The following is a 572,955-nucleotide window of genomic DNA, read 5'->3' on the forward strand; positions in this document are numbered from 1 at the left end:
CAACTCTGGGAGCAGTAAGGGTATAATTAGTTTTTCATGGGATTGAACTGTTCGTAGTCTGTTCATAAATTCTAGTTTTGCATATAGGATTAGAATTTATGTTTCCTATTTAAAACAAAGCCTCATGAAAGCATGCTTGTGAGCTCTGAAAAAGCCTGTTAATAAAAAAAGAGGAAGAATCTGCAAAATAGGTGTTAAAAAAGATGTTGAGAGCCTTAATGTGAAAATACTTGACTATGAATACAACAACTGAGATGTGGAGCAAGACAGATGCTGAGCTCAAGTTTCAATGTGGTACTTTTCTTTTTAGGAATTTTTCTTATTATATAACATTTCTACAGAACATATTATATAACCATATAATAAATTATTTTAACAACAGCAGTTCTCAGAGAAATTATCATAAAGATGATCAGTTACATGTACAGTTGCATTTACTCCTTATATTCTATGTATTCTCTATGTTGGTACCACACCTGTTTCTTTGAAATGTGTTATGTCCTCATGTTTACCCACCACCTCAAGTCATTAATAGCTAAACTCTGACATGCTAACAAAGAGCCTCTCTTGGGTCAGTTGGTGCATCCGAAAACTTGCCCAACAAAGTGATGCTTCAAAACCTACATGAGTCAGTGAGTCATGACCCTGGGGGATGCTGGGTAAACCATAAGTGCTGACAAACACAAACTGAGCGTGAATGTCAAAAGCGAGAAAGTTTATTCATTACAGAAATATCTGGGAAATGGGAGGGAATAGGGGGGGATCTGACCACTGAGTACATTCAGCGGTTAGGCAGAGACACTGGATATTTGTTCTGATGAGAGAGCAGAGGCAAAGCCAGAAAAGACACCAAGGCCTGCTGCATTAAATTTATAATTAACAGCAGAGGGAAAGATGTATACACATAAATAACACAAAAATTTTGCATGTTGCACTTAAAATCCCTTCAAAGTTTGACATGAAAAGTGGACAAAGATGGAAATGAAATACCAAAAATTTGACTAAAGAGCAATGCTGCATCGTGACTCTAGCATAAAGAAATACCATTTTAATGAAACTAAAATCAATGCCCCAAACAATCATTAACTGACTTGTACTACAAATAGTTGAACTATTAACCAGTGTGCACCTACTCAAAGTTTAACTTTTCACCCCTTAATGCCTTCTTGGGATTTTCTAAACTGAGTGGTTTCTGCCATATTTCAGATCTGCTTGCAGAACAAATTGTGCATCTGAAGTCATAGAGGTGATTGCTGCCTTTAGAGCTTGCTAGGTATATCTTCAGACAAATCTGAAACCTGTTCAAATTGTTGTCATACTGCATCTTTATTAATATATACTGTCAAACTCATCATTAAGGGCATGGGGGAGGGACGAGGGACAAAGACGTCAAATGTCATCTTTATGGAGGAGAGAGCCAGGATTGACAGATTGTGCCACATTTGGGAACTTCATAGCATGATATGCATGTAACCATGGTAACCAGAGAGCATGTGAGAGGTTTGATGCAATTGGAGAGAATTTTGCTGTTTAATGTGTGCATTTAATGCACAATTTGAATTTCTACTAAACCTAACTTCGTAGTTTCAGTGCCTAAACCTGCAGATTTTTTTTATCTACAGCTTCCGACCCTCACCTCTGGCCACGAGCTCCGGGTGAGTGATTTAAAGAATGTGATCAAAATACAAATGAGATTCCTCTAAAGGGTGTCTTGGCTCTCCCTGATAGTAGAGCCTCTTCTCGTTCACACTGTTGGAAATTTTGGTGGTTTGGGTATCTGACTAGGATCCCTCCTGGGTAACTCGTAGCTGAGGTTGTAGCGGGAATCTAAGTGCTGATTAAAATTTTATAAGATACAGTTCCTAACCAAATGTCAGTATTTCACAGTTGTTGAATACCACATGAGTTTCATTTGCTAATCATAGTCCCACCTAATACAGAATATGGTACTGTTAGTGTAAAGTACAAGAGGCAAGTGACTACCATATGAACTTGCAGCATCCTTGGGTTTCACAGCCAGATTCACCTCTCTCTTCACCTTCAGTTTCAAGACATCAAGAAGGCGAGCGGCAGCTCAAGGTTGCAAGACGGGAGTCACCAACCAATGAGTGACTTCACGCATTTTATACACACTCTGTGGGTCTCAGAGAAAGCCCCGATAGCCAGAGTAAATGTCACCACCCACAGTGCCAAGCGGAACACTAACACAGAACTCTGAGTTCATAGGTGTAATATTTTTTATTTTGACTGCTGCATGTGCTGTGATACACAGAATCTTATGATAATCCACAAGGGTTTATAGTCACCGAGTCCAGAAGTCCCCTGGAAATCCCTGGAGCTGTTGAGGCAAACTTTTCTAAAGGGCCCACGTGAGAAAAGGAATCCCTTACAGTGTTTTTTAGGAACTTCTCTGCAGAAACGTCATCCCTCACTGAATTTAGTGACATCATTATCCAGGACTAATCTGTAGCTTCCTGCTCACTGTTTTCACTCTGCAGTCAGTGTAAAGAAATGGCACAGAAAACACCTGCACGGGGATGAGGTCATGTGAATTTCTTATTAGCTGCCCATGGACGTGGTGGTCATAGCTTTGAATGGTATCCATGACAACAAGCGTCACAAGGGCCCCCCGTGAAGTAGGTGGCTGTGAACATGGAGAGTGGAGGGGTTGCACTTGTGGCTTTATTTTACTATTATTTTTGAACATATATAGAAAGATATGTTTTTATTAATCAAAATATAATAAAAACATTGTTAAACCAAAATCTCAACTGCAAAAAAGCCACTTTAAATGTGAAGAGTGCAGAAAAGTGTAAGGCTGTATCTTGTGGGTGTGTGTGTGGATCCCACCACCTCACCCTCAGTAATGTCTTTTGACGCGCAGTTTTGCCATAATTTGCCGATTAATGTGAGGCAGATGCACGTAATGCTTCTGTGTGCAGAGCTGGCCGGCCTCAGAGGAGCGGGAGTGCTCAGGCTATGAGATAATGCCAGACAGAGGCCAGCTTGGGACTAACACTATTGCCACTGCTGTTCTGTGTGTGCGTGTGTGTGGCTGTGTGTGTCTGTGTATGTGTACACAGTCTCACTAAACCCCACCAGCGGATGTTTTACATCCCCCTTTCCGCTCAATTACCGTGCTCAAGGTCACAGATATCTGTCCAAGATAACTTTGCGTGTTTTCTCGGCCAACTGCGGCCACAACTTTTTTTACACTTTGTTTTGCATCTTTGCATTTCAACTAAAATGTGAGTCACAGGAGACTATTTGTTTCCTCCCATAAAGGGCCATAATGAGTACCTCTTCTTTATAATGACTGGGTCTGAACCCTAATGCAGGTCGTAAACATTACTGCGGTGCTCTTGGCTGCAAACTCAGGTCCTTATTGTTTCTTGGCTCTCTCTTTGTCCTCCTCACCCCGTGATTTTTATTAGATTCACAGTCCTTCAGAGTTTTCCTCGAGCTGTTTGTCCTATTTGTTTGTTCATGAACACTTAATGGATTTAATGAGGGTGGGCGGTAGATTGAGAGAGATTGCATTTGATAGCAATTGTTTAGACTGTTAATCAAGTGATTAAAAGTCTCTCTTTTTCCGTGTGTGCGTGTGTGAATGAAAGAGAGAGTGAGCACATTCCACTCAGGGACTCGTCCGGCCTCTCCGGATCTCAGCGCAGCGCGTCGCTCTAATCCTGCCTTCCTGTTTTCCTGCAGGAGTAGTGAGGTGGAGAGGAAGATCAGATCTGATAATTAGCCTGATAACATTCACAGTCGCTTTACCTGAGAGAGAGCGATTAAGGAGAAAGCACAGAGCAGGGTTCAAATCACACTATGTAACATTTTCACTTTTATTAACACTACTGAGAAAGCACGTGTACTCCGTTTCACTAGAAATTACAACATATGGATTCATTTAATTGAGCCAAGTCAATAGGAAAAATGGTGTCTCCTGCTCAAGTTGGAGTGGTCGGTGCCTTGTTATAGATCTTGGCTTTTTGTAAACCACAAACACAATCCGTAAGGAGCAAAGAGCTCTACAGATGGGATGTTTGTTTTGAGTGTTGATGGAGAAGTATAGCGAAGGTCAGAACAAGATGCACCGTTTTCCTGAATCTAGAGGAAGCATATGAGAGAGGAAGGAGTGCACAGAGAGGGGATAGTGGATATATTGGACAAAAGATGTTGAATATGGAGCTGTCAGGGAAAAGAGAAAAACCGGAGAGAAGATTCACAGATGTAGTGAAGGAGGGCATGCAAGTTGGTGTGTGTCATGGTCCTCGTCGTGCGACCCAGTGTTTTGAGTTTCATTGTATTTTGTTATTCATTTATGTTCTAGTTTCATTTTAGCTTATCTAGTTAATTTCTATTATGCCTAGGTTGCTGTTATAGTTCATTGTTCATTAGATTCCCTTGTGTCTTCGCCCCTGTGTTTAAGTCTCCCTTCATGTGCTTCATGTCTACATGTCTTATGTTATCTAGCTTGTGTTGTCATGTCTGCATCTTGTAATTGTTTCCTGTTTTATTTTGAAAGTCTTATTTCTATGTTCATTGTGTTAATTGTCACCTTTCCCTGTGGCGTCATGATGTTCATTTTTGTCAGCTGTTTCTCCATGTGTTTGCACTTCCCCTGATCACCTCCTGTGTGTTTTCGTTCTGTCTTTGTCAGGTCTAGTTTTGCCTTCTTGTAATCAGCCATAATAAAGGCCCGTTTTCCGTTTGAAACTTAAGTCGAGCTCCGCTTCCCTTTGTGTCTGTGTTTGGGTCCACAATTCACAGCTCACACAGTCTGCTCATGCAGATTGTAACTGTGTGACAGAGGAGGATTCAAGGGATAGGATGAGATGGAGGCAGATGACCTCCTGAAGACATCAAATATATAAAGCAAGATATATGGAATTATGTAGCAAAGAAAAAAATTATAAATATAAATAAATATGTCTTTACATTATTTTAGATTGTCTTCTCTCAGTGAGCTTCATGATGTAGTTACCTGAAATGGCAAGAACCAATCAGCTAAGTAAAGAGAAACAACAGTCCATCATTACTTTAAGAACTGAAGATCAATCAGTCCGGAAAATTGCTAAAAATTTTAATATGTCCCCAAGTGTAGTTGCAAAAACCCGTCAAGTGCTAAGATGAAACTGGTTCACATGAAGACCGCCCCAGGAAAGAAAGATCAAGAGTCACCTCTGCTGCTGAGGATAAATTCATCTGAGTCACCAGCCTCAGAAACCACAAGTTAACAGCACCTCAGATTAGAGCCCAGATAAATGCCACAAAGAGTTCGAGTGGCAGACATGTGTCTACATAAACTGTTCAGAGGAGACTACATGAATCAGGCCTTTATGGTCAAATAGCTACTAAGAAATCACTACTAAGGAAAAGCAGTGCTTGGGTCCAATGAGTCCAAATTGAAAGATCGCAGAATGCAGAAAAGGTGAATGGATGGTCTCTACATGCATGTTTTCCACTGTGAAGCATGGAGGTGGTGTGATGGTGTGGGGATGCTTTGCTAGTGACATTGATGGGAATTTATTCAAAATTGAATTCACACTGAACCAGCATGGCTACCACAGCATCCTGCAGCATCATGCCAGCCCATCCGATTTGCATTTAGTTGGACCATCATTTATTTTTCAACAGGGCAATGACCCAAAACACACCTCCAGGGCTATTTGACCAAGAAGGAGAGTGATGGAGTGCTGGGCCAGCTGGCCTGGCCTCCACAGTCACTTAACCAAAAGCCAATCGAGATTGTTCGGGATGAGATAGACCGTGGAATGAAAGCAAAAGGGTCAACAAGTGCTCAGCATCTCTGGGAATTCCTGCAAGACTGTTGGAAAACAATTTCAGGTGACAACCTCATGAAGCTCACGGAGAGAAGTGTGTAAAGCAGTAATCAAAGCAAAGGGTGGCTATTTTGAAGAATCTAAAATATAACATGTTTTGATTTGATTTCACTCTTTCACATCATTACACCACCACTAGCCTGAACCACTGACACAAGGCAGGATGGATTCAAGCTTTTATGTTGTTTACTCCAAAGTCTTTGTTAGCTCACAGGAACGGTACCCCATGTGGCCCTCTGATGTGCTTATTACCTTACTTGTATTTGCTATGCACAGGATTTAAATGAAGGGGTTTTTGAGAGTCACACTTTTCTTTGAGCACAATGCTATTGCTTTAAAACATAAGCATGTGAAAATCTTCATCTGTTGAGGAAGACAATCCATAATAATTGAGGGGAAAACTCTGACATGGGAATTTCAGTCAGCAGAAAAAATGACACCAAGGCTTGCTTGAACAAATGTGTAAGTCTGCGGAGACGTAACCCAAGAGCACTGTGTAATTTTTAGACTGAAAGCCACTTAATGTTGAAATACTGATGCTGTGTTTCCTGCCTTGAATTACAGAAAATATTTTTGGCACATTGTAATCTACCTCTAAACTTTATTGACTGAATTATAGTGAATTGGGAAAGGGTGAAAGGGATCCCAGACGTCAATATTCAGTTTCCTCAATCCCTCAAACATGCCTGTGAGTAACAGAGGTATGTATCCGGAGGTCAAAGTAATGTGTTTATCGAATAAATTATTTTGACTTTGCGTGATCTGACTGACAAGCGATTCAGTTGAATCGCAAAATAACCCTACAGCGGTTCTGGATTTCCTGCAAGCTGAAATATCTATCCACCACAAACTGCTCACCCGCTGTGCTTCCCATGTACACAGAGCGCTGCGGCTGAATCACTTCTTAGAGATGGATTAAAATGTTGCCAAGTTCATTCCTTTGTTTCCACTTTTGGCTGAAAGTGTGAAGTGTGGTCAACACTACTTGACACTGAAAACAACTGGGCCAAAATGATCAGTTCATGAAAGATCCACAACACGAGGAGAGTGGTTAAACCCGCTGAGAGGCTCGATATAGATATGAAGGAGAGGATTTACTGAACAGAGTGCTAAAGAAAGTAAGCTATGTTTATTTATTTTTTATTTTTTAGCAAGTTGCTGAAATAATATTACAAATATCTAGTGGATGTAAATGAAAGCTGGAAAGGATATTTGATACTGGTCACATTTTCAATGACTACAAAGTAGATTGCTAGCACAGCGTGCAGCAGGAATCGTGTTACTTTTTCTTCTGGCACCACCAAAAAGTGACGCTTCTGAGTTCAACAGCTATCAGATTGATTTTAATGAAATTTGTTGTGCAAATTCCTATCCGTCAAAATGTATTATGAAGTTCATTACCCTTCCTTCCAATTCCTGCAAATAGTGAGTAAATCTTATCTAAGAGAGTTAAGTAAGATCCTAAACCCCGGCTGCCAGCTGCTGGTGAATTAAGGCTGTGACTGACTGGATGTTAGCATGTTAAAGTTCCCACAACTTAACTTTAAAGCTGCACTTTTCAGCACATTTTAACTAACAAGAAAATAGTGAGTAAAACGGGCAAGTCATAAAAAGACAAAAGTAGATTAAAGCTGCAAAAAAAAAAAAAACAAACCCAAAACTTTTATAATCCATAAAAGTTTTTTTCAAACTCAATGGATCTGCAGGGGTTGGTTAGCTGATTTGCACAGCCACAAAACTAGTGCGCAAATAAGAGATGAAAAATACTACAAGTTTTGTAAAATAACCTCCCTATCATATGCCTCCCGGTCCCTACTATGTCCTTAATACCTTTACTTTGCAAAGGTTATATTACTCTTTTACTACTACTTTTCTAACAAATTTTCCAGTGCAACAAGACTGCATTTTTAAACCTCCACTGAAACTTTTGCTTCAGAGTGGCTGTGAGTAGCCAGTCCATGTTGATTTGGCAAAAGGTCTAGGTCTGTCCACAATTAAAACTGTTATGATCAGATAAAGGTCAGCCAGCAAGGCGCTTAGCACTGTTGCCTCAAACCAAGAATAACCAATTAATCTAACCCCACTAACGTGCATGCAGAGCATGTTAGCATTCATTTATTGGGGTTAGATTAATTGATTACTCTAAATTGCCCATAGGTGTGAATGAGAGTGTCTTTCCTTCTGTGTTAACTAATAATATTAAATTATATTTGTATAGCAAATATAGCAGACGCTTTACAGAAGAGTAGAAAAAAAAGAGGCTACAGTTGAAGGTTTTTGTTGGAACTTTAACTGTAACTGCGACCTATCTAAGGTGTGCGCTGCCTCTCATCCTATGGCAGCTGGGATAGACTCCAGCCCCCGAGTGCTCCTGACACACCTGACTTGCTGCGGTCTCCTGAATGATAGGTACTGCAACTCAGAAAATATCTCCCTATCAGTGCTGCTATAGGAGAAGAACAAGTGAGAAGAGGGCGAAAAGAAATTGCAGAGATTTTTCAATTTTTTCTCCAGAAGGAGTCATCTTTTGCTGCTGCAGGATCTCATTGAAATGGCGGTAAAGACGATGATACGCTAGTGTCGTCTACCTGACCGCGTCACGTGTACCAGGTGACAAAAATCAAAAACAGTGGGTTTTTTTTGCCTTTCTTGAATTATGACACAGTGGAGAGACAGAGAGGACATGCAGGAAAGGGCTACAGGACAGACTCAAACCCAAGGCGCTGCGTTTCAGCCATGTGATTTCCTGCTCACCACTGAGCCAAACCGCCCTGTACCAGTGGTTCAGATGCCACTTTTGGTTTGCATTCATTGGTCGACAACAGCACAGATAAACCCAGTGTTATACCTTGCTGAATTTTTAATAAGTTTTTACACAGATTTTGTGTACACACTGATTTTTGGTGACCTTGTGCTACTTATTTAAGAACAATCTTAAAACTCTCACTACTGACCTCATAAAAAGGGGGAGACATGCCAGAGGTCTTGATTTTCCCAACCACACATTCATAATGTCACTACAGTATTTTGAAAATTATAAATTATAAAATAATAACATGATTTTTGCTCATCCTACCGTTAATGTTCCACATATACTACAATCATGATCACACTTAGTAACCATGTCCTTTGCCTTTTCCCTGCTGATGTTGTAATAAATTTATAGATGTTCACTTATGAGAGAGAGAGCACGTGCAGGATGAATTGTTTTTCCTCCTCTGACAGTTATGAAGTGTCAAATGGAGACCTGTCAGCAGCCTGGGGAGGCTGAAGACCTTGAGACGCTGTGGAGACACAGCACAGACTCACACACACAAATGTCTTTTATACACACACGCACGCCCGTTCGGTGACGCCTGGGCAATTACCACCCACCGCCAATTATTGCAGCTCACACATGGTCGTGGCTCTGAAACCTTTCAAGCATGTGTGGATCAACCTGTGATGTGGTCACTGGAGCACTAACAGACACGAAGCAAAGTTCCTAAAAACCGCTCGTTGGGGCGTTGCAATAAGTCACCAAAGAGCCATGTGCAAACATATCCTGAAGCTGTAATTTTTTAATCACTTTTAATCATCTTTATATTAATAATACAGTGCTCTTTAAATTTTTCAGGAGGTTTTTAAAAGTTTTATTCATTACAGAATTCATCATTCAGATTTTAATTCCTCTTGAGGATGATGTTGGTCCACCAGCACTGATTTGGTTTTGGGTCTTGGATTGGTTTATTATTTTAAGAAGGCTTAAAAAAAGCTCTTGCTTCATGGCCTCTCGGTTAAAAACATCAAAAGCTTCTGTTCCTCTGTCATGCGAGCTCTTCTTCCACGTTTTCCAAGCCTTTAGGAGCTAGCATGAGAAAAGAGAATCAGCGGAGTCATCTGGAGGGGGAGGGATGAGACGGACCCCCTGTCTGGATGACATCTGCTGTCTGTTTATCCTTCACACCTTCTCTGCTTCTGCTGCTGCATTATACATGGCTGTTAGCTTGAACATTTTTTTGGTTTATCCAGTTATGGAAAGCTTTTGTAAGCCAGAGGGGAGATGGAAGTTTTTCAAACCACAGAAGTCAATTTGATTGTGGAATTTATCTTGGGGCGCCACTGAGGTTAAAGTGTTTTCACATCAAAAATGACACAATGATTTATTTTGCATTTATTTGATGCTGATTGCAAATTTAAAAAGAGAGAAAAGGGGAGATGGGCTGACATGCAAAAAAGGTCACTGGTCAGAAATTACGTGAGGAAGTTGCAGTTCTGTGGGGTGCATACTAACCACCTACCAGACTACCAGATGGCTATAAAAACACTGCACATTTCAGGATGATCTGGAAAAGTAAAGTTAAAGGAATATACTTTCAGTTGTACACAAGTGGCCAAGAGGCAAAACATTTGTCTGCTTACTAAAGCACGGTCCAGCCAGTGTTAGCATTTCAAAAGGGATGCACTGTAAGGTGTAATGAAAAGAGTCATGTCAGTAAGGAAAAGAGATGGAAATAAACCGAGACCTTGGTGCAGCTCCAGCTAGAGGTTATTAAACATGCTGCATTCAGTTTTATGCCTCATTATTGATTTCAAATAAGTGAACTCTCTCAACCTAGTGAGAGTTTACTTGTATGAGAAGCGCAGAATTTGCAAATTGATGAGGATTTGTCTCATAAATCATGAGACATCACTAAATAAAATAAATCTACAAATCATTATTTTACAATAAATTTCTCATTTTTCTGATTTATATTGTTTCTTCATAGTTATGTGATGATGACTGTAAGAATAGAGTGCTGTGTTGACATGATAAATGAGACTACAGGTAGTAATACATATTAAACTCAAAAAATGTGTCACACTTTTTACCGACCAAACAAATATACTGAAATGAAAAATCTGTAAAAAAAAAAAAAGAAAAAAAAAAAAAGAAAAAAAGAAAATTAAAAAAAATTGTATTTTAAGAAAAAGTAATTAGTAATGAGTAATAGTAATGAAATACTTGACAGTTGTTGTTTATCAACCCAACATCAAAGCAAAGTCCCGCATAGAGTAGCCCATACAGCTGTAACGTGTAGTTGCACAATCGATATCCCCGTGTTCAGCTTGTTCGTACAACATCATAACAATTTTGGTCCAGGAGCCACATCGCAACTCACCAATCACGTCACCTGACCATTCAGCTAGCATTAGCCAAGAAGTTAGCTAATGCTATTAACAATTTAACAAGCAAACCAACATGAGTAGCCAAAATTGGCAAGCAGGAAAACCAGCTTGATAATATATTCATTATAATGCATAAATTGATAAAGAAAAAACTTGAAACGCTTACAATATGTTCCATTTTTTCCTTTCTCAGCCACATTCCTAAACTGTGATGATGGATGAGAAGCCATCATGATATTTATGATGTTCACTACTACAGGCTGCAGTACAAGGTCTCAAAGTGTCTCTTGTCCCAGAGTAGGCGTGGCTTCCTCAGGCAGGTGCACCCCTGTCACATTAGAACTCACCTGCAGTTTTAAACTCCGGTTCACCTCTTCACTCACTGCCAGATTATTGTCCTACTCCATGCAGTAGACTCGCTTCTCTAGTTACTTTGATACTTACCTTGGCTTGTCTCAATCTTGGGAAACAAATCTGCCCGCCTGATAAAATCATTGCCTATGTGTCTCCAGCCCCCTGCAGAGGTAAACAGAGAGAATCTGGGAAATAAAGCTGCGTTAGTGACTGTGGAAATCCAGAAAACATCCCTGCCTTTGGGCCTTTGAAAACCTGGACTGAAAGGAGAAACTGAGGAGACCACCATTGAATTAGTCATTCTTTGATCTTGACCTCTTGTACTTACCTCATTTGTTTTTATTAAGACCTTTAATGAACCTTTCTCAGTGCAAATGCTTCTTTTGAGCTTCATCTTTGGAATTTTATTTATCTTCTCTAATGCTTCAAATCAAGCACCGATAGTTTTTACAAGGCTCCAGAATCCAAACTTTCATTCACAAAATCACACACTTCATCAACCACTTTTTACATTTTACTAAAGCTTTCATTTTACCGTCTTAAGAGGTTGGCTTGATAGCTGGTAAGCCTCCAGCCTTGCACCAGTGGGTTCAGCGCCAGAAATATTTCTTCATTAAACGGTGGCGGCCGTTTAGTTTTGGATTGGATTAGATTATTCACACATTCTTCTGCCACTTTCAGGCTTTCTCCCTCTGGAGGAAACAAATCATTTTTCTCTCTCTCCTGTAACACTATATCACAGCACTCACGGAACAGACACTGACGCTCTTTTTAACAAATGGTTGTGTGTTTTTATAATTAAACTCGATAAAGTTCTGCAAAACAAACCAAACAACCTCACAGGAAAAGAAATGTTGAAAGAAAGTAAAATAATTTAAATAAAAAGTTCTGCTTTCTCGTTAAGTGCTCAGTTGCTGGAGTTAGCTTAACCATAAAGACAGGAATAAGGGAAAGCAGCTCATTATGCCCAAAGGTTAAAATAATTAAATCCGTCTTTCAGCTCCTTTCAGAATCACTATTGTTTAATCCGTGCAAAAGACAAATTGGATTAGTGTTGGATTATATCCTCAGCTGCTGCGGTTATTTCCTGGATTCATTGCTGTGAAGAGATTTTTACTGTCCGAGATAAAGGGTCACATTACTCTTGTGTCTATTGTTTTTGGCAGCTAAACATCAGTAAAGATATGTTTTAGTGAAGCTCCTTCAACTCACTCACTAAAGAAATCACTGCACATGTTAGAATTAATCATAAATGCCTCTTTAAATTGTAATTTTTGACTTTGTGTTGCTTAAACAAGGCTGAAGTCTTGTATTTAGATTTTAAAATACAGTTTTATTGCAACGGATTGATCAAATAAGAACTGAGGATCAATATAAATGTGTCTTTAGTGTCTTGATCAAACACAAGCTAGACTAATGCTAATGGGTTTTTTTTTTTTTTAAGGACATAGGGTTGCGGTAGAGGTGGAGCCTTTCCATCCATCTGCTGTCTGTAGAGTCTCAGGCTAAAATGAGGCCATAGGGTGCAGTTTAACCTGCAGGGTGTGGCAGTGCCCTCTGAAAGCCTTCTGTTGATTTAATTTCACTGGCTGAGTGGAGTAGCTGTTGGCTGATTCTCGGCTGGACAGCAGTTCATTGATGCCTTACTTATTGAGCAGACTGATCTCAGAGAGCTCCTGACCTTTGCTAAGTGCAGTCTGCGGGACAATTTAATTGAATCTCTGACGTGAAGCCACTTAACACGGGGCTATAAATTGCAGCAATCTAATGTTGACCTAATGCACAAACCAAAAGGTTGCTCAGTTTTACTTGTGTATTGTAAGCTTTATCCCATTTAATACTAATTACATATAATTAATGTTTACATGTAAATTCCACCTGACAAAGTTCCAAAGCAAACTGCTGAGTTTTTGGCTTGTGCTGAATTTGTTTTATTACAATCAAGATAGCTGTTGTTTTCATTTCATGTAATTACATGATAAAAATCAATTTGGAGACAGTTACATGTTCAAGCACGGAAAATCTTCCAACTCAATTACAGAATGGATTATGAAGGATACTTACAACTCTTACTACAAGTCTTTGCATTCTGGACTGCACGGATTGCACTTTTCCTCCAGTGTGCCAATTTTCCAGAAGACGGTGAAAACAGCCAGCAAAAAACCACATGATGAAGGCGCGGTGGTAGTTGTGAAATAATTAGCACCCATTGCAAAAACACAGTTTTGAAAGGATTTAATTTTATTTGTGTTTTTAGTTTCTACTTTTCTGTTGCCGTTGGGTAGCTAAACCAAGTAAATCTAATCAAAACTTGGTGTAGGTAAAAACATAAAATGTGCCTTTTCACAACATCAAATAGTTTTTGAAACACTTTTTTTGAAGCTTTAACCTTCAAGCCTAACTGATATTTGCAGCTCCCCACATGAACAGGCCAAATGCCTTCTAGATAAAAGTTTTATGGTGAGAGAAGATAAGGATGGAGCTGTTTGGCCACAATGACAAGGTTATGTTTGGTGTAGCAAAGGTGAGACTTTCAAAACATGATGGCACCACCACCATGCTGGACAAACTGTCAAGCATGGTGGTGGTGCCATCATGCTGTGGGGCTGTTTTGCTGCCAGTGGTACTGGTACATTGTACATAGTGGATGGACTAGCTCCAAATTCTTCAACTTCACCTCAAATCAATAGCTAGATGGTTGAAACTTGAACTCAGTTGGGTGTTCTGGCAGGATGATGACGATGATCAGAATTGGTTTGGAATGGATAAAGCAGGCTATCATTAAGTTTCTGGAATGGCCTTTTCAACCCCTGATCTCAACTCTATTGAAAATTCAACTATGCTTAAAAGCTGGGTGCATGCAGGAAGCCAACCACTTTAAATGAACATTACCAATTCTGCTATGGTCAGACAAGACAGAGATTGAGCTATCTGACCACACTGACAAGTGGTATGTTTGGAGGAATTAAGGTGAGGCTTTTAAACCTAAGAACACAGTACCAGCTGTCAAGCACGGTGGTCGTAGCATCATGCTCTGGAGCTGTTTTACTGTCAGGGGTACGTTGCACACAGTAGATGAAGTAATGAAAGAGGATAACTACCTCTAAATTCTTCAACTTCACCTCCTCAAATCAACAGCAAGACAGTTGGAACTTGAACATAGTTTGGTGCTTGCCAAACCCCTGACGTCAACCCTATTAAAAATTTGTGAACTGTGCTTAAAAGCACCCAATTCTGTTACCACAATACCAATTCTGACAAGAACAGTGGTCAAATATCCAGCCAGCTTGTTGATGGTTGCCAAAAACATCTGGTCGAGGTGTAACTTGCAAAGGGACATTTAACCAAATACTAGTGGAGTTGGACGTATATATATCAGTGTATACTTTTGACCCTGTGTGAATTACACAAAATGCAAAACAAATCATTAAAAACCAGAAAATACCCATGATATTCACGATGAGTGGATCCTAACCTCTGATAACAACTGTGTGTTTTCACTGGTATTTCCCATTTACAGAAAATAAAATGAAGCCCTTATAACCTTGTTGTTGTGAATCAATTTTTGTGATAAAAATAAACATGCTAGTGAGCTCTGGTGCTGTGGAGGAGTATTAATAATCACCACAGTGATACAGTGTTGGTATGCATGGTACATATGCAGCAATTTGAGGGCTGAGATCAGACACAATAAATATTTCTGCGAACATTTATTTCCTTTATTTATAGATCAAACACACGTTGTGTGTCTCTCATCCATCTATTTCATAGCCTGTAAACTCATCTTCACTTCTTCTACTGTGTTCTCACATGCACGCCTTTCGTTTTCTTTCCTCTGACCAACTCTTTCAATCTATCCCTCTCTCTACACATGCACACACAAACTCTTTTCTCTTTTTTAACCTCTTGGATGCCTGGTTTCCTGTCTCCCTGCAGCCTGAAAGCCGCGCCAAATCAATTAGTCTGTAGAAATTACAGAGCAATAAATAACGAGGGCCAGTCGGCAGCAACGGAGACGGGCGGAGGGAAATCCAGAGTTATGGGACCCCTCCTGTCTGCATGTTCAGCTCAGGATGCTGCCTCTCACCACCACCACCCCCACATCTCTAACAATGTCACTATGTAAGCTTTTTATGTGCATAACCACATTAAGTCTACATGGTGACCCAATCTGTTGGGAGTATTTTATTTAATGACAGAAAGAAGAGACAAAGGAGCAGCATTTTATGTGTTTTATGCTTGTATTTAGCGCTGCTGCAAATTTTAAACACACCAAGACTCTGTGTAACTGTAGACGTGGAACTGTATCACGGGGGGGCTTCTACAGTTTAGGGCTGTCTGTGACCTTGGGCTCTTCTGATGTTACCTGATCTGCTCTGTTGCAAACTGTTCCAGTCCAATCATTGCTCTGTCTCCAACGTACTCTATGTTTTGAACATAGATGGCGAAAAGTATTGTTTTTACGCCTTACATAATCCAGGTCAGATCTGATCCATCTTGACATTAAAAAGCAGTAAAAACACCTTAAATGACATTCCTTCAGCTGGAAAGTTGTTTTTTTTTTACCTTAAATGAACAAAAACTGAGAAACTGAGGTATTTCCAGCTACAGCGCTTTTCATATGTAGACACTGTCACGTGTTTATGAATTTTTCAGGTCATCAGATGGGTCAAGTTAAGGTTCATGCTGTACTTTAGCACTTGTGTGTAATTTTATTATTTACTGAAGTAGTGGGAATTGGGTTTAAGGGGTTTAATGAGTTGCTGTGTCCGGCCATAATGTTACTTTTGTATTGCCTTACATTGGGGAACTATTACTGTAAGAAAACAGAAAACCTCCGGACTGCAAAACAAACATAACTTCTCCCATTTGTCAAAAAGCCAGAGACTATTTTGTATTTTGTACTTTGGTTTTTGTTGCAAACTATAAAGTTAACGTTTTATGTTGTACAAATATTTTTGTAGAAAAAGAAAAAAAGCTATTTTTGTACAATGCAATTAGAGCTAAAGGATAGAAAGTGTGGTACACTGAGCAGTGTACCACAGGCCTGGAGCACTTGTTTTAATCACTCATACATGAAAACATAGATGTGTATGTTATCTTATCATGTTATTATTTTTATCCTTATTATGTCATTGGCGCCCTGTTAAATCCAGAATTGAATTCAAAATCCTGCTCCTCACACAGGGAGGGAGAGCCTTCAGTTTTCAGGACCCTCTTCTGTGGAACCAGCTTCCAGTTTGGATTTTGGAGACAGACACTATCTCTACTTTTAAGATTAGGCTTAAAACTTTCTTTTTTGTTAAAGCATATAGTTAAGGCTGGATCAGGTGACCCTGAATCCTCCCTTAGTTATGCTACAATAGGTGTAGGCTTCTGGGGGATTCCCATGATGCATTGTGTCTGTGAAGGTTCTCAGTCATCCAGGTCATTGTAGTCAAAGGAGCTTGTAAAGATAAGCGTCTGGACTTCTTTAAGTTGCTTGAAGACGTTTCACCTCTCATTCGAGAAGCTTCCTCAGTTCTGAACTGAACTGAACTGAACTGAAATGAAGGAGCTTCTCGGATGAGAGGTGAAACGTCTTCAAGCAACTTAAAGAAGTCCAGACGCTTTTCTTTACAAGCTCCTTTGACCCCCATGATGCATTGAGTATTTCTTCTTCAGTCACCTTTCTTATGTGTTAATAGACCTCTCTGCATTGAATCAAACTTGTTATTATCTCTGTCTCTCTTAAACATCTTTTTTTAATCCTGTCTTCCTCCTCTGTCCCAAACCAGCGGCAGATGGCCACTCCTCCCTGAGCCTGGCTTTGCTGGAAGATTCTTCCTGTTAAAAGGGAGTTTTTCCTTCCCACTGTCACCAAAGTGCTTGCTCACAGGGGGTCATATGATTGTTGGCTTTTTCTCTGTATGTATTATTGTAGGGTCTACGCCACAATGTAAAGCATCTTGAGGTGACTGTTGTTGTGATTTGGCGCTGTATGAATAAAACTGAATCAAACTGAATATGCATATTGATAGGTAGGTAGTATTAGCAGCACTGTTTAATAAATACTTATTTACAGATATGCAGATTCCAGTAATGCCAAAGTGCCACTCCACTAAAATGCATTTAGCAAAATGTATTTACAAATGACAACACACATGTAACGTACACGTAAACTCGACACCTTATAAGTAACGTAAGCGTAATGTCACTGTTTGTTTTGAGATCAGCTGTTACACATGATATATATAATTTGTGAGGATGTGAGTGTTATAAAATAATTCCCGAAAGCTGTATAGATGTTGATAACCCCTGGTGCTCTTGGCAGTATATATAGTAAGTTTTATCCAGATTGAAAATATGTGTAGGAGGAATTAGGGAACAGACATACAACATATGCCACAATCATTATAGTACAATAACGATCTCTTTCTTTTTATATACTCGTTTCTTTCATCATGTGACCGTATAAATCTGAATGCACGTCAATGTCATGTTTAAATGGATCCAGTTTAAAGTTTAACAGTTTATGCAGCTGCCATGCTGTTAACCATCTGAGGAGTAAATCATCATGGGAGATAAACTTTACTCTAAACCAACCCTAACTGCGTATATACTGGAAAAAGGGAAAGCAAAATTATTGGAAAGAATTTGAATATTTTTTGATGTATGTCAATTAGAAAGATTATTTTTGTTGTTTCCGGGTTGCCAAGACTTGGGAGAACAATGTAATAAAAACAAAAATGACATATTCTGATTTCTCAATGCAGTTGCTGACAGAAACCGACAAAATTTGATGGCAACATAATGACAGGTTTGCAAAATATGTGGTTTTGTTCAACTCAACTTGCACAACTGGGGAAAACAGATTTTGACCATCTGAAATAAATGTCACCACAACCTCCCACAAAGGACACGTTTCCACTGCGTGTACTTACAAATATCTACTGTGGCTACTGGCCTTAACCTCCTAGGACCTGGCATTCACATATGTGGACATCACATTTTGGGTTATTTAGACCAAAATATTCAATTTTGCTCTACAAGGGCCTGATATCCACTTACGAGGACATTGTACTGCTATTTCTATTGAAATGTAAAACGAATATCCTCATATGTGGCTCTCAATTTTCTTACAAACAAAAATAGGTTAAAAAAAATCTGGTGATTCTTTGTTTTTACATTCATCAGGTCCCAGTCAGCCCAAATATCAAAGAGAAATTAAAAATGCATGCTGTGGAAGAGTTCGGGTCTTAGGAGGTTAAGTGCAGTATATTTCAAAATATAGATATTTCATCATATTACCACAAACCATTCAGCTTTACTGTTATGTTTGACCGTAACTATGAAGGTCCTCTTTCTTAACCAAGCTTCTTTTGTGTAAGTGAATGGTTTTATTCCTGTGAGTAATATTCAAAAGTCCAACACCATAAACAGGCTTGCTCAGAAGACTCACTCATCATTGGCATGGACGTCATGGTCATTTTGAGATTTTAATGGTTTCTTTGAACTTTTCTTCAAAACGGACCTGGAAATTATTGAACCTGGAAATTTTTTCTTCAAAAAAATTTCCAGGTTCAATGATTTTACAGCTTACATTTTTAATGATGAACTGGGTGCACACGTTTGAAATTATTTTGGATCTTCTCTTTGATCAAAAGCATACATATCGGCTCAGATATATACATACCCATCCAGTAATTTTTGGTTTAATGTCCCTTAGCAAGTTGCACCTTGGCCAGATGCTTTTGGTATCTATCACCAAGATTCTAGCATAATTCTCAATCAATATTTGATCACTGTTCTTGGCAGAATTGGTAGTGTTTTAGCAGACGGTTGATGTCAGGGGTTTGGAAAGCACCAAACTATGTTCAAGTTCCAACCGTCTAGCTCACAGGTGTCGAACTCCAGGCCTCGAGGGCCGGTGTCCTGCGGGTTTTAGATGTGTCTTGATCCAACACAGCGGATTTAAATGGATAAATTACCTCCTCAACATGTCTTGAAGTTCTCCAGAGGCCTGGTAATGAACTAATCATTTGATTCAGGTGTGTTGACCCAGGGTGAGATCTAAAACCTGCAGGACACCGGCCCTCAAGGCCTGGAGTTCGACACCCCTGGTCTAGCTGTTGATTTGAGTAGGTGAAGTTGAAGAATTTAGATGTTATTATTAATTATTTCATCTACTGTATGCAATGCACCGTTGGCAGCAAAACAGCTCCAGAGCATGATTCTACTACCAATGTGCTTGACAGCTGGTACTGTGTTCTTAGGTTTAAAAGCCCCACCTTAATTCCTCCAAACATACCTCTTGTGTGGTCAAATAGCTCAATCTCTGTCTTGTCTGACCATAAAACTTAAAACAAATGTTAACATAAAACATAAAGCAAATGTTAGTTGAGCTTGAAGGTGTTGATTTTGGAGCAGGGGCTTCTTTCTTGGTGGTATAAAACTGGCTTTACTGTGGACGGTTTACAGTAATGGCAGGCTTGAGCTTCAGTAATTCCTGTGTTGTTCCTAAACATCCTAACAAATTTCCTCTAATGTGACAATTTGGCTTTTTTCAAGACCTCTGCAAAGTGGTGACACATCTGAATGACTTGTACTTGCACACAGTTTGAATCTGAAGTTGTTTAGAAATGGCTCCAAGAGACCTTCTCAGTTTGTGTAAATTTGCAGTTCTCCTTCTTAGAGCTTCACTGAGTTCCTTGGATTTTCCCATTGTTCCGAGTATTTGTCAGTCCAATAGGTGCCGTCAAACAAATCCTTTTTATACTGCAAAGAGAAACTGCCAGCTGCAGTCCATTATGATCACTAACGAGAGGTTAATAGACTTCAGCCTTGTCAAGTTAAAAGACATTGTTTTGAGCAGCACGTGCATGTATATATTTGAGCCTGTAAGTATAATTTTAACCCTGTTTGAATGAGAGAAAATACAAAATAAATTCAAACTCAATTCTTGTTGTTTGAAGCCATTAAAGATGTATGCTGTGCAATTATTTCACCCTGGAAAAATAACAGTCCAAAGAAGTAATTTAAAAGCCCCAAATGACCATGACTTTCATGCCCATGATGAGTGTATGCAAACCTCTGACAGCTGTTCAACAAACTTCAGACACCACTGTGGATCCACGTGGCTGGCTGTTGTATTGCGGCTGCTTCTCTGTGCGATAAGCAGCTCTGCTGTTGTTCCAGTGTTAACTCAACATCCTGTGTCCACACTCTCTTCCTGGCCTTATCGTACACTGTGTATCTAGACGGAATTACAAATACTTCCGGAGGTCAGTAGATAAAGTAGATAAAGTCAACCAACAAACACTGAACTAAACATAAAATGACAACAGCCAGCTACATCTGTGTATGTGTGTGTGTGTAGTCCAGGGTTCAGTGTGCTGCTGCAAACAGTTAAACTTTAACCCGTGATAAACGGACGATTTGCTCCATGACTCTTGTGTGTTTATTGATCGGAGTGTTACTGCAGAAGTCCCATAAAGAAGTCCAAGTTTTGTCCCATTTAAGGTTTAAGACACTAAAGGTTCAAGCAGGAAGACGTAGATCATAAACGGCCTACCTGCAGAGCGCTTAAAACTAATGACCACAAAGTGCTGCAGACTATTAAAAACTACTACAATCAAAAACAGAGACAGGATTATTCAAACTAAAAGCAGCAGCACTCAAATTGCAAATGGTTTACAGCCCTGACACTGGAGCTTTGAGCTGAGCTCCTCTGTCAGTGCATCATATTGTACTGTTTTAGTGTGTCAGATGCATTAAACACAGGTCTGCCTGGAGTTCCACGTTGTTCAGATATACTCAACCTATTGTCTTTCAGAGAGCATCAAACACTGCTCTGCTCTCCAAGGTGTTGTTTGGTCACTCTGTGAAGTAGCAAGATGTGGCAATAGCTAAACAAGCCTCTCACGATCTGTTGCCGTCACATTTAAATGCTAATTCCAAGTACTACTGGCAAAGGGCACCTTCTGCGAGTAAACATCTGTTAGCCATAAAGATTAATCCAGTCAATTAAATGAAATATTTATGTTTATATTTCCAGTTTTAATTTTACAACAGATTTGGGGCATTAGGGTTTAAACAATTTGGGACTGCTGTCGCCGAAGCTTTCCCAAACCAAATAGAAAGCAGGCGATAACAGAGACACGACTCCTCAAACTAAACCAAACGTTGAAAAACTTAGTCAAACATTTCTCTCTTCTTCTTTGAATTTCTGCCCCTCAAACAAATTCTTTATCCCATTGAGAATTTGTTAGTTTATATCTCTCAGGTAACCAGGAGACTTTGAAAACTGGGAGGCTGTTTGGAGTTGATATGATACCATTTTTGGGACTGACAACCTTAAATATTTAGGCTGCTCGAGATGAGAGAAGGTTATACAGATGACGAGTAAAGAAGGTCGAGACAGATGTTGACAACAGTGTAGTTTATTTTGCCGATTAGACTTTTTTTGTCTCCTTGTGGAGTCTTAGTCCCTTCATAACAAATATGATCCTTTGATTATTGAACTTTGCCAAGCGATGATAACTGCTGTTTATTTAACAAATACAGACCGGAATTTGCTGAAAATGTATCCGGAAGATGTGCTTTCTGTTTAAAGCGCAGTAACAGATGAGGATGTGGGTCACAGTTGGCACGGTGGAGCACAATCACAGCTGGTTTCTTCAAACGTTGGATTTTCCTTACTTGAACAGAAGATCTCTCACATTTTCAGGAAAACTGTGGTTTGTGAGGCGTGTGAAACTGGAGAAAACAATAAGAAATAAAGGAGAAGAAAAGAAATTGCTCTGTTTATAAACCACAGCTGATGCAAGCTCGACATCCTGTTGAGATAAAATTACAGAAAATTACTGACTGGAATCAGATAATGCGTTAGATACTCAAGTACAGTGGGAAAAACAGTTTGCAGGAACAATAAACTTCTGTTTGGTTTCCTCTGTCCTTATTTTTTATTTTGCTTATTCATCAACCGACTTCAGGAAACTTCATCTTTCATCTGAGCTGAACTGGTTTCACATACTGAGTAGAATAACAACCTGACTGCTTTTAAAAGTTCGCATGTTAAGTTTTATTGACTGAACTTTCTCGAGTTCAGTTAATTGACTTGGTTTTATATTTCCACATCATGCAGGGCGACTTTAAATATTTTTTTATAGTTCATTTACCCTAAGAAAAATAAGACAATAGAAAAGTTTTGCAAGAAAGAAAAATGAACTTTGTAATACATTTCAATAGCAGGAAGGTCATTCTTTATGAAAAGTTCTCGGCTCTGCAAGCTGATGCTGTGAGCACTCTGTTAGCACAGCGACACTCTCAAAGTTGACTGATGCTGGTTGCTCAAGCAGCTAAAATCTCTTGAAAAAAGTGACATTTTTGCAAACAATCCTTTCTCTGTTACTAACAAGCAGCGCTAAAGCTGATGGCACATTCTTACCCTTCTGAAACTCCCTAAAGGAAGTCTTTCTACAGCTGCAGCCATTACTTAGGGTAAAAAATTCCTTCATTGGGAGACAGTTATAAAAAATGTTGATTTTATGTAAATAGCTTCAGAACGAGCTTACTGGAATGGAGAATGTGTGCTTCAGGGAAAGATGGATGATTTAGAGAAATTTAAACAGCTCTTTTAAAGAGGCCCATAATTGCTGGTCTAACACATTCACCTCATGGGAAACAACATGTCCATTGCCCAAAAAATAAAGGGAACACTTGATCATCACAGTATAACACAAAGCCCGTTAAAACTAATGGATATCAGTATGTCCTTTTAGGAAGCAGAAACTATTGTGAATACATTTTAGCTGCTTTGATGCAAATTTAAGTGATAACAGTGTCCTGGAGAGACAACAACGAGACAATCCGATGGGTTGGCACATCCCTATGTCCCATCAAATTGTTTGCTGTGTCTTCCAGTACACTATAAAGAGTGTGGTAAGCTGGACAGGGACATAGAAGGACATAAACCTCACAGCAGGACTGACCTCTGCTCCTTTTTGCAAGGACGAACATGAGGAGTATCGTCCTACGAAATGACCTCCAGTGGGCTACTCATTTGCACGTTCTTGTCCAAAGTGTCAGAAACAGTCTCCATGAGGGTGGCATGAGGTCCAAATGTCCTTTAGCTGCTTGTTGAGCTGCATGGTATTGGCCTGCGTTCACACATCCTGATGAAGTCTCTCCACAGGTTGAGAAAGAACACGCTGCAAAGGGTAACATGTGCTGTAGGGAAAACATGGAATTATAGAAATCTGAACAACTCTTGATAGCACATACACAACAGCTGATCTTTTAAGTTGTTATAAGCTGTTACACGTCTCTTTAAAAACAGGTGAAATGGATTCATAATGGTTTACATAACATGATTTGTGTAATATCCCTGAAATATAACTGACCTGGCGTATAGTGCACCGATCAAGTGTTTCCCTAATTTCTTTTCGAGCAGAGTAGACCTCCAAGCATCCTGCATCTTGCCTTCTTATGTGTTGAAAAAGTTAAGCATTTGCTTATTGTAATGAGAAGCCAAGTAACACTGGCCTTGCTTAGCAGCACCTAAAAACATGATTGTCAGTAAAGCTGGAGCCCGGAGCTTTCCTATTAGCAGCATCAACAGTTTATGTGGCTGAATGGAAGCTGGATTTGCTGTCAGAGTAACACAACGCAAGCTGGACCCTTGCTGACTAATCAGACAAATGGAGAAGGAAGTCAGTCAGCAGATATGCTCCCCGCTGAGTCTAACGCTGCACTCACACCCAGTGAAAAAACCACCAGCACCTCTATTTCAAATCCATAGTGTTCATCATGTGGAAAGTTAGACAAGGTGATGAGACCACAGACGCCAAAATTATCCATCTGCTCTTTCTGCACTCTTCTAACACACGCTCACCCGGGAACCCCTGAGCAGCAGTGCCGCATATTTTAACTCTAATGTAAATACAGTTGTTTTTTTTTAGTTTTTTAGGTTCAAACGTGATAAACAAACATTCAGTGACCCCAACAGTTTTCCATTGATGCCAGGTCAATGAAGGTTACACTGAAACACGTGTACACGCGCACACACACACACACACACTCAGATATCTGGAGTTAAGCAACCACAAACCACAAATTGAACAGATTGTACTGCAGTGATAAGGGGTTTCTGTTTATTTGTCGCAGACATGTAGACGTGTTTGCCTGAGTGTGTTTATAGTTTCTGTGAACCCAAACGTGTCACATTGAAGATATTAATGTAGGAACATGATTCAAGAAGTCCTTAACACACCCAGAAAGCCTGAAATGCTGACTGACTGAGAAATTTGATTGCATGTAAAAAAAATTGTCATTTTGTTGCACAAAATGTTAAATTTAATGCAGTCTGGTCAAATCAAATGTACTTGCTTGGTACACATTTACATCATGTTTGGAGTTCATCTTTGTCCCTAATATTGTGACAAAGAAATAGAGCTAATTGTGCCTTTGTGCCTTTGTGCATTTGTGCGGTCATATCAAGCAAGCTGCTAAACTGTAACTGTAACATTTAACATGCACTTTCTGCAGGTCTCAGGCCTGTGTGATGATAAATCTGATGAGATGCTCTAAAAGGCCTCAGCTGTATTAATTTCTTTTTAGAAGATAAAAATGTGTCATTAGCTACAAAGAGGATGAGCTTCCCCGCATTTTCTACTATAATGCAATTCTGACTCATCCACTGTTTCCTCCAGCAAAGCAACACATTGATGCAATAGTGCTACTTACAGTGGATGAATTTTATATGTTAATACTATGATGTAGATAAACCTTACACCACAGTGTATTTGGCCCCCTTGAACTTTTCCACATTTTGTCACATTACAGCCACAAACATGAATCAATTTTATTGGAATTCCACATGAAAGACCAATACAAAGTGGTGTATACGTGAGAAGTGGAATGAAAAGTTCAAGGGGGCCGAATACTTTTGCAAGCCACTGTATGGTAACTTGACCTGCACCTTCATGGAAATGTCACTACAGCTGAAAAGAAGCATAATTCATTGTTATTGGTTCACATGTCTGAGGTGCTACTGCTGCTTTAGTTTCAGGAACTTTTTTGCAGCCTAAATTTTCTTGTTCATTTGTCTCAGAGATTCATACACAAGCGCTCGCCGGCACTGGCGCCAGGCTCACAGAGCGCAGCAATGGTGAAATGGGTGTAAATTCCAAGTCATTACATAAAGACACTCTTTTATGATCCCTTAGTGTTGCATTTAAATGGACTGGGTATTCTTACGTGGTAAAGGGGTGTATGTGAATCTAAACCACAATGTTTTCTGAACCCGAACCAAGCACTTTAGATGCCTGAACCTAACCAGCAAGTGAAAAAGCACAAAGCAAGCTCCCAAAATATGTCTCCTGGTTGGAAAAAAAATATTTTTTTCTTTTTTTTTTTTGCCTGTCCCATTTGGTTCTTTAGCCGTCAGAATTGTTGTCTGAAGACCAACAAGGATACCCAATGGATTTATTTTGCCAAATGGATCATCATGGCATTGCCGTCGTGGTCCATTTGATCGACCTTTGTTTTAATTATTTATTTTATTTTATTTTCAGTTGTTACAGACGGGACAGACATGAGTGAGGGATAGGAAAGGGAGAAAGAAAGAGGAAGGAAAAGAAAAACAGAAGGGGAGAGGGACAGTGAGAAAAGGGGGAAAAAAATATCTCCGGGATCACCTGTTGAGAGAAAAAGAATAGAAAACAAGCAAAAAAAAAACCAAAGCAACATACTAAACACAACACCATCGCATTAATCTAGCTAAGTGTAAACAGCAGTAAATACTAAATATTGAATGTTGTTGTGCAGCACGCAGGACAGACAGCGCACAATGTGCTTTGAAGTAGCAGCCAAGAAAGGTGTGATTTAAGTCTACGAACAGTGAACACCCGTGTGCACACCTGTGTGGATCGGCGCGCTTGTATTCAAATGGTTTCCCCATGTAATGGTCTGCAAGAGGATGTAGAGAGCCATAGCCCTGTCCCCCAGGGCATGAAGCAGGCATGGAGGAGATCCATTGAATTGAAAAAAAATTCTAATTCATCTCCTTTTAACAGCTAGAGGACCTGAAGATGACATCTTCCAAAAATAATTTCCACTAACAAATTCCCAATGACTGTTGTCTTCGGAAATATACTAAACAAAGCTTGACTTTGTTCTTGTGAACCAGCCACAAACAAGCAAAATAATGCATCTGTAGTTGGATATATGTTTAAATGCTAGCAATAAGCCTTCAAATCAGATGTGTTCAGTGGAGGAAATGAAACCCCTAAAGACTCTGAACCTTCACAAAGTACTACCAGCTTTGGAGGACATTTGTGGAACAAGGATCTAAACATTATTTAGGTTTGTCCTGTGAAGGTCCTTCAAACCAAGGAGATCCACTAGAAGTGAAAAGAATTGTGAAATAATGCCTCCTTGCTCATAACAGAGCAAACAAATTAATAGTTGCTGTCTAAAGACACTTTATGCTTTATTTTTTAATATTTTATATGCTAGTATTATATTTATATATATAAATATATAGGTGGTACATAGCACACCAGACCCTCAACACAGAAAATTTGCTATTTTCTTGTTTTTTGCTTCAAAAACACACATGAAAACCAAATTCTCTTCACAACTAATATCACACATGGATAACAGCCCTTCAGCCAGAGACGTTTATCCTGCAGACTGAGACCTTTATCAGCCGGAGCAGGAATGGAGCTCAGAGATTACGAGAGACTCAACGGGCGATCACGATTTATTGTACACAGGAGATAAGACGCACAAACACGACTGCATACATGTACGGACCACACACAGTGTACACAGCAGATATCGCACACACTGACACATAATCATGTTCACACTCACAGACACAGGAATCACACACACACACACATGCACACTTCAAAAGCCGTGGCTGGATGGGATCACCGCTGCCCTCGCCTCCCTCCTCTTAACCTTTAACCTCCATCTCTTCATTCTTCTGTCTCGCCGTCTATGTTCCCGTCTCTGTCTTTCATCTTTCTCACATTTGTTTCAATTTGCTGTCATTTTTGCTTTTCTCAGTGTCTATAGCATATTCCACACCCAATTTTTTTGTCAAAGTTATTACTTTATTTTTTAGTTTAATGAGAATCGCCAACTCCTACAATGATGAGATCAAGACACTCTTACCCCTTTCAAGTTTGCAACAAATTGCACAAATTCATATGGGGATTTAGTGGAAAGTTCTACTTTCATATCAAGGATCTTGATTTAGTCTGAACTAATAAACGTAACGAGTTTATTTCTTTCACCCAGGAATGCAGTGACATCAGTAAAACCAAGCACTTTGGGTTTTCATATAACAAGTACAGCCTTCATCAGAACCAAAAGGATATGAGGATAAAGAGACAAATTTGTATCAAACTGTAGGAAAAAATGTAACTTTAAAGCAAATGCAGAAAGTCTTAAAAAGAAAATAATTTTTACAAATGAATGAATTTTATGATTCTGAATGTTCAACATTATTAACGCACTGCACAAGACGAGTGAAAAACGTGTTTTTTAAAGAATTTATGTAATGCAATGGTTAATACTGACATATTTTGGGTCTCTATGATGTTGTGAGTCAAAGTGATGACCCAGACCCAGTTTTACAGTGACTGTTTGAAGTTTTCTTGATTCATTCCACCTTGACGATATTCATGGTTTCAGATGCCCTGAGGCATTCCCACAGCATAATAGTCCCATCACTGTGTTTCACTCTGGGGACAATGTTCTTTATACGCCTCTGGCTTCTTTCTCCAAACATAAGCAGCGTCTCTGACACCAAAGATCCCTAATTTTGTCTCATCTTTCCAAAGGACACACTTCCAGTATTCATAATCTTTTTCCAGGTTGTTCCTCACATACTTCAGTCTGGTATGAAGGTGTCTCTTCTGCAGAGGTTTTTCTTGAACCTCACAATCCCTTCATGTGCAGGATTCTGTCTTTATTAACCAGTGTCTCTGCATTTTGTTGTGGAGTATTTAGACACATCTAAAGGCCTGGTATGAGACAACAAAATACATCTGCAACTTAAAGCGGGGACAAATGTTCCCTCTTCCCTGAAATCATCTCCAACTCTAAATCAAAGAACTAAACCATTTCTTAATACTCAAACATCTTAAGCACAGTGCTAAATACCAAACATACCAGTGATTAAGCTGTGGGGTAATAGGATTAAAATGGTCAGACTAAATCACTAAATCCCATATAAGATCCAGTTTGTCACACCAAAGGGGCCTTTACTTAAATGTAATTTATTACAATTAAAGTTCTTCCTAAAATGAGATGTGGGAATCAGCAACGTTAGGAATGAGTGAGTGTAATGCATGGATTTTAAGGGTGTGTCTTGGTGCTATGGCGCATGCTACAGAGAAAGCGCTGCACAGCTATCACAAGAATGGAAACAAACTCATCAGAGCATGGGTCAGCCTTCCTTTGCTCGACCAATTATCCTCCGAAACACTCTGGTTTTCAGCATTTCTGGTTTTGTTTTTAACATTAATCAGTCTAAACCGATAAAATGAGGTTTAGGTATAGTTTGAATTTCCTTTCTGTATATAGTTCCTGTTATTGCATGGATTTCCTCCACTGTCCAAAGACATGTCTTTTAGATCCAAACTGGTAGCAGGTGTGAATGTGAGGCTGTTCGGTTGTCTTTCTCTTTAGCCCTGTGATACACCGGTATACTGTCTGGGATAATACCTGCCTTCACCCTGATGTCAGCTGGGATAACCTCCTTTTTCACCAAAGGAAAGTGATGGGAGTGTCAAACCTAAAATCCTTAATGGAGTTCTTTAAAGTTAAATAAAGAAACGAGCACACAGAGCTGCTTTATTTTAAATTATACTTTATTTCATATAAAAACAAAACAATAAACAAATAAATTAGATATTTCTAAAATAATTCTCTTGAGGAAATGTTTAAGAATGCCATGATTGTTTACAATTGGTATTTGAGAGAAGAGCAGGTAACAGGAATGTAAAAATAGCAATGCTTTTTGAACACTTTGTGGATAAAACGTCTTTTCAAAATGACGCAGAAGCTGAGCGATAGCTTAACATGAGAAGAGGCCATACGTGAATCCTTTGTTGACAAGATGGTTGTTTTTCTTCAAAGACAATAAAATGATTGATGAATTTACAGCATCTTTAAGTAAAACCCTCCTTTTTCTATTTGAACATATTAAAGATATGAAGGTTTTGGGCTGGCGATGCAAATATTGTTTAGTTTTGTCTGCAGTCAGCTCCAGGAGGCGGGTTGAGAATCAGTTGGCATTTTAGCCCACAGGGGAATTGTCTACAGCTGGTCCTGGTGGCAGTGGTGGGGCTGCAAATCTGAATTAAGATTTGTAATTTAAAAGATGGAGGCTTTGTGGATAAAGATAGGGAGAGAAGAGGTGATATTACCATAATAAGAGCCTCTTCATTTGCACACAAGCCCAAGCTATGCCCACAACACCACCCCCCAAACTCCCTCTGGTCTGTAGTCACACCCATTAAGCTTGCAAAGCTTTCATTGTCCAGCCAGGCTGCGGACCTGAGGACCTATTGCCAACAGATCTGGCTGGGTGAAGGGTTACGCGGAGACAATAGGTGTCCCTCCCCCTCCTCCCCTATTTGAAATCAATCACACAGGCTTTCACATTCAGTGTCCCCCACCCTCCCCGTGCTTCTCAGCAGTGACACTGGGCTTGGGCCAGCTCCCAACAGAGTCCTCATGCTAAAATCATCAGTGCTCCTTTCAGAACGAGTCCCACCCTGGACACACTGTCCCTCACGGAGCATCCATGTAAGAGTAGAGCTGTTGTTAAAGGAGCACCACGTAATGTCGCCTCAAAGGTCATGTGGTAGCTTGTATGAGTAAACAAGCCACACTCGCAACCGCTGCTTCTTTGAGACACGTTCAAAACTTATCTCAACTGTCTTCTTGTGGTTTTGAACCTTGTCTTCGACTTGAGATTAAAAACAAAAAGAAAAATTGTGGGAGGGGGGGCGGACTTTGTTCCCAAATTTCCCAAGCTGAGGTCATGCTTAAAGGCCCAAGCTATCTTGCCACAAAAGCACTTAAGGCTTTAATTGTTAATGGATTTTTCATGTCTCAGTCAATCAGTCATAATTCAAAATAAGATCTGCTTTTTTAGATTTAGGGATGCTGTTGGAGATAAATATGAATAAGCTGGTATTTTGGAAAGAAATCCGAACACAATACCCCACGACATGACAGGTTTGGCACTTGATTAAATTCCTCTCTTCTTTTGCCCCCAATAGCCTTCACTTGTTGTGTCATTCAGAATAATTTATAAAAGGCAATTGTCTTTCTGTTGTTGATATGTACATAACAATAGTTTAATATTCTAATATATTCACAGGAAATCATCGATTCAGGCACTTTGCTGCCACTACAGCAACTTCTTAGCATGAGAGATCCTGAGATTTAAGACTGTTTTCTCCTTAAATAAGCAACACAAAAGTAATATAATCTTATATAAACAGATTTATATTTAACAATCAGTTTCTTATCTTCTATCATAGCAAAATAAATCTTTTGTTTGTTTGTTTTTGTCAAAATGTCTTTATGACCGAGGTTTTCCAGCCCTGGTTGTGGGTCGAGTTTGTGGAGGAGATCTTTGTCTGCTGTCTTAAAAGAGAGAAAGCACTTAAAGGCATTTCAAGTACCAGGGTCACTTCTGTTGAGTTTTATGCCTCCAAAGCTAAAACTGTTCTTGGGCACTGTTCCACAACTGATAGTCCAAAGTACCGTGATTGGTTTGTCCTCCTTTCTTCTGTCCATGATGTAACACTTCAAAACTCCACCTTGGTGTCAAGCGTAGTGCCCTTGGTGCTCCATGTGCAGATGTGTGTGGCTGTGCGTGTATTTGTGTGTGTACGTGTGTTTACAAATGCTATCTATATTCCAGGGCTTTGTCGGATGCCATAGTGGAGGTCCAATGAACAACATCGCATGAATAAATCTTTAATTTACCTTTAGAAAGGAGCAGAAGTCCTTCAGTTTGGAAGCCAGAGAATGTTACTTCATTCAAAAGCCCAAAGTATTGTTTCCCAACTGTAGTGTTGTGTTTGTACGCATGTGGTGTTCGTGCGCCTATCGAAGAGCCGTCTTCGTGTTCATCCGAGAGTGCACGTCCTGGTAGCCCAAGAGGCAGGGGTCGGTGGATAAGGCATCATGGGTAAAAACTGAGTCGTTGTCAGAGGAGCAGGAGCTGGATGTGTCCTCGCATGAAGGAGAGTATTGTTCAAAAGGCGTTGACAGATCCAAGTACTGAGGGGATGAGGAAGTTGAATTAATAAGAAGAAATTCTAGAGAAATGCACAATTAAATGTTTTTGAAATTTTTCAGTAAAAATCAATACAGATTGAACTTGACTGGCTATCACTCTGCTATTGAACACATTTTGGAGAGTTGTTGCCATCATAGTTTTGGACCACCAGGTCAGCACAGACTGGTTTTGGATTGGTTGCTTTAAAGATTGTTATGAATGTATCTAAGCTCATGAACACCTAAAAGCAAACAAATCAAACATGTTAACTTCTGGCACATCTGCAAAGGAATAACAAAAAGTGCTGCAATTTCAGCAGCCAAACACTGTTTGATTTTGTGTTTATTGCTTTGAGTTTATAGGATCAGAAATCTGCTCAGCTCAAGCAGTCTGCATGCTGAACATCTGGGCTGCAGATTGTTGGTGTCAATGAAAATGTGTGCGCACATCTTTATGGTTGCAGACGTTACTGTGTGTTTGTGAATGAGTCTGAAACCTATAGGACTACCGTGAGTTTTATAAAGTGAACAGAAGGAAAAATTGAACAACAGTAGACTTACACATAACACAGGAACATTTACAGGTGGATAGATGGTGGTATATATGTTTGAAACCTACCTCGTCAGAAATGGACAGGAGCACCCTGTCCAGTTCCTCAACCAACTGTTTGAAGGTTGGTCTCTGGGTGGGAACAGCATGCCAGCATTCACGCATCATCATATAGCTGCAGGAAAAAAAATATACGGATTGTTTAAAAATCCACATAATTTACCATAGGGCACATGTTACCACTGCATTCTTTAGAAAAGATGTGGACAAAAATGTGCTATGCTAAAGATATGTTGTTTTTTGTCCCAAAAAGCCATTTAAAATCTTTTCAATCCACACAAGTAAACACAGTAGTTACTGGTGGTAGCTTTAGTGGATCCAGTTTATTTACTGCTCTTTACTTGTCTGCTACAATGTGTCTTAGCATAGATAGGCATATCTGCTAACAGTCGAGAGTAAAGCTTAAAAAGAAAAGAGGGCTTGCTTACAGTTCGTGTGTGCAGTTTGATGGTTTGTCCATGCGATGTCCTTCCTTCAGCAGCTTAAAGAGTTCCTCAACAGGGATACCAGGGTACGGTGAACCGCCCAGTGTGAATATTTCCCACATCAATACACCAAATGACCACCTGAACACAGAAAGGTAGCATCGGTGATTTCTTTAGTATGAAGCAATTATTCTCAACTGGATTTGTTCAGCAGCAACCAAGGGATAAGTAGAAAGATTAACTCCACTATTAAACAACTGGGCTCATCTGAAGAGTTAAATATATATTTAGTTTTGGCTTCTCCCTTATTTCCCAAGGGGTCACCACAGATGGATCTTCGCATTTTGTTTGGTACAGATTTGATGCCAGATTCCTTTTTGAAACAACCCTCCAATTTATCCAGGCTTGGTATAGGCAATAGGGGTATTGAGGTTCTGCAGACACGTGAGCAGTAACCACATGTGTGAAGTGTGACAGCTATGGTGACAATATAGGATCAAGTGAATAAAGCCCCAGCCATACATACTTAGAGGTTGGAGGTTGATGGCAGTTGCTGGGAAAATAATTGCTAAAGGCCCAGTTTGTGCCTACTCCCAGAGTCAAGGTAGAGATCTTTCATAGGTAAAGTGAACAGGTTAGCCACTATACCGTGGGCTCACTATAATGCTGAGGAGTTAAAAGTAGAAAAAAGCAGTTGAAACAGCTCACTAAAGCTAGAGATAATGATAAACTGTGAAGACACAGTAGCTAACTACATTTTTAAATAAAAAAAATTCTTTAGTTAACATTTTTGCTAGCAGTGACATTACTAGCTAAAAATACATATTTAAAGATGAACAGTTGAAATGTCTGACTAAAGGTACAAACAACATTTTTAAACTAACAGTGAATACAGTGAAATTGGTTGCTTATAGATCATAAATAAAGTAGCAGCTAAAAGTGGCATATAAATAATAAGCTAAAACTTTAATAATTAAAAAGAAAATTATCTAACTACAACTAAGAAACATGTAGTCGTGGGCGATCGTGGCTCAAGAGTTGGCAGTTTGTGTCCTTGGGCAAGACACTTCACCCGTTGCCTACTGGTGGTGGTCAGACGGCCCGGTGGCGCCAGTGTCCCGCAGCCTCGCCTCTGTCAGTGCGCCCCAGGGCGGCTGTGGCTACAATGTAGCTTGCCATCACCAATGTGTGAAAGGGTGGATGACTGAATGCAGTGTAAAGTACTTTGGGATCCATAGAGACTAAGTAAAGCGCTATACAAATACAAGCCATTTACCATTTACCATTTAGTTGTCCAGATCTAAAATGATTTTAACTGAACACATTTGAAAATGAAAGGTTTTCTTGATGTTGCTGTAAAAACATTGGATATCACTCGTTAGCCTTACGGAGAAAAGTTTTCAAGGAGTTTGAGTACAAGTTTAGACAAGATGTGAGAAGGAAGGTATAACACTGATATTTTTGAGATTTTACTGTGATGAGTTGAACTTACACATCACTCTGGTGAGTGTAGACTCTGTCAAACAAAGCTTCTGGTGCCATCCACTTCACTGGTAGTCGTCCCTGAAGAGCAGACACGAACACATTAGAGCCTCTCAGTACCCAAATTTAACCAGAATCTCATCCTAGTTAGTTGCGCCATGCTCTTGCATGTCTCCCATATAATCTTTCCCCTACTCGCTCTTCATCGACTCTTTTCTAATTAAGTCCCATTAAGCCTGCTGCCAGTCAGAGGAAAACATCAACCATCTGGTTTCAGGAGTATTAAAACTGTAAAGAAAACCAGTCAGTAATAAAATGACTAAGGGGCAGATAGGTTTATAAGCAGCCGCAGATATATATGTACCTATATTTTAACCTTTACACATTTATTATGCATTGACAGAACGGGAAAGGGTTGTACAAACTGATTACTAACAATACTGCTATAGTATTTCTGAGCAAAAAGACATTAGATCAAAGCACTTAAAAAATAGTATTTTTCCTTTGAAACTTGATTTGGGATGTCAATATTTTAGCTAGCTATGCTGGAAAAATTAAAAGAATAACGACAGCTTAGCTGCACCCCAGTCCAGGTGTTAGAGGCGCAAATTCCTAAAACAAATGCTCCTTAGAAATGTTACTCACATTGGTGGTTTTCTTGTAGTAGTCAATCTGGTGGACTCCTCTGGCCAGGCCAAAGTCAGCAATCTTCATCACATTGTCCTCGGTCACCAGAACGTTCCTGGCTGCCAAATCTCTGTGGATGCACTGCAAAGAGAGAAGAAGGGGATGAAAAATTCCCAACACAAGCTGTTGAGTCTCCAGATTAAATAAACAGATTTTTAAAAAAATTGAAAAAAAAAAGACACACACAATATATATAGTTTCCAAATATATTGCATGTTTCTTTTGATTTTTAGATAACTGTACGACTTATTTCACCCATTGCATGACAAGCTCTCAGATTTGTGGCGTGACATTTCCCTGTCTGAAAATGCTGAGGTAGGGGAGGTAAAAATGACTGACTGCAGATTTCCCAAAAAGTTAAAAGACGCGGGAGCCTAAAATCAACACACGGTGCCTCAGTTTGGTGAGGTCCGCAAAAATATAATGTCTTTATATAGAAATCCTGGAGTTTTAAGAAAAACAACCCTTTGCGAGGAAAAAAGAAAGCAGTGTTTGCCCACATTGAATGGATGTCATTAAGTTTATTTTGGTTTTCATTTGAAATAGACGTGGGATTTGTGGGGACGTGCGAAATGAGCCAGTCTTGGTTTGTGGGTCTCCCCATAATGGAGGGTTAGATTCAGGCTCCTGCATTCTTCGGAGGCCTTATAGCCAGAAACCTGATGCCTACACCCAGACGAAGGCTCTGCCGGCCTGTTTGCTAACAGATTTATGGCAGCGCTAAAAAGGACAAAGCCATGCAATGAAGGGACGGACAGATGGATGGAGAAGAGTAAACAGGACTGAAGCTGCAGCAGCTCTCTGCTGAGGAATGCCTGTCTGGGAAAGAGACTGGCAGACAAGGAGACGTGTTGATATGAAGCACGCAAATATGGTGCATGCTGGGAAATTAAAAGGACCAGAAACATGTGGATGGGGGTAGAAAAAGTAGAACCGACAGGAAGGACAAAGAGAGGAAGAACAGCTGGTGCTGCCATCCAGAGTCTCAACCAGACTAATCAATTTGAAGGCCAAGTCCCAAAATACGATGAATTACATGAAGGAACCTGATCCTTTCAATCAAAACCACATTTCTTATATTACAGCCTCTTTGGGGCATATATAACTCTGAAGACCTAAAGAAGTTTAGTCCTGCCCTCATTTTATGTCTGCATTACTCTGTGGGGATTCAGACACACTCCAATAGACAGGCAACCTGTCCAGGTTATCAGGGGTTAGGAAAATAGATGGATTGATGGATCAATATGGATACACATCAGTTGGCCCTGTCTCATAAAAAAAGATGTTCCAGTACAGCTAAACTGGATTCTCAATCACATTTTGAGGGAAGTCTGTTTTGTCCCAGATTATGACTGCTTGTATTGTTTAACTAATATGTCTATATTAGCATATCTTTGCATATCGTCACTTTGCGTTCCTACTGTTGCTGTACTTGTAATACTAATCTGGTTAGCATCATGAAAGTTTCTGCTTTAAGGTGAACCAATTTATTTTAGAAACCTAAACAAACAGCCAGTAGAAATATTACTGAGTTGGGGAAAAAATCCAGAACTACAAAAGAAATGAGCTACTTCTAGTACATTTCAACTCTTTATAGAGAGCTTACTCTTTTAGAGGCCAGGTACTCCATCCCTCTAGCCACCTGGTAGGCACAGGACAGCAGGTCTTTAAAGGTGAGCTGCTCTTCAGGCACCTTAGTCACATCAAAGGTGTAATCCATGCCTGGAGGTCTTCGGGCTCGCAGGTACTCCCTCAGACTTCCTTTGGAAGCATACTCCACCAGCACATACAGAGGGCCTGGGTGGGGGCAAGCAAAAACAGGATGAAGGGCTGCAACCACCACAGCTGAAACAATCCCTAAATCAGGCAGACTTTCATTAGATTAATGATAACAAAATGACTTGGGAGGAAAATAAGGAAATGTGTTGGTTCTTATCCAAAATAAAGGTTAGACACTCACCATCCTGTGTACAGACTCCCAGCAGGTTGATAATGTTCTTGTGCTTGTCCATCACCTTCATCAACTCCATCTCTGAGATGAGGTCTGCCAGATCTTTGTCTGTGGCGTCATCTGAGAGAGACATGTAGTTTTATTTAGTTGACATGCTGTTTTAAGGAAGATCTGCCAAGTTAATCTCAGGAATTATTTCGTTGGTAGTATTCCTTTCTTACCTTTGAGCATCTTGACTGCTACAGTAGTGGCTTGTTCTGGACAGTCCTTGTTGATGCCGTAGGCTTCAGCTCTGACCACCTGACCAAAGCAGCCTTCTCCTAGAGGTTTACCCAATGTTAGACTAGAAAGAGAAAGGGAGTCTTAGTGAAAATAAGTATGTCCAAAAGAAAACTGTACAAATCCATAATTTGAAGCTCCGGTTTCTAAAACTATAGGTTTGATGGAGCCAAAAATGGCTTGCGGGCTTGTTTCTTTTTTGGTTCACACATGATGCGAGCGCTACAATGTTTAAATGAGTACAGATCCCGGCAGCCAAACTAAACTCAGTGAAGAAATACTTTTAGCAAGGAGCAGATGCTTTAAATGTTGTTGAGACTTAACAGTTCAGATTATTTAAAAAAAAATATATATATATATATATATATATATATATGAATGATACAAAGCATTTGTGATTGATTATCATCTACATCTCTATAAATAATGACAGATGACTTACTTCTCCCTGGGGAACTCCCAGTCTGGGTCATAGGGCAACTCGAACTCCATGACTCCAGCCAACATTGGTGAACAGCTGGAAGACAGGCGAGCCACCCTCATCAGAGATGCGCTGGACTTCCCTGACGAGTTGGACTCCACTGAGTACTGAAGAAAGAGATAAAGATGTCAGGTTTTAAGAGGTTTGCCTTCAGATGCGGTTGGATCATCCATTGTGTCATAGCAGGTTATGAGACGTACCTGTCTGCGAAGAGGGAACTTGGAAAGCTTCTGCACTGGGAGTGCATCAAATGGCTCCCTTCTGGGGTTGACCTGCATTCGGCACAACACCACGATGACAATGGCCATGATCAGAGCCAGGAATCCACAGGCATAGATAATTATGTCGCTATATTTGGTCTCCATTGTTTCCATAGCATCTGCTGCTTCCTCCTCTGCAAATACAAGAAGGCAAGTTAGAGAAAAAAAATGTAATCCAATAGGAGAGGGAACTCAAAACAAGAAATGATTAGTTGAAGGTTTGTGGAGTATTTGATGGCAAGTGCTATATATCAATGATTAGCTGACCAAAGCAATGCTAAAATATTTTGAAAAGACCATGCAAAGTAGTGTAGAGTGACTTTTTTTTATATAGTTATGTTGCTTCGTTCTTACCTGAAATGACAGAGAGCCAGGCAGACTGGTAGGCATAGCCAATTGAATTTCCAGCCAGACAGGTGTACTCTCCAGCATCCTCCATGGTAACTTTGGACAGGTAGAGGACCTCCACCTCGGACATGTTCAGACTGCCAGTCTGCATGACACAAAATGCAACGATGGGACATATGAAGAGAGCTAGGAAGCAGGCAGGTTTGTAAGCTACCAAAGGAGTTGCTGTTAACAAAACGTGAAAGGATAGCATCTCGTTGTATTACCAACCTTGAGGACCTGAACGTAGGGGGTCCCGTCAGGACCATAGCGTCTGCCGTTCCTTTCGATGTGCTTGAGCCACTGAATGTGAGGTTGGGCGTCACTGTAGACCTTGCAGTGGAACTGGACGTCACTGCCTACCACTGCTGTGGTGTTGGCTGGCAAACCTGCCTGCAGGATCGGCCTGTGGGGTGAACGCTCTGTTTTTGGAGGAAATCACACGGAAGAGGTAAGCAAAGGGAGCAAAGATTCAGACTGAAAAATTGTTCAAAGATCAAGAGAAACCACTCAATGCCTTTGCTCATCTCAAAGAAACAGCAGAGCATATGGAGACAAAGGTTTAATTTATCTGTTAAGCATGTATGAAGTTTTAGGCAGGTGAAGGGTAATCACCTGACTGCCTCTTAAAGACATTCATTTGTTTAGTCATTTAAAGCCCACAAAAATGCATGCTTTGCAAATAAGCTCCTTAAAATAGCCAGCAATTGTCATTGTCACCCTCAATATGTTTCTATGCTGGCAAAAGACCAGGAAATGTCATTTTGGAATGAAAATTGGTTCCATTAGCATGCCTATTTGCCGCTAGTCTCTTTGATCTGTGGTCACTCTCTCTCTCTGATCTCGTTAGCTGCCTCGTTAGTCTTTTCCCCCCGTCAGCAGGGACGGAAACTGACCCTGCGGTGGAGAGACAGCGAACAAACGAACAAACGAACAAACAAACCGCAGCACTGCTCGATCTCTTGTCACAAGTCAGGTAGAAAACTGGAGTGGAAGTCTGACCATCCACATCCTGCCCGCCGCAGCCCAACACTGGGCACCCCTGTCACCATTTGCTCACCCGCTCAGTTATCTCCTCTCTCAGACTGGAGCCTTAAATTTGAAGGAATTCTGCTTTTTTGTGCTGACCAATGCTTTTCAGCCAGATTGTATAATCCAACCAATAAAGATTTTCTGTTATTTATGGCTTTAGTTTAGTGCTTACTCGTGTAAGGGTTGTGTTCTTCACTCTAGATGTCACAAGATATGCTTTTTTGTTTATTTTACTTTTTAAATATGAACATTAAATATGAGAAGCATGATCTTTCATGTCTTACCCAGAACATCAAGAACATAGCTGTGACTGATGGAGCCATATTTGTTCTCTACCACACAGGTATAGTTTCCTCTGTCTGAGGGCACAACACTTTCCATCACCAGGCTCCAGTGCTGGTGTCGTAGCTGGCAGAGGAAGTACAAAATTATATGAATAAGAGAGCAAATAAAAACACAATCTGTTTATGTCGCACAAGATGACAAACTGTAACTTTCGTCACCTTGATTCCTCCAATGCGATGCTCTCCTCTAAATTCTCGTCCATTTTTGAGCCAGCGGATGCTCGGCATGGGGCTACCCATAGCTGGACAACGAAACTTCACTGTGTTTCCTGCAGGAACAGCATAGAGTTTCTTCTCCATACGCTGGGGATGTGTCCAATACGGTCCTGCGCAGACAAAGAACTGCTAATAAGCCGTTATAGCACAAAATTCAAGAAATGCAGCTGCTAAATAAACAGCAATTTTACCTCTGTAGAAGTAAACTTGGTCATTTTCAATCTCAGCTGAAGAATCCTCCAAGTCGTTGTCCTCATCGTCGTCCCCAGATCCCAGCGAGTCTGAGACGAAGACATGTCAAAAACCATTTATGGCAGCCTCTAATCCTCATTACTTAAAAGCTTTTTTAAAAAACCAGTGACTTTATATATAAAAAATCCAGTAAAGCATCAAAACTGCACTGTGGGTGCTCTTACCTGCCACAGTGATAGTGAAGTTCCTCACAGGCTCTTTGGATCCCCGGAGAACACAAACATAAACACCTGAATCTTCATATGTTACGTCTGTGATTTCCATGATGGCGCCTCGCATCTGGATCCGGGGTGTGGGCAGAACGCGTGCACCCTCCTTGTACCAGTTTACAGCCATGCCAGGCCGGGTGCTCATGTCACAGCGCAGTTTTAGGACGTTGCCTGGCTCTAACAGGAGATGCTCTGTGGTGTCCTCACTCAAGTCCTCGAGAACATCTGCTAAAAGCAGGCATGGTATTAGCTCGCAGTGCTGAAGGCTCTTCTCAAGTTTTTATGATCAGTCTGAACACCCTTTTCGAGCTCTCCTTCTCCTTCTCTTTATTTCTTTTGTAGCTCTGATTATCTCACCACAGAGCCCAGTCTAATCGCTATTCCTTCAGTTATGACCTTCAGCTCCTCAAACTCCATTATCTCCAGTCCCCACATACACACAAGCACAATGACATTGCCATGGAGACAGGGCCTTACTGACCCGAGCCACCTCCACTCCCCCTTCCCCTCTTCATCTTTTTGTTCCCCTGTGAATTGTTATGAGACTGAGAGCGATCTGGCTAGCTCTGCAAACTCCCTCAAAAAGAAGCAAAGAAAAGAAACAAGAAGGAAGGGAGATTGAAGCTGATGAACATGTCGCAATGTGACAGCGGTCGCAGAGTGAATATAAGGGGTGGTAAAGGCTCACTAATGATCTAAGAGACCAAAGAGAAGCAAAATCTGTGGAGGTGGATGCCAAGTTTTGAGCTCTCACAGTTGGCAAACATACCACTGTATGGTAAATGTATACTTTCACTTCACACACCCAAATAGATTTTATTTATTTTTAAAAAGCTCTAATAAAGTGTAAAAGCTCCAGAGTGAGGTTACCTGAGGGGATTTTAGTAGCGGGCATGTCCTCAGTTTGGGAAATGATAATCCCTGTGAAAGGGAAAAGTTGTCATTTAAAAAAAGTAAAGATGCGGGATGTTAAAACTTGACACTAAGCATTTCTATCTAAACAACATAAAAAAAATCGTATGCCTATAAATCCTATATATTCATATAATGATAAGTCTGCCTTACCAGGCAGGACCTCCAGCCATGCTGACTGCATGGCCTGCACCGTCTGTCCCGCATGGGTGTTCTCAGCCATGCAGATGTACTCGCCAGCATCCTCCAAAGTGATGTTGGACAGATGGAGAGTATTCACCTTGGATGATATGTTCTGCAGGGGCTGCGTGACAGATTATTTTAGAGTGATGAGAAGAGAACACAGTGCAGAGGACAATACAACTGCTGATGTTAGCAGATCTGTTCTCACCGTCAGAGCCCTGAGGCCAGGGGGTCCTCCCTGGTTCTGGCCTGGTTCGCTGACATTCACCTTCAGCCACTGCACCTTTGTGCTTCCTGGTCTGTGGACTTTACACATCAACTTTGCCTGACCACCAACCACTGCTGTGGTGTTTTCTGGGTAACCTGGAACTATCAGAGGCCTAGTGACCCGAAGATCTGGAAACCAAATGTGGAGATGGAGGAGAGAAAGTCAGAAAAGACAGATGATCAGTCATATCTTTTTACTGTTATTGAGATTTGTTTCATTGTTATATTTCAGATCAGTGACAGCCTCCTTATTTACTCTTTCTCTCAATTTTGAACCTATTTCAGGCTTCACAGTACAGCTATTTTGCAGAATAAAGGAATCAGTAAACTGCTACAAGTTGTCGTAGTCTCAATAACCAAGTGAACAAGGCAAAAATTGTCAAAACACATCCTGGCGGTTTCATTTTACCTCTGAAAGGTCCGGCAACAGAAGCACACCATGTTCCTAAACAACTACAGACATTTAATGCTACCAGGAACTGGTGATAGAGTGCCCTGATAACCCAGCCACTATGGTGTCACCCTCAGCTACAGTGCCATCCATTCAGTGGGTCACTCACCCACTCACTTGCTGGAGCATATGTGCGCCCTGGCTAGAGACCTCGCTTTCTGCTCAGTCACTCAGAACGAGCAATTTTCCAGGGCAATTTTCTGTCTGATTGCTTCCTGCGAGCGCTTAGTGAAAGGCAATCTGTTTCCCTGTCGGAGTGAAGTGCTATCTCTTTTTCCAAACACCAGAGTACACGCAGGTAATCCTTTCAGGAACAAATATACAGTCACTACCTTCTGAGTGGAAAATGAGAAATGGCAGTTGGTGAAAGAAACACCTTGGAGGCAAACAAACTCAACACTTCATTTGTTTACAGGGAGTCAGAAACGTGAAATCCCAACAAGCCACAATTTTATCTAGTTAAAAAAGAGTTAGAAAAAGAAACTGTAAATCAGAGAGCTGAAGCACACACACTATACCCACGCTAATGAACTTGCAGAGACAGCGACGGTGCCCCAGAGATGAACTCGCAGCAGAGTGTGAATTGCCACCCAGAGGCGAGGGGGCAAACAAAACACAACACAACACAAACAAACCCGCTCAGCTGGTGCGAGCCAGCCGGCCGGGCTGGCAGCAGAGCCTCCTATGGTACAATGAAGAGGCATTTGTGGCCCAATGCAGGAACAGACAGCAGCAGAGCCCTCAAATATGTACTTTTATCCAATTAGGTTTACTTCCAGCAGGCTAAAGAACTTCCCAGAATAATCCAGTTTCTAATTAACTTTCCAGGAAAATTGCTGGAATTATTTACATTGTCAGTTTGCAGCTCCCACTTATAATTACAAAGCTATAATGGTTTGGGGGCACACATGCATGTTACACAGGAAGTATGCATTCAGCATTATTCTATACAAAAGCTGCATTATTGCTACTTCTTATAATGTATAAAATTAATGTTGCTAACGACTGCTGCATTTCCATTTCATAGACATTTGATATATATATATATATATACACATTTTATTTTTAAACAAAATTGATCATCCAGTCATCCTCTAATCTGTGACATGTGTGGTTAAATTATGTCTTGTGTTTTATTTTTGGTGATTTACAGTCAAGTGCAGAGTTTATAGACAAAAATCTTAACTTAGACTTTTATATAATCTAATGATGTAGCAGAAAAAAACTCTGGACTGAAAATGAGTTTTCCTTTTGCTGCAGCATAGAATTAGCAACATTAGATATATAATTATATTTGACATGCGCTCGGAGCGGGTTTCAAATTAGTAACTGAACATAAAATACCCACAGAATTGTTTCAGGTGATTATTAAAAGCTTAGTTAAAGTTTGTTTATAGCCTACTACAAGATTTAGTTTGGATAAATAAATAAAGTTGGTAGCTTGGAAGGTGTAGATTCTATTATATACCAGAAGTTAGGAAAATGCCGGTCACTGTTTCAAGGCCAGTCGCTGCTTTTACAGCTCTGTTTTTCTTGACTTTGGACATTATGGTGACCATCAAACATCCCCAATACCAGGAATCAAAGCACCAGTACATGAACTGGTGCAGACAATTTATGCATGTAAAATACAAACCCTGATATCCGGTGCATGCTATTAAAATCGAACTGCTTTTTTAACTGTTTGACTATTTACTCACATCTCTTGAGGGGCTTTTTTTGAAGCCCCCTCCTGCACACTGTCGTCGGAACAACAAGTCCCGGCTGGCCTCGACAGCCCTGCAGTCCAAACTGGAGCCACAGAGACGGCTTCTGTTCTCTGTGCCTCAGGGACAACCATCCACCTCGACCTTCATCAATCTACACACATCCTCAAAAAGAATGTCACCCCAAAGTCCTCTAATCTTAAGTATTAAGCCAGTTTATTTTGCAGCAGAAGATAAAATTATTATCACACATAATAGTTTCATTTTTGAAAGCTGGCTGTATTAAAGACTGATTGTGGCTTACCTCAGTAGAAACTTTTTAATGGCACCTTAAACTAACAGTGCCTGGTGCACTGCATTGGCTTCTGTTTATAAAGCATCAGTGAGAAGGCCCTGCCACCCCCCTCCCCATCCTCTACAGCTGGCACGCAGCCAGGCAGATTTACACTTCCATGCCTCAGGGCCCCGGACGGATCGGGTAGCGCCGTTTACAAACGCTGAGAGCTTCCGACTTCTTCGCTCTTTCTGACTCTCGCCTCGTAATCATTTTGCTGTCACCCTGCCTCCCTCTGGGCTAAACTTTCTAAGGAGGGAAAGTGGACTGGTCCACACAATTCCAGATACATAACATATTTTTAAGAATTTAAAGCAGCTTCACTCCTAGTCAACAGATGAATAAAAATGAGACCTGCTATCTGGCTGTGATCAAACCCCCCACCCCCACCCCACCAGCCATATGCTTATCTAAGGTTTATGCAAAGACAAACCCCAAGTGATCAAGTTAATAATAACTGTGTGATATCAGAGCAGAATTTCCTGACTTACCTTTTATTCTTAAGCCATCGGTGGTTCTGGCCGTGACTCTGACCACTAAACAGAGCAGCAGAATACAGAACAAGCAGACCCGCGTCATCTTCTGTGGGTGACGTGTGTGTTTTGTGGGCTAAAAGGGAAAACTAAACGCTGGAAGCCTATTCCGGGCCTCACACTCCACTCGCTGGCATTGGCAACTTCAGAGACCCCCAAAGTCTGTAAACGTGGAGCCTGCTGGGAAAAACAAACACATGGCAGACAGTTATCTGCTGATCAGAAACCTGATTCTCTGAGGAGATCTAGCAGGGGAGCAGCTAAAGACACAAACTTTTCTGTTCACTTTTAAGCCAGATGGCAAAAACACAAACAATTGTCAGGCCAAATAGTTAAAGAGAGAGCCTGTATTGACTGTGAGCAGCTGTATTCTTAACCAGATGTCCTGCTATCTGTCCCACTCGTATGCCTCACATTGTCCAGGCTCTCCTGCATGATGAATAAGGAGCAGGGCTGTTACTGCCTGTTGTTTGTCAGTGGATGGTGCTTGGTGTGTCCCGGGATAATGGGCCCTTACTAGGAAAACACTTGAAACTTGCCAGGAAGCTACAGAATCTGAAGGAGCAGCAGAAAGATTGGACTAAAAGTTGATGAGACTTCAGGTTCAGGAGGTGGAAACCCAAAGACAGGAGGAAAACAGTGAAATGGGTGGTGGTGGGTTTTCAAAATCTAAAATGCACTGGTGTTCTTACCTAGACCCAGATCTGGTAACAAGGCCAGCTACAAAGGCAGTTTTATGATTGGTCATTGTATTTTCCCTACTTAATCTGTGAATCTATAAAATGTTATGGTGCCTTGAGATGTTTTTTTTAATCTAACAAACAGTCCAGAACCACAGTGACATCCAGCTTACTATTAAAGAAGACAATGAAAAGCAGCGACTCCTCAAAAATAATGGGGGGAAAACAGAAAAGGCAGAAAGCTGATTACTAATGAATTAATAATATTGACTTTCATTCTATGACCTGAAGTTTCAACTCAAATAAACAATTGCAACTATTTTCAGGTCAAAATAATCTTCACAGTATTGTTAGCTGTGAGTTTTACCTCCAGATGTTGTTATACGTTTATTCGATAAACCTGTTTCAAACATTTTGACTCGTATAGAAAGTGATATTGAGGTACAGAGGTTATTAAAGCGGTCTAAGCATCTGAATGCGGACAAACCGTAAACTGACAGTCTGTAGGAACGCTAAAGGAATAATACACTGGTTTTCTTTTTTCTGCTGCAAGCACAGCCAACTGAGCACAGGCGCCAGATCCTGGTGCGTGCGCTCCATGTAGGCAGGCAGCGCCCACACACACACGCACAGACACGCACGCACGAACACATACACACTGTTTAAAGAACCAGCTTGCTGAATGAAACGTATTCTTTCTCAATTAAGGACTCGAAAACATTTTTCTCCTGCTGCTGCTAATTCCGCTGGCACGCAGCCTTCCCGTATTCAGCTGGAGCCAAAACACTTCTGCTGTATTGTACTTTTATATTTCAGTACCATAATCCACGCTCAATAAAGCACCCAAGAGCTGTATTAGTGTCACACCGTGCGTGTAGTTTACAATCAACTCAAGAACCGACGAATGAGAATCGTTGTTTGTTTCACAGTTAAACCTAGAAGTTTGTAATTTTGGAGCCCGCACGTGAGCCCCCGCCCCCCCCCCCCCCAGTCAAAAACTTTGATCTGCAGAATAAAGGAGCTGATAGTGTTTAGATAATATTCCTGAAGAATACTTTAATTAAATGTTAAAAAAGGATGATCAATCTTTCTTTCACGCGTTAATGTCACTTGTGGTCTGATGAAGTTCAAACTCCGCTTTGCGCGATATAAACAATCTTTTCTCCTGACAAGTGGAAAGTTCAGAGTCTACTAATTGATCTGTTTTGCTTTCATTGGGAAACACGTATAAAATTATAAATCTTTCGTCCCTAAACCCCCCGATTAACTTAAAATTAACTCGTTGGTGGGTGAAATTACACTGTGTTTTATCAATCCTATTCGGTTTTTTTCATGATGGATGGTGGCATTATATGATCTATAACTCTCTGGTAATCTAGCCCCCGGTCGTGCCTGCTGATAGGACAAAAATGAATGAAACTCAAAGAAGCTCCAGCTGTCTCTGTCTGTTTTCACCCACCTTTGCTTTGGGTCTGTCCTCGCAGTGATGATTGGCACCGGTGTGGAAATCACTCCTTGTCCCGGTTGATCCGAGCGAATATTGAAATCCTCATTTGGAGAGCCACTTTTCCCGGTGTATCCTTCCCAAAAATCAGTCTGTGAGCGTGTTTCAGCTTATGTGTATCCGACTAAAATCGAAGCTGAGCCTTAAATCCATCAAAAAACAGTGGTCTGTTACACGAACGACAGCTGTCGGGCTCTTCCAGTGACCCGGGGGAAAGCGTTGCGATCCCCGGGGCAAAGTCCACTGCAGGCTGCCGCTCAGAAGGCTAAATCCACGGAGATAAAGGAAAACAGTCAGGGAGCGAGGAACTTACGAGTAAGAGTTGTATGAAAATGCTGAAAATGATCCGATTTATAGAGACGGGTACAAAAAAAAAAAAACACAAACAAAAAAAAAACCTTGCCCCGTAGTTCAGAGTCCCTTCTTGGTTACACTGCAACACCGTTTTGGATACGCGCGTCTTTACGCAGCGCTTCTTCAAGTTCCACTGCTCAGTGTGTTTATCCCAATAAGCTCTGCTGATCAAATGTGGGGCTCAGCCTCCCTCCACAGTCCTGTTTCGTTCAACTGCTGAGAGAGAGAGGAGCGAGCGACTGCGTCCTTCGCACACCAGCCCTCCTACAGCACCCTGCTGCTCTCTGGACGGCAGTCACAACAACAATGGTCTGAGAGCGGCCAGGGGAGCAGGAGGAGGAGAGAGGAGGGGAGAGGATAAGAGAGAGAGAGAGTGAGAGAGGGGAGGGGTACATCCCTGCCACCCCCTCACAAAACAGCTCCATGCTTCCAAAGAGCTGGCAAATAAAACCCAAGACTCTCTCCCCCTCTCTCTCCTCTCTGCAGAGTTGAAATCTAAGTCTAACGGTATTCGGTATTAAAATTGCTAGAAGCATTTTTCTCTCATACAGTAATTAGCCACATAAATCACGCCACTGACAAGTTTTTTTTAAGGTGTCATAATTTATTGGGGGTTAATTGCCCTTTAGAAGACACAACCAATTAAGTCGTTTTTGTGAGTGAATGTGTGAGAACTGCCTCCCTGTTTAATTGCCTCAATGAAAAAAAGCTAAACAACACAAAACAAGACAATGGCATTTAAATAAATGCAGGCCCTGCTTTAAAAAAAATCTGGTTGTCACACTTTGTCTTAATGTTTCCCCTCATTTGGAAGTTTTGATGCATTTTAGTAAAACACATGTGGTAAATTCTCAGAGTTATTAGACTACAGGTCCCACAACTCTTTAATCTTGTGAAGTACAGTCAAAGGAGATTGCAAAGAAAAGCATCTGGACTTCTTCAAGTTGCTTGAAGACGTTTCGCCTCTCATCCGAGAGGCTTCTTCAGTTCAGACGCTTTTCTTTGCAATCTCCTTTGACTACGATGACCTGGATTACTGAGAACCTTCACAGACTTGTTAAGTAAAGTGAAGTATTAGCATGCAGCAAAGAAATAGGGTTTCTCCAGGATCAGCATGACATCAGAATTCATGCAGAGATAAAGATAACAACTGATATGACAACAAAGTCAGAAGATGGGAACATAAATCACACAAGTACGCTAATTAAATCGTTAATTCTTCCAGATGCAGTTCAGTCTTCAGCCTCCATGTCCTATAAAATGTCTTGTGTGCCCTTGGCAGGAGTTCATCGGCAAACTTTAAAGTAAAGGACAGTGCGTCACTTGAAGCTTTTTATCTCACTAGCAGCTACATATTCTGGTAAAGTCTAATAAATGTCCAAGTTCTTGGGTGTTAGATCCCCATCACCCTCAGAAAGTTAATGTCAGAGATTTATAAAGAGGTTTATCCATCTATTCTCACTTAGAAATGTTAGGATAAGATTTGGAATCCTCTCATCAGATTTCTTTTTTCTGTTGCTGTTGAGTCTGTTCTTTCACCTTTGTGTTTCTCTTTTTCCCTGCCGTGCCTTTACTACTTATAGCAATCTGTGAGAGGCTCTGATCAACAGGACAAGAAACATGTAACCTGCAGCCCATTCCGATTTGTTTTAGTTTCTTTTGGTCAGTTTATTAAATATATTAGATGCTGACCAACATGCTTTACAGAAAGCAGTTAAAACAATCCTTTAACCTAGTCGAGAAAAATAAGGTGTATGCAAATAACATCAATTTCTAGGAGTAATTTTGTGTGTAATCACAGTGCATTTTTTGCTTTTCACACACCATTGTACACAATATGTTCTGGAGTAAGAAAAGCCTAGCCCTGTCACTAACCCTTACCATTTTGGATGTCATGCAACAGCCATACCCTATCCTACCCTTATGTGTTAAATCTGGAATTTCAACTATGAGCCAGTAAGTAAAACTTGATGGAAGGACTGGATCAGCAGCAGCAGATTAGACCCCATGGCTTTGGATAATACATATGGGAGCAAAGTTCAGCTGTCTGCATATTTTTAACCTCGCGGAACATGAAAAACACAAGGAAGAGCCTTCAAAACTCAGTTATGTCTTATCACAATATGCTGTACATTTATCATAACTGGTTTTGCATGATCAGACTTGCAAGCTAGCTAACCTGTTATCCTATAAATCCCCAAAGCACTTAAACTCCACCAATAAATTCATTTCAGTCTCAGAGAAATCCTTTAGAATTACTGTTTTTTTCCCTCTGCTGCACAGTTTTTATTGTGAAGAAAGACAGGAAGGGCAAAAGAATGAAGGGGCAATCGCAAGCTGCAAAGGTCCTGGCCCGGATTCAAACATGGTTACATGATACCTGCTTCAGCCAGCAGGATGATTAAAGAAATCTAAAACTTTAGCTGTGCCTCCAAGAAAGCTCTGCCACCTTCAAAATATGAGATCCAAATAAATCACAAACACAAGGAAAGGATAAAGCAGCACACGCCGTTTACTTTTATTCGCAGGTCAAACTCTTCCAGTGGCCCAAATATGAGCGTGTTTAGCTGAAATTTATGTGTCGAAATAAATTCCAGATTTGACCTTTGACACTGCATGCTGCTACGTCAGGTCAGACTCAGCTTTACAGCGAAAGGCAAAGTACACAAATAAACGAGCTAGTGTGGAAGTCATAAAGCAGATAAGAGCTGTGCTAATGCCAACTATGTGGTCAACTGGTGGGACAGCCTCAAAATGTGTGTGTGCGTGTGTGGGGATATAAATCAGTTTACACGGGTACACTGGGTGGGAAGTTTGGGGCACCTTGTTTGGTTTTTGTGAACCAGTAGCAAGTCGGCATGACATAAATCTTTAAATTTAAGTGTAAAGATGTGATAGGGTAAGAAGGGATCATGCAAGATCATGAAGGTAGACCTTGAGATAACAAATAAAAGCCAATATAATGTTCTCTGAGGTAGAGGAAACACAACTTTGTTTGTGTAACTGTTAGCTTGCAAAGTACAGCAGCACAGCCCAGATCCCACAAATGATTAATTCGAGGTCGACCTCCAAGTTTGGCTTGATCTGGGGTCAGAAAGTGAGGTGTGTGTGTGTGTGTGTGTGTATGTGTGTGTTTAGGCCTGTGATACCTGTGTTTTGGGAGGGAATAGCAGCGTTAATGATAATGCTCCTTGTTGTTGTGCTAATGAGATACAGTTGGTATTGCTGCCACTTCAATTGCTTCACACACTCACCACACAGTTCTTACAATGAAACCCATTGACACGCCCCTAACTTAGGCGCTTTAAGCAAATGCACCGAGTTTGGAGGAGCTAACGTCCGTTTGCTTGGCCGAGCTGCTTCACTTTGAACACAGCACAGTTATTAGTGTCTCCAACAGAAGAAAGAGAATTTGTGGCAAAAGAATTGAGGACTGTTAAATTATAAATAAGACTGCCAGCAGTACACAGACCAAACATTTCAGCCACATGTATTCTATTTACACTAAAAGTCATTTAAAAGGAATTTAAGTTCTCTCTCAGTTGGCTGTTCTACAGTCAAAATTACAGTGGTTCAGGTCAAAATAAGAGGCACCATTTAGATTTTAATTGGAATATTTATTATGCTTATATGATTATTCCAACCATTTAAAATGTGCTATATAATTAGGTCAGTGATTGTGGATGTTATTTACAATACATGTGACCTTTGAGTTTGTGGGTCTTTTCTACTTCCACTACAAGAATTAAAATATCTGTGACCTGCAGTTTCCAAAGAAAGATATAATCTTTTGTAATTGTTATATTTTACGTATTGTATCTTAAGCCAACTTGTATTTCTTCATACTTTAAAACTGAAGCTTTAAAGTCAGTATTTGGTAGGACCACCATATTCTTCATCACAGATTGAACTGTCTTAGGCAAACTTTCTAGCAATTTCTTTAAGCAGTTTTAGGGAATGGTCCTCTGGGGTTCACCAAGGGCATACACAACTTTACTCTGGATGTTGGCTGCTTTTGTTCTGATCTCTGTCAAAATGATCCCACATTGCATCTCTGTGCTCGTCCTGCTCTCACTTCAGTGCTCAGTACTGTTGACCATAATTTTGTACTACAGAGATTAGAGTATGCTGTAGTTATTAAAGGTACTGTGCTGCAGGGATTTGAATAATATCTAATAGACACAGCCTTGCTCATGTAAATGCAGAGTTCTCTTCACACACTTTGATTAATTATGGAGTTCCACGGGGTTATGTGCTAGGAACAACTCTGTTTAAAGGCAAAGCATACATTTTCTATGCAGATGATATGCAAGGCAAGTAAAATGACACACACCAATTAGTTAAACTGTAGGGATGTCTTAAGGACAAAGAACTGGATGACCTTTGATTTCCTATTTCTAAATTTAAGTAAACTGAACACTTTGCATTTAATTTTTAATTAGTGTATCTTTAGTTCTGTCTTCCTCACCTCCTCAACCAGTCACAGCAGATGGCTGCCCTTCCCCGAGCCTGGTTCTGCTGAAGGTTTCTTCCTGTTAAACAGGAGTTTTTCTTTCCCAAAGTCACCAAATGCTTGCTCATGGGGGGTCATCTGATTGTGGGGTTTTCTTTGTATTATTTTAGGGTCATTGTGGCCAAATAGCTCAATATTTGTCGCGTGTAGACTCTGAAGCAGGGCTGCTTCATCGTAGTCCCTCACAGTCCATGCGATGTAAAACTGGCTTCACTGTGGACACGGGCAATGGTGTTCCAGCAGTTTCCAGTTCAAGGCTTGAGCCTTTGCTGTTCCTGGGTTGTTCTTGAACATCTTAACTAATTTCTCATCTGAGGATGACAGTTTGGGTCTCCTTCCAGACTTTGACAAAATGGCTTGTACTTACGTACAATTGTTTGAACAGATGAACTTGGGATCTGCAGTTGTTTAGAAATGGCTCCAAGAGACCTTCCCCACATATCTTAATCTACAGTTCTCCTTCTTAGATCTTTACTGAGTTCGTTGGACTTTCCCAGTGTTCTGAGTATTGGTCAATACATTGAGTGCTATCAAACAAACCCCCTTTATAATGACAAAGAAAAACTGCTAGTTGTAGTCAATTATGATCACTAATGAGAATTTAATAGCCCTTGGCATGGTCAAGTTGACATTGTAAAACCTTCATCACCATTTATTATACGATTTAAGTGAGTTTATGGATGTATTGAGCCTGTATGAATACATTTGAAAGGTCGTGTGCAGAGAAAACCCTAAATAAATTCAAACTTGTACACCCAATTCTTATTTTTTAAAGTCATTAAAGAAGTATGCTGTGCAATCATTCTACCCTGGGAAAATAACAGCTCAAAGAAATCTTTAAAAGCCAAAATTACCAGGACATTCATGACCATATTGAGTATATGTAAACATCTGACTACAATGCACGCATATCCTCTCAAGATAACTTTGCACTTAGCATCATATTCAATTGTTTATGTCTACTTTAATTTCTAGACATAAACAAATGTAATGTAACACATTTCTCTGAGTTTTTAGTATGCGAATACTCATCAGCTGATAGAATCGGATACCTCAGATAAGGACTCCATCCCCCTACACAAGGAACCTGACCTTCCATACCACCTCTTTATCTGATGACATCAGTGATACAGCAGATCCCTCCCGACTCTCATGGAGCCTCCAGGTTCAGATAACTTTGATAGCCTGTTGCCTGAAGATGTTAATACCAGAGCTGGTTGGTGCCTGACAACTGATAACAGATTGGAAAGGAGGAGGGGCCATGTTGGGGTGAATGCTAATCACTTGGGTGAGGTTAAGTTAGGAGGGTACATGCGTGTATGGAGGGAAAGTGAGGTGGAATAGAGGTCAGGAGGAATGTGCGAGGTGTGGCTGGTGGCTCATTAGGCTGTTTCACCAAAAAAGGACTCATCATAGGAACATCAGGTCCCATTTAGATTTAAATTTTGGACTATTTCACTGATGCTTCTCTTAAAAACGACACTCTTAAAGAGATAGTTAACCTTAAAATCAAATTTACATATTTTTCCTTGCAGTGGCATTTATGGTCAGCTTTAGGGATGAAAAATGTTTGCCTTCTTTTGAATATAACTGGGATTAGATGCCACTTACCAAAAATACATTTTAAAAGGTCAGAAGAAATCATAGCATAGCCATCCAAGGAAAAGAAGAATCCACAAATTTTGTTGTGAGCATTTCTACAAAACGATACCCACCAAACGCATCACAGTGATGACACTTTACAGCGCCAAGATGTAAACATTAATGAGGTGTAATAATTGGTAGCTGCATGTTTCCTTCTACTACATGCCCATTGAAAAACCATGTATTTGACTCTGGAGTGAACTGCCTCTTTAAGTTGAAAAGCATATCTTTTACTTCTAGGCCCTGCATTCAAATTAAAGGCTGGATCATAATTTCAGGTTAAAAGTTGCTGTTTTGAGGAAAAGTGGAGCAAGAAGCCAGAGGCAGAAGAAGTGTTGACTCAAAGGATAAAAAGATTCGCCCACATATCTGGTCACTGAAGGCTCAAACTATAAAGTGTGTGTTTACAGTGGAGAAAAACACATTGATGCTTTCTTTTCTTTTAGAACATTTCATAAGAACTTTTTCATATTTTGAAGTCTTTAAACTGTTGAAATGGCAAATATGTTGACTTGTTTCATGATGGTAGTAGAGTGCTGTCATTCTGAAATCTCCCTTAGGTGTTGTCATAGGTGACTGCCATGTAGGTTTTCTATTTGCTTAGTGTCTTCAAAAAGAGCCTTGAATATAAAGCTAGAAACACAATAGATGTGAACCACATAGAGACGATTTCGTTTTTCATTTCACATAGTCTTCAACTAAACAAAGGACTAAATCATACAGAACTGTCGGCTTGCGGCTTCAGTACAGGTCAGCTCCTCTCACTAACTCCCACACTCGTAGACTGCTGAAGCTTTCATTGTTGTGTATTTTTGTTAATCATTACCTGCGATGTTTGCAACACAATGGAACGAGCTGAGAATATGGGCTTTGTGATGCAGGGTGAACGTTGCTTCCAAAACACAGAGCTGAAAGGGAGAGAGAGCAGAGAAGCAGAGAGGAAGGGAGGGAGAAGAGGGGAAGAAGAAGAAGAGAGTGGGCAAAGACGAGAGTCTCTACAGCTTAATACATGCCATCTGACATATTGGTATTCTTTGCAGTTTAAACACATGCTTTGCATCAAAACTTTACGTTGAAAGTGAAGATTAAAAAGTTTATAAAGACACAAAGCTGTGTTGGTTTTGGTGAATCACATGTAGAGTGTCGTGTTCAAAGGTTTCTTTATATTTTGTGTCCAAGGCGCCTGACGTTCTTGCAATGTTTTTAAGGCGTTATTGTGCAGTACAGGACAGATATAAATAAATACGGAGATAATAAATTGGTCCATTAGAAAATATTTTACATAGTGACAAGGGAAAAGCTAAGCTTAAAAAAAGATTGTGGCTGTAGTTCTTAAAACAATAAGATGGACATTTATGCAGCTAAAAACAAACGAATGTTCATGCTAATCTGTGCAATATATATGGTGGTCCGAGTGGAAGGTGGCTAGAAATTCACACGTCGCTAAGTCTGTGGTTTCAAGCAAAAGTCATAGTCTGACTTACAATGTGAGAAACACAGTAATCTCATTACTTAAACACAACTGAATGTCTGAATCATCATATTTCAGGCATTTGATTAGCTGATTGTAAAAAAGGGGGGTCATCTCTGAACAGATTTGAGCTTATTCAAACCAGTTTTCAGACTTTAGCTAAATATAAGTCTTTCTTTAATTTAAAAAAAAAAAAAAAAGAGTGACCAAAACAGCTGCAGTGGCATTAACCTCTTCACCTTATTCTTATTTGAAGCTCAATAGAAGGCTACTCAATGAAGAGCTTTCCTCTTACTCCCAGCCCCACACTACATACACCCAGCTGTTTACATGAAGATGGATATCAATGACAGCCACTGTTTTCCCTTGCTTCTTCTTCCTTTCTTCTTTGGTTCCCTAATCGCATCCAGCAGGGAACTTCTGTCCTCCCCTCACACACACAGAAGGCTGAACCCTGCCTGAACCCCGCTGCTTTAATTAATCTCACTGACTTTGTTAATTATTTGTTTGGCTGGCTGACTGCCTCTCTCTTTCTCTCTGTGTGCGCGCGTCCCTCTTTGAAGTATTTGGGACGTATGCCACAGCTGAGAATAGCCTAACCCCGCCGGCCCAGCACTGATAACCTCCAGCAGAGGAGGATAGTTTCCACTTTTTTTTCCCCTCTGCTCAGGGCCAGAATGAAACAATTCAATTCAAGCTGGGAATTTGACGTCATCTCAGGCTGCTCTGTCCTAGAGTATTTTAATATGAGAGGAAAGTTATTATAAAATATATTAATCTGGACCAAGAAGCTTATCTGATTCCAGAGTTTTCATGGATTGTTATTACTATGAGTGCACCAGCAAAAAGTCATAATCTGTGGTGCATCGATCATTGCACATAGAAGCGGCTCAGGGAGCAAGCCATATACTAATGTCACAAAAACACTGAGCATCAAATTAACATGAATGCTTCCTGTAGTCACACAGCACTTTATCCTGCACTTGGCCATGTGCACATGTGGGACTAGAACAATTTTAGAATCACCACTTAATCCAAACTGCATGTCTTTGGGCTGTGGGAGGAAGCCAGAGCATCCGGAAAGAAACCACCAGGAGAACATAGAAACTCCCCACAGAAAGGCACCATTAAAAGTCTCTTAAGTTTAACACAAAAAAAATCCTTCCAACGAGAAAATTAACTGCATTTAATCCAGCCTCACCCTCTGTTCCACCTTTTTTCACAAAGCGACGTGTTCAGCGTTACCTTAAGAGATGCATAAGTGGCAGCCTGTCACCTTATTCCCACTCGTCACATCGCTGCTGGTTTCCCACCTTGGAGCCGTCATGATGGATGTCAAGTGTCTTGGGGTGTTGTGATCTCACAGCATGTGTTATTCTATTAGGTGTAAATTTTGGCACACTGCTAGTCAATCAGGTGACTGAAGAAGCTCATTAAAGACACTCTGTATTGTTCCTGTGTTTGAGCTCTCGTTCTCACATCAGGCTGCGACATCGTGAACTTTATAAACACATCGAAGCCTTGCTAACAAGAATACATGAGAAGGGAGGGTTTTCTTTTTTAAAAATCATTCTTTGTGGAGGTTGTCTTGATTTTTCTCCTCAAGTATTAGAAATATTAACTTCATCTAGTTAATATTATTATAATATAATATAATTACTCCAGCATTTTAAGACCTCCAAAAGAAGGTTTCTGAAATCAAAGCTGTTTTCCTGTTGAAACCTCTAGGTGACTTACTTGCTGCCTAACAAACGTTAACATTAAATGATTGCTTTAACAGTGTGAATGTTGCCTCACTATCAGGCTTCTCAGCAGCAATCAATCTAGTTATAGTGACATGGAGAAGCAACTGCAGAAATTAATTGTTGGTGCAGTTTCTCTTTGTGTTAGGGACTATAGTGTAGCGGTTTACACATTCACCTAACAGGCAAAACATTGCTAGTCTGGTTCTGGGAGGAGGAGACACAAATCCGTTGTGCGTGAAGCAGGGAGAGCATAAAAAATTGCAAAATCAAACATGTGGATCGAGACCTTGTGAAGAAGGGAGCAACTGAATGTAGCATCTTTTCTTTGTATTCAGTTGAACTGATTTTTCTTTCAACATAAAGCATTGTAAGAAATATTTCCAAAGACTCGCCAGAGTTTTGTACAGTTCATACTGTGCACTAAGGACAATATCTGCTTAACGAATGAAAAGTATGATTAACTTCTTGAGTGCTAAATGTTGCCAAGTCAAACTGCTTGGTTGGTATTGTATAATACACAAACCCCTTTGGCACCTACTGTATCATATTTGTGCAAATTAATATATATATTTTATAAAGTATTACTAAGTTAATACTGCAGTGCAGTACAATATTAACTATAAGCATGTCAAATCTGTAAAAACAAACAAATAAAAAACACTTAGGACTGATTAAATTAATTATTCAATATAAGCAATAAATCACACAGAGGAAGTGCATTATTGAAAATTATATTTTAAGAACAACTCTCAAGTTATCACGAGTGATCACGTGTACGTGATTTAATGTTTGAAGAACTTCAAATTTTCTGGCAATTTTTTTCTCGGTGCAGGCTTTAAAGGATTAATGCATTAGCTTACGTGATAAGTGCAAAACTGAAGATCTCTGCCGATATTCCCTCCACATGAAGTGACATCTGGATCTGGAAAAGTTCAATATGACATGAAATGTCCAATTACGTCCTGTATTCAGGGCCTGCTCGACACCAAAGCATGATTGCTTCTAAGTTTTGTGCACTGAAAATATTTTTTATATAAATCTTTTAACTTTTTGAATGAACTTAATAAACTGTTAACTTTTTTACTACTTTCAGCAGCTTCCTTATTTACTTGGGGTCAGGTAGTACCACGTGTTTGATTTGGCCGATTTTTTTTACGCATGATGCAACGCCAAAGGGATCTTTCACTTGTTAGGCAACTATGTAAGCCACTACACTATGAAACCACTGAACTGCTAACCTAGAGGATGTAATTCTTACCATAATAACCATTAAAGTTATTAATGCCTTCATCCTCCTCCAGCCCCAGCACAACGATATCAAATTATAGGTTAACATCTCCACACAGTACTGACGCAGAGCCAGTTCTGGCTGGGTTACTAGAGATCCAACATTTCCAACATTTCCCACATTTCCGTAGGAAGAAAATCGCGGTGAGCAAAAATGTCCGAGCTACATCTGCAAATCATCTGTGAAGTTCTTCCCTTCTCATTTCCACAACTTCGAGCGCATCAGTTTTATGGTGCTATGCTGGTGCTACTGGTAATTTCTGTACTTTTCATTCCCATCATCCAAAACAACCATCTTCCAAAAACCTTTATGTAGAACAAATGTGACACGCAGCACTTTAACATTTCCCTTCTGTAAATACATGTATTACAGCATTGCTAAAGGCTTGCACACACTATATATGGCTTACTTTATAAAGAGAAATATGCATGTGTGTGTATGTGTGTATATAAAGACATATTTTTATGTAATTAATAGACTTGTGTGTTGTTACTATTTGGCTGGCAACAGATGGATTACTGTCACCCCAAACACACACAGTGTGATATACCCAGGATGTACGTGCAAAGACATGTTTGGTTAACCTCAACACTCGGGCTTGAGTGAACGCAGACCCCTGGCTGCTGTATTCTAGAGGAAATCCGGTAACGTGTTACATATGGGAGGTATTATTCATGATTACAGTTCAATAAACAGAAAGAGAGGATGGAAACGGATCTGTGGTCTGGCTCTTCCTCCTGACCTCACTTAACTGGAAATCATTTACTGTCTCTTCTTCTTCTCCTCTCTTTTTCTGACATCCGAATCTTTTTTCTTTAGCAGCCATTTTTCAAAAATATCAAATTATTTTTGTGTCTGTAAGGCACGAAGACATGTTTGAATTATAAGGTGCCCACATCTCAGCTTTATTCAAACTTTAAAGTTAATAAAGCTTATACATTAGGTCCCATTAAACTAAAAACAAGCCTTGCTTTTTGAACCTTTTGTCATGCATGAAGACAGAATCTCCTGTTTTCTGACAGATAATGCTGTGAATTGAAGACACACCAGGTTTCCTCTTTGAAACCTTGCAGGTCTTTTCTCCTGCACCACTGCAGTCTGCTGCTATGAAGACATCAAAGGTGTTGAACACTCGGTGTCACAGTAGCTTTTGCTAATGGGTCCGCCCTCTCCATTGGACCAAGAAGCGAGACGCCCCCTGTTTCACATTAAGAGGCACGCTCTCCAGCCCTCCAGTGAATGACCCTCACACACCATGCAGTCCACGTTGGCCTCCATTGACCTAAAAACTCAATTTAATACCCAGGGTTCATTATTCAAGGAATTTATCAGTGTTTTTCTAGGCTATTAAAAACATGTGAACAAGTTAGCTTAAAAATGACTGAAAACAGCAGTCTATGTCAATCAATAAACAGGAAACAATAAGATTCACTTTAACTGGTCAGAAAAAAAACCTAAAAAAAATACTTGTAACCAAAGATGCACAGATTAAATTATATTGTTTTAGTATTTGGAGTAACCTTTTGATGAATTCTGTTAAGTCAAACGTTATCTTTATAGTTTTATACTGATTTAAGATCTGTGGGTTGCTGCACACCTCCAAAGTATCCAATAGGATGACAAGAAAGGGGGGGGGGGGGGCAAATGGCATTTTTGTGTAAAGATGGATGGTGTTAGTTGTTGGGAAGAAAAAGTTTGAAACTGAGAGGCTCTGAGAAGAAAAAGGAGAAAAAAAGAGTTGTAGCAGTGGGACATCTGTAACTATTAGGACTTCTTTGTTTTGCCTTCGTGCTTGATACTTCATGCTTGGCTGGCATGATTCACCCTTTGCTCAGTACTCAGTGGCCAAAGCATGCAAAGCACAGGGCTTTTGCAACTTTTTGCAGTTGCTTTTTTTATGCTTTTGTGCAGAGAAAACTCATCCACAGACATTTAAACACCTGTTAAAGTACTTTAAGTGCCTTTGCACTGTAACACTAGGTTTCTTAAAAACACATTTTGCCATTGTGACACATACACATATAAACACACTGACTAACAAGGTGAAAACAATACTAGCCACACAGTTGCAGCTTATAAAAAGCATTAATTCTTATTTTTAATGGTTACACATCCAACCCCAGTAGCAACAAAAGCTCTGTATGTCTCCTCACCTTTCTCCTACCTTCATGCACAAGTTAATGACCTCCTGTTAGTTCTAGACAGGTGTTTTCATCCCTGTGCATTTTTTTTACACTGCTCACGCACACATTGTTCTCCGAGATTAACCTTACACTGCAGCAGGAGACTTAAAACAGCTCTGTTCAACATCAGGTTTGGCAGGTGGTCGTTTCTGCTGCATGCATTTGATAAGTCAAGAGAACAGTAGCCGTATTAATATTTGTTGCACTCCAACAGGAACATTACAGATTTACAGAGCAATAGAAATGAACTCTACAAGTTACCAGGAGCTGTTCTCTGTCTACATGAGTAAGTGTGCGCAGCTAAGTGTCACAGTAAGATAAACTGATTCTAAACATTTTACATGTTTGTCTAATGGGTGCCCCAAAAGTCCCATGTCATGTTTGGAGTGTGTTAAAGTGTGGACACAGAAGCAGCAACAGATGGAGGCAGATTGCAAACTACAGCACAAACTAAAACCATAAGGCAGAGACAGGAAACTCCAGACAAACTGAAACAGTACAGGCATTAACACACTAAGCAGACTTTAAATAGACACTCGAGGAACTCAGAGTAGATGCAAAATGCCTGGGTAACAAATCCACGATGACAACACAGAGGAAGTGAAACTAAAAACTTGACACAAAAGACACAGGCTACCAAGATAAACCAGGCAATTATCAAAACACTGAGACAATGACACTAACATATTAAACTTCACATGGGGGGATACCTAAGTAAAGTAATAAAATATATATCTAAAACTAATCCCTAAGCAAAATATTAAGTGAAACCCATTCACTGAAACTAAGAACTCAAACTAAAGACAGTGATCAAGAATAGACAAACAAACCAAGAAGCCCAATGGAGCATTAAATAATAAAGAATTCAAAAGTCCAAAACCTACAGGGATGGCAGGGCAAAGGAAATCTTCTGAAGGCAGACCAGCAGGTGTTCCTACAACACATCCAGGTGTGGTTCTGCACCGAATCTCTTATTAGATAAGAAGAAATACTGCAGCAGCACAAAGTCGAATACAGACATGCATAAAATGTGCATTTAATTTCATGATTGTAAGAAACTCTTGCTCTGTATACGTGAAAGATTTTAAGCTTAATTTTTTTTCTTAGCTGGAACTGCTATATATAGTATATTAAGTAACTTCAGTAAATAGTTATGTTAAAAAGTATGTATTTTATTTTACAGCACAGCATAGACAAAGTAAACATTGCTAAAAAAAAAAAAGAAGAAGAAGCATAAAACAGTGCTGAGCAGAATAACATATACAGTGAAAAAAATTCTAAAGTAACAGGCTTATGTCATGTATAAATATCGTGGATGTCCATAAAGTACTGCAACTAAAGGATTAATGTGTCTATTCAGGCATAAGATATTTATATGTCTGAATAAAGTTGATGTAATATACCCAATAAGCACACGAAAATTGTAAAAATAAAAATAAAGAAATAAATTTAAAAATAATAATAATAATAATAATAAAAAACACTTAGAACTGACTTAGCAACCTAAAAGAGGAGTAGAATTATTTATTCAAAATAAGCAATAAATCACACTCATTAAGTGCTTTACTTAAAAGTACATTTTAATAACAACTCTCAAGCTCTCAAAAGCGAGCACACGTATGCTCTGAGTTAGTGATCAGATGTATAGCTTGCTATATTGTGCCATCTTTTAAAACATTATTGATCTCCTCCCTGTTCATTTGCAAATGTACATATATAACAATAACTTAATGATAATAATTTAATTATTATTATTAATATCATTTAAAAATTTACATAACAGATTTACCATACCTGAAATGCAAACTGTTATTAGGCTACGACAGATCGGTGAAGCCAACAATACCAAGTGTCCCATGTAAGAAAAGAGCTATTTGTTAACACTTATATCGCTGATACTCTGCTCATTGGCTTCATAACGTAGCTGTTTTGGTGAATCTGTAGAGCATGGTTTTGCTAAATCAAAAAGTAATAAGCACTGAGCATGAGGCCCAAAGCAGCTCAGATTCTTGATTTTCTGCAAAACAAACTGCACGATCAAAGAAATTCATCAAACATGGCCTTTTCTTGCATCCTGTGTAATGTACTTCTTTTATTACAACACACATATCCACCATCACTTCACCTTCTCCATCTTTCCCTCCCTCTCTGTCCAGTCCTTCTCACACCCCCTAACACCCCCAACCACCTTCTACACTATTCAGAAGCCCCTCTACAGCATAGATCCTTCTCAGTAATCCCTTGGATCAGTCCATCCACCCCCCTCATCTCAGCCATCCTTTGCTTATTAGATCAGGCCCTCTGTCAAAAAGCAGGGATCTGGGGCCTCATTGTTTGGCCCCTGATTAAGAGCTTCTCACACTGGAGGATCAGGCCTTTACACTGAGTGAAGGAGAAGGAGTTGGGGGTAAGAAAGAGAGAGGATCTTTCTTTCTTAACATCTTGGGGCGGTTTTACGGGTCACATTGTTGCAGGGCTCAGAAGGCTTCTTTTAAAGGTAGGCTGGATTTAAAGCACAATGGGATGTTAGACGATGAGGGATTTAAAACTTAAGCTTATATTTTTTCGGCCCGAGGCCTTACACTTGTCCAGAGATTGGAGATGTCCCTGTTCATAAATGTGAAGTGAGCTGCTTTGGCAGAAACTGAAGGCAACATCTTAATACAAAGTGATTAATTATGTAAAATCCCGCAAACCGCATTGTTACATATAAAGAAGGGAGCTGAAGGCTGGCTTGTGCGTACCATGTGATCTGCTTTTTCTAATCAAGGCCATGACTTGAAGCATGTCCAAAAAAACTATAACTTCATAAAAGAGTCAAACAACTAAGTATCAGATTTCTCGTGGTTTTGTATCAGCTCCTTAAACTTTTCCTTAAAATGAAGAGATGACGATCAGGAAGTCACAATGGCGGGAACGTTGTTATCACCAGAGTTTTTCTAAGAATGGGGACTGTAACACGATTTTTGCTCCTCTTTTTAATACGTCTAAGAATAAAAAGACCTTAAAAAATTCTGCACTTCATATGGACTCATTATTCTGCACGACAATAAATGTGATACAGTTTTAAACCATCAAAGTATAAAGACCAGAGCAGAAAAATGAACATTCAACTAGAAGCCCTGTAGATACCACATATACCATATTGACTTTGTGTTTGCTGTTCAGTAAAGTAAAACTTTATCAATCAATAGCTTCTCTAATGAGGATAGAGGCAAACCCATGATCTTATTGGGGATTAGACCCATATACTAATTATCCTTGAGTGTAAAGAAAGACATTAGTTTGGAGGGACAGTGATGCAGCATTCCAGAGGGATTGGGAGGCCATGTGGGAAAAGCAAACCAAGGTGTTGCACTCAACAGTCTGTCTTCCCTTTATGTTCCTTCAGGGGGATATTCTTAATCTCACAGTCTCTCCCACATATTCTTAAATGACCGAGCCTTCTTTGCTATCACCAGATTTATAAAAGGGTTCATTAAAGCTGGTTATTGTGGAATGATGGTGGATGTTAGTGTTATTCTTAAAGGCTTATGAAGCTGGACTCAAGTCATGAGAAGTGTCTGGTGACATCCCTCCACAGTGTCCAGACCCAAGGTGGCACATCGAGTAGAAAGCACTGCTGGTGAGCACGCATGTCGGGACACCATAAATTCATCATCTGGGGTGACATCATGGTGGAACTCTTCTGGAATATCTAGAAGGATCTGAGGACCTTTATCTGCCACCCTGCCGTTGATCCCTTCTTACATCACACTGAAAAGGCTGAAGGTTTTGTCAGGTTTATAATTGTAATGTAAAATAATGATATTCTATTAAAACAGTCAATTTAAATGTTTAATTTATTAATTAATTTATTTTTACTTCAGTTTTTTTTCAGTTCAGATCACCAACTGATCCTTTGGATGACACGAGTTAGTTGGCCTTGCATTGTTTCTCCTCCATGTCCTAAGGAGGAGCTCAGGGCTTACCTCGGGACAATTTTAGGCTAAATTTGCATTACAAAGGCCTTTGTTTGTCTGACTTCTACATTTGTTTTGCAGTTAAACTAATCAGCAAAAAGGAGTGGATTAAAGAGCAATACAATCAGTAGCCTTTGTCTTTTGCCTTGTTGCTGTCATGGTACTGGGTCGTTGACCCAGTGTTCATGTTTTGGACCTTTTTAATCTTGTTAATTCATTTTTGATTTTGAGAAGTGAACCTGTTTTTTCTGTCTCTGTTCTTCTCCCTGTGTTTAATCTTAGTCTTAGTGCCAAGCCTGCATGTCCTTGTCTGAGTCTTGGTGTGCATGCTACTTCCTGTTTTATTTTGACAGTCCCTCATCTCATGTGCATTGCGTTCAGTTTTGCTTCCCCTGTCTCTTTATGCCTTATTTGACCCTCCTGTGTTCCCATGTGTCTCCACTTTCCCTAATCACCCTTCATATGTATATATTGTGTCCGTTCCCCTTTGTGTTTTGCCGGAACGTCAGTTTCAGTTCACCTCACGCCATGGTCCATGGTTCATTCTTTATTCTTTATGAGCCATGTTCTGTTCTTAGTTGCATGTTAGGAAAGTCTTCTTTTTGCCTTTTGTTTGTGTTTTGTGCAGCCATAAATAAACGGCTCGCCTTTTGTTAAGATCAATTCTGACTTCAAGCATCTACTTTTGGGTCCAAACACATGATCTGCACACACAGATCATGACAGTTGCCTTTGTTATACTGCATACTAAATGTGTGGCATGATTGCAGGGCAATTGTCTGTATCTTTCTCTGTTTGTGAGGACGTTCCAAACCATCATAGGGAGGACATTTGTGCATTGTAAGGTCACTTTAGATCTTTGTCACAAGTTCAAACGGGTTAAAACTACCTGTAAGACTGAGGTTAGACCCAAGATCAGCTAAGAATGAGAGCATGGTACAGGTCTGAATAAGGCATTGTGTTCTCAAAGTAAAGGTTAAAAGAAGGGAGGTTGTGAACGCATAATGTCAATGAATGTCCTTACAAGAATAGGAGGTCTGTATTAGTGATGGGTCGTTCGCGAACGAAATGGCTCTTAGAGCCGACTCTTTGAAGTGAACGACGCGAGCCGGCTCCTTATTGGGAGCCGTGAGGTTTTTTTTTTCTTCTTTCTCTCACCCTCTCTCTCGCCCTTTTTTCCGCTAAACTCCGCATGCTCGGCCTGTACTTTGCGCTGGGCAGAGGGGGGAGGGGCGTTAGTTACACTCGCAGTAGCACAGGAACAGAGCCAGAGAGAAAGAGAGCAAGGGACAACAACGTCACATTAGAAAGGTATAGTAATCATCCACTATTTTCAGTTGCAGATGATAAAGGATTCAGAAATCATGCAGGCCCATATGACAGAGAATGTGCATCTTCTTTTTGTTTTAATATTTTAATTTATATTTAATTGTGTTGTGGTTTGCAGTGTTTTGTGTTGTTTCACATTAAAGGAAAAAGCTGAAAATTTAAATAGTTAAAATTTGAAATGTGAATAGTTGTTCTTTGTATTATATGATTTAATTATTACATTTTATGTGGAGTGAATAAATAAAGTATATTTATGGTGGCCCTTAGAGAAAAAGCACGTACAAACTCCAAAACACGTACAAACTCAGAAGCACGTACAAACTCCAAAACACGTACAAACTCAGAAGCACGTACAAACTCCAAAACACGTACAAACTCCAAAACACGTACAAACTCCTAAGCATGTACAAACTCCAAAACACAGACAAACTCAGAAGCACGTACAAACTCCAAAACACGTACAAACTCCTAAGCACGTACAAACTCCAAAACACGTACAAACTCCTAAGCACGTACAAATTCCAAAACACGTAAAAACTCAGAAGCACGTACAAACTCCAAAACACGTACAAACTCCTAAGCACGTACAAATTCCAAAACACGTAAAAACTCAGAAGCACGTACAAACTCCAAAACACGTAAAAACTCAGAAGCACGTACAAACTACAAAACACGTAAAAACTCAGAAGCACGTACAAACTCCAAAACACATAAAAACTCAGAAGCATGTACAAACTACAAAACACGTAAAAATTCAGAAGCACGTACAAACTCAGAATCATGTACAAAAGACAACAGAAGTGCTCCAGGATGCTAGGGCGCAGTGTTGAGCTTTTGTTACCTAGTGGCTACACAAGCCAGGAAGTATCAACAACCGGATTTGGTGTGTGGTAGTAACAGGTAAATTAATTCTTTTTTAAATTATTTGAATAAATATGAGTGCTTGTCTATAAATACACAAACAATACACACATGCTTTCAATTGTGTAATTTAAGTGATCTGGGTAGCTCTGTTTTGGAAGTTCAGTTAACGCTAGAAATGTGTTTTGGAGTTTGTATGTGCTTTTTGGAGTTTGTATATGCTTTAGAGTTTGTACATGCTTTGTCTCTAGGGGCCATATATAAACATATATAAATAAAACCACTTTTTTTACATTAGTAATTCCTTTTGTGCATAATTTTATATTATTGTTAATAATAAATTAATTAAAGCAACAAAACAACCTGAAGAGCCGGTTCGGAGCCGAAAGAGCCGGCTCTTTTTAGTGAGCCGAGCCGAAAGAGCCGGATCTCTAAAAAGAGCCGGAAATCCCATCACTAGTCTGTATATCTGTGTAATTGCATTTCTTTAAAACACACACACACACACACACACACACACACACAGGTGGATTCCCGCTCACTGACAGACAAAGAGTGGGTGACAGAGACAGTAACTCATACAAAGAGTGGTGGTGATAAACATGAAGCAGGATTTCTGTGGATGTTTAGATTCTGCTGCTCAACCAACCATAGATAAATACAGTCCAGAGACACCTGGGAGGGTATCAGAGCCTCCATCAGGTCTCCAGGAGCTACGCTCAGATTCACCTCATTCTCTCCTCATATAACCATAAAGCATGGTTGTAAATACGGTGGTCAGATGGTCAGATTATTGTGGTAAATATTGCACAGTCTACTGGAATCGCAGCTTACCTGTCTATCTTAGGCCTCAGTTACACAGGCCTAGAGACCAGTTGGTGACCACCTGGCAACAACCAGTCACTAGGGAAAAATGAGTATTCACCAATTGGTTGTGAGTGGGCGCTGGCAATAACTTGAAATTGATTCATAAGTCCCAGCTACACAGGCCTAAAGACTTATCAGTAACCGCATGGTAACCACTGGTCGTTAAGGAAAATGTGTATTTCCCATCTATTTGGCAAGTAGTTGTTGTTGCTAGGTGAAATTGGTTGTAGGCTCCCTTAGAAACTCCTGTAGTTTGTATGGAAAACATTGGCGTGTCTGAAAACTACTTACTAAGTGATTCTTGAATGTTTACAGGTAACTGCAGGTGACTGTGGCCTGATAGTGATTAAAACAACGTCAAGAAAGTTTTTTTCATCTTCCCTGAAGGTTGCTAGTGGGTCATTGACTATTCTCTAGCTCTGTGCGTGAGTTTTAATAGTGTTTTAGCACTGAGATGATTTGTAACAACACTGCCTTGCATCCTAGTTCATCTATTTCTAAATTTATGCTTATTGTTAATTAATAAATGTTAGCATGCTAGTGTAGGAGGTGTTCAATTTACTAAAACGTCTCTTTTCTTTTTGGATTTTAATCTCCTGCGTGTGTGTTTTGAGTCTGTGTGTGTGTGTCTGTGTGTGGATACGCTCCATGTGATTACATAAATATGTCCACAAGTACTCCAGTGAGGTATTTCAAAAAAGGCCGCAGATAGGTTATGAACGTTTGTTAAAGGGGACATGAAATGCTACAAATATAGAGGCTAATTTACATCATGTATGCCTGCTCTTAAAAACTGACATCCATGTAACGCTGTCTGTGAAGTTGGATTTGAGAAATAGTTGCTTAAAGTTAGTTTTTAAAAAACGGTTAGCGCCGTCTTCTGTCTGTACAGAGCGTATCGTCATGTGGTTGGTTGCAGCTAAAAGACTTAGCATAACCTAGCTGTCACTAGCTAGCTTATGTTAGCTAGCTAGTGACAGAATCGATAACTCAGAGCAGAATAAGGACATTAAATCTAAAAGTCAGTTCAATGGATTCACCTCTTGTCTGCCTTGTGTGTGCTTTTGCAGCGTTTTTCTTATTGCTGGTGTTTTCTTAAGTTGCAGTCCGTTTGGCGTCTAAGGGCCACCGTACCGATAGCTTGTTTATGCTCACTGTTCTTGCCCTAGCGAATTGCTACATCACAGCTACTGGTGCAGACCGTGTTTTGCGTCATTTCACTTCTCTTGAATTTTATACCTTTGCCCTTTTTCTGTTGCTGCTCCAACAGCTATTTTTAAACTGGACAAGCTTGAGCAATGACTGTGAGCAAGTCTGCCTATAGAGGCATTTATATGACAAACATGTGCAGGAGCAGATGACACAGAACTCATGGAGCGAGACTGCAAATGGACAAAAGTGCCGTAACAGTTCAAGTGGAAAGTGGACGCGGCTTTGTGACGATGTCATGTCGGTGTGTGAGGTGACCTATGCGGTGAGCAGACCATAAAGAAGAAGATATCTACTCTCTCGCTTCATCATTCCACGCCGGTACACAACGCATAGCACACACACAAGGGTTACACTATCATGATAAATTAAATTTGTTTAACCCTTTAAGACCTACCATAGAACCAAGTCCGCCAGAGCTTATATTATATTTTTTCATGCTGTGGAGCCAATTTTGGGAGCATTTCAAGTTGATATACATCAATACAACCAATAAAGCCCAAATTTTAATAATATGTATGCATTAAGTGCATAGTAATTACATAAATTGCAAAAAAGTGCAATAAACTTCAAAAAAATTTAAAATCATTTTTGTTTTTTTAACATATATTTCTAGTTAGAGAAATTTAAGAGGCTTATCCCTCAAAACTGTCAATACAAAAAAGTTGCACAAAATAGTTTCCCACCAGAGGAAATTTATTTTAAGTGTCTTCATAGTTTTATTTTTGAAATACACCAATTTTTATATACTGCAGGAAAAACGAAAATAAATATTATAATGCAAATTTGCAAAAAAGCAGCATATGCATCAAAATAAACTATTTCCAGCAGTGCAGTATGAGTCCTAAGCATCCCAGAAACGACACAGAAAGTCATAAAGTCAAACATAACTTTTAAAAACACCAGTATAGGCTCATAAGGTCCTGATGGTAAAAAAAAAAAAAAAAAAAAACCCTAAATGACGTCACTTCCGGTTTCGGGCAGGTCATGGCGGACATGCGATAGTTCGCGCTGATGGAGTAGGAAGTGTTATGAACAGCTGATCGGATCGGCAAAGCGTGTTTCTGGAATATTATGTTTTTGTTGCTGCAAGTGCTTTTTATGCAGTTTTTGCAAAGCTATATGTGGAAGGAAACTGTGACCGAGGACAAGCTGATGGCATAAGATGTAAGTACAACTCCTCCGGTTTCGTATGCAAAAAAAATTATTGCGCTAGCTCACGTGGTTGCAGAGCTACCGGGATTTAAAAATAGTTACGCAAAACAGAGCATGCCCGCTCCGACCGGCTTTAAAGGGTTAACATATTATACATATACTATATTCTCATAGAGGAGCTAGAATGAATGTCTTTAGGTCTAGTTCACTAACAAATGTGACCTATAGTAGTCCTGTGAGTCCATTTTAACAAATATTTGCAAACCTTTCACTTCCAGATTCTTAATGTTCAACTGGACAGCATGGATACAGTATTTCTGTAATTGTAGCCACAGTGAAGCTCCACATGAGCAGTAGGGAGTAAAATACTTTACTCAAGGGGAAATCACTGGTAGCTCTTTCCCTCAATCTATTCTTCTCATGGCTCACCAGGGTATCCAAGCTTGAGAATCATCATTTCTTTCCCATCCCTGACAAAAGAAACCCGTCGCTTCCCTCCACACCACCATCATAAATATCTCAGTTCAGAGGTTGACAGCTCAAGCTTGATTCATTTTCACGCATGTACATATTTGGACTGGATCCCTGTCAAAAACAATTATAATGGTCCCACCAGGATTTCAAACCAACCCCCTCCCTCCTGAGAGGCGTCTGCTGTCAAGACTCCTTGGATGATTTTCCGGAGTCGGGGTGTCCACATCTGTGCCTGATTAGCACAACAATAAGGCCCAGCACCCCCGACTTAATGAGAAGGCATCTTCAGCTTGGACTCGAGAACCCCTCTGACAAAGATGCCATGCAACCACTACACACAAGTGTTTTCCTCCAGATCCATTAGGCAGAAACCTGCCATCGCGGGAAAACAGACATGTAACCGAAGCAAAACACCCTCGAAGTATGAGGCTGTAGTAAATCTCCAGAAAAAAAGGTTCTTTGTGCTCTCACCGGACAATAATGTAAACTGGAAAATAAAATTAGGCTAGACGTGGGACCAAGTGAAAAATGAAAACATCACCCATCGCCAAAATTAGAGGGGAAACCTGGCTCTGCATTGTGCTACCCTCGGCCTTTTCATTTAAACAGCAGCTTGTGATGCTCTGTTTTTCTAAAACTAAATTACCAAAAAACTTTCCCATCTGTGCAGCGTGTAGTTAAGGTTGCCTGAAATGCCTTTTGTGTAAAAGAGAAATAAAATTACACAGGAGATGCTCGCAGACTCACAAATATACAGACACGTACTGTATGTTTAAATTCATGGTGTTCCACTGAAGCTGTGAGAGCAGCTCACTCAGTGGTAGACACAGACAACAAAGGCCTCTTGTGTGTGTGTGTGTGTGTGTGAGTGAGTGTAGTTGTATTACTCGTGTTTGGGAGACATGACTCTTTTTATGGCGTAACAATGCTTTCCTTTTGGGAAAAAAGAAAATAACATTAAGGATGAAGATCTGTTTAAGGTTGCAGTTAGAGTCGGAGTAGCGGAGGCATGCGTGTGCTGTGGTGTGGATGTGTGTGGTGGTGAGGGGGTCTCTTTATTTTGGGAGTAAGGCTGCTTTATTTCCTAAAAATTAAATTCCCATTCAGTAAAGCTGAAAAAGAAGCAAATGAGAGGAAAATGAAGTGCCTAATAAAACCTTCATTCTTTCTAATGACCAGCTGGGGGCAGCTCCTCTGGCTTTCAAAATAAATCAGATTGCATAAAAGTCTATGGGAAAATAATCCTTGACCTGTGACCTCTGCAGAGTATCTTGGTTTGACAAGCAACTCCCACATAACTGTGCTGTGTCCCTCACTTTCTCCTTGGAACCCATCTCATGCTCATGACAAAAGTTTCAAAAATGTGACTTAACAGTTTAACTTGTGACGTCACTTTAATATGTCATCTTTAATATACAGTTCATGGTTTGAAGGAAAACCTGAAATACGGGGGTGATCTGGAAAAGGCTCCAACCCTGTCCACAATCCTAAATGGATGGATGGATAGATTCAATGAAAACATTTTCATTCCCACCAAAAAACCTTACAAGAAGAGCACTTAGAGCAAGGGTTACACAAAGCTACACTAAAACCTTGAGGTTTATGTTGTTTTTATTACAGTATGATGATGTAAAAATATCCATTGGACAGCTTTCTCCATGCTGTTTCATATGATTTGTTACTCTGTATGTTTTTTGTTTTTAAATTCCAACTTTGTCATTGGGTGCTAACAATGAAGGTCAAGGTCAAATGCTTAGCCAACCATAGGTACTCATGTACCCCAAGACTTCATATATTCTGAAGTTTGAAGATGATCCATATCGTCAGGTGCAGGCTGTGTAAAGATGCCCCTGAGACAATCCAGTACATAACAACAGAGTGCGAGATGCTACCAGCGGAGCATACATGTAATGCCATAATCAAGTGGCCGGCATAGCATACAGGAACATCTGTGCTGAGTACGGCCTGGAAGTCCTGAGGTCAAAACGGGAGACGCCCCCTAAGGCGGTCGAGAATGCCTGTGCTAAGATCCTGTGGGACTTCCAGATACAGACTGGTGATGGCTAACTAACCGGACATAGTAGTGGTGGACTAGCAGTTGTAGTGATAGACGTAGCGATACCGAATAACAGCAACATGAGGAAGAAGGAACCCGAGAAGCCGGAGAAGTACCAAGGGCTCAAAGAAAAGATATACATTATATTCAGACTGTTTTTACAGATTTATTCTTATTTGGTGTGGCCTTGACTTGATGAGACTTTCACCAAAATGAAATCAGCTCAATATATGTAGACAAACAGACTAACAAATGGAACCGATTACATACTCTTTCCCTTTGGGGGAACAATTAAAACTATATGTTTTATTTAGTGACATCAAGTTAAGTTTACGACTTAAGCTTAATCTATACTTCTTTGTTTAATCTGTGCAGAGTGTGCAATGTAGCCTATACAAGAGGCCAATGCCATTGCCAGTATTTATACATATATGGACAATAATAGCAACAGTCTCTTAATGTCTGAATTCAGGTGGTTTGAGTCCCATGAGAGTCCCTTGAGAACGGATCTTTGTAAAGAGCTCGGTGAATATAAGCTTGGTACTGTAATAACATGCCACTGTGGCAACAAGTCAGTTTGTGAAATATCTTCCCTCCTAGATATTCCACGATCAACTGTGCTGGGTGTTATTGCAAAGTGGAAGCCCTGATGAAACACAGCAACTCAGCCACAAAGTGAAGAGGCAGGGTCACAGAGTGCTGAGGCGCACAGAGCGTAAACATCGCCAGTGCTCTACTAACTCAGTAACTACAGAACGCCAAACCTCCTCTGGGATTCACATCAGCACAAAAATTGTGCCCCGGGAGCTTCATGGCATCATTTTCCATAGCAAAACAGCTCCTTCAGGTGTAATGCTTAGGTGACCCAGTACTTTTGTCCATATAGTATGATTTCAAGAAGTAGACACAAATGGACTGAAGAAAACGACAGTACCAGTTATCATAGACGGAGTCAGTGCAGTATATAGTCACTTTTCAAAGGAGATCTGTCTCAGGTTATGGCACAAGTTATGCCATAGATTTTCAGATGGGTTTGTGACCTATGCTCTAGAACAGGGGTCTCCAACTCCAGGCCTCGAGGGTCGGTGTCCTGCAGATTTTAGACGTGTCCTTGATCCAACACAGCTGATTTAAATGGCTTAATTACCTCCTCAACATGTCTTGTACACAGCAAATCCAGCATGTCCAAATTAACACTGTCAGATTTGATTTCAACACTTTTAAAGTGTCTATATGGGTCCACACCAGAGAGTGTTAATTTAACTCTTTTTGGAGAGTATGTTAACTCTGATTTAGTGTTAAACACCAAATCTCTCTGGAGTTGATAATTTAACACTTGGTGTTAAGAGTTTATATATTAACTCTCAAAGAGTATTTTAGTTTAACTACGTAAGAGTTATCTTCTAATTAATTCTAAAAAGCGGGAATTTTACTGTTCTGAACTTCTAGAAATTTCTTTTGGAAATAAACATTTACTAAAAAGACGCAATGGTTTTTGAAAAACATTTATTCTGAACTGTGCACCACAATTTCAAAACATTTTCTGAAAGATGTAACAGTGTACATGTTCTCACTTTCATTAGAATTTCGTTTATCAAAAGGTCTGACATAGGTGAGCTGGTAAATGCAAATAACAGCATTCTCATCACTTATTTCAATAAATACAAAATACAATACGCATGTCCTTCATTCATCACTTTGTGGAACTTCAGCGCACTTCTGCTCTCCCCCATATTCCATCTTCACAAGCATATCCTATGTGGAGATTGAATAAAAATTAGTTGACACTAATTAATGGCACAAATCAATTGCAGCACAGTAAAAAAAAAAAGGAATCCTTTTTGAGCCATTACTTGTGTAAAGTATTTTCCCAAAAGACAAGGACACAGACAACAGGTAATACTGAACTAAATGTAAAACCTCAGCCTTTTTCATTTTTACCTAAACCGTGTGCACAAAACTCTGGAGGAATCTAAGTGCTAACGTAGAACTCAGTCGGGACTCGGGACATCTGCTACTGCTGTTTGCTCGTTTTTTATGGGAGATCGTTTTCAGGCTTCAAGTAGCACCATTATATCAACATTTCACATTCTAGACATTGTTTTAAGTGTATTTGACCAAGAAATTTGACTGAAAATTCACATGCAAGCTTTTTTTCAAGGCTGTGGTATTTGCCCGCAAACAATACCTTTCAGCTAGCTAAAACAGAATATTATGCTATCACCGAGCAACATGGCTAATGCCTTTCACACAGCTTTGTCTCAACTCCAAAGAGCCACAGAAGTAAAAGCTAATAACAATAATTGAAACAATCTTTGAAAACATGACTTACCAAGCATGGCAAACAACTCAAATATGTAGAGCAAAATGTTCTGAAACGGCTTCACTTCAGCTTCGATTGGAGCCGTGCTGGGGGCGGAGTCTGTGAATTTACTCTATTGGTGTCATAGCCCCTGTAGGAGTTCAGAGTTAAGAGGTCAAGAGTTAATGTTTCCATTGTAACACCTCCAGATTTGAAATAGAAACACTCATTTTTAACACTCGATTTTAACTACTATCATTTTACACCTCAGAGTTACATTAAAAGAATGTGACTCTACTTAGAGTAAAATTAACTCTAAGACTACTAACACCAAAACATTTAACACTTTTGAATTTGCTGTGTAGTTCTCCAGAGGCTGGTAATGAACTAATCATTTGATTCAGGTGTGTTGACTCAGGGTGAGATCTAAAACCTGCAGGACACTGGCCCTCGAGGCCTGGAGTTGGAGAACCCTGCTCTAGAATCTCACATAAAGATTAAGAAATACCTCAAAAAGGTTTAGTTATAGTTTGGGTTTAAAATGAGGGTTTGGTCGTTTAGGAAGAGGAGCGTTTGCTTCTTGATTAGTGAATATTTTACAAGGAGATAGCTTTAGAAATCCTCTTTTATAATTTTCCCAGTCTCCTCTGTCTCTGTGTTTCCTAAAAAAGAAAAGAAAAGAAAAGAAAAGAAGAAGAAGAAAGTTGGTACTCCTGCTCAATTGAGTACGAGCACAAATATCAAAGGAATAAGGTTGATAAAAATTGACAACAGTAACAGTGTATAAGGCTTAATCAGGAAAAGGTAAGTGTGTAGCTCTCTTTTTAAATGACAAATGTAAGAAATGTGTGAATTTCTCCATCAGGACTGTTTTAAATTATTGGATTCCAGTCATGTTGCATATCAGGTAGACCAAATGTCTCTTTCAAAGCTGTAGAGTGTCTGCCTTTACGTCTTCAACTGTACTGACATTCACTGACATGGCAGAAAGGGTTCAGAAAGTGATAAATCATGTAATTCTGTATAATAGTACAAACTTCAAATTAGGCTTAAACAATGATACCCTAAATGAAAAGGTACTGGGCAGGTTTGTATGGTGGCGTGTTTGTTTCTGAGGGAACGCACCAAAACAAACCAAAACATCTTTATACAATGAATGTGAACAACCTGCTTTGAATGTTTGTGAAGAGGAAAAATAAGCTCTGACATCTGTGGTGAATGTGTGAAGGCAAATTGTAAAGAATGGAGACGAGACAAAACGTAAACATGAGTATTATCCCTTAAACTTCCACAAGACGATAAGACACGGAGCAGATTTAATATCTCTGCACTCTCACTTCTGTAACAGGACACTGAATGAATGAATGAATAAGCCATCAAGTGATCAATGCTTAAGAAGTGAGTTTAATATCTATTATAAAAAATAAAGGTATGAAATTCTTTTTATTGGATCCTTTCACTTTTGTCCCTCTTGACTTGTAGTATTTTGACATGGTATTTTAGAGGTGAGGAGCAGGGAGCTCAAGTCATCTCAGCTGATTTAGTGAGCAGTGTTTACCCAGCCTGCCTCCTCCCTTGGTTATAAATGGTTAATTAATCTTACTCTCTCTGTGTTTATTGGTCTCTGTTGGCTAAATGAGACTAGACTTCTCCTCCCTATTTGGGGCTGTAAAATGAAAAAAATGGTGTTAAAAACTAGACTTGCTGATTGGCACTGGCGCCCTGTGTGGCCATGGAGGAATGAAGGGAGGTGTGTGTGTATGAGAGGTGGTGATGGGGGGAGGGGGCTTCCCTGTCATAAGGGATTTTTATAAGCCCCTGTAATCACCAGGCGTTAAACTCAACAATTAGGAGCTGCTATTTTGTCGCAGGTTTATGGCAAGAGGCTAGCTAATGGCTCCGCCAGTTCAGCAGGAAGGTGGGAGGACTGTCTGAGCTGGAGTATGTGCAAGAGGTGAAAACACTCCACTTAATTAATCAAATCTTAGAATCCATTTTAGGCTGTGGTCTTATAAATACACCGATGCACTGATGCAGCACATGCACACCTATTGTTTACTTTAAGATAAACAATAGGTAAATTATTTACTAAAAAATTCCCCCATCACCAACACTCAACATTAAGACCAGTACTATGTCTAGTCTTACTTATTAGGAAAAATCCTGCAGACAGAGAGGGTTTTATACTTGTTGAAGCTAAACTAATCTAGATTTTTATTCATATAGATCCATGTGTATTATAAAAAGTGTTGTTTATCTCCTAGCTACACATAAATACCACCCACAGAAAAGCCTCCGTGAATTTCTAGTGCATTGATTTTGGCTGCCAGCTTCCTCTTCCACTTTCATCAGTGTCATCTGCACACTACCAATGAGGGAGAAAGGTAGCAGTTAGCCTCATCTTACGGTAAAATCATGATTAGTCCTTCTTAGGACACCAGTCATGCATACACCTTGCCTAGTACCCAGTTGCCTTCAGACCTGCCTTAATTCTTTGTTGTGTCAACCCAACAAGGCGCTGAAAACATATCTCAGACACTTTGCTGACTGGTCGTGGACAAATTTTGATTGAGCCGGTGACCGTGGAGACCATTTTGAGAAAAATGAACTCACTGTCATGTTAAAGAAACCAGTTTGAGATGATCTGAGCTTGGTGACATGGTGTGTTATCCTGCTGCAGCCATCGGAAGATGGGTACACTTTGATCCAAGTCCACAAAGGGATGGACACGATCAGCAACAATACTCAGTTAGGCTGTGGCATTTAAAGAATGCTGAGTTGGTACTAAGCAGCCCAATGAGTTCCAAGAAAACATCCTCACACAATTCCACCACAGTCAGCAGTCTGAACGGTTGATACAAGGCAGGATGGATCCACGCTTTCATGTTGGTCACACAAAGTTCCGACACTGTTGCCCAAATATTACAAGAAATCAAGACTCGTGCAACATTTACATAATCTTCTATTGTCTCAGTTCCCAGTTCTTAGCTGAGTAGCACCATGTGGATCTTCTGCTGCTGTAGCTGCTTTAAGGCTCAATATGATGCATGTTGAGAGATCATTGATTATAAAGACTGGTTAAAAGGGTTATTGCTGCCTTCCTATCATCTCCATCCAGTATGGCCATTCTCCTTTGACATCAACAAGGTTTTTTTCACAGAGAGAACGGCTGCCCACTCGATATTTTATTCTTTTTTTTATCTTCTGTAAATCCTACAGCTTCAGTCACTTTTCCTTCCTATTCTGCTGCTCAACTTGAACATCAACAGGTTGTCTTATATACCTAAATGCATTGAGTTGCTGCCGTGTGATTGGCTGATTATATAATTTTGGTTGATTAGCAATTCAACAGGTATTAAAAAGGACCGAAGCGGGCAGTGAAAGTGTGTTAGATGAGATTTATCAACCTAGTATTGAAGGAAAACTGAAATTCTTCTAATGTGTAGTTGTTAGTAACGTTCTTTTGTTTTCCCTAAATTACATTACATGGATTTTGTACCAAACAAAGGCAAATTTAGAACTTTACAACATTTTTAGCTTTTTTATTTATTTGTTTTTGGAGCTTTTTTTAAAAAAGGCCAACTTTCTTCTGATTGGCTGTGCCTCAAAACAGAAGATTTGAAAAGCAGATGGGTTGGACATGAACATATTAAGGATATCCCCCTTCTCTGACATCACACATGTGAAAAGAAGCAGTAGAAGCCTGAAGCCTGAGCTTCTGGCTAATATGGATCGCTCGACAGTTGCTTGATTATTTGTTAATTTTTTTAGTGTTCGCATTCACCAAGAAACTAAAGAAAACCATAACAGGCCCCCATTAAAGATAATGCCAGTGTCAGTCTGAGCCACACAGAGGGTGGTGTTATTTAAAGGAATAGTCCCCTTTTAAACAGTTAATTACAGGTGTAGTTACCTGGGTTCACTGAGGCCTCGGAGGCAGGAATGTTGGATAATTACATCTGTCATCGTGAAGGGAGACAATTACATGCAGCAGCTCATCAGGATCAGCTGACTGCCTTTTTAACTTGCACAACTTTCAGATCACCTGACTTCACTCTCAACTTCTAAAGGAAGTCGGTCCGTTTTTACAGATATAAAAGTACAAAGGTCACTGCAACGTTTAAAACAACAAACCATAACTATTTAGACCACAGTGAGAATTTTCCATTGTCTTCAGACTGAGTAGCTGTAGATGCCTCAAAAAGCATGAACAATGCCATGTTTTCCTGCACATACAACCCCCGAACAGAAGCTTCTGTCATCATATTGTTTCCTATTAGCTCTTTTCAAAGCTGAAAAGTGCTTGAATGAAACTCCCATGATGTGCCAGTATTGCGTGGTTGTTTCTGTTGACATCCATCACTGGCTGCCACGCCTTATGTCACCATTCTTCAAATAAAAGTCTTAGTACTGTCTGAACATGCAAAGTGCTGCCAAACAAAAGTAGCATCCAGTATGCAAATTATACCCAACTTTAGTGGAGCACCAGCAAATAGGCAAACATGAGTAAGGTGCTTGTGACTTATTTTGTTAGCCTGTAGCTAAACAGGTGCAATATTTCTATACAGAGCAGACTGCAAACGTCTATTAAATATTGTTGTCGGTGTCACTGTCAAATTAATCCGGACACACTGATATCTGTTTTTCATACCTGTCAAATATGTGAAAGGCAAGCTTTCATTATTTGACTAAAAACACAGTACGAGTTAGCTTTCACATCTTAAATTATTGTTGTTTTGTCTTTTGGTATGGCAGTAATGCAATTCCACAGAAAAATTTTCCTACCTGACCTTTGCTTATCTAACTTGGCCTCACCCTGCCCTGCCTTAGCCCTGCTCACCTGCCTCCCTCAGGTGAAACAGCTCATACATCTGTCACCAAAGGGTGCTCTGAGTTAAAGCTACCTCAGAACTACACCTTTCTTCCTCCCAATAGTCTTGATGCAAGATGAACAGCAGTTGGATTTGTATTTCTGAGGTTTTTCAATACAGAGTCATATGCTCGATGCTGTGTGTTAGCTGCACTGCTGAACTGCGTTCCTGTCGTATTCTCTGGTACGTTTTTAGCAGCTTAAAAGCATGTTGAGCGCATGTTTGCTTCTCATTTGAATGTGTCAATCGCTGTTCTGCCCCACAGTCTTGTTTCTGCATGTGCTTAGTAATCCATATAAACGGGGACAACACATATGGGTAACACTTTTAACTGAGGAATCAAATTACTTCATTATTGTGAACTGTGAAAAAGTACATCTCCATTAAAGTCAGTGATATATGATGGAACAGTTAAGAATGATAGTCTGCTAGAAAAAAGGACTAGAAGATACTATTTTGATGACAATGATCAGGTCATGGATTCCAATAAATTGATCATCGTGATCATTTCTTTTCATATGTGCTTCCTGATCGTTCATCATAAGCAGTGGCTACTGAATTTAAACTATTGTGTTTCTATTTCAGTAATTCTAATTCTGTTTATACCCACCTGCTGTTTAGTGTTATCCTAAATATCTCTAAAAGCTATAAGTATGTATTAATTATCCAGTACAAAACCTCTTTTCACCAAGAAATCAGGAACACGTGAAAAAGAACAATTAGGCTGTGAATCACCATCAGTCTGCTATTGGTCAGTGTGTGTGTGTGTGTAGTTGATTGGCTAGAAATGGGAGGCAGGTGCTCCAGGCTGACCAGCTGAACTCTCCTAGGAGGCCCTCTGGTCAAAGAGGTCAGGGGTCAGTGTGCTCTTGTTTGCACATGTGCACTATTCCACGTATTTTGGGCCATAGTTAGGTGTGTGTGGATAAGTGACATGTTGTCATCAATGTGCGGAGACAGCACAGCTGCAGTGCGGCTGATTGGTCCTCTGGGAGAACAACAGGGGAACCTTTTGTTCTGTTAAACAGAGCACACACACACACTCCTCTTGTACAAAACAAAGTCACACACTCTGAGATTTTGCTAGACCAGCTTTAGCTATGACGACAGTCCACATCCCTCGATAAGCTTAAGCAATGTCGTAACATTAGTTTCCATCCAGATATGCATTAACTTTTTGTATTGATGATAGGAGAGGTGGATAGTCTCCTCCAACACATCCCAGACATTCTCAACAAGGTTGAGCCCTCGCTGGTGGCCAGTCCATCAGTGAAAATGACGTCTTTCACAGTTTGAGCTCAATGAATCCTGGTATTGTCATCTTAGAATATGCCTGCACCATCAGGGAATAAGAAATCCATTGATGGAAAAACTTCAGTAAATTCAGGTAGCCAGATGACCTCATCCTTTGGACCTCTGGCTCCAGTCCAGTGAAAGACTCTTACATATTTTGCTTAGTTAAATCCAGGTGGAGACTCTGGATTGGGAGTGTATTTTTGTCTTTGAAATAACATATTGACTGCAGTTGGACGGTGAGTAGCAGCGTCCCATTCAGAGACAGGAAGTGAAAGGATTTTTAGGAAATGTGGTTTTGGTTTGGAAAAATCTGAGTGTAAGTTAAGAAGCTATTTTTATATCAGTATCTAAAAATAGACAATCATGAAACTGAACAGGAAAGGCAAACCTGCACTGTTATATTAATATTAATATTACAGAAACCTGTTGAGGAAGAGTTGACGCTCGAAAAATCTTAAATATATGTGGTATAATTCTGTAACTCCCACTGTCTGAGCTTTGAGTGTCAGTATGGCACATCTGTAGCCCCAAAACATTTTGGATAACACACATACTTGATTTTTTTTTTATTTATTTAATTTGTCACAGAACCAGAAGCTCCTTTACACCATTTAGATTTCTAAATTTCTGTCCTGTTAGAAATCCTTTCTTAACCATTAGCTTTTTTGGAGGAGTTATTGGCTTTATAATGCTACAGACACACTTAGGAAAACAGTGGAGACTGCAGCATGACCAAAACGATGACAGAATTATGGGACTGCGTGCAAAGAACAAAGGCAATGAGCCACGTCATTGCCTTTGAAATGCTCGCTTCGAAGATGAGAAGCGTGTCTGCGACCACTTACAGTCAGCTGCCATCTTCAAAGTGAATTTGATGCATCGACAGTGATAAAATGGCAATAACAGAAAGTCAGAGTGCTGTCAGTTTGCGATATAAAGGGTCAGGGCATCAGATACATGCGATCCATTTGTGATAATATGGCGATTAACTAATAAATAGGCTAAAATGCAAATCTGTTGCTGTCCAGCCATAAACCTCATAGATTTGAAGCAGAAATTCCCCCCATAAATAGTGATGTAGTTGTTGCAGGATGGTTATACAGGAGTATAACCAGAACACAACCAGTTGGTAACTAGTTTAGTCGCTGTTCTAAAGAGTCACATCACAGATCAGTTGTGCTCATCTGTGCATTCTGACTCAGACTGAATGCCGCATGTTTTCATTCTGTGCATTTATAAATTGGCGCCATATGATCAAAAGTTGCACATTCAACCCTTTAAAAAAAATCTGATTTTTCCTACTCTCTAAATCATCCTATTATTACACTAATGTGACTGGTGAACCATGGGAAAAGTTAAACGATATACATAAGTGTGTTTTTATTTCAGGTAGGATAAACTATCAGTACCGCATTGGCAAAAACATGTAGCATGTGTGAATAATTCATTTCAACCATTTACATCCATTCACTGCTCAATTTCACTGGAATGTATTAAGTTACTACACAGTGGAATTAATAGTAACTAGAGTTTCTCTGGTAACATTCAAGTTGGTGGTTGTCCTGCCCTTTCCTCTCAGAGATAATTATAATGGGCACGTTGGTACGTTTTTGTTGCACTGATGCATGTGCACAGTAGAGTTTCAGTTGTGTTTTTAATGACATCATAATGATGTGAAACTTTGTGCAAATGAAGTAGAAGTTCAACTTAAGAATAAAGCTTTTCAAACATTTATCTGGTGCAAAATCACCCAGAAATGTAAGATGTTTTTATCAGATTTGTCTGATCTACCTACAGCTTTGATGGCTTAATGATCACTAAAATGATAATTACAGGGTCATCATTATGTTTTTAATATCTTTGAATGTATATAAACGACTGGTAATAAAAGACTTTCAATACTAAAAATGTTAAGATACAAACAAGAAGTCTGTGTTTGGGGACTTTACCATCAGAAATAACATGAAGTCTCAAAGGCAGCAAGCAACATAATCCGCCTTTTTAAAAACACACTGACAGAGCTGATTTGCAGCTTTCAGTATGGAAGCAGTTTGAGCTCTTGGCCTGAGTGTTGAACCGTGTAGTTTCGTGGTGCCACGCGTCTTTCCTGTGTTGGTTTATGGATGTGTGGCGACATAAGTGATTCCAGGTCTGTGTGGTAGTGCCGTGACGCAGATGCAGCCAAGGAAAACCCTTCAGACAGAAGGTGTGTGTGTGTGTGTGTCTGTGCGCACAGCAGAAAGGAAAACACTGTAGGTAGTGTTCCAGATTGTGAAAGTAAGAACATTTTCTTTGTGTGTTAGTGTTTAAATAAGGAGAATTTTGTGAGAGGGTCTATTTTTAAAAGTCTTAACATTAATATTATATTTTCAGTTGTTTTCTTATTTTTTTTTCAATGTTTTAAGGGCTGCAAATGTCACATTTTGGTCAGATGTGCAGAGTGATACAACTGTATAGTGGAGGGATAATTGAAAATCATATTCTGGCTTTATCCTTGCCTTTGTGTGTGGATCACTGTGTTTGTGCATTTACAAGAGCAGCCCACGCTCTCCTTTTTTTCCCCTGGAATTGCAGTCATTATGTCCATTAATTACCTGTGAAATGGCTCTCAGGCAGAGGCAGGCCTTCTGCATTCAGGCTGCCAGCAGGCGATTTGGGTTGGCATTGAGCCACTAGGCCAGATATCCAGGGCAACACATGCATTCACATTAACATTTTAAATTTCAGCCAGTTACCACATAACCCACATTGATATATTTTGACAACGAGAAAGGGCAAGTTGCTTTTGACCAGGGTGGCACAGAATACGTGTCGAGTAACAAAATGCTCAAATGTTTAATTTTATTGCATTTGTCACTCATTGTTCTACATTTTGTCCATCTGTGAGTGCAGTTCCTATAATATTGATGCTGAACTTTTCCACACTAAATGCTTGAAACCGAGAACAACAAAATTATTTTTAACAGAAAATATGTCTAAAAGTTTGTATTGTTAACACTTCACATGATTTTTTTTTTTTGGGGGGGGGGGGGGGGGGGCACAATAACTGCTGCTGTGAAATGCACTTTTGGGGCATCACGACACTGTGATGTGTTGGAGCAAAAATGAAATCTCTTTTAAAGAAGGAAGGAGAAGAAGCCCATAGTCTACCTGCTGAGATCCAGACATCACGAGAAGAGTTCAACAAAAATATTTATTATCATTACTATTAGTAGGAGAAGTAGTAGTATTAGGCCTGTGGCACTTTTTAAAATTCTTTATTCTGTATTTAGTAGTAACTCAAATAAAAAATATATTGCTACCCCAGCCCCGATCAAAAGTTTAAGACCACTTGGAAGCATGGAAAAAAATCATATTTTGCATGGTTGGATCTTAACAAGGTTCCAAGTAGAGCTTCAACATGCAACAAGAGGAAATGTGAGTGAGGCAAAACATTTTTTTGAGCACAAAGCTTAAAATGAAACAGGCTGTTTTACAGCTGATCAAAAGTTTAGGACCACACCTCCAAAAAAAACCCCTGCAAAACGCCCAAAACAGAAATCAAAGTTCCAAACATTAACTCAGTGATGAGTAGGGATGGGTATCGTTTAGGTTTTATCCGATACCGGTGCCAAACCGGTACTTTTGAAACGGTGCCGGTGCTTAAACGGTGCTCAAACCGGTGCTTAAAGAATGGAGAACACAAAAGTGGTCCAAAAACCTCTCATGTTCAGCTGTTTTTTTGTAAAAAGATAACAATGTTAGCCTTTTCTGCAGCTATGGGGCATATATGGTATCATTCTTGGCTGGAAGCAGTGCTTAAACAATGGAAAAAAACACAAACTTTGTCCAAAAACCTCTCATGTTTAACTGTTTTCCACTTTTTCTTTGGTCATTTTAGCCTTTTTGGCCAGGGTGAAGGGAGTATCTGCCATCAAACAAGAAGACAGCCGCATGTAGCTATGATGGTGTTTGCTGTTCACCTTACATGCATTAATGTAATAACGTGGTTAGCCTACTCAATGTAAATTACACACGAACAACATTAAGCTACTCACGCAGAGAAGAACGGCTGCTGCTGCATCATCATCCGTCATCATTTCTGCTACACTGGCAGGGCTAGGGGCCAGGACTCTCCTCTTCGGGTTTTTGGGGGATGTTGCTAATTCCGGGTCCGATAACAGGCAACCCACAAGCAGTAGATGTGCTCGGTGTGAGGTCTCGCAGCAAGCTATCAAATACGGCGCATTTCTCGGCTTTAAAAAAAAACACTATGCGTCGCCAGGTGTTTCATCAGATTTGAGGTGTTACCTTCTTTGACAGTATCACAGTATCACCTTAAAGCACTTGTTGCAGCTGCTGAGTTTGCATCTTTTGCTGTGAAGTACAGCCAGACTTTTGACCGCTTCGCCTTGGACATTTTTAATTTGTAGCTCTGCTCTAAAAGAACGTACGTACCTGGACCCGCCTACTATTCTCGGAAACTTAAAATGATTGGCTAGAATCTAAAGTGTATCATTCCATACCAGTTGGTGGCGGTAATGCACCTTTCAGTTGTTTGCCAACCGCCAATACAAATGTAAGGAAGAAGAAAGTGTATCACAGCTCAGGAAAAAAAGCACCGAAATAAAGCACCGAAATGTGCGCTGCTTTTCGGTCTGGTTACTACCGTTTATGTCAGAACCGGTGCCATCATGGCACCGGATACCGGTACCCATCCCTAGTGATGAGTAGCTCCACGCTTATCGTTGATCACTTCAAAAATGCCTTGCAGCATGCTTGATATAAGCGTTTCCATGAGGTGAGTGGGAAGATTTCTCCAAGTGGTGAAGACAGCCGCACGAAGGACATCTACTGTGTCAAACTGTTGTCCAGTTTTGCAAACGTCCCTTGCCATCCACCCCCAAAGGTTCTCAATTGGATTTAGATCAGGTGAACACGTAGGATGGTCCAAAAGAGTGATGTTATTCACTTCAAAGACGTCCCTTGTGTACTGTAGAATTGTCCTGTTTAAAAACCCAGTCGTTACCACACAGGCGAGGGCCCTCAGTCATGAGGGATGCTCTCTGCAACATCTGGACACAGCCAGTGGTCGTTTGACACCCCTGCACCTCCTGAGGCTCCGTTGTTCTACTGAAGGAAAAAGCACCCCAGACCATTATGGTGCCCTCTCCACTGTGGCGTGTAGAAAACATCTCAGGTGTTATCTGCTTGTCATGCCAGTAACGTTGGAAACCATCATCAAGGTTATTTTTTTCCTCATCAGAGAATACAACTTTTTTCCACCTTTCAGTATCATATGTTTGGTGCTCTCTTGCAAAATCCAAATGGTTAGTTCTGTGGCATTCAAGGAGACGAGGTCTTTGAAGGTGTTTTTTGTTTTTGAAGCCCTTCAGTCTCAGACGCCGTCTGACAGTTATGGAGCTGCAGTCAGCACCAGTAACAGCCTTAATTTGGGTCAAGGATCGTCCAGTGTCTTGACAGACAGCCAACTGAATCCTCCCGCTCAGTGCTGGTAAAATCTTTTGGGTCTTCCACTTGATTTTTTTGTTCCATGACCCTCAGGGTCATTTAAGAAATTCCAAATGACTGTCTTACTGCATCCCACCTCATCAGCGATGGCGCGCTGTGAGAGACCCTACTTACTTTCGACTACGTTCAAAAAGGAAAGGGTTTTTTTTGCCTTGCCATCAGAAAATCATGATAGTGTGACTACCTGACAGAAAATGACAATGAATCCACATTTTTGCACAGATTTGACCTTTCAAAGGCATGCAATCCTAAACTTTTGATGAGCTTTGATGATCCAATCATGAAAAATGGGGGGGGGGGGGGGGGGGGGGTTTGCCATGTTTCATGGGGTCTTAAACTTTAGATTGGGACTGTACTACAGCTACAACTACTACCACTACTACTACTACTAATAATAATAATAACAGACTGAACAAGGCATTTTCATCCAAAGAACTGCCACTCACTCACTGGATAGTTTCTCTTTTTCCAACCTCTCTGTAAACCTTAGAGATGGTTGTGTGGGATAATTCCAGCAGATCATCAGTGTCTGAATTACTCAGACCAGCAATCATGCAACATTAAAGTGCCATATGGCACCAAACAACTATGCCGTGTTCAAAGTCACACCTTTATTACCAAGTTTGATGCTCAGTTTGATGCTCACTTGACCATGTCTACATGCTTAAAAGCATTAAGCTGCTGCCATGTGACGCACAGGAGTTATTTTTTTGACTTGTTAAATCATGTAAAGCTTCTCTAGAAGAGTCAAAACATTCAAAACTGAGCTAAAAATGAACTAAACGCACATAACTACAACACACACATCTGTAGCTCATATTCATGGGTTGGTTAAAAATCACTTTATGTGACTCATTCATGAACAAACACACACACACACATACACAAACAGATACACTAGAAAATGACCACAAGTGTTGATTCATCTCTACACAGTAGCCAGCAGCAAATATGTCTTTGATAGTGTGACCACACATGGAGAAACACTGTGGCCCGGGCTACTTGTGTTTGAAGTATCACACACAAACAAAGAGCCACACAGAGACTTGGAGTTTCTCCATAAAACAATTCAGTCCTCCCAAATATAACTGCAGTTCAAACGCACTGAACCCACAACAAAAGTCAGTGCTTATTTTCTATTTTTAACAGAGTACATGATCTCTCTGTGACAGCTAACAAAATTTAAGTCTTAAATCTGCTCCAGCCGGCTTTAAAAGGCAAATGAGACTGTAACAGTTGAATCAATGAGTCGGACTGTGTTTGGAGGCAAATGAATAAGTCGTGAGGAAGAGCATCTAAAGGACTGCGACTATTTCTTTTTTGACTTTGTGCATTAAAGAGTGGACTGATTTGAGCTGCAGGCTCTGTGCTCCTCATTTGGACCTAAAGTTGTTCACATTTTGAGTGATATGAAGCTAACTCGCTGCTAACTCGTGTGGCCATTCTTAGTAGGTGTTCTTGTCTCTGCTGGTGTTCCCAAATTTGTCTGAAAATGTTTTCTGCCCAGTTTGTAATTTGTCTCATGCATGCACTTTGAACAAATGCTGCATTTGCGCATTTTGCATCAACCAAAAACAAAGTGGGAAACATGTGATTGCTGAAGGTTTAAGAAAATGCAGGCTGTATGAGCATTTTCTATAATGTTGCAGTCTTTTTGATAGGCTTATCATTCTGAAGGTAGACAAAAAACCAAAACATATAAAATATATACATACCATAATATTTATTAATAGATATTTTACTTCTCTATTTGGTATGTTGTTAGTGTTCAAATCCAGTTAAAGTCCAGCGTTTCAGCGTTTGTTATTGAAAAGCAGATTATTCCTATGATTGGCAATCCTTTTGTAGAAGTGATGTTTCTGTAGACATATGAATACATGTTAGTTCTTTTTGCTCAAAATCATGCAACATAGATTTTACCACTGTCTGTGTATTTCTAGCTTTGTATATACACTACATCACCCAGCATCATAGAGGACATAAGTACATACAGCCTCTTTCCAAAGCTATGATATTCACATATAACTATTTGTCTGTTTCTGTAAATGATCGATTTCTTCAGTTTAATTAATTTTATTTATATAGCACCAAATCACAAATAAAATCACCCGAAGTTGCTTTATATTACAAGTACATAGCCTTACCATATTTGAGGGAAAACTCCAAAAATCAGTTGATCCCTTGCAAGAGCCACTTGGCAACAGCAGGAATGAAAAACTCTGTTTTATCAGGAGGAAGTCTCCGGGGGCACCAGGCTAAGGGAAGGGCAGCTATCCACCACCACTTGTTCAGGGTGAAGGGAACAAGAAAAGAAAAAGAAGAAGAGAACAAAGCGCACTCTATTGGGCAGAGAAGGTGAAAGGTAATGACATCCAGTAGTGATGTGCAAACACCTGGAGGGTGAAAAGGGAGAATGAGAAGAAAAACTCCACTAGCAGCCCGAGGCTGTTGCACCATTACTAAGTGATGGTTTAGGATCTCCCGATCCAGCCTTAACTATGACAGCTGAAGGCTCTGCCTCCCATTCTACTTTAAGAAGCTCCATGAACCACAACTATACCTGCAGTGTGAGAGGAAAGTGCTCTGTTAGGATAGTATGAGGTGGATTCAACAGGTATTTCTAGCCCCTGTTAGTTCTTTTTCTGCAGCATCTTGAAACATCTTCCACAGCTCTTCCTTCTGGGAGGAGGCCAAAGCATTCTCAAGGCCAGATTGCACTGTGTCTGCACCACCCAGTATGGCCGTCCTCTTAAACATACCTGAAACACCTTTCAGAGGACACTTGAGGCAAATGAATATCTATGGGAGCCTCCTGAATGACTGAGTTCACACACTGTTTAGAATAACCTAATTCCAGTCACTTGTATCCACAATCCTATCGTTTCGGTCCCTATCCAATATTCGTGGATGAAGTTGAGGATAAAGTATATGGACCAGGAAATCAACCTTTCCTTCCTACTCAAAAATAATATCTAAAAACAACTACACCATACGGTTTTAAAGACATGTAGTGAATATGTCATGAAGCTATAAAGAAAGAAAGACTGAAGTAAAACTGAGGGTAGATTTAAATGCAGTGACAAATCAGACTGATTTTCTGCCCCCTACAGAGTTGCTATTATAGGTTACATATTAGTTTTCCTAATTTCTCATTAAATGTAAACTGATGTAGACTTTTGTCTCAGTTGCTGTCTTGAGAGTGGCCAAGTTCCTCCCAGCATGCAGTTCAATGAGGCCCCCAGCAGCATGCATCCTCTCACTGAAAGAGCAGCCAGGTGGAGGGGCCTATTCACAGCAAACTGACCTTGACAGGGTCTGATTGAATCCCACTTCCTCTGGCTGCTTCCCTCACTGCTGCACAGACGGCAGGAGTTTCTCGGTCCCCTTCACCCCTCCTCCAACTTTCATTCACCTCCACTGACATGTCCGATCAATGTGCTTTTTGTTCCGGGCGGAGAAATCTCTGTCTCGCTATTTCATTTCCTTCTCTGTCTGTCCTGTTTATCTCTTTTCACAGCCTCCCCCTTCTTTCCCTCTCCCTCTCACCACTTTCTCTTCCACAACAGGACGAAGATATTTGTTGCGCTTCACTGATTCCTGTCTGTTTCCTCTTTTTCTCCCACCTAAACCTATCTCTGCTTCCTGTTTCGACGTATCCCTGCCTCTCCCTCCTCTGAAGAATGAAGACATCTGTGATTCTCAAAGTTCTACTTTTTTAGTTTTCCGTAGAACAGGAAGAAAAAAGCAAATTCAAATTCAAATTTTATGTTTGTTTGCATGTTTGTTTGATGTCTACCTTTCTACTCGCTAAGCGTTCAGATAATGGAAGAACTGTTGTAATGCAAGTAACAACATAATTGCAACTAATGTGATTACTAAATTCATCCATATCTTGATTTTGATTTTGGGCCAAGTCTGTAATTGTATGTGTGGAGAAAATTAAGCTGAAAAAAAAAGGGTTTTAGAGATTGCAAAACCAGCAGATTTGATGTTTTAAGCTTTAAAAAAGAGGGCCGTTCACCATTTTACACATGAATTAGATTAAAAATTAAGACTGCAATTTGTGGTCTTTTTCCTTTACCAGTGCACTTTCCTGGTGACTCATAACCAATTTTCACACATGCCCTCCAGTCCTGAACGTTTCTACACATTAGAGCTGCTTGTTAGAGTGTAAATCTCTCATGCAGTCAGATGGGACATTAGTTGGTCTTTACCCTGCCAGCTCTCTATTATACAGTCTGTGAGAAGTCTGATTGCACCACTGTGCGAATAGTTTGGCAAACTGTCTGGTGCGTTTAATTGTAGCATGTAGGCATCATGTGTGCTGCCCCCTAGTGGCTTCATCCAGGCAGCTCATTTACTCGCACAATCACGATCGAGTAGTTTCTGCTACAAGTGAGAAAGAAAATCTGTGGAAACTCTCCCTGCTCAGGGTACTTTAAGTCTAGGACTCGTCCAGGTTTAGAAAACTGGAACATGCCCAGGTTTTTCAGGGAGTGTGTGAACTCTGTCAGTTGGGTCAGTGTTTGCAAAATCACATGATCTACGACCAAAAGCAGAGTCTCCAAAAAAGACGGAGTATTTGACATGGACAGTGGGAAAGTTTGGGTTTTTTATGCCTCCCTACAGGCCTCTCTGCTGGCTCTGTGTTATCATTCTAAGGAAGCCTTAAAGTTAGACTTTCATTACATTTATCTGTGTTTCTCAGGATCTGCAGTCATGATACAGAGAATGATAAATAGCACTGTATCTCACGACTGCTTATGCTGGTAACGAGTGATGTCATCGCTTTGTTTTCTTTCTTTTTTTTGGCCAAGATAAATCTGCTACGTAATGAAGCAAATAGGTATGGATGTCTATTTCTAGTATCGCAAAAGAAAGTTTGTATATGCACATAGTTACATAGTTCCAAAATAAACATATATAGTGATTTTTTTGGATAGTCCATGCTACATGTCAGCATTTTCACGGCCAATTTATATGCAATAATAATTGCACTCCCTCTTTTTATCCTAATATGGATGCAAATAAAAAAACTTTTAACATCTGGATCTACAGGTCAAAGTGAAAGGACTTACAATAATTGAGAACTTCATATAAGGAACTAAATCTGTTTTTCCATGTTTGCATGGAAGGAATATCCTGGAAAAACAAGTGACAACACATATTTTTCATCACGAATTGCTTTTTTTTTGTTTACCTAACCTAACCTGCCCTGGCAACTTGCTGCGTATTTAAGTTTGACCAGGACCTATTAGAGTCATAATTGAAGCTCCATTAGTGCCTTTAATGTTATTCTTGTAGTATATTTGAAGCATATTTAATCCAAATCCCAATCTTTTCATAAACCTGACCAAATAGTTGTTGGTATTTAACCTCCTAGGACCTGGCGTCCACATATATGGACATCGCATTTTGGGTTGGCTAAAAATATAGACACTCTACATTTTGCTCTACAAGGGTCTAATATCCACTTTCGAGGTTGTACTGCCACTGTCCTCTCATTTTTCTCAGAAACAAAAATCCGGTAAAAAAATAAATAAATCTGGCAATTCTTTGTTTTTACATTCATCGGGTCCCAATATGCACAAATATCGAAGAGAAATTAAAAATGAATACCATGGAAGAGTTCGGGTCTTAGGAGGTTAAGTCATCAGTCACACAAGCCAAGAGACCGGTTGGCAACCAGTTGCTAATGGTTGATGGGAGTCATCGCTAAATTGCCAAGGCCTGTGTGACTGCGGCATAAATCTAAGCAAAGAGTGAGTAAGACTAAAGGAAACACTGATTGAAATCAAATCAAAAATTTAGTACAAATACAAAACCAAGAAGACAAACCATTGTCCTGGTTTGCTTGTGTGCCTTTTATTGTCACTGTACACATGTAGAATGAGGTACAGAAATAGTAGATGTCTCAATGCACTGACAACAAAAGTGCATTTTGTGTGTTTCTTTTACTGAGGAAATATGAGAAATCAAGGTCTGACTGGTAATCAGTGTTGGGAAGGTTACTTTTAAAATGTATTCCACTACAGATTACAGAATACATGCCCCAAAATGTATTTTGTAACGTATTCGTTACGTTACTCAATGAGAGCAACGTATTCTGAATACTTTGGATTACTTAATATATTATCATGCTTTTTACAACTACATGAATGTACTGTAATCAGACATTTCTAACACATGTATTCAACATTACATGTCATTTTCAGATATTTATTTGAATGTGTTTACAAGCAGTATCATTGCTCTAGACTCAGTTATGTTAGTGAGGGTCGCTGATGACAAATGTATGTACGTGTTGTGTTTGAGTTCTCTATCTGCACTCCTGTTATTTTAAGAGTGTGTGTTTGTGGCCCAGCAGTTGTTATCAGCCCTGCCTGTGGTCAGTGATGGTCTGCAGCTGCTTCAACAAGCCTGCTTATCAAAGAGGGCTCGTGTTCCTGTGATGTAGCCCTTCAGGCAGCTATCAGAAGAGCAGATGCCCCCCGCCTCACACGTGTGCACACACACACACACACCTCCTAAGCCCCCAGCCAAGATGTCCTCAAGGTGGGCAGCTTTATCAAGCAGCATAGAGGTGTGGATGGAGGGCAGCCACTGTGGTGCTAAAATTTGTTCCCTCAAATAATTTCATGTATCTACTTCACATTCCTTTTTGCAGAAACAGAGGTCTCTGGCATTTGGAGAATTTTAAAGATGCTCTAACAAGTCACCCATCACTATCACTGAACTGCAGGACAATAAGCAACTGATATGTTTGGTTTTGTCAGATGTCTTTATTCCAGAAAGAGGCACCTGGAGTTCTGTTTCCTCATATCTCAAACATTATTCAGTGTAAAGTTTGTTTTTGATTCAATATTCTGCAAAATCACAGTCACGTGCAACCAGTGAATAAACTCTATATGTCACTAAAACCAACCAAATCTTCTTCCTATTGCAAGAGAAACTTTAATATGTCATTATGCAGTTTTGTTCCATTTATGCTACAAACTGTGCAAACAATGCCTAATAGGCCTTTGTAATTCCTTCAAAATTAACTGTAATTCCTGGGCAGATTACATAAAACCAAACAACATAATGAGATGGGTTCGGGCAATTGAAAGATTCTGCAGGGCAATATCTGCTAATAACCTTAATACAGAAAAAGATCAAAAGTAAAGGCAAAGCTATGATATTATCAGCATCTACCATCTTCACCAGTATTACATAAAGTGTTTTTGCTGGTTAAAGGTAACACAGATGGGTCTCAAAGTGACAATGCCAGTCTGAGTCTGAAGAAACTGTTTTTTTTGGAAACTGGGAAAAAAGGCCGTTAACCCTTACAGCCAATCCACATACAATAGGATCGTGGGACATAGATACAAGCAAGAATAAAACAATAATCTAAAGCAAGAATTCAATATGAATGCATCTAATATTTTAGCAACACTTTTTAAAACTATAGTCATGACAAAAACAAAGTTTTCTCAGGAGCCTATGCAGCCATGTGAAAACTAATTATACCTCGTGATTCAGTAGCTTGTAGAACTGCCTTTATCAGCAATAATTTAAGGTAATGGTTTTCCCTCTGACTTTATCAGTCTCCAACATGTTATGAAAAAATTTTGGCCCACTCTTCTTTTCAGTATTGCTTCAGTTCTTTGAGATTTGCATGCTTTTGTTAATGCACAGCCCTCCCTAATGTCCCACCACAGCATTTCAATCAAACTAAATCCTGATTTGTTTGTTTGTTTGTTTTTAATCTGACCTGCACAGCAAAATCATGGTCTCAGTGCTTTGGTGTGCTAAACTAATTTGCTTTGCCTTGAGGAGCATTGTTTTATATTTTATTTTATTATTCATACTATTATCTGTGTGGATGTGGTGAAAGCCAGATTGGCGAAAGACAGGAGAAGAAAGCGAGGAGGAGATCATGCTTGACTCAATGAGTCAGATTTATCAAGTAGCATTAGTGCCCAGGTCCTGTGCTTGTATTCTGCCTGTCGTCTGTCCAAAGGACATTGTTCCCGAAGTCATGTGATTTGTTCAGATGCAACTTTGCAAACGTAAGACGTGACTTTGGGATGAATTTGTCAAGACATTTATTCTTGTGAAGATGGAGGTAAAATTCTACTTTTATAGCTCTTTCCAGCCCTGCGACAGACTGGGAACCTGTCCAGGGTGTACACCGCCTCTCGCCCTATGGCAGCTGGGATAGGCTCCTGCACCTCCCGCGACCTTGAACAGGATAAGCGGATGGATGGATGGTTCTTTCCATGATTTCTAAACAACAACAACAATGTTGCATGTTGCTTTATAAATGTAAAGGTTTATTCTGTGGTATTTGTACAAGTGATAATTCACAAGTATCCCTCTCCTTATTGCCACCTTCATGTGTCCCTGTGAGCCTACAGGGACACTAAGAAAGCAATGAAAATGGGAAAAAAGTAATGAATGCAAACTCTCACTCAGCTGTGATATGTAGTGATGGTCAGCCTGAAGAACATACAGCTGGTTTTTTGAGCTTCACCTCGATAAGAAGAACAAAGAGCGATCGTGTCTCTCACTCTTCTTTTTGCCAAACAGTTAAGATGCTCAACAATCGGCCGTTTCCTCTCTGGCACATCTGTAAACAACAAGTGAATAGCTTATCCTTTAATATCAGATCCATGCTAATCAAAAACACACTGTAGCTGCACCATTTCCTGCTCCTGAGTGTGTAAGTATCAGCCTGGACATGAGCTACTAGAGGTAAAAAGAAATACTCCACAGGAGGAAAATCCTGATATTTAGCACCAGCGTTGCTTTCGATTTGCTCTTTGTTGAGCTAGATGAGTTTTGTTCTTACATTATTTTCCTTTTTTTTTTTTAAAAAATGGCGACAGATAAACCGGGAAGAGGTCTGCTTCACACAGAGATAAGCTGTGGTATGTCCAGCACACACACACAGAGCTCACAGCGCTGATAGCCCTCTGCTCTTTGATGTGACTCTTGGAGGGAATACAGAGTTATTGAGAGGGGAACAAGAGAAAAGGATGATTGAGTGGGAGGGAAATTGAGAGAGATTACAGGAATGGCTTCAGGGTTGTTGTTTTGTCCTATGTTAGAGACACACACACACACAATTTTAATCCTTATCAGCCTCCATTCCTTTCAGGTGGAAATAGACAAAGGAGCTGCTTTAGACAAATTTCAACACTGATGGTGTTTTGTGGCCAAAGGACAGAAATGAGGCTGGAGTCGTGCCCTGTCTTAATTTATCCACTAATTTTCCTTCCTCCTCTCTGTCTCTCTCTTTGTCTACTGAAGTGCTACGTTTCAAAACAGATGCAGGAGTTATTGCATTTGTATAAATTAAAATAAGGAGAAAACACAAACCGTTTTCTTAGTTTAGGTCACATTTACCATTTCAGAAGCTTTAAAGGTAAAAAGTATGTATTGCTACTTTTTTGTGTTTTTACATCTGGCAAAGGTAAAGATATGAGGCACCATTTGAAGGAAGACAGATGGGATGTTACTTGCTTCTAATTCTTAGCTTGGTTATTCTGGAGAGGCTCTATCTCTAAAGGAGAGATCTGACACCCTTCAGAAGAGGCAGCTTTGCACGGTTTCTGTGTGCAGTCTTATTATTTCATTCACTATGTACAGCGTGTAGCCATAGATGAGGGCAGATCGACCAATAAATCAACAACCTAAGTTCTCTGTCACCACAGAGGACCTGCTGCGCCATTCAGTTTGTCTTTAATGCTCAGTGTTTCTAAATATCTGCTAAACGTTGGTAAGTAAAGGAGTGATGAAACACACGGTGTCCTGAGCTGTCTGGAAACAGAGCTGTAGTTTAACACTGTGATGTGCTACATTCCCATGAGTCTTCCTTCAGGATGTTATGCTGTGAAATTTGAGCGTAGACATGAGAAGGAAGGGGAAAAGGTGTGTGTGTGTGTGTGTGTGTGTGTGTGTGTGTACTTCCTGTAGGATGTTATACTGTGACCTCTGAGGATAACCCTGGGGTTAGGATGGAGGCTATTCACCGCATCCTGACACTAATAAGATGCCTCAGTTTGTATTGTGTGTGGCTGAAAAAGCTAAAGCAAGTCTGTGTGTCTGTGTATGAGTGGAGTGTGTATCAGAAGTATCCTGATAAACCTCTGAAACTCAAGGGCCTTTGTGCCTGAGTGGAAGGAAGTCCTTCAGCAGACAGATAGCATCCGTGTGTTTGAGCCCCCCACACACACACACCTCCGCCTGTATATTGATGTTAAGCACTGCACACTATAGGGTAAACGTGTGCAGCACTTTGCTTTTGCACTGTTGTGCACTCATCTGAGCCCAACCCAGACTACTGACGATCAAAGATTTGGAAATGATGAGCTGGAAAATGGTAGCTAACTGAAACACTATCTAACACAGTGAACACATAAAAGGACTGCATACAGATGCTTCAAAATTTAGAGACAGTCAAATTTCAGGAGTCATTAAGAGCAGCACTTGAGTTGCTATCAATCACAACTGCTTCTAAGTTGGCTTTAGAACTCATTAACTGAGCAATAAATCAGACAATTTCAGGACAATGAGATTGTTTTCCCTAACATGTAGGACACAGCGGGAGCTACAACCACCTTAGATGCATGTCCAAATACTCTGGCGTTTAGAATATCAAATGTTATAGCACCAAATCACAACAACAGTCATCTCAAGGCACTTTATATTATAAGGTAAAGACCCTACAATAATGCAGTGAAAAACCATAACAATCAGACAACACCCTCTGAGCAAGCACTTGGCGACAGTGGGAAGGAAAAACTCCATTTTAACAGGAAGAAACATCTGGCAGAACCGGGCTCAATTTGCCACAGTCAGTTGGGGATGAGGGAGACAGAACAAAAGACACTGTGAAAGAGTAAAAAGAGAAAAAGTCTGAATTCTGAGATTAAAGTCGGAATTCTGAGAAAAAAGTCGGAATTCTGAGATTAATGTCAGAATTCTGACTTTTTTCTCAGATTTTTTTCCAGTGGCCCTAATCCTCTTCCTTAGGGTTCAAATCTCTTCTGTGATGAAAATAATTATTTTGATGTGAATGGCCCTTACTTCATAAATAAGATGGCATATCAACAAATGCAAATGTAATTTAATGAAATATTGGATTTTTACATGTTAATATTTTAAATTCTAAACGGTCATTGGAATATTTCAATTTTCATCTTGTTTGTTTGATTTTAAATCCACTGTGGTGGTGTGCGGAGGCAAAACCACAAAAGCTGTGTCCAAAGACTTATGAACCTAACTCTAAATACGTTTTAGGAGCCTGAGCCACAGTCAAAACAAATATAATACTCTTACATCTAATTTAAATAAGATAACTGAACAATGAGATATACATAACTCCTTAATATGTTAAAGAGATTGGTATGATCCATATTATTAAGGAGATTTTTTTTTTTCTTTTGCTTGACCCTCTTCCTTCCCTTTCCTTTGCAGGAAAAATAAACTTGACCCCTGCATCCTGGCGAGATGTGACCTCTGGACCTCAGCAACCCCTAAAAACACACACACACTCACCGATACATAAACACCAGCTTTCCTTTCACCCCCCCCTTCATTGGCTGCTTCATTTTAGCCTGGATGTTCTCTCCTCTCCTCTGTCAGCAATCTCTGCCACCATAATATTCCTATCTCTAAATTCCAAGTGATTTTTTTAAACTGATCTCTCAAAGGGAATAGAAAAGCAGGAGTCAGAAATTTCTAAGCCACTCAAATCGAGGCATTTGAGCCTTAAGCCTTAAGACTTGAGCCTTAAGACACTTTATATTATAAGGCAAAGACACTACAATATTACAATACAACACAATAAGGGGTACAATAATACCCTTGTGAATAAACACTTGGTGACAATGGGAAGGAAAAACTCTTTTTTACAGGAAGAACCAGGGAGGGACAGCCATCCTCTGTGATCAGATGGGGGTGAAGGGACAGCAACAGCACAGGTGTGGGGAGGTTGAAAAACTACATTTTAACCCCTGTGTTTTGTACAGAGTGAGTATAAAGTGAGGAAACACCTGAAGAACAAGGTGAGCATGAGACTGAGAAGCAGTGCTTCTTAATCTGAGGGATGCTGATAAAACCCAATTTAGGAAGATGGCAAAAAAAAAGGAGTCCAGAAAGGAGAAGGAGGACTGCAGCAACAACACATGGTCCCAATTTCACAGTTGTGGACGGAGGAGTGCCGGCGGATGCGGGGGCAGGAACAAGGCTTGCAATCTGGAGACATTAAAAGCCCAGTAATAGTCACATTCACTTCCACAACCAGGAAACTACTGCTCTGCTCCTAGTATGCACGCATGTGTCTGTGTAAAAATAATCTTCTGCCTTTGTGAGGACCAATTAAGGCTTTCATGCTTGCAACGAAGTGCATTTTGACTGGTGGGCATGTCAAGGGTTAGAATTGGGAGTAGGTTTGTTTCAGGGTTAGGGGTTTAGGTGGTATTGTTGAGTTTAGAGTGTGTATGTGTTTTCTCTCACACACTCAATCTCCTTCAGCATCTACACACACACAGGCTGAGACAGAGCAGACCATGGCATGAAGTAGGGCAGAGCAGGACACTACAACAGAACCAACTTCCTGTTGCCTCATATTCTTCCAGAGCTCTTAATGAGACCTGTACAGTAAACCACCACCACCACTTTCAGTCTGATCTGTCAAGCCCTCCTCTCTAACCTATGAATATGATGAGGCTTCCACACTTTTAATGATTCATTTAAAAAGTAAGATTAGTTTGCCGCTGTTACAACTTTTCATTCAATCCATAATATTCAGCATAAATGGGGAAAAAGAAATACATCCTGCTCCTCTAAAAGTCGGACAATCGGACTGTTATTCCAAATATATATAGCATCAAAAAGCATTTGGCAGCTATCTGGAAAAATGTTTTCTCCAAGTGCAAGTGTGGATTCAAAGTTTCATGCATCAAATAGGCCTCTGTTTGCCAAACGACTCTTGAAAAACTACTTAGTCATAAACACAGAGACACACACATAGATTCATGGTCTCAGTCAGCACTCTCGCTGCGGTGTGTTTAACTACAGCTCCTGGACTCTACCGGAGGTGTTTTATCAATGTCAGAGCTGGTTTGAAAACGTCCTCTGTCAGGCCACACTCGCTGGAGACGCAGGCTGCTAAAAAAGAGCCACAGACATGAAGGCACGCTGAAAGAGGCCCTTGGTATGTCAATGGGCCACTCACTGGGAAAGCAGGGGGGGGCTTTTGCTGAGGGAAGGAAGCAGAGAGTGGACTGTCTGTAAACGGGGAGACGTCAGTGGATCGCTTTGATAACACTAAAAAACAGGCTCTGTTTTATTTTCTACTGCGCTTCTCTAAATTTCTGGTGTTTTCATTTACAAAATCTTGAAGAAAATCACCCGATACAAACATCTAATGATAAATTATTCTAACAATCTTATACGTTTTTAAGTTAATTCACCATTAGCTTTATGAAAGAGTTGGTGTGGTGTTTGTTTTTTTGTTTCTTTTTAATGTTTTAATTTTTTTCTGAATTCTTATAAATCAAATGATCACTTAGAAATATAAAAATCAAAAAAGCACAATTCATTTAAATGGTAAATGGCCTGTATTTGTATAGAGCTTTACTAGTCCCTAAGGACCCCAAAGCGCTTTACACATCCAGTCATTCACCCATTCACGCACACATTCACACACTGGTGATGGCAGCTACATTGTAGCCACAGCCACCCTGGGGCGCACTGACAGAGGCGAGGCTGCCGGACACTGGCGCCACCATTTAATCATATATCAACCTTAGCCTCAGACTTACAGGACATATAGATATTGCCAGGAGATGAATCTTGAATTTTATTTATGCTGGACGGCAACTGGAACAACAGAGAAGCACAGACCTTTACTTGAACCTTTTTTTAACCTCACACTTTGACTGCCTTATCTATCTTTAATAGTAATATTTTAAATCCCCAGGGTTAATAAAGCACACCGATGGATAAATAGATCGATAGATAAATTAACACAAAATACATCCGATTACCTTATACTGTCTACTTAAGTAATATGTTTGATGCAGAAATGTTGCTTATTGTATTTTTGGGCATGGTTTTAACTATCATACTTCTTTCCTTACTGCACAGATTCAGTTATTAATTTTTAATGTAGTTAAAAGATTCATGAATAAATGTAAATGCATTTTTTGATTATGTTTTAAAGTCAATTTTAAAGTGTCTAAAGCAGGCAGTGTTTTTGTTTTTGTGGTTATAAAATATACATAGTTTTTTGCTATTGAAAGCATATGACTATCTCAGGTTGTGTCTCTTCTAATTTTTAATTTTCAGCTTAATATATTTGCATTTATGTAGTGCTTTGCTAGTCCTGTACTGACCACCCAAGTCATATCTTTCAACCATATCTTGACAGAGCATCTTATTCTATGCACTTAAAGCACTTTATTTTCCTCATACCTACATCAGCTTTAGAAATGTTGGTATCAACCTGTTTCCAAGTAAATACAGTTAACCAATAGAAGCAGCTTAACGCAGGGGAGAGCAGTGTGTCATGATTTATCAGATGAATTAAATCACTGTGATTTTACTTTCCACAATAGTTACTTAACACAATTCACCTTTCACCTTTTTATATATTTAAAACAGGTTCTTTGAAGACTTGTAATGTAAACGTCCCAGGTTCCAAAGCACTTTGGGTCAATTCAGGTTGACTAAATGTTCTACAGTCCCTAGACAAAAGTGACAGCCAACAAAAAAATGGGTCCAGACATTTTTCATAGTGGATGTTTGAGGTCTACATTTTCATTTCCAGGAGAAAAATCTATAGGATAGAAACAAAGTATCGATCCTATGGCACTGGTATTGATCTGACAGCATTACCAGCAATATTTGGATTGATCTACACACCCCTGAGGATCACTGATTAACTAAAGCGCCTGTCTTTGGACTGTGCAGGGAAGCCAGAATACCTGAAAAAACCATGAAACACCTGAAGGAACCAGACAAACTCCATCCAGAAAGGCTCCAATCTGTGTTCAAACCTTTAATAACCACTTTATAATGTGACAAAACACACTTTCCTTCCTTCCTGTGATTGTTGACATGAGGTCCAAGCATAAAATTCTGTGACTGAGCCCATAAAAAAAGAAAAAAAATAATAAAAATTGGCCACTCTCTGAGGTCGTCTCCCTGGGCAGCGCCACACTGCTTCTAGCATGGGTCCTGGTTTTTTGGATGGTTTTAGCTTGCTCTGTGAAAGTCCCGTTCTGACCACTTGCACTCATCTTGCACAATCTGTAGTGAATTTCCTCCAATGTGACACAATGGTAAATGGACTGGCATTTACATAGCACTTTTCCACTCTTATTGAAAGCACTTTTACAAGCCACAGAGTGTTTAATAATATTTTTTATAACACTTTTACCTACCACACAAACACTACCACACCGGTGGCTGCATCACAAGGAATTTGGGGTTCTGTATCTTACTCATAGACACTTTCACATAAGGACTGGATGAGCTGCACATCAAACTTCCAGTTAGAGGACTTGCTCCACCTCCCGAGCCACAGCTGAACCACAACTGCCCAATAACAGTGACCCTTTAACCCTAAAACATAATAATGTACCCAGTATACCCCGTAAACTATACCTCCTATCAACATATATTAAAGTACAACAATTATACCCCCTTTATAACAAGAATAATGGGGATCTGGTCCATTCATTCCTACGATATGTGAGCCTTTTCCAGTGAAGGCACAGGCTCCCTGCATCACTGACATTTTCTGAGAAGGGAAAAATGACCACGTGACTAAATTTTATTTGACCATTCCCTTGAAAATTGCCAGTTAGGAATATTTAATAATCATTTGAGACTTTGGTGAAAATCTTTTTTCACCCAAACGATGAAGTAGACAAAGTCTTAGGAAGAAATCACATTAGACCACTATTAGACCATGGAGCAGGCATAAAAGAAACACAGGCCAAATTTAAATCGAGTATCATTTATGGCTTCTAGGTTTAGAGTCAAAGAACTTTACGCTCGCACCTATTTGCAATAACCAAGTTTGTCAAGACATTGCAGTGTCTCCAGTTCAGCATGGGTTAAATCAGAGTGTCTGAAAGTTCTATGGTATTTTTCTGTAAGAAAAAATAAGATGACAAATTAGATCCAAAGGAAAATGACGGTGCCTCTTTGTTTTTCCTTTGCGTTGCCTACAGCACAGACCATACTGGGAAGTTCTCAATCCCAGTGAGAACTGTTAAATTAAGAATTTGAATTAGGGTTAATCTAAGTACAATAATGTGATGCTTTAACATCCCCTTACCCACATGCTGGATAACATCTCTCTCCCAGCATCTCCATCTCCACAACCCCCACTCCCCACACCCACCCATTAACCACATGCGCTATGATCTTGGTGTGGTGCAGCTGTGTCAGCCCAGGCCTGTATGGCGTCCTGCATACTGTAAGTCCAGACCACGAAACCATACTCTTCAATGGCTGCCCTTCAATCAGAGCACCAACACACACACCCACAGCACTCCTGAGCCTTTAATGATTAAAATAGCCTCTGAACACTGAGAGGACAGAAGAGGCCGGTGATGGAAGAGGAGCTCTGAAGATTTGTTTTTCACTGTCTAGTTTGGTCTGTCAAAACATTTGCCTTTTTTTTTTTTAACACTTTTATGGGTTTGATTTTGGCATTTACAAACAAGCCAATCAGCACAGATGAAATGAAACACAGGATAGAATAAGCCAGTACATTAAAATCACATCAATACTAATCAACTTGTTTAAATCAAGAGCAATAGAAGAATAAGATAACAGTCATCAGACAGCAGCTCCAGACTCGGTGGCAACCTCCGGGACTGAAAAATGACGCCGGCGTAAAACTGCAGATCTTCTAACGGCCTTTTTTTGTAGTCTGTCGCCAAAAATCATCATAAAATACTCAGCTTTAGAGAAGAAATAAACACATTTACAGTCTGGTTGAAAAACAAAAACAGTTCTGGGCCCATAGCCAATTAACCTCTTCATGGCAGTTGTAGAGGAGTTGCATTTTTATATGGTAAAACTAATCTACATTTATGTTTATTAAGGCTCAAAATCATCTGTATAGGGAAATCTTTGAAATGCAGGCATTCAGTGAGGTAAACAAACCAGGTCAGCGGCAGGCAATGAGCAAAGCCAAAAGAAAAACGGTATAAAAGTTAATAACTATGTAACAAAATCTATAAAGAAAACTAGAATGAAAAGAAAACCAGGAGAATGCAATCTACATAGGACAACACAGGAAACACCGACTGGAACAGTGTCTCAGTTGAGAAGTACATAGGTGAGAATGTACAGTGTTGTCATAATGTATCTGCCCCCTTCCTGAATTTTTACTTTTTTTGCACATTTTTCAGACTTAAGTGTTTCAGATCAGCAAACAAATTTTATTGTTAGACCAAGATAACCTGAGTAAATACAAAGAGCAGTTTTTTTTAAATGGTGATTTCATTTATTAAGAGAAAAAAGGTATACTAACCTACATGGTCCCGACTCAAAGTCATGTCAGTCTGATAAAAATCCTTCATCCTGATCTCTAAACCGCCTTCCCAAAACAAGATGTCTTCAAAAGACAGCTGTGCACAGATATTATTTGTATAAGTACTGGTTATTTAACACATGGGCTACTAATCTGTTTGTTCTTCACTGGTTTCCAGTGGCTTTACATGTGAAGTAAAGAGGTTTGTTGGTTGGAAACCTTTCAGAAAAACATCCACTTTACCGATATTATATTAAGGATGCAAATTCATGCAAAAATATTAGTTAGGCTCCATGCAATGCTGTTTGATGAGCAGCAATAATTGGAAACAGAAACTCTAAGATTTGCTTTCACTAGATGGAAATGTTGGCAGCGCCGGACAAATTTGCTTCAAAGCATCTCAACCTATAAATCATTTTGTTAATTCTGTGATTTGTTTTAAACCACAAGTGCTGCAGTTAGATCTCATCAGTCCTGGATATTTACGCAAAATCTTTACTGGCATTAAACAGAATTATGGCATAAAAACACTCATCCTCACCCACAATGATGAAGAAACTAAGAAGTAAGCTTAAGTCTACATCAAGTTCAAGTTGGGTATCTTTTCCCTGCATCCTGCAACTGAAGGAGGACCTCTGTACTGACTGACTGACCGTCCCTGTTTCCTATTAAACCAAAGAGGTGTTGGGGTCCTTAAGGACAGTTTGGAGTACAGTTGAACCTCTGTGGAGCTGACACGTTGACAAACATCAGAGGAAGATTTGTACGTCAGAACTGAAAGCCTCAGTGTATGTGAGGTAACAGTTTTTTAAACATCTATCCATCCATTTATCTATCTATGCATGAGAGACCTTTTTTTTTTTTAAAGAGGGGGCGTTACGGAGGGAGGGATGTCGGGAAAGAGGTCTGTGTTTGATTTATGGCCCTAATAAATCCCAACTCTTTACCCTCTAACCCCTGAACCAGCCAGGCAGCTCCCTAAAACCTTAATTACTCCCCTGCCGACCCCCTCTATATCCTCATGGGGCGCGAGAGAAAGGAAAGAGAGCGAACAGTGGCCATATTATTCTGCTGTAAAACCGAATGGCGTCCTTGTAATCACCTGACTGCCTCATCAGCCAGAAAGCCAGTGCGGCAGTTGGCCAGTGAGACAGTTCGTTATTCAGTGACTTCTATGGCCGGTGGCCTGGCTGGATGAATTATAGAGGCCCTTCTAGCTTCACCACCAAAACACACACTGATTCATTCTCAGTCCAGACTTAATGGGACATATCTAAAAAGTCTTTTTACGTTTACAACCCAAGAACCAGGGCTTTTTATTGTGGGTAAATTGGGCTTCCATTGTGAAGACAGACACAGAAAGTCTCTGCCTTTCTTCAGATTTGCATCCAGTATTTCCAGACCAGGTTATTTTCTGCCTTTTTTGCACATCTGATTTGAAAGTGGTGTTAAAAAGTTAGCTTATAGTCAAATAAACCATCTTCTCTCATATATGTGGACATGTAACTCCGAAATAATGATAGAAGAGCTGAACAAATGTCTGCTTTATGGCTCACACATCAAGATTTTAACCATTTATTTTAGTGACTTTTATTTTTACACATGGGTGGATAATTTGTTCTTCTTCATCTTGACATTGATTTCAGGTCACTCAAAAACAATCATTTTCAAGTAATCCTGTTGAGAAATTTGACAGATTAACTGATTTGCAGCAAAAAAGTCATGTTGTGGTTTTTTTCACCACCAAAGAAGGAGCAAACCAACCAAAACCACAACGTTAGCGCAGCAATGGAGAAATATTTTTATCGTTCCCAGAAATTGTACAAATACATCGCATACCGAGCCGGATCAATTCAAGATGTCATGAGGAAAAAACTTTCATTAATTGTCCTTTTCCTATCAGTCAACATACCTTTAAATCTGATGTAGTTCAGTTATAGTATATTTTGTGCATCACATATTGTTGAGAATCTATAAAAAAGGAGATTTAGAAACGAATGTAGCTTTCTTAAAAAGAAACACCACATCAACAGCCTTTGAGGATTAACAGGCCAGTTATAAGAAAAATGATTAAAATGATTTAAAATGCAAGTTTCTTGGTGCCTAAATCTAAAAATAAAAGTGACTTAAAATTATGATAAAATAGCACCAGAGAAATACAAAAACACTTGGCACTATGGGGGATTTAACCTACACTCTCCTCTGTAAATGATGAGTGACTCCTAACACCACCACCTTCTTTTTCCTAAAGCACTCTTTGTTGCTGCATGTAAGCGGAGGGAAATTTGAGTCTGTAAGCATAAAACTCTGTGACCGTCATTGCAAACTTCCTACATAAAAACGTCACGAACTGCCATTTAGAAATGAGGCAGCCATTTTTTTTGTCTATGTGCATGAAAAGAGAGAAAATTTGGATTTTTTTAATGAGTTTATCACACTGCTGGGAGATGTGATTAACTTTTTCCACTGTGCAAAGCAGCACTGTCCAGAAATGCACTGTGCTGGTCTGTCAGATATTAAACAGGTAAAATACCCTGTAGCATGTGTAATACTGTGTTACTTTAGATTTATTCATTAACTTACTTAATTGTTTAAATACTTAGTCCAGATTTAATTTGAGAAAAACAAAATAGTATTCATACAAATAAAAATTGACTAAGATGTTTTTTAGTCTTTTAGGTCAGAATCTGTACTTTTTATGTTTAAGTAGAGCTCAGTCACTCACCTTTTCTTTTAAGTATAATGTGGTAAAACTATACAGTCAGCACAGAAGACAGTCCAGCAATTCCCAGGTTGGTCTTGCTCCACCTCAAAACTTGGAGTGCTGTGGAAAAGTATGTGAGCCCTTCCTGATTTCTTAGTTTTTAGAAATCAGTCATGAATCAACCACATTTTTTGGGAAAACTGGGTTCAATTTCACACCCAGACCTATCCAATCAAGAAATCATTTAAATAACATGTCTGACAAAGTGAAGTAGGCCAAAAGAACTAAAGATACAGATGAGCAATAAAGTCATTGACATCTATCAGTCTGGACAGGGTTACAAAGGCAATAACTGAATAATGTCACTCCTTCATTAGCACTTGCTGGTTTTCATCTCAGCTCTAACTTAACCGGCGTCCCAAATCCTGCTCGTCTGGCTGCCCAGTTGTCCAATCAGTCCATTCAGCTGTCAGCTTTGCTGACACACTGGACTCACTCACTGACTGACTCGTTTCCTGGCCAGCAGAGTTGTTGTGTCAGACTAGATTTATGTCTGTGGTGATAACTCATTTCAGACATACTGAGTTCCCCATGGGGGAGCAATAAAACCACTCACTGTGCTAACCTGTTTTACCCTGAATTCAGTGGAAACACTCCGAGCCTTTGTTGCTGTTTACATTTTTTTGGGGGGACCCTGGCTGCTGTTTACTGAATACAACATTCCCATAAGCCCAAATTAATCAATGCTGACGCTACAGCAGATATCGGATTCTTATAAGAAGATGGGAATTAATCAATTCTAGCATTACTGGAATTTATATGACTGACTTCCAAGATACAAAATCAGTGACCGCTGAAGCAGAAACACATCTTAAAATATTATATAACATGTTATAACTTTTAATGTCTCCTGGAAACCTTGTTATCCAACTCTCTGGCCTGTTTTAATAAAATGACAACAAGCAGTATTTCCTCTTCTATTCTCTAATAAATTTCACACATAGTTGGATCCAGGAACAGTTGGAATTTGTTTTACTAAATTTAATGCAATTTAAAGATCATGACTGAAGACAAGCAGTATTAGAAGCAGGTGAGAGGATAATCAGTGGGTCTGCAGTTGCTTTTTCCAGGAGGCCCGAGTTCTCGACTTTCAAGGACAGAAAGACAAAGGATGCAGCCTTTTAAGTGTTTAAGAGACACTCAGTCGAGACGAAACCACAGCTGTAAAGACAAAAGAAGAACCCAGAGGTCTGATAAATCACTTTTTTTTTTTTAAATGCAGCAATCACACCCGCTTTCAACAACAACGACAACCACTTCCTTCAAGACGACCACATGAACCAATAACAAGCTGGAAGGAGGCTTCTTTAAAAGAAAGAGACAGATGTTTGTGTCAGTTGTCCACAGAGGGTAAACCGAGGCAGGAACACTGGAGAAGTTGGAAGTTTCATAACTTTAAGTGTCAAGAATCCAAAATCAGAATAACTGCATGCACAGACACAGATAGAGTCCATGTGACGTCTCTTCTTGTTGGCTTTAATTGTTTAACTGATTAAAATACATACCAGTGGTGTGGTTTGCACAGAACTTGAGCTTTTTGGTAGTAGACCATTTCTTATATAGGTCTTAATCACAGATGAGGGGGGGTTCTCCCAAAAAGAAGAGAACATCAGTTCTCAAAGAACATCAGTAAATATTTACATCAAGCATCAGAATCAGAAAAAAATGTGACTGCAGTTGCAGATGTTGGTGCTAGAACATACAGAAAGTCAATTCATAATCCCCGCTGTCGTTGTTACACATGCAACAGCATCACTGTCTGCACGTGTTGTGCTTTGGTGCCATCAAAAGCATAACACGTTGGCTCATCGGGCACAAACCAATGACAGTTTCTCAGATACATCAATGTGGGAGGCGCTCCTAGATGCCACATTTCTTCTGACCACCAACACCTATCATTAAGTCAAGAATTTCTCAAATGTAAGCATTAACTGTTGTGTTGACGTAACGTTTTGGATAAGCACTGACCAAATCATCAACCATAACCACAGTTTTAACCTCTGAGGGTAACAACAGCTTCCACTGTTGGTAGAAAATATGCTCACTAAGACTTCCACTAGTCACTAGTTACAAAAACAGACTAATTAAAGAATAAAAACCTAAATCTGCCGATGGTTTCGAGCTGGTGTTTATGCAAATGCAGTCCACCTTTTGCAACACACATGAATGGTTTGTTGTCATCCACCAAAGCCTGCTCAAACATTATTAACCAGCTAAACTCTGACAAGAAGTAAAATACCCAAAATCCTTTTACAGCTTTCACATGTTTATATTCAGATATTTATTTATTTATTGAGATAAGTGTGAGATTTGTTTATTTGCTCCCAGCTGATTCACCACATCTTCTCCCAGACCTTTTCTTGCATAAGGTCAAGCACTTATCTGCAGTATCTCTCTCTCACACACACACACACATGCACCTTCAGACACCAAGTTACTTTTTGCACAACACTCAGTATTTTTGCACATTTCGATTGCACTGTCTTGTGTTTGTATCGTCCTGTTCTGGCAAGTGTTGCACTGTCTTGTCTTGTTTTTTTGCAATTTTTGTACATTGCACTTGTTTATGTCATATGTCATATGTCATATGTAGCACCAGAGTCTGAGAGGAACGTTATCTTGTTTCACTGTGTACTGTACGACTGCACATGGCTGAAATGACAATAAAAGCCACTTGACTTAACATGAAGTGTCAACTTTTCAAACTCTTGAAAACTGTAGATTACATTTTACCTTGAAACCTAGCCAGGTGCCTGCTTTGTAATCTTTTGTTGAAATATCTTTTAGGGGAACGTTTGCAGTTAGAAAGAGTTATTCTGGGACAGTAACATTAACACATCCTTAAAGAATTATATAATTGTACCAGGCTACTTTCCACCTCAGTTACTTACGTATAGCGTAACCACTTTTGAGTGATGTGCTGTTGGACTTTTGCACAGCCTCAGGGCTACTCGAATGGACACTAGTAGGTCATAAATTCCACTTAAATTGTACATATTCACTCTTATGCCCAGCCTCGAGCGCTGGAGGCGCTGCAGCTTTGACAGAAACACCAAAATCCATCTACAATATTTAGAATGTTTCACATTTTAAAAGGCTGTTGGTTTTTTGTCCCTCTTTAGTCTTATTAGCTGCTCTGCACTTCAGCATTACTCTGAAACCTTCTTGGATTTATTTTATTTCTTTTTCCAACACAGGGCTCGTGTTTACTCTGTATATACTGTATGCTCTCTATAGTCTCACCTCAGGACAGTCAAACATTGAAATCTGTGTTTATGAAGGACAACGTTATTGTTCATGTGGGTTTTAAAGTTTAATTACATTAAGAATTAATATACTCATGACATAAGCTTCCGAGGGGGTTTATCATTGTGAGTTGATGACTAATATATCCTTATAAGGAAGGATATGGGTAAAATTGACCTAATATTACAGCTCATAAAGACTTGGAGCGCTTTGGTAATTTGTTTCACTTGGCTTGTTTGGGTGCATATTTTACAACATGAATAAAATATGGCTAAATTCTGGTTCAAGGTTAGAGTAAGACATGAGAAACTGTGCTTTTATAACAGACTTTGACCCACTTCAAACCATACAAAAACAGCACAGTAAGACAAACAAAACTAACTCGCTGATTGAGGAAAAAGGTTTTCAGGCCTCCGAATGCAAGTTGATTTTTACATCAGCAAGTTAATGTATGCACACTAATTTTACAGTAAATTGTCCAGAAAAAAACTATAAAAGCTGTGTCCACTAGAGCCATGCACCTAGTTTTAAAGCAACCACTTCTTTTAATAATATGAAAAACTGTCATTTGATAACAGGTTGTTGGGGCTTTTTACAGAGTCATTACCCAGCTGATGTGAACGATTACCATCGAGCGCAACCAAGCAGGCCTCTAATTGTTCATGTATGGAGCCCCGAGGATGTGACTGATGGACGTCATTAAGTCGAATTTGCGTCAACGGGCGTGTAGCGAGCATATTACAGTCCATCTCCCTCAACCCTACACTTTCTCCTCAGAAGGCAGCTAATGGCCCAGAAGGTCCAGGTAGCAATTTAGGCCTCTTAAGTTTTAAATGCTTCCTACTGTAAAGCTGAACTACACACACACACACACACACACACGCAACGGGACGCTTTTTATCTGGAACTTTTTTTTCTTCCAGTTTCTGATTCACATTTGTCGATTTAACAACACTTTTTAAAGCAGTTTTTAATCAAATAAGCAGATGTGTAGTTTAAACGAACAAACACAAAAATGTATTTTTTCTGCTCACAGTCTGGTGTGACGCTACTTTCAGCTTCCCTTTTGCCACCAGGGGTTGGCACAGCGTGTACGCCATGTTTCATTTTACACCAAATGGCCTTCCTGATGCGAGCCCAACTGGGATTTTTGCCACAGATGAAATTCTTAAAGGAAGCCTATGGTGCTATTCTTTTTTCCTGTCATATCTATACTGGTGTAATGGTGGAAAGATTGAAAATAACGAAGTTGACATATACTCAGGGAACCCTTGTGAGCACGTCTGAATCAAGTTACAGACACCTTGCCACAAATTTGTCGTGGGCCTAAAGCAAATTGCATTGATGATCAGTTTTTTTGTCCTTTTTTAATAAATAGATACAATTAGGCAGAAAACGTCACCTCTGATCTTGATCTTGAGATGAAGGTCACCAGTCTTCAAACTCATCTGAGATTTTGCCTTGTTCTCAAGTTATTGCACTCAAGATTTTTAGGAAACAAAGTCAGAGATTCAAACTCATCTTCAATTTTTAGTAGATACACCTATGTTACCAATTTAAAAATCCTGCATTCCCTCAGTCGTCGTGTTATTGCCTTCACAAATCTGGGTGTCCTCAACATCACTTCACTTTTACCCCTCAGAATATTCATCACAATGCACCTTTACTAAAATGTCAAGTCTCTGGTATTAATGGAAACAATGATACTGTGTTTCATGTGTGTCTCCTTGTCTGTTCTCCTTCTCTTCTTCTATCTGATGCACTTGTTCACAGTCCCACTCCCAGATGAGTGATGAGTGAGAGAGCTTTCCCTGGGACAAGCGCACTTTTGGGATGTGTCCACGTAGAACAGGAATAAACACATTTTTGTTTCCATCCATCCATTTTCTTCCGCTTATCCAATTCAGGGTCGCCAGGGGGCTAGAGTCTATCCCAGCTACCATCAGGCAAAAGGCAGGGTACACCCTGGACAGGTCACCAGTCTGTTGCAGGGCTAACAAAGAGACACAGAACCACTTGCACATATGAGCAAATTAGAAGTTGTGCATCCTTGTTGCCAGTTTTATTAATTTTGCAGAGCTAGCTAAGCCTAGGTGACATATGGACCGCTGTATTCTACCAATGATAATTTTTCATGAAAGCAAATACACAACCATGTTTTGATAATGTAGAGTTTCAAGAGTTCTCTCTTGGATGGGCTGCAACTGTGAGCGGACCCCCGACACATGTAAGGAACACCTTTTGGATAATCCAGCCAAGCCTATGAGCCAAACGCTCAGACTCCAGGTTGTTCCTAATGCTTGGATTAATACAGTTTTTTGCAGTGTTTTTTAACTGACTGTCCAAACCTGCTGTTTTTGAGGAGAAGCCAGTGCTGACTTAAAGGGAGAGAGGCTATGAGGGCTTCTTTCAGACAATCAGAAGTAATGAGGGGCCCAGTATGAGAAAAATAAGGATTATTCTTTGAATTGTGAATTTGTGTGCAAAGCTACTCTATTAGAGTCAAAGAAAAAAAACAGCATCCAATTGAACTAACAGAAAAGTATGAATACAGAGGTGGCAGGATTTTTAAAAACTTAAAGTGGAAATGGACTTTTCTGTGAAAACTGTTTATCCTAAATCATTACTTTAGAAATTCTTCAAGAAAAAGCTGCAGAATTGCGATGTCAGGCTCACTTATTTCACAGTACAGAGTCCCAAGTAAGAAATACAGAGGTCAAAAAACACATGAGAAGGATGATATTGCGGCCGATGTTAAACTATTAAATGAACGAATATTGGATGAGGTGCCACAATTTATCTTAAAAATGAATCTGTTCATTTGAGTGTTTCCTATGCACACAGATAAGAAAAGAGGAGGACTTTGAAACCTGCGCACTGGAGCGAAGAAGGTAACCGAAGCATAAATCATGAACAGGTCATTTGGTTCACAAACAAATCTAGTTTTACAACCGAGAACGTTCTGGAAAATATATAATAACATTTTATCTTGATAGCTGCTGGAAATTGGTCTGTAATTTTCCTTAACAACCTGCACTGAGCTACATCTGTGCGCCTTCGGCTGTTCAGAAATGTGTAAGATAAAATCTCAGCTATTTGCCTCATTGAGTATCTGCAGATTGCAGCTGCAGGCATCATGCAGTGCTGCGTTCAGGTGCTGTGGTGCGTGGCGAGTTCTCACAGTCTGACCTGAAAGTCTTCATTCCCAATAAAAATATCATGTAGACCAGAAAAATGACTTCGAGGCTCCAAACACAAATGAGCCATATAAACCTTAAAACACTCAAAAACAATCAAGATATTCAGCAGAGTTTGAATTACTTTTAGCGCAGTAATATTCTTTGCTTCTTTCCTCCTTCACACCCTTTTGGTCCCACATTATAAAAATGGGCTCCACTTCTTAGATGTGGAATTTATTTGAAAACCATTTGGAAAACCCCGTTAAACTCGAGCTCCGAGACATCTTGTCTGTGTGTCTGCGTGTGTGATTCGCGAGTGCGGTCATGTTTGCGGGTTATCGCTCATGTATTTGAATTAAATATATGTTCAAAGACAACTGACTTTTGCAGGGGTTTTACAGCACCGTGATTGCATGAGACGCGTTTTATGGGTGAACTTTACAACATGAACGGAACACAACAAAGAGCTGCTGCCGGTGAGCACTTTGTTCCTTATGAATGACAAGATTACTCAGCTTTTATTGTCATAACAAGACAAAGCATGTGTAACAACACTGTGAAGATTTACTGCTCAGCGGCCGTGCTTTGATCAAAATGCTGACTGCTGCATGTTCAGTACGTAATGTTCAAACTCTGGTGTGAATGAAGGCACAGATAGTTGAAATCACACAGTGACATGGAGGGGATTTCTCATCCAGCAGGCTCCTGAAGTAAAAGTAATTATGGGGAAAAGTGCTTAAGCTTCTTTTAAAAATTCATCTTTCTTTCATGTTAGCTTCAAACATAAAAGACAAAAGGCAAGGGAGGTAAATCTGTCAGAGTTGGGAAAAACAAAGTTTTGGTTTATTGTTATATTTCATATACATTTCATATATCTTGAGTCTTTAGAATTTTTTCTGCATTTTAATTGTGGTTGGAGTGTGTTTGGTATGGTTGCTCATGTTATTTCCATGTCAAAGTTGAGCATTAAGGTCTTCTCTTCAAGTAATTACACACACTGAACACCTGCAAAAAGATAAACCAAAATTTACTTTTTTTTTTGGAGGTTTCTTCTTGTTCAAAGGGAGTTTTTCTGTCACACTTTCACCAAAGCGCCTACTCATAGTTTTCAATTCAATTCAATTTTATTTATATAGCGCCAAATCACAACAAATGTCGCCTCAAGGCGCTTCATAGATACAGAGAAAAGCCCAACAATCATATGACCCCCTATGAGCAAGCACTTTGGCGACAGTGGGAAGGAAAAACTCCCTTTTAACAGGAAGAAACCTCCGGCAGAACCAGGCTCAGGTTCTGCCAGAGGACCCCAACCGGCCATCTGCTGCGACCGGTTGGGGTGAGAGAAGGAAGACAGGATAAAAGACATGCTGTGGAAGAGAGACAGAGATTAATAACAGATATGATTCAATGCAGAGGTCTATTAACACATAGTGAGTGAGAAAGGTGACTGGAAAGGAAAAACTCAATGCATCATGGGAATCCCCCGGCAGCCTACGTCTATTGCAGCATAACTAAGGAAGGATTCAGGTCAGCAAAAAGGAAAGTTTTAAGCCTAATCTTAAAAGTAGAGATAGTGTCTGTCTCCCGAATCCAAACTGGAAGCTGTTTCCACAGAAGAGGGGCCTGAAAACTGAAGGCTCTCCCTCCCATTCTACTTTTAAATACTCTAGGAACAACAAGTAGGCCTGCAGAGCGGGAGCGAAGTGCTCTAATAGGGTAATATGGTACTACATAGGGAGTCATATGATTGTTGTGGTTTTCTGTGTTTATTTTTGTATTATTGTAGGGTCTTTACCTACAGTGTAAAGTGCTTTGAGGTGTTGTTGTGATTTGATGCTATATAAATTGAATTGAAAATTAAGTTAAAGTCTATGCACACCAGCAGCATTGCACCTTTGTGGAAAATCCATCCTCAAAAAACTCGCTCTGTCATAGTTTGAGTGGAAGACACCAACTTGTCTGCAAGCAATCACCATTTGCCCTTAACAAGTGCAACAAACTAGAATTGGAGAACATTTCCCTTAAATGTAAAAGTTATGCCTTAATGCTACCAGCTAACATGTTTGAAAAGGTGCAACTTTTACACATAAGACCAGTATTCTCCATCTTTGGTTGGTCACAGTTTACCACAGAAAACAGGTGTCAGATAATCCGCCCTCAATCCAAGTCATAATCAGCAGGTATGAGATCCAAACAGAAAACTACCTTTATTAAAGGCAAGATCCCCCCCCCCCCAAAAAAAACCCCGACAAACATACTACAGGTAGAAAGACGAAGCAGACACAACACAGGACAAAGGGACTATTTATACTGACTGACACACTAAGGGCTAATCATTGGAATAGGGAACAGGTGGGGTGCGAGGGACAGCTGAAGACAATTAAGATAATGAAATAAAGGGATGTAAAACTAAACACACAACACAAAGAGCAAAAGGCTTCAAAATAAAACAGGAAATGAATAACTGACAGGCTGAATACAAGGAAACAGGATGAACAACAGAAAATAAACACATGGAGGCGGGAAATCATGAAACTCATAAATCAAAAGAAATCCAAGATGTTCAAGTTAAAGGCATAAATACAAACAAAAAATGTGGAAAAAATAACAATAACCATGCAGTACTGCAACAATATCAGGCAACAGTTAGTATGAAAGCAAAGAATTCCCAGCAGCATGCCCAAAATTTACCCTTAAATTATATTTTCCAGTTATTTGTATGAGTAAACACGGATTCCCATCACCTCAGACACAGAAACAGCTCAGTCTGAATCTTACAAGCGGAAAGAAAATAAACATTTACTTACCATAAATTTAAAGAAAAAAGTGATATCAAAATCCCCTGAGGGATAATTAGCATGAGAACAAGCCATAATTATGTTGAACTAAAAATAGCGTAAAACAAACTTCATTTGCTTCCTCCACTGGCAAATGACGACTCTATAACTCAATCAAATCATCATCCATGCAAGTCAGTTCAGAGGTGAATGAGGGGTATTACCCAACTAAACAGCTTGTCAAACACTCCAGTCATCGCCCCAAACATAATAAACAATATTTCTTTAATTGTCAACACGACCCCCCACGTAGCAGAAGTGAATTTTGGCTAATTTGTTATTACAGCAAATTGCAATGGGGGGAAAAACCTACTGACTTACATTTCTTGGGAGACTTTGGAGTCACATTATTGCACATTTCTCCGTTCTCAAACTCCGTACTCGGAACTGTGCTCCCCACGTGTTTACGTTTATACTGATGTGGGCTTTGGTAACGATTTTAAAATCCTTCAACCAGACTGTTACATTGGATGTTCCAGTTGACATGATTTACAGCTATTAATTAAACACAATATGTCAGCATTGTTTATACAGTAATTCTGAGGGCAACACTGGCGATATATTACAAAACGCAGTGTATGATTATAGTTTCAAGTTAATTAAACACCCCCGGCAGACAAAAGTGCTCATCAAGACTTGAATTTAAACCAAAACATAACAATCAGGCCTCCAACTGCACATGGAAAATGGTTTTTTGTTGTTGTTTTTTTTATTTGTAATGCAAGTTGGGACAGTTAAGAAGAGTTACTGCATGACTGAAATGCCCCTTAAATCCCCAAGAATGTCTGTGGGCATGTGGACTACATGGAAAAATAAAAAAGAATGTAAAGGGAAAACAAAGAAGAAGAATAAGGCTGTCATCACGCGCTTTTCATCCATCATCGGTAAAATATGTAATTATCAGTCCGGAAGAGCGGCACTCCTCCTTGTCTCCTCTTTTCCTCTGTGAATGTGTGTGTGTTTGTTTTCTCAGCCGCCTTAAAACCTCTCTTTCACACATACACAAGGACACAAGTTCATAAACAGACAACTGTGATCCTCGGATCCTCTGCTGAGCTCCGCGCTTTGTCAGAGGCATTTTATTTGTAGGGCAAAAAAAAAAAAGAGTTGCTTCTTCTTTTCCACCTCCCACAATATCCTAAATCCAGTTTTCCTTTTTTCTACCTCCCACATTTAACATTTTTTTATGCAGTTATTGACTTTCACATCTGCCAGTAGCTGGAAATACATAGTACAGAAGTATTTAAACCCTCATTTAAGCACATGGGTGTTTTCATGGACTAAAAACATCCTGGCATCATGAAATTGTGTCTGAACATCTTACCACTAAGAGGTTTTTGCTTTTTATGCAACATTTCAGATCATCTCACCATTTGGATTTCCAGGAATAATTTTAATTTGGACTGTATTAAATTACATAACAACCTAAAAACATGCTTAAATGAAACCAATTTAAATTTTCAGGTCTCAGCGTCAAGCTAATCTACGGTTTCTTAATGGGAAAAGTTCATTTATGGTTCAGTATTTAAGCTAATTCAGCCTACACAATAATGGTGTGCATTTGAAAGCTGTCAGCATCTATCCAATAGATGCTCTATTGCAGGGGAAGGGAACTCAAGGCCTCGAGAGCCGGTGTCCTGCAGATTTTAGATGTGTTCCTGATCCAACACGGCTGATTTAAATGGCTAAATTACCTCCTCAACATGTCTTGAAGTTCTACAGAGGCCTGGTAATGAACTAATCATTTGATTCAGGTGTGTTGACCCAGAGTAACCCAGGTTTCTTGTCATCTTCAAGAAACCAGTCTGCAATAATTTGAGCTTTTTGACTTGGTGCTGGAAACAGCCATCAGAAGATGGGCACACTAGGCTGTGGCGTTGAACCATGCTCAGGTGGTAATAACCACCACTGCTAGCTGCCTGAATTGTCAATACGAGGCAGGATGGATGCATGTTTTCATGTTTATACCAGTTTCTGATCTCCTGTTGTCCAGTTTTGGTGAGCTAGTGCAAACTGTAGCCTCAGTTTTTTGTTCTTAGCTGTGACAGCAGTTGCATCTGGTGTGGCCCATCTGCTTCAATGTTCGATGTGTGGTTATGTAAGATCAGCAGATTCAGAAATACTCGGACCAAAAACCATGATACATGTCACTTAAATCACCTTTCTTCCCCAGTCTGAACTTCAGCATGTCTACATGCCTAAATGCACTGAGTTGCTACCACGTGATTGGCTGATTAGATATTTATGTTAAAGAGCAGTGGAACAGATATACCTAATAACAGTTGCTAATTTGCATACAGTCAAGATTGTAAGTTACACCTGCTGTTTTACGCTGCTGTCTGCACTGCTAGCACGCTTGGGTGCTCCTGTGTCTAATTTACAGGTATCAACACGTGAGCTTTATCTGGATAGACAGTCTACGTCATGAGATTTCCATACGCCAATTTGTCACAACATCTAACCCAGGTCATGGGAAGTAATGGCAACCTGAGGCAACTTCAAAACTGAGTCAGTCTGTTACTCAGCAGGCAAAAATATGAGGCTAAGGCGACCTGCCCAGGGTGTACCCTGCCTCTCGCCCTATCCCAAGACAGCTGGGATAGGCTCCAGCCCACGAGCGACCCTGAAAAGGATAAGTGGAAGCGAATGGATGGCTAGATGGAGGTTTCAAAATACAAAGTACAAAAACGGTGTAGTGATGTCACAGCAGCTAACAGTGACTTTTTTCTTTTTTAGCATTTTCTTTAATCAGACATATCCAGAAACAGGGATGTTAAATCCATGTATGGTTTTCTTTTGTCTCCAGCTTAAAGTAAATAAAAGTATTAGTTGTTTGATTTCTTTAAACAGGTGGAGGATGCCAGCAGTGTTTTTTTGAAAACACTGTGAACTTGTTACACAAACATCACCTGACCCAAATCTTCCAAACTGATAGGAAAATCTTGTTTGCTAGAAAGCTAAACAAATAAAGTTAACAGCTATCCATTGTCAAATCAAAAGACTTCAAATCAACATTTTGTTTACATGCCCTCAGTAAGTCAAACACATTGTAACAGAATCACCTCTCCTCCAGCATCCATGAGATAAGGATTTTCCCGGGTGGCCCCACTCCTGCCGGGAACAGAGCTAATCCGTTAAGATGAACAGCAGCGTTTTGTAAACAGGGAACAATGCATAAAAATGGCTGTAATTCCTAAATGGTTAATTAAAAAAAAAAAAGTAAATCCCCTTAAATTAAAGCTGAAATTCTGCACTTCATTCACATATTGATTGGTTTTAAATCTACAACAAAATAATGTGGTTTGGTCCCAAAAATGTTTATGCATCTGTGCTGCAGATGATGTCTGTGTCCCCTTCTTTATCAGGGTAAAAGTAGAGGACATTTTGAAACGAGGATCCAGGCCAGGGTATCCCCTCTTCAACCCCCTGAGCAGAAACGAGCAGCAGCAGCTCCAACATTCGAGACTAGAGAGGTTCACAGCAGGAGCTTAATTAAAACAAACTGGCAGTGCTGTCGCACACACAGATGTGGGTGAAACAACCGGAGCCGCTAAGTCTCCCGAACTAAATAAACTGGTGCCACCAAATAAGACCGTGTCCAGACAAATGTGAGGAAAACACTTGCAATCACTGTTTATGTGGTTTGTGATAAGAATATGTGAAATACGCTCATTTTCGGTCTGTCTCAAAAATACACAAAAAGACATCAACATATCTAAAGCTCATAATATTTCGTTTAAGAAACAGGGATGAGTGGAAAAAACTGTTTGTGAGTTTGTATGACAAAGTCTTGAAGACCCCACCGACCCCCGTTCCCCCCGTTTATGATAAGCCGAGGTAATTAACTCTTTGGCTGTACTCCAGAGTCAGACGTGCCAGGTGAACTGGTGATTCTAAACTGGCCGTGGATAACAAAGTGTTTACAGTTTATAAGTCCTGGATGGATGGATGGATGGATGGTTAAATGTGGCTAAAGTGCTGTTACTGGTCACCAAGTTAGCAAGTGGTTGCTGGAAGTTGCTACGTGTCGCTACGTGAAATTGATCACAAAGCGGGATACAGATTATCACAGTTGTCCGTAGTTCTAGTGGAAGATGCCAATGACAATCAGTGCGGTTCAAAAGGCAGAATTTGTGTTGTGAAGGCAAAAGGCCTTAACTACTACACGCTTTTTGTATGAAGGTAAATCAAATGGAAAATGAGAGAACATTAGATAGAATAAAACGCGTGGAACAAAATCTGGGTTTTTTAGAGATTAAAATTTCAAGTTACAAGTCCAAATAATTTTTATACTTACTTTCATATCACCGACTGATCTCTGGGTCTGTGTGACTGAGGCCTTAAAGACAGCATTTTTTAAACTTCAGACAAACCTCTGAAGATAAATTTAGACTATTAAACTAATTGTTAAATGTTCCAGCTCTTTTACCAGTGATTTGCTCAGTTTGTCTTGCTGTTGTTTAGTGAATGGTGAACGCTCGTGAAAATGGCTTTAACAGAGGAAACAAAATCAAAACTAGCTGAAAGACAATAGAATGCAAATTGAATATGGGGCCAGTTTTTCCCTCAGCCTCAGTTGAAGAAGACATTTTAATCTCAAGGGTCTTACTGGGCAAATAATAGTAATTGGATGATCTTCTGTTTTTAAGACACCCTTTACATTACACGTACTGTTGTGACCCACTGTTGACGTGAGATTTTTATGTTAAGTTCAGTGAAAATAAGTGTTTTCTGACTTCTTTCCCAAAAATGGATGATTTTTGGTGAGGCCTTTATTAGTCAGCCAGTTTAGATATATAAAGGGATACAAATTAAGCTGTGGATGTTGCAGATGTGTTATCCAGTACCGTTTTCAGCTTTGTGAACATTATACATCACAAAGATCTGCTATTGAAAGTGTTTCTTAAAAAAAGAGAAAAAAAACACCTTCCAGAGTTAAATGAGAAGAGAAGAACAATGCAGAGAGACACAGACTTTAAATTAATCACTGTGAGCGTAAACATGCACTATCTGTGATAACATACAATATTTGTTTGACTGTGATCTCTCTGGTATGTCAGTGAATGCTGTGTTTGTACCACCAATGACAAATCTGTGCTCCTCCCTCTGTTTGTTTGGCTTTGTTTTGCTTTCATCTACAAACCTCCAGAACAAGACAAGGGCCAGCTGTTCTTACCAGAGGACGAGGAGGAGGAGGAGGGCAGAGAAAGTGACCTCCTGCTCTCACCCAGAGGTCAGCAGGGAGGTTGTGTTTGTCCCAAAGTGATGGAAAATGGTCAGTTTGTTTAAGAAAAGTCATACTGAAGAAAACAGTGTGGGCATATTTCTAAGTTATTATTAGAATGGGAGAAGTTTAATGTAATGTGCGTCTCTTTCACTTGTTTTTATTTGAAAACTGACCTAGAAATTGTGTAAAATCTCAAATATTCCTAATTTCACATAAGTATGTCTTGTTGGGTTTTTTTTATGTTTCTATATCATCAGAATTTGCGATTATTTACAGATGACAATATGGCAGATTGTTGGTGTGGTCACAGACTAAACTGTTGCACAATTAGCAGAAAAGCAGCACGTTTCCACCCAAATGTGAGTTTCTGATCCGTGAGCTGCAGAAACGGTCTGTCTCAAAGCTGTAGCGAGCGCCGTGGGGTGATAGACAGTCTGGCGAGAGCCCCGGTGACCGGGAGGCTCAAACTGTGACCAGCATCTGACCACACAGCTACGGGTCAGTCTACACAGAGACAGACAGGGCGACGGCGGCCGGGGTTTCCTCCAGAAGACGTTAATGATCCAGAGACAAAGAAACGGTCGAGAGAAAAGCACTCTGTCTGCCATTAGAGGCACCGCTGTTACATTTAATTTAACCCAATAACAGACAGTGCAAACACACTATCAGTTAATCAGTGGTGACCTGCTGAGCAGAATCACAGAGATTATAAGGTAGCTGGTCTCATAACCAAAAGATACTCATTCACTTGTTTTCTCAGGAATCTTAGTATTTAATAATATAATTGCATTTCTTTTTTTCTTTTTTTTAATGTATTTATTTATGCAAGTTTCAAAATTTTTACACATTCACAAACAGTGGGACAGAGGAACACAGACAATAATGACAATAACAACAAAACAAAAAATCAAAAACAAAACACAGGAACAAACAAACAAAAAAAAAACAAAAAAAAAAACACAGCAACAAACCCCACAACAGGGTACACGGCCAGCACTTATTAAGACAGCAGAGAGAGGGAAAAAAAAAGCAACTGGTATACATGCCAAACAACTCACAATCCAGTGAGTCCAATCCACAAAATCAAATTCACAAGATCGCTAGGAGGAGCCGATAACAATTATGCAATAACAGTTATGGGCAACAGCTCAGAATGAAAGCAGTTAAAACAACGTGGTCAGGACCCAGGGCGTGAACTGTCCTTCTTAATGTGGTCTATAAAGGGCCCCCATATCTTCCTGAACTTCTCCATGGAATCAGATGTAGAGAACCGAATTTCTTCCAGGTATAAACAGGAGACCATCTCCTCGAGCCACCTCCTGAAGCAGGGAGGGGAGGCAGATTTCCACTCCCCCAGAATCAGACGTTTGGCAATCACCATACCAAACATGAGGGCCTGTTGAACAGCAAAGGGAAGTGCCAAGGAGTCGCTGGAGCAGCCCAGGATCACCATAAGACAGTCAGGATACAGTTGCCTATCATAAACAATGCTATAGAAACTAAAAATACTAGTCCAAAAGGCTGTAAGCGTAGAACAGGACCAAAAAAGATGGCCAAGAGTACCGTCCACAAGTTTACATTTATCACATTTGGGGGAAACGTTAGGAAAAATCTTGTTCAATTTGGTTTTGGAATAGTGCAGTCTATGGACAACCTTAAATTGAATTAACTGAAGCCGGGCGTTAACAGAGCATAGTTTTATCCGGTATTATTTATAAAACTTCAGCCCATAAATCGTCAGTGATAACCAGACCAGTGTCCCTTGTCCAAGCCTCTTTAATATGGCAAGAGGGGGGTGCCGAAGAAAAAAGGTTAACAAACCGAGAAATTAAGTGTTTTGAGGTGGGAGGTTCGTTCATTATATTGTAAAAGACATGCTGTATGGGGATGGTATCTAAATTTGAGAATGCTTGCTTGACATAATTCCTAATTTGTAAATACCGAAAAAAATGACTTGTAGGGAGATTGTACTTTGTCTGAAGCTGAGCAAAAGAGGCAAAATGATTGTCAATATAAAGATCCTTTATAGCAATCAATCCTTTGACAGGCCATTGTTTGAAAGCAGCATCCATCGTACTAGGCGTAAAGCTAGGATTGTGGCAGATCATATAATTGCATTTCTGTTTGACCTAATTAACACTTGTGTATGAGCATTATACATTCTCCTACACAACGACAATGCATGTGAAAAATATTAAAAAATATTATTTTTCAAATGCAAGCACGGAGAAAAGTTACCAGCCTTTTCTTAATGTCTCGTTGATTAGGTGATAGTGAGATATTTTATGAGCTATGTGCTGGAAACTACAGCAAATCTCTTAGAAAATGGTGTACTGGAGCTAAAATTATACACTTTTGGCCGATGTCCACATTTACAAACCCATAACTCACGACAGAAATGAGCAGAACAGGTAAGCGCCTGCTCGGTGCTGCTAAGCATGGAAACTATGGCAGACAGAGGCCTTTCTGTCTAAACTGAGGAGGAAACGCGGGCGTCATGCAGCACCAGGACGTCCTGACAGGCAGGCGGCCGCTCCGACCAATTAAAAGGTGAGAGCAGAGGAAGAGCAGGATGTCAGGAGCTTTGCCCGAGCCATCTGGGCTTCCCTGTAACATTGGGATTACTGTAATTCTCTATTTCAGGCAGTTCTACTACAGCTTATTTCAACTGTCTGAGATTTTCCTCAACCACTTTCAAATGTAAACCTTCACTCAGCTTGAAATCTGAACTGTGTCATGAAAAGTCATGAAAGGGAAAATGCAAGAGTTAGCTCGACATCGAAGAGAGAGAAAAACAATGAAACACTCTGAGCCATATGTCATAGAGAAAGTCCAAACAGAATAAACGTGCAATATAAAAGTCACATGAGCGGATGTGCTGATGTTTTGCCCTTTTAACTCTTTTTCAGCAGCTGATTATAACAGGGTGTAGCTGAGACTGATGGGTTTAGATATAAAAAAGAATCAAATGACATATCAGTGATATAATGTTCATCATCATGGGGAAAAGACGGCAATTCCTAATTCCTCAGCCAGAGTAATAGACAGACCAGCACTGAGGCAAACAGCAAATGCCTCTGAAAAAACAGAGTGTAGATATCCACAATCTGCTGGAAGTAAACGCGTCATCGCTGAATACAATAAATGTAACGTTTCCTACTTTTACTTTTCTATGTAACTCTACTTTTAACAAAAATATCTAGGAGGCACTTTACATACACAGAGAAAGTGGCAATCGGGCAGTTGTTAAACTTGCTTATTGAAATTCTGTAGTTGTGTGAACATCAGTGTTGGGGAAGTTACTTTGAAAAAGTAATTAATTATAGTTATTAGTTACTTCTTCAAAAAAGTAACTGAGTTAGTAACAGAGTTACAAGATTCTAAAAGTAATCAATTGATCTAAAATCAGACAAAAAACATAAAATCCGAGTAGAAAAAGTGATATTTTTTTTACTGTAACAACCACAAAAATGATTGAATGAATCATATTTCATAACCTTAAATGCAAATATAAATTGTTAATTTTAAAATCATATGTACAAGTTTTGCAAACAACAAAGTTACTTGCACCCATTTACCTTTTACCCCTTTTCTTAAATAACAATTTCAAACTATTTACATAACAATCAGCTGTTCTGCATTCAATTAGATGGCACACAAATTATTTGTGCCACTTCAAAAAAATCATTTCTGTCCACTATAAAGGAGAACATCACAGCCTGATACCTGCAGGCCTGACAGCAGCAGGTGTATCACTCCTTTTTCTACCTGGAGACAGCAGTCGCCTCATTGTTCTGACACACAACACAAAACTATCCACAACACTACACACGAACTACACAAGAAAACACATTAACTACACACTCCAAACACGCTAAACATCACAAATGTCTCACATCTCAAAACTCGCTCTCTCTCTCTCTTTTTCTGCTGTCTTTCTTTCTCTCTCTCTCCCTCGCTGTCACTCCTAAAACTCCCCCCTCTTCCTAAACAACCAAATGTCATGTTGCCATATCATTTTTGATTGGAGGGGGGGGGGAGTGTTGTTGTTTTAAGCTCTAGCAAGCACTCTCATAAGCAGAGAGCGCTTGCTAGCGCTGTCCTTAGATGTTAAACATGACGAAACTATTGAGGAAAAAACGCTGTGTATATATTGTTTATCATGACTCTGGTTTTATGTGGCCTATCAACACAATTTAAAAACTGGTATCTATCACCTTGTTGCTTTGTCATCTTAAAGTGGTCATGTGATTGGCTTACCACAACTACTTTATTCTTCCTCAGTCAAACAGCAGCCCCCTTAGCTCCAGATGTTGTGCCAAAAAGTGATCGTCGGGCAGAAAGTGATTGCCGTCCGCGGGAGCGCGCGGAGCTGCTTAAAGCTATAGCGCCCAGATTACTTACAGCTACTTCCGTGCAACTGATGAAGTAAGCTGAAGACAGCTTCAACCGTCTGGTTGTTGAAAAATAGTAACGAGACAGCACCGCATTTTCTTGTTAGTAACGGTAGATAGAAATAGTAACTAGTTAGATTACTCGTTACTGAAAAAAGTAACGCCGTTACTTGTGATGCCATTATTCCTATCACTGGTAAACATTAACCACTTGTTGGCCTTTTTGAATGTGTGACAGTCATGGTGATAATGTAGACCTGTCATGTTTCAGCTGTGTCCAGGCAGGAGAAGGACCCAAATGCAAAACTCACGACAACAAAATTAAACTCAAAAAGCTGCTTTATTGCAGGATGGCATGGAAAACTAAACTGGGACATGGGTAAACTAAAACGCAAGGAAACACAGCCATGAGGGAGACTACGACACTGACAAAGAGAAACACAGGGCTTAAATACACAGAGGGATAACGAGGGAATGAGACACAGAAGGAGAGCACAGCTGGGAGTAATCAGGCTGGACGAGACAAGGGAAGCAAAACTAGAAACACTCACATGAGACGTGGACCTTCGAAGTAAAACAGGAAACACACTGACTGAACTCAAAACATGTAAACTTAACAGCAACTGAGACAGAACATAAGGAGATGAAACATGGGACAGAAAGGCAAAGTAGACACAACATGAACATAACGACACCCACAGGGAAAGAGCAAAACAGACCACCAAAGCACAAGACCTCTTTCAAAATAAAACAGGAAACATGAGAGGCAGACATGACAACATAAGACACACAGACATGAAACACACGAAGGGCAAGGGAGACGTCACAGGTGTTGAAAACACAAGAGGGAGCTAATAAGCAAATGAACATAAGAAACCTAATAAGCTTAAACAAACACTATAAACATCAAAAGAACTAAAACTCAAAACACTGGGTCATAAGACCCAGGATCGTGACAAGACCCACAGCTCCAAAACTGTGGAACGATCTCCCTTTAGAGATTAGATTTAAAATCACTCCTGAAAACCCACCTCTTTACCCTGACCTTTGACACCACGTAAGATGTTGGTTTTTAGTTTTAGTTTTATCCATCCATCCATTCGCTTCCGCTTCTCCTTTTCAGGGTCGCGGGGGGCGCTAGAGCCTATCCCAGCTGTCATAGGGCGAGAGGCGGGGTACACCCTGGACAGGTCGCCAGTCTGTCGCAGGGCCAACACACAGGGACAGACAACCATTTGCACTCACATTCAATCGCACATTCACACCTAGTGGCAATTTGGATTATCCAATTAACCTATCCCCACAAGCTGCATGTCTTTGGACGGTGGGAGGAAGCCGGAGTACCCGGAGGGAACCCACACAAACACGGGGAGAACATGCAAACTCCACACAGAAAGACCCCAGCCTGATGTTGGAATTGAACTCAGGACCTTCTTGCTGTGCGGCAACAGTGCTAACCACCATGCCACCGTGCTGCCTTTTTAGTTTTATTTTAGTTGTTTTTAGTTGATTCTGTCCTGTTTTATCTTGTTTTTAATATAGGGCTGTTTTAATTTTTATGCATTATGTGTTGTATTTATTCATTTTTGCTGTTTTCTGTTATTCTATTGTTTTTAGCTTTTTTTCTGTACAGCACTTTGGTCCTGTGCTCGGTATTTTAAAGTGCTTTATAAATAAAACTGGATTGGATTGGACCCATAGTGCTAAAGACCAGCGACAACCATCTGTCAACCATCAGTAATGAATGAAAACACAATGCAGTTGTTGAGAAAATGTTTTTACTGGTTTAGTTTAGACTAGTATGACCAAACCAGTTTCCCACAGTGCACTGAAATAAAATTAGGGAAGATACAGTTAGATGAAATAAAATATTTAGGTTTATCTCAGTTTTATTTCCCCACACTACAGGCCTGTAGGGGGTCAGCCCAAAACTGCACTGGCCTATGTTCAGGTTTGTCATGGATGTGGTATTCAAATTACTGCCTCTGTCATGTATGTAAATATGAAGGACAATATAAAGCAGTCCAGTAATACCCATTACTTGTGTCATGTTAATATAATAATAATATATTGTGTCCCTTGTTGCCACTGTACACAGCACAATGAGATTGAGTGCAAAACAATGTATAGTGCAAATGGCTGATAAAAGTTGGATCTAGTGTTGCACTTTGCTGTAGTGCAAAGTTTGCAATGAGATTTTTGTAACTGTGAGTACAAACAGTTCTACCATAGCTACATGATGGACTGGTTAAGTGCATTTATAAGTAGCTCTGGAATGAAAGTGTCTCTGAGCCCTGGAGGGCGGCATCTGAAAGGCTCTGTGGCATGGGTGTGGGGGGTTCGTCCTTTAAGGCTGGAAGCTGCACCATCATCTCTGTAAATGTGCCCAGTCACTGCTGTGTCATCCAATTTTATGACAATGACCAAAGCAGGTGAATGCAGAAGTTGTGGCAGAGTCATTGTAGTGAATTTTGCTGGGTAACAGGTGTGTTTAAATTAAGTAATCACTGAGTATACTAAATAATAATAAAGATGGTCTAAATCGAGAGTCAAATGCTACTAATGTTTGCGCATCTGTGCAACAATGACAGATATATAACCTCTGAGGAGATTTGCATGAGCAGGTTTATCATTTCCCATATCCGGTCCAGAACGCAATTAAAACTAGAGTAAGACTATTAAGGATCTTACACAGATTAAAAGCTCATCTTAAATATCATTAAATGATGAGAAAACACTGAACACAGAGATCAGTGGCAGAAAAGTGGATTATGCTGTGAGGAAAGGAACTTATTAAAAACTCTCCTTTCTCCAGTTAGTGGACTTCAAACAGCACGGTGCTGTGAGGTCTGGCATGTCCAGCAGTAATCTCAGTGTTGATGGTGTGCGTTTTTTTGACGGAGGAGACAACAGAGAGGCTCGCGGTCATCTTTTGATGAGGCCAGATGAGACCTTCAGCCACATTCCTCGTCAGTCTCCTGGGCTGCCGCTCGCCACATTACTGTCTGCAGTCCAAACAAACAAGGCCAGCCTCAGAGGGCCTCCTGAGCCGTGCCAAGCCCAGCCGGGACAAACCGCCCACATCCGACGGTCTGAAAATATAGACTCTCCATTTTTAACTCCAGTAACAAGAAGTTTTTTCAATAATACAACAAAGTCGTTCCACACGGTCTGACACAAGCTGTTGTCACTTATGATGTCTAGACGTCAACAACCTGTCACTGGAAATTTGTGTGTTCCTGAACAACATGCATTTAAAAGTTCCCAGTCACTAATTATTTGTTTTTGTACTAAACAAAATGTGGACCAGTTGCTAAGACCTTTGCCAACCAGTGGCCTGCCAAAGCAGTAGAAATACTCTAGTTTCACAAGCTGTGTCATCTGAAACCAAAACTCGGATACAAATATGAAGAATGGCTAACTAGCTCTAATCTCAAAGCCGATTTATTAGCCATAATCTGAGAAAAAGTGAACAAAAGAAAACTAGGTGCTAACCTATGGTTCAGTTAGCTATGACACAACTGAACCAAAGTGAATGAAAATCAACTTGAGTACTTGAAAAGCACCAGCCTTCCAGGATAAGAGAGAGCGCCATCTCACAAGGCAACCAGCTTACATAGACTCCCAAGCAGGTGAACTCATTCCTTTATTTAGGAGAAACCATTAATTAGGACCTGAAAAATAGTACACGGTAGACATGAGCTTTCTCTGAAGTGTGGCTCTGGCCTCTGTCGTTTGAGAGGTGCTCAGAGCTGCTACTCCACCACATCAAAGGGAGCCCGTTGAGGTGGTTCGGGCACCTATGCCTTCTAGGTGAGCTGATCCAGGCGTGTCCTTTCAGGAGGAGGTCCTAGGGTAGACTGGAGAGGATTTATCTCTCATCTGGCCTGGGAACGACGCAGTGTTCCCATAGATGAGGTGAAGGAGGTGAATCAGAAGAAGGCAAGTCTGGGATTCTCTGCTTAGACTGCAGAGCAAGCCCCAAATAAATGGAAGAAGATGGATGGATGGATCAGTTTGGCAAATAAATGCACCAACCCAATCCTACACATACTGTTACACAGCTAGCAGGTAGCTAAAGTTACTTTAAGCCACTGAAAATCTTGATGACTTGCTCTTATTAATGGGATCAATATTCTACATTCAGTGACAGCATTCACCCACCAGGTGACATTTCTTTTTTTCAATGCCTAATTAAGTATATGTGTATATGACAGGTGATGGTGATACATGGTTTGTGCTATTGCGCACCAATGGATAAATCTATTTATGTAAACGGACTATTGTGGGTTTGAGTTAGAGCTTATTTAGCCTCAATATGGACATTTTTCCTCATACATGGCATAAATACAACTGAGAATATGGTTTTTCATGGCTGCTCCACAGTGGCACTTTAAAACAGGTTTTTAAAAGCCAAGTAAAACTTAAATTCAGCTCCTAAAATATATATCTAACAGAAAACAGGTGGTGTTTTTGCATGCAGGTCTGTGTGTGGGCTGTTGTTTTATACTGTACGTCTAACAGAGGCTGAACACAGCTCATAAACACAAGCCACAGGATCCTGATTCAACACAAAGCTTCACCCGAGCAGTTTTTCGTGGTGTCCTGTCAGCCACTTCTTTAAAAAGCAACTGTAAAGTCAGATCTGAGAAGTGAAAACTGAAAGTTAGAGAGGAGTTTAGGATATCCGCTGCTGGAATTGAAATATAAAGAAATCTGTCCATAGTAGAGTCTGTGGAAGTCACCCGGTTGCTGTTGACTTTTCCTTTTACAGTGCAAACTGTATCCTTCCTCATGCAAATAAACCTCCCCTTCTTTCTTTCTAGCCCTTCTCTTTAGCTAGCTTTGAATCTCAAATGACTGAATTTTACATGTTATACAAATTATGACATTTACATGTAACCAGGCACAGGCTGGACAAACATATATACATTAAATCAGAGTCCTATTGAAAAAGAGACAAAACAGGTATGAGTAAAATATACTTTACGTTATCAGAGCCAGTCTGAGCTGATAATAAAATGTCTAAGAATCACAGTGTCTGCTGACTTTCCATTAATGCCACAGTTTTAATCTATAGACAAAAGACAAAACAATATTTTTAGACTTTTTTCAAGCTTTCACTTTGACTGAAAATGTTTTATCTCCTCCAATCTAGTCATCTTTTGCAAGTTAACACAATAACTAAATAAAAGTAGCGTTGCATGATGAAGTTTAGTCCGTATGATGAAGAAAACTGAACCAGTCAGGAACTTCTGCCGCCTGCTTTGTCAGGAGGAGGCAGCCTGGGCAAACAGTAAGTTAAATAATGAAGTAATAAGTTATATTTGTTCTGTGTGTCATTAAAACCCATGTGGGGTGGACATTAAATAAATACAAATCGGCTCAGCTCCTGGCATTTGCGTAACACGATGCCGTCTCACAACATTTATTTGACATTGGATTCCTTCTTGTCTCCTGATTGGGCCTGAATCTGCAAGACTTTATCATGGCTGTCAGAGCAGATTGACACATAACCTTTAAAAGAATCTGTCAGGATGCCAGGCTGCGACCGCTGTATGTTATTATGTGTGTGTGCCTTTGAATTTGCATCCCTGTGACAGACAGAGACGTCAAGTCGTCAAAGAGGACAATGTGTCTGGCACGGAGCTGAACTCGGGGAGATGGAGACAAAGAGATGGTGTGACAGGTTGGAGGAGGTGACAGAGAACTAAAGGCCAATGGGTGAATCTGTTTATGCCGCCACCTGCCCCCTCGCTGTCTGAAAAACTGACCATTAAGTCAAGGAAGGGAATTCCAGGAGATGCAGGCCTTCCCTTTTGTCTTCATATTCATTCTCCTGGTGATTTTCACTGAACTATGAGCCAGACTGCACAATGCCTTCCCGCTGAGATTAAGTTAAAGTCATTTATTTTGGGGCCTGAAGGCTCAGACACAGATACCTGCTGATTAGTATAACATAATCTAAAACACAACAACACTCAGCAGAACTTATTAGGCAAACTATTAGTTAGATTAACCCCGAAATTGCCAAAATATTTTCCACAAGGCACCAACACCACAAACAAAGAGATTCTGATTAGCCTGAAACTCACAGTCTCCCTTCGTGGTGCCAATCATTTTATGGCAAAGTTATATACATTATACCTTCGTACACTTCTCGTGAAAGGAGCTGTGAGCTACACAGACCGAGCTGTAAACAAGTTTATTTCTGCTTTATATTCGGGTGTGTTAAATATCGCAAACCGCTTGTTCAGCAGACGTTATTAGTTGCTAATCAACTTTGAATGAGCCACATGTCTCTCTTGACTGTCTTCCAGTGCTTTGTCCTCACCATCATCCAGTGATCCAGTGTCCAGCCCGCCACAGGGGTTGTATTATGGGCCGGTGGGAGTGTCACTCAACCCTCTGAGAGGAGAAAGGGGAGGGAGGTGATTTAGCATTAGGTCATCCCTACCCCTCCTGCTCGCTCTCTGAGGCTCGCTGACAGGTCTCATCATACAGGGGGACCTGCCGGGCAGATTGACAACTCAATGAGCCGACCAGCGCGAGGCTTTCACAAGCACTATTTCATGGCCTCTGTCTTTGTTTAACAAACCCCCTACACCACCCATATACCCTCCACTACTGCCCCCAATCTTTGCTTTTCTCCCTGGTTTTCTTGCAAACTGTCTTCCGTCTGCTTTGCTCATTAAAGATAGGATAGAGCAGCTCCACTCGTCTTAATCATTAGTGACAGTGAAACAACAACCATTAATAGTAAATATCAAAAATTAGCAGTATACATCAGAAATTAACAGTTTATTTCAGCGCCAAAATATGCTCAAATTCTTTAAAATATCATAATTTCGGGGATCAAATTTTGAATCAAAGTGCAGGATGCAGAAAAAATTGCTTATTACACACAAAATCTCAGCAAACTACACAATCAAGAATTGAGCTACCAAAATTTGCAAACTGGTACATCTTAGGCCCCTTAAAGGTTCTTATCTATCTCATATAAATTAGCTATATGATGTTGCCTAGCAACCCTCTACTAACGTGCTACAATGACCCACTTCTAACATCTATCTACCGATCCCACATTATTAAAGCATCATATAATTTTAATATCTTGAAAATAACGTCTAATTTCAGTCCATAAAACTTCATCATGCATGCTGCCGAGCAACCACCTAGCAACGGACCAAAATCACAGATCAAACAATAACGTGGTGTGTACTACAAAAGAAGGTACACTTGTGTAGCTGCTGGCACAAAAAAATGGATATGCATCCAAAAGAAGATAATTGAAACATAAATCAACATAAATAAAGGTAGGATTGTTTTCTCATGAATTTCAATAAAGGCTTCATTTGGTGACAGAGGAGTCGCCCCCTGTTGGCCAGCTCTGTAACTATATTGACTGCTAACGTCTTCAGGTTTTCTCTAAATTGCTTTAAATCTCCTCTATCTTTAGAGAATTAATGAATGGTAATGAGAGCACAGGTATTTCCTACCTGCTGGGCATGAATGTCTCACCTACTACACATCCACCCACTACCTTGTGGTTCTTGCTAAACACTGAGATGCAGGATTGACTGAAGTACACGTGACTGCTCAGGACACCAGGCTGAGCAGTGGATGCAAGGTGAGGCTTGAGCAAAGGAAGCATGCAGGGAGAGGAGGGAGTGAAGAAAGGAGGAAAAGTGGGAGGCTTGGAGGGGAGGGGATACCGTTCCGCTTTGGTGCCTTTCAATATACCGGCCACAAAAACCGGCTCGCTCCATATACCTCATCTTTGCATGTGAAAGGACGGCTCCATTGTCCAGGCCTAACTGCACATTTAACCTGTCTGGAATGAAAGAAAGGGGAAATTTCTCCCCCTGTCTCTCCCCTCAAACCCACTCTCGTCTTAACAAACCAATTAGCCGTACATTTCTCCCGCAAAGACGACTTATTTACACTTGGGCTAAATAGTGAGTGAACAACCAGCTCACGGATGTTTAATTTTTAGCCAGAGGGAAGAACCAAGGCTGTTTTCCCTTTTTTCCCCCCTCGTATTTGTCCTTAATTTGGGCCTTGAGGAAAGATGCAGATTTGGTGTCTTTATCAGGGACTGAATGCCCAGTTTGATAGTGATGTCTGTCTTTTCATCAAATTTGGGCCTTTTCAGTTTGCAATAAGTTGTTTTTAACTCTGTGAAAAAGAAACGCTTATATTTTCATTTTGCTGTTATCACTTTTTGAAGCTCTTCTGTATAGTGCTGTATGATACTGCAAATTATGGTATCAATCTAATACCAAGTACTGCCAATACCGTTACCGATACCTTTCACTCATAAAGGCAGCTTATGTATTAAAGATCAGTGTGTCATGATTTATGAGATGAATCATCAGTTTTCAAATTCTAAACACACTTTAATGACCACTAAATCACTGTGATTTTTTTAGCTTTCCACAATAATGAGTTAACACAACAAAACACACTTTTCAGCTCTTCATGTATTGTGAAACTGGGCTTGGGGGGGGGGGGGGGGGGGGGGGGGGGGGGGTTTGGACACCTGGAATGTAAATGTACAGCTTCTGATGTTAGCAATCTCTTTATTTTCAAAATAAAATTAGCCAGCCAACTACATACTGAACTTTGAGGATAGTAACAAAGTATCGATCTCATCCCACTAGTATCGATCTAATACCGATACCAGCATTGGTATTGATACTTTTGATATTTTGTATTGTTAATGCTAATATTGAAGTTGCAAACTATTCTGATAGACGGTACCATTTTTAAAAACTTTACAAGTTACCAATATGTGCATAAGTTTTGATGTGAATGTGCACATTATTTTGTAGACCCAGCCATAAATTTCATTTACATATGAATAAATCTGATATTTAAAAAAAAAACACAGAAAAATAGATGTTGTTGTTCAACGTGGTCTAATGACACATTTGCTGTCTAAATCTTAAGGCTCTTATAGTTTGCATCCAAACACTGGTATAATAAATTGATCAATTTCTGTCCTTAAATAGGGGCTCAATTTTGTTTCTTTTTTTGTTTTTTGTTGTTTTTTTTTCACTAGAGGAGGCAAAATGATCCCAAGCTACTCTGCAGCCATGCTCACTGAGAGTCCCAGCTCATGCTGAGGGGCAGAGTGGGGATCATTTTTTCTGCCAAAGCCCCTGGCTGTGTTTTGAGTTTTAAAAAGGAGTGTTGTTTGGCTCTGAAAGCACACTGACGCAATCTGACTCAAAGCCAAGCAGGCTGTGTGTGTCTTACAGGTGCCACATTAAGCAGTTATTAAGGAGCTGATGGTTTATCATTAAACATCTTTAAATCACTTGTTAATGCTTTATAGATCAGCATTGTCATTTTGCAAGGTTCTAAAAGAAAAAATCCACTCAGATAATGTATTTTTGTCTTATTCCAATATTATTGCATGTTTGAAAGTAATGTATTAGAGCCACAGTCTTTAATATTAACAGTTGTTATAACACTTAGTAGAACACTTTGTTCCGGGGACACAAAAATGATCAAGTGAGACGTTAATAATGCCTCAGTGGAAGCCTGTACTGTGTGCAAAACTACTGCGCATAGTTGTTAGAGCAGGGGTGTCAAACATAAGGCCCAGGGACCAGAATCAGCATAGCAAAGTTCAGCCCACTAGTTGGCTTTGGAAAACGTGAGGAAGGGCACAAAACTTAGGTTTTATAGATTTTCCTACTGATCAAGACTTTCCCCATGGCCATTCCTACTACACCAAAGTAATTAAGTAACAGATGCACAATGTTTTAAAGAAAATTAAAATGTCACAAAATGGGATTTAAGCAAGTTTTTTTCCCTAAATAATAAAGAGTAATGGAAAGGAATGTTTTTTTTTTTGTACGTCTTTAAAAAGCAGCTTTTTGATAAATGTATCAAGTTACCTACTTACCCAAACCCCTCATTACCCTTTAATTTGCCCACATTTGGATTCAGACAAATAAATATTTGTAATGACTCTATTCAAAAGGATTACCTTATACTTAGTTTATGTCACAATACCACAGTAAGCTACTCACTTTGGTTGCCTCAATAAAAAATTGCCTTAAACTTCACAGTTGGGATGTGGTGGTTCTGTTAATGATCCTGAACAGCCCTCCGACTTATTTGAGAGAATCTTACATGGATTATATTTCCACTACTTGCTTTCACCATCGCCAAATTATGAAGCAGATTGTCATATATTGCACTAGTCCACCAAACCAGAGGTCAGTTGAGGTTAAGACGCGGTGAGTACCCGTGGATGTGATTGTCAGTGAGATGCCAGGGATGTGAATGCAGTCCTGAATGGGGAGGCTGCTGCTCCCCTAATGCTCTATCATGAATACGGCTTCCTGTAGAGACCTGGTGAGAGGACGCCGTCTCTGTACCTGTGAAGCCGTCAAGCGGCCGACTGGGGTTTGTTTGTGTCTTCAGTTGAGTCGGACCTCAGCAAGGGTTCTCCCAACACAATGTCCAGTACGCGGGCTCTCTGCCTCTGAAGCTCTGCCGAGGGGCCAGCTGTAAGAGCATCTCAGCCGGGGTCCCGGGGCCAGAGTGGGTCCAAAGGCCTGGTGCTGGGAGTCTCCGACAGGGGCAGCTGCTTCCCAGCGGCCCCTCAACGCCCAGCTCATTCTTTTAATTAGACACTTGGAGAATTAACTCCCGCGTAGACGAGATCAGCCTCCACTCCCCTGCAGCCTGAGCAAAGTGGACTGGAAGGAAAATAATGTACACTTGATAAGCTCTTCAGCTTTAAACTGTTCATTTCAATAAAAAGTGGTGGTGAGTGGTTTTAACTACTTTTAGTGTTCTGCAGCCAATAGGGTTCATTTTCTCTGGTCAGAGCAGCATGCTGGAACAGGTTTAATTTGATTTGGGGTTTATTTAGCAATGCCTGTGTTTGTTGAATTATCTATAGAGCTGGTTGGGAAAATTAAGAGTTCATTCTCTCCTCTATCTACAGTAGTGCTATCATCCCCTATGTATGGAGAAGAGGGTTGCTCAGATCTAACACAACCATGCTTCTGGCAATCCTGTCACAACCTGACCTGACTGAACTCACCTGGTAAAGCCAAATTTACCAACCTTAAACACAAAGTTTTATGCTTGCTACTTCACCAGTACAAAACAAAGTACAGCACATGTACTCCAGTACTAAACAAATATATCAAAGTTGAGCAATCTTCAGATGACTTCTAATCACAAATTGAAAGTGAAAGTTGTGCAAGTTCCCAGAATTGTTTAATATTTTCTTTTAATCAACTAGAACTAAACTAAATTTTAAAAATTTTGTTGCTAGAAGAATGTTGACAAAAAGCATACAACACAAGGAAGATTTATCTCCTGACCCGTCCGGGGCCTGGTTCTAATGCTACTGGACAATCCCCACACTGCAGCATACGTGCTGTCCCGGGGATGTACATAAAAACTAATGGTTTGAAGTTCTGTTTAAAAAAAAATCAAATATATCTAACTTCGTTATATGATCTTTATTTTTTGCCTCTTCTGAGTGGACATTTATTGCACATGGAAACATATAACATCAAATATAACTGTATGTTTTCACTGTGTTTGCTGCAGCTTATCCACTGTGATGCTTCCCACTAGTTAATACAGTTTACATGGGTGGGTTATACACAGTGTTGGGGAGTAACGGAATACATGTACCGCCGTTACGTATTTAAAATACAAAATATGAGTAACTGTATTCCGTTACAGTTACCGTTTAAAAAGGTGGTATTTAGAATACAGTTACTTTGTTGAAATAAATGGATTACACGGCGGTACTTCCCTGTTTCATATTGTGGCGGGTCAGGCCTGTTTGGGTTTTGTTTGACAGCTACGTTCTGTTGTTCCAGACGGCAGCGTTACGGTTGCCATGGTTACAGGGTGACGCTCTTTCTCTGCGTGTTTCCTGGGTGAGAGAGGCCTTTTTGTTGTTGTTGTGCTAAGCTAACAGGCAGAATGCTACAGGTATAGCTCTAAAGAATGTAGCATCATAGGCAGTGTAGTCCGTGCTGCAGGGAGAATGGACTGCCATACCCGTTATGTGTCTGTGAGCGAGGGAGGGAGAAAAAGGAAAAGTACGAGCTGTCATCGAGCAGGAACGGGAGCTGGAAGCATGTAAATATAATAATAACCACTGCAGCCAAGAAGAATGCCTGACGAGCCTAGTTGTAAGTAAGCTATTAAGACTCGACTGTACACCGTGTTCGTGTTTTCCTCCAAAAACAATAAGTTCCGTTGGAGCAGCCTTTCAACGCCTCTCTCTGTCTCTGCTAGCAAAGTTGACCCAGACAACAAAGTAAAGCTAGTTTTCGGCTACCAGCCCGACACAGAACCCACCGTATTAGCCAGAGGTCCCTTTCCGGACCTTCAGTAACAGTAATAAATCACAGCAATAGTACATTCATGTAGTTGTAAACAGCATGATAATATATTAAGTAATCCAAAGTATTCAGAATACGTTACTCTCATTGAGTAACGTAACGGAATACGTTACAGAATACATTTTGGGGCATGTATTCTGTAATCTGTAATGGAATACATTTTAAAAGTAACCTTCCCAACACTGGTTATACAGTAATTGGGATACTTACCTACATAGAGCAAAATGATTTTTTGCACCTGTCAGTAACTACGTTGGGTATTTTACCATTGGAGTGCAGGGGGCCTGTGTCCTTTTTGGAGACATGTCTGCTTTGGTTTCATTTTCTGCTAATTAATAAAGAACTTGAAAACAGTCCACTCAGATTTATTCCCAAACAAAGCTTCACTATGCTGAGCTGTGGAGGGAGTTTTATCTGCTGTCACAACAAGGTCATAATGCTTCCGCAGAGCTACACCTTTCCCAGGATCATTAGAGATTTAAGAAGCGCCGCTTTTGCAAGCTATCTGCAAACTTGTGAGACTACTGCAACACAATGGCTACACTGTTTGTCATGAAGCTGTGCCTCAGGTGTAAAACATTGTTTTTCTTGAAATAATACAGTGTGTCTATGAGTTTCACTGTTTTCCTGTGGGATGTTGAATTTTTCAATTTGGTTACTGTAATCAAAATTGTATTCAGTGGTTTTATTATAAAACTACTGCCATATGGAAGACTGTATGCCCCCTCCCCCTCTCCTGCTTTGAGGCTGAAAAGTGACATCATTGTCAAAGTGTCTAAACTCAATTGCTGTCTGTACCGCTTCTTCAGTATACGATGATTTTCATTGTTTTAAATCACCATCCCAAACCTGTACCTGGAAAAATGTATCATTTAGAAAAACTTGCATGCTTTAAAATAACTATCTTGGCCTGGAGGATTAAATGTAAATGTTGGCTCATGCCTTGTGTTTTTTTTCTAGACTTATTGTGTGTGGAATTTCATCTGCTGCTGTTCCTGCCTTCACAATCATTACTGTGAATACAGCATCTTAATTAGCGGAGACGGGATGCTGCTTATGGGGGCAGGTGCAGCTTTTAAATGACTTGACATTTTTTGCAGTGTGCAGGAGGTGGCAGGTTGTGATCTTGCAACCCACATCTCATATACATAATCCAGGAGGCAGGCAGGCAGGCAGGCCCTGCTCGTGTTGAATGGGGGGATTCTCCCTTCCTCTGGGGACGTTTCAGGGCTGAAAGAGAAACCTCGCCACCCGGCTACCGGGGGACGGTGGGCGCAGTGAGAAAATGAAGACCTCTGCGCCCCTCTAAATCCCCAGGAATTTCTCATTAAGCATAGGTCCCGGTCTGCTGAGGGCCCTCTGGGCCCTCACCCACCCCCCGTGAGGGGTCTCCCTCTCTGGCAAGGAGAATGAAGCTCTCCACTCCACTTTGTGCTGGCTGCCGGCTACCAGGAGCTGTTATTCACCTTTTCTATTCTAACCAGCACAAGGGCTTTCTCCCAATCATGCTTTCAAAGCCCTCAGGACTTCCTCTTCTTTTCATTCAGTTTTTACATAAGTGTGTGTGTGTGAGAGAGTGTGTGTGTGTGTGTGTGTGGTGTCCCAAAAGAGAGAAAGGCATAATTGAATTTGACATTTTTTAATGGTCTCCTGAGATATTTTTGTCTGGCAGCACCAAAGCTGGAATGAAGCGGACTCTCATTTCAAAGAGTTTTTTTTCTTTTTTTTTTCACACGTTGTTCATGAGTACAAGTAGGATTAATGAGGATTATGTATATGAGGAGAGGTAATGAGTTTTGATGAGAGTAGAGAGGATATTTAGTGTAAGATTTCAAAACATCCCAGTGAGTCGGGATTTGGCAGCATTAGCTCATGGCTTTTCCTGTTTTTTGTTTTGAAGTGACTTTCTCCTCATATTTTTCTGACAATATTTGGCCTGAATTTTCCAAAATAGCAGGCTGACTGGAATGACAGTGCCGTGTTTTTCACATCATAAAGAGCACAAATAAGTTTAAGAAAAAAAACATGCCGTTTGTTCTTCTGAAAGAGATGCTGTTGCCTCCCCTTTGTGGAGAACAGCTGCCGCTACATCCACAAAACATTCCCAAAAGCACATGCAGCGGACACTCACAAGCCACTTCATTAGGTACTGCAGTTCGCGGAATATTTTTAGACCCTTCTATATAATAACTCCTCGAGATGATTGTGTGTGTGTAGAGGGGAGGGGGGGGGGGGTCCTAGTATTTCAGCAGTTTATGAAATACTGCTGAAATTTCCCCAACAACCGTGCCACATTAAAAGTCACCTAAATCCCATTTTTTTCCCCCCATTCTGATGCTCAGTTTGAACTTCAGCAGGTTTTCCTCATCGTGTCTACGTGCTTAAATTCCCTGTGTTGCTTCTACAGGATTGGCTGACTAGATATTTGCACCAACAAGCACTTAAGTGGTACTTAATAAACTATTAGCTGAGTTTATTTAATGTGTCATCTGTTTATTTGGTTATTCTTCCCAAAGTGTAACATAAATAACATAAATAAGATTATACCTAGATATATTGTATACAGTATATCTTCGATTCATATAGAAAATGCTCTGTCGTTTCTAAAATGCATTTATGTAGCATCATTTCTGGGCTTGTTTATTCCTGTTTTAATCTTTTCATAGACCTTTTATACTGTGCATAGATCATTTTATTGACCCATCAGGAGTCGCTCTGCTCAATTTCCTGAGCCACTAATTTTGTGTGTATGTACTGTTGATATCGATAGCAGACTTTTAATGCATGTAAATCCAAGCTATATAAAGTTAAAACATCTAATTATAATATTTAAGAGTACTGAAAACACAAGCTGTCTCTTCAGAATTTCATTTTAGGACACCAGGAAACAAGAGTCCACTAATGTTTTCTGCTGGACAGCTCATCTGGTCACTGCAGTTCATCCATCAGCTGTGCGTGTTTGTGAGTCCGTGGGGAGGTGTTGGAACGATCGACAGAGACTCATTACCTTGACTCTGTCAACATGTGCAGCGGGAGAAAAACTCCATATGGTTCCCTCGCTGACGGAGAGCCTGTGATGGACTTGAAGGGTGACCCTTCTGGGCTGGTGTCCATATCTGTGGTGAAAAGATGATTCAGCATCTGGGGCTGTTGGTCAGCACTGACTCAACTCCAGGTGCTGAGCTTTCTGACAGTTTTCATTCTTTATAAAGAAATGTTTCCTCTGGTGTGGTGTCCTCAGTTTGTCCTCAATGTGTGTTGCTGTTTGGGATGTTTACATAAAAGTTGTGCAGATAATTTATCATTTTGAAAGTGTAAAAATTTGTTTTATCTACCTATTAATTGGTGCTTGTAACAGGCGTTAAATGCTTGGGAGACAATAAAAACAATGGGAGAAAAGAAATTACGAAACATCAAAGTCAACCTCAAAGGACATTTTCTGCGCTTTTTTTTTTTCAGGGAAAAAATTGGCAACTGCGAGGATGTAGTTACATGCAGTATGTAGTATAGAGAATGGCTTTTGTTATTTAGTTAACATATATTAGCTTATGGCTTTCATCTGGGGTCATCATCAAACATGTTACAGACACTGTTTTAATTAGTGCTCACTGAGTTTTAACCCTGCAATCTTTTAATGGTCACCAGGGGGCGATGGCCGTGGTTGCTGAAAGACTTGTGAGATTCAAGATTCTTTATTTGTCACATGCATAGTCATACAAGTACAACACACAGTGAAAAGTGTTAATAAATAAATAAGAGCACAGTCTGTGCTGAGCGGTTAGGAAGGCATCTGGACGTGTGCGCGCCAACTGCTAACTTTGTGTCCTATAAAAGTCTCTGTGGGGGAAAAGGCTAACTGCCAACATTTTTGTACTTAGTTGGTGGGCTGAGTCAATTGTTTCAAGTGATTTTGATTAAAGAGTTCAAGTGAAGTCCACCAAAGATTGTTGGTCATCTTTGGCAAATACTAAAACTCCAAGAATTGAAGCACATAGTGGTTCACTGGGGAATGAACACAGGGCATTCTGGGCGTAAAGCAGCTGTAATTGCCACTACACTACAGATCCACCACAGAACACAGGAAACCAACTACTGAATGACCTAAAAACTATCAATTACTCAGTCTTTATTGACAGACTTTACATCAATTTATGTGTATTGAGCCATGTTTCATAAAGTTTGGTCGTATTGAATAACACTTGAGGTCCTTGTTTTTTAATTAATGTGTAAGCACATTACACATTCTCGAGGAACAATCCTTTCCATCCAATATACATATCCACCAATGAAGGACTGGATGCCTAAATAGAGTCCTAAAGCCTAAATAGATGGGCGTCGATTTGTGTGTAGTTTTGGACACAAAGCTGGTGTTTCTAATGTTTAGAACAAACCAATATTTTGGACTGGAGAACATGTACAGGGAGCAGATTGTCAGTGGTACTAGGTCAAAGATAAACCATTTGGTATTGTCTAAAACACTGGTTTCACTGGGGATTGAACCCAGGACCTTCTGCGTGTAAAGGAGACGTGATGACCACTACACTATGGAACCACACATGCTGGGCAGGTCCTCATAGCTTTATCTTTTATACTCTCTATGGTCGAGGTTATCTTATTTTCTATTATACAGATCACACAAAGCCAGTCATACACGTCAGGCTAGTTAGTCTGGAAGCAAGGAAGCAGACGTGACAATATAAAACCACCAGAGGAGAAAACAGTATACCTTTAACTGAAACAGTGACCTAGTCTGCCTTCTCTTTAACAGCCACTAGGGGGAAATGACTGCGATTGCAGAATGTTTTCAGGTCTTTAGAAGACTGTGGGAACATCTGCCTGCACAAGGACAACCTAACGTCTTTGTGTAGACACAGTGCTGGGCTTTAGCACCAACTTGCAGTTTAGACGAGTGGGTTTGGAAGCTTCATGAAACATATATGTCTAAACATATAATCAGACAGTAAATAATTTTCACATATAAAGCAGACGTGATACCCACAACACTGTGGAACCACGACATATCCTGCCACTAAATGAATGACCAGTGAGCATGTGACAGATGAAGGTGGCCTGGTCTCATGATTAACGCTCATGTGTGATGTTAGGTGATGGCAGCAGGATGCACTATGGGAAACTTTGGATTATGATATTATTTTGATATCAGTGCTCCATAATATGATTTTTTTTCAAGTTTTGAACAGGAGATTTTTTTTTCATGTTCCCACCTTGTGTTGGTGTAGGTCACATACAACCTTACATTGAAACAGGTGGCCTCTTTTAGCAGGAAAACACATCCTATCACAGACATCTGGGCTGTGGAGGGTCCATTAAAGGATGGTACAGCCCCGCATTACACCTTCAGAGCTGCTATGGCTGGACAAAGGAGGCCTAAGTGATCTTAAGCAGGTGCTGATTGGTGTAACCTTTTATTACACTCTGCTGCACGTTAATGTGGCAAGAGGATCGTATGTTTCTGTGAGCACTTGTCTAAAAGAAACAGAGATCTGATTTCTGTCAGTGACCTGCCCACAGCCGTTTTCCTTGGCCCCTGGGACAAATTAGCAGCCAGGCCGAGTGGTGGAGCCACATCTAACCTTCTTATTAGATCCATGAGATAGATAGTCCCATGCAGGCCAGGACAGCTGACAGCTGGGTTCAGCTGGGGTCAGAGGTCATGGATTGGCAGCAGTGGGGGAGTGAAGTGGAATCTGAAACAACAGGAAGAAACACACACACACACAGTTCCGGGAGGGAGACAGTCGTGGGCCTCCGGATTTCTCTCTCTCGCTCAGTCAGTTCACTAAAATCTCATATTTGAAATCAAGAGGCTTTGCTCTGTGTGTGTGTGTGTGTGTGTGTGTGTGTGTGTGTGTGTGTGTGTGTGTGTGTGTGTGTGTGTGTGTGTGTGTGTGTGTGTGTGTGGTTCACAGGAATCTAATGTTGTGTAATTTGTAATTTGTTTCTCTCCTTTATAAAGCGGGGGCATCTGAATCGTTGAGACATAGTCTGATTTTCCTGATTTGTTTGTTTATGTCTGTACCCTTGTGTGCTCTGTATGTCAGTAACAACTTTGGTTCTACTGAAAGAATCATTTGAATAAAAAATATCCATAACGCAGGCAGAATAAATGGTATTAAATAACAATATACTTTTGTGGGCTAACTGTGTAACACGCAGTTAATTAAATGCACAAACGTAATTTTAAAGCAACTAAATTTTGTGTGTTAAGTATTACATTTTACATAAAGGTTTGTGTGTGACTGATATAAAGAGGGCAAGAAGGGTTTAAACATATTTGTATAGTTCAAAACCTAAGGAGATATAGTAAACATTGAACAGAGATTGGGTTGGTTGGTTTGGCCTTACTTTGTGCACAGGTAAAAGTTGCTCATATAGTCGTGATCTCATCCGGGATCTGACACTGTTTAGTCGCTTTAGTCACTTAAGACCTCTTTTCTGCGTTGGTGAAACTGTGAGCTCTGAGTGTTGGATCCGTCAACACTGGGCGCTGTTTTGTTGCCCCCTGGTGGATTTCTGAAGTCTTTACACTTTTTATTTGTTTTGTTTCAATGATCATAAAGAAATTTGTTCTGAGGTGATCATTAAAAACGATAATGTGATGCTTGTTAGGAAAATATGAATAATTTTTATAGCAAGCACAAAGGTGCATGTGCGCGCGCACACATACACACACACATATTCAGTATTGAATACACTCCTATACTTTTAAGTTGAAGCAGTCAGTAAGATTGTGAGATTTCTGTCTTTGATTTTTTGTAATATTTTGTATAAAAACCTTTGAGTGACAGATTTGATTGACTTGGACATGGATGACATTTGTGTTGTATGAGTCTGTGGAAAGATGTTGTTCCAGGTTAATGAATGTACTTGTTGAGATTCACTTTTTATTCTCTAAAAACATTAGTAGAGTACTGTCCAAAAATCCTGAATCACTCTTCATTTCTTTGTATTTTGCTTTCGCAGAACCAAACTTTATTATAATATTTTATCTATAATACCGATCAAACAAATATAATTGTATTTAATTATAATGTAATAATAATGCTTTATTTAAACTGATATCTATAATACTATTTATTGCATCCCATATGAAAATGTTGCGTGTTTGTTAATGTTTATGACCTTTATTGGGAAGCTGCCATTTTTCACTTCTATGCTTGGTAGGTTCTCATCCAACTCATTTCAGTTACAGGCTAACACTGCAGTTTGCTCAGGTCTATACCGAGCTTCTGTTTCTCTGCTCCAGCCATAGAGTACGTATGAGATGGACACAACCACAGTAAGCAACTAAAATGTATCTTTGTTTATTATGCCTTTTGTCACTTTTTGCCAAAATCTTACTTACAGATGGTAAGCTCAACTGTAACGGTGCCAGGCTGTGACTTATTTTTCATCCTTTAACTACCTTTGTGGTAACAGCCTTTGTCCTGATTGTCCAGGTCACCAGACGTTACGGGTAGAAAAGCAGGAAGACATTGCATGACTTCCTGCGAAATAACGGCTGCATACACATGTCTTTGTGTCTCTTGAGAATGCCTCGTAGTGAGACTATGCAGTGGTGAGACTTTACTCAGAGTCCATGCTTGATGGATGTTTGGTGCATGGACTCTGAGAACTCACTGCTGTTGACCTGCGATATCACTGTTTAATTTGACTGTTCAAAGCAGGCCACAGAGAGATGCTCCAGTGTTTCTAACTGGCTCTCTGCCACTGGGTCTGACTGAAACACCAAGAACACTGCTGCCTGTTGTAACTTCTCACAGGACAAGCTTACTCTAACATTGTATCCTTTTTTTGTAGCCACGGGTGATCGTGTCTCAAGAGTTGGGAGTTCGCCTTGTAATCGGAAGGTTGCTGGTTCGAGCCCCGGCTTGGTCAGTCTCGGTCGTTGTGTCCTTGGGCAAGACACTTCACCCGTTGCCTACTGGTGGTGCCAGTGTCCGGCAGCCTCGCCTCTGTCAGTGCTCCCCAGGGTGGCTGTGGCTACAATGTAGCTTGCCGTCACCAGTGTGTGAATGGGTGGATGACTGGATATGTAAAGTGCTTTGAGGTCCTTAGGGACTAGTAAAGCGCTATATAAATACAGGCCATTTACTTTTTGACTCTAATGTTGACAGTAATCTAAAAAATCATCATCCAGTACCATTTAATGAGACTTGAAACTCAAGAATGAGGCCATAAACTCATCAAGAAAAGTCATAAATTAAGTTAGCAAAAGGATGGTTTCCCATAAACATCTATACAATCTAACTTGCATCTAAATAAGTCACTCCCTACTGGCTATTAAGAAGAATTCATGGTTTTCCTTCACCTTCCATCTCTTATGCACCGACTATGGATAAAACCAGGGGTTAAAGTGGACTGGAACAGTTTTCCAGCACCATCGGTTAATGAGTAATCAAATCTGTTAAAAAGTTTTATATATAAAACTTTTTTTATATAAAAGTTTTATAAAATAATAAAATAATGTCATCCCACAGGCTCTTACAACCTCAATGTATCCTTTTTTTTTTTCTCGATATCACCATGATGTGTTCATGCTGCTGATGTCAATAAAGTTGTTGCCAGACTTCAGCATCTGAGGGCTCTGGCTAGCATGTCAAACCACGAGTCCGTGTAAATGGAATAACATTCATAATTGGCAGGCAATTTCAAAAATTTCAAACAGCTTAACAAATATCATTAAGTACAACCTAAAGTTTGGAGCACAATGTGCATGCGAGGTCAACCCTACTCAAAATTATTGATTCACATTTATTGAAAATGAAAATTACTTTTAAGTGAACATGTAATTAAAAATTCCAATAAAAAAAATAAAGGGGTATGTTAGCTGCCCCATACATCCCAGTCTACTACATGTCTTTCTTTTCAGGGTAAGCAGTACCCTGGTAAGCAGGTCAGCAGCCATCAAGTTGTGTGTTATTACTGAGGACTTCCATTCAGCAAAATTCTTCCCTTTTAGGAGCAAGTTTTCCAAATCTGAAGGGAGATATTCTGATAAGACTGACCAGATCCTCTCATCATTTTCTTTTATACTAGCATCTAATCTATCATGTGGCAGGGTGTTGAATTTCCAGTATCAAAGAGTAACACTAGTTGGAGAAACTTTGATCCAAGTATGTAGATAAACTTTCTGGAGATTAGAAGGAGCTTATAAATATTCCACTAGGTTCCCTGGAGATAAATGTCCAGAACCTGGAAATTAATTTCCACTCCCATAAGCAGTGAAAATATGTTCCCTAATCAAAAAGCACTAAAAAAAAATAGAGGACTTTATCTTGTGCAAAATAACAGGAGTGATATGCAAGCTGTGAACATTTTTATAAAGAGTCTTTTTCAGTCTGATGCATGTAAAGGGGGATTTGATCAGCCTGATTACTGCCAGACCTGATCACTTAAAAGCCTGTCTGATAAAGTAAAGATCACTAAAAGAGTTCAAAGAGGGACACAACAACTTAAGACCAGTCGAGAAATAAAGTCACTGACATCTATCAGTCTGGGAAGGGTTACGAAGCCAGTTCTAAGATTTCGGGATTCCAATGAACCGCAGTGAGAACCATTATCCACAAATGGAGAAAACCTGGAACAGTGGCTGAATCTTCCCAGAAGTGTCCAGCCAACCAAAATTACTCCAATGTTTCATTCAGGAGGTCACAAAAGACCCCAGAGCAACATCTAAAGTACTGCAGGCCTTGCTTTCCTCAGTTAAGGTAAGAGTTGATGATTCAAGGATGAGATGGCATCGATGGGAGAGTTCAAGGAGGAAACCACTGCTTATCAAAAGGAACACAAAGGCTCATCTCACATTTGCCAAAAAGATCTTGATGTTCCTCAAGACTTTTGGGAAAATTTTCTGCGGACTGATGAGATAAAAGCTGAACTTTTAGTAAGGGTTAAGTCCCATTACATCGGGTGTACAACTAACACGACCTTTCATAAAACGATCATAACAACAGTGAATCATGGTGATGGTAGTTTGATCGCCTGGGGCTCCTTTGCTGATTCAAGAACTGGACGACTTGCGGTTATTGATCAACCAGATCTACCAGAAAATCCTCCAGGAGAATGTCCGGCCATTACTATTCTCTGAAGCTCAAGCTGACTTGGGTTATGTAGCAGGACAGTGATCCAAAACACACCACTAAGTCCACCTCTGAATGACTGAAAGAAAAAAAACAAAAAAAAAACAAAATTAAGGTTTTCAAGTGGAGTGGCCTGGTCAAAGTCTGGACTTAAATCAGATTGTAATGCTTGGGTATGACCTTAATCAGGCTCGAAAACCCTGATTAAGGTTTTCGAGCCTGATCTGTGAATTATTTTATTGCTGAATTAAAATTATTCTGCAAAAAGAGAGTGGGCCATCTATTATTAAAGTTTGGTTTGGTAAACATATAACAGATATGCAAAAATAATAATATGTTGTCTTATAATAATAAGAGGGAGGGTATGTATTTAGTAATTTCGTCCCAGACTTTGATACTAAAGTATGCATTAAAAAACTTATTTTCGATCTTCCCAGAGGCCCAACATTGGCAGAGGACAGCCTCCCTTTGAGCCCACCCCGTCAGCTGTCAGAGTATGTAGGCAGTAATGTCAGCAAAAAAAAGGAGGGAGGAAGAGGAGGAAATACAGAGATCCCTCCCTCTGCTGTACAGGAAGAACAAAGTCCTGTGCTCAGCCCTGCAGGAAAAAAAGGAAAGGAAGGGCATTTGTTTTATTGTAAACACACAATTTCTCAACAATTACTTCATGAGCCTCATATCCCGAAACTTCGATTGCAGATCCCAGTTGAGAGCAGAAAAAAATCCACCAAACAGAATGAAGAGAGTGGAGATAGGCAGACAAAATGCTCCTGATACAGACATCTAACTTTTCCTTGTGAAAAATTAGATGTCTGTATCTGTCAACAACTGCCAACGAGGTGAAAAGCAAGCCTGGCTAAGTTTAATCGGCCAATACTGGCACAAGTACAAAAGTATCGAAACAAAAAGTAAAGGAGTCAGGTTGGGGTTTCAGATGCTATCAGCGTGGACAAGAATATCTGTTATTTTATATGTATTAAATAAAAGAAAGAAAAGGTCAATTATGAGCATCACTCCCCGTACAAATCTATCCAGCTTGTATACCGGTTCAAGTTCTGTTCCTTGAGCTTCAGAATTCAAGGCCAATACAAGCAGGTGAAACCCATTAAACCTAAAGAAGCTCATTCGGGTCAGCTGACGTGTTTGGAAAAAACTGCGATGACTGTGTGAACTCTTTTATTAGCAGAACAGAAACCACAGAGTCTTTCAGCTGAATCATGTGAATGCAGGGAAAATAAATATCTGTAACACACTAAATTACTCATCACTATTAATCTGCATGTATAGTGAAACTCGAAAACCTCGTGGTGCTCTGCAGGAGAAGCACCCACTCTGGGTGATGCATGATGAACTGCAAATCCTTTACATAAGAGATGATACGTGTGATAGGGGAAAAAAGTGAAGGGAAAGTCTAACAGTCAATCAAATGAAAAAAACAAGAAGAGAAGTTCAAAGGGAAACCATATCATGGCACAGATAAGAACTCATAGGGTTGAAAAATATGCAGACCCATCGGTTTGATTCTTAACAGTGTATCTTAATTACGTGTATACCGTTTTTATAGTTCCCGCTCATTGCACTCATATCTAGCACTAGTTTTTGTGGTTTGTTTTCAGAGAATTAACTACTAAAGCTGTACTTTTGATAACTCACCAAGCACCAACCAGCAGACACACAAAGTCTGAAACTAGCATTTAGTTTTTATTAAGAAGGTGGTGGAGACCAGTAAATGTTGGACTTATTCTCACTGACTACTATATTAGACACACGTTGCTAGTATGCCGTAAGACCTTCCTTTCCCTTCAGAGTTGTCCTAATTTCTAATGGCATAGATTCAACAAGTTTTAATATTCATAAGAGATTTTGGTCCAGCATCACACAGTTGCTGCAGATTTGTTGGCTGCACATCCATAACTTTGATCTCCTGCTCCACCACATCTGAAAGGTGCTCTAGTAGGTTGTAGGTTGTGGTGTTTAAATGATGCTCAGCTGGTACTTAAAAACATAAAACGACCCAAGAAAATGTTTGCAACATCATTGATGAGTCTGTTTGAATTGTAGCCTCGGTTTCCTGTTTTTAGTTGACAGCAGAAGCATCCAGTGTGGTCTTTTGCAGCTGCACCCTGTCTGCTTCAAGGTTCGATTGTGTTGTGTGTTCAGAGATGCTCTTCTGCAAACCTGTGTTTGTAACAAGTGGTTATTTGAGCTACTGTTGTCTTCTTGGCCTTCAGCTTAAGGGAGTCTGACCATCCTCATCTGAACTCTGGCATCAAGAAAGCATTTTCATCCAGACAACTGCTGATCCATTCTCTGTAAGCCCTACAGATGATTGTGTGGGAAAATCCCAGTAGACCATTCCATTTAGCACCAACAACCATGTGACATTCAAAATCAGTCAAATCACCTTTCCTCTTTATATATATATATATATATATATATATTTTTTTTTAGCTCTATTGGAATGTCAGGAGGTCATCCTGACCATGTCTACATTTCTAAATGTTCTGACCTTCTGCCATATTAATGGCTGATTAGATATTCACATTCAAACTGGTGTACCAAATGAGGTAGCCAGAGAGTTTACATTAATTGACTTTAAATGATTATATAATTTTTCCGTGTACATCCTGCTCCATGAGCTGGAGAGAACACGGCTGGAAGAATATTATTAGATACGTCAAGACACCATATCAAGAGAGATATAAAGGCGCTCATATGCCATGCTGGAGACAATGTGGCTCGACTGTTGCTAATCATTTCCACATCTTTTGGGACTGTCCCAGGTTAAAAGATTTCTGGATGGGTGTCCAGGCCTCCTTAAGCGCAGTCTTTAACGCTCAAATACCTCTAGATTTTAAGGTTCTATACATGGGTCTGGTCCCTTTTCTGGAACGTAGGAGTGAGATTAAGTTGGTGCAATTAGGGGAGACCGGGGATAGTTGTAACATTTTTCACATTTCTGTCTGTAAATTAGAGCTCTTTTAAGGTAGTGGATTCAAAATGTAATGCAAAGTATTTACATGTCTCGGCTATTAAATAGTGCAGCTACTTTCTCTGCAGCACAATTACCCATTGCATGGTATGGTCTCAAACACAAAGAGTGAAATGTTACAATTAACCCCATAGTCTGGGTTAGTTGTAACATATCCTGGGGTGAAATGTAACACAATGAAATAAGGGTACTAACAAAACATTAACATGTAATCTTTGTTTATTCAACACATGAATGCACTTAGAGCCATTTATGTAGCTATGTGTATGTGTGACAGAATGCAGAAATATAGCTTTTGAACATATGTCAACCCCCCAAAAAAGACAAATTATGGAATTTTCTGCAAATGAATATTTCATTCATTTTGGTTGGTCTTCCTTGAGTTTGGCCTCATTGGCTCAGTGGGCATTATAACCTACAACTCTTGCACCAATTTTGAACATAACAATGAAGCTGAAAAAATGTAGTTGTTCACCAGCATCGCAATTCCATTACTTTTTATCATGGCTTTCCTTGGTGTGGTTTGCAAAGTGCTTCAGAAAGATGAGGAAATCTGTTTCTTGCACCCATCCTGATTTATTTCCACTACCAATACTTCCTACTGGTCCATCTCTGACACAGTGGTCTGCATAATGTATATGTGGGAACACAAACAGTGGAGGAATTGTGTTGCCAATGGCATTAACCGCATATACAAAAGTGACCAGTGAACCTCTCTGCTAATGTCGTTGCCCCAACTTGTTTAATATAAGTTAAAGTAATAGTGTGGTAAGTTGTAACATCTGCATTATTGTTACAACTAACCCAGACTGTTGCTGTTACAACTGACCCAGACTCCTATAGCCATGAACTAGCTAACATTACAGCCAACGGCTAAAACATTAGCACTAAAGGCCTACACAGAATATATCCCCATAGACATACAAATAACATAATTTAAGTTTGATGAGTTTAACTGCAAAGCAGATAATGCTATTAGAAATTGAAATAACGTAGAAAAACTTACTTTTTGGCATACAAATTACTTTTTTCGTGTTAAATTGTCTGTGTTTGACAAAATGTGCTGATTTTTCACATGTGATAGCAGAACTGAATTGGGCATGCACAGGATGAGTCACATCATTTGAAACTTAGCCCTGATTGGAGAAATTGGAAGTGTTACAACTGACCCACGTTACAACTATCCCCGGTCTCCCCTACTCTTGGTGGCAAGTAAGAAAACAGTTACAAGAAGATGTTAAGCCCAGTTCAGCCTACCCTGGATGACTGGTTTGGGATCACTTTAGAGATATTTAGAATGGAAAAACTGACATATCAGTTAAGAAATCAAATTGTTCCAAATTTGGAACAAGTGGATCATATTCATTACCCCCACAAGAGTTGACTTTACTTGATCTTAGTGGTACTTGTACCTTTATAACCTACTTATCTAACTGTTGACCATTGTTAATTCATTTATTTTATTTACTTATTTTTCTACTTTTTTTTCTCCATGGCAGCAGAACGGGCAACCCCCCCAGTTAATGATTATAGTTCCATATAATTTGTTCTACCTTTATGTAATATGAATCCCCTCCTAGAGAACATGTGAACCTTTTAGAACTTTATTTATCAGGCTATTCTCCTAGTAATATCCATTAGAGGATAATATGCATCTGTCGATCACTGTGTTTGTCATTTGCTTCTCCAGGATTAACTCCAAAAACCTGGAAGGACTCTGTTTTCATGTCATTCACATATTGCTATGTTGACAGAGGCGTGTAAAATCAGCCAAACAAACAAATATTTTACTCCCTCTTCATATAAGCACATCAAAAATAATGATTAAATAACAGCTACGGACACCACAGTGGTGTCATAGCTGCCATACGAATTTCTCTTTGGGATAAAAACAAGAAGTATATCTTACTAGGAAGTTGCTGTTTAAAATTTGTCTAATTTGTAGTTTAGTTTGTTTTGTTTGATAATCTCACTATCATATATAATACATGCCATCTCTGTCTGCTAATAGTGTTCAACTCCTCCTACATGATCATGAGTTAAGCAAACAAACTTGGCACACAGATACATCTAAGTACATCTACTAAAGGTTCTCATCTACCATATCACATATTGTAGCGTTATTGCATTGCCTAGCAACCAACTACCAATCGCGTATGAGTTTATGCACCCACAATATCTTATAAAAGCACAGTAGCATTTTAATTTCACGAGAGTGGCATCAAATCCATATCCACAAAAGCTGACGTATGCATTGTTACTTCGTAATGCCATCGAGTTGCCCAGCAACCACTTAACAATAGACTAAAATGACAGTGGAGGAGGATCTCAGCAGTGCGTGGAATCCACAAAAATGTGCTAATTCCTCTAATTCATCATAGTATATACAGCACAAACAGACCAAGCCATACTGTATTGTGACATCGTAATAGTAAAATATTATGTAGTGCTTTACAGTTGTGAAATTGGCTACAGGTTAGCAACATTTAGCACTAATATAACTTGTCAAAAATAATCACAGAACATTTTAAATGCAGGACTGAGACTAATGAAATCGTTTTTCTCATTTAAGATGGAAAAAATAACAGAAGCACAAAATCCTTCTGATGATTCAATTTCAATGAACTGTAACTGTGTGTATATTAAGTCCAGTCTTTTTGAATCACTGAATCATTTTCCATGTCTTGCATCTACTGAGTTCATGGATGTATTAAATGAGTATTGACAACTTTTTCACACTTTCAATCATTTGCAAACGGAAGCTCTGACTCATAAAGCACCTGAACCTGCAGTGATGCAGCGGTGGAAAGTCCGGGAAGCGGAGACTGACCGTGAAACCGAGTTGAGTGACGCCAACAGCGGCTCGCCGGGAGTTGCGCGACCGTGCCGATCCGCGGCGCTATTCTGCGCTGCGCAAACCCTTTAGCAGGCCCTGTGCTGTCTGCCCGTCTCTCCCCTCGCCTTTCTCCTGTCTGTCTCTACAAGTCTGTTTTTCTTTCTCAGCAGACCACTCCTGCCAAGATCGAGGCAGAAAAGCAAAACGCATCCTAAATCGTCCGGGTTTCCCCCTCCCTCTCAAACGGAAAGAGGAGCTCACACCAAGTGTGTGTGACGGCAGAAAGCGTACATTAATCTGACTCCTCTTTGTTCTGCTGGCTCAGAAATGATCTTATCGGACCAAAGGGTGTATTTATTTAACATCAATAGTTGACCCACCCACTGTTTTTTTGACAGAGGAGGGGTTGCGAGTGCCTTTTTGCGGCATGTCGGTTGTAAATGCCGTTTCTCACATCGCCACCCGGTGACTGTGGAGAGGTGTGTGTATGTGTGTATGTGTGTCTTTGTGGTGGGGGGGTATTTTTTCGTTTACACCTGAAACAATCCCCCGACCATCCTCCGTGTCCCCAGTCACACATCCTCCCCACAAATCTTCAAATCTGGAGATTTCCTCAGCCATAAAAAACAAACACACCACGGCAGAAATCTCGTATGTCTCCCCGGCCGAGTGAGCTGCAGTTGTTTTCAGCTCTCAACCCCTCCGTGTGACAGAGAAGAAAAGCCTTCCCTTCAGACGTGCACACAAAAAGAAAAACTGGAAGCAAAGCAGCACGGTCGACGGTTAAAGTGCCATTAAATGTTGTGGTTTTTGCTGTCAAGACGTACGTTTGACACACACACACACACACACACACACACCAGAGGATAAGAGAGCCTCAGTCCCCCTCCTGTCGTGGCAGAAACGCTCATAAGACAGTGACTTTGGGAGGCACAACATGTTAAAGAAAATGTTACTGCCGTGACAAGACCCAAAGCAGCCCGCAGAAACCCCATCAGAGCACGGCAGAGGTGCGCTTTGTGGTTCAGTTTCTCCGTGACTGGGTGAACTTTATATCGAACATATATTAACACTTTGTGGCCTGTTTTTTTTTCCCTCCTCTCAGGCTGGAGGACTCCATTTTGAAGGGACCGGGTGTGCAGCCAGAGAGACTACACAGCAACTCGTCTCAGGAAAGGAAACCCTTCTGTTTTTCCGGGTAGACTGCTGCACCATTTCACAGCCTCTCAGACGTGGTGGTGGACATTTTTGTTGATTTATTTATTTTTATTACTACTCGTCTTATCTCCAGGAGCATGTGAGCTTGCCCTCACATGCGGGGGTTGTGGTGGTGGTGGTGATGAAGAAGATGTCAGTTGTTGGCACAAGTTTGGCATATGGCATGTCATTGATGAAGGCAGCCCGCTTTGGGTTAATAATTGATGCTTGTAATTAAGAAGAGGGGCGGGGCGATTTTTTCTGAAGGTGTCGCGTGGTCGTCCGGTGCGTTTTTTTGTTTTGTTTTGTTATGGGGTTTTTTGGTGGCTGACAGCTCAGATTTTTCTCCTCTCTTTGTGTCTTTTTATATATCTTTTTTCTTAAGGAGAAATTTACGGCCCCCTTCTGTGCTCCATGCTTTGGACCGGCTGGGGAGGGAGGCAGTGGTGACGACTGGCAGTGCGCACAGTAGAGATACTGACTTTCAAGGGGCAAGGCAGAGTCTGCGGGCAGGAAATAACCATGCAACAGAGCAAACATCCATAGACTGAGGAGGTGAGGGGGGATTATAAAGTTGTAGTTATCACAAAGCAAAGGGGGAGTGTCGCTGGAGGAGCACAACACGCCTGAATTTCTATTCCGGGGGCCGCTGGACCAGGCTTTTTAGCGCATGTTGAGAGGAGGAGGAGGAGGGAGGAGGAGGTGGAGGGAGGCTGTGGAGGGGGGGTAGAGAGTGAGTACGTTTCACAGGATCCAGGCCTAGTAGTATTGCCGCTGGGACTCTCCTCATCCGCTTTCAAAAAATTGGAAATTGACACATTTAAACGCCAAAATGAGCGGGGCGGGGGTCACTTTTGCGCTGGCCGACAGTGGAATGGTAAGATTCTCGCGACACATCCCGTGTCATGTGGCGTTTTCTGCGTGATTTTGCTGTTTGATGCACATAGCCTGCATCTGTCGGAGGGAAGCCCGTGGAAGTGTGTGTGAGTGTGTGTTCGTGAACTTGTTGTGTGTGTCGTGGTCTTCGCATGTTATGTATTTATGTGTCTTGTCTGTCGTGCATTCACTGAGTCACTGGAGAGCAGCGAACGACACGAGACACACACACTCATGCAGCTGCACACAGACATACAAAAACACACAGATATATGTAGATGCAAACGCGCACACGCCTTTTGGGCACGCGCACGAACGGGTCCATTTTAATTCGCGTTTTCAGCGCCGGCGCGTGAACGCGGGCTTGATTTTCTTTTTATTAATTATTTTTTTTCCCCCAACACGACGGGATGTGATAATGTCACCGGGTTTATTGATACTGTAGCCATGCGTGCGAGTTTACAGGCTGACCTTATCGCGCTTGATGTCATTTTCATCATATCGCGATAACATTCCTAAAAGGATTTTGCAGCTCGACGGCGGTGTTTGCGCAGAATCCCCTCTTACAATGACACGTTATTATTTCGACCTTCCCGTCGTCAGTGAGTCTGTTTACGTTTTTTTTTTTTTTTTTTTCAAATTTTGACACCACGGCTGTGTTGTCTTTTGCGGATCTCGCCTCTGTGAGCTGTGCCCTTCCTCTGCCACTTTTTTTTTTTCAAATATCTCATTACTCATTACTGCTTGGGATAACTTCAGATAAGCTCTTATGACGTTTAAGTGACTGAAAGATGTGCAGAAACAAATTTTTTAAAAAATGGCACAAATAAATCAAAGAAAATGACAGCCTTGAAGAATCAGAATGGATTTTAATGTACAAGGCATCTTCCAAAGTCTTTATGTTTTGATTTTCCGTTTAATGAAAGAAGGCCCTGCATTGATTATTTTGTCTTCATGTTTCAGGGAGGAGTCATGCCAGCATGAGTGGGCCTTACACAGGCCCAGGAAGGGAGAGTCATCAGACCAGCTGCCCTTTGACCCCTGGGTGTGACCTCACCGCCCTCTCCTGCCCCTCCAGACGCCAGGATCACAGGCTTGGGCTAACCATGTCAGCAGGCACCTCCTCACTCAAACATGCTTCCTCTATCTATGGATTCACGACGCAAAGGGACCACTCCTCCTCGTCCTCCCCCTCGTCTTCGTACAGTCCTCTCAGGAGGCTCCAGCATCTCACCACCATGGTGAGCCAGCCTGACCTGGTCTTGCCGCTGCGGGAGCCAGAGAGGGGCTGGGAGTGGGGGACACATAAGAAGAATAGGGAGAATATGGAGAGGGACTCCTGGGCTGATTGCACTAGCAGGGATCACTCTGGAACCCAGGTTACAAGCCGAGAGGCAACCGTTGTTAACATTGCTTCCAAAAAGAAACAACCCGAGGTCCAGACGGGAAGTAGAGACACACCGGCGCCTAATTATACTGATTCTGTCACTTCGGAGAAAAAGACAGAAAACTGTTTCTCAGGCCCACCCAGTCCGGCCTTCTCCCTCGACAGTAACAGTCCCTTTGCGAACAACTTACTCCACTTTGAATCCTCTTTGTTTGAGGATGACGACAATGACATGGAGCGGAGGACCGTGCCACCTCTCAGTGGCATTCAGGAGAAACGGGAAAAGGTGGGGAATCTACTTCAGTCTGCCTCCGGAGACGTAAACTTGCACTCCAAAGACTCTTCTCTGACGACAGCCAAAGTCGTCACCCGCTCCCAGTCCTCCGGTCAGCGCAGGAGATACTGGGATGGCTCAGAGGACGAGTGGGACAGCGACACCGAGTTACTGCTATTTGAGGATAGCCCCTCAAGGCATTCAATGGCAAGTTTTTCCCCTTCTAAGTTATCTCGTCATGAAACAGCAGCAGTTCAGAGGTTTTTAGAAGTAGCAACGGCTTTTGGGTCTAGCCAAAGGATTGCTGTCATTCACCTGGTTGGGAAATACTTTCTCTGGAGCTGGATTACAAAACTTTTTCCACACACAAACCTTGACCGTGACATGCAATTGCTCACTGCTTGTAACCTGTCATAACAAATCACTGGTTATTTTAAATGCTGGCCTGATGCAGACAAACGCACAGCTCCACGGCTGTTGCCCTGCCTTTAACAAACCGCAGCTGTCTGTTTTTAAAAAGCAGCAAAGGATAATTTTCACCTCCGACATAGGTGTTCAAGCTGAGGGCAGAACTGAAGGGAGGGCGTGGAGGGTGAAATATGATGCCAGCAGGGCCGATGGCTTACTGACGGCATGCTTAGCTACAGGGCCTGCAGTTTGAGCTGTAGCAGAGGACACACAACAAAGGCTATGGAGGCAAATTACTCAAAAGCTCTTATTTAGTTTTTGTTGCGATTTATAGTAAAAAGTGGCAGTTCTTTCACAAATCCGATTTTAAAATACTCCTTAAAACTGCAGAACCTTTCTAAGAAGTTGCCTTTACCATCACAGTAGTCCAGTTGTACTCATCAGTATCAGTGTGAATTTTACATACTTCTACGATGCATATTTCCAAAGTGCTAAACAAACACTGAATAAATAGTCCACAGTTAACCCACTAAACCCCCGGTACCATTATAACCATCCTATAAAGCACACGATTAACTGTAGGTACCAGTTATCCTAAAATCTATGACAAAATGATATAAGTGTCAAATTTCATTAATATTAACTTCACTGTTTGCACTGTTTTACATGTTTTTATGACTGAAAGCCTCTGTGGGCTGCCTTCTTTAGGACACCGATAGGCTCACATAACAATCGATATAAATACAACACAGCGGATGTTTTCACTCAGTACGGTATATTTAAAGTAGGATACAAACAAAGTCCATACCATCCTCTCACATGCACAACTTCAAAAGCATGACCACAAGATCTATTTGAAGGCACCGTTTGACCATCAACCAGCATCTGGACCCTGAAACTGAAGCATCTAAATGAAATGCAGGTGTCATTTAAGAAGGAGGTTCCTTCCTGCTAAAAGGGAGTTTTTCCTTCTCACTGTCGCCAAGTGCCTGCTGATAGGGGGTTGTCTGATTTTTGGTGTTTTCTCTCTGTTATTCTAGAATCTTTACCTTAGAGTATAAAGCACCACGAAAACAGCTGTTGCTATGATTTGGTGCTTTATAAATAAAATGTTATTTAATTCCTACAGTGACCTATCAGAATGTCTTAAAACCCATAAAAGCCCCACACACATTTGCAGACATGATGGGACATTGATGGCAGCCTCACAGGAAAGCCGTGTTCGTGAAAAATTCAGTTTAGATTCCTGTAGTTTAAAGAGTTTTCCTCAACTCAAAGGAGGTATTTGAATTAAATAAATTATATAATACATAATGTGTTCTTACCTTTAGAAGTGCTGGTAAAAGGATTAAAATGCTACTTTGGACAGAGCTGGGCTAGCTGTTATCAGTAGGCTTAGCTCTCATGTCCTGGCTTTACCCCTGTGAAACTGTGTCAGACATGTTGGATGGTTATTTAACTAATAAATTATTTGGCTAGTTGTAGTTATGGCATCTTAACCTTTTAGTAAAGTGACAATCTTAGAGGTTTTCATTTAAGTAGCACCCTCTGAAGCTATTCTCATATTTTATATATTTGGAGCGATGTGAACTAGGTGTCAACAAAAACAAATAAACAAAAAAATGCCATATTGAGTTCATGCTAATTTAAGCCAAGCCAAATCCTTCAGCTTCAAATTAAAAGCATTTAACGGTTAAAAAACACATGATGTCAACGAGTTGAGCTTTTACAGTGGTCACTTTCTGCATTTCAGAAGAAACATTGGAGTATTTTGAAATTGAGATGCTATACCCATCTGTGGTGGTGAAGAGAGAGCTGAGTGTGAAAGCAATGCTGTTCATTTACTGGTCAGTTGTCGTTCCTACCCTAATTTACGCCCGTCAGGTCTGGGTAATGACCGGAAGACTGAGATCCTGGATTCAAGTGATGGGAATGAGTTTCCTCCAAACAATGTCTGGGCTTAACCTTAAAGTGGTTTGGGCAGCTGACGAGGATCCCTTCTGGACACCTTCTAGGTGAGGCATTCCAGTCATGTCCTACTCGGAGGAAGCCTCAAGGCAGGCCCAGGACACAGAGATTACATCTCTTGGCTGGCCTGGGAACACCTCTGTGTCACCCTGGTTGGAGACGGTGGCTGGGCACAGAGAGGGCTGAGCATCTCAGCTCATACTGGTGCCTCAGATAACTGGCAGAAAATGGATGGATGTGTTTTGAAATGTTGCAGGGAGTAATAAAACAAGAACAGCCACAGTGACCACAGTGTGGTTGGTTATCTCCACCAGGTAACCAAGCATTACTTTCACTATTCCCTGTTGTTCAAACTCATGCTGCGTGCAGCTTAAAATCAGGTCACAGCTGGCATGCAGAATGATGGAAAAAGACAGGCTGCCTGTCAGCTTTATTCAAATGCCAGTAGTTTGTTTTAGCTGGCCAAGAAATCTGTGATCTATAGCGTAAAATCTGCATTTGCTGTTCCCACTATCACCCGCTGCAGTGATTCTCACACTGTGAGGTGTAGCGCCACAGCCGGATGGATGGGGATGACCAGGGGAGGGAAATATGACAAGAAATTAGATTATTTTTAATTTTCAGTGAATTTTTTGTTTTTCTCTCTTAGTCTAAAGTATGTCATGCCAGAAAAAGGTTGAGAACTAACACCCAGGCTTTTAGATTGACACCTTAAGTGAGCTTGTCTCCAGTGCTAACGGTTTTTCTGTCACACAGCTCTCTCTGGAGCCCATAAAGCTTTATGAGACTTTATAGCCATACATCCTATAAAGTCTCATATATGAGCACAAACTAATAAAAAAAAACTTTGCAAACATTGCAAAATACAACTAGTGACCATTTCTGAATGCTATATCATTTTATTTCACAATAATCCAAAATAAAATGTGTAGAATACTTTTTAAAGTGAAATTCGTGGTCACGGAAATGAAGAAAATAACTTTTTCATTCAACACTCATTTTGAATTGAGTAAGATATGAAAAGTTGTATCAGAAAAACAAAAATCTGTAGATGGAAGCAGAAACTTAAAATTTAATATAGTTATATTACAGGTCTTGCAGCCTCCCGTAGCAGTCGTAGCATTAAAGTGTTAGGGTCTTGTATCAGACTACTGATCATGCAATGTGGACACGGCGTCTTGGCCTTACAAGACACTCACGTGAAATGAGGCACTAATCTCATTTTTATTACCCCGGATTATTTTGTTGTGTTTATTTTTATTTATAAAAAGATTTGCATTGGTGCTTGCTGCATTTTGAATGCCTCTCAGTATATTTTAGGCTTAACCTGAATCATCAGACTCGTCCGGGGCAGTAGGTCTAAAAAATGAGAAATATGTTTTTAATTTTGTGGTACAACTTGTGATATTTGCTCAATCCAGCATAAAAAGTTGAATGATAATAGCATTTTGTTTAATTTTTGTGATAAAGAAAATCATGTTAAATAGTATTCTACATTATGTTTTGCATTATTGTGAAATGTAACTATATACAATGCAGAAATTGTCTTTTGCAAAGTGAAGTTAGTGTGTTTTCAAATATGGGACTTTGCAGGAGTCGTTCATTTTTTATTTTATTTTATTTTACTTTCTTTTTATTTCAGCTAGCTTATACTGAGAGCTTTTTTAATGCACCTGTCCCAAACTGCAGATACTGATTTAATTTTGTGATAAGAGAAGGGCAGTGAACATTTCAGGCTTTAATCTTTAATAATTTTTTATATATTCATGTTCAAACAAGGCCTCAGATTGTAAAAAATTATATCTATTTATAAAAAATACATGTTTTATATAAACTAAATTATGTCTAAATTTCAAACCGTGACATTTTCAAGAAAAATCAGAGCTGATTAAGCAGAAAAAATTCAAAAAAATTGATGACTTGAGATGGAATGACTCTTTATTTTTACACAGGGTTAAATCATAGCAGCTCCCAGTGTCAGCCCTCTGGTCAGTCCTGCTACATGCCAGTCATAATTCAGGCCTGCTCATGTATCTCCAAGTTCAGCCTGGTTACATTTACACAAACAATCCAGCAGCTACAATTGGTACTGGGTTTTGGTGTTTCCATGCTGAGGTTTGTGTCACGGTTTGAACTGAACATGATGACAAGTTCAAATTAGACCACAGAAAAGGTTTTTGGAGGCCGTTGTTGGTCAGAAACGGAAACTTTTGGTTAAAATATAAAATCCTTTTCATATCTGTTTGTGTGAAATATTTGTACACTTACAGAAGGTCATATTTTATCTTTGCTCTTGTCTGTTATGTCTTCTGTACTGTTCTGTTAAGTGAAAATAATTCTTTTACTTATATTTCCCTCTTCATTTTTCTGTTGTCAGCCTCAGAGCAGCCTCAAGAAAAAGTCTTTGCCACCTGTGAAGTTTGTTGAGGGTGAAGTCGTTTGGGCAAAGTTCAGCCGGAGACCATGGTGGCCCTGCGAGGTGATTGTCGACCCCGTACAAGGAGTCTATCACAGAGTGAAAGGTGGGCCAGGAACATTGTTGACTTACTGTGATAACCCAAGCCGGTGCTTGGTAAATGAGTAGCTTTTAATTGTTCTGTGCAATGGTTTGGTCTCTTAACTTCAGCTGGTGGTTACAGAATGAATCCGTGAGTCAATTAATGGTGATTAACAGCACATACAAAGCCTGACGTTGAGGCTGTTTGAGATATATTTAATTATTTTAACTTCTTATACTGGGGTTGCCAACTTAAACTACAGGTTGCAGTGAGTGTGGGGATTTTGGAAGAAAATTATGAGGTGTGGTAATTTGGCTACACTGCAACTATGTGCTTCAGGAGAAAACTGTGCCACTTCTGTAAAGCCTGAACAATAATACCCTTAATAAATAGTGCAAGCCCAAATCTGCAGGTGGTGTTCTTTACAGAACAATTATACTGACTGGTTTATGATTTAATGGTTTCTAAGCACAGTTTAGCTAGGTTCCCCAGTCATAGACGTTAGGTTAACTGCTGAATGTGACTGTGAATGATTGTCTCTCTGTTACATGGCCTGTTTATGCCCGCCTTTCTCACAATGACGACAAAAGTGATGTCACATCAACTGGTGCCGCTGCTGTCACGTCTGTTATTACTGCCACTTGAATCAGATATCAGTGCAGGAGCTCTGATATCAGATTAAATAGAGATGAAAAGGGGGAAAAAATGTGGTGACTTCTCCTCATAAACCAGCATGTGGGGATTTTGGCTGAGTGGTGACACTTATCGTTCGGGAGTAAACTGTAACAAGTGGTGATGTAAATGGGTTGGAGATATGCTGATGTTACTGTTCAAAGTGACCAATGTGGTGAGCATAAATTGGCCATTAGTCCTATAATCAACTGGCAGCCTGTCCAGGGTATATCCCGACTCTTTCCTAGTGACAGCCGGGTTAGGCTGCAGCTACAGCCACGACCCTGAATTGGTGAAGTGGAAGAAAATTGATGGATGTACACAGAAGATTATCTCCTTATGTGATGCCAGGATGATGCCTTCCTGCTTTCTCTGGACAAAATATGTGTTTTTCACATGAAGTACACTTAAAAGATTACTCTCAAATTCATGCTCTCTGACATGAAAAGACAATTCAATGTACGTGTGCAGTTCTGTACAGTTTCATAAAATGTGTTTTCAGTGTTACTAGGCGACCCGTTTCCATATCAGAGGCATTCAAGCGGCAATAATAATTGGTGAATAAAAGCAACTGCTGCGTTTACTTACAGTAAAATAAAGATATCTGACATGATAAAGTTCAGGAATCAATTCGAGGGCTATGCGACTATGTATGGAGTGATGACTGCCTGAGGGTTTAGGGATATTGTCTTATTCTGTTATGTCCTTACTGTCCCTTACTGTAATTCTGTGTCTGGAATAATTAGTTTACAAATAATTAAAGAAGCTATCATTGTGCAAAGTGCATGCTCTCACTTTTGGGACGCTCATATGGATCCTGCTGCCAAATGTTATCTTAAGTGACGGATGACAGTCCTTTTCTAGACTATGTTATCATTGGCTAGTTTTTCTTCACCTTTCACCATTTTATCAATGATGAACTATGATTGTATGCAGCTTTCTTAAAAGCTGTCATATATTGAGAACCTAAATGATTATGTTGGTTATGTGTTAGCCGCACATTAGTCTTTGTATACAAAGAATTGTTATTCACAAACAGTAACAATAACATTTCAAATTGCTCATTTATAGCAAATTACAATGAAAATCTTTATTTATATGGCGCGTTTCATTTCACGTAAACCTAATGTGCCTAACATTAAAGATATAAATTAAAAACCTATGTAGGTGTCCTATGTCTTAAGGGAATTAAAAAAAAAGAAAGAAAAAAAAAGCATGATTATTGAATTTTTTTAATGGTTCTTGGAGTGTTTTTATGATTCTAAAGTCACAGCGGGCCTCCTGCTGCGCCTGTTGCACATTTTCTTTTAATTTTACAGTACCTCCATAATCTGCAGCATATATGGTACTTTCCTTTCCCACAAAGAAGAAGTTCCATGTGGAGACATTTTTTTTCAGTTGATAGCATTGTGGTCATTTAGCAATATGTCATGCTCATAGTTCTGACAAGACATCATGTATTTCCATCAGTTATGGGTTGTTAAGACTGCTGTCTTCTTATATTTTCAAGTTCCCTTTTCTTCAGGTGATGCACTGATCTGACTGGACTGAGAGTAATTTTTGTTGTTGTCTCAGAGCCTAGCGACCGGCCCTGTCGGCTCTACCATGTCAGGACGTTTGGGGAGCCCCAGGAGCTGGTTTGGGTGGAGGACAAATCAACTCATACTTTCCATGGAGGCTTTGAATTTGAACAGCTCCTCCTACTACGGCGGAGGGGGAAACAAAGGGAGCAGAACAGCAAATACACCGTAAATACCATTTTATTAATAGCAGGACAACACTTGCATGCCTTAAGTTAAAAAAAGAACCTTCCTGGTAGATAACAAAGGAAAGCTTGCACGTCCAGACATAAAAGACTTGCTAAGGCCAAACAGGTTATTTCTGTAAGCTGAAATATGCGCAAAGATTGAGGAGTGTTTGCTTATCTTTCTCTAGATTGCTAAGCGGTTTAAGGAATCCTGGAAGTCCAGTGTGGCAGAAGCTGAATCCATTCTTCCTGAGAGACCCAAAATGGCGTCTTCCGTGTCTTTGTCCATAGCTGATGCCTTCCATGATGCTTCCCTACTGGAAAGAGAGAATAAGACCCATCAAAACATTCTTCCTGTCACTTCATCTGTCTCCACCCATACTGAGACGTCACACATGACCAATGGATCCATTCCATCCCCAGTAATTACACCCCCTGTTACAACTCCAACAAAGCCAAGCACTTTAAAGAAATCTTCTGGAAAGAAGAAACAGAATGAAGCATCAAAGGATACAAAAAGTAAACACTCTAAAAAGACACTGAATAATAGTCCTGACAAATCGGATAGAGACAGTGAGGAGTGCCCGTACTCTGACCTTGAGTCAGTCCCTAAAATTTTGTGTCCTAAAGCACTTGAACGTCAGCCTAAGCTAGTTCCGACTCAGCCGTCTGTTGTGGTTGTCAAAGAGGTAAAGAAGCAGCCTGAGATTCAAAGTGGTCTTTGGTTTAGCAAATCGAGTAAAGACAGGCGACCTAAAACAACCAGTCCAATGCCAGACCGCAGTCTCTTCAGTAAGGTCCCCTGTAAGAAAAAGAGCTCATCTGTTATTAGTAAAAAGACACCAGCTTCTTGTGCCTCCTCCTCTGTCAGTGCCGCCGCCAACGAGCAGTCAGGATTATCGGACAAGCAGAAGACCACTGAAACAAATCTGCCTCCTGAACAGTCAGGAAATCTAAAGTGTAAAAACACTGCTGCTGCTAATGGGCACTTTGGTACAGCTGGTGGTGTGGGTGAGCAGAAGTCTCTAGACTCTAAGGATAGTGGTTGTTCAAAGGGTAGAAAGTCAGTTGCCAGTTCAGTGGATACCATCAGTGGCACATATGACCAGTTAAGTCTTTCAGACATTAAGAAGTCCTTAGAGGCCACCGTGAAAGATAATTTGAGTGATCTATCCAGGTTTTCAGAGAGTGCAAAGATTGTCAGTCAAACTGAACATTCTGATGCAACATCTACTAAAAAACATTATACAACTGAAAACATTGCTGAGGAGGAAAAAGAGAGCAAAAATGCTTCAGCATCCTGTTTACAAGATAAAACTACGGACCCATTAGGGTGGCTAGAAACTCAAACGAGTCTGGTCTCTAAATGTAGGCTACCCTTTGTCAAATTAATACGCAAGGACATAAAAGATAAGAAGATCTCAAACTCCAATACAACTATTCATTCCAAAGACCAACCTGGAAGCACAAAGAAAGAGAGAAGATCGGATACTAACATGACTACATTGACATCCAAACAATCAAACTGTATGGATGGTCAGGGAAGAGCCTCAAAAGACGAGGTAGTCGCCTCCAAAATAAAAGTCTCAGTTAAGAAATTAAAAGCACGCGGCAAGTCAAGTATGGTTAATTTCTCATCAGAATCATCACATGAGAATATTATGACCTCAAATGTTTCCACTGAGAAGTTGGGTAGCCCAGAAACAGAGAGGATACCAGTTTCAAATGGAAGTCTGAGTACTGTGAGTTACTCATCCTCGAACCAGTCAGATCAGTTTGAAGGTAAAAAGACACCTGACTCTAATGTAACAAGCAAGTCCTCTGAACAACTGGTCAGATCAGACCAAGCAACCACATCTGTCACATCACATAGAACGACCACGCCACCTTCTCACCAGCGTGCAAGGTTAGCATGTAGAAGAGCTTATTTTCCAGGACGTCCTTCCTCTGAGAAAACCAAGAAAGTGGCCTATAAATCAAAGCGTGGCCCAGATGAAGTGAATAAAGTCATGCACGAGCAGCCTGCCCACCTCCCGGCCAGCAGTCGGCTGATGACTAGAGCGCTGAAGGCCATGCAGGAGGCTGAGGAAAAAAAGCGTGAAAAAGTCAAAAAGGAGGCTGAACAGAAACAACCCTTGAATAATTTTAGAAAATCTGAGGACCTGAGCTGCAGTCCCAAGGCCAAATCGGACTTTTGCACTAGTAAAAAATTTCCAAAATCAAATTCTAATGACAGTGGTGAGTATGCGCCTGACAGTTTTTCCAGTTGTAGCAGCCCCCATTTGATTTTTTCTGATTCCAATGACTATGACACAGATGTTAAGAGTGAAGATGAAGACCTCTCAATTCCCTCAACTCCACCGATGGACTTTATACCTCTTACTTCTAAAGCAAAGGCAAAGAAGGAGGATCGCTCCTCAGACGCATGGTTATCGCATTCACCGTCTTCGCCATTTTCTTTTATAAATGCCTTTAAAAATGTTGAAGAGGTCTCTTTTCAGTCCCTGACAAATGAAAGCAATGGTAAACCCGTTTCTTTCAAGCCGGACACCAACTACAAGTTTAGCACCTTCCTTATGATGCTGAAGGACTTGCATGACACTAGAGAGCGAGACGGTGCGCCCTTAGAACTGGAGATTGGGCCACCAAGTGCACATGTTAAGGAAGAGCCTTTAGTGATGCCAGGGGAGGCTACACCTGCAAGACAAGATCAACAATTAGATTTTGTTCATAGCATCTCAAACTCAAGTCCAGATAAAACCATAGTCGCACATAATGAGGAAGGTCCGTATCAGATGTCCAAGAGGCCCTACAACAGACGGGGTAGCTCATCCAGGTGGAAAAAGAAAGCCAATCGCAAAGTGCCTTGTCGTCGTGCCAGGTCTGGGCCTGGTTTCCCAGGACTTGAGTCAGGAATGTCGTCCATGCCAGCAAAGGACTCTTCATCAACAGAGGATTGCTCATCAAAAATGCCGGGCATATGGGAGCAGCCTGGAGGTGGTGAAGGAGCAGTCGTGGTGACGGAGGAGGAGAGTTGGAGCAGAGTAAAGGAGAATCTACAGATCATGGTGCCTTTGGAGCAGAAGGGGCGTGACATTGCACTGTCTTTGGAAAAGCCTAATGGGCTTGTGGACTGCACTAAGAAGAAGGCGAGCTTGACGCACAACACTGGAGAAGGTGACAAGGATCCGACAGGTAAGGAGAATTTAGTGTGGAGACCTCCACAGAGAGACTAAGCTGATGGGTGTAATGTAGAAGAAAGATAATGAGAAAAACTGAATAGAAGCCAGGGAGGCAAGGGAGAGCTAAAAGCAATTGTTTTTAAAGAGGTTTTTGTGTGTCTCAAGTGCTCCCACACTAGCACCTGCTTTTTCAAATGTATAAATGCATTCATATTAGTGTGTTTACATAAAGTGCTCTGCTAGAACAAGCAGAATAGTCAAAAGGTTAAGAGTAAAACCCTGAACTCTTGTCTCCCTCAGTGGTTGCCATCTTGGCTTAGTAGCAGAAACATAAGGATAATTTCAGCCAGTTGAAGGCTACATCATCAGCGTTCATTTTGATTAATGACAATTAATGACAGTCACACCATGTTTAAAGGCCATTTCTCCGTCTCTTGTTTATTTTTTAGAATTTTGTTTATTCGTTGTTATAAATGCCAGTACAGATAAACCGGCTAATAGCTAAAATCCTCAATGCAAATAACCAAAATATAGATGATGTTTGTCATGTCTTTGCTGTTTTTTTGTTTGTTTGCGGGGGTTGTTGTTGTAAAGGTTGTGTCGATCGGATTAGCTCCGTAACCGTGTGTACTCGTTACCCTTTGATTACTCAATTACAGAAGTACCTCATTCTGTTTAGATTAAATATTAAGCACACTGGCAAATACCTCCTTAAAAAATAAATACTTCAGCCGTTTTCAACTGCAAATTGCTAAACGTGGCCAATATCAGTTTTATACAATAAGATTACGTCAAGTAAAACAACACTGTAACTAAAACCTGCCATAAATGTTGCCATAAGACAGAGTCAGACTGATATCAGTGTGTGAGGCAATTACATGCAGACGGTTTCTGATAATACAACAATTAACTGTGATAAATCGCACATCTGTCACTGACTACATAGGTAGGAATTTCTGTTTATTACATTTGTTCTCAGCAATAATCAGAATACATCCAGTTCATTTGAGTCCCCTCAAGTTGTGCTGATTGGGAAAGACTCCTTCAGACTGATGGCAACATGTTGGCAATGTGTCTGTTTTTATAAAGTAGATGGTGAGTCAGTCCAAATTGGATTGTGACTGTTTGCAGAAAAGTTGCCTCCCATCGGGCAACCTGTGCAATCGCCTTAGAAGTGGCCATTGGTGTGCAACAGCCTTAAGGCTGGGACAACCATTTAGTCGCCACTAGTTGCAATTAGTCACAGAATCTGAAAAAATTTTAATAAAAAAAAAATCAGTACAATTATCAGGCAGCTGCAGATGATAATCTTATTTATTTGGTTATTTGTTATGGTACATGGATACATGCTATCCTATTTTTACTTGCACGACTGAGCCATTAGATTTCACTGAATTAGGAGGTTGTTTTGTCAAGCTGAGTCTTGGTTGATTTTTTTAGGTTGAGCCAATTCACAAGTTTGGTCGGCTAACATTATCTGCATGTGATGAGCCCTCTTGTTCGTAGTATTCCCAGCAGGGGCAAGTCTACAGTGGGGGAGACAAGGGAGGGAAACTGCCCTCCCTGCTGTAGTGCCTTTCCCCCCTAGCTTTTGTTAACTCCATTTACACATAGGGGATTTTCAAATACTTCACTGAAAAGTGAAGTATTTGAAAATACTTACGCCTCTTTCGTGTCCCTGTAATGGTACAGTATCATCACGCAAAATATCGTGATGCTATTCTGCATCTGTTGTTTTATTTTTCCCCAACCCTAGTTTATACAATAATGTGTATGAAATGAAAAATCTGTGCTTCTGAATAGTAAATCCTTTAACCACAGGTGTAAATCTGTGTGCACATTAAACTGCTGGTATAAAAGTAACAGTACTTTAAACTGTTAGGTTCAGTTCTGAATTCTGACTTGCCATTGAGGAATTAAAAAAAAAAATAGAGCAGTTCATAAAATTCTGTTTCTGCTCATGTAATGGGTAGACTACTGACATAGTTAGTCTACCAGTTGTACAAATACTAGTGCTGTCAGCGTTAATGTCGTTAAAATGACGTTGACGCCATAACTGCATTAACGCGGCAAATCTCTGTTAGCGCAAAACGCCCCGTGCGTGGGGCTGCACAGCATCAATGCATTAGCGCGGTTAGCTCGTTAACGTGTTAGCGCAGTCCAGCCACACACATGAGGCGATCCGTTAACAACATTAACGCTGACAGCACTAACAAATACTGATACTATCAAAGGGCTAAATAGGTCAAAAATAAATGTGTATCTATAATCTTTTTAAAAAAATAAAATTTGTCCCCTTTAGCACATAAACGAATAAGAAAACCAAGCAAGAGGATGATTGAATGGACTGAAGAGTACGACCAGATTTTCTCCGTGAGGAAGAAAACGAGAAAGCCTCTCCAGTTGATTGGAAAGGTAAAAATCACACAAAGTAAGCTCTTTTGTAAGTACACATTATTATATGAGCATAACCGTTTAGTATTAACCAGCCAGTGTAACTTTATACTGCTTCACACAACTCATGCAATCTGCTCTCTCAGGCCTCTCAACCCATTACCTCCATATCTGAACCCTCGGAGTGTGACAAGAGCATGCAAGTCCAGCCATCCTTGAACTTACTTCCCGAAATACAGACACCACCCCCTGAGGAAATCTGTGCAACGACGCCCTCTGACCTACAAATTCCCTGCACTGAAAACACATCTTCACAAGATGCACCTGTTCTTTCCATCGACACGTTAACCCCTCCTCCTGAAGCAGAACCTTCGCTACCAGAAAGCATCGTCAAAGACAATGGTAGGACTGTGTTTGTGTGCTTTTCTTTCTGAGGACACAAGTTCAGGTCAAGTCTCTGTTTAGACTGTGGTTGAAATATTATACGGTTAACTTTAAGATTTTCCTGCATTGGCGCTAAGAAGCCTGAACCATGACCAGAAATATGCAGATGTGTTGTAGACAGCATTGTGGCCATAGGCACGGGTATCGATGTGCTGCTCTGCCATTTCAGTACTCTTACCTTTCACACAGGGTCAACTTATACATGAACTCTTTTAATAAGTGGTGCTGAAGGTTCTACAACTTAAAAGGTTCTTTCACTTGATAAGGGCAAGGCTTTTAAACTTCTCATTACTGGTCATGATTGGCTTCAACTGGTAGTTTCTCTTTGCCAGCATAAAAATAAATGTTTGACATCACTCATTGGATCAACAGAAAAGTCCTAGGTACTCAGTGAAGAAGGATAATTGTAGATTTATAGAATCTGTAGAGATCTCTTGGAGTCCTTTCAAAACAACTGCAGATTCCATCATCAGTTCAAACAATTGTACATAAGTACACCTTATTTGGTTAAGTCACCGCTTTGGATCTTCTGTTAGACCTTGTCAAACTGTCAGCCTCAGATGAGAGGAAATTGGTTAGGATGTTCAGGAAAAACCTAGGAACCATCAAAGGCTCAAGCCTGCTGTGAACTGACAACTGGTGGAACACCAGTGTCGCTGTTCACAGTGAAGCCAGTTTTACATCGACACGGAGTGAGAGGGTGCCGATCAAGAAAGAAGACCGTGCTCCAAAATCAACGCCTTCAAGCTCAACTGAAATTTGCAGCTGCCCAGGTGAACAAGCCAAATGCTTTTTGGAGAAAAGTTTAAAGGTCAAAGACAAAGATTGAGCTGTTTGGCCACTAGACAAGAGGCATGTATGGAGGATTAAATGTGGAGCTGTCAAACACATAAGAACACGGTACCAACTGGTGCATGCATGGTGGTGGTATCATTGTGCTCTGGGGCGATTTTTCTGCCTGTAGTACATTGCACAAAGTAGATGGAATAATGAAGGAGGAGGACTTCGTCTTCACCATCAACAGCTAGACGCTTGAAACTTGGACACAGTTGGGTGTTCAACAGGACAATAAATCCAAACACACATAAAAACTGGTTTTAGAATGGATAAAGAAGGCTAACATTAGGCTTCTGGAATAGCCTTCTGAAAGTCCCGCCCTCAACCATGTTGAAAATTTGTGGACTTAAACAAATATTAGTGGAGACCTATTTATATATTTGACCCTGTGTGGATTAAAGAAAATTAAAAATAAATTCAAAGCCCAAAATTACCGCAACATTCATGCCGCTGATAAGCAGTAATAAACCTGTAAGCACAACTGTACTTAAAGAAAGGCAAACAGAAATGATACAAGAACTGGAACATGACAGAATTTGTAAGAATGAAGTTTGTGTTTTGTTTTAACAGGTTACAGTTCAGTGTACAGTAAGTTAAGTGCTTAAAGTAAATACTGTCAGTAACACTGTAAAATGAGACCAGCTTAAGATGACTGGTTAAACAGGAGCTTTAACCAAATGAAGAGAAAATATTGTATTAAGCTTTATTCTTGTGCCAGTGATCTCATTACTGTAAACTATCAGTTATTATTAATAAAGCACTAGTTATTCACATATTTACACATACACAAGTATTTTAAGCACTTCCTGTCGAGCACACATAGATACAGTCAGAAGAAATGTGGGTTCATGCAGACCAGGGGAATAAACCACTGATGACCTAACCTACCTCCTGAACCACACACAGCTGCTGCAAATGGCTTTTTAATGTAGGAAAAACCTTGAGAGTATTCCACAGAGAACCAGTCACTTTCTGTTCTGTAGCAGGCAGATAATAATCAGTTTTAGTCAGTTTTTATCATCACTTATGTTATTTGGTTAGTATCCACTGCTCCTACAAATGTGTGACGGAGCAAACAAAGTCTAATGCAGGCTGTCAGTGTTTCTACACATGGACTTAAAAATTTTCTAAAGCCACATAAAACTGTGATTTACAGGTGTGTTGAAGACTTTTGCTGGTTAATGCTAATCTGGCTGCGACACTTGTTTTTCCAGGAAGCGCTCCTGTGCTGGAGAAGAAGCGCAAAAGAAAACCCACTCAGAAGATCTTGGAATACTGCCTGGAGGCCGAGGCATCAACAGGCCTTAAGAAGAAGGTACAGCATTGTTTATTGAATGTACATTTATTCGTTTGGTGTAATGTATTTGTACTGTGATGTGCCAGCTTATAAGATAGAGCTGTACATTTTATTTAGCACAAAAAAATCCATTTACCTTCATAAAAGCATTACATCAGATTCGATGTTACTGAGTCAGTAATAATAATTAAAAAGAAAATCTTAGTTTCCTCCTATAGTATCAGTAGTACAGTGCCATGAAAACGTATTTATTCCATCCCCGATTTCGTAGTTTTTTGCACATTTGTCATACTTAAATGTTTCAGATCATCAAACAGATTTTAATATTAGACAAAGATTGACATCTGTCAGTCTGGAAAGGGTTACAGAGATATTTCCAAGGCTTTGGGACTCTGGCAAACCACAGTGAGAGCCACAGATGAAGGAAACTTGGAACTAGGGATGGGTATCATTTAGGTTTTATCCGATACCGGTGCCAAACCGGTACTTTTGAAACGGTGCCGGTGCTTAAACGGTGCTCAAACCGGTGCTTAAAGAATGGAGAACACAAAATTGGTCCAAAAACATCTTATGTTCAGCTGTTTTTTTGTAAAAAGATAACAATGTTAGCCTTTTCTGCAGCTATAGGGGATTTATGGTATCACTCTTGGCTGGAAGCAGTGCTTAATCAATGGAAAAAACACAAACTTTGTCCAAAAACCTCTCATGTTTAGCTGTTTTCCACTTTTTCTTTGGTCATTTTAGCCTTTTTGGCCAGGGTGAAGGGAGTATCTGCCATCAAACAAGAAGACAGCTGCATGTAACTATGACGGTGTTTGCCAGTTCACCTTACATGCATTAATTTAATAACGTGGTTAGCCTACTAAGCTACTCACGCAGAGAAGAACGGCTGCTGCTGCCATCATCATCCGTCATCATTTCTGCTACACTGGCAGGGCTAGGGGCCAGGACTCTCCTCTTCGGGTTTTTGGGGGATGTTGCTAACTCCGGGTCCGATAACAGGCAACCCACCCGCAGTCGATGCGCTGGTGTGAGGTCTTGCAGCAAGCTATCAAATACGGCGCATTTTTCGGCTTTTAAAAAAAACGCTATCCATCGCCAGGTGTTTCATCGGATTTGAGGTGTTACCTTCTTTGACAGTATCAGCTTAAAGCACTTGTTGCAGGCTGCTGAGTTTGCATATTTTGCTGTGAAGTACAGCCAGACTTTTGACCGCTTCGCCTTGGCCATTTTTAATCTGTAGCTCTGCTCTAAAAGAACGTACGTACATGGACCCGCCTACTATCCGGAAACGTAAAATGATTGGCTAGAATCTAAAGTGTATCATTCCATACCAGTTGGTGGCGGTAATGCACCTTTCAGTTGTTTGCCAACCGCCAATATAAATGTAAGGAAGAAGAAAGTGTACCACAGCTCAGGAAAAAAAAGCACCGAAATAAAGCACCGAAATGTGTGCTGCTTTTCGGTCTGGTTACTACCGTTTATGTCAGAACCGGTGCCATCATGGCACCGGATACCGGTACCCATCCCTACTTGGAACAGTGATGAACCTTCCCGGAGGTGGTCTACCAAGACACTAATGACTCCCCAAGGATGTCACAAAAGAACCTGGAACATCATCTAAGGAACTGCGGGACTAACTTGGCTCAGTTAACTCTTTAAAGTCGGTCGGAGCAGGCACGCTCCGTTTCGCCTATTTTTAAATCCCTGTAGAACCGGAACCGCGTAAGCTAGCGCAATAAATTTTTTTGCATATGAAACCGGAGGAGTTGTACTTACATCTTATGCCATCAGCTTGTCCTAGGTCACGGTTTCCTTCCACATAAAGCTTTGCAAATATTGCATAAAAAGCGCTTGCAGGAACAAAAACATAATATTCCAGAAACACGCTTTGCCGATCCGATCAGCTGTTCGTAACACTTCCCACATTGAAACAGATGTCAGCGCGAACGATCGCATGTCCGCCATTTCCTGGCCGAAACCGGAAGTGACGTCATTTTCGTGGAAAATGTAGTTTTTTACTTGTAGGCCTTAAAAGCCTATACTGGTGTTTTTATAAGTCCTGTTTGACTTTATGCTTTTCTGAATAGTTTCTGGGATGCTTAGAACTCGAATTGCACTGCTGGAAATAGTTTATTTTGATGCACATGCTGTTTTCTTTGCAAATTTGCATCATAGGATTGTTTTTCGTTTTTCCTGCAGTATATAAAAATTGCTGTATCTCAGAAATAAAACTATGAAGACACTCAAAATAAATTTCCTGTTGTTGTAAACTATTTTTTGCAACTTTTTGTATTTATGTAAAGTTTGAGGGATAAACCTCTTAAATTTCTCCAAGTAGAAATATATGTTAAAAAAAAACAAAAAAAAAAAAACAATTTTCAATTTTTTTGTAGTTTATTGCACTTTTTTGCAATTTATGTAGTTACTATGGACATAATGCATACATATTATTAAAATATGGGCTATAACAGTTGTATTGATGTATAGCAACTTGAAATGCTCCCAGAAATGGCACTACAGCATGTAAAAATATAAAGTAAGCTCTGGCAGACTTGGTTCTATGGTAGGTCTTAAAGGGTTAAGGTCAAAGTTCTTATGCAAATATAAGAAAGAGACTGGGTAAAAATGGCATCAATGGGAGAGTTCAAGAGACACAGAAAACCACTGCTGACTAAACAGAACATAAAAGCTTATGACTCATTAAAAGTACTCTTATTATACAGGAGGATGATCCAAAACATGGCAGCAAGAAGTCCTCTAAAAAATAAATAAAATGAAGGTTTTGGAGTACCTGAGTAAGTTCAGACTTTAATCTGATTGAGATGCTTTGACCTGACCTTAAACAGGCCGTTAATGGAATTGGAATTAAAATTCTGCAAAGAAGAGTGGACCAAAACTCCTCCACAGTGATCTGAAAGACTGATTGATAGTTATCACAAAGTACTTTACAAAGTAGTTCTTGCTGCCAAGAGTGGGACAACCACTTGTTACGGGTTATTACTTTTTCACACAGGACACAGCAGGTTTGGATAACTTTTTCTCCTTAATAAAAGAAATAATCATTTAAAAACTGTTGCTCCATGACTCCAAGGCAAAATTAGTGGTCAAAGCTCTCATTATGTTATCCAGGGTCAGATTTAGTCACTCCTGCACCAGCAAGACATTGTTTTTATTGCAAGCTGTATAAATAAGTATAAGGAAAATTTTCAAAAATGCACCAGTGGGAGTGGAAAGTTCCTTGGGTGATCTACTAACACTAACACTTTGTGTATGAACACTAATTCATACACAAAGATGCAGTAAGTTTATTGCGATAATTGTGAGCAGCATGGATTAGTGACTTAGAAACAAGCGCACCCGATGAGGGAGTGCAAGGGAGCGTTTAAAGCCCTAACAAAAACGAATCGTTGTAAGTTAGGATTTTACAGGTGTTTCTCTCTGAAAACAGTGTGGCAGTTACGATAAATGAGAGGAGGCTGAAGGAGAGAATGCTTTACTATAACCGTGAACTCATTTGTTAGAAATAGGTGGGAACTGTGTGAGGTCCTGAGGCCTGAATCTCAGTTTGGAGTATAGGATTTTTCTGCACACCATTCAGGTCAGCTGTAGCGCAGATTTCAGGTTTATTGGGTGGAATAGTTTCTCCTCTGGATGAATCCTGCCTCCACCTGAGCTGTGAGAGATATCTCTGATAATCCAAGGTGGAGAGAGTTGTAAGCAGCATGTAAGAACTGATGATCTGATGGTCAGACAGATGACTTTACCTTCCTAAATTCAGTCTGATGCTTGGTCATAGTTGATGTTCAGTTATGGTCAAATAATAGAAACTTGCCACTGTGTTGAAAAAACCTTAGAAACACCAATGTGCATGTAGGCAAATGCATGACCGATGCACTGTGCTACTTAAATAAACAGCACTGCACCACGGGCATTAGAAACATTAGAATCCTTTTTCAGTCCAATAAAAAACAACGTAGGGATGTTTGATTGGCCTCCGGTCACAAACATAAGCACCGGTTGAGTGTTTCCAGTCATTCCAGCATTTAAGAGATGGTGGAGGGTTAATCCTCCCACACGTGTTTAGTTAAGATGTTTAGTTAAGCGCATCTAAACACGCATTATGTTAGAGCTTCTTAAAGTCTGGGGCTTTCAAATAATGAAGTGTATTTAGTTTTGTGTAAGCTTTGCTTTGAGTTATAAATAACAAACATAAGTATAAATAATACAAGTAAAGGATTTATGCTGTGGAGATGAAGATGAGACTATGAGATGATCAGATTATTTCAGATTATTGTGTAGTTAAAAAAACAAACAAACAGATAAACAATTTTATAGAGCCAAAAGTGCCTTTAAAGATTAAAAGAGAAGAAAAAATTTGTTTTTAATTGAATTTATTTGTTTTTAAATTGTATTAGTTTTTAAGAAAAACAAATATTTTATTTTAAACATCACTCACCTTACATTCAATCTCAGCTAAGAAAAGAAGTCCGTGACCTTCAAAAACAAAATAAAACTTTGACAGCGTGTAGTTCTTCCCTGATCCTCTGTGTTCTAAAGAAGTATCACTCCTAAGAATGTCTTTAGAACTGATATCGTGTAGATGAGCACCCCCAGTTTCCCCAGCAAGAGATGCGTGGAGCCTCTACTTGAGGTTGAAGTTTCTCCCAGAACTCTCTCGTGGTCTTGTTCACAAGTGAGACAAGACGGAGATGGAGATCAACAGATGGACTGGTGCATAAATCCAGTTTTCTGTGGTGAAGCGAGAGCAGATTAGGCATGGATGGAGTATTCTAGCCTTAAAATGCTTTTGAGAATTGCAGATAAGAGCTACAAACAAAGCAAAAAAAGAAACACTTGAGCTAGACTTTTTTTTTTGTTTGATAGACTAAAACATTGTTGGTTTAACTGCAGTCATTTTTGACAGTGTTCCCTCTTTGTTCCAGGTCAAAACACTGAAGACTAATCCACCTTCAACTCCTCAATCTGGTCAGTGAGTTTTCATAAAGCCTTCTAAATTACACTGTAGTGTGCGGTATCTCATCCAGGACTACTTTTATTTAACTTAACAGTAGGTAGCAGGCCTATATCTGTATTAAAGGCAGGCTTATAAAGACATGCTTGATCAGAGGATTTTTACTCATCTGCCACTTTTTCTTCTTCTCCTCCACTTGCCCAGTTTTCAACTCTTTGGGAATCACCTTAATAGTGTAAAAATACAATTTTATGTCTGTGTTATCGTTGGTATTTTCCATAGTTTTTATTAAAGAAATGAGAACAAATAGTGTTTTTGTGACAGACTGCTAGTAACAAAGTGTCCAGAGATACAATATAGAATTAGTGCTTTACTATATTATCTGTTATATGTCGACACGACACACATCATCCCCTGAGTTTTGTATATTTATGCTTGACTGACTCATAGGTCAGTGTTAGTGTTGGCTTAGAAAACAAACAAACAAAACATGAGTGGAAAAGCATCAGATTTAGAAAGGAGAAAATATAATAACTAATTAAATGTTGTAAATGAAATAAAATAATCATTGTGTACATGTTAAATCTATAAAGTGTAACTAGATTATTTGTTCAGTGGGTTTCAAACATTTTATGACACAGAAGAAGAAGAAGTTAACATAAAAAAACTTCCAAGTCACCAGATTTTCTTTTTTCCTTGTAAATTAAATTTGGGAAAGCAGCCAACTAAAATACACTCTGAGGAGTCCAGATGAATTTACAGCCAAGCATATTTAATCTGCACAGTTAATGTAATTTAATATGATGCTAAGAGGAAGTCCTTGTTGTTATGAGTTGAAAATCTTGAAAAGCTCGTTTTCTGTCTTACTGTTTCAAATATGGTTTTCTTCCACACAGACTGCTCAGCACCACCCCTAAAATCAAAGAGTAAGCCGCTTCCAGCATCAGAGTCCACACCGGCGACGACCTCTGACCTCTGTACACCCACACCTTTGGTTCAGACCAGCACTCCTGCACCTTCTGCTCCAGAGCAGTCTTCACCAGAACCCGGACAGGAGGAGACGGCACCAGCCGATGTTGACGATCCTCAACCGGACGACGGTAAAGCCGAGGACATCAAAAAGGACGGAGCAGAGTCAGAGGTTGGTCGGCTTGACTTTTTTTACGTACAGTAATAGTTAAAATTGTTGCTATGCAACAGCAAAGTCCTGCTTTGTCTCCTCAGGGTGAACCATCCAGCCTGGACAACAGTTTCTGCTCCATGAAGGACGACTTGTCACTGTGTGACGACTCACTTTTACCCACGAGGAAGATCATAGGGGACCGAGGAGGCCCGGCTTCCATGAAGGAGAACATATGTCAGGTGAGCTTTCAGCAGTTTAGTGACTTTATGGTTAGATCTAAACAACAGTTGGCAGACATTAGATGTTTTCCTCTAAAAACTCTGAAGCCTTCATATCCACCTCGCAAATCATGCATACATAAGACGTAAAGTTCCCTCTCTCTGAGTCATTCTAGTTATGCTATGATCTCTGCTCAGGTGTGTGAGAAGACCGGGGAGCTGCTGCTCTGTGAGGGTCAGTGTTGTGGCGCTTTCCACCTGCTCTGCATATCTCTGGCCGAAGCACCGAAGGGGAAGTTTGTCTGTCCGGAGTGCAAATCAGGTAAAAACTTAACAGCTGTTCCCTGATGTCAGTAGAGCCTATAATTTAATTCTTGATATGTGAATTTTCCAAATGTAAAAATCACTACAAAATGAAAAGTCACTCACTAAAGTCTAAAGACGTTCTAGCATAAGAAATATCCAAGCGTTTGGATATTCCTCAATCCACAACGGGTCACCGCAGTGGGCGGACTTTTATTTTTTATTTTTTGTGTCTTCTCCCGGGATCAAACTGGGAATCTATGTAAACCACTACACATAGACCACTACGCAAATTTATTTATTGTTATTATTTATTTATTATTTTTAGTTTTCAAAAATTTTCTTTACTTTTGGTTTCAATTTTATTTCTGTTTGTACGACTTTTTAGTCTGTTTTGGCAATAATTAATTTTTTTTTTAATAATTGTTTTACAAATGCCTGTCATGTTTACCATTTTATTTATTTTTGTTCATACAATGGAAAAACGTTTCCAAAAATTTGAGATTTTTAGTATTGAAATCATGTCTAGCATGGGAAGTTTTAAACAAATAGTTCACGATTAAAAACAGATTTAAAAAGAATTCTTAAAATAATCATAGTTTTATTTATATATATTTTCCCAGTCATTTGTGTTCATTGCATTCTGGAAGTGATTAGAGGGAGAACTGAGGCCACTTATTATCTGCTGTTTTCATTTTGTTAAATTAATATGAAGATATATTTTTTAGGTGATCATTTAAACCTGTGACTTTTCCTGTGTCCAGGACTCCACACCTGCTTTGTGTGTAAAAAGCGCGGTGAGGACGTGCGGCGCTGCATGATCCCTGTGTGTGGGAAGTTTTATCATGGCGAGTGCATCGCCAACTACGCCCCGACCGTACCCGTGAACAGAGGTTTCCGCTGCTCCATCCACGTTTGCCTCACCTGCTTCATCGCTAATCCCAACAGCTCCAACATCTCTAAAGGTAATCAGAGGACGCTCAGACCGCACCTTCGCTGTAATCACCCGTCTTGCGCCGTGGCATTTACTCTCCTCTTTACGTCTACAGGTCGGCTGGTACGTTGCGTGCGCTGCCCGGTTGCCTATCACGCTACAGATCTTTGTATGGCAGCGGGCAGTGTTGTACTCTCCAACAACAGCATTGTCTGTCCTAACCATTTCGCCCCCCGCCGCGGCGTCAAGAATCACGAACACGTGAACGTCAGCTGGTGCTTCGTCTGCACTGAAGGTACAGATGCTAAAGGAAACTCCAGACCAGACTAAACTGGTTTTGTTGCTGAGCTGTTTTCTTCACCTCAGATTTATATTTTATTTCACCTTACGGTTACGAATTACAGTCAGGTGGAAAATAAAGTACCGGTAAGGTTTTATGTTTCAGGATATATTAATAAATCATCTGGTTCTCACAAAGTATTTTACAAACACCAACACGTGACATATGTTACTGTCATTATTTATTTAACAAAAACTGAACCAAAATCCAGAATTAGTGTATGAAAAACTTCAGAATACCTTTTATTGTTTCCACAAGAACTAAGATTTTTGTTTAATTCATCATCATCGTTGTTTCAAAGGCTAGAGCTGAAGACCAAATTTCTGCTCTAAGGTAGACTTTCAAACTGTTTCAAACTGCTCCAAAAATATGCAAAATCTACTGGAGATGCAGGCTTAACAGGCAGAAAAGTGTTTAGTGAAATACAGTTTTAATACATTTTAAAACATGGACAAAATTGAAGTAAAATAGACATAAAGCACCCAGAAAGGGTTAGGCCATAGACTAATTTGGACATAATCAAAGACCCAAGGCTCTTGGGAGCTCCCACGTTTTTAGGAATGGAATTCTAGTTTTGGTCTGCTCTGGCAGGTGTTCTGGAAAATTTGGTATTTTCCAGTGTCTCATTGTTTACTATCCCCAGTGGGATAGTGCCACAGAGTCCAACTCCCACAAAATCACCACAGAGTCCCGCAGACTCTGTGGCAGCCAAGCCAAGTAATGATCTTAGAGAAGCAGTTGTTACTGCCTATCTGTCTGGGAAGGGTTACAAGTAGATTTCCAAACAATTTAAAGACCATCATTCTACCGTGAGAACGATCATTCACAAGTAGAAACTGAACACAGCTGCCAAACTTCCCAGAAGTGGACATTCCAGCAAATTTACCCCAACGTTGTTTAGCAAAACTGCAAAAAGCCCAAGAGCTGCATGTCAGACTCTCAAGGCCTCACCTGAAGTTCTTGATGGTACAATTTGAAAAAAAGAAGTATGGCTTGTTTTGAGAGGTTTGTAGGAGAAAGAACATGGCACCACAGCTCAGTTTTCGCATACGTCGGATCTGAACAAACCACAAGACTACTGGAACAAAGACCTTTGGATAGATGAGACCAAAGGGGAGATGTTTGACTGTAATGCGAGGTGGAGAATTGGGCAAAAATGAAACAAGCCAATCAGCTGCAACATCTTATACCAGCTGCTGATGGTGGAAGCGTGATGATTTGGGCTTGTTTTACAGCAACAGGACCTTAAAGTCATTGAGCCAACCATAAACTCCTCTGTATACATACAGAGTACATATAGGACTAAATGTGAGACCAGCCGTCTGACAGCTAAAGCTTGTCAGACGGCTTCATGATTCATTGATGAGAGGTTAATGCAATGCTGTCCCTCCTCCTGTGCTCCAGGGGGCAGCCTACTCTGCTGTGAGTCCTGTCCTGCTGCATTTCATCGGGAGTGTCTGAACATCGAGATGCCCAAAGGCAGCTGGTACTGCAACGACTGCAAGGCCGGGAAGAAGCCTCGCTATAAAGACATTGTATGGGTCAAAGTTGGGCGCTACAGGTCAGCTATGACCCACAGAGTCTTTTAAATCGGAAAAGCCAGACACACGTCATCAAATCCTTTATTCTCCCATTTTCTGCTCCATAAGGTGGTGGCCGGCAGAGGTCAGCCATCCCAAAACAATCCCAGAAAACATCCAGAGAATGAGGCACGATGTCGGCGAGTTCCCCGTTCATTTCTTCGGCTCCAACGACTACCTGTGGACCTACCAGGCCAGAGTCTTCCCTTACATGGACGTGGACGCCAACAGCAAGGAAAAGATGGGTAAAGGGGTTGATGCGACCTACAAAAAAGGTAGGCAAAAGTAAAATATGTCCTTTGATCGGTTTGATATCATGGTTTGTGTTTGCGATCGCTGACTTTTGACGTCCTTCCTCAGCTTTGGAGGAGGCAGCTGTTCGGTTCCGTGAGCTTCAGGCAGAGAAGGAGCTTCGGCAGCTTCAAGAGGACAGGAAGAACGACAGGAAGCCTCCTCCATACAAACACATTAAGGTAATGGAGGTGCCTTTACTTTGAAATCAAGCTGCTTAAATCACAAAGAAACTGTAAAAAGCTTTCTTCATAAGTTGACTTAAAAAATTAGGTTTGATTGTAATGCTCGGTGATGAGTGATACACACTTTTCTGACTCATTCAGGTTAATCGACCAATAGGAAAGGTTCAGATCTTCACTGCCGACCTTTCAGAGATCCCCCGCTGTAACTGCAAGAAGACAGATGATAGTCCATGTGGGATGGACTCCGAGTGTATCAACCGCATGCTGCTCTACGAATGCCATCCACAGGTACCGAAACACCTTCATCACGCTCATGCACAGCTACAGATGGACTATGTTGCCAAAAGTATTCACTGACTGATCCAAATCATTGAATTCAGGTGTTCCAGTCCCTTCGATGGCCACAGGTGTATCAAATCATACAGACTGCTTCTACAAGTATTTTAATCCAGTTAGTTTGGTTTAATTTTTTTCTAGAATTTTACTGTACAAGGTGCATGATCCAAGTGTTTTTACTTATTTATTGAAATTTTCTACTTTCAGGATCTTAAGAAATGCGTTTAAAAATCTACTATGCTGCCACCAATAGCTGCACTTGACCAATTGGAGTTTAGTGGGGCTAAGACGTAATAGTTGTATTGCTCCAGATCTTCTAAAGTTGAATCGGGATCTTTAGCGGCTCCCTGGCTGCCTGCCCTGGACTTTGCAGCCAGGCGTCGAGTATCTGACCGAGGCCGCTTCTTTACTTGCAGGTTTGCCCGGCGGCCGAGCGGTGCCTCAACCAGGCGTTCACCAAGCGTCAGTACAGCCAAGTAGAGATCTTTAGGACGCTGTCTCGAGGCTGGGGGCTCCGCTGTGTCCATGACATTAAGAAGGTAACCGCAGTGCTGCTGCTGTTGCTGCTGGAATTCCCATCATAAGCCGGGAGTGAATGATCCATGTTTCCCGTATGTGTTTGTTCTCTCAGGGTCAGTTTGTGAGCGAGTATGTCGGGGAGGTGATCGACGAGGAGGAGTGCAGGTCGAGGATCAGACACGCTCAGGACAACAACATCTGTAACTTCTACATGTTAACTCTTGACAAGGTACGGCTCAGAGCCACGTGTGTTTTTAGGGTGTTTTCACATTAGCCTGTTACGTTGAGTTCACTTATGCAGGTGTGTACACATTAATCGCAAAACAACCGCACCAAGACCCTTCGGAGGAGGAGGTCTCATTCTGTTCCTAACCGGTTCGTTTATGGTGTGAAAGTGATCAGACCTCAACCAACTATCAGGTGAACGTTGGAAGTTTAAATTAACATCTTCCCGTAGCCACATATGTTTTGCATTCTGGGATGCAACAGGGTAACTTCGATGTACAAAGGTCTGTATGGGCTGGCAACCAGCTGTAAAATGTAAATTATCGTTTCATCATATCTTCCCTAATAACTGCGTGGAAAGAAACCAAACCACAGGAAAATGCTTCAAGTTTACAAACCCATTAACTAGGGCTGTGCGATATGACCAAAATCTCATATCCCGATATAGGACATCTATCGTCCGATAACGATATAAATCACAAAAATGTAACATTTTCTGTAAATTCTGTGAATCTTGTACAGCTCGACTTGCGTGAAGTGTTTCCAGCTGGGCGTCGTGTACCTGGAGTCTTAAGTATGGAGCATGATTCTTTCAGCTCTTTATGCACCTCCACGTGCTTCCAGATGTGAATGACAGCCGCTGGTAGTGCCGCTTTTCTTTTTGAGCGAGTGGTTCTGATTGAAGTATTTCACCTCACAGCTGGAGGGAGGTATATGATTACAGGGATAATTCACTGAAGGAACACAGAGTTCTGGGGGAAAAAACACCAGCAATCCCTTTGTTTCTCTTTCAAGCTCCTCTGTTCCTGCTTTGTTTAGTTTGTGCTCTGAGCTGCAGCGTGTCATTCAAGAGAAGACTACAGCAAGTCCGGCTTGCTTCAGGCGCAAGTATAGAGGATGAAGTGGTCAATGTAGTTCTAAGGAGAAATAACAAGTGCATCAACATTAACCAAGGACTTGAGCCTTAACAGGCTTAACAGGAGAGTGTTTAAAGCAGTCCAAATTATGGTTTAAGAAAAAAACAACAGTAGCAAACTGCCACATGGTTAGATTAAATCTAATTAAGATCTAAAGTTATTCACTTACACCGAACAGCTTTGGAGTAAAGCCTCTGAACATGAATGGCTTTCCTACATCTCTTGTTTCCTGCCGTCTCTTTTTTCAATCAATACCTCCTGATAGGTATGAATGCACTTCTAACAGAATCGTGTGTTTGGTAGTTTTAACCCTGTTACCAGCAGTAGATGCTTTCTTGGCACTTTGGAAATTTCATGGCCAGGCCTGTGTTTGAGTACAGGTTATAGCTACACCTTCAAACTAGAGACCTATACAGTAATTAAGTTTAATTTAATTTCTTGTTGGATGACTTTGTGTTTTAGGATCGGATCATTGATGCCGGGCCGAAGGGGAACGAGGCACGCTTCATGAACCACAGCTGTCAGCCAAACTGTGAGACGCAGAAGTGGACGGTGAACGGTGACACCCGGGTGGGACTGTTCGCTCTCATCGACATTGCCGCAGGTTCGCCGCCTCTTACCGATCTGAAGATAGAAGTTGTTTCTATCTTGTTGTTTGGTGATGCCAGCGAGCCGCTCTCACTCATTTGTGTTTATCCTTTCAGGCACAGAGCTCACCTTCAACTACAACCTGGAGTGTTTGGGCAACAGGAAGACGGTGTGTAAATGTGGAGCATCAAACTGCAGCGGCTTCTTAGGCCTCAGGCCAAAGGTGAGAGGAGGGACGCGCCACAAAAATTAATAACCACCTGTGTTTGTTTGGGAATAACCGACTCCTCTGCTCTCTGAACCAGAACAACCCCCCGCCTGATGATAAAGATCGCAAGCTGAAGAGGAGAGGTCACGGCAAGAGGAAGAAGAAGGTGGTGTTGACCAAAGAAAGGGAGGACGAGTGTTTCATCTGCGGAGATGGAGGACAGATGGTGTCATGTAAAAAACCTGGATGTCCCAAGGTTTACCATGCAGACTGCCTGAACCTCACCAAAAGGCCTGCAGGTCAGTGACTTAATTTATTTTGGATTTTCTCTAATCCACACAATATCACCCAGTTTTTATGAAAATAAAATGTAGGATGGTCCCAAAACAGATCTATGTTTATTACAGCTGGTGGAAATGTTGTTGTGAATATGCGTTGTGGTCCTGAGTGAAATAAAGATTCCTTAATGTTCTTGCGTTTGTTGTAGGTCGGTGGGAATGTCCGTGGCACCAGTGTGACATATGCGGTAAGGAGGCTGCGTCCTTCTGCGAACTGTGCGTCAGTTCCTACTGCTGCCAGCACCGTGACGGCCTGCTCTTCATCTCCAAACTGGACGGCAAGCTGTCCTGTAGTGCCCACGACCCCTGCGGGGAACCGCTAGAAGCAGGCGAGATCCGAGAGTACACACCCGAACCCACAGCCCTCACCTCGGGGCTGGGCATGGCGGTCATTCCCTCCTCTGCTACTAACACTACCTGCAACGTTAACACGACTGCCAGGAGGGCCTGGGACGTAAGCACCGGTGCCGGCATGTGCGCGTCAGAGTCCTTTCCTGCTTTTTCCATCCCAGTACCTATCATTATTCCCGTCGCAGCTCCTGCAACGTCGCCTCCTCCAAGTAGTTCTGATGCTCCCAGCAGCCCGCACGTGTTCGACCTCCCCCACTACTCGCCCATCTCCTCATATGAGGAGGAGAGGGATGTCTTGGAGGAAGACCTGTTGGCCGAAGAAGAAGAGGAGGAGGAGGAGCTGTTGGAAGAGGGTGATGCAGAGAGGCATAAATCAGACACTAGTGAAGACGACAGAGAGACAGTAATGGAGGAGGAGGGGGTCGAATACCTGGAGCTCAAAGATGAAGAAGAGGAGGAGGAGGAGGAGGATGAAGAAGAGGAGTGACGCACAGAGGATCATTATTTACAGAGTCACTACAGTGAGGAAGCACATGGAGGTTACTCAGTTACAGTCACTGTTAATGTTCAGTATTCAGTTGGATGTATGGAGGGGCTTTTAGGAGAAAACTACATTTAAAAAAATAAACAAATTGTGAGGTTTATAAATAAAAAATATAATATAATATAATTTATGTATACACTGACACATCCAACAATTTTGCAGTTTATTTATGCTTGCATTACATGTAGTTTTACCCTGGTAATCACTCCCTACCTCCATCTACACACCTGCTACGAGTGCACAAAAACTATCCGGACCCGGGACATCAATCATGAGACTTGGAAACACATTTCATCTTTTTTTGTTTTGTTTTCTCACGTTTGTTGGAGGTGTAGGTCAGGTGTCCTATGAAGCTTTGTGCGGTTAGAGGCAGATGTTTTATGGTAGAAAAGAGAGTCACAGCTGGGCTCGGTTTGTGACTTCTACTGAGTTAAATCGGGATTATGTTTACATCCGTGCAGTTTGAGGCCGTGTCAGAAAAACGTTGTATTTGTCTAGAATTAAACTAGCTGAAGTTCTCTGTGTCCTTTTTAAAGCTTTCCTTTCTAATCTGAACACTGTTGAACCACCACAACCAACGGAGTTAAACTCGCCCTCGTGGTCCAGTTGTCGGGACACACGATGCTGGCAACCCCTGCCACAAAGGCCCGAGTCAACGTACACGCAGGACTCCATAACCTGGGAATATTAATTGTTGCTTATATTAAATCCACTCTCCTCTCCATTTCCAGTTCTTCGTGATGACTCGCATCAATTAGTTGGTGCTTCGAGATCCAGGACTACTGGTGAAGATATGACAGGCTGCCTGGAGTAGTCTTAACCATGCCAACTTTGTCTTTCCTGGTGTTGTTGGGAAAAACAAAATGCAGTATAATGGAATCAACTGTTTTTTAATAGATGTAGATTTGGTTTGCAGCTACAAATAGACTCTAGATTCGAACATTTCATGCCAAAAAAAAAAAAAAGATTAACTGTTTGAAAGTTAAAGTGTGAGAGATTTCGTGCCATCCTGGGACATTCAGCTCCACTGTTGTTGGACTGCAGGCTCACGTCGTCCATCAACTAATGGTGTGCAACGCGAAATGAACGCTCAGCCTTGCCCTGGCAGTCGGAAAGAAAAGGTAGCACTCAGTTGGCTCCAGTGTGTGTGCTGTGCTCTGTAGTCATTATTTATTCGCTGGTCTGTGACGCACAAACGGTGACGAGGGAGGGAGAGCGGCGGGGTCGGTGCCCTCCTCCCTCGTTCTTGACCCCCGCACTGCTCGGGGAAACAAAAGTCTTTCGGAGGGAGCAAAAACGTTTGAAACAGCGGACTCCTGTCACCACGCTTGCACTTGGGTATGTGTTCTTGCCACGTTTCGCTCCGTCTTCAAGCTTAATATTGTCTGTGTGTTATCTGCCAATGCCTTAGAGTGTATTTCTTTGGAGATATTTTTAAGGAACAATGTCGCCCCTGTGAGAGCCAAGTTTCCTTACTAATGCCTTTTTACAGTTGCCCAACAAGAAATGTCTCATTCCAGTGTAATTATGTTAGATCTCAACCACTGACCTGTCAAAACAACTGCTATATAAATATATAAGAAGACATGAAATAAGCATCTTGTGGCTCGTATCTTTTTTTTTTGTTTTGAGATTAATAATCATAAATCTGAAAAGAGATCTGTGAGATACTTGGATGCTTTTTAAAGCCAATAATGTCAATTTTTAAAATAATTACATTATACCACATTATTATTTAATTAAAATAAATCACACAAGGGTCCAAATTAGTATGTTTTCACTACTATAGATATATAGAAATATATATATTTTTTTAATATGATATTTTGTGAATTACGACAGGACAGTCTGGGCAATAAGTTACCACAACCTTTTCCATTATTTTCCATTTATTTCTTACAATTTATGCCCAAAGAGTCATGGTGACAGATTTCCTTCATTGCGGCATTTTTTATGCTTTTGAAATTGCACTTATTTTTCTAATACTAAAATATGTCCTGGATTAAGTGTGTAGTTAAAACTTACTTATATCAAGAAAAAGGAGTTTCACTGGTCCGATCCACTAAAGTGGGCTGTAAGTGGGGGATAAAAAGCCAAACATACCAACCTGAATCAAAAAAGGGTTTTAGTATTCCTCGAATTCACTTCTGTAGGCAAACGTGCAAAGATTTATGCTGATATGCAATCCAATGCCAAAATTGTGCATATACAGTATTTTTGTCAGTCTTTGCCAAATATTACACACAAGCAAAATACTGTGGATCAATTCAAACTTAAAACTTACAATCTATCTGCGTTCTGAAACATTCTTGGAATGAGCCTTTTATTTTTCAGAAGAGATGTGGACATCAGTTGTTTTTTAAAAAATATTTGCATCAATATTGAACATCAAACATCAAAGCAGCAACCTACAAGTCCATTGCGCAGTACAACTTAAAAGGCAATAAATTAGTGACTCGAATCTTAAATATAGCTTTAAATGTTTGTGGGACATTACAATGTTAGCCCACGAGGCTTTTCGCTGATCGTCCTTCTGCAGAAGAGCTTCTTCCTGAAATCATTTGAACATTCCAAGATTTTCCTGCTAGAAATCTGTCAGACATATTTCTTTCTTTGAGAGATGCATTCAAACTTAGAAAAACAGTAGATTATTTGTAGAAAAGTAACATTCCCTAAAAATGTTCTTTTAGGCAGCTCAGGCCATGCAATTTAATTACAGATATGTGGGCGTGTTGTTAGTCACCTCCTTAAAACCAGCTTATTTTTTGGACGTTTTTACAGAAGTCGTAGCTTATGATGCAAAACAGATCTGTTTTAGCAGCATTTAGTGTTCTTGTTTATTGGACTTCATACTGGATTTTTTTTTTTTTTTTGGGGGGGGGGGGGGATTTACACCCAATTCAGGCATTATTATTTAAATTATTTTGTCTTTGGGAATTATGTTTTTTGGGCCACAGTTTTTGGGGGGTTTGTGGGTGTTGGTGCACTACCTTGAGTGGCAACTAGGACAAATGCAGTCTGAGTAGTGGCAGCGTACAGCGCTTTTGTGGCTAACACATGGCAAAAGATGTACTGTTACTGTAAAGGCCTCTATATAAAGAAAAATGTTGTGTGTTTTGCCAGTTTTTCAAGCATTTCACTTAAAAATGCAGCGGGTAGAAAACTAGAAAAGACAAACCAAGATCGTGCCAGAATCTACAACCTTCATCCTGAAGCATGTTTGGTCTCCACACAGGATTCAAACCCTACTCTTCTGGGTAAAAATTCTTCTGCAAAACCCAATAAACTACCACATATGAATTCTTACTCAGGCTTTTTTTTTTTTTTAACTTAACTGATTGATTTCTTTTAAAGCCTAAAATCAGAGCGTAGAGGAGGTGCATGAGTCTAGCGCCCTCCTGAAAGGTTATTATGGGTCATGTTGCCTACCCCAGCTTTAATTAAGAGTAGGAACACAAGTAGTTTTCTGACACACTTCATCCTAGCTGGCTTCTCCATCTGCGTAGCCTCCACTGAACATGAGCAGGACTGACAGATGTGTTTCCACAACAATGTTAAACAAATGTAACAAATGTAAATGTAAACAAACCACTCCCCCTCCCAAAACACAGCAACCGCTAAAACACACAGCATCAATCGAGTTATCTCTTTCAGTCTGGCTTCAGTGAGGATCCCACACCCTTACCACTGCAGGCTGTTGTCCAACCACAGCGTTGCTGCTGATTGTTTAACACTGTGAACTTGGGAAGGCTTATCGCCCTGTGGGCTGCAGGAAAGTCACAAGTTGATATGGTGATAAATATGAATAACTTGGTGAAAAAAGTGGGCGTGGTGGTCTTTAAATCCCTCACCACCCAGCAGTTGAGGATCCTCTTCCCCAAAGTCTTGCAGCTCTCAGTTCATTATGGCACAAAAGAAAAAAAAGAAACATATCCAACAAAGTATAAAGAGTTTTGTTTGATTTTCCTTTTTGTGATTTGGTACCACATTCATAGATGAGTTACAGCTTTCCAGCATTTCCAGGTTTGACTCCAGCTGAGGGAACGCAAACACTTCCTGTCCTGCTCCCCATCATCAGTTGTTGTGACAACAGGAGTAGAAATAAGAGTCCTTCTTCTGGCCTAAGTCGACGCCTGTTTCCTCTGCTATGAAACAGAAGTGATAGGACTTTAAAATAGTTTGAGATCATTTCCAGGAGATAAACACATTGCATACTGCTTTTACATTTTGATAGTTTGTATAGATTAAAGAAAGTCCTGCCAAACCTAAGGAAACCTGTTTCACCCATTTCCCATTTAAGTTAATTAGCTGAAAGATCTAACTTTATATTCACATCAAAAAGACTGGTACTGGTCCTTTTCCCCCCAAATTTTAGCAACAAAGATAATAGATATATTTCTCCAAAGTCTAAACTTTTCTATAAGGTCCCGCGTCTACTATGACCTATACTATTAGGTCAGTAATTTGTAACTCACTCCATTTTATGATGGTGTTCCTCAGGGATCATTTCTGGGACCACTGATATTTTCTAAGTATGAATGGCTACTTCATATCACTTGTGTCACAGTTAATTTCTGCTTTTTTATTTTGGATTAATATTATTTAAAAGCCCAAAATGTGATCCCTCATGCACCATCCCATCTGAGCACTAATACTAAGCTGTCTAAATCTCAGCTATACATTTACCAAACAGAAATTCTTGGACCAAAAAAAAAAGAAAAAAAAAAGAACCAATTGGTCTCAGCATTGTTTATTTATTACATATTCTGAAAGGATTTTTATTAATTTTTGTGCAAAAAAGTTTTTTATTTTTAAAAATCCATGAATTTTGTTTGTAAAATGTTATAACTAGGTTTCTTTTTTTTTTTTTTTATTTAAAAAGGTATTTGTTTTAATACTACTAGAAAAAAATCTTTAGATATAAAGTATGTTGACTTGTATTCCATACAACTGTATGCTAGTTTAACATCATAACGTAGATGAACTATTGATTCTGATGGAGTAACAACAAATTGCAATAAAGTAAATTAAATATAAAGTCATTAAATAAAAGTCAAGGGCTTTTTTTTTTTTAATCCTTTGTTACTTCTATACTTTTCTTTAATTCAAACATGTTTGTAAAATTGTAAAATTTTAAATATTTTCTGCACAGATGCTAAAACCTTTAACTTAAAAAAATTAGATTTGCCTGAAAGTTCTGCAGTAAATTTTGCTACGGATAACACAACTTCACACAACTTTCCACTACCCTTGCCACATGAATTGATATAAAGATAACAAAAACAATCTGTTTACATGAACGCCACGCTTACCTGTCATATACTGGAAAGCAGTGCTGTTGTAATCCTCGGCAACTTTCTGGAATAACTCATCTGGAAAGCAGAGGAAGAATGAGGCCTGTCAGTTTCCATCAGTTCGTATCTGTCATGGCCAACAAAAACAAGCCAACTCACATTCCTAAAACCTGGTGTACAGCACGCAATAGCTTCTTTTAATGTAAGCAGGCTGATAAATGATGCTCCAAAACCTGCATCCAGCGAGAGAATGCTAAAAGCCACAAAGGAGACAACGCTCTCCTTTTAATTAGATTTTAATCATCAGATTCAGCCATGGCCTCACACTATAATACTGGCAATAATCTACCAATTAATTAATCCTCTAATTAAGCTTCTTAGATTAAATATTTTCTCTTGTCAGGAAGTAAATTAAATATGTCTGGCTGTGATTGGCGGAAAATTATGGTAACACTCTTTGATCACACTCGCATAAAAAAAGAGAAACTCTTAAGTGCACAAAATTTATCAGTACATATTAAAACTGTGTGTGCTAATAAGTAACTTAAAAATAGCATTTGTCCAGTACATGTCAGCTGTTTTGTTTGAAGAAGGGTGTGAAAATATGCAGAGATTCTCTTGGGTAAACAAAAAAAGAAAAGGTGGACTTGGGTGAATCAGTAACCTACTTTTTATGCCATTTTGGTGGATTTTGTCATGTCAGTTTCTCCCTGTTTGATTCTGGCTACACACACCAATTTGAAAACCTCATGATGCACTACTCAGATCTTAAGCGGTCACCCTGTGTAACCTTCCTTCTGCCTCCTGCTTTTGTGAAGAATTGTATGTGTCGAAGTTTGACCCCTGTGTTGCATTTTTACAGACAGAAAAGCTGCCAAAGAGCAACAGTTTTGATACTCTTGAAATGTTTCCAATCAAAAACTGAAAGGCTTTCATTTGCACATACAACACTGCTAAGAAATACATTTAATCCAAAGCTGAGTGGGTATCTGCAGCAGCTTCAAGCTTCTTTTATGAGGAGCCAACTTGTATCTGCCATGCTGTGTTCTGACCATCCTCTGATCATCCTGCATGTTAACGAAAACATACCCATATTTTTAATGCTACAGCTCACTTCCTCACTCATCAACAATGCTGCAGTCAGAGCCAACAACCTGTGTTACATGAAGTCTTCCGGTGACACGAGGTCGAACTCACCTACGTTGTTCCCTGTTTTACTGGAGGTCTCAAAGTGCTGTGCACCAATCTCTGTGAATATTAACCAGAACATTCAGGTTAAACATCAGTCAGTCTGAAGGACAAACTTATGCAAGCGAAGAGAAATTGTGTTTGTGTTGCAACTCGGGCTGATCACACAGAGAAAGCAGACAGAAGTTAGAGATTTCTTAACATCCTTTTAACAACATCCAGAGTGTTCACAAGCTCTACAGTACACAATCTTTCCCCCAGTTTCAAACATGACAGCGCACGTGGAAAATCCTGTTTATAAGGTTAAATGATCAACTTTGTCAACACATCTGACTGGTCTCTTAAAGCTGTCTTGGATGCAAATGTTCAAGAAAAAGACAAGAAAATATCAGAACCATTCAAGGAATCAACTATAAATCATTTTTCCACAACTGACGAGCATTTATAGAGTTCAAACACATATTTACAGTATATAAAGTAAGGAAAATGACTCATGTACTAAACACTCAGGGTATTTTTAAGTGACACTGTGGATACAACTGAAACGGTCTGTGATCGTCTGTAAATTTGTTCACATATAAAAAGACAAAGTTGACTAGCTTTATATCAATAAACAACCGAACTAGGTTTTTTATTCTTCCATGTTTTATGTATTTATGTTTACATTTACACAGAAAATTATGAATGCCTCAACTTTAGGAATTTGAAAATTTTGAAAATCAGAAATCAGTAACTCGAAAGAAACCACAAGACTATTGCTCAACTGTTTTCTGAAGTAATGCATACTGTTAACCATACTGATGTAATTCACTTCTGACCAGGCCACAGTCTCAGAAAGAAACATGTTACAGCGTAATCTTTCTGCATGTCTACACTCTACTGCACTCACCTTCAGCAAAGTCCTGAGCGTCGTGGTAGTCGATTTTGCGAAGACTCCGGTCTTCCTGGATCAGGTCGCTCTTGGTGCCACACAGGTAGATCTTACAGTGCTGCAGTGCACGACACACACCAGAATAAAACACAATGTCCATTACTGACATGATAGAAATTTCAGAAATCCAATGTGGGACTTCAGCTTCAAGTAAACCTCGCTGACAGCAGACTGTGCAGCCACAGATAACAGATACATTTATCTAGATCAATAAAACAATCAAATAAAATACAAACAATCTTCCATAAGGTTGTGGACTGAACTCTTATATTTTTTACTACAAACTGAACCATCTGATCACATCCATCAAGCTGAGTCTTATTTGATTAGATATTGCCTGCTTTAAATATATGGTACTTTCAGCTGTGTAAAGGACTGAAATAGAGTTCAGAATGACACAGTGTTTTTTCAGTGCTTCATTATCCTAACAGATGCATATAAACTGACTGCTTTACAAAATGGAGGCCTGATTACCTCAGAGGTAATTACACTGAAACCCCGATTTAGCAACCAACACAGCCAACTAGCAGAGTTACACCATCATAATATAATTTTATTGTATAAATCGGCTATTGTATAAACGCAATTTGCTAACTTTACTTATGGTGTAAAACTGAATGCCCCCAAAACCCTTTTGAGCTTCCATATTAAGATGACTGTTGGGCGTGTGAAAAATCACATATCAAATGACGTGCAATCATTTCAATGAAAGAAACCATCTTACCTCCTCGTAGTTTTGCAGCTCTTTGACCCAGAAGCGAGCTCGCTGGAAGCTGCTGCTGTCAGTCAGATCTGAAAGCCAAAAATATACAGCAGACTTTTCAGTATTCAACATCCTTGTCTAGACACACACGTGCACGTGCGCGCACACACACACACACACTCACCAATCCATACAGCCATACAGAGCAGGCACCCCATATTCGTCACACATTAAAACTAACAACCAATCTGTCCATTATTTGTTTGATAATATAACTGATTAAATATGCTGAAAGATTAGGCTATAAGGTGAAATACAATCCAACTTAAGAAGGAGGAAGTTAAAGAAGAAAGATGTTAAACTAAACATCACAGCAGTGTGACTAATCTGCTGGGAAATGACTATCCACCGACTATTTTTACAAAGTTTCCCAATGTGGAACAAAGACACAGATCTGAAAGCAGTTCAGGACTGGACAGTGGCTCTTTGGTTAGAGGCCAACACCACACCAACTAGTTTACTTCTTAACACTCAAGCCAGGATTCCTTGATGCTGATTCTAGGAAATGGGGTAATACACTGAAAGACATATAAACTGATAATGCATTACTGCCGTTCAAAAGGATTGAGAAATATTGTATCCCTAAACTCAATTTCTTTTGCCATTGACAAATTTGATATTATAGATTGCAAAGCACAACCGTACATATCTTCTATCAGAAAGCTGTGGTTTCAAACGCCTAAAATAGCCGTTGTTGCCACCTCTGGTTTTTCCAAGACCTTAGATGGAAATGGGACCTTTCTGTCACAATAAATGATAGTGAATAGGAAAATATACAGAGATTACAGACTGGAATTGAAAACCGGTGCTGCTTGAGAACCGGTTTCAAATTTTCCACAGCACTGTCATATGTGCACAGTTGAAACGGCCCAAAGCATTGCTTCACAAAGAAATTATATCAGTGGTAGCTGTAATCTTGTAATCTGTAATCTGTAACATGATTATTTAAAGTCGGATTAAAATGCCCACAACATGCTGAAACATTTTTCTACACAACAGCTCAAACCTGACATCACAACACCAGTTTGATTTACACTTCACCTGCTGCAATCATCACCAGGTCGAGTCAGTGCACCTGCCTTTGAAGGATTCTGCTGACTGTTTTACAGAGTGCAGTGATGGGCAGGACGTCTCGTTTATGAAATGGAAACTGCTGCCTTGAGTGAGCTGTGGTAGCACTGAGCAGAACTGGTACTGAAGCCGACCCACACTTTCGTTTTGAGCCCTCATAACTTCTGAATTTATGAGGGTGGGAAAACAAAATCTGAAACTAAGAAAAGAAACGCAGGCCAAGCTGACTTGTCACAGTTCTTGTGGTCCCCTTGTAACACATTAACAGTCACGACTCACCTATTAAAAGAACGTATCATGAAATTCAATCTGGCTGTGACTGAAAGTGAGTGAACACCATCACCTTTATAAACCAGATATGCGTGTCATAATTATCAGTAACACTGTGCTAATTTGCACACCGGCCAACCTGACATTCTTGATACTGATACTCAAAGCTGCTTAACAAACGCGATTTTGTTGCAACACTGAAGTGGTTGTCAAATTGCTCTTAAATGTGTTTTTCAGCCCTAAAAAAATTATTGTGCTAACTCGTGTATTTAGGTTAAGTTTAAGTTACTAGGCACCAAAAACAATGGAAAAACAAGGATAATTAAGAAGCACCAACTTTCAACGCACACAACAAATATCAGCTGATTTTGACAGGAAGTCAGGGTGAGTATCCAGTGAAGTTATTAACGTAGGAATATCTCCTCTTCACTGTAAAAGTATAGATTTACCATAGCAGACGATGGCGGCTCGAGCTCCTCTGTAGTAGATTCTGCTCATGGCTTCGTAACGCTCTGATCCAGCTGTGTCCTGAGTGGGAAACACAAGAGAAGAGATGAACTAACTGGAACTGGAACCTAAACGGTGATGAAATTATCAGGAGAGAAGCCTTAACTTTTTGTTTAAAGCTATAATAAACAGCTCAAATGATTTATCTTTATGCCGCAACAGGCTGTGGTTCCAAAATTTTACAGGTCAAATTAATATTATGTTGTTGTTTTTTTTACCTCTATTCTTATTACCATTTATATGAGATGTGATAAAAACCACTTTCATTAATAACTATTTGCATCCACCCACACACACGCCATCATTTTTACATAGTTTCCACATTCACACAGGGAAACCTTTTGTTTAGCTTCTGAGTTTAGCAGGTTGAGTCAGGACAGCTATGCGGAGAGTTCTTCTAACTGGCACTAACATCGACTAATTTAAATTAAAGTTAAGATACATTAATACTGGGTACATGCTGATGACATTAATCTATTCTGAAAGGAAAATTCATGATCATCAACCTTCAGTTAGGTAGTAATTTAAGTATGATTATATTAAAGACATAAAGAGGCTGGTTATTTTCCTAAAATAGAAACCAGGTAGTCAGTTAAAAGCTAGGTCTTTGGAAATGTGATCAACACAAACAACACAAAGGCCTGTAGGGACAAAAGCATAACATGGGGTGGAGACAAGTCAGCTTGGCTGATGGTGCACAAAAAGGAAAATTCTGGACCTTTTATTGGAATATATACATAAAGTTTTATTGTGTTGAGGAAGTTTTGGTTGTGACATAGCAAAGCTTAGCAATATTAGTTCTCTTGGTTCCAATAACTTTGAGGTTGTGACACCATGAGTGGGTTTGGAAAAAATAGACCGAGTTACTGTTAGTATGAACCTTTTAACAGCATAAAGTAGCAACTTCAGCAGGACAAATGACAGCAGACTGGCTTTGCTCTTACTCATGGCTATTTTCCGGTCTTCAAACAGAGGAAATTTTGAGAAAAAAAAAAAAAAAAAAAGGGAAATATACGAAATTCCTTTTTGGGTTTATGAATCTTCCATCAGCTCATTGAACTGCAAGAAAGGGATCAAATGTGAAACGACTGACTATCACGAAGCATGTGCATTTTAGGCAGCCTCTAACTCACCCATATTCCAAGAGTAATCACTTTCTCTCCCACCTGGATTGGCTTGGCAACAAAAGCAGCACCGATGGTCTGTCAGAAAGAGAGAAGCAGTGGGGTTAGACACTGCAAACATATGATATGACTGCTTTTAGCCATGTTAGATTGATATTTGTCAGATGATATGTGGATTTTGTTTTTCTTAAAGCTTTTCTCGTTTCTCTAATTTGTGCCTCCTCGAAATGTACGCAGGTTTTGACACAGAAATCAATCTCATTGCATCATACTGAAAGACTTCATGTCTCCTAAAATCCATCTGGAGGACAGAGGAAAGGAAGAGAGGTGGCTTGCTGGAGGAGCTTTAAGTAAAGATCCACAGGTGTTTTCTACATGAGTGTTGTAGGAAATGTAAGCAATATCTACATTTTCCAGAAAATCCTAAATATGCACTTTGAATAACATTAAAAGCTTTTTTTTTTTTTCATTTTGAAGTTAATTGGTTTTTGTTTCCATTTGTAGATGTTAAACATGATGTGTGTTTACTTACGTCTTCTATTTTAGTGTTTGTGTTTTTGGAGACTTGGAAGGCTAACAGGTTTGCCTAAACCAGAAGGCACTTTGGGCTAACTCCTGCTGCTTTAAAGAGGCTAATGACTTGTATAAAACGGGTGTGACACCTAGCTGGAATAAACGAACCATGGTGGGAAAAAGACTTGATTATGTGAGATGATTAATTGGATCATCAAACTTTCTGCACCTCACAGTATTGTCACATGGTGCAATTAGAAGTGGTCCAAGATATAAAACAAATGCCATTAATCCTGTTGGGTCTAAGAAAACAATTTATGATGCAGTCATATTTAATTGGAATCACTTTAAAATAAGGCTCATAGGTGAAGATGGTTCACTTTGTTAAAAGCCTGTTGCATTGGCCACACCTAAGCTCGAGGAATTGAGAATAAATGAACTGTTAAGTGAGAACGAGGGAGGCCAACACTGTGAGGATAAAACCAATACTTTCACACTCTCATGTGGAGAAAGTCATCAACACAGCAGCTTCCTTTACAAGATAGAATTGAGGATGTCTGGCTCATAGGTGCACAGCTGCAGAAATGAGTGAGCTGGAGCCTTAAATCCTTAGGTGGGGCCTCCTGGTTGTTCCAGACCTACATCTGAAGGTGCCCACTTTGGAATTACCTACCTGAGGAGATTAGGCTTGCAGAGTGGGTAACCACCTCTTAGAACTCTCTTTTACTTGATGTCTTACCTTATAGTTTTGCCTTCTAGGCTCCCTTTATTCTTTTCTTATACATGTATAAGTTTACATTTTTTGTCCAACTTTAATGTTTGGATCTACCATTGATTGTTCTGTGTTTGTCTGTTTGTCAAAGCCCTTTGCAAAGGTGGTATATATAGAATGTTTACTATACTGTTATTATTTATGCAAAATGCAGCATTAGCTTGCAGAAATGTACTAAAACATTACTGCAACCCTACTTCCTGTCAGAGCTTTGACTCATTGAAACAATCACAGACTTGATCTTCTGTTACCACAGCATCCCTGGGGCTAAAGTTAAAACTGAAGCTCTTCATGGAGGCAGCAGACCAACATGGAAAATTGAAGTGGAGCAGCTGACACTCACATTCTGGTACGGGCCCACCAAGAAGCGATGGTGAACATATCTCTCCACCAGACTCGTCTTTCCCACGCTCTCTTTTCCTAGCATCACCACTTTGACGTCCACACGCATTGCGGTCATAACGATGGCGTCTGGAAAAGCCAGAGGAGAGACCACGGCACAGCAAACAAGGGAGAGCAGAGGGGAGTTGATTTATAAGGCAGCTGAAAAGAGAAAATACACGAGTTAGAGACTGAACTTTATAAATCATGCACTGGAAACAATGAGAAATAATCAACTTAAATCCTCACCCCTTCTGTAGGAGTCTGTTAACACCATAGTTACTTCACAGGGAATCTCACAATCATTTTGTTACGATTTGAATCTCTGGATGCATTTTTTTTTCTTATTTTTTCAAAGATGAAAGTGAAACAAAACTGCAGCAGTAAGACCCAACCCTCAAAAACCTACACAAAAGTGGCAAAGAAAAGGGTACGATTGTAGCTTTAATTTCTAGTTTAATCTGACTAACAACATAAAACACGAATTATTTCCTTTAAAATTATAGCTACTACCAAATAACTGCTGCACTTGTCATTGAAAATAACCACTAATTATCATAACGTAGATTAAATATTTATATACTATGTACTTTACTATATTATTTTAAGATAACCTGAATTTAAAAGGAAAACTAAGTCTTACTAGGTGTATTTCTATTCCTGAGATAAAGAGTTAGCTTTAATTTGAGTTTTACTAAAGTCTCTTTCTTTTATATTTTCTTAATAAAAAAAGGCAAAGGTGTGGTTTTACTACCTTGCATGAAGCTAGAAATGATCCAGCTAGCTTACTTGCTCAAACACGGCCGAGCATTATCTTTACAGGGTTTCAAGGCTCCCGAGTTGGGCTAGCCTACATATAAAAACACCAAAACTCACCGGGTAGCTAGCTTGACTCAACAAATCTCTCGTAGCATCAGATCTCCTCCCAGCAGGAACCAAAACGAAAGGCTGAGCCCCGTCTATCAAATCCGCTTTAAAGTGGACACAGCAGCCGTCGGCTCTCTCTTCATCTCTGCTCCCAGCCTCGCAGAGCCGGGTAGTGTTAGCACTGGTAGCGCTGGCGGTTAGCTCGGTAACGTTATTATTGTTGCGCAATGAGTGAAATTATAAACAAGCCTTCAGTCAGCTGAGCGTGTTACCGGAACACACGGGAGCCAACTGGTCATGGTTTCTGGTTATCAGGAATCCAGTCCTCTGAAAACAGGTTCAGGTTATTGCCGCTGGGGCGGACACGAAGCTGAGTGTCGCTTCTGTGAGGAAAAAAATCGCCAGCTGAGCTTTGTTTGTTTGGGTGGGAACCAAAGACCGGAGAGAGGCGGTTTCCAAGAGGAAGTGGACCGAGTTTCATGACACAATCGACGGATGTTGAAAGCCACAAATGACCACAACCACAGCTTTTTGCTGGTATTATTTAATTCAGTATGCTTGTGTGCACCTTAATCTCATCAGAAAACCACCCAGAATTTTAAAAAAGAGACTTAAATCTAGAAGAATACAAGATTACAAGTTACACACATAATAATAATATGTATTGATTTAGCATATTATACAATTAATTCATGAATATATTTATCTCAAGCATTAATTATTGAATGAGACCACCAGGCACAAGAAAATGATCCACTTTTTTAAACTTTATTTTATAAAAATATTTTTATTCAAAAGTAACAGAGAGTCACAAAAAGACATAAAACAACCAAAAACACTTTTATACCGAGTCCAAAGAAGCGTGTTTCTGTCATTTTGCGTCTCTGTGTTTGTTTTATGTGTGTTGCTTTGTTTAATTTGTTTGTGTTTGTCCTATAGTAACATAACTTTGTTGTGGTGGTCATTTTATCTCTTTTAATAGGAATATGTAGCCATTGTGTAGTTGTGCTGGGACCTTCTAAACATTTTAAGCCTGTTTTTGTTTACATTTACTTTTTTTTAATAGAAATATATCTTTATTTACTTATTTATTATTTATTTATTCTGTTTTGGAACTAATTAAAGACTTGTCATATTAATCAGTCCTAAAACAGAATAAATAATTGTTAGTTTTTTGTGTAAAGTTATCAATATAAAAGATTGTATGCAGAATGTCAGACTGTGCAGTGTAGTTTATTTTGATATCCATTTTTCTAAAGTATGTAAACAAAACTTTTAGAAATTGGACAGATGTTCCAGACGTTTCACCTGATATATTACAGAAATAAGTACCTGACTCTTATAAAACTCCACAACTGAAAAAACTGGTACAGGTTGTATGATAGATTATTGACGATATCCACCACAGGACCAAGGACATTAATTTAATTCGGGGACCAAATGAAGAAAACAAAGACCACATACACAAAAAACACAAGATGCAGTAAAAAACATCCAAAATGAACACAAAGGAATTAAGAAGCATTTGTATAAATTTGCATCTTTGTATTTAATTTATGTTCTGTTTTGTTTAATTTGTTTGTGGTTGTATTACATAACTGTTTGTAGTCTTTTATATCTTCTTTTAGTCGGGGTTTCATGTCGCACCGTAACTTCCTTGTTGTTTTTGGCGTTTTTTAGACTTTTTTTGGCCTCCACAGATGATTGTTACATGGACAAAGTACGATATCTATGGAGGCACTTAGAAGACGTTGATTGGTCCAAACAGCGGACTGTAAGGGTGAGAGAGAACTGTGATTGGTCCAGGGATCACAAGCGCTGGCTCGGCCCAAAGCCGTTGAGTAGTGTGAGGTCAGGCTCCACCAATCCCACCCAGCACACACGGTTCAGGGGAAAGAGACGACAACATGGCCGAAGCAGAGAGTAGCGAGTTAACTTCTGGTGGAATTTTTCAGGAGATCTTCACTTCTCCGCTGAATCTGACCCTGCTCAGTCTCTGCTTGTTCCTTTTGTACAAAATCTTCCGCGGGGACAAACCGCCGGAGCTCAGCGAGGAGGACAAACCACTGCCCAAAATGAAGAAGAGAGATTTTACGCTTGCGGAGCTGAAGCCCTACGATGGGCTGCAGAACCCGCGGATCCTCATGGCCATCAACGGAAAAGTGTTTGACGTGACCAGAGGGAAGAAGTTCTACGGACCAGGTAACGTTCGCGCGAGCCGTGCGCGTGCAGTGGTTACTAACTGTGGTGTCCTCGTGCCACGAACAAAACCAACGGCAGTTAGTTTAGCGTGGGTTTTAGTTTAGTTACTATCGCCAAATGCAAAAAAACTGTTGCTGCTTGGCACAACTTTTAGTTGACTTCTGTGTCTTGGAGCTGGCGCCACACCCCCTTTAGTTGTTTAACTGAGATCCCGTTTCATAACAGAGGGGCTGCGGTGGCCTTGGAGCCAGAGATCGTCTATGAAGACATTGCGTTCTCCTTAGAAAAAAGGCTTGATCCCTGCAATGTTTAAAACATACCTGATGCTTCTTCTGTCCATAGAGAAGAAGATAGACTCTCCGATTGGTCTGAATGTGCTGTTAACATGTAGTTAATGTCTTAATAGCTGTTATCTAGATTGTTCTATTTTATAGCTTTACATTTGGACTACTTTGAATTAATTTGACTATGTTTTTGTAGTGACTAAGCAGAATTGATCTAAAACTCACTGCACCATCTTATGGTACAAACTGTTATTACACAAAAGTACAACCCAGCCCTGGTTCAGTTTCACTTGATGTCTCATCAATGCAATACACAACGCTTTGGACACAGATATAGCAGTTGTTTCTGATGATAGCTTTACAGAAAATGGACAACAATAGGTTTAAACCAAACAAAATCACTTAAGCTGCACATTCCCATTTCTGAAAACCACTTTCTAAGAGGATGAAATGAAAGAGTGAAAATCACCAGGACTGTCATCTTTAACAAGTTTTTTTTTTAAGTTCCATTTAATTAATAAAAGCCGAAAATATGTTTAGCAAATGGCCAAAAATATAAAGAAAAGTCTGAGGCCGTGAAAACACAAAACTTAAGAATTAGGTAAGTAAATTAGTTAGGGAAGTATCTGGATGTGGATGATATGATTTCCTGGACACAGTCAATTTTCTCTGTGACTTTTCACTTGTGTGGAAACGGGCACAGAGTGAGCACTCACGGGTTTTGTCTTATCTAAGAATGTAACCTCTGTTGCCCGTAACCTCTGGACACCATGATAGTCATCCGTCATGCAGATTTTCTTAGTGCACTCCACACCCTGCCCTGTAGCCTAAATTCCACGGTTTGTCTCATTTCAGGAGTTTGGATCATTTATATTAAAATTTAACCTGAAGTTGAAAAAGCTTTGGCAGCTCTCGAGGAAAACCTTAGGACTGGCTGTTGTTTGCTGTTTGGGGGGGGGATAAGGCTGATTAACTCTATATGCTGATCTTTTTGTTATATCTTTTAAATAAATCCAAACTGAGGCAGGTGGTTACTCACCTAGTTCAGTATACTCTGGGATAAGACAGCATTCGTCAGGAGTTTTAAACACCCTCAATGATATGAACCACATCTTTTGGGGGGGGGGGGGGGGGGGGATAAAATAATGATAAAATAATTTATCATTATTTTATCATTACAAATAATGATAAATTTATCATTATTTGTATTTGAAATAACCTTTTTTTAACATCAGATTTTTCCTCAGATTTAAAGATGATTTAGAGACAAATATTCAAGATATTTTCCCATGCACGATCATCTGATCGTATGTCTTCCTCACCTTGCAGATGGACCGTACGGAGTGTTTGCAGGCAGAGATGCATCCAGAGGTCTTGCAACCTTCTGCCTGGATAAGGAGGGCCTGAAAGATGAACACGACGACCTGTCGGACCTGAACTCCATGCAAAAGGAGAGCCTTTCTGATTGGGAGTCTCAGTTCACCAGTGAGTGGAAGATAAAGCACACTGTCAGGTTATTAGGGTCCAAAAATGCCACAGAAAAAAATTTAAACATGATTTACAATTCTTGTGTATTTTATAATTTACTAAGTATTTATAGTAAAATAAAGCCTGTACTTAGATCAACCAGGGTTTCAGTCAACAAGTATGTCAGGCAGTTTGATTTGCCAGCTCTTAATCCATCATCTCCCTTTACCCTTTAGCCACAAATATTTATTTTCCTCACTGTCAGTAGCCTGTTAGCAGATTAAAAGGATATCAGATTACAACTGGATTGCTTTAAGATTGTTTCCCATCACGCTCATAGTGCAAATTTGCAAAAACCTGTTGGAACCATGGAGGTGAAAAAGGAAGAGATTTTGGCCATCTCTACCATTTATGTGTTCAGGGCTTTATCCTGAAACAGCCCAGAAGCACAGAGAGAGCAATCAGTGAATGTCACTGCTTGTATGAGCTTAAACAAAACTGCAGTGATAAAATGTTTGATTTTCATAAGAAAATGAGAAAAAGAGTAACTTGAGGCGGCTCTGGTTGAGTTTCATGGCCACCTCACGCCTCACGCAGGTGGCCTTGGTGTGAGGTCACATTAATAAAGTGAGATAGCTGCAGATCGCAACATGCAGACCTTGGCTGTTTTCCCTTCGATTCTTTTTTCTTTTTCTTTTTTTAAATTCGATTTTTGTTCTACGTTTCAGTGAAGTACGACTACATCGGCAAACTTCTGAAGCCAGGAGAGGAGCCGACGGAGTACACCGATGACGAGGAAGGAAAAAACAAGAAGGCGAACTAAAACATGAACCGTGACCACAAGGGGGAACAAGATGCCTTAATGTATATTGGTAATTTGATAACCCTAATAGGGTCGCTGGAAAACTCCTCCACCTTCTGTCCATCTACCACTACTTTTGGACCAATCTCGGCTTGTATACAATGACTGAATTCAGTTTATCTTTATTAATCTCATCTGAAGGTATTAACGGTTAGAAATGCAGCTTTCTAATGTAGAGTTCTTTAATTGTTTAGAGCTGTTACGTGTAATCTCTCAAACACTGATCCGCCAACCAATCCCAGCGTTTTATTGAGCTCCTGGTAGTTATGTGGTGCTGAAAAAGGTGATCAGCTCATCTTGATGGTTGCCAGGTTTCGCTGAAGGGTCTCAGGAAGCCAATGTCAGAGTCAGAATTCTGGTATTTTTGAGTTTACTCCCATTGTGGTGTGACTGTTTTTTTTTTAAATACAGTTTTACCCTGCATACTTGCATATAATGGACCTTTCTCAATTCAATTCACTTTTAATTTTATAGGCTCAAATCACAATAACAGTTGCCTCAAGGCACTTTATGTTGTAATGACCCTACAATAATACACTAATTATAGACCAATAGTTGCGTTTTAATGCACATGTCTGTTTTAAGCTAAAAGACTATCACATCACAGAACTGTCTCCATAGGTAACCACCCTCTTTACCTTCCAGCAGTGTCACTCTACGTGTTATACCCTCCGCCATTCTCGCTGCCTGGTGACCAACCTTGACACAGACTTGCGTCATTAAATCAAGGCCTTAAAGGAGGTAGTCTAAACACTGCTGGTGTCATTGTTCTGTAGCCGCTACATTGTGCAGTTCCTAACATGATAAGTTAATCTAAAACTCGTCCATTGTCACTTTAATTATAAGAGTAAGTACATTTTCCTTACAAACTACATCTAACTTTCACATCAGGCCTGTTGTACTGATGATCTCTGAAGATTCGTACCTGCACGCATGTTCAAACTGTAAGAGGATGATGATGTACCACAGGTCTGTTATCCCTACCCTTCGGTTTACTCCTAACAGTTCCTGTAGCTGGAAAAAAAATATTCCAAGTATAAAGGTCAAATTTTGCATGGCATAATTAAATACACTAAATCTGTCCCATAAAATGAGCTGATTTTGAGGGGATTTGGTGGGAACCTTTAACATATTTGACTGATCTTATATCAGTGGCTCCATAGTCACTATTAACAAGTGAAAGATCCCCGGTTTGATTCCAGGAAGAGACACAGATCCCTTTGGGGTTGTATAAGGGTATCTTTCGGGAGGTAACAGCTGAAAGTAGCTTTATAATACTACTGTGACAGTGCAGGTTGATGTGTTTCCTCTGCATGGAAAGGCCATCTTCTCTCTCCCTCTGCTGTCTCCTGCGATCTTACCACAGAACAGCAGTTAAGCATTTTAGCATCTGGATTCAGCATCCCAGACAAATGATTTTCTGCTCTTTTCATTCTCAATTTGCTTTTTGACCTGTAAAAGCAGTAGACATGTAAAAACCTTGTCAGTAAATGAATTAGAAAAAATGCGTAATGGTAAGTGCGGTCACCATGGTGCTCCTATAAACAAACATTTGGAAAAAAAATTTCCCCCCATTTATTCTGTTTACCTTGATTTTAACACTAAATCCATGATGACAGAGAGACCAAAACCAACCCTCAGATCAGCTGTCATGGACGTAACAGCTAAACTTTGAAACGTTTTCAAGCCTTCAGACGTGAGTTCATTTGTAACTCAGGAGTTGTTTCTGACTGTAGAAAAATGTTTTCTTCTATGTAACTTCCATTTAAAACAAACAAAACATTCAATATGTTGACATTCCTGGTATGCGTATATATATTATTCATCATACAGTCATACTGTTATAATCCTGAAATGAGTTTTTGATTTAATTAAAAAAACTACAATATGAAGACTTGACTGTCTTGTGTCTTTCTATATCTATATTTAGTTTTTCATTGAACATGTTTACATGCCTTTATGTTTATGCCCAATTCCGACCCTACCATCTGAATGGCTCAGCACAAATTAAGACTCATTAGACCATGTGATGTTTTTCCAGTCTCTATTTGCGGAATCCACGCAAGCTCTTCTGACAGGAGTGGCACCCAGTGTGGTCTTTTCCTGATGTAGCCCATCTGGTTTAAGTTTCAGTGTGTTGTGTGCTCAGAGATGCTCTTCTGCATACCGCGGTTATAACGAGTCGTGTCATGGTGTGAGGACAACAACCTTGCCTTCAACACTGATAAGACAAAGGAGATGATAGTAGACATGAGGAAGAATAGCAGCACTACTGCTATGGACTGCCCTCGAGATGAAGATTCAGAAGTGTGGAATCTAGAACATCCCGACTCAACAACTCCTTTTTCCCCACTGCTATCAGACTCCTGAACAGCTGACCTACCTCAACTGCAATTTTGCACATCAGGTCGCTTTGCACATTAAGCTCCTTTGTACATCCATCTACATCGACATCTGCATACCACACTTTTCTTCACTTACTTATTTGTAATTATTTATCTTTTTTATTATTTTTTTATCCTTATTTTATCTTTTTTATTTATTTTATTTTATTTTTGTTCTTTTACCCCTTACCTAACTTGGCATTTGTGAATGGACAGCAAAGGAAGAATGTCATTGCACAGAGAATGCTATTTCTTCTGTACTGACAATAAACACTTTGAATTTGAATTTGAGTTTCTGTTACCTTCCTATCAGCTCATAGGAGCCTCCTCTGACCTCTTACAGCAACAAGATATTTTCACCCTGAGAACTCACTGGGTAGTTTCTCTGTAATAGTTGTACCGGAAAATCTACGTGGAACAGTGTTTTCTGCAACAGTTTTCTACACTTCATTTACATCTGAAAAGCACTCTGATTTTAAAAAGTCCTGGATTGTGCCTGACAAACACATGATTCCTACAAAATGCAGAGTGAGTACTTGTGCAGAAAGCTCAGAACATTAGCATAAATGTTTGAGCTGGTAAACTTGTTAATTAGTTATAAACTAATTTGTAGAAATGTGTCAAACATTTAAAATGTCCTGTAATAACAAAACTGTGAACTACTTCATTCTCATGTCTATAAACAAACCAGAGCAGACCGACCTGTCCTGATAATATTAAATGAAAAATACAATATATTTGGCAGGGAAGACAGCCATATGTGATTCCATTCACTTCGTATTTATATTTCAACAAGCAACGAAAAATTTCAAGCATGAAACTTAAAACAATGACGTTCACCTGTGCCGAGTTTTAGAAACTCATACTATAGTTGAAAATTAACTAATAACCTACTCAGCCTACCCTAATCATTTTGTATCATCGATTTTAACCAAAAAAAGATATGTGTCAGAAGTGGGATTCGAACCCACGCCTCCAGTCGGAGACCAGAAGTCCCGTCTCTGCGGAAGGAGATTATCCTTGAGTCTGGCGCCTTAGACCACTCGGCCATCCTGACACGGTGCTCAACGTTGTTGTTAGTAGGGCTTTTAACCCTAACACCTGTGTAGCCTATGATTTGATTTGATTGTAATATATGTCGTTATATTTCTTAACAAAAGCAACTGCCAGTTATGCGAGGGTATTTTACAACTTTATCTCAGCTTAAAGTGCGTATTTATCTTCTGTATTCACTTTTAATGTTCAGACTTTATCTGCGCATGCTCGTTTTAGGACTCGTGATGATGCTGCGTTCAGGGAATGAAGAAGAGTGGGATAAATATGAAGTCATTTATATTATCTTTAGCGGATATCCGTTTAATTTGACATAAATAAGCAGCATTCATCGGCATTAATTCCACAGGTTTTTAATATAGTAGGTTGATGTGAAAATTGAAAAACATCGTCACGAGAACAGCTCGTTTGCTAGCGGAGACCAGAGCCTTTTTATGGAAGGTTGAATGACTTACTCAAGTACACTGGCGGGGACTATTTAACTATTAAACATGAACGCAGCATAACTTCCGCTTTGTCTACGTGCGGCGGCCATATTACACTTCCGTGCTTCAAGGGTATCTGAAGACATCAGGCTAGGCAACATGTACCGGTTTGGTAAAGCTGCAGTGAACATCAGCGGTAAGAAAGCAGTTATTTTCATATAAACTCGTCCTAAATGGTTGCGTTTTTAGATCGGTGTGCTGTTTAATACTAGATGACCTGGAGAATGACAGTTTGATGGGCCGGTGACCGCAGTCAGCGTGCAGACAGGCTAACCTTAGCACCCCTGAAGGAAGAAATCTTAAAAAGCTGTTTTCCCGATTAATTTAATAACCAGAGTTATATCCCGTAAGTGAGAGTCGTTATTACGTTTGAGGTAGTCGTTTTAAAGTGCTCCTTATTCAATAAACATGTCCTTGTCCGACCCTCTGACCTGCGTAACTCGAAGACGTGACAGGCTAACACACTTGCAATGCTCATTTCTTTATCGAGTATTTATCCTAGTATGCATTAGGTTTTGTAAGTACCCGTCTGATGTGAGAGTGCGATACTGCAAGGGCAAATAAGATTGGTAAGTCTCTTGACTTGCCCCTGTAAAAGAGGCTAGCAGGAAGCGAAATTGATTGTGGAAGTACTGAGCTTAACAATGCCTGAGAAAATATTTAATACAGCGAATTGTACTCACAAATACTATTTATTACATGAGAGCAGAATGTACGTGCTTATTTTAAGCATGCATCGGTTTCTTTAAACCCCACTTTAAAAATGAGTTACTGTGTATGTTATGAAAGGGGACAGAACTGTAAAAATACACAAAAACACAGTTTAGATAGAAAATAGAAGAGCTCCATGAATACCTCTGCATATACATCAATAATAAGATGAAGTAAAAAATTAAACAAAAAGATGTTTGTTTAGATTTGTTTTGTTTTTATCATTAGTTTCTGTTACTGATTGATTTTGTGCCCTATTTTTTTTTTTTTAATTGATTGTTTTCAGTAGTTTCTGTATATCATCTCTTTTCATTCTGACAGCTCAGTCATTAACATGAGGACTGTTTCTTCTTGTCATGTAGGCCAGGCCATGCGGCAGGTGAGGCATGGATCCAACCTCCCCCAGAACTTCCACTCAAAGTACGGTGCCGGTGTGTTGGTTAGTGGAGCCATCTTCTGCACAGCCGTGTGGGGATACGTAAGTTCGATCACATCACATTCAGTTATGAGCATGACCTGAACAGACCTTAAGATTTTGGGGACTTTTTTTTGGGGACTGAATATAGACTCCCTATTGAATTGAGATGTTTGTTTCAAAATGAAATTCTACAGAATAACCTTTTTTTTTCTCTATTGGTGTTTTTATTAAATGGCAAAAGTAAAAATTATTAAAAACAAAGTTTGATAACTGCACACTCACATTTTCCACTGGTATGCAAATGTTTCAGTTTTTTAAAATTTGTTTCATATTTCCAAACTTGTCTGTTTTCTCGTTTTCACCAAGCAATACTGAAAAAATTAATTTGACTTCTCTTGCTTCAGGTGCTAACTTCGACTGGCATCACCTGGAATCTGTCACCTGTCGGGAAGATCCAGCCCAAACCGTGGAGAGAGGAGTGAAGAGGTGCCATGACGGAGCTACCTTCCATCCAACCCTTCTGTTTGTACAGATGAATAAAATATCTGCGTGTTCAGACAGCAAATGCTCTTGTTTATTCCAACATGTTTCTTTGTCCAAATAAATTAAGTGTGATTCTACTGACTCCATCTGTTTGAATAAAATTATTAGTTGGCTTGATATCAGACAGAACTGTTTGGAACTGAGGAAAAGTGAGTTGCTGAAGGGCATTAAAACATTACAGTAATACAGATTTTACTACCTCCCGTGTGTTTTTATTAGGCTTTTTAACAGAGGCTTAAGACATTTGAAGGGAGTAATATGGTAATATACAATTACAAGGTTTGTGTGATCATGAGAAATACTGTTACATGAGAAATACAGGCCTGAAAAACGAAAATAACCCAGAAAGCTTTGAATACCAGTGTAGTCAGATTTTTAGTACACTCACTGGTACCAACCCATGTAGTTGACTTGAGATGAAGTTGAAGAATTTGGAGGTCATCCTTCATTATTCCATCCATTTGTGTTCAATGTACCAGTACCACTGTACCAGCCCCAGAGCATGATGCTATCTTTTTCAGGACCTTTGCAAAGTGGTGACACATTTTCTAACTAATGTACTCAGTACATCTAATATATTCATCCAAGGATGTGTATACAATAAATAATCTGTTAAAAGATTTCTTAAGTTGTAATTACTGGTATGTTTTTTAAATGTATTATGAATTTCATTCATTTATATAGTATTAATCAGTATTGGCATTTTTTATCTTACAGATATTACTTTCCTTATTATTAACCTAATTATATTTTTCCTTCACGTGCTTATTTTTGCAAAAATAATATCCTTGATGCTTTTGCCAGGGGTAGATCTAGAGCAGGGGTAGGCAATTCCAGGCCTCGAGTGCCGGTGTCCTGGAGGTTTTAGATGTGTCCATGATCCATCACAGCTGATTTAAAGGGCTAAATGACTCCTCAGCATTTCTTGAAGTTCTCCAGAGGTCTGGTAATGAACTAATCATTTGATTCAGGTGTGTTAACCCAGGGTGGGATCTAAAACCTGCAGGACACCGGCACTCGAGGCCTGGAGTTGCCTACCCCTGATCTAGAGAAATGTCCTTAGTGTTTTTTTTACACATATGTAGCTGTTACTTTCTGTAATATGTATTATATATGGTTAAAATTCATCAAAGTATACACATTTCATTTAAATATAGTCTAACACACAAGTCTAACTTAAGCATCACACTCTTTTTTTAATAGAAAAAATAAAATTGTAACATGAGGTTTGTTACATTACATGAGAACACCACAGGCCTAAAACCTGCAGGTCTAACAATGGGGGGTGTATTGCTCCTCCTTTTTTCCACCTAGAGACAGCGTTGCCTACTTTTGACATTCAATAGTACCCTCATTTTTTTAACACACAAAACCAAACAATGACTACACTACACACTGACTATACTAGACAATGCTACACACTAACTACACCACAAAATGCTAAACTTCACAAATCTCTCACATTTCAAGACTCGCTCTCTCTCTCTCAGCAGTCACACAAACCTCATATGCTGCCATATCATTTTTTTTATTGGTCGACACAGTACATTTTTTGCCGTAGCATTTTTTTTCCCTTTTTTTTGTGCTGTCATTTGCAAATGACATTTTTACCATTTTTTCCTGCACTAAACGTGATGACAGTATTCAGGAAAAAAAGCATTAGTTTATATATATAGTTTATTTTAATCATAATTCTGGTTTTAGTGGCTATCACTAAAATTTAAAAAGGGCATATAGGCAGGGGCAGATCTACAGGGGTGGCATAGGGTGGCATGTGGAACCCTAAAATAATTTCTTGCCACCCCTAGTGCCACCCTAGTTTTGCAGATGACTGACTGACTGGGGTGACAAAAGACTATTATATGGTGGCACATGCCACCCAATGCCATGACTGTAGATCCGTCCATGGCCTTTGCTATATCTTCTAATCTAAAGTATGCAGAGGGGGAGGTGGGGGGGTTGAATGACATCCACTAAGTTCAGCTGATGCAGTAATCAGGAAGCATCAGAAGATAAACAGCAAACCGATCCAATCAGCGTGGAAGCTCTCCTAATACATTAGCCAATCAGCAGCGGCGGGTGTGCGTTTTGCCCTGCCCGCGGTGGTGTTCCTCCGCTGCGCTAAGGTCACCGCTGTCATTCGGTAGCTAACCAACAGCCGAAGGAGGCGGAGGAGACCCAGCAAAGGAAGGTGCACGAAAGAAGCAGCTAAACTCAGCAAAATGTCTCTGTCTAACAAACTCACACTGGACAAGGTGGACGTCAAGGGGAAGCGGGTCGTTATGAGGTGAGCGTTAATTATCGCCTGGCAGTTAGCTTCTGCTGGCACCGTAGCGGCTAATCGGAAATGAGATTATTGATGAGCTTCTCCAAAATGTCGTGTTTGTTCTTCCTGCGGTGGCAGACTGTTTGGTGCTCACACACAGTGATGTGAGGGCATTAAAGTGATAGCTAAATGGTGTCTGAGTCGGTTTAGTCCGACGGGCAGACGACAGGAAGTGAACTCGTCGGTTGTCACGGTTTCCTTTCATGTTACGTGCCTGTGCGGAGATGCTGCATGGATGGATGGAACCACTGGCATCCGAGTCAGTCCTGTAAAATACATCAGCATCCCTCTAATAATAATGAGTTTGTCAGTTAAAAACCTGAAAATTGATGATGAATGTTAGTGAAGTCTTCAGATTTCAGCTTAGGCCTCAAAGGAGATTTTAAAGGCGGTGATACAGACAGCACCAGGAACTATTTCATATATAGAGGGAAAACTAGCAATTGTTGGCGTTATCTATGAAAGGGATTATTAATTTCATAGTTAATGATAATCGACAAAAAATAACTAGCGCAAATATCCAGATTCACATTTTCACATCCATTCTCAGTAGTTTAGGAGGCCCAAAACAGCCCAAAAAAGTCGAGTGATTTTTGACCTGGGATATGAACGTTGAGCCAAATAAACACTTTAATTGCTTGAAAACTGAATCAAACAAGACTCTGACTTTATTAATCAGCCGACTGATCCACTTTAACAGGTAATGATTAGGCTCTAAGCCTAAGGTCACTGGCAATTCAGTCCAATTTGTTTGTTTTATTTTATTATTATGCCTATTATCTTCCAGTGAAATCTCTCTAGCAGAAAAGATGCCCTGCATCCTAGCTAGACACATCTGAAGTCAAATTTATATTAGTCTAATTTGCCAGTCATTCACTTTATATTTCTGCAGCCCCCTCCAGTGATCTTGAAGGCACTTTTGAAACTGACACCATGTGTGAAAATGTCAGAGGGCCATGCTGGTTCGCTCAGTTTGGTGATGCAACACCAGGTGTCTTAGAACAAGGTTCACCCGTATTGCTGAGTGTTAAAAGGTCAAAATTCACCACATGTTGAGTTATCCTAAATGTGAGCGAATGTTGTGCAGGTCTAAGACAGTCAGACAATGGGTTATGTCAGATCACACCCAGGGCCTGTCGTGGCATGACACATGGTGGTGGTGTTTTGTTTTTTTTGGGTTTTTTTTTCCCAGATTCAGATGGAGGCAGTGAATCGGTGTTTCCAGAAGGCTGGCCCTGAATTGAAAAGGGGGAGGGGCTCTTTATTGAAAAGGGGAAAGGGCTACATGTTGCTATAGAGACCTGAAGTGGCTGACAGAATTGAAATGTGTTCAGCAGAGACTTGCAGCCTGATTCCTCTGTCATGTAGGCTCCTGCTGCAGCATGAAACATGTCAGTTTTAAGGTTGCAAAATTTATTTATTTTTCCTAAGTCTTTGAAAGGGTTAGGGACTGTGTTGAGTGAATTTATATTGGGGGTTGCTTCAATTCCAGCGAACAGAAAGATGAAGGCAAAAATGGAGAGTCAAACACAGTAGTGCCTTTTGGGGCTCTGAACAAAAGTGAGAAATACCCTCACATGTTAATGTACCAAACTTTACAGCATTAAAAAAAGTTTAAAGTTTTACTTGATGGATTGTAGTAGACTTGAAGTCTACTGCAAGTGAATCTGCAATAACCAAACACTTCTAGTGTTGTTTACTTCCGACAGAGTCTTTAAGTGACTGAAAATTCCCATTAGGATAGGAACACAAAGGGTGTCCAATTCTGTTTGAACCACTATTGCGTCCTCTCTCTACAGAGCAGTGCACTTTTGGTGCAGGATCCTCTGATTAAACTGTTCAGCTAATCTCAGTAGGCTAGAGATGGGACAATTACAAGAGGCAAGAAAGGAGGAAGATCATGATGTCTATTCATTTGTTCGTTGTGGTTTGAGTTTGCCATTGCCTAACCAGTGTTTTTTTTCACCATGCAATATTAAGCTGCAATTTCATCTCCTTGTAATGTTAGGTTTTACCAACTAAGGCAAAAAAGAAGTGGTGGCATTTTATATTTGCAGTTTTAGCAAAATAAATGTTCATGAAAAATCAGCTGCTGAGCTGCTGTTAACTCCTTCATTGAGCTTATTTCTAGCTGTAAAGCAGCTAAAAGAGCTTTAGAGTCCACTGTGCTATAAACCGTATAAAGATCTGCATTCAAGAGCAACAGGGGGAAAAATGCAGAAATTTACAGAAATAGAGCGGAAAACTACCACAGCTTTTGGATGAGTGGCACCTGTGAACAAGATCCTACTGTTGAGCCTCTGAATTGCTGACCGATGGCTTTCAGACTAAGACAGTGGATTGCTGTAACAATGACGGCAGGAACCGAGTGCGTACAGGCTGTTCACGTCTCAGAGCATCAGGTCCCCAGAGGGAGGGAAAGGAGAGGCAGCTATGTAACCGGCTGGAGTACGAGGGACACGACGTGTACTCTAAGCTGCCAGTGTGCATCTGTGAAAAGGAAAACGGTTTCAGTTCCTGGCTCAAAATGGGCTTTTTTTCCCTTTAAAAACAAAGTCGACCAATTTCATGCATGAGTAATTTTTTTTTTATTACTGTCCTGATTAGTTTTTGGAGGGATTCAAGGTTAAATCCTTGAAAGTTAAAATGTATGTTCCTCTCTACATGGGAAATAAAAAATAAAGTGTACTAAAAGGCATTTTAGAGGAAAGCTTCTCAGCTAATGGAGATCTTTGTATTGACTGCTTGGCATCAGGGGACTCGAGGTGTTTATAGCTGACTCCAAGAGTCAATAGAGGAAGGAGAAGGGACCAAACACTGAGCTAAAAATGGTGCGAGATTTAAATCAAGACCTCCTGTCTCAGCTGCCAGTTACATCTGGTTTCTAACAAATGGGTAAGGGGTATAGTCTTAAAGCAGGGGTGGGGGAACGCCAGGCCTCTAGGGCCGGTGTCCTGCAGGTTTTAGATGTGTCCTTGATCCAACCCAGCTGATTGAAATGGCTAAATTACCCACTCAATATGTCTTGAAGTAATCATTTGATTTAGGTGTATTGAGCCAGGGTGATATTTAAAACCTGCAGAACACTGGCCCTTGAGGCCTAGAGTTCCACACCCCTGTCTTAAAGTCTTGCCAAATTCCCTAAAATTTTGTAGCACTTTGTAGCATCCTGGTTTTATTTTCTGATGTGAAATGTTCAGAGGCAAGCATAAGCTGAGGTTTGAGATCTATCGGTTCACAATCTGTTTCTTCTCTTTCAGAGTCGACTTCAACGTTCCAATGAAGGACAAGGCGATCACAAACAACCAGAGGTAGCGTCTATCTTATTCTGAATCTTTTCAGTCTGTTATGTGTTAAGCAGCTGGGATTTCTAGAAGAGGAGCAGCAGATTTAGATTTGCTGAGAGCCTCCCTCGGAAATGAAAACTAAACTGAAAAAATATGTAGTTTCCCAGCATGCTTTAATTCTGTTAAAACTCCATACATCGATGTCAAGATCTCACTGGCCTTGATTTTTGACAAATGTAACTGTAGTCTTTTAACAGAAAAGGGAGGAATATAACATTCCTAAAAGCAAGAACATTAACATTAAGTTGGAGTAAGTGTGACTTGATTCTTTTTTTCTAAACACTCCTGTTCACTCGTGTGTTGCCTTCAGGATCAAGGCAGCCCTCCCCAGCATCCAGCACTGCCTGGATCATGGAGCCAAGTCTGTGGTGCTGATGAGTCACCTGGGCCGTCCTGACGGAAACGCCATGCCTGAGAAATACTCCCTGCAGCCCGTCGCTGCAGAGCTCAAGACCCTCCTAGGGAGGTGAGATAGGTGGTGTTTGTTAACAAGGGCAGAGGCGATGTCCTTGTTATGGTTGAAATATTCTGGTATTAGTAAGAAAGATATTAACGCTATTTTTGGTTGCTTCTAGCAAAGGCAGATTTGTTTTGTTTAAAATGTATATATCTGTCTATCTATACACTAAAGAAGAGAAAATCTGCTCTAAGAACCAATCATAATGACAGTCACTAATTCTGTGACTGTAGGGACGTCACCTTCCTGAAGGACTGTGTGGGCCCTGAGGTGGAAGCTGCCTGTGCTGACCCCACCTCTGGATCCGTCATCCTGCTGGAGAACCTCCGCTTCCACGTTGCCGAGGAGGGCAAAGGGAAGGATTCCTCTGGGAACAAGGTGAGTCTCTGAGGTTTGAGTGTTAACGGTGGTTAGGCTCGGCAGCATTATGTGTGGTTTGGGCTTCTGAGAATTTTTTTTTGTGTGTGTCAGTTTTCCTAAAGACAGAATATTGGTCTGTCCTATTAGAAACTTGAATATTTAGTCTCTTAACTGCCATCGGTGTGAAGAAGAGCACAATAACTTACAGCTGCAATCAAGTTCCTGTTATTTTCAGAACTTGCATGTAGTCCTACAGTTTGTCTCTTTACTTCCAGTTCTCTACTTTTTCTTTTTGCCTCCATCTAAAAGAAGTTGAACATTAACCTCTCACAACACACTCAAGTGAATTTTTCAGAGATTGAAATAATGTAGTTTGGCCAACCTTTTTCTCTATTTGCGTCACATGGCAATTTGCTGCATCACAAATGTAACTGAGCAAGTTGTTATTTGGCAACCGAGCCGTACACACGGAGGACAGACCAGGCTCTATCCACGAACTTGCTGCAGTTGAATTTTCGAGCACAAAAGACACAGAGAATGAGAGCGTCAGTGCGAAAGGGAATGTGGCCCAAACATTTTGTCAACATAATCACTGGAAGGCAAAATTGTATTTGAAAATATGACCCAGGCCTCAGACAAAGGTGTCTTTTTATAGTTTAAAAAAAAAAAGTGTGTTCTATATTTTACACTCTCAATAAGACCTAAAAAGATGCAAAGTGAAGCAGAAAAATGGCCACCACCTTGTCGGTTCAGCAGATTTTCTTTGTGCTCGGTCACATGGAGGAAGACTCGGTCACTCCAGCTGCAGCTTCTCCTGAAATTGCTGCATCACCGTCTGACATCACAGTGCTGGTGCAGAGACTGTTTTGTAGCACACTGTTAACCTCACTATGTTCGTAGGATAAACGAACTGTGAAAATGTGACTAAACTTTTCTAAAACCAGCTTTTCTAAAAAGCCCTAATGATGCAACACGCACAATAATAGGCTTTCATTTACCTATTTAAGATAAATTTGGTCATTTGTGTTTTTATTGAGATTCATATTCATCTACTCATAAGCCATTTATGTTGTGGTTTAGTAAGGCTGCTGTAGGAGCAATTTCCCATCTCTGGGATAAATGGTCTGGTTAGAGAATGCCTGGTTGCACTGCCTAATCTCCTCCTTTATGCTGAGGCACAAATGTTGTAGCATATTCAAACTCACAGACAGACGCTGTCTGAAATGAGCATCGGTCTGACCCGTGGCCGAGCACCACTTTTGACCTGTTGACATTTATCTTGAAGGTCGGTGGGCTTTTCCTGTCCTGTGAGGCCTCGTTGGTATGCCGGTTGGTTTCTACTGTACCACTGTAGTGTATCACACCACGGTCTCTTTATTTTTAGCTCATTATAAAAACATGAAATGGTCTCACTTAAATGGGCGCTCCACTGCTTTTTACACCAGGAGGAGGACTCGGCCTGTGAAACTGTAAAGTGTTTTCTGTAGCTGTGAAAGTTCATCAGGGTTATTTCAGCTTGGAGGTCTGGCTATTAAAAGCATCACTGTGTCAAACTATGGGGGAAGATCCATATTTAGTTTTACCCAGTTTTTTTTTTTTTTGGCCTGAAGCAAGTAGTTAGTCTGGTCAAGTAATAGAAAACCAGTCTGCACCTATTCGATTATTTTACAAAAATTGCTAACTTTTGTTGGTTTCTGAAGCTCATACTCTTTGGAGGGGGGTAAAAGTTTAAAGCCTGAAGCCTGTCCCGTGGAAAGAAGTGACCTGGGCTCCCTGGTATTTGGTTGACCCCTAAGGAGCTCTCTTGACCTTTACTCTGCCTACAGTCTCACAGTTGTAACCTTTCCCTGTTAAAGTGCATCCGAAACCTGACCCACAATGTACTGACTGAATCCTGATGGATAAACTGAATTCATATTGACAGCAGTGCGATTATACCTGGACACAAAACGGAGTTGAGCTTGAAGATATTTGGGTATGTAGGTGTTGCCCTCTGCTCATTGGTGGCAAGTATATTAGCTTTTATTTGTATGTGGACAGTGGAACTGGATTAGAGCTGAAACGAGGAAAAACTGCTTTGAGATCAGAATGATGACACATGCAGCATCAGTTCACAGGACTTGAATGAGTCCCTGAATTTAGGCCAACAGTCTTGTTGAAGTAAAATGGATGAACTCTTGCTTTTGCACTTTGCAGCCTTAACAAATGGTGTTTGTCTTCTCTTGTCTTTCCAGACGAAGGCAACCCAGGAGCAGATTGACTCCTTCAGAGCGTCTCTGTCCAAACTGGGAGACGTTTACGTCAATGATGCCTTTGGGACGGCTCACAGAGCCCACAGGTGAGCGCCACGCAGGTCAGGTGGATACAGTGATGGATCACTAGGTGACATCTGTGGTCTCAAAGCAGATGGTCTTTGAGAAGTTTTAATTCGATTAGTTTAATTAAATGGTATAATTCAGTAGTTTGTAACTTCTTCATCCTTGTCGCTGTTAGCTCCATGGTGGGAGTGAATCTGCCTCAGAAGGCAGCTGGTTTCCTCATGAAGAAGGAGCTCGACTACTTCGCCATGGCTCTGGAAAAACCTCAGAGGCCCTTCCTGGCTATCCTCGGAGGGTGAGAACATCTCTTTTTAACAGATGAAGTTTGAAAATGTTGGCTGGACAATATAAAAAAACTATGCAGAGCATGGTCACTAGTTCTGATTTGTGTCCACTTTAGACATTATTTTCTTCTGCTCAGTTCTTTAGGAAAGGTCACAGCCAGGAATAGAGGGAAAGTGCATTATGTTGTCTGTGGTGTCACTGTGCAGCTTTATTCAAGGCTCAGTGAGCAAGCAGATCCAGGATTAAGATTTAAGTTGGTTTTGATTTATACTCTAACCCCTGATTTATGGTCACAAATATTTGGTGGTCAACAAGCAAAATTTTATGTACGTTTTAAACCTTTTATCATGTGTCTGCAAATTATGCTCAGAAAGAAAACTGCCCATTAACCTTCTGTGCACAGAAGTAAAACTACAGTTTCCATCATTAAGTGAGGACTTCCAAAATAAACAACTTTATTTTCTAACAGTCGCTAATCGTGTCAAAGTGTTGTATAAGGTAACCATTAGAATGTATTTCTATTTAATTGTATAGAAATTGCTTCCATACAGTGAGAATAAGAGCTGCTTCTCAGGAATAATGACTTGATTAACAGTTTTAGTGAGACTGTGGCACCGTTTCCTGTAGCTTTGTACCTCTGTCCTGCCGTGGTTTCATAACCCTTAACTTGCTTGGTCTGCTGCCGGCCAGATGTGGCCACATGCCAGAGCACATTGTGCAATAATTGCTGGCAGTCGGCGTCGACTGCTGCAGCCAATCAGCTCCTCGGTGAGGATGCTGACCATTAGCGTGTAAATGATTAGCCACTGAATCTCAGTATTTAACCTCGTCTATATGATCAAACTTTTTAATCAGTTATTGACCAGTAACAATTCCACATGAAAGTCAATATTTATAGAAAATTTTGCCATCTATTTGGACAGAGTTAAAGTTCTTGTTTAAGCTGTTGTTGAAGTGTGGGGGCTGTCGACTAACAGGTTTTAAACCCCTGACTTACAACATTACACCTGCAACAGGAGACTGCAGACTTTTCTGCAGCTCAAAGTCATCAGCGGTGAGGTTAATGGTACAGAGGTGCAGATAAATCGATTAGCAGCTTCGCTTTCTGATTTCACTGAATTATTTTTAATAACTACAGTTGAAATGTAATAACAGTGCAGATCTATTGATAAGGGTTTGGTATAATGACAGAAGGTTGTGTTCAAATATTGGAATAATCAAAAAAAAACCAAACAGATTATTTAACCATTTCTTGTCATTAATGGTTTTCCTGCACTGTTCTGTGTGGTGGGATGCAATACAATATAATATCTAAGCAGCTCCATGAGCCAATATTTGACAAAAATGGAGAAATAATGCACTGCTAAAAGACTTTGAACTGCTAAAGTTTGTCTCAGTGTAACTAGATGCTACTTTACAAAGAAGAGTTTCATTCAAAGCCAAAGACTACAGCAGCTGTCATGAAGCCTACATGAAACCCTTAAAGCATAAAGGAAGAGGAGGCCCTCTCTCCACCACAGAGAGCCAGTGAAGATTTTTGCTTGAAATGCCTAATCTTATATAATCAAAGACTTAATTGAATTATTGACTCACAGGACTTTGCATTAGGAGGCAGTGGGTTCACCAGATGCCCTGCAGCAAAAGACTCTGCAGTTTTGATAAAATTTAGCTGTGACATCTTAACTAATAAAATAAACCACTTTTTAGCTCCTGTATGTACAGATGGGTGAATTTCAGGATTGTCACTGTTTATCTGTTCTGACGTGTTTTCTCTCTCTGTTTCAGAGCAAAGGTGAAAGATAAGATCCAGCTGATCAACAACATGTTGGATAAGGTTGATGAGATGATCATCGGGGGTGGCATGGCTTTCACCTTCCTCAAAGTCCTCAACAACATGGAGGTGAGGAGGAGGATGCGTCGCCAAAGCAATTCGAAAATGAAACCGTTAAAAATGGTGGCTCAAGTGACTTCACCTGATGGAGGTCGCCTGCTCTGTGCCTCAGAAAGCTTTGCGCTTCAGCTCATTGTTTAGCGGTCCATAGTTTGCATTTACACTTGCTCCCCTCGTGCTGGATGAACCTCCCCAAAAAAGAAGACTCGGTTAAAAAACAAATGCTTTTTGAGTCTTGAGTGGATTTGTTTCTTAGTTTTCCATGAGTATTCATGTTTTAACCTCGGTGTTCAGCCTCAGGTAGATTAATAAAATAAAAATTCTCCTTCTAATGGAGCTCACACTTGGACTTTTGTAGTGACGAAACGGTCTTGTGAAACAGTTTTGTTTGCATCACTGCAGAGACCGAAAGTCACGATCGTGACCTAAATTTGACTTCTTGACGAGCAGATTTTATTCAGTTTCCTCCTCCTGGTTTTATTTGCCCAGTTTATGAAATGAATAGTTACCACAAACCAGGTAATAGTGATAAGTTGCTGCCTGCCTGGGGGAAAAGTTTCCTAATCTCACTAAGCTCACAGTTGAACCATGAGGCAAGAGCAGAGGTATGAAGACAGAGTGGGTGTGAGGTGAAAGAAGCTGGAGCTCTTAAAAATGACAGGATGTTACTTATTGTGATTTGTGCCTCTATGCAAACAGTTACAGGTTCAGCTATAAAATTCTTATCTCGGTCATTTGTGACATTGCATAACTTTTTAGATTTAGTAAACTTGGAAACTACAGAGCAGAAAGGTGAGGTTATTTTGCACCACAATGGGCAAATCTGCCCTGTGAAACAGGCATCCTCAGACTGTTCCTGTTTGAGCGGTAAATGTTGTGTACATTCCTAAATGATCTTGATCCATCTGAGGCTGCAAGATATCAGAAAGCTGTCACATCCCTTTAAATGGCACTGAGCGTCTCCACTAGAAATGACACAAACTTGCTCAACACATGAAGGGTGTGAAGTAAAATAAGTTTGATGTTTCTTTATGATACAGACAGGACTGCAAGAAGAAAAAACATTTACACAGATTTCGGAGGGCAGTATATTAATTAATGTTTTTAAAGTAACGGTCATGGAAGTTTGCGGTAAATCTTAAAATGTATAGCTGAATATAAAGTTCTAGATGCAAAACTTAGGATGTTCAAAAGTGTTCAATGTGTCCCCATTCTGAATACTCTTCGCATATAGTTCCTCAGATTTACTTGTTTTTAATTTTAATTTTTGTCTTTGCTGGTTTCATGTAAGTCACAAATCTTTTCTCCCGTCCTCCTGCTCCTATCAGATCGGTACCTCCCTGTATGACGAGGAGGGCGCCGGCATCGTCAAAGACCTGATGGCCAAAGCTGAGAAGAACAAAGTCAAGATCACGCTGCCCGTCGACTTCGTCACTGCTGACAAGTTCGACGAACATGCCGCCACCGGTACTGCAACAGTTGCTGCTGGCATCCCTGCCGGCTGGATGGTGAGAAAGGACAAGTTATTTTAATTTAAAACTACTTAATGGACTATGAAGAAAGGTTAAGCATTCTTTCCTCCTCTGCAGGGTCTGGACTGTGGACCCGAGAGCTCTAAGGCTTACGCAGAGGCGGTCGGCAGGGCCAAGCAGATCGTGTGGAACGGTCCGGTCGGTGTGTTCGAGTGGGACAACTTCGCCAAAGGGACGAAGAACATGATGGACAAAGTGGTCGAGGTGACCAAATCTGGCTGCATCACAATCATCGGTAAGAAAGAGGAGACGAATGAGGAGCTTGTTTAATTCACTTGCAGTGCTGCAGTGCTTTCAACCTGCATTTCTTCTAATGGTCAGAAGGGGGTGATGTCAGCATGTAAATGAAATCGGATTACGTAGAGGTCTGAGGGAATCACTGTTTGGGATGCTGTCTGTGACCTCTAAACACTTTCCTGATTTGTTTAGAGTTGTAGTCACAACTTTCAAGTCTTACTGGAAACGGCATGCTGTTTTTATAGTTGATGCTCCTTATTCAGTCTAAAAGGATGGCGAAGTCGTGTTTTAGGGTAGAGCTACCTTGACGTGTTCCTTAGTTTCACTCAGTTTCATCCCTCGCTCATCACAAGGAGAGTTTACTGTGATTTATTTGTAGTCTGGTTTATGGGACACAAGTGTTTACTGGAGACACACAGGGACTCGTGTTGCATTCAAGAACATCACGTTTACTTATAGTGCAGCTTTACAGTTCTTTTTTTTTTTTTTCTTTTTTTTTTTTTTAATCTTTCAGGTTCAGTTCCACATTTTTTTTTTTTTTTAATTTTTTTTATATTGTTTTGTTCTTTTACTACTGACAAAGCTGAGAAAAGCTTTGTTTCCTGTCTCTCTGCACCTTTTAAACAGTCAGATAAAAGGAGATCTTTCATAATGAGGTGTGATCTTACATCTGATTTGTTTGCTGTGCAAACAGTAGCACCACATGTGCAGTTAGTCCAAAAATGAGTCATTTATGATGGTTTTACTGCAGCCACGTCCCCTTCTTACTAATATTCAGTGATCGTAAATGTTATGAGGGGATTTACAGCGAGATTAAATGAGGCTGTTTGATTGGGCGAAAAAAAACAACCCATGAATGTGCACAAAGAGAAAGTAAAAGTATAATTTAATGGCATTTTTATACCTTTAAATCGTTCACGTGTGTTTGTGTTCAGGTGGGGGTGACACCGCTACTTGCTGTGCCAAGTGGAACACAGAAGACAAAGTCAGCCATGTCAGCACGGGAGGCGGAGCCAGCCTGGAGCTGCTGGAGGGTGTGTGATGGGAGAAGCGGCCCCATGTTCACTCACAGAATAGAAAACACTGTTTTTAACATGTTGAGCCTGACTGAGCGTCTGCTCTTTGTGTCCTCAGGTAAAGTCCTGCCAGGTGTGGACGCCCTGAGTAACGCTTAAACCTTCATCAACTGGAGAGCGAGTGTGTGTACGAGAGGTGGTTAGCTACGCAGCCAGACTCCTGTTTACTCCCAGAACATCCCCAGAAGTGAAATAAGACAAATCCCATCTTTACCCTGCAGCCGTTTCATGTTCAGTCTTTGTTTTTGAAGTTGTGACTCAGAGGAGGAAAACATCACCTCACACCTGCTGTCGTTAATGAGTAGAGCACCCTGCCTTACTTCGACATGCTTCTCAAAGCCACTCTGCTGAAAGTAGGAGCCTTTACTTAACGGTTAGGACAAAAAAGATCAACCTCATCAAGGTGGAAGTCGTTTCTTTCTGCTGAAACACAAACTGCCTCTGCACTGACTGAATCTGGGTTCAAACAGCAACGTCTGCTTCACTGTAAACTTCCGCAGTGGCTCGTGTGTGTAAATGTTTTGCTGCGTCACTTTTGCCTCCCTGGGAATGTCACTACACCACCCTGAGTGTGTATACATGCAGAGTATATATATTAAAATATATGAGAGAAATGGTAACTTGGTGTGTTACATTTTGTCTGTTGGCACTAACGTCTGCTCTGGTCGTCTGTCCTCTGTGGTGGTTGTTGGTTTCGAGTGGCTTCAGACTGAGATGTCTCGGCTGATCTGTTCAGGCTAATAAAACTGTCTCTGTGTTAAAAACTCTGCTGTGAACGACTCCTCATTTGAAGGTGTTGCTGTGATAGAAATGCAGCCATTTACTGGTGAAACTGATGACGCGATAAAGCTTATTCTGGGACATCTGCATCACCAGGACAGGAAACTTTTGTAGAAGGAAATGGCCTGGTGGTGGTCGTCTCTGTCTTTAGTGTTGACCCTTCATAATGTCTCCAAATCTCTCTGGCATGCTTGACTTCAGTGTCAGGGTTCAAATCCTGATGGTGAGACACATTTTGTGGTCTCCTGCTGGTCTATCTGCTGCTTATTATTATTATTATTATTATTATTATCATCATTATAATATATTTTTTAAGGAGTGACCATAATAAAAAAATGTCCTTAAAAACTAACTTCTTTCAAAGATGTAGGACTTTATATATTATGAGTAGCTCATGACTTTTAAAGGTTACCCTTATTAACCATAAATAGTAGACTTGAGTCGGCTTCTAAGTTTAAGCAGCATACAAACTATCATGAGAGTAATAGGGGCTCAAATTCTGGATCAGACAAGTCGTACCAGGATTTCCAACAAATGTCTCTTAATCATGTAATTTTGATTGGATGTTGTGTATCACAGTGAACAGGTGATGCTCCCATGTGGTTGGGCTGGAGGTTTGAGAGCCACAATCCTGTACTATTGTGTTTGACCCATAGTCATGTTTTCTTTTATTTAATCAAAGAGCCACTTTAGAAGCTTCTTATTGTTTTCAAATTTAAGAATAACTGTGTGAGATGATGAATGAGCCTGAATTTATGACTTTATAATAAGCTAATCTGACACAGAGCCTGAACCCACCGAGGACTAAGAAGCTGTTGACTCGGAAGTTATTAATGAAGACTTTCACCAGCATGTCAAAACAATCCATTAAATACGAAATGATTTACATGACTCTGGCTTTATTAAGAAGAAAAACCCATCTGGCTTTATTATTTACCGCATAGAATCACTGTGTAAACATAATATACTTTAACACCATGGTTATTATAATGACTAAAAATAGGTTTGAAAAAATGTCATTAAATGGAACCAAAATGTTTTTAAAAAAAACCCAAAGTAAAACTGAAACACTGTTGCGTACTTGCAAAACAAAAATAAAACCAAAAATAAGTTAATCAAATAACTTTATTTTATTAACAATAAAATAAGTTAATTACTACAGAGAGAGACATACTTGGAATCAATCCTTTGTGTTTTTGTTGCACATATAGTTTTGGTGAGACGTTTACACACAATTATCATAAATGGGCATAAATGTCATGGGAATCATGGGAATGTCTTTGATCTTTTTCCAGATTGTACAGCATACATGTTAATCTTTTGGATTTTCTTTATTCCACACAGAGTCAGAAGTATACATATAAACTGAAATATATACTGAAATATATACATATACTCAAATCTTTTAACAAACTCAAACTTGTGTTCCAGCAGGACAATGATCCCAAACACACATGAGAACTGATTTCAGAATAGGATAGAGCAGGCTAACAAAGCTTCTGGGATGGCCTTCCCAAAGCCCCGACTTCAGCCCTATTGGAAATTTGTGGACTGTGCTTAAACGTCAGGTCCGTGCCTGTGCCAGGAAACCAATCAGTTTAAATAAACTCTACCAATACTGCCAAGAAGAGTAATCAAATATCCAGGAAATGTATTCCAGAAGCTTACCAATGGATATTTAACCAAAGATCAGTGGAAGTGTATGTATATATTTGAGCCGGATTAGAGAAAATCCAAAATAGATTCAAACTTGTGCACCCAGTTTTCTAAAGTCATTAAAGATATATGTTGTACAATCATTCCACCCTGGAAAAAGATCAGTTCAGAGAAATCATTAAAAGCCCCAAAATACCATGACCTTCATGCCCACGATGAGAGTATGTAAACTTCTGACCACAACTATAAATTATCGCATGTATATAATATAATAAAGTCTACTTCCTCTGTAATACATTATACTTTTTTCACAGGGATCAGTGTCATAAATTTGAAAAAATTCTAGAATATGAGCAGAAAAAGCAAATAATAGCCCATGTGTGGTCAGTTTCAGTTAATTTTATCATGTTTTTTATCATTTTCATCACTATTTTTTTTAACATATACAGACTGAATTAATAAATGAAAACCTTTTTTTTAAGAAAAAGGTTTTTATCAAAGATAAAATAACACAAATTTGTTTACACTATATTTAAATTGATTTATTTCACCACCAGGTGGCAGACTTGGTTTTCACTTTCAGTGTCCAAAAGCATCTGTGCATGTTATTTGCACGTCAGTCAGACAGACATGAGAATCTTTTTTAAAGTAGCAGTTTTCAGCTTCAGTTTTCCACCAGATAACTTGCAGAGCTGTCCAGGATGGTCACATCTTCTCACCGATGCTTCTTTCAAGTACATTACTGATCTGATTTACGTAATCTGCCTCATCTGTAAAACATGTGCATAAGTGGTTAATGATGAAAACACGTCCAGACCATTGAGCAACTTAACAGCATGAACTTAAACAGAAAAATCTAAAAACTGGGCATCTTAAAAAGTTGTTTCTGTTCATCTGATCGCAGCGTTTTCAGTGGGAGAAATGTTTCATCATTCATCCCAGTGACTTCAGTTCAGTTCAATCTGATTTATACAGCGCCAAATTACAACAACAGTCGCCTCAAGGCGTTTTACATTGTAAGGTAGACCCTACAATAATGCATACAGAGAAAAAACCCAACAATCATGTGACCCTCTATGAGCAAGCGCTTTGGCAACAGTGGGAAGGAAAAACTACCTTTTAACAGGAAGGAACCTCCTGCAGAACCGGCCATCAGCTAGTAGCAGCAGATGCGACTGCCCCATCTGCCAGCGCCACGTGGCTTCTTCAGTCTCAACTGACTGCAGGTTTACCCAACCTTATAAACAGTACATTTGCATAATGACTGAAACTACCACCACTGACAAACTGGGCTGTGAGGTCAACTAAAACCTGGGCAGCTCTGCTTAAGCACAGCTGAGAGCAGGCCTTTAAATGAATGTTTCCACAGTCACCGTACTGTGGAAAAGTCTTAAGCCACGCTTATTTTTTTTTTTTCCAAGCAGCCACATTTCTTATTTTTGAAAGTGGTCTTAAGCAATAGTTTTCCAGGCTTTCTGATGGTCTTCATCAGTTGTGGCACTTATTTCCCATTTTCCTGACAAAATATAAAGAAATGAAAGGTAGCACAAGACTTTTTCACCGTGCTCTTTGTTCCTTTGTTGCATTTAAATCGTATATCTGAGTGCTTGAGATTTCCAAGCAGCTGTTGTAATATGTTGGCTGTTACTGTATAAAGCAAATGCCCCAGGTAGTCAGTAATAATGCACCAAGTAAGTAATATAGTGAGGCAGCCAATTAAAAGTTCACAGGACTCTGGGACCTATAAGCATCCTCAGTGGGCCATTTTCTGTTAGTGCTCCTGTGATGTTATCAGTCAGAAAAGTTAGACATGTTATATATGGCAGTATTATGGTCTTGTGGTTATACTGGGTGAGTATGCAAATAAAGACGTCCAGTGCCATATAAGTGCTACTATAAAATAACTACGTCTTTTATGGTATTTAATCAGCGGGAAACACTCTGGGTTCCCCAAAATGCCCTGCTCACGTCATCTGGTTGATGTTACTTGACGTCAATGTTGCTGAGCTTTTGTTTGAAACTGTTATGAATACAAATTATTGCGTGGAATAACTTTTAGTGGCAGCTATGTGTGCTCACCTTGTGATGAATCATTTGGAGAGGTACCCGCTGCCGGGGCTTCTGTCTTTTTCTGTACATCTGAAATCAAGGGCCATGTTTCAGGGTGTTAAGTTGTGCTTGGTAATTGTAATCATTGAAGCTCTGTGAAAAAGTCTTGAGTGAACCCTTCTAAGGAGCTAGACTGTCCTCAAATTAAAAAAAAATATGGTGTTGCATAATAGTTCCTCTGTCTTTCTAAAAGGTCGTTAAAAGTTTGTTGTTTTTTTATATTTGCTGCTTTTTTGAGTCAGTCCAGTCCTTGTACTGATGATTTTCAGATGAATGTCTAGTTTGTTTGTCTGTTAAACCATTTAAAACTGACCTGAATCTTTCAAGCATTAATAAACACCTAACTCAAAAGATAAACCAGTGTTGTGTCTACACATAACAGACAAGTTATCAAAGAAACAACTTTAAAATGCATCTTCGGAGGCCAGCAACCTTTCACAAAAAAACTTTGATGCTGTGATCATTTGATATTCACACGAGAGACCCCAGTTCAACTGATGCAAATGACATAATTTATTAAATAAAAATAGTTATTTCAGCAGGTTAAACAGCTTCTCTTTCAGTTTGAAGCTTACAGGGAGGTTGTTTGAAAGCTTGTGGACACGGTTTACAGCACACAAACAAAGGGACCTTTTGTCCCTGATGAAAAAGACGGCTAAAATACCAACCAACGGTCGCTGCAGTGGTGTGGTTTGGTTAAAGTGAGACACTACAATGACTGGTTTTTACGGAGCCCCTCTGATGACATGGTCCAAAAAATAAATAAATTGTGGCCACAAAATACTACTTCGTGGGCACAAAATAGGTATAACGTGCGCACAAAATGCTAATTTGTGGGCACAAAACATTTGACCAATAACCGTGATCCTTCCCAGGCCCTTGCAGTTGGTTGACAATAAAATCTATCCCAGCGTCCGGGTCGTACTTAAGTCTGCAAAGGAACTGGGCTCTCAATATCCTGTTTAAATGTCTCTCTGAAATAATGGTTCCTTGCAGTGCCAGGCTTTTCAAAATGCATTTGTAGCTCATTCCCAGCCTAAAATTTTCAGGGATCTGAGTCTGAGTGACCTAGAGTCCCTTATTAGAGTCCCTTAGAGTGGACTTATTATATTATCTGTGTGTGTTCTGCACTGCTGCTGTTCCATGTTTGTGTATTGGCAAGTGTGTGTGTGTGTGGGTGGGTGCGGTCGTGACAGGCACCTTCAGGCATGGTGGGTGTGGCCCTGCCAGCTGACCGGTCACACCCAACGATCCTCACGCACACCTGACGCCGATCAAGCCTCGTCGGAGGAGCTACAAAGCAGTGTGGCTGAGAGCTCCTCGACGCTCTGCATTTATTAAGGCTGTTGTGTCTCTAACTTGTTTTAATGCTTTGTATCTTGTTCTGTTTAATCTGAACAATAATTCATCCACAATATCTCAGTTGTTCTCCTGACTGAAGTTTGGTCCATTTACAGCATCCTGCCATGCAGTTGCATTCGTCCCAAACCATCGGGAACCCTCACGTTAACTTTTTAACTTTTTTTAACATTCGTCCTCCAGCTTCACTGTCTTTATATTATGCTAACCATAGCTGTGTAGCTAGACACCACATAGCAAATCATTATTAGGGGTGGGTTTCGATAATCGGTTTTCCAATTAAAATCGATTTTAGCTTGAATAAAGAGATATAGATTCATTAAATACTGAATCGATTTTTAAATATAAATGTATTTTGCCAGAAACGCCAGAATTTCAGGTTAAAGCTCACAAAACTATTTCAGCAACCACTAAACAGCTAAAACAGCAAATGAGAGTAGGTAAACGGACTCCACACAAAGATGTAAACACAAAGCGCAGACCCGACGCATCAGAATCTGCGAGATGTCGGCATTCTCACCCAACAGACACGCCATCTGGGCTGAAAGCTGACAGCTCACAGATTCTGAAGCTGCAGGTTTCATCATTGTGAGCAAAAGTAACCCTACAAATGTCACTGCTGTTTAGTTCTCTGTCTTCATTTATGTTGGAAGTAATAGCAGAGCTGTATGTTTTAATTGTTTAGAAATCCCTCAGTCAGAACATGGTATGTCATCTTTAGATGGAAACTAGCGAGCTAAATCTCTGCTAACTTCAAACTCCATTAAACTTCATAAATTCTGTTTTCACGGATGCCTGTATGTTAAACTTTACTGTTACACCTGGTAGAGCAGCCACACTGATCATTTTATAAAGATGAAAGATTTATACAGTTTGTAACTCTCAGTGATGACGCAAAATTTTCCATGGAAAAAGAGTACCTAGAGTAATATTGCTAATTGTGTTGATTCAAGTTCCAGTTCCAGTTTTGTAACTGTAATGCTGAGAAAATACAGACACTTGATTAACAAAGTATGTTTGGTTTATTAGATTACTACTTTTAAAATATTTAGAACTGATATTGTAGGTAGTATTAGTTAAAGAAGAGCAGTGTACAAAATATATTTATCATGGAATTAAGTCAGCATATAATACATGTATTTGTAATTATAATATAAAAGTAGTACTTGCATTTTAGCCATAGCAGAAGTAGTAGCACTTTGCTTCAGCAGTAGCAAGAAATTAAACTTAAAGTACCTAAAGTAAAAGTATTCCTGTGTACACAGAACATAATACCTTTGAATAATTTTCGACATTAAGAAATAAAGTTGCAGTTACAGGTGACTCTCCGCATCCATCATTAGAACATGAGCGAATACTTTTTTGAAGACCGCTGGTCCATCTCCCCTGCAAAGGTGAATTGGAGAATCAATGCTGAGGCACACTGAAACTGTTTGTGTTGCCCAACACCTTCATAAATTAGCTGTGTTATTTTGGTTATTCCTTTAATCTGTCACATGTGTGTGCATAGCCCCCTCTAATAGGCACAAGAGCTTGACAGTCAGGGATTTTCATCTTCTTTAATAATTAAACAAAACATGCAATCCATATACACCGATTAGATATAACATTATGACGACCTGCCTACAGGCATGGACTCTGCTGAAATTGTGGTGTGGTATCTGCCACCAGGATGTTAGCTAACGATCTTTTAAGTCGTGGAAGTGGTGAGATGGGACGTCCACCAATCGCACTTGTTTGTCCAGCACATCCCACAGATGCTCGTTTGGATTGAGATCTGGAGAATTTGGAGACCAAGTCAACACTTGTTGTTGTGCTCCTCAAATCATTCCTGAACCATTTCTGGTTTGTGGCTGGGCGCATTATTCTGCTAAAAGAGGCAACAGCCATACATGAATACAGTTTCCATGAAAGGGTGACCACAGCTTGCAACAAGCTTAGGTAGGTGTTACGGGTCAAAATAACATCCACATGGATGGCAGGACACAAGTGATGTGATGCACTCTGTATTCTGACACCTTTCTATCAGAACCAGCATAACCTTTTCAGCAATTTGAGCTACATGGCTCGTCTGTTGGTTTGGACCAAATAGGCCAGCTTTTGCTCCCCATATGCATTAGTGAGCCCTGGCTGCACATGACCGTGCTGCTGGCTCACCATCGTTCCTTCTTTGCACAACTCTTGAGTTTTGATAGATACTCCAGACTGGGAACACCCAACCCCATCACAATTTGGACCTCATCAGATTCACTCACATCTTTACTCTTGCACATTTTTGCTGTTTCTAACACGTCAGCTTTCAGGACAAAATGTTCACTTGCTCCCTAATAGATCTCACCCACTAACAGCTGCCACGATAAAGAGATTATCAGCGTTACTCACTTCAGCCTGCCTCACCTATTTTTTCCTCGTTTTAAATCTATTATTGATTTCAGCGAGTCTTTTGTTTTTTCTGTTTTGTCTTTTGCTTCTTTGGACTCCTGGGCCCAGAATGCCCATTGGATAACCTTGCCCAGGGGAAGTATGTATTACCTCTTTTGTTGCTACATAATAATTTAAACCTCCACTGGCTCACAGGTAAATATGTATCATTGACAAGATTCTTCTCACTTAAAATCCTTCCTCAGTACCCGTCCAGACTCCTTCATGCACACACACATTTTGGGATACTATGGTCCTCAGCCACCGGTCTGCTTTCTGTTATTTTTTCTTAGTCAGTATAATCCACAAGTTATTTGTCAATCAGATGCCTCATGTTCACGTCTACTTGGACTCTTGATTTCAATTTCTCGATTAAGTAATTACAAAAAAACACAGAACAAAAGCACAAACCTGCATCTTTCAGGAAGTCTGAATTTTCATAGTCGTCGTCGTCTGTTTGGTGAAACAATAGTTTGAATGAGTTGAACTCTTTATTCGTCAATCGACTTCTCACATCTCGAATGTAGTCAGAAAATATAAGGCTGGCCGTACCGTTTGTTAATTCTATCGATGGGAAAACGTTTCCATACACTCCTGGAATGTCATCTACAAAAACAAAAAATACACACGTAAAAAGTGTTAAGCAAAAATCAGTCAGCTTTTTAAAATCTGTGATTATTTTAAAGCAAAATCACTCACCCAGTCCGTTGTTAAAGGTTTTTTCATTTACATACAGCGACTCACTGATTGGATTGCTATAAAATAAACAAATAACCAAACACTCATCACTTTATCGCTTTGTGTAAACATATATGCAAAAAAACCTGCAGTTCCTTAAATGGCCACTTGAGGCGGGCTCCAAAAGTAAGCCAACACCAATGGACTCTGATGTTAAAATGCCCGCATTTCCAGGATTAAACTGCATGTTTGCAGCCTGTTAAACAACTCTACATGGGGTGAATTACTTTATCGTACGTCTATTTTGAAACTGGTGAGGCTGTGAAAGGTTGTGAAAGCTTTGATTTAGAGGCGTTATGACACAGGAAGCTGCTAAGAACAGAACAGCTGTCAGCTCTGCCAGGAGAAGTCACTAAACAGGACTTTGTGACCTTGATGTTGAGTTTTGGTGCATTTTTAATGCAGTTGTCTGAAAAGTAACATGGCTTACTGTGTGGTACAGATCCTTTAATTAGCAAATAGGTGTTCACCTCAACCTTTTAGTCTAAAAAAGCTGTAAGACTGAGATTTCAATATGTACCAGTGGTTGACGGCACAGCAGCACCATCTTTTATGTATTTGTTTTTTTTTTTCATTTTCTCTCTCCTTTTTCACATAAATAGTTATACAACTGTAAATCACCTTTAAATACTCACTATACAAGAGAAGTGCAAACAAGCCAACATAACCAATGGTGAAACCATAACAGGACAAATGCTCTATTGTGGTCCACATTCTAATTGCTTTCTCACAACTAGGTTATAAAGTTCTACATTACCATATGAATAAAAACTCATCTTTATGTTTGATTGTTGCACCTTTCTGCAGATGAATTACTCCCAGAATTGGAGTGTAGTAGGGCTCCAATGATTTATGAAGTAATTCGATTATAAAAAATTCTCGACACAAATTCTTTGCTTCAGTGCCTCGTTTAATTCATGACTCTGTCCCTTACCGATGTCCTAAACTATGCAATGAGCATTTCACCCACATTTGCGACTGAAAACAGACCTGCAATACAAACTTATTCAGGAGCGGCGTGTGAAAAAGAGGTTGACAACATTAAGCCAAAGCAACCCCCAGTTTTAAATAAAAACACAGTGAGGATGACGCTGGCACAGTTAAACGTGTTCCAGATTAACTGGTTTTTACATTAACTGGTCATAAGTGTCAATATATTCCACTCTGCGTGTTGCAGATGTTGGATCCATTGCAGATGTGCAAAAAGAACAATTACACAAAGTTATATAAGTTATTTGCAACACAATATACGAGTAGGAATATCAGTATTTTAGTTTCGGCATCATACAACAATTGTCTTTAATTAGTTTTTGACTGCTGTGGCTCAGGTGATAGAGTGGGTCATTTACTACTTTTCAATATCCGTATGTCAAAGTGTCCTCGAATAAGAGCCTGAACTCTGAGCGATGATCGAAGTGTGTGTTCCTCTTGTAATCAGAAGGTTGCCGGTTCGAGCCCCGGCTCCGACAGTCTTGGTCGTTGTGTCCTTGGGCAAGATACTTCACCCGTTGCCTACTGGTGGTGGTCAGAGAGCCCGGTGGCGCCAGTGTCCGGCAGCCTCGCCTCTGTCAGTGCGCCCCAGGGTGGCTGTGGCTACAATGTAGCTTGCAATCACCAGTGTGTGAATGTGTGGATGACTGAATGTAGTGTAAAGTACTTTGGGGTCCATAGGGACTAATTAAAGCGCTATACAAATACAGGCCATTTATCATTTAAATGAGTTCCAGTCCAACTACTAAAAAATATTTGCAAAGAAGAGACATTTTATGTTTTTTCGTCTAAGATAAGACCATCTAAAATAAGTTTAAATGTCAAATAACTAAGTTCAAGACATGAAAAAACAAAAACACTGAGTCTGGATTGGCTCTGGCTGTTCGTGAGTACACATCTAAAAAAGCAGGTCCATAAAAAGAAGGTCAGTTAAAAAGAATTTGAATACTTACACATAGTCACGTTCCACACTTCCGCAGACTGGTTAAACAGCAGAACCACATCAAAGACAAGACAATAATGCAATAATTTAATTTAAAAAAACCACCAAGAATTTAAATTTAAAAGCCATCCAGATGTATGTATGTGTGTGTGTGTTAACTTATTACCGTCAATATTTATGTAGTCTGACTGTTCATCTTCTGCAGGTGTAACACAGCACAGTTATTAAACCTCAGATTAAACACTGCAAACACCATGGTAAGTTATGCAGAGCGTGTGCTCTTTAAACATAAGAAAACACGAGGGGCTTACCTTCTGGAGGTTCAGATGGCTCTGGAGTTTCACTGAAAAAAACAAAACAAAAAAACCCATTTGAACTGTGAAGTTTATTTGGGATGAAATGCCACAGAGAAGCAGATAGGAAGCTGATGTTATGGTGATAATATTTGCTCATTTTCTGAATAAACAAAAAATTCTTTTTGTTAACAATAAGTTAAAAATTTGGATTGTTACACCAAAAAGGCTGCTAAGTTGAAATTTTGAGATGATAAATCAATATTTTGACTTCGCTCTACCTGGCAACCCCCCCAAAAAACTTTGTTTGTTTTTCAGTGGTGGAAACAAGCATCCACATGGAACTGTTAACAGGAGTTCACTTCTTGACTTCTAGAAAATTACCTGTTTCTCTGATAATTTCTGTCTGAAATAGGCTCTGCTTAGTTGATCCATTTTGTGCAGAAGAAGAGGGAAATGATGCATTAAATATGTGTTTTTAAGAGAGCGCAGAGTGTGAAGCAGCAAGCAGAACAGAGAAACTGATAACCATCATTGTGATATCTGTTATCTCTGAGTCCGGTTTTATGGTTTGTTGAGCCAGCAAATGCAAAGAAAGAAAAGAAAAAAAGCCTGATTATGTTCTCTTATTTGGTAGTTCACCCTCAGGTGAACATAGACTGGAATTATAATAAGTCTACAGGTGGTTGTGAAAGATGTAAAGGAAGACATCGCACAGTAGTTTTGTTTTTTCATTTCTGTTTGTGAGCATATAAAGAAATAAACAATAATTCTAATATTTAAGTTACAACGTCTTTGAGCGGCTGTTAGGTGCATTTTTTTTATTCTAAGAGTTTCCCCTTGATTCCATCATGACTTTATTTGTTTCTGTTTAGCTGAGCTGCACAGGGTTTATAAAAGGAGAAAAAAAAATTCTGTGGAGAAGGTAATGTATTTTGGGTTGTATTTTATCCAATGTTAGGTTACTGCATGAGTGACCCAAACCTGACTTGAGGTGGCAGACACTCTGCAGAGAGGAAACTAACCAAAGTGCAACTTTAAACAACATCCCTTGAGAAGCACAAAAGCGAAGATGATGAGCTGATTTTGATAAACGTTTCCCACAACTCTGAACTAACTATTACTCTGAGATGTGAAAGTGCTGCAGATATGTTGCTTTCTAGTAATGCAGTCCCCTGAGTTCCAACTACCATCCATCCAGCTTGATGTCCTGCACTTAGAAGAGATGGCTGACGATTGCACCGTTCTTTAGTCAGTATTCATAGCCAGTCTTGTCAATGATCTGGTAGAGGAGGTTCAGGCTTCTGTAGAACATCAGTGGGAACAGAGCATCTACTTGGTAAATCCCACACTTGATGGAGACTTGTGCTATTGGCTTGAACTTCTCCATCTCTGTCAAATTCCTGATGAAGGTCTAAGGGTCCTGTTGAACTTCTAGGCATAAGTTCTAGGCATTTCAGGATCCATGTGTGAGGCATTGAGTCGTAGCGTTTCTTGTAGTCAATCCAGGCAGTACACAGGTTGGTCAGACTATGGTAAATGGTAAATGGCCTGTATTTGTGCTGATCATTGTCTTTTTGAGAGAAAGTTTACTCTTTTATGGCCCAGCATGCAGTGAAAATCATATAGTGACAGCCCTAGCTTACAGTCAGGTTGAGTTGTGTGTTCAGTGTGCAGTTTAATACATTTTACTGAGGGGTGGGCACTCTTTAATCTAAAAAACCCCAAACAAAACAAACATTTTTGAGGAATTTGCAAATTGTGTGGAGTCAAAAAACATATAAAAAACATAATAGCTTAAAAAAATGCAGTTTATTGTAGTTTAAAACTTTTTTTTTTTTACATATCACCTGCTTTTGTTTGTGTAAAATAATTAAAATATAAACAGCCTACTTTGAAAAAACCCTGCCAAAAAACATATAGAAGTTTTATAGCTTTCAAACATAGTAACAGTAAAGTTAAAAAAAATTAGGCAGTTTAATTTGAATATTGGCTACAGTGTTACATATTTAATTTTCTTCTAACTTTGGATTTGAAAATCAATAGTTAAGTTAAGTAAGTTTAAGCATGTCCATCCATGTTTGCCATTGCTATTTAGGTTCAGCAAAACTAAGAGGATACAGAACCAGTTGAGGTATTAAAGCACATATTAACATGCAGCGTATAGACTTCAAACTGGAGAATAAAGAATCACCTACAGCATTGATTAATAAGAAATAAAATCTCTGGGATTTGCTGGACGTGGGCATATTTAGCAAATAGAATTCACTCATATCAATTCTCAAATCAGCAATAGCTGATGGAGGATACATCTTATAAACTCAAGCTGGAATCGGGGGGGAACTGTTTGCAGATTGAAGTGCTTTTCAGCAGTAACACCATTAAAGCTGAGTCTTTGTACTTGACCTTTAACTGATCTGGCTTCTGTGCTATGTGCCCTGATAAAAAGCGTCTCGTGTGCGCAGATATGCATAAGCACTGCATGAAACACATAACCAAGTGCGGTTAAATATCGTGCAGAGTCTTGCAAGTGACAGTATCTCACGCTGTACGTACGCTGCTGCTGCTGCAAATGATGATGATATCTGGTTGGTTTTGGTTACTGAAAAATAAAACGAGGATTTTAAACAAAGCATTAAAGCTCGTTTCACAGAGGCGGTATCTGAGGTACAGATTTCATCGGTTTACTTTAGCCTACCTGTTTTTGATCGCATCACTGCAAACTGACTCCCCCCACGTTGGCTGTCGAGATAGAGTTTTAATGTCAGGACTTTTATGAAGTGATTAAAATATGCTGGTATTAAATATTTATGGTAGCCACACAGTTTACTACTATTACTACTGTTTACTGTTTAAGGCCTTTAGAGATGCTTAACTATGTTCAGTGATGTAATTTTAAGGCTTTATCTCCAGATTTATGAGACTTTCAATAAGTGAATGAAACTAAACTTGCAGGAAAGCGATGGACACGTTCTGTAATTTTCTTTCTTGCAGTCACTTTGCTCATCTGACACATGTCACAAAAAATATATATCTACATATATTTATTTGTTTTTATCAGACATTTTACAGCTCTCTATAGACTGAAAAGTTTATCATCATGTAAGATATTACTCACAACGTTGGTGGATTGTATATTTGACGGTCCTCTTGAATGATCTCTGCAGGTAAAAAAAGACAGAAGAAAGAAACAGGTTGAAAGAATTTAACCTCAATATTTATATCAGTTGACTGCAGCTGTGTCTTATGACTATAAATGTACGATGTGTGTGATCCCACAAGTCTATGCTGAGCAGAATGAAGTGTAGGCTACAATAAGGCAATAACCAATGTCTCCATATAGGTATGCAGGGTCTCATGAGGTTAATGGTGGTCTACAAGATGTTAATGAAAGTGAATATTGCCATATGGTAATCTATGGCTCACAGTTGTGGTTGTGGGTGCAGAAGCTCCACCCACCTGCCGCTCAAATCCTTTGTTTGCGAGGAGCAGCCAATCAAAGGAAAGTGGCTTAAAGGGGAAGGAGTTTAAACTGGGGGTTTTTTTCAGACAGAAGATGAACTGAGGGTTTGCAAGAAGTATAAGATTAAAAAAAGGATTATTCTAAACTGTGACTCATGCAAAGCTACTCTAGGATAAAGGATAACAATGCAGAAAACATGTTGAGTTGATAAGCAAAAATCTTATGATTAAGAAAGCAGGATGCATGAACAAATGAGAAATCTGTGGAGGTGTGACTCATTTTTTTCTTTTGCTGGGCTTTAAGCGGCACCTGACTGCAAACTTTGCACCACCCGTTGTTTCTCTTGGCAAACTAATAGCCAGTAATCTCATAACAACGATGAATAGAAAGACTTGGTGGTGGAAAAAAAACTGCTATATCGCAATATTTTGTATCGATACAAGGGACACTAAATATTGATATTTTAATAAATAAATGAAAATAAATAAATTTATGAAAATACTCTGGGAATCTCCTGCATCACCATTCTGAGATAATGTTAGCCAATAAATCGGCTCAAAAGAAAAAACATCCAACACTGAGTATATAATTGCCAACTTCAGCCTACCAAATCGCAGACTGACTCCACGTTCTTGCAAAATTTATGGAAAACTGATCTTCAGTTGTCCCTGTTATTTGTCCCTAATTTCTGTTTTGAAATCTAAGTTGATATATTCAACTTCGAGGTTCAGAGTCCTGTTTTGATGTGGAAAACATCAAAACAGGACTCTCTTCGTTAAATAGAATTTAAAATCCTCACATACAAAGTCCTCCATGATCAGACCCCTATCATAGCAAGGAATCATTATTTTGATAAAGTCATTAAGAACGCATCACATAATGAGAGTAAAACTTGTTATTTTCCTCTGAGCCTGCATCTGAATCATCTTCAGTGTAACGTGCTTCTGACTGAGATTATGCTTCTTTGTTTTACAACAGTCGCATTTCTTTGAAATGACAGAAGTGTATAAAACATAGTCACATATTCCTCAAACTGTAGTTATTTTCATCTCTAAAATATATAATAATAAATCTATAAAGTTTGATGTTTTCAAAGTGCATCTGTGCTTCTTTGCACTGAAAGGAGCACGTTTAGGTTATTATACAATACTTTTTCTAGCCATGTCAAATCTAATTAAATTGCATGTGTCCTTCAGATTAAAATGAGTTTGACACACCTGTGCTGGACTAAAGGCAAAGCTGAAAAACATGATCTCATCTCTGAGAAATCATCACTTCTGTAAACTATTAGATAACTCAACAGTGAGTCTATAAAAAGGGAGAATGTAACTGGCTTTATTTGTACCTGACTTTAAGCTTTCCTTTATACTACAACACAGTTTTGGGGGGTTTTTGAAATATGAGAACTTTTTCGGTGGTTCTGACTTCTGCCCTATTTTATTATCCACACATTGCAAGTCTTAGTCCTGGCAATGTTGAGTCTCTTTCTTTTAGTTTTAACTTAATGGCTTCAAGAAAGAAGTTCAGTTTTGTGTTTTTCTTGTGTTTTGATCCTTTCTATCATTAGTTTTAGTCTATCTCGTGTTTCTTCTTGGTCCCTCTGTTCTCCCTTTGCTTTTGTCATCTTGTGTTAGTGTTCATGTCTTTCAGTGTCTTTGGGTTATTTCCTGTGTTTGCGATGAAGGATGTTTTCTTGGGTATAAGGTGTTAGTTTTGCTTCCTGTTTATTGTTCTTGGACTCCCTGATTTATTTATTTTTTTACCTTTTTGATAATGTGTTTCTCCTGTTTTTCTTTGCCTGTCAGACTTCTTTGTATACAATCGCTGGTCACTTTATTAGGAACACCTGTTCAACTACTCCTTAATGCAAATATTCCAGCCAGTCACATTGCAGCAACTAAGTGCATTTAGGCATGTAAACAGACGACCCACTCAAGCTCAAACCGAGCATCATCAGGGAAGGAAAGGTGATTTAAGAGACTTTAAAAGCTAGTCTATGTTCCCACATAACCAGCTCAATGGTTTGCAGAGAATGGGCTGAAAAATAGAAAATATTCTGTGAGCAGCAGTTGTGAAAATGCTAATAACTCAAATAACCACTCATTACAAGAGCAGTTAAATTTGGACAGCAGAAGACAATTTGCAGCAACTGCGTGACACTATTATGTCAGTGTGGACCAAAATGATTCCAGCACTTTGTCGAGTCATGAAAATTTACAGAAGTCCTGAAAGAAAAGACGGTCCAACCCTGGTAGTAGCAAGGTGTCCTTAATAAAGTGGCCAGTGAGTGTATATAGCTCTGTCTTCTACTCATCACATGTTCCTATTCAGTTCCTGTGCAGCATGTTTGATGATCTTCTGCTTTCATCCCCTTTTAAAGTGACGTTGGCTCTTCGTTAAATAGAATTTAAAATCCTCACATACAAAGTCCTCCATGATCAGACCCCTATCATAGCAAGGAATCATTATTTTGATAAAGTCATTAAGAACGCATCACATAATGAGAGTAAAACTTGTTATTTTCCTCTGAGCCTGCATCTGAATCATCTTCAGTGTAACGTGCTTCTGACTGAGATTATGCTTCTTTGTTTTACAACAGTCGCATTTCTTTGAAATGACAGAAGTGTATAAAACATAGTCACATATTCCTCAAACTGTAGTTATTTTCATCTCTAAAATATATAATAATAAATCTATAAAGTTTGATGTTTTCAAAGTGCATCTGTGCTTCTTTGCACTGAAAGGAGCACGTTTAGGTTATTATACAATACTTTTTCTAGCCATGTCAAATCTAATTAAATTGCATGTGCCCTTCAGATTAAAATGAGTTTGACACACCTGTGCTGGACTAAAGGCAAAGCTGAAAAACATGATCTCATCTCTGAGAAATCATCACTTTTGTAAACTATTAGATAACTCAACAGTGAGTCTATAAAAAGGGAGAATGTAACTGGCTTTATTTGTACCTGACTTTAAGCTTTCCTTTATACTACAACACAGTTTTGGGGGGTTTTTGAAATATGAGAACTTTTTCGGTGGTTCTGACTTCTGCCCTATTTTATTGTCTGTCCTCGCTCTACGCTTTTCTTTTGTCTCTTTGCTCTCTGCTCCTGCTACGACGGCTTGTGGGGGCTGGGTGCTCGCTCGCAGCAGATCACTGTGCTGTGAACATTTGTTCAAGGGTCTTTACCTTGACAAGGACAAATGTGTTAATGGAACGTATGTTATTACAATGATATATCCATAATGGCTAAATTTTTAATTCCCCCAAATCCTGCCTCCATGTCTGGTCTGTGTGGATGTGTAAAATAAGCAAGGGTAAATTGATTTTTTCACATCTCTATCTTTGCTTTGAAGCGGCAGGGTGGTGCCAGCCTCTCTGTAAAAAGTGTGCAAGATCTCCCGTGTCTGCGTGGTTTCTCTCTGACAGCCCGGAGACATGTATGTTAGGTGTCTTTGTGATTGTAAAATGCTGTAGGTGTGAAGCTGAATAGCGCTCATATCTGATTAAAGAGATGAAGATAAAGACTGCATGTGGTTCTTCTGCAGAAGACCAGCATGCTCCCACATTGTCCTCAGCATTGTGATCCACATACAGCGTGTGGTGTTGCTGATCTTTCAACTCATTTGTTCTGCAGCTCTGCAGTAGACCTCCCTATGAAGGACGTACTTACTGTGCTTGACCCAAGAATGGAAAGCGGGTAGAGACAGCGTGAAGAGCTGCCTCCCCCCAAACTGCTTCATGTGGTTCAAGCGAAGTAAAACAAAGCCCGCATGTGTCTCCAGTTCAGTTGTTTGTGTATATCACTATTCACACCTGAAATCGGTCACATCGGTCCAAGCTCTCTGAGAAATGTACTTACTGGGTTTCCTTTTGCATCGCAGACACAGCAGCGTCAGCAGACTCAGTAAAGCCACTGACGCAACAGTCAGGACTGCGGGCAGCGGGCCAGAATTTCCTATCATACCTGAGAGACACACAAAGGAGAGAGAGGAAAGACTTTAGAGCAACTCAAACTGATCCCTTCAGTTTGTTTAGTTATATTAATGCAGACATTACTGGTCAACAGGCATTCACACCTACATGGCTTAAGCAGCTGCTGCTGCTGCTTTCCTGTTAACACGGCAAAGAACCACAGGATGTGGTCAGCCAAAACAAAACTGAAACACTGCTTTGTGTATGGGACTAACACCTACCCACACCGTTTAAGAAGCATCACACACCCCAATGCAAGAAAACTGTTTTTTTTCAAGGACACATTATTTTATAGTGTGATCTCAAAAAGGTCATTTCATATTCATCTGCAGCAGGTGACTAATCAGCCTCGTTTTGGAAAACGTTTTTTGCAACTTTCTCACCGAGCGCATTTCTTTTAAAGTCTGGTCAGCCCTCATTTTCCAAGAATAAACAAAGGCAATAATCTCTGGGGTTAAGGTTAAGAGAGTTCAACAAATGTGCAGATTAAATCAAATTTTAAGAATCTGATTTAAAAAAAAATGTAACGTAAATTTATTTAAGAGGAGTGTGAGAGGTCAGATAGGCTGTGCAACTGGATTGAAAAGCTAAAACTACTCAAGTATTACTCACAATATGTTGCTTCAGTTGTGTTTTCATAAAATAGAGAATTTTTACATTGAATTGAATTCAAGTTTACTTTAAGTTTAAAGCTGTTGCTGCCTTTGTGTTCAAAGAAAAGTTAATTATCAACTTTTTTTAATTGAAAATTTGGTATAGCTTATTCATTTACAGGTATAATGATAAATATTAAAGTTTTGTGTCTGTACGAGCGCTGGTGCTTGTGATTAGCATGCAACTCCTACAGTCACCGGCCGCTTTGTTAGGGGCACCTGTTCAACAGCTCCTTAACACAAATGTCTAGTTCAGCCAATCACATGCCAATAATTCAGTGCATTTAAGCATCTAGACATGGTCAAGACGACCATGCGAACTTCAAAGCGCACAGAGAAAAACTGCAGTGAGCGGCAGTTCTTTGGCTGAAAATGCCTTAGAGATCAGAGCAGGATGGCTAGACTGCTTCAAGCTAATAGGAAGACAGCAGTAACTTAAATAAGCATTCATTACAACCAAGATACACAGAACATCTCAAAAATTGAAGCAGATGGGCTAAAGCAACAGAAAGCTATACTGGATGCCACTCCTGTCAACTAAGAACAGGAAACATACGCTAAAGTTCACGCAGGCAAAATTCGGCAACAGAGGATTGGAAAAATGCTGCTTAGTTTGATTAGTCTGGATTTCTGCTGCGACCTTCAAATGGTAGGGTCATAATTTGATGGAAACAGCATGAAAGGGTTATGCTGTTATGCCATCCTGCGTTGTATCAACGATTCAGGCTGCTGGGGGTGTAATGGTGTGGGAATATTTGTATCTGACCATTGTTCAAACACTACAGCCTCCCTGAGCTTTGATGCTGATCACGTCTATCCCATTATGACCACAATGTACCCTTCTTCTGCTTGCTACTTCCAGCAGGATAAAATCTCATATCAAAAAGCTCAAATAATCCCACACTGGTTTCTTAAACATGAAAGTAAGTGCACTGTACTCAAATGGCCTCCACAGTCACCAGATCTCAATCTAATAGAATACCTTTGGGATATGGTGAACGGGATCCTGTCGTGGATGTGCAGCTGACAAATCTGCAGTGACTGTGACCGAAATCTCTGAGAAATATTTCCAGCACCTTGTTGAATCGATGCCATTAAGAGTTAGGACCGCTCTGAAGGCAAGAGATGGTCGAACCCAGTAGATGTAGCTAATAAAGTATTCAGTTTATTAGCTACAGTCAGACATTATATGACTGGTCTTTATCAAAGTCTACAGAAAATGACCCCTGCAAGAGTCTGTATATATTAGAGGCTGAATAAGATTTAAATAAACACATTAATTAACAAATCGTCACTTCTCTTCAATTGTCTGAACAGGTTTTTCCTCATCAGGCTTCATAAAATTGTAAATCTTTGTTTACTGTGTATAAAAGCAAATCTGCATGAATGAAGTAATGCATTTAAGTTTACAATGAGCAAACAGTGACAATTAGGCAAAATTCACACATTTAGTCCAAGTGAACTCTGCGTGGGATCTAAGTAAGACGCCAACATTTAATGCAGCGCTTTGGAAAGGGATGTATAAATATGTAAATATTTGACACCTTTAAATATCATCAGCATCTCAGTGCTGGGTTAGAACATGAGTTATTCATTCTACATCATAGTTTATTATTTCCATCCATTGTGAAATGCTTTGGTTTCAGGTCTCAAGTTGTGGTCTCATTGGAAAGTCTGTCTTTCCAGCGGGCGGCAGTTTTTCCATCACAGCCCCACTGCAGCATGTACTCTTCCTCTAAGCGCTGATGAATCTTTGTTGCTATTTGTAAAGATTTTGTGTCCTGCTGCAGAGAAACGTGGACGTGTTCGGTATTTGGATGATGCCAAACATCGCTCTATCCGCTGTTATTCATTTAACGCCTTTGGTCCACGCACAGTAGAGTGAAAATGCCTGTTATCTAAATGAAATCTGTGCATTCACTTCTCATCTGATAAACAAAAATCCAACCGTGTTTGAGTCATTTAAACCACAATAATAAAAAATTTAATATTACAGCGGCAACAAATTTCACATTGGCGCCGCAAAAAATTCCGATGAAGGAAAAACTTGGATCCATCGCCATGAGCAATGGAGTGAACGTATGCTAGAGGAAATTGGTGGAAAAATCTTGCAGTGTTTATAAATCTGCCAGCAAAAGCATGCACTGATTTTCAGAGCAGATTCAAAGGTTTTTAATGGACTCCAATATGAATATAGCATAAAGTGACTTCCTGACTCTCAAAACTCAATGTAAAGTTTTTTTAAGGAACTTTTTTCTAATGATGTAGAACTGCTGTCTTTACTGTTTTTATCTAAATGAAGCTTATGTCGAGCCTTCTCACTGAATATTTGCATATGTACATATTCGCCAACAGATAGCTGTCCACTACTACAACAAACAATACACCAGCTCTTATCTTCATTCTGTACATTTGAATTAATGATTGTGTTTTCATATTAATCTTTCATTCTCACTATCGCAGACCCTTATTTTAATTTCTCTACTAAAAATTAAACCTGGGACAAATGTAAGCTCTGAATCCTGAATGTTAGTATTACTTTATGTCGTAATATTTAATAAGTTCTGACACTGTAATCTACACCTGAAGTGTTTTTTTCTTTATCTGGCCCATCTGTGTGTTTTTCATAAAAATTAGCTGCTAAAATGTAATTTTTTTCTTCGCTTTCCTCCTGTTTGTATCCAAATGATGAATTTGTACACTTTTACTGTGTAAATCTTATCCCATTACTTACTTCCCTGAGTTGCCAGCAGATACCCAGACATAAAGTACTTTACTTACTTTTTGGCACTAAATAGATTTGGTACTTTCAAGCAAGCAGTTTAAAATATTTCCATTGACTTACGATTGAATTAATACAGTCTTTGAATAAGCAGAAATAAAACCATATAAAAATCCTAATTGTGATTTTTTTTAAAAATCATAAGCACCTTATTGCACTTAAAGCAGCAGTAAAAGTAAGAGAGTTATATCCTGTCAGAGAATTATATCTTTGGACCGTCATTAATAATGTATTCATTAATGCCTGTGATATTTTTCAATCTTTTAGTTGAGGTGCATATTTTTTTTAATTTTTATATATAACCATTCTTTAGCGGTTTAAGGAGCAGCATTTCATTTTTAGGAGCTGGTTACATCTTTTGCAGGTAAAATCTTAAACTTTCAGATAAATGTAGAGGATGAAACTACTTTCAGCTGCTCACTTATTCACAGCAGGTGGTTCTACATGTTTGATTAGGCCGGCTTTTTATGCCAGTTCCCCTTTTGGACACAACCCCAAAATCAAATGGGGATCTTTCGTTTAAGCATTACACCATTGAGCCACCAGAGAAATGTAGAAACCAGTGAAATCATGATTTGGATTTTTTTGTTCCAACATCTCATCAGATAAAAAAAAAAGTCCTTTACATATCGATGTTATACAGCCTTAATTGTAATAATAATAATAATGTGTTTTATTTGATGTGTTTCTGTGTTACCTTCTGTGGTCCGTCTGTCTTCATTCTTCTGCAGTTTCTGGTAGCAGCAGCACAGTGACAACAAGCTGCGCTTCCTCTTTCAACACCCCCCACATCCGTCAAGCACTCAACTGTAAACTCTGTGTGGTTTGAAGTGGACACACATGCAAAAACACTCTCTTCAGCATTTTTTATTTAGAAGCAACAACTCTCATTGATATTTTTAAGCCGAATTCTTCAGCTGTTCTCACACTAAATGTAATCTTATGCTGGCACAGCAGTGCAATGGTTAGCACTTGCAAAAAAGTTAAACTTTCATCTGAGCTGGAACCTTAATGTGAAATTTGCATATTCTCTCGTTTCCGCCAGCTTCCTCCCACAGTCCAAAGACCTGCACGATATGACTAAATGGTTGCCCCTCTCTCTGTGTTGGAGGGGCAACCATTTAGTCCTGCAATAGCCTGGCAACCTGTGCAAGGCGTGTGCAAGGTGCACCCCTCCTCTGACCTCATGACTCTGAAACGATAAAGAAAAAGGGTTGTGGCTACTTCCAATGTCACTGGACCGTACAGTGGTGTGGAAACGTATTTCCTGATGGTTTTTCTTTCCCGTTTTTTGCATATTTCTCACATGTACTCTCTAATAATTTCCCTTGCTCTCAGGGGAGACGAGTAGATACTGCCTTTGACTCCGCCCACTAGTAGATCGTGCTTGCATCCTGCTCTTCAGCAGACACACTTATTCCTCATGAGTCCGCTACCTGCCGTTACTTAAGGACCTACTCAGGTGAAAACTTGCCTGAGTTAATGGGATGCTGCAAACAAAGGAATTGTGTTTTCACCTACTAAGAATCTAACATGACCCCCCGCCCTTTGTGCCGCCCTATGCATCCATACCATGTAGTGATTTAAAATTAATCAGTATAATCTAAAATTGAATTGCACATTAAATAAACAGTATAATACTGGAGTAACATGTTCCCTACATGGAGTATTTGTGAGTATCCTTGCTGCTGAGTATTTCCACCAGCTATAAATGTTCAACAGCGACTTGTACTCGTGTAATGAGGAAACGAAGGTGCGGATGAGTGGTGCAGTTAAGGAGATAAGGAATGGTTGAAACACTGTTATTCAAAGACTGTCTCCATTACACCAACCACTCAGGTGTTGCAACTGTATCTGGTTTTGAGGTCAGTTACGACATCTGACTTTATCTTCTTCTGAGTCATTTTCACTAATTGCTTCTTGCTTGTTGTGCCCAAAAACCCATTTAGAAAATATTAACAGTTTTACAGTAATGTATTTATTTATGTAGTTTTGCTTGTTTGTTTGCCATGAGTTTCTCATAGTGTTAAAATATATTTGTGGTTTTATTAGTTAACAAAAAAAAAAAGACTCAAACAACTAAAAACGTTGGAACAGAACTTCTGTGTGGTTTTAACAACTTGTTCAGCTTGTTTTAATAGCTTAATGCAGCCGTCACCACCTTGCCATCCATGACATCATGCAGCAGCCACACACACTGAGTCAACACGTGTTGATCATGTGCCACATTTCCCAGAAAGGCGACAGGGAGGCAGAATCAGGGCAAAACCGTTTCTTTAAACTAACTTTAAAATAACTTAAAATAACTTTTACAATGGCTTTTGTATATTTTGGGGGGTTTTTAGGAATTATTTTAAATATACCTGAGTTTGCCTTTATTACTTTTGTGTTTAAGTGTTTAAAGTTTTGTTTTGATTTCATTTTCATTCTTGAGTTTCAATTCTCGTGTCTGAGTTTTAGTCACCAGGTTGGTTTCTAAGTTTCACGAGCTGTGAAACTCGTTCACTAACCCGCCTCCTGCAAGCAAGTCGGTCAGTAAGTCAGTAAGAATTTCTCCTTTCTATGCAGAAAGGAGATAACCAGCAGGCGCTGAGCTAAATTTTGCCCACAGTCCTGCCCCCTTTTAAAGTTTTTTGCCCTCTGGGAAATTCCTATTTCTATTTTGGCAACTATCAGACATCAGTTATTAAAGACATCGACAACAAGTGCAGCAGTAATGTCAACACAAAAAATAAAATAACACTATCTGAAAGTGACACCTGTATCATACCTATATTTGTTCAACAGAGTTATGCTACAAAGTATAAAAGACCTGTGACAAAACAGACCCTAGCTTTAGCATCGGGACAGGAAAAGCACAGGTCAGAATAGGAAAATGTTGCCTCAGTAACAAACACAACAGCAGATGAGAGGAGGTGAGGATAAAGAGAGAGAGTTTTATTGTTTGGTGAGGGTCTTTGTGAGTTCCTGATTGGAGGAGTGACTTGCTTGTTACTGGGGAGTGTTGCTCTGAGCCTATTTCTAACCTGACGACACAGTGTGAGCTGGTTGAAGCAGTCACATAACCAGTGTTGGGCAAGTTATTTGAAAATAGTAATTACTTCTCCAAGAAAGTAATCCAATTACTTTACTGATTACTTATTTTCAAAAGTAATTAGTTACTTATTACTTAGTTACTTTTTAAAAACATGATACACAACTTGAATACGTTCTAAAGCAATAGACCTTTCAGCCCAATTCTACTTTTTCCTCATAATTCCTCAAAAATTCAATCAAAAGTCTATTTTTAAAACTTGTTTTATTAGTTTTAATCTTTTAACTTTATGCACATTGCAAAAAATAAATGATATGATATGAATGATATAACAGTCTTTGACTTGAAGAAATTTGTTTAACATTTAACTTATCTTCTGCATATTCAAGCATATAAAATAAAATATTTTTTTGTGTTTACACTCACTCTTTCAAATAAATGCAAGTAAAACAGAGCAAAAAATAAATAAAATAAAAGATTCAGTGGCACCAAGTCTTATTGCTCTTAAATCTATTTTCACCTGTTTAGCGGGAGTGGGGTCGGTGGAGGTTTGCCCGGTGCCTCAGCGGGTCATGTCAGTGGGGGGGATCTGGGGGTTTGCTAGGTGCTTGCTCAGATTTTTTGCTGTTTTTGACACTTTTTAGGGGAATCAAACTCAAAGTAATGTCCAAACTTTAAAAGCTGCATGGTCGTACTTTCTCCCGCACTCCATATTATCCATTGTTGATCTAACACACGTCTGTTGCTGCCACGGATGTCGCAGGCTCGTATGTCATTCTCATGAGACACTCTCACTGTCAGGCGTTGTGTGGTGGAGGCGAGGAAGAAGGAACCCAAACGCAGGACTCGCAGGTAGGTGAAGCCGGGTGATTTATTGTCGATGCAGTGAACACACAGAACAGAGGTAGGAAATGGCTGGCTGGCTGGACGACTGACTGAATGAATGAAGGACGGACTGAAAGGCTGGCTGGCTGACTGAACACAGGCGGAAACAACAACATAACCTCAACATCAATGACACGACCAAGAACGAATAGAAACAGAAGACTTAAATACACAGACTGATGAGGATGATAATGAGAGACCGGTGAGCACACAGCTGAACATAATCTGGCTAACGGCACGAGACGAGCTAACACAGGAACAAACAGGAAGTGACGAAATAAACTGAACGTGAACAAAACGGAAAGCACTGGGTCACCGACCCAGGAACCCTGACAGTACCCCCCCCTGCAAAGGACGGCACCCGACGGCCAAAAGAGAAAAAGACCAGAACAGGGCGGGCGGAGGGGGCCCAGGACGGAGGGACGGAGTCCACAGAGAGACAAACAGTACAGGCGGGCGGCCGCGTGGCCGGCGGCCGGGACGAAACAGTTCAGGCGGGCGGCCGCGTGGCCGGCGGCCGAGACGAGACAGTTCAGGTGGGCGGCCGAGACGAGACAGTTCAGGTGGGCGGCCGAGACGAGACAGTTCAGGTGGGCGGCCGAGACGAGACAGTTCAGGTGGGCGGCCGAGACGAGACAGTTCAGGTGGGCGGCCGGCGGCCGAGATGAGACAGTTCAGGTGGGCGGCCGCGAGGAAGACGGTGGCGGCCGCTGAGCTGGTCCGGTGGGCGGCCGCGAGGAAGACGGCGGCGGCCGCTGAGCAGGTCCGGTGGGCGGCCGCGAGAAAGGCGGCGGCGGCCGCTAAGCAGGTCCGGTGGGCGGCCGCGAGGAAGGCGGCGACGGCCGCTGAGCAGGTCCGGTCCAGGCGAAGCTGAAGCTGGCGACGAGGCTGAGGCCGGACCCGGCGAAGCTGAAGCAGAGGCCGGACCAGGCGAAGCTGAAGCTGAAGCAGAGGCTGAGTCCGGCCCAGGCGAAGCAGACGCTGAAGCTGAAGCTGAGTCCGGCCCAGGCGAAGCAGACGCTGAAGCTGAAGCTGAGTCCGGCCCAGGCGAAGCAGACGCTGAAGCTGAGTCTGAGGCTGGCCCAGGCGACGGCGCGGGAGCCGGGGGTGACGGAGCCACAGCTTTAGGGCCAGCGGGCGCGGAGGCCCCTGACTGGAGACAGGCAGGGCCAGCGGGCGCGGAGGCCCCTGGCTGGAGAGCGGCCGGGCCAGCGGGCGCGGAGGCCCCTGGCTGGAGAGCGGCCGGGCCAGCGGGCGCGGAGGCCCCTGGCTGGAGAGCGGCCGGGCCAGCGGGCGCGGAGGCCCCTGGCTGGCAAGCAGGAGGGCTCACAGCTGGCTCTGGGTGCTGTGGCTGCAGGTCCGGGAACTGAACTGACTGGACGGGAGGCGACTGAACTGACTGGACGGGAGGCGACTGGACTGACTGGACTACAGACTGGACGACAGGGGACTGGTGGACGGGAGGAGACTGGACGACAGGGGACTGGTGGACGGGAGGAGACTGGACGACAGGGGACTGGTGGACGGGAGGAGACTGGACGACAGGGGACTGGTGGACGGGAGGAGACTGGACGACAGGGGACTGGTGGACGGGAGGAGACTGGACGACAGGGGACTGGTGGACGGGAGGAGACTGGACGACAGGGGACTGGAGTGAAGGCTGAAGAGCAGGTGAGTGAACTGACTGGAGTGGAAGCTGAACAGCAGGTGAGGGAACTGACTGGAGTGGGGAAGCTAAGGGATGAACAGAGGTTGGCGATGCTAATGGCTGAGCTAATGACAGGGTTACCGAGGGGGATAAGATTGCAGCCTGGGCTAATAAGGCTGGTGCCTGAGCAGGGGACACCTCAGCTAGCCTAACCAGGGACAGTGCGAGGGCGTGAAAGGTTGATCAGGAGGTGGATGAAGAGGTGAAGTGGTAGGTGGACCGGTTAGCTCTTCCAAGCCTCCAGGGAGGTCAGGCTGGGTTGAGGCTGCCCTCAGCCTGGGCGCTGGGACAGGCACGGGAGGTGGCTGGACACCAGTCACCCCCACCCGGGAAACAAGAGTGGATGTGGACTGCGTCGCAGCTGCCTTCCTCCTGGGAGCTGGCACCGGTGTGGGTGTAGGCCGGGCCCTAGACATCTGAGGAGGTGAAATGGCTGAAGAGGAAGGCCAGATCTGGGCTGCCGTGCTGGTGGGGAATGGCTGAGTGACGGGTGTGGAAATGGTGACCGGGTGTGTGCTACTGGCAGGTTTATCAGGGTTCGGTCTGTTTTTTCTGCCACCACGATTTACAGTCTTTGTGGGAGCAGCGTAGAAAAAATCTTCCCAGTCTACATCCTCCAGGAGGGAAACACCCCATGGATCGGTGGTGGATCTGTTATGTGTTTTATGAGAATAATCAGATGACGGATGTGGAAAACAGTTAGTGGAACTCACCACCGGGAGCTGTTGAAAATAGTCCATATTATGGCGGCGTGTGCGCCGCTTTCTCTGGGAAGAGGAAGCGGCCGGGGTAAACAGCTGAGCCTCTGGCGCGGTAGCCTCCATTGAGCCGAGGCGGGAGGCGTAGCCGCGGTGCCGTGGCGAAGGTGGAGGTCCGGCGAATGAGGCGGCGGGTGTGTGAACGAGGAGCGGAGCGGCGAGAGAGGGAGCGGCCGAAACGCGGCATGAAACGTCCGCTCTCCACGGCAAATGCTCCGGGGCAGGTGAGGCAGCAGGTGGGGGAACGCGGCGTCTCCGAGGCCCGCCCAGAGCCAGGCGAGTCCCCTCGAAGACGTGCTCTCTCTCCGCGAAGAGCCGCTGTTTTCCCCTGACCACCTCTGCCCAACGGGAAAGCGCTGCCACCTGCCGCTCGTAGAGGTCCGAGTCCGCTGGGTCCCAATCGTGTCTTCGTGGCACGGGTCGTGTCATTCTGTCAGGCGTTGTGTGGTGGAGGCGAGGAAGAAGGAACCCAAACGCAGGACTCGCAGGTAGGTGAAGCCGGGTGATTTATTGTCGATGCAGTGAACACACAGAACAGAGGTAGGAAATGGCTGGCTGGCTGGACGACTGACTGAATGAATGAAGGACGGACTGAAAGGCTGGCTGGCTGACTGAACACAGGCGGAAACAACAACATAACCTCAACATCAATGACACGACCAAGAACGAATAGAAACAGAAGACTTAAATACACAGACTGATGAGGATGATAATGAGAGACCGGTGAGCACACAGCTGAACATAATCTGGCTAACGGCACGAGACGAGCTAACACAGGAACAAACAGGAAGTGACGAAATAAACTGAACGTGAACAAAACGGAAAGCACTGGGTCACCGACCCAGGAACCCTGACACTCACAAACAAAATCACGGTTTAGTAATGCAGTAATAGTAATCCTTTACTTGTTACTTGAAAAAAGTAATCGGATTTCAGTAGCACATTACCTGTAACACGTTATACTGCGCATCTCTACTCATAACTTTCTAGCGGGGATGGTAATCATTGGTAATAATAGTGGAATGACACCATGGTAATATGGTGAATAACATAGCCTGCATGGTCGTACTCTCTCCTAATATGCTGAACTATGAATTATATATTAATCATTAGTTATTATTAATATCAACTTCGAAAACAACATATATAGATAAACTTCAATTAGCTTTCAACTTTTAAAAATAAAATAAATTAAACTGCATTTTTTCCTTTTAAAACGTCTTCTCATTGACTCACAATTATCACAGTTATCCAGGCATTACACCAAGACTCAAAAATGTTTTATAGTTTCATCTTTCATTTGGAGGTCCTTATTTTATTTACCATGTATAATGATTCCAGTGCCACTATAATATGTTGCTATATTTGCTTTGTGACAACTCCCAGTCTATGATTTATCATTCAGTGGTTGCGTCACACGTGTGGGTTACTTTCAGATTCCACCAAGTTGTCAGTAAAAGCAAACAAAATCTCTAGACAGACCAGTTAATCATGTTAATCATCAATCCAATTAAGTTGCATCATCTATAAAAATGCATCTCCTTGGCAAATGGCCTGTATTTGGATAGCGCTTTACTTAGTCCCTAAGGACCCCAAAGTGCTTTACACTACATTCAGTCATCCACCCATTCACACACTGGTGATGGCAAGCTACATTGTAGCCACAGATGCCTTGGGTCTAGCACCCTAGACCTATTGCAGCATAACTAAGGGAGGATACAGGGTCACCTGATCCAACCCTAATTATAGGCTTTATAAAAAAGGAAAGTTTTAAGCTTGATCTTAAAAGATGAGATTGTTTCTGTCTCCTGAGTCCAAACTGAAAGCTGGTTCCACAGAAGAGGGGCCTGAAAGCTGAAGACTCTGCCTCACATTCTACTTCTAAATACTGACTGGTCGGTCGGTAAAAAAAAACAACAACAATAACAACAACAAAAACAAAAACATTTTAAAGAAAGTACATTAAATCCCATTTCTTTTTTGAAAACTAACTAGCTAAAAATAATAAAATATTCAAAGAAAAAAACTTCAAAAACAACATGTAAAGATGAACTTCAATTGGCTTCCAACTTTTAAAAAGAAAATAAAAAAATTAAACATAAGTAAATAAAATATCATATTAAAATTAAAAAATAGTAAAATTTGTAAAATAAAATTGGCAAAAAATCCAAGGTTCAAAAACAATATTTAAAGAAAAATGTGAAATATTTTTAATAGATTTTTTCCTGAAGAAATGTTTGACATATAGTTTCAGTTACATTTATAAAAATAAAACTGCAATCAACATTATAAGTTTACTGAAAAAGTGCTCATTTCCAATCTCATCATACTCCACTCTCTTGGCGTGATGACGACGTGGAACGTCAGAGTACGCACGCTCCAAAAACCTCACGGTCCCCGTGCTGCTTGCTAACGTCGGGACTAAATTGTCATCTTTTTCCTACCTACACATTGCTGTCGCCGGAGGCGTGGAACCGCTTCTTCCGCTTTCGCTCCGTTGAAAGCCGGACTGAGCTCTGGCAGCTGCTCGGGCCACACCCTCCGCTCCTGCCCTCTCCTTCTTCTAGTTGTTTACTGTACCAACAGTCGTGAGCTCTGCTTTGTGTCGTACCTGCCTAGCTGAGAGCTGGCCCGCCGCGCGCATGCAGCAGAATGGCTCGAGCGGTTCCAACGGCTCTGACGGCTGCAGCAGCAGAGAGCGCCAGTCTCTGTCCTTCAGCCCGCTGCCCGCCGCTACGCGGGTGAGACGCTTCATTCAGGAGAGACGGACGCTGCCTCTACCCAGAGTGATGGTGGTATTCTCGGCCGCTGGGGACACCGAGAAACCGGGCGATGCCATGTCTAGCTCGGACTCTGTGGAGGACGAGTTCCGAAAGCCGGCCTCCCCTTCGCCGAGCCTGACTCTGAGCACGCCACTCCGCTCCTCGCTGAACACCCAGGAACAGGAGGTAGGCCTCTTTTCCATGGAAAAAAAAAAAACAGTGGCACAAGCCACCAAACAACACAGCTTCTAACATAAAGAAATACTCACATTCATATAAAACTCATACTCATTAAACACCAACTGCAGGTACACTCTCATAAACATCCCGTTAATTATAACCACCTTATTACTACCAAATAACAACACCGTGCTGATGGGTATACATATTTATGCAGAGGTCAGAGGCTGGTTGAGCTGCTGAATCCTGTGATGATTGGCTAGCAGTTGTGTCACATGACTGATGGAGCTAAACACAGGCACAGCAGGTTAATCATCTTAACCACAGGCTGCTGAGACCTGCTCACACAGCAAGATTTTCTTGATCTGCAATAGAAAATAAAGTAATATTCATTTTCTTATTGCACTTAGTGAAAAGAGTGTTCTTGCTTTCGTCACACCAGCCCTCTGCAGTTCGTCTTTCATTGCATCAATAAATGTTCTCCGCGCCTTCCTCCTTTGCTCTCACCTGGCAGTTAAATATGCTGTATCTGTTTTCCAGTATATCCACTATCCCTCAGCTGCACATACCCAAGCCATCTTAGCCTTGCCTCTCTAACTTTGCCTCTTATGTAGTTTAAAGCTGCCGAGAAATATTTTAGTTTCAGATTATCAAACAAATTGCATGTTAAATAAAGATAACCCAAATAAATACAAAATACAGTTTTTAAATTTACTTCGAACTATCCAAACCAACCTGGTCTTATGTGAAAAAGAAATTGACTTCCTCCCAAAAATCATAAATTAACTGTAATAGATCACATTTTTGGAAAGCTGAGTTCATTTTCACTAGCCACACTCAGGCATAAACACTGTCAGACTTGTTGAATCAAGAAATCACTTAAATAAAAATATCTGACAAAGCAAAGCAGGTAAAAAAAATGTCAAAAAGCAACACGTCAAAGTCAAGAACAGCCGAGAAACAAAGTCACTGACATCTATCACTCTGGGAAGGGTTACAGAGCCTATTCTAAGGCTTTGGGACTAACCACAGTGAGAGCCGTTATCCACAAATTTCAAAAACAACTCATCCAGCAGGTCACAAAAGAACCCAGAACAACATCTGAAGAACCGTGGGCCTCACTTAGCTCAGTGAGGGTCAGTAGTTGATGGAACCATAAATTCTGCTCTCTACCATTAAATCCTGAGGGAGAATGTCCAGCCATCAGTTCATGCCCTGAAGGTTAAAAGCACTCTGACTTACAGCAGGACAATGGTCTGAAACACCAGAAAGTGCGCCTCTGAATGGCTGAAAAAGGACAAAATGAAGGTTTTGGAGTGGCCAACTGTGGACTTAAAACAGATTGAGATGCTTTTGCATGAGCTTAATCAGCCTGTTCATGCTGGTTTTCCAGCATGAACAGAGACCCCAAAGAAGAGTGGGTCAAAACTCCTCCACAGAAAGACTTACTGTCAGTTATCACAAACACTTAATTGTAGTTCTTGCTGCTAAGGCTGGCACAACCACTTATTAGGTTTACTTTTTAAGACAGGGCAGGCAAGTTTGGATAACTGTATTTCCTTCATAAGGGAAATCATCATATTAAAAAGACATTTTTACTCCACCACACATTTTAAAAAGAAATCTTCATCAGCTGGAAAGAACGTGATTTAGAAAGTAAAGCTGTTGATGGAGACTGAAGCTGACCAGTAAATTATCAGAAGATCTAAACAAATTTAACTGGAATCTCAGATCGGTTCCAGTACATTTCTTTGGTGTAATATCACATTTACCTTGGCCTCTTAAAGCCTCTTAAAATGCACATGGTGAATTTCACTGGAAATATCTTAAAACCTACTTATGATTTGCTTTTTATGCACCGTAAAATATGCATTTCATTTTAAACCTGTCGTATTTCTCTTTTTAAGTTTCCAGAGGTCATCTCTCTAAACGTCGGGGGCACGTACTTCACCACTCGCCTGTCCACACTGCGGCGATATGAGGACACCATGCTGGCTGCCATGTTTAGCGGCCGTCATTACATCCCACGCGATGCCGAGGGGCGCTACTTCATCGATCGGGATGGAGCCTACTTTGGGTGAGATTCAAGCAAAGATATTACCATCATTATCGGTGCTGCTGCCTGCAGTGATATCTCCTTATGAGATAAGGAGGTATAGTGAGGAAGAGGAGGGTTATATGTGGGAGTACAAAGTTTTTAAAAGGCAGCTTAGTGGAGGACAAACTTTTAGTTTCTGAAAGGTTCACGCTCTGTGATCTGAAGATTTTCAAGCTGCTGCAGACAGCTCATTATATTCTGACAGGTCTCGGTGAATCAGGTATTCTGTGAAATAAATTGGTCTCTTCTGCTAGCACTCAAAGTTGATTTACATATCTATTTCTGTGCCGCTGCTTTTTCTTATTTGTTGCTTATTTCCGAAAATATAATGTCCATACTGAGATTGTATTTGTGATAGGGTGAAAATTGCAGCCTCTGTCACAACATAACACTGTGGCCTTTAGTTAGATTGCTGTCATTTTAGATTATGGAGGGCAGACAAGTTGCGAACAAAGTCAGCAGGAAAGGACTGAAAATGTCATGGATGAGTGGTGCAGAGGGAACCAAGATGCATTAAACAGAAAGAAAACCTTTATTTATCCGAAGAAACAAACTGGAATCCAAAGTGAGCATGAAGGGTGACACTTTCAATAAACAGGAAACGGTAATGGGGGCATAAACAGACCGACAGAGTCACACTGATTACACAGTGAAACCACTGTGAAGATTAGAAAGGCCACAATAAGAAGATGACAAGTACCAAAACTCAATGTCACAAATACTAAAAATCCATGACAGAAAAGGTGTGGCAAATTAAAAAGAAAAAAGAGAGTTTACTGTCCAGACATCTCTGATAAAAAACAACCTCAGCAGAGTTTAACAAGACTTTACTGAGATCTGTAAACTCTGTGTTTCACACATAGGTCAGTCATTCTCCAGATAAAATAAAACATATCTGAGGGGATAGCTGCTTCTGTTTGCTAAGGAAAAATTAGTATTTTTCAGCTAGTTGGTGAGTGGTTGCTAGCTGTTGCAAAGCAGTAAAAATTTTGCAATTGCTATGGTTGGTAGCAGATTGCTGCAGTCTCCCAAAGTTTGCCTGAAAGATTCCAACTTCTCTGCAAGCACTTCCCAACTACTGGTGGATCGTTAGTGAAACTTGAAAACGAGCATTGCAAAGTGAAAACTTGAATGTTTGCCTGCCAAAGTAAAAGTTGCCCCTTTTGAAATATGTTTGCTAAAGCAGCGAGGCTTAGCTTTTACTTTGAAGGTGAACAGTCTCTGCAGAAGAAGTTTTTGGTTTGGCCAGTTTCACCACCGACTGGCTTCAAGCCCAGGCAACCATTTTCCAACCAATTAAGGAATACATATTTTCCTTAGTGACCAGAGGTTGCCAGGCGGTCAGTCACTGGTCTATAAGCCTGCCTGAGTGGGGCTTTAACAATTGCATTTACAGGCAGTAGCACCCGCTAACAACCATGGACCAGCTGGCCAGGAAAGACATAATTTTCCTTAGCAATCAATAGTTGCCACAGGGGCTGGGGTCACTAACTGGTCTCTAGGCCTGTGCGACTGGAGTCTTAATTAGACTACCTGATTGGAGAGTATTTTGGTGCCTATTGGTTAGCTAGCTGCCTGCATTTTTGGACTAGTGATAGCTGTTAGTAAGTATTTTATCTGGCTGTCAGTAATCTGTTTTTTTATTAAAGAAGAGTTTGAAGTGATAACTAGGGTTTTCTTTGTGTGTGTTGTGGAGAACAGCAGGAAGGCGATGCTCTTTGTACAGGACAGCACAAGCATGTTATTGGCATTTGAAGTAAGTGCATGCAGACTGAATATATGCAGGAGCACATGTGGGAATGGAATTATTCCCAGATTCAGTCCAAGTAACCTGTTTTTTGGGAAAAAAAGAAAAACAGGCAGTAATAAAAAGCTCAGTGACACAGTAGCTGGGAATGTAACTCTGTCCTAGTTTTAAGTGGAGCTGGAGCCTGTCCTCTCTGACACACAGTGAGCAGTAAAGAGGCAGCGCTGTGGCCAGGAGAGTCCTTAATAAAACCACCTGATCGACAAGTTTACCTGTTTGTCTTGAGTTTAAATCTCAAGATAAACTGAGTAAACAGAAAACACATTTTAATTCTACAGTTGGAAAGCCCAGCAGGAATGCAACGAGCATTATCCAAAAAAGAAAAAACACAGGGAAGGGCAACTGACACTGTGACAAAGAGCAAAGGATAACTGAAATAATTTTTACTGACACTTAAAAAGGGGAATAGGGAACAGCTGGGTCCACAGGTGAGACTAATCAGGGATAATGAGACAAAGGAAGTAAAATTAAACACAAAGCACAAAGGACACATGACTGCCAAAATAAAACAGGAAGTCAGTGACTAACACTTAGACAAGACATACTGAATTATAAAAGATATATAGAAGAAGATGGGTCGGAGAAAGCTAGGAAAACTAACATGAGTAATTATACCAAATAAACCCCAACCAGAATTCAAGTGGAGAGAAACCGAAACGGAGAACTAAAGGCTCAAGAGATATGAAAATCCAATCTAAAATCCAATTTATGCCACCAGGAGGGTGAGAACATCATTAGATCCAGTACACACCCACAACCTCAGCTGTTCACACTTCTACAAGAGTCTGAAACCGAAGTCAAAAAGAGCATTAGACTCATGAGTAAAACAGTCAGTACTCCCCCTCCTTCACCTCATCACGACTGACTGTTACTGTACTATTATTGTTATTATTATCTAGTGTCACAAAAATCTGGACAGACCTGTTTTGCAAACTTGCACAAGCATAAATACAACTCGAGGTTTTTTTAAACACGTTTTTTTTTAACTCATTTAATTTCTTGTATAGTCATTACTTGTACTTTCCCTTTCCAATGTTTGAGTTCTTATTTTTTAATTTATGTTATTTATTATGACTTTTTATGACTGCTGTGTGAAAAGAATTTGGCAAAATAAGAATTTAATCATACAGTATAAACCCCATGTTTTTATTTACATGCACGTATGACAATAAAAGTACTTCTGTTAGTTCTAAATATAACAATAAACAACCTAAGAACCAAAATAAAACCCTCAAATAATGAACAAGAATTTAAAGGATTACACAAACTTTAAATTTGCTGTGATACTAAAGCTAGAGCTATTTTGCATATTTACTGTAGTAGTAAAATAAAGCAGGAATTGTTGAAACCAATAGGCTTCATCCTGAATGTACAAAAGGTATTTCAGTGTAAAAGAAGCCGCACCAGCACTATCATCCCCAGAGCCGTCCATTGCTACAATGGAAAAGCTTTAAATATGAATACAAGAGCAAATGGAGTAGATGACTTATGTAAGAAGTGGGTTGACCTGAGCTCAGTGCTGAAATTTGTGAAGGGGTGTAATTAAAGATTTAAAAACATAACTCGATCAGCTTGAAAGGTAGAACATACAGTAACTGCATAAAGTAATAAAACGAAAACTTCAGAGGGTGCTGGCACTGCAGGCTGCACACGCTCAGAAGGAGCCTTTTCATTTGGGATGTTTTTAGCCAATCCTCTGCTCTGGTTCCTATTGTTTCGCTGGAAAATAAATCTTCTTCCAGGCTGCTGTTATCTTGTGCACTGCAGCAGCTTGTCGTCCAGTATTTTTCTGCATTAATTTTATTCTCTTAAGTTCACAAGCCCTCCAGGCTCTGCTGCAGAGAAACAGAAGGAAACCAACTTTTCTAAGTCAGTGTCTCTCAGTGAATCTACATGAGATATGCAGGACGAGTAAAGGAAAAGACATACAACTATACGAAGAAGGCATACAAACATGTATTCAGTACCTGGTGTATGATTACTAGGACATGCTCCAGCACTTTAAATTGGATTCAAAATTCCTGTCAAGATTTCAAAGCAAAGGCAAAGTATGGCCTGGGGGCTGGGACTCACCCATGACAGTCAAGATAAGTGACTGCATGAGTCTTTAATGCTTTTTAACTATGTTTCAATGCAGTGTGTTTGATCAGGGCAGATTAATTTAAACATGTATACAATTATTTTAAGTGTAACCAAATTTTTCTTCAGTTGTCGAGTGTGTGACCCTTTTGCTTTGTATGGTCCTCTGGAAAAAGTGTTGCTACTGGAAGATTTCTGATTTCCTTTGCAGTCCACTCTTACTATTTGTATTTGGCACTTGTGTTTGAGCAGGCCTTGGTTACACAAAGCCTGTGTTTGCATTCAGTGTTTGCATTCAATCTCACAACCCTCAGTTATCATGTTTACCATTTAGAGTATTAGCTTTTAAACGTATCTGCATTTGTAAGCAATGACCAGTTGCTCAGAGCAGGTCATCATTAGACATTAAGGTTGATGTGTTCCTAGACTGGATACCTATTGGTAAATCTCATACAGGTACACTATTTAAGCTACATTAGCCTGGCTTGAGGTGCTGCAAGCTTCTTTGAAACCCACCTCCACCTCTGCTCCTTCTTTTACATTGTTTATGATATTAGTCAGTGTCACATCTGTCAAATAACAATAATAATCTTCTTCTGATATGTGTTGTCCTGACTGAAGGGCATTCAAGAACATTTTGTGTTTCTTCTTTTTTCTGCCTTTTACATTATTCCAACACCTGAAGACCTCATATTCAGGAACTGGTCACCTGAATGCAAGGAAATAGTTGCCAGGGCTGTGTTCAGACAAAATGAGTTTTATGTTTTGTCTCTGATTAGTAAAAACTGATCTTAAAATAATAAAAATGCCATCAGGATGTGCCAGACTCAGCTGAGGGTTACACATTGCTTTCACAGCTGTTTATGTGAGCAGGATGCTCATTTGCTGTTTCAGGCATGGTAACCTTAATATTGTTTGCTTTGTGCACAGTTCTCCAGGCACAACAAGCTATTGGAAAAGGATTATTGAATATTTTTCTGCATAATATTTGCCATTTTGTACATTCATCGTTTAACAGATTTTACCCACCAGGGCTAATCAATATAAAAAAAAACAATAGTTTCAGTTTTCAAAAGAGGCAACAGTGACAACAGAATAATTACAGCCGGCTGTGTACACCATTTAAGTTGTGTCAAGGCACAGAAGGTGATCAATAATCTATTTCAATCAAGTGTTTCTTCCTGTGGAAGAACACTCTGCATATTGAAAAAGCTCAAACATAACCAGTGACTGCTGGGATTTAGTAATAAGGCTTTTTATCAGTTTATCAATGGCCTTTCCATCCAAAGGGACATCCTGAACTTCCTCAGAGAAGGCGAGCTTCCTCACCGTGACAGAGTGAGAGCGGTATACAGAGAGGCTCAGTACTATGCCATCGGCCCGCTGCTGGACAGCCTGGAGGACATCCAGCCACTCACAGGGGAGAAAGTTCGACAAGCTTTCCTCGATCTGCTGCCCTACTACAAAGGTATCTGGGGAAGTCTGTCCTTCACACATGCAACCTTTGTGAAAGAAAACTTTTCAAAGATGTTGCAGACTGTAATAATGTTGTGACAGCTACACATTTAACTTTTCAATGTGTGTGATGTGCACACAGTGTAAATTATATGCAGTGGAAGCACATTCTTGGGTCTCTGCGACTTCTGAACCAAATAATTACATTGTAGAGCCTCAATATTTAAAGTGTTGTTGTGTTTTATTTCATTGTGTTGAAGTCACCCCATGCTCTTTGGATTAACCTGGCTGTCGTTAGCATTTAAACCCTCAGGTTGTTATAAGTAAGCTGATAGGGGTGTAAAAAAAACAAACAAGTAAATGAATCAAGTCTAATATGAAATTTTTATTTGCTGAAGGCTGAAACAACTTGACGAGATGCAGCTCCTGATAATGAGTTTGGCGTATCCTGTGTGAAGTGTAAAGTGTTGTTCGATTAATGGAAGCGAGAATGGCCTCATACCAAGGAAATGGTTTATTTATAAGATGTGAATTAAGGTTGATGTAAAATAAATACAAAATATGACAGGAAGAGAAAAGGAAGCGGAGAGGCTGTACTCGGGCAGATTTATTTAAAAATGGAAGAAAGCAACTAGATTAGACAGTGATTTGAGTCAAGACTGGTTGTGTACTTAATAAAACACATGCTTTCATAAACACATAAAGTGAGCTATTTATCTGTGGCGCACACAAAAAGCAAATGAAGTGTCTAGAATAATACATATAAAAATAAAAATCCATAAACTCTACAGACTAAAGACTCTATTCATGTACTACATGGTAACTCTTGAGTCTTAATACGTCATAAATGTTCTGTCCTACAAAAGCCCGCTGTTAAAAACACATGAAATATTTACAGTGTTAGGGAGTAGGGTAAAACTTTAATGTCCCCTTAAGGCATTTGCTTTTAGGCAATAGTCCAACACAATACATACACACTTACAGTACATATGGTACAATGTACAAAGCTGTTACCATAAATCACGAGGGAGAGAATTCAGAATCTGAATCTGGTGGTGCTAATTTTGATGAAAGTCAAACCTTTGCACTGATGCAATCGTCTGAAGCTCATCATATAAAGGATGCTAAAGGTCGTTAAGGGTGGCTAATATTATAGCACATCTTGACGAGTTCATCCAGTTTGTGCCAGTTTTTGCACATACTGACCCACAAAGGCTGCAGATTACTTTGTGCAAGTGCGAGTCATTCATAGTCATTCAACTGTTATTATTGGTATAGAATTATTATTATTTAGATTGAAAAGCATCAAAAAGGCACGGTTTCATGGCAAAAACAAACACAAACAGTGATTTTGGTGTTCATAGCTTTTTCTTGTCGATAAGAAGCAGTTAAGGAGTGAGAAAATGCTCGTGTTCTCGCCTTAGCCGACTTAAAAGAGCTCACAGATGCTGTTGCCAAGTGACGACTAAAACCAAATGACGTGCCGACAGTTTTCCTCCATGACGAGTCTAAATGCTCTCACTTAGAGAGTTAAAATCACTTTAAGAAAGATGAAAGATGGCAAAAAATGAAAGACTCTCTTGCTGTGGAGTAAATCATCTGCTGTGGCGTTTGCTACCTCTGACAGCGAAGCAGTGGTCACGACCCCGATCACAGAGGAAGCAACAGTCTCTCAGTTCAGCCAGCTCAGCAGTCGCTGTTATAGAAACATCAGATACAGCCGTACAGCAGATGAGAACATGTGAACACCAAATTGACTCACTTAAAAAAGTAGAGGACGATACATGTTTATCATCCCAACAATACACATAAGGAAATAATTAAAGAATGGGGGAAGAGGGAGACAGGAAGCAAAATTAACGCAGGACACAAAAGATAACTAACCTCGAATAGTAAGACTTAAGGGACCAAAGATGTACAGAGACAGTGCAAAGAAATGAACTACTACAAATAGTTACTATTTCTATTTCTAAAAAACTGTAGCTAATTACCCAGCTCCATCCCGTGTATAGATAAATGCTTCTGTTCTCATTTCAGACAATCTGGAGCGTATCGTGGAAATCGCTAAACTGAGAGCCATGCAGAAAAAGGCGCGGTTTGCAAAGCTGAAGATCTGCGTCTACAAGGAGGAGATGCCCATCACGCCGTACGAACGCCCTCTTTTTAACTCTCTGCGCTTTGAGCGCTCGGACAGTGAGGCCAAGCTCTTTGAGCATCACTGCGAGGTGGACGTCTCCTTCGGGCCGTGGGAGGCGGTGGCGGACGTTTATGACCTGTTGCACTGCATCGTCAGTGACCTGGCCGAGCGCGGCATCACCGCCGAGCAGCAGTGCATCGGCGTCTGTGATAAACACCTCATCAACCATTACTACTGCAAGAGGCCCATCTACGAGTTCAAGATCACATGGTGGTGAAGCTCCATGGCTGATAGGACCAAAGAGCAACGGGATGGATGTTTCACTTTTAACTCAGCCGATACTGGTTTTTGTATTGACTTTGTCAGTATTTTGTGCTGATGTCTTAAAAATGTGACCCTTTAAATCATGCTGTAAGTATTCAGTTTCCCCAAGATGTTTTATATTTTCCTTCTTGTTCAAGGTAAAAACCTTCTATAGCGTCTTAAAAGTACTGTAGAGAGTACCATAACACCCCTAACTCTGGTGGCCTCTAGTTTAACCTCTTACCTTGATTCAGTGGTGTGCAGGTGTGCTGCAATAGATCACCACAGGTGCGCACGTGTGAGACACTCATTAGCCTTCAAGACGAGGTGATGCTTTCAGTTAGATCAGTTAGATTGCTGTTCAGCCTATTAATAGGTTACTATCCACAAATTAAATTAGGCTGTTTCTAGCAGTCTAAGCAGACATCCCCAGACCTACCTCTCTCCCAGCCACCTCCTCCAGCGCTTCCTGGGGGGACACAGATTTTTCCAAGCTACCTGAGAGACATAATCTCTTCCATTTGTCCTGGGTCTGACCCGGGGCCTCCAGCCTGTTGGACATGCCCAAACACCTCACCTGGGAGGCGCTAGTGACATGCTTGAACCATCTCAGCTGGCTCCTTTTGATGTAGAGTAGTAGCTTTACTCTAAGAAACCCACCCGAGGGTCTCAGCATTAACATTGAGTGAGAGACGGGGTACCCTTGGACAGGCAGTCAGTGGATCAGAGGGATAAAACAGAGACTTATGCTCACATTTACACTTACAGCAAATTTAGAATCACCAGCTAAGTTAACAAGCTTGTCTTTGAACTGTGGCAGGAAACTGGAACACCTATAAAGATGTCACACAAAAGGCCCCATGAGGTTGCTCTCAGGTGGCAGCACTGACCATCGTAGCACCAACCTGCACTTTGGTTATTTTTGGAGTTAATGTATTTAATTAAATGTCAAAGCAGGAAATGTTTTGGCCGCGTACATCATACCTATTGCTTATTGCATGTATACTCAGAGTTATTAACAAATGATGAAGGAAATGCTATGCATCATGCACAAATGGCATGGGTGAAAGGCAACCTGTGTAGCTGAAGCATATCTACTCTGTTAGACACATGCGGATGGATGGATATAAATTTCCTGATGGAAAGATTCACTTCACTTTAAATGACTAAAGTAATCAACCTACCTTTAAAAATGAGCACATTTAAGTCATGCAGGAACTCTGAGACCAATATGTACAATTATGTATTAAACATAGAAAAATAGAAACAGTTGTGCTTCACGATCAGCTGTGCACATGTAGCATGCGAGCAGGTGGATTCCGAAGGAAAAAAAACATTGTTTTGTAACATGGATCAATTTGAAAGTACGGCTGCTTCTGATGTAAACCGCTGATCGCTTCATATTTAATCCACATGGCTTGCGGCATTGTCTGTTAGACTTACAGTTTTAGGAAACATCAGCCAATGAAGTCACAAGTACACCTGGTGTACTCACACCAGGTGAGGGTGAGTCCAGTTTGTTTGCTGCCTGATGTGCCAAGGTGCGAGTAAGTGAGCCATCATTGCACTCGGGCACATTATGCATATAGTGTGATCACCTATCTGCACTCCAGCACAGACCTGTCAGTGCTTCCTCAGCGACAGCTGCATCCATGTGAGGACAGCCTGTCACCACTTGCCCAATTATGCCACCAACAGTTTTACTTGTGCACGGTGCCCCTCACTTTCTCTGCAGCCTCGCTTCCAAACACTGTATGGGGATGAAGTTTCTCTTTTGCAACAGAAGAAGACGTTGGGGAAAAAACGTAGGATGAAATGCTGGTAGTTAAGGCGCCAATTACAGTAGTCTGCAATCGGTGACTGCATCTATGCGACCTGTAGTTATATTTCTAGGACACATATATCACTCGATTAAGGTGCGTCCCCACAGGATAAGAATGTAGAAAGTCACTGACATTCAAAGAGAGCGAGGGATAACATTGATTTAGTTGTGACAGGGAGCATCTGAAGCCTTGTTATCACCCATCAGCTACAAAGCGATAGACAGTGAGGAAACTGTTTCCTGTGTGGACGACCTAAAAGATAGCAGAATTTCACTCACCAAATCTAAAACCCAGACACGGTCTTGGATTAGCAGAGATTATTTAATTCTATTAAAAATGCTCCAAAAGCCTCTAGAACAACACAAAGACCTTTAAGAGGTTGAGTTCAGCGAATACACTTAGTGAAGGTCAAGCCACGCCCTGTACAGTTGATATGAAGGAGGGAAATATCCACAGTTAGTGCCATCCTGTAAACTTATTAATGCTGTGAAAGTGGGTATTTTATAATGGGAGTCTATGGGGACTTTTTGCCTTTTGGAGGCAGCCTCAAGTGGCCACTTGAGGAACTACAGTTTTTTTCCACTTAATGTTTTTGGTTCATTTTTCAGCTCTAAAGGTTGCTGCGTGATTTTAGCTCAGCTGAAACTCAGCACTCTACTTACTCAGGTCCACAGAAATTTACCCGCCAAGTTTAAAAACAGTTGAGGACATGCAGAGATTTCTTGAATCATTAGCTGACTTTATCCACCATGTACAGAGGAGTTAAAGAAGGTCAGGAATACCATGGTTTTATAGAAAATCAGCCCCATTTTAAATCTGATAATCTCGACTCTGTGTGATTTAAGTTTGAAGGTTATTGGTGTATATCTATGATGACTTTGTGTCCGAGCCACCAGCAGTGCTGTGGTTAAGCAGACAAGCTGTAAGAAGTAAGTAAGACGCCTGTGATGTAACCACAGATCGAGTTTAAAGGCCAGCTCTAACTGTACCATTATGTATGTTTATGCATTAATTCATTTCCTGATTTATCAGTCTGACTGTAGCGTTGGTCTGATCTGTGTCAGGGTTCACGACCCACCACATTTCCAGAGCCATCGTTTGAACACATGCCCTTATAGTGGATATTGTATATTGTGATTAAACTGAAGTCAGATGTGTATATTTTAAGAATAACTTGCTTCAGGTGTAATCTAGACAGAGTATATTTTCATTAAGCTGCAAGTTTTTAAAGCTATAAGGAAGCTGGGGCTGTATCCATATTGCCATTCACAGTGTGGGTTGAAGGAGTTTGTTTTATTGCACACTAATGAATATTTGTAGTTAATGCAGCAGATGTGAAGCTGTCTAGAATTCAGAAATATTTGTTAACAACCTCAGTTGTTATTTTTCCACCTCTTTTAACACTACTGTACTTTATAAAGTCAGAGCACCTTGAAAGTTTAACAAAGACATCTCCAAGTTTCACCTCAGTGTCGCCTCACTTCAGTTATCCTTACTAAGAAATGCAAACATGCTTATTTTATTGATTATGCAGGAGCGATGCTACATTATTTCCTGGAGCACTACTTGTAACCTTGTTTTTACAACATTGTGTTTGTTTATAGTGTTTTTATATGGTTTCTTGTCTGTTTCTGTTAGCTTCCAGGAAGCTCTGGTTCTATATAGTCGACTTCCGTTTGTTTGTATTGTGAAAGACTAATGTGTCATTTTTATTATTTATGGTAAAAATTAAAACTGTTAAGTGCATCTACAGATTTGTTCCTGTTTTATTGACCATTCTGTGGTGAAGATTTGTGGGAATAAAGTTAAATAAAATATTGTATTTATAAAAGAGCACATAACATTTTGTACAGTGTTCTTATGTTTGAAAGCCTCACCTCTCCTCCAAACAAACCTCTTGTCACTGTGACCAAATAGCTCAGTCTTTGTCTCATCTGAACATAAACCTTTTCTGCAGAAGGCATTTGGCTTGGCCTCTCAGTCCATCACAGTGGACAGTGACAGTTTTGGTCTTTTTCCAGACCTTGGCAATATGGTGACATGTCAAATATATAGGTATATACAGGTATATTTATATAATTATAACTTCAATTATGCTTCTTAGATCTTCAGAGTTCCTTGGACTTTCTCATTAATCTGAGTATTTGTCAGTCCAGTAATGTCAAACAAATCCTTTTTATGCTGCAGAAATCAATAACAGCCCAAAATTACCACGACATTGATGTCCAGGATGAGTGGAATGAGGGCAAGCGCCTTAAACCACTGGATGCCACTTCAGCAAGTCAGCACAATCCTGCCAGCAATGGTGAGTTATTGCCTGGATTTTTCCAGCAATGCGAGTGGAGACCCAGAGGATCCAGGTTCAGCACCATGGAGAGCACCGAGGCATACATCCTGAGTGTAAAAATAACAAAATCAACATGCTAGCAAAATATATTTACATTTTTCCTCTTACTATATGTTCATTTAATATATAGAGGATTGTTAGTCCTTGTTGCCTCAAACTGAGCATTTATTTATGATATAGCCCAGCAATTCACACGAGTTTCCAGCACTCGACGATAGAAGACTGGAAAAAAGTTGCCTGGTCTGATGAGTCTTGATTTCTGCTGTGATATTCACAGGGTAAGTATCTATGTAAGCAGCTAGTATGAAATGCCAGAATTTGGCATAACCAACATGAGAACATGGATCCATCTGGCCTTGTATCAGTGTTTCAGGCTGTTGGCGATATAATGGTGTTGGGATATTTTACTGGCGCTCCTTGACCCACCTAAATATTGTTGCTGACCCTGTTCATCCCTTTGTGGCCTTAGTGTAGCATCTTCTGATTGCTGCTTTCAGCAGGATAACGTGCCATGTCACCTTAAACTGGTTCCTTCAACGTGACAGTGAATTCACTGCTCAAATGACCTCCACAGTCACCAGGTCTCAGTCCAAAAGACCGTCTTTGGGATGTGGTGGAACATAAGATTGATATCATTGTTATATCATAACTGCGTGATGCTATCATGTCAACATGGACCAAAATCTCTCTTCTTCCAGCGTCTCGTTGAATGTAAGCTGAGAAGAATTTAAGCAATTCTGGAGACAAAGGGAATCCAACCCGGTACCAGCAAGGTGCAGCCACTAAGTGTATGTATGGTATAGCTTATGTCCTATAATGACGTCCTTTTTATTTGACCAAAATACTGCAGCTCCTGTAGTGATGCCTCTTTTATTTTTTCCAAGTTTATTGAATTATTGGCAAACGAACTGCTGAGAAATTTAAAGCGACCTCGTTCACGAGTCTAACAATGATCTCAGAAAGGCTTCTGCATTTATTTTGCATTGTTTTACTGATATATTGCTTATTTCTCCTGATGTTTCCATGCACTGTGTATCCGCACTGTGTTGTATCACCTCCCATATTTCCAGTCCTCCTCCTTCTCCTCCCTCTCTCTCTCTGCTTACTCTTTCTCTCTTTTTGCTCAACCTTCCTCTTCCTCCCTCGCTCTCTCCCTCTCTCTCCCTCACTGCCCACCTATGTCTCTCTCCCAGCTGAGAGGGGTGGAGGCTGACGGCCGATGGTTTTTAAGCGGATAGGGGATGGAGGAAAGGGGGAATTAGTGGCTCCTCTTCACTCGGTCTTCGCAATAGCGTCCCGGTAATCAGAGACCAGCAGCCTCAGCGGAGATTTTTCATGGGAACGAAACGGCTTAAAATGAGCCGGGGAGTGATCGCTGATCTGCTGCACAAGGTAAGAGCCTCTCCTTCCTGCGCGGCTCCTTGCGGCGACGCTGATGATCGGCTTGTTAAATGTAATCATGTGTTTTATATGGAAGGGGGGGAGGAGGGCAGTGGGGGTGGATAGTTACATAACAGTGCATATCAGAGATTAATTAAGACAATAATAATCAGCACAAGAGAAAGACAGACACACAGGGGGAGAGAGAGATAAGGGGGGAAAGGCGCATCTCAGACGGTGGAAGCTGACTGAGGAAGCTCCTGGCGGCTGGTTTTGTGCGCTGACATGATAAGGAGAGGAAAGGAGCCGCTCGGATGGAAGAAACTGGAAGGTGTTGAAGAAAATGTTGCAGGCTGTGAGCGCCTGCAGGCCTCACGTCACCACAGGACACAGATAAGGCTAATAAACGAGCCACACTGCAGCACATAAAGGCAGCAAATGAAGCAACGACAGGAGGCCATCGTCATCATCATTATTATCATTATTATTGCTGTTATAATCGCGATCACCTTCACCCCCCCACACCCGTGACAGCGGGGGAAATATCTCCTGTTTGGTTTGCTCTCGAAATCGTTTAGCCGGGTCGTAATAAAAACCCCTGCTGTTATATTCACTTCACTTTTCCCTGGATTACAGGTGAAGGTAAACCTCCACCTCCCCTTAACCAGCTCACTCGTGTTTTTCTTTAATACATATAAAAGTTTTTAAATAAAGGCTGAAACTTCCCCTAAACAGAAATTATACTCGCATATAAAACTGAAATGAACTGTAATGATGATAAAATAAATTATAAACTAACAGCTCCTCACACTTGAATAACCTCAGGTCGTGACACAGCCCCTTCTAATTCATTCATTCATTCATGAACTTAATTTCATAAGGCAGCCAGGTTAAGATGTGTGTCCAGAAACATTTATAAATCTGAGATGGTGCAAAAGCAAGCACGAAGTCCAGAAATGGTTCATTTCCTTTCAGTCGTGCTTTAGAAATGTGCTGTAGGGGTTATAAACTGGGCAAACTGGGATGTGCTGGAGGTTTTTCCAGAAAGGCGCTGAAATGCAAAAGAAATGCAGTGAAAAGCAGGCTCTGCCGGGGTATAATTAACTGAAATGGAGTGGCGTAATTAATTATTTATAAGTCATTTAATCGGGTGGTCCGAGAAACATTAATAATTCTGCACAAGCAGCAAACAAATATGCAGCAACACAACCACAACGGACAAAAACCATTAGGTGACACCACATAATAAAGCTTTTTAGGGCAATCTGCACTTTATTTATTGGATTGTACCCTGCACAATGTAAAAGAGAAGAACAGAGACATGATTTGGCAACTTCTACATCCTGTTTTCTTTTTCTGTTATTAAATATAATGTAAATGGGAATTTAGTGTCCACTGAAGTCCTTTAGGGTTATAAATCTGACGGTTGTAATCTCAAGCAGTTAATGAAACCGGTAATTCCTTGACCACTTTCATTTTAAAGCCTTAAAATGTAGAATTTATGAAGATTTCTTTCTTCTTTCTTTCTTTTTATGAAGATATTTGCCATTAAAATCTGTTCAGGTGTAAATCTGACTCATAGTTTCCAACTGCAGTGATTTTTCCTTATGAAATAGCATAGTATAAATAGTTTGATCCAATAGACAGTGAGTACCTTGGATCCCAGCCTCCTTTAAAAAAACATTTTCTTCTGTGTTGCTCATTTAAGTCGATTACCTGAGGCTCCTGCCAGTCTCCGCTCTGTGGTCTTCCTCTGGAGTAACGCCGTTTTCGTTCTGGTAACACGATTCAGCAGAATTCGCTCTGTGCTTGTTTTCCTGCTGATACTGTGTCTCAAACAGTCATAAAATAAGCAGCAGAGTTGATATTAACTGAATCTGTTCTGTTGATAGTCACTTTGCATTTGTCTGCATAAAATGTATGTTTTTAGTTTGAGGCTCATTTTCCTTCCCTGGAGTTTGTCTGAATGTCCTACCACCCTGGCTAGACATGTCAAAATATCAGAAATCAGGTCATTAGTAACAATATTCTTGTTATTGTGGCGTAAACCAATCCACCGGACTAATAACATGCAGACCCCCTCTCCCCTTGTTGCTGCCAAAGCAGCTCTGACCCTCTGTCCTGTGGTGGCTGGCACCAGGACGTTGGCAGCAGATCCTGTGGGTCCTGATGGCTGAGGCCTCAGAGCTTGATCCACAGTAACATCATATTAGAATCCACCTCAGTCTCACAGCAGTTTCTAAAACAGTCACAACTGTTATTCTATTATTTAGTTTCTCTTGGCACGTGTGCTGCTTTTCTGTCAATGTGCTCAAAATCAGTATTTTCTCCTTTTAAAGGGTGAAAAAGTCCACATTCTGAAACTGATGGAAGTCATTTAGATTTCCTCACTTCAGTTGTGTTTTTTTGAAAGCATTTCCAATCATAAGAAGCTACTTGGCTACTTATATATGTCGCAGTTTGGTTTAAAATATAGTTGCCAAGTTGTTTCTTGGTTGCTAGGGTGATGCGTTCCCTTTGAAGAGCCTGGACACAACATATGCTGCAGACATGGACATATACTTCCTGCCCATGACTGTTTTTTCCTGACTATTTCATGTCCTGCGCTGAGGCCTGGAGGAGGAATTCGGGAGTTTGGAGACCAGGCCATAACCTTGGCTTATCTTTCCAGAGCAGTTTTTTTCTAAGTGCTATAGAAGAAGATGCTGTTGTGGTGGAGGAGGCTGCTGCTGTTGGAGAGTGCAGGTCTGCAGCAGTGTGTAGGTGGAACAAGCATCCAAAGGTTGCACTATAAACCCAGTTATAAGTGGCCTTAGGTAACATGTTAAAGAAGGTAATAAGTTGGTTTTTGTTTACAACAACAGCCTGTATAATATTAGAGGGAGAACCCCAGCGATCAATGACCTCTGCTGTGAGAGTGGGGAGGAAGAACTCCCTCTTTAACAAGAAGAGACCTCCAGCAGAGCCAGGCTCAGAGAGTCGTAGCATACTGCCTCAGCTGGTTGACAGAGGAAGAGAAGAAGAAATGACTAGAGGTTAATAAAGTAATAATGTTATATTGTCAATGTTTTTCAGCATAGCTTCACATTTTTGCTGCTTTGCTGCCATCGGAGGCTGAAAGCATTTTGCTGCTGGCATAAAGTTTACGATGGGTGTCTGTGTTTTGTTTTTTAATTTTTAATTTTTGATGGAGAAATACTGAAAATACTGACAATAACAAAAGGCTGCTTCCTTTTGGGAACTGTGGTAACATGCTGCCAACATGGACCATGATTCCTCCACAAAATAATGAGAAAAAAAACTTGTACAGTCGTGGATGGCTTGATGCTGAACAAATGTAAAACTGATTAATAAAGCATAAAATGCAATTGAAATATGTTTTGTTAACCCTAACAATTTGGAAATTTCTATTAAAAAAACAACCTAGATGAAACGAAATAGCTCAGAAAGGTGAAAAATTAATGCTTGAAACATTTTAAAAATCTAAAAAAAATCTAGTTCTGTTCTTGTGTGCAGAAACCCTGTAGAAAACCAGTCTTACATTCTTTATGAGAACAAAGATGATGTGAGCATGAACAAGTTTGCTCAAACATGAAAGGTGTTTTTTGGCCCATCTTTAAAGGATGTCAGGTTTTAATGAATACATGCATGTGTGGTGTGTAACCCAAAATTAATACATAAAATCACAACCGAGGGCCGGAAAAAAAATACTACGCACACTCTGCTATTAAAACTGAACATCAAAGCGATGTAATACACAGAAAAACACACACAGACACCAAGCCTAGACTTCTGGGTGGCTGCATATCAACGATGATCAAAATGTGCACATGAATATCTGCACAGATGAGCTTCAAAGCCTGAGGGAGCTTTTGACATTTACACATGTTTTAAAATGTGTTTCAAAACTTGCTTACTTTAAGATTACTAAAGGCTTTGCGGATTTCATAACCCATTAGTAAAGATTCTTAAAAAAACTGTGACTGACACCCAGAGTTCAGCCCACGGGGTGATGCCCTCACAAAAGTCAATTTATCAATAATGAACAAACCCATTAGCCTTTACAAATGACTTCTGGTGATTAATGCAGACTTGATGAATAACCTGAAATTGATATACCTGAACATTCTTACTGACCAGGCCCACACATTTCCTGTGAAAGAGTCAGCTCACTTAAAACACACAAGGTTAGATCCGGATCAAATCTGTGCTAGGATGTGAAAATTATTTGCATGTGACGTCTATAGTGCCTGTCCTCAGCTGTTTGTGTGGCTAAAAATAGCTCGAGTCCCCATGCGGCTTCTGTCGGATTTTAGCCACATCTGGATGTTGCTACCTGGTCAACAATCACCCCCAAAACGGCAAAGACACAGAAAGAAGCTGAAGCACCAATGACACGATTGTCTGCTGCTGCTGTTGTGTTCACGCATGTCATCAGTCGATGTTCATCCTACACAGCACGTCTACATGCATCCTGCTGCAGGCCAACAAACGATGTTCAGCATCGTTGCACTTGTGTAACCATCTGTGAAACGGACCATCTTGTGTGTAATAACCTGCAGTGTTTCAGTTTAGCACCGTTTGTAGCTTCATGAGCGGGATCTGGTGGGATGAGCTGTTTTGGGGGATGCTTTCCTGTAAAAGTCATCTTTATCTACCTTTAGGCCTCACGAGGCCATATACGGTTTATAGGTGGGCTTGTTAATTTCACGTGTAGCCTAATGTTTAACTGAAAATCTGTGGGTGTACAGATAGACGGCCTACAACCAAAGGTTCACCATATTAAGGTTCAAATAGGACAGGGGCCCAGAGACCAGTTTGAAACCACCTGTAAAACCAGCAGTCTTCAAAATAAGGGTTCTCCAACCAGTTTGTGAGTGGTTGCCCATAGTTTGCATTGTCTGCAAACTACTCATGAAGAGATGGTGAGACTGTGAAAACTGAGACATAAACCATCCAAACCAGCGACCACGACCGAAATCTGCCAGTAATGAAAGCGATCAGGATGAGGTCTTTGGTGCAGCACAGTCTTTGTGAGTGATGCCGTGTAGCAAATGTCAGTAACCAGTCTCCAACCAACCAAAGAACACATTTTTCCTGGCAACCGGAGGTCATCTGGGGGTCACCAACCAGTCTGTAGGCCTTAGTGACTGAAGCCTTATTTGGATGAACTATCCTCGAGGGAGGGGTGGCACAGTGTATACGAGGAGTAACGTTATTATAGTTAACTAAAACTAAATTAAACCCCTCCCCCCCGAGCATTTTAGTATATTATAAATAAAATAAAATAAAAATGACAACTAACACTAACTGAAAATGAAGTCAAATAAAAATAAAAATAGAGACGAAATATTAAATATTGACAAACGTTAAGTATGTGTCAGTTTGATGAAGATTGTTACATGTTTACTGAGACTTTGTCTACAAGACTGTGTGTGTAATACCTGTGATGATTTTCCTAAATATTACTGATGACATAGAAGATAATATTTTAGATATGAATAAAATAAAGACTAAAACTAACACTGAAACTAATAAAAACGAAACATTTTAAAATAAAAAAAAACTTACCCAAACTAAAATGAATTGAGAACAAGAAGTCAAAATTAAATAAAAATAAAAACTAATTAGAAAATTCAAAGCTATAATAACTCTGACGAGAGGAACAGACTTCCTGCTTTGAAGCTTAAAATCCTAGAGTTCAATAAAACACAAATAATTCATTAATAATCAGCTCAAATCTGCAGGCTGATGAGGGCGCACACATAAATGTTCCCCCGTCAGTGTATTTATGTTGGATGGAACTATCCACAGAGGCTGTAAACATGCTTTTTAATGTTGTGAAGTTTTAATATTTTAACACGGGAACATATTTGAAGTACACTGAACACTCAAGTGGCCACTTGAGGAACTGCAGTTTTTGGCACGTAGTTTGCTTCCTTTTCCAGCTGTGAGGCCATCAGCTTGACTTGACTTAGCCTTTAGGGGCAACAGACAATATTTGGAGGCTTTCAGTCTTAATATCTACATAGCAGCTTATTGGTTCATGCACCAGTCATCGATTCATTTATAAATAACTGTAGAAAATGTATTTGCTGTCAGATCTCCTTCTTCTTTGCAGTCCTGATGGACGGGATGACCGATGAGGTCACGGTGGACTATGATGTCTGCAGATGATACTCTAGTGAGAGCAGGGAGCAGGTGGAAGAAAGGCTGCAGAGGTGGAGGTATGCTCTGTAGTGAAGAGAGATGAAAGTAGAAGCAAGAGAGCACACGTGTGTGAAGGAGAGGCAGGCAGGTGTAACAGGGAAGCTGCAAGGAGAAGAGGTAGTGAAGGTTTAAAGCAAGGGACGGTGCACTAGATAGGTAAAGATGAGGAGAGTGGAGGCAGGGTGGAGCAGGCGGAGATGAGTCTCAGTTTGATTTGTGACAGAAGGAATATAAAAAATAGACAGGAGAGGCTGAGGTGTTTTGGATATGTGCAGAGGAGGCGTTGAAGAAGAAAGAAGGAAAAGAGGAAAACCTGTGAGGAGGTTAATGGTTGTAGTGAAGAGGGTTGGTGTGACAGGGGAGGATGCTGGGGTGGGATGGAGGTCGATGACCCGCTATGGTGATCCCTAAAAGCAGCAGCTTTTTCCTTTTTGGTAAATTTAACCCCTTTTTTGTTCTCCACGCCGTCTGTTTGCCTGCATGCTGCCAACGCCCGCTCAAGCATGATTGGTCAGCAGCATCCAGACACTACGCCTGAGAACCAGAAAGTTTCTGGTACTAAAAATCGCTTCCCATAATCACAGATTCTGAATGTTCATAAGCAGATATTTGTTTGCAGAGATTGCTTCGTGTGTGCCAGCTCTCTCTCTCTCTCAGCTGTTATACAGATAATAACCACAAAGCCTTTCTGGAACCAGTGAGCTTCACCAAAAAAGCATTCCTTTGTCAGAGTTTCCTGCACCATCACCACTCAGTTTTTAATATGTATATTATGTAATATGTATATTTAATATGTATGTAATAGCTATTTAAGTCATCATTTGTCTAGAGATATTTACAGCAGCTACTTGGAGACTATAAGAGCCATGAGAATCAAAAGTGGTAAAGTTGTGGGTTATGAAACCAAAACCAAAAGCTCAAAGATGCTGAAAAGCTCAACTGAGCTGAGGGGCCGAGTAGCAGTATAGTGATAACAGCTGCTGTAATTTGTTGTCAATATTTACTTATTGATTACACAAATGAGATAAAATTCATCCTGTGAGACTTGGCAGCACTAAACTTTTATTTCATTATCTTGGGTTTTATTGTTTTCTGTGCCAAACATCCTCTTAATAAGCCGGTGTTATCAGATATTTATTCACAGATATTCAGCATTAGAATAAAAAAACAGATGTCACATGAATGGGAGCTCTGTGCACAAAGCACATGCAGCACATTGTTCTTCCTTCGGGCCCTGCTGAAACGAGATGAAACAGACAAATGTTATCCAACGCCGTGGCCTCATCCAGTACATTCCTGCTATATTGTGAGCACTTTGGTAGACTGAGCTGTGCGTTGCCATGGAAACCAGTGCTGCTCAAGCTCATAATATTCCCCCGTGAATGGAGAGCATTCACGGCTTCAGCACAGCCATTTGTTCCAGTGGTAGGAACGCTGATGGTGGTGGCTTAGGATCGTATGTGCGGAGTAAAGGAAATCAATGCTGATCTCAGGACAGTCCGAGGCGCAGGCTCGGGCGGAGGGGTGGGAGGTGTGGGAGGTCGGGGGGAGAAACTCCTAATGTGACAGACTTATCAGAGGGATCGCACAACAAGCCCCGCTGTGTTCAGTTTTCAGCACCACACGCAGAATAAAAACGGACAGGACGGCGCAGCAGGGACCTTTAACGAGGAGAGGTCAGGTTCAGGAAGTTTAAGAGGCTGAGGGGTTTACAGAGTGCAGCCTTCCTTAAATCTGACTCAAGGTTATTTATTTCCTATTTTCTTTTTCTTTTCTTTTTTTTTTTTACCAAATGCAATTAGTGTCGGTTCTTATCTGCAGCTCTGTCCGAAAGGATGATGATGAGGCCCGATTTCAACATCTGGCCAAGCAGTCCAACCTTTTTTCACACAATTTATTTTACATCTATAAAAACACAATATGCACAGCCTCAAGAAAGTACAAAAAATTGGGATGATATAATTTTAATTGCCACGGCTATTTCAAGGGCCCTGTGATAGGATGGCGAGCTTTCCAGGATCTGCCCTGCCTGGCATAAGCTCGAGCTCTCCCATGACCTGAAACTGGATGGATGGATTTTATATCACAATATTTACCATAAACCACCAGAAAAGCATTTCAAACTAGTGTTAAATAATTAAATGATTGGGCCTTAAATTATAGGCTAGATGAGGGCAGTTCAATAACATTGACAGAATCACTCCTCCTAACTAAATTCCACCTTTAGAGCGAGCAAATTAAATAACGGAGCAACTCTTTTATTTCTGTGTCTTTAAAAGTTCTATTTTTATGCAAAGTTTAACCTTGCAGGACCAACTTTAAAACTCCCCGAGTTAATTTTGTGCAACCACAGTGTGGATTAAAGAACCAGTTCAGTTGAGAACTGGTTCCAAATTGTCCTCAGAGCTCAATTTATTTATTTTTGTCAATGTGGGCATGTTTTTCTGACAGTTGTGCATTTCATAACAATGACGTCAAACTCGAGCCAGCGGAGCTTTTTGGACACCTGAGTCTCATGCGAGCCTTTTATTCTGCTCTTTTTTTTAAGCGTTCATACTCAGAGATCATACAACATGTGTAGGCTGCAGGAAGCAGATCAGGGATCATTAAGAGATTCGATATAGAGAGCATGACCCACGGATAGAGTGAATAATGACATTAATATCTTAATAATGTCTGTCAAACAAAATGACTCAGGCTATAGACAACCCTTTTTTCTCCTAATACTCAGAGGTCCTGACATGGACTGAGTGAAAATTCTTCTGCTCTAATTTAACCTTGTGAGGTCTCCTGTTATCTGAATATGTAATTTCCATATTGATGCTTTATTTAAAAATATACTCCAAAGTCTCATTTAGATTTAGTTGAATCTATTCTTCATGCTTCAGTCTTGAGCCACTCCTTATTTCTCCAGGCTTCCTGAAGGTCCAAAGTTTGTCTTTGGACATTGGCTCCTTTTTCACTCAGAAAAGAATATTTTTTTGTGTTATTGTTTCATAAGCCATTTAACACTGACCTATGAATCATTCAACCCTAAAAAAGACAACTAACTTAAGGGATGAACCAGTGTTGAGTTTATAGTATCTTTAGGTGTTTTGTTACTTGTAGTGTTTCTTTAGTTGAATCTATGAAAAATGCCAAAAGTAACAGTTTGACAGACATAAAATTAAATTTTTGCACCAAGAAGATGATTTCCAAACAGTGGCATATCTCAGCATGGTGTGCGGTTTGTTCTTAAAACCTTTGAAGAAACTGGACAAGTGGAAGACAAAAGAAGAAGTGGCAGGGCTAAAAAGCTATGAATAGTGGAGGTTAAATAGCATCACCTTATTTTTACATCGCTTGAAAGCCGGAAATGTCACGATCCAAATGGTGTAAACTATTTTATAATAGCAATATTGCAGCAGCTGCACAAATTCCTCATTTCAGTTTTTCTGATGTCATTAGACGACTCTCATGTCACATACACACAGTTTTCCAAGCTTTTAGTTAAAAAAGAGACTGGATGGTTTCTGGTGTAGCTCACTGGGTTGCAGTGTTGGTCAAGTTACTTGAAAAAAGTAATCAGTAACTAATTACTGATTACTTCCCCCCAAAAAGTAATCTCGTTACTTTACTTATTATTTTCAAAAGTAATTAATTACTTAGTTACTTAGTTACTTTTTAAAAACACGATTTACAACCTGAATAGGTGATAAAGCGATAGATCTTTCAGCCCAATTCTACTTTTTCTACATAATCCATCATACAAAATGTAATCAAATTGAAAAGTCCCTTTTTAGAACTTGTTTTATTAGTTTTAATCTTTTAACTTTATGCATCAAGCAAAAATTTAATTATATGCAACATTCTCTGACTGGAAGAAATTTGTTTAATATTTAAACCTGCACATACCAGCACATAAAATAATTTTTTTGTGTGTGTTTACACTCACTCTTTCAAATAGATGCAAGTAAAACACAGCAGAAAATAAATAAAGTCAAAGACTAGCGGTCCTTTTGCTCTATTTTCACCTGTAAAGCAGGAGTGGCATAGGCGGAGGTTTACCCTGGTGCAGGTGTGCCGCAGCGGTCAGTGGACGAATCCGCGAGTTTCTCTGTGAATTTCCCATTACGTCCTTGCGCACTCGATGCTAGCTTGGAAGTTTAGGGGGTTTTTTTCGCTGTAAAAAGAAGTTTTCTTCCCACGCACAACAGACACTAATGTTTTTGTCACTTTTTATGGAATCAAACTCAAAGTAAGGTCAGTACTTCCACGCTTTAAACGCTACATGCTCATTCTCTCTCCCGCACTCGATATATTATCCATTGTTGATCTGCACACAGCTGTTGTCACGACATTAACAATAAAAAATCACGGTTTTAGTAACGCAGTAACGCAGCGTTCCTACGGGAAAGTAAAGGTAATCTAATTACCGTTTTTGCAATAGTAACGCGTTACTGCCCATCTCTGCTGGGTTGACTAGGTGACCCACTGCTATAGAACTAATGCAGAGGCTATTTAATGCCTGTCTTCTCTGTACTATCCTGTTGCAATGACTGAAAATCCCAACAAGTGCCCATCTTTAAAAGTGTTGCTTGAAAACTTATGTATGAGTACTTTGTACATGCATGAGTTTTCCTGTCCAAGTCTCTTTGCCACAACAGTACAGCACACACAGAATACTCCACTGTACACAATGCTTTGTTGGGAAACTAAGTTAAATCTCCAACCTGACTAAAAGTGACGTCTTAAACGGGCTGTCAGGATACGAAGTGAGTTTGGGTGATGGCTCTCAATCTCACTTCGCAGTATGGCTTCCTCGTGGGTGCCGGGGAGCTCCTCAGCACCCACGGAGCTGAATTACAACCTGAATTCGGTGTTACACACTTGCTCTGCACTGGATGAGTTACTGTGACAAAGCGTAGTTTGCTGTTGGCAGCGTAGGCGGTGACACGTTTTCCCTCAGCTGCACCCGAAGCTGCACGGATTCACGCTGAGCCTGTTTATTAGCGGTGGTGAATCTGCGCACTAGGCTTTAAACAATGGCAGAGTAGGAGGTCTATTGTTTATGATATTATTTGCATGCGTGCCTTGTTTGTGTAGCTGCCACTCACACTGTCCACACTAAGTTGGCTTAATTTGTAAATGCATCTGTAAGCACTCCTTCCAGACATTTTCCTTTTTCACTAAAGCAGCTTCAACTGAGAGAATGTAAAGAGCGGACAACCCGTAGACTTCGACGTGATCTTTGAGAGGCTCGATAAAGAGCCTGCCTTGTATTACTGTGACTAAACTGGATGTAGCGTTTTGTTGTGTTTCATTTCTGCCGCATCTAATTTGGTAGAGTTGCAGTTTAGAATTTATAGAACAGCCTCGGTGTTTACTGACTCATCGAGGATGGCTGTTACTTACTGAACCTCTCTGGCCTCGTGTTGCCAATCTGTCTGCATTTATAAACTCAACAACAATTATTTGCAAAGCTAAACTTTTTTACTGTTGGCAGAAGTCAAACCCGAGTTGTTCAGAGACAGGTTGTCTTCCACCCAGTGATGTGCACAATCACCCTGAATGTGATTGCACAGGTTGAGGTTGAGCGTTGGTGCACGCTTGACCTTTGGGTGTCCAGTTAGATCACCATAGCTACTTTCAGTCTGTCGCTGAGCGTGAAAAATTCAGTGCAACCACCGATTTAGACTGAAGGATGACTCTGTCCTATTTTCACTGTAGTGTGACTGAGACATTCGTCTTTTTTTGTTAGTCCTCTGTAGTGTGTAAGTTGTAGTTTAGCGTTTTGGAGTCTGTTATTTGAGTTAGGTCTTTGTATTTGGTTTATTATTATACCTGCCACAGTTTCCCATGTTCAGTGAGTTTCCTTAGTGTAGTTCTCTTCTTCTCACCTGTTTCATTTTGTCAGGTGTTTTGTGACTGATTTGACAATGAGGACATTGAGTAATGTCTCCACCTGTGACTCATTTCCCCAGCTCCCTCCACTTTGATCATTACCATGTGGTTAAATAGTCCAGTCCTTCACTTCAGTGTTTATCAAAGCATCTGTGTTACCTTCCTACTCTGGATTTTTCTGTTTATTTCCCTTGTGGACTTAACCTAATAAAAGGTGCATTTTTGTTACTTCTGCCTGCTCTTTGGGTCTTGCATTCAACAAACTGTGAGACAAGCTCAGACATCAGACTGCTTTCTTCTATTGGCTCTATATGATGTTTTCTGGGGATATCCCTAATATGGTCACATCAATGCACAAATGCATTTGCTGCCTCTATTTGCGAGCAACGTGTGATTAAAGGGAGAAGAGCTAAAGCCCCAAAGCCCAGCAATAAAAATAAAGATAATTTTAAACCATGAATCATGCAAAGCTACTATAGTAGAGGCCAATAAAGAAAACATGCAGTTGGGATGTCCATTTAAGGGTAAGATTTATGACAGAAGCTGTACATTTAAATTCAGTTTGTGGGTTTTAATCGGGGCAGCATAGCAGCTCAAGAACAAGTGTTGATTAATGTGTTGTTTAGTAAAATCTGTTGAGTAGTCTGGGAAGTGAGACGGAAGAAAATATGCATTACAAAAATGTCCATCTGCATGAATTTAATTTGTTGAGGTCAACGGAAATACGATCAGGAACGCTAATTTCCACACACAAATGGTTTCATTGTTATTGCAGATGGCGCCGTGGAATTAAATTTAAATTGCTAATCTAACCAATGCAGTAAAAAGTATGAATTGGGTTCAGCACTGATGTACGCACAGTGGTGAAAGCCATTTAACGTTGGGAATGACAATATAATATTGCTTAGTTGTAATTGTTTTCCGTAATGAATCTGAGCTGAGTGACGTGTTTTCCAAAGCTACTTCTGAATCGTATTATTCGGGTGGCGTTTTCATTAAAAGCCCCGCTCTTGACTTGGCGTCACAGTGTGGATAATTCATGTCCAAATGAAAAAAATAATTAACCCTCTGTGCCAACCAAGCCAGAGGAGCTTTCTTCTTCTTACCATAATTCTTCGATTGTTTATGCTTTCAAACTAATTCAGACATCTCCGTTAAAATAGCCCACCACTGCTACACGTCAAGTACAATTTGTTATGGCGATGATGTTGTTTTGGCGAGTCGTGGCAGCTCCAGTTTATTGGGAAACTGAAGGGGGGAAGGGTTGAACAACTGGAGATGGCTGATTGGTGAAAAACCCAGTGTGAAAAAATGCCTTGTGCAGGCTCATATTATCTTGTTTTCACTGTAATTAGACAGATCTAATATATTTAAAATTTAAGTTCCAATTACAAACATAAACAACTGTAAAATATTTATTATATGATATATGTGTTTTCTGAAAAGAAAAAACAAATACATCTCAAATTATTTATGCTCAAAATGCTGACTTTAAGTAATTTGTATATGTATATGTAAATTTCCTGCGTGATTTTGTTACGCTTACACTGTGAAACATTAAAGTTAATGCAACCTGGTCAACTTAACTTTCTTGATTGGAATGCATTCAGTTTATAACCAGCATATTTTCCTTAATTAATGATTGCTAGAAAAAAATAAACATTTGATTTGATATATTTTAGTTTATGTAGCTGTAGACTAATGACATGTGATTGACAAGTTGTTAGCCATCCAGACCATCTAGACCAGGGGTGGGCAACTCCAGGCCTTGAGGGCCGGTGTCCCTGCAGGTTTTAGGTGTGTCTTTGAACCAGCACAGCTGATTTAAATGGCTAAATTAGCTCCTCAACATGTTTTGAAGTTCTCCAGAGGCCTGGTAACGAACTAATCATGTGATTCAGGTGTGTTAGGATTCATTTTAAAATTCTTTTATTTGCTTTTAAAGCTCTCCATGGCCTCGCTCCATCTTATCTCTCTGAGCTGCTACAGCCTTATACACCCACCTGCTCTCTCAGGTCAGCTGATCAGCTGCTCCTGCATGTACCCGAGGACTGGGTGTAAACTTAGAGGTGATCGTGCTTTTGCTGTAGCAGCTCCAAAACTGTGGAACGAGCTTCCTTTAGAGATCAGACAGGCCAGTTCTTTATCTGTTTTTAAGTCACTCTTGAAAACCCACCTCTTTACCCTGGCCTTTGACACCATGTGAGATGTTGGTTTTTATTTTTATTTTTATTTTTTATTTTAGTTGTTTTTAGGTGATTCGATGCTGTTTTATCTTGTTTTTGTTTTAATATAGGGCTGTTTTAATTTTATGTGTTTTATTTATTTATTTTGCTGTTTTCTGTTATTCTATTGTTTTAACTTATTTTCTGTACAGCACTTTGTTCCTGTGCTGGGTATTTTAAAGTGCTTTATAAATAAAATTGGATTGGATTGGATTGGATTGGTTGACCCAAGGTGAGAGCTAAAACCTGCAGGACACCAGCCCTCGAGGCCTGGAATTGCCCACCCCTGATCTAGACCATCCAGTCTGAGCATGTGGTTTGATAGTCATAGTTGCAGTTCACTTATCACATGTGGTTACAAAACACCAAGGTGGTATGCTCTTTTACGCTCCAAATGTGTATTTGTTTTTATACTTCCCTGTCTGTCAAATATTATTCTCTAATGCAGTGTGGTATACATAACATAAAGTAAAATAACGCCAAATGAGTTCTGCACTTGCTAACTCATGATCACTGCTATGTTCTTCCTCTTGCAGGCTTGAATCCACCGAGAAATCCCATGGAGCAGGATGTGGAGAGCCCAATAATCAGAAAGCCCAAGTTGCCAAAGCAGGCCAGAGAGGACCTGCCTAAACACCTGGCAGAAATCGACCGGGTGAAAAAGATTCAGCGGTATGTCCAGAAAGATGGGAAGTGCAACGTCCATCACGGAAACGTCCGAGAGACATACCGCTATCTGACAGACATTTTTACCACACTGGTAGATCTCAAGTGGAGGTTTAACCTCTTCATCTTTGTGTTGGTGTACACGGTGACATGGCTCTTCTTTGGCTTCATGTGGTGGCTTATTGCCTACCTCCGGGGTGATCTGGACCATATAGCAGACAACCAGTGGACTCCGTGCGTCAATAACCTCAACGGGTTTGTATCAGCGTTTCTGTTCTCCATTGAAACAGAGACCACCATTGGTTATGGATACAGAGTGATCACGGACAAATGCCCCGAGGGAATAGTGCTGCTTTTAGTTCAGTCAGTGCTGGGATCTATCGTGAATGCCTTCATGGTGGGTTGCATGTTTGTTAAGATCTCACAGCCCAAGAAACGGGCTGAGACACTAGTGTTTTCCACCAATGCGGTCATCTCCATGAGAGATGGTCGGCTGTGCCTGATGTTCAGAGTTGGAGACCTCCGAAACTCGCACATCGTCGAGGCTTCAATCAGGGCCAAGCTTATCAAGTCTAAGCAGACCAAGGAGGGGGAGTTCATCCCTTTGAACCAGACAGATATAAACGTGGGTTACAACACAGGAGATGACAGGCTCTTCCTGGTATCGCCACTCATCATCTGCCATGAGATCAATCAAAACAGCCCCTTCTGGGAGATCTCACAGGCTCATCTGTCCAAGGAGGAGCTGGAAATTGTTGTGATCCTCGAGGGGATGGTGGAGGCCACAGGTGAGTCATCAGATTCAAAATCTCAGAGGTTAAGGTGTACAGTAATTGCTGTTTATTGGATCTAATGTCACACAATGACTTTCTAATGCATTATTTATTGCAGAGAACTGCTTCACCATATCTCGGGAGTAGTGCTCAGTTAATTTTGTAATTTTAACAAAATGGTTACAAACATGTTTTCAGTGCTCAGCCTGACCAATGCCACCAGCTGTGCTGGATTTATGTATGTTTGAATAATAATTGTGAAAATACTTAAATCTGCCGTTAGAATTTCAGCTTTTTTCTGATAATAGTGAACTGGCTGCCATTACGCTGGATCTGCCATTAAAGGCCAATCTTGAGAGAACACCAGTGTATCTGGCCACAACTTCTCATATATCTCAGAAGGTTATCAAAAAAACATCTCTTCAAGTTTATTTGGACTTACTGTATTGTTGTTGGATTTGTAATACATAGAACGCAGTGGACTTCAGTACAAAAGCTCACCTGTAGTCAGAGCTTGCTGACCTACAATGAACCACATCTTACCTTAAGACACTGGAGGGGAATCAAATACTGCTTTGCACTCTGCAGCTTTAATGTACTACAATGTCCTTTGAAATGCATTCATTTTTAAGTCACTGTAACATTTTTAAGTTTCACTGACTCTTCTTCTGGCACAACCATAAGGAATCTTATTTTGAAGGGATTTCCACTGAAAGTTGGTGCACACGTCTCCCACAGGGTCAATCTGGGAACCCATCAGTAAGCCTGACGACAGCCTCAGATAATTTTAGGGTGGCAGGAGATAACTGGGACAAGACTTCCTGTTCCACATGCCACTCGTCATTTACTAATGCGGATAACTCTTTTATAAAGCCAGTAAAATGCTAAAGAGTAGACAGGGGATAGTCAGTGTTTGAAGATCGCTTTTCAGAGGTATTTATCCATCTTTTGGTCTCCATGTGGTCTGCTTTTATGTGATGCACAAAAATTAGTTTTTGCAACATTGTTTAAGGTTTAATTAACCTCATCACACCACATATGCAACACAATTTTGTATATATCCAGCATTAGTGTTTTTTCTTATATTATTCCCCACTTCTACTGCTCTGTTCCTTTTGTTACCTTTAACTACCTTTAAACACCACTGTAAAATGTTATAATTAGGAAATGATGAACTGTAATATCATAGCTGAGCCATCAAATTCACTTGGTATACTTTAAAATAGAGATGGACCGATCCGATATTACATATCAGTATCGGTCCGATACTGACCTAAATTACTGGATCGGATATCGGAGAGAAATAAAAAATTTAATCTGACCCAAAGTATCACAAAATCACCTCACAAAACGCACTACTTGGCGTAACCCAGCTCGGCGCGTCAGAGCAGTATGTGTTACATGATAGAGCAGCTGTTGTCTGCGAGACCTGTCGGTGGTCTGTTGGAGCATTTGGAGCCTTGATATGCTTCCTAACCGCAGCATTTCATCTCGGCAAAAACTATCCCAGAGAAGTAAAGCAAATGTGTAAGTTCATCCCTGAATGTTTGCATAGTATTTCCACGTTAAGCTTAACAACTGATATATTGAGCCACAGCTGGACTGGCTATCGAGTTCCATATTGAGGTGAAAAGGAAGCAATTTGTCCCGTACTTCAGCTAGAATTAAAAAATAGACACAAAGATGGAGTTATTCTGTCTTTGCTGCGCAGTTGCATCTACGTCTCTCATTCACTCCCCCTTCCTCTCCTGTTATTACTTCAAACATGAAACTGATCAATGATCAGCTGATCGGCTTTTCTGACGCAAGTCCCGTCTTTCTTGTTTGTTTATCGCCCACTTTGCGCTAGAAAGAGGAGACCAGCGGATAAACAACAGCAGCATGTTTAAGCGTGATAAGCTGTTGTTAGAATGTATTTAATATTACTTTCTAGTATAAGCTGAGGTTTGCTGGAGCCACGGCTGTAAAAGCTGCTGGTCATGATATCCGTTTGGATATGTAGTGAGAGTGAAACATGAAGATGAAACCAGGAGATGTCCTTACTGAATCATCAGAGCTGAACGGGTGAGGTGAAGGGAAGTTATGAACTGTTTCCGAGAGACAAATAACACCAGGATCTTTTTTTACGTAGCTGACGGCTGGTAACTGGGCAGGGGCGGGTCTAGCAAAGTTTTGCCAGGGGGGGCAGGTTGGGCATTAACAGGGAAAGGGGGGCACAAAGAAATACTTTTCTTTGTTATGTCATTTAAAAACTTTGAATAAATAATTATCTGAATCTTATAACAAAAGTGGTCATCTAATTAAATGTATAGAAATACATTATTGTATATAGTAACTAATAAGTCATATATACACCTTAGTAAGCTATAGTACTTTTTCCTTTGGGAAGGTACCATCTGTGCAGTCTGCAATTCTGTTGAAGAATTGATTGAATTGATTTCTGTGCATTTGTCTTACACTTGCATTAAATTAAATGCAAGTGTAAGACAAGTCATTGATTACATCGATTAAGCATCATGAGGTGGAGGGCGGGGGGTGGTTCCCTAATATTTTTGCTGGGAGTTGGCAACCCTATTAGATAGGTTGCTTAATATTTCCACTAAGTACTCTTTAAAATACCAGAATAGGGGGGATGGTGTAGGTTTAAATTTATTATTTTATAGTTCAGTGTTGCTAAACTATAAAATGTTTTGGGTGCAGGTATGACAGAATAGCTTCAGTCTCTTGTTTTTTAAAACTTGATTATGAACTTTTACAAAATGCAGCAAGATATTTATAAAAAACTGTTTTATTGATTACAAACTATTGGATTCATATCGGTATCGGCAGATATCCAAATTTATGATATCGGAATCGGTATCGGACATTAAAAAGTGGTATCGTGCCATCTCTACTTTAAAATGTGTCCCAATTAAGTTTCCTTTCAGTCATGCCGCAACAGTCAACACAACTGATGTAGCTCTTTTTAATAATTCAGACACACATCATCATCGTCTATCTTAAAGAAGGTCCCCGGGATGAGGAAACACTAACAGAGATGTATATAAAGACAGATGTAAAGCGTTAGAGTTAGATTTAAAAAGGTGAGAGCCTGTGCAGAGCACAGCTGCACAGCCGAGAGCAGGATGAACAAAACATCTGGATGGGCAGCAGGAGACGTGAGGGAGATACCAACGATTTGCGTCACCATCCCAAAAATTACTCGATTTTCACATCACCATGTTAGATGAGATGGTTGCTGAAATGCCTGAATTCTGAACTGGTGTTCGATCATTTGTCTCACTCTCAGACTCAATGAAACAAGAAGAACCAATTACATAATGGTTGCGTGACGTGTTTTGAAACAGCTGCTGGAGGCTCACAGAGGACTCTGTTTCCTGCAGACAGCTGAGCCAAAGAGCTCACTGATGAATATGAAAACACAAGTAAACGCTGCTGGAAAGTGATTAGGACCCACTCCTGGTTACAGTTAACTAACCATGGAGGAAGTGTGTTTAAATCACCTGCAGTAACGATGGTGTAAAGATTACAACAACATGCCTGTACATCCAGGGGAACGTTTAGGGATAAGCCTCATTTAAATCCAACTCTACCTGCTAGTACCATCGTTAGCACAGCTCAAGCAGGAGAAAATAAATGCCACCAATGCCCATTTGTCAGCAATCATTCTTCTGCCCAACAAAGCGGGAAACTGGAATATGCTGTCACTTCTTGCTTCGATTTTTCAAAGATAGGTGCAAATGTAAGGTGAAAGGGACAGGAGCTTTGAAAATAACAGAAAGTTAGTTACTGTAGTTGTAATGCAGAGGGAATTATAGCACTTAAAGTGCACTTGTTCGCAGCAATTCAAAGGGAAGCAAATGGGTTGTTTGTGGAAGATAAAATGTGTGAGCAGCATCTGGCAGATGGGGATGGTGACGCAGGGTGATGACAGGAGCCTCAGGGAGGCTTCAGGATAAATCTACTATTGCTTCTGAGCTGTGAAGACCCCCACGGGACCCTGGGAGTGATGACAGAGGACAGAGGGAGGGAAGGGAAAAAAATCACACCTTTTCCCTGAGTAATTTACACTTTCCGAGGATATCATTATTCCTGCTGTTTATCGCAAATAACCTGCCATAAATCTGCTGAGTGTTTATAGAAAAAAGATGCTCCTTATAGCTGCCGACGTTGCCTGAGAACTGTCACATTTTTTAAATCTGTCTAAATAATCCAGTTATTTGTGATAGTTGCTGTTACAGCAAACTAAATGGTGCCAATTTGCAAAACTGTAAAACAAAACAACAACAACAAAAAAAAACACACACATATATATATATATATATATATATATATATATATATATATATAAATCTTCTTAGTTAACCTCTATAAGAGCAAGTGTTCTGGCAGTTTACTGGTGTGGAACATCCAGATCTTTTCAGGAGTGACCATACCAGCAGATTCACCCAAGGTCAGACGATGCAGTGCTCAGAGAAACTGCAAAAACCCCAAGAGCTCCATCTTGGACTCTACAGGTCTCAGTTAGCACGTTCAGTGTTAAAGTTCGTGACAGTACGATTGGGAAAAACTGAACAACAAATTGCTGGTTTGGATGGGTTACCAGGAGGAACCCTCTTCTCTCTAAAAGAACATGGCAGCACAGTTTAGGTTTGCAAAACCGCAACTGAACAGCCCTTTGGACAGATGACACCACATGTCAGCACAAACACTCAAACCAAATATGAAGCACGGTGGTGGAGGGATGATTAAAGTTACTGCGTCTGTATAAATATTCTAGAACAACCTGTCCAACAGCTAAAAATTGGCAGAAATTGGGTCGTACAAAAGGACAATAATACCAGTCCATACGCTCTATACCTCGTACTGAAAGTTCTCTGATGGAGCGTGCTATTTAAGCTGCTTTAGCGTACATAAAGTTGATGCTGCCTCTGCAAGCTGCTTTGCAACCCACCTCCACCCATGCGTTTAATGCTAGATTTTCTGTGTCTGTTGCTGCTCTTTGGAGCCTTACAGCCAAAGATAAATTACTGCAATAGACTAGGACTCCTATTTTGACTAAAGATTGCTAAGACTACACTAGTCCCACAGTTTCTAATGATTTTCTTTATTTTGTCTCTTCAGGTATGACCTGCCAGGCAAGGAGCTCCTACGTCAGCAGTGAGATCAAATGGGGCTACCGCTTCACGCCCGTCCTGACGCTGGAGGACGGCTTCTACGAGGTGGACTACAACAGCTTCCACGACATCTACGAAACTGACACACCCACCTGCAGTGCCAAAGAGCTCGCTGATATGGCCAACCGCGCCCGCTTGCCCCTAACTTGGTCGCTGGCTAGCAAGCTGAGCCAGCAGGGGCTGCCAGAGTCTGAACAGGAGGGTCAGGAGACCAAAACCAACCTGGACGAGCAGGGGAAGAGTGAGAAGACCGAGAGGAACGGGGACATTGCCAATTTAGAGAGTGAGTCCAAAGTGTAGCGAGCGTGGCAAGAGGCAAGCGTGAAGTCGAAACGAGATTAATGAACTGTACTGTCGGTCTCCCGCCGAGGAAGGCCACCCATTGAGGACCAATGAGCACAGTAGACCAAGTACCCCTGCACCACGAACCGCTTTTTTCTCAGTGATTTACATTTACCCCAAAAACGAGAAAACACGTAGACATGTGGCCCGCCGCTGGAGTGAAAACCCCCTGCGGCAAGTGCATGTTTCAAATATAATGTGATGTCCTCCTGACAAGATTCCTATTATTTTTTCTATTAAGATATTCCTAGGGGCATTTGCTAAGTATTTTTGTATATACTACAAAATGTTTTAAATTCTTTGTTTTGTTGCAGTGTGAATATTTGACACATGTTTGATACTACTTCCTTTAGGTTAGTTCTGTATATATTCTCTGCCTTACTGTATGTATAAAGCTTTCATTATTTGTTTTTCAGGAATATATAAGCATGTATAAACATTAACTGCAGTTGATTTATCTTGTATTCTGTATATACTGTATGATGATATTATTATTATTATTAATATTATTATTATTATTGTTATAAGGAACACATACAGTTCAATGGATGCAAACTAGTTTAAACCAATGAAAGATTCTTCCCCAATGATAAGTGTTTGTTTAAAGTAGTACTACACGAAGCCATGACTTGCTGTTTACAGCTGACTGACTTCAGACAATGGCCCTTTAAAAACTGCATTTTGTCACTTTTGCACACTGGAGTCTTCTGATGAAGGTTAGTGGCTGTTTGAGTCTCCAGAAATAACTCACCTGTCACCTAAAAGTATCAATAAATAAACAGTAAGTTGCTTATTATGCACTTGGTGAGATGTGGTTTTTGTAACACTTTTACTCAAATCCAGAATCTACTGACGTACTTTCAGGACACCTTTTTGTTTTTGTCTGCTTTTCCTATTAGTTTACGAATTCTGAAACTTGCACATAAAATTGCATACAGTGGTCCCTCGCTATAACGCGCCTTGCTGATTTTTATTGTGCAATTTTGCACGATTTCTTTTTTTTTTTTCACAGTGCATCGTGTTCTGCGTCCTGATTGGCTGTAGACCATTGTCCAATCTCCTCCATGCAGTGTCTCCTGTACGGTACAGAATGCGTTCAGCTTGTCAAATTTATATAAGTCTTCGATCGCTAGCAGTGTGACTCTGAAGTGCTGTACTGTATGTTTGTAAGTTCCCCCCATTGACTGTAGAAAACTTTTCTACAGTCAATGGTTCCCCCCCCAACAAACACAACAATGTCGACGAAATGTTTTGCACCGTTAAAGGCACTTCTGGTGGCACCCAAAAGGCAGAGGAAGATGCTAACCATCGCACAAAAAAATTGGACTCGTATTTTTCGGACCATAAGGATAATTCAAACTTTACTCAACTCATTCTTCTTGCTTCCTCTACTTCCGTACCATTGATTCATTAATGTTGCTCTATTCGCATGTTCTGGACCTGAAAACAGGGTTTGATCTTTGGTTTCATTCTATAATACTGGACTTACTTTTCTACGAAGGGTTGAACTTTGAGAGTGTTTAAACAGGAGAGAAAAGTGTGAAAATTTTCATGCCTGTCTGAGAAAAGTGTATAACGTGTGCAGTGAGGGGTTTTACAGCCTTAAAACATCTATAATAATTGTAAAAAAATAAAGCTGGCTACTTCGCAAATTTCACCTATCGCGGGTTATTTTTAGAACGTAACTCCAATAACAGGGACCACTGTAACTCATAAAATGTTTTTGTTTCTTATGAATTAAAATCAAGCAGCAACTTTATAGACTACCATATAAAAAGTAAACATGGGTCCTCGCCAATCAGATCCACGTCACATTTGCGACTCTGTCCTCCCAAAACACAGATGATTACAAACAAAATGGTGAAGTCTTCCACAAACCACTGGTTGACATCGCAAGTGTCCATCAATGTAGCGCATCAGTCCACAGACTGCTTTTTTGCACACCCACATAGGCGGACAAGTTTCAGTGTGAGTTTGTTAACCCACAACTAAAGCCTGCATCATTGTAACATGTATTAATTTACTATGATAATCTAATGATTAGCACAAACAAAAGTGAGGTATCAACATAAGTAACAATCATCTTCATTTATTTTCTTGGTTAATCTTTGTTAGTTTGTAACTTGACAGAAGATGAAATATGAATGTCCCCGTAACAGCACTTCAAAAGTGTGTAAACAGTACATCAAAATTAGTTGATTTTAGTACTTTCAGGCTTTTAAATCTGAGATCAAACTGGCAAAAGTAGAGGCTGGAGTCTTTTGTGCAAAAGTTAGCAAGCAACACAGTGGCAGGTGTAACTCGCTGCCCAGGTGTTTCCTTTTGAATCAGTGCTTCACAGCAGGTGAGAGCAGTGGGCGTCCAGCCTTCATTTCATTATTTCACATCTTTTCATCTTGCATCAGTTGGAGCCAGAAGGCTGCACGAAGACCAAAGAGTTGAACATGACAGAAAAACAACTTATCCATAAGAAGAGGAAACAAAAAGTAAAGGATTGGCATCAAGCTCAGAAAACAGAAAAGAAACTAGTGATGGACTTCAAAATAAACTGTATCCTCCAAGCTTTGAAGAATAACCACAAGTGTGACAGTGACGTGGAGATTTTATAATGAAAAGGTTTGTGTTGTGCACCCAAAATTGGCCTTGAAGCAAAGTTATGAGACAGATGAGAGCATAAATACAACCTTTGCCAAAGTCAGGGAAAGCCAACAGTGTGAAGAAAACCACAAAGTGCCCTTGACTCAAATCATACCCGCTCCTCAGAGAAGCACACAGCAGCAAAAACCGTCATCCTCGACAGACTCGGATAATTCATTCTCACTGACAGAGGAACAGATGACAGCAGGGGGGAGCAGCAGGTGTTGCTTAGAAGTGTAAAGATTATTTTGGCAGGACCTTCATCCTGCAACAAGACAGTGACACCCACCCCCCAGCCACACCGAGGTGCAACCAAAGCTTTTATCAGCCTCAGTCTTAAATAAAGTGTCCACTTCAGGCTCCAGATTTAAACCCTACTGAACATTTTCTCTGCAGCGAAGGAGAGAGAAGGTAAACATCACTGGATGGTATTCTAAAAAACAAAAAACGTCCAAAAAACTTTTTCTTCTTTTGACATACATCTGTTCACTTGGAAAAGCTGACTTTGACCACAAACTGGCAACAAAACATAAGATTCGACTGTCCCGAGAGGGTGAAATAATTTGTAGATGTACATTTAGGTAATTTAGGTAAACGCTTTTGATTTTGGAATATTAAAGTAAAAATAATGAGAAAAGTAATTTTACTTTGATTTCATATTTTAGGTTCATATTTCATGGTTAAATTAACTGTTTAGTTTCCGTTTACTGCAGCTCTAATTCTCACCACGATTACAAAAAAGCACTGAGTTGCTGCCGTGTGATTGGCTGATTAGATATTTGCATTAAGGAGCAGATAAGGAGGTGTACAGTGTATTTCTGCTCCTGTTCACAGACTAGATGAAGTCTGGTGTGTTAAAATCATTGTTGTTTTTTTCCTAATAACCTTTTTAGTGTGTTTTTCCCTTTACCTGATGATGGACAGCCTGTTTTTTAACCACACATACTGACACTGGCAGCTCGTTACCTGCAGTATGACCCATAATTAAAAGAGAATTTTGTTTTTTTACTGTGTGAATTTTCTGGCGTTTAATGGTTCATCTAGCAGAGGCCACAGAAGCAGAGACTGTTGTGGAGAGACTGCACCCATGAAGAAATATGAAGACATAAAATTACTATTGAGCAGAACTGTGTCCAGCATTGTTATTTTATGCATTGCTAATACTAGGAACAAAAACTTAAACCCTGATCTCTGATACATGAGACCTCTGTAAAGGAAATTGCTGATAAATCTGAAACTGCACAAAAATAGCTGGATTTGGCCAAAATGATAAAAATTTAAATTGATGTTTCTTTTGTTTTTAAATTGCCAAATTGTTCAATAAACACTCCAGATTTAACCATTAAATGATTACTGTTTGTAATCATTTAATGGTTCAGTCTTGACAGGGTTAATGCTTTTAACATTTTTGTGTACCCCCCATCGGTGAGGTCTTTGTCAGTATGGTGGCTGTAAAACGAACAATGATTTAAACCTCTGGCTCAGAATTCATTAACAATTTCAGCTCTGTTTTTATGTCCTATTATTTACAACAAATAACATTAAAAGTCAAAATTTCCTCACCGATTAAATTTGTTTTTTTTTTCAAAGTCACCCAGTGGGCCATGCTGAACCCTTTGGTGGGCCTGTCATGGTCCCTGGGCCATATGTTTGACAACCCTGGAATAAGGAACAAGACCAAAACATTTTTTTTTTCTTTATTCCACTCAGAAAAAAACAAAATAAAAAAAACAAAATAACATCATCCATCACTCCAATATTTATTAACTGTGTTAATTTTTTCATATGTGATTCATCTGAAGATTGCACTTTAATTTACTTAAAACTTTAACTTTAACTAAAGCTTAACTAAAGTAGCAGATTTACTTCACAAGTCTGGCTCATCACAAATTGTTTTTCCATTTCAATTCAACAGATTTCATTATTTTTCATACACACTCAAAATATTTCAGTTCCATCTTAAGGCATAAATCAATTTTTTAAAATCACAAACATATCAAATTTATATGAAATAGCTGGGAACTGTAGCTTAGAGTGAATAGTGAAATCGCATGGGACTAGTTTCAGCTGTGGATTAATACACATTTGGCGCTGCTGCTACTGCCTGAACATGTCGCTCAGATATTAGAGCTCTGTGGCACAGAGAAAAAGAAATGTACAGCAAAAATCTTTTCAAGATCAAGCGGTTGCTACTGAGGATTAAACAAGCCACACGTGGCAAATGGAGATGCTTTTTGCAGCGGAGTAAATTTACAGTAATCACACATTTTATAGGCTTTTATACAGTCCCTTTGCTTTTATTTCAGCGACTAGCAATGTTATTGAATTTGACAGTACTTAAAAGATCCTCGGTCAATAAATAAACACAGAAACAGGACCAGGAGTGGTTTAAAGTGGCAGACACTGGACTGTTTTAACAATATACAGTACACAAAATGAGATTTAAAAAAAATTAATATCTAAAATACATTAGTAATAGTATTTTTATCATGTAACATGCGTATTTTTGCAATGGTTTGTTACTGAGGCCGGTATGTGGTGCAGAAAGCCAGACAAACACTGTAAATCTTTAAAAACAAATTAAAAAAAACCCCACACAGTACAATATTGAAACATAAATTACACAAAACCTGAAGTGTGTATTCAGGGTAAATTCATGCTTGCAGGATAATTGGAAGCGGTTCTGTGTTAGAAATGTGTAAGACCTGAATTTCTTTTCTCCACAAAATGACAGACGTGAAACTGTCCTCAGACTAAAACATCGATCTGCAGGCCTGCAGATGTTTAAACTTCCACGGCAACAAAAATTCAAGACTGTGGCAGATAACAATGGCAGCTGAAGGTGTTACAGGGAAACCGAAAATTGCACACTCATGCACAGGTTAGTCTGCTTTGTAATTTATTTCTTTTGCGGGATTGCTTTTTAGTGAAATAAAGAGTGAACATGTAAAGAAATGTGGGCAAACAAGCTTATCATTTAGGAGCTTATTTTGTCATTAATAAGAGCAAAATTGAAATCACAGCTGACAATAAGCGATCGTCATCTGAAGCTGGTTGTTTATTTGCGCACTTAAAATCTATTTTAATTGTTACATAAATTTAGGTATGTTTATTTCATATCATATCATCATTTAGTACTAACACGAGTATTCTCTTCTCCAGCCAGTTAGCATCATCTGCCTGTTATGTTTGGACAAAATAGTGACAAGTTTTAAGTGTAACAGCAGCTGGTCAGTTTAATATGTGCTATATTTTTGCCATTTCTTTCTCGTACATTTGTTTGTTTTTGGTTACAAAATTACCTGTAATTAATTTGCTATTTTTTCCTCGCAAACTTGTCCAGTTTTTCTCGTGAATTTCTTTCTTAAAACTCTTTAAAAAATTCTATTTTTTTATTGACAAATTTTTTCCTTGTAATTTGACCATTTATTTCTGAGAAATTAGCATTTTCGAAAATTTTTGAAGATTTTTCCTCATAACTTTTTAATCAAACTTGCCTGTTTTTTCTCACCACTTTACAAGGTTTTTTCCTAATAAATTTCCTATTTTCTTCTAAAATGACCATTGACCACACCTTTTTTGTTGAACCTACTAAGTTTTGTTTCAAATTTATTTGATTTTTCTTTGTTTTGTTTTTTTGTTTTGTTTTGTCCATTTGGTGTTGAATAAAAGTGAACTGTGCAACATAACTGCAGAAACCTCGATGGCTAAAAGCCAAAACTGAGCTGCCAAATACAGTTCCTGCAGTTCCATAAATGGCCACATGAGGCAGTCTCATAAATGGAGACTGTCAGCATAAACTTCCATGTAAAATGCCCCAAAATACAACAAACCTATACAAAAAGAAATGTTCCATAGCTCGTGCATCCCTTGTTAACAATTGTACGTGGAGTGTGTTTTTATAGTTACAGTTATAATAATAATAATAATCAAATAAAAGTAGCTTCTCCCTGTAGCTCACCCCTCTCTCTTCCTTTTTCTGACTGAAATGACTTCACTTTAAAATTTAAGGTGCAGAGGCTACTGGGAAACTCCCATTTTCAAAGTAAAGTACCTTTATGTGAAATGCTTCTTCTCTCTACTGACTTTACTACCCTGCGAACACCTGGGGGGTCAGCGGCGGCGGCAGGTTGTCGTTGTCTATGTTGTTGGCATCAATGGCAGAAACTGTGCAGGTCAGCGGATATTTTTCCAGGATGTCGTTCACCTCCCGCTGGACGCTCTCGGTCCAGGAGAGCAGGTCAGCCTGGAGGCTCTGAGCGGCCTCCATCACCTTCTCCTGCCGGCTGCTGATGGTCGACAGCTGCTCCAGATTGTGGTTGAGCTGTGCCAGGACAGGGTTGGTGGCAGCCACGCCAGCTCCTGGACCGGTGTGGGGCCACTCGCCCTCTGCGCTGCTGCATCTTGGCGAAGCTTGGCCCGACATGTAACGCTCAAACTCCTCCGGGGAAAGATTGAGAGACTGAGCGTCCAACTTCTCGATAAAGGCAGCTGCACAGCACTAAAAAATAAAAATTAATTAATTAATTTAAAAAAAAAAGAAAACCAACTGAAATCATGGATGATTTTCTGATAGCACATCAAACTGAGTCACAGAGAGCCAGATGGCCTTATGTTACAAGGGTTAGTCCAACATTTTGGGAAACAGAGTGCCATGACGTGACAATTATGCTTCTATAAAGATTCACATAAACGTCTCTGCAGGCCTCATTTAAAGCCTGTTAAGATGCAGGTATAATTTACAGCACATCACACCTTGAAGCAGATGGGCTACTGCAGCAGAAGACCACACCGGGTGTCGCTCCTATCAGCTAAGAATAGAAAACTGAGGCTACAATTCACACAGGATCGCCAAAATTTGCACTTTGTGCTACATTTTTTGTATGAAAAGTGCTTTGTAAATAAAGATTGATTGATTGAAAATTGGACAACAGAAGATTGTTAAAATGTTGCCTGGTCTGATGAGTCTCGGTTTCTGCTGTAACACTTGGATTGTTCCTACTATGCCGTGAAGATGCAAGAATGGGATCCTAGCAAAGTATAACTAATAAAGTGGCCTTCGAGTGTGTATCTTGTTCTGCTTAGCTTAGTGAGGAAGAGCTTGTGTGGCTCTGTCTGAAGGCCATGCGACTGCACCTATCAGTGCCTCTAAAACTGGCAGATAAGAAATAACCTTATATAATGCTTGTTTCTTTAAAAGAAAAAAAAGCAGACAGAGACGTTTAAGCCCTCCAAATCTGAAATCTGTATTTGTCTATGACATAACACTCATTAAATACTTCATACACCCACATATATTTGGATATTATTCATTAAGGGGTTTAATTACATTTGGACAAACTGTGCCGTCAGTAAAGGGAGCTAAGTGCACGAATAGCTCAGCAAAGACAATAAAGAGGCGCTCCACATTCCCAGCATTTAAGGCACATCTTGAACAGTGGTCTTATGTTATGTAAATTAGCAGGTTTGCTAGGTTTGGTGTATTGATGTTTGTTAACATGTGTTGGCTGCTAAATAACCACTGAAATCTTAACTCTGATTTTATAATTATAACACAAAACTTATTTCACTTTTCATTATCTGGATTCATCAGTTTTTACTGTAAAGAAGAAAGAAAAACAGACCAGGTTGGTGAAGTAGTATCCATCCTCTCCGGTCATCAGCCTGCTGGGGTTGCAGAATCGGGTGATGTACTGGATGTTGGACTGAAGTCGTGGAGGATTCGCCTTCAACACGATGTAAATGAGCGCGGGGAGAAAGTCGTCGGCGGACGCCGGCTCGTTCTTGGTGATCCTAATAGCGCTGAAGATGTGTTTACTGCAGCGTGTGATGCAGGCCAGTTTGTCCCGAGGAACCCTCTTCGAATCCATCTCAATGATATCTGGAACAGACCAAGATTTGCTAATGAAGGCTGAAACAAAGAGCTAATCAGGTTATACGTTTATTAAGTAAAACTTATTTGTTCTGCTCTGGAGGTAAAATATATATAAGGATGATTTACAAATGACTTATTTCCATCCTGGCACTTAAAGAACATTATATATTCACAGCAGAGCGTCTGTCTTCACCATCTGCAGCACCAGACGTCGCACGGCGCTGCCAGATCAAATCCATTAGCAAGTTAAGCTCATTTCTACACATGAAGGATGGATGGAGCGACTGTTTGAAAGCCATACAGCTCAGTTTTAAAGACTACAAAGACAAGAAAAACCTCTTCAAAGGCAGACAAACGGCTGCTTATTTCTCAAAGGAGAACATAGAACAAAGAGCAGATATACACTCTTTTTCCACAATATTAAGAACACCTGCCTGAAACAGCTTTTGTCCCCTCTGGGCTACAAAAACCATCAGGAGGTGTCCTGTGGCTCATATCCGTTGGGATAGGACCCTGTAGATAGGCAGTGGCTGATAGGCTTAACTTAACTGTGTCAAACTGTCTCTGTTCTTTGGATTATTGAACTTTAGTAAATGATTAAACTTCAGATAAAAACTCACTAGGTTTACAGGAACAGCCAATCAATTGCAATGCACACAGCATTATTGCCTCAGGCCCAAGATGGAAAGGTTGCCAGCGTCATTAAAGGGGGCAAGTTTCACTGACCCCATCGCCCTTCTAGGTGTGTGTGGATGCACTGAGCGGGACAAAATGTTGTTTATTTGGAGTTCAAACAACAGAAATGGTTATAATGATCAATAAACGAAATTTTCTGACATAATTTTGTAATATAATGTATACTTTATTTATTCCTGTATAGAAATTACTCTCTGCATTTAACCCATTCACTCTAGCGAAGCAGTGGGCAGCCAATCCAGCACCAAGGGAGCAGTGTGTAGGGATGGTACCTTGCTCAGGGGTACCTCAGGATAGCCATTTAGTGGATTTTAACCCCCGACCTTCAAACCACTCTACCTACTCAGCTATCCCTGCCCCTAATTTTGATAAATATTTGCAGACATTGATGTAAAGATGTGCACAGTCAGGATTTCTCAGTCTGCACCTTTTCCCATGCTGCATCACCTACAATTTTAATAAAAGACTCACAAATGGAGTAAATGAGTCAAACTAAATTTAAGTGAGTCTAAGCAGTGAAGGTGAACCCTCGTGGACTGCTGGCACATCTGTGTGTGAAGTTATAGAGATGTTATAAAAAGGCATAATTCACAGAGGTCAAAGCCATGTTTTGTAGGTGGCTGTAAATATGGTTTTTAATGCTGTTAACTTTTAAGATTTTAACATGGGAGTCTATGAGGACAAAGTCACTTTTGGAGCCAGCCTCAAGTGGCCATCAGAAGAACTGCAGTTTTTAGTTTGGGTTTCTAATTCACATTTTCAATCACTTTCAGTAGCGGGGTTTCAGACCGCCAAGGCCTTTCCCTTTGACTGCAACGGATCCCTACAGGAGAGATGGCTCATATTCAGGTGGATTTATACATTTCACTTCTGGAGAAGCGTGGTTTGTGGTTTGTAACCATTTTCTGTACAATTTTACTTGGATTTTTAACTCCCCAGAACTGTTTTAATGTGGACACATTGTGTGTGGCAGAAACAAGCGAGGACAGCAGTGATCATCATGAGCAATCATTTATCTGATGGGGTAAAACATTCACTCTTTTTTAACTCAGATTTTGGTCTCTGTGAAGTTCGCGACAAAACTGCAAAACGACAGCACCGCTAGGATCAAGCGCAATCAAACAGCGCGTCTGAGCGCTCGCTGACCTGTTATCGCTTTCACCACATTCTCAGAGACTTCCGGGATTTCTTCATCCATGGACACACAGAGCATCTGGATGGTCACCCAGTGCAAAGCTCTGCAACACAGAGAATCAGAATCAGAGAAAAAAAAGACATACAGATTGTGTTCATTCACATAAGCCTGACACCCTTATTTTTTGTATTTTTGTGTGTCTGCATATGATGCAACCATACACATTTGTTACAGTCACTTCGCTCCAGGGTGACAAACACATCAGACACGTGCAGCCAGCAGCTGCCACTGTGCTTCCAAATGTAAGAAAAACACAGCTAAAAATGGCTATTGTGTAATCAACTGCACAGACTCAGAAAGCATTCAGACTGAAGTTTTCACAGGCGGATGAAGATTAAAGGCGAGCGCTGTGCACTGAGGCTTTCTATTCACCAGGCACACACACAGCTTACACATAAAAACCCCATGTTTGCACAAAATCTAATGCCAAAGCCAGGAAAATCCACAAAAATGACAATATGACATAAAATATTATATTCTAAAAACATCAGGCTGTGCTGAGTTGTTCAGTCCAGGAAGAACCACCTTATCCTGTTCTGTGTGGCCAAGTCCTTCCTCTCGTCATCAGTGGTTTCTGGACAGAAAACGCTCTTGTACAGACGAGTCATGATGTACTTTTCCACTTGGTCCATCACCTGCTCCACAGACTCAGAGGAGCCTGGTGAACAAAGGCACATTAGAGCATATAAAATACTGCTTGTGCTGCCATCTAGTGGCTTCTCAGACTGTTTGCGTTGAGAACGTCTTAATGATTGTTGTAAATACTTGAGGTAAAGTTGCAACTTCTGCAATCCTACCTTTAAAGTGAGTCATCAGGCGGTCGGCCAAATTCTGGTAGAAATCTTGAACGCACTCTGACAGCTCATCGGCACCCAGGTCCTGTTGACAAAAGACCTTAGAAGGTTCTTCGCGTGGAAAGTCATGGAAACATTCAAAAGTAAACGACTGGTGTCATTAAGTCACTGAGCGTCAGAGTATGTCGCACCTTCTTGCTTGACATGTTCACGAGGAAGGCTCGGCACTGCTTGTGGATCTCCCGGCCGGGCTTCTGGAGGTTTTTCAGGAAGTCCACAAAGTCTTTGGACACTTGGTCCGTATCGAAGCTTGCGTGGCGGCTGATGGACGGACTGGTTTTACCTTCTTGGGTTTCTAGTTAGGAAAAAAAAAATCACGTTTAAAATAAAAAATAATAATTCTCCCCCCAATAGGTGTATATGTGTCGGTACTTCAGATAAACATGTATTACTTACTCTCATCATAGGACACATAACTCCCTACACAGCTGTCACGCCACTAAATAATTGCAAGAATTACCTCTTCAGAGCAAAATTTTTAAATTTCACAGCAAAACACCAAAAAATGTTTTTGTCATTTGTCCCAAGTTATTATAAATGCTGTGCAACATCAAGTGTGGATGAAGGAGTGCCCCCCCCCCCCCCCCCCCCCCCCCTTACACCATCAGAGGAACTCAGGACACTTGTAATGTCCATTCACTAAACACTGTATTAATTACAACTTAACTTAAACAGATTAGACTATGAATGGATGGAAGTAATTGGCAACAATACTCAGCTAGGCTGTGGGCTTTAGATGATGCACAGTTGGTACTAAGGAGCCCAAATGTGTGCCAAGAACATATCCTGGGCACCGGACACATCCTGAACCACTGACACAGGGCTGGGTGGTTCATGCTTTCATGTTGTTTACACTGAATTCTGACCTTACCACACGCCACAGCAGAAATCAAGACTCACAGATCAGATAACATTTTTCCAATCTACTATTTTTAAAATTTTGGTTAACCTATGTGATTTGTAGCCTCAGCTTACTGCTCTTAGCTGAGAGAAATGGCAGTCAGGGTGGTCTTCTGCTGCTGCTGCAGCCAATCTGCTTCAAGGCTCCACATGCTGTGAGCTCAGAGATCCTCTTCTACAATAACTATTTGAGTGACTGTTGCCTTCTTATCAGCTCAAAGCACTCTGGCCATTCTCCTCTGACTTCCTGCAGGATTTTCTCTTTTCCAAACTATATTTGTTAAACCCCAGAGATGCTTCCAGCAGATCAGCAGGGTCTGAAACACTGGCTCATCTAGTACCAACAACCATCCCACGTTTAAAATCTTTTAAATCACCTTTCTTCATCCTTCTGATGCCTGGTTTGAACTTCAGTTATTGTTATCCTCTGACCAACAACTGCATGATACTCCTAGAACAACAACATCTGTTTCAACCTTAAGATTTAAAAACAAAGGAAAACATTTAAATATTACTTTCAGGTTTTTTTAACTGAATGGACTGAGAAAAACAGCAATTCTCCTCAGCTTTGGCAGCCAAAGCAAACTAAGCTTTATGCAAACTAAGCCATTTTTAATGTGGCAAGCAGCTGGGTGCTCTGATGACAGGGGAAGAATATAGATGTTGTTGTTAGGACAGAAACCACTTTCTTAAGTCAGCATGTGCTTCCCGAAGTCTTCATTTCTCTTGGGACCTCCAGCTGTATATTAAACCACCACTGATGACTTATCATCAGTAACCATCCTCATTTGCAGAGCTGTTATCACCACAACCTTCCACCTTGAAAACATTTTACAACCTCCTGTAGTTGCTTATTATTGGCATGGACGTGGTAAGACACTAACACCAATATACACCTAATCCCAACCCCTGACTATTTCAGGCTAAAGCATGCAGCTGCGAGTTGATCAACAAAACACTCACAAAGCACCCTAAGTGCACACACACTGATGTTAATGAATGTGATACCTTTTTTAGAAGCAGTTCGTGACGAAGGGCTGAAGAACTTCTTGACGGTGGTCACTTTCCGAGTCTTTTCATTGGTTTTCTTCTCCTCAAACTTGGAGAAGGGACCCAGCGAGGCATGTCCGGGCTGCGGGGTCGTTGTGGACTGAGTCTGCACGCCGTGACTACTGGCATACGCTGCCTCCTCCTCTCGTTGCAGCCTGGAACCAAGCAAAGTTGATTAGAGGGGAAACAATAAGCTTGCAATGAGCATGTCTGTTTCTTTTCAAATGAATGCACCTGGTGATTTATAAAGTGGTTCATTCATTAATGGAGCTATTTAGCACAATGTTCTGTGTTTCTGCTTTTAGCCTCTCTCACACTTTGCTTTCCTCTGGAGATGTTCGAGGACTAGCTGCTAAAGGTCTTACTTTTCTGCCAGTGCCCAGTCATCCTGGATCTGTTTCTGCCGTACCCGCTGGTACTCCTCCCTCCAGCACTTTGAGCACAGGCCCTGCCAGGCTGCGTTGCCATAGTAACCGCATCCTTTTTTGCACAGCAGGTCTGATTGGTCCACGTGTATCCCCCGTCGCTCCGTCCGCTGACTCATAATGCTGGACGACACGGGATGAAAAATTCATCATCTGATTTATTAGTGTGTTTGTATGCGCTGCTGGTCAGACCCATCTCCCCGCTGCTGCCTTGCTTATGCAGCTCAGATTATTAAACAGTTTACACACACAGTTAAGGCAGGAATAACATACCGGTCCAGCAGCGCTACACTAATAAAACTCTGCAATAAAAATGGAACGCTCTAATTATCGAGTTCTTCCGTAACACTCAGACACAGACTAAAATAAAAACAGTCTTAATACAGACTCTTCGTAACTCAGTTTCACTTTGTCTTTCTCCTCTCCTTACTTCCCAGCATCCATGATTTCTTCCACCTTTTCCTGTATCTTTGTCCATCACAGGAAAGTTGAGAGAAATCAAAGGATGAAAAGTTATTTTAGCACCCTCTGGTGAATTTTTGATAGTTTACAGTTTCTATTTTTTACCCATATACAATGACTTCTATCATTCTTTTTAATTTTCTGTTTGATTAGTATTTGCTTATGCAATTAACCATAGACTGTATATAAAAGATGGACCTGAACCCTATGGCAGAGTGCCTTAAACCTGCAGCTCTTCTAACAGCCAGCATGACCTGCAATCTGTGTCTCAAACTCGTCTTATCTAACAGTATTATTATTCATGATACAGAGAATAAATGCCTTGATTTGGATGAATGCTAATTTTTTCACTGCAGTGTGGAGACTTTAAGTGGGGATTACCTACTCAAGAGGTGTGACTAAAGGGACACATACCACATTTACCACTGTAACAACTTCCATGATGGATCTGAGTATCTGAGTGACTATCAATGTGTCAAATGTCAGCATGTACACATTTCTGCTTGTTGTTTAGCTCAGCGGTCCCCAATCCCCGGGCCTCGGACTGATATCGGTCCGTGAGTCCTTTGGTTCCAGGCCGCGAGAGTTGAGGCTCAGGTGTGAAATGTATGGTTTTCAGGGTTTTTATCGGTTTTCAGCGTTATTTTGTTATCGTTTTTATTGTTAACTCGGTTTTCCTGGGTCTTTTCAAGTGTGTTATGAATAAATCTTATTTTTTTCCGTACCGGTACCAGTTTTATTTTGTTGCATTTATCTGCGACACCTTAAAGGCCGGTCCGTGAAAATATTGTTGGGCATAAACCGGTCTGTGGCGCAAAAAAGGTTGGGGACCGCTGGTTTAGCTAGTCAATGTACATTCGCACTAAGCAGCAGGCAACCATAATGGGGTTGGCGTTGGTACCTGAGTTTGTATAGTAAAATCTCTTCTGAACTTCTTAAGAAGTTCAGAATGTATCAGAATAATTAAAGTAAATATTCTGCATGTCCCCTTGATGGGAATCAGTCTAAAATTGATTTTCACTTTTAGGACCTGCGAACCTGAGAGCAGATAAACCCTAACCTGCCTGTAATTCATGGCACTGTTCAAAAGAAACTTTGGTCTGTGACGCTGTAGAACACAAAGCCAGTTTCACTTGTTTATTACCTCTAACTATGATCTAAGAGTTACCTGCTCCCCAGTATGAAGATTTGCATGTCCTATTCATAGTTTTACAGCTCCAAGAGCAGCAGGTGAAAAACAAACATAAAGTCAGCATCTAATGCAGCGAGAGAATAGAGAATTATAAAGAACAAAATGCGAGAATACACAAGGAGGAAAGCCAGAAATCACTAGAAATACAAAAAGCAAAAAGCGACACAACAAAGGAAAACTGAGAATAAAACTGAAATAAGATTAACTTGACATGAACGAAGAAAGAGGAAGACAGGGGAACGCCTAAAGTCAAAAGACAAATAGACGAGAGAAGGAGGAAGTGAATGAAAACACAAAATGGGAACTAACTGAATACAACCCTCAGTCACAGGTAACTAAAGCTAACCGAGTCTAAAACAGATGTAAGAATAAAGCGTAGCTCAAACCATAAACAGCCCAAAGAGCACATCAAAAAATAAAAAACACATTTAAACTTCTAGATACAAGTAACTAAATTAAAGCAACAACTCTACAAGCAGTAAATTAAGTACTACCTGGAGCAGTGTTTCCCACCACTGTGCTGCAGCACATAGGTGTGCCATGAGAAATGATCAGGTGTGCTGTTTCCACCTGATTAGTACTCTAAGCGACCGGCGTGAGTAATGGGCAGAACAATTACACTGTCTTCGACTAGAGGGAAGCACAACTGAAGAAGACGAAGAAGAAATTACATAATAGTCATGCTGTGAGTGAGACAGCACAGCGTGTAATAGCAATAGATAAATATTTGAAAAGAAAAAGTTGTCAATCTGACCTGGGTCCTGGAGAAATTCCAACCCAGATGAAGGCCCTAGCATGGGTAGCAGTCAAAAGAAAACAAAAAGGTATACTGGGGACAAACCGAGTCAATTCCGCTATACCTGATGCGCAGGGGGAAAATGATCAATATGCTTTTTGTGATATTATTGTTTGGTGGTGTGCCGTGTGTATTTTATAATGTGAAATATGTTCTGTGGCTCCAAAAGGTTGGGAAACACTGACCTAGAGCATAGATATACAGACGATCCAGTCCAAAGGTGAACCTAAAATGCAAGGCTCTAATGACAGGTTCTCAGAATCAGTAAGAATCATGAGCTCCCAAAATGCAGGGAACACGACACTGCGGGCAAAAGATGGCTGCAAATGACAATATGCAGCAAAGTGGAAAAACACTCATCAAAGCAGGCTGTTTTGTTTGCTATGTAGGAATCTATTGTAGTGGAATATCTATTCATTCTTTTTTTTTTAAACCAACTGCCTTTTGTTCTGTTGCTTTTTTGACATTATCTACTAAACTAGGCGGTGCTCACACAAGGCAATCACACTTTTAAGGTTGTAGCACATAAACTTTGGAACAGCCTTTCTCAGCCTATCAGGTTCTATCAGGAATCTTAAACTTGCTAAAAACTCGTCTTCATAGGTTAGCTTTTCGTCATTACTGTCAGTTAAGTCAAATGGCACAGCAGGCCAAATAGCACTAAGTGGAAGTGGAATTTAATAATTTAAACAGTATTATTACATCTGATTGAATTACATCAGTCTGAAAACATGAGAATGAGAATATTGCACATATTACTGCAATTTTATTTGTTTCAGTTCTCACTTTGTTCAATTTAGCTTCATAATTATTCTATAAATGTTGCATGAACAGCAGTAATAAATGATAATGGGATCGCTGTGTTTCCTGAATTATCTCTGCATAAGAAATAATTATTTGGGTTTTTTTTTTTTCGTTTAGCAGAGGATGCAAATACAGAAACTACTACAAACTAAATTAAAACTCAAGTGAAACACGTGAACTCACACAGAAGCTAGCTGAAACTAAGAAGATGTAAAAGCAAAGATTTTAATAATAAAAATTAAAACTAATGAAAAATGCAGTGTTTGAGGCCTCTGAGCAAGCATTCAAATACATCAGAATTACTGTTACCTATGATGTCATGTACTCAATTATCTATATTAGTCTAAGCATCCACTGGATTATTGTTGTTGGTGATGTTTTCCTCCAGTTAACAGTTATCCTATAGCGCTCTGAGGAAGTACTAACACCATAGAAACATAGTAACAACTGCCAATATCCCCGGATTATTGGACAGGCCCAGAAGACACGATCCCCAATGAACCTGCAGCTCCTCCAATCTTTATCTGATGCTGAGACCCGAGAGTCTCTAAAAACTCTAATTTATTCTTCCAATCAAAATTTTTCCCATAGATTACTACTAATACCTTTGTGACAATTCATACACATGTCCACCCGGGCGCTGTCCTCAGTGGACACACTTAATCCAAGTATGTGTACGTGATACACATAAATTAATAAATCATTCTGACCTACTAATAAGAATGAGTACTTTAACTCTTTAAGTATATTTTGATGCTAAAACTGATTAGCAGGGTGTGACTTTTACTGGACTTCTTATTCAAGACTGCTGCAGCGGTTTCCACATCTGTTTTTCACCTGATCAAGCATTTTGATTTGCTGTGGGCCCCCCACTGCCGTGATCCTGGGCGCTGCCCTGTCCATTACAACCATAAGAGGGCCATGAACGCTCTTGCAACTCCCGACACCCCCCAGCTGCTTATTTGTTCCAGCTTCCAAAAGACGGTTTGTTAAACCGTTATTACGTTCCAGCTACAGCTTCAGGGCAGATTTAAAGCTCCCGAGCAGTCCAATCAGTGAAGAATGACCCTCCTTATGAAAATGTTTCGCTACCCTGTATTTTAGTATCGCCCAAATCTCTCACGGGTGGTCGATTTAGCCAAGATCGGACAGTTGCAAATACACACATCACAAGTTTTAGCCCTCCTTCAAGTCCTTAAAGCTTTCAATCAGGTTTCCCTTTCAATTTTTCTTGAGTCTGGAGGTCATCGAGCAGCCAGTCCAGCCGTGTTTTAACGGCCGTAGCAGGAAAATAAGACAGCTAAATAAAAATATTACTTGTTTTGTTACTTTTTGAACGCGCCGTGTGCCCGCTGTGCCGATCAGGTACTCACCTGTTTGTGATTTCACCGTCCAGGAGCTGGAAACAGACCTCCGCCTCCGATGCGTTTGTGCTGACCGGACCGTGAGGGTCCGGACGTCTACGTCATCACGCAGACAACACGGAAGTCCGGCAGCTACGCGATATCTCATTTATTCGCAAGCATTTTAACTACCCAGAGCGGATGTAGAAACGCACAAGACTCTCCTAACCAAGGATTGTGGTTAGAGTGCCTTCGGTTTCAGATGGAGGACTTATTTTAAAGGATGGGTTATTGTTGTCATATTGATGAACAGGCTGAGATCATACACAATATGCAGTTTCGACACTGAATCTCTCTTTTCGCGCACCCATTGACTCTCTCGTCCTTACATGTTAATTATAATTTACACCTCCCAGAAGAAAGGCGCAAAACCTTCACATAACGAGTTCTTGTAAGTTAACAACAGATCTGAAACTAAACATTTTGAACTTGGCAGACCCCTCGGGTGCATGTCAACCGTTTACATTCATGTTTACAACAGTTGCCTCAAAGCGCGTTAAGGCAACTGTTGTTGTGATTTGGAGCTCTAAAAATAAAATTGAATAGAATATGAATTCAATATAGAAACGAGACTCTGCATGCTTGTGAAACTGTTATGTATAATTTGTCTGGAAGAAAGCTTCTTCTCTCGAAAAAGTACATCATAACATCTGAGCAAACCGCACGACTTCTTGGACGTCGTGGGGTATCTTGGCCAAACAAGTGAAGATGTTTGGCCATAATGTACAGCACCATATTTGGAGAAAACCACAGCATTTCAATGCAAAGCTCTTATACTGTTCCTCTGTTATCTCGCTTCCCATTTTATTTTGGTATGGGAAGAGAGATAACAGACCATCTCTCTTCCACTTTGTCCTCAATTTTATTTCTAATGTCTCATTGTCTTTGATTAGTTTCACCTGTTCCTTGTTCTCCAGCTGTGCTTCATCATCCCGATTAACCTTAAGTGTTTGTCTACCCGGGTACGTGTGGACATAGCCCCCTTGTCAGTGTCTTACTTTACCCTGCTTGTTGTTCTTGTGTGTCCCTACTTAACCAGTCATGCTTTTGCCCTTTTACCTTTGATCTTTAATAAAGGTTTGTTTTTTAATTTATCTTGTTTACTTTGGAGTCCTGCATTTGGGTCCTTTACCCACTACAAAACATGACACTATTGAATCATGGTATGTACTCAGCTTTTCACAGGACTGCACAGAGTACCATAAAAACTTTAAACTCAAGACTTTGAATATTATAAACGGAAAGACTGAAGAGAAATTTAATGTACGGACTGTATAGAGAAAGTATGCTGTTCATTCTGTATATGAAAAATATAAACAGAATCTTGAGGAGCTTAAACAAATGGGTAAGAGTCTGATGTCACTTTCCTAGGCCCAGCCAAGAAGTGCTGTTAGCTAAATATTAACCAACCTAGGACTGAAAAATGAGCTTGGTGGTCTTTGGTATGGTCTTTTGTTTGAGCCTCAGACTTTGCCGAAGGGCAGCACAGTAAATTCATCCCAGTGAACCTTGTTTATTGACATCGAGGTTAATGATCAGTGTTTGTGTCTAAATGTCGATCTAATTACAAAAGAGCTCAGATTTTGATTACGTTTATTTATTGACCTTTAAATAAACCTGGCACTTCTGACTTCTGGTAGGCTAGATTTAAGTTTATCAAAGCTCTCAGGCATTTTATCATTTTCAGCACTTTCAAACAAAGCAGTCATGTACAAGGAATTTAAAAATATTTGTCTTGAAAAAGAGACCCAATCTGAAGCTAAAACAAGACCAGATGGACAGAAAAATAAAGCCTTATCAGACTACAATAGTGAGATAAACACGGCATGACATCCACTTAAGTAATCTAATCTATTAAAGAATATTAATGAGATATTGGTATAAAGAACAGCAGGATGATGTCATAACAAAATTAAATTATTGGCTTATATGCTTTAACCACATTGACTCCAACATAAAAAAAATCAACTATTCTTTGTCTACAGAAAAGATAAACTTTTCTCTGCCTTGAGGCAAGTGACTGAAGAGACTACCAACGAGAGTGAAGGGTATGATTGATTGACATATGAAAGGATGGTAGAGGGTTACCTAGGCCCCCACTTTCTGTGGGGATGCCCTGACAGGCATTTAAAAAATATTACTCTACTCCTCTACTGCTGCCATGTCCTCTTCTGTCCCTCATTTGTCCAGGTTCCACAAGTGTTTTAGGGACACAGTGGACACCATGGCAGGATATGAGCTAACAGATCTTGTGGAATCACCTTGCTAGTCCAAAAATACAATTTATCCCTGTCAAATGTCAAATCTTTGGAATTTCTTGTAGATTCAACTAAAGAAATGTGAACAAAGTTTTTTTTTGAAGGAAGCAAAATGTTAAGAAATGAGATACAGTATACTGTGTGTATGTAGATAAAAGGGAAACAGCTCAAACAGAACATTATATACAGAAAAATCACATTTAAAGTAACTTATTCTTTTTATACTGAATTTATACCTCAGCTCTTCAAAAGACACAAAAACCTCAGAGTTTTGATCATACAAATCTTAGATACAAACCATGAGAGGTATGGACTCCTTGCTTCTCTACTTCCTTTTTGCCCCAGCAATAAAATCTATGAAAGATTTTTAACTTCAGTGATTGACTGAACATGATGAGAGTGATCTGACTACTGAGGTGAACCAGACTCGAAATCTTCAAGGATGAAGGGAAGTGAAACCAACCCACTGTTACGCTTCTCTTTAAGGGTACAGAAACTGCTTTCTTTGTAGAAATAGAAATAGTTTGATGCTAAAATGAGCACCAAACCACCTGCTTCTGCTGTTCCACTCCTACTTCTGCACATTTAGAGACAGGAAATTAAAAAGCACACAAGAGAGTCACTGTTTGACTCAAACAGCTTTGCACCAACATAAAAAACAAGCTTTTTGTGCAGCTACTATATGTATGTGTGTAAAAACCTTGTTTTATTTGAGCAAATGGTTCGCTCATTAGTGTTTTTGCTCATGAGTTCTTTTATAGGACTGGCCGTGCTGATAACATCCTTCGGACTCGGTCAAATAAACACACAGTGGGTTAGAAACACTGATAACACTGAGCACACACAGACAGATTCAGCCATGATCCTGACGGGCCGCAGTTTATGTCTTCCTTCTCGAGCCACCGTCCAGGAGCTCTTCTCGGTGGCTCAAGATGCCAGCATCATCCCTGATATTTCCTTGGATCCTGTTCTCACCACCTTCCTGTCGCTGGATTCGTCAGCAGCGTTGCAGCATCAGTACAACTTCTTACAGCGGAGCATGAGCATGGAGCAGCAGAGCACGTTCAACCTCAACCTGACGGCAAAGCTGAGGGGCAGCAGGGTAACCTGTGGAGGAGTGGGGGTTGTTGCTCTGGCTCTGTCCATGCTTTTTGATCAGGTTGCTCAACAGGTATGTAAAACGGTTGCATTTTAGTGTGAGATTATTTTTTATTATCATCACTTTTTCCCCTCTTTGCTGAGTCTGTGTTCCCACTTTCACTTTACATCCTGTTTTAGTTTGAAGGTCCAATCTTCATGTGGTTTTGTTACCTTTTTACTTCCTACACTACCCCCAATATTATACATTTTACATCCTTCTGTCTCTTTAGTATATCATCCTTTCTCATTTTGCTGTTTGTACAATTATGTTTCCACCACAAAACTTTATTTTATTTATATATATTTTTTATGTCATACAAGGTCTTAAATAATCATCCCATCTTATCTTAATGACCTTGTAGTACCATATCACCCTATTAGAGCACTTCGCTCTCGCTCTGCAGGCCTACTTGTTGTTCCTAGAGTATTTAAAAGTAGAATGGGAGGGAGAGCCTTCAGTTTTCAGGCCCCTCTTCTGTGGAACCAGCTTCCAGTTTGGATTCGGGAGACAGACACTATCTCTACTTTTAAGATTAGGCTTAAAACTTTCCTTTTTGCTAAAGCATATAGTTAGGGCTGGACCAGGTGACCCTGAATCCTCCCTTAGTTATGCTGCAATAGATGTAGGCTGCCGGGGGATTCCCATGATGCATTGAGTTTTTCCTTTCTAGTCACCTTTCTCACTCACTATGTGTTAACAGACCTCTCTGCATTGAATCGTATCTGTTATTAATCTCTGTCTCTCTTCCACAGCATGTCTTTATCCTGTCTTCCTTCTCTCACCCCAACCGGTCGCAGCAGATGGCCGCCCCTCCCTGAGCCTGGTTCTGCCGGAGGTTTCTTCCTGTTAAAAGGGAGTTTTTCCTTCCCACTGTCGCCAAAGTGCTTGCTCATAGGGGGTCATATGATTGTTGGGCTTTTCTCTGTATCTATGAAGCGCCTTGAGGCGACATTTGTTGTGATTTGGCGCTATATAAATAAAATTGAATTGAATTGAATTGAATAATTACAAATGTTGACTTCCTAAATGGAACTTCTAAGACAATGACTCGAAAACAAGAAAATGAAATGAAATTTTGAGTTATTAAGTCAAAATTTTAGGTTTTGTTTTTAGGATTATAGTTTAACATTTTCTGTTTTGTTTGCCCACCATACTATATTTATAAATAAATACATACATAAAATGAAAAACATTTTATTTTGGATTAGGACATCTTAGTTGGACAGTAGTGCAATAAGTGACAATTGCAGGCTACACTTTAGAAATGGCTCATGATCAAAGTAGCTATTCATTTTACTTGAATTTCTTCCTTCCTAAAAACTGTCCCTACATCTAGTTTCTTACCTCTTACCCTGAGCACACAGGGGAAAAGAGAAAGCGCCAGTTGTTTTAAGAGATTTGATCAGGCAATCCAGTGTCAGTAATAAAAATGAACCACTGGGCTGCTATCAGTGCTTCTAGGGTGGGTGCATAGCAGCCGGCCTGCAGCATGTTTAGTTATATCGAAAAAGAAAAAACAATTATATTGACCCATTGGGCAAATGGCCGGTATGCCCGATTAACAGTCCAGCCTGGCTTCAGCCACCCAGCCCATGACCCTAAAGTGCATAAGTGGAAGAAAATGGACCGCAGACTAAACAGGGAGTGAGCAGAGGACTAACCAACCTTATGTGCTTGATAGTGTAATTAGATTACTTACATGAGTTAGCTATAAATGTACTGACAGTGGTTTAATGGTCTTGCAGCAGGAAGGTTCTGTTCTAAAACCTGTGGCATCTCCAAAGGGACAAACATTCAAATTCTGGGGCTTACATCTACTTTTGGAGAGTATTTTTATTTCCCTCCTGCACCACATGTCTCAATTCCTAAAAGATATCTTGAGGACAAAGGAGAGTAATTGTGGATAGAGTTGTATCCTCTATGGAAGCTCCTTTCCTAAGCATTTGGAGAATGTGTGTCACTCTTTGCTCAAATGATGACTGCCATGCAGATACTTTGGTGTCATTTCACTCTGTTAGAAACCTCTCTAAGCAAAATGAACTACTGGAACGTACCCAAGGAGTCACAAATTCATGAAATAAAAAAGCCTTGTGTTTTTTCCCATTTTTCCTCTTTCTGGCTCTCTGTGTTTGGAGTTATGAGGTGTCTTTCTTTAATGTCTGAAGTACTCTACTGACGCAAATACTACCTCATTTTCTGTCCGTGTTTGGGCCAGCATGACAGTTTGTGTTATAAACTGTGCTTCGTATTCCAAACAGGTCCGAGCACAAGGATCAACAGAGGGTCCCTCGTTAACTCAACCATCCCGGCTTAAGAGGATTTTTGGCATCAGCAGCTCATCGAGAATCGGCTGGATTATCCACAGCTTCCTCACCCTTATCCCAGGCATCGCCAACAACCAGGATCAGATGGCTGAGACCACAGAGCTCTACGATAACTGGCTGAAATTTGAGCTTCTCGACCATTATGAGAGGATGACCACAAGGAAGAGAATGAGTTCAGCGTCCATGCAGCAGTGGCTGACAGGAGCTGCAATTCACCTGCACATGAGAATCCACCAGGTCAGGACAGATAGATGAAAACACATCCAGCTCAGGTTATGATAGTATGTGTTTACTGTAGTGCATCTGTACGCCTCTACATTGTAAAATCTGCTTCATATGTAGGTAAGTGTTTACATCCCATATTGCAGGTTCTTTCTCTCCCTTTAGATGATGGCACAAAACCAAAGCTACAGAGAACTTTGAGTGGGAGGTATTGAGTTGATTTTAAAGCACTTTCCTCTTCCTACAGGCCCGTCTGCAGTCTGTGCCATTAGGATCAGTTGAATCAATGCGCATTTCTTATAAGACGGGGTTAGGTCACCTGGTTCGGGGCTATACAGCCTACCTACGCGCAAACATCCAGGAGACTTCAGCTCCTGGTCCACAAAAACCAAGAACCAGTGCTGCCAACAGACCTAAACATGCTAACACATCTACTATAACCAATATGACATGCTCCAACAGCCTCCTTGTTAATGGTAGCCAGGTTGGTCCAAGTAATAAATCTGCCACACCCAGTTCAACTACAGGAATTAACAGAGGCTGTAAAACTGATGAATCAGGTGGAGACTTTGGATTTAATGTCCTAAATGGAAGCAATGACACCACGATGACAGGCGACACCCTCTACACTTCATCCAGATACAGCAGGACAAAGGAAGGCAGCATGCTTGGACTGTTAGTCATTGAGCCCTCGAGAAACGTGAGTCACAGTGTGCAGCATCACCCCTGTGAGTCTCCAGCCATACAAGAAGCTCTGGTGACTCGAATAATCAACGTGCAGGACCTGGAGAGCAACGAAAATTTTTTCCTGTATCCTGACGGAGTTTTTCAGAGCCTGCTAAGGCAGAGGGATGACTTCGAACTGAGGACAAATTAGACAAAAACAAATATCTGATTAGTCAGCCACAAAAACTAACACAATGTTGTTACAACCAGAAAAGCACATAATTTTGTTTCCTATTTTCTACCAGTGTATTAAACTCGGTCAGTTTCCACATATATAAGACCCTTTCAATACAAATTTCACACTAACAGTATGAAATTTTTCACATAATTTAGGAAACAAATGAAAGTGTTTTATTCAAACTGTCATCAAATGTCAAATGTCATTTCAAATTTGAACAGACCCTAATAAAAAAAACTCACATTTGCAAAAAGGAACTAGTGACAGTTCTTAAATGGTATCGATTATTTTTCACAATAATGCAAACACAAACTATGTAAAAATACTTTGAACATAAAATTCATAAAATTCTTAATCATAAAAACTATGGAAATGCAATTTTAATTCGGCTCTATTGCTGGATTGAGTAAACATGACAAGTTGTACCACAAAAGCAAAGCTATTAGATACTAGTAGATAGTGTAATCCAAAGAGAAGACAATAAAAAATATAGCACACATTGTAATAAATGAAAACCTACACTGAGACTAACCTAAACAAAACCTAACATTGTATACAAGAAAATTAAACTGAAACTTAACATTTAATTAGAATTAAAACTGAACTCCAATGAGCAGTTTCCCGGTGGAGACTACCTGAAATGAAACTGAACTAAAAACAAAACTTAACAATTAATAATATCAAACGTAAATAAAACTGAAAAAAAAAATAGTGTGAAATTTCATTATCATTTACTGAGTTGCTTTATTTTTAACGTAATTTGTTTACCTAAAGATATAAATTAATAACAGGGCGTACATCTGTGGAGGGGCACCACCACTCCAATTGTACAGTAACCAGCTGTACTTCAGCTCCGGATGCAGCAGGAGGCGCTATTCAACAGTGAATAGTAGTGAACGCAGCTAAACGGGTAAAATGATTTTTCCCTCCTTCTAGGCAAAAAAAGTGCACATTTTAGTTTAGTTTATGTAAGAATAGTATTCATAATATTATTATAATATCATGACTGGTTTTGCTTGTAAGACGCTATGATTCAGCTAATGCTAATTTCCCTAACAGGTATTTTATTACAATTTTTTTTAAATAATTATATTTAATTTCGTAAGCTCTTTCACCAAATCAGGAAAAAAACCAAACAAACCCTGAAATAATAAAAATGTTTGTTGCAGGAAATTTATGCAATTAATTCGCGGGATCCGCCTACTTTGACGCATGCGTGTGTTAACCGCGCCTTCATTTCCGTAAACTAGCATGAACAGGAGCAACGAGGGTTACTGTGAAGCATCCATACAGCAGTTATCATAAGGTACGTGTTTGAATTTCTGCTGTTTGTTATTTGTCCATAATATTTTATTTCCCCCCCAGTAAAAAAACAACACCCAGCTACACTACGAGGCTGGCTGAGGCTGATGCTGTGAGGCGTCGCGCTAAAACAAAGTAGGAGAAAAAGTGTCAAAACGTTGTTGAACAGTCATTAACGTATGTCACGTTGTTAGAAAGTATGTGTAAGCTAAAGCTAATGTTGCTTACACTTACTGCATTGTGTTATATTTCCGCTACCAGGCGTTTAACATGGCTCTGTAAGCCACTACGTAGGTTAGCTCATATGCTACAGTGCTAACATTGTTATTGGGGCAAATTCCTGTGAGATTAGGTTTCAACTAGTAGGACAGTCCTCCATCTTTTTTGTTTTAGTTCGGGGGACCATGAGCTTCAAGCATTTCTAGTAATAACTCAGACTGTACCTAGGGTTGCCTGCATATATATTGGGCATCACCTCATGATTTTCAGGTGTCTTACATGCCCGCTCTCTGCGTAATGGCCTTACTATGATGGAAGACTAGTTCACCACACCCGGTCACTGGATGTTGGGGAAACTGCAGTTTGGTGCTCAGTATATTCCCAAGTTGTGTAAAAAATGAAGCCTTGAGAGGAGACTGCACGAGGAAGTCTGGGCGTATCTGGGCTGGTTCTGTTAGATAACGCTGTCAATTGTATGTGTGGGTGTGGTGTTTAAAACCTTATTGAGCAAACAAAAGGGCAAACTCATCCAGGGGTGGCGACAGAGACAGTACAATATTGTCAAAAAGTCAGCTCATTCATTTATATTTTGCAGGTAACCAGACTTTTTATTTTTAGAGTTGTCTTGAGCAGTAGTTTTCCAGGTTTTTCTTTGGATTATTTTTTTCACTCATATTCAGTCTAGTTCTTGTACCTGACCACAGTGATATTTGAGAAGTGAAATGAAGTTTATTGGATTTACAGAAAGTGTGCAATAATTGTTTAAACAAAATCAGGCATAAATTTGGGCACCACAAAAAAAGAAATGAAATCAATATTTAGTAGATCCACCTTTTGCAGAAATTACAGCCTCTAAACGCTTCCTGTAAGTGAGAATCTTGATTGTGGTTGAAGGTATTTTGGACCATTCCTCTTTACAAAACATCTCTAGTTCATTCAGGTTTGATGGCTTCACAGCATGGACAGCTCTTTTTAACTCATACCACAGATTTTCAATAATATTCAGGTCTGGGGACTGAGATGGGCACTCCAGAACGTTGTACTTGTTCCTCTGCATGAATGCCTAAGTGGATTTTAAGCAGTGTTTCGGGTTGTTGTCTTGTTGAAAGATCCAGCCCCGGCGCAGCTTTAGCTTTGTCACTGATTCCTGGACATTGGTCTCCAGAATCTGCTGATACTGAGTGGAATCCATGTGTCCCTCAACTTTGACAAGATTCCCAGTCCCTGCACTGGCCACACAGCCCCGCAGAATGATGGAACCACCAAAAACCAACCACCAAAAATTTGAGACAACTTAAGTAGTGGAATAAGAAGTGGCAAGCCTAAAAAAAATATCTCTAGCGGATGAAGAATATTTGAAAATCGTGTCCTGGAAAACATCTGATTGGCAACGGCTTTATTTTTCAGTATGACAATGATCCCAAACACACTGCCAGTGCAGTAAAAATATACCTGGATAGAAAACCACAAAGTGAAACACTATCAGTCTGCCAGTTTGGCCTTCCCAGAGCCCGAACCACATTGAGACAGCGTGGGATTATCTTAACAGAGAACAGAACAAAAGGCAGCTGACATTCAGTGAGATTGCAGGTTATGGTGTGATAGATTTTTTAAGAGCTTTTTTTCCCACATAATATCTAAATAGTTTGAACATTTTATTGCAGAGAGGTGGAGCCAAGCTTCATTAAATTGAACTAGATTTTCTCTTGTATGGTCAGTTGTGTTGTAGTTTCACTGTAATATAGACAGAAGCTTCTTGCTTGTTGATTTGCATTCACTGAAGTAAATTCAAATCATCGGCAGAAATGTATTTACATCTTTTTAGCATGTACTGTAAAATTGGCTTTGGTGATTGATGTGAATGTTTTTACAGAGCTGAACAAAATGTCAGATCCAGACTCTGATTCTGATAATGGTGTCTTGGGCAGAACCAGACCACCTTTGGTGAGTTAAAAATCTTTTAATAAAATGATTTGCTTATTTTATTTTTCTTTCCTTTATGTCACTGATTAACATTTTCCCCCTTTTGGTCACTCAGAAAATGGAAGATATGGTCATCACCTTTCGTCCATCAGGTAAGAAGCTGCCCAAACAGTTATAAGGAATTAACCCTATAATACTAATGTTGAGTGATTTATTTTTTTCACCCACATGATTTTCATTGTTTTTTTCTTTTTGTGACAATGTACATGAGGAAATAAGAGTACTTTTTTGTCGTGTATTGTTGTAATCTAATATACTTTTATGGGAAGTGTGTTTTATCAAGTAAATTATACGTGACGTTAGTGGTAATGCAAGAACTGCAAATTGGTGTTCATGAATTAACCTTACATACTGGGTTATCATAATAATCTGATAATAACTGTGTTCTTTAATGTCATATACCAGCGGTCCCCAACCTTTTTTGCGCCATGGACCGGTTTATGCCCGACAATATTTTCACGGACATGGCCTTTAAGGTGCCGCGGATAAATACAACAAAATAAAACTAGTACCGGTACCGAAAAAAAGAAGATTTATTCATAACACACGTGAAAAGACCCAGGAAAACAGAGTTAATGATAAAAACGATAACAAAATAACGCTGAAAACCAATAAAAACCCTGAAAACCATACATTTCACACCTGAGCCTCAACTCTCGTGGCCCGGTACCGTTCCGAGGCCCGGGGGTTGGGGACCGCTGTCATATACAATCAGAAATTTATTACATTTAATGTTGAGCAACCCTTTTAATAATATCATTGCTAATGAATAAAGTTCATGTTTTTACTTGCGTAAGTAAAAACATGCACTTACATTTTTAGACTCACTTGCATATTGCACTAATCTTAGAGCAAGGGTCACATCTTTGGTCTGCAGCTGCACATAGCCTCTTTGGTGTTAAAAGGGTGCTGTTTACTAAAGAGAGACTGTTAGTTTTGTCACTGAAAGGAATGAACACAGGTGATTTTACACTGACCCTTATATGCATTTGTAGGAATCTTCCTTTGATGAATTACTGTAGAATAAAGCAAATTCATCCCACCTGACCACCTCAGTTTTTCATAGAAAGATTTGGAGGCATATAGAAACAATGTTTTCTCAGATAGAGGAGTGATGTGATATACCCTGAAATGATATACCCTGATGCAGCTGTTACAGTTTGCACCAGTTTATTTATCTAGGATAAGATAGGAGATGCTATCAGGACAGCTGTCTAACTGATGCAGGTGGATGACTCAAACTGAGGGCAAGATGCCTCAACTTTGCATCATGTAGCGCCCCATTGAGTCCTCGCCCTGCATGTTTAAAACACTGCTGGTGTCGTAGTCTTCAATTCTGTCTTTAGATAGTAGAAACCAGGATGAGCCTGTACCAAAATGATGGGAAAATTGGAGAGTACACAAAAGAAGAGAAACGGCTCTTGATCGGAAGCATACCACATTGTCTATCAAACATTATGGACACAATGTTATGCTATGACCACGTATGACTGCCAGTGGAAATGAGTCACTAGTGTGTGCGATGATGTGACTACTGATATAAGTAGCAGTACAGGGCTGTACTTTTAGGTCAGATTCAGAGAAATGCTGTAAAATTTATTAGAAGTGCTTCACAGTGCAAATGGCTAATGACCGAGAACATAGTGCAAAAGCAACCCAAGAGTCTCTCAAGGAAAATAAATTGGATGTTCTATACTGGCCAAGTCAGTCACCTGATCTCAGCTCAACAGAGGAGCTTTTCAGTTTCCGAAGCCACAGAGAGCCAGAAAACAATCTTTTTCAGGCAGTCACAGACTGCAAAGGAATTTTACAGAAGTATTGAAAACAACACATTCAAAAGTTTGTTCAAGTAATTTTGAGCCTGTGATAATCAGGTCCTGTATATAAAAAATGAATGCAATACTTTTGTCACATCTTGATTGCTTGATCCACAGCGATGGTGCTCAGAGGCAAAATGACAAAAAGTTTTTGTCCAAAGATTTGTGGATCTGACTGTATAAAGCAGTGTCTCCAGTACAAATGTAACAATGAGAATGATAGAGGAAGCTTTAATAATATATTAGGTTCAGTCACTGTAGTCCAATGTTGTGACCTAGACAATTACTGTAGATATATTTTGTTACATGTACTTTTCTGAGTTCTTTTTTTTCTCACTTCTTTTGTAGAGTGAGTTTTAGTGAAGATGCTATTAAAAAACTACAGTGAAGCGATATGTTTTCTCATATTGCACAATATGTTTCATAAGAGAAGGGGGTCATTTTATGAAAAGTGCAAACTTGTGAAATGTGGATTATTTGGTTACAAACTCTTATATATGCATTAGTTGTGACTGGATTTAACAGTCAAGTAATTGTTTTTGAGTTTATTTGTTCAAAAACAGTGATAATCACTAAAAACATTTTTAATGTTTTATTTTCCTCTTTTAAAACGAACAGATGGAATAATCATCCTATAATGTGCCATCTTCTGTTTGCTGTCACTCAACACCTTGCATCGTTTTCTCCATGTGTTTTTTTTTCCAGAGGACATTTTTAATCGATGGTATGATATCCCTCTTGACAAAAAAAGAGAAGCAGTGCAGAGAATGAAAATTTGTTCCTTCTGGCTTCCCATTCTGCTGCAGCGTGATGAGTGCGATACTGTTCGCTGGGCTATTGAAATAGGTCTAATCAGCGCAAAGTAAGCACAGTTATAATTACCTGTAGTTAATACCTCTTCATCATCAGTGTTTAAACTGTTAATAGATGTGTAATGGTCTCTTTTCAGTGAAAACAACGATATAAATCTAAAGCACATAAGAAGAATAGAAATAGTAGAAACGATCTTCAGGGCCTTGGAGAGAGGAGTTGTAAGTTAAATATGTCAGTCAGACACAGAGATAAGATAAGTCTGTAAGTCTCATTTTCTTTATAACAGGTGCTTGTTTGTTCTCTCTCCCAGGTAAAGAGGAATGAGTCAAAACATATTGTTCTACTTAGCAACAGGCTTAACTTGGTAAGTTTGGAAAAATTATTGTAATTATTGATTTTGGAAGTTTGTTGGGTGATTTTAAAAATATATAAATGAAAGTGCTCTAAAAAGTGACCAGTTTTTCATTTGATTTCTGACACGTGAATGTCAAAAGTCAGTTATTCACCAAAAATGTATTTTTGGTAGCAGGGTCTCACCTGTGTGCATGTGCAGTGTGTTTTCTGTTATTTTTGTTATTTTGTCCAAAATGGGTACAAATGTAATGCAGCTGTACAAACAGTGCTCATGTGTGATGGTGTGTTGACTTTGTTTAAAACCAGCGCAGTGCGGACATCTTGGATGATGCGTTTCGCTGGTTGCTGCGAACAGGAGAACCTGATATACAAAAGCAAATGACTGAGCTCAACTCTGGGCACACCTGCTTCACAGCTTTCCACTTCATCTTCACAGAGTGTAAGACACAGTATCTGCTTTTGAGTGCTCAGCTCTAGTAATTCCTGTGGGTATCTTTATGTGTTGAGTCTGTGATATTCATAGTTTTTTTTTTTTTCCCTTTTCTAAACAGTGAACTGGTTTGTTGATAATTTTCTTTGACTTCGGTGGTGGTGTTTTAAAAGCTGAGACTTGTCTTTTGTTCAGATGCCAGGCTTATTCAGGATCTGGGAGGCAGCCAAGATAGGAGGATGAAGGAGCTGATGACTCCACCGTCGGACTTTAATGTTGAGGTAAGAGCCACCACACTGTTTCTCATAGTCTTTTTTTTTTTTTCCCCCACTGGTGCCTGCTCAGCTCAACTGGACTCGCTTTTTAGGGTTTTCCATTAAGTGGTAGTACTTGGTACCAAATACTTTTTTAGGTACCTTCTTGCGCCGAAGTTCCAAGGAAGATGGCTCAATCTGGAAATGTAATGTCAACAGTCTGCAAGCCACTGACTGGGAAATCAATAACGTCACTAAATGAGTCATGAGAGCTTTTGAAACCCGGCCACGAGAGACATGGCTGCACAAAAACTAACACCTTGGACCCAGAGTGTGACAAAAAGACAGAAACTGAGCAGTATTTATACCATCGATTCGACATCCTCCATTGCTACTTGTATCTCATACAGATGACGTCATGAGATTTTCGGCTGCGTTGCTATAATGACCAAGAACGAACGTCCAAGAACTCAAACTGAACCGCTGAAAATAGTTTATTTTGATGCACATGCTGTTTTTTTTGCAAATTTGCACTATAATATTTATTTTCGTTTTTCCTGCAGTATATAAAAATTGGTGTGTTTAAAAAAATAAATAAATAAAACTATGAAGACACTCAAAATAAATTTCCTGTGGTGGGAAACTAGTTTGTGCAACTTTTTTGTATTTACAGTTTTGAGGGATAAGCCTCTTAAATTTCTCTAACTAGAAATATATGTTAAAAAAACAAAAACTATTTTCAGTTTTTTTGTAGTTTATTGCACTTTTTTGCAATTTATGTAATTACTATGCACTTAATGCATACATATTATTAAAATTTAGGCTGTAATGGTTGTATTGATGTACAGCAACTTGAAATGCTCCCAAGACTGGCACTACAACATGTAAAAATATAATATAAGCTCTGGCGGACTTGGTTCTATGGTAGGTCTTAAAGGGTTAACAAGGTTTCTAACTCCATCTTTATGGTGTTTTGAAAAGTATCAGAGGGCTTCACAGTTTGAATAAAAGCTACACATTAAAGATAAGTATCCATGTTCGAACATGGACATAAAGGCACATAATTATTCCAAGTTTATAAATGTAAACACAATGAATGTTGATCATATTGTGGCATACAAGTAAAACATCAAATAATTTAGATTGGGGACAAAAATCAAAAAGCTTAAAAATAAGCTGACACTGAATTAAAGGTAATCTGAAACTGAAACTTGGTTAACATAGAAATGGATATCCATTACCTCTGACTGGGATTTAAACTTTTGTCAAGCTAACAGTCAGCTAACAGAAATAAAGCCTGGTTATGTTGAACTTATTTCATACAGGACACCAATGTGCTGCATGCATGCCCTCACGTGACCTTGCTCAGCCACAAATCCTGCTTCATAGTAGAGCCAGCAGGCAGTCTACTTGCTGTAACATGCTTGAAAACAACCTCAGACGCTCAATAACTTTAAAGTGCTTCCTCAATAGATTTAATGCTGTGTTTTTTTCCTTCCTGTGTTTGAATGCATTTCTCTACCGCCAGTGGAAATAAATATATTCCTCCCCCAGAAAAGTGAAGAGATGAAGAAGAAAGGAAACGAGCACTTTGAGAAACAGCAGTATGAAGAAGCGGTGAAGTATTATTCTAAAGCCATCGAATATTAGTAAGTAATACTTCTCTGACATTAAATTTTATTGCCATGCCTTTACCTTATGACAACTGTGATACACTGCAGCACCATCATAGTGAGATGTATAAGGTGTCGGTCACATATGCCAAGAGACTGTTCAGTAACCTCCGGCTTCTAGGGAAAAATGTGTATTCGCCATGACTGGTTGGTGAATGGTTGCTGGCTGTTGACACAAATTTTTACCTTGTGACCTCCAGCAGCCACTGTCCAACCAGTTTGGGAATGCACCCCCCCCCCCCCCCCCCCCCCGGCAACCACTGGTTGCCAGGGTGTTGTTGGCCGGCCATTAAGCCCATGTGACTGTGGCTGTACATTTCTTAATACAGCCTAAATATGCTGCTTGTCACTGAGTGTATTTAATCCATGGAAATATGTCAAAAAACATGTTCTACATATCTGTCCACTAAAAAGTAAAGTTGTGCCTTTTGTAGTTAAAATGAATTTATTTCTCTTCCCAGCCCTGACAATCACAAACTTTATGGAAACCGAGCCCTATCCTTTATCAGGTGTAAGAAATATCTGTAAGTACCACTCATTCTGGAGCACTTGCCACCGTTCTGTTTGATAAAAAGCAGAAAAAGCAATGCTTAATAAATTAATTATACCACCACCCAATGTAAGGTTGTAAATTTTAACTCACAGCTGCCCTAAATTAACAGCTTTGGGAATTTTTATATTTCTGTAGTAGTTAATCAACAAGTGTGCGCAGTCTCATTAGTCAAAATCTTATTATTAATGCTAAAACAGAATTTTTGTTAATCGTTTTTTTTAATTTTCTGTTTTACAAAAAAGCTGAGAGGATATTAAAACATCTTCTTTTCTTTTTTTTTTTTTTTTCCTTTTTCTTAATTGTTCACTTACATCCCTGAACAGAAAAATAATTTTAGTGGTTGAATGTTTTGCTTGATTAATTTCTGACTTCTCAGAGATATCCAGCACTCCGGCTTAAATTTGGGTATAAAAATATGAATTTGGTTCATTTCTAATATATTTTGTGCTCTTATTTTTATGGTGAGTGGCCTAATAGGTTTGTTAAGCACTGTATGTTTCCTGTTGTCTTTGTGTACTTTCTAGCCTACCTGGCACCCTATTCTTTTAAATTCTCTGAACCATATTAGTGGCTATCATAGATATAAACACATAAATATCTGGTTTAGATCAGGGCTCTGTCATGCTATCTCCCATAGCAGCGATATAGTTTTAAGTGATATCAAACTGTAATTTTAGGATAGAATGATTTAGCAATGCCTCGAGTGTTTCACCACTTGAGGCAGAACCAGGCTGTGATGGCAGGTGAGGAGGAGATGCTAGCAGCTGATGATGTAAGACCAAAGTAAACAAATGACTGGGTTGAGCATTGGCTGGTGTCATCGTTCCACATGACAGGAAACGGTTTATGCAACCACAACATCCTAGGTAGACAATATTCATCAGTTTCAATTCTCTTATGTGACCCTACTGTGGAGGCTTCAGAGGAGTTACAAGGTAAAGTTAATTTAATTGTTGTTGTTAAGGTAGTAAACGCTTTAAATTAAAATGTCCCATGGAAACACGACCTAGTTTACTATAGTGTTTATATTTGAGTTGTGCTCAAAGTCACTACCATTGTTTCTTGTACGCAATTTGAATTAGGGTGTGTCATCAGAGACGTTAGCTCATTGAAAAAGGATGTAAATGCCTTTCAGTGCTTCTTCATTAATAAATATTGTTTCCTTCTGTGTGCAGTAATGGATCAAAATGTTGTTCAGGGTTTTTTTTTGTCTCTCTATGTTGTCATAAATATAATTACAATTTTTTTTTTCAATATCATCTTAGATTGCGAGGCTCTATCGCCAACCCCTAGTGTCTGTCTATGGAATAAAATAGTGAATTTAACACCAAATATGTCAACACAGTGCTGTTAACCTATTGATTTAATTAATATTGATCTAAAGTCAATATTTAACTGAAACTGGACTTTTTAAAAAGCTGTTAGGCTGACAAATGTTTTAATACCAACTTTCTTTGTGTAGGAAGTCACTTTTGTCTTCAACCAAGACAGAAGTGACATAAACCAAAGAATAAGTGGACTTTCTATTTATTCTCAGCGAATAAAAACACACATGCAGAAACACATTCATCAGATTTTTTAAAAACAAGTTGTTGTATGTAAAACCAGCGTTGCTGGAGCTTTAACCTCTCCACATTTGATCCTCTTCTCTGTGTACCTGGATAAGTTGAAACTTACTGAAAACAACTTGTCATAAATGCTTTCACTTTGCACCTGTGATTGTTGTAAAACTACGCCACACCCATTTTGAGGTGTGTTTTGCTGCAGATTGTTTTTGTGAAGCAGAGCAAGTCACAAGCTCGTGGATCTCTCGATCCAAACTTTTTATTTTTACTTTTCAGAAAAGCGGTCGGCGATGGAAAACGTGCCACTCTGATTAAACCTGTGTGGGCAAAGGTATTTGTCTTTTTTATAATCTTTGTTTGTAATGTTCTCAGTTCATATTCGGTAAAATACATTTCTGCTCCACTGTTGCTTTCATTTCTGCTGAGTTTCTGTTATTAGAGTAGACTGAAGTCTGTGTCACAACAGATTTTGATTACTTTTCTTTGGATTAGTTTTGTTTTTGCAAGTTGCACCGTGACCAGATGCCTTTAGTAGCCATCAACAAGTGCATAGCATAATTCTGGCTGGGTATTTGACCACCTCTGTTGGTAGAGTTCATTTACATTGGTTGGTTTCCTGGCACAGTACCAGCTTTTAAGAATAGTCCAAACATTTTCAATGGCGATAAGGTTGAGGCTTTGGGAAGGCCATTCCCAGAAGCTTAATGTTAGCCTGCTTTATCCATTCCAAAACATTGTCCTGCTGGAACACCCAGCTGTGTCCAAGTTTCAAACATCTAGCTGCTAATTTGAGGTGAAGTGGAAGATTTTGGAAGTAGTCATCCATTTTCATTATTCCATCCACTTTGTGCAATGTACCAGCAAAACTGCCACCCACCATGCTTGTAACTTTGTATTTGGCTTTAGTGTACAGTACCTTATCTGAACAGCAAATGGAAATAAACCAAAAAAGTGTTTGCTTAGCTGGTTCACACTGAGCATTATTATGTGAACTGTGTGAGCAAACAGCTGCTGTGGTGAAGTAATCATCTTTCTTGTTTTTGTACAGGGTCACTACCGTTACTGCGAGGCCTTGTTCTCCTTGGGACACTATGAAATGGCAATCAAAGCAAATAAGTTGGCCCAGATGGTCTGTAAAGATGACCACGAGGGAGTCAAAGATCTGGAAACGCAGTTCTGCAAATACACAACGACGTTTCCAATGGCTCATCCAGGCCCACCTCGAGGATATGTCTCAGGTAAACTTAAAAACCCTGTCTTCTTACAGTGGCTAATGGTAAAGGGTTATTTCTTTTTTTGTTTTGTTGTTGAATGTTTCCACTTTTTACCTTCCAATGAAGATCCTGTTATTGGTTTTTAGTAAAAAATAATCTGTCATATCCCTCCAAATTCAAACTGATATTTCTGTTCTCTGATTTCAGCTGGACCACTAGAGCAAGGTCAAAGGTATGTATGTGCTTTGTGCATTTGGTAATAACCGCGAGTAAAATTCTTATTTCATGCAGTTTTATTTTTTCTTCACAGCTTAAGACTTGGCCTCGTGACACCATCTCATAAGAGTCATCCAGCTGCCAGCACGTCCCCAAAGGTTTGTAACGCATCATTTGAGATTGTGAGTAGAGCAGAATAATAAATTAGTTAGTTTTTGTCGAAATATTAATTGAATGAAATCTTTAATAGAGTGGTTTAATTGATAAATGATTAAGAGTAATTCTGATAATCCAGTTTTCAATCAAAAATGCTGAACAAAACCTTAATTCAGGTTCTTTTTTGTATTTTGTAATCATAAACTTTAGTTTTAGGTCTGTTTGTCTAAGATAAAAGGGGAAATGTCAAAATATTAATATTTTAATACAGAAGAGCTTATATGTGAAAGAAAAATGAAAGTGGCAAGAAAGAAAATGAGTAACAGTATTTAATGTTTGGTTTTTTTTTTTCTTTCAATTAAGTTTTTGTTTTGAGCGTTTACATTTAAGTTGACTTTGATTTCAGTTTTTGTTTCAGTTTCTTATTTCAGTGTTCTGTTTCTTTCTTTTTTTAAATTCTACGATTGATTATTAATTTCTTTTATGCATATTTGTAAATGGATATGTATTGATTACTATGGTCACATGATCTTCAGCTATAGATGTTCTTTTGGTATCTATTTAAAATTTAATTGTGGTGGTTTTAAAAGAACATTCAGATGATAAAAATTTGCGGCTTTAGTTTTGTCACATTTTAAAAATATGACTCATGTTTTGTTGCTTAATTTTTAGAGTTGATATTTTATTTGTGTGTTAACAGGTAGTAAACATGGACAAGCAGACAAGTGAGTGTGTTTTCATCTGTTTGGTTTTTATCTTTCATCATATAGTTGCACTTTCCAGTATGGAAAACTAACCCTTTGAGGCTCTGAGGCTTATTTTGAAGTTTATTGCTAAATTGCCACATGACATGAATATGTATGATGACCATGAAGTGACACAAATTTAGGCTTATTTGCAGTTGATGACATGAATAGAATCAAATTTGAGTTGCTGTGAATTCAGATATTTGTTTATTTATTTTTTTAAATGTTCAAATCAGTGAAACCCATCAGCTGTGATTCTGAAATAGACTGTTGATTAACTCCTGACAGCACTCACAATCAGAAATTGAGGCCTTTTTTGATGGTGTTCGAGGGCAGCTGGCTCAACTTGGCTTTAAAAAAAATGGAGAAAAGTGAAGAAAGTTACAGGACCGTTTGGTCACTTTTATAAATGTTTTGATATCTGGAATATAGTTATATCTCTTCTTGTTGCTGTTACTCAGCTGCTCAAACATAACTGCATTCACGTGAGTAAATCAAGGTGAAACTTTGCTTCCTCTTAGGAGGATCAGAAATCAGAGTAGGCTTTACTTGAGTAACAATTGAATATATTCCTTATTTAACATAAACTGGGCCTTGCTGCAGCCACTCGGTCCATATTCTGGCTGAAACAAACTTGTTGACTCCCTTTCTGTCCCTGTCAGTTTAAAGCAGAGACACTGAGCTCTGGGACTCGCAGAGATTACCTGTATATACACTGATGGCCTTAGTTAGAATTTTGTGTATGTTTAATATGAACTTTGTAAGAGTTTGTGCGTGTAAGATAGGAAATTTGGAAAAAGCAGAAAAGGTCCACTTTAAAGTCTGATATTCTCTCCCAAGGAAAAACTGTAAGGACTCCACAGAAGAACAGCAACAGTAAAGACCTTAAACCACCTAAAAGGTTGGTGAAAACACTGCTATTAATAACCCATAAAAACTGTCTCGGTTTTCTACCACAACATTTGGCTCCATTGGACAGTACTGTCAAGCACAGAAAAACAACTTCAGCAGGGGAAATGTTTAATTTAAAACTTTTGTGTTCTGAAGCGAGCCGCTTTCAAAGAGTGAAAAGGGAGAGTCCAACGCCACAGCAAAGAAGAAATCAAAGAACAAAACTAGTTATCCTGGAAAACAGGTAAGTTTCTCACATTTAGCACTGCTTCAAAGTCATCAGCAGTACCGTTACATAAAGTGGCTGTCCTCTGTTCAGAGCCAGGTAGTGGTTGACGCTAAAGCCGACAGATTGAAAGAGTTCAGATCTCTGGTGGAAGATGCTCACACTGCAATGGCTGACCTCCGTACCCGCAATGCAGAGCAGGCCTTCAGCAGGGCACTGACCTTCCTGGAAACTGTTACAACCAAGGTAATATTAGTTCTTAATGTGGCTAAACTAAAGTATGCTAAAGGCTAAAGTATGAATCTCAATGAACTCCAAATACAAAAAAATGTGTCAATAGTTTTAGTTTTTCTGCAGATTTGCAGTGTTGTGTACAAATTTTTGTTTTTTCCACATTTCTCACACTACACTGATCCTTTCTAGAGATGATGACATAACACTGAAACGAAACTTAACTGGATTATTTGTCTTTATTTACATAGCACTCTTCATACGCACATACAGACCAAAGTCTGTCAAAGTGCTTATTTTATTTTTTTATTTAAAATTGGGATTCAAAATGAAAAGTTTCTATTTGAAATTAGGTCGAGGTTCTTAGATCTTGCCCCAGTGAGTTGTTCACTGTGGTTAATTGCTGATTTAGAGCAGGGAGCCTATTCTGGCGAGTCACTTCCTTCCTCTTCTACCATGCTTCCTCTCACTTTTCATTATAAACTATTTAAGAAGAAGAAACTAAGTTTCTGCTCCCCTAAGCTGTACAAACAGTTACTTTTGAAGCACTAAGTAAAGGTTTTAATGTTAATCCTTTTAGATGATTTACAGTTTCAACAGAATGATTAATGTCCTTCTTCTTCTTCTCAGGAACTTGGACTTTCAATAATAGATGAGCTGTTGTTACTGTTTGGCCATGCGTCAGCCCTGATACAGATCGGCCGGCCGGAGGTAAGTTTTAAGCAAAGTGGTCAAATTTTATTTTTTGGCAGAAGCACCATTCTGCACCAGGGACTACAGCTAAGTCACCGTACATTCTTGTTGCAAAAAGAAGTTCTGATTGATAGATAAAGCAGTTAAGGCAGGAAATTCAATAGCAAAGTGGAACAAGGTGGACTTTGTTGCATTCGCTTTATATGTGGTTGTCGTTCATATGTAGGAACTGACAGGAGCAGAAAAACTGCTGGAGAAGATCAAATCATACGACGAGAGGACGTTTCAGTGTCTAGTTTACTACGCCTTTGGCAAGCTGTATCTCAGGGAGAACAGGTACACAACTAACATCAGTTAACAGCAGTTTTGTCACTGATTCTGACTTTTGCATTTTCAAACTGTACAATGTGTGGATTCTTCTGCTTCTGGCAGGTTTGCAGTAGCTCTGGAGCAGTTTTTAGATTCCCTGCAGATGGTCAAGAATCAAATAACACCTGGTAAACTCACCTGGCCTTTAACAAAAGAGATTGTCAAAGAAACACAGCCAGACTGTTTCAAGGTGAGTCTCAGGTGCTTTATATTTTAACAAATGTGTGATGTGAATCAAGCATTGCTCATGTTTTCTTTCGTTTTAGGAAATTCTGGAAGATGCTATAGAGTTGTGCAAGTTTCCTCCCCTTCCTGATGCCATTTGTCGCCTTGACAAATGTCTTTGCCCAGTGAAAGCTGAAATCTACTTTACTGACCCAGATTTTAAAGTAAACAGCATCCAGTCAATTTTTCACAGTTTAAAAAAAGAAAGAAAGATAGAAAAGATAGAAACCATAATGTTTTTTTCTACTTTATGAAGGGCTTCATTCGGATATGCTGCTGTGAGGACTGCACAGTTGAATATCACGTCACATGTTGGAAGACCCTGAAAGCGTCAGCCTTCTCAGAAAAGAGTGAAAAGGTGAATTTAGACCTTGTTACATCATCCTTCTGTGTATTCTGTTGCTTTCTTGTTATCACAAAGCTACAATTTCCAGACCTACTTGTTTTTGTGTTGCAGGATTTGCTGCAAGAAGCTTGTTTGACTCCAGACTGCATCGGTCAGATCTGTAGTATAACAATCTTTTGTCCGACGGGCGTGGTGAAGTGTAAGGTGAGAGACGAAAGCTCTTTGAGGGGTGGCATAGAAACTCTGGTCATGAGTCACAGAGTTGTTGTTGACTTGAGTTCTTTTGTCTTTTCAGTTTGAAGCTGCAGTCCTCAAACCGCAGACTTTGAAGAAGCCAAAGGTGAATCAGAATTGTACAAGGTGAGGCTGAAGTTACAGAGTTCATTCTGGATGTTTGTGAACTTAAGAAAAAATTAACAACTATGTAGCTACTAGCTAATAATTACCAGCTAGATGTTCTGGTTATTTCGCACTCTTGCTTATACTTTAGTATCAGCAGCTGTTTTGGCTGTAGCAGGGACCCGGTAACTCCCTCTTGAATTTATAAAGTGACAGTGTGTCCGTCTCACACCTACAAGCAGCTGACTCATCTGCATGCCTGTGTGTACAGGCATTTCACTTAAAGCCAAGCTCAAATATTTCCCTGACCAGTAAGGGCTTTTAAACACCCAAATTGCAATGACTGCCAAAGACCGGTCTCTGATTTTTTTTCTGACATTCTTAAAATTTGCGTCACAGTATCTGCAGAGCTCTTCTATTTCAAACGGCTCAGCTACAAAGTGTGATTCAGTGTAGGAGTTACAAGTTAGGTGTGTCTACTAAAAATCTTGGACAGGTTTGAGTCTCAGTAAACACTGGTCGTCGCCAGTATTTTTATTATTTTGTGTTTAACACTTGGCCTGATGTTCACACGCACAATGAAATTCCAGTGAATGCATCAGGGACTACTTAGAGTTGATTCTCTCTCCTAGAATACTTCAACAAGCAGACCGGAGAACCTGGGGATCAAACCATGACCTTAGTTTTATGATTCACATTCACGTGCAGCTGCTTTCTGAAAATCTGTACTACTTCTTGCTGTTTTTCAGTCTGAAGAAGTTAAAATCAAAGGAGGAGCACAAGCTAAAGAGGAAGCAGCATAAAGTGTCTTTTCAGGATAAGGAGGATAAGCAGATTCTGCAACAACAGCAAGACTCGGCAGCTCCGAGTCAGCAGAAAGGTGCCTCCTCTAGCTTTGGTAAAATTTTGTTAAAAAGGTTTCCTTTAGTTAGAATTTAACATTTTGACTTTTCTCAACCCAAACACTTGTTGATTCGCCTTTTGTCTGTTTCCCTTGTTTCAGTCTGGTTAGTGTACAGAGATCGAGTTCTTCTGCAGATCAACCAGAACGTGGAGCTTCTGAGGGGGGAGAATGGCCTCCATATTTCTGTTCTCTTCAGCAGTCTGAAACCCTGGTTGGAGCTGGACTTTGCTAGGGGGAACCAGCTAGCTGGAAGGATGCTGAACTGGCAGCAGGAGCAGCTAGAGACTTTAGGACAAGTTGCTGAGCTGCTGCTGGAGAGGAAGAACCGGGTTTGGGCTCGTGTATTTATCCAGGAGCTCAGTAGCTGTGTGAACATAAATCCCAAACTCAGCAATTGGGCGCACCGGCTCAATGATGGAGGTTGGTGTTTATCCACTTAATCTGATACTCTGAAATACGTGTCAGAAGAGTTTCTGTTGCATTACAAGTGGCTTTTATAGGTATTCATACTGTTAAATGGATTACTGTTTCTTCTGCAGGTCTGAATGCTGCCCAGAGCTTCATTGAACGCTACGCAGGACGCTTGGAGCAACTGGACTTGTCTCTTCTGCTAAAATTTGGACCTTTGCAGGATATGATTATAGAGAAGTTGGGCACGAGCCCGGAGTTATTTTCAAGCATTGGCTTAACTGTGACTGAATACCTTAAACAGGCCCCGCCACATGACATGAGACTCTTTATCTGGACTATGGACGAGCATAAGGATGAGTATGTCTCCTGCCACACTATTCTGGATGAATATTTTGATATGTTGGGTGCGTATTTTGAGCTCAACTAACTTTTGATTGGGAGAGCCTTCATTGTACCTCATGATTTTATTTTGTTTGTTTTTCAGATGGGCATTGTTCGGTCTTAAAAAAGTCAGATGAAAGTCAAAATGTAAGGTTTTTGGAAATCTAAAATATATCTGGCTGCAGGTCTATAAACTTAAAGGATTAGTTTGACGTTTTCAGAAATACACTGGTGGTGGGGAAAGCACTAAAACGATATTTTAGGGCGTTTTGAACAAGCACTTGGTGAGAGTGGGAAGGAAAAACTCCTTTTTAGCAGGAAGAAAACTCTGGCAGTACCAGGCTCAGGGAGGGGCAAACATTTGCCATGACCGGTTGGAGTTGAGGGGAGGGTAAATGGGACAAAAGACCTGTTTATCCTCTGCCTAAAACAGTACATTTGAGCTCCTCCCCTTTGAACCAGATTTATTCTGATTGGCTACCCCTCCCAAACTGAAGGTTTAAACAGCCGATGGGACTCCCGTGCTTATAGCGTGTGTGGGTGTGTGTGAGTGAGAGAGACCGGCTGTTGTTATCATTCGGCTTTGTATAAATAAAATTGAATTGAATTTGGAGCAAATTTGTAGTAGTACAATTAAGTATTTACCTGGTCATAGGTAAATGCTGCATTTAAAGAGGTAAATACAGCACTTTATTGGAAGTCTTGGCTGAAACCTTCAACTTGGTTTGTCCACACAAGTAATTTCCTCAAATGTCAAACTATTCCTTTTAAAGTGAATTGATTTTTCTCAATAACAAAACATGGAGTAGACAACACTAACCTGGAGTTTTAGTTTTATGCTCATCAGACTTGTTCTTCCTTCAGAATTCTCCTATCAAAGCTAAGAGTCGAGGTCGGAAAAAGAAACAGAAAGAGCCAAAGGTCAGAGGTTGCAATATTAGTTGTTGCATGTAAGAGGAATTAATTTATGCGGCGTCACACTAAAATGTTTCTTCCTTGTTTTTCTCTCAGGGTGTTATTGTTTTGTCTGGGATGAGAAGTGTTAATCCAAGGGATGAGTGGGACCAAGAGTTTTTTGAAGATGATTCTTTGTAAGTTCCTTTGTCTTCATGGACATGCAGACTATGTTTTAGCTGAAACTTGTTGGTAACAATCAAGCTTTCTGTCTACAGATCATTCCTTGACACGCTCGATTCGTTCACTGTGCCGAGCCACCTTCGAGACCAAGTGGCGGAATTCGAGGATCAGTATGACAGCAGGAGACACAGAAGTCACTATAAACATATTTTGGACAACAACCCTGACTCAACAAAAGAGAGTTTGTATGAGTAAGTGCAAACACATTAAAGAGGTTACACTTACGCGTTCTTATGTGAGCATATGTATGTGCGAGTAATATTTGGACTGTCTGTCCCCCTGCAGCTACTTTGCTCAGATCTTGGACGAACATGGTCCCCTGGTAGCTGAAGACCCTCTGCTGGTGGGTGAACTTGAAAATTTCCCTTCTGAGGCTAAGCGAAAGATCGAAGCAGCTAGGGGCTTTGAGCCGTTTCTCCTGGACTCCCTTCGCTTCATAAAGATCGGGAGGTGTATTGGCCTGGCGAAGCATGCCGTGTCCCTGCAGCAGGCTGAACGTGGAGCCAGCCTGGACGATCTGGACGAAATAGCTGATCCGGACAATAACTCTGAATCTCCTGTTTTGTATACAGGCGATGAAACTAGTTTCACAAGCTATATGCACGACTATTCATCTGCACAGACTGAAGACTATACAGTGCTCCCAAATCCTTATGCATCTGGTTTTCAGCCCCTATACCAGCCAGTGATTGGGTCCTACTTTGCTTGGAGTAACGGTGATGATCAGGAGCCAGACAATAACTTTTCACCCAATGGCTACGAGGATCTGTATCTTGATCCCTCTGAGTTTAACCGTGGAGTTTGGGAAACTAATGCAACTTTAGGGACATCGGTGACAACCAATGAGATCTTTTTGAGCCATGCAAGCCATGCAGCAGTGCAGGTCAACACCAACACATTTGTTTCTTTTAATTAACTAAGTGGAATATGTACATAAATGCACACTGCTATGTGTCTGTCTGAAATGCTGTGTTTGCTGTGGCCTCAGACATGCCAGGAGGCCATGAGGAGTGTAGCGGTGAATACGGAGCTTCATGAGGGCTTTGAGAAATCCCAGGTCAGTCACAGTTTTTCCCATAAAAGGAAAGCCTCCAGCAATGTGATTCATAGCAAGTATTTTGTTAGTGGAGTTTCATTTACTGACGCTTAAAATATTCAGTAACACTTTATAATATGGCCTGCGACTAAGAGCGTAAATCCCCTGTAATTAAATGTAATTTTGAGGTATACTTATAAATAATAATATACAAATATTTAAAGGTAAGTACACTAGAAAACAAGACAGTTGTTACAGAAAACAAAGAAATAATTATACTCTGAGTAAATTTAATTAATAATAATAATAGTAGTAGTAGTAGTCTTATCTACTGCACAAATTATAAGTGCTTAACATCTGTTCCAGTCTCGCACTGAGAGAGACTATAAGTCACTGTACTTGCATGGATTCAATGTAAAATATGAAGATTTACTAGTGTTACTTCAGTATTTACAGTAAGTTGTCATTTACTGTTCATTTTTTCTCCAGGGTGACATCAACAAGCAGGAGAAGAGCAACAGGTCGCTGGAGCAGCAGATCAAGAAAATGACAAATGACAAAGTAAATGTAGGCGAGAGAGAAGACGTCGTTTTACTACAGGAGGAAGTGCAGAAGATCACAGCCAATATTCAAGTAATTTCAATACATTTGACATTTATAAATGTCATTAGCTGAAACTTAACGTGTCTGTATTTTAATTAATATTTTCTCTCTCATCAAGGTAACCAATAAGGAGCTGACGCTGTTCCAGCAGAAGCTAGAGGAGGAGGTGAAGAAGGACCAGAAGGAGAAGAAAGCCAATCAGGAAGCACTGAGGTCCCTAAAGCAGGAGATAGAAGAGCTGTTGGAGCAACAAGGGAGGTAAGACTTTAAATCTTATCTTAAATCATTGTGTCTGTGTCGTGGCTGCTCTTACATTAATCTCTAAATGTCCTCAATTTTGTGGTCTTTTTATTTTTATTTGTAGACTTGCCCAAAGCATCCAGGAGAAGAAAACCAGCTATGAAGCCAAGCTGAATGATTTCTTGGAGCTGAGGTAAGACAGGACAATGAAACTTAAAGTGAAAGTTTCTTTTTCTTTCTTCTTTTTTTAAGATTCTCTCTCTCTCACCTTTTTTTCCCTCCAGTAATCAGTTAGCAGCTGAAAAGATGAGTCTGGAGGATGAGATCGAACGATGTAAAGTCTTGATTAGCTCGACCACCAGGAGGTCTCACACAGCTCTGGTATTGCCTACACTTGATACATCTTATTTCTGACTACATATGTTGATGTTTTTCAAGTCCCTCACAGCTCTCTTTTAGCAACAAGAAATGTTTATTTTAATGTATTATTTATTGCTGGTAGAGGTTTTTTTGGGGGCACGTTGTTGACTCAAAAACTGACTTGAAATAATGACGACCCATCCTCCGCTTGTGTTACTTCACCAGCTGTCGCTAATGGAGAGCAGTCGGGATCAGAGCTCGCACGGCCTCTACAAAGAGCTGGCAGACGCCAAGGCTTTGCTGAACAAACTGGATGAAGCATTACACAGGTAAGAGCAGGAAAGAGTACAGGTCAGCCAAGTCAGTTAAGAAACGGAACTAATGTCTCACAACAGCCTGAGTTGGCTTCGAAACGTTGAAGTGCTTTTGCTGTTTTTAAAGTACCAAAAGTAATCTGTAGCAAGACACTGAGTAAAACCTGCTCAGTCAAACAATACATGTAATTAAGTAAAGTAACAAAAGGGACTATACTATATTGTGTTTAAAGATCCAGTGTTTGCAAAAATAAATTAAGTCTGGAGCACTCTTTTATTTTTTGCATGAACCAGATGAAAATTACTTTTTAAAATTTCTTTATGAAGCTTTTCGCAGCAGTGATGTGAGTTAAAAAAGATGGGAATTTGTTCCTGTTCAAACTAAATGGATTTTCTTTAAAGCACTGGAGTGAGGTAGGGCTATGTCTGGTGCCATAAGACCAGACTGCATGCCGGCCTGGTATGCACTCCTACACCATCATTTTACTGAGCCAGTGGAGAGCGGTTGGCTCTGCCTCAGTGAGCTGAATCTTATTAAGGTCTTGGTGCTTTGGGAATGTGAATATTCCCAGTGGCCGGTGTTGATGTTGGAATGGACCGGATATAGCTCAGATGTTTTCAGGCTTATGTGTGATATCTGACTTCTTTGCAGATTCCCAAATCAAGACCTGGAAGCAGCGAGAAACAGCTGCAGAGACCAGATCAAAGAAGTGGAAAAGAGAATCTCCACTGCTGAGGTACAAGAACCCTTCAGATCAAACGTATGTTTGTGGCGCAGCTGTAAGATCGGGCAGCGTCATAAGCAGCAGGACTCGACAAAGAACTGCGATACTAAACTCAGGCCTCATACAGTCATTTAGAAAAATGTCTCCATCAAATGTTTAGCTGTCATTGCTTGAGAGGTCTTCAGTCCTGCCCATCACCTCTATGGGTGGACTGAATTTAACGCAGCAGCTTATATTTTACCTGTGTGGAGAGATCACCGTACCATAATGACATCCCACACCTTATGACACTCCAGAACAGCCTGATAAAATAAAACCACGCACAGTCAGTCTGCCTTTAAAATATACATAATCTGATATCACCGTCTGCATGTTTATGAGAGGCTCTGCATGGATGTTGTAAAATTTTGTCTCCACGCGGTCCACAGCGGCAGTACCAGGATCAGATGGATCAGGTGAACACTGGCAGGCGAGTCACTGAGATGCATCCGGTCAACAGCCATCCTGAACCTGCAGCTGCTCCAGTAAAACCAGTACAAAAAGTTAGTTTACTCACAGCACTCAGAGCTTTCTCTCTAGGATTTTTTTTTTTTTTTTTTTTTTAAATCACACACTCAGCTGAGCTTTATTTATATCAATAACTTGGGCTGATCACATGAGCAGCTTTGCAGCTGTATGTGTATTATGTTGATTTATTCTTCATTTATTATAAATTCTCTTTAGCTTTTGTGCATCAAATAGAAGTCAAAAATAGTTTGCTTCCTTTGCACTGAATGGGACAGCATTTATTTACTTCATATTTATTACACATTCGGCTAACAGTCAGATGGTGAACTGGATAAAGGGCCGAACGTCCTGATCAGGATCTCTCTGTTAGCTCACTTGTAACATTACATTTCTAACTCTTCCTGCAGCTTTCTGCAGCAGCCAAAGAGTTTACTCTTCAGTCTTCAGCTCAGGCCTCACGTGGCACTCCTCCACCCATCCACCACTCTGCTCCCCCTGCGGCTGAGGCACCGGCCCCACCCTCTCAGCACAAACATCCAATCAGGACATCGGAGCCAGGACAGCAGCCCAACACAGTGTTTGGCAAAGCCATGGAGACGTTGTCCACCATGTTCCCTGACTATACAAGGTAATACTGGAGCAGCTGTTTAAAAAGAAAAGTGTCATCCTCCTGCTGCAGACTCACATTTAGACCATAGTGTTCAAACCCACTTAATAAAATGTATTAACTGTGTTTGTGTACTCAGGTCGGAGTTGATGAAGTTTGTTCAGGAGCTGCGTTCATCCAGCGGTGGAAGTTTTAGCAGCATGACTTTACAGGATGTAGTCGGAGGTGTGACCCAACTGATCCTGGACCATCAGGTAGACACATTCTTAAAGTGGTTTTAAGGGTTTGCGGTGAGGTTCCTGGTGAAACAGAGTTGGTTGAAGCTCAAATGGGGAGATGATGCAAATACTGGGTTCAGACTACACCATATCTGTCCAATTATGGACTGATCTGAGTGTTGTCTAAACCAATGGTATATTTGGACCATCATGATGCCCTGATAGAAAGACTAGCATCTCGAAATGGTTGGACTGTTCTGACCAATGTGAGTAAGGATAACAGCTTCTGGCAAATGAAGGAACACAACACAAGAGAAGGAGAGCTGAATAATAGAATAATTTCAGTCATTATGGTTACATAATCGAGTGTGATGCATCAGGAATGAGAATTACTACCTCCAGCTCTGAGGTCATGGTTCTCAGCCAGAAGAGGGTGCCCTGTTCACTCTTTTTAAAACTAACCAGTAAGAAGCATATTGCAGTCTACTTTACTTTATCACACAGGTCCCGTCTCAGGTGACTGATACCAGGATTTGCAGAGGCTTGCAGAAAGTATTTTCTTGACTATTTGACTTCATTTCTTCCTCTCAGGAGAGGTTTAACTCGACCAGATCCAGCGTTCTGGGTCGTGGGAGTCCAGCTCAGTGTGCTACCCCTCCGTTGATAAACCCAGCACCGGTGTGGCAGCCAATCGGACAACAGAGAGTCAGAAGTTCCAACGCTGTGAGTCCAAAAATCATCATTTAGTACTGGTGTTCAAGTTTGACTCAAAGCTGCACATTTTCATCATTTCACTGTTAGTGTTGTTTTCCTGCTGTCGACTTGCAGTGCTGTTGTAAGCCTTGATCAGAGTCGCAACTCATTTCTAGTGACCAGTAAATCTTCAAATTTACTTTAAAAAAATTGATTCCTTTGAGCAAACATCAAACAAAAGGAGTGCATTTATTGAGAACTAGTTTCATTTGCAAATTAATACAGCCTGGTATGTGCAGCATTGATAGGGTTGGGTGAGTGCCGTTTAGCAGGGCCTGACTGTGCGTGTCGATTGCAGCTGAACATTGAGGATCCCTGCATCATCTGTCATGACGAAATGAGCCCGGATGACACCTGCGTGCTGGAGTGCAGACACAGCTTCCATAATGAGGTGAGCAGCGATACCAGAGACTCACGGTAAACTGTTGGGTCTAAGGTGTGGAACAAGCAAGGTGCAAAATATGGCAGCAGATAAATAGTTGAGTTTTGCTGGGAGAGATTTGTAGCACCGTATCTGTGTGGCAGCCACAACAGGAGCTATTTTCCTTAGTGTTTAGAAAAAGGTAGGGTACCTCAGTGCTTCCTTTATTGCCTCCTTTAGCAGAGGACACACTGCTGGCTACAGGACGTCAAACCCAAAGGTTAACTATGAGCATAATGCATCTTCTTATCAAGTTATCTCCTTGTGTTAAAAGCTTATTTACATATAAAAACCTGTTAAAGTGAATTTTAAGGTCTATCATGAGTTAGTCGGCATTAGTTACATTCTTTGCAGTACTGCCAACTTTGGTGTTATCATTAATTAAGCTTGAATAGAGGCAGGGTTACAAGCTGGATAAGCAACACGTCAGTTTTCTTTATAGTATGTTTATTCTTGTTTATTTAAAATCCAGACGTTGGTTATTAACTAATATTTTCTCTCTCATGTGGCCTATGAAAGTTGTTGTAGTCCATCTTCAGGACATTCTGAACAACTTCTGAAGTATTGAGGAGTCTTGTGTCTTGAGTGGAGAAGCACTGTGCTTCTTTTCTAGCCCTGAGGAATTTTCCTCCACATCATTTTCCACTGAGGTCAAGGAAAAGAAGGCAACTAGAGGATGGTGTAACCATGTTCTGCACAGGCGCTGGGATATTAACCCACAAAGAAAGAGGGCTGCTGCTAAATCATGTGAACTGCATGATTTTCACTTCATCTATTGGTCGTAATATTGTGGCTGCACAGTGTAATACGAGCTAAGCTTGGTTTTGTTTTTATAAAAAGGCCTAGGAAATAGAAGAAAGCATTAACACCACACACTGGATTTTTAGTGAAAAGCACCCAGATGTGGCGTCTGGTCTAGTTTCAGGCTTTAAAGCGCTGTTTTCTGTGTTCAGTGCATCAGATCGTGGCTGAAGGAGCAGAGCACCTGTCCAACCTGCAGGACTCACGCCCTGCTGCCAGAAGATTTCCCCATGCTGACTGGCCGGAGACGCCCAGCTCCATGAAGTCTTAACCTCGCATCCTCTCACTGCTCATGTGTACGCTTTTATCTTTTTTGCTTTTCTTATTGCATTAAAATCTAAAAAGGCTTTTGACTTTTTTTCTTTTTTTTAAATGAAAGGTTTCATATAATTGAAAGAAATAACTGTTCCGTGTTTTTTGCTTGGGATTATTTTATGGTGGCTAAATTTGCCATAAAACAAGAAGGGTTATTTTAGATTTTGTGGACAGCTGCTGAGACTCCTGCAGCTGGTGAATGAGGAAGTCCCGGTAAATCCACAATGTGCCGCTTTCAGACTTGATTAAACAAGTCTTCATCTGTGAGCTTCAGAGCAGCTACCAGGGTGAATGTTTGGGATTTTTCTTTTTTACATTTCTTTATTTTTATCTTCATGCTAAGCTGTGCTAACCAAATGCTGGTTATGTCTTTCTTATGTAACTTCTGGAAATAAAATAAGAGGAAAGTGTTGGTTTGGACTCAGATGCTCTGACATCAGAGCTGAAACACTAGCTGTACTGGAAAAAATATTAAAGTTATAAAACCCACTTGCATTCTGACTGACTCATTTAATCAAGTTGTACTCTCAGATGACTTCTGCTGCAGCTCTGAGGTTTTCAGGACTAGACCCACAGAGCTGCAGCTGATTGGATGTCAGCTAGACTTCTAAACCACCAGGTCCTGAAAGAACAGTCCCTGTGATGCTGCACATCCTTAAAAAAAAAACAACTAGGAAATATGAAATAGTTTCAAAAGTGAAATTTATTAAACAGAAATAAAACTTTAAAAAGAAAAGAGTTTGGTCACATTAACATTATGTATTATTAGGGAAGTCTCTGAAGGTTTGAATAATTTCTCCGGCTTCAGTTGCACATTGAAGAATCTGCTCAGCTGTTCAGGCAGACGAGTTTGTTGCAGGATGAGAAGTGTGAAGGTCTCGGAGCTTCTCTCAGAAATGATAAGTTCAGAGTCTGCACAGCTTCAGAGGAAAGTTCTCTGTGATCAGATGATCATCATGGAGCACGACGACAACGTTGACTTCAAATTCTGAAGGAAAGAAACACTCATGATTGCACTGCACAGAGAAGTTTGTTTTATCAAGAGCATGTTAAATTTAAGTTGGGGTTTCATTGAGTTCTCCACAGTAGCACATAACGTCCTAACTCCTGGCAGCAGTGAGGACTTTTTCCTTTAGATCTGATATTTGTTTACAACTGCGTCCTGCAGAACAGCTAACAATAACACTAATGTCTCACCTACCTGATCATCATTTGAGGGGCAGAAACACTTAAGGACAGAGGCCTCTGTATAATATTCATCCCCATGTTCACTGAAAAAGAAGTCTCCTCTTCTAATTTTCTTTTATGTAAGCATTTTATATGCCAACTACCTGAACACAGATGCCACAGTAGAACAGTGGGTAGCACTGTCACCACACAGAAAGGTGGTTTACTGTTTGAAACCCAGCTAGAGCCTTTCAGTCTGGAGTTTGCATCCCTCAGTGCTACCTGGGTTCACTGGTGATTCCAAATTGGGTGTGGACATGAATAAAGTGTGACTTGTAGTTTAAAGCACTGTACAAATGCCAGTCCAGTCCAATAAATTTCATCCTGCAGATTAACTATGATTTTAGAATGCAGGCCATAGTCCTTGTTTAGCTCTAAACTCCACCTGCTGCAGATGGAGACTGACATGGTCGTGATCCTGTCTGAACATGGAAGCATAAGTCAAAATGCCCTGAAATTCTGTTTTATCAAGAGACTTCTAGATGGGGGGGAAAAATGTTTTTCCAGTGGCAGAAAAAGATAGTATACAAAATCAGAACGCTGTGGAAAGTGATTATCAGTGTATACAATAAAACAGCAAAAATAAGAACATAAAACACTCCATAGCAAGATTAAAACATAGTTTTGTGTTTTTAAACAAAGTGTACTATATCAAATCACTGTATTCAGATGTATAAAATCCAGAACCTAGGCATGCAGACCACTTCCACAAACATCTGTGCAAGAATGGGTCACTCTCAGGAGCTCAGTGAGTGTGGTAGTATGATCTGATGCCACCTGTACAACAAGTCATGTGGTGAAACTTCCTCACTTCTAAATATTCCACGTTCAACTGTTAGTAGGATTATAACAAAGTGGAGGGATTTGCACCGCTGGACTGAGGGGTGGTGTGAAGAGGTGGAGACCAGCTCTCTGGAGAAATGAATAGCGCTTCTCTATCTGGCAATCTGATGAATCAGACTGAATTTGGCAGTTGCCATGAAAACGGTATCACTGCACTGTGTCAAGTGTAAAGTTCGGTGGAGGGGGGATTATTATGCAGGGCTGTTTTTCAGGAGTTCGGCCCCTTTAGTTCAAGTGAAAGGACCTCTTAATGATCATCATATTAAACCCCCTAAATGAAGAATGGGACATCACTCAAGTTCATATTCATGTGAAGGCAGACAAATGAATAACTTTGGCAATATAGTGTGTCTCTTTGTGATGAGTGTTTTATATTGTTTTAATGTCATTATTGTAAATAACATGAGCAAACACTCTCTAGATCGAAAAAAGATTTAAATGTTCAAAGTAAGAACTTGTGGTTAAAATGCTAAACTATAATAAAATTAGTCTGCTGAACTTTCAAAATAAGAGCCACAGGCTTGTTAACCAGTAAGTCTAGTAAATAAAAAACTAAAATGAGCCTTGGAGTAAATTGTTTGTGTGAGAATCACAGGAATGGATTTTACTGACCGACTTTGAAGTTTGTTGTCTCCAACGTGGGGCAGGTGAACAGTCTGGGGAAGATCATATAGATGGGAATGGCGAGGCTGTGGCAGACGTCACCTTCAGCTATCTGGATGTTCTGGATCTCTGTGGCGTCTCTGGCGTAACCCTCAGCGCAGCCTGAACACAGCAGATGCTCATAAAACCTTGAGCCTTGCCCAATGAAAGTTAGACTGATTGCCTCACAGCGTGCACTTACCGCAGGTCTCCACCCGTACCAGCTGCAGTTCAATACTCTTTATAGGGACGTCTGAGTTTTCCACCACCACCTCTCCAGTAAGCGGCAGGCTGATCACGCAGTTGGTGGCATCTAAATGTCCTCGGATGAGAAACTTGGGAAGTGAATTTTTCTGAAAACACAAAGCAAGTTCAACCTTTGAGAAGAGCTTTAAAGCTTTAAACTTTAAGAAATCAAGCAAAAAAATAAAAATGAAGAGATTTAACACGTTTTCTGACCTCGCGGCTCTGCAGAGTGTCCGGAGTGATGGTGAAGTTCACCGGTGTGGGGATGACTTTAGATTTCTGAGGCTGGAAGTCAAACAGAACATGATGTGACACAGTTCAACAAAGCTGAAGAAAAGATAACTTTTCAACAAAATCAGGAGGTGAGGAAACAGAGAAGTCTTTTTTTTTTTAGATGCAGAGACTTTCTTCCTTAAAACAAACAAACAAAACAAAACAAAAAAAAAAGCATGACAACCTGAGCACAGATTTTACAGGAGCTACAGAGCATTGGTGAGCATTAAAAAGGTTAAATTAGCTTTTTTTTTTTAATGTAAATAAGTCTGTAACAACAAGTGAGTGGCACAAAAATGAGAGAAACTAATTGTTGGTATAAATGTTTCTTTTGTAGCTACCAATATGTCAATTTTATAGAAACAAAATATCATCATCCAGCTGCTTTTAAATGACTCAGCAGTGATTCCCAAAGCATGGACTACTGCCCCCTGGTGCACTGAGAGAGCGCTGCAGGTGAGCCAATGAAAGTTTATTATGATTAAAAAAGTTAGAAATGACAATCAAATATTTCTGATTAAATATTCAAAGATAATTATGATCCATAAAAGTGTTATTAAATAATTTATTTACCATATTTGACCTGATATGTTTTATTACCTATCAGTGATGGAAACAGGGTAAAATGGAAAAGGTTTGCTGTAAGCTTATTCACACACAGCAGATCAGATAACAATAACCAGGTGTGTTTCACTCACCTGGCAGTGCACGATGAATTCGCAGCTCCTGCTCAAATCTTTGGCCAGCAGGGGGCGCTTCATGTCACAGCGGAGGGTGTACTAAGGAGTGAACAGAAAGGTTTAAAGCCAGGACGCCACGACATTATACTCTTTACAAGGTTTATTTAAAAGAAGCATGGCAGCGTGATGTCTTAAAGATATGCAGGAGTCTGTCCATTCTTTGAACTGAATCTGGTGAGGTTCATTAAAGGGACAAAACTTTTTTACCCATGTGAATCTTTGTAAAGCTGACGATGATGCATGATATTTTCCCTCCAACTGTCCAGTCACTGCGTTAAATGTCTGTTTTGAAGGTCCAGAGCTATAAAAACGTATGTTCTTCTTTCTTTTGTCTGGACCAAACAAACTGCACTGCTGCCCTGAAAGCAACAGAAAACCCTGACATACACCATGTTCTTCACACTCACTTGAATGTTGACAAAGACTCCGTGGTAGGTCTCGTACAGCACTTTGTTGCCTTTGGTGTGCAGAGGGAACTCAAAGGGAATCTCAGTCTTTCCTCCAGGGATTTTTCCAGCCTTGGCCACTTCAATGTTACTGCTGATCAGCTGGATGGGCTGCAACATGTTTCAATGTGATTATTATTAGGAACAATTGACTAGCAGTTAGTCTGACCTAGCAGTCAAACATTTTAAACCTTTATACATTATAAATGTATAAAGTGAAACTTGTATCCTGTAGGTAAAATATAACACAAAATCAATGACAGATAAACACTGTTTGATGAAAAGGACTCAAACAGTAAAACAATGGGTTAAACGGTTTATGTCGCTTATTAAGAGTCTGTTAATCATATTTTGAATTAATTCGATGTTTACTTAATACAATATTTCAAAACAAAAGGCCTGACTGATGCTTATAATAGTCTTGTTTTGTTTGAAAGTTCAGCTCAGCTCAGGTAAATAAAACTTCTGGATGATTAATTTATGATGATTTTATTTACTTTTTTCTTGTTTTTTTTTATACTTCTGTCTCATATTTATGCTGGTGAAACTTCTTTGTCAAATGGTAAAGGAAATGACCCTTTTACTAGTCGTTATCTACACTCAAAGTGATTTTAAAGCAATATCTTAGACGTTCACCTTGACAGAGTTGTAGAAAGCCTCAAAGACACCGACACTCTTGGAACTCAGCTGCAGATTCACGACTCCCTCCATGCTCAGAGAGATGCCATGATGCTGCAGTGCCTCCTTACAAACCAGCAGGATGACACCAGCCACTGTTTCCTGCACACCAAGCAACACGGATGAGCTGCAGTCTATCAGTTTTTTTAATATACACAGTCCCACATTATCAAAGGCTCAAAAATAATTGGTCAAACTAAGATCAGTTTAGCAACATTTTGCCGAATCTAATGGAGAACACAACCATAAACACTTCACAGTTCATCCTCCTGCTTCTATCAGCAGTCACATGATCATACCCATACCATAACTCTATCTCCATCATGGCTGGAACTGCTTGTCAGTCAAATGTCCAGTTACTTTTGGCTTCTAAAAATGTAGATGCATTAGTCTCTGCTTGAGGTTTCACTTATATTTTCCATCACAAACTACGATGTTATGTGTATATATCTGATCAATCTGTGAGGATTTTTGCAGCGAACCTCACAACAGACACATTTCGCCGTCACACCGACAGTCAGGTGCCCGATCATGTGACGCCGGCGACTGGTAGCTAAATAACTAGCTCGGGTTGTTACAGTACATTGGTTTAGTAGCAGTTACATAGCTACATTATTCATAAATAAAGAAAAATACTGTATTATTAACGTTAGCTGACGAGGTTGCAGAAGCTGCTGGTGCTAGCTAGCTGTGGCAACTTACCCCTTCTCGATAAACTTTGTTTGCTCTTTTCAGCCTTATATCCAACGTGACGCTCATTTCTGATCAGTACACGGCACACAGACAGTTAAAAAATGCTACCTCCTCTCCGGTCTCCACCTTACTAATCAAAACAAACACACTAAAAGCGCTAATTTTCACATCTGTTAGCCGAGTTCATGTTCCGTTTTGGACTAACAACAACACCGTATCCGGTCGGTCCGGTCCTTCACAATAAAGCGACAAAGACGATGTGGATTTCCGGTCCAAATGATTCAAAGTAAAAACCGAAACAAGCTAAAGGGAGAGAAATAATTTACAAAAGGGTAAAAAAAAAAAAAAAAAAAAACTAAACAAAACTTGAAAACAACGTTAAACCCAATGGAGCACTCTTCATGAAACAAAAACACTGTCTTCATAGCTTTGCTGGTGCCTGGAGAGAAAAAAAGATTTTGGTTTTGTGTGCTCAGGTCTGTTTTTGCAGCTTACTGCGTAGAACAGTACAGTGGAGGTGACCCACCAACTGGTACTGGAGCATGTCGGGATGTCTTAAAGTGACATCACTTCAGACTAATATTGAGATAAATTACTTTCATGGTTTTGTGTGTTAGCCAATCACCAACATATATGCTGAATATTTGTAGACCTGGACACATTTGCTTTAATCCAGCAGCAACTGCACTAGATATGCTAAATCTGTGCATTTATTTATTTATTTTTATGTAAATTGGTGTTTACCAGTGTTTACCTTTTTGTTGCTTCTTATTTTGGAAATTTTAAAGTCACTTTTAGATTTTACCACTAGATGGCTATATTGGGCTACTTTACACAAAACAAATACATAATAATCTTATCTTTACGTTTAGATTTTAATTGATCAGAATGAGATATATGAGATTGTCCCTTGTTTTTTGATTTGATGCACTTGTAACAGGTGTTATTGTGCAGATATTGTCAATATGCTGTACAAACCAAACAATTAAAGTCTGTTATTGAAAATTTAATATCTCTCAAATCTCAAAGTTATGTCATTCTGAATGAGGTTACACGTTTTATTTGTTTTATATAAATCCCCTTTTATACCACAAACATCCATCTTCTTGCGCTTATCTGGGGCCAGGTTGCAAGGGCAGCAGCCTAAGCCCAGACTTTCCTCTACCCAGTCACTTCCTCCGGCTTATCCTGTGGAGCACTGCAAGCTGAAAAATATAATCTCTCAAGTGAGTCCTGGGAAAACTAAAAGCAAAAAGATTAAGAAAAAGAAGAAAAGGCAGGAACTAGACCCCATGACAAAAAAAACTGCTTTTCTTTAAGAAAATAAAAGTGAATAAACCCTTAATTTTAATTAAAATGAAAATAAAGTCCCTCTTTGCTTGCTGGAGCTGGAACTGGATACTTGTAACATCTCAGATTTTAGGCAGAAAACATCACACAAGATGTCACAGCAAATAAAATCCTTTAACAGGGGCTTTTGTCTTTTAGTGTGTGGCTCATTATATTTTCTTATTATTATCATTATATACTTTCATTTCAAATCAGCTCACATCACTGTATGTGTGTACTGCATTGCAAACACAGGCTTCAACATTTATTTCATGTGAAGGGATGTTGCATCAGGGGTTGTGAGTTACCTCCAGAATATCTCACCGGTGGTTCTCACATTATTTGACATCTTGAGTGCAACTTTAATGCTTTTCAAGCTGAAAGAAAAATTCTGCTGACGTGTTACTGCTTTGTCTCTTACAGTAAATATTAGTTACTTTGGACCATATTGTTTGGACCAGACACAAACGCCACCAGCCATCACAACTTCAATGGCTGCTCCACAGTGTTGCCACAACACAAGGCTGACAGCTAAAGACAACTGTGTGCAGGCTGAGCCTCTTTCATCCTTTGAAAGGCTTTAGCCCTTCATCTTTCAGTTACAGTGCTACTTTCTTTACAGTGAAGAAGTTGTCGCTGTGCAAATTTGCTTGCAAGTATTTTTTTATAGACATTCATTTACTATTATACAGATGCCCTGACGTTAAAAAAAAAAGAAGCATTTTCTGCATTCATTTTATATAACTACTTGTATATAACAACTAGTCAAATTAACTGTTGTGTATACTGAATGAGTAAATATACTTTCCACCATTCCACCATGGGGGAGGACAGGGGCTGGGGGGAGGTGAAAGCAGTGGATGATTTAAACACAACACTTTGTTTTTAACTAAAAAGAAACACACTGACAAAAGGGATTATTTTTTATTACTTTTTACATAACATACCCCTGTATCACAATCCCTGATTTATTATTATAATACCATAATGATATTTATGTCCAAAACACAACAACTAAAGGTAACATTTGTTTTTTTCCAAGAATAACACAATCAACATTAGTCATACGAATACACTAACAACTGTAAATGTGTAATAAGCTTTAACATTTTTCTTATGATTCAAATATATGTAGAAATATCCTCTGGCAGGTGCAATATTACTCAAGCTGCAGAGGAACTCCTTATTTAAAGAAGAAATCATAGCGCCGACTAACGATCACAGCAAGTTTTCTTTGAAATTTATTTTGGTGGTATTTGTCTAATCCAGTTATGTATTGACGGCCACAAAATCGAAACCCTGCAGATATTATGGAAATTGAAACGTTACATGAAGCATTTGGGACTAATTCTTCTTTACCTACTGCTGTGTTTAAATATATGTGGCACTATAGTGCCAGATACACTGTAGAGCCCATATTTATGTTTTTGAGCCAATAATAACGTAAACTGATGTGTCACCATAATGATATAAATTCAATTCTGCAGCAGGTGCCAGCGAGAGAGATGGTGCACAGCAGTAGGATTCAAAGATTTGTACCAAAGCAGGCACATTTACTGTGGTAAACGGATTAGTATTGATACACCACTCAACCCATTTTTATACTACAAGCCAGATTCACACTCACTTACATCCCTTTATTTGAGCCATTTTAAAATCTTCTGGGGATCACCCTGCCCTAAATATAAAAGTAAATTTTTCTTTGGTATCATATTGGTTTAATTTTTTTTTTTTTTTAATTTCTTGCACGGCTACATGTAGCACCTTCACAGGCCACTAGGACCACACTCTCTGCTTTATTCTATGTATCTTTGCCTGGTATGCTTACAATGAGTGGATCAGTCTAAATTGTGGCACTAATATCCAGCTCAGTCACTTTCATTGTATCTGGTCTCACAGGAAGGTCTGATCAGCCCAGTGCTGAAAGCCTGTTAGGAGGGCCTACATTCACAGAACACGAGTTATAATTCAATAACTACTGTTTTGTGGAACTATTTCTCAATGCTTGCAAAATTTCTAAACAGAGTTGTAAATGTCTTCTGAATTTTAAAAACATCTGTTATGTGTAACAACAATTTTAAAAATAAAACTTAAAACAAGCAATTATCAATTGATGGCAGGCACGTGCAGGGGGGGGGGGGGGCTAGAGGGGCTTGAGCACCCGCCCCTTTCCTGATGGGTGCCCAAAGTGCCCTTTTGTTGAAGCAACTTTTTAAAAAAAAATTATTATTATTATTTTTTTATATGTGTGGGCGTGCGGAGTCCTGTCTGTGCCCCCCAACAATAATATTTAACTATTAATCACAGTTTTGCTAAATAAAAGGATCTGGCTTGCATCAGTCACATGATCACATTTAACCAATGATCGCCCTTGACGGCAGAACGCGCTGGTTACGAGCCGGGAACGAGCTCACAAAGAGCACGCGCATTTTTTGCGGTCCGGAGCTGTAGGAGGAACAAGTTAACTCAGAGACACAGACTGATGCGACAAAACCAGTAAGTAGGTGTACAGCGTACACTGTAGTCTAAAGCACACGGGAGTATTAGCTTATTACGTACACGTTGGTAAGTTGAAACAAACGAGTGTGCTGTGTGTGCAACAGCGTGACAAACATTACCTGTCCTTTTATTAACTAAACATGTAGTGCTGGTCATAGCTGCTGGCTTACTGTGTAAGGCTGTCATGGGTCTGTAGCTCTGTCACCGTTTTAGTGAACATATTTAGTTTTAGAGTAAGTTACAGAGCTTTTCCTGCCTTTCTGGAGGGATTATATTTCACTAAAAAACGATCTAATATGCATGTCCACATAATTATGCATTATTATAATTATAATATTTTAAAAAAACACACGCTGTATTTTAAAGAACATACATTAAGAAGCAGATTATATTAGATTTATATTTTAAATAAGACAAAATTTGGATTTTATAGCAGTAAAATTATTGTATCTCTACAGTTTAAAAATGTAATAAGCTTTCCCCCTGCACATAGTGGATAGTGAAACAAATGGAATCATCATAATGACATTATTTCATATTTATTACTTCCCCCTCCTCATTGCTTTATTATTGCAGCTCTAGTAATAAATAATAATGTAAGGATTCTGGATCAGCACCATGATGCCCATAGTATATACAGTATTCTGAAGAAGGTCTAAAATGTCACTGTGTGTGCATGTGTGTGTTTTATTTAGATGGATTTTTAAAAAAAATATTACCCATGATATAACATTATCCAGACATGCCTGGTAAGGGCATGAGGAGGAAACAGTAGGAGCTGTGTGAGGCTACTAAAGGCAGTGCTATAACATTTTTCCGTCGTCATTTTATTATAGATTAAGTGCAAGAGTTGTTAGGTGTGGATAATTAGATTATAGTTTATTGCAATAGCAAGTTGTGCCTTGTTCTCAGATAGACAGCAAGTGGAGAGTGATATATGAAATGATGGGATGGAAGGAAGAAGAGAAGCAAAGAGTGATTCACAGGCAGAGCCTAAATTATTTCTCACAGTTTTTTGTTGCCTTATGGTTCCAAGCGCTGTCACCAATCTTTGCATTTTGTTATTATCTCATGACACTTGTTTAATCAGCTCCCATCTCTCCTATGGACTTTTTAATGTCTACAGTCTCAGATCAACACAGCCCTGCCCTCCAGCACTATCCACAGCAACCCCTCAACAGCAACATTGTACCCATCAGGTAAAACATCGGCTACGTTTGCTTTGTCTTGTTGCCCATATTAGATTCTTGATGAATGCGTGTTGTTGTTATTCAGCCTGGTTCATTGTGCCCCTTTTTAACTTTGAGCACCCGCCCCTTTAAACCTCTCTGCACGGCCCTGATTGATGGTTACGTAAAAAGCTTATCATATGAGAGTCCTCGTGGTTTTCCACTAAAAACTTTGTTCGGATCTACTGCTGTTCAGATGCGCAAACACTATGAGCTGTTTGTGTGTCATCACTAGTCCTGCAAGTGAAAACTCTTGCCATGATCTTTAGGGGGCTCTGTAAGAAATGTTTTAATCACAAGTGAACAATCTGGGATATTTTACATCTTTACACCTCGCTTTTTGGGAGCGATTAGAAAGCAAGCTGTAAAGTGTTAGTAGTGATGTTTAGAGAGATATTTTGACAGGACTACTTGAGCACTGTTTTTTCCATCTCAACTAAGCTAAGCAATGGCTTATTCTAGCTTCATATTTAAGTACAGCTCAGAAAGAAGTATCAGTTACTTCATCTAAATCCTAATAATAAAATAATTCTCCAAAACATGTCTTTAAATACTAAACACTTACTTTATCGGTGTATAACTTAACATTCTATTCATTCTAAAAAGGTCTTCAAAAGCATTTATAAAGAGACCCATTCAGTGTTGGTCAAGTTACTTGAAAAAGTAATCAGTAACTAATTACTAATTACTTCCCACAAAAGTAATCGCATTACTTTACAGATACCTTATTTTCAAAAGTAATTAGTTACTTAGTTACTTTTTACAAAACATGATTTACAACCTGAATAGGTGATAAAGTGAAAGATCTTTTAGCCCAATTCTACTTTCTGCCTAATCCATCATATAAAATGTAATCAAATGGAAAATGTCTCTTTTTAAAATTTGTTTTATTCGTTTTAATCTTTTAACTTTATGCATCAAGCAAACATTAAATTATATGCAGCATTCTCTGACTGGAAGAAATTTGTTTAACATTTAAACCTATTTTCTGCACAATCTTGCACATAAAATAAAATATTTTTTGTGTTTACACTCAGTCTTTCAAATAGATGCAAGTAAAACACAGCAGAAAATAAATAAAGTCAAAGACTAGCGGTCTAGTTGCTCTATTTTCACCTGTATAGCAGGAGTGGCATAGGCGGAGGTTTGCCCTGGTGCAGGTGTGTTGCAGCGGTCAGTGGAAGAATCCGCGAGTTTCTCTGTGAGTTTCCCATTCCGTGGTAGCGCACTCGGTGCTTGCTCGGAAGTTAAGGGCTGTAAAAAGAAGTTTTATTCCCACGCAGTGAGCAGCGGACGCTAATGTTTTTGTCACTTTTTACGGAATCAAACTCAAAGTAAGGTCAGTACTTCCACGGCTACACACTCATACTCTCTCCGCACTCGTTATATTATCCATTCTTGATTTGTACACAGCTGTTGCCACGTCACAGTCGCTTACATCATTGTTATGAGACACTCACAAAAGAATCACGGTTTTAGTAACGCAGTAATGCAGCGTGCTTATGGGAAAGTAATGTAATCTAATTACCCGAAGAAGCGAAAGTTGTGATGATAAGAGAACTCAAAGACTTAGAGCAATATAAATAATCAGGAATCTGCTCTGGAATCTATTGGAAAAGTGACGATTGGATAATGAACAATGGGTATGGAAAGTGTTTCTGGCCTTACGGCTCAAAAAACAACAACAAAAACAAAAACACATAAATGACAAGTTTGGACACAGATTATAGGTTTCCATTCAGAGATATTGAAGAGGAAGAATTTGATTATGAAAGGTGGTTATTTTGCCACACACGCTGAGAAAACGAACTTCAAAACGTTTAACTATGCAGAGCACAACATGCATGACCCTGAAAGTAACATTGACCCAGATACCCACTTCTACAATAACACCAATAATACTTGTGAGTACTATACAGATGACCAATTCAATATGAATATTAAAATGGTAAATGCATTGTCGGTCATACATTTCAATAGTAGAAGCCTGTATAAAAATTTTTCTAAAATTACAGAATGTTTAAGTAAGTTAAAAAAGTTTAATATAATTGCAATATCAGAAACATGGCTCGATAATGAGAAAATTAGTGAAATGGGACTGGAAGGATACGAATTATTTACAATGAACAGGATGAATAAAAAAGGAGGCGGTGTTGCCTTATATGTGGATAAAGTTTTGAAATGTAGTCTGATTGAATGTATGTCAAGCACCATAGATAACGTATTGGAATGTGTCACTGTTGAAATCCATGTTGAAAAAGCTAACAATATAATTATAAGTTGCATCTATAGGACACCAGGTTCATGCCTTGAGACATTCAATGAAAAACTTGCTGCTATGTTTAGCAACCTAAATGATAAAAAAGTGCAAATAATTTGTGGTGATTTTAATATAGATTTGCTAAACCCAAATGGACATCAGAAAACAACAGATTTCATAAATACAATGTATAGTAACTCCCTTTTCCCTGTAATTATAAAACCAAGTAGAATAACAATTGATACAGCTACATTGATAGATAATATATTCACAAATAAAATTGACCATGAAATAGTAGGTGGACTTCTTATAACTGATATAAGCGATCATCTTCCTGTTTTTGCAATTTTTCAAAATTATTTTGGGATTAAAACTAAACAAAAGAATCAAATATTTGATATGATACGACTTAGAACAACAAGAGCCATTGCTGCCCTCCAGGTGGACTTAAAGGAACACAATTGGAATGAGGTTTTTGCAAATGAAGATTCAAATAGTGCATATGATGCATTCTTATCAACTGTAATTTCACTATATGAAAAACATTGTCCTTTAATGAAAATCACTAGAAAGCATCACAGATCAAATAAGCCATGGATCACAAAAGGGATAGAAGATGCATGTAAAAAGAAAAATAATCTATATAAGAGATTCATAAAACAGAGGACAAAAGATGCTGAAATAAAGTACAAGTTATATAAAAATAGATTAGTAAATATTATAAGAACAAGTAAGAAAGAATATTACCACAAATTATTGGAGCAAAGTAGAAGTAACACACAAGAAACATGGAGGATATTAAATAGTATAATCAAAAAGGGCTCAAAAAATAAGAATTATCCAGATTATTTTAAAAAAGATAAAGATATTGTGCTTGATAAAACTAAAGACATTGCAAATGAATTTAATGATTTCTTTGTAAATGTTGGCTTTAATTTAGCAAAAGAAATTCCAGAGTCAAGAAATAATAACGACCTAAATAAACATATTACTCAGAATGTGTCCTCCATGTTTATTGGTGTTGTAACTCATAGAGAAATAATTAACATTGTGAAGACATTTAAAAATAAAAAGTCCACTGACTGTTTTGGTATTGACATGATATTAGTTAAAAGTATTATAGAATATATAGTGCAACCTTTCGCATACATTTGTAATCTGTCCTTTCAAACTGGTGTATTTCCCTCACAAATGAAAATAGCAAAAGTTATTCCAATCCATAAAAACGGAGAGAGAAGTCAGTTTACCAATTATAGGCCAATATCACTGCTCCCACAGTTCTCAAAAATTTTAGAAAAGTTATTTGTTAATAGACTTGATAAATATATTGAGAAGCATAATCTCCTAAGTGATAACCAATATGGCTTTAGAGTGAAAAGGTCCACTTCGATGGCAGTGATGGAACTTGTAGAAGGGATATCTAATGCTATAGATAATAAGGAATATACTGTTGGTGTTTTTATAGACTTAAAAAAGGCGTTTGATACGATTGATCATTCTATATTAATGAATAAACTAGAGAGATATGGCATAAGAGGGTTAGCATACAAGTGGATGAAAAGTTACCTGGATGACAGATATCAATATGTCGAATTCAATAATGTAAAATCTAAGCAGTTGAAGGTAACTTGTGGTGTTCCTCAGGGCTCTGTGCTAGGCCCTAAATTATTTATATTATACATAAATGACATATGTAGCATTTCCAAACTGTTAAAATGTGTATTGTTTGCTGATGATACCACTCTGTATTGCTCAGGTAAAAACCTAGAACAGCTTCTGACTACAGCGGAAAAGGAGTTAAATATATTAAAAAACTGGTTTGATGTAAATAAGTTATCATTAAATATAAAGAAAACAAAATTGATTATTTTTGGCACTAGACAAATGAAAAATGTATCTAAAATCAGGGTTAATGGAATTGAAATTGAAAGAGTGTACGAAAATAAATTTCTTGGAGTGATAATTGATGATAAGCTGAGTTGGAAGTCTCATATAAACCATGTGAAAACAAAAATGTCAAAAACCATTGCTATTCTCTATAAAACAAAGCATGTCCTGAACAAAAAATCATTATACACACTCTATTGTACTCTGTTGCTTCCATATATGACTTACTGTCTGGAGATATGGGGTAATGCATATAAAACGAACACTCTTCCTATTTTCAAGTTGCAAAAAAAGAGCTATAAGAATTATAAACCAATCAAACTATATAGAACCAACTAACATTTTGTTTATTAATCTGAATACCCTGAAATTTTATGATTTAGTTGAATATAAAATGGCACAGATAATGTATAAAGCACAAAATAACTTGCTTTGCCCCAGTACTCAGAAGCTGTTCAAAGTCAGAGAGAGTCAATATGACTTAAGGGGAACAGATTTCTTTAAAAAAAACAAGATAAGGACAAATATAAAGCAGAGATGTGTTTCTGTTAGAGGAGTTAACCTGTGGAATAGTTATGACAGTGATTTAAAAAGGTGTAGTTCATTTTCCTTGTTTAAAAATATGTTTAAAAATAGAGTATTAGAAAAATATATATATCAAGAATGAAAAGAGCAGAAAAAAAACAAAAACAAAAAACAAAAAAACCTCTTGATTCTTTTGCTTTGATGTAGTTACTTACTAAGGTGGAAAGTTTTCTGTTTTTTTGTTTTTTTCTTGTTTGTTTGTTTGTTTGTTTTGTTTTTGCTTTGTTTGCCTTCTCTCACCCCAACCGGTCGCAGCAGATGGCCGCCCCTCCCTGAGCCTGGTTCTGCCGGAGGTTTCTTCCTGTTAAAAGGGAGTTTTTCCTTCCCACTGTCGCCAAAGTGCTTGCTCATAGGGGGTCATATGATTGTTGGGCTTTTCTCTGTATCTATGAAGCGCCTTGAGGCGACATTTGTTGTGATTTGGCGCTATATAAATAAAATTGAATTGAATTGAATTGAATTTTATTATTTGCTTCGAGCCCTGTGTACAGGAGCTGCATGCTAAAAGATCTTTTGTTAAAAGGATTGGCGTAATAAGCAAATGCTTCAGCCAATACCTTTTGATTAGCCTTGTCTCATGCTTTCTTGCTTTGTGGTAAATCTTTGTTCTGTCTTCACTGAGATATTTGAATGCTAATCAATAAAAACATATCACTCACTCACTCACCTTTTTTGCAATAGTAATCCCTTACTTACTCGTTACTTGAAAAAGTAATCAGATTACAGTTACTTGTAGCGTCTTACTGCCCATCTCTGCTCCCATTATTAAAACCCAAATGAAAGAATCATACAGGGCTGTTAGCCCTTTAACTTGAATATTGATACAAAAAAACATTATAATGATTAAACGAATAAACAGAATTTTACATTGAACACATGTCAGGTTTCTAGTCTTCTTAAAAGTGTACTTTACAGTTTGAAGCACTTTTAAAAAATCACTTTTATATGATTCAAAATAAACGTTTTCCGTGTTTAAATCAAAGGTCATAGCTGTAAGGGACATTAACACAGTGGCTGAGCCTGAGGTCAATTAACAGTAATTATTAAGATCCTCTATTCCTCCCTGAAGACCCTCTCAAGTTTCAGCTTTTCTGAACTGTCGCTGTGGATGTCTGCATCACTGCTCTTTTGCACCTTGTCAAAAAAGTTGAAGTCTGCCACAAAGCGTCCACTGGGGGTGCTATACAGCACCGGTTTGAACCCATAACCCCACAGGATCTCGTCAGGGATGTAGGAGGTACGTCTCTGACACGTGGCTGCCGTTGACTCCATGGTGGCATTAAGGGTGATGAGCAACTCAAACCTACGCGTTTCCAGGTTTTCTGCCGTCAGTCCTGCCAGCGGGCTGTGCTGGTCTAGGACGTGATAGAAGGTGAGAGGGAGGATAAGGAAGGGGCACTCGCCACCGGAGTCCATGTTGAAATCAACAGAGCTCTGATGGACTTGCGTCTTCTCGCCCTCCTCAGTCATGTAGGGTTGAAGGAGCTTTCCTGTTAGCTGGCACTGGATCAGGAGGCTCTTCCTCATGTTGGCCACCCTCACCATCAGACACAGCTTTCCTTGGTGCTTGCAGATCACCGCTACCTGGCTGAACTTGATGGTCTCTGCTCGCTTCTTGGGTCTAGCTAGTTTGGCCAGAAAGGCACCAGTAACGAAGATCTCAGCCAGTCCAGTGATGACAAGCTGAGCCACCAGAGTAAAGATGGCCAGAGGGCATTCTTCAGAGATATAACGAAAACCATAACCAATGGTGGTCTGTGACTCTAGAGAGAAGAGGAAGGCTCCAGTGAGCGTTTCCACATTCATCAGACATGGAGTGTGGGTAGAATTTAAATCTGGCTCAAAGTCTCCGTTGCCCATTCCAATGAAGTAAAAGATGACCCCAAAGATGAACCAGGTCATGACAAAGGTGGAGGCAAATAAGGTGAGTTTGTAGCGCCATTTCATGTCCACCACAGTCGTCCAAATGTCGTGCAGGTACAGCTTGACCATGCCCTCCACGTTATCGATCCTTACCATGTTGTGCCCATCCTTGGACACAATCCTTCGCTGGAAATCTTTATTCCCTTTAGCCATGATGCTCTGGGTCAATTCAAACTGAAGGTCACGTCTGAGGTTTTACTTTGGCATTGCCAATTGAAGGTCTGGCAAAAGAGATAAAAGATATTAATTAATATCTCACTTTGAGCTGTAGCACCAGTCGAATCAGTGGAGATGGCAACCAATTCAAGGGCTTTTACTTATTTATACTATTTTCTGTAATGTGGAAAAAAACCCTGAAGGCTTGTTAAGGTTGTCTTGACCTCTTGCCCTAACCTGCCTCATGAAAGTGGCACCTAGAACAGCTTTGAGTTAACAGGTGAGTCTTACTCCCCAGTTACAAAACCCTAAAGACCAGTTGGCAACCATCTAACATCTACCATTCACAAGGGAAAAATGTGTATTTTTTTAACCAGCTAGCAAGTGGTTGCTAGAGTATTCTGGTAGTCACCATTAGTGCTCCATTCAGGCAAGTCCTTTTTTTTTTTTTAATTCTGAAGAAAATGTAAAGATAACTTTTTTCATTGTGAGCCACATACGACTGGACCAGGCTACTCTGTATCAGTGTAAAGATGTCTAACTGCACAACTAATCCCTGAGATAGTATATTAATGTAAGGAAAAGAAGTGCAATGTCAGTAGTATATCATAGTTTTTGTCCAGAATGTAATGATAACACAACGTTTTTTTTAATCGACAGTGCTGTTTGTTTTTTTTACTGTAGTAATTCAAGAAAGAAGAAAAAAAGAAGTGTTCGGTTATTTCATCTATTATATAATTTATTTGGTGCAATATGGAGGGCCATGGGGAGGATCTTTATCAGAAGCAAAAGCTGTAAAACTATAAAAATATAGTTAAAAGTCAAACGATTACCCCCTCCTTCACAGTTTTAATACCATCAAATGGGCCAGATTGGTCCTATTGTTTGAAACCCTTATCCTAAAAGATATTTTTTATCTATATAAGTATAAATTAGGGAAAAGAATAGCCGACTGAAGTGGAAAAAGTCACGTAACAATAGCAGACGAACCTAATCAAGTCATAAATGAAGTAGCTCTATCAATGGATGTTGTATTAAGAGTCAAAGGTAAACAGATTGTGAAGACTGGTTTTAATTTAACTACTTTAAAGCTGAAAGCCAGTCTGAATAGAGGTCAGTCTCAATGGGAAAATTACATAATTAATCATTAAGGAAGTGTTAGATATTTAAAACAGTCTCGTGACAAGTGTAAAAATGAAAGAGTAGCTGTGAAATATAGGAGAATATAACAAAAACACTCCAGTTCCTAAAAAAATATACAGTTTTACATTAATTAATGGACTCAGTTAGTCTCATAAGGCAAAGCATGTAAAAACCCTGGTATGTTCTTTCAAAGTTAAGCATAATTTGTATTCACAGTAGAGTACAATCCAACAATGTGACAAAATAATCATTTAATCAATGGAATACATATATATTTTTAAAACCCCACATGATGTATAATGATATGCTGCTATTACAGAGTACTGCTAGACAAGGTTGAAAGTTAACTCGGTAGTAAACCATTACAGAAGCCAGAGAGCACCTGCCATAACTTTAAATAATCATTAATTACTTCATAAATCTGTATTTTACTCACATCCTTTTGTCTTGCCTTGTTGAATAGTCCCAGATATTTGCTTTCACTTGTCTCTGACACAATCTGCAAGATGAAGCTGCTCGAGAACATGTAGTTCAGTGTCTTTTTTCGCCTATTGTGCCCACCTGTGAGATCTGAACTTTGGCACAGTGGTATTCAGTGGTAGAACAGAAATGGGAGACAATGCTTGGCTGTTAACTGTGATCTGAATGTGGGCTGGCTTTTCCTTTCCCCCTCGTCCGCCTCCTCTGCCTGTCCGCAGGTAAGGACAACATTCAAGTTTGTTTTGCTGCTTTTATGTATGTTGTTGCTTTACACACATGCCCAGATTTACTGCTCGCAGAACTTCTCTGAAGGACATTTTCAGTTAAAACGAATAAAAGGTGGTCTGTCTAAATATCAGCCCTCAGGCTGTAACTGAAAATAAATAGTGCTAAGGAAATTTGACACCAAATCAGCACCAAAACAGTGCAGAAAGCTTCATGTCAAAATACTGCAAACAATTAATAATAAGTAGCTGTCAAATAAGTAATACTCTTGTCAAAGCGAAAACTGTTGTACATTGTTGTCACTTTATTAACCCAATGCCGCATCCTTTGTAGTGCAACACAAAAACAAATCCAACTGTTACAAATGTTTGCACCTGTTGAGTCAGTAAACCTTTAAACATGTCAGCCTGGGATGGATCAGTGCCCCCTTGTGGGCATTTTCTAACATTAAAAAATGAGTTTTAACTTTTTTCCCTTCACAAATTTATATATTAATATATAAAAACTTATAGATTTTAGACTTAGACTGCAGTTCCACTGGTGGCCATTTGAGACAGAATCAAATAGTAAGTGAATTTCTATAGACTGTAAAAGATCTCCAGCTTGTTACTCTTACAGTATAAAACTCACAATAAAAGTACAGCAACAGTAATGTTAGTTAATGATTTGGCAGGTACAATGGCTTTTTTGTGTTTTCCATAAAAGTCATTTCAGTGACTCATCGTCAGGTGTCTGCTGCACATTTTAACATCAGTACATTCAAAGCAGCAGAGCTAATGTCTGCACTACAGCGCTGATTTTTAATTTATAATCAAGCATGAAAGACATTTTAGAAAACACACTTTTAAAAAGTGCAATGCTGATGCCTCGGAGTCAGTTAAGTTGGTTTGTCCAGTTTACTGGAGAACACCTCACACTGTCAGTGGTTATGGAAAGTAAATGTTGGATGTCTCAGCATCTAGCTGCAATTTCTGATCAAATGTCTGACATACATACAACTGATATACAACTTAAACTTCTGATGAAAAAAAAAGACTCAAAATTGAAACCATGATCTGAAATGTCAACATGTGGATGCAAAAATCTTTTTCATACAATTTATAAAAAATCTGTATAAAAATGTTTTTGACCCTGAAGAAATGTAAATCCTTTTAAAGGTAAACATACTGCGATAACTTCAATTAGTACGCCATAGTGGAATTTTATTCATTGTAGCACATCCTCATGGTCAGTTATTTATCTATTTATTTTAATTTACAATAAATGGGAGCCAGACTTCATGCCATAGACTGTATACAAAAGATGGCATCTGTCACGTCATGCACTGATAAAGCACAGTAAAGCATTCAAGCTGAGCGTTTTTGTAGTAAATTATGATGTTTTCATAATAATTTACTAAAAAATCATCGTACTGTACTCAATAAGGACCTGAAACTAATGATTAAGATCATAAACTCATCACATTTGAGTTTAATGAGGTCACAGAGTGAGGGAGTCAAAGGAACCTATAGACTTGGATACAACTTGATGCCCTTTTGTCAGCAGAGGAGTTGCCCCCTGCTGGCCATCAGAAAGAATGCAGCTTCAAGGCACCGCCACGTACACTTCTATCTTTTATATACAGTCTATGTGCTCCACATACCAAGTCTTGTTTTGATGGATCAAAATGTTTTGGAAATATTCTTCACTTCCACTAAATTCGACCAGCTGTGATGGACCAACTGTTCTCATACTCATATGGAAGAAGGAGAAGACATCAGAAAAACTGTGGATGCTTCTTTAAGTTTTAGGATTGAGGGACCACATCACTAGTCTGGTTAACTGAGCTAAAGGAAACCAGACTTCTGCTGTTTAGGCATGACATGAATCAAAAGCAAGATACTCACAGGCCTGACTCTGCATCAAAAGAAAAGTTCAGGTGACTGACTTTGTTATGACCTAATAGCCAATCAAAATTCAAGCAGGTGAAGTGTGAGTTAAAAAGTGAGACAGCAGAAGGTCAGAGAAAGTCCTGAAATGTTGTTAGGTCGGTTAATGAGAGAAAAAGTAAAACTGTGTTTAGTTTCAATTGATGTGTTATCAGTGAGATGAGTTTAAAAGGTACTCTTAAAAGTAGCAAAAAAAATTTAAGAGTCACTTGAAATGTAAAAATCTGTTAATGTGTCAGTGAATGTAAAATTTAACTGAACTGAAGTGGTCAGATTTGAGTGTTCCCTTGAGTCTTTATGACCTTGAATCAGTGTCTTTGGCTTTGTTATTAACCTCCCTGTTAGTGTGCACATTCCTGAAGGTTATGTGTGTGAGCTAGATCGCCCATTAACTTCCTGGTTCTCTGTTATCCAAGAGAAAATCTGAGAATCAGAGTGTGTTAAAATGCAGATGAGATTCCCACACACAAAGAAAACTACTGTTTTTAACCTGTCATCTGCATGCACCTGCATTCTTTCTGTGAAGTTTAAGTACAGAAATATTGTCAGAAACAGTCAGAAACACATGTAAAACTGTCTTTAAGAAGCTTTTTTTACTGCTACTTCTGTGTCCACCAGACTACAGCATGATGCCCTAAAGGGCCATGAGGTCATTTTCAGAGGTTGTGTGATGATTACTGGGAAAAGGAAAAAGAAAATTCTAAGTACTAATTAACAAACCTGTTCGTACTTTTGTCCGAGTGTCTGGGAATGATTTAAATTAAACCACTTGAAACATTTAAAAGGTATTCTGACAACTACCAACTCACAAACATATAAAATGTGTTGAAGGACACAAACTATGCACTGATTTTTGTGAACAATCAGAAGCCGAGTGGTCTGATTATACTATTGTGCTGTCTCTGTTTTATAAGCACAACGTGTTTTCTTTTTGTAAAGTTTGAACTGTGTCAGACAAATGTAATGGAAAAAAACATAGTTAAAAGTATAAAGAAACGTATATCGAAGAAAATTATGGATTTGACGTCCTAAATTCTTCTGTAAGATGAAGCACATAAATTGTCCAAGTTGCTTTTTTTTATGAGTGTGGGAACCTACAGTTAAGTGAAAATATGTCCCAAAGAATCCAGCTCCACCTAGTGGACGTAAAGTGTACTGCTATTCATGAAACCAAACACAACCTACCTGGAAAATTAAGCTTCTCTTCTAAAGATGTTAGTCTTAGTGGTATTCCTGACATGATCTATCATATCAGTAGTGTGCAAAAGTCTAATTTCTTTATATTTTGCTTCCGTGGAGACAGACTTTCTCATCAATTTAATACTCTTTACCCCTTGAAAGCCAGCTAGGAGTCATATTTGAAGCTCTTTTCTGAGCTTTCTGTCAGGTTTCTGTTATATTTCAGACCTGCTTATAAAACAAAATGAAGTATCAGAAGTTAGTGAGGGTGGTCTCTGCCTATGCAGCTAACCTTGTAAAAACCCAGAAACTATTCTAATGTTGTGATCTAATGCACTTCCCTTTGATAATACTGAGGTGTCAAAACTCATTAAGGGTTCAGAGAGGTTGTCAAATGTCATTTTTATGAGGGAAAGTGTTAAAATGTTCCATATCTCGGCATGGTGTGCACTGTGTCCTTAAAGAATTTGAAGAAATGGGAAAAGTGGAGGACCAAAAAAAGAAGTGGCAAGCTTAAAATGAACAGTGTTTGAAAGTCGTGTTCTTTTGAAACAGGAAAAAGTATCCAACAAAGACATCACACAGGACCTGAGAGATGCACCTGGCCCTTCAGCTGATCCATCAACTGTTCACTGAAGCCTCATCAGAAATGGTCTCAGTGGAAAGGTGGCTGTCAAGAAGCCATTCTTAAGAAAGGGAAACAGGGAAAGTCTGAGGTATGCTAATTTACACAAGAGCTGGACTGAAAATCAGCAGCGACAGCTCTGATGGAGTGATGAATCCGTTCATCCATTTATTCTCTTCTGCTTATCCTTTTCAGGGTCACAAGGGGGGCTGGAGAAGCCAACAAAAGGCAGCCAAAATTCAAAGAAGAGCTTTGAATGTCCTTCAAGAAGCCCGGAGAACTATTCCTGAAGACTGCTTAAAGGAATTCCAGGAAAGCTTCCCTAAGAAAGTTCAGGCTGTGTTGAAGAATAAATGTGGTCATTACAAACACTGACGTTCAATCTTAGAATTTAGATTCTGTTTTACCTTATTTAATTCCTTTAGAATGTTTTCACCTATTTTCCTGGTGAATTGTAAAGAAGTTACAGGTGACTCAAGAAGTTCTGTTTTGACATCAAAAGAGGAAATTAATACTTCTCAAAGTGTAACTGAGTATTTTTTTTTGCACTTGCTTTCTTAACATCTACAACACTGAGGAAAAAAAATCACCTCCAATAACATGAAACAGAATGTCCGAGTCGCTTTTATTTACACAGAAAAAACAAAAAACGTCTTTCGGTTTAGTTCGAGTGTATTAAATCTTTGTTTGTGAGCAATAGTGTGTGTTGTGATATCTTTACAAACTGAAACAAAATAAACAAGTTCAGACGTACACAGTCGACTCTAGTCTCTGCTCTAATGAGAGCTTCACTGTTTGACAAGTGACAGGAAAATTTACATCATTATTAAAGCCTGCCAGCGTGAATTTGCAGGGATGCTGGTACTGGGAATTTAGCTTAGCTGCAAACAGCTACCACAGGATCCATGCCCCCTCATGTTAAGTTTGAAGGAAGTTTTTCCTGGTGCTATTATTGTGCTCAAGCTTCAAAGATTAATGTCACTGCAACATTGATCTGTCTTCTGGGGAGAAAAAAAAAAAAGTGAAAATAAGTTATTTTAAATCACTTCTCAAACTTTTTTCTAGCACATCCTTGTGCACAAGCCAATAAAACGGTCACATTTTGCCATTTTTATTTACTGATAAAAATAAAAAATAATCCAAGTCTTAATTTAAAGGCTTCTTTTTCTCTGCTTAAATGTGCCTCACAGTCTGAGAACCAGTGGTCCAAATCTGTAGGTGTACAAAGCTGTTGTCACATATTCAATTGAGACAGATCAAATTATTTTTCACACTTGGGAAATAGCCCACTTCAACACAAACTTTCTCTGTGGATTTGGTGAGGAAACATTCGACCACACCAGCATTTGCGTCTGCACTGGGAGAGGTAAATGCAACACAGTATTGCAGGAATGGATTTGACACTAAACACGGTTTAGAGAGCAGCTAATACGGTCTCATATACACCAGAGCATGTGTGCAAATGCTTATCTGTGGAGACCATGCACGTCCACATGTCATTTCATTGAAATCCAAAGTAAAAGATGTCAACAAAAAAGGACATATCTGCAGTGTCTGCAAATATACAGAATGTACAGAAACAACACTGGGAGGGTCTGCGAAGGTGGAGTCCTGAATAAAACCTTAAGGGTTATTGTTGTGGAGAGGTGGCGGTGGTGGCTTTCAGGATGCCTCGCAGCACCTTGTAGTTGTTGAGGGGCTGGTTCTCTTTGGGGGGGTAACAGGGACCACGCTCTGTGGCGTAGGAATAAGGAAACCGCAGCACCCAAAGGCCATCAGGTGGCAACGATATTTCAGTCTGCTCTGGGTGGAAGATCGGACAGGGAGGAGGGCCCGGCTGTACCTGAAATCACAGCAGAGGACAAAAGACGATGTTATTCAGTGCTGAACCCTAAAAATTTAGCCACACAACTGAAAATCTAGGCTTCAAAAAGAGTAAAGTTGTTTATTCACTTGAGTGTCTGGGCTTGGTGTAGAGCTGTGTCAAACCCTGATGCAGACCCAGAACTTACTAAGATCTTGGCTGGAAAAGCCTAGGATCACCCAGAAGAAAGTGGAAAGTACAGCTGAGGATGCCTGGAATGACCTGCAGCCTGACCTCAGATAAGAGCAGGATGGATGGATGAGGCAATTTAGTGTATGATGCAGAGCAGCTTGAGTTGCCTTTATTAATCATTTGGCAGACTTCACTCCTCTTTGTTATATATATGCACCATATATGTGTTAAAGTGCAACAGAATCTGCAACTACAGCCAAGTCTGAAGGTTTGTCTTTGTTAAAACTGTGACATGCTCATTTTAGTTTTCATACCTGCCTAAATATTGACATGCTGCAGATATCTTAACCTTTTCTTTGCACATTTTGTGATACATTCCTGTTGTTGAACAATGAAGTGAACAGTGCAATAGGTTCTTGCTTGGTTTGGGTCTTTAAGGGAAACCCCAGTCACCCTTCAAAGGAAACTCATTTCCACCCCTTGTATCTGCGACCTCATTTTTTTCTGTCTCTACCCAGCGCTCGCAACTATAGGTTACACTCAGCTCTCTCTAGACTACAATGGACCAGCAGAGCTCCAATCCGTCTGTCAATCTAATGCTTCCCTGATTTGGGAATAAGACCCTGAGACACCTAAACTCCTCCACTTTTCGTGGCAATTTGTCCCCGACTTAGATCGCACACTCCAACCTTTTCCAGCTGAGAAAAAAAAGATTAAAAGTTTAGCTTTAAACTGTAACTTTAGCTTTTACAGAGTCCCAGACATAGTGATCATGGACATATTGCTGAAAGAATTAGCTGACTCACTGAAAACAGACAGAAAATGAATCCCCCTTTTTAAAAAAAGAGTTTTTGTTTACATCGCTGAAAAGCATCTGAGAAAATAAACAGTAGATAAGAGTCTATTAAATCATCATCAGGTGCACTCCTGTTTGGAGATGACTTGGAGTCTCCTCCTGCTGCTTACCTGTGGGTTGAGGGTAACCTCCAGCGGGGCGTCAGGCACTACAACAAAAAGGCGAGCCAACTGGGCGAAGTGGGGCTTCAGGCCACGGCCCTGGGAGGGAGAAGGGATGTGCAGCGGCATGTCGGTGTTTAGCACCCTGGTGGCAGGATCTTTAGCACCCCCCGGCCCCAGCACCTTCACTACTTTATCAGGCCCGCAGCTGATGAAGCGTCTCCCCCTGCCGTCTTCATACTCGAACCCCACAAAGATGCGAGCCATGTCTTCCCTCCTGCGACTCCTACCGAGCCCACCGGTGCTGCCTCGCTTTCCCACGAGGGTCTTGTTGGGGGCTGGCCACGAGGACGTGCCTCCGTCCAAAGGCTCCGTTAGTCCTGTATCTTCCTCCGATCGGGAGCGAATCACCAAGTCCCACGGCAAGAGGAATGAGGAGCCAGGGAGGAAACCTGGCTGCTCCAGGCCCGTGTGGCAGTTATACGACTTTGCTGGGCCAAGTTTCACCAGTGACCAGCTGGAGAATTTAGGGAGGAGACCTTTAGGGCAGCCAGAGTGCATCATTCCAGGAAGGTACTCCACAGTGGAAGGCTGCCGGTCAACAAGGCTCGGCCTCTTTTGCTGGACTTGTGTTTCGGCTCCGTCTCCGTCCCCGTAGGGCCCCAGGCTGTCTGTAGACTGGCCTAGACTAAGAGCGAGGCTAAGGCTGGTGTCTCCAGGCGTGTGGCTCTGGGCAGTGCTGGGCTCCTTCAACCTCTCTGCATCACCCGATCCTGAAGCCTCACAGGGGTTTCTCTGAGCCTGGTTTGCCGGGGCCGGGTCAGGAGTGCTGGGCTGGAACACTGGAAACTCAATCCTCTCCAGCTTCCCACAGCATTTCTCCTCCAGTATCTACTCAGGAAAAAGACAGTTAACAAGCAAATACGTGGGAGTGATTACATGTTGTGTTTTAGATATACAATTTAAAAACACAGTGTTTTTATAATGACACGAGAAAACTGAACAATGTGGAGGGATAATCTTGTAGCGATGGACCATAAATCTGCAACCGAATGACATTTCTGTTTTTGCTTCACTCTCGTGGCTCTTACAGGCATTTTTGACAATTTTCAATAAGAAAATCTCTAAAAGCGCGCAGTGTACTACCTGAGCTGATAATGGAGCTGTTATCAGCTACAGAGTGAGATATTTCACTCAAAATTTTGTGTCTGACTGAGTCTTTCACAGCTGTATGTAGAAACACTGACAGAGCAGAGAGCCTGTGCCCCTCTGTGGTCCTCAGCAGGACCCATGTGGAGTAAATCCTGACCTGGTAGAAGTCGTAATTTGCTGCCTGGATGTCAAAAGGATCCTCACGGGGAGCTTGTTTCCGTCCACAGTTACAGGAGCTGGTGGAGCGCCCCCTACTGTTGTGATTCATGATTGGTGGGTTGTGATCCATGTCAGGCTTCTCTCCTGTGGAATTAAGTGTCAGATTTCACACTTTTGGCTTTTATTTTATTTCAGTGTTAGAGCTACGACAATTATGTGAAACAGTCAATGAAAAAAAAGTGCATTAAAGGGGCCCTCCTCAAACTTGTGCAGAGGAAGATGATGCGCTCACCTGGCTGAGGCAGGAGGTGGAACTTGTGAACACAGTGCTGGTCAGTCAGACTTCGCTCCTCACACAGCTGGTGTCCGTTGCTCCAAAAGTTGTAGCAGTCCTCGTGAAGCTGCAAAGCGTAGCGTTGGAAAGCCACTCCTCGAGCGTGCTGGCTGTACACCCGCAGAGCGTGAGCCAACTGGTTTTTATGGACCGTGGTGGTGTAGTTATGGGGGAGGTTGGACTGGTAGGCGCTGTGAGCCAGAGGCAGCGCTTTTTGGCACCTGTTCTCAGAGAACTTTGTGTCAGCGTCAAGAAAACCCTCCAAAACCTTCACCTGGCTTTGCACTTTTGTGGCTAGCTCAGCCATTTCTTCATCTGTGTTTTTGATGAGGACTTGGTGGAGTCTGGAGGCGACCTGGACCCATTTGGTGTAGGTCGGCAGCTCAAAGTGCGAAGGCTGCGGGTTGCGGCCGACGCTGTCATCAAAACCTTTTTTGGTGAGCACCAGGTCGACATGCTGCCAGAGGAATTCCTTTAAGCTGCAGTCCACCAGCTGACTGCCTATCGATATGCTGCCTGAGTCTCTGCTGCTGCTGGGGTGCCGAGCTGAATGCCGCATCTGCTGATAGCGCCTCGGCCCCGACACGGGCACGGAGGAGTCCTGCTCAGACAACATGCAGTTGGACCGCAGCTGACCGAGTAATGCACCTAAGGGGTCCTCATCTAGTGCTGGGATCACGTACACAAATGCTTGGTTGGCGGGCACCGTGAACAAGCAGTTGCTACTCTGGTTAGTGAGAACTCGGCTTTTACGGAAGATGCGATAAATCTGGTCTTCCAAGGCGTGTTGAAGCCTCCGCCTGGGGGAGTGCTTCTTTGGTTTGTCAGGATTTGACTCTAAGCCGTTTGCAGAAACCTTTAGAATAACAAACAAAGACAACATCATTTGTATTCATATGGCTGCCCTGAGTTCTTATATGGCGTGACCATTTTTTAAAGAAAAATTTGACAGTTTCTGAAACATTTTTGCAAAATTTCCTATGGACTTGAACTGTCATAATTTTACTTAAAGTCCAAATTCTGTGTTAAAAGAAAAAATAAAACAGTGCCATCAAAACATATTGACCTGATTTTCTGATTTTTTGCATGTTTGTCACACTGAAATGTTTCAGATCAAACAAATGGTTTTATAATTGGTAATTAAAGACAAAATGCAGTTCTTAAATCATGATTTCAGTTATTAAGGGAAAAGTAATTGTCCCATGTTGACTCATTAATTAACTGCAATTAGCCACATTTTCAGCCACACTCAGGCTGAATTACTGCCAGACCAGAACCTGTCTGACAAAAAAAATAAGCAGGCTAAAAGATCTCAAAAAGCAACATGTTATGCCACATTCTAAAGAAACAGCTGAGAAAAAAAGTCATTGACGGCTATCTGTCTGAAAAGAGTTAAGGCTTTGGGACTCCTGGAGGGACTTCCCAGGCGTGTTGAATCTACCAAAATGAATCCAAGAACACATCAATGAATCTTCCAGCAGGTCCCAAAAGAACCCAGAACAACAACTAAAGAACTGCAGGCCTCCGTTAAGGTCAGAGTTAATGATTCAACAGTAGGAAAGAGACTGGGCAAAAATAGCATTCAAGGAGAAAAACACTGCTGAACAATGAAAACAATTAAAGACTCATTGCCAGTTATCATAAATGCTTGATTGCAGTTCTTGCTGCAAAAGTTTGCACATTAGTTATTAGGTTTAGGGAGCAATTCCTTTATCACAAAAGGCCTATGTAGGTTTGGATAACTTTTTCCCCCCTTATAAATGAAATCATAACTTTAAAGCGGCATTTTGTGTCAACTTGGGTAATTTTTATCTAATGTTCATTTTTTAAATGATCTGAAGCATGTAAGTGTGACAAATATGCCAAAACCACCCCCAAAGAAATCAGGAAAGGGGAAAAGACTTTTTCACAGCAGTGTAACTATATTAAAATATATATCAATATTTCAGTAATATACAGTGCATATATAAATGAGAGCGAATAAGGACTTGTTAAAGAGCAGACCTTCAGAGTGACGTTCATCTGGAAGACGAAAAGGAGCCGTGGAGGGCAGGGCCGGCAGTTCAGCTTCCACTCTTTAGACACCGGGGAGTCTTTGATGGCAGCCCGGATCAGAGGCAGAACCTTCTGCCGCAGAGCGTCCAGAGCTCGGAAGAGCCGGTCGTAGGTCACGTCGAAGGTCTGGTTGGGGTGGACGAGCAACAGGACGTGACACACGGAGAACATGTAGAGCAGGTGGAGGCAGTGCTGCCGCTCCAGGCCCTTCCAGAAGTCATGGGCGTCCGAGTGTCCGTTCCCGGTGTCCAGAGACAGGCAGGCTCGCAGCAGCTGTCTGCTGTCGCAGACGGAGGAGAGCAGGAGGTACAGCACCCGGTTCTCCTGGTCGTAAAAAGCCTGGATGTGGCTGCTAGGCGTGCCGCCGTCCTCCGGTCCGCCGAACATCGAGAAAAGGTGTTTGTCCGCCAGTGTGTTGATCAGAGATTCCTTCAGCGCGCCGGGCTGCATGTTGCTTTTACCGAAAATACCGACCACACACAGCCCCTCTTCCCGGTAAGCAGCGTCCTCTAAGAGCTCCGCTTGTAGTAGATCCCCCACACTGACGGGACGAGCCATGTTTGCTTCCTTCATGTTGAAAACCAGGGGAATGAAAACAACCCCGGACTCTTTTCCCCTATCATTTCCGGTTCCTTGTACTAAAATGTCCGAGTCAGTGCAGCATTAGCTTTAACGTTCCTCTTCCCAATTTAAACCACTGTTTGTGTCACAGAGTTATTAAATTGTGTTTTTATTTTATTTTATTTTATTTTATTTTATTTTATTTGTTCGGTTTCAGCTATTGTCCTAGGATGGGAGCAGGAGGAAGACGATCCACTAAAAAGAAACTGCTAAAGAAAGAAGAAGACAGTAGTTTAGGTTTTGTTTATCGTCATCCCAGTCTTATTAAACATTCACCGCAAAATCTCCTAGTGCTGTTAGTGACCAAAGACTAAATTTTTTTTTTTTTTTATTTAATGTGAGTTATTTTGATAATAACAAGATGTGCTTTCAGTTGTTTTTGTTTCCTTTTTTCTAATTTCTTTTTCAAATTAATTACTATTTTCCATTAACTAAACAGTTTTCTTTGTGTGTTTTTTTTTTTCATACTTGGTTTTAGTGTTATTTTTTAGTTTTAGTTAATTATAATAACCTTAATTGACATAAATATTAATTCAGATCTAAAAAAAATCAATAAATAAAAGTAAAGCAAAACCATACTGTCAAAATATAAACCGTAGGAATGATGTGAGACTGAAATTTTAATTTGTAAAAAAAAAAAAAAAAAATACAAATTAAAAAAATTAAACTGCCCATTTTAAGTAGTTAAGTTTTAAGTTTTGTTCTAAGTTTTTTCTTTAGTAAGTCTCACATTTTAGTTCTGCTTTTGTTTCGCATTTAACTGTTAATATCTTTAAGCGACAGCAGCTGTCACATAAATGCAATGAGGTTTTTTCTTGTACTGAATTTTTGACGTTTTTTGTTTACTTTGTAAAAATGTGTTTTTGGTGTTATAAATGATGAGTGGGTTGACCTAAAATACACTTTCAGATGAAATAACATATTCATTAATGTTCTGTTTTTTATTCTACTCGAATTGATCAATTTTATATATATAGACATATAGACAGCTGTGTAATTATCTGGATATACACTCATGGCCACTTTATTAAGCACACTCTGCAAGTATTGATTTGAACGCCCCTTTCGCCTTCAGAACTGCCTTAATTCTTAATGAATATGAATCAAGCTGCTGCAAAATATACTGTGTAGAGATGTGTGTGTTCTGTGTATGGCTGGGTGTGATGTGATATTGAGGTTATACCTGCAACTTGTGATCATGTACATCACTTCTGACCGTTATAACATTTCTCCTAAGCTCTGTAAGCTGCTATTCTCTCCATGGAAATGTACTCTGTAAGTAAATTAATCCAAAGTGATCCCTAAGAGGGAAATCATCTGGGAATTCCGGACTTTAGCCAGATGTGTGCTCATGGGGAAAGGAAATAAAGTAAGTAGACAAGTATTAGTTATTCAAGACTTTGAAACAGTTTGAAACAAACTAAGTCATAACTCCTGTTTGAGGTATCAGTGTTTAGTAAAATACATGCTCTTATCAGTCCTGTTATTTTCTTTATCAAGTGGATATATAAAGTATATCGTTTCAGTCTCTAGCCAGGGCTAACACAGAAAGACAGACAACCAGTCACACTCACATTCACACCTAGAACCACCAGTTAATCTAACCTCACTAACTGCATGTCTTTGGACTGTGGGAGAAAGGCGGAGTACTCGGAGAGAACCCACAGAAACTCCACACAGACAGGCCCCGGCCAGATGGTGGATCCAAACCCCAGGACATTCTTGCTGTGTGCGGAGTGCAGAGTGCTAATGACGACGCCGTCGTGCTCTCCTCAAAATATATTAATAATTCTGTAAATTGAAACATAGTCACAGTACTGTTCCCAAAAATACTGCAAGAATACTACAACTTAAGAAAAAGTTATATTTAAAAAAAGCACTAAAACTAACTCGCATAATGAAAACACATAAATACTACTACATTTAAATAGTATAATAAAGTTCTCTGTATAAGCTGTAATAAAGTGCTCTGTGTGTGTGTGTGTGTGTGTATGTAGTGAATCCATTCTGACTGTGATATGTTAGTACTGTTGTACTCGAGTTAAATATCTGAATTCCTTCCTCCACTCGTGTTTACTTTAAACACCTATCACCTTCATCGTGATGGCATGTCTTCAGAAAGGTCTCGGGACGTCAGGAGGCAACGTTGCGTGCGCGCTCGCGACCCCGCTTTGGCGTCGTCTCTCTGACGTCACCGCCCTCTGATCATCCGAAATCCCTGATAACACGCCGCGCGCTCCCGCTCAGCTCTGAATGGGGGCTCAGTCCAGCTTGTGACAACTCGTCCTGTAGTGTAACCGTAGAGGCCACGGTCCGCTCATCCAGTCGGGTCCGCTGCTTTCAGACACGCCGGTAGTCCACGGCCCTGCTCCTCCGGTAGTACACATTTATTCAGGTAGTATGGGACTGCACTGTCAGTCCAACTAGTTCGGTTAGTGTACTGACTCTTCTCTTCTTAGCCCGGCAAGTTAGTGTACTGACGGGCGGAGCTGTCTCTGTCTGTCCAGGAATGAGAAATGATGGCCGGCTCTGCAGCAGAGGAGAAAACCTTCCGACGGTTCTTGGAGCTCTTTATTCGGGAGATGAAGATGCCTCTGCAGGAGGGCGACCCGCTGCCGATGCGCCCCTTGTCGGACCTGGTGTCTGAGGACGAAGTGGAGGGGGAATGCCTCGACCTGTGTCTCCAGCACCTCTACAAATAGTTAAGTGTCCACTTTTTGTTCGTGGCATGCTGTCATTTCCGTGTCTCTGTGTAGTCAGAAAATGTCAGTGGCCGTGCTTTTGAAATGTGGGTTTCTACTTTGTGGAGAGCTGCGCCAGGTGAGCGGAGCTGCGACCCCGACTGGGTCCAGAGCAGGATGATGCGGGATGCCCGAAGCCTGCTGCCCTCCCGGGCAGCCAGCCGCCTGCTTCTGGGCATACCAGGGTGTGCCAGCATCAAGTTTAGACAAGTGCCGTTACAGATGCGGAATTAAAGCTAAAGCAGAAGTTAAAAGCCGCCTCGCCTCGGAATGTGTTCGTGTTGTTCTGCGTGTTTTATTTGCGCACTTGCGCCTGTTTTGTGCCAGAAATTTACGCTAGCAGTGTCGGAGCTGTAGGTCCACAAAAGGTGAACCCCTGGTTTTGCGTAACAGCACGACGTCATTGTGGTGTAGGAGGAGGAGGAAACCATCGCCATCACTGCTGAGCGCATCTTCACGGGCTAAAAATAACCCACCGGTTACGTTATTAGCCTGAATCGTTACGCTCTAAAATCCAAGTTGCAGACTGAATGAATGGCCGCAGACTGATATTACCACATTTATATCAGTGACATTTAACAGATGTGTGCTGTTTACCTCAACCTCAATCCCATTCCGAAAAGAAAAGAAGCAAAGTACAGATATGTTTATGAGTGGACTCTTCTCTAACATGCACGCTTTTAATTTAACAGCTGCTCAGTTAAATTAGTAACAATCCAGCTTCTGAGGCACGAACAAACTTGGCATGAACGGTAAAGCTGAGACAGAAATGTACGGCTGCCCTGAGCTCTGCTGCCTGGCCTGGTTTTTGAATCCAAAATAGGTGCAGAAACTGTGCTGGGAAGAAGAGGGTGGAAGGACTCATCTAGGGCACCGAGTGGCAAGGGGACTGCACGGTTGCATGTTGAAAATGACTGCACCGACCAGTCTGCATGCATGCTCTTCCAGCTGCGGTGAAGATAAACTCACGCACAGCCCGGAGTGCTCACAGGTGCTTTCTGCAGAGCGTATTTAACCTGTTGCAGCAGCAGCCACATCCAGATCAGTGTCACCGCACATTCATGCTGTCTCTATCGCAATGTCCAGGTTTGTTTGGCTGGCGAATACAAGGTCACTGACCGTTCAGCACTTACATCTAGCCCAGCTTGCCACCCCCTCCCTCTCCCTGTCTTCACATGCAGGTTAACCCCAAAGGACAAAGAGTGGGAACAGTCTGAAAAAACCTGTAGGTTTTGCTGTTTAACTCATGCTCTTTAGGAGCAGCTGCATCGGCTGGCGTGCCTGTGCCTGTTGGTTTAAAATATTCAAAGAGCAGGAGCTAACAAGTTATTAGCAGGTACAATACATAACCACTGAGTGTAAAGGTTTCCAAACTGAGATGCACAATAGAGGAGGAATTAGCTACTACCCACTCTAAATTTATTGAGCTTTTTTTAATGTCTTCTGTATTTGAGAAACCTCTACAATATCCAAAGAAAGCATGAAAGATAGAAGTGCCTTTAACCTTAAATCAGTATTTATAATGACCAACAGGGGGCGACTCATGTGGTTCCAAAAAGAAGTCCAGATTATAGAAGTCTATGGGGAAAATGACTGTGGGCTCCTATGATCCATGACCTCAGTAAATGCCGTCCTGATGACTTCCTAGGCTCAATCACTAGTTTAAGGTCAAAGATTAAAACATGAAGTCAATTTTGTAAAATATAGTTATTATTAGAGTTAGAAAGGAGGATCATCCAGCATAATAATCCAGCCAATGAGGATGCAGTGTCTTTGTTTTCCCTTTGGATTGATCCTTCCGTCACATTTTGTATCAAATATCAAGATGACGATAGTGAAAATACTAAGTTTGAGGCTTCATGATGCCACTTTTTTGACCGTTCATCTACATTCATCTTTTGCAATGTCACATCACACTTCCATCTTTTCTTGATACTTTGATACTCACAGTGAATGCTAATCTAGTGAAAGCTGTAATGTTTAAAGATTGTCGCTCACGATCCAATCACAAACAAGTGATTGGGACTGTATTACAGATATATATATATATTTTACCCACTGCTTCAACGCTTCACAGTAGGCGTGCCTGATCTTTCATCAACCGATCAACCACAAGGAGGGCTTACAGAGTTTTGATTAGCCTTTAGTAAAACTGTGCAATTAATCAAATTTTAATCTCAGCAGCAGTTTTGCCTTCCACTTATTAATAAAACAAAACAGCCAAGGTGATTATTGGACCACGTGATCACTCCCCACAACGATCAGCTTCTCCTTTAGTTTTGTGTAGAACTTCAAAAGCGGCCAGAATTTTTAAATTTAGCAACATATTTGAAAACTCAAAAAGTTGAATTTTTCTCAACATTACAGCACAAGTCTCAAGTCTCAAAATCTCTTGGTGTTGCCGGGTTAAGCTAAAGTCACAAAAGGGAACACAACCCAAGTTTACTCCAAGCTTGTTGCACACTTACCTTCGACAAGACGTTGAGGGAGCTTTGCAACCTCAACCTCTGGGAAACCATTTAAATGCAATCGCTCACCAACCATGTTTTTTTTTGTGGTCACACGGAGGTTGATGATCTATTTTTTCCTCTACTGTGATTGAGGCCTTAAGCAGTCACTGCACTTCACACTGTGCTTCATGTACTTTATAAACCTGGATACGACAAAACCTGTCGCCTGTACGATGATATCACCTACGGAGATGCACGTCAGCACTACCCTCCCTCCTGCATCGTGATAATACAGAGGTGGAATACACAGGGAGGAGACATCACACAATCTTTGTTAAAATTTCAGATTTGCACTGTAGATATGCACGTTTCCTATTGCTTGGCTGGTTAGTGGATCATAGCAGCAGTTGCACTGTGAGCAGTGTGTCAGCATAAATTTGTGATATTGTCTGAATTTTGACCATCTTTGGTTGCAAAAACAATACAGCAGCCATCTTTGATCGTATGAGCGACCAAAGATATTGCCAGGAAAATTTCAGCATGCTTATCTTTAGTCTTGGAAAGCCCAAAATCACACATCATATAGCCTCTTTTCATCTAGCTGCCCATATGGACACTAAAACAGGTTTGGTTTTCTGTGATGATTCCTCCAGTTCATACTGCACATTGGGAGTCTACTCGCTAATGCGCTTCATACTTTAATCCAAAGATGTGTGACTTCGCTGTGACTCAGAAGTCTGAGCTTTCAGCTGGGTGAACGTGAGCCTCCACCCTCACCACCTGGTGCCAAACCACTCCAAGGAAGCAGAAAGTTGAGGCCCGAAGCAAGAGTTTGAATCTGGTGGGTTTCTATAGAAGTGACTGTTAGTTCGTACATTCTTGGTTGTATTCAACCGATTTCAGAGTTGACAGAGCTGCATATGAAAGTACAAATGTCTGATGTGATGAAATTGGACATTAGTTGATCTTTAACCCGACAGCTTACTAGTAAAGAGTAGCACACCTAATTTTTCAGTGGACTAGTTACCAATTCAGGCACCTTGCTTAAGACAACCCTGGAAAATATCCCAATCTTTAATCAAACTGTATTCCACATTGCCTCTTTATCTGTTTCTTAACTTTGTAATCATTCTTTGATGATATAAATGAATTAAAATACTATCAATATTAATGCAAAATAATTGCTGCACGCCAAGATTATTACATAAGACTGTGTTTTTATAACTAAAGCTAAACCAAAAAGTAAAAGTAGGTGTGAAAAAACATTTTAGCCAACTGCCACACAGCATGTTTGTTCATCTGTAATATATAAATGGTAATTTGGAGAATGATATTAGTCTTAGATGCTGTCATTGCTTGAACTTCGTTTTACTACAGCCCTCGGAAACTTCATGCCCTCTGAAGCAGGTGTGAAGGTGAAACAAGGCAGAAGCATGGCTGCAAGATGTACGTGTTTTATATGTACTGTAGTAATATTTTTGCGCAGCTCTGTGTGATTCATCCCGTGAGAGTTACTGCTGATCGGATTCGAGTGAAAAGCTAAAGTTGTGGCAGTCATTTTAAAAATAAGGGTCCGTCCAATCTGGATGTGTGAAGCATCCATTAGCCAAGCCTACCAAAATAACTGCAGCTCAATGCACAGGCTTACTTTGTAAAATATCCCACTGTCTCTGTTTTCTGGCAGAGGCACTTTGTTGTACATTTGGCTTGTTAGAGGCAATGAATCACTCATTGGCCACTCTCCATGTAACACTATATTTTCAAGGGAGACAGATTTGAGGAGCTACTGTATGAAGGTCAAACAGGGCCATTTATTTCTCCCATCTTATATACCCAAGGCAAAATGTTGGAGACGTTAAATTATTAATTAATATATACTGCTTAAGGAAAAGTCAGTTGGTTCCCAAAAACCCAGAGGACTCGTCTTCTGGGAAACATGAATATCCCAGATCGGCTCTCCAAGATAAACAAAAGCATCAGTCATTTCAGCCAGCGGAGCAAAACTATATGTTTAGTAGCCATGACGCTGGTCAGTTGGGAGCAGAAGTGGGAGTAATTTACTGCAGAGCCATAAAATTTACTAACAGTTGGATGTGTGAAGCAGCCCGGGTTGATGGATGGGTCAATAAAACATTTAACTGTAGAGACGACCTTTCATTTACTGTTTCAGATACACACTCTACTCGGGTTTGCTTCAATAAAATCCACAATTTCCACCCAAACCTCAACGAACTTATTATAACTAGTTAGACTTAGCAGAGTAGCTGTTTAAACCCCAATGTTTCACTACATTTTTAAATTAGTGTGCACTGAATGGGTTGAATCAGGGAATGATTGGATGAGTCTGATTTTCGGCTCAGTTTTATGGAATTTAGGTAAGTTTTATGTTGCTCTTATTGCTCACGTTGCGCTGTGTCGGGCTGCTGCAGCTGTTTTCAGAGAAAAGCTCTTAAACTCGTTCTGTCCAGACCATTTGGCTATATTTACAAGTAAAATAATCAGTGAGGGAGAAAGTTAGAAACAATAATATCCGTCTCACTGTTTTTCTCACATGCAGTTGACGAGTGGGTGCTCACTCTCAGAAGTTGTGCCTCCAGGAGAGTTCTTGCAAGAGAGCACGGCCTCTGAACAAACCAACAAAAACAAGCTGTATATCAGAGATGGTAAAAAACTAGACATAGATACACATCAAACCATACTATTGCTGGGACAACAACAAGCCAAATATGATAAATATTGAAAATAAAATGAGCAGCATGCACGCTGCAGGGCTCCAGTTTGACTGTTTTATCGCACTAGCAAAATGATAAAAAGCGCTTGTGCTTGAAGACAGTAGCAGTAGTGGACAGAGACAGCATAAAAGATGGGACATAGCTACTGTGACCTCACTCCAATTGGTTTCTGAAGTCCCGTTTTGAAGCCTATAGATGAGCATTTTCTGCCAGAAACATTTTGGCTGCAAAAAACAGATTTGGTGAAACGTCACAGTTTTGATGATGTAGTTTTCTATTAAAACTAGAGCCCTGCCATGTGTGAGCCTGAGCAGAGCCTTTTCTCCAGCATCATCTCCATTGTTATCTTAATTTTTTGACCATATTTGGACAATAATTGACAGAACAAACATCATCTTGTATTGAATAATACTTTAAACTAATGAATGAGACTATAAGCTCATAGATCAACTGAGCTAAAGGGTTGGTTTCCCGTAGATTTCCATACAACCGTTTACAGCCAGAGAAGTTTCCGCCTGAAGGGAAAGAGTTCAGGTTAAAGTCTCACTTTTCAGTCCCAGAAGTAGGTCCTTCTATTTTATATCGGGAATTAACACAAAAACTGTCTAAACTTTCATCAGATCAAAATGGACAGAACGCGTTATGAGATGGTTGAAACCAAAATTATAGCAAAAAAGAGAGTGAATTACATTTGCAAAGGGATCAGAAAAACTCACAGCTCAAACTAAAAAGTGGATGATGTGTCAGTGTTGTTTCCTCAACTTGTTTAAAATCTGTTATTTTACTTGAATCCAACCAGGAAAGTTCATCACTTTAGCAGCCGATCTTGCAGATTTAAGTGGCGTCTGGTTTAAAGTGTTTTAACATGTAAAATGAGCTCCCTCAGCATTAGGCTGGAGGCAGTCCTGCAGGTACAGGAGAAACAGGCAACACATGGATCACGTATCACCTCCAATTCAGACCCGATACACGATCTAATGTATCACTTAAGCGCCCATTAACCTTGGCTGCAAGCTCTTAAAGCTGGGCTCTTTGTGCATTAAGGTTGCGAGTGGAAATGCAGAAGTATTAGCTGCGTGTATTATTTGTTTGTTTTTTTTACATTATTTACAGCACTTATCATTGTAGCAACCCAGGTATCCTTTTGCTTAGAGTAACGATGGTCAGTCTGAGTACAGCAGGCAGGAACAGCAGCAGATTAATCATGTTTCAATCAAGCGTCTTTGTATGTGAAGTTTGATAACAGTGCTTCAGACAACAACACGGCCAATCAGTATGCCTGGTCCACTCTCACTGTATTATTTAGCTCCTTAGTTTTACTTGTTTGAGTTGGCATGTCCTTAATTTCTGGTTGTCTGAGGACAGTGTGTTCAGATCAGCGGGAAGGACATTTTTATAGCAGAATGTGGAGCCGAGTTTTATAGTTTACTTTGCAAAATAAATAAATAAACATTAACTATAACATAAAATCCCTTTTCAGTTTAACACAGGGTCTTGGTCTTTTGCTTTTATAGGGATGCAGTAAAAGAATTAAATGAGCGTAAAGGGACGCGGGGAAGGAAAGCTGAAAACAGCTTCCTGCTCTGGCTGTTTGGAATAATGGGTAGAACCGGAAAAACTATTTTTTCTGACCCTGAGTTCCTCTTTTACATTTCCATGGGGTTATCCCCTGTGCTAACCAAATAAGCCAAAATTAGCTGTGTTAATATATGCAGCAGCTATCTTTCCTCTTAAATGAGATCAATGGGTTGTATTGTGCTGTGATATAATATGGGCTCTCTTGAATATTGTTTTTTTTGTATGTCATGTATGTTTTTTTTTATGTATGTCATGGTATGTATGTGATAATCATCACCTTATGGTTTAAATTGGGTTTGTGTGAATGGACAACGTCCTCACGGGGTCGAGGTGATGGGCAATTTGCTCATTTCCCTGTTAACTCATCAGTTTAACATTATTATTATAACAGGACTGATAACAAGTTGAGTCTGCCTCGCTGTAGTTTCATGTAGCCATCTCCAGATATGATTAATGCTTGTAGATCTCGAGATCTAAAATGAAAAAAGTAAAGAGCAAGGGAGATGCTATAAGTTGATACCATTTAAGATGCTCGGCTGATATCCGTCCACTTATCACGGCAGGCTAAATCGTGCAAAGAACAGGTAACCATGCAAAGATGTCTCTCATCTCTCTAATTTATAGAGGTTTTCTAGTCTTAGTGAGGAAGCCTGGGAGGAAGCCACGCAGGCACGTGGAGAGCATGCAAACTCCTCAAACCGGGAACCTTCTTACTGTGAGGCAACAGTGTCAGCACACGTATGTGCTGCTGAGAGAGAGCAGTGTTGTCTTTTTTGTGTTCGGGGCAAACATGAAGGGTTGGAAGCACAACCTTAGGCAGAGTCCGGTTTGAATGATCATCTGGTCACGAGGGAAAAATACGTAGTCCCCAATTGGTTTGTGAGTGAATTATTTTGAGGTTGCCGTCAAAAGCTAAAGAGTGTGACTGAATTCTCTTTACTTGAAACCCTGAAATAGAGGACATTTGCCTTCAAAGTAAAAGTTCTGCCTTAACATGTTAGAATAGGCTTGACTTATTTTGTAGGCGATTTCCATTCGAGTCGCACTTTTCAGAGTTTCAGTACTGCTTGGACAATAAGTAGCAGGTGGTTGTAGACAAATCAGTGCCCGTGGCAACCTGCTAGTGACCAAAATTATTGCAAGGAGGTCTTTCAAACAATTTTTCCACCAGCAGCTCGTGACCATTGGTGACCAGTCTCTAGGCCTGAGGTAGCATGCCTACCTGTGCTTCCTCTGCCAACCTGTTGGTGATGGTATTGGTCATCAGAAGATGATGACCCTTTGGAACAGGTCACCCGAAACTAGTTTAAGTAAAATTTATGAGCAAAGCACTGTAAAACAGTTAAAATTTTAACTCCGGCACATTTATTATCAGTTTGGGGTTTGTTGTTTTTTAAAAAATCTTTTTGCTCTTTTGTTGTTCTCTACTAACTTCAGAATTAAACGTTTTTATGTATTTCTCTTTGGCTTTTTAGGCTTAATTTTGAAAGGACAATGGGGAGAGGAATCAAGAAAGGCCTTGGGGCGGATTTGAACTTCTTATGGTGCATGCGCGCCTCTTATTTTTCTCTGCAATGCAAAAGAAATCTCCTTTCCCAGATGGAAGCTGTTTATATACCTCACTGCCTGGATAATTTTAATGCACGGTAACAGGAGGCTCTGCTGTGGCTGTTAGAACTGATCATGTAACTGAACTGTAATGTAATGAAGATATTTACAGAGAATACGTGCTGAGTGTGGAGTTTGGCTGATACCTGATCGGTCTGAGCATTGAGGCTGAGAGATGCTAAAAAGCTTTGCAGGGTTATTGACAAAAAATTTAGGATATGAATCTGTCAAGCCATCGACACAGTAATGAGGTTAAATCCTCAGATGGATTTGATATGAAATAAAACAGTGGGTATTTGCTGTGATCTAGATTTGTACCTGCAGACACGTGGGCTTCGGACTCTAATGGACGAGAAGCTGTAGCAGTTGAAGCAGACTAATGGTATGAGTGTGTTTATATTTGTGGTGGCCAGCATCCTACATGGATGTCTCTACAGTAGCTCTGCTGAGAGTGTAATGATAGTCGGAGGCAGCAGCTCTGGTGATTCATCCCAACGTGTCATTAGTTTGTCTCTGGGTTGAACAGCTAATAATAGACTTGTGCAAAAAGAGAGAGATCCCCTCTGCGTGTGAATGTGTGCGTTAATACGGGGTGGGTGAAGCACTTGGTGTGCTAGAACGTGATTGGAGGTGTGGACAGAGCTTGTGTGTGTGTATTAATCCATTTTCCTCCAGGCAGCTGGGAGTCACATCTGAAAAGAAGAGGTTGCGGTTTACTCTCTCTAAACACAGTTTGATTTGAAATGTACGTGGATGGCGTTATGCTGGTGCGTACACCCATCAGCCACAACACTAAAACCACTGACAGGTAAAGTGGATGACTTCATCTCATTACAATGCATTATTCTTCTGAGACATTCATGCGTGTGTTACTTTGAGATGTACCATCCATCCACACACCAACACTAACAATTCAGTCCCAGAATTCAACTCCATCCCAGGTCATCCTGTTCATGGAAACCAGCATAGTGCTAAATCTGAGTGTTTATTGGGGGCTTTCACAATATGTGATTTTTGTAGACAACTGATACATTTGTTGAAATATCTACAGATATTAGCAGGAAACACACACACACAAACAGACTGGGTAATATTTGTAAAGTTGCTTTTTTTAAACTACTCTTGTCCAGAAATGTGTCCAAAATATAATTTGGAACCTGTAATTTAGTATTCAGTATCTTTATATAAGTAGAGATACTAAACTAAAATAATCAGCTGCTGATGTTTACTTCATTTCTATCAGACAGCAGTAAAAAAAAAACAACAAACCACTGATGTGCTTCACTATTATTAAAAGCGAGGCTATGGTTAACTAAGGAAAATCCTGCACACTATCTGCTTAAATAGAATTACACACAGATATAAGTATCAAGTATCATTTAGCTTGGAGCGGGTGGAGCTGCTGACAGAGCCTTAAGCTGGTGATAATTATTCAACTAAATATATTGAAATAAGCCAGCAGTGTTTCCTTACTCATATAATTTACTTGGGCGGGTCACCCAAGCATTTTAAACATACACCACGCGAGTAAATTTCAGCTCTGTAAAGCCTGAACCATGAAATAATTCCCTGAAAATTCAAATGTTTTGAAACAGGAAAGGTTATTGATTTTTTTCTAATTACAGCATTTTTGTGCATTTTGTTGTTCGCGGTAGCACTGCCTGTGTCTACATCAGGTTTTTAAAGGAAAAAGAAATCACACTGATGATGTAGAGGCATCAAAAACTCATGTATCATATATGATGAACTTAGTTTTGCAGGGTTAGGATACATTTTTATCCTTTCATCTTCCAAAACCAGTACTGGTAAATGGTAAATTGTACTGGTTCTTATATAGCACTTTTCTACTTCTACTACTTTCATAAACACACTTTTTTGTGGAGGGGTATTGCTCAAAATTTCTACTGTAAAAAACAAAAAGGTAGAAGCAGAGTCTACATCACTTGGTCACCACCTTTGTTACCAGTTGAAGATCCGGCTCTGGCTGCTGGGCTGGGGTCAGCAGACATTTGGCTGTGTCATCCCTTGAGGTTCTTGGCTCTGTGTTGACTGCCCAGCACGGAAAGGACAAGTTTTGATACTTTTCTTGGCCTGCTGTTAAGATAACTGAAGAACTTCATAATTATCACAACGTCATAATTATAACTTTAATGTATTTACTGAATGTAGTACAGTAAATCATTACAATACCAACAGAAAAATGTAATGTGACTATTGTAATGTGGTACTTTAAAACACACTGCACCCACCAATGTTTAAAACAGCGATGCATTTTGTTTTTGGGATAGCCCCTAGTTCTTATTTTGAAAGTTTAGTCACTGAAAACTAGCTAACTCCAGTTAAATAGTTAATAGACTGTTATGTAGAGCATATAAGGTGCTTTTCTAATATAACTAAACCCAACGCTCACAAAGATTTCATATGCAGCTTTATTCTGTGCCCTTTAATTACTTTTTAACAGATGGATCAGGGCCATTTGAGCTTCAGTATCTTTCCCAAGGACACTTCCTACATGTAGACTGGAGGATCTGGGAAGCAAACCACCTTAACCAGAGTCAGACAGTTCTTCTCTTCTAGTGTTTCCCTAGAGCAGGGGTGTCCAACTCTGGGCCTCAAGGGCCGGTATCCTGCAGGTTTTAGATGTGTATTTGATCCAACACAGCTGATTTAAATGGCTAAATTACCTCCTAAACATGTCTTGAAGTTCTCCAGAGGCCTGGTAATGAAATAATCATTTGATTCAGGTGTTTTTACCCAGGGTGATATCTAAAACCTGCAGGACACCGCCCCTTGAGGCCTGGAGTTGGACACCCCTGCCCTAGAGGTAGGTCAGCTTGCTGAGTCTGTCTCCATCATTTTGGACTCCATCTATTGGTGATTGCCTTTTTCTGCTCTGGGATCTGGAGGGCTACTCTGAGGACCTCAATGCAGGTAGCTATCTTCAGTCTGCAGAAGAAGTGGCTGGAGATACATCTGATTATTGCTCAGATGTCACGAAGTGTATATGATGGCTCAGTGCTCAGGGGCCAATGATGTGACTTGTATCTCCCTAGGAGAGCATAGGGTCCGAACAGTTGACAGTTGAAACTAGGATCCTAAATAAATGCTCATGTTTGCCAGGAGATTATTGACTGAAGACAGTTTCTCTGCACAACGCTCCGGGTGAGCTGTCTGCCCGCTGATCTCTTTCTTGTTACTACATGTAGCACAGTTAAGCAACCATACATTTCCAGTGAAGAGATTATTTTGTTTTTAGAGCAAATGAAATGATCTGTTTGCACCTGATTGTTTTCATGTGTATTTGCACACACTTGATCCTTTGAAGGAATTCCCTCAAATTGAGTCCTTGCTAGATTACAATACTTTAATTTATAAATTTGTTATCGCCCATGAACTGTTAAGTACTGTCCTTTGTCTAATAACTGTCTAAAATAAAATAAATGTAAATCTGGCCTCATCCGGAATAAAGAAAGTGGGCAGCAGTCATCACTGTCTGTTTGTGCTGAATGTTGATGAATTGATGACGACTTGAAGAGCAGGAAGAGGGGGAGTTAAATAACCCCTTCTCTCTCTCTAACACACACACACACACACAGCTGATAGATAGTAATTGAGGGGAAAGCCTTTCTATACCTCATTAAACAGAAACGTCTCCCACAGCTGTAAAGAACCAGGGGGCAGGATCCGGCTTCCTCCTGCACACAAGCACACACACTGTTATAGAAGAGTGGGCGGTGAGAGAGGAGCTGCCGTTGACGGCTTTATTAAAGGATAAACCACAACGTGTGACGAGCCGCTGTGCACATATACTGTATGACTCCATGACGAGTGTCTGATAGCCATAAATCACCTGCCTCACATCACAGACAGTTCTCTTCTTTCCTAACCTTTATTTAGCACTAACCTTTACAGTTTAGGACTGCCTGCGCCTCACTTATTATATAACGCCACAATATGTTTGGCGCAAATGCATCAGAGTATAATGTCAAAGCCAAAGTTTGACTTCACATGGATTTCATTGCAATGATTCCTGTTTTAATTGACAACAGAACTTGTCTTCTTCTTAAAGTTTAACAGTAAATGTAGCCTACTGGTGAAAAACCAGGGCTTTGTAGATGCCTTGTAGTGGTTCAGGCCCACTATACTGGGAATTTACAAAAAATCTTTTGATGTTTTTTTTAATCAATGTATTAATCAAGATGATATTTATCTAATTAACTGGCACTGAGAAGAAGCATTATTTTCTTCATTCTTGAGGACTTACGGTCTCATTTAGTTTGTATCAGTAAATGCTTCAGTCAGATAGCTGTTTTTCATGTCCAATATAACGAAAGCCATTAAACATCTTTCCACAGCATGTCTTTATCCTGTCTTCCTTCTCTCACCCCAACCGGTCGCAGCAGATGGCCGCCTCTCCCTGAGCCTGGTTCTGCCGGAGGTTTCTTCCTGTTAAAAGGGAGTTTTTCCTTCCCACTGTCGCCAAAGTGCTTGCTCATAGGGGGTCATATGATTGTTGGGCTTTTCTCTGTATCTATGAAGCGCCTTGAGGCGACATTTGTTGTGATTTGGCGCTATATAAATAAAATTGAATTGAATTGAATTGAATCCAACCATTTTCTACTGCTTGTGCATTAGCAACAAGCCAGTGAATTCCCCACAACGCTTAATTAAGACAAACAGATGTTTCTGGACTGCTATAACAACTGTAGGAGGAAGAATACCCTTATTTTGTGCATCTGCTGGTGTTGAAGTCCCAGAAATGCCGTTCCCTGAATGGCCAAAATGGTTGACAACAGTGTTGGGGTGAATTTTAAATTACTTTCCTTGTATTGTATTGAGGCTTTTTCATTATTAGGAGTGTGAGAGATATACCGATTAAGCCACTATGTCCCTGAAGGTATCACCTCAGCTCATTCAATGACCTCAACTGGACCTCTCAATGTGGTTGTGGCCCCTTTAGGAGTCTTTGTAACACAATTATCTGACAAACAATAAGCATTTGTCAGGATTTCTTTGTGTACTTTCTGTTTAAGTAGTCAGCTTTCTAGTTCAGGTGAGTGCAATTAAAGAATTAGCACAGTAGCAACTGGGGATAGTTGTAGTTCTTAATGCCTAGGTTAGGAAAGGTAATTTTCCAGGACAAGATGACTGTTTAGTGACGTAATTGTTTGCCTAGTTATGGTTAGTTGCCATAGTTGGCTGTGCAAATGCAAACTTCATAGGTTTCCTATACAAATCCTGTAAAGTTTAAAGTTGACAGCATTCAAAGTCCTCGGTGCCAAACGCCCTCATACTCAAGTTTTTGCTTTTTGTTTGCTCACTTCGCTCAAGGCACTCTTATTTGAATAGTTCAACTTTTGGTCCAAAGCTGTGGCTGTCGGTGTGTCTTCTTTCTTTAATCAACCAAAATGAAGAAGGGTCCAACATGGCGATGGGGCTGCGGACACTGACGCTCAAAGTATATAGTTTCCTGGTGGTAGGTCAGGAATCAAGGTTATAATAGGTAGCTACAATTAAACTAAAAAGTAAAACTTGATGTGAAAAATCATTTTGTGAACTTTGATAACCGAAATGAAAAAATATAGAGGAAGTTTTACTATTTGTGAGTTTAGTATAAATTGTATTTCAACTTGTCTGATGAGGTTTTGATGGATGCATTTATTGAGACTTTGGATGTCTACAAGGCTGTGGGTCATAATACCTGCACTGATTTTCCTAAATCTTGCCTCTGACATATGCTGTCCATTTAATGGTAATAATTTAAAATGACTAAAACTAACACTGAATCTAAGAGAAACTAAACGTAAACCGGTTCTGGAATGATGATGCATACTTTATTGATCCCCGTGGGGAAATTCCTTTCTGCATTTAACCCATTCCCTCAGTGAAGCAGACTGAAGTGAAACTAAACATAAAAGCAAAAAGTCAAACAAAATGAAAATGAGAAAATACAAAACTATAATAACTCAGTGAGGAAATTAGTAAGGTCATGTGGGAGATTGCAAATGTCCCAAACTTCTATAACCATCCAAGTTGCAGGAAGCCAGTGTCTTCTTCATCTCAGGTATAGGAAATCCATTTCCCCGTAAAATCTTGGTGTGAAGGTCATGGTCATCATTAAGATGGGAAGCATCAGGTTTACTCCAGTTCTGTCCGTCTCTTTTTTTTTTTTTGTTACCAAAAATGAGTAATATTTTAACAGATACCATTCATTTTTTAACAACACTTTATTTTATTAGCCCAAGGTACAATACAATGGCACCTTTAAAGTTTTCATACCCTGGGTCCTTCTTTAAAACATGTATTGTCCCAAAATATTAGAATTTTCCTGTGTGGTTAAAATATGTGTGAACGGTTGGCGCCCATGTGGCGGCACTCCCTCCACTGTAAGGTGTAATAAAAACTAATCCTGTGTTTCCAGCCAAATTCTCTTCACTTCCTTAAAGAGCTTTAAATGCTAATAATAGTATTTTAAAGCTAATTCTTTGCAGTACAGGGGGCCAGTGTGATATGTTCAGCTGAACATGCAAAAATCCAAATAGTTTTAAACCACTGTGTTTAATAAAGCTTTATTTGGACCCTGGTTTATTTGGTGGTCCTGCTGCTGTTGGTTTGTTCCTTCAGTATCAGTGCTAACAAACCTCTGTCTGTTCTCAGCTTGTGAGCTACAGTTTGTAGCGGAAGTTAGTTTACACCTATGCTCCTGCCAGCTTAGCTGTCAATCACACCGGAACGGTTTCACACCCACACTGAGGCTAGCAGGCTAAAGGCCTTCTGATGTCTCTCCAAAGACCAGTTTCTTTCCTTTCAGTAATCAAAACTAAAATAATTACATGGTGGGTATTATTTTATCAGAAATATATTAACAGATAATTGACAACAGATGATGAACTTTACTCATACTTAAAGAGAGTGACAGCTGCCACCCTGTTATAGCCTGCTGTGATCAACCTCTTTGACTTTAACTGACTGACATTTGTCTGCTTCGGGCTGGGCAAACCTCTGCTTTTATAAGTCATGTCCGCAGGTCAAGGACAAGCTTAGCTTTGTTTAGAACAAGCATACCTCTCAAGGGCTTTTTTTAATGAGGACTTACCTCAGGCTGAAGTACGAGCCCAATTTGAAAAAGGCTGGGACGATGTAAAATAAAACAGAATGATTAATCTCTAAAAAGTTGTGACAGGGACATGTGTACCTCTGTGTAGCATCCCCTCTTCTTTTAACAGCAGCCTGGAAACTGAAGAGACCGGCTGATGGACTTTTTTGTCTAATATGGGATTTTAGCTGTTCAGCAGCTTCTTTGTTGTATTTTTTATTTCATGATGCACCAAACATTTTCAGTTTGTGAAAGGTCTGAATCACAGACAGGCCAATTCAGCTCTTCTACTATGAAGCCCTGCTGTGGTAATAGATCCTCAAAAGCCTTCCCTGAAAAAGACGTCATCTGGATGGGAGTGGGTATATACCTTTCAGCACTCATGGACCCTTTCTAGCGGCATAAACAGTCAGTTCCATAGGCACTAATGTACCCCCATACCATCAGCAATGCATGCTTTTGAACTGAGTTCTAATAACAAGCCAGATGATCTCTCTCCTCTTTACTCCAAAGGACATCCATGTTTTCCAAAATTCATTTCAAATTTCCAGTCGTCTGAGCACGGCACAGTTTTCCACTTTGCCTCAGTTCGTTTTAAATGATGAGCGTATCTGTAGCATGTTTACATATGGCTCCTTTTTTGCATGATGCGTTTGTGGATGGCACAGTCTGAAAGTGTTTCTGAGCCCTTGCAGTGATTTCCATGACAGAATCATGGCTGACCAAAGATCGTTAGTGCGAAATACAGATTTTTTCTCCAGATTCTCTGAATCTTTTGATGGTATTATGATGAGATATTCTAGGTCTACAGAATTCTGCACTCAGGAACATTACTCTGAAATAATTTCACATTTGTAGAAGTTTTTTATTTTTTATTGGTGATCCTCTCCAAATCTTTACTCCTGAGAAACGCTGCCTCTCTAAGATGCTTTTTATACCCAGTCATGTCACACCGACTTGTTGCCAATTAATTATTTCCAAAATGTTTCTCCAGCTGTTTATTTTTAGTATCAATTACTTATCCAGCCTTTTTTTTTTTTTGTCCCTGTCCCAACTTTTTTAGTCATGTCGTGCAGTCATCAAATTCAAAGGGAGCTAATGTGAATTAAATATGTTATATGAGATTTACAGATACAGATCTGTTTTTATTTACATTCGAAAAAACAACCCAACTTCTTACCCCTCAGCAGTAAAAAGTTGATGGGGTATAGTTGTAACCCTGTCGTGAGGCTGAGGGGTAGCACTGGTATTTCTGGTATTTTTTTGGACCTGGGGTTGTAGGATGCTGCAAATGAGAGAGAAGATAGTGCCAGTGCAGGAGTGTGTGTAGCAGCATTGATGTCCAGCTGCCCACACACAGTCTTCCCACCCCTACACACCAGGAGATGTGTTCACACACAGCTGGTGCATCGCAAAAATGAGTGACCTTTAATGTGGAGTAACACCGAGCAATCTGCACGGAGCGATAACGGTTAAATTAAGGAGCAGTAAAAGCATTTTTAACAGTAAATCGGCTTTAAAACTGATAACAAATGAAAACATTCTGTACAAAGCTGATGCTGATTAAATATCAGGATCTTATCCTGGGATACAAAATTTATTTCCTAGTGGGAGATGAAATGGTGTAATATTATGTGCTATCAAATGATTTTAATCCCATCTGGAGCAGTTGGACATGTTTTTTTGTTTTTTGTTTTTTTAGGCCCAAACATCTACTGTGTGTGTGTGTGTGTGTGTGTGTGTGTGTGTCCTCTGCTTTTTTTTAAGGTCAAGTCTTTGTGCTCGTAATGCGAACACACACAGTTTTTCATGTGAACACTTCTGTGGAGTTTAATGAAAGAAGACACACTCTGTGGTTTTATGAGCACGCAGGGGATTGTCTTGTCTCATATGAACAATCTCTCTCCACTTGGCGCAGCCTACCTCACATTAATTGTCTCTGATGTCTCTCCTGAGCACAGTTTGAAATGTTTTATTATTTATCATTTTGTTGTGACGATAAATAAATGTCTTAACAAGAGAGACCCAATGCGAATGTAATCCAAACATAATTAAGCTGAATCTAAGCGGCAACATGATGTGATTTTAGTTAACAAGGAGCAGTTTTAATGAGAAAAAGTAAAAGTAATCCACTAAGAACATATGTGAAGTAATGAAATCTAATTCCAAAACCAGTCGGTGCTCTTTAAAGAATAGTTTATATTAGGAATGTAACACTTTCTGCAGAGAAGAAGGACAAAAGCTTACTTCATCTTAATTTTTTAGTATGAATACAGACTATGAACATAGGCCCTTATGATCGTCTTGACTTATTGATTTCTAAGCAGGAGCTGTCAGACAAGATCCCACTGAGGTAACTGACCTGTGGTGTCTAAGCACTCATAGCAACTCAGTGGGTTGATTTCTGAGCCTTCAGTTTTGGCTGTGAAGCAGAATTTGCCAAACTTTGCATTGTTTACTCAATAACAGAGAAAGTGAGCCAGGTTTAGACCTGAGACGGGTTCGTTTTACCCGCCTGATGATGTGTTGTTGCAACAGTAATCCTGCTAAGCATGAGAGGAACTGCAGGTTCAGACATTTGGTGTATGCACTTGGCTGAGACGCCAATGGTGCTAAGCTACCATCTGCCTCCAAGGCAGAATCCTGTTGAATGTAACCACAGTGACATTAACCATTTCTAAGCTTCACTGTTGGCGCTTTGGCTGCTACTATTTCATTTTTGTTTGTTTCTTTCACACCCGGAAGCTATGTCCATCTTTTATGGCACCCCGTTCATGGCACAGACACACGTGTTGGCAAATTGGGACTATATAATGGACTGATAGAACACTCGAAATTCATCCACCAAAATGAAAGCGCAACTTTTTTGGATGGTGTGTACTGCACAGAAAGAAATAACATTAGTCTTACAATCCATTGAAAGATCTCCAACAGTGCAAACACACCAAAGAGATTTAGTTAAATTAGTCAGAGTAGTGGATGAGGCCTAGCAGCAGTGTTGGTCAAGTTACTTTCCCAAAACGTAATCCCGTTACTGATGACTTATTTTCAAAAGTAATTAGTTACTTAGTTACTTTTTTAAAAACACAATTTACAACCTAAATAGGTGATAAAGCGATAGATCTTTCAGCCCAATTCTACTTTTTCTGCATAATCCATCATACAAAAGGTAATCAAATGGAAAAGTCTCTTTTTTTAAAACTTGTTTTATTAGTTTTAATCTTTTAACTTTATGCATCAAGCAAAAATTAAATTATATGCACCATTCTCTGACTTGAAGAAAATTAACATTTAAACCTATTTTCTGCACGCGTTACTGCTCATCTCTGCCTAGCAGTCACCAATGTCGGGACACCTGCTGCCACCATCTGAATGTACTTATCCAGGTGGAGGAGTTAAAGCAAGAAAATTCAACCCCACTGGGGAAACTATACATATAGTTTCATTAAGCCTGTTGGGTCAATGCCTTCCTACTGTGCTTCTCGAAGGTTTGAGTCCCATTAAACACAACATTACACAATAAGAACATGTGACCCACAGTCACGCATGGTGGTGGTAGTATGATGGTCTGGGACTGCTGAGCTTCTTCCCGACCTGGATGACTTGCCATGACTGATGGATCCTCTCTACCAGAAAATGCTGAAGGAGAATATCTGGCTATCAGTTTATGCCCTGTAGTTCAAGCTCACTATCTGGTTATCTGATCAGATCAGATCTGATCTGAAACACAAGTCGTCGTAAGAGCTTAAAAAGAAGGCGACTGGACTTCTATGTCCATCCCAAAGGTGAACGACCATCATTGAACAGAGGTGGTGGCTGACACCAACTCAGCCACGTACAATGCAGTCTCGAGATGCCTTCTCAGAGACCTCAAGCTTCCATCAGGTGACCTCAAAAGGTCACATGATAGGGTAGGGCACAACCAGTAACGTTTTCGCCCTTAATAAATGAAATCATAATTTTAAAATGGTATTTTGTCTAATATTAAAGCTGAAACGTGTGACAAATATGCAAAAATAAGAGATCAGTAATACTTTTCACAGCACTGTAACTTTTCTCCACCTTGCTGATATTCTACCTGACACGCAACATGTACAATAGTGAAAGTGGACTAGCAGTTTTATGCTGGTGACACAGAGAACCTGTGGAGTGCCAATCACTCCTACAGTGCGCAGAGGGGGCTGGGAATCAGTCGAGAGGTAGAAACATGACAGAAATCGAGTAGAGACATGCAACAAAGATTCCTGACATTGTAGGAGGACCTTGGTTTTCATAGTGGAGCAACCCAAGGCGTTCTGTTAATAAAAGAAGCCCATTCACCTTCAGAGAGCAGAATGAAGCTGTATTCATTGCACAGGCTGTCGAGCACAGCTGACAATATGTTCCTCTTTCTGCTTTAATTAGAACATCATAAAGGTCAGAGAGCCAGAGAAGATGTGTCAACAGCAACGGTACTGCAAAGTCACAGAGGGAATGTATTGTGTGTATTACCATAGCAATGATCCAGAAAATAAGGCTTCAGTCCAGAGCTCAAAGTGGATTTTACTGACAGTGAGCAAATGTTAGGCGGTTTTGTCACTTTGCAGCAGACAAATCAGAACATCCACCAAAGTCCCACTTGCACTGTCTCAGAATGAAGTGACCTCCTTTTGAGCTGAACTAGTTTCAAAGAGAGCGGATATCTTCCTCACCGCACACACACTATAAAACAACATCAGGCGCGTTCGCCGCTCGTGTGAAAGCCGCCGCTCACCATCAAAAGTCGTTATCGTGAGCTTTAAAGGAAAACTCAAGATCTGCCCGAGCACAGAAAGTGTGTTTGCCTGGAATGTTTGAAGTCCTACTTTTTCATGCTACCGTCTGTCTGTCCGCTGGCTTCTCACTGTTTAATCAGAGCAATATGATGCCGGGAGAGTTGATCCCCCTGGAGATGTATATCCATCGAGGCTTCTGGGAAGTAACTGTATGGCTTTCTAGAGCAGCTCTAAAAACTAAAGATGTGTTTTTTAGGCTGCGAGAGCCTCCCTCTGTCCTTAAAGGGGTTTTTCTGTTAGTCTGAGGCATCCTGCCTTAGAAAAACACCAGCCTGGTAATGTATACCAATGAAAGACAGTGCTGGAAGCTAGTAGAGAGTTATCAGTGCTCTTCTTCGACACATTTAAAGGCTGTTTCGCATGCATCCCCATCCTCATCCTCTCATTCCTCCCACTCTTTTTCCTCCAAGCGCTGCTCTGGTCTATCCCAGCCTTTGAAATTAGTTTCAGAAATAATCCTTTAATCAGAGAGTCTCGCTGGGATTACCACAGAGGGCAGCCTCAGTTACTGCCCTCAACCACTACTGGCAATTGTTGAACCTGCAGTATTTGATTTAGGCAGCATCACCCATCCAGTACTACCACGAGGCAGCAGGGATGCCTCATGGTGGCAACTTTTTCACACCCGTTTCCGACTCTTGCACGTACACATGCGATAACATCTCTCCTTCCTCTTTTTTGAGCTGTTAGTAACACATTTGTGTGGACTCATCTGAGCTCCAGATGTCAGCTGTGAAACTAATAATGGCAGCATTTTCCAGGCATCATCTGTCTGTTTCTTGGTGTGTCACACAAGTGTAGTCAGAGCATGTATGTGAATTTGAAACATTTGTTCCACTCAAATCGCTGCGTTCAGATGAGCTGTGCTATTAGAATAAAAGAGCTAGAAACAATTTTTATTCTAACATAAATAAAAACACTAAATAAATAGGTAATAATACTAATGAAAGCAGCTTTAACAGTGGCACAGGTAGACAGTACTATAGATGGATATAATACAGGTATTTTGACTACTGGATTTTGCACCTAAGCTAGGTTTTGCATAGGGGTCGGTAATGTTCAGTGACTGCTTAAAGGTTATTGTGGTTACTGTGTAGCCTGGTGGCCCATGGGAAGAAGCTCTGTTTGAGTATGCTGGTCCTGCCTTTTATTCTTATATAGGTTTAATACAACACGTATTTGCATAAACCATTTGATTTCTGACTATCTCAGTATCTGGAAATCATGCACATCCCTTCTACAGAGAGACTACAAAGTCTGTGTAATTATGAGTCTTTGTTTTGAGGTTAAACCCCTCTTTATTTTGTAATATTAAGAGTAACCGGTGATACTAATGATAATGGTAAGCCTGTCTGGGCTCACATCAAACATGGTCATTCCTGTCTGTGAGAAGTAAATGGAGTTCCTCTTTATGAATGCATAGTTAGTTATGGATTTATGTGACATGACCAGGGCAGACTGGGGAGGGAAACTAGCACAGGCCACACAGTCATGAGCGTGAGTGTCTGGTTGACCGAAGCTGTGGGAGGAAAGCAGAGCACGCAGAGGCAAAACATGCAAATATGGAAAGGACATGCAAACTGCACGTAGACAGGAACCGGAGTCTGGCTGTCATGTACTACAAAGCCAGTCTTCTTCACAAACACACAAAGTGTTTAATTTAAGAAGTTCTTCTGATTTAAGGGACACATTCAGCACATCTGTGGTTTTGTGTATCACCTCAGAGATTTGTGTACATCACCAAACTTCTCCTCCTCTTTTTTTAAGTTGCTTTCTCATTTTTATTTCAGCTAAAAAACACTACCCTCTCTGTTCTTCTGCCCTTCCCCTCGTCTGCCGAGCTGTAACGTTTAGCCTTCTAGGGCTAATAGGAAGTGGAGTTTGTTAATGGCAGCTCTAAATGTAAAATTTGAATAAACAGCATTGGATTGTTTTCATCATCCTTATCTGAACACATCAGTGACACATTTGGAGCAAACCTGGTCATTTTGCTTTCGTTTCTCGTGCACAGGATCCAGTCATTTTAGAGGACAAGGACTTACTGAGGCCTTCATTTCTATTTAGTATTTGCCTTCATCTGTGTATGTAGTTTAACTGCCTGTACTGGGAATAGCTTTGCAGTCATTCTGTGACCCAATTATTGAGCTTCTTTTTACTCCTGTAAGCACAGTCTCACTAAAGCAAACACTTCTAATGATCCTAATGATCACTTACTTGAAAAAGTAAGTGAACTGCTGCATTTTCCCCTGCCTTAAACTGGGCCTTCAAGGTGTTGTTGAAGCAGATATAGTTATTATTAAGGTAATGTGTCCAATTTAACTTCACTTAAAATGATTTTTTGCCACCTCATGGATTTTTTAAAATTAACTACCTCTTAAAAACTCCTTTAACCACAACAACCTCCATCATGCATTTCCTCTAGCTTTTTACGAGACAAGGAGATGAGTTTTGAACCATTCTTCCTGAACTTTCATCTTTTAAAGCCTTACACTTATCATTTTACTTTTTCATTGTGTGGTTGCATCAGTAGCCCTCTTTCAGACAAACATAATGTACCTAGATAATGCTACTTTTTGCTTTTTGTTGGGCTTGCGTGAGTTAGCAGAAAGAGGCCCTGTTGGGTGACCTTTCTACCTGATGGGTGGATTTTTGTATTTAGATTGTGGTCACGCTGCATTTACATGTGGTGAGATCTAATCGCAGCAGCGTCCTGACCTCCTCCAAATGTGCCCTGTGGAGGTTTTTTTTCTTATTAATGGAAGCAAACAAAGCTAATCTTGATATTTGTCACATTGTGATATCTTTGATCGCACACGAGTCAGCAACATTTCTTACATCCTGCATTGTTTTTCCTCATGTTCTCCAGATATAAAACAAAACACCAGAGACATGGTGAAGAGTTCACAGCATACTTTTAAAATTTCATATATCCAGATAAATGATCTTGCCATGTCAGGCTTTTAAGCCAACATCTCTAACCACACCTTCAAAAAAATGTAGAAGAAAATATGTTTGGTTTTTTGTGTTTCAAAATGAAACTAATATATTCAGTATCCTTAAGATTTTTGGCTTCTGGAAATATCAAAAAACAATTAGATTATTTGATTATTACCATGTTCTTCACAAAATTGTTTTCTGATATTTTTATGCATCAAGTTAATCAACCTGAGTTTCTTACTGTGTGAAAAGCACTTTTTTTTGTGTGAGAGATGCAACATAGGTTTCTTCTCAGTGAGACATTTCTGTTCTAATGTGTTTGGTATTTCAAAAAGAAACACCTTTTACTGACATTTACAAGAGGACAACTAAAAGTTGGAGCCGTGTTGGTTTGAATGCTTAAAAATAGAAATCTTTTATGTGAAGCGGCAGAAATTACTGACGATATTTTCATTGCTTTTCTTAAAAGAAGGTGAGCTTCAGGTTAACGGAGCAGCATTTACTTACAGTCCAGTTTTACAGCGTGGCAGGTTCACGGTTTGTGACTCATACTGGGCTGTAAAGAATGGAGAGTCTTTCCAGCAGTGGCTCACATTGATGTCTCTAAAACAGGCGCCTTAATTAATTTCAGCTCTGGAGAGGCCCCATTTTTGGAAGTGCAATGACCTTCAAAAGTGTGCAGTGTCCTCCTTTTTCCTTTTGCAGCATTATGGATGCTTTTGCAGAAGCTCTTCCAGCCTGCTGCTGCCGCTGCTGCTTGAAAGTGCTGGGCATCTATGTTCACACAAGGTGCCCATAATTCAAATGATGAGTCATATGTCTGTGGCAGACGAACTGAATGCAAAGCAGTTCATCTCACGCTATAGTCCAGAATCCCTGCCTGTCTGACCTTGAAAAATGTGCCTGAAAGCTGCTGAACGAATGCCCCCAAAGCAGCCGTGCACAAACCGAGATTGTTTTATCTGAATCTGAATGAGCACCTGCAGAAACAAACAGCACAAGTGCAGTTATTGTTCCTGGAATTGAATCGATATCAGGCTTTTTTTCTGTATGCTAATGCAGGGTCATACAGAGATAACTGAGGTTGTGAATTTAATGTTTGTACAAATACAAAATGATGGGCAGTGACAGAAGAAAGCCACGGTGACTTTAAATGTCACTGAATCAAGTCCTAGTTAGCAGTGAGTTTGCAGAAATCTTGAAATGTTGCAAAACACTGAAAAATGCTCTCAATAAATTCTCTAAAGTCAAATGTCTTATTTTATCAGTCCTAAATCCCCAAAAATGAGAAACCTAAAACGTGCAAACATTTGTTTTTTATTTGGTGATTCTTTAAACAGCAGTTTTAATCTCTCTTCTGCCCAAAGCACGCTAAATGGGGAAACCACAAAATCTATTCATGTCTGTGAGGGATAGCCTCTACATGTCATCTCACATGCCATTAGACGGTATCTGTGATGGCTCATTTCCCTCATCCAGACCTAGCATGACGTTTTTTATGCAAGAGTGTTGCCCCGCTACAATGAACTTGCCTCTGGTGCCTCATTGGGCGGTCTTGCTGCCTCTGGTTTAAATTAGTCTGTAGAAATCGGCCTAGCTTCTCTTTGAAGGCATGTTTGGTTTATTGCACCATACCGTTAGCCGGCTTCCCTGACAGATGACACACTCAGACTTGAGGCTGTTGATATTTGTTTTCTTAAGGTAGATTGGCCTCTGATGTGTCATTATCCAGCAGCTGTGCAATCAGACTGGGGTTTCCTTTGAAATTAGTTTTGTTTATAGATTAAATCATTATAGTAAATGAACAGTTCATTTATAACTGTACATGGATAATACCATTAAAGCCTCATTCTATTAGCAGGCTAGGTCTAGTAGGTTATCGTTTTGCCCCATAACTGCTGGGATAGGCTCCAGCTCAAGTTGGATGGATGGATGATTGCACACTTTGACAATTGGGAGTTTTTAAATATTGAGATTTGGCTTCGGTGACTAAGAAGCACATCTTAAAATCCAGAATAGTGATTTTGGAAAAGATTAGATTTCGATGTTTCAAGGTGTGTCGCAAGAGATAAGCGAGTTTGAAATTGTCTTCAGCTTGAAAATTTAGCCTCATTTATACCACAGAAAATGTCAGGGGAGGTCACCAAATACACAAGGATTGAGTCTCCCTGCAGACTGGGAACATCCGCGGCTAATTTCATGGAAAGTGAAATGAATCAGTTTCAGCTTCAGAGTGAAGGTCGCTGCCCTTTTTGTGGCCTTTAATACAATTTAAGTCATCAAACATGCACGAGGGCTTGTGGTGATGACACAACGTTTAACGGAGGAAAGCTCACAATAATGAAATGATAAAATACAAAGAAAATTTGAATTTAAATTTTGGCACGCCTGGTCGAGGCTGGATTTATAAGTGAGAGGTTTCACAGCTGTTTTCTGAGCCACAGGTGCCACATCAGTATGCAGGGAACGCTTCCAAATCACCAGCATGTCATCCTCTGAGCGATTTAAAAATGTGTTTTGAAAAAACAGATGTACGAGATATGATCGTCCACACACTCAGGCTTGAAGGCACACTTCATTTTGCACTATTCGCTTCCCTTTGGACAGCCTTAAAGTCAGTATTCGAGTCTCTTTTTTCAACTATATCAGCATAAATCACTTAGTTAAAGAGAAAAAAAACATTCTAGAGGTGAGCAGTGCTGATATGATGTTATATTGTCAATAAATCTTTTTAAAAAAACACTAAAAACAACAATGATTATCTTACAACAACTTAAGAGGATGATTAAAAAATATTCGAGAGCAATTTTTCTGCTTGGCAGCCTCAGTGAATTTGGTCGAGAGGTATGAATCACACCCTCACCTGCTGTAGGCTCTGGTTGGAGTGCACCTCACAGATAACAGCACCTTAGCATCACTTTCGGTCCTCTCTGCATGGAGCTCCAGCCCAAAGGTGATTGATTGTCATTTTATATTCTGAATAATCACAGCAACAGTAGTCACCTTGTCACTGAGCTTCTTGCTGATGCTCTTGTAGTCCACTCCAGCCTTGTGCAGGTCTACAATCTTATCCCTGACATCCTTTAAAAGCTCTTTGGTCTTGCTTAGGGTGGTGGAACGGAAGAAATTGATTCCTTGGACAGCTATGCACATAACCAGAATTCTGGGTGGGTTGTAGGATAACAAATACTTTTTTGACTCAATGACATATAACTTTTATGTAATTTTTTTCTGGACTTTTGGTTGATATTCTGTCTTTCTCCATTAAAATGAAATTACCATTAAAAAACTTGACTTTTCATTTCAATGTAAGTGTGCAAACTTACAAATTCAACAGGTGATCAAATAATTATTTCCCCCATGTGCACAGCATGTTGAAATGGGACATATTCCACTTTTCCTCATGTTCTGCTACATTCTTCAAATAATTAGAGCCAAATATGTACAAATAAACTTTAGCTGCTTTAAACTCTTGGATCGCTGTGATATCAGAGCTCTAGCTGTGATCACAGCAGCTCCAACCACACTGAGATCTTCTGTTTGTGAGGGGCAGCCAATCAGAAGAAAGTTGTCTTTAAGAGGAAGGAGCAAAAACAGCTTGTTTCACATAGGGGGTGAACTGAGATAAATCAGGATTTCAGGATAAATGTGACTCATGCGCGGTTAGAGTAAAGTCAAAGAGTGAAATCATAGAGCTGGAAATGACCGTAAGAGGTCTCCTTTTAAAGCATGTGTCATTCATATACCTAACAATATAGAATTATGTCAAAAGAGTCTCTTGAAGTGATGAGCCCACACACAATGTTCCTCTTGGCTCTACTGACAGTTTTAAAACCTTGCAGCTCATGGCAGAAACGGGTGGAGATGTCTGCATTGCATTTAAGCTTTCTGGCAGTGTGAGCACCTCATGTTCATCTCGGAGTAAAGCCCAACTAAACTAAAAAATATCTTCTTTGAAAAAAAGTTAAAGAGTGCACTCATAAAAACTTATCAGGCAAATATCCCCCCAAAACATCCAACAACAGAACTTTAAGAAGCTTTACAAGAAAGATATGAAGACCAGATTAAATGTAAATGCAGTGCCAGTTTTAAATTAGTTTAGAAACTAAACTGTTCCGAGCAGCTTTTATCCACCCTTCTGACTGACCGTTTCTCCACTGCAACAGCTCTTTTTGTTTGTCCAGATTCCTCATTAGCTGCCACTGGGTCATCATGGCTATTGCGATATTTAAATACACATTGTTGATGTTTAAATAATGCTCTCACCATGCCAAACCGATGCGCAAACGTAGAACATCAGCTATCATGTTAAAAGCTGGCAGTTGTTTAGGGTTATTAATGTATTTGTGAAGGGCTTGTTTTTCTGTGTTAAGTAACACTGAGGATGTTTGTTACGGGATTTGAGATGGAAAACCCCTCCCACAGCCTGCAACTTTCAGCTCCATCGCTTCTCATTATACTTAGTGAGCTCTAGAGGGGTCGTTAGGTGTGTTTTTGGAGGGCCAGACCAGCTGTTGGCCTCCAGTCTTTATGCTAAACTAATCCAATGTCTGGGCAGTATTTAGGGCAGAGACACCACAAAGTGGTATCGATGTTCTCATCTCAAGAAAGAGAAGTATGTTTTCCCGAAACTACAGCCTAGCCATCCATCTGTGCATTTAAGCTACAGCACCACCGCAGCAACTAAATCAAATAAACTGCAGGTCTGTCTCTGTTTTGTGATTTGAATGCAGAGCAGAGACTGAAATATCTGCCAGCTCAAAATATGCTTGATCACTCCCTTGTCTCAGATGTCACTATTGTTTATGAGAAAGCGGATCAATTAAAGGATACTCGAGGTCAGGACATGATGTGGCTTCCCTGTAGGCCCTCACCAACCCACCAACGATCCAGCTGGTGGATTACATAATGCTGCCTTAAGGCTTTGTGCAACGCAGCGCTGGGCTTGCTCAAAAACCTCACAGGGAATTACATGTAAGTTCCCCAGTCTTTCTGCGGAGGCTGAGCACAGGCTCGAGGCTTATCTGAAAACTGACTACACTCAGCTACTACAGACACACAACCACTTCAACGACATGACACATGCAGAGCTGTACGGCTCATTTTCCTCAGAGTGTGTCACCTTTAAGTCTCCACTTACTGCCATGTCTTGTTGAAGTAGTAGAGCCGCTGCCTACACAGCAGTCCCAGATGTACCGTAGGCGGTTGTACGAATTCTGCGGCTCTGAAGGGTTTTCTAATTTTATGACAGATTAGACACGCCTCTCTGCAGCCAACATTGTGCAATTCATCGTAAGTGGAACATGCCACTGCGAGTGCGTGCAGCAGCCCTGTGTGACGTCTGCAGTCACAGTTGGTCCATCATTTCCACTCTGTTTGAGGCACACCATGTTACATCAGCAGAGCTCTGAAAACACCCGGAGGGGCACGCAGGTTATGAGGTAGAGCTGCTGAAAGGGCCAAACGCAGCACACTTTCTTCTTGACTGCAGCTTGATGAGAGCCGATGGCAGATCACACTGCTCAGGTTGACTGAGGATGGGCAACACATCTGCACAGAACCACCTCTGTTTCACCGCCACGCACAAAGAGTCATTGTAGCTGAGGCTCATAGTGTCACTGTGTTATCAGATATGGCGCTGTTACACAACATCTAGGTTTTTATCATTTATTACAAATGCTGCTGCTTCTAGTGCATATTATTACTTTAGTTTTGTTATAATTATTAAGAGTGAAGCCAAAATATTGCAGTAAATCGCTGCTGCCATGTTTCCCTGGCGACGTAATTTGTAACTGGAGGCCACAGACTGGTTTCCAGGAGGTGGAGATGGGGTACTGATGTCCCATGTGCTGACACAAATATGATGGACGTAGCTTCCAGGTCTGAAAAGCGAAGCCAACATGGAAATGCTTTAAATCTGCAGCGTTTTTAAAGGCCAGCAGGGGGGCATACCTGTGGCTGGAAATGGATTTTGGGTCCTGATTAGTTTTACAGTCAGATGGCGACAGTTAAAATACTTGTTGCTGTAGCTACATTCAACTTTATATAGATCATTATATACCAGCTAATGCATCGTCAGTAATCCTCCAGACATTTCTGGTATTCAGCTTTCCAGCTTTGTTTGTGTCCAAAATTACAGCAGTGCTGCACATTGTTGTTTTGAACCTCCTTAGCGTGCACGTCATTCTGTCTGTAAATAATCACGACAGTTAAAAATTTTTTTGAATGAATTCTGGTAAAACCTTGCAGAGGTGTAGAGTGTGGCCGTGTTAAAAACCCATTAAAATTTGCCTGAAATCCACCAAAGTCTTGAAGATCAGCTTAATGATTTATTGGTCATAAAATGGACAAATAATAAATTTATTATTTATTAAGATTGGTGTTATAAATAAATTTATAACTTAGAAACTATGATACTTGTGGTGTATATTGTTAACATATAGAAAGTATCATATATGATTTCAAATATCATATCAGATTTGACCTTTGACCTTCCTTTATAGTGAGTAGACTGATCTAAAGATCAAAGTCATGCTAATGCTATATAGAGCCATTTAAAAGCTTCTCCACCAGCTGACGCAGAGGTCGTCCCAATGTCTGCGGTGAATGACTGTAGGTAATTAATGAATCCAGACCACCCTCTAAACCAATTACTGTGCAGGCAGCAGATAAACTTTCTGCTTTCACAAGGACAAATACAGACAGCGCCTCAATTTATAATGTTTAGATTTTACTTATTAAGCTACTTATTGGCTATTAGTGTTTAGGTTTTTTTGACCTCTTAACTTTTTGTCTTTTTTTAAATTTTTTATTATTATTATTATTATTTCTTAAGGTTATTTTTCACGCTTTGGCAGCTGTATTCGAGGAATTTCCCAACTTTTGGAGTAACTTACAAAATCTTATCTTATCTGTTAGAGTCACAAAGAGAGTAGGTGTCACGGCTGGCGGGGTGAGCCGTGTGGTGTGGAGGAAACGGAGGACCCAAAATGCAGACAGCCGATATGATGATATGAGTGAGGGTTTAATTTACAGTGTACAAATAACAGAACTGAGGGCAGGACAGAACATAAACCTAAACTGGGTGAGCTAAATAACAAACCGGATCATACAAATGGGGTGGGAGGCAGAGAGACACAGACGAGGAACGGACACCATGAAACACAGACGAGCCGACAACGAACACAGACCGACACCCACTATATATACACACACACACACGGTAATCGGGTAATGGCAGACAGGCGGGGACACAGCTGGAACTAATGGACATAACGAGACACAACCCTACAAAGTAAAACAGGAAACACACAGACTGTTTTACATAACAACACGGGGACATGAACAGAGCACCGAGGGAGACGCAGGTAGGGAAAATAAACACAACCAAACCCCAACCACCAATACAAGATCAGAATAAACTAGAAAGTGATAATCATCAACTGAAAGCGCTGGGTCACCGACCCAGGACCATGACAGTACCCCCCCTCCAAGGGCTGGCTCCAGACAGCCCAAAACAAAAACAGACGACCAACCCAGGGCGGGCGGCGGGGGGGTCCAGGACGGAGGGACCACAACCAAACAAAAAACAAGCTCCAGTGGGCCAAATGAATTGTCCAAAACACAACACAGACTGGAGTTCCCAAACAGGGTCCCAAAACATGGTTCAGGAGGCCGGCCCGGAGGCTGACAACTCAGGTCCAAAAGCCGACCGCGCGGAAGGCAGCGGTGGCGAAGTGGAAACAGTTCAGGAGGCCGACCGTGCACACGGCAGCGGCGGCGAAGTGGAAACAGTTCAGGAGGCCGACCATGCACACGGCAGCGGCGGCGAAGTGGAAACAGTTCAGGAGGCCGACCGTGCACGCGGCAGCGGCGGCGAAGTGGAAACAGTTCAGGAGGCCGACCGTGCACGCGGCAGCGGCGGCGACGGGGAAACAGGTCAGGCGGCCGACCGTGCGGACAGCAACGGCGGCGACGGGGAAACAAGTCAGGCGGCCGACCGTGCGGACAGCAACGGCGGCGACGGGGAAACAGGTCAGGCGGCCGACCGTGCGGACAGCAACGGCGGCGGCGACACAAGTCCGGAGGCCGGCCGCACGGAAGGTAGCGGCGGCCTTTGGGAGGTCGTCCATATCGACGATGACGCCCAACAAGCGGCCTGGCAGATGACCGCCGATGTCGAGGCGGCAGTTTGGGACCTGAAGGCTGCGAGGCCTTCGCAGCACCAGACGAGACGGAAGCTGAACCAGGACCAGACGAGACGGAAGCTGAAGCTGGACCAGGCGAAGCTGATGCAGAGGCTGGACCAGACGAGGCTGATGCAGAGGCTGGACCAGACGAGGCTGATGCAGAGGCTGGACCAGGCGAGACGGAAGCAGAGGCTGGACCAGGCGAAGCTGATGCAGAGGCTGGACCAGGCGAAACGGAAGCCGGAGCTGGACCAGGCGACGATGAAGCCGGAGCTGGACCAGGCGACGATGAAGCCGGAGCTGGACCAGGCGACGGCGTGGGTGAAGCCGAGGCTGCAGCTGGCGAGGATGAAGACACGGAGGCTGCAGCTGGCGAGGATGAAGACACGGAGGCTGCAGCTGGCGAGGATGAAGACACGGAGGCAGCAGCTGGCGAGGATGAAGACACGGAGGCTGCAGCTGGCGAGGATGAAGCTGCTGCTGCTGCCGGCGGTGTAGATGAAGCCGCTGTTGCTGCCGGCGGCGTGGATGGAGCGGCAGCCGGCGAGGATGATGATGAGGCTGCAGCTGGCGGCTGGACGGGCTCCTCGGGCCCTCCAGCTGACGAGGCAGAAGACTGGACGGGCTCCTCGGGCCCTCCAGCTGACGAGGCAGGCGACTGGACGGGCTCCACGGGCCCTCCAGCGGACGAGGCAGGCGGCTGGACGGGCTCCTCGGGCCCTCCAGCGGACGAGGCAGGCGGCTGGACGGGCTCCTCGGGCCCTCCAGCGGACGAGACAGGCGGCTGGACGGGCTCCTCGGGCCCTCCAGCGGACGAGACAAGCGGCTGGACGGGCTCCTCGGGCCCTCCAGCGGACGAGACAGGAGGCTGGACGGGCTCCTCGGGCCCTCCAGCGGATGAGACAGGAGGCTGGACGGGCTCCTCGGGCCCCCCAGCGAGAACAGTCTCAGGACCAGCGGGCACAGGGGCCCCTGGCAGGCACAGAACAGAACCAGCAGGCGCGGAGACCTCTGGCGGGCGCAGAACAGAACCAGCAGGCGCGGAGACCTCTGGCAGGAACAGATCAGAACCAGCAGGCGCACGGGCCTCTGGCAGGAACAGATCAGAACCAGCAGGTGCACGGGCCTCTGGCAGGAACAAATCAGAACCAGCAGGCGCACGGGCCTCTGGCAGGAACAAATCAGAACCAGCAGGCACACAGGCCTCTGGCAGGAACAAATCAGAACCAGCAGGCGCACGGGCCTCTGGCAAACACAAAGCTGACTGCAGCTGCACCGAGCATTGACTCAGCTCAGGCAGCGACAGCCGGGTGCAGTCCTCAGCTGGCTTCTTTACCTCCAGGGGTCCAGAGTCTGCTGGGGGCTGAAACCCAGCCTCTGGGGAGGCCCTGGAGTGCGTCTCAGTCTCAGAACTGGCCAGCTCTTGAGGAGTGTTTTCATTGTTGTTAGGTTTGTCTCTCTGCTTGGAATAAGAAGTTGTTGAACTGTCCTTTATGGGTTGAATTGGCCTAGCTGGTTGTACAGGAGGAGTTGGTGAAGATGATGGCTGAATTGGTGGCTGAGCTGATGAGTCTTCGACCAACTGAGCTATTGACTGGGCTATGGGTCGTGAGGCTGGATGTGACGGAGGTGACGACTGAGCGGCTAACTGAGCTGGTGGCTGCTGTGCAGCTAACTGAGCTTCAGGCTGGGCAGCCAACTGAGCTTCAGGAAACACAATCTTATTAACGACAGTTGCAGGCGAGCCAGGGAAAACACCATTATCCTCACTGGCAGCACAGAAAATGGCCCCAGAATAAACAGTCCTTAAATTTGAAAGCTCGTGATTATTGTCTTTTCCACTCACCACAGCCTGCAGTGCTATAGTCCTAATATCCAGCTGTGGGGTGACGTGCCGACGGCGCGATCGTCGCCTCCTCCCTGCGGACGGCTCCGGCGGGCCGGGCAAAACCTCCGGCGGGCCGGGCAAAACCTCCAGCGGGAGAAGCTGACGTGGCTGTTCCGGGGCGGCCGTAGTCCACTGCTGCTGGACAAAGTCTGTGGATTCCCGAGCTTGCACCACCTCCCGGGCTTTATGCAGGTTGCGAATTAAGTCCGAAAGTCCCTCGAACTGGCAGAGGTAGGAATTCCCTTCCAGGATTGCCTCGATGGCTTTTAACCCCACCACTTTCGCACTTGCGTTGGTGGTGTGGGTTACCCAGTCCATCAGGCGTTGGATGCGTGCGAGGTCGCTCTCCCCAGACAAAGCTGCTGGATCCATCTTGTGGTCGGCTCGTACTGTCACGGCTGGCGGGGTGAGCCGTGTGGTGTGGAGGAAACGGAGGACCCAAAATGCAGACAGCCGATATGATGATATGAGTGAGGGTTTAATTTACAGTGTACAAATAACAGAACTGAGGGCAGGACAGAACATAAACCTAAACTGTGTGAGCTAAATAACAAACCGGATCATACAAATGGGGTGGGAGGCAGAGAGACACAGACGAGGAACGGACACCATGAAACACAGACGAGCCGACAACGAACACAGACCGACACCCACTATATATACACACACACACGGTAATCGGGTAATGGCAGACAGGCGGGGACACAGCTGGAACTAATGGACATAACGAGACACAACCCTACAAAGTAAAACAGGAAACACACAGACTGTTTTACATAACAACACGGGGACATGAACAGAGCACCGAGGGAGACGCAGGTAGGGAAAATAAACACAACCAAACCCCAACCACCAATACAAGATCAGAATAAACTAGAAAGTGATAATCATCAACTGAAAGCGCTGGGTCACCGACCCAGGACCATGACAGTAGGAAAGGTTGGATGGATAGCCTCACCACAGGTTTCATTTTAAAACAGGAGGCTGCTGCACCTTGATTGTTTCCTGACTTGGTTTCTTTTCATTTGAACCAAAAAATTTTAGTCAATACATGATCATTGCAACCATGAAAGCTCCTCTAAAACCAATTCAAGCATCGATATTTCCTCAGCTCTGTTTACTCTAACTACAGAATGGAAAACTGTGGAAAGACTTTGTATCACCTGCAGTAGTATCCTGGAGGTGTGCATGCTCTCACCACACATTCTATTTTATATTTAAATGCCTGCTTACATGAAGGAAATTGCATATATCCAACCTCATTGTATCCATCCTTTGCTTTGCAGCCACAGCACCAAATGTCCCGTAATTCACGGCTGAATGTAGTCCACAACAAAAGAACGATTTAATCTGTTTGTTAATGTCTCCTAAAAACTAAAGTGCCGGGTTGTTTTAGGGAATCATGCAGCAGTTTGATAAAAATGAAACTATAACATCTCTGACCCATTTTTAAAGATTTACGGGGGCAAGGTGGCTTTTTAATAGGATTTGTCGATAATGCGGAAATGCACAAGCTTTATCCTTTAAAGAGGAACAAAAACAGTAATTACTGTTAAGTATTTATTACCAAGTGATTATACAGTGCTTAACTTGTACATGCATGTTGGGTTATTATATTTTGGCAGCTTTATTTATATAGGTAAATTAGAAGAACAAAAGGGGTGATTTATTTATTTTTTATGTTTTGGGGTTTTTTTTGGCTTAATAACGCATATAAAGACTACGACATGGTGTTATTTTAAAACATGAAAAAATTCTGAATGGAAAAATATAAAACGCCAAGCTTTACCCTTGATTTAGCAGAAAAAGATGTAATGAAAGCGAATTATTTGATATTGGAGCATTCAGAAGCGGCATCAGTGGACTCCTGCTAGTCGCCATCAAATGCCAGAAGGCCCCAGTAACTGACTAAAGCACCACATGGTGTGTGTGGACTGAGGAGACAAATTAATTCATCAAAGTCATTTGAAAGCCATCTTAAGGGAGAAGCAGTACTAAAATGCCACGATTTAAGGCTTCCTGGCACACTTTGTGTTATGTAATCCTATCAGGTCCTCTTGAGAATACTGTGTTCACATAACAGTAGTTGTTAGGGACGGGCTAATTCAACATTTCCTTTGGAAATGTAAGGCTGGGAATAGCCTGAGGATTTTCTCTCTGTTGCTAGAAAAGGCTCTGCCGTCTTCCAGGTTTAATATGAGGGATGCCTGCTACAAGGGACCGGCGGCCAAACCAGAACATATCGATGGAGCCCAGTGAGTTCCCGTGGATTTCCACTCTCACCTCCACTTGGCACAGAAAAGGTTCAATATTTAGAATAATGAAGTGGGAGCTTGTTCTGTGGGCTTGGCAGCAGGACGACTGACACCACCGACTGTCAGTCACTTGCTTCTGTGTTGCTATGGAAACAACCTTGTTGCTCCGCTGCGGGGCTAAGAAAAAGCTTGTAGAAAGCATTGGTAGAAAAAAAAAAGAAAGAGAAAAAACATGGCTGCATGCATGAGTCATCTGCTAACACATCCACCCAGAGCTCTCCAGTTTTATCACTGCGAGCAGCCTGTCAGAGCTCCCTGCACGACTGTAGCTAAACACAGCCACAGCAGAGACCACATGAGAGAACAAAAGCAACCACAGACTGAGTTAAGGACCACGGGGGGAAGCCAGTAATCACCTTTGACTCAAGCATACCGCCATACCAGCTGCAAATCTTTTACTTATTTCTAATCACAGTCCAGCAACAGCAAGATGAAAGGGTTAGAGGGGAAATCCAGTCAGCATACAGCATACAACAAGTAGTCTTCAGTATATTTGCCTTTATTACAAGGATTTTTTTCTTTTTTTGTATCATCATGAATAGAGTTAATTTTGAATAGCCCGTATAGACTTATCAATCACAAACTAGACAAAGCTAGCCCCAATGTAAGCCTTGCTTTATCATCTGTTTTGCTCTAAATGAATTAAATTACTACTTGTTAGTAATCTCTAACACAACTCTTCACAGCATGTCTTTTGTCCCGTCTCCTTTCCCTCGCCCCCATTCAATCACAGCAGATGGCTGCCCCTACCTGAGCGTGGTTCTGCCTGGTTTCTTCCTGTTAAAAGGGATTTTTTTTTCTTCCCACTGTCACCATGTGCTTGGTCATGGAAAGTTGTTTGATTGTTGGTAGTGATGTAGCCTGTAAACCCATTGGGAAAGTGCTCACTGTGGTCATAAAACAAGTGAGATGTATCATTGTTTTACCCTAGACTTTTATACAGTCTGACATCTTTAGGAGTCGCCCCCTACTGGCCATTAGAAAGATTTGAAGATTAAGATACTTAATGCACAGGTTCCTCGTGTAGACCTATAGGCTTGTAGCCATCTTTTATATACAGTCTAATATTTTACTGACACTTAATGGGAGACAAAACCTTTTTTATGTGAAACATTTACAGTCAGTACGGTGATATTAAACCTTCTATCCAGATCTACTTCCCCATGCCCCACACACATTAGGACATTAACAAACTGGATGCTGATTAAGGCCTTAGTGACACAATCTCCGGTTTCTAGGGGAAACCTCCGGTTGCTAGGGATAAATATGTATTCCACCAGCAGCTGGAGGAATAAAAGAAGGTGGTTTTCTGGTAGAGAACCGTACGCAACTGAGTTCAACTAGTGACTGCCAGCAAACACTCTGCAACTGGTTGGGGAATGCACATTTTTCCAAACGGTCTGTAGGCCTGAGTGAGTGAAGGCAATGTGCAGTTTGTGTGTGGTATTAGTTAACCCCACAAAGAGTGTTTCAACACAGCAACACTGAATAAGTAAAACTAGAAAAATATAACTCATGAAGTCTAAGGAGCTTGGAAAGAAAGCGTCTGGACTTCTTTAAGTTGCTTGAAGACTTGCTTAAAGAAGTCCAGACGCTTTTCTTTCCAAACTCCTTAGACTACGATCACCTGGATGACTGAGAACCTTCACAGACATATGACTCATGAAGAAACTTTAGCACTTTTGAATGCTTTCAGTACATTTATTCTGTTTGCTGGGCAGTCTCAGGCTTTTAGCTTTTAACTACTGCTTCCAAATATTATTTCTTTTACCCTCGGCTTTCCAAACCTGCAGCTTTATTTACTTGGACAAATAAAATCAGTCCAGGATGTTCTTGCTCTTCTCTAAAGTAACCAAGTATCCACTGAAAATCACACACATATTAAAGCTGTAAAACTGCAGTTCTTCTTCCTCAAGAAACCAGTTTGTCCTTTACAAAGTCTCGAGGTCACCAGTAAAGTGGCAAGCTCAGTACCACAAACACCAGTCAAGGCACTCTGATCCAAAGCACCAGCCTTCTTTCTCAGTATTACTGTGCTCCAATTGTGTTGGATGATTTTTATCTATGTATTTGTTCCTTTCACTTTTCAGAGATTCACACTGAAAAAACATAAGATAACATAAGAATAATGAGAAGGAAGAATATGTAAACTAGGGCAGAGCAGCGCCTGCAGATTGATTTTAAAGAAGCATTTTTTAGCCCGGCTGAACCGGCGCAGGTCGAGTAACATGTAGTCAGTCGTGCCGCTGCAGTGTGATGGTGTGAACTGAGATTAAGCCCTGCTTTAATCCTCCTCCGCTCCACATGACCTCACTGTGATGCATGAGCCACAGGGAACTGTCATTGGTGCGTCACGTCTTCTCCTGTGTGACCTGCAGCCAATCAGAGCTCCTCAGCTCAGCATCCACCCCCAACAGCCAGCCGAGAGTGAGGGAGGAGAGAGGGGAGAGAGAGGGAGGGGAAAATATGGGTTTCTATGAATGGAAACATGGAGGAGAGGATGCTGGTGATGGAGAAGCCCAAATAGGGACAGTCCCATACTGTCTAATTTCCCGGTGTCCACCCTCTTCTCTGTCTGTCTTCATTTTAATTATGCATCTAGTAATTTTCAGGTAAACAGTGGAAAGCAATCAAGAAGAGTTACTAAAGTAAAAGCACATCTCTCTGCTTTACTGCATTAACAGTGTTTTCAGCCAGGTTCTGACACCTTGAGTAATAATCAACCATCCATCAATTAGCTCTTCCTGCTCTATCTTGCAGACAATTGCCTACCCTCAGCTGACACTGAGCAAGAGGTGTCATTAATCCCGGACAGACAACCATGCACATCCACACCTACGGCTAATTTGGATTCACCACACTGTGAGAAAACCCACACAGTGTGCAGTCCCTTTGAATATTAATTACTTCAAAGAGCGTGGAAGAATAAATCACAAACAGACAGGAAAACAATCCTAACCTTGTTTTTTTTCTTTATGTCCATTAAAATCTCCTTAAAAACCTTAAAGAGATCATTTTTTGTTTAAACCAGTAATGGAGTATGCTGTATGTTTACGCAGCTTTGAAAGCAAAAAGCAGAACAGAGGACCTGTTATAACACAGACCTGGGCACAGTTTGTGGAAATACTGGATGAGTTTGCTGGTTTTGCCCTGGAGGGAGACAAAAAACATATTCTTATCACTAAATGCCTGTGTGATCATGAAAATACCTTGGAAGTGACTCAGTACCAGATAAGAGCCCCCCCCCCCCCCCCCCCCCCCCCCCCCCCCCCTCACCACCTCATGTTTTCAACAAACACATTATTATGTCTCTAATGGGAGCTGACTGTGTAAAAGAAAGGGGGGAAGGCGGTTCCTTTTTATGTTTGGTGGAGAGCAGCCAAGAGAAAGCAACATGGGGATCAACAGAGTCAAAGAATAACAGCTAAAAAGGCATTTTTTCATAGCAAAAGGATAAAATGATATTAACAAAATTCAACATTGCCATGCAAGGCAAAAAAAAAGTGATAGAAGCAAAAGACTGAGTTAGTGGCTAATCAGGTGAGGGCTCAGGTAGGGTGTAAAACTAAATGAAATAAGCCGTGCAATAAAATTGTGCAAATTAAAAGCATGTAACATGAAACAGAGAGCAAAATTAACTGCTAAAACCTACACACTAAACAAACCACAGCAAGTATAAAAACAATAAAAATATTTGTACTGGATTCAATGGATCCATTCCTCTAACAGTAACCCCACTTCTAAAAGTCGCTGAAAAGATAGCTTTGACATACGTTGCAAACCACATTGAGATTTGCTTGAAAGGGCAGTTCTTTTTTTCAACTTTTCAGGCAAATTTAGTGGAAAGGGACAAATCTGCAAAGATGGCTTTTAACCTTCCAGGTTTCAAAGTTAATGAGATGTCTGACTGACTTAGTTGAACGTGCTATGATCATCGTTTTCATGGTTTTATCTCTGTGGTCCAAAAAAAAAGATGCCGATCTTAGGCTAAATTGGGACAAAATCCGATGTCAGTGACTATTTCTGGGCTAAATAAATGCAGTGACAGGCAGATTTAACCCAGAAAATGTTCGGTGCTTGGTGGGACATTTACTAAAGTGAAACAGCCCACCGCTACTGCAGAAAGTTAGATGTGATGGTGATATTTTGGGAGCACTTTAGAAACATTTCTAACTCAAAGACCTCCTTTTCAAGGATATCTTTTGACCTGATGTTGGCAGCAGGCTTAGATGACTAAATTCACATTACGGCTAGACAGTGTTGTTCTTTCCTTTGATCTGCGCTTTAAGAATGAGAACTAGATATTTCACCAATACAGCGTCTACACTTTCAAGGAGAAGTTTACCCATGAGGTTACAGTGGATGCTGCTTTATGGGAGCAGGCGTCTACTACTCCTTTTGTCATGTTTCTAGGCCTTGACCCAGTTTGAGAGCAGCATCAAGGACCTAATGTAAGACAGGTTTCTACAGGAGGACATGTAATATAAAACTTTTTTCTTTGTCAGGCAGATAAAGAAATATGATGCTGAATGAAAACCAAAAAGATTTAAAACACAGTAAAGTGTTTCAAGCTACTTTGCCTTTTTATTTCTCCTCAGTGGTGTGAGTCGTGGACAGAAGCATGAGGTTTTTGGGTTATCTGTCCGTTCCTCCGCTCTGAACTCATTGACACGATATTTCCAGGATTTCTCAAGAAAATTTCTTCAAACTTTCCAAAACATTCACCTTGATTTGGGGATGAACTTATTTGGTTTGTGGAAGTCAAAAGTTAAAGGCTTGTTAGCTTTCTGATGGTTTGTCTGTGCACCTGTGTTTCACCCTGTCACCTTGAATATGCTTCAGCCTCCTACTGCCTACCTCTTTTGGCCTTTGACCTCAAAAATTTTTTTACAGGCTTTTTTACAGCATCTGGTCAGTTAAACTTCTGTGATATTTATCTGTCCACTTAAACTGTTGTGAATCCATTTCAGCTGCTTTGGTGCAACCCAAAGTGACAATGTTTTCTCAGGTGGTGGCCACACATCGTTGTTCTCTTTGCTTTGTGCTGGTTCCCTTGTCACTGTTAGTAGCATGAGATGATGCCTGTAGGCCATTCAGGTTGGACACGTTGCCCAGCTTCTCCAGGGTGATGCGAGGGTTTGCAATGTCTCCCAGCACAGTCTCAAGTGAGTGGAGGAGATATCAAGAGATATGAGGAGAGCTGGACAGCTAGAAGGGATTCAACCCAGCAGCAGTATGAGATATTTTGTGCAAGGAGTAACACGTGGAGCGCTGACAGAGCTCTGTCAAATGACCTCCAGTGGATACTCCTGTGCATGTTTCTGACCAAACTGTCAGGATCAGACTTCATCAGGGTGGAGCTGGCCTGGCGTTCGCTACAGAACTGGTAGGTTGCACCGGTGGCAGCCCCATCTTTTCACAGAGGACAGCAGAGTGACACCGAGCACATGTGACCGATATAAATGAGTTTTGTTTTTTTAAGTGTATATACCAGGTGTTTATGCTGTAATCAATGAAAGAGTTGTTGTTTTTTTTCCTCCTTCCAGTCTCTCAAATATTGAAGTGAGATATAGTGATTGGAAAGACTATAGCATGTGATTCAATTTGAGTCACTCTGATGATAAATTATCAGGGAAATACAACCTGTCATTTTTACACAAATTACAGGTTGAATGAACCTGTTAAACTATAAAGTAAACAGGACTGTGATCCTAAAGCTGCTGCAAGATATCACCGATTCTGCACTGTCGTGTTAGTACAGTAAAACACGATTAAAGTTTCTCTTTTGTTGAAAAGTTCCTGAGGTTCATGAGAGTTCAAGTCTGTCGTGAAGCTACAGGAATACGTCATATTCTATCTGGATATATTCAGCTCAGTGTCAGGGTGGGAATGAGTAATTGCCTTTTCAACATATTTAACTATTTCTGTAAAGATGATCGTCAGTGAAGTTATTTGTAGTTTTTGTGGTTGCCATGGCATGGCTCTTTCTCCAACACTGTAATATACCGAGAGAGCAGGAAGAAAGGAGAGGCAACAGCAGGTTGTAACTGCAAATGTAAAAAGCAAATTAGAGCTTCTTGTTGGCAACATGAAATGTAAATTAAGACTTTATGTGCAGGTGCAACTGTTTTCATCTAATCTATAAATAAACTGCTCCAACGTGATGGATGACAAATAATAATCAAGGGAATATCTTGTGGCTGCAGAGTAAATGCAAAAAACTGCAGTTGCTCCTGTGGCCACTTGAGGAGTGTTAGTCTCCAAAACTACATCTTCAGCTTCATACAAAAAAGTAGATATTTTGCCCCTTTAAATTAAAAAACTCACCCACTGGGATTTTATTATGTTTTAAATTAGCTAACAAATAAATGGCTTGCTGTGTGATAAATTGCACTAAATGCCTTTGCAACAAGACAAATTCTACTCTTTTATTAATGCGTTGTTTCACACCAATCCAACTCAGCAGGTTTAAGTATCTACACCCCATACCTGCACAGTCAGTGAATGCATCAGCTGATACCTTAGCATTTTTATTCATTTATAGCCACTATTACAAAAACACCACAGCGATCGCCAGAATACTAAAACATGGCTCCATGAACCACTGGGAGCCGTGCTTTTTTTTTTAACTATGAGTCATGCAAAGCTACTCTAGAAGCTCTCATTTGAGTCCATGAATTAAAACACTTTAAATAAAGCTACGTCTACTTAAAATCAAATGTATTTAGGACCCACCCATCCACCCTGACCTCCTCTGGTTGTGAATTTGCATTGTCATAATTAATCCCGCAAGAAAGCTTTGTTACTTTAAAGGACACCATGTTGCCATGGGTATGCGTAAAATGGCTCATGCTGTTGATGTGCTTGGGAGGTCAGTCTTGCGATGAGACCACGCTTTGTTAGAGTTGTCTAATGGTATTTGCTAGTAAAAACACACATCTTTTCAGTCGTACATGGAAATTAACTCACTTAGCTGTCTCTGTTAGCAAGAGTACAGCTGAATTAATTAAAAATGTTGAGGTTGGCTGCCGCTGGCTTTGAGTTTTCATTGATTAAACCCATGCTATTTGACATACGAGCCACAGAGGCCCCTTTCACACTGACTGTATTTAATTTTAGAATATGTCCCTGCGTTGTACTCAGCCAACCCAGCTCATTTATTAGGGGGAAATTAAATGCAGTGCACTGAGTACTGTTCTGAAAGTGTCCAACAGAGATTATCTGTATTCAGTTGCCCTAGTGCTACATTTTAAATTAATATGGAACATTATGCAGTATATCTGTTGAAGTTAAAATATGATGGATATATTGTGCTCCAAAGAAACAGAGTTCAAAATGACACATTGCACAAGCAGGATGTGGTCAAAATCAGCCTTTGGGAGTGATTATATATGTAAGGCTGATATAGTTAAAGCTAAGAGTCTACACAGCAGACACTTTATAAACAAAAACATATTTTCAGCTTAAATAAATCAAAGGTTATTAAAAAGAAACATAGTGCTGGTGATTTTTCTCTGGTGAAAGGTCAAAATGCCTTTTTGGACACCATCATTTTTTAGATGTAGGAACAACCCAGCTGTAAAATGCTGATCGAGGTCTAGACTAAAATCTACTGACATCTGGTACAGATGATGTTGTTGTTGTTCTGCAACTGCTTTTGGAGATCCCAGTGATGCTGAAATATTTTTGTTTTGAACAAAGTACCTGACCATAAGTGCTTTTAGATTTAAATCTAAGCACTAAAACATACACAAAACCTATTGTGTTTAGCACTAATTAGAATTAGTCAATTTTCTACGTGCTGAACTAAATAGTAAACAATGTCCAGCCACAGCAAGTTATCATTGTGGTAGCGATGTGCAACAGATTTTTTTACCCACTGGTCTGGGGTTTTCCTAACATCTAAAAACAAAACTTTGAGTTAAGTGTTCTCCACATCAAGACATTTTTTAAATTATCTATCTGAAAGGACCATGGATTAACTGGTGGACAGTGCCCTCACTCTTATTTTGAAGGTTCAAGTCATTGTTAACCAACCAGCCCTGGACTTTTTGTTTTTGTTTCACTTCTGTCAGACAAAGCCAGTCACTTCAGATGCCTCCCAAAGAGTCTTTGGTCCTGGGGTTGGTCAGCTCCAGTGCTGACCTGTTATGCTCTTGAGTTCACTGCAAGTTGAATGGCCACTCCATCCAGAAGTGGATGAATTTGCTGAGATAACTAAACATATTTATGTGTCCGAGCAATTTATTAATCATATTATTTAATCTTTAATTTAATAAAGGGTTAGTTTATCTCCATTTCCATTCACCCACACATGTGCACAGCATCCCCCAAAAAATGATTCAACTCTTTGGGAAACAGTGTCGTTAGTGTTTTTTAGACCTACTTCGATTAAATATTTTCACTTTTCAGTGATCTTTGTCAGTTTTTAGTTGCAGCAGAGTTTGGCTGAGGTACCAAAACTACTTGGTCAACTTTAGCAAAAGATAAGGTTTCAGGTTAATATAATCCAGTGTCCTCAATCATAGGTATAGAGACCAGTCAGCAACTCACTCGCACCTCTGGTTGCTAGGGAGAAATGTGTACTCCCCAACCAATTGTTTGTGATTGTTTTGGTCATGGAAGACACTAACTAATTGCTTTTTGAAACATGTTTGGTTGCATTGGTAAGGCACAACTTTTACGTTGAGAAAGTCTCACTACATCTTTTTGCAGACGCAGCACTGACATCCATTCAAACCACAGGCGACCATGCCGACCTGCTAGCAACCAAAGCAATTGCAAGGAGGTTTTCAGTGCAACACCTTATACTTATTTGTGATCTTTGTTGGGAAAGTTACTTTTAAAATGTATTCCACTACAGATTACAGAATACATGCCCCAAAACGTATTTTGTAACGTATTCCGTTACGTTACTCAATGAGAGTAACGTATTCTGAATACTTTGGATTACTTAATATATTATCATGCAGTTTACAACTACATGAATGTGATTTATTACTATTACTGAAGGTCCGCGGCTCCGAACCGTAGTAAAGGGACCTCTGGCTAATACATCGGGTTCCGTGTCGGGCTCGTAGTTGAAAAATAGCTTTACTTTGTTGTCTGGGTCAAGTTTGCTAGCGAGAGACAGAGAGAGGCGTTGAAAGGCTGCTCCAACAGAACTTATTGTTTCGGAGGAAAACACGAACGCGGTGTACAGTTGAGTCTTAATAGCTTACTTACAACTGGGCTCGTCAGGCACTCTTGGCTGCAGTGGTTATTATTATATTTACATGATACCAGCTCCTGTTTCTGCTCGATGACAACTCGTACTTTTCCACTCTCCTTTTTCTCCCTCCTCGCGCTCACAGACACATAACGTGTATGGCAGTCCATTCTCCCTGCAGCACGGACTACACTGCCCATGAGGCTACATTCTTTAGGGCTATGTCTGTAGCATTCTGCCTATTAGCTTAGCACAACAACAACAACAACAACAGTCTCTTTGCGACTGTGTGTTTCCTCTCACCCAGGAAACACACAGTCGCAAAGAGAGCGCATCACCCTGTAACCATGGCAACCGTAACGCTGCCACCTGGAACAACAGAACATATTTGTCAAAAAAAACCCAAACAGTCCTGACCCGCGACAATATGAAACAGGAAAGTACCGCTGTGTAATCCATATATTTTAACAAAGTAACTGTATTCTAAATACCACCTTTTTAAACGGTAACAGTAACGGAATACAGTTACTCATATTTTGTATTTTAAATACGTAACGGTGGTACATGTATTCCGTTACTCCCCAACACTGTTTGTGATAGATTTGCTCCAGCAACCCGTCTGTCCTGGGATACACATTTTCCAATAGAGACTGGAGGTTAGCGACTGGTCTCTAGGCACAGAAATCATTGAAGGGAAACTTCTCAAAAGTACCACTTTGCTTATTACAGCCTTACATAGCTGGTAGTCTGGGTGTGCCATGTATATTCTATTTATGTCAGTATAGGGTGTTAGAATATGTTTAGCATATAGCATGACAAATTTTTTGGACACATATATACCTCAGTTTGTAAGTTTCTCTTTCAGCACAGTAACCTCTGAACACTCGCTGCCTCCCATCTGTTGTCCCACTTAATGAATCACCCCCAGAGGAGTGCACAGCCTCAGGTGCTGTTTCCTGGTTTGAACCTTTGTTCGGTCATGCCCTGCTTTCTTTAAAACCAACATTACTGCTTCATTAACAAATCATGTAACCAAAATCAGAGCTTCTCAACACACCTGCCGGAAGTTTTAGATTGTGTGAATGCTTGAAGGATTTTCAGGTGTGACCAGATCAGATTATTGTATCACTCCAGTTCAGGAGAGTCATTTTCACTGCTTGTGGCTCCTTAATTAAAAAGCCATTGAGCTAACATCACTTCAGTTCAGATATATTTTCAAGTTAATTTGAGTGCTATGGAGACTATCCAGACTTTAGGTTTCTATGGTTACCTGCATCTGGATGTGGCCTAGTTATCGTGGTGACTCATGTACAGCAAGCCTTCAGTCCTTCAAACGACCCTCCTCTGCTTCCTCCCACTCCGTCTCCTCCTCATCCTTCCTCCCCAGCTCTCGTTAACCTTAAGAAAAAGGCACACCTCCTCCAGCGTGCGCAGATGTGGCCAGATGTTGTGATATTCTGCTGCACTAAGCAGAACTTTGTGTTATAAAATTTTAAAATCCTTCAAGGCAAATATGCACGTGGGCTTTCCACAGATGACATGCATGATATCAGAATTCAGGGAGTGCCCAAATTGAATCATGCTGCAGCCACACACACACACACACACAAACCAAAATGAAGTGATTTCTCATTTGTGATTTGGTTGTTGTAATTTTTTAGCTCTAAAAACATGTGATTTAAATTCCATGGCTTTGTTTAACTGTGATTATTTAGAAATGGTCTCTGTATTTAATATTTGATTTATATTTTATACCTATATTTTAAATATTAATGTTAATTTCAAACAGAATTACAAAGTGTAAAGTTAAAGGTGTTTTGTTTATTGTGAAATATCTCGTACAGCTCATCAGTAGAGTCCATTAGGGGGCGGTACCCCACACTTTGAGAATCACTCATGTAATAAATTCTGTTTAGGTTTTTCATGTGATGTCATATTTCTCAAGAGTGGTCCGCCATGTTGGACGTGATACAACCCTGGTTTCTAGAGAAAAAAAAATTGTATTCCCTGACCCGTTGGCAAGTGTTTGCTGTGAAATTGGTGATTAGCCTTGTGTTTGTTAAATGGGCCCCGACTGATTTTATGTGTTTGAGCTCTTATTCATTGACCCTACAGCATCATGTGCCTAGAAGATAATCCATGACTGAAAAACCCGAATAGTAGAGGTGAGGCCTAGCACATAGCTAGCAGTAACACCACATATGTCAATCAAGAAAGCCATATCCAAGATTAAGCCTCACCGGTATGCAAATAGATGTGTGGATGAAAATGGATGAAAAATAAATCGCCTACCTTACAGTTAATATAAAGGAAGAAACTGTGCATAAAGACCCAACCTTTTTTTGTACCAGGCTGCAAACACGTTCATTAACATGGGAGTCTATCGGGACTGACTCGTTTTTGGAGCCAGCCTCAAGTGGTGACTAGAGGAACTGCAATTTTAGATCATCTTTCAGCCTGCCAGAGTGCGGGTGAATGGCATGACTTATTATAAAAATGTAACTTTTAATAATTTTACTGCTATGTAAAAATGTGATTGCTCTGAAGCAGAAAAATGACCACAGATGTATATTTCTGAGATCTGTGTGCTGTCATTTCTTATTACTTATAATCAGATATGCAGTCTCTGTGCTGATGCCCACACCTGTGACGAGCCAAAACCAGCCGATAATACCTGCCAAAACTTGTTTGTGTTAAGGCTCCAAGAAAGCATCAGTAATGCTGTTTGTTCCGGCATGTTAGTATTGTGGATCCTTGAATATATTTCCTAATAAACCTAGATCATGCTGTCAGTCGATGATGTGAGATGATTTTTCTTTCTGACCCATTCTTAACTGTGTCGTCTCTCCTCACCACAGTAACTGCCCGTGCTCCCTGGCTGCCGCCTTGGCCAGAGCCACAGCAGACAGCCTCCTGCAGACTGACCTCTCTATTCACCACCTCAATAAGACTGTAGAAGATGGAGCTGACCCATTACCACGTGAGTCCCCAGGGAGCCCACGAGACCGCTCTCTCACACAAATTAGGTCTCTCTCTCACTTCATCCCACACACATGCACATAGGCATATAACCACCAGGGGTTTGTCCCAGTTCTCCCCCACAAAGCTGCACGGAGAGGTGTTTGACCACTAGAGGGCACAAAGTATACTCCGAAGCACACCCAAAGCTGTCAGCCAGGATGTGCTAAATCCAACAATGGCCAGCATATTTACATCAAAATGGTTTTCAAGCTACATGAAAGCTGTATACTGGAGAAAACACAGCATGCAAAGATATACAAATTACCTTCAACAGTCAACATCTGCTCAAACTGCAATTAGGCTGTCAGTTTGTCAGCTGTCATGTTTTGCAGAGGATGAGATATGTATTCGTCAAAAATAGTCCCAAAGAACTGCTGTTTAACATGTACATTGCCAGCTGTTTTCGAAGGCAACTGTCTTTTTGGAGTTTTGGGGTTGTTGTTTTTTTAAAATAAGCTGAAATGATGTATTTATGACTTGTTTTTTAACTTAATGACTCCTTTGGGAACTAAAGTAAAGGAACCCGTTCAGTATTGACAGTCTAAAGTGTTGCTCTGTTAGCCCTTTTGATCAATTTGTGAAGGAAAACAGTTTCATTTCAAAGGGAGTCCTTCAACTGTAGCTTGCTCTCTTAATCCTGGTGGTGTGGTTGTTGGTGCCAGACTGGTCTGAGTATTTCAGAAACTGCTGATCTACTGCACAGCCATCTCTAGGATTTACAGAGAATACTCGGAAAAAAAAGGAAATATCCATTGAGCATCAGTTCTGGAAGGGAATAGTAACTTAAATAACCACTTGTTACAACCGAAATGCAGAAGAACAACTCTGAATGTTGATGCAGATGGACTACAGCAACAGCACTAGTTAGTCAGCTAAGAACAGGAAACTGAGGCTACAGTTCACCAGGCTCACTAAAATTGCTGTCTTGTCTCGAGTCTTGGTTTCTGCTATATTTGGATTGTAGGGTCAGAATTTGGCATAAACAACATGAAAGCATGGCTCCATCCTGCTTTGTATCAATATTTCAGGCAGGTGGTGGTGTAATTGTGTCGGGGATATTTTCTTGGCACACTTTGGGCTTCTTAATACCAACTGGGCATCATTTAAACACCACTGCCTGCCTACTGTTGATGAGCATGTCCATCCCTTTATGACCACAGTCCACCCATCATCTGATGACTGCTTCCAGCAGGAAAACACACCATGTAAAAAAGCTTAAATCATCTCAAACTCGTTTCTGAGTTCACTGTACTCTAATGGACTGGTGGTTCAACGGGAAAAACAAATCTGCAGCAACTGTGTGATGCTATCACGTCCATATGAGCAAAATTGAAATGTTTCCAACATCTTGTTGACTCTGTTGCATAAAGAAATAAAGCATCAAACAATGTAGAAGCAGTGCATACCTAATAAACTAGCCGTTGAGTGTATGTTCTAATGTAACTTATTGTGGTTTTTAATCATTTGTTTTCATGAGATGAAAAACCCCACAAAATTTTCAAACATAACTACTTATATTCAGTGTTGGGAAGGTTACTTTTAAAATGTATTCCATTACAGAATACATGCCCCAAAATGTATTCTGTAACGTATTCCGTTATGTTACTCGATGAGAGTAACGTATTCTGAATACTTTGGATTACTTAATATATTATCATGCTGTTTACAACTACGTGAATGTACTATTGCTGTGATTTATTACTATTACTGAAGGTCCGCGGCTCTGAACCGTAGTAAAGGGACCTCTGGCTAATACGGTGGGTTCGTGTCGGGTCCATAGCTGAAAACTAGCTTTACTTTGTCGTCTGGGTCAACTTTGCTAGCGAGAGACAGAGAGAGGCGTTGAAAGGCTGCTCCAACGGAACTTATTGTTTTTGGAGGAAAACAAGAACACGGTGTACAGTCGAGTCTTAATAGCTTACTTACAACTGGGCTCGGCAGGCACTCTTCTTGGCTGCAGTGGTTATTATTATATTTACATGCTTCCAGATCCCGTTTTTGCTCGATGACAGCTCGTACTTCTCCCTCCCTCGCTCACAGACACATAACGGGTATGGCAGTCCATTCTCCCTGCAGCACGGACTACACTGCCTATGATGCTACATTCTTTAGAGCTATACCGATAGCATTCTGCCTATTAGCTTAGCACAACAACAACAGGTGCTCTCTCACCCAGGAAACACGCAGAGAGAGAGAGAGCGTCACCCTGTAACCATGGCAACCGTAACGCTGCCGCCTAGAACAACAGAACGTAGCTGTCAAACAAAACCCAAACAGTCCTGACAGTACCGCAGTGTAATCCATTTATTTCAACAAAGTAACTGTATTCTAAATACCACCTTTTTAAACGGTAACTGTAACGGAATACAGTTAGTCATATTTTGTATTTTAAATACGTAACGGCGGTACATGTATTCCGTTACTCCCCAACACTGCTTATATTTAGACAAAAAGATACTCTGCTACTCAGAGTCTGAGCGACATAGAGGTATTAGCTGACAGCCATTATCCATGCCACAACAATGGACCTATTTCTGCAAAATACTAAAAGTTGTAGGAGAAGTAAATTCAGAGGTTCATGGTAGGAAACATTAAGTATATTGCAACGGCACGTGCAAATATCAGTTAATTAAAAATGATTTATTCTTTGAAAACATGTTTTTAACCATTTTTGATTTGTTGTGCAGCCAAACATTTTCTAACAGTCACAAAAATCTAGTTTTGCTAACATATGTCAGAGATGTTGTTTTTTCTTACAGTGAATAAGAAATTATAACTTTACGTTTAGAATTCAAAAACACTTTATTTATTCTCAACAGAGCAATTATAAAGGAGCAGAGAACGTCAGCTGAGACATACAACATTGAAAAAAATTAAATAAATAAATAGAAAAAGTACAAAAATATAAATGCAATCCAATTACCAAAAACACTCATTATTTACTAAAACCATAAAAGCATAAAGACTGGGTTTGTTTCTATTACATTACACCAGTTTCTCTTTAGTTCTCCTGCTTTAAGCGGGCAAAGAGCATACAGTGAATCCAGCATCAGGAGCTGTAGAAAGGTTGTAAATGTTCTGCTCTTGCTGGAGTTGTAGTGAGGCTCAGAGTGCACCACCACCACCACCATCTCTCTGCTTGTGCTTCTTGTGTTGTGTAACAGCCGATCACATCCTGTTTGATGCCGCTTCATTGCACGCCACAATTCTCTTTTTTTTCCCCCTCCGACTATTTGCAAGGTGTTATGAATAGACCTTTACAACATCTCCATTTGGAGGAAGACAGACGGGAGGAGAGCGTGAAACATTCGGCTCACAAAGTGCAGTTTATTACCAGGACATTGGGTTTGATGTGCACATACTTTTAAAAAGGAGGATGAGTGGGGGGAATGGGATGCAGCACCAGCTGGCTCTCCATCTCGCTGATGCCATATTTTTCGAGCAGAGTAACAGCGAGAAGAGAGAGAAAAATCAGGATAGGCTATAATACCGGCAGCTAGCATTAGTAGGTCACGCTCACATACTCGCACAGACTTGGTTATTACAGCGAGCGCCTATTCTGCTTACAGGCTCGCCTCTGTTCCACTAACTTGTGTACCTGAGTGAAATCTGCCAATGACTTTGCCTTTCTGACAAAGTAAAACAGGCCCCTGGAGTGCCTCTGTTCACAAGGGTGTAATTTCCTCCGGGGGATGAGGAGTTTTCAAATGTCATTGTTGGTTTTTTTTTTTGACACAGCAGAAAAATTTAGACAAGAACCTTTTAGTTTAATTCACCCTGTAAAATCTCTCTGAGAGGAAGATATGCAGGGACTACCCAGGGATAAAGTACTTTAATTTCACCCATGTTTCTTTCATTTTTGTGGGGGTAAGAAGAAAAGAAATTGTCCTAAAACAACATCTTGTTTGGAATAAAAATGCAATACGAGCAACACACACTAATGCATTTGCTCTGCTATGGTTCTCTCGCAAAGCAGTTCTTGGTAAATGTTACTGACGATTTGTCTTCTGGTATCAGGAGGAATATTAAACCTTGTCCAGAAAACTGTGCTGTAAGGATGAAAATGGCAACGGTGCAACAAAAAAATTGGAACTGTGATCCACGTGAAGCAATAAAAAGGTTTATTTATTCAAATACTTACTCATCAAAGAAAATGCTCTTGTTGTAAGCTGAATGTAGACCAACCTCATGAAGGTTCCAAACTCGACTCATTAACTTTCTTTTTTCCTCTCCATCTGGCCAGTACGAGCAAAACCTGCCAGAGGAAAATATAGGCAAAGTGGAACAAAGAAGTATCAAGATAACAATGTTAACACATAATTATTTTCAGCTATTAAATCCCCCCCATCAACTTAACTGAACTTAACTACTGAGGTTTTGTTGAGGACCGAGTCGGTAAATTAAAATAAACTGATATGGTGACAGATACAGACGTCACACCCCTGCAATGGCTTATCCTGATCAGTTACCAGAAAATGTATTTATGCTCATTTATGTAATCCCTTAATGCACTGCTCAAATTAATTAAGGGACCACTTGATCATCATAGTATGACACACAAACGTCTGGGATATTAATCTCTCCAGTCGGGAAGGAGAAACCACTGCGAGTCCATTTCAGCTTTGATGCAAATGAAATTGACGACAGGTGCACTGAAAGGCAACAACAACACAAGCTCCAAAAAGGGAGTGTTTTTGCAGGTGGTGGCCACAGATCATTGCTCTCTCCTTCTCCTCTGTGGCTCTTTTTTTTTTCTACAGTTTTGCTTTTTGCCAGTGTCCTGATCACTGCTGTTACCACGAGATGGTATCTGTTGCACAGCGAGTCCAGCTTCTCCACGATCAAAAGGTTTCCTGTGTGAAGAGCGTGGAGGAGATATAAGGAGATGGGCTGTAGGAGAGCAAGACAAGGGCTCAAAAGGGCCGAGATCTCCTCCTTTATGTGTGAAAGAACAGGAGGAAAACTGCCCAAGTCCTGTAAATTATGACCTCGGCCAGGATATTCACGTGCATGAGGTCCCAACGTCCAAGAGTGGGGCCTGTGCTCATAGATGAGAAAAATGCACTTCTACTGGCTTTCACCAGGAAACAGAGCTGGCAGGTCTATAATGAGCTCATTAGACAGATGCTGTCAAAAATCCTGGAGAAGCTGGTCTAGCTGGATAACCAGAATGGGCTGCAGGTCCCGTCCCCTGTTGCCAGCAGTGACAAAATCAAAAATCAGTCAGGAAGGAAAAGGAGAGAACGATGCCCTGAAGCACCACCTGCGAAACCATCCCCTGTTTAGGGCTTGTCTTGTTGTTTCTTCTCAAATGCACCTTTAATCACTTCGATTTCCACCAAAGTAGCTGACATGGATTCAGAATGGTTTCTGCTTCCTAACTGGACAGATTGATAACCCTGAAGTTGCTTCAAAAATAATGAAGCTCCCTTCATTATTTTTTGAACAGCAAAAACACCAGGTGTTTTCTAATTTCTCAAACATGAATCTTTGCAGTTTATATATAAATGTAAACTGAATGTCTTTGAGTTTTAGATTAGACATCTGAAAATGTTGCCTTGGACTCTGGGAAACTACACTGAAGATTTTCTGTGTTTTCCTGACATTTGAGGAGCAGCTAATTGACATGAAAAATAAATGTACTTTGTACCTCAAACAGTTATTGCAAGCCTACATTAAACCTTTCCTTAAATGAAATAAATAACTATCATATAAATTTAAATGGTCACAAAAATGATCACTGATTTACAGATGTGCCATTTCAGGGTAACCGAAATATTGTTTTACTTTCGCTATGGTAAGAAAACTGGATTAAACTGTAAGAGTGATTCATGCACATTTTCTTTATCTTTCCAGTACTCTGTGTCACTATTAGAAGCTATTGTTACTGCAGACTGAGCGATCACCTCTCAGACAGCTTTCAGAGGCACCTAGAGACGCACTGTCTGATGTTCAAAAGATACATCTCTGATAGAGTATACTTTCAAAAGGGCAAGCTCTATAAACTGAGCTCCAAACCAACAGTGGAAGCAATGAAGCTAAAATAGAACAGCCTGGCTCATCGTGTGTGTGTGTTTGTGTGTGTCAGAGATGGAGTCTGTGAAGCTGGCCCGGCTGGTGTTTAATAGACTGTTTGAGACGTGCTGCCTCTGGCTGAAGGAGCTCCCCTTCCGCCGTCGTCCACAGCCATATTATGAGACGTCCATCCATGCCATCAAGAACATGCGGCGCAAGATGGAGGACAAGCACATCATCATCCCTGACTTCAACACACTCTTCAATATTCAGGTAGGGGTTAGTGTCAAAAACTCACAAAACTTTATGCATTAAATTTGTTATGCTAGGCCAGAGGTCAGTAATCTGCAGCTCATGAGCCCTGGGTTAGAATTACGGTCAATCATAACCTAATTAATACATTATCCTGGATCAACACAATAATGATTGTCCGGGATCAACATTGGAACTGACCAATCACATTGTTGTGATGTCAAACTTGCTGATGTCCATTTAAGAAAAGGTTAGGTTAGGTTTAGGATTACGGGGCTATAGGTTAGGGTTATGAGATCAGGGTTACAGTTTTGTGTGTGGTGGGACGGTCTTTCCACATCGCAAAACAATGACATCACTACAATGTTGAACCTGGACCAACGTTACTTTTGTTTATCCAGAAACAACACTAACATGACAATATCAGATCAAACATTAATACATATACTATGTGTATTATTTTTATCCTATCTGTCCACCGTCAGCCCCCGCCGTCACCTGCGTGTGCGGCTCTTTTTTTCCCTTTGTTTGGTAAGAGGAGCTAAAATGGCTCTTTTGGTGTTGGGTTGCCAATGTTTTAATATCAGTCCACCCTTCTCTAACATTAGACCTCAGAACTTTCAGACACAACATCTAAACTTAAGGTAGGGGGGCTTTTATGCTCATTTCTGGCCCCTTGTTTCTATTTTTGTACTCTGTTAGCAAGAACAAGCCTTTTCAAGCGAGGTTTTTTTATGATTGGCTGCCCTTCCCAACAAAAAGAAGATTTGAAGAGCATGTGGGTGGGGCTTCTTTCCTTGTAGCAAGAGTTCTGTGCCTGAAATGACCATATAAAGATAATCTGATTTAACTTACATCTGTCTTTCAAATAACAACTAGTCTCTTTTTGTTTCTTTAAAAAAAAAAAAAAACTGACACGTTTTGGCATATAAGCCTTCATCAGGGAGTTGGAACAATTTTGTGGAAACAATGGCTCCATTTATAGTGGCTTTCTATCAATAGGAATCCTCAAACCTGGACAAGGTGTAGGAGTCTAAAATGATGTCAAAATATAAAGAGAAAATGTTCTTTTTCTGAGCCTATATGTTTATATCTGTTCAAAACAAAAGAAATGTGAAGGATCCACCTACTCAAACTGTCTGAAATGGAACATTTAAAGCAGCACATATGCTAATCCCACTATTAGAAAGCAGTGATCATCCACCATTGTTAAAAGTGTGTGTGTGTGTGTGCGTGTGTGTGTGTGTGTGCGTGTGTGTGTGTATGTGTATATGGTGGATGTAAATTAACTTTAGACAAATGTCTTGACTACTAGTAAAGCTCTTCTTGTCTGTAATATTGATTACTCTGATGATCAAGCGGTTTCTTAATTCAAGCATACCACGACTAAAATGCAACATTCTCTCTTTAAGCTAACCACGTTAGCAAACAGCAGTTGTTCAACATTAGGATGAAGTCAACAACTACCCCAAAGTAAAATTAATAGGTAAATTAAAATAAATAATAAAATAAATACATTAATAAAATTACTCCTGTCTGAAAAATATTTGCAAGATAATGGAGCTCACAGTTTGGACTTTAGCAGCCTTCCAAATGTCCTAAGCATACCATATTTATTATTTTGCATTCTGAATTAAACTGTAACAAACAATTTTATTTTTATTTAATTATTTGTTGATGAAATAGGGCTCGAAAACTTACATTAGGACCATAAACTCCATAGTAAAATGTTTTCCGAAATCAGAGAAGTCGCCTCCTGCTGGCAATAAGAAAGAATGCAGTCGATTTGGCACAAATCATATTAAACACCCAGCTTCTCTCTCTCTTTGTTTGGTTGCCCCTAAACTCCTCCTACATGATCAGACCTTGAGCAGCCAGGTACATCTTGGGCCCCTGAAGGATCTTATTTCATCATCATGGTGCCTAGCAACTACCCACCATCATTCTAAAAGGACCCATATGTAGCATTTAAGTACCTGTAATTCCGTATATTTTATATATAATACCTCAGCAAATATTGCATACAGTAACTTTTGATATATCCAAATTGTGATGTTTGCAGTCTCAATATTACACTACATCATTTGACCAATTAGGCCATTAAGTCATTTGAGTTTACTGTATTTAGGGACTACATCAAAAGTTTAATGCCAAATAGATAACTGTGGAAATTTGTTTTTGTGATATGGGAGTTTCACGCCATGCAGTCCAGCCTACAAAATCATGTTTTTTCCTGTCTGCCAGGATCAGGAAGAGCAGGCTTTCTTTGCTGTGTTTGACGGTCATGGAGGTGTGGATGCTGCCATTTATGCAGCCAATCACCTTCACGTGAACTTAGTCCGGCAGGAATCCTTCAGCCAGGACCCCAGCGAGGCGCTCTGCAGAGCCTTCAAACTCACCGACGAACGCTTTGTGAAGAAGGCCTCGCGAGAGGTAACCACATAATCCAAGGACGAAACCATTTAGTAGTATTTACTGCACGGTATTCCTAAACTATGAAGTACTGTTAAGTTTACTCATGGTGAATAACACTATTTATTTATTATATTTATGCTATGAGTATAATTCCAACAGCTAGTCCAATTTTAATAAGAATGAGACAGAGGTATCTTTCTAAACAGCTCAATGTTTTTCTGCTCGTTTCAAAGTATTTGTGGTGATGCAGCTGCTCTTGAGAACACTGTGACATGTGTCTGTCTGGCAGAACCTACGTTGCGGCACAACAGGGGTGGTGACGTTCCTGCGGGGCCGGACGTTGTACGTGGCCTGGCTTGGAGACTCCCAGGTCATTCTGGTCAGGAAAGGGCAGGTGGTGGAGCTGATGAAACCACATAAACCAGACAGAGAGGTGAGATAACTCAGTCTCCTCATACCTCAGACATGATGAGTCCTTTATGAATTTCTCTGTGGATTGTAGAAACTCTGTTAGCAGCCACGCCTACCTGCTGTTCTGACCTTCTGTTTGTGACGGGCAGTCAAGCAGATGTAAACTTGCTCAAATAGACAGTGGCCAAGATAAGACAAATAACAATAATTTATCATCTTTAATAAAGAGTTGTTTTATACGTTGGTGCATTTTGACTTAGATGGATTTCAGATTAATCATATCTGCACTTGCATTATGTAAAGATCCAGTCCACTGTGTCGTGTTGATTTAATCGGCACAAGTACTGAAGTGTAAAAACATCGTCGAGTTTCCATTTTACGGCGTTATGTGGCAAAATATTTATTTTCTCTGAGCAGTTGGCAGGCGGTGAGAATTTTCGTAGATTGATAGTTACAGCCGAAAAAATATTCTGGCACCAATAAACTCAGATAAAACAACACATTGTTAATTTACACTTCTTTTTTAAAAAAAAATGAGAACAAATGAGATATAATGTGTTATTTAGTGATATTTTAGGGTGATTTCTGCCAAAGTTTTATATTTCACAACCAAATGTGAGAGCAGTATTATACCACCTGCCTGCTGAGTACCTGAACCTGCTTACCTGAACCTGCTGAGTACCTGAACCTGCTGAGTACCTAAACCTGCTGAGTACCTGCACGTCGCACAACTGAACTCCCTTAAAAATCTGTATATAGGAAAACTTGTGCTTCATGAGCTTTCCACTTCCTGTTCATTATTGTAATTCGTCGCAAAATTTCCACTCCATTATTGCTCACCATGTGTTTCTTTGTTTAATTCTGCAACAACAATAGTAACACAGGACACCATCCTCCTTCCTTGCTACGTCCCAGCCTGTTTCCAGCATCCAGCATCATTAATCTAGAAACAGCACCAGCATTTCAGATTTTAAGGGCACAGCAGAGGCGGGCAAAGCATTGTGCTTTAGTACTGAGCTTTCTGCTGCAGAATGGCAGCACAAGATGATTACAATCATTTTGTGTCTGCAGGATGAGAAGCAGAGGATCGAGGCTCTCGGAGGTTGTGTGATCTGGTTCGGCACGTGGAGGGTCAATGGCAGCTTGTCTGTATCCAGAGCGATAGGTAAACCTTTCATGCACGTTCTTTTTACTGCACATTTCTTATACATTTTTGTAGCTTCATAGATGACCCTTAAACGTGTCACATTGAGTTAATCATAAAGTTTCTCTTTTGAAAAGAGAAATATGCGTGATTGTGGGCAGACTGTGGGCAGGTTGTGGGTGGTACCCTTCTTGAAAACTGCTCATCCAAAAAGAACGACAGAAGTCATTTGCTACAGAAAAGACAAAAAACGAATATAAAATATAAAATGACATTAAAACACATCCGTAAAAGCATATCCAAGTTTATCAGCTTACACGTTTACCTGGCAAGGAAAAGGCTCCCCGGTTCAGACCGAGGAATACAGACAAATCCCTTTGAGGTTTTGAGTCAGGAAGTAAAACAATCTACCAATCAAATATGCAGAGCTACCTTTTGTGGTGACCCTTTGTGAATAAGGGAGCAGCCAAAAATAGCTTCCTTACAGAAAAATTGATCCAGCTATCTTTTTGAGAACCAGACTTAGTTTTAGAGCTGCAGAGTGAGGGAAAGGGAAAGTTGCACCTAACCCTAATGTATCGGTTCACTCTTATTTTTTTCACATCCCTTCAAGAACTAACACGAGAGTTAAAGATTTCCTTTAGGGTTAAAGTTACAATTTAACCCTAAAACAGAGTTAGATTTAAGGTAGGGTGTTAAATGTAAGAGTAAGGCAGCGATCACTCTAATAGAGAACAACTTTAACACCCCCCACCCCACCCAAACATTTAAAGCAGCACATGTACATATGCTAATCCCACTATTAGAAAGCAGTATAAATATAATGTTATTATTTTAGATAATTTCCTACTAGATTCCTTTTCCTGATTCATGAGATGTTCCTGGATGTTTTTACCTTAGTCTGAGCAGATCCTCACAGATTAAACTGTTACCTGTGTTGACAGGTGACTCGGAGCACAAACCCTACATCTGTGGTGACGCAGACCATGGCATCTTCCCATTGGATGGTTCAGAAGACTACCTGATTCTGGCCTGCGATGGCTTCTGGGACACGGTGAATCCAGATGAGGCGGTGCGCGTGGTCAGTGATCATCTCCAGGAGAACGCTGGGGACACCACCATGGTAGCTCATAAGCTGGTGGCCTCAGCCCGGGATGCGGGCTCTAGCGATAATATCACTGTCATAGTGGTCTTCTTGCGGGACCCTCGCTCGCCACTGCCCACCAGCACCGAGGAGGAGGAGGAGGGTGTGGTGGAGGGAGAGGTGGCGGACGAGGAGGAGGTAGCAGAGGTGGAGGAGGAGGAGCAAGAAGAGGAGGAGCAGGAGGAGGAAGATGAAGCGGTCAGGGTAGAGCGTGACGGCGGAGAGGGAGGAAGCAATGCGGACAATGGGGGGAAGAGCCGTGGAGGCTGGCCCCTGCAGCAGTGCTCAGCACCGGCTGACCTTGGCTACGAAGACCGAACTGACTCGTTCACGGACAGAACTAGCCTCAGCCTGCTGGGGCCAGCGCTGGAGGGCCGCATCTCGCTGACCCGCAGCTCTTTCGGCCTTAGCCCCGACCTCTTCGCTGCCTCTCACATCTTCCGAGAACGCGCACTGAGGCGCAGGTCCTGTGTCCCGCTTCAGGAGTCCAGCATCTCTAGCTTCACGGACCCACTGTGGCCCCACACAGCCATGCTGTTAGGCCAGGCAGTGAGGCGAAGCCGCAAGCTCGGTTATGGTAGTCGCCGGTGGGGGCGGAGGTTACCAAGCAGATCCAGGGAGCTGCTAGGCCTGTTACCATCTGGCCCCCTGCTGCCCCACATGCAGCGCTACTCCAACCGGAAATCCGGAGTGGCAGTGCCTCAACTGCCCCATGATGCCACCATCTGAAGAGGTGACCCAGACCAAACCATCTCCTTCAACCCTCCTTCCTGCCCCGCAGTCCACCCATCCACCTTTGCCTTCAACAACACGTCAACATGTCTTTCTTTGATAGTTGGTAGTTGTAGCTCCTGCAGTTGTTATGTGATTATTGAATCTCTGTCAGAGGAGTGGTGCTCTCTGTCCTAAGCTGAAATGTTTCCAATTGTAAGCTGGCCCATTAACACAAGCCCCACTCCTCAATGCTGTAGGTAAAGCTCATAACTGCATTCTCCATTGGGACCACTGACCAGTCAAAATGAAGCCAGAGCTGGAAGTGCAGGTTAATAAGATGTGTTCAGACTGAAGGATACAGCCCACCGTAGGCACCTTACATAAAGTTTAGGTCTGAGTACTTCATCAACGAGGATATAAGTGAAGATTTAAAGGCAAATAACAGAAAGAACTGGACACCAGAAACATTTAGAAGCAGTTTTGTTGATGAGAAACATATTCAGTCTGAACACATTTAAGATTAATTTATGTGCTTGGTCGCTCTACAGACTATTTTGAAGAGACAATTTTAAAAAGAAAGAAGATGCAACACAGAAAAGATTAAATCTGGTACTTGAAGAAGGAAAAAATGAGGATGAAATAAAGGAAAAAATTGCACGGCTTGGTCAAAAGTTTGTGGACAAAAGTATCATGTACTGCAGGGATCTGATCCCTTTTAGCCATCTTTACCGTCATTTCTTGTTACTCTCTTGTTACAATATATAAAATGTATAAGCCACCACCAAACCACTTTTGCTGGTTTGCTCATTCACACAAAGTGGACAGACGAGGGTGGGGGGTGGGGGTGGGGAGTCAAATCTATCTCCGTAGCTCTAACTGAACTTCATGCTTTTAAATGTAATCATCCACACATTTTTTTTAAATTCTGCATCTCACCGTGCAGTCATACCCAGGGATAAATGCACGCCAGGTGTCACATATCATCTTTTCTTCTGAGTAAGCTACTGAGAATGTCGAGCGACCCAGCATTAAATTAAGCTCTAATAGCGCAGCCTGCCTCTCTGTCTCCTCAACAATCCCTCGGTGGCAGATGAATAACATTCGTAAGCGGAGGCTGGAACAATTGTTGCTCCTGGTTTTTCGGACTGGAAGCACACGCTGTTCTGCCCCCTCCAATTCAGTCAATGACCCAGCCATTATCCAGCCACATTTGTCTACAGATAAAAGCACTTAGCACCGGATTATAAAAGATTAGCAGTCACTTACCTGAATAAATTCTTCATGTAGTCCATGTAGTCCAGATGGTGATATTCTCCTGAGATAATGGGTTTTTTAGAGCAGGTTTAAAAACAAAAAACAAAAAAACAATTTCATCATAGTTTTGGTTGTTTTTGTTTTTTACAGAAAACCCAGTGAACAAAAGCATTTTTCCCACAGGTATTCCATACCTTCCATATTACTGAGTTACTGAGCTCCATGTCCTTCATACACCCGGTCACTCATTGTTTCATATCACCATTAAAGACAAGTCTGGCTTCTGCGTTCAGCCCAGTCATATCACGAGGCTCTAACAGCAAAAGAGATTAACATTTTTATTTTGCCAAAAAGAAAGTATGATACCACTCTCACATCTGTCTGATAAATATGAAGCTATTACCAGCAGCTGATTGGCTCAGCTTACTGATGCTTACTTATGGATAACACCAATATCTATCACAGCTATGTCTATCAAGATAGGATGACCATGCAGTATTTTCCAGCTGTATTATTTATTAATTCAGAGAAACAGGAAATTTTCTAAAAGTTTTTAATAACGTGGGGTCTGATACCCCACGTTATCAGTGGGGTATCAGTTTCTTCATCATTTCTTGTAGCAAAATAACCAGACTATTTTGCAACATTGTAGTAACATTATAGAAAACTGTAGAGGTGATGTCATACATGTGAGGTACATTATAATGTTTTATGATGCTGCTTTGACTGGGCTTTCTCTTTTATGTTAGTATTATGTCATTTTTAAATGTTGAGCAAATGTAAGAGACCAGGAGGAGGCGTTGCCGCTACACTGCCCCAAACAGATTTTGTTGTAGGGTACCTGCTTCCAGTCTTCAAGCTAAGCTAAGCTAATTGACATCTGGTTTGCAGTGGCTTCTTGTTTAACTAAGTGTACAGATGTGGGAGTGGTTTCAACTTCTCATGAAGAAAGCGACCCAGCCAGTGTCCCCAAAACTTAGGAGCCTAAGAGACAGCTATCAAAATGTAAATAAAGAATCACTGCATAACAGTATATCGCCGACATTACATAGTGCAGCTACTACTGTGCATTCACATCCTCCTTAGATGGTCCCAGTTGGGAAAATTGTTCTTCCGACTTCCGCTGTTCATGTAGCCTATAGCGTTTAATGTGAAAACAACATGAGTGCTACAAAGAAGACATGTTGTATTTTCTTACTAAGTGCTTTAAAAAGTACACACATATTCATAGCTATAATGAATTAATATGGATTTACCTGACTTGCTATCCAAAGTTATGGCAAATTAAAGAAAACATTTCCAAAATTAGCACGGTGGCACGGTGGTTAGCACTGTTGCCGCACAGCAAGAAGGTCCTGAGTTCACTTCCACCATCAGGCCGGGGTCTTTCTGTGTGGAGTTTGCATGTTCTCCCCGTGTTTGCGTGGGTTCCCTCCGGGTACTCCGGCTTCCTCCCACCGTCCAAAGACATGCAACTTGTGGGGATAGGTTAATTGGATAATCCAAATTGCCACTAGGTGTGAATGTGCGAGTGAATGTGAGTGCGAATGGTTGTCTGTCTCTGTGTGTTGGCCCTGCGACAGACTGGCGACCTGTCCAGGGTGTACCCTGCCTCTCGCCCTATGACAGCTGGGATAGGCTCCAGCGCCCCCCGCGACCCTGAAAAGGATAAGCGGAAGCGAATGGATGGATGGATGGATTTCCAAAATTAATTTTCATCACAAATGTGTATGAAAATGTGAATTTGCACCACTAATCAAAGATTTCTCAGTATAAGCCAAACACTTCATGTTGCTACGAGACAACACTTCATTTGTCTCGTAGCAACATTTTTGCAGACATTCAGAGTTGTTGTAACTTCAGGGCATGTTTTGCAGTTGGTAGCGAATTTTTCCAATTCCTTTCAACACCACATGAATAGACAAATAGCTGCCACTGTCAGAGAAATCCACTGTGGCTTACTCCCATGGCTTCACAGAGCCTTTATAATTGGATCTGATCTAGATTCTGCAATGGAGAGGCCCTCTGTGCTGTCCAACAGGCTCACTTCAGGTATCTTATCAGGCCATAGAAATCTTCAGTTTTTATACCAATTTGCCTGAAAAGATATTTATCCCATTTATGTTTGTTTTTTCATGTCTTACCCCAAATATCCACTCAGTACAGATCCTATAAACAATAATTCATAATCATAAATACCAAGCAACCATGTAGCCATCAAACAATAATCCTCTGACTGACTTTATGTGATAATACTACAAAGACAGTTTTTTTCATATTGGACTCATTAATCCTAATGACACTAATAACACTTAAACCCAATCTAATCTCACTTTGCATTAAATATATTACCCTTTGTATTTCACCATACTCTATGGCTATAATCTAATGATACTGAAAATTTACTCTGAAAAATATTTACCTTTATACAGAAGCGTGCACTAATCTGATTGATTCCTGGCCAACAAACTTTAGTTCAAACAACACCTGTGGTTAGTATTTTTACGGGGTCATTCAATTTAGAAACAAAAACCTTGTAAAAGGTTCTCAAATACACCCTCATAACTAGCTAAAAACAAGAAGGTTACCATCCTCTCCAGCTACTGAGAATGCTAACTTTTTCACAAAAGAAAATAATTTTTGTACTGAGGGCAAAGTTAATTAGCTCCAACAAAAACCCTGTAAAGCGTTAAAAGTAAAAGGTATTTTGATGCAACCCTCTTTAAAGCTTCGGGGGAAAAAACAACTTGGAAGCAGTATAAATCTTATCTGACATTCAGCTGTTGATATTGGACTTTTAATGTTAGCCCACATGAGAGAAGGCTCAGATCAGGACTAACCAGTGTTTGGTGATTTTAATGTTTTTAGTGGCCGTGTTTTAAGACTACTCAGCAAAGACTTTAAAGGGGGTTAAAGTAGGTATTTATTTTGAATCATTATCTAAATTATCTTAAGACATTAAAAATCACCTGTAAAACCTGATTTTAAAAAAAACTTTAAAAAGTTTGTTGATTTTTGCCACAAAAATGGGATTTTTGTTCTCCATTAGCCACCATTGTTTCAGTTTCTCCCGCATACTCTGGATTAATTTAGTGCCATTTGTCTCTTAATCTGCTTTAATACTAGTGAACTAGTTATCCAGCTGAGCAGATATATAAAAAAGGTGGCGCACCTATAAATTTTTTACATATTCGCCATGCTTTATTTGTTATTAAAGTCCAACTTCAAATCCAGATTATCAGGGGTAACCAAACGAAACAACAACAGCCAGCGAGATTGCAGCTATTTAATGAGGTTACAATACGAGCTAGTGCACAGACAATATAAAAGATGGATGTAGCCACCATGACGTTACAAAGCCTTGGGCGGAACTTTTTCAGTGTTTTGAAACTCGATGCGACAACGAATCAATCAGAACTTGTTAGCCAGTGAGTATACCCTAGATCGTTCTCCTTTCTGACAATTAACAAAGTGGACCTGACGGTTTATTTGATATGACCTGAAATTCTGAGCTATATTTTTCCATAGGCTTCTCTAGGGCCAGAAGTCCTTTTGCAGCCAGAGAAGTCACCTCCTGGTGCCCTTTAAAAAATATATATGTTGAAGGCACTTCTATGCTGGCTTCAGTTTTCAGGCCTGGAAGCTACACCATTTTTTTCATTGTCTATGCTAGCATACAGAAGCCCATTTTGAAGATGTAAGCCACCTGTACCCCCTCCTCCAACCCTCCAGCCTGTGAGTCCATGCACTGGTCCAAGAGGCCTGCTCACCATGGGATTACTTACCTTTGTTTCTTGTGTTTTGAGGTTTGGAAAGGCTAAAAATCTGTCTGCTACGCTTTTGTGTGGACATATTAATTCTTCCTGTAACACTGTACCTTTCCAAATGTTAGTGATAACCTGGATCTGTAAACAGTTCATCCACTTTCACTGGCTGACAAAACACCCAGCATCACTAACCCTGTTGCTGTTGTCTCCTGTAACCATCCTGTGGACTGAATAGTGACGAGCATGAGCAGAATGTACCTCATGTCCCAGAATGTCCTGACAGACTTGGTGAAGAGGGTCAACATGAGGTGTTTTTCTTTGTTTTGTTTTTTTGTGAGGGTAAGAATAATTTTTTGAGGAATGTACCGTCCAGACACTCAACAAACTACAGCCACTGGATTGCTTTTTCTGGGACTGTATCTGCAGTGTTTGTCTCCAGAAGCGTGAAGACGATAGGCAACCAAGGAAATCAAGTCATTATAAAAAATCACTTAGGAATGGATGTGTGTATATTATGAGTAATGTGAGTTAATTGGGTGCTGGAGGAGTGTACATATAATAATTCCGTCTTGTAAATCAATGGTTTTAGTCCATCAGCTGGTGAGATATCTACTTGAAAAAGTCAGACGGTCTGAAAATCACTGAGGTGGCGGTGAGGAGATGAGTGTTGTCCGATTGTGGCCTCGCTGCTGTTTCATCCTCATCCCGCTCTCTATTTCCCAGATGAGAATAGTAATCTGGGGAAAACATACATTAAATTATTGGCTTAATCTTCTGCAATAGCTTTGATTTTTTTTATTAGTATCAGCCTTAAAAAATGCCAGTCATATCAGTAGGTTTGCGTTACAAACACAGCTATTTTAGCTCAAAGTTTACAGCTTTCACAAAGCCTCGAACTCCGGGGAAGCAGAGCCGCCATAGGGTGACAGGGTCCTGTTATAATGATAGACATATGACAATGTTGGAAATACATCACAGGGTTACCTTGGCAACTGGAGCTTGGACTATCCACCAGCTGTTAGCTAAAAAGGCATGGGTGTGCGTCCACAAGCGACTCGCCTATAATTCCCAGCCAAAATCCTGCAAATGCATTGACAGGTTCCCAGATTATTGACGAACATCTCTGATCCAAATTATGTCACTAACACCAAAAGGCAGCGTCCATTTCTATGATATTTTGTTTACTGCAGGGGAGCACAGTGGAGCAGTGGTGCAGCACAATGAGACAGTCCTGGGTTCAAGCCCATGAGCCGGCTGGGGTTTTCTCTGTGCCCCAGCTTCCCGTCACAAACACATGTACGTTAGGTTAATAAACTACCTGTCAGGGTGTACCCTGCTTCTCACCATGATGGCTGGGATTGGCTCCAGTCCCACTGTGTGACACTGAATTGGATAAGTGGAAGATGGACAGATGGATGGTAGTGATAGAGGGGAAATCATGGGACCACCAAAGTTGTTAGGGTTCATCCTCTGGAAAACATGAATTTCTGAGCAAACTGGGGGAAAATAGAAGTAATACTATCAGTGATCAGTTGTTAGTCAAAATACAAATGCATGGAAGTGATGCAGTGGTCTGTAACCATAACTGTACAAGACCATGCAAAAAGGAACAATCGCACCATTTTTCACTACTTAATGATTTTTGCATTAAAGCAATGGTCCAGATATTCTGAATTAATAACTCCTAGGAGAGACTCGAAAATTTCATTTTATTTACATTCATTTCTCTAATGCTTAGTTTAATACAGTTTTACTTTGGTTTAGGGTTGAAATATTGGACTATGGTGGCATATCTGTCTCTTGAGTGAGCCGCTCACAGCCTGAATACATTTCAGATGCATTATTTTAGATCCTGAAGCCATATCTGTTCAAGCGGAGAAACACTAAATATCCAGCAAACACACAGTCTGCACCGTCTACTCCAACATAAAACTGTATTACATTAAGTTTGATGGTTTTTCATTAGAACGAGATCTCCTTTGATGTTAAAGAGGTTTTGATATTTGGTGGCAGTTCTGCTCTGCTATAGGAAACTGCTGTGTGCACACTGACACTCTGAAGCTCGTTTTACTCGTGCCCACTCCAGCTTTGCAGTGCAGTTGTAGTTTTCGGTGTCCTGTTGTTCAGTTTTTCAAACCGTGACAGCTCTCAGTGACCAGGAATCCCCGTTGGCTGCATTCATGTGAATACAGTGTTACCCATCATACTGAAAAACCACAGAAATTGTTACTGTATAAGCAAAGAAAGCATTTGCCATCATTCCCTGTGGTAAATCCTCCACCTTAGATTGAGAAACCCTACACTCCCCGACCCACTCACACTCTGCTTGCTCTTAATAAGTTCCTCCGAGTCGGACGTGTCCCCGCTCTCATGATGAAAGCAAGCAGAGGTTCGGCTCTGCTCTCCCATGATCACCGTCCAACTATAGGGCCCTCTGTGAATCTGCACTGTGTCTATGAACACAAAAGCTTTTTCTTTTACTCTGTAAGCAATAATGACATTGCATTAAAGGCTCTCTGTGGGTTTGTCTTCTGCTGAAGGATGCAACAAAATACAGTTGTGTTAAGCCATACTTGAAAGGGCATAATGGGCGAGTCCATGAAGTCCACTTCCCATTCATTTTATCTGCAGATGAGTCCTAATATGTCTCAGATCAGCTTTAGCATTAGATAGAAGAATGAATGTGAAGCTTTCTTCTATAAAAACAAAAAAAAAGGAGCTGGGATGAAAGAGGCAGGATGTTTAAACTTGTATAAGCCATCTGTGTGCGTTAGAAAAGGAGTCCGGACTTCTGAGACCTATGCACTGCTCAAATGTAGACCAGTGGATATGTGGTGAGTTGGGAGTAGGGCTGAGAGTGAGAGCCTCTCCCCTTCTTGTCCTCCAGGCTTGAAGACAAACCCCATGATTGGCTCTTCTTCAACATGCAGGTTAGGTAAAGAAAAAATGATAATAATAATAAAAAAAATGTAAAACACACACTGAGTACCTGTATTATCTGTGTTCCTGTAGTATATAAATATGTGTATTGTAACTGGTGACTAATTATGTATATAAAGATTAGACCAAGTCTCTGGCTGATGCTTTTTCTTTAACTGTGACTGTCTGACATCGCATAAAAGACTGTCGGATGATGCGTTCTCATTTAATTTATTGAATCTAATAGCTGTGAACCATTTGCATCAATAGGACCGTCTGCAGGCATGTTTTTGGGAATAATTGTGAACATTTGGCAAGTAAAATTATCAACTACCTACAAAATATTGCTATTTAAGTAATTATTATATAATTCTTTCTTTGCCTTCATTTTTTCACATTTTGTCTGTTTTTGCCCACCAGAAAAAACACCAGGTTGGTTTAAAAATAAATCTATAGAAAATACTTTCGTTGGTATTTAGACACATAACAGGTTTATAGATTCACTAACTGATCAAATTTTATTATTATATGATGCTTAAAACATTATACCCAGCCCAAATGGGCTTACAAGACACCTATAATAATTAACCAGAACTAGAGTATCACAATAACCTATAAGTTGCCCTATAAACAACCTTGAATCAAAACATTTCTGGGTTTAAAGATTTTAACAAACATTAAATAAATGAGAACGGCACAAAATAAAGTTTAATTCATGCGCAGCTTCTTATTCACATAATTCACACAGCTTGTCGTCCTCCTTGATGGTCCCGTCTTCTAAAGTATATTTCGCTGCTGCAAACAGGAGTCAAAGACCTTCGACTTCATGTCAGGTTTGTGAAATTTGAATATATTCAATTCAATTTTTATTTATATAGCGCCAAATCACAACAAAAGTTGCCTCAAGGCGCTTTATATTGTACACTAGATACAGAGAAAAACCCAACAATCATATGACCCCCTATGAGCAAGCACTTTGGCGACAGTGGGAAGGAAAAACTCCCTTTTAACAGGAAGAAACCTCCGGCAGAACCAGGCTCAGGGAGGGGCGGGGCCATCTGCTGCGACCGGTTGGGGTGAGAGAAGGAAAACAGGATAAAGACATGCTGTGGAAGAGAGACAGAGGTTAATAACAGATATGATTCAATGCAGAGGTCTATTAACACATAGTGAGTGAGAAAGGTGACTGGAAAGGAAAAACTCAATGCATCATGGGAATCCCCCGGCAGCCTACGTCTATTGCAGCATAACTAAGGAAGGATTCAAGTCAGCAAAAAGGAAAGTTTTAAGCCTAATCTTAAAAGTAGAGATAGTGTCTGTCTCCCGAATCCAAACTGGAAGCTGTTTCCACAGAAGAGGGGCCTGAAAACTGAAGGCTCTCCCTCCCATTCTACTTTTAAATACTTCAGGAACAACAAGTAGGCCTGCAGTGCAAGAGCGAAGTGCTCTAATAGGGTGATATGGTACTACAAGGTCATTAAGATAAGATGGGGCCTGATTATTTAAGACCTTGTATGTGAGGAGAAGGATTTTGAATTCAATTCTGGATTTAACAAGAAGCCAATGATGGGAAGCCAATACAGGAAAAATATGCTTTCTCTTTCTAGTCCCTGTCAGTACTCTTGCTGCAGCATTTTGGATTAACTGAAGGCTTTTCAGTGAGTTTTTTGGACATCCTGATAATAATGAATTGCAGTAGTCTAGCCTGGAAGTAATAAATGCATGAACTAGTTTTCAGCGTCACTCTGAGACAGGATATTTCTAACTTTAGAGATGTTGCGCAAATGGAAGAAAGCAGTCTTACATATTTGTTTAATATGTGCGTTGAAGGACATGTCCTGGTCAAAAATTACTCCAAGGTTCCTCACAGTGTTACTGGAGGCCAAGGTAATGCCATCCAGAGTAAGAATCTGGTTAGATACCATATTTGTAAGATTTTCAGGGCCGAGTACAATAACCTCAGTTTTATCTGAATTAAGAAGTAGAAAGTTAGCGGCCATCCAGGTCCTTATGTCTTTAAGACATTCCTGCAGTTTAACTAATTGGTGTGTGTTATCTGGCTTCATGGATAGATAGAGTTGGGTGTCATCTGCATAGCAAGGAAAATTTATGCTATCTCTTCTAATGATACTGCCTAGGGGAAGCATGTATAATGCAAACAGAATTGGTCCTAGCACTGAACCCTGTGGAGCTCCATAACTGACCTTAGTGTGTGAAGAGGACTCTCCATTTACATGTACAAATTGGAGTCTATTAGATAGATATGATACAAACCACTGCAGCGCAGTACCTGTAATACCTACAGCATGTTCTAATCGCTTTAATAGGATATTATGGTCAACAGTATTGAACGCTGCACTGAGGTCTAGCAGGACAAGCACAGAGATGAGTCCACTGTCAGAGGCCATAAGAAGATCATTTGTAACCTTCAATAAAATATACTCACTGTACACTTTTTAAGTACAACTAATTTAACTGGTTGTTAATGCAAATGTATAATCAGAAAATCAGAAGTCACAGGAGAATGGCCGACTGCCTCGAGCTGCGGAAGAGCATCTCTGAGCACACCGCACAATTGAACCTTGACGCAGAAGCATTGGGCAGCACTGGGTTCCACTTATGGGAACAAGAAAGTAATGTTACAATTTGACTCAACATTGGACAATGGAAGAGTAAAAAAATGGTTCCTCGATTTGTGATGCAACATTTGGATGGGAAGGTTTGGCATAAGCACTATGACTGTATGGATCCACCCTGCTTTGTATCAATGGTTTTGGCTTTGGTCTCCAACTGAGCATCATTTAGCCACTACATACTACTCGAGTATTGTTGCTGACCACATCCAACCATTTATGGCAGCAGTGTGTCCATCTGTATCTTCTGATGGCTGCTTCCAGCAGGAAAACACACCATGCCACAAAGTTCAAATAATCTCAAGCTGGTTTCTGGAACATGACTGTACTCAAATCACCTCCACACAGTCACCAGCTGACAACTATAAACCCTGTTAGTTAGTTTTGTATCTTTTATTAGGTTAATTCTACTTTCATTTTTATTTCAGTTTCCTGATTGAGTTTGACATAATTATTTCTGTATTACTTTTACTTGTTTCTTTATTATAATATGTTTGGTGACGCCTGACTCACATTCATGTAAACATCCAATTTACAATAAACATATTAATCAAAATGACCACAAAAAACATTAAAGACTAAAAAACATTCCATCTCTATTGGATTTACTATACTTTAGTTTTGTGCATTATATACACTGCTTGGTCATAAAGCAGGGGCGATTTTAGCCCCTTTTTGGGGCTAAAAGATGAGCTTTTTGGGTCAGCACCCCCAAAATGAACCAAAGCACCCCCAAAGATTTTTTACTTTTTTTTGACAATATTTGCTGTTTGTGTGACACACTACTAAAAATATAAAAACATACAGTACTTGATTGAGACGTAACATTTTAACAACAAAAGTATAGATACCCCCCCCCCCCCCCCCCCCGAAAAAAAAAAGGTTTGTTCCAGCTCTCCCCTGCACTGGCTCTAGTGCCGTTGCTGCCAGAGCGATGGTGGCTGAGACGCAGCGGAGCGGAAGTGCCTGGCTTAAAACAGGTCATGTTAACTGCCTTTAACCTTCAGTTACTCTTTATATAGTTAAGTAGGAGTCAGACCATGTTTCTTTTTAGCTGAAAAACATTACACTCAGGTAACCTGCAGTGTTGAAAACGTGTTTTGCGACAATGTTTGCTACCCTACAATCCATCCTACTGTGCGACATTTGACTGTCCTGTTGCTCCCATTGCTCCCAATACAGCCTATTTAAAATCTAAAACTTAAAATTGTCCGTAGCCAGCTGTTGTTGCCATTGTCCTATTTGAAATCTAATGAGAGAAGCTGGTTATTTTGTCATATGTGCATGTGCCAAGATTAAACCCAGGAGCAACATTCAGGTAAAAGTGTAAGAACAAATGATCCGTCAATAAAGGATAATGTTGGATCAATGTTTCAATATTTATATCTTTTATAAGATGTTCATGTGGTTTGGTTATTTGACTTTTGGTTGAAAGTACACTGAGAGAGAACTTTTTTTATTAGTGATCTTAATAATATTTTTTTCATATTAATGTAATTTTTTCATTTAATTGAATACAATCTATTTGTGTATGATTGTCAGTCCAAAGAGGGAGAGAGGAAAGAGGGGAACATGAGGAGAAAGTGCAAGGTCAGGAAGAACCAGGTAAGAAAACAGACAGGGAACAGTGACAGGCAAAACAGAAACTGTTAAACTGCTTGAGAGAGTTGACCACCAAAAGTATCTGCCAACTTCAAGGTGAGGCAACACAGGTTAAAATGAAAGGAATAAATCTGCGGAGCCATAGTAGTATCTGCAGTAAAGATATTTTCATACATTGTACCATAGACAAAGTTGCCTCCATTTCTATAATTTTTTTTATCAATAATTTGTAGATTTCAAGGACTCTATTTTTGGAGTCTATTTTCATATATCTGTATTATATTATACATACACATTAAAAGTGAATCTCTGTCCAAAAAATGCACCCAGTTTACTTTTTACTCACTATGATCACCATTCATCATTTTCCCCCAGTAAAGTAATTAAGGTTAGGATGTGTGTGTTGTTGTTTTTTTAATTCCAATCCATTCTTCTTTTGCAGCATTTAAATAACCTTTATCATTTTTGATGGTTTTGTTACAGACTTTTCAAAAAAGTGTTTTGCTTTTCTTTCACAAATGTGGGATTAAATTGTGTTAAAATGTACAAAACAATGATGTCATGTTTTGTGACGAGGACCCAGGCACAGAGAGACTTGATGAATTTAAGAATCTTATGATTTAATAAAGAAATTTGCAGACTTGCACAGAGATGGTAAAATTCTGATGACTGATAACAGAGATGAAGACAACAGATGATGAGGCCAGGGAGGAACAGGGGTTTAAATGCACCAAGGAGACAGTCAGAGAGAACTCGGGACAACTGGAGACATTTAAGGATGCAGGGACTAACAGAGACAGGGAAGAAGTCTCATCATGACGAGTAAAGTTTGTCTTGCCCGGCTGAGCAGCTCTGGGTGCTCAGCACCCCCAAAGCTCTAATCCTAGAATCGCCCCTGTCATAAAGTAACACGAGTCAGTAAAATGTCAGGGAAATCAAAGTGCCAACAGGTGCACGAATGGTAGCATTGAGGTGTAGGTCCCACTGCAGGACGCTGGGTCCTCATGTCATCTTCATGGAGTCCATCTCTGGCAGTGTGGTCAGAAACATGTACATGAGCAAACCTCTGGAGGTCATTTTCAGGAACTCTGGCAGTGCTCTTCCTGTTCCTCCTGCTGTTAGGGGCCATAAAAGGGCAACAACCTGTCTAACCCATCTCCTGGCATCGCCTCCACACTCTTGAGAGTGATATGAGAGAAAAAGCAAACCTGGATGGATCTGCCATCGCAACCCGAATGGGCTGCAGGTATCATGCCATTGTACCAGCAGTGACAAGGAGACCAGGGAGGGATAAGAAGAGAGAATTGGTCTGTGGCACCGCCTTGGGTTTGCTCAGCTGAGACAGTTTCACAGCGGTTTCTGATTCCTGATTGGACAGATAAATATCCCTGAAGTTTAATTTGCTCTGTGTTACACTGTGATGGCCAAGTAGTCCCTTAATTATTTGAGCAGTGTACCTTCAGTCAGTTTGTTTATTTCAAAAGTCTAGTTAGTTTTTAATTGTATTGTATCGTGGGTGAGAGCCAGACGATCACTACACTTCTGTTTCACTACATTTCAAAAGGGAAAAACTGACACTTTTCAGTCCCCTACATTACAAGTGACTTAAGCAGTGGTGAGGAGTACTAAGGTCCTCTACTAAAGCAACACCACCACATATAAACCAGGCCAACAAAACACCACAAAGCTATTGAAAGTTCTTCATTTGAAGCCCTGAAAAGGTGACTCATCAGCTACATTTAATTAAATATCAACAGTAAAATAATTAATTTACTTTGTAATTATTAATACTAATATCTAAGTGATAATAACCAAACAAATGAGAGGGCTCAGTGCTAATAAAATACTGAATTTTGACTTTGTTTCTTTCTTTTCTGTTTAAAACAGGGAGTTTTAGCTTCAGGGGAATTTCTTAATGTAAAACAAGTCAGGACTGTAAAAGTTGGCAAAGAGTCATAACTAGCCAGTATTGATTTCATCTTCACAAAAACTGCTGCCTTTTCAACCTCTGTTGTCTTAACTCTAACCCTTAATACCTGACCCTTCTTAGTTTGGGGAAATTCTACTAAGTCCTGGAAATCAGGACAAAATGACCGACTTTTCTGGATTTATTTTTAAGGATTTTATTTTGTTTTGTTGTTGTTTTTTTAACAGTGAAAAAAACCTGAAGGTGAAGTGGAGCTTCTCTAGATTTTCAGTGAGTTTTAGGCTAGGTCTAATCCTTATCTTTAAAGCTGAGTGCTCAGGTTAGGGTTAGATCTCATAGGATCAGTCAGTGTTGAAATATTAAAAATAACTAAAGCTGTGTGAGAAATGTGAGAATTGAGCATTTGCCTTTCTTATGCAGTGAGGAAGAAGCAGAAAGTTTCTTATATTGCATTAAGTTGTAGTTGCCCTCCACGACTGCCTTCGCTACTTGTCACAGGTCTGAGGCAAAAAGGTTTGGATTGGTTTAATTAACCTTTTCAGGCTGAAACATGTCACATTCACAAAAAGCAAAGATTGATTTATTTTTCCTTTCCACTCCAATTAATCGTCTCACACCTTTTGGCCTCCTGAGCTACAGATGACGAGGATTTTCTAGCTCCGGTTACTGACTGAGCAGTAAAGCCGGACCCGAGGGCTCAATCATCCCTTTTGACTCCCGTGGGTGACCCCACAGATGGTCCCTCTTTTGTTTTCTTATGGCCTAAAATTAAAAAGCAGCCATCTGTGTATGGGCAAAGAAGGTGAAGTCACTAATGTGGTCTGGTCAAACATGGCCCGAGGGATATAAAATCCATCCACAGAAGGTCTGACATTTGTTTTGTTCATTTGCAGCAGAGAATAAGAGGAAACCTGCACAAAGAGTTTTCACGTATGGCGAAGTGAAGCCACGGTGTGCGGAGATGTGATGCCGTAACAGGGCTTTCATGTGGAACGGTGCTGTCTGCTGTTACATAAACAGCTTTACAAAAGTGAGCAGTCCTCCACATTCTTTCTATAAAAAGACTCATCACTTCACCCCTATCATAATCTGGCTTTATTCTCTCCATTCCAGCAGTTCAGGCTCTGAGGAAAATGAGAATCAGAGGTAAAAGGGAGAACGCGTCAATGTTTCTGTTCCTTATATATGGAAACGGGAAAAGAACCGTGTTCGAGTATGGGAACCAGTGCAGCGAATACTGTGTAAATAATGTGTTTTACACGTGACATTTAAAGATGCTCTGCAGTATTAACCCGTACCAAAGTGTAATAAATATGATTACTGATTCATTTCAATACACTGAGCATCTAATATCAGGGGCTCAGGCCTTTCAATTCAGTGAAAGCTGCTATTTGATACTCCAAATGGACACCGCTTCCCTCCTGAGATCCAGACTTCTACATTTTGTCTCTCTGATGCACATTTTTGTCTTTGTTTAGCTGATTTGCATCAGTTTGTGGTGTCTTTGAATCTTTCTTGTATTTTCAGTCATTCTCAGTCCTGCTTTGAATCCGTCTGACCTTCTTTCCACTGCTCACTTCAGGGTTGACTACAACGAATAAGGAGCATACCCCTTCTCTCAAACCCAAAATGTGCATGCTGTTCTAAACAATATCCCTAACCCCTCTCCTTTTTTTTTTTTGGGGGGGGGGGGGGGGGGTGTTGGCTTTTACTTGTTTTTGCTTATTATTCAATGGTAGTGATTAGCATATTTGGCTTATGCAGCAAAAATTTCGGGTTCATGACTGGTTCAGGAGCGTATCCTCCATGCTGTATTAGTGTTAGAAGCAGCAGGCAGTGATCCTGGTACCCCAGGACCAATTACAGTGACAGGAGAATTAAGCATAATTAAGTAAAAGGATGAAATACAATCTGCACATACAAGGGCTCTGAATTCAAACCCAGGACCTCTGTAGTCTTGAGTTGACAGTATATTACGCCTGTTTCAAGCCTAATTTTTGCACATCTCATTTTTGGTAATTTGCACTAATTCTTCCTCTTGTCATCATTTTGTGAGTCGCTTCAGTGCCACTGGATTTTTTTGTTGTTCCAAGTCTTTTAGTCCTGTTAGAATGTAAACCCATGATGAAAAGGTCACATGTATCAGAATTTTTAAATCACAAAAGGCTTTAGTCTGTAGGCACTGGGCGGAGCTACGGTGGCGATGTCCTGGAGCCCTGGAGGTTTATCAACCATGCCAAACTCACAAAGACGTGAGTTCTGATAACTTACAACGCTATGGCGGATAAATGGCGTTCTCCAAGCCGCCACAGACACGCCCGTTAACGAAGCTGCAAACGCTTCACCAAGCTTAGCATCACCAAGGTCTTTGGATGAGATTGAGAAACAAAATTGATCAAACTGAATCCCTAGTAGTTGGTTGAAACATAACATCCTAAAATAGCATAAAAAAAAAAAAACAGGGCCAAAATTGAGTCTTAAATTCAAAATGGTGAACTTCCTGTTACACAAATAAGCAACCGTGCTCTTTCTCAGTATCATAAAACATTTTATTTATTACACACACAAGAAAAAGGAAATATACACATAAAATTATAGACTGTGACTTCTGGAAATGTAAAACAAAAGCAGCTTTTGACAAAACAACATGTGAAGAATATGAGCTTTTCCATGTTTCGGTCATGTATGTGAAAGCGCGCAACAGTGGAACAGACGAAAAGGCGGAATTTACAAGATGAGCTGCAATGGACTTTTTCAATTATTAGTGTAAAGACTTGGTGCGCACAAGAAGTCCATCTTCTTTCAGTCCAGCTGTTAAAGCCATGTGCATTCAGGCACAGCCTCAAAAGAACATACTCCAACATATTTACAACACAAACTCCCGATTATGGGAAGAATAAATGGCTTTTAAAATGAGTTACAGCTGAGGGGTGAAGGAGAAACGACTCGACATGTTTTCTCCCAGTGAAGTGCAGCAACTGCGTTTCACTCGTGTTCGCTCTGTTTGTTCAGAGAAGTGAGGTGAGAAATAATTAATCCATCAAGAAAAGCCAGCAGGGCAGCAGAGCACACGTTACATAATTACAGCGATTCTTATTAAGCTCTGCTGACAACTCCTCAGAAAACTAAATGTGCCTCAAATTTAAAGGGTCAGTTCACCCAAAATTAGAAACACACTTTCATTCTGTGCAGATTTTTTTTGTTTAGTTTGCTTTCCCACCCAAAAAAAACCCCCCAAAACAAACCTTCCATCCTGGGAAGTTTTCATTAGAAGGTCCCCACATATTTCTAATTAAATTATCAATGGTAAGAGGGTCTAGAAGGAAAGTCATTTTTCAGAGCTCCCCAAAGTAATTAGCACCCACCTAGATGTGCAGCAATTATTCAGTAAATCTAGATAAAGAGGAAATTAACGGGCAAACTTTCTGATAAGGCGATCGTTTTTTTTCTGCGGTCGTCATTTTTCACTCTTTGGAACCATTACATACGCCAAATGAAATCCTGAGAAAATGATCCGTAGGATTCATCGAGAGAGTACTAAGTACCCTGCGTGCCCCTCCATCGTGTCCATGTAAGAACAACAATCTCACTAATAGATAACACTACGTAAGCTTTTTAATTTGGGTGTACTAGCCCTTTAAATATTGCACTTTTGTGGCTGAGTACAGCCCACATACAGAAACTCTCCAGAGCAGATGTGCTGACACACCACATGAGGAACACAGAGGTGTTACTAATAATTTAAACAGAGCTACTGCCTTCAATGCTCGCTCACTCACTGCAGACTTAAAACATGGAATAAAAAAAAAAAGGCAGTTGTTTTAATAGTGTTTGAATCTGTGGGAGTGGAGAGGAGCAGGTGTGGATAGAGTCCAGTAAAGCTAACAAAGATTTTTACAGAATCAAGACAAGACCCAAACTCAGACTGCTCCTTTAAATTAATAATAACTGATGAGCTGTCAGGTGTGCTGTATGTGTGACAGTCTTTGCGGGCAGAGGCCCGTTGCCCTGCAGTCAACTGGTGTTTATGCAGATGTTGAAGTGAAAACACCTGCCTGAGAGTCTGAGGGTCACCGCGGAGGCTGCGGCGTGCAGCGTGCAGCGTGCGGCGAAGTTTCAGCCCACAGACTGCAGCGGCAGCTTCATAAACCACGTTACTCAGTTGATCGTTTAGCCTTTTCAAATGTCAAATAAAGTCTGACGCGGCTGTTATTAAGAGCGAAGACATTTACATGACTTACAAGGAAAGCTAATGGTTCTCCTGGAGAAAAAGAAAAAAGAAAACTGTGTGTCTGAAACGAAGCATTTGAGCGGTGGATAAAGAGCGCCGAGTGGGTGAAGGAAGAGGAGAAGGTGCTGAGCCTGAAGGGCAGGAAGACTGAACTCAGCATGAACAGCACAGCAGTAGAAACACTAAACTCTTATTGACAAGCTACATATTATTTACATATATATGCTGTAGACAGGCCAGACTTAGAAAAGCATTTATACACAAGGAATTAAATAAAGTGACTAAAAAGCACTGCAGTCCTGCTTCTATGCACCTAACACTGTTAGAAATTCAGTCATTAAACAAACAGCAGTGTCGCCATTAGTACGTGGCTATTAAATAATGAGACTAACTGACTTACGTAAACCCAGTGCTGCTATATAACAGCCACACTGACGAGCAAAAAGCAGCACCGAGGGGTCAAACCCCCGAATGAAGACAAACCCAGAACAGAGAAAAACAACTTTAAACACAAACTGTGATGTTGTTTGTCTTGAAGGGAGCAGCTCTGTTGTTTCTGCACAACATGAAGTGATGCCCTTAACAGTTATTTCATTAACTTCTGCCATGGTCCTATAATAAAGACATTCAGGAAACTAAGAAAAAACAAGTGTTTGTTTTTTTAAGTTCATGCATAACAAATAGTTTCTACTCTACAGCTGTGTGTAACTAGCATGTGTGTCCTCTCCAGCCGTTATTGCATCGTTATTGTGGCGTGAAGCTGGCGCATTCTGCGCTCACCTGTCAGCAGGTAGACTCATGTCATCAGACAGGAGCTGCTCTCCTGGAAGAAGGAGGGAAAACATGCCATCTGTGTGTTACTCATAACACTATTACAACACAAAATCAGCATCTGAACAGGAGACAAAGGCTACGTTCACACTGCAGGCGAAAGCGCATCAAATCCAATTTTTTTGACCCTATGCGACCCATATCCGATCATGGTATGACAGTGTGAACGGCGCAAATCCGATATTTTCAAATCCGGTCTGGGTCACTTTCGTATGTGGTACTAAATCCGATACATATCCGATGTTTCAGAAAGCGACTGCTGTGTGAACGGTCATGTCGCATTAAATCCGTCTTTTACGTCACTGACACAAGACAGACGCCAATTATCAGCGCTAGAGAAGCGCCCGAGAAGACATCGCGAACGCTTCCTGGTCATCCCGTGTAGATGTCAGTGAAACTCTTGGGAAGACAACGTTGGAGAAACGTGAACATTTTATTTGTACTGAATAATCTGCAGATTCTGACAGAAATCTGCAACTATCCTTTGAAGCACTGCTCCTCTAAAACAGCAACAAGGATAATTATTAGGTTATTTACATTATTATGTAAATAACAAAATAACTTAAAGCAAAAATTGGGAAACGTAAAGTCCGAAGTCTTTATATTAATGGCCATCTGTCAAACAATACTGTTTGCTCTGGGTCTAAACAGAGCGCGTTGTGTGTGAAGTCTTCTTTTGCGCATGTGGGCCGCTTTGAGCGTTCACACTAGAGCGCGTTTGCTGTCGCATTATTTGTAGTGTGAACACGCAGACAAAAAAAAAAAAAATCAGATTTGATCAAAAAATCAGAATTAAGCATTAAGACTTGCAGTGTAAATGTAGCCAAAAAGTACCAGGAAATTCCCAAACATCTGACTATTAAATAATTTTAGCTAGCAGTAATCCACAAATATACAGATGAGGGGAAAAAACAAAACAAAAACTGCCAGGGTCACAATCATTAGTCTCTCTGATGATGTGCATCCTTTTTGCTTGATAACAGCCTGTTGTCTCACACACCACCCCTGTGGGATCCCACTCACCTCATCCAGTTGCTCTCATGTTTTTTTTAAAAAAAAGTAATAAAAAGAAGTGGTACTAATACTCATCAAATATAGTCGTCCCCCAAAATCTGCGGGGATTACGTTCCAAGAGCACCCGCGAACTGTGAAAACTGTGGATTTTGGATGTGGTCAAAGAAAATGCCCATAAATGCCTTCTTTAAAATAGTTTAAACCCTAAATATGCATTTGGGCAGCATCATAGAGCTTTAAGAAGAACAAAATGAAAAACGCAAGAAAACTGAGCAAAACACTAGAGATGGCTACAGGTGGTAAACTGATGATGCAGGAATGCTGGACTCCATCTGCCAGAGACGCAGTAAGGAGAAATGAATAACACCCCTGGACTGGCTACCTTTAAACCTCCCGCCTCTGAATACAGGGGTGGAACACCATCCCAATCTGCCTTCTCCTTAAAAAAAATAAATAAATGAATAAATAAATAAAAATAGTAAAGGATGTGCAGGGGTGTACATGAACGATTATTATTTAGAGTCTAAGGAAAAATCTGCGAACGACTGAAGCCGCGAACTCTGTACATGACTGTACACGTATACTATACACGCACATACCAAAAAAGCGCTAGAGCAGAAAGAGAGGGAGGAGTGTGTAGAGATGATAACCACCAAAGAAAAAAAGGGAAACATTAACAGATTCTGCAGAATCTGAACAGTGATTTTAGTATCTACATCATGCACCTTGGCTCCGCCTCATTTCATGATGTGTGTGCTGGTTACCTGTGCAGGGTGGAGTGTGGTTGTCGTAGCGAGAGTTGTTGCTCTGCAGGGCCTCGTCCTCAGTGTCGCTGTCGCTGCTTGTAGCTGTCACCAGGACAGATGCCGGCTGATCTGCAGACGAGACGAGAAAGAACGAGACTGTTACACGTGTGCAGAACTTTAACTTTAAGTTCCAACTTCTCAGGCACGCTCATAGTTCAGTGTTACAGAATTCTTATTGCGGGAGTATGGGGTGTCTGGCCCATTGCTACGGGCCATTCGATCCCTATACAACCGTTGCAAGAGCTTGGTTTGCATTGCCGGCAATTAGTCGGACTCGTTCCCGGTGGATGATGGGCTCCGCCAGGGCTGCCCTTTGTCACCGATTCTGTTCATAATTTTTATGGACAGGATTTCTAGGCGCAGCCAAGTGGTGGAGGGCTTTCACTTCGGTGGCCTCAGAATCTCATCTCTGCTTTTCGCGGATGATGTGGTTCTGTTGGCTTCATTGGGTGATGGCTTCCAGCTCGCACTGGAACGGTTCGCAGCCGAGTGTGAAGCAGCGGGAATGAGGATCAGTACCTCCAAATCTGAGGGCATGATTCTCAGCCGGAAAAGGGTGGAGTGCCCACTCCGGGTCGGGGATGAGTTCCTGCCCCAAGTGGAGGAGTTCAAGTATCTCGGGGTCTTGTTCGCGAGTGATGGGAGAAGGGAGCCGGAGATCGACAGATGGATTGGTGCGGCGGCTGCAGTGATGCAGATGCCGCACCGGTCCGTCGTGGTGAAGAGGGAGCTGAGTGTAAAAACGAAGCTCTCAATTTACCGGTCGATCTATGTCCCTACCCTCACCTATGGCCACGAGCTGTGGGTAGTGACCGAAAGAACGAGATCGCGGATACAAGTGGCGGAAATGAGCTTCCTCCGAAGGGTGGCTGGCCTCTCCCTTAGAGATAGGGTGAGAAGTTTGGCCATCCGGTAGGGGCTCAAAGTAGAGCGGCTGCTCCTCCACATCGAAAGGAGCCAGCTGAGGTGGTTCGGGCATCTGACAAGGATGCCTCCTGGGCGCCTCCTGGGGTTGGTGTTCTGGGCATGTCCCACTGGGAGGAGACCCCAGGGCAGACCCAGGACACGCTGGAGAGATTATATCTCTCGGCTGGCCTGGGAACGCCCTGGTGTTCCCCTGGATAAGCTGGAGTAGGTGGCTGGGGAGAGGGAGGTCTGGGCTTCTCTGCTTAGGCTGCTGCCCCTGCGACCCGGCCCCGGATAAAGCGGATGAAGATGGATGGATGGATGGATGGAGAATTCTTATTGAATTGATGGATTTCACAGACCATCAGTCAGAATAGGGGAATGATTCCTTTTTTAAAGTATGCTGAGTGCCAGATGTTCTTTTTTTAATTAAAGAAAGTATCATCAAGCTTCAATTTTGCAAACTTGTACCAAGACTAAATTAGACTGACTGACAGGGACACGGCCTTGTAGCATGACGCACAAAACCCTGCCTGGTATACAGAGAGCCAATCCAAATCATCAAACACAATCACTCCTGAGGCTCACAGTTAGAAGGTGAACCAACCTTCACATGACAGCAGCTGTGCAGACGGCCCCTCCGGCAAGGACTGATGGGAGTTTCCTGAGCTCTCAGATTCACAGTCCAACGCAGCTGCCCTGCAGCGGGAAGAAACGAAAGACATATGGGACCCTGATGTTCCATTACACGGCTGTCTCTTGCAGATATAATTTTTCTTGTGTGTGAGGAGTCTCTGGGTCGTACCCCAGGCTCCTGATGCCACAGTTCTTGCTTGAAGCCATGTAGCTCGATGCCGCCAAGGTGAAGATGTCTTCCCTGGACCCCGAGGCCCCGTATAGCTGTTGCTCCATCGTATATTGCTGCTTAGAGGTGGAGGGCTGGTCTGATGCGGTGCTGCCGAGAGACACCAGGGGCCCCTGGAGGCTGTCAGCCTTCAGCACTCCTGGAGTGAAGACAAAAGCCAAGTCACGTGATGGAAAAGTGGGAATGTGCTAAGAAAAGATAAAAACAGGGAGCTGAGTGGGTGTGACCATAAAGTAATATTGTGTATTATTTTTCTAAAAAAGCCCTGCTGGCAAATCCCAGAACCCATCAGTCATTAAACTGCAAATCAAATCTGGAAGCACTGAATAGAATAGAATTCAATAGAATAGAAGACGCTGTCATAATAAGTTTCCTTAGAGCCTGAATAAAAGAAGCACTAGCGTAAGCTTCGTCTTGAGGAGTGTGCAGAAATCTCTAACCTTTTTCAGCATGGCTTGCTCGTGATTCATTAAAATCAGGAGAGTTTATCTTTTTTGGAGCATGAAAAGTGTTTCTTGGAAATCAACGTCAAAGATCGTGACACGTTCAGTTTGAAATTTCCACTATGAATAAGTTATAAATGCCTCTGCAATGAAGCAGGATTTTGTCTCATCCAGGTTCATCCTGGGTTTTCTGTACCATGGAGGAGGTTCACACTTCTTATCAGGGTATATCAGCTTGGTAACTTAAACTGCGAACATAATTAGAGATCAACAGATATGAAATCACCGCCTGCTGATTAATTTCTTGGAAAACAGCATCACCATTCCTGGAAAATCCCTCGGACCACTGTGTGCAGACAGTAATATCTAATTTCTTTCCATTTCCCTGATGATCAATAAAAAATATAAATTCTTGGAGACAATTTTATTGCTTCATTATTTTTCTGTTGGCTGTGAATAATTTTTTATTGTTTTACAAGCAGAGCACTTCTTTGTATTTGCTGACCTTACATCCAGTGTGCATGCAAAACCAACTTAAAAATAAATTTAATGAAATAATTAATCTTCCGTATCTTTACACATATTTATACAGTTGGCCCACTTTCTTTCCAAGCTTCAAATAAGTTCAATTTCATTAACATAGTAGTTTTATTCAGAGCTGTATATATTAAATTCATGTAGAGTGATTGGTTATCTCACATCGCTGACTCATCTGGAGCAGCTGTGTTACTTTTATTCTGTATTATGGCTTTACTTGCTGATACACTTAACATTGTGATTGTTCAGATGCTGGCAACGCCAACCATTTTTACGTGAACGTTCATACGCAGATCAGGAAACCCTGGGATAACTAAAAAAGTTCATAACCAGCTTTGTGTAACCACTCATCCTGATCACCAGTGTTGGGGTAAGTGAATCCCTTCATACTGCAGGTTTAGGAGAGTGTATAATGTCTTTGGATATCTATTTATTTTGATCAGATGGTGGTGCTACAGAAAGTTCAGTGGATAATAAAAACCACTGTGATTTCTATACCTCGTGAAAAGCCTACTAGCAGTAACCCTTGTTTCCCTTTTCTGAACCAAACAGTGTCTGCTTATAGAACAAAGTGACTGGGTTTACTGCAGGTGGTCTCCGCCTATACAGTTACCCCTGAAAATAAACATAAACTATTCTAATGGTCATTAAACTAGGTCTTTATTAATATATACTGAAGTGTCAAAACTAATCATTATGTGTACAGGGGTGGTCATCACATATCGCCTGTATTGGGGAGAGAGTTACGATGATTTTTTTTTCCAAATGAAAAACCTCATTTAAAACCCTTTAAGGGATTTTTTGTTACCATGATATTCAGAGTGTCTTAAAGGTGAACTAACTGCAGGCCACACCATAATACTGATATGAAAACCACAATATATAATTTATGATGATTACATGACTCATAAAGGGGAGATCATGAACTGCACGTCTGAAGGCTAATCTAATAAAGTCACCTATAAAAGTCAGGAATCAGATTTTTTTTTTAATTCTTATAAAAGAAAAGTGTTACTGTTTTTGTGTTGATGTTAAAACATAAAAGCAACTAAAGAATCACAAGCTATTTTAAGTCTTAATGAAGCAGTACAGGGGCGAGTAATTATAAAAATCAACTGCAGAAACTTCAGGATCCATCAGGTGGATACTTGACTGAGTAAAGTGCACTCCAGCAGTCAAGCTCTGCACCCCTAAATTTTCAGCACAATCACTGTTGATTCTCTAAACAAATCAAAAAAATAAATAAATAAACCCTTCCCTATCCATATTTTGTCTAAACAGTTGTAAATGTTCACCTGAAGTGACGAAGTAACAAACAAATGATCACCTGACTCTGCTGTTTGCCTTTATTGCACTTTAAAGATCAGTGTTTCGGTTTTACAACATCTACTGTTCACGTCATTCTCACAGATTTGAATTCTGTTTTTTAGGACAATGTTACACCTTGGCTGTGATTTTATGCAGGTTTAAAAGGAGAATAAAAACAAACAAACAACAACAACAACAACAACAACAAAAAATACACTTACCCTCTGCTCCTCCCATCCCATCTTTATGATGCAGGCTGAGCTCCAGAGCAGTTTCTGCTCCTCTCAGGTCTTTTTCCATCTCCTCTGGACTCCTCCTCTTCACAACCAGAGAGCTGCTGTCCAGGACGGGAGACAGAGACTTCCTGGCTGCACACAGAACACAGACACACAAATGTAATAATAATAATAATAATGATAAAAACCATATTGATTGTTCCAGCAGAAGTCCCGTGAGCCTTGTTATCTGGAGTTTAATCTAAAGATAGTGAGGCAGGCCTTCCTGGCTTAGTGTCTCAGTGTAATAGGGGAATATGGAAAGTAAACTAATCCATCTCTTGCTTAGACTGTGCCAAAACAAAAACAGCATAATCTGTCCTGACAGAATAGAATCTTAAAAAGTCCAAAATTTCTCTGGGTGCATTTTTCCAATGAAAAATTAGCCTGAATATCATCCACTGATGTTTCCCAGAGCTAGCGGGCAATATTACAGGTTTTATGCAATGATTATGGTTTAAAGAGTTTATTTCCCTTATAATCTATAAATAAAGCTACAAATGATGTAAGGTTAGTTGGATCCAGAGAAGTAGCAAATATTGACTTTCAATGTTGTAATTAAATGGTAAATGGTCTGTATTTGTATAGGGCTTTACTTAGTCCCTAAGGACCCCAAAGCGCTTTACACTACATTCAGTCATCCACACATTCACACACACATTCACACACTGGTGATGGCAAGCTACATTGTAGCCACAGCTGCCCTGGGGCGCACTGACAGAAGCGAGGCTGCCGGACACGGGCGCCACCGGGCCGTCTGACCAATTCCCAAAAGACATAGAAAAAAAAGAAACTGAGGCTATGCCAACCTGTCAACTTGCTTCAGTCTCAGCATGAGCATGTTAACCTGTTAGGTTTTAGCTTAGTGGATTCTGAGAGTATACGTATATCTGAGAATATAATGTAAACATCCTGTTCAAAAACAGCAAAATTTAGACCATGTAACATGTAACATATTGGAATCATATAAACACTTAGCAATAAATGAGTAATAAAAAATACTGGTGGCTCCCAGTGCTGTCCCTTAGCCTTGTAGTAGATACACTTGTGGTAACAACTTCAAAATCCTATGTCGCCTTGTTCTAATGTCATTGCATTCAGAAGATTTTCAGAAAACTTGACCTCTGACCTTGAGGTCAAAGTCGCCAGGCTTTGAAGTTGTCTGAGATTTTTAGTAGATGTACCTATGGTATCAATATTTGAAAATATTAGGCGACTTCCTTCTTGAGTTATCACGTTCACAAACTCGGGTGTCCACACCGCCCACCCAGCCCACAGCAAAAGCTCATCAGCCTTTTGCAGCTGATGGGTAAAAACAATATGTGTCAATTTAATATTTTGCAGTATTTTATGTTTCTGACCAAGTCCGCTTAAAAATGCTGGCCATCTGTAGTGCATTAATTTATTTACTCTGCAGGCGAGTGCGATTTTTGCGACACTTGAGTATAACTTGGAAAACATTAGCTTATAACCAACTGCTGTTGTTGTTTAGCCAATTCATACTACTTCGCATGTGGCCGCTTTCTAAAAAGATACATAAAACCCGATTAGGTAGAACGGCAATGTCCAACTTGGTCACTGTTTTCAAGATTGCAGGGCAACGTGGTGGATTTTTACAGTAATGAACAGCTATACCTATTCAATAGATTTACTGTTCAAAAGCTAAGGAAAAAAAAATCTGTAGGTCATCATGTACATTTTCTGTGATCTCCCAGCACAGATACGATGCTCTCTCTCTGTTATGTTCATTTGCTTTTGCAAAGCACCCCCCCAAAAATATTTTTAAAAGAAGTATTCGGGACAGCCCTACATATGAGTACCCTTGACAACTGACAGTGTGGCAAGCCACACTGATTGTCCTCTCTATTCCGGTTTGCACATTTGCTGTGTACTTTGTCCACCAGAATAATATGCCGTGCAAAAAGAAGCAGCATAGTTTTCACACAGCTCTTCATTTCTACAGTCTAGAGTTTTTCTTTTCAAAAAGAATTCAATAAATTCATTTCCCCAAACAAAGATTGAGATAATCAAACGGACCAACTGTAGAGTGGGTAACCAGATAACTCAGATTCCCTGTTTGGTTGAAACTGTCACTGTTTACACATTAACACTGAACAGCCTGCAACAGCAGTCCTCACCGGGGCGGCAGGGTCTGGCTCGAGTCGCAGCTGCTCTCCCCACCAGGTCAAGGTCGCTGGGTTTATGACAAGCTGCCATCTCTGAATCGCCGTGATGAGACGGGAGCTCTTCAGTGCCGAAGGCCCCAGATGGGCCAGGCCTGGGCTCCGCTGACCCCCGCACCTCCAGCACTTGACTCTTGACATCGGCCATCTTGCTACGGACCTCAGCCATCTGAGCCTTGAGGCGGATGAGGACCCCCGAGTCCGGAGCTGATCGTCGCACCACCTGCGGACGCCGGTCTCGTTCCTTCCTCGAGTGAGGATGAGCTGAAGACACAAGAAACAAGTTAGAAAAGCAGATAAGGTGAAGCTCCAAATATACAGCTTAAAACTATGTTTGGGGCTATGGTCTCAAGCTGCATGGTGGTTCGGGGACCAATCAGAAGCTTCCCTGTTGGTACTGAGAAAAATCTAAACATCAAATGTACCTAAAGTCTTTTCACAAACTGCATGGCAGTTATGCTAAGTCCGGTTTAAATTCTACAGATACTCAGGAAAACACTTCAATGCTTCCTTTATTACCTCCTTTAGCAGAGCACAGCGTCCTATAATTCACAAAAAGTGGTGCAGATCACATAAATGTTAATTAACAGTCTGTTTCCTATTTCACGCAATAAACTGCTGAACTAAAGGTCTCAATGTGGCAAACATCTTATTTTACTTTATATTGTTTTTTTAATGACCTGTAAAAGTACATAAGATGAGATTTTTGTAGTCCTTCAGATCACTGTTGTTTCAGACTTAATAACATCAGCTGTTACAAGGTGAGAGGGTAGTTTGTTTCCCTAAAAACTGTTTTTCTCTTTCCACCTTTCTTCAATGCTTTTAATCGATCAGGTCAAGAGAAAATGGTTACAAAAGGATTCTGGTGGTAACGGTTTTGACCATTTGTAGCCATTTAAAACAGGTGCTGATACGACTCCAGACAATTCTGAACTCCATTATTTTTTAATCAGGTGAATTTTTGCTTAAGTGTGATTGGTTAGATGTTCATTTTACGGTGCTGAACGTGCCACTTACAAACCGGATTCCAAAAAAGTTGGGACACCAAACAAATTGTGAATAAAAACTGAATGCAATGATGTGGAGATGGCAAATGTTAATATTTTATTCAGAATAGAAGGTAGATGACAGATCAAAAGTTCAATCCGAGAAAATGTATCCTTTGAAAGGAAAAATATGTTGATTCAAAATTTCACGGTGTCAACAAATCCCAAAAAAGTTGGGACAAGTAGCAATAAGAGGCTGGAAAAAGTAAATTTGAGCATAACGAAGAGCTGGAAGACCAATTAACACTAATTAGGTTAATTGGCAACATGATTGGGTATAAAAAGAGCTTCTCAGAGTGGCAGTGTCTCTCAAAAGCCAAGATGGGTAGAGGATCACCAATTCCCACAATGTTGCGCAGAAAGATAGTGGAGCAATATCAGAAAGGTGTTACCCAGCGAAAGATTGCAAAGACTTTGCAGTTATCATCATCAACTGTGCATAACATCATCCGAAGATTCAGAGAATCTGGAACAATCTCTTTGCGTAAGGGTCAAGGGCGTAAACCCATACTGGATGCCCGTGATCTCCGGGCCCTTAAACGACACTGCACCACAAACAGGAAGGCTACTGTAAAGGAAATCACAGAATGGGCTCAGGAATACTTCCAGAAACCATTGTCAGTGAACACAATCCACCGTGCCATCCGCCGTTGCCAGCTGAAACTCTACAGTGCAAAGAAGAAGCCATTTCTAAGCAAGATCCACAAGCTCAGGCGTTTTCACTGGGCCAGGGATCATTTAAAATGGAGTGTGGCAAAATGGAAGACTGTTCTGTGGTCAGACGAGTCACGATTTGAAGTTCTTTTTGGAAATGTGGGACGCCATGTCATCCGGACCAAAGAGGACAAGGACAACCCAAGTTGTTATCAACGCTCAGTTCAGAAGCCTGCATCTCTGATGGTATGGGGTTGCATGAGTGCGTGTGGCATGGGCAGCTTGCATGTCTGGAAAGGCACCATCAATGCAGAAAAATACATTCAGGTTCTAGAACAACATCTGCTCCCATCCAGACGTCATCTCTTCCAGAGAAGACCCTGCATTTTTCAACAAGATAATGCCAGACCACATTCTGCATCAATCACAACATCTTGGCTGCGTAGGAGAAGGATCCGGGTACTGAAATGGCCAGTCTGCAGTCCAGATCTTTCACCTATAGAGAACATTTGGCGCATCATAAAGAGGAAGGTGCGACAAAGGAGGCCCAAGACGATTGAACAGTTAGAGGCCTGTATTAGACAAGAATGGGAGAGCATTCCTATTTCTAAACTTGAGAAACTGGTCTCCTCCGTCCCCAGACGTCTGTTGAGTGTTGTAAGAAGAAGGGGAGATGCCACACAGTGGTGAAAATGGCCTCGTCCCAACTTTTTTGGGATTTGTTGACACCATGACATTTTGAATCACCATATTTTTCCCTTAAAATGATAACTTTTCTCAGTTTAAACTTTTGTTCCATGATTTATATTCTATTCTGAATAAAATATTGACATTTGCCATCTCCACATCATTGCATTCAGTTTTTATTCACAATTTGTTTAGTGTCCCAGCTTTTTTGGAATCCGGTTTGTACATTTTCATATAAACAAAAGAATTTCACTTACATTTGTTGTTATTCAAAAGCCTTACAGTATATTCACATTAGTTAATATTACCCTGGGAGTCATTTGTAAGAATTGCGGAGGTTGTCTGTGATCTTAATCCTGTGTGAATTTGAGATGTCTGCAATTATTGAAGGAAAAAAAATCCACAACAAATTAGCTCCAATGTTTCTCCTAGCAGAGGTGCTGTGACAATATTAGTCCCAAGCAAACTGATTTTGGTCTTTTTCTTTGTTCTTTTCACAAAATTCTTGCCGTTCGCTGCACCCTTCTTCCTCATTCCTGTGAGTTTAATTTTCCACCCTGAAAATGAAAAATTTAAAGTTTGGTCTAATGTATTTTAGATGTAAATTCTTGTCCATAGAAAGCAGCAAAACCGATTCATATCAAAAGCAAGTTCAAATCCATCAGAAGAGAAAAAGGATGAGACTGATAAGAATCAGCATGAGGCTCTCTGGTAATCCTGTGCAAACACAGTGTTTATCCCCAAAGCCTACAGAACATCCTACATGTGTTTTCTATGCTTAAATATGTTGAAACCAGTGCTGTTTACATGCTAACCTGTGACCTTACAAAGTGTTTTTTATTTTGAGGAACCCATGTGTCAGAGCTTGAGTAATGACTCCCCAGTTTAGTGGGACTGATATGTTGTTAGCGTGCCTACAGACCTTGGCTGTGGAGGAGAGACACCGGAGGCCGAGGCTGAAGACCCCACAGGGATTCCACGCTGCTGCGCTCCTTCAGATCCAGCAGCTGGATCAGGATGACCGGGTCGATCTCCAGGAGGCTGTTACCACCTGGCCCAACAGCACCGGCGGCAGCAGCAGCAGCGGCAGCTCCACTGCCACTAGTACTACGACCGGCAGCAGCTGCAGCACTACGGTGTAATGATCGCACACTGGAGTTGGAACCGCCTGCAGATCAGACACAAAAACAGGGTTCATATGGTTCATGTGTGGCTGTGCTTAAATTAAAAGAGGAATAAGGGGTTATTTAAGAGATTATTGCTCCATTTCTCCTTCCAAATATTCATGTTTATGTGTTATTTGAGCTGTTTCTTTATGTTGGAGATCTGGTGCTGTTCATTGTTACTATAGGTAACTAAAACTAAACTAAAAGTTATTGTGAAAAACCTTTCAGTTAACTGAAATAAAAACTTGATTCAAAAATAAAAATCTATAGGTTATATTGTGTCCTTAAGTTTTTAATATGGTTAAAAACTTAAGGACACAATAATTTGCCAACAAAAAGTCTGAGGATTTTTTTTTTTTTTTTTTTTTTTAAATCTTTAGACCTACTGAAGCTGGGATTCAAGTTTAAGTGAAGCTCAACAGAAACACTGATCTGGTTTTAAGCAGCAGTGAGTCATGTTATTATCTGTACAGTCCACATGAGTCTCTGACTGGCCGGGTTCCAGCTGCTGGGAGAGAAAATTCTCTAAAGGTTTTCCAGACAAAGAAACCTGCATCAAAAACAAAGTTACAAAACAGGCTGGAGTCTCTCGCTGAATTGTAAACTAATCATAAAAAAATAAAAATTACTCCAATGTGGGATGTAAACAATATGCAGCAAAGATATGTTCAACTCTGACATCTAACACCCCCTCCCCACACATGTACACACACGGACACCAAGTGCTTCTATATCGGCAAGCTGCGAGGGGCATGGTGCACCAACACTGACTCATCCTCTTCATGCCTTTCAACACCAACACAGTCAAACACGCCTGAAGGAGCCGCTTTGAAGTCCACCATCATATCGCTGTGATCTGCCTCTCCAGTTGTCAAACAACACAAATAGATTCCTAAAATTCTCAAACAGAGGCTGGCTTTTATTTGCCTCAACTGAGGAGACAACAGGGCCTTTATTTGAGAAAGGACAATAAATATTTCATGGTTACACTCCGTAAATGGAGCGAATTGTTCAGTAAACCCACTGGGCTTTTGTAGCAACTTTTAGATGAACATTTTGTCATGAAAATAATCAGATTTAACGGTTTAACTGCCCTACTGAGTTACAATGAGAACAAACACCATATTTTATTTAAATAACTGAAATATATTCATTTATACTATTAACCACAAGTTACAGCCCTCTAAGAAGAACTTAAGCATTTAGAAATCTTTTTTTTTTTCCTTTTTTAAAATCATGCTTTCATGTACTATGAATTGAGACTGGGTAAATTGCACTTGATTTTGATTTAAGAGCTTCCATTTGATATTTCTAAGTAAGAAATAGAGGTTTATAATCAACTTTAATGTGTGAAAATGTCCTTATTTAGAACATCTGCTGTAAATGTACAACATTACACCTTGAGTAATGTGCATATTTAATATTACTTTAATTGTGTTCTGCTTTATAGTCATTCATTATTGATTTCTCCTCCTGCTGATTTATACTTAAGAACATATTAATGAAAGCTTATATTAGGACAAAATTTGCAGGGGTAAAAAAAATAAACAGTTCTTTGTTGTTCAGCAGCATAAAAAATGTGTTCACAAATCACAGTTCTAAGTTTGTTTCTGTTTGCATAGGTTAAATAATCCTTCAAGAACATAACGATAAAGCTGACATTTTTAACACTGCTGTGTGTTAAAAAAAAAACCAAAACAAAAACATGTCAGCTGTGGGAAACTCAAATCAAACAGTTTTATGAATGTTTTAAATTATACCCGTGGCTCCAGCCAAGTCATCAGGAAGCTCTCCTTCTTCTGTGTCCAGGTTGCCGATGAAGTCGACATCATTCTCCCCGGACCTGTGAAAATATTTCTGTTAGTATCCATTTCTTCGGCTTAACAAAGAAACCAAAGCCTTCATTATCAAATTACCACCAAGCACATTTTTTGTAGAAAGTTTCACAATAAAGCCATTTCTGCTCACATTGTCTCCTCGTCTATGTCATTCTCCTCAGTGTTGCTGGTGGCTGTGGAGCTCCCTGAAGTGCTGCTGCCATCCAGAGGGTTCACCTCCTCTTCTGTCAGACAGTCCACCTCCAGGTCACCGTCTGACAGCTCCTGGACAACACAGGAGTGAGGCAATTAATGAGCTGTATCCCGTACAGGAAGACGCTGGATCCCAAAACCTCCAGGTCTTATTCATTTGATTTTTAATTAAAATTCAATGAAATGCCCCATAAAAAGAAAATTTTAACATCAATAAATTAATAGCTTAATAAATAAAACATCTAAATAATTAGTAGTTTTTGACATAGTCATAACACCTCCAGTGAAAACATGATGCCCATCACCTAAGAAAACCTGTATAAGCTCAGCTATGCACAGACACCCTCTCGAATAAGAAAACATTAAGAAGCAATCAGCTGTTTTTTCAAATTCAAGCAGTATTTTCCATCCTCACATTAGAGTCATCGTGTTGCGTCCTCTCTTCTTCTTCTCCTTTCTTAGTGTTGCTCAAAGTGGTCTGAATCTCATCGTCACTCTTCACCGAGCGAGGGTCTCTTTCAGAGGTCGTGGTGCCCGCAGCAAGCCTCAGGTCAGGAGGCGAGGAGCTGCGTGAGGTCTGACGGCGAAATAGCTCGATAGCGAGCCTCTGGAATCAGAAATACAGAGATTCAGGGAATATTATTTAGCTCAAAATAAACAGACACTTAATTATGGAAGCAAGTCCAACTAGATGAGTCAGTGACTCAGAGACTTCATTTGGCATCTTTGAAAACTTTGGAATCTGTTTACTCCAAAACAATGGCTGACGAGAGTCAGTGAATCCTAAATTCAACAAACAGTAAAAAAACAAAACATGCCTATAAATACAGAACACAAACACGGACAGACAGAGTACCTCTTTGAGATTGTTGATCTGCTGGATGTAGCCACTCTGGGCCGACTCCAGCTGGCTGATGTACCAGTACTGATCTCGGCACTTCTGGAAAAAGGTAGGTGAGCGAACCTGATAGCTGAGCAAAGAAAACCAATGATAATCAGTCACACTGGGATAAAAGATCTCCAACTCAACCTGATTCTACATTATTAGAATTGGGCGTGCGTGTTCTCACCGGAGGACCAGTGTGTCTGTCTGCATGTTCAGGTATCCCTCACTGGCTAGAAGATCAAGCCTGAAGAAGCGGTTGTAGCCCCAGCATTCACCGACCTCAAAGTCAGAGGCAAACTCCCGAATTATGTTCTTTGTGGGGTCACTGGAGGCCTGATGGACCATCTCCACACGGTACTCATATCTACGCATATCAAAGAGCATATCAACACACAGGAAATGCAGCAAAAGCAGAACTCATCCAGGACTTTTGAGGATGTATTTCTTTAAAGAACTAAAAGACAGTGAACGGATATTTAACACAAAAAAATAGAAGTGATTAGTTTTTCAAGCCACAAGTATTATTGAGTCCAAGTAGGATCACCTGATTTTGGTATAAATCGGCTAAAAATGACAAAATTTGATGCAGTTTTCTCGTTAAATTTTCATCCAGGGGTTCCCCTGTAGCTCCCCTGGTTGAAGCGGTAACACGTCTTTAAAACATGAAAGAAAAAGTATTATCTCCTCACTGATGTCAAACTCATTTTTCAAATATCCTATATCATGTAATGTAATGGTTTTTGTTATACTGTGCATCTATTAGGATCAGATTTTCATTTCATTTTAAAACAACCTTGACGGTTTTATGAAAAACACTGGCTGCATTATAACTGAACATTTTTAATCTATGTGTCTTCCTGCATGTTAACTGTAAATTATTCAAATTGGACTTGAAAATAAATCTTTTACGCAAGTCAATTTAGCCCCAGGCTTGACTGTAAAAAAAAAAAAAAAAAAACTGTCACAGAAAGAAAACAGAGCAGAGGAGGAATTTATTGAAAGAGCAGTCAAGGTACAACAAAATATTACATACTTTGATGTTTCGGGAAGTCCTGCAGACAGTTCGAGGAACACAGACAGATAGTTTCCACGAACAACACCGTTACCGTCCTGCAGAAACACAGAGACATGTGCTGCTTTAGCAAAGACAATGTGATTTCTGTCTAAATTACTACAGTCACAATAACCAATCGATGTCAGCTAGAACTGCAGCCAGGTTTTAAAAGGCATACATCAGCCGTTTTAAACTCACTGGGTAGACTTTGAGTCTCCAGCAGAGGCCAGAGATCTGCAGGGGAGGGCTGTAGACCGGGTCAGCCCGCTGCCTCAGGGTGCTACAAACAAACACATATATCAAACGAGCTGAAACCCCATCAGGATGTTTTGATAGATTTCCCATTTGAAGCTTTTAACTGGTTATTTTTACTCTAACTCATTTTATTTTGCATTTATATTTGAGTTTAACTTGTAACATTGTAATAGTGTGTAAAGAGATTTTAATCTCAAGGAACTTAGTTAAATAAAGGCTAAATAAATTTTTAAAAAGCACCTTACATTTTTCCATAGTTTATAAAATCCTCAACAAAATTAAAGGATGTTGTTTGAAGATAGGAAGAAGCTGACAGTATGTCAGAGTGAGAGTTCCTTGTTTGTCTTCTCTATGACCAAATGCAGCCTCAGAGATGATTTACCTGAAGTTGACTAGAACAAAAGTGCTGGAGTCATAGGCAGGAACCAGCTCACTGAAAGCACAAAGAGGAAAGATGACTGCACATAAAAGCACAATAATTAACCTGTGGTTTACAGTCACTGTCAGGTTATTTCCTTTAGTATTATGAGCCATAAAATTTAATCGATTGATTAAAAAAAAACAACAAAAAACAAATGGGAATCTCCTGCCACATAACATTTATTATTGATGATAATTTTTGTTATCCCTAGTAGCTAAGGCATTTCGTTGCATCCTCCCTGGACCATAAAAAGCGTCTGGGGTTGCAGCTGAGGATATTACCTGGTGAAGTCTGGAGGGACAGGCGTGGTGACGAAGGACTGCATGGGTTTCCGGTGGACCTGCTGGAACATGAGGAGGATCTCTGGGCTCTTTGAGATCAGTTCGCTCTTACTGCAGGAGTGAAGCTGTTCAGCACACACACAATTCAGGAAAATCATCTCGTTACTGCCAGCAAGCAGCTGAACAATCAATGATGTGTTAATTTCTGCTCAGAAAAAATAAACAGTTAACTGAAATTCAACGAAATATTTTACTTAATTCAGTAACAAAAGAAGCAAAGTCAGAATATAAAAGTTCATTCCTTAAAACAAAATCAAAAAAACAGTCTCCCACCTGACCCCCTCAAAATCTGATTCTTTTGTAAAAATAAATTGTAATAAATTTAGTAAAATGTTACATTTATGCTATGAATATCTATGAAAAAATAATAAAGTGCAACTTTTTTGGAGTTATTTTACAAAATAACTTCGAGATGGTAAATGAGATGACCCATCCCTCAACGCTGCCAATATTTCTGTATTTAAAGTGCTGTAGTATTTTCTGGCTGCTACTCTTAGTGCAGAAAAGCTCATGATTCATCACATGACATTGTAAGAAACAATCGTGCAAATACAACATGCCTGCTCGCCCGATTTGTCGTGCAACATGCTCTGCTACTCAATAATGAAAAAAAGAAGTTCCCACAGCGTAAAATAAAGCACTTACAGTGAATTCTCACCAGCTCTGCAGCCATTACATCATACTTTGTTTTATAACTTGCAGATGTATTGTTTGGATACACCTCAAATTAGTCGTTTCCTTTTTAAAAACGGTTAACAGCACAGTTGAAACTTTTAAAATACTGCACCAGACACTTGCTATAAGAGAGGATTTAAAATATACCTTGACCTTAAAGACTGTAATACAGTTGAATCAATGAGACAGCATGTATTGCTGTATTGTGTGTGGGGTTTCTCAGCTTTAATATTACACAACTAACAATACGCAGTAGAAAAAAAATGAATGGAGGCTTTGATCTGCTGCAGACGACCAACCTGATGCTCCACCTCCTGCAGCAAAGACTCCAGCAGCTCCGTCTCCTGGGTCAAGGACGTCTTCTGGCCTGATGGGGAGGAACGCAGTTCTATTTTCAGTACTCTTGTGCTGAATGTCAGCCCTGATGGAAGCTGCTGAGTGAGAGTGTGTGGGAGTGCAGGTTGTGTATGTGGGCGCCGAGTGCACGGATCCACTCAGTCCAGATAAATATTTCATATGTATATTACCCGCAGCTATAAAGAGCGCCTCTCACTGCTTTCAGTGGGGAGTCTGCGTGTTTTGTTGGGTGAAGGTCTCGACCTTTAGACACATTTAAAGCCAGTCTTGCAACAACAAGAAAACTAAACACTGCCATACGTCTTTAACCTGTTAAAATGATGCTTATTCTATTGGGAATGCATAACCAGGTGGCGACAGAACTGGGATTAATTTATTTAACTGTTGAATATTAATAATGACTACAGTTAGTAAGGGTGACCCTAACACACCATTCTCTTCAGGTAACTCTAAATATGTTTTTTCAGCAGTTTCATCTCTTATTTTTTGCAAAATACTGCTGAATGCTCCTTAATTCATGTTTAATTATATTTAATGGTAAAAAGATTTTATGTCACCCTGTCAGCAAAACATTCATTTTTTAAAAATACTCCTGGCTTTGTATGATAGCCGAAATCTGGTCATCTCAGACACGCAGTTCTGTCTGTGAGTGCCCAAACCCCACCCGCCTGCTTTTCAGCCAATCGGAAGACAATTGTTCGACCTTGTTCTAAACAGAGTTTGAACCATCTGATGGGCTGCAGGACATTTTTTTGAACAGTTAATCGTGCAAAGCAACTCTGGTGAAGTCAAAAATATGCAGATGAAAATGAGAACAATGTGTCCTCTCCTGCAGCCTAAAAGCCAGTCATTCAATTCAGCTTACCAGAGTTCTTTCAGTATTTTTACATAAAAGTAGGCAAGGTGTTCAGACATGGAAATAATGAGTTTGAAAGTGGTCAAAAATGTTTTTAAAATAAGATTTGAGGTCAGCTCTTTTTCAGATAAAAGCAATGCACTGAAATTATGTGTAATTAATTAAATTGAAGGTTAAAATGTATATAAAAAGCTAAAAAAGAAAAAAACATTTATCTGGACATCTGCTTTTGACAGTGAGTGTGTGCACAGTGTGAGTCCTACCCATGAGGGTGATGAGCTTATTCTTGAGCTGGTTATCCAGACGAGCGATCATCATTTCCACGGCGTTACGTATCTCTCGGACCCTCTCGTCTTTTGCACCCCTAACTGCCTCAACGTTCCTCTCCTGAACCATCAAACAAAACACACAAACACACACACACACACTATGTTAAATATCCGTTCACTGTGTCAACTTCACTGACAAGCTTTTATTAATACAACAGTGCCATCTGCTGGATGTCAGCAATATAGCACACCCATACTGACTAAACTCCAAAAGATTTTTTTAAATAAATCTGTCTAGGTTTGGAATTAATTGATGTAGGCTGTGGATTTGATATCATTTTGAAGTCTAACCATGTGTGTTGATTAGGACTGTTGTGGTCGCTATATCACAATGTCACATCTATCATTGGATGTGAAGCATAGGAAATTGGGGGTAACAAAATAATTCCACTTATATGATTTATCAAGATGATATTTCATTTTCGAATGTCAGTATAATCACAATTTACCTAGAGCTAAAATTTGCCCACTATGATAATATGGGATATGGAATTCAGATTAATGCAGCCCAAAGATTTTGGTCTAACAGACGAACATGAAGGTATCCCGAGGCTATAGAAGCATCCTTAAAACTCTTAGGATACATCATTCAGTAGACACACAAACCAACAAAGTCAGGCACCATCACAGAAAGCATTTAGCCTTTTAAACAGGAGAGTGAGCTCATCCTCTCCCAGGACGTATTATATTCAAACAAAAAGCAAAAGCAGACTCCACAGACACTGAAACTGAACACAAGCTACGATTCAAACAGACTGAGTGTTTTTTCCTTGTAACTGACTTGCACTTATTTCAGCATTTATGGGCATTTTAATTTATTGTGTTATATTTTATTATTATTATCTATTCTTTGTTTCACCTTTCCTCTCACTCTGTCCATCATGTCAGGTGACACGATACGTGTGAAGAAGCAGGTAGAGAATGGATGCTTTCATAAGAGAGATAGAGAGACGGGCAGTCTTCATACAACTCATCTATCATCTTTCAGAAGTATCATGATAACAGTTCCCCGAGTTCACTGCTGTTTGCTTTAATGTCACTCCTCAAATTGAGAAGGCCAGAGTGACCCTCAGGTGCTCCTGAATCCCACCACCGAACTACAATAATGTAGCAGTGTAATCACACAAATAATGAGCAAGAAACACTGCAAAGTGCTTTGTTGGAACATTTCATGCTGTACCCAGTTGACGTTAATAACCTGAAACTTTAAAGTGGGCCTCAGAAGTCCTAAGTTAAAACAATTTCCACAGGCTCTTTGACTTAAGCTTTCCTCTACAAGTGGGTCATTAATTGGGATTATGGATTATGGAGCTGATTTTATTTCTTTGTGCAAAACAAAAATGCTAGTTATTTTTTATATTAATGTCAGAAAATAAAAACATTTATGCATTTTCTGCATCAAAAAATGAATGTGTATAAATTCTTGTGGCAGACAGTGTAACACATTTGCTTATCATAACAGTGGCATGTAAGATACAGCAATACATAAAACCTATTCCTTCAGCAGAGAATCTAAACTCTACTTAAAGCAGCATAAGTCACCGTGGTAATCTAGACAGCTAAGAAAGGGCACCTTTGTAATACTGAAAACTGAGTTTGCCTCAAGATAACTCACCAACCCATTAATAATTCTTCATAGTTGAGGGAGAGAACATCCCTCAAGTCCCATGAATGTCAAGAAGAGTTCAAATATGTACTATGATATGAATCTGCAGTTAAAAAGATTTACTGAAGAGGTGAAGGTGAAGAGTGACGAGTGCACGAAACAGAAGGAGTTTCATCTGACAGGACAGTAAATATCAAACTATTGAGCATTTGTTGTTCATAAGAGAAAAAGCAGTCCTCACCACTTCCTGCACCAGACTGATGAGCTCCATGAGGCGGCGGCGCAACTTGGCAACCTCCTCCTTCACCTTGGTCACATGCTGCTCATAAATCTCCACCAGGGGCTTAAAGGTGTGGCCGCCGTGCTGGAAGCAACCGAAACAGCAAAATTCACCGGACGCCATCTGACTTTTACATAACGGAAAACTCATTAATGAGAGCTTTTCTGACTTTGCAAACTAAGTGAAGCATTACCATGCCTCCCCACAGGGCACACTGGTGACAGATGCATTTCTTACAGGTCCAACAGAAAACACTCAGCTTCTCGTGATGGTTCTCACATCTGCAGAGCAACAAGACAACCACTGTTTGTTTCCCACATCTGTACCAAATATTATTGTTATTCTCTGAGTTGAGCATCACAGAGCATTTATAAGTAACCCCAACCAAAAAAAAAAAAAAAAAAAAAAACCCTGACAAATATAAAACAATGGTGACACAGAATGAACAAAAAATCTTAAAATAACTTTTCATAGTTCTGGGATTAAGATTTGATTTATGAAGAGAAATTTAAGGGAGACAGGGATATAAAAATGACAAGAACACTTTCAACTCAGAAAACAGGACTGGGACTGAAAGACACTTGTCAAGAACTCACTTGTCTTTATCGTTGTCCTCGTGCTTGGTGAGGCTGCAAAGCTGCAGGGTGTCCAGCTGCTGGGTGACCTCCTCCGCCCAGCGACAGTTGACAAGCTCCCTCAGCTGAAGTGGAGCCCTGCACAGAAGAATGCACACACATATTTTAATAACTGCATATCTATTCTAACATTATGAAGCAGATCAGAAAGTTATCTTGAGGCTTTTTGTCTGTTTCGCTACGTTTCATCAGTTTTATTGGTGTTCTCCTTGCCCATAGGATATACTAAAGACATAATATGCTTTATGTCTTGCTGAATGAACTCACATCGAATTCATATGTATTCCACGCTGTTTCACTGTGAGTTGTATAACTCTTACACACTGTTTTTAGTCATTACTCTGGTCTTACCAGGTACCTTATGAGTTCAAACAAAATTCATATGGACCATGAAATATTCCACCAAATGTGATTAGTTATATGAAGTAGATGTGTGTTAGGAGGTGCTTACCGACAGTGTGGACACTGTGCTCTCTGCTCCGTCAGCCAGCGCTGTTACACAGGAGAGATTTCAGCTTAAATACAAGCAGCACAAACAGTCTGCCAAAGATTCATGATTCAGGACAGAGCTGGAATCATTTTATATTTTTTTCTTATTTGTACATTTCTTATAAATACCAAGAAAAACTAAACTACGCAAACTGATCCTACTGAGTGTGAGGATAAGCAAAGACTGACTCATGTGAATCATCGGCATCACACTGCTGCACTGTTGACCAAATATTATTGAAAGGGAACAGTAACAACTATCAGTTTAAGAACTAATACAGAGGTGGTTATTGACTTGATAAGTCATCTCAGTATTTATCAATGTAGCTATAAAACATGAAAGAAGTAGTTGTGGCAGCACGTGACCAATCCCAAAACCAGTCACCATCAAATTTTACAAAGATAAAAATAACATATATAAAAAACACGAAGATCTTACACACATAACGGTGGGCTGAAAGATACACAGGTGTGCTGTACAGTGTGTAGTTTATTATTTTTTGCTGTCTGAATGTTTGTGTGTTCTTTAAGGGTTTGGATAGTAAGACTGGAAAAGCTCTACATAAATCCCAACTGTGTGATTTAACAGACGTATCTGTCTCACCGCTTTATCATTAATGGCTCAATCACAGAGTAAAAATAGGACATCAACCTTATTTCAAGTTGGAAAAGGAAAAAAAACAAACAACAAAAAAACAACAACAGCCTAATACCTGGTGACTTCCATTATTTTATTTATTTATTCCCCACATTCAGTGATTGATTTCAAGTAGTTGCAGAAACCAGTTGGTTGCCCAGAGGCTGAGCGTGAAACACCCTCAACCAGTAGGTGACCACTTTTAATCACAAGGTGGCTGCACAGTTTGGCTGCTTGGAGGAAACCTTTCAAATAATTGTGGTCTAAGTCTGATTCTATGGTCACTCACGGACAGATTGGCAAAGTTTTGCAAAATCTGCTGTGTATAAAAACGGACTAGCAACATGCTGCAAGCAATCTGAGTCAGTCTGCACTAATAAGCATCTGCAACATGTGTTTCTGCAACAGGGGACTCCACAAAAATTGTTGGCAACTGGTTGCATTTGGTTTATATTCCTCTATAAAGCCAAAGTTGTCAAGTACGTATGTTGTTTTGTGGCCCTTGTCTTTATAACAACTATTAGAAAAGCAACAAGACTGTACGTTCGTTGCACATAGTCGCAGTAATTTTGGTCACGTCGCAAAATTGATTAGATAATTTACTTGTAAAAACTGAATGCAGAGTTGTGGAGTGAGGAGAACATTTTCTGATCGCTGCTGTGTCTAACAGACTCACTCGTATACAGCTGAAGCAGCAGAGTTTGGAGCAATGTGGACAGAGGCGAGCATCCCTCAGTTTCTCCATGCAAATGAAGCATCGAAACACCTCAGCAATGCTCTGCACAGGGACAGAAGAACGTTTTAAACCGACTACAGCCACAGAACTCAACACCACAGATTATGAAGATTAAACTATGCACATTACATGAATTTGGTAAGTAATACACTATACAATACAATATATAATGTAATACATCATAGCAGTCTAACAGTGAAACTGACCTCAACACTTTGCTCATCCATTTCAGCCAGTTTGAAGTTCTGGGCTTCACAGACAAGTCAAACAAGTATTCTAAAAAAGAAAAACAGTATAGGGATATATCAATAAACAAACTGTGCTTTAGTTGGACAGTTGAAAGTAGGCACCTGACATTTGAGATCAAGGTTTGCAGGATTTGAAACCTCACAAGCAGTTCAGAAGGTTTACAGATGTGATGTAGAAACTTGATGGCTTTACTGCAAGCACACTGAGAATGGACCCTTAATTTTTGCTTTAATTACTTACATTTTTTAAATGAAACATCACTGCATAGAAATAGTGTTTTTAATCCAATTTAATAATTTTAAGTATTTCTAAAACAAATAATATTACTTTTTAAAATAAAAACATCACATAATTGTTAAGTTTAAATCTACACTCACCAGCCACTTCAGTATTACCCCCATTCAACTGGTAGTTAACACAAATATCTAATCAGCCAAACACACAGCATCAACTCAGTACATTTAGGCATGTAGACATGGACAAGACGGCCTGATGAAGTTCAAACCGAGCATCAGAATGTGGAATAAAGGAGATTTAAGTGACTCTGAAGCATAACTGTTGGTGCCAGATGGGACCTATGACTGCATAACACGTTGAACCTTGAAGCAGAAGATCAGAAGACCACACCGAGGACCACTATTGACAGCCAAGAACACGAAAATGAGGTTCACCAAAACTAAACAGGACAACAGAAGATTGTTGAATTTAGTGTAAACAATTGGTGCTATAAAGATGTGGGGGATATTTTTTTTTTGGCACACTTTGGATCCGTCATACTATGTGAACGTCTTTTAAACACCACACTGAGTATTGTTGCTGACTATGTTCTAAAAGGTGCTTCTAATGAGCTAATGTGCCATGTGAAAAAGGTCAAATCCCCTCAAACTCGTTTCTTGAGCATGACAACAAGTACTCAAATGTCATTTACAGTAATCAGTCCAGTACAGTACCTTTGGGATGTGATGGAACAGGAGATTCACATCATACATGTGCAAATGAAACACCTGCAGCTGTGTGATGCCATCATGTCACTATGGACAAAATCAAAGGAACGTTTCCAGCAATTTATGCCACAAAGAATTAATGCACTGCTGGCACATCTTTTACTTTGCCATATCGTATATTAAATGGGGTTTGGAAGGTCTGGCCACATAAAAATCCAGGAATGTGCAGTAGTAAACAGCAGTTTTTTCAAGGTATTTTTTAAATATTATTATTATTTTTATTTAATATCCGAGTAAATGGGTAAAACGATCAAAATTGTCACCCCTGCAGCTCTAATCGATACTCAATAGTTGCACGTGGTGAAGATGAATGTAAACCTCAGTAACATCAGTGCAACTGTGTCTGTAGAGCACAACACAAACAGTGGGCTCGCCTACATTAGCAACAACATGACAGTTGTTGTGAACGGCAGCCTGCAATCTGTGCCAAAGGCCCAGCATCAGCAGACACAAAACCAGTCCGACAGCAGCAATGGCAGCAGCTATAGATGGAAGGAAGAGATACCCTGAGAGTAGCATATAGCAGGATAGCCTGAATACAAAAACATATATAAGTGCGTGTATGTATATTTATATATCTATATATATCTAAGAGAGAGAGAGAGAGAGAGAGAGAGAGCTTTCATAGCTAGCTTGCTCGCATTAGCAGGGTCGTTCACTCACCTACACGGAGACTCGGCTCTGTCCACCCCGCCAGATAAACAAACCACTGCTAACGGCTACATTATAATATATTACAACACCTCCGTCGCGTAAAGCACCGCAAAAAAATAAAAAAGACTAAACTGCTACTCAGATTTAGCTGCGACAAAGCAGACCTCACACTGTGCCGCACCAGGGATGGTATACAGCTGCCTTTCTACCTAAGCTGAAGATGTAACAGTGGTTGGTGAGAGGCTGTTTGTCCCCTAGCAATAACCAATCGAATTGCTTTTTTTTCTTCTTCTATTAATTTTATGTGTTTTCAAGTGACAGAAAGTCTGTGGGGCTTTCCCGCCCCCAAATGGAAAGTTGTGGAAGTACAGCGTAAACCTAAGGCAGGGCAAAGCACAAAGTGTATACTGTATAATGATAGTAGCGAATTCTGTTCTGTTTTGTTTGTTACATTATTTTATATTATACTAATTCATATATTGATTTAAATGTATACTTTATTTATTTATCATATAAAGTTCCTTATTTCCACTGGGATCGACACAGTGGATAAATTACTTTGCTTAGCTTTTACTGATGCAATCTGGTTATTTATCCAGTCTTTTATTTGTCATAGTATATTATTATTTTATTGATTATATAGACTCTTTTACTTTAATCAAAGCAAATCTCAGTGTGCAGGTGCCTCTCCGTGATTGGTGGATCCAAAGGACTGACCATACGGACTGGCTAAGTAGTTGGACACGACTTATATAATGGCAGTGCATCAGGAGATCTTTTGTTACTTGCCCAGTGCCATTCACCTTATACAGGAGTATGTAGGGATGAACTACCATTCTGTTTGATTATATTATGTTTTCCATAGTTAGGGGGGCATGTTGCTGTCATTTGGTTTAATTCTTATGAGCAGGTAAGTTTGTTAAATCGTCGAGGTAGGCCCCTTTTTTTGTTGTTTTGGCATTAGGTCCATCTTGAAGTTATAACCACCTCCTTCTTTTGTGAAAAATAACCTAACGAATCAAATTATGGTAAATAAATCATTGTGAAACTTTACCAGTTGTGTGATGTGGCTGCTCGGGGTCTGACGAAGATAGATCACCCTTGTGTTGTGGTCTGGCCACCCCTAGATGGGCCATAACAACGTAGATTTGCATGTTTTTCTGCTATTCCTGGGTTTTAGATGAATTATTGTATAAATGCATTCAATCAAAACCTACAGCACAAATCTAGATGGGCAAACATGAGCTGATGAGTTAAACATATACACATGTGCTCCACCAAGCAGCACCTAGTGCTTTCATAGGTTACTAACATACACTAATACTATAAATGGCACCTGCTTAATGAGGAGTTTTCTAACACGTTTACATGAAACTTAGTATTTTTTATTATTATTCCCCATTTAGTTCTATCGTTTTTTCAAATTGCTCCATATTTTAAACTTTTAAACTCATTTCAGTCCTCCTGTTATAGCATACAGAGCCAGGACAGAAACGTGGGACAAACACAGCAGAAATAAACAAAAAAACAAATCAATTATCAGCGCAGGAATCTAACGTGAGAGCAAACCGGGAAATAACATGAGTGCAAAGCTGATATGAGCATTACATAAAAGAGGAAAAATGGAAACAATGCAACAGAAAGTCTGACAAAGACAGGTGAGGACAGGATAGACAGATGAAGGGCAGATGGTGAGAAAGAGTTAAAGAATGAGGTGCATGTAAACATAATCCTACAGACGTGAAGACGATCAGTAAAAAATAGACAAAACATGTGAGGAAAACCCCCAGCAAGGTAATACAGGAAGTAGCCAAATGGAATATACTAAATGCAAGATGATAACAGAAACATGTAGGCGAGCATGTAGATGGGACAGGGTTACCATCAAGCTTCTGGAAAGGCCTTTCAAAAGCCCTTACCTCAACTGCATTGAAAATTTGTGGACTATGTGTAAAAGCTGGGTCCCTGTAATGAAACCAACCAGTTCAAACTAACTGTGCCACTTCTGCCAAGAAGAGTGGCCAAAATGTTCAGCCAGAATTATGCCTGATGGCTACCAAGAGTTCATAGGTGAGATGCAACTTGCAAAGCAACATTTAACCAAATATTAGTGGGGATGTATGCATATATTTGACGCTGTATGACCCTGTGTAGATTAGAGATTACGTAAAGTTAAACTTGTACCCAATTCTTGTCTTTTTTGTTTTGTTTGTTTTTGAAGTAATTAAAAATGTATGCTTTACAATCATTTTGCCCTTGAAAAAGAACAGATCAATTAAACAAAAAATCATTAAATTACTGTGACATTAATGCCCATGATGAGTATATAAAAACTTCTGACCAAAATTGTATATACTGTTGATTTGACACACTCAACAGATATCAAACAAAACACCGTGGTTGGATGGCAGCAGATGACTTGCAACAGGTGGTGGCTAGATTATATCTATCTATCTATCTATCTATCTATGCATATATATATATATGTGCGTGTGTGTGCATGTGTGCATAGTGAGAGTGAGTACTCAGTACTTTGGGAAAGCTCCATGAAGGCAACAGAAAGCAGTGATAAAGATCTGACCTGTAGAAACCTTTTAACAACTTTTAAATCTATTACATCAGTATTGCTAACATTGCCAAACACTCTCTTTCTGGCATGTTGGATGATCTCTAAGCCAATATATAAAAAAAAGAGCAGGGTGTAAAACTGAAAATAAAACATAATGGAATACATCCAATCAGACCCCACCCCATGAGATCGTACAAGTCATCATTTTATGTATTAGTATCAGTGTTTCTTTATCAGCCTCTCACATCATTATGGAGGAATTTTGGCCCACTCTTGGTGTTTGTGGTCATTTGATTACGCATAGCTCTCTTAAGTTCCTGCCACACAATTTGACTTAATATGGGCTCTGGGCTATTGCAACACCTTGACTCTTTTCATTTTCTCATCTCATCGTCATCCATAGGCTTTCCCATGGCAGCTTTTCCAAATAAGGCGCATGTGTTCAGTTTTCTAATTGTACTGTCGTGACTTTTAACATTTAACATGCTCACCGAGGGCTAGAGAGCCTGATATGTAGCTCTTGGGCTTTTTGCAGTTTCTGACGTCTGATGAGGAGCAAGACTTGCTTCTTTAAGATGATTGCTGATGTCTTTCTTGCTTGGCACTGTGTTAACACACACTTGAATGCTGCAGACCAGCAAACTGCCAAAACCTCTGCTTTTTTGCTGTGTGGTTGTTTTTTGTTGACAGTTAAGCCAATAAACCCAAAGCAAAACTGGTGTGATGATGAAGACAATAGCGAGCTACTATCTTTATTTGCTTATTTGCTTTTTTAAGATGTCAAACACATGATGAGGTTACTTCATGAAAGCGCAAATAAAGAAGAAATGCATGAGCTCCTTAAGGCAAAACAGTCGTTTACTCTTAGGCCCACAAGATCAGTTACGTTTTGGCTCAGGGGAAAAACATATGGGGAGTTTTTTTTCTTTGTCTCTCTTCACCTGTACAGCACTACAGGTAAAGAAATATCCAACTGTCGTATTTTGTGGAGAAATGCAAATGGTAACCAGTACACCAATAATAACATTTGTTTATTCTGGTTTGAGAAAAGCAAGCAACAGTATCTTCATATAACTATACAAAGATTGTCCTATATTAATATTACATATTAATAGATGTATAACACCATGCTACTGCTGTTTGTGTAATGCTTCAGCTGCCAATATTCCAGTAGGGGGCACTATAATCTTCATACTACACATTAAATTAGTGAAGTAATAAAATAACATATGATAAAATGTTATACTACTCCCTACCCAATCCTACTCCCAAGAACAACAACTACCTCCTAAAAGTTCCACTCAACTGCTTTTTTTTTTTTTTTTTAAAAACTAAACTTACATTAAATTCATTCGAGATTTTCTAAGTGATTATTATTGATCAATGGAATCATTCTCAATAATTTCTTTTTGCTTTTGATGGCATATATACATATATATACACATATATACACAGGCAAATAGTTTTAAGTGCTTAAAAGTAACTATCAAGCGAAAGCAAAAGTAAAAAGGGGGAAAAAAAGATAAACAAAGTGCAAAGCATGAAGAGCCCAGCAACTATGGTCTCAGACCTCTTATTGTAACAACATAACAATTGACAACAACTCTAATATAAATCCATGTGCAAAAGAGTTAAAATAGGAATGTCATCCTTTGGTGGTAGACATTAATATTGCTGCACAAATGTCTATGCTTGCAGTAGGTGGCATTTGACAAACTGGCATTGTGTTGTGCTCATTGATGAAAATTCACTGCATGTCCTCTAATGCTCTCAGGTCTAAGACTTATTCATGATTCCTAAAAGTAGAATGACAGGTAGAGCCTTTAATAACAAAGTTATTAAATCCGCCCATGAAATTTAGCCCAGTTTAGTTTAGTTTTTGTCAAAAATTTCCCCAAGTTCTTTTTAAACAAAGGGAAACATAGCATTTCTAAACATAATAGTTTCCTTTAGAATCAGAAATGATTTCTATTTGCACACATTAACTGACAGAATTTCTTGAGAAGTATCAAGAAATTACAAAGTGCAAAATAGTACAGATCAAACCTGGCAGACTTAGGAAGCAAAAGATTTCAAAGACTTTGGAAAGAAAACTAGTAAGAGATGTGTCTAAAGACCCCAGAACAAGTGCCAAGACACCACTGAATAACTTAGCCAAGTGAGGTAGTCTCAAAGAAGATGATCACTAGACCCTTGCACAGCTATGGACCGTGGGTTTGTAGACCAAGACAAATTCCACTTCTGCAGATGAGACACCTTCAAGCCAGACTGAAGTATGCTAAAGACAACCTAGAGAAAGATTATACAAACTGAACTTTGGTCAGATGAAAAAAAAAACTAGAACTCTTTGGCTGCAGAGATGCTGCTTATGTTTGGAGAAAGAAGGGAGAGATGTCCAACCCAAACACTGTCCCAACAGTGAAACACGGTGGGAGGAGTCCAGTGGGTGGAAGGAATCATAAAGAAAGAAAGACGTGAAGAATTGAAAGAAAATGTCAATCAGTCCACAATAAAAAACTGAGTCTGGGTCATCACTTTGTCTTCCAACACAACAACAACCCATGCATACGTCGATGGAAGAAGGGCCTCCAGAAAACCAAAAAGAATGTAACTCACTAGCCTGCACAAAGCCCTGAAGTGCATCCCATTAAAAATCTGTGAGGTGAACTAAAGACCAATCACCATGCCAGATCACCAAACCCAGAGGACCTTGAGAGATTCATCAGCAAAGTGTGAGCTGGGATTGCTGAAGCAACAAGGATACATAACTGACACTTAGCATCAGAAGGCCATGAATTCTGATGCTAAGTGTCAGTTATGTATCCTTGTTGCTGGATAAGTCTCACACACGTCTCCTCAGCAATCACAGTCATTTTGACCCTGGTAGTTTTTGATTTTTGTGAACGAATTTTGTCTCTGTGCAAAGTAAAAAACATATAAGCATCTAAAATAAAACTATGATGTGTTAAAGATTCCTTAAAGAAAATTTCATTTTTATTTTATTTCATTCAGCCTAAAAAAAAATTTCTTCTGCATCCAGTAGAAAAGAAGGTAACCCAAGGTAACCCTTCACCATCTCTTAAGTTGTTGGGAGACTTCCCATGATGCACTGTGAGTGTTTATCCTCCACTCCTCTCTTTTCCTTCCCCGTGTTCCTTCCTCTTGTCTTTCAGCTATTTGTCTGTCCCTTCCTGAGCATGGTACTTGATGTCTTGTCCTGCTGAAAAGGAGTTCTTCCTGCTCACTATTGCCATGTGCTTGCCCGTAGGGATTGCTAGATTATGGGGGTTTTCTTTCTAATATTTTTGACCTAATGTGAAGGTGACAACTCTTCTTGTAAACTGGTGCCACATAAATTGAGTAAATTATACCACATTACATGTAAATAGATGTACTTTTTTTTCAGAACTTGGGATGTTCCTAACTTTCATGTAGTACTGTAAATATAAACTTAGCATAAATAAATGACTAAAATGTTGGATGTCTCAAATAACCATAAAAACACTCTATATTTTCCAGCTAGTGGCAAGGCGACATGAATCTTGTTTCTCACCTAGCGCCTAGGACCCCTTCAGATGTAAACACGGCTCCAAGCTGCCCAGCTCCTAATTCTCACAGCTGCTAACTACTGTGCAGGTCCTGCAGCCTAGAACTGTTCCCATTATCTCAACATATTTTAGCTTTGAATTTCAGCTCCTTGACTGCTGACTCATTTTTAAAAGGGTGTCATTTGTTCTGTTATTTCAGTTTTGATTTAGTGAATTATTTGTTGGAGGGCTTTCAAATCTCACTCTAGATAGTGACAGGGTCAGTGAAATTTATTGCATTTCAGTACTCTCCAAAATGTTTCTTGTCCATGAAGCCTTGGTATATTTTGTTTCTATCTTATAGTTTTGCAGCTGTTATTGATTACATTTGTTTTTTTCAGCATGATTTAGCCCCTTTGTCTGTGGTCTGTCAATTTTTAGTATTTGTTGCATGATATGAAAATATATTTTTTCTCAAGAAAGCCAAGTTAATACCTTCATGAAGGAATCACACAAATATCATTTAGTTATTCAAAACATACAAGGATAACTCCACATGAGGTTTTGGTACACACATGCACTCACACACACACACGCACACACACACACACACGCATGCTCTAAAATTTAAAGCAAGCCCATTGTTGTTTTATGCAAAGTGTCTGAAGCTGGATAGGTCGCACAGAGACATATGCAAATCAGCCAGAGTCATCAGCAGGGTGTACTGCTGAGGTGAATGCTTTCCCACTTAGGAAAATCCTGATGAGCAGCAGTAAGAATTACAAAACTTCTTATTCCAACATTCACTTGCTTCCTTTTGAATACTTAGACAGTGGAGGAGACAGCAGCTGGAGCAGCACAGGCTTTAAACTCAAGGTGAGTCACTACTCCAACACCTCTGTTCATCAATGACATTTTAATATCTTTATTTCATTTTAAACGCACGAGTTGAGTTTTAAGAAGAGCTCCTGTGCCGCGTGGTTACGCCATATGGAGATGAGTGCCGTATGGAGCTATCGGCCTTGCTTATGAATATTACAAGTAGGGATCACACAGGAGTGTGTAAAGTTTGTGCGGTGGTGTGGAGGGGAGGGCGCATTAGAATAAACTCAAGATCATTTTCCTGGGTGGCCTGAGTGCTTCATTGTCCTGGTAAAGTTACAATCCTGTAGGAAAATCAGCTATATTTATCATTACAGATATTAAGATGAGTGCAGACACGGCAGAGCACACGGAGGCTCCAGGTGAACAGACGGGTAAGGATATTTTACCTTCTTCATGGTGCACGGATGGAGTTTGGAGTCTAGAAAGTTGTAGATTTGGCCACTGCAGCTATCTTTGGGGAAAGATAGTGAAAAGTTACAGGTTTATTTAATCTAATGTTGACATGGCGCCAACAGCTTATTAAAATCTCTTTAAACTAAAATATTCTGAAATTTTAGGTACTTTTTATAAAAAGGTGAGCATCTTTAATATGGCCATAAAACATTATAAAAGCAACATGTACCTGTCTGGAAAAGGTGTATTTGCGTGGGGAAAATGTGACAGTTGGTTTCGCTTGAGGATGCCCAGAGGCTGAGGATGCCAAGCAGCCACGAAACAAAACCAGGAACTAGCAGCAGCAGAAAATGTGGAACTTTTACTCAGACAATAGCTGTGCGAGAGAAGTGAACAGCTCAGTTTCGTGGAAGTGACAAATGTCTGTACTTTTGCCAACATATGGTCAGGTGCACAGCTGCGTTTCTTTTCCCCACAGAAGATATTTTGATGCAGCTAATCATTTCATTAGTCATGTGATGATCTATTTTAAATGGATTAGTCACCAAATCAGTGAATACACATTGGTGTATCTGCAGATATTTCTATTTGTCTGGATGTTTCGAGTGGATTTTAGCCTCCACTCAAGCGCGGTTGAGGTGAATAAAATGTCGACTCAAAAACTGAGTGTTTTAAGAGGTGCTTCTTCCCAATGAACACAAAAATGGGGACATTTACTCAGGGAATAAATTGCTGTTGACGGTTTTGACATTGTTTTCAGTGTTGTGGGCAAACAGAAGCCCCATTGAGGTGGAGTGCAGATAGCAATCTCAGAGACAAACCTAAACAAATCAAAAGTATCTGCACGCTAACAGAGATACAAGTAGATTTTCTTTTTTTTCCTATGTGAACTTCATAGTCAGGAGAATCAGGATGGGACAAAGTTGCCCTTTCTTAAAGGGCAGAATCCACCACAGACATGTTTGGACTATTGGATGGAAATGCTCTATTTACATTAGGCACGGGAACGTAAGTTTGAGTAAAGCTTTCAAGAGGCATCATATACAGCACCTTCTTGCATGCTATGAATTTTCACACAGCTGGACTTCAAACAGACTTCCTACTTGAGAGCTGAGATGTTAAAGACTGTTTAAAGCATGATATGGGAATGTGTGCTCTTGCATACAGCTTTGCCTGGCAATGTCTAGAAAGGTTCATCTGTATGTGAAAACTGCTCGCTTTGAGATAAACTAGAAAGCAAAAACGGCAGAATATGAAGTGTTCTTATCTCAGGAGGATCTGCACCTGCTCACTTACTGCAAACCTGTTGCTTAGAAATAATGGTTACATTCACATTGGATGCATTCCTTATGTTCAGAGGCGACTTTTATTTTCAGTGCAGGCTTGTGACAATCCAGGTGTGATTAGACAACAGAAGATTGCGGTAAAAGGACGATAACCTCCTCTTTCATATTTGTACTATTAAACAGGAAATAAAACATTGGTGTTTTTTCCCCCACTTTTCCACTTTAATTAAGCCCATGCTCACTTTATTTAAACTGGGTGCTGGGTGCGCTTCACTGCATTTCGTTGCCCTGTACCTGTGCATGTGCAATGACAATAAAGTTGAATTCTATTCTATGCCTCACAGCACGTGTGATTAATAAAACATTTCCTTGTTCTTGTCAGAAGAAATCAGCTGCTTTTAAACAAAATTTCTGGAACACCAAAACTTGATATTCAGTATAAATGTGCAACATTGTCATGTTGCGTTCACTAGCTTTGTTTGTACTAACATGTGGAAACACTATGAGCTAACGGCAGGACAAAAATCTGTTTACAAGTTAAGGTCTTCTCTGGAGACTGTGCAGGATCAGAGAGAGGAATCAGTGGGAGGATGCAGTTTTACAACCACACTCCTCACTGACACAGTTCCAGTAAGGAGTGAATATTATTGCCATTTTCCTTTGTTTATCTTTCTTTAAAACAAAGTCTTCCAGATGTCTGAAATGCTGCACGTTTTTAACCTTAAATGTCACCCAGTTTCACTGAAAAGCAGCAAGCGAATATAGTTTTCCTGCAAATATCTGATAAAGTATTGACTTTAACAATTTTTTCAGCATCTTTAACTTTAAAAGGACAACTACTGTACATAATCTATATCTTGCAATAACAGCAAGAATTTTATCAGGATATAGTCTTCTTTTTTCTTACAGATGCCTATTTAAAAGCCATTAGTCCTGTTCTAGACTATGAAACACAGTGTGCCAAGCATTTTTTTATGCTAATTTATTGTTAATTACAAAATTCTGTACATAGCAGCAACATTTAACACTTGTGTTTTAGCCAGTTTCATTTAAACTACAGTTGTTCTATGCAGAGAAACAGGCTCATGGGAAACACATGACTCAGACTTGTTGAAGAACTATTTGGTAACTAGATAAGATTAATAAAGAGGGGAGCCACGAAAAGCATACGAAGAGAGTTGAAGAAATTCTAAGGAAAATGAAAACAGAAAAGCAAAAACACTACAAGAGCCAGCTTTGGAGTTTAAATGGAGCTTGGGTGAGGAGCAAAGGGGCAGGGCAAGGTGAAAAACACTGAAGCTTGACGAATATTTGACCAGGTGTGCCAGGAGGGGGAATTGAGAAGATGATGTCATCGTTCAAGAGGAGGAGGGGTGGGAGTGAAAGAGAAGATTCACAGAGACAAAAGCAGCGACTGAGTTTAACTTTTACCAGATGTAACAAAAAGGAAAGAAAAGGCACTGAAATCTTAAAATTGATATTTTAGGTGTTTACAAAAATGTATATAAGTCACAGGAATATAAATAATATGATCTTATGCTCATTGGCCTATAATTGTAAAGGGTTTTTTCATGGGCATGGAGTGTGATTATTTGTTTTTAAATTAATTTAGTTTCAATTTAAAAACTCTTTTTAAATTTTTAAATTAAGTAGGTAAAGGTGTATTGCATGTGGGCCCATGTGAAGCCACACTTGTCAAAGCAGTTCTAAAAAAAAAGTATATTTGGACTGCAAAAGAAAAAAAGAAACAATAAGGCACATGTGCATCATTAAAAGGCCTTGAAGCACAGGCCACAGAAGTAATGGATGATTGGATGGATTTCAACTGTGAAGAAAAACTGTCAGAACTTCCATCCAATGGCACAACGAATCTAAAATGCCAGAGCATCTCTGAAACAGCACTATTGGACAGCTGAAAGTACAATCAACATATACCAGAAAGAAATGAAAGATAAAATAACGCTTATGATCATGATCCAAAGCATATTACATGACCTATAAAACATGATGGGAGGCAAAGGGCTGTTATAGGCATTCATGAGGCAGAAGCAAGCAACTATCAACAGGTTGAAGACTTTAAACAGTAACTTCCTGCGAGACATTCTCGATAAAGATTTTAAAAAATTATCATTTTAATTATGATTATGTCAGTTTGTCCTGGAAAACAAGGGACTGAGTATAAAAACGACTGCATCCATATCCAAAACATTCAAAATGTGCTTTGCTAAAAAGGTAAAATAATCGTGTGGGTGTATCCAAACATATATGGACCTAACTATATCTCATTAACTATCTCTCAAATAAGTTAACATGTTCAAAAAGGAGCAGGAAAAGGTTTATTTAATTGCTGTCCTTTCCAACTGTTTGGTAACTAATAATCATAACTTGTCTTTCCTGTTTATGCCCAATGCTTTCATAAATCCTTCCCTGCAATTTGCTGACCAGAGCTCCATATTTAGGCTTTTTTGATGCCATGATTTTACAGGGCTTCATTATGGAGACTTTTTTTTTGACAGTGCAGGTGGAGCAAATTAGTTTGCTGATAGGAAAACAGGGAAAATCAGAGTGAATGATTATTGTTAGAACACTTTGTCCATGCTATAAGCAGATTTTTAGGTCATTTGGAGAGTTAGGCAACAGCTGATGATACTCAAATATGTATGCTTTTCTTATCTGAAAGACCAAAAATCAACAATGAACACATTCATTAACTGTCAGTTATTATATAGATAGATAGATAAATAAATACACATGTACACAAAGTTTGTTTCTGTCAACATATTGCCACAAATACTCACCAAAGCATCATGATTTGTGCTATTTGTGCATAAAAATAGTCCCCAAAAGGTGCACTGTGTACTTGTGTTTGAGTAACAGCGCCTGTTTTAGAATATGAAACTGTGAACATTTCACTTATTTTTAAAGCCTTCTCTTCATTTGGGCCAGAGCCAGGGTAGAGAAGTACTTTCAGATGAGTTAACACATCACTGCTTCTGGACCAGCAGGTAATTCATAGTGCTAAGAATGTAAGGAGGAGGAGGTGGGAAACCTCTCTCTATATATAATATATCTAAGACAAATTCAAATGAGTAGAGTGTTTATATTGTCCCATGTGCTCCCTGTGAAGTTTGTAATATCTTAGCTGGATTCTGTTCATTGTTTAAGGACTAACAGATGTAACAGATGAAACTTTTTTTTTTTTAGTGTGCGTGACTTTTTGTGTCAATGCACGGTTTGCAAACATCGCTCCGAGTATCTATGTGTGTGCGTAGACACAGGCTTCCTGCGCTCACAGCTGATTTGCATGTCTTGGTCATTTCCATACTGGAACCTAGGCTGTGAAGCTGGCTGTGCCATGGGGGAGGAGGTCTGGTTGGGAGTGGGTGACATAGTGATGGTGGTGAGGAGTTATGGGTGTATTTGCATTGTGTGTCTGCAGCAGCTCACTGCCTCTCTTTTCCCCAGTGCGCGCACACACGCAGTGCAGAGGGATAAATTTGACATTCAAATGATGTGAATTTATCCAGCACACCTCTGTGCTCTCCTCCCCTGTGAGATCGCTCTCTGTCCATTTAACATACGTTTAAAAGTGAGTTTTCTTGAAAAGACTTCAGACTTCTGGACATCGGTGTGAAGAGGGGGCATCTAGATACTTAAACACCATTTAAACCATTTAAATATGGGAGAAAATAATGAATATTAAGCAAAAGATTAAAAATTAAAAACCTAAATTAGTTTTCTTTCAATATCATTTAACTAGGTGCCAATTTTATTATCATTAAGTTGGTTGTTTAGTTTGGAAAACTTTAGAAATACAATAAAAAAGTTAAATGTGTACATACATGCTACCAAACGGATTCCTTCAAGTTGTATTGTCCGACTTAAGATGTTTTCACACTTGCACTGAAGCCCTAAAGTTTCTTGTGAGAACATAAATGTGTGAGGTAGCGGCATGTACTTTAAACAGTCTTTAATATTCTCACCAGCTTGAGAACAGAGCAAGCAGTTGTCCTGTGAGTGTGCAGCAGGTGAGTGAGCGCCACGGTTCCTTCCTGCTGCTCTACCCAGGAACAGGTCTGAAGTGGATGTCACGTCATGCTGTGTGTTACACGTGAGGAAGGGCAACTGCAGACAATGTCCTGACATTTTTCTCCAACATCTTAAAGTCAAGAAAGTCAAACCTCAAAAGTGATATTTTCTTCAGCAGCAAATTCTCACTTTATAAAAACCTGAAATATCTGATGTTGTTGCATCATAAAAAGCTAACCCTACAGCCTTATAGCGATACATTTAACCTAACTCCAAATCTGTGTTTGCTGCATGCAGTCCCATTGTTGCTTTGCATTTAAAATTATACAATTCATTTATATTACGCAGGTTTGTGTAGCTTTAAACTGTTCAACTTCTACGACTGCCACAGAAACTCCTTTATTTAACAGCATTATTTCACTTTAATTTAAAACAAAAGTTTGTCACAAATCAAAGTTTGATTAAGTCTGAATTATTCATTTTTTTCTGTTTTGACTTTCAGAGCGAAACGGAATCGACTTCAGTCGTCAGGTGAGTAGGAGCGCTCACGATATCACTCCCTGTGCTGAAATTTCCACGAACAAGCTCTCTGTTATCAGCAGCATGACTTGTATTGCTTTAAATACAGTAACGGCTTTAAACTACGATGTGTGTGTGAAGCTCACTGGTGCCTTTTAAGGACAAACATGGATCAGATTCACATTATTGACATGCACACATTTACTCAAACAACCCATAAATATGCTAAACAAATAACTGAAGAGCGCCTGTAACGTCTGACTGAGAGTAGCAGGGAGTGGATAACAGGCTAGAGCATCAAGAGGAAACAAAGATTAAACTCAATCTCCAGGATCATGATGTTGTTATTATTATTACTATACTGCTTTGGATAATTAAGCATTTTCTAACATTTTCATATTAACAGCTGCTCTCTGCAGCACCACAGTCCAGCTTGACATTGTAGGTTTTTAGCATTTTGGGACATATCTTCAGTGGTGAAAAAATAACATTTGCTGTGCTGTTATTGACTTTGTTCCTAAACTTTGTGGTTTGGTAAAAGCAACACTACTTACAGACCCAAGATACGGAGCCAAAAGTCAATAATTTCCCACATTACTGATTCCCAGACTGTTGTCGTCACTTTTTGGAACAAAAGCTGACTGACCTGAGCTTTAGGAGTAGACAGAAGAAATAAAAAATGATCTTTGATTGTTAGTTATTTGAAAATTTCCCAGAGTTTTGTAGAACTTAAATCAGTGACTGATGATCCCCTTTGCTTATTCTTTTAGCAAATGTCACTCAAATGAGTAAATGGTAGATTTTTGCATTCCCAGATTAATACACATTTGTTATTCAGGCCGTGTGAGCCTGCACTTGCGCGACTACTTTTCGATATAGACAGTTTTGGTCTTAAACAAGTTTGCTGATGATAGGAAAACTGTATAACTTTCTGTAACCTTTGACACTCTAAATAACGAAGCTCATTTGCAAAATAAATATCCTCCAGGCATGGGAACGGTGTTGAACCGACTTACTTTTTGACAGTTAACATCCTCAGGAAAATCTGCCTGCTTGCCAATGTGAATATTACTGTAATCTCTTTTGAAACAGTCTGCGGCTGTTTGGATACTTCTCCAAACGTTCTCTCTGGTAGAGGAAAACAGGTCTTTCAGTTCTCGAGCTTTCAGGAAGTGCCATCGCTCTCAGGGGTTAGTTAGTGGGGGGTGTGGGGGAGGGGATATTTGCATACTGACTTACCCAAAAGCAGGCAGAGAGAGTCTATCGTTCTTTGTATCGTGTTTAGTTACCAAACTGGTCTTGGCAAGGGTTCACAGGTTTTCTGTTTATGTGGTCTGTCTCTACACCAGTGGTTTCCAAACTTTTTCTAGCAAGGCTTCTTTTTGATTAAAATTATTCACAAATCCCACTTACATGTTTTTGTTGGCCAGAAACAATTAAATAAAGAATTTAAATTCCGTTAAAATGAGATTAGATGTCAGATTCACTCATGTTCACTCCCACGGTTCCACATGCCTGGTGGCTCTGTGCCACAGGGGTCTCACACAGCTATATGAGGAACGTTTTTTAATATCTTCATCAGAAGTTAATAGTTAATTGTGTTGTTTGGCTTTGTTTTCCACGTCTTAGATAAAAACAGAGGACATTCATGACTCACCTCATTCAGGCTCCACCGTAAAGACATGCCACCTGACACAGAGCTCTCCAGTGCACGGAGGTCAGCTGACTGGGGTAAGATATAGACTCAGATTTAAAAATGGGAGTGTATTTTATTTTCTTATAGGGAGTACTATAGAGTAACTCTCAGGGAATCAGTGGCATACTCTTATATTAATTTGATTGTTATTGCAGATGCATTCATTTGGAAACAGTTCTGTATTGAGAGTGTAGGAACTTTGCTTACCTAGAAAACAACATGTTAACTAACATTATTTTCTGCTTTTACCTTTATCTCATATATTGGATATTTATAAACTAATGAAACCAAAGTGCTATTACAGACTAAACAACCCAACACTGATTGATTAGTACCATCTCAACCAGCTACAGAGGGGAATTGTACTTACATAGTTATGTATCCATTATGGTAACACAATCTCTGTTTCTAAATGATGTGTAGCGTTTTACTATAAATACAAAAATCTTCAGCTTTAACAGAAACCTTAGAGCGGAGAAAAACTTTAAGAAATGCTAAAATCATTGTGCTCTTAGGTGATTAACTGACAAAAAATATGTTTTTATTTGAATACTTCAAATTCCTACTTTTGCATGTATATTTTTAATGATTTTGTATAATTTTTAAATATTTTTTTAATTTGTGAACTTTTTGACCAATATTTTGCATTTTAGAAATCCGTAGTCATTATCAAAGTACTTCAGCACATTTTATTGCTTTGGTAATTAGCATTTTTCTTTAAATTGTGTTTTTGCTTTTTGTAAGGTAAGTGATAAAATAAGAAATCAAATGCAGTTTTTTTACTACTTCATCTCGTGTTTTATTTTAACACAATCATCAGGAAAAGGTAGCAACAAAAATCTAAATATAAAGTACAAGTAAATTAAAGTTAATTGACTTATTAATTTACTTCTCACTCATTTTTCTTGTGGTGCTTTCTGCTCCAGGAGCTCACATCTCTCCACCCCATGCAGCAGCTGGTTCTGATGCCTCCTTCTCACCTGCCATCTCCCTCCCCCTTCCTGCTCTCCCAGAGTCCCTCCAGTCACCAAGGTGAGGTATCATAAAACATCCAGTCAGATCACAGCTGGAGCCAGAGGCCTGTAGGAATAGTTAAGACCAGTGCTTTCCTTTCAGGGGTTAAAGGCACCATTACATAATAGAATAGACATTTAATCAGTGTTGGGAAGGTTACTTTTAAAATGTATTCCATTACAGAATACAGAATACATGCCCCAAAATGTATTCTGTAACGTATTCCGTTACGTTACTCAATGAGAGTAACGTATTCTGAATACTTTGGATTACTTAATATATTATCATGCTGTTTACAGCTAAGTGAATGTACTATTGCTGTGATTTATTACTGTTACTGAAGGTCCGCGGCTCCGAACCGTAGTAAAGGGACCTCTGGCTAATTGGGTTTGCGTCAGGCTCATAGCCGAAAACTAGCTTTACTTTGTTGTCTGGGTCAACTTTGCTAGCGAGAGACAAAGAGAGGTGTTGAAAGGCTGCTCCAACGGAACTTATTGTTTTTGGAGGAACACACGAACACGGTGTACAGTCGAGTCTTAATAGCTTACTTACAACTGGGCTCGTCAGGCACTCTTCTTGGCTGCAGTGGTTATTATTATATTTACATGCTTCCAGCTCGTACTTTTACTTTTTCTCCCTCCCTCGCTCACAGACACATAACGGGTATGGCAGTCCATTCTCCCTGCAGCACGGACTACACTGCCTATGATGCTACATTCTTTAGAGCTATACCTGTAGCATTCTCCCTATTAGCTTAGCACAACAACAACAAAAAGCCCTCTCTCACCCAGGAAACACGCAGAGCGAGAGCATCACCCTGTAACCATGGCAACCGTAACGCTGCCGCCTGGAACAACAGAACGTAGCTGTCAAACAAAACCCAAACAGTCCCGACCCGCCACAATATGAAACAGGGAAGTACCGCCGTGTAATCCATTTATTTCAACAAAGTAACTGTATTCTAAATACCACCTTTTTAAACGGTAACTGTAACGGAATACAGTTACTCATATTTTGTATTTTAAATACCTAACGGCGGTACATGTATTCCGTTACTCCCCAACACTGCATTTAATAGACAACAACTTTGCACACCACATCTACACATCAGCTGGTTAGCTTACCACAAAACAACCTCTTAACTTGTAATAGCTTATTTTATAGCTTGCTATCAAGCTTGTATAAAAACAGAAGCATAAAACCAAGCCTGCAGGAGAATTTCTTTCGTACCCAGGCAAAGTAAGTTAAACAAATGTCTTAAAAGAATAGTCAAACATTTAAAAAAAAAAATAGGCTTGTTTTTTCTTTAAAATTGTTCAACAGCAAAATATTCTTACAGCTTAAAAGATTGAAAACAGCAAAAGCATCAAGTTTGCTAGCAAACATCATGTGCATTTTAGCTGACTTGTAAGCTTATCCAAAATCTAACAGATGGCTGAAACCAAGAACAGTTTACCTACTTGGCCTTATGTGGACACCTTAGGCTATGTCAAATATTTAAATATAAACACACAGTCACAAACAGTAATATTATTATTCTGTGCTGTTTTTCTTTGCAGCCCTTCTGCAGCAGAACCTGCTGTCTCTTCCCAGCCAGAGCCCAACTGGTCTTCTTCAGCATCAGCCTGGTCTGGCTCTGACTCCACAGGTAAGTCCAGAACACTTCTAAGTGTGCTGCACCAGAGGCAGACAATAAGACAACAGGTGTAAAACTGCTTCATTTCTGTGGAAGCACATTTGACAAACAAATGAATTGTGGTTAAGCTTTGGCTAATTTTAGATAACGGACAACTTTGTTGAGGTTTGGGAGACATCAAAGTCATAATACATTTTAAAAAAATAGTTTACATCATCAAATCTGAAAAATGTTTCCACCTGACCTCTTCGGATTTAGCTGATTTTTATTGTTTAGTAACGTCTGTCTGTTGATTGAAGGCATGCAAAATTTTACAATGCCTTCAAAGTTAAGTCCGAAAAATAGAATTTTCCAACAAAGTTCCAAGTCAGAATTTTCATCTGCATCTTGGAGTCCCAACTTGGAAAGTTATAGCAGCCTCACTAATCTCACATTAATGGTCCAAGATGGTGGCGGTGAATGTAAACATAATAAAACTGCAAAACTTGTAATCTGTCCTTCCTTTGTTGTATATTTGTAACTTGCAAAATAAACCATATAAAGAGTGCTGACCAGGATCTGCACATGAACATGGTGCAGCATTGTGTTTAAGCACCAATAAAAAACTACTAGTGCTACATAAATTGCTACAGTTTTCTTAGCTGAGTTTAAATATGTCAAATTAATTTATATAGCCATTTTCACAGATGAAATTTGTAAAGTGCGTTACAGTAAAACACAAGAAATAAAATTATAACATAACTTTACTACTGGAACAACTCAGGAATGATGTCACTCCCACCTCCAACATCCGGTTTCCGAGGTATCTGGAATGTGGAAAAAAAAAAATTAAAAAATTAAGACAATGGTATTCTCCTTTAACACACGCTACCCACTCTCAAGCTATGTCTTCAAAGCTTCAAAGGAAAAAAACCCATCTTCTTTAGATGCTTGTTTGGATCAAACAAGCATCTAAACTTGTTTGATCCAAGCTGTCATAAAGCAAATGTGAATACCGGTGATGTTTCTCTATTTCACAACCTTAAGTTAGATTTCCATATGTTAAATCAAGGCTATATTAGACATTTACATTGATGCAGAAGGAATCACAGCTGGAAAATGAGCCTTTTATCAATATGTAGGTAAAAAGGAGACCTTTCATGTGATATGATCAATTGTTTTGACCAGTCTCCTATCAAACAACATGATGACATTTTAAGGATTCATGCCATGAAGCTCCCGGCACACAGTTTTTGTGCTGATGTTAATGCCAGAGGATGTTCGGAGCTCTGCAGTTACTGAATCTGCAGAGTGTTGGTGACCCAGTGACCATGCTCTGTAACTTTACGTGGTCGCCACTTGACGGCTGACTTCTGAACGTTTCCACTTTGTAATAGTGCCACTTACAATTTATCGCAGAATATCTAAGTGGGAGGAAATTTCACAAACTGACTTGTTCCACTGGTGGCATCCTCTTACTCTTATGATCGAATTCAGTATGCTCTTTAGAACAATACATTATTTCACTATTGAGCTTTGTGTTGTCTTTACCTAACCTTGTATAATCTTCAGGGATAGTGTTGCTTTTAAATTGGGAGAAAAATGACTCAGTGAATTCACAGCAAGCCAAGTCAAATGTTCTGCATTTTGCACACTCTGTCTAAGGAATCGTCCTTAATTTGACCAGTATTTCCAGTAGAGAGGAGACTCTAAATAGTCAGAAATTTGTATACGGGCTTCACATCTTAACCTTTTGAGCTAAAACAGAGCAAACTAATAATGCACTAAGATACACTGCCAAACGGAGGTTCAGAAAGCAAAAGAAGACAGTTGTTTAATTAAGTTTAGATATATAATAAAGGGGAACAGTTACTACAAAGGATAATCCTCCTTTCTGACTCTTAGAATGATCATAATTTACAAAATGAACATGTTTTATTTATCGTGTCCTGGAAGTAGTTACCAATCACAGAAAGTCATCAGGAAAGTGTTTAATGAAGGTTGCAAAGGACTGTTTTTCCACAGATTTCTCAACAGTCAAAAGTCCATTAAACTCATAGCAACTCCAGAGAAGTCGCCCCCTGCTGGCCATTAAACAGAATGTGAGTTGAAGGCACCTCACCTTCACTGTTCAGCCCAGAAAGCGACATCTATGATCCTGCCAGGAAACTAAACAGTAAAAGCTGAAGTTGAAGCTTTTGTCCTGCATATGCATAACAGTCATTTTTTGTCTCAGTAGAGTAAAAACTTGTGTATTTTTTTTTTTTTTACCTTACATCACCTGGAAACTGAAGATTTCCCTCTGTGATGTTTCTCTGATCCAGGCTATGGGTCGCTCGGGTCTGGCAGGACCTTCCATGGAGAACCACATGGACATGTCCCACCTGCAGATGCCCAAACACATGTCGGTGCCTCCACAGGAGGAACCTAACGAGCTGGAGGATCTGGAGCAGTTTGCTAAAGCATTCAAACAAAGACGGATCAAACTGGGTTTCACTCAGGTAAATCAGGCCCTATAAAAAGACCTGAAAGATGTTATTCACTCAGTCGGCTCACATAAATGCATTTTGCATTGACTGTTTTCTCTTTTTATGCTGCAAAAAACATAGAGAAAGTTACACAAGACTCTGGGTGTTGCAACATGCTCATGAAAACCAGATGGTAGTTGTGTGGTTTTGGCCTGTGGTGACCACACTTAATTTATTCAGTTATGCATCAGAGTCCTGATTTTTTTTAAGACCATGTTTTCATAATCTTATAATTAGAAATTAGGAGGCTGGAGCCTATCCTAGCCAATAATCCACCAATCATTCCATGATTTAGGTTTATACTGTATCTAGCTTCACCTTTATCTTTAAATAATTAGCCTATATCTTACAGATATTACAGATTTCTTACTGCTTTTGCTTGGATACTTAATATAATAATAATAATAATAATAATAATAATAATAATAATAATAATAATAATAATAATAATAATAATAATAATAATAATAATAATAACAAAAACATATATGGTCACAGTTAAGCAGGTTGAAAAAGAGGGCAAAGAAGGCCACATGTCCACCCTCATGATTTCATAACCACAAGTCATTTGGGAGGGATTCAAGAGTTCATTGAGATAAACGATAATCAGTTCCAGAAGAGTAAAACAAGACTCTGGCACCACTAAGTGTTCAATATTGCTGGTTTGCATCAAGGGAATTTCCATAAACCTTGCATGAGAAAATAGAGGGGCGGATGGATCGTTTCTGACAGAATATTTACAAATTCGCCAGCACACCAGGTCTTGCCTAACCCCCTGCCAGTCCTATGCAGTTTTATTTATTTATTTTTTATTTAAAAGCTACAACTAACTACAATACCTCTTTATAGCCTAGTGTTACCTGTTAAATCTCATTAATTGATTTTATAGCCTTATAAAAACAGTTTAAAGAACTTTAAAGAAAAAAGCTACAGATCCAAATGTAATGACCATTTTTCACAGTTTCTAAACCTAACCAAGTAGTTTTTAGTACATAAATTTAATGACGAAGTTCATAGTGCATAAATCCAACCAAGAAGTTGTATCCGAATAGTGATGAAACTTATCTAGAAAAGGACAGCGCAAGTGAGAAAGAGATAAGTAAAATAAGTTAAACAGAGTGCAAAACTCAAAGTCATTAGGGAGGGATTTTAATCTGTTGCAATGAGCCATGATCAGTTGTGTAGGAGAAAAACTAGTACTTGGCAGTCCTGAGTCTTTTTTTGGTTTGGTTTTTGAGAATTTCAAATAGTGCAGAAACCTTCCATGGAAGAATAGTTTGGCAAAGGGATCGTTTCTGCATTGCAGGCCTTGGTTGATCGCTAAATGTAAACAGTTGTAATTATTAGTAACTAAAGCTATCTAGCAAGTTCCCATGAAAGTCAAAAAAAATTGGGGAAAAAATAAGCAAAACCAATTGTAGGTTGAAATCAAACACAAACGGTGGTCTCATGGCTTAAAAACCTGTGACATCACAGCTCCATCATCAGTAAGATCTGACAGCATTATAACATTCAAACCCTGAACTCATCTAATGTTTTTAAGTTGTTTAGTAAGCTGTTAGCATGGCCAAATGTAGCTGAGTAATAATTATGTGCCAGTAGAGGAAGTCAGAAAAAGCTGCTGAATTTACCACGATTTGCTGATTGAATTGCTTTTGCATGAGAGATCCATCAATGTTTTGTGTTCTGTTGTGTTTGTACTCACAGGGAGATGTTGGCCTTGCAATGGGAAAACTCTACGGGAATGACTTCAGCCAGACCACAATCTCTCGATTTGAGGCCCTGAACCTGAGCTTCAAAAACATGTGCAAACTCAAACCTCTGCTGGAGAAATGGCTGAGCGATGCCGGTAAGCAGCAACTCTTATTATGTTTCCTATACTACCATTAAAATTGTAACAAACTATTCTTCCTCATCACAGCAAGTTTTTTTCACCTATTTTCACGAGCATTAGTTCATATAGTACAGCCTCTGCTGATCACAGAAAATCAGGATCTGAAAATCTGCACAGGAAAAAAAAGTTTAACTGTTAATTATAACTGTTAATCCACCAGCATGTGCAAGCTTTTTAATCAAGATGATATTTGTAATGCTAAAATATAATTATTGCTTTGATTCATGAATGTTTTAAAAAACATAAAAATAGTAAATCACAATTTTATTTTTATTTTTATTAAGATGCTAAACTACACTTATTTACCTTCTTCCTTCGTGAATAGAATCATTAGTTATTGAATGTTATGCTTGATTAATTCGTGACTTCTTAGTGACATCCTCAAATTTGGGTATGAGTAACATGTAACGTGAGTTTTTTGCCTGTATAAATAGCAATATAATTTTTAGTTTTTAACACATTTTAGTTAGATTTCTAAATAAATTGAGCAATATATTTTTGACCAATAAATAAATTGTAAAAAAAAAAATGCAGGATGCTGGATGGAGCAAATGTGACAAATTAAACTCATGTTTGCAAATTAATGTTTTTTGTTTTTTTTAAATTGTCAGAAGATTCAATAAATATTCAATTTTTCTGGCTATCATTTCGTAGTCCAGCCTTTACAGGGTGAAGCACTATTTTATTTTTGTTATTTATACCTGAATTGGCCCTAATAAAATATGAAACGCCTGATCAGTCATTACATGAGCTAACATGCAGACATAAGAAGTCTGGATTTAACACTAAGGAATGCAGATACGGCTGATGTTGTTAATCACACCCGTGGGTTTACAAAAATGTCTGCTACAGCTAAACCCATCAGATATCATCTTCTCAGAAATGTTGAATATGTAAAAAACTAATACTGGGGCACAAAATATGTTATAAAATCTAAGAATCTCATTTTTTACATCAGAGAACTCACCTTCTGACTCGATGAGCAACTCCAACTCTCTGCCGGCTCTGATGGAGGGCTACGGGCGCAAACGGAAAAAGAGGACGAGCATTGAAACCAACATCAAAATGACTCTGGAGAAACGTTTCCTGGATGTAAGACTCATTCATTACTTGTCTTGTTTTCATGGTAGCATGGTGAAATCCTTTATAACTGAATAAGCGTTACACGCTAATGAATAAAACCTGGAAAAATCTGTCCTGTAGAAGGGGATATCTAAAACTTGGGTTAGTAAAACACAGTATGATGCAAACAAACAACATTGTTATAAGCTCTCCTCTGTTAGAGGACTTGTATTGTGGGAGGGAAGGTAATAAAAGAGGTACATCGGGAATGTTAAGATGGTGGATGACTGTAGACATGAGCTGGCTGAATCCATGAACACAAAGAAATTAATAGGATAGTCCTGACAGTTGGCCTTCAGCCTCCACTCTTTGTTCCCTCTGCTGCCGTGCAGGCGTTCTAGTTTATGCAAATGTCCAACTACCATCGGCTGCAGTTTTGAGATGGGCCTCTCAGTCAAGAACATCCCCCGTGTGGACCTAACTCTCATTTGTTTTTATATTTGATTTTTATTTACAATTTAATTTTAATTTTATTGAGCTTTAGAATCTTTTTAGCGACGACCAAGTAATTTTCTTTTATCATTGCTTAATACGGTGCTCATTCAATAACCTTGGACACTCATTGTTTGTCAGGCAGATATCAACGTTATGCACCTCCTATGCAAAATTACATGGTCAAAATCATGCATATTTCTGAATTTCAGAACCCTAAGCCCAACTCTGAGGAGATAACCCTGATCTCAGAGCAGCTGTCCATGGAGAAGGAGGTGGTTCGAGTTTGGTTCTGTAATCGTCGCCAGAAGGAGAAGAGGATCTACTGCCCGACGGCAACTCTACCTGTCAAGTCTCACACCTACAACTCCAGGATGGTTAGCCACCTGATATATGCTTTCTTTGAGCCAAGCACTTTAAACGCCTCCCAAGAGGATTGGTAGATATATTAGATAGCTACCTATAACCTGCTCTTTGTAATGCCAGTATGTTTAACCATCCTAACATCCATTTTATTGTTTCAGGCCTCTGCATCCAGGTCCTACAGCCCTCTGGCTTCAGGTGGAGGCAAGTCCCATCCAGCTTCAATAATGTGCCTTTCACTGTCACGTGTATACAGTAATCATCTGTATATGCGTACATGTTAAATAATATTTTAACCTTGTTTTTACAGTTTCTTCAAGTTCATCCCCAAATAGTATGAGCCGTGAGGCATCTCCCAACGGTCTGTCTGCAGCCTCCACCTCTCTAACCTCTCCAGTCAGTGCAGCTTCCTACAGCACGCCAGGGTAAGAAAGAGTCACACAGACACCCCGTTTTTCTGTAAAAGATATTTTTTCCTTCACTCCAGCATCAATATTAGTTTTAGGATGTCAGATCAGGACGTTGTTACCATGGAGAGAGTGTTTCACAAGCCGTCATCAATAACTGGCTGCTTCACATCTACTCCAAAAACAATGGAAACTGTTTAACTTTTCCTCAGAAACTGAAAAAATAATTAATTTGCTTAGATATCCAATTCGTCAGCACTTAAATAACGTCTGTCATTTGAGATTTAAATGAGCAGTTTGTCATTTTATTGGCACATGAGGAGAGTGATGCCACTTCCAGTAAAAATAAAACCAAAGCCAATAAGCAGTTAGCTCAGACAAAAAGGGTACTTGAGATGGATAATGTGCAGGATTTTAACAGATATGAAAAAGTGGCATTGTTCTTTTTGTTTAAGACTTTTTCAGCACTCTTTTGCAACACACAGACGTATTGTCAAAACTCTGATTATTACGCAAGCCTAGGAAGTATTTCCTCATAAATCGGCTGTGTGGCAGGCAGGATATGGACACACCATGCAAGATTCAGGATGGAACATAAACTGAAGAACTGCTTTAATGCTGAAGTCTTACAAAAATAAAAAAAAAACAAAACAATGGCAGAGCACACAGCCGAGTGAGAGGACGCGACAAAGGGCAATAGGAACACTGAAGTTATAAACGCACACGAGGTGACAAGGGGAGTGGATACACACATGACAGCTGAACCTAACTGAGAAAACAAGACAAGGGAAGTAAAATCTGAAACAAGACACTGAGATTCAAGGAATAAAACACAAGCCAAACTGAAGTCATGATGAAAAGCAAAACCTCAGAATATAAATGTAAAGGAACAAACCAGGAAACACTGTAATAAGTGAAATACAAAACTCAAAACAAATAACTCACAAGGAAGAGTCAGGGACCGTGACAGTTTCCTGGTTTGTGTATTAATTTATTCAGTTTATTCTTCAGATGATTTGCTTGAGGAGGTTGGTTTTCTGTATCTATATAGTATGTATGTGGAAAAACACTGCGCTTGTAGGTTTTCCCCTTGACTGATGAGCTATTAAGATGAGTTCAGGTTTAAAAATAGGTCCAAAAATGAAGGACAACATATGTATATTTAGAACAGCATGGCTTTCTTTCATTAGTTCTGCTGTTTTTTACATATACAGATTTAAATTCCAATATTAAAAATAAAACTGTGGAACTTTTTTAAAAAATTGTATTTATCAAAGCTACTTTCAGCTGCACTTTTATTCACAGTGGGCACTTCCACATGTTTAAGTTGGTCCAGTTCTTTTACAGTAGATGCGTTTTTAACGTATACGTTAAAAAACTGATTCTTACAAGTGTTGCGAGTACTGACAACATATAGAAAGTCCCTTATAAAGATTTAAAATATCAAATCACATTTGGCCTCTGACCCCTTCTTCAAGCTAAATAGATTAATCTGAAGGTCAAACTAATAATAATGCCATATAGGGCTACTTGAAATTTTGTTTCAGGGAATGATATATGGGGATTCTAAATAACACGTTACTTTGGGCCTTTCACCTTCCCTTCTCTGCTGTACCTTTAAAGCCTGGCACTCTGGGAATCACTCGTCTACAAAAACATATTTATCAGAATTTTTTCCTGTACTTTTTAAAGACATTTGCCTAAGAGCTTGCGATCTTCCCTCTGGTCTTTCAGGTCATGGTACCGCTCATGGAACCATCCCACGTATCACCACTGAAAAACTGTATGACATGAAGATTTTGAAGGTAGTTTTCTTCTAGAAGGATGCATGGAGTCTCTCATTGTCCCGTAACACACATGGTTACAGCTACAGGTGAAAGCTCACACGGACACATGAGACAAAGAAGCGGGAGCAGCACAAGCAGAGGACTGCGTGCCACCACTCTTCTGTCAACACTCACTTCATTGCTCATGCAAGTCCCAACAGCCTTCAGCTGTTTGATTTGTGTTCAAGTGACTCTTTATTCAGTTGCAAATATGAAGAACACACACACACAAATCACACACACACAAATATCCTAAACAATGGAGGGAAACGTCCTGTCTGAGCCTGTAACTGCCACCACTTAAAATAATTTATATTGCGCATCAACCTGTTTATAATGCCATCTTTCTCCTCTCATCTGTTGTTTTTTTTAATGTTTATATTGTACTTAGTGTTGATTTCAGGGTGTTTTTAGGGATTTTACAGGTTTCATGTATGTTTGTTAGTGCTGCAACTTACTTCTTTTATTCAACACTGTACTCTCGCTGTACCTGAATAAGATCTGGACATGTCACATGAAACGACTTTATTTCAGTTAAAAAACACGTATAAAAACAAACAGAAATGCCATGCCCTGTGTCAAGCTCATTACAGATGAAACTTTGAACCATAATTTGAATTTCATCGTGCCATCTGGCTCTCATCAAAGCTCTGAATGGGCTATTTACACGGTTCATTAACAAATCACATATGTGTTAGACACTTTTATGGATATTGAGTTTTATGGCAGATGTGGAGGTTTCTTCAAACCGTTTAGACCCTTGGCGGGCAACTCAGTGACTCCTAGCAGTTACATTACCTACATCCTGAAATAATAACAGATGGGGATTTTTTGTGCCATTTAACACTCAAGTTTTCCAGAGAAATAAACAAATCTCCTTTGTATCATAATGCATACGTAAAAGGCTCTTTTATATTTCAAACAGATTAGTTAGAATAACATGTGTCTGGATCACACTGCTCTCCATTGTGTCCTATAGCTCTCGAGAATGCCTGCCTCTTTTGCATAACTTTGCAGCTTTGACTGTTCTGCAGGTCATTGCAGAGCACAGTGCGGGAGTTTCTCAGCTGCTAAACGCTGTTGGTTTAGGGCTATATTAAAAAGATACTCAGCTAATGGCTGAGAAACACCATCATTGTGTTTTGCAGAGAATCTGTATTCAGTGTGGAGGCAACAGCGAGGACTATGTGCCCAATCAGATCTGCTTAGAGCTGGCTGATCTCTGCATTAAGCACATACCCAGTTTTAAATGTCGTCTATGCATAACACACCACTTTAACAGCTGCAGTCTGAATGTTTGAACTTGGTTACGACCTGTAAGAGTGTTTCATAATGACACTTTCTTGTCACTTTCTGTGTTTAGCTAAGCTGTGATCTCCTGTTATTGTCAAGTTTAAGAAAATAAGTCCAACAAATCACATCAAAGTAGAGAAACTGCCTGCAATGCACCCTCTGACATGGATCAAATCACAGGAACTACACACAACGCTTATTGGTGGTTTTTGGGGTCTTTGTGGGATTTGTTGACAGTTTGTTGACAGTTGTAAATATAAAATATCACCAGACCTTTTTTTTTTGTTTTGTTTTTAGTTTGGAAGTGGAGCACTTAAGCAAGTGTTGACAGAGTTTCTCTTTATTTTGTAGCTCGTAGCTTGCTCTGTCCTCAGTTCACTTGTGTTTGCCTCTCTGCAGTTTCTGTTTTGAGTGTCCATTGTATATTTTTTGTCCGGGGTTAATGTTTTGCAGTGGGACCAAACTCCAACTTCAGCCATAAAATGAAAACAGCCACTATATTTACTGTATGTTATGTAATGTTACAGTCATGTTTTTACTGATGTAACTGAAGCTACCACTGTAAAGGTGAAAATGGAAAGTGACGTGTGATCCTCTGAGTCTCAGAGAATCGTTTGTATTTACCTCATACTGAATGTTTATTAACATTTATTTACTTTCTTTCAATAAAAAGAGGTTGAACTTCTGTGTTGTTGGGGGTATTTTTGTCATGACTGACAGTGTTTCATACCCAGCATTGGCAGTGTGTTCAGGATCGTTGTCATGCTGAAAAATGAAGTTGCTGCCAATCAGATGTTTTCCATATGGTATTACATGGTGGGGGGGATCAAAATCTGATTTCATAATTCCATCAATTTTGACAAGATCTCCAATAGCACTGGCAAAGATGCTATTGCAACACTATGGCAGAGCCTCCACCATGTTTCACACTCACTGTTGTACCTCTCTCTCGACCTCCTCCACACACACTGATGAAGAATTGAACCAAAAGTTTAAAATTTGTAATCATCCTTCCATCAGACAGGTTGCCACTGAGCCCATTTCTGATGAGGCTTCAGTGAAAAGTTGATAGATTAACTGATAAGTGAAAAGTAGACAGTGTCCAAAGAAACGCTTTCAAGGATACTTTAAAAATGACATGTCTAGTTTCTTGAACGCAAAATATAAAGTGGTGAGGGGTGACTCAAGACTTTTGCACAGCTTATTTTTATAATTAATTATCAAAAAAGAAATTCAAATTTCACATTTTTTGAGATGCACTGGATTTTAATTTATTCTCTCCAAAGAAATAAATAACATATTATTAAAATCACCCATATCCACTGCACAGTAATATCTTTAGTTAGACAATATCTCAGTCTAATATCTTATACTCAAGTTTCCCCAAGTCTCAGAGTGTGCATGAACAACTGACGTGTTCAATTCCATGAAATCTTACTGTAACCCACATCTGAACCTCCCAACTAAACACCAAATGCAAACATCCAAAAACAGGAAAATTTCCAGTTTGAGCTCCGGCTTAAATATCCCATAATTTGCACAGATTGTTAAAAATCTCAGATTTCCAGTTTTGCCTCAGGACATCAGGCATCGTCATCTCAGCTGCAGCTTTTCTGTTCCTGTCATTCACCACCCTCATATATCCCCATGAGTAAGGAAATCCTATATAATCAAATATTTATTTTTAACTGGCGATGAATGAGGCACATCCATTGTGGTTTAAAAACACTTCATGGTATTGATTCTTTAACTCTGTAATGTCAAGTTATTCATATTTGATACATGGCTTTTACATCAGTGTGACTTTTTTTTCACCTGAAAAGCCTGACGCATACAATCAGACACATGCATACTGTAAACAATACATTACACAGAAATGCCAGATGTAGCAAAATCATGTGCAAATTTATTTTTTTATTTGTCAGGAGGCTTAATAAACATTCAAGTTTCAAAAGAAGTTTGCATTTACGGCGGTTTAGGCTTTACAGTGTTACGAAACAATATAAGAAAAAAATAATTTTTCTGTTTGCTGTTCAATAATCTACACTAGAAACCGATCGTCTCTTTTAGTTTAAATCTACCACATACAGCAGCAGAACTGACAGCATTTTTATTCAACTTAAAAAAATCTTCCTTCAAAAAGTTAACATGAAAAGCTTCAGGGAAGTAGCTTCATGACCCCATGCCTCATGCAAGACTGGTAAAACCATCTGATCCAACAGTCTCTAGCTTTAGTTAACTATAAGTAAACTACTGTGTAGTTAATTTTGTGGAAAAACAATCAATAATTCCCCAGCTTTCATCATAAGTACGTCGTACTATGGACCGTATTATAGATTGACTTGACCTTGCCTAACTTCCAAGAAAATAAAGGAGACACAAATTATACTGTTAGTAATTTAAGTATTGTGCATTTTCATGTTATTTGGGGCAAAAACACAATATTTCACAATAGTTTCTGCTGTCCTTTTTGTAGCTGGGGTCATATTACTTACTTAGCTACTTAAAATTACATAAAATAGTATTTGTAGGTAAGTCATTTTTAATTTTCTGGAAGCTCTGGAAGGTTAAACTAGCCCATAATACGACCAAAACACTGAAAAGTACAACGTATTTGCAATTTAACATACGGAAATATTGTTTGTTTTTCTGCAAAATTATCAAGAAAAATGTTAAACAGTACTTAAAATTACTTATTTACAACTTAAATTTTATTACAGTGTACTTATGTCTGTATGCAGTATTTAAAATTATTTACAGTATCATTTCTCTCCTTTCACAACACTGATTGTACTGACTACACACGTGGCACGTTACACGAATCCTGTCAGTCACGGCCACATTATACAGTGTTAGCCAATTTCCAAATTTGACATCACAGAACTTCCTTACTTAGTTCCTTACACTTAGTTTTCAGTTACACGGTGACTTTCTACTGCATGTAAAACCCTCTGAAGCAGTTTCTGACTCAGCCAGTGTTCCAGCTTGTTTGCCTAAAATGGCATTGAAAGGGCACAAACACCAAGGCAGCAAAAAAAAAGACCCAATAAGAAAAAAAACAGTGTAAACCATTTAATGCTAAAAGAACATTAAAAACAAGTAAGAATGAGTGGATTAGTCCTTAAAAAGACATTTGTCTCCTTATAGAAGCATACTGTCGTACAGTTAAAAGGCTTCAATCATCAGCTCAGCAGAAGATTGTCCAAGTTGGAAGTTAAAAAAAGAGTTAGTTGGTTGTACGGCGAGTTTCAGCATTGTTTCCTCCCTTTGTGTGTTTTGGATTTCACTTTGATTTCAGAGCTCATTGAACCTGCAATAAAAAGTCACAGTTAGTTTAGTGGATGACAAAATTCCTGCAGGTAGAGTTTTACGCGGTCATTTGTCAAGAGGCTGATCAGAAAAACCAATACTATAATCATATGCTACACTGTTAGCTTAGCAGCAAACAACAGAGATGCACTGATTTCAGCTTATTTCATTTCATTCTGTGAGTATACTAAATGACTCATGTTTATAATAAAACACCTAATCTGGATTACTGTGCAGATGTGTTCAGGTTTACAGAGGAAAACAAATTACTTCAGGGTTGGATTAAACTAGTACAATATAACTAATTCCTGTGCTTTACTTTTTCTCAAAAGTGTATTTTGTTGCCTCTGGGAAGAGCCTGGCTATTGGCTTCCACCTGCTTCCAGTTATTATATTAACGATCCTAATACATTTCCCCAGCTCCCTTTTTAATGCACAGGCATCCTTCTTTTCATGCAACCTCTAGAGAAACTGAGGCTTTTTTGTAAAAAGCCTTCCTATTGTGTTCCATTTTTACCGGCTGTGTTAAACATATTTAAACATCAGTCTTTTCTGTATTGGCTTACTTAATCTCTAGGGTTCCCTGAAATGAATGTAAACAAAGAAGGTAATGGTTGAAAAAAGAGACAGTGGCGTTGACGATGATACTCACCCTCTGGCTCTGGGTCCACACCCACACCATCTCTGAGCTTCCTTGTAAACAAGCCTGGACAAAAACTGGAGCCAAACAAAAGAAGTGTCAGTTGGGGGTTTGAGTGGTTCTCATAAGTTCTCTGGCATACTCACAAACCACAATATTTAAAAATCATTAGGAATAAAAAAGGATCCATGTGGAGCTTAGTGAAATAAAGGTCCACATGACAGCATTGGCAAACTATTGTTTGCTCCTTTTCTCAACATAAATCAAGTGAATTGAGGTTAGCTTTGCGTCGGCAACGTCTCGACTTACATATTCTGCATTGCACCAGTAACATACCAGTAATGTTACACAAAGACTCGTCATGTAACTTACATTGCCAATAATGGACTATTATGACATGAGACTGGTACCATGTTTGTGGTAAATATAACCGACTCTGCAGAATTGTATGTTCAGATGTTTCACAGACTCAGCTGGCTCCTTTATTCAAGACGCCAGTTTCACCGGTGCCAATTTATTTTTAAATTAAACTATATAGTCTAAAACATTGTTTTGTTTTAGACTGTAAGAAGTTCTGAACAGTTTTTCTTTCATGTCCATTTTGTACCAAAGGAAGCTGTTAAAAAAGCTTCCAACTGGAATAAGTTACCTTCAGATTTTCATTTTTTGCCTATTCAGACTTGCTTTGTTTTGCTACCTCACACCAGTCTGCTTATGTTTTCAATGTGAAGACTGTTGATTCATTCTGCCCACTGCATTTTATTTCTTTGTTAAATGAATGAATTACTAAATTTGTTTGTAAGGTTGTAATTTTGTTTGTTTGGTAACTTTAGCTGTCAATTTTGTTGTCTTTGTTGTGTTACACTCACCCACTTTATTAGGCGCACCTTGGTAACAACCACGTTTATGTTCGTGATGCTCGAGTTGCTGCTGTGTGATTGGCTCATTAGATATTTGCCTTAATAAGCAGCTGAACAGGTGTACCTAACAAAGTGGCCAGTGAGTGTACAATGTTTAATATCGTTTTCTCGTATACATTTGTATCAGCGTAAAACCGCTGAGAATGTTTGGAGCCATTCTCAGCGGTTTTATGCTGACACAATAATAAATTTAGGATGAACCACCACAACAATCCTTAAATTAACTGGTTGGCATTTGCATTAAAAAGGAACACGTTTATTCTATGTGAGTGAACAGATAAAGATTGCTCTCTGACCAGGCAGGCTAAGATGTCAGCAGAGATGAGCATGTAGAAGACATTGTTCCAGCCAGTTGGTGAGATCACACCGGCCAGCAGAGGACCCAGTGCAGCTCCTGCAGAGAGCATATAAATAGGTCATTAAGTGTAAACGCATAAAGTCATCAAGAATTATTCAGACTTAAATAAAAAAGTCAGGAGGGAAAACACAAAATGGAAAAATAGACATTTCCTTTTAAATCACACATTAAGTACTCAATTTTCTAGTCTCTCAGGACTTCATCAGTTTCCATCTTCTTTTTTACAGTTACTCAAACTGCTGTCCTGAGTACAAAAGACAAAATAACTGTTTATGTTCTATGTACACTTTTAATTTTAATTTAAACCATGAGACGAATGTGGACAGAAATGCAAGGATGCATTTATTATATTAGAACTAATAGTCTCCATGTTTTATAAAGAGTATGATATGAATACTAGTACATGACCACGCTACAGGACTGTTTAGTCTTTTGTTATGTGGTTGCTGGGCAACATGATGACGCATCAAGCCTAATTAAAGTTTTATGGATATACATTATAGATGTCATTTTTGTGAAATTACAGATCATACAGTGCTTTTATATGGTACCATAGGTAAACTATGAGTAAAGTCCAATGTCTACCTCATTGGCAAGTGGTTGCTGGGCAACCTGATGACATCATAATAACATCGGATATAGAAAAAATCCTTGAGGGGAATAAGATGTACCTGCGTGTCGGGTTTCGTTTCTCATCTCCTGTTCACACAGGAGGAGTTCATGGGCAAACAAACTAACAGTAAGATGTAAGCTCTATTTTTAGTGTCCACCAACTCCTGAGGCAATACAAACACTTTTAAAGGCTAAATGGTTTCACCATGACCAACAGATAGGTGCTAACTTTACCTGTCTGCAGTTTGGTGCTGAACAGGTGACATCTGGAAGTTTTTGGGGGCTTTTTTTGAGACAAAAGAGGCTTAAAATCCTCTGCTGACTTAACCAGCTCGTTTGTTCCTTAGTTATTATGATAATTACAGATGAAAGAGTTAAGATCAAAATTTTTTAACGTTTAGTCATGATATGCATACCTATTGATCCTGTCCCATCAATAATTGCGGTCACTGTCGACAGCGCCCTGGCGTTTCCTTTCAGACTCTCGTGTGTCCCCTGTGGCAACAGAAGCATCGTTATGCCAATGGCGGAGACATTTCTAAGTAAAGCAAAGGATTTCCCATGATGCCTTAGACCTTACCAGGTCAGCAGATACAGCAGTTGTGATAAGAGCATAAGGTCCATTCACCAGGGCTCCACACAATAACAGCATACCTACACAGAAAGAAAAAGTATAAGTGAGGGCTGAATCCACAACGAGTCTATCTAATCTATTTTCAGTTCGAGCTAAGTTCAGGTCAATGTAAGCAAAAGTAAAGAATCTGTGAGTTATCTATACTCAAATAATGAATTAATAACTCTGAAATCTTTCTTTCTACTGAAAACATGATCAATCAATCAATGAAATCTTGCATCTTGTGATCAATTTCCAGACGTCTTGATTATCAAAAATGCTTTACTGTCCAATACTTCCTGTCTCCTCTTTCCTTCATATTCTTGAATTTTACTTTGATTTTGGCAAAGTGACCAGTTTACAATCATGACCATACGCTACATACACTCCATAATATTGTGTCATAAACTCTTAAACTTTATACAACAATGTAATTTGAGTAAACATTTTAACAACAAACAACAAGGTGTTTTTAATGTGATTAGTATCAAAGTTAAAAATGACAAAATAAAGAAGTCTTACCGATTGTAGTACCGAGGCTCCTCTGCCCGATGGAATTATAGAGGAAAAGCTGAGAAGAGAGCAAAACAAATAATCAGCCACTCAACTAATTGTGGAAAATCTGCAGATGGGTGACAATTATTACATCAACCTACAGCCAAAAACCTCTCTCACATCAGTGTGAAATATCATCCTGTCAAAAACATTAAATACACTTTGACTGAGAGAAGCTTCCTGAACTCGGATGACAAAACTGGTCAAAAAAAAAAAAAAATGGTCAAAATGATTAATAATTTTTACCCCAGTGAGAGAAATCACCCTGCTTTTGGAGCAGGTGTTAACAATGCTGCTCAGGATGTTTCTGTGTCATTTTTAGTTAAAACCAGCAGATTTGAAAAAAACAAAGACAAAAACAAAACACTTAAATCTCCTTATCAAATATGATTTGAGCTGGTCAAAAACTGTGGTCGACATTTATAGGAGTGCTCCATCTGCAAGTCCATGCTATGAGTAACACTGGCTTTGCATTCAATGTTACAGTGTCTGAGATCAATTATCATTTCTTCTATTTGTGTTTTTTTTGTAAAATTACCTTATTGTGGTTACACTAACATGGAGCCAAAATAACACTTAACTTTGATGCAGTTTTACGTATAAGCTGCAACTAAATTAATTTCTCTGTTTTGTTTTTTTTTTACTAGAGTTGGGAGTTCGCCTTGTAATCGGAAGGTTGCCGGTTCGAGCCCCGGCTTGGACAGTCTCGGTCGTTGTGTCCTTGGGCAAGACACTTCACCTGTTGCCTACTGGTGGTGGTCAGAGGGCTCGGTGGCGCCAGTGTCCGGCAGCCTCGCCTCTGTCAGTGCGCCCCAGGGTGGCTGTGGCTACAATGTAGCTTGCCATCACCAGTGAGTGAATGTGTGTGTGAATGGGTGGATGACTGGATATGTAAAGTGCTTTGGGGTCCTTAGGGACTAGTAAAAGCGCTATATAAATACAGGCCATTTACAGGCCATTTACTAGATGTTACAAAAAAAATTGCATGAACACAAAAAAGGCAAAAACACCAGCACACACTTGTGATTGACTTTTGTGAACAGCAGAATATACTGTCTGTATATATACTGTCTGTTTCCATATTTCAGTGAGTTTTTCTTATTTTGAATGGAACAAATCTGGTGCCAGTGGACAACAACGGTCCCTCAACTATAAAGCTGAAGATAATCCATGTTTATTTCTTTAATGTCACCATAAGGAGTATCAAAAGCGTAATACATATACACCTATCCTTTTTAAACAGCACTCTTAGACTGGGTGTTGATCTTTCATGAAGAGTGTTGTTTTAGTCACACCTCCCACACACTGAGTGAGCTTCTGTAAAAAAAACTTGAACTTGCTGAAAACTTATTTGAACTTTTTACACTTGTTTTTAACAACTTCAAACAGTTTCTTGAACATAAGAATGAGCTCACTGTGCTCAAATAGCCTCCACAGTGACCAGATCTCAATCCAATCGAGCACCTTTGGGATATGGTGGAACGGGAGAGTCACATCCTACAGAAACTGTGTGATGCTGTCGTCTCAATATAGACCTAATTCTCAGACGAGTGTTTCCAGCACCTTGTTCAATCGATGCCATGAAGAATTAATGCAGTTCTGGAGGTAAAACAGGGTCCAACCCAATACTAGCAAGATGCACTTAATAAATTTGAGGTTTTTTACCCATGATGAAGGCTTGTATGCAGAAGCCTCTAACCATGACAAGTGTTAGTTATTTAAATGAAAGTGTTGTAGACCTCTTGGATTTTTAAAAATCAAGTTTACACCAGCCACCCTCCCACCCCCCGTCCATTTTCACTGCTCCACAATCGTATTATTAATCTAATATAAGAGGTGACACTCACCATGGGGGCAGCAACAACCAGCATGATGCAGCACGTCGACGCCCTCCCCCCAGTGTAGTCAGACACAAGGCCAGCCAAGATGCCTCCTGCAGACACAAAGACAGTTCAGTCAGATTATTGTGAAAAGTTTTTCCTTCTTCCCACAAATATTTTCAGAGTTACGGTCTCTTGAACTATACGGGCGGGTTGAAAATTTGACACCTTTTAAGTTGTCTTATTTTTTCCACAATTGTTGAACCCCCATAACTGTTTAAAAGCAGGAGATACCTGCATGAAATGTTCACAGCTGAAAAACTTCACATCTACCTCACCGTCACCACCCACTCAAACCTCACAACCTGAAATCTTGCCTAAATTCAGAATCCTTTTGTGCTATTGCTATCACTGAGCATGGATATTATGCAATATATTATACTTTGAATACTAAAAAATGCACAAATTTAAAGGTTATTTAAAGGCTAAAAGCTGAAGTTAAGATTTTGACTGCATAAAATTGGGAGATTTTACTATTAAGAATTCATTAAAAACAAGTGTTCAAAAAAGTTTTTAGTTTTAATTTTAAAGATCTTTGTTTCTTCAGAAGACTAAGATATCACTACTTATAATTGTTTATAATTAGTTTAATATAACTATATATGTATTATATATTTATTATATTTTTACTTACTGCATAGTTTTCACCTTTGTATATTACACTTGTATTTATCCCCCGTTACAGCTGTTGTTGTTTGTACTCAGAGTTTGGTCTTCAGGTCTCCCTCATGTTTCCCTGAACCATATCTGACCATCTGTCTCTGTGTTAGGTATCCCTGTCTCGCTTTTTCCTGTATTATTTTCGTAACCTCTGTCTCATGTGTTTAACATTCAGTTTCCTTTCCTAGTCTTGTATCCCAGATTTGTACCAGCTGTGTTCCCAGGTGTTTCTCATCTTCCTTATTATCTTGTGTTTATTTATAACCCCAGTTCTCCCTTTGCCCTTCCTCTTGTCGTTCCTCAATGCTCTGCACCTCCTTCTCCTGTGTTTCATGATATTTCTGATATTTTGGTTTCCTATTGTGCAAACATTTTTACTTTCAGCATTCCTTTAGGGTTACAGGAATAAAGCTAAAGTCTTGAGTTTATTTTCTGCATTTGGGTCCAAATCCCACCTGTCACACAGCCGTATGTGACACAGTCACACTGCAGTGATGCATTTTTGCATCATGTTCTGCATATTTATTTCTGACAAAAACTGAACTGACTGAGTGATTTTACAAATCAAACAAGACTCAAAGCTTACCCAAGATTCCTCCGACATCAAATAATGTCGACATATCTCCTGCTTCTTTTGCCTCAAAATGTGCTAAAAAAAAAACAAAAACAAAACAAATGCATTAACTCTAAATACTGCTTTACATCACGTGAACTGATCATTAGGTTATCTTAATAGTAAAATGATGTGTGTAAATACTGACCAACATTTGAGATGTAGAGAGGAAGCCAGTAGAGGAAGGTGTAGCTGACCAGTTTGGCAAAAAGCAGACAGAGCGAGAACTCCACCACGCCCTGAGAGACAGAAAACATCATGAAAAAACCCCAGAAGCAACTTCAAGTGTCTGTCATCCTGTAATTCACCGTTAACCATCAGAGAGGTGCAACACAGGTGGAAATCAAACACCCTCCCCTTCTGATACAATGACAGGAGCAGAGTTGCGTGTCAAATCCATGCACGGCTTTCAAAACAGCTCCCTCCTCACTGTGGGTTCTTTCTCATGAACCCACAGTGAGGACATCGCTTAATTCCAGTTTATTCAAAGTCATTGGGAAATGACTGTGAGTCACCTCATGGGTTCTGAATTTAAGTGCACATATGATTGCAGATGACTATGGTTTCTCCTAGTTCCCTAGGAGATATACATGAACACAGGTACCTATAATGTATTTAATGTGTATCCATGTATCTATGCTTAACTCATTCACTGCTCAGGACCTGTTCATGCAAACCTGTCTTCATACCACTGATGAATAGCTGATCACAAAGAAAGAGGTGACTCAACAGTTTAACAGTAACAAACAACAGAAATTCACCATGTTATCAATAATAATAAAACCCACTGGTAGTGTTTGTTAACCAGGCATACTGAAGAGTGGAAAAGAGTTATAACTCGTTTCTGATCAGGACTATTTGCACTGGCTAAATTTATGGAGTTGCAGTTAAACTGCAACTTTATAACTCTTATTTTGTCTTATTTTTCCTAACATATACTCACGTAAATTCCTAATCATTATCTTTGATTCACATTTAACGTTATTCCAACAGAATCATTGCTGTTTCAAGCAGAAACACTGAGGAGGGCGGGTCTTTGTGACAGGCATTGTCATGTTCGCGTACCGGCAGGCAAGGAGAGAAGGACCCAAAATGCAGGTTTCAGTGAGGCAAAGTAGAACTCAAAGTAACCGCTTTATTAGCAGGTTGCCGGTAAGCAGCGGACCAACTAAACTGGGAAAATACAAACTAACAGGCAGATACACACGGACAGAAAACAGAGTACAGAATGAAGGTGAGTAGACATTAACGATGCGACAGAGAACAAAGGTAACACAGGGCTAATATACACACGGCAGTAATCAAGGGATGAGGCACAGGAGGGGAACACACCTGGGAGAAATCACAGCTGACGAGACAGAGGAAATGTAAACCGAACACACTGACACCAGACACGAACCTCCAAAGTAAAACAGGAAACCAGAAACAACTTACGAGGAGGCAGAAGACGCTGCCCTTAATCTAGAATAATAATCAACACTATAGAAACATACCAAAATATAAAGAACTGAAGAAGCTGGGTCAGAATGACCCAGAACCGTGACAGGCATATTTATGGGAAAATAATTGTTTCTCATACATGACAGGTCCTTTCCTAAAGTCATAATAAACACTGACTGGAAAAATCAACAGTTTCTTTGACAGTTGAAGAAAAAGAAAAAGAAAAAGCGTTAAGTGCCCCCAGGCGACTTCTGCAGCGCTCTCCGTGCTGTCTGGCGGATAAGTCGCTCGCTGCTGATTGGTTGGAGTAAAAAAAAAAAGAAAAGAAGAGGTAATTGCTTAACAGCAAAAACGATCATCATCATGGGAGTGATCAAGTCAAAGTGAGTGAAGTAAAGGTGATAAGAAGTAACGCATGAATTGGTCTCTAATTGTTGTGTAAAATTTGTCTTATTTGTTACTAGGCAACACTATAGTCTCATTATCAGCAAAGCAAACATAACAATGAGATTAAACGACCAATCACTGCCCCTCCCATCTTTAACAGGATAAACACACAGAGCCGTTTTCACAGGAGCCGCATGGATTTGTGACTTTCGAAGAAACAAAAGTCTCGTTAATAACATTGATAACGGCTCCTTTTCATTTAAGTGACCAGTTAAGCCACACAGCTGTGACAAAAACAGTCTGACAACCTCAACTTTAATAATATAAATATAAAAACAATTTGTGAATATTTTTCATTGTTAAAGAAACTTTAAAATAGTTTTTATGTTTGTTTGGAGTGATATTTTTAATTAGCCACTAGGTGGTGCCAAAGTTAACAATTTTCAACCCTTGAGTTAAACTCAGTGTGATGGGAAAATTTTACTGTAAAATATGGCACAAATATCTGCACATTCAAAGCCAATCAATCACATTTCTGTGATTAAAGGTGCCATTTCCACTCACAGGTATGCGCAGCGCTCCGAGGAAGCTGATGGCCTCGCTGTGCTCCTCAACAATCACATCTGGCTCAGTGGAGATGGCGCCATTGATGGATGGATCAACAATGGATGAGTCCCGCAAGAGAGGCGCCGTCTCACCAACCTCCTGAGCACTCTGACACACAAATAAACAGCTCAAGCAGACTTTTTCATGGAAACAGGGGAAAGGATGTGTTGCTTTTGTAACTTACATGATGCTGAGGAGATGAGCAGTTCACGTCTTCAGGTTCTGAAAAGAGAAAGGACGAAATGGGACGGGAGACATTAAATCTTAAAGCTCACTTTGGGGAAGTATTTTGGATTTTGTCTGACAAACGGAAACTCACTCTCAACCAGGAAGAAGAAGCACAGGACCCCAGTGCAGGCGATAATGATTCCGGGGACGATAAAGGATAATCCCCAGGCCGTGGAGACGAAGACTCCCGCAATGAGGGAGCCCAGGATGTTTCCCACTGAGGTGTGGGAGTTCCACACACCCATGATGAAGCCACGCCTGGCAATCAAAACAGAGAAGGTCACGAGAAGTTCTCCTGCTGAAAGTCAGTTTTACAAAATGGATTCATGAATGCTGAGCTGAAGTCTTGAAGCTTGTCAGCATGCCTCTATGTTGTTTTATGCATTGAAGACATTTGGAGAAATACAAAGTAGGCAAGAACTTAATTAGGGCTCTAGTGCATTAAAACAGAGATCACTACTGGGGTTTAAATGGGGCCTACTATGCTTTGCTTCTGTTATACATGTAAACAATGTGGCAAATGTGTAAGTAATGTCTGTGAGCCACAAATTAAGGCCTAAAACTGTCATGTGTGTGTCAGCTGTCGCCGCTTTTGTGAGTGGAAGGCCAGTAAAAACACATTTATAAACGTTATGAATTGAAAAATGGAGAAAAGAAAGAGTTTTATCTGTTTCCTGTTTCTCTAGAACTATCAGACACTGTGCAGGGTCTTGGATAAAGCCATCAGGGTGTTTTCCAGGTTTTTGGCTGACCTTTTGCCTTTTTATCTGAGAGTGTGTGTGCGCTGTGATGATTCACAATCATTTCTTGTGCTCTCTGATACTCTGAATCCAGGAGCACAAGAGATTTGCAGGACCCAGACAATGGTTAACATGTCTTAGCATGACCACTGGGAGGCAGGAAAACAGGCTTAGCCAGATTACAAATGTACATAAGAACAAGCTGATTGTTTAACTGACTAATAAGCATGATGTCCATTTTCTCTCACATTTTGATTAAGGTAAAAAAAAAACTTAAAATGTTTGTTGATCTGGCCAGAAAAAAACTGGTGAAATTGACATTTGGTGAACTTTGCAGGATTTTTGTGCAGGTGCTAGAGTATTCAGTATCCAGTTCTGAAACATGATGTATGTCATTCTCATGCACCGCCTGTGCAGGACTTCCAGATGCAGCGGTTCACACAGGTTATCTCTCCACTCCAGATCTGTCAATCTGCTAAATTAGTTCCAACTGATATGTCTGCCTGAAACTTCATATTGAGATTTTCTTTGGAGTAAAAAAATCATTATGGTTGATACAAAGCTGCAGAGGTGCCTCTATTCGTAAGCTGAGCGGAGTCATTGAGAAATTAATAGAATGACAGTAAAATGAGTTTCAATTCTCAAATATGGAGATTTTTCGACAGGTTTACTCTGTCAAAATCCTCGTATTTGTTACTTGTCTGGGTTTACAAAATGATATTTGAGTTGAGTGACAGGTGAGGGATCAGTTCTGTGTTAAAAAGCAGTCATCTGCCAGAAACTGATAACAGATGTTTTGGGCGGTTTTATGTCCATAAATATCCAGGTTTATATTGTTAAATAGTTTGTAGTCAACCTGTAGCATGTAGCCACGTTACATGGGAAAAGTGTCTCAAGCTAAAGTTATCCACAGTTCAGCCAGCCACAAGCCGTGAGCCTCAGTATGAGCAAAGATCAGAGCAGTGACAAGCAAAATTATGGAGATGAATGAAAAAGAGAACAGTCCTGTTATCTGTTGAACCTCCTTTACCTGACATATGATTGTCAGGCAAAGGAGGTTTACAGCAATTCCCCTAACACAAAGACTCCAGCAAACCTATGACAGCTTTTGCACACCTAAGTCACATAAAAGCTTATTTTGAACTGGACACCGTGTTCAGACTCAAAGATATCAATAGTTTTGCACTCAGAATTGATGAGGAGTTAATAAGGGAACTGATCGAGAATCCGACCTATAAGCGGAACTGATAATGGCAGTCAATTAGATCTTGTTAATACTCATCACCTATGTACACATGCAATCTTCTTTTTAGTGTAACCTAACTTCTTTGACTGGCTGAGGTGGACATAATCAATAACAGCAGTGCAAACACTGACAGACATGTGACTGTTACTATAAATATTGTTCTTTTTTCTGTTCCCTGCCCCTTTCTTTAGTGTATTTTTAGAGCCAATTATATATTCTTAATATGTCTGCCTGCTTGCTGTGCTTGTAGTTCTACTTCAGTGAGAACCAGTTGTTCAGGCTCATAACTTTAATTTATGATGTGAGTGTCGTCTGACCTACAACCAAGCCTGGTTTGACAATGTGCTTGTTTCATTCTGCTGCCATCAAAAAAAGAAAGAAAAAAGAAGGGAAAAAAAAAGCAATTTCTAATGCACATTCAGCATGAATTCTCCCCCACTACTTACTTCCCCTTTCCAAACCAGTTGCCAACACAAGCCACCACTGCTGGCCAACCAGTGGTCTGCACCAGCCCGTTCATGACCTGCAGAATGAAACAGAAAGAGAACCTGGACTGTGTTAACGTTCTTCGTGAAACCCTGTAAACTCCGCATAAAGAGGAAAAGAAGAAGAGATCAACGAACACAGATTCTCAACATTCCTACACCAAACTGATATAAGCAAAGCTCTGCATGTGCAGTCATGTGATGCAGCTGTGAGTCATGTGATAAGTGTGATCTAAGAGTGACTAAGCCACCATGTGATCTGTGCACGTTCAAGTGGAAAAGCTGCTAAGAGAGGTCTGCACTGACCTGCAGAGCTCTCAGTGGTCACGCCTGTAAGAGATGCTCAATATCCATACCTAAAGTGCACAGGTTAAAATAAACAGGATCATAAATGAAATAAATACTGTTGACCCAGTTTTTTAAATACTTCCGGTCACAGATTTCAATTTCTCTATTGCCATAGACGGCTTTTTTTCCCTTACAAACTCAATTCAATTCAATTTTGAGGTAAAGACCTTAGAATAAACTCATTGTTCATTTATTGAATGGATCCTATTTTTATTAAAAATTAACTTTATTAATTTTAACTTTATTTATTAATTGATTAACTTTCCATGCTTTCCTGAGAAGTGCTGATGGAATTTGACTGCTGGTCATGTGACACGTGTGAAGCTCATGTGATACTTCAGAGGTGTAAAACAATACTGCAATCTGGCAACTGCACAAAGGTCAGAAAAATTAAATAAAAAAATATTTTCTTGCATTTATAGGCGGACAAACTCATCTCAAAGATAAGGGTGTGCAGCTTTTCTGCTTTTTATATATCTATAAATCAAATATCTCCAGGTTTTTTAAGCTGAGGTTTCAATTTAAAGACTTAACCCTCTCCAGGCAGATTTGCAACAGTTAAAAACTAACAACCTAATTACCCCACATACATATTTTATGAGGTTTTTTTACTCAGAAGTACCACTGCAGGACTTGGTTGTGTATTAGCAACAAAAAATTTAATTTGAGCCTGAGAGGGTTAAAAAACAGAATAAATAGTCTCATTACTGGCCTTCCCTAATTTATGGGAAGGCAACTAGCCTAAGCTGTGGCTGAAGCTAATTTTTTCACTTGTTTCTGAGCTGATCCAACCCATTGGTGTGTGATTATTAGTGGTCAAAAGGCGTGAAAAAAGCCCTGAAGTGAAATAACACTTTTCTGACAGCGCCTTTGTTTAAGACGAGTGAGAGAAAACATTTCTACAGAGCTCAGCGATCAGTAAAACCTGAGGTCAGCAAGAGACGGCTCATCTGATCACTGCACTTCCCTTATTTTTTCCACCTAATGCAGTTTTTTTTGTATGCTGCAGTTGTTTCCGAAATGGACACAATTTGTTTATAGCAAATCAAAGTTTCCTCATTCTCAGCAGAGAAAGAGATTTAAAGACAATCTGTTTAGAAATGTAAACAAAAGGCTTGTGCAACATAAGATAAAAGGATGCAAATCTACTTTCTCTCTTAGACTAATACAACAGCTAAATTTAACTTTACTTTATGTCACAAATTGAACTGTAAACACAGTGTATTTATGCATAACTCCATCTGGGTTTGTGTCTCTGAAGGAGCACTGATAGCTGATAGCTCCACGGAAGCTCTAGACCACAGGTGTCAAACTCCAGGCCTCAAGGGCCGGTGTCCTGCAGGTTTTAGATGTGTCCTTGATCCAACACAGCTGATTTAAATGGCTAAATGACCTCCTCAACATGTCTTGTATTTCTCCAGAGGCCTGGTAATGAACTAATCATTTGATTCAGGTGTGTTGACCCAGGCTGAGATCTAAAACCTGCAGGACACCGGCCCTCGAGGCCTGGAGTTCGACACCCCTGCTCTCCACGGTCACTGCAGCTGGCTGCTGTTCAGTAAAGATGAAATTAAATCGTGTAAAACTGCACTTTGCTTTTCATTTGTGTCCAAGTGTTAGATTAATCAGCTTCAAAGAGTCTGTAATTTCCGTTTAGTTCAGTCAGGTTTGCATTAGTAAAGAAAGAGTGAGAGCGGGCTCAGTCAGGTGAGAGCAAAAAGTCAAACTCACTCCTTTAATTTTTTAAATCTAGAAAGTGTCAAAATTTTTCTATACTCTCTTCCCCTGTTTTTGTCTAATAGTGGATTTTTAACATTAAAACAGTTACAGGACATTTACCCATTTACTTTCTCAACTGTGTGGCTAACGAAACCACCACTTTTGTGCTAGCAACCCAAATCAGCTAATGTGTGGCTGATGAGCTCACATTTCAGCTCTTATTTACACACGATATCACATCAGAAAACCCACAATTGCAATAATAAAAGAGAACAGCATAAATGAATCAGAAAGTAAATTAAAGGTCAGGTTTGTGGATTTGTTTCTTTACCTGGACGAAGGCGTAGTACCCCAGTGAGTGGATGTTCCAGTAGAAGCCGAGGCCAAACAGACATGTGAACAACCCACTCATCAACATCCCAAAACTCAGGTAGTACCGCAGAGGGAGTCGCTCACCAAATATCCCACTGAGAACATGAGAGATGATTATTAGTCAGTGCAGCACATGCCCTCTCAGACAAAAACACAACAAGGTCAGCCAAAAACAGCAAATACAAACCTGAAAAACATCCCGATGGCATAAGCAACCAGAAAGCAGTTATCCAAGACCCCAAACAGTGTCTGGTAGTTGTCCTGGTCTTTAACGAGAAAACAGAGAAAACTGTTACTTTTCTCTGCATCGGCGCGTATAATTTTGTGAGGCCTTCGTCAATTAGTATGGCTCACACGCACACAAAACTGCAGCAGAGATCTGAACCTATTAATCTCATTCCCAGCTCCTCATTTTATTCCTGTCACTAATAAAATAATTCTTGTTTATCTTACTACCACATGCCTATGCTATAATGTTGTTTGGTCAGTGAACTTAGTCTGTTGCTAGGTTGTTGCTAAACAACATCATAATATATGCATAATTAATATTATTAAGAGCTCTTCTATCTTTAACGGTCCCCTTTACGTCAACTTTCTTCTGATTGGTTTATTCGCAAAAAAAATGTTTTGAATGAACCGATGGGTGGGACATCTGTGTTCACAGGCAGATCTGTGAACACAGAGTTGTCTGGCTCTCTGGTCTGACCATATGATGGACTATTAACCTATTACAGGCTCTCACACGATCACAGCTGGACTAGATTCAAGCTGCAAATTTAACCCCAGACTTAAAGTTGCTTGAGAAAGAGGAAGGAACGATAGTAGGACCCTTTTAATATAATCCCTGTAATTCAGCTGCTTTTAAACTTCCTAGAAAAGTAACCACAGAGCACGGGAACTATGACAAGTGCAACTGGTGGTAATTCTCTCTGTTGTAGAAGATGTAATTGTATCTATCTTAAAGCCAGTATTCTTCCAGTGCAGCTTTGAACACTTATCTCTTTTCTTTGTTTCTGTAACATTAACTAAAAGTTAAATATTTATCAGCTGCAGGTCCCACATGATCAGCTCAGTTTCACAGCAGCTCAAAGGCACAAACACAAACAACAACCTTGGCCACGACAGTGCAGCCTCTATGTGGATTTAGAGCACTAAGCTTAACTCTCCACCAGACTTTTCCCCAAAAAGTTCCAGGTACTGCAGATTTCATCTATTAACCTCAACTTCTGGCCACAGTGTAGCTGTGTATGTGGTTTAAATGACCTATAATACTAATGCCAACAAGTAAAGACAAGTATACGTGAGTCAACAGCAGCTGATGGACTTTAACCAAATATAAAACCAGAGCAAAACCACCAGTTTATTTTGTAGTATCTCATAGTGGCTGATTTTAAAGTTTTCGTCATAAAATGATCTAGAAAAGGTGTAAAATTTACTTGAACACCTCTATAATGTGGCCTCCAGTCTCAGAGAAAATCTACACCCACACTACAAACTATTTAGTTATCAGTGTACAGCATGTCCTTCGCAGTAGGTAATCATGCATCAACATACTTGGAATTTCTAGGGTACTCCAGACGACAAACAAAGTCTCCCTTTTCAGAGCTTCAAGAAGCTGCTTCACCACAGCAGCTCCTCCTATGCATGCATACGCCACTTTTTCCACTGCGAACACCTAACCAACTGATAAATCATGTGTAGTAATAATGTGGTACACTGAAACTTTCGGAGAGCTGCAATTGTCCAAAATCTCATCTACTAGAAGTTGTGTTTCCAAAGTGAGCATTAATGACAGCAATTAAAGGACTTACCAAAGGGTGGCCAATCGCACCAGGTAACATTATTAGTTATATTAATGTCTTTTGGCTGAATGACGTTGGAGCAGTTTCTGTGCAGTTCACTCTGAGTGCGAGAGAAGAACGTGGAAAGAAACCAATTGAAATGACTAAAACAGTAGTTGACACAAGCAAATGAAGAGCCAAAGATTAAAAAAAATTATTTCCTATAGGTGTATAAATGTATAAAGATACAGTATAAGAATATGCCAGGATACCACTATTACCACAAACAACACACTGGAGCTCTCAGGGTGAAAGGATCACAGCCTATGATTCACTTCATGAATACTTCATGAATACTTTGTAATTTAAACAATGAGGGGCTTTTACAGCATTTGACTTTAAAAGCCTTCATTTGCAAACCATTGCTGTGTCATGCAAACACTTTCAATTGTTGCTTGACTATCTTTGATTGAAACAACAGCTCATGAAAGAAGACATATATGGTACAGGAAATTAGCCGTTAGCTTTACGTCCCAGTTCAACAGGCCTTACAGGAAAAACAGGCAATGGTAATCCTTTCACCTGAGTATCACATGATAGATGTTTAATCCCTTTAGCATATTCAGCAGACGTCCTTTAGAGCCGTTTGCTTTTCTACCAGCTTTTGTGCTTCGGCTGTTAATTTCTATGAATTTGTAAAGACACGAATACCTTTAATTGTGGCTGTGTCTGAGTTATATGTAGATAAAGTTATTTTCTTAAAAGAGCTTATCTTCTGTTGTCTCCCTGATCATGTGACAAGCTAAAGATTGAATGTTAGAAATTAGATTTAATCAATATATCTGTAAGGAGATAACAAATGGCCTGAGTGACCAGTGTTAAGGTAAAGATTTTATCCATTTTTGAGAGTAAAAAGGACAAGACAAGAGAGCATTTGATCCTGCAAAAACACTGTTAATAGTGTTCATAAAAAGAAATTCAACTGTTCCAGTCACCTTAACGATGCTGATAGGTTTCCGTGACAAGTGATAGGCTGTGTAGAACAGGAAGGTGAGGATGAGAATAAAACCACGATACCTGCAGAAACAGACACATTAGAACCAAAATCATTAAAAAATGACAATCAAATTATCTTTATTATTCAAAATATCAAAACAGAATAAAAAAAAAAGCCTACAAAGAGCATACTAAGGTATGCTTCATGCAGTGACATCAATTAAAATGCCTCCAGCACAAACACATGACACGAAACTTTCCACTGACGTAGAAATATTTGTTTGGGTAACAAACTCACAGATCAGCTGTTTTCATGCTGGCTAAACAACACAAGTTAATAAGTGGAAAAAGTATTCTCAGTGCTCACATTATACTTGGAGTGTAAGATGTTAATTTGAGATGCAAGAGTGTTAAATAATTCAAAGTATATTTTTAATTAGTTTATGACCTTTGAAAGTTTATCTGTGACTCTTCAAAGGGAATGTGAACCTAAAGTTCTTTTAGTCCAGTGATTTCACCTAAATTGTTTGGAATTTGAGAGATACAGTACGAAGGTGTGTTTAAAGAAGCAGGAATCAGGACAAACACAAATAAGACGCACATTTTTCTCAAAGGATAAACTTTATGGTGAAGACTGTGCATAAAAAATGCTTTCAGAAGGTTGTAAACAAACATAAACCCTAACATATCATCATTGTTTATGAAACATTCAGTTTTGTCTTATTATCATCATTTGATTATTTAGTTTGATCTTTGTTTTTGGAGGAATTTATACTATGCTGTACATATGGTCATTGAATGGTTTTCATATTCCGGCTGTTATTATCATGGCAAACCACAATGGACTGCAGGAGTGTTCCAAGCAGATATGGCGGGAGGAGTTAAGGGCACATCCTTTGTTAATAACAAACTGTGTGTGAGACAAACATTTTGTTTGCGCGGCACAATGTGGGTCAATAATTCAATCATTTGCTTTAATAATTTCAATGTGACCTTATCAAAGTATATGAAACTGAAATAAAGGGAAACGGAAGTTGAGTCACATGATACTCTTCCTACTCTCGTGTATTCTCCTTTCCTCAAACATTTTAAGATGCTTTTTTTCCCCAGTTGCTGGCTTTTATTTTTGGTGGGGATCCATCTATCAGACTGGTCCGACTCATTCTGAGCTACACAATCCTCATGAGACTCACTGATGAAAACTCACTTCAAGATTCATCCAGTTAGTTTCAGTCTTTACTGCAGCCGCAGTTCCTTTTTTTTTTTTTTTCATTGTATTCCATAAAATCTGTGCAATTTGTAACTTTTTGGTGGCTTGCAGTTTTCCAGCTTGGTAACCAGCAAAAACACCCTGCATTTACAAAACATACCTGAGGAGCCTGAGTTGTCTTAAGAAAAATGTGTATTTTCTATATTCAGTCAGATTTAGAAAAGCAGGGAATATAATGGAATGGCACTTTACTGACACTTTATTTCCTGATAAATCTGGAGGTATGAATCCCTTTCGACAATTTTCGGTTATTGCAAAATAACCCAGTGGTCGACACTGGAAACTGTGGCCGGCCACCTCTTAAAATGTCAATTTTTTTAATGGAGTTTGGTGGGATTCTAGATTCGCACAGGGGAAACCACACGTGCCGGGTACAGAAAACTCGATGAAAACAAGAAGTAGTAATACATTTATAACAGGAACTTAGACATATAAAACAATAGCTGGTTACGTGATAATGTCTCTGGATTTACTGGTCACAGAACAGTTCACATTCTGACGGTTTATCGACTAGTTTGAGTCAATCATTTAACAGAGATAAGAAGCAGCAATCACCATTACAGGGCTGCGTGTGCGCAAAGAGGACAATAAGAATGGAAACTTACCAACTATCCCGAGAAAAGTTGGTGATAAGTCTTATCCCAGGAGCCAGAGACGACTTCATTTTCATTGAATTATTTTAAATATTGTGAGAAAACAGACTCTCAGCAGGGGGTCCCGGACATGTCTTCTTGGAAGCAGACGGATGTTGAGCAGATACAGATGAATAAACGCAGAGAGCTGACTAACCCTGCATGAAAACAGAGGCTAACTTATGCAGTACCGCAAAATAAAAAAATACCTGTGTGCCTGCTAAAATAGAGGCTCACATGGGTTAGCTACGGGAGCTGTAAAGCAGCTCCTGTTGGGAGGTACCCTCCGTGAATCTCCAGCAATGCTCCATAATGACCGGCTTTTATACTTCAAGTACGCAGTCAGAAGAGCCGACCTGCCTCTTAAACGCTGTGATACAAGTGTAAGACACAGCTGCTATTAATACTCCAATGTTGGTTTGGTTTTCCATAAGATTTTCCAGCCTCCCGGCGACAGCCCGTCCACCAGCCCGTATGTATGCGCGTATGCGTGACGTCACGCAGGCGATTCAAAGACCCTTGTTTTTTCTAAACGGGGTTGGACGGTGGGTGGGACTGCTCAAAGTGGAGGTATTTCTATTTAAGTTAAAATGCAACAAAGTTAAAAGTATCTGAAAAGCACGTGTTAGGCTCTTTAAAATGTTACACTTCAGATCAAAGTCCCTCTGACCACCTGGGTGCTGTGCAGGTATCCCCTCTGGGTACATGCCAGTGCAGTTATTTTAAAGAAATAGCCTTGATTAAAGCCTTTATTATTAAATATATTATTAATTGTATTATTAGTTTTTTATTAATTTAAATTCGTTTAAAGTTGGACATTAAAAACTAAAAGTATTGATCAAATTATTTAAAAAGAGGCGTAAAATATTCAAGTTTCCCCTCTTATTCCAATCGGTTCACTCAGTCGTACTAAGGATCAGTCCTGATTTTCATCTTGTAATTTAATCGTCAGCAAACAGTTAATGAGTAAATCAGTAAACTATGATATGCAATGTGTTGCCCAGCTCAGCATCTCCTCATTTACACTCATTTAAATCTAAAATGTCCATTCATTTAATTATTTGCACCTTGCATCTGGAACCCCGGGCGAGCAGAGGGAAATGGTTACAAAAAAAATTTGCCGTGGTCCTCCGAGTCTGATGACACAGACCGAGCGCTGGTATATTCTTCCCTGGACGTCCAGCGTTCGTGTCGCATATTAATTACGTCGCGGGACGCTCGGACGCGTTGCTATGACAACTACCCAACACATTGGAAGTTACTCCATTGTAATAAGGAAAATCAGTCCAGTCGTGGCAAGGTGATCCGAGTCCGTACTAATGAAAAAGATGTTAAAGCCTAACGGGACCTTATGGGCAACACTTTTCCAATCTTCTATCGATCATTTTTGGTTAGCCTGTGTCGTTGTAATTTCCTGAGATTGTGAGGGAATATCCTAGCAGATCAGCAGTTTCTAAAATATAAAGTTCAGCCAGTCAGGCATCAACAACCATGCCATGTTAAGTCACTTAAATCACCTTTCTTCCCCATTCTGATCCTCAATTTGAACTTAAGCAGGTTGTTTTGACCATGTCTACAAGCCCAAATACATTGAGCTGCTGCCATGTGATTGGAAAATTAAAGGATGTAACAAGCAACTGAATGGGTGACCTAACAAAAGGGCCTGTGAGTCTGATATTTTGCCAGTGAATGAGCTACACAACTATGTAACTACAATGTAACAAAAATAACTGGAGCTGATGTTAAAAATAATAAAAGTGTAAATAATTATCACCATTTTAAAACATATAAATGTACATCGGTCACAAAATCATTAAAAGGAACATGATTTTTAAAAGCAGATGTTTATAAGACCACACCATTTCACAATTTGTATTTACCACAGAAAGTGACATTTATTTAAAAAAACATAACAGAGGTGTTATTTGTTAAATGGAGTCCTAAAACAGGTCAACATGACTCTTGACCCACACAACAAACAGCAAATCCTCACAGGGACATTTTCAAGTTTAGTTGCTTACTCAGCACATTAACTACCGCCGTTAAAACTACATACACAGAGTAAGACACTGCACAAATCCCTTCATTACCAATAAATAAATCAAAGCAAATTTCTGTCAGCTTTAATAAGCAATAATTAAACAAAGCCAAAGAGTTCAAAAGGAAATTTTATACTCCATGTCATTCTTCACAACCAGCAGAATAAATATAGGAATCTGACTGTTCATTGACAACATGATCAGTTTTCCAAGTATTAAAATCAAAGATCTGGGGAAAGTGAAGATGATCCGATAATAATGCTACAGGCAAAGACAGTATCAAAGGCAAAGAGAAACATCATGTTTGTTATTGCTCTTTTAGAAAACAATCTGTGCACCAAATCATCTTTAAAACATTGAGATATTTCAGAGTAAAAGCATCATTCTGGATTCTCCCTCCCTACGTGAAACGTATGATTTTACTTCTGGAAGACAACAATAAACTGAAACATATAAATCTCTTCTATTGTGGAGGCTCAACATGTCCTGGACTCCTCAGTGCTGAGCAAGAGCACTGATCTGAACGTAGGCTAGAAAACGTACACAAGATTTTCCAAAGTTTGAGAGCGGACCTTCAGGCAGACATCAGCTTCCTTTTACTGCAAATCCAAACTCGCCAACGCTGAATGTAGGGCCTGGGCATACACTGCAGAACAAAAAAATGTTTTCATGTAGTTGGATTGAAGCTCAGTAAGCAACCAGATGGTTGAGTGTGAATTCCTCACCTTTGGGATTATTGTAGAAAACACAGTTGTTAGCGCAGGTGTCGGGGTGGGAGTCCCAGAACGAGGACGCACAGCAGCAGAGAGGAGGGAGCTCCAGTTTCGCCTGAGACATTCGCTCCTTCATTTGAGCTCTCAGAGCTTCAATGAACCTGCAGAAATAATAAGGAGAGCTTCAGCTTCACAAAGTCATGCATACATTTTTTTAAACAGTGGTTTGTGAGGGTCATACTTACAAACAGGGGGTATCACTTTTCCCATTTGTGTAACTGGGACTTAAAATTTGATCAATTTTATTATATATTTATTAATGAAGTCGCAGCTAAAGTCAAGCTCATTTTATTTCTAACAACACAAAAACAATTAGAAAGTAAAATTTTAACTCTTCGCCCCATAAAGATGACTTCACATTCTCCCCTTCCCCTACTGATCACTTGTCAATATACAAAAATGTCTTGATTGATTATACACCACATCTCACTGGACCTGGAAATGGACCAGACTCTAGCCAGGAAGAGGCAGAAAACACTGATGGGGAGAAATGTTATGTGACTCCAGATGAGTGACAGAAAATGAAAATGAACCCTACAGACCCACATATGCCCCGTCTCTCAAATAGGTTTGCAGCAGGTTTACATCTGTTATCCTATTGGAGGCTACAAAAGCCTTCAAAATCTAGCCTTAAATAAAAATCAAGTAGCACTCTCCAATGACTGCAAACAGACCTCCACATTTAAACATCAGTGGATTTTCCTGTTTTAATTGCATTAGGTATATTCAGTTGAGTCTCTATTGCTTAATTACCTAGCAGCTACTTTGCCTTTCTCCTCTCTTTTCCTCCTCTGTAGCTCCACAGCTCTCTCCTCCTCCTCCTCAAGCTTTAGTCGCTCCAGAATCAGCAGCTCCCTCTCCTCCAGCTTCTGCCTGGCCTCTGCGAGCTGTCGAACTCTCTCCAGCTTCCTCTCCTCCTCCAGACGCATCTGTTCTTTCTCTGCTTTGATCCTTCAGTGAAGACAGGAACACGCGAAAGGAGATTTTCACTGACAATAACATGTAATTTAAGTTTAAAGGAGGGTTTTTTTTTTTAAATTACTTTGGATATCTATTCAAGCAAGCTCCAAGCAAGCTCACTGTTCAGTTAAGAAAACAAATGTTTTTATTTCCTCTACTGTGAAAATGTGTCATGTTAGAGAGATCTGCTGCTTGACACTTTATAGAGAGATCTCAGGATTTAGATTCACTTTAATGGAACGCCCCAAACCACAAGAGGAAGCGATACAGCATGCTACGCCTGTCCCCTCTTCACCTTGCTGTCTGTTTCAGGTGCTTCCTGTGCTGCTTGTTCTCCTTCACTTGCTCTCTCTCGATGTTCATGGCCAAGCGGCGGTGCATCAGGAACTGAGACTGGCGCTGCAGAGACAAACACGCTGTCTGTGACATCTGACATCAAACCAGTAAAGCCAAAGGTTTGTGCATGCTTCTGATTCCTACCTGTCTTTTCAGTTCTTCTTGGTCAGTCAGAGGCCAGATTCTGAAGCTGGATGTGAATCCCGAATCAGGTTGTGATTGTTCAGGATTCCACAGTGGACGTTCACTTCCCTGAAAAGCATACAAATAAAATAAAGACGAGTGAAGACTGATCTACTGACCCTCAGCCAAAGTAATGTATGTATGAAGGTGTTAAAAGCACATTATTATCAAAAAGTTGACATTCAAACAAACATTTCTTTTAATAAAAATAAATAAAATAAAAATGTATTCCTCCAAAATATCAGTTTATAAGCATAAATAGATATTCAAATATTAAAAAATTGACTTTATATTATTGGTTAATGTTGACACATCCTATAAGAACTCATTTTAATAAGAGTTTCCTGCAGATCCAATCTCTGATTTATCCTATTCTCTGCTACAAGGCTACTTTGTTATATTTCCCTTTATTAATTAGATACTGTAGTTTGTACAGTATTTATGGGATAATACTTCCCTTAAAAGCCAGGTTAGATTCCTTGACCAATCAAAAAGTAGTGTCTTATTACTTAATGCTATAACTTAGCATTAAGTAATAATGATATTAGTTAATAAGTAATAATTACTTGATGAATAACATCTGTAAAGAAAAATGCCTCCAAAAAAGCAAAACTGTGCCAATCATAACATAAAAAAAGAAAAAGACACAAGCATAATATACAAAAGAGCCTTTGAAGAACAAGCCTGAGATATTTGTAACCATTAGAGGTTACAGCTTTAAGAGACCTGACTCAAAACATAGAGAGCAGTAACTTGTTGACACTTAAATGTATCTCAAGGAGGGGCTCAAAAATGTGGTGTTTGCCACCACATTTTCTCCTTTATCTTAACAGTTACAAAGAAGTATCAGTAAATATTGGCATTTTTTATCTGGTGACCCTTCCACAGGTTATTTGTTCAATAATATATCAATTTGTGCTAAAAACCTGAGAGAAATACTAGCCAGGGCTCATTGCCATAATTCTTTATCTTTCTGCGTTTCTGCTGTACCAGGAGATGATCCCCCCATGTCTAAACTGGGAAGCTATGATATAAGCGGATACCTTTTGTGCACTGATATTTGATATTGAATATATGTTTTTGTCATTTAGCTGCAGATAACATCTGTTAACTTTAGTGTTAACTTTCTGCCTACATTTTTACACATTTATTTTTCCTATGTCTAGTGATTTTAACATCATAGATTATGTGTGTATATTGATATTGTCTTGATACTATTTTTCAAAAACTGTATTTTTGTATGTTGTGCTGGTTTTATTTTATAATTAGAGTTCTGATTTCTGAATGTTACAGGAATCTAACCTGACTTATTGTGACTGTTGTCTGTATTAGGCTACCCTGATTATGACTTATTGCTGAAATATTTCTGCCATTAATAAATAAATAAATTAATAAATATAAAGAACTTTCTACCTTTTTGCTGGCATCTTATCCCTTTTCTATTGGCCAATATTTATCTTCAATTCATCCCATTAATCCCATTGATCCCATTAGTGCCCCCTGCAAACCTGAAAAGGATAAGCTGAAGCGAATGGATGGATCAACAGTAGCAACTAAAAGCATTACAAGGTAGTGTAGTGCACTTTGAAAATGTATAACATTCATACGCATAACTCCATATGTACAGGCTGCAGCTGGTAAAGATTAAAGTTATGCCACAGTTAAGGTGCGTGCAAAGTGAGAAACATTTAAAACAAGTGACAATTTTAACAACACTCTAGTTTTTTTACACAGGTTTACTCATCCAGCACACTCACAATCTCGAAACACTGTTTTTTAAGATACACACAACCCTGAGGCTAAACTCACATCTGTGTGGTTAGCTGACAGCTCACTCAATTTCCTGTGAAAACAAGCCAACACAAAAACAAAAGCAAAAATCTGTACAGACAGAGGAAGCCTGACATAAGCCTTTCTTTATGTTACTGTCCTTGTTTGGAGCTTATAATGATTCACAAGATGTGAGAGGGAACTGGACATTATATTTATATATATTTTTTCCATTAACCTCACACACATCCACGTCATTATCATGATGATGATGATGTTGATGTGGTAAAATTAAACATTACAGCCTGTACTGAAATAATGAAACCTGACCTGGTTTCAGGCTTATAATTCTGCTCTTTGAGGCGTTATATCATGCTCATAAACTTTGAACTATACGTGTTTTTGAGTTGGCAAGAGTGAAACAGAAGCTCACTCTTAAATCTTTAGCCCGTGAAGCTCTTTGCTGAACTGAGTGCTTTCAGACCTGCTTATGGAACAGAATAACTGGACGTTGGTGAGGGTGGACTCTGCCAGTGCAGCAACCCAGGAACTTTTCTAATGGCCGTCAAACCACGTCTTTATCGGCATACACCAAAGTATCAAAACTCATCATTAAAGGTACAACAGAGGTAATCAAATCTAATCTTTGTGGGTTGAAAGAGTTAAGTTTATCATCATGCTCTAGCCATCCCATGTAGGCAAAATAATTCTTAAGAATCCACATTGGACTTTAACATTAAGGGCAACAATTTACACTCAATAAACACTGTGTAAGGCATTTAAAAATGCAGCAATAGAGAAGAGGAGAAAAGCCTAATACTCTTCCTAGCACTGAGCTTTCAGCCTGACATCCACCAACAGTTAAAGCATCAGATTTTCTGTTTACCATCACATCGCAAAGAGCCAAGTTCTGACCTTTACTGCAATCGTAAACTGCCTGATCATCAAACTTACTATCTACATCTTGCTGTTTTTAGCCTGTTTCAATATGGCGTAGCTACCGTGTAGCCACCTATTAATTCAACTTCCCATTTCTGAGTGGCTTGTCTATCTCCCTGCCCTAAATATACCCAGCTTTATCTTCATTTTTGAGTGACTGAGGAGGAAGTATAGGGTAATTTTCCATAGGGTACTTCCGTGCAGGCTTCACTTTTAAGATCCAGAAGCTTTACATCCATCTTTTAAATACTATATGACATGAAAGTGAAGATAATTTTTAATGGAGGTGTACAGCAAGTTCCAAATTCACTGAATTTCAATGTTGGTTTTTGACTAAAAAAGCATCTTACAGTGCAAATGCACCTGCTCAGAATGTTCCAAATAATTTAACCTTATCTGTAACTATGTGGTGGCCGAGTTGGTCGGTAAATTTGTGGATATAATGAATTTCACGTTAAGAAAAACCATTAAAAACTGAAAGGAATAAACACAGTTTGAATATTCAGTCACCTTCTGTTGAACAAGTGGACATTCATGTCGACTGGTGAAGACAACATCATCTTCCTCTCCTAGAGCATCCTCCTCTGCTCCCAGAGCATGAGATTCTGCTTTCTGTGAGGTGAAGGGGAAATGTTTAATTATAACCCGAATATGGAATTATGGGTTTGAAAAGAGGAACAAGCATGAGACACAGGCGCTCACATGTCTCGTTTGAGAGATGTTCCAGCTGCCTCCAGGAAGTTCTGACGTTGTTTCCTCTTGCTGCATCACCTGACAGGCAGCCAGTCTGAGTCTGACCTGCCTCATGCCTTCAGCAGACTGGAAAAGTGTGGAAATAAATACAAATCCAGATTAATCAGTGTCACATTGCGTGAAGTCACACAAAGAACAGTGGAATCATTCTGCAATCCAAGAACAGCACACTTTACACACTGCAAAATATAAACAATCAGACACAATAAAAAATAAAGAAAAAGAACATATACAGATAACAAGGTCTCAACAAATAGATTGACGTTTGAGGCAGATACTGCAAACTTCATATAAATTTCTTTTAAATTCAATGATAATACTTTTAAAACATATTTAAAAAATTTTTAAGAAAGCATGTCAAGGCTGGTTAATGAATCCTATAAAGAAGATGACTATCAGTTTACAAGTGGAATGAAAACTCGATGCACCCCTGGTGGACAATAAACAATGCAGACACTCTTTGTAAATATCTACATTACATTAAATTTCTCAGCCACACCTTACCCACACACACATGTTATTATCATGATCAACATGTCATTAAAGACAAAAGAAATATACAGGTTTAAGAGCTTCTTATAATCAGGAAAGACTCCGGAAAGCAAACTCTGGGGCCTACAAATGAAGCCACAAACTGCACTTCTTCTAAAGGCCATTTGAGGCTTGATGCGAAAGATTGTCAGTCTCAATAGACTCACATGTTATATGAGCACATTTACAGTTTTGGTCTCTATGGATACTTTCCCCCTTTAATGACACCTGTATGGTGGGTGACCATTTTATAATTCATCCGCTTGGATTTTGTTAAGCCTTAAAGTTAGGGTGTCGTCCTGTGACTGACAGGAGGTCCTAAATAGGCAGCCGTGGCCAATCAGTGTCTGCTAGGCCTCAGCTTCACCTACTTGAAGTAACTGAACTGAACTATTTCGCCCTTTTTAACATCACTACCATCCTACCCTAAAAAGCAACTAAGCTGAAAACACATCTAAAAATCACATCTCACTAAAGTTTAGTTCTCTGGAGGGTGCACACATTGTACCTGTAATTATTTACTAATATCTCACCTCCTGAGGTCTCCTCTCCATCACCCTTTGCTGTGCAGCAGTTCTCACTGTCTCACCTTCACGATGGGTCCAGATTACTCGCGTGTCAGGTGTCACCTGGACAAAAAATACACCATATGCAACAATACAGGACAAGCAGACAACAACATCAGCAGCAGGAAAGGCAATCAGAGGGCTCAGCTATGCGTGTGTTTAAAATGTGGTTTCACAAAGTTTTCTCAGATATGAGGAGCTGCTTCTTCTAAGGGTTTTATGTTATCATCAACATGCCATTTAATTAGATATTAAATGTAATAAAACACCTGGAACATATTTGATAAATTTAACAATGACAATGATAGTACATTACAATTTGTTTTACCTTTTCTAAATGATAGTCAAAATAACTCAATAATGTTAGCTATAAATCCTGTTAGCTGAAGTGTTAATTTCAGGTGGGAATCTGGGGTGAAAGGAATATAATTAACACTTCATTTGAGTCAAGTTTTTTTTTTACCACTGGATCTGTCTGCAGCTGCTGTCTCTTCTTGAACAAATGTGCTTTCTGTGCCACACGGTGGCGCACTTCATCCTGAAAACGCTGAAGGCTCTCTTCGTTCTCCCTCCTCTTCTCTGCCTGTAGCTCATCAGTCAGCAAAGCAAGAGCCTAAACCAAGACACAGGAAAACTAGTTTGGAAAACTGTAGTGAAGAAAACCAAGGGCAACTAAGACTTGCACCAGCTAACCTTATATAAAATTTGCATCTAGTGCAAGTCTACTTGCCAGTTAAATGTCCTTCTATCCTTTAATTAATGTAAAATCCTTCTGTGTCTCAATATTGATAAGTCTATGATCTTGCACAGTTGAGTTGGAATTCAAATAGAAATTTTCCAGGTTTTTCTTACCAAATCACAAGTGCACCCATTCATTCATAGTCAGTAGAAGAGACAGAATGTGTGTTAATGAGAAGGAGACAGGTGTAATAGCGAAGGTGGATGACGACTCACACCAGCAGACAGTGCACATGAGAGGTAAAAAAAAAAAAAAGAGCGTGCAAGCAGGGTGGAGCAGGTGGAGATGAGCATCAGGGTGATTTATGACAGTGAAATGTGAAATTTCTTAGAAACATAATGTTAAAGTGAAGAGTGATTTTAGATTAAGATCAACCAATGTGTGTTGACACACTGGATCTATTCAATATTAATAACAGTTATAATAAATGTCTAAACTACAATGGATTAAACTCCTCCGGTGTGAATATTTGCTTATATATCGATAGTTCTTTAGTATGAAGTACAATTAAATGGAAAGGAGACGGGAAGGAGAGCTTATGTCAACAAACAGTAACTGTCAGCAGTTAGCTTCTCCACATCCAAACTTACAGCCGGATGCTCCACGAAGTCTTGTCCGCCCTCCACCCAGGCTCCCACCGCCACCACCGCCTGGTTCCTCTCAGCCAGCACTCTGCTGGCTCTGAAGGCTCGGTGTTCCTTCATCCGCCCGACTGGAGCTTTGTTCCTGCCGTTTTTAGGAGCTATAACCCGGTTAGCATTCATTGGTAGCCTGGTAACCAGGCTAACGTTTCAAGCAGTGCTAACCCGCAGATAGTAATATTTTTACGCGGGCTTACTACAGACAGACACAGCACATACATCGACTCTATTATGCACGAATTCCACTGTTTAAATGGCAAAAAACAAACAAACATTTAAAGCACCTGTTACGAGGACCTGTGCACAATCTAGACCAACTGGTTTGTTTGAGTTTCGCTGACTTCAACTTCTTTGAGCGTTTTGGGGTTCACCGGCGCATTGCTGCCCCCATCTGGCCAGGAGGAAACACTGGCAGGGCTGTCATTCCCACACACTGGGAAATGAAACGACTCGAGATGCTCTTGAACGACTCCATCAATCTGTCCATATCATAAATTATAGTAATAATTTTATAAACAATGATTACATGCATACATATAACTTGAAAATGTGTAAGAAGACTTTATAGTGAAGCATTTTGGTAGCCTTTGTGACATGTTGCTTTCAGTTTTGTCTTTTTTCTGCACCAAAATGAAACTGTGCTTGCCATAAAATGGAAATATAGGCCCTTCTCAGCTACTGTTGGGCTTATTTTTGCTGTTGCCATAGCATGCACAGCTGACAGGAGATCAGTGGGAATAAGGACACATGCTCGCCCAAAAGGATATGTATAGTACTTAATAACTTCATGTAAGAGATTAATTCAAGAGATTATAGCTCAGAGGACACGTCTATCAAACATGCTTTTTCAAGGCTCACTAATCTGGGAGCGTTATTAGTTTTGGAGGCACAAAAACTCAGAAGGAACCAAAGGTTGACAGATTTCATCCAAGAATATTTGCACCAAATTTTATATGCATTCAAAAAAATACTTATCTGACTCTCTAGAAAAAAAAAAAAACAATAAAAATATTTACAAAATTGACTTTATTCAGGAATCAGAGAGGGAGGAAAACGGAGGAAACTTTTGAGCAGTTTACAAATCTGTAGTTTCAAGTAACCTCAGCTGTTTTTATCCCCGATGGAAATGTTTTTACGTGAACTGTCTGTATCACCTTGTGCAACGATTTAGCCTGTAATTCTTAAGAAAATAGTTACATGCAAGTTAAAAGTTTATATATGTTCTCCATAAAGCTGCAACAGATTTCTTGGTATGCATCTGCATTTCTTTGGAAACTTTTAGGACCTATTATTTATGGACAGACTGAAGTAAATAATTAAACTTAAAAGATCTAATTTTTTTTCCTTAAAATGTCTTTATTTTAAAAAATGACAGCATTTTACGACAGAAAAATAGAATTACAGAGTGTGCAGCACGGACTCAGATATAAAGATTGCTCTGAAGGTCGGTGGTCCTGACAAACTTGCGGAGGGCATCTGTGCTTGGAGACGGATCGAGCTGAGGAGAAAGAGAAACGCAGGAAATTAAAATGAGAAACAGTTTCGTTTCATTTAAATACAGCTTTTTGTTTTTATAAACCCTCATGGATTTGATGACTGATGTTCTCTAAAAACTTGCAAGGGTTTCAAAGTATATAAAAGAGATCTCAGGTATAAATAAAGCGCATTTCCATCGTTACTGTAGGCACTGACAAATTTGCTGAAAAAAAACTCATCTTCTCTGATCTTAGACACCTGACTTGTGAAGTAACCAGAGACAATGTTGCCTGAGTCAGAGCTGGAGCATGAATCACTCTTGGATAATTCATCAGCAAGGGAAGAGCAGCTGCATCGGAAAGCAAACCTAAAACTTTCTTGGGAGATTTTAATCGGTGTCTCCGAGGGCAAGTTTTATCAAATCAAAAATCTTAAAGGTTGAAAGAGAAAAATTATAACACAAGCTGCTGCTGGAATCCCTGCTTCTGGGTTTGGTTTCATTTGGGAACTATAGTTCAGATAAATTCAACAGTGAAGCGCTTTCATTTGGCTTCCATTCTGATTCTGCCTCTTCTGCACTGCAACAAGCCGTCAAGGCTCATGGGTGTTGTATGGATTAGAGCTATACACCATGCCGGCCTGATGAACAAAAATGTGATTACTGACAAGATTAAGCCGTTAATGATCCTCGTAATAAAGTAAACCTACAGAAGTTTCACATGAGTTTAGATTGTGGACTGTGTCTACAAGAAATCTCAAAGGTCTAACCAGACAGTCTAAGGAGCTTAAGAAAAGCGTCTGGACTTGTTTAGGGTGCTTGAAAACGTTTCACCTCTCATCCGAGAAGCTTCTTCAGTTCTAAGGGTCAAATGGTGGAGAGTCCCAGATTCTCTCCACGATTACCATACCATATAACATGCATTGAGATGACCCTTATTGTGTTGCTCCATAAATAAAATGTAGGTGAATCTTAAAATAAATAGAGGTTGACAACAAAATAACAAATGCTGAGCAACCTATTTAGAAAATGAAAGTGTTTATGACTTCTCTTAATCACACACCTTTTCAGGAGACACTTTCTTTCAGTTTCACTCACTATCTGTGACTTTTAAATGACCTGTGGGAACTCTGACTGTGGCTATGGTTTGATAGGCAGACCTTAAAATTGAAATAAACTTTTGAAAGTTTGCTCCTCAAACTTCACAGCTCTATTTCCATCAGCATTAAAACCTGCAGTGGCGTCATCGACTGGGATTCAGCCAAGAGAGCGGCTCAGCAGATGTAGGACATTCGTGTCCATCCTTCCTTTGTGACCTTTTTAAAAGCCTCTTCAGATATAAAAAGGAAAAACAGCTCACCTGTATAGATCTGCCAAGTTTGGTTAACACAGGCTTGTAGGTCTCCATGGTGACAGAGTCAGGGCCAATGACATCACTGTAACACTGGTAAACAACAGCGGCGATGCGGTGGACCTGGCAGTGGTTCAGTACTGATGAAACAGCACAAAGAAGAAGAAGACACAAAGGTTATTGATATGCGGTGTGCGTGACCGTCCAGTGATCTCCTGATGATACATCTGTTTGTTTGGAACCTGCGTCTTTAAGAGCACTCGCACCAAAAATCAGGATGCAGGACTTTGTGTTCTCAGTGAGTGGAGAGGAGCCTAATGGCACCACATTTCATTCAGTTGGCAGAAACTGTTGTCCAAAGCGACTTCTCAAACACACACAGACACACATCAGGAGTAAACTGGGGTTCAGTATCTTACTCAAGGACACTTCAACAAGAAAAGCTGGGAAACAAACCCAGCTAAAGCTTTATTTACAGCACTTTTACAGCCTATTTCACTTTGTCCCATTACTGAAGAGAAAGACTGGTGCTGTGCAGCAGAACTAGGTGTTAAATATGTGTCTTTATAAAGCACCTTCTTAAAGCCACTTTAAATGGAATTCAAGACCAAATTGGAAATGACATACACAGAAAGTGAAAACATTTTCAAGTTAAAACACTGATCTCAGTTCACAATGAACAGTAAGATATTTTTAGCAGCTCGCTTATTTCCCAAGGGGTCACCACAGTGGATAGAGGCGGCTTGCCTGATGCAATAATCCCATTAATCTGGTCTTTGACCGGCACTTCGAGTACATTAATTTATGACCTCTTTAGGCTGGACTTGTGTCTCCATCCAGGGATTTTTTGGCACCACTACACCACAGAGCCCAGATACTTTAAGGTAAAAACCAAAGTATTTGGTTCAGTTTAAGAACATCATCCAAATCACAGCACAAAAGATAGACATAGCTACTGTGACGTCAAACTGAGCTTTGGTGTCTTGAAACCTTTTGCAGTGGGCAAGGTGTGGATGTGATTGAAACCATATGCTCACGAGCCAGTGACGCGTCAATAACAAAACATTAGCATGAGCATACGCCAGATAAATCATTTTGAAATTTAAACAGAACAAAATTCACAAAATGGGCTTCATGTTTTAGTCAGCATGACTCAAATCACATGACCAAGCCCTTAAACTCATAAGCAAACAGAGGTTGGGGCCGAACGCTGCTTTTACAGACTTCTACAGTACTGGGGTGTTTGTGCAAGCACAGGTGTCGCCCTCTGGTGGTCATGAAAAACGTTTGAGGCAATTTCTTTGTTAAGGCCTAATTTATACCAGAAACATGACTTGTTGTAGGTCTGTGAGAAAATTACTTCTTTTCACAGTAATTGTCCTCGTCATAAAACTCCTGAGTTAACACATAAGACTCTATAGAAACTCTGTAGAGGGTTTTTTCATTCATTTATAAAGAATGGGAATACGGTCTGCAGAACTAGAGCCTGACCAGTAAATCACCTGGCTTATATTTCTGGCTGATTTTGGCCTATCAGAGATTTATTCATGTATATGTTGTTCAGTAGGAGAATCTGGTGCTTGGCAGGTGTTGATTTCAAACATGGAAAGGAAACAAGAGGTGCACATGACACCAAAATAGCTTAGGAAAGGTTGCCTAGAAGGCAGAAAATCTGGGTTAAAGGAAAATGCTTCCCTAACACATCACATCACAACACAGAATAAAGCTGCCATTCAATCAAACATCAAAGGGTTTTTTTCTGCTAAATTTGCACAGCAATACCACGACTGGGGAAGCAGAGTTGCATTTTTTTATGCAGCGTCTGTAGGTTTTCCTTGTGCATTTGCAAAATAAGAGAGAAAAAGAAGTACGAACAGTTTAAGTCTGAGACATCCGAGTCACACAGTCGTGCAACAGTAATACCTGCAGCTGCAAGTCCAGTAACTATGTTGGGTTGCTCCAGTGACTGGCAGACAGGCTGATCACCAAAAGCACTGGTGTGGAGAGAGCGCAGGAAGGGAGCGGAGCTGCCGCCCAGATAGTCTGCCGTCTTATAATCAGCCACAGAGGTGTCTGACAGCATCGTCACATTCAGCTCTCTGTGCTGCAGACAGTCAAACACCTACAGGAGACAAAAGAAACACACAGTCAGGCAAACAACACTTTAACCATGCTGGTCACGCTGAAAAACCACCTCCATGTCTCACTGTAATCTCAGTGTGTGGTTAAAAACAAGCCAGTAAATAAATAATTACTGTACACTCAGTGGTTGATTTATTACTGAACACATAAGGGACCTAATATGTACCAAGAAAATGTTCCACACTACCACCAGCCTGAACATTTGGCACGAAGCAGGATAGATCAATGTTGTTTACACCAAATTCTGCCAGCAGGACTGGAGACTCGTGAGACCGGTTGATATTTGTCCAATTTGCTTCTGTTTTGGTGTGCCGGTGTCTAGTACAGCCTAGTTTATTGTTCTCTGCCGAATGGAGTGAAATTTGCTTTGGTCTCCTGCTGCTGTAGCCAATTTGAAGGTTTAGTGTGTGAGATGCTACCCTGCTTTTGCACTATAACAAATCCCAGGAGATCAGCAGTTTCTGATCTCTATAACCAGCCTGTGTGGCACCAACAACCATCACAAGATCACACTTTAACCCAGTTCTCCTGTTTGGTCTAAAAATCTGAGCTTCTTGATCATGCCTGGATGAGATACTGGTAAATGTATATTATAGCAAACCGTATGCTTTATGATGCTGTTGTGCTTCACAAGTGAAACAAAAAATAAATAAATAAATAAAATTGTGCTGAACTAAAAGAAGAAAAAAAAATCGGTTTAGAGACTGAGAAGCAGATGCTGGCCTGAACGGCTCTGCACAAAGAAAAAACAAACTGTATATAAATGATGGAAGTTTGAAGTTTAAACACATTAAACTTCAAGGGACAACTTGTTGTAAAATCATGGCCCTAACCCCAACCCAGAAGTTTTATTTGACCTCTCTAATCTGAATTTATAGGCTCAGCCGGTAGTTTCTTGCATGAAGCAGGGCTTTCTTTAAATCGGGCTTAGCTTATGAGCATTCAGTGTCAAAAATGCTCAGCTCAAGTCCTCAGAATGGGTCGCCAACAACCACTGGCTCACATTTCACATCATAAAAAAAGTCTAGAATAACAACATAACACAATCTCCCTGCAGTTCTTCGCTTAGTTCATTAAACATACCTTTTCTGTCCACTGAAAAAGCTGGTCTTCTGCAACGTAGCACGACACCTGGCATATCAAAACCTTCAAGGAAAGAAAAATAAAACTTTTTATGCAACAAGTATACTTTCATAATTTAAAAAACGAAACATTTTCAGACGTTTAACATTCAAATGCAATCGGATTTCCCCATATTCTAACTGATTAAATTAGTTTAAATCGGAGAAGAGTAAATCAACATTTTAAGCTCTGCAATAATTAGTTAAAGTTGTTGAATTAAAGTCAAACTAAACACCCAGAGGACCCACAAGTATGGATTCTTAAATATTCAAATAATCCAGAAGTTTGTGTGGCCATTTTTTGTCTTGAATATAGTGTCTCTCGTTTTGTTTTTTGTTTTTTAATACTACTGCAAACCCACCTACAAGGTGTTTGCCACCCAAAACATTAAAGAAGAATGTACTTGACACTGAAAGACATGGGACCGGTAAATTTGGGGCCCCACGGAAAGACAAAGATGATTTTAGGTGGTTCTAAAGTGGCTAAACTGGGTGTGAATGTGGGTGTGACCTTTTCCGGGGTGTAACCCGCCTCTCACTCTAGGACAGGGGACAGGCTGTAGCCACCACCTCCACTAAATACGTAGCTAAATTAGTTTGATTCAACACTCTACTGATTTTGTTGGTTACATTAGAGCATTACTTTACTATTTAGTCAGTTAATTGTCAGAGATTTCAATCAGGAACATGAGGTCAGGAAACACTTGTATTTTGCCTAAAGTGGACACATTACAAACTTCTTCAGGCTTCTCGACTCTTCAAAGAAAAATCACATTTATTGATCCTACACTGAACTGAGAGCTTTATTTAGACTTAATATCCCTGCTTTTGCTGCATTATTTTCCACCACACACACCAACTACTGTCTAAAACACACTCCTTGCCCTTTAAATCAGCATTAAAAATGAAGGTTGTGCTAGCAGGACTTTTAGTAAATCAGTGATCTTTAAATTAATGGCCAACTGTCACGGTATCTGCTGTCCACAGCTGCTCCTGTGGTCCCCCAGTACATTAAATCCCAGCAGCCACCTGAAGGCAGCAGGACACGTGTGATAAATCTGAAGCTTCCTCGGCAGCACAGGAGCAACCGTTCACTACATTTATCTTGATTGAATCACGTGTGGCTGAGGGCAGGCGGTTCTGCACACAATCAACCGGTCGGTTATAACTCTGACAACAGACACTAGATTACCAGGGTTCATTAATCCTCTGTGTAATGGCCTCTCTTCCAAGTTTTGTAACAGAACCAGCATTTCATTCTTTACTCTTGCACTGCACGTAATTTATTCAGATTTTTCTTTTATGATATCTCATCTGTTTGCAGCTCGACAGCGAACAGGCCACAACCATTATAAAGTGCCCTTGATATAAATGAGCGAACATCTCAAACAGCACTTGAAAAATATTAAACAGAAGTTCAGGAGCAAACCCATTAAACTGAATGATCATCGAGTTCTCGACCGTCAGGAGCTTTCAGATATATTTTGAAGTGCTGCCCCGCTCGGTGCGTCACTCACTGTTGGGTTGTTCTTGTGTCTGTAGAAAACACACGCTGATTCCTCGCAGCTTTGCCCCGTTACAGCTCGGCTCCTCTCGTTCCACGCCGACGCACGTCCGATTGTATCCCAGTTTGGCGTGGACAGGATGTGCACTGACAGAAAACCTGTGCAGACAGAGTCTCTCAGTTTTCAAAGAAAGCTCACAAGTTACTCAAGTGTTTAATTCCAAATAGGAAACATGAAATAACAAGAGCACTACTGGTAACCCTTACAGAAGGGAACAATAGCAAAAGGAAAGATTATGAGCAAAAATAAAAGTCCAGACTTAAGATATTGAAGGTAGGCTTGAAAAACTAATAAGATTATTTAACTGGGATTACAATATAAAGTGCCTTAAGGCAACTATTGTTGTCATTTGGTGCTATATAAATAAAACTGAATTGAAAAAGATCTGATGTCAACTGAATTTTTTCAGATCACCAAAATGCATGTTGCTGCTATCCCAGTCCACAGTAGTATACGGTGTTAGTGTTGCCGAGGGGCCTGGCCTACTGCCACCTACAGCTGTGGATCAAAACCTCACTTCAAAGAAATAAAACAGACACCAACTCAGTGAAAACAGTTAGTTAAAAAAAATTAAAAAACTACACATTCAAAGGTTCAAGACTCATTGAATAATTGAGAAAATAAGATGCAGATTAAGTGATGATCAAAAGACAAATCCCCGACTGTCTGCATTATATTTCCTGCAGTGTTTTAGCACCATATCCTACTCACTCCCCATGTCATCATTTTTAAAAGTACAAAAGGTTCTTGGAAATATTCTGTTACTGCCTCTGAGCTGACATTTTGGTCCACCATGTTCCAGTGTCCCGACGGGGATATTAAATATTCATTTAATGTGTAATAACATTGGGCATCCAGTTAAACCAATCACAGGTGAGTCAGCAGACAGGACAGAGACAGCAGCAACTTACTGGAAGCATTTTGTCCCACAGCAAGGACGAAGTCTGAACACTGCAACTTGTTTCCAGACTTCAGCGACTCAGAGACTTCAGGGCTCCAGTGCAGATGAACCTCTCTGTTTGGTTTTATGGAGAAGAAAGAGTTTAAAGATTTTCCCCCCAATCAACATTTTTATACATTTATAAAACTGCTCCTCCTAATGAGATCTGCTAATCCTGGGTTCTGGGCTTAGTGAACAAAATATTTAAACTCAGATTAAAGTTTAGACAGCCTTCCACACGTCGTTCTACGAAGATCACTAAAATCAAGTGTATTGCTGTAATAGGACGCCACTGTTGCAACAGTTTGTGACATTTCTTCCCTCCCATATTCCATGAACAACTTTAAGTGATATTATGGGAATTGGGAAGCATTCAGAAATCATGTACAGGGCAGGATTGCTGAGTGCTGAGGCATACAGAGCGTAAACGACGCCTACGCTCTTGCTTGCTCATTGAAAGCAGAGCTCCAAACTTCCCCTGGCATTAACATCAGCACAAAAGCTGTGCGCTTACAGGTTTCCATAGATGAGCAGCTCCTGGAGGTGTAACATGAACTTTTGTCTATATAATGAATGAAAAGAAAGACAAAAAACAAAATAAAAATCTATGTGTCTACTTTTTGCCTGTCATCACACAATGTGTTGGTTTGCCTTTGAAAAACTTGATTTAATTTTTTATTTCTCTTACATAAAAGAATCATGAAATCATTCCTAAAATGTGCTATTCTCTAGAACGATTTCTGGAAAAACTACACATACAAATACTTTAATGATTTTGTAATGGATAATGCCTCCATCTCACCCTTCCAACCTAACATCTTCCTCTGTATCTCCTCCTTCATTGCATCCATTATTTTTCTCTGTTGTCTTCCTCTTTCCGTCACCCTGAAAGCTTCACATTTAAAATCCTTTGCATTTAAAGTCCTTACCCTCACCTCCTACCTTTCCTTCTCTCTGGCAGCTTCCAAACACACATCTTCTCTTCCTCTGTCTTCAATCAGCAGCACTGATAAACCGGGCTTCGACTGATTTTTATGGAAATCTCACTCTTGAGGATGCCCTTCCTGACACTACCCTAACGTTTTGTTTGACTACTAAGTTTCTGTATTATCATTAATATTATTATTACTAACCATTTCCGTATTTAAGGGCATAATAGCAATGACAATGTTGCTATATCTTTTTGTACACTTGATGAAAGTGTTAAAAACTGGTTCCTGCATTAAGTGTGTAAATGCTGTTTGAATGGGTGAACTGAAAACTCATGTGTCATGTTAGCTCAGTTAGCTTCAGCGGCAGATATCCATCCAGCTGACCGAGTAAGAAAATGCTTAAACTGGGATGATATGGTCTGCATACCTTTGTACGTCTTAGTATTTCACTGGCAATAATCTCTGAATTTCAGCGAGCTAACTAGCTAGATTAACTAAACCCGATTCCCCTCTGCATGCTCTTTCTGCGTTCACTCCCCGATGCTACAGCTAGTTATTTACCTTTTTTCCTCCAGCTCTCTGCGGATTTGCTCATCTTCCTCGTTTTCATCAAGCTCATCGTCGTCTTCCTCCACAGCCCGAGAGTAAACCGACAGCACTTCCCCGAAAAACGTCGCCATAATCGTTGTGCTTTCAGAACAAAGTGAAAGTTTAGCTACAGATTTTTCAGACAGGTAGCCATGACGTGCATGCCACGACTTCCGCCGGCAGCAGGATCTCTTCAGAATAAAAGCCTAATTTTAAACACTGAAATTTCAGAATAAATGAGTTGAGCCTACAAACCCCAGATGACCAAACATGAAGTCCAGTGGACAGCGAACAGCATTGGCCAAAATTGCAAAGAAATAATCTTTAATACAAATTATATCAGTAAATTCCTGTTTAGCTCCTCCTGTGGGAATAGCAATATTTCACAATAATGAAAATACTTGGATATTTAAAAGTAGCAGTTTCGTGAAATAACCACTCGATCTGACCAAGGTATGCATAAGAGCATTTATAAAGGCACACCATATGAACTGAACTGATTGAACTGATTTCTTCGACAAAACAGTGAGTTCACTGTTCTCAAATCCCCTCCAAAGTCTCCAGATGTCAATCCAACAGAAATCTTTGGGATGTGGTGGAATGGGAGAATCAAATCATGGGTGCTCAAGGAGCTGACAAATCTGCAGCAATCCCGTGATGCTATCAAGTCAGGACCAAAATCTCTGAGGAATGTTTCCAGTTGCTTGGCAGTTCGGAAGGTCAAAGGAAGTCTGAACCAGTGCTAGAAAGGTGTAGCCAAGGAAGTGGCTTGTGAGTGTAAAAATATGGAACTGCTAATCATGTGTTTTGTAAACAGATCCTTCATTAAGAGGATCTTACTTTTAACAATTCTTTATAAATAATAATAATAATAATAATAATAATAATAATAATAATAATAATAATAATAATAATACATTTAAGATCAAGTCTGCTGTTTGTGGCCAGTGAAGTATGGAGTTTGACTCTCATAAAGTTATCTAAATAGTTGAATGTCTTAACTCCTTGAGATAAACTATGTCAGTGTGTTAGAGCTAAATAAATAGATGAAAACGATTTTTGCATTCAATTATCTTAAATGATAGTTTTTCATTTTTCTCCAGAGTGTCTTTTAACGGTGTAAGTCTGAACCATGAAATAATTGCCAGATTTTTTTTTAACTGGAGTGTTTATTGAACTTTTCTCTATATATTTTTTTTTTTTTTAAAAAGAGAAAGAACTTAAATCTCAATGTCCATATATGAGTTTCAATTTTGGGAATTTATGAGTAATTTATTTAAGACAAAAAATGAGGCTGTTCAGAGATTTTTTTTTCTTTTTTCTTTCTTTCTTTGGTTTTTTTTTTTGTTGCTTACAGGAGGATTCCTGTTAATCTTTTTATCGTTTCTGGGTTGTGAATGAACAGGACGAATGATTAAAACAAGAAAAGGTATTTCAATGTTCAAATGAGCAAGGGGTCAGCTTTAAGATCAAGCTTGAAGCAAGTGAAGCGTAATATTACCATCTCATGTGCAGAAATACCTTAAATTGAGTGGCTCAAACATGCTGTGCGTGCACATGGAGAAGTGCAAAACCATCACTCCACACAATCCTTGGGGGAAGCTCAAAGCCCGAGGCGGCATGACTTCCCAGCGTTTTTCTGCCATTGCAGTTCACTCAAATCAATGAATGATTTAAGGCTGTGGCTCTCCATTGAATTTACATGGTGTGTGGTTTTACAATGCATAATGGCTTGAATACGACAAGCAATTAGAGTCGGGATGCTTGATGTACTATTTCTGGCCTTGGTACCGATCAGAGGTAAACTTGACATGCCACATGGCTCCACCAGCGTCTTACTGGTAATGCATAATTAACACGAGAGGAAGAAAGCAGGAATACAAAATTTCAGAAGCTTTCAAATTACCTTCAGCTGTATAGCTAGCTGGAAACACAAGCCAAGTCATGTTAGGGCAAATTGGCCTCAAGTTGACTGCAGAGCATCCACCCCATCTATTGTATTGTATAATTCATATTCCCGTAAGCGGTGCCCTGGGAGATGAGGGACAAACAGAAATGTGATGATATCAGCACAGCCATAAAAATACTTCATTGTCACCAGAAAACGTCTGGCGTTGGAAAGAGGGCTCGGATTAGAGGACAAAGTCTGGACTAGAATAGAGAGTATGCTCTATTACCAGTGTAGTGCAATAATGTAGCAGGAGGCCATAAACTAACAGCAGTGAGGCTTCCTGTCACAAAATGGAGCAACATGCTAGGGGAAAGCTTCGGGCTGCTGTTAATGTAATTGATAGTAGAGAGAGGGGAGAGAGGGAGGAAGAGGAGGGGGGATGCTCTACAGCTTAACAAACACAAAGCCTCCAGGGTTTAAGAGAATAGAGGAATGTCAACAATGGGACAAACAGGGCATGTCACAACTTTACTGTCCATTAAAAATAGGACAGACAGTCAGAGGGGACAGACAAGGACCCCGTCCAGCGGGGACGAGGGTTTGTCTGTTTGTCCTACACTTTGATCAAGAGCACCACATTCCTCTTGCGGTGGTTGGCAGGGGCGTGCTCGCCTCCCCTTAAAAGATTTATCTCAACATACCCATCTTGCCTGCTGATTAAGCTGCATGAATTAGGCTTTTAAAGAAAATCTCATTATATAAGAGGAATGAATTCCAAATCAACCAAAACAATCTCTACTTGGAAAACATGAAATAAACAGAGCTGACACACAAAAGGAATGACTATGCTGTTAACACAAAGGTAAAGAGGGGGAAGGGAGAAAAGCGCACTGCTCACACTGAGAACAATTTGACAGTATTAATTATACACAGAAGAGGGTGCTTTTCACACAGAGGCATACGAGACAAGGTTACCTTTCACACATTTAAGAGCATTAATTATGTGCAAAAGAGAGCGTAGTTCAAACAGAAGCAGACAAGACAATGGAGCTATTCATAAATACAGCAATTTGAAAGCACTTGTTATTTTTTATTGAGTCAAAAAATTTATTTTGCTTACACAAGAGAGAGAGATTTTGACTCATGTACAGATTTTTTTTATTGTGTTGTTTTCCAGGTTTCCATATTTGTAAGATGCAATGTTTACATATTTAGGTTTATTGCATTTCCCTCTCTTTAAACTTGGCTCTCACTGTCAAACCTGCTGAATGATTGAGGTGCATACCAGGCAGGTGCGGATACCCAGAACTGCAAGACTCTCATTTCAATTTCAGGCAAGCTGCACTTTTAGTGCATCAGGATGAAAATAGGGACACAATTCCATTTTGGTCTGGAAACTCAGCCACAAGCCTCTCACCTCACTGAACAGCTGCTCCTTGAGGCCTTGCAGAGCTAGCTGAGTGAAATCAAGTCCTGGAAATGCTCTCGTCTAATTGACTGTCACCCTTAAGGACAAATGAAGAGTGACAGACAAGTGGGGAATCGATATTTGTCAAGAGAATCTGAGGCTCTTTTCTACATAGAGGTATAGCAAAACTAGGGACCAGTGCAAGGATAAAAGGAACTCAACCATCACAGTTATCAGTGAGCTGAATTGTTAATGAAAATGTTCTTAAGTTAAGTAGCTCTATATCAGATAATAATTAACTTGAGTTTTAGGACAGGCACAAAAATATCGAATAAATGCCTAATCTTTGTTGGGCTTCATGGACAGCAATTCATTTTTTCAAAGAAAATATGGGTTAAATATACAGGGTGGGCCATTTATAGACCATAATAAAATGGGAATGGTTGGTGATATTAAAGTCCTGTTTGTGGCACATTAGTATATGTGAGGGGGCAAACTCCTCAAGATGGGTGGTGACCATGATGGCCATTTAGAAGTCGGACATCTTGGATACAACTTTTGTTTTTTCAATAGGAAGAGGGCCATGTGACACATCAAACTTATTGGTAATGTCACAAGAAAAACAATGGTGTGCTTGGTTTCAACGTGACTGTATTCTTTCATGAGTTATTTACAAGTTTCTCTTTGTTCACAGCCATTGACATGTCGAAGAGGTTAACACGTGAGGAGCAGATCGAAATTGTGTTGATATCCGGTGAACACAATAACCGGGTCATTGCAGCAGATTTCAATGCAAGACAGCCTACGAGACCACCCATCTCCCATGCTACAGTTAGCAAACTGCTTGCTAAGTTTCGTGAAACTGGTTCAGTGTTGGATTTTGCAAAATGTGGACGCAAGAAAACTGTCACTAATGAAGAAACATCAGTGGCTGTCCTAGCTTCATTCAGCAAGAGCCCACAGCGTAGCACTCATCGCATGTCACTGGAGAGTGGCATTAGTCGAACATCCCTTCGGCGGATATTAGCTACTCACAAATGGCACCCTTACAAACTTCAGCTACTGCAGCATCTCAACAAGGATGACCCAGATCGGCACACAGAATTTGCAAAAGGGGCAAAACAAACATTGGAACAGGACCCTCAGTTCATGCAAAAGATTTTGTTCAGTGATGAGGCAAACTTTTATGTGAATGGTGAAGTTAACAAACAAAACCACCGCTATTGGTCTGACACTAACCCACATTGGATGGATCCCTCCAAGACTGTTGGAACAACAAAAGCAATGGTTTGGTGTGGTATATGGGGTACAACGATAGTGGGCCCATTCTTCATCAATGGAAACCTCAAGGCCACTGGATATTTGAAATTGCTACATGATGATGTGTTTCCCTCTTTATGCACTGAAGCTGGCACGTTCCCTGAGTTTTTCCAGCAAGATGGTGCACCGCCACATTATGGGTGCCAGGTCCGAGCATACCTAGATGAACAGTTTCCTGGAAAGTGGATTGGTCATCGTGGGCCAGTTGAATGGCCCCCAAGGTCTCCCGATCTGACCCCCTCAGACTTTTATCATCTGAAGGCAATTGTCTATGGTGTGAAGATATGAGATGTGCAGCACCTGAAACTACGGATACTGGATGCCTGTGCTGGCATTTCTCCTGCGGTGTTGGTATCAGTGTGTGAAGAGTGGGTGAAGAGGGTTGCATTGACAATCCAACACGATGGGCAGCACATTGAACACATTTTATAAGTGGTCAGAAACTTGTAAATAACTCATGAAAGAATAAAGTTACGTTGAAACCAAGCACACCATTGTTTTTCTTGTGACATTACCAATAAGTCTGATGTGTCACATGGCCCTCTTCCTATTGAAAAAACAAAAGTTGTATCCAAGATGTCTGACTTCTAAATGGCCACCATGGTCACCACCCATCTTGAGGAGTTTGCCCCCTCACATATACTAATGTGCCACAAACAGGACTTTAATATCACCAACCATTCCCATGTTATTACGGTGTATCCATATAAATGGCCCACCCTGTAGATAACTGCTCATTGCTCTGATATAACACTAACACATCTAACACAGTGAAGATGGTTTGTGTTACATCTAGTGTCGTCTTTGTGAGTGTGGTGACAGAGATATCCTAGTTATTGGATGGATTATGATTAATGTGCTCCAGATACTCATGGTCCCCTTGGGATGAGTTGTATAACATTAGTGACCCTCTGGTTTTACATATTGGATTTGAGCTGAGCTAATGATACAAATACAGCATTACTGTGGTAGATATTAACACCGGTGGGCATGTTTAATGTTTATTAGTATTAAGACAAGGATGGACTCTTTCTCTGCTGAATTTGCATGTTCTTCCCATGTTTGCGTGGATTCTCTACCAGTATTCCTGCTTCCTTCCACAGTCCAAAGACATGTATGGAGTTAGGTTAAGTGGAGATTTTAAACTGCTTGAATGTGAACATTTGTTTATGTGTCTTATTGGCCCTGCGATGGGTTGGCAGCCTGTCCATGATGTACTCTACCTCTCACCATGTAGGAGCTGGGATAGGCTCCAGCCCCCTGTAGCCCTGAACTGGAGAAGCAGAAGAGAATGGATGGATGGATGGATGGATGGATGGATGGATGGATGGATGGATGGAGTCCAATAATTCTGTGAATCCTTCTTTTTAGCTGCTCATTGATGGATTAAAAGTTTAGATGGACTGAAAGTCTGGCTGGAGTAGTGTCACCTGTTCCTGACAAATCTCATGCTAGTGCACCCATTTCCCACCAACTCATTACTAGCACATATTTCCAGATCGTTCCGTCTTTTAGAACTGCTATAGACTCTGTTATGTATTCACGTATTTAACTGTTTCCCCTTCATTCACCCTACATCACCTTTAGTGCCTGCTTCCCCTCGGGCTCATAATCAAACACTCACTCTGGAAAAATTATTCACCTGTGAAGGACCTCAGCAGCCTGCCCACTCTTCACCAACCCCCTTCAATATTGTGCATTCTGGTCTTGTAATAAAAACCCTAAAAGTGTGTTTGTTGTTATTCTGTCTCAGTACCTGCCTTTCTTCTAGTTTCGGCTAAAAACATAACAATATAGAGAAGAGCATCACAGATCCTCTAAAGACTGTACAAATACTAAACACAGGCACAGATCAGACTCATACCTGATTAGTTAATGACTGATTAACGAGTGATTCTCACTGTTTTTTAAAAACCAATATAGAAAGGAACCAGCAGGCGAGTCTGTAATGTTGGTATCAGCTCAAAATAAAGTAATAACCTTTTGTAAAGCACATCAGTATAATTATGAATACTTGCAATAATTCAAACATGTGAGTGAGAGCCACAGCGGTGAGGCTAAACGCGACATGGGCCAAACTAATCAGAGAATAATCAGCTAATCAAAAGCTGAGGCCAAAAGGTAAGTTTTAAGTTTCACTCTAAAGGGGAGCCCTCCTGATGTCATCAGAGAAATTATTCCAGGGATTATTTAATTATTGTGAAGTATAATGAACACTGCAGCCTCCTGGGTCAGTTAACAGGGCTGTGGTCTGCTGTATTCACCACTGAAATGCACATAAGGACAATTTTATTAAGGAAGAAAATGCAACACAGAACTTGGAGTCTTTATAGCTGCCGTGGGGGGTTTGGAGCCCTATCTGCGCACTGTTGCCCTCCCAGGGAAACCTCAAACTCCCGCTCCGTCAGACCACCTACCAACACTTATTCACACGTAGGAGTGTTTTAAAGTGCTCACTCCAGCTGAGCTGCATGTCTGTGTGCTGTGGGAGGAAAGTGGAGCGCCTGGAGGACTCCTACACAGACACACGGAGAACATGCAAGCCCCACGCAGAGAGCATCAGTTGCTTAGGAACAGAATTGTTCATCTGATGTGGGTGTGATCACTTTTACGTAGGGTGTGGGTTTTATTCATGCAAACTTGCGTGAAGCAGGGGTTTCATAACGCTCATAATGCCTGGAGGTGGGTGGAAAAGGTGAGCTGCTGCTTATGCGCTATCTGCCAGCTGAACAACCGGTTGCTATAACAAAGCTGGTGCAAAGTGGAGAAAAGGATTGTTTTAGAAATTCAAAGCTGTATGAAATATTTATATAAACACTTTTACTGTGTGATTCACCCTTCACTGGTGCTCCCTGCTGTCATATCTTGCTAAAAAATTAGTTTCACTAAACTAAACCTGCTTCAGCCCCCTCCAGCTCAATCCTCCAGCGTTATGTGGTTCAGTTTGTGCCCAAAATAGGTGCAAACTGAACCAGCTGAACTGACATAAAGGTTTTAAAACATTGCCTTTGACCACTTACCCTTATTCGTACTGATTATTTGTCATTATGTCCCGATTGAGTTGAAGTTATGTTTCTGCAAAGTGTTGTCGTCTCTGCATTGTAATTTGAATGGCAGGCAATTCAAAGAGCACACACGTGCATGGCTACCAGCTGAATAAAGTAATCCAGGGTTGCAGAAAACAGTCAAAAGTTTAGATGCTGTTAAAAAAATGTTAGAGTCTGTTAGTATCTGTGCACAGAAGGTTACCATCCAGGAATGGTGACTTTTTTTTTCTGCACAGAGGATTGGTGATTTAACTGTCACACCTCACACAAACCCTGAACAGGAGCAGGTTTGGTCTGCAGCAGGACGTGAACCACCTTAATATCAGTGAAAGCTCAGGCTTAACCCTGATGTTACCTGGATAAGCCCAAACCTGCTTCCTTTATAGATCTCCTGCTATGCTGGCATGTTATATTTTGAAGAAGCTAAATAAGTTAAATAAAGATTCTGCAAACTGTGATGTACAAGGATAAATATATTGATTTAAATTGATAAAATACAGGATACTTGCTGACTTGCTGACTTGTGTAGTTTAAATGATTCGTTTTGGCATTAATCAAAAACTTTAAGTGGTATTTTTAGTGGTATTCCAGTATTCCAGAAATATCTCCCTGTATATAGCAGGTTGAGAAGTTTAACTCTAAAGGTATTATCATGAGGCGTAAAATTGCTAAATTTTGTAAAGGAATTGTATCTACATTTGTTCAGATGCATTCCTTTCTTTTTCTTTTTTGATGATGTATATTAAATTTATCTGACAATGTTCACTGACAATGAATAAAGTACAAAAATACCTTCAGCTATGCTCCTTCCCATTAAAATAGTGCAGGTCCCTGCTTCAGATTTGTGCCCACACTTCCTGCCTTCCACCATTGGACTACCAGTCCAATCAATTTCCAGCCTATTTACATTAAAGCAGGGCTGCCAACTTTCCATTTGTTGCATCTGTGTTTTAAGGTGATCAGTCTAACTTTGCATCTGTAGTGCAGGAGAACATGCAGAGGGTTGGTGTGAAGAAGACGCTGCGGATCGGGTGAGATGGAGGCAGGTGGTGATCAGCTGTGCAGCTCCTAAAGGGGCATAGGTTGGAGAGGAGATGGGCATAGAAAATGTGGGTGTCCTAGTGTAGCCCTGCTCTTGTCATGTGTGACCCCCTCGTCTGTCCCATTTTCTGTCCATGGACTTTATGTGATTAGACTATTATATATCATAAATCAATGTTTGAATTAAATTTTATGTATTATGTTGTATTCACACTTTACCGGTACTATATCCAGTTGTCAAGTATGGCATTGTTTTTTCTTTCAGTAAATCTTTGTCTAACTGTTTGATTTTCTTTACACAAAAATGTGCTTAACTTAAATCCAATGTATTTATTTTGTTAACATAAGACATTATCAAGGATCAGGCAGGTATAGCTGTGTGGGAAGCAGCACCCAGAACTCAGGATATAGGATGAGGTAATAAAGTGAGCCTTTAATATTGTGCTAAAATAACAGAAAGTCCAAGATAAACCAAAAGTTAAGCTCAAACAAGGGAAAGCACATATTAAGGAATACCATGGGGAACACACAGCAGTGACTGATGATACAACATTGGGCAAGGAGAGACTCAGACAATATATATACACAAATACAGTTGGATTGATGATTGAGACGTCCTTAGGTGCAAAGTTTTTAAGACATTTCAGCTGTTTTAAAACTGAATCCACATTGAGGTGCTTCGTGTTCTACATAACGCGCATCTGAATCTCAAGTTCAGTAAGAAATCTGCATTCACTCTTCTGTCTGTCTTCAGGACATGACACTTTACCACTCTGTCAAACTCAATTTCGTCATTATCACTCTAGTCCAACAGTTTCGTCAGGCGCCATCTGCACACCGATCAGCCTCTGTTCACTTTAAATCCCTGCTCGTCTGTCATTCTGCCTTTCAGAATCTCAATTGTGTGACCCGCCTCTTCCTGGTCACTCAGAGAACCTCTCCAGCTGCTCCATCGCCATCCCCACCAGCATTTACACTACAGGCGGTCATGTTCTACTTCCTGCCATCATTGCACTCTAATTACCAGTTAGTTCATTACTCAAACTTTGTGCTTCCGTAAAGTCTGTTCATTTCCTTAATATGATCTCTTCTTATTGAAGTGCTTGCTCAGTTTTGCTTCTATAACCTGTTTTCTTTCAGTTTGACACAACTACCTAAACCTGGAGACTGCACTGGATTTAAATTTAAGTTTAACTACAGTAGCTAGGTTTAATTTTGGTCTTTTAGAAAAGATTATTTCAGTTAAATTTCTGTTGCTCGTGGTTAAAAAGTCATCTTTTGGTTTGTTTGTTTGTTCTTTTGTTTTTGTTTTGAGCTCAGTATTTTTTTTTTCATGTTCTGTTTTCTCTTGTAAAAAAAACTCCATTTAAACCTTTTAGCTGTGAATAAAGCTTCTCCACCTGCATCCTTAATGGTGTGCCCTGCCGTGCTGGGATGTAACTGCTGAGCTGTGCAGATTTTGCTTAACTTGCTTGACTTTTGTTTTAAAACTGTTAAGACATTTTCTATTTGTGAAAATAATTTTCTATTTTTTTCAATTCAATTGTATTTATATAGTGCCAATTTACTACAACAGTCACCTCAAGGCACTTTCTATGGTAATACAATAACACAGAGGAAGATAAGATCATTTCTCATATCCTTTGTTTCTCAAGTATGAAAAGATTAAAAAAAAAACACTTTTGAATTTCACTTAAAGACTCTTTAAAGTTTTTGTAAAACTGGAGAAAACTGTAGGTGGTGAGGGCAGAAGAGTGGGCAACTTCACAACTTCACTAACCCCCCTCAGAGACATTTATATTGGCAGACTTCAGCAGAAAGTCAGTATCATCATCAAGGACCCCTCGCACCCTGTACACTCACTCCCCCCCATAAACCATATTTATTGTAGTATAATGCAACCAACATTCCTACCTCTATTTATAAACCATATTTATTATAATGCAACCTACCTCTAGTCCTACCTCTTACTCAGTGTGAGTAAGAGGTGTGTAACATTGATCACATCGCTCCCCATATTGCACCTGCTCCTTTATATGGCATATACAACTTGTACATATCTGTGTAGATACTTACGTTATTAGATACATTCCCTGTGTAGGTGCCTCTTTAACTTTAAGTCTATTTTTTGGTTTCTCTTTTTTCTTTTCTTTTTTCTTTTATTCTAAAGGAATTTCAATGTAAAAATCTACATGCTGCTAATGGAGATTTGCTAAAATGTGTTTCATTGATTTTGCAACAGTAACAGTAAAGATCTATTCTAATTCTAATTCTTATCTGTGTTTGTCGGTAATAACACAGTAATAGTGCTCACTAGTCCAGCCCTGAACCAAACTCAGCAAATCTGAAGGTCTCCAAAAACAAAGATCAGCAAGTCAGACTCCCTTTAACAAAAATGTTAGTCTTAAGTATAATTCAAAGTTTTTGAGAAAGGATCCCCCAAACCATCAGGCCAGATAACCAACCTATCCTGGGCTTGGTTCCGCAGGAGACTTGTTCCTATTAAAAGGGAGTTCTTCCTCCCAACCATCACCTAGTCCTGCTGGCAGGGATCATTTGATTGTCGGAGTTCTCTGTGGGGTATTTACTTTGAATTTAAATGGGTAAAACTTCCTCCTTACCAGCTTTTGTTCGCAAAGAAAAATAAACTAAGTTGATATAAGAAATCATTGTAGCTTGATTGTCTGCTCTCTTTTTTGGCGTCACTTGCTGTCTGAGTTGTCTTTGCTTCAGGACGACCTCACTTCACCTAAATGCGTCTTTCTTTTGGATCCTCAAAACAATTACCAGATTTGTCATTTGAGTGCTGGATGACTGGGCATATTTGGAGAGAACTGTCAGAAATGGTGAATTGCAAAAGGGGACAGAAGAGCTTTTGGCAGGATGAAGAGTGGGGTGACTAGCAATGCAGTGGATCTAATATAGATACTCTACAGTATTAAATCAAAGCAGCAAATATGCAAATCCAATTAGGGAACTAATTTATTGTTGTTTTGAAGTAACAACAATAAATATAGCAACTATACACAAATGAATCACTTATTTGAATCACATATCCCAAATGCAGTCGGCATCAAATACAGGCAGACTAACTGACACTGACAGCAAATAATCAGACTGAGGCCAGTTTTGGGCTCCAACTGGTTCAGGTGGAGCTGTATTAGTGTTGGGCAGGAAGCTGGATTTCAACACTGGTAGTATAAGTTTATGTAGAACTACAGCCTTGTAAAAGGAAAGTTTTAATGCAGTCCTGAGGAAAAAAAACAAACGCTTATTGCTTCCATAGGAAATAAGAGGGTAAACAGCAGCCAGGTGCTGCTAATCAAATGCAGCTGATTAACTGATCATCAGCAGGTGTGAGCACCTCCATAAGTTTTGGACAGTTTTTTGCATTTGAACAAACCACAAGATTTCTGAATGAATCCCCTCTGGAAAGATGTGGAGTGAAGATGTTTGGCCATAATGTGCAGTTCCTTTGCTGATATGATGGGCTTGGTTGCTATAGCCAGACACGGGATCCCCAATTTGGGGTCATGTGACAGGACGATAACTCCCAAGCACAGCAAATCTACAACAGAATGGATGAAAAGCAACAAAATCAAGGTGTTGGGGTTTATGGAGTTCAAAAATACATATGTACAATACATTATGTTGGAAAGAAAAGGTGTTACTGATCATACTGCCAAATGCTAAAATGGTAGTAATGAAAAGCGGACTCTTAAACAAGGCCCAACAAAAGCAATTTCACAGTTCAAAAGGTTTATTTTCACAGGAAAAAGTTTCACAGGAGTGGATGCCAGCGAGGAGGGTTCCAGGAGACTGAGCAAGACTTCACTGGGAGAGAGGACAGGCAGGTTAATCCAGGTGAGTTTGTACATGGAGATTTTAGCAAGCCCTACCTACAATTCCTGAAGGTAAAAGGTTTTTAACTGCGAGCACCAGCTTACTTTGAGGTGCCATTGGTTTGCTCTGAAGCAGTAATGGAGGTTGGAGGAGGGTGTGTTGGCAGGTGAGAGAATGTGATGATTTTGGTGAGCACTTCCTGAAGAAATGAACCAACTCAAAGACGATAGATGAATTTGCCTGAGATGAAAGCCGATCCATGGCATTTAGGAAACACTGGAAGGCAGTTAAATGTACAAACTTATAGGAACACACTGTTAAGAACAGAAACTTAGGATTGACAAATATGGGTAAAAAGATTTCTGAAGCACACCTGCATAGATGTATTTTTGACATCCTCACATATGTTCATTACTTTAAGAAAACAGTTAGTGATTATACTGCATATCGTCTCCACACCAGCTGTAAAAAGAAACAGATTGTGCAAGTGTTCATGGTATTGTGCCCAAGCAGCCACCATAGTAATGATTCGTTTTGTTTTAGCTAGCCATGATTCACATAGCCCTAAAGCATGTAAAAAGTCTATATGCATCTTCATTTTCCAGGAAAAGAAGATGCTTCCTGTCTCCACCACTACCAATACTATCCAATAAAGGCTGCATGCAATAAACCAGGACAGTTCCAAAAAGATGTGAAGTTCTTCTTTTCTACATGCTAATGTGTAGTGACAGGATCTTTTTTTTCCAAGGGGCAAAAAAACTACTTATGCATGATATTTCCCTTCTGTGTGCATGAGAGCCTCATTCATTCTTTCCCAAAGCCATTTCTGTTGTGCACAAAAAGAAAGTTGGCCTGTGTCTGTTTGTGTTTGTGTGCGCGCATGCATGAGTGCAGGCATAGTAAACTGGCTTTTGTGCAATTCATTAGAAATTCTGCTGACAGAGACTTGCAGAGAAAGCAGTTGTGCGCGCGTGAAGGGAATAACAAGAGGACCACTCCTGCCCAGAGATGGCCTGCAGCTTTAAAGATATCAGCTCCCTCATATAAAGACTTATAACGTCTCTCTCTCACACACACACACACACACACACACACCTACACACACACACACACACACACACACACACACACACACACAAACACTGACTGGACATCGATGTGTTGTTAGTATTCGGGCCCACAAACTTTTCTCATTACAGTTGGTATTTCTGATTAACACGGGCTGCAGTGAAAGAGAATAATGTGGCTGAATAATAGGCAGGAAAATGAGGTACAGTGTCATTAAGAAACAGAAAAATGTAGTTTGAGCCAGTGTTTGGGTTTTCTGGCTGTAAAAGCATTTTATTGCGAGTTGCACAGGTGCATGGTAAATTCACAGAGGAACTTCTGTAAGGTTAATGCAGACTAGTTGAAGAAAATAAAAGAAATAAAACCAATAAAAAGGTGTTTTACAATAAATTTTAAACCTAAGTGTCATGATATAATTAAATAAACAAGAATCTAGAGTTTTTATCACGTCCAAGATAAATTCATTTATTTCATTTGCAGAATCAAATCTTTCTCAGTCTTTAGATGATGATGTCCTCTAGTTATTGCTGGTATTTTTTTAAAAGAACTGAGCTCAATATTAAATATTTAAAACTGTAATAATGAAGAGTGGCCAGACTGCTTTCAGTTAATAGGACACCAACAGAAAATCAAATAATGTTATTTGATTTTCCTTAAGACCACACTTCAGCCAGCTAAGAACAGGAAATTGAGGCAGCTATTTGCTCAGTCTCACCAATATTGGACAACAGAAGTTTGGAAAAATTGCCTGGTCTGATGAGTCCTGGTTTCTGCTGTGACATTCAGGTGGTACGGTAAGTATCTATGTAAGCCTTTGAAAGAAAGCATGGATCCATGCTGCCTTGTATCAGTGGTTCAGGCTGCTGCTGCTGGTGTAATGGTGCGGGGGATATTTTCTTGGTACACTTTTGGGCCCGTTAGTACCAACATAGCATCATTTAAACTCCACAGCCTGCCTGAGTATTGCTGCTGACCTTCCTGTCCATGCCTTAATGACCACAGTGTACCCATCTAAATGCAGAATGATGATTAGACATCACTCTGTATTGGATAATTAGTTATTATTAATCTCTGGCTCTCCTCCACAGTGTCTTTTCCCGTCTTCCTCCCTTCACTCCCAAACCGTGAGAGGGGGAAGGCAGAACCAGGCTCGGGGAGGTGGCCTCTCCCTGAGCAACAAACAGTGTTGCTCATCACAAATCTGTAGCTGTTTCCTAAAATCTGAGCCCCCTGGGTGTGCTCCATATGGATCACCAAAGTTTCTAATCTACCTTTTTCATTGTTGTAGTTTGATAATCAAGTTACCGCACAATATTTAATTAAATTTTGACCATTTTAAAGAGTAAAAAAACAAAGCCACAGGGTTTAAATTAGGCGTTAGTCTTCCTTTATTGAAGGGGTTTTGACCAGGAAATGTAAAAATTAATACTTGGAAATAAGATGTTCTAGTGGCTATCTGATGTCTTAAGCACCACAAAATACTTCACCTCATGATTAAAGGTTTGAGGAGTCTTCCTTTTCAGACTTCAAATTGTGACTCAGTATTTTTACCTTAAAGAATAGCTGCCATAAAGAACCGTCACCAACTCTGCACTTCTACTCGGTGGCACGGAGCATCTCACCATCATCCCATTGTTGTGGTTTTATGGCTCACAAGCTCGCTGTTGTAGTTCATTCTCTCATCAGCCTCATTTCCAGCCTCAGCGGGCAGTGAAAAAACCCTGCTAAACCGACTGCTGTTTGGCATAAGGGCTGACAGCATACAGTGTGCAGAGGTGTGAAATTGGACAGGGTTTAAACTTCTCACTGGAGCTCTCTTTTCATCCATCACACAACCTCTTTTTGTGTGTACAACTGAGGGAAAACCAAAGGCTTCTAAGAGAGATGGTCTGAATGTGTGCACCGTAATCTCCATCCTTATGATTCATCAGGAGATAACAAAGGCACACAAAAGACAAAGCCAAGGCGATGCCGAGTGATTTGCACCACCCCCGAGTGAGCAGGTGTAAATGTTTCTGCCTTGAATGTGACTACATGACACTTTGTATTTGAAAAGAGACCCTCTTTCTACTCTTCTACTCCAGGATTCATTTTTTAGATTCGGTCAGCTTGACCTAGACAGCTGGGAGGAGAGGACCTGTATGAATATTAAAATAAGCGCTGTAATCACTCTCCATTTACCAGCCCACAAACATATGCCATGCTTTAAACTGTGCCTGAATAGCTGCATTAATCTTTCAGTATGCACTCATCTACTGTGAGTTCATCATCCAGGGACCCTCACTCCCTCCGAGGCCATTCATTTTTCATGGAGCCCCGACGGTGATGGAGCATGTCCACGAGTGCAACTGGGAAATTACTGTGAGAATCTTCGACTTTGTGGCATGAACACATATTAAAAGAAAATCACATGGACCTTAATCTAACTAAATGTTGCTTTCTGCTTTTTTATTTTTTGTTGTTGCCACTCATCTCTGTTTTATATCCCAAGCTGCATGGGGACTACTTGAGTTGAGGTGCAAAACATCCATTATCCATCCGTCTCTCCTTTTGAGGGTACTGGAGCCTATCCCAGGTGTCATATGGCCAAAGGCAGGGTACACCGTGGACAGGTTACCAGTCTAACACACAGAGACAGACAACCATTTGTACCTATGGGCAATTTAGATTAATCAATTAACCTATCGACACAAACTGCATGTGGTTGGACAGTGGGAGTGCTCAGAGGAAACCCACACAAACACAGGGAAAACATGCAAACTTCATACAGAAAGACCTCAGTCTAATGGTGGAATTGAACTATGCAGCAACAGTGCTAACCACCATGCCACTGTGCCGCCACTACCATCAAATCCTGAATTTTCCTTGCACATCTCTGCTGCTTGTTTAAGACTCTTAAAGCCTGTAAGCAAGTTTCCAAACCATCGGGAACATCTGCTTTATTTATTAACCCTCTCAGGCTCAAATTAAACTTTTAGTTGCTAATGCACAACCAAGTCCTGCAGTGGTACTTCTGAGTAGAAAAAACTCATAAAATGTGTATGTGGGGTAATCAGGTTGTTAGTTTTTAACTGTTGCAAATCGGCAACGCCTGCCTCGAGAGGGTTAAATCCAGAAAGTTAATTTAATTTCAGAACAAAAGATTTATGGCTTTTCAGAAGTATTTCAAATCCTATATTTCTGATGAGGGGCTGACTCCCCAATAAATGGCTGATGAGCCTTTACAGTGTAAAAAAAACACCCCAAAGCTTCATCGTGATTAATGATAAAAAAAAAAATATCGGGACATGGATATGAAACCCATTTGTTCTCATATTCATACCCAGCTCTTTTGCTTTTATGCTTGTCAAACTTTAGTGAGTATTTCTTTTAAAAAAAAAGGTATAATGTTGTCAGAACCCTCGAAAGAAAATGAGTTATGACTTGTAAAAAATACATTTATTAAGAAGGAAAATGTGAAATATCAGCTCATCAGTAATGTGTGTGGATCTGTGATCAGTGCAAAAAAAAAAAATCAAAGCATAAAGTAAACCAAACGACTTGGAATGAATGCAATGGAGACTGATTGCAAAGGTCCTCAGTTGAACAATTAACCCAGGTGACAAACATCACTCTAAATAAGCCACACCTCTAATCCAGGTAGCCGCCACAACCTGTGAGTGGATACAGAAGCCCCATCACATTAATGTTAAATGATGTTAACATGTTTTCCCTTCTTTCAAGAGGTTTCTGAGAACTTTGGAGATTATTAAAAGTCACATTAAGCAGTGACAGCTGTGCAGTTATAACACACTCATTTCTACTTAATATCTCAGATTACTCTGCTCTTATGATATGCAGAGACCAATGCTTTCAATACAGCTGCTGTGGTTGCGTTTCAGAGAGGTGTGGGCTAAAGTGTCTGAAAATAACCAACCAACCAACTCACACCTCTAGCTCACCTCTACCTAAGGCTGTATAGGACTAAAATAGCAAGTATTCTGCACATGTAGAGCATCATTTAACCTTTAATAGGTTCTTCAAAGTGTTTCAGAGGAACGCACATGCAGCCAACTCTGCGATTAGCGAACACATGGGTCTCGGCCACCCACTTGTTGGCTCTAAGCACAGCAATTTCCTGTTGATGCTCTTATTGTTTCGTAGGCTGTGTAATATGACAATGATTTACATTCATACTGGGCAATTCAGCATCTCTTGTACTGAAGTTTAATTCTAGTGTGCAAACCCTGTGGCTACGATAATGAACCCAAACACATTAACTCTATTCAATTCAGAACAATTTAATTTTAAATACGCGATTTTAAATCATATGTCTCTCAAATGAGGTCAGCGCTTTAAAACTAAGAGAAACCAAACAAGTCTCCAGTGAACATGGACTCAGAATTAAAACTGTCCTTTATTTGTGGAGTTTCTTTTTAGATTCACTTACAACTGGGGTGTCAAACATAAGGCCCGAGCAGGCTGAAATTACTCAAATCTGGCCTACTGGTCAGCTTTGTAAAGTCTAAAGGACATTTAAGTGTATTGTCATAGGTTTTATAGCTTTTTCTGTTAATAAAGACCTCCCCCGTGGCCATTCATACTGTACCAAACTAATTAAATAATTACTAATTAGTAAGTTATTGTAATTCCAGTGCTAAAACATTCATCTTTCCTATGAGATATGCCCTCCATACATTAAAAATAAAAAACCAAAAAATAAAAATAATAAAAAATAAATGTTGTCGAACAATAAAAACTAAACTTAAAGAAGAAAATGCACCCTGGAAACTAAACTGAATTAAAAACATATAGTCAAAGTGGAATAAAAGTAAAATCTAATTAGAAATTCCAAAACTACAACAACACTAATTTGTGGCAACCCATAGTTTTACAGACCTGCCAGATATTGCAGATCCTGTCTATTGACAGAATCGATCACCTGGTTACTGTGTTGCTATACGACGTGCTGAACCAGCAGCAGCTGACACCATCACAATCAACAAGACTCAACATGAGGAACGCTGGCTCTGTCCAGGCGGTGGGAGGGGCAGGCAGCACTGGATCTTCCAGTCTGCTTGAGGTATCACAAACAATGGCTCTCAACCCTTCGATGAATGTAGGGGCTATAAACTAGAACACATGAACTCCACAGAAGCTCCTTTTATGCTTTTCCTTATCTTTTGTCATATACCTATATACGGCTAAAATGGTGGATGCTCGTGAAACATTGTTGAAGATTCAAATAATGAGTTCAGCGTATGTAAAAGTAACCTTTGCACTCTAATTGCTCAGTTTCAGGCAGCGTTTGCTACACTTGGCTTTGTATCATGTTAATGAGAAGAAATATAGTTAATATGGGGCATCACTTTAGCTCACTGGTGGCCCAGGTTCAAGTCTGACCTGCTGCCCTTTGCTGTGCGTCTTCTCTGCTTTGACCCTCCACTTCCCTGTCTAATCTTCACTAATAAGGCAAAAAATGTTTGTAAAAAAACATACCTAATATGGTTACTTCACTCAAAGCTCCAGCTGTGAGCACAGAAGCCCCACCCACCTTCAGTTCAAACCTTCTCTTTGCAAGAAGCAGCCAATCAGAAGAAAGCTGGCTAAAAAGAAGTAACAACAACTCCTCTAACAGAGGGGACAATGATGAGCTGGATGAAGGCCTTGAATTATATAAATAAAAATTATAAAAAATTGTGTCAATCATGCAATCATGCACAGCTACTCCATTAGAATTCAGGTATAAATATGGAGCTGGAAAATATTAATAAAGGTTCCCTTTATAAATAATAAAACATTTCATTTCCCCTATGGGGCATCCTGTTGACGTTATTAGCATCCTTAATAAAGCAGTCTGCAACACTCTGACGGCACAGATGTTATCTGAGGTCTCGAATCCAGTTTGAGTAACTGACCCAGCATCTCAAAGGTTAATGAACACCAAAGGGCTGCACAGCAGCTCCTGCTTCTTAATATTTTTTTTAATCATTCCAGCAATCATTTCATCGTTCCTCTCCCTGCCTTTGAGTTGAACAGCAGACATATGGTGATTACATTGCAAAATAATGTACCAGCCTGGCAATGATATTGTAGCAAAGGCTGAGTGACTTTTAAAGATGTGTTCACACCAATTTGAGAACAGTGCAAAAAAGTGAAGCCATCTCATTCATTTGAATGACAACAGTCTAGCAACACAGGGAGGGTGTGAAGTTTATTGCCTGTTAAACCTCACAAATAGACAGCATAATGTTTACTGTGCATAAATTACCACTTTTCACACTATGAACTCAAACCCTCAAGCTGAGATACAAGGCTGCAGATTATCAGCGTTACGAAACAAAAGAAAAATGGGACTACGCTCATCATGAAATAAAACAGAAGCCCACTGTTTGCATGAGAAAGCAGTATTAGTGGCATACGGCATATTCTCACAACGCTTTAAAGTCTCAGTAGGTTGAGGTGTTCTCGTTGTAGAAGCGTCTCCTCACTTCTCCTTCACCCACACTTCTATATTTGGAGTTTGTGTCACAATGCCTGCAGTAATCTTCCAGTCAGGGAGTTGAGCTTATCTCGGTCGTGATTTCAATTAGAGGCTTTTTTTGTAAACTGTTTCTACAGTCATGTGAAAAAAATAAAAAATATATTTGAACCAATAAAGACCTGAATTTCTTTGAAACAGTAGTAGAAGGTGTCAAAAATCAACAAAATGTTTGTTTTTTTAGTCATAATGTAAAAGAGTTATTACATAGATAAGAGTGAACAAAAAAGGCTGACGTTTATCACAAATTCAAATGCAGAAAGTCTGAATCAAAGGTTCAAGAGTCTGCTAAACGTTTTTTATCAATAACCTCCGGACAAAATGAGCTGTGGGTGTCTTCGTGGATAAATCATTCTACCCAGTGAGGTATATGATTGTCTAATAGCACGTAAATGGCAAGAAGAATCTACCAGAAGTGATGAGCAATTCTAAATGTCTTCATGGGTTGTGCAGGTATCTCAATCAGAAAGACTGTGCACAGATTTTATTGTCGTGGGAGGCGAGCCATTAAGAAGCCCATTATGAGAGCTGGACAAAACCTGAACTGGAAAAGTGTCAGTCTCTGATTGAACTACACATTCTGCTTGAGCATAATGAGATTATATCTGTATCAAATTAAAGCTGAACCAGAAAGTGAACTTTCATCAGGATAATTATGATCCTAATTGCACTAAAAAAAAATCCACAAAGAAATACACTCGGTAGTCACTTTTATGGTGAAAAACTTGCAAAGAAAACTTACA

The 572,955-nt window shown here is 40.0% G+C and overlaps 21 protein-coding genes, 6 long non-coding RNA genes and 2 other non-coding genes across 48 annotated transcripts; 14 read left to right on the plus strand and 15 right to left on the minus strand.

Annotated features, from left to right (window-relative positions):
* Positions 1–29,586: 29,586 nt before the first annotated feature.
* Positions 29,587–47,498, minus strand: fgfr4 (fibroblast growth factor receptor 4). 3 transcript variants are annotated; one of them, XM_085175147.1, is made up of 21 exons: positions 46,784–47,498; positions 44,603–44,821; positions 41,562–41,749; positions 41,324–41,474; positions 41,129–41,179; positions 40,214–40,486; positions 39,989–40,078; positions 39,741–39,907; positions 39,522–39,645; positions 38,437–38,627; positions 38,173–38,311; positions 37,759–37,952; positions 37,520–37,665; positions 37,020–37,141; positions 36,808–36,918; positions 36,454–36,644; positions 34,806–34,928; positions 34,171–34,241; positions 32,682–32,819; positions 32,263–32,368; positions 29,587–31,646 (listed from the first exon to the last, which is right to left on the minus strand). In XM_085175147.1, the coding sequence occupies exons 2-21, from the start codon at positions 44,688–44,690 to the stop codon at positions 31,470–31,472; spliced, it is 2,841 nt and encodes a 946-aa protein (XP_085031273.1). In that variant the 5' UTR covers positions 44,691–44,821; positions 46,784–47,498; the 3' UTR covers positions 29,587–31,469. The 3 variants fall into 3 exon arrangements, with proteins under 3 accessions (XP_085031273.1, XP_085031274.1, XP_085031272.1); XM_085175148.1 differs by having other exon boundaries at positions 40,214–40,483; positions 44,603–44,824; XM_085175146.1 differs by having other exon boundaries at positions 44,603–44,824.
* A 94,487-nt stretch (positions 47,499–141,985) lies between these two features.
* On the minus strand, positions 141,986–142,058 carry trnav-uac (transfer RNA valine (anticodon UAC)). The gene has a single exon. It is a non-coding gene; the product is annotated as a tRNA-Val (tRNA).
* Positions 142,059–154,313: 12,255 nt separating this feature from the next.
* On the plus strand, positions 154,314–188,188 carry nsd1b (nuclear receptor binding SET domain protein 1b). 7 transcript variants are annotated; one of them, XM_085175605.1, is made up of 26 exons: positions 154,314–154,447; positions 154,543–154,635; positions 155,020–155,189; positions 156,474–157,378; positions 161,925–162,069; positions 164,293–164,465; positions 164,653–167,659; positions 169,949–170,061; positions 170,187–170,442; positions 172,536–172,636; positions 177,565–177,607; positions 178,490–178,734; positions 178,818–178,955; positions 179,133–179,256; positions 180,002–180,202; positions 180,287–180,466; positions 181,916–182,072; positions 182,161–182,366; positions 182,452–182,564; positions 182,709–182,855; positions 183,320–183,442; positions 183,535–183,651; positions 185,027–185,168; positions 185,269–185,375; positions 185,458–185,659; positions 185,848–188,188. In XM_085175605.1, the coding sequence occupies exons 4-26, from the start codon at positions 156,491–156,493 to the stop codon at positions 186,534–186,536; spliced, it is 7,617 nt and encodes a 2,538-aa protein (XP_085031731.1). In that variant the 5' UTR covers positions 154,314–154,447; positions 154,543–154,635; positions 155,020–155,189; positions 156,474–156,490; the 3' UTR covers positions 186,537–188,188. The 7 variants fall into 7 exon arrangements, with proteins under 7 accessions (XP_085031731.1, XP_085031732.1, XP_085031733.1 ...); XM_085175606.1 differs by lacking the exon at positions 155,020–155,189; XM_085175607.1 differs by lacking the exons at positions 154,314–154,447; positions 154,543–154,635 and having other exon boundaries at positions 154,663–155,189.
* A 697-nt stretch (positions 188,189–188,885) lies between these two features.
* Positions 188,886–200,729, minus strand: rab24 (RAB24, member RAS oncogene family). Of its 3 annotated transcripts, none has more exons than XM_085175619.1 (9): positions 200,284–200,728; positions 199,370–199,569; positions 197,751–197,819; positions 196,560–196,638; positions 194,731–194,798; positions 193,965–194,064; positions 193,085–193,135; positions 191,906–191,965; positions 188,886–190,735 (listed from the first exon to the last, which is right to left on the minus strand). In XM_085175619.1, exons 2-9 carry the CDS (start codon positions 199,484–199,486, stop codon positions 190,668–190,670), a joined length of 612 nt encoding a protein of 203 aa, XP_085031745.1. In that variant the 5' UTR covers positions 199,487–199,569; positions 200,284–200,728; the 3' UTR covers positions 188,886–190,667. The 3 variants fall into 3 exon arrangements, 2 of the variants coding, with proteins under 2 accessions (XP_085031745.1, XP_085031744.1); XM_085175618.1 differs by having other exon boundaries at positions 188,886–190,738; positions 200,284–200,724; XR_014876556.1 differs by having other exon boundaries at positions 190,703–190,738; positions 192,852–193,135; positions 200,284–200,729.
* Positions 200,730–202,103: 1,374 nt separating this feature from the next.
* On the plus strand, positions 202,104–206,981 carry pgrmc1 (progesterone receptor membrane component 1). Its single transcript, XM_085175620.1, has 3 exons — positions 202,104–202,476; positions 204,090–204,245; positions 204,956–206,981. The coding sequence occupies exons 1-3, from the start codon at positions 202,182–202,184 to the stop codon at positions 205,048–205,050; spliced, it is 546 nt and encodes a 181-aa protein (XP_085031746.1). The 5' UTR covers positions 202,104–202,181; the 3' UTR covers positions 205,051–206,981.
* A 1,438-nt stretch (positions 206,982–208,419) lies between these two features.
* trnal-caa (transfer RNA leucine (anticodon CAA)) lies at positions 208,420–208,530 on the minus strand. Its single transcript has 2 exons — positions 208,493–208,530; positions 208,420–208,465 (listed from the first exon to the last, which is right to left on the minus strand). It is a non-coding gene; the product is annotated as a tRNA-Leu (tRNA).
* A 475-nt stretch (positions 208,531–209,005) lies between these two features.
* On the plus strand, positions 209,006–210,764 carry cox7b (cytochrome c oxidase subunit 7B). The gene is made up of 3 exons (XM_085175622.1): positions 209,006–209,147; positions 210,085–210,200; positions 210,545–210,764. Exons 1-3 carry the CDS (start codon positions 209,111–209,113, stop codon positions 210,620–210,622), a joined length of 231 nt encoding a protein of 76 aa, XP_085031748.1. The 5' UTR covers positions 209,006–209,110; the 3' UTR covers positions 210,623–210,764.
* Positions 210,765–212,788: 2,024 nt separating this feature from the next.
* On the plus strand, positions 212,789–225,276 carry pgk1 (phosphoglycerate kinase 1). Its single transcript, XM_085175614.1, has 11 exons — positions 212,789–212,970; positions 216,270–216,320; positions 216,667–216,822; positions 217,047–217,191; positions 219,408–219,511; positions 219,667–219,786; positions 221,562–221,676; positions 222,996–223,175; positions 223,257–223,434; positions 224,372–224,470; positions 224,571–225,276. The coding sequence occupies exons 1-11, from the start codon at positions 212,906–212,908 to the stop codon at positions 224,609–224,611; spliced, it is 1,254 nt and encodes a 417-aa protein (XP_085031740.1). The 5' UTR covers positions 212,789–212,905; the 3' UTR covers positions 224,612–225,276.
* A 336-nt stretch (positions 225,277–225,612) lies between these two features.
* LOC146510307 (uncharacterized) lies at positions 225,613–247,451 on the minus strand. Its single transcript, XM_085175623.1, has 13 exons — positions 247,373–247,451; positions 243,128–243,232; positions 238,920–238,962; positions 238,500–238,543; positions 238,358–238,403; positions 235,820–235,851; positions 235,675–235,707; positions 235,519–235,546; positions 233,537–233,592; positions 233,390–233,443; positions 233,249–233,290; positions 229,028–229,087; positions 225,613–227,718 (listed from the first exon to the last, which is right to left on the minus strand). The coding sequence occupies exons 2-13, from the start codon at positions 243,228–243,230 to the stop codon at positions 227,654–227,656; spliced, it is 606 nt and encodes a 201-aa protein (XP_085031749.1). The 5' UTR covers positions 243,231–243,232; positions 247,373–247,451; the 3' UTR covers positions 225,613–227,653.
* Positions 247,452–255,457: 8,006 nt separating this feature from the next.
* kctd7 (potassium channel tetramerization domain containing 7) lies at positions 255,458–269,456 on the plus strand. The gene is made up of 4 exons (XM_085175616.1): positions 255,458–256,008; positions 257,910–258,079; positions 263,276–263,454; positions 265,479–269,456. The coding sequence occupies exons 1-4, from the start codon at positions 255,703–255,705 to the stop codon at positions 265,853–265,855; spliced, it is 1,032 nt and encodes a 343-aa protein (XP_085031742.1). The 5' UTR covers positions 255,458–255,702; the 3' UTR covers positions 265,856–269,456.
* A 435-nt stretch (positions 269,457–269,891) lies between these two features.
* kcnj6 (potassium inwardly rectifying channel subfamily J member 6) lies at positions 269,892–293,503 on the plus strand. The gene is made up of 3 exons (XM_085175615.1): positions 269,892–271,443; positions 286,286–287,203; positions 292,313–293,503. Exons 2-3 carry the CDS (start codon positions 286,309–286,311, stop codon positions 292,663–292,665), a joined length of 1,248 nt encoding a protein of 415 aa, XP_085031741.1. The 5' UTR covers positions 269,892–271,443; positions 286,286–286,308; the 3' UTR covers positions 292,666–293,503.
* Positions 293,504–297,087: 3,584 nt separating this feature from the next.
* rabgef1 (RAB guanine nucleotide exchange factor (GEF) 1) lies at positions 297,088–306,462 on the minus strand. Its single transcript, XM_085175611.1, has 8 exons — positions 306,280–306,462; positions 305,873–306,069; positions 304,096–304,259; positions 303,908–303,989; positions 303,636–303,768; positions 303,062–303,153; positions 300,969–301,225; positions 297,088–299,845 (listed from the first exon to the last, which is right to left on the minus strand). Exons 1-8 carry the CDS (start codon positions 306,456–306,458, stop codon positions 299,435–299,437), a joined length of 1,515 nt encoding a protein of 504 aa, XP_085031737.1. The 5' UTR covers positions 306,459–306,462; the 3' UTR covers positions 297,088–299,434.
* A 7,615-nt stretch (positions 306,463–314,077) lies between these two features.
* LOC146510311 (uncharacterized) lies at positions 314,078–321,310 on the plus strand. The gene is made up of 3 exons (XM_085175612.1): positions 314,078–314,425; positions 316,654–316,956; positions 317,189–321,310. The coding sequence occupies exons 1-3, from the start codon at positions 314,114–314,116 to the stop codon at positions 317,816–317,818; spliced, it is 1,245 nt and encodes a 414-aa protein (XP_085031738.1). The 5' UTR covers positions 314,078–314,113; the 3' UTR covers positions 317,819–321,310.
* ttc3 (tetratricopeptide repeat domain 3) lies at positions 319,043–344,682 on the plus strand. 2 transcript variants are annotated; one of them, XM_085175609.1, is made up of 46 exons: positions 319,043–319,151; positions 321,240–321,310; positions 321,405–321,441; positions 323,872–324,028; positions 324,116–324,197; positions 324,290–324,343; positions 324,640–324,772; positions 324,959–325,044; positions 326,572–326,666; positions 327,152–327,214; positions 329,085–329,139; positions 329,857–330,046; positions 330,230–330,254; positions 330,333–330,396; positions 331,095–331,119; positions 331,981–332,041; positions 332,188–332,275; positions 332,351–332,503; positions 333,119–333,199; positions 333,408–333,517; positions 333,614–333,740; positions 333,817–333,939; positions 334,032–334,133; positions 334,233–334,325; positions 334,417–334,481; positions 335,210–335,358; positions 335,464–335,784; positions 335,904–336,179; positions 336,260–336,303; positions 337,021–337,077; positions 337,168–337,247; positions 337,329–337,484; positions 337,579–338,176; positions 338,282–338,350; positions 338,819–338,962; positions 339,051–339,190; positions 339,297–339,365; positions 339,457–339,553; positions 339,758–339,861; positions 340,499–340,583; positions 341,000–341,113; positions 341,486–341,706; positions 341,825–341,939; positions 342,495–342,626; positions 342,955–343,047; positions 344,031–344,682. In XM_085175609.1, the coding sequence occupies exons 2-46, from the start codon at positions 321,251–321,253 to the stop codon at positions 344,139–344,141; spliced, it is 5,304 nt and encodes a 1,767-aa protein (XP_085031735.1). In that variant the 5' UTR covers positions 319,043–319,151; positions 321,240–321,250; the 3' UTR covers positions 344,142–344,682. The 2 variants fall into 2 exon arrangements, with proteins under 2 accessions (XP_085031735.1, XP_085031736.1); XM_085175610.1 differs by having other exon boundaries at positions 335,210–335,340.
* Positions 337,329–350,228, minus strand: vps26c (VPS26 endosomal protein sorting factor C). Its single transcript, XM_085175617.1, has 8 exons — positions 349,991–350,228; positions 349,247–349,390; positions 348,572–348,721; positions 348,123–348,203; positions 347,365–347,436; positions 347,108–347,258; positions 346,876–347,028; positions 337,329–345,181 (listed from the first exon to the last, which is right to left on the minus strand). Exons 1-8 carry the CDS (start codon positions 350,045–350,047, stop codon positions 345,099–345,101), a joined length of 891 nt encoding a protein of 296 aa, XP_085031743.1. The 5' UTR covers positions 350,048–350,228; the 3' UTR covers positions 337,329–345,098.
* Positions 350,229–355,158: 4,930 nt separating this feature from the next.
* On the minus strand, positions 355,159–364,791 carry kcnj15 (potassium inwardly rectifying channel subfamily J member 15). Of its 2 annotated transcripts, XR_014876355.1 has the most exons (3): positions 363,429–364,791; positions 360,430–361,914; positions 355,159–356,558 (listed from the first exon to the last, which is right to left on the minus strand). XR_014876355.1 is itself a non-coding variant. In XM_085173976.1 (2 exons), exon 2 carries the CDS (start codon positions 361,844–361,846, stop codon positions 360,824–360,826), a length of 1,023 nt encoding a protein of 340 aa, XP_085030102.1. In that variant the 5' UTR covers positions 361,847–361,914; positions 363,429–364,791; the 3' UTR covers positions 360,305–360,823. The 2 variants fall into 2 exon arrangements, 1 of the variants encoding a protein (XP_085030102.1); XM_085173976.1 differs by lacking the exon at positions 355,159–356,558 and having other exon boundaries at positions 360,305–361,914.
* Positions 364,792–366,988: 2,197 nt separating this feature from the next.
* Positions 366,989–368,521, plus strand: LOC146510315 (uncharacterized). The gene is made up of 2 exons (XR_014876358.1): positions 366,989–367,520; positions 367,625–368,521. It is a non-coding gene; the product is annotated as an uncharacterized LOC146510315 (long non-coding RNA).
* Positions 368,109–375,198, minus strand: smg8 (SMG8 nonsense mediated mRNA decay factor). The gene is made up of 5 exons (XM_085173970.1): positions 374,032–375,198; positions 371,986–372,883; positions 371,692–371,837; positions 370,392–371,273; positions 368,109–369,272 (listed from the first exon to the last, which is right to left on the minus strand). The coding sequence occupies exons 1-5, from the start codon at positions 374,653–374,655 to the stop codon at positions 369,060–369,062; spliced, it is 2,763 nt and encodes a 920-aa protein (XP_085030096.1). The 5' UTR covers positions 374,656–375,198; the 3' UTR covers positions 368,109–369,059.
* A 1,714-nt stretch (positions 375,199–376,912) lies between these two features.
* Positions 376,913–448,806, plus strand: ppm1e (protein phosphatase, Mg2+/Mn2+ dependent, 1E). Of its 4 annotated transcripts, none has more exons than XM_085173975.1 (8): positions 376,913–377,079; positions 377,163–377,404; positions 425,118–425,239; positions 431,369–431,568; positions 433,792–433,980; positions 434,252–434,395; positions 435,445–435,538; positions 436,462–448,806. In XM_085173975.1, the coding sequence occupies exons 2-8, from the start codon at positions 377,220–377,222 to the stop codon at positions 437,388–437,390; spliced, it is 1,863 nt and encodes a 620-aa protein (XP_085030101.1). In that variant the 5' UTR covers positions 376,913–377,079; positions 377,163–377,219; the 3' UTR covers positions 437,391–448,806. The 4 variants fall into 4 exon arrangements, with proteins under 4 accessions (XP_085030101.1, XP_085030100.1, XP_085030099.1 ...); XM_085173974.1 differs by having other exon boundaries at positions 377,211–377,404; XM_085173972.1 differs by having other exon boundaries at positions 376,914–377,098; positions 377,211–377,404.
* LOC146510318 (uncharacterized) lies at positions 377,411–413,189 on the plus strand. Its single transcript, XR_014876356.1, has 2 exons — positions 377,411–407,594; positions 411,671–413,189. It is a non-coding gene; the product is annotated as an uncharacterized LOC146510318 (long non-coding RNA).
* LOC146510319 (uncharacterized) lies at positions 431,575–432,429 on the plus strand. The gene is made up of 2 exons (XR_014876357.1): positions 431,575–431,723; positions 432,270–432,429. It is a non-coding gene; the product is annotated as an uncharacterized LOC146510319 (long non-coding RNA).
* LOC146510320 (uncharacterized) lies at positions 432,445–435,448 on the minus strand. Its single transcript, XR_014876359.1, has 2 exons — positions 435,045–435,448; positions 432,445–435,013 (listed from the first exon to the last, which is right to left on the minus strand). It is a non-coding gene; the product is annotated as an uncharacterized LOC146510320 (long non-coding RNA).
* Positions 448,807–455,945: 7,139 nt separating the features above from the next.
* On the minus strand, positions 455,946–482,192 carry trim37 (tripartite motif containing 37). Of its 2 annotated transcripts, none has more exons than XM_085173968.1 (25): positions 481,933–482,192; positions 480,223–480,292; positions 479,957–480,058; positions 478,606–478,646; positions 478,116–478,232; positions 477,713–477,800; positions 477,481–477,603; positions 475,568–475,691; positions 474,391–474,458; positions 473,357–473,481; positions 473,037–473,087; positions 472,598–472,679; positions 472,379–472,455; positions 471,530–471,709; positions 471,316–471,430; positions 470,875–471,066; positions 470,398–470,531; positions 470,190–470,272; positions 468,186–468,431; positions 464,832–465,140; positions 462,640–462,786; positions 460,071–460,269; positions 459,873–459,964; positions 458,318–458,428; positions 455,946–456,531 (listed from the first exon to the last, which is right to left on the minus strand). In XM_085173968.1, the coding sequence occupies exons 2-25, from the start codon at positions 480,241–480,243 to the stop codon at positions 456,485–456,487; spliced, it is 2,874 nt and encodes a 957-aa protein (XP_085030094.1). In that variant the 5' UTR covers positions 480,244–480,292; positions 481,933–482,192; the 3' UTR covers positions 455,946–456,484. The 2 variants fall into 2 exon arrangements, with proteins under 2 accessions (XP_085030094.1, XP_085030095.1); XM_085173969.1 differs by lacking the exon at positions 481,933–482,192 and adding an exon at positions 481,216–481,914.
* Positions 482,193–488,758: 6,566 nt separating this feature from the next.
* On the plus strand, positions 488,759–510,493 carry pou2f3 (POU class 2 homeobox 3). Of its 3 annotated transcripts, none has more exons than XM_085174910.1 (13): positions 488,759–488,895; positions 489,219–489,275; positions 495,115–495,143; positions 496,761–496,862; positions 497,754–497,859; positions 499,401–499,489; positions 501,751–501,957; positions 503,692–503,833; positions 504,837–504,970; positions 505,645–505,809; positions 505,957–505,999; positions 506,106–506,220; positions 507,937–510,492. In XM_085174910.1, the coding sequence occupies exons 2-13, from the start codon at positions 489,227–489,229 to the stop codon at positions 507,977–507,979; spliced, it is 1,224 nt and encodes a 407-aa protein (XP_085031036.1). In that variant the 5' UTR covers positions 488,759–488,895; positions 489,219–489,226; the 3' UTR covers positions 507,980–510,492. The 3 variants fall into 3 exon arrangements, with proteins under 3 accessions (XP_085031036.1, XP_085031038.1, XP_085031037.1); XM_085174912.1 differs by having other exon boundaries at positions 501,781–501,957; XM_085174911.1 differs by lacking the exon at positions 488,759–488,895 and having other exon boundaries at positions 488,949–489,275; positions 507,937–510,493.
* A 1,511-nt stretch (positions 510,494–512,004) lies between these two features.
* Positions 512,005–532,472, minus strand: slc37a2 (solute carrier family 37 member 2). The gene is made up of 18 exons (XM_085174907.1): positions 531,705–532,472; positions 529,829–529,910; positions 528,864–528,954; positions 527,240–527,318; positions 527,012–527,147; positions 524,575–524,651; positions 522,234–522,400; positions 522,099–522,136; positions 521,873–522,022; positions 519,630–519,720; positions 519,455–519,517; positions 518,176–518,261; positions 516,296–516,344; positions 515,741–515,814; positions 515,577–515,655; positions 514,487–514,584; positions 513,283–513,347; positions 512,005–512,631 (listed from the first exon to the last, which is right to left on the minus strand). The coding sequence occupies exons 1-18, from the start codon at positions 531,767–531,769 to the stop codon at positions 512,616–512,618; spliced, it is 1,506 nt and encodes a 501-aa protein (XP_085031033.1). The 5' UTR covers positions 531,770–532,472; the 3' UTR covers positions 512,005–512,615.
* LOC146510324 (uncharacterized) lies at positions 516,714–518,169 on the minus strand. The gene is made up of 2 exons (XR_014876474.1): positions 517,292–518,169; positions 516,714–516,971 (listed from the first exon to the last, which is right to left on the minus strand). It is a non-coding gene; the product is annotated as an uncharacterized LOC146510324 (long non-coding RNA).
* A 1,409-nt stretch (positions 532,473–533,881) lies between the features above and the next one.
* ccdc15 (coiled-coil domain containing 15) lies at positions 533,882–542,461 on the minus strand. Of its 2 annotated transcripts, XM_085174909.1 has the most exons (11): positions 542,246–542,459; positions 541,911–542,046; positions 541,045–541,194; positions 540,549–540,644; positions 539,434–539,550; positions 539,242–539,343; positions 535,984–536,091; positions 535,799–535,902; positions 535,297–535,494; positions 534,496–534,644; positions 533,882–534,416 (listed from the first exon to the last, which is right to left on the minus strand). In XM_085174909.1, the coding sequence occupies exons 2-11, from the start codon at positions 542,022–542,024 to the stop codon at positions 534,367–534,369; spliced, it is 1,188 nt and encodes a 395-aa protein (XP_085031035.1). In that variant the 5' UTR covers positions 542,025–542,046; positions 542,246–542,459; the 3' UTR covers positions 533,882–534,366. The 2 variants fall into 2 exon arrangements, with proteins under 2 accessions (XP_085031035.1, XP_085031034.1); XM_085174908.1 differs by having other exon boundaries at positions 541,911–542,461.
* Positions 542,462–542,972: 511 nt separating this feature from the next.
* On the minus strand, positions 542,973–552,271 carry psmg1 (proteasome (prosome, macropain) assembly chaperone 1). The gene is made up of 7 exons (XM_085174914.1): positions 552,048–552,271; positions 550,526–550,629; positions 549,567–549,712; positions 548,012–548,074; positions 546,710–546,908; positions 544,796–544,926; positions 542,973–543,459 (listed from the first exon to the last, which is right to left on the minus strand). The coding sequence occupies exons 1-7, from the start codon at positions 552,164–552,166 to the stop codon at positions 543,382–543,384; spliced, it is 840 nt and encodes a 279-aa protein (XP_085031040.1). The 5' UTR covers positions 552,167–552,271; the 3' UTR covers positions 542,973–543,381.
* Positions 552,272–564,139: 11,868 nt separating this feature from the next.
* Positions 564,140–565,300, plus strand: LOC146510327 (uncharacterized). The gene is made up of 3 exons (XR_014876296.1): positions 564,140–564,384; positions 564,554–564,645; positions 565,230–565,300. It is a non-coding gene; the product is annotated as an uncharacterized LOC146510327 (long non-coding RNA).
* Positions 565,301–572,955: the final 7,655 nt, after the last annotated feature.

The sequence above is a fragment of the Neolamprologus multifasciatus genome, chromosome 10, assembly GCF_963576455.1.
Source record: "Neolamprologus multifasciatus chromosome 10, fNeoMul1.2, whole genome shotgun sequence".
Taxonomy (NCBI): domain Eukaryota; kingdom Metazoa; phylum Chordata; class Actinopteri; order Cichliformes; family Cichlidae; genus Neolamprologus; species Neolamprologus multifasciatus.

Bases quoted from the DNA above. Each gene is read 5' to 3' on its own strand.
- rab24 (XM_085175618.1), bottom strand. From the start codon at position 199,486: ATGACCGCAATGCGTGTGGACGTCAAAGTGGTGATGCTAGGAAAAGAG. The intron at 194,799-196,559 runs GTAAATCTATAC...TTTGGCTTTCAG, and splicing joins AGCCGCCATCGTCTGCTATG to ATCTGACTGACAGCAGCAGC. The intron at 191,966-193,084 runs GTGAGTTCGACC...TCTGCTTTCCAG, and splicing joins TAAAACAGGGAACAACGTAG to ATGAGTTATTCCAGAAAGTT.
- ccdc15 (XM_085174908.1), bottom strand. From the start codon at position 542,084: ATGAATGCTAACCGGGTTATAGCTCCTAAAAACGGCAGGAACAAAGCT. The intron at 539,344-539,433 runs GTGAGCGCCTGT...TTCACCTCACAG, and splicing joins ACATCTCTCAAACGAGACAT to AAAGCAGAATCTCATGCTCT. The intron at 534,417-534,495 runs GTGAGGAATTCA...TTTGTTCTGCAG, and splicing joins TTTCTACAATAATCCCAAAG to TGTATGCCCAGGCCCTACAT.
- kcnj15 (XM_085173976.1), bottom strand. From the start codon at position 361,846: ATGGCTAAAGGGAATAAAGATTTCCAGCGAAGGATTGTGTCCAAGGAT.
- slc37a2 (XM_085174907.1), bottom strand. From the start codon at position 531,769: ATGAAAATGAAGTCGTCTCTGGCTCCTGGGATAAGACTTATCACCAAC. The intron at 527,319-528,863 runs GTAAGTCCTTTA...TTCTCGTTAAAG, and splicing joins GTGCGATTGGCCACCCTTTG to ACCAGGACAACTACCAGACA. The intron at 519,721-521,872 runs GTGAGTGGAAAT...TCTGTCTCTCAG, and splicing joins TCGGAGCGCTGCGCATACCT to GGCGTGGTGGAGTTCTCGCT.
- kctd7 (XM_085175616.1), top strand. From the start codon at position 255,703: ATGCAGCAGAATGGCTCGAGCGGTTCCAACGGCTCTGACGGCTGCAGC. The intron at 258,080-263,275 runs GTGAGATTCAAG...TTCCATCCAAAG, and splicing joins CGGGATGGAGCCTACTTTGG to GGACATCCTGAACTTCCTCA. The intron at 263,455-265,478 runs GTATCTGGGGAA...TTCTCATTTCAG, and splicing joins TCTGCTGCCCTACTACAAAG to ACAATCTGGAGCGTATCGTG.
- LOC146510307 (XM_085175623.1), bottom strand. From the start codon at position 243,230: ATGATAGGAAATTCTGGCCCGCTGCCCGCAGTCCTGACTGTTGCGTCA. The intron at 238,404-238,499 runs GTAGGCTAAAGT...TTTATTTTTCAG, and splicing joins AGTGATGCGATCAAAAACAG to TAACCAAAACCAACCAGATA. The intron at 227,719-229,027 runs GTGAGCACACAT...CATGTTTTACAG, and splicing joins TCCAAATGATTCATCACAAG to ATGAGGCAGATTACGTAAAT.
- pgk1 (XM_085175614.1), top strand. From the start codon at position 212,906: ATGTCTCTGTCTAACAAACTCACACTGGACAAGGTGGACGTCAAGGGG. The intron at 212,971-216,269 runs GTGAGCGTTAAT...CTTCTCTTTCAG, and splicing joins GGGAAGCGGGTCGTTATGAG to AGTCGACTTCAACGTTCCAA. The intron at 219,512-219,666 runs GTGAGCGCCACG...TGTCGCTGTTAG, and splicing joins ACGGCTCACAGAGCCCACAG to CTCCATGGTGGGAGTGAATC.
- psmg1 (XM_085174914.1), bottom strand. From the start codon at position 552,166: ATGGCGACGTTTTTCGGGGAAGTGCTGTCGGTTTACTCTCGGGCTGTG. The intron at 546,909-548,011 runs GTATGTTTAATG...TGTCTCCTGTAG, and splicing joins TTTTTCAGTGGACAGAAAAG to GTGTTTGACTGTCTGCAGCA. The intron at 543,460-544,795 runs GTGAGCTGTTTT...CTTTCTCCTCAG, and splicing joins AACTTGGCAGATCTATACAG to CTCGATCCGTCTCCAAGCAC.
- kcnj6 (XM_085175615.1), top strand. From the start codon at position 286,309: ATGGAGCAGGATGTGGAGAGCCCAATAATCAGAAAGCCCAAGTTGCCA. The intron at 287,204-292,312 runs GTGAGTCATCAG...TTGTCTCTTCAG, and splicing joins GGGGATGGTGGAGGCCACAG to GTATGACCTGCCAGGCAAGG.
- smg8 (XM_085173970.1), bottom strand. From the start codon at position 374,655: ATGAAGGAAGCAAACATGGCTCGTCCCGTCAGTGTGGGGGATCTACTA. The intron at 372,884-374,031 runs GTCTGCTCTTTA...GTTATTCTAAAG, and splicing joins AGATGAACGTCACTCTGAAG to GTTTCTGCAAACGGCTTAGA. The intron at 369,273-370,391 runs GTAAGCAGCAGG...CTGTGATTTCAG, and splicing joins AGGTTACCCTCAACCCACAG to GTACAGCCGGGCCCTCCTCC.
- LOC146510311 (XM_085175612.1), top strand. From the start codon at position 314,114: ATGATCCTGACGGGCCGCAGTTTATGTCTTCCTTCTCGAGCCACCGTC. The intron at 314,426-316,653 runs GTATGTAAAACG...TATTCCAAACAG, and splicing joins TTGATCAGGTTGCTCAACAG to GTCCGAGCACAAGGATCAAC. The intron at 316,957-317,188 runs GTCAGGACAGAT...CTCTTCCTACAG, and splicing joins TGCACATGAGAATCCACCAG to GCCCGTCTGCAGTCTGTGCC.
- fgfr4 (XM_085175147.1), bottom strand. From the start codon at position 44,690: ATGACGCGGGTCTGCTTGTTCTGTATTCTGCTGCTCTGTTTAGTGGTC. The intron at 37,953-38,172 runs GTAAGAACGAAG...TTGTATTTGCAG, and splicing joins CTGGCTCTCTGTCATTTCAG to AGGAGGAAGCAGCAGATGCT. The intron at 34,242-34,805 runs GTGAGTAACATT...TCTGCTCTTCAG, and splicing joins ACTACAAGAAAACCACCAAT to GGACGACTACCAGTGAAGTG.
- pgrmc1 (XM_085175620.1), top strand. From the start codon at position 202,182: ATGGCCGAAGCAGAGAGTAGCGAGTTAACTTCTGGTGGAATTTTTCAG. The intron at 202,477-204,089 runs GTAACGTTCGCG...CTCACCTTGCAG, and splicing joins GAAGAAGTTCTACGGACCAG to ATGGACCGTACGGAGTGTTT. The intron at 204,246-204,955 runs GTGAGTGGAAGA...TCTACGTTTCAG, and splicing joins TTGGGAGTCTCAGTTCACCA to TGAAGTACGACTACATCGGC.
- trim37 (XM_085173968.1), bottom strand. From the start codon at position 480,243: ATGGATGAGCAAAGTGTTGAG. The intron at 473,482-474,390 runs GTTGGTCGTCTG...TGTGCTGAACAG, and splicing joins TGCAGGAGGTGGAGCATCAG to CTTCACTCCTGCAGTAAGAG. The intron at 468,432-470,189 runs GTATAATTTAAA...TCTGATCTGCAG, and splicing joins TGACTTGGCTGGAGCCACGG to GCGGTTCCAACTCCAGTGTG.
- ppm1e (XM_085173973.1), top strand. From the start codon at position 377,220: ATGATGGCCGGCTCTGCAGCAGAGGAGAAAACCTTCCGACGGTTCTTG. The intron at 377,405-425,117 runs GTTAAGTGTCCA...TCCTCACCACAG, and splicing joins CTCCAGCACCTCTACAAATA to TAACTGCCCGTGCTCCCTGG. The intron at 434,396-435,444 runs GTGAGATAACTC...TTGTGTCTGCAG, and splicing joins CACATAAACCAGACAGAGAG to GATGAGAAGCAGAGGATCGA.
- vps26c (XM_085175617.1), bottom strand. From the start codon at position 350,047: ATGAGCGTCACGTTGGATATAAGGCTGAAAAGAGCAAACAAAGTTTAT. The intron at 349,391-349,990 runs GTAAGTTGCCAC...CTTGGTGTGCAG, and splicing joins ACAAAGTTTATCGAGAAGGG to GAAACAGTGGCTGGTGTCAT. The intron at 345,182-346,875 runs GTCAGTAAAATC...TCTTTCCTTCAG, and splicing joins GACAACAAACTTCAAAGTCG to AATTTGAAGTCAACGTTGTC.
- pou2f3 (XM_085174910.1), top strand. From the start codon at position 489,227: ATGAGTGCAGACACGGCAGAGCACACGGAGGCTCCAGGTGAACAGACG. The intron at 503,834-504,836 runs GTAAGCAGCAAC...TTTTTACATCAG, and splicing joins GAAATGGCTGAGCGATGCCG to AGAACTCACCTTCTGACTCG. The intron at 506,221-507,936 runs GTAAGAAAGAGT...CTGGTCTTTCAG, and splicing joins GCTTCCTACAGCACGCCAGG to GTCATGGTACCGCTCATGGA.
- nsd1b (XM_085175602.1), top strand. From the start codon at position 155,995: ATGTCATTTTCATCATATCGCGATAACATTCCTAAAAGGATTTTGCAG. The intron at 156,113-156,473 runs GTGAGTCTGTTT...TTCATGTTTCAG, and splicing joins TTTCGACCTTCCCGTCGTCA to GGAGGAGTCATGCCAGCATG. The intron at 170,443-172,535 runs GTAGGACTGTGT...TTGTTTTTCCAG, and splicing joins AAGCATCGTCAAAGACAATG to GAAGCGCTCCTGTGCTGGAG.
- rabgef1 (XM_085175611.1), bottom strand. From the start codon at position 306,458: ATGAGTCAGCGGACGGAGCGACGGGGGATACACGTGGACCAATCAGAC. The intron at 306,070-306,279 runs GTAAGACCTTTA...GCTTGGTTCCAG, and splicing joins GACTGGGCACTGGCAGAAAA to GCTGCAACGAGAGGAGGAGG. The intron at 304,260-305,872 runs GTATCACATTCA...TTTCCTAACTAG, and splicing joins ACGAACTGCTTCTAAAAAAG to AAACCCAAGAAGGTAAAACC.
- cox7b (XM_085175622.1), top strand. From the start codon at position 209,111: ATGTACCGGTTTGGTAAAGCTGCAGTGAACATCAGCG. The intron at 209,148-210,084 runs GTAAGAAAGCAG...CTTGTCATGTAG, and splicing joins AGCTGCAGTGAACATCAGCG to GCCAGGCCATGCGGCAGGTG. The intron at 210,201-210,544 runs GTAAGTTCGATC...CTCTTGCTTCAG, and splicing joins GCACAGCCGTGTGGGGATAC to GTGCTAACTTCGACTGGCAT.
- ttc3 (XM_085175609.1), top strand. From the start codon at position 321,251: ATGTCAGATCCAGACTCTGATTCTGATAATGGTGTCTTGGGCAGAACC. The intron at 330,047-330,229 runs GTAAACTTAAAA...CTCTGATTTCAG, and splicing joins ACCTCGAGGATATGTCTCAG to CTGGACCACTAGAGCAAGGT. The intron at 334,134-334,232 runs GTGAATTTAGAC...TTTGTGTTGCAG, and splicing joins TCTCAGAAAAGAGTGAAAAG to GATTTGCTGCAAGAAGCTTG.